At 40.3% G+C, this 478,307-nt stretch overlaps 1 protein-coding gene and 2 long non-coding RNA genes across 6 annotated transcripts; 1 reads left to right on the forward strand and 2 right to left on the reverse strand.

Annotated features, from left to right (window-relative positions):
- Positions 1–78,538: 78,538 nt before the first annotated feature.
- On the reverse strand, positions 78,539–80,957 carry LOC123609185. The gene is made up of 2 exons (XR_006717657.1): positions 80,857–80,957; positions 78,539–78,675 (listed from the first exon to the last, which is right to left on the reverse strand). It is a non-coding gene; the product is annotated as an uncharacterized LOC123609185 (long non-coding RNA).
- Positions 80,958–81,035: 78 nt separating this feature from the next.
- On the forward strand, positions 81,036–471,786 carry ESR1 (estrogen receptor 1). Of its 4 annotated transcripts, none has more exons than XM_045500070.1 (9): positions 81,036–81,125; positions 193,918–194,439; positions 240,478–240,668; positions 272,286–272,402; positions 315,741–316,076; positions 396,883–397,021; positions 435,554–435,687; positions 462,889–463,072; positions 467,249–471,786. In XM_045500070.1, exons 2-9 carry the CDS (start codon positions 193,988–193,990, stop codon positions 467,481–467,483), a joined length of 1,788 nt encoding a protein of 595 aa, XP_045356026.1. In that variant the 5' UTR covers positions 81,036–81,125; positions 193,918–193,987; the 3' UTR covers positions 467,484–471,786. The 4 variants fall into 4 exon arrangements, with proteins under 4 accessions (XP_045356026.1, XP_045356027.1, XP_045356028.1 ...); XM_045500069.1 differs by lacking the exon at positions 81,036–81,125 and adding an exon at positions 191,416–191,885; XM_045500072.1 differs by lacking the exons at positions 81,036–81,125; positions 462,889–463,072 and adding an exon at positions 191,410–191,885 and having other exon boundaries at positions 467,249–467,283.
- Positions 176,786–193,157, reverse strand: LOC123609184. Its single transcript, XR_006717656.1, has 3 exons — positions 191,943–193,157; positions 178,149–178,239; positions 176,786–177,297 (listed from the first exon to the last, which is right to left on the reverse strand). It is a non-coding gene; the product is annotated as an uncharacterized LOC123609184 (long non-coding RNA).
- Positions 471,787–478,307: the final 6,521 nt, after the last annotated feature.

Raw genomic sequence — 478,307 nt, forward strand, 5'->3', positions numbered from 1 at the left:
AGGGTTTTAAAATATTTAACACTAACTCTTCTACCAAATACACTTGAGTGAAAATTGCCTTTGAGATTATTATTCTGGTCATTGTCTGGGACGTTTAAATGCATGCATAAAATATCTCCATTAGGAAAAAAAAAGAATTAAACCCAATCAGTTCTACCTTATAGTCTGTCTGTCTTACAGATGAACAGGGGGTGATTCAAGGTCAAGGGGTGGTGGGCTGGAAAGTGGTTAAAGAATGTCTATATTATTTATATTGTAATAATACTTAGGGCTTGGACATGGAGTTTAATTTTCACTGGGAAGCATTTCATGGCTACATAACCTTTGATCGGGAAGGCTCTTGTCCACTCTATGCAGTAGTGATTTTATTCACATTATTGTACAACCCCACTTAGCTTCTCCTCAGTAAGTGGGGTCTGTATGCTTCCCTCTCCTCTATGCTGCCTCCACACTGTTATGCCCGTGTCTTTGTATAAAAATCATTGCTCATTTGAGGCTCCTTGCTAACTGAATATAACTTTTCTCTTGGTCCTCATTGCAGTTACCTGTTAACATCCTGTATGTCTTCCTACTTAAGATGGTTCATAGCGGGGCTCCTGGGTGGCTCAGTCACTTGAGCATCCAACTTCAACTCAGGTCATGATCTCACGGTTCGTAGGTTCAAGCCCCACATTGAGCTCTGTGATCTGTTTTGGATCCTCAGTCTCCCTCTGTCTCTGCCCTTCACCTGTCTTCTCTCTCTCTCTCTCCCTCTCTCAAAAATAAATAAACATTAAAAAAAAAAGATGTTTCATAGGTGTCTTCTCCAGCCACATTAAGTGCTGCCTTCTTCTCGGGTGACTTTAGTGCCCATAAGGAAAATTCATACAACGTTTTATCTTTAGTTTCTTGGCCTTCTTGACCTTCATACTTTTACCTCCTTTTGTTTCAGCTACTTAAACCTTAGATTGCAGTTTATAGCAATTCAATTGAAACTCCTGTAAGTCAAAGAGAATTTGGGGGTGGGGTACTCATTTGAAAGATTCAGGAGTAGACTAGCTTCAGCACAGCTAGATGCAGGGATTTAAAATTGTTATTTGGATTCTTTTTGCTTCTACCCATCTTCCTTTTCTCCTTGATTTGCTTGTCTTTGCATGTTGGTCTCCCTTTCTCCTTCTGGTGATGGGTTTCTCCATGCTGTCAGCAAAGATGATAACCAGCAGCTACATGGTCTTTTCAACTCATGAGCTGAGAAAATGAGACACTCTCTGCCTCCAAAACTCATGGAAAGAGTATCAGGGAAGAAGAGTCTGATCATGCCTTCTTGGCCACGCACTCCTTCCGAACCAAGCATTGTGGCCAAGGGATGAACTCACTGGCCTGCATCCCATGCATCCAACTGGCTTGCAGTAAGGTGGGGTGGGGTGAGGTTCCAAGGTGATCTGTTCAACCAGAACCACACGTAATGACGGAAGGAAAGCTGGACAGGTACATGGCACACATCTATGACCCTTGGTCAAATTTAGGATCTTCTAATCACCTGCAACTTCTCCACCTCTAAAATCTTACAGTCTCCATAAACTCTTATCATTGCAGACCTCTATCTCTTACCCCACGTAAGTGCTCTTTGGGTTTCCTTGGTTCTCATATTTTCTCCCTGCTAGCCTTGCCATCTGGGGTCAGCCTAGATACTCTGGTTCCTTTTTATAGTCATTCTTTTCCCAACACCTTCAATTCCTTGTGCCCTTGCCCCTCATCCCTCAGATTTGAATTAGTCCCAACTAACAATGTTTCTGCTGCTTTTCCTGCCCCACTGGATGAGACTGGAGGAAATCACAGGTGGCCTGGCAAATTCTCACCTGAGCCCTCTGGGCTAACTGGTAATCCTTCCCAGTTCCCCAGTTTGAGCTTGCTGCCATTTTCCAAACTGACTGTTGCAAATATTCTACTCTTCCTCAAGGCTCTTAACCTGTCTTCTTTCTCCACTGTCAGCAGATAATCTTGTCTCCTCTTTCACCCACAAAGTAGAAGCCATTACAGGACATATCTTCAATATCAGATCCTAAAATAGCCTGATATGTGTGCATATATCGTGGCCCCCTTCCCTCTTCTTGCCTCGGGTTATTTCCTCCGCCTGGCCGCTTGTGTCCTCACTAACTTCATCCTATCAATTGTCCTCTGTCTCGAAAGCGTTTTCAACCTTACTTTCCTTTGTGGCTTCTTTCCCTCAGCGTTTAAATATGTTCGTCTTAAATCAGTCCCTCTACTCCCCAACAATTTCTCCGTAGGGCCTTATTTCCCTCTGTCTTTCTGGTCTCACCTCCTCTTCACACCATCTTCCGTGGCAACCTGGCTTCGGTCTCCACTCACCCGGTTCTCACATTTTTGTTAGCAAACCTCTGTTAGTTTTTTAAATTAATCGATTAATCTATTCATTTAGAGAGAGAGGGAGCAAGCCTGAGTGGAGGAGGGGCAGAGAGAGAGAGAGAGAGAGAGAATCTCAAGCAGGTTTTGCACTGTCATCATAGACCTGACACGGGGCTTGATCCCATGACCCTGAGATCGTGACCTGAGCAAAAATCAGGAGTCAGACACTTAATGGGCCAAGCCACCCAGGTGCCCCAAACCTCTATTAGTTTTGAAGTGTTCATCTTACTAGATCTTTCTGTAACATTTGATACAATTGACCATTTCCTTCTTGAATTATTCTTTTCCATTAGCTTCCATGATGTGACATTCAGCTCATTTCCCCCCTCTCCTCCCCCCCCCCCCCACTCCAGCCTCTTTGGGTTCTTGAGTCAGATTATTTTAAGGTTATAGGAAACAAAAGTGAAATCAGAGGTTAATGTAAGGATGAGTATGGATATGAGTGTTGGTGTGAATCTTGACCTCCCAGTCGGAGGTCAGTGAGGTACAGTTATACATCACAGAAACCAGAATGTGGTTGATAGTCCAACAATTGGAGTGCCAGATGCACGGTACAGGGTGGCTCTCATGGCCAGGTTCTCTTACTGGTCCTATGCTTGTTGGTTTCCTTTGATGTCATGAGGACTCAACTTCCCTCTGTCTCTGTTTCTACTGCTTCAGCTGGTGTCTCAGACGTCTGGCCTCCAGAACTGTGAGACAATATGTTGTTTAAACCACTCAGTTTGTGGACTGAAGATGGGGAAATCATGCCCCATTTTACAAGATTACTGTAAGGATTAAATAATGTAGAGCATTTAGAAAATATCCTGGCATGTGGGGAGTACGCAATGCATGTTAGCGAACAACGTTGTTATTGTAAATATTGCTAACTAGTTCCATCTATTCTTGTGGCTTTAATTACCATCTATGCAATGATGATGCCAACCGTTGTCTCTCTAGATCAGACTCCTGTCCTGATCTCGCTGGTGCCGGATGGTGTGGAGAGGACACCTGTAGGAACTGAGCAAAATAGACTTGGGTTCAAATATAAGCTCTGCTGAGTGACTTGAGCTGTTTGATTAACCACTTTGAAAACCCATGTGCGCTTCAGGACTAAAATAGGAATAACAAGACTAGTTTCCTCACAGAGTCTTTATATAAAGATTCAATGAGTCAATGTATATAAGGTTTGCAGCTTAGGACATGGATGTCACAAGTGCTCAATGCATGTTGTTATATCCTATAGGAATCTTAAACTCAGCATATGCAATGTTGAATTTTATCTATCTATCTATCTATCTATCTATCTATCTATCTATATAGAGAGAGAAAGAATGGAGGAGAGGGGTGGGAGGAGAGAGAAAAAGAGAGAGAGAGGGAGGATCTTAAGTAGGCTGTCTGCTCCCTGAGGAACCAAATGCAGGGCTTGATCCCACGACCTTGGGATCATGACCTGAGCTGAAATCAAGAGTCAGATGTTCAGCCGACTGAGCCACCCAGATGCCCCATTTTTAAAAATTTATTTTAATTAGTTTATTTTTTTGCAATGTTGAATTTATAACTTCTGACTCCATCATCTTCTCGCCAATAGCCTTTTTCTCTTCTGGGCTCCCTGCCCCAGCCAATGGCCTGACATCTGCTCAAATGTCCAAGACAGAGTTTGGGGAGGGAACTCTGACTTGTTCCTCTCCCTCCTCCCATATCGGATAAATCACAAAGCCCTGTCTGCTCTCCCTCCTGTCTTCTCTCTTATCTATCTACACTTTCCTTCCACATTAACATCACAGCAGCTTATACCCCATTATCTCTTGCTCACTCAGACTTCTCTGAGTGCTGAGCAGATGCTGTGATTCACCACCCAGGTCCTCCCTTTAGGACTGAAGCACTCCTTCAGCTGCCCAGAGCTGTTGGCTCTTGACAATCTATAGCTGAGTTCCTTGCAAGGACTTGCCCTTGGCTGAAGGGAGTGACCTCATCCTGGGTCACAGACTTTTCCCAAAGGCAGTTTGTATGTAGTGACTGGTCAGTGTGGGAGTACAAAGACCTGGCCTTCTTTCCTCAATTCAAGACCACTCTGAAGGGTCATGTCATATTCAGAACTACACCAGCCCGTAAGACCAGCCAAATCCTCTGTTGCGAGTGCATCATACTTCAACTGCTTCCTCTGCCCAGTCTGCTTTCTTACTTTCCTACAGGTTTTGTTCTAACTGCAATTCAACAAAACTTCTGCCTCCAAATTCCCATCTCAGCGTCTTTCCAGGACCCTTTTTTAGGGTCTTAGGTCTGTCTGACAGATTAATTCATTCTTCTTGTAGCTAGTTATGAAACTATGAAGCCATTTGATGTTTTCCATCATGTAGTTTTATCAATGAATACGTGTTTGTTGATCACTTGGTGGTATAGGATCCACAAAAACTAGAACAACAACAACAAAGCCCCCAAGTATCAATGACTTAAATTACTTGGTTATCTCCTCCTCTTTAGAATTCTCTATAGCGATTCATAGCTAGGTTCCAGTATAGTGTTGAGTACCAAAAGATTTTATTCTATATTTCCATTTCCTCTTAGTTTTAACAGTGTAGAGTACAGAATGGACACTACTCCAAGTAGCTTAACCAAGAAAGGATTTATTAGAGGGTATTAAGTGGCTTGCAGAATCATGTGAGGGCTGAAGAATAGACTTGCAGTTGAATTTTCCTTAGCAATTCCCAAAGGTACATCACAGAATGAAACTACCAAAAGCCGCTGCTACTTCCGTAGTCAGAAAGCCAGAGGATCCAGAATCTCACTGATACTACCAAGATCTGGAAGCTACCACTTTTACGGTGCCTCCTCTCCTGCTGCTCGCTCCATTTCCTGCTGCCACCTGGGCCAGAAGGAAATGGGCGCCTTGTGCCTCATCTCTCAGAATCCAGGCACCTTGTGACTCTCTGCTAATGAAGACGCAGAAAACCAAGAGTGTTTCTTCTGCTTGCCAAAAGAAGTAGCTGTAGCAGTAGAGGTGTGACTACTGTCATCTTCCAGATCTCACATTTGGGCATCTAACTGGCAAAACCCAAATTATATCTGGAATCTTTTCTGAAGGGATTCTGGGAAACACAGTATCTAGCTTCCCAATATCAGAAGTGCAGAAAGGCATACTGGAACAATGTTTTTCAAACTTTATGATAAACTTTACTCTAAAATTCAACACACACACACACACACACACACACACACACACACACAGAGTCACAGTCATGTCTGCCTGAAATAAAAGATTCACAAGACAATGGGATGCCCTGACAGATTCTATTCTAGTCTCTGCTGTGCAATTCTGTACTCCTGTAGGCTATGCCACTTCATGAAGAAATGCCCATCTTGACCCCCTAAGTTGACTTCATGACCAACTAATGGATGGCAATGGCAGTTTGAAAAAAAAAATACTATAAGAAGGGAGAAGTGGATGTTGAGTGCTAATCCACGATATCCACTCTACTATATTGTTCCCTCTCCTGCCTCTGGATTAACAAAAATGATTTAAGTCTGCTCAGAGAGGGATTTAGTGATGTGACAGTGTGCAGTGGCCAGGGAATCAGGAGAATGGGTTCCAGTCCTTCCGGTAGCTGTCTCTCCTTCCATAGAGCGTTGGGGTAGCTCGGTGTGCTAATGACCTAACTGACCCGTACCTGGAAAAATTGAGAGAGCGGATAATTGGGATCTTGTGATTTTTTGTTTGTTTGTTTGTTTGTAGAGGACGGATTAAGCCCACAAGGACATCGTGGCAGCAAATACACTTGTGCATCAACTATTGTACTCCTAAAAATATTAGTTGGCTTCAATTAAGTTCCTGGTTATGTACATAGGCGTAAAATCTAATGATTCATTCTCAAAGCATGATGGTATGTATTGAATGTGAAATGTACGATTAGTTCACCTGCCCCATGTTTGGAAGGTGATTGTTAATTTCTCTGTTAAGGTTTGCAAAGAATTTAATCCCTTAATGTAGCGCTTTTAGGTGAAAGCTGATATTTGCCAATGACTAAGGCTTTTAATAAGGACTTTTCTCCTAATTTGCTGTAGGTTTGAAGGTAATTGGTGTTAAGAAAGAAAAGCCTACTGAGAAAGCAGAACAAAATAAACATTTAACAAATGCCTATTCTGTGCCAAATGGTGTACCAAGCATTTTCATCTATGATGACTCATCTAATCCTCACATTAATTCTTTTTTTCTAAAATGTTTATTTATTTTTGAGAGAGAGAGAGACAGACAGAGCACTAGTGGGGGAGGGGCAGAAAAGAGAGGGAGACACAGAATCTGAAGCAGGCTCCAGGCTCCGTGACAGAGCCCGACGTGGGGCTCAAACTCACAAACCACAGATCATGACCTGAGTCGAAGTCAGATGCTTAACTGACAGCCACGCAGGCACCCCATCCCCAGATGAATTCTTAAAGGAAGAATTAGAATTCTCATTTTTGCAGATGAGGGGGAAAAGGGTTAAAGTGATTAAAAGGGACTTGCTCTTGGTCGTTAAATGAACAGGTGGAAGAATGTGGGATTTGCACCCAGTTCTGGCAGACTCAGCTCTCGCTTTTCCTCCTGTCCCTACTGCTTTCATTATTTGTTCAAGGTGACGGAAAGTGGAAAAGAGTACTCAAAACAGGCGTCATCAAGAAGACTGGAATTTTCATGTTTTAGAAGAAGAGACGTTTGAATGGATACTTACTTAAAAGTTTCCTAAGCCACCCTCAGCTCTTTAGAGGACCCTGATATCTATAAGCAACAGGGAATTGTGAAGATTATCTTGTGGGCTTTATTTTGGTTTCATATCTTTCATGGTTTCCTTTTGCTTGTGATAGTATTTAAAGGGACCAGAAGAGTTTGTAAGTAATTATAAAATACTTCCCCATTTTGTGACCTTAACTCAATGACCTGTCATCCATGTGGAACTTTAGTTGTTCACGGTTGTTGCAATGTGAGGAATGCTAAACTTGTAAAATACATGGGAAAAAAAACCCCCTACAAAGTGTTTATGCCTCTTTTAAGGACTCATTAGACTCTTAGCTCAGTGTTTGTGTTTGAATTTTTCTTCTTTTAGCGAGTATACATAAAATTAAGTAAAACGTTAGATTTAAAAGAACACATTTCAACGTGATTCTTCACCCATGCAATTTGATTTCATTACCCTCAGTACAGAGGTTGAGCTGACATAGAAACGGACGGGAAATATAATAGATGACTTTGGGAAACACGGTTCACATAGTTTTGAGAACCACGTTGCCTTTTTTTCCCCCTGGCCAAGTCAAGTGGGTTCTTTAAAACTTTTCCTTGATTATTTCTTATAAGTAAGCTAACATACAGTCTACGTGGCTCTGCTGATTGTCCTCAGAAAGTTTCTCCACTGGAGGAAGCCCCTGGGATGCTTCTCACAGAATATATGACTGGCAAGGAAAAGACAGCTTCCAAAGAAGTTCTGAAAAGCCCTTAATCTTAATAATAATAGTTACCATTTATTTCATTTACCAGAGACTGCAGTGGAGCTCCTTGTAAGCTTTATCTAATTTAATCTTCTCCTAAGCTCTTGAGGCAGACACTGTTATTAGCCTGTTTTTAAAGCTGAAGAAACGTGGGGTGCCCGGTGGCTCAGTCGGTTGAAGCGTCCGACTTCAGCTCAGGTCAGAATCTCACGGTTTGTGGGTTCAAGTCCCGCATTGGGCTCTGTGCTGACAGCTCAGAGCCTGGAGCCTGCTTCAGATTCTGTGTCTCCCTCTCTCTCTCTGCCCCTCCCCCACTTGTGCTCGGTCTCTCTCTCTGTGTCTCCAAAATAAATGTAAAAAAAAAAATTGTTTTGAAGCTGAAGAAACGGTCTAAGGGAGGTTAAGGTTAAGTCTGGTGTCAGATCACGCTGCTGGGTGGTCTGCTTGGTGCATTTCCTTCCGTCCTATTCCGCCTCCTCCACAGAGGAGCCCACTGCCAGGCCCCGAAGAGGGGGTGCCTGGACAGGTCGTGTTCCGTCCTGTATGAGAGGGACCTGTATCTGTGCATGTGTGTTAGCCAGAAGTCTGGGTGAATTGGACGAGGAGGAAAGAAGTCTGCTCAGCAGAGAGCTATGTTCACAGCAGGAGATTCTGACTCGCTAGTTTGGGAACCAGGATGATTGCCTTCAGTTTAATGGTAAAGGTTAATTTTTATTTTTTTTATTTTTTATTAAAAAAAATTTTTTTTAACGTTTATTTATTTTTGAGACAGAGAGAGACAGAGCATGAATGGGGGAGAGGCAGAGAGAGAGGGAGACACAGAATTGGAAGCAGGCTCCAGGCTCTGAGCCATCGGCCCAGAGCCCGACGCGGGGCTCGAACTCACAGACCGCGAGATCGTGACCTGAGCTGAAGTCGGACGCTTAACCAACTGAGCCACCCAGGCACCCCTAAAGGTTAATTTTTAAAGACCTGCCACTACAGTGGGGACCTCTATGCCACTTGTTTAGAAGTACGATAACATGAGGACTAAGAGCATGAACTTTGGAGTTGTGTTCACTGGACTTTCACCTGAACCCTACGTTTTCCCGTGGGCTTCCGTATCTGGGCGTTGGTTCTGTCATCTACAAAATGAGGATTTCTAATGGTACCCATCTTGGACAGCTGGTATGAGGGTTAAGTGGAGTAATAAGTATGAAATGGTCAGTCCAATGCCTGGCATATCATAACCGTCAGTTTATATACTAGTTATTATTGGCATTAGGCCCTTATATGTCCAACAATTATGTTTTCATATTTAATACCTTTGTTCTGAAACTAAATCACTTCAACCAGACAGTTATAGTTATGTTTTCCTCCTTCTGGTAGACTGTTACATGGATGGACACCAATGGATCACACGTCCCGGTATTGCTACTCTTGTACAACCTTTCCCTACTTCACAGTGACTCTGGGCTTGGCCATATGACTTGCTTTGGACAATGGGACATTAGCAGGTGTGATGAAAGCAGAGGTTTGATGAGCACTTGTACACTGGGGCTTGCCCTCGTGCAACACAGGTGTGCAAGAAAGACCAGGTCTGGCTGGTCTTTGAGAGAGATCCTAAGATCACGCAGAGAGAGAGGCATAACCATCCCAGTGTTCTGGTTGAGCCCAATCCTGAGCCAGATTTTCCTCTGAATGCAACTATATGGGGGATGCCAGTAATACATGGGAGGACTGCCCAGACAACCCATATAATCATGAGAAATAATAAATTAGTATTGTTTTAAGCCACTGATTTTGGGGGGAGTGGTTTGCTATGTAGCAATGGATGATTGAGACACCCTCTGTGATACACAGAGGATAATATTGTGAAACATAACCATTTACCAAACCTGTGGTAATAAAAACACAGCAGAAATACTATAATCCCAATGGATTTGTATTTCTATGGAAAAAGAGATGAGTTTTCAAGGAAATTAAAGTAGCACATCTGCATCCTGGGCCCATGTCCTGTTGCCAAGAAGTCGATCAGGAGGCATCAGTTGCCAGGACTTCTGCTCGGTGGGAAAGCCATCGCCGTGGCCGTCAGCCTGTGGAAATACGACAAAAACCCACAGGCACTCCAACCGCCTTGCCACAATAATTGCAACTCATATTTCCATTTGCCAACAAAACCGGTGCTTACAACAGAAAAATAAGACAATTTATATTTTCAGAAATAAATGTTTTATTTGGAAAATGTCAGTGCCGGTTGCACCCTAATGGTATTTTTCCAAAACATGTGGTTAGTAAGAAGAGTAGAGGAAGGACTTGGCCATTTCCAGAGAGCTCTGAGAGGTTGACTAAATAATATTGGACGTTATTGTATTTGAAGGGACAAGAGCCTGTTTGCCCTGTGGCTGCCTAATAGATGTGACCTGTGACTTAATCTTGCTACGTGGACCGGCTCAAGTACATGCACTGAACGTTGCTCGTCTCAGTGATTCAGATTCCCTTTCTGGAACTGCTTTTATTCATTGCATTTAGCTGAAGTAAATTGAGTGGTTTGGACACTGGAGAGGATTATGAATCCTTAGGGAGAAAATACATTTAATCCATGACTAGGATAGAATAAACAAAACAAAATCCATTTTGAATGAACAGGATTTTTTTTTTTTTAAATAGACTTTACGTTTTAGAGAAGTTTTAGGTTCACAGCAAAACTGCGTGAAAAAGGTATAGAGATTTCTCACATACTCTCTCCTCCCCTCCTCCCCACCTCTAGCCTCCCCCACTATCAAAATCTCACTCCAGAGTGGTACATTTGTCACAGTCAATGAAACTACCTTGACATACCATTATCACCCAAAGTCTGTAGTTTACGTTAGGGTTCTCTCTTGCTTTTGTGCATTCTGTGAAGTTTTGACAAATGCATAATGACACGTACCTATCATTATAGTAGCATACAGTGTAGTTTCATTGCCCTACAAATCTTCTGTGTTCTACCTAGTCATCCCTCCCTCTCCTCAAACCCTGAAAACCATTGATCTGTTTGTTTTTTTTTACTGTCTCCGTAGGTTTGCTTCTTCCAGAATGTCCTATAGTTGGAGTCATACAGTATGTAACCTTTTCAGATTGACTTTTTTCATTTAGAAATATACATTTAAGATTGTTCTGTGTCTTTTGATGGCTGGGTAGGCTTATTTTTTTTTTTTTTAGCACTGAATAATATTGCATTGTCTGGATTACCAAAGTTTATTCATTCATTCACCTACTCATAAGACATCTTGGTTGCTCCAAGTTTTAGCAGTTATGAATAATGGTGCTATAAACATCTGTGTGCAGGTTTTCGTGTGGACGTGTTTTCATGGGTAAACGCTAAGAATCATGGTTGCTGGCTCATGTGGTGAGAGCATATTTAGTTTTGTAAGAAACTGCCAATCTGTCTTCCAAAGGAGCTGTACCATTTTGTATCTCAACCAGCAATGAATGAGCTCCTCCTACTCCACGTCCTTGCCAGCATCTTGCCAGCATTTAGTGTTGTGAGTATTCCAGATTTTGGTTACTCTCATAGGTGTATGGTGGTATCTCATTGTTGTTTTGATTTATAATTCCCTAATTTTGCACAAGTTGAAATGTTACGTGGGGCATCTTTTCGTATATTTATTTGCCATCTGTATATCTTTTTTCGGGGAGGTGTCTGTTCAGGTCTCTTGCCCATTTTTAATTTTTTTAAATGCTTATTTATTTTTGAGAGAGAGACAGAGCATGAGCTGGGGAGGAGCAGAGACAGGAGACACAGAATCCGAAGCAAGCTTCAGGCTGTGAGCTGTCAGCACAGAGCCCGACGCGGAGCTCGAACTCACAAACCGTGAGGTCATGACCTGAGCCAAAGTCAGACGCTTAACCGACTAAGCCACCCAGGCGCCCCTGAGACTACAGAATAGCTTAAATTAGTATACATTCATGCATACATTTGTTCACTCCAGAAAGATTAATTGAAGGTCTGCTCTGTCTCATCACAGATGCAGCAAAGATTCAACTCTCAGGAAGATATTATATATCAGGCGCTCACAGTCTGGCAGAGGAGACAGACACACATACCATAATCCAATGAGATAGGAGCAAAGCAATGGAAATATACCCCCAAGTTGCCTCTGCTCAACAGATTTCCCCTGTGTCTCAGCCTTTACTGGATTATTTTTTGATAATTTTCATAACTACGTTTTTGCATCTCACAAAGAATTTTTATATATCCTCACCTTCACGGTCTTGCTGTTCTCGAGTCCAAGCCCCAGGTTGGGCTCTGTGCTGACCGCTCAGAGCCTGGAGCCTGTTTCAGATTCTGTGTCTCCCTCTCTCCCTGCCCCTCCCCTGCTTGCACTCTGTCTCTGTCTCCCTCTCTTAAGAATAAATAAACATAAAAAAATTTTTTAAAAATTACGTAGCCTCTATGAAATTGGATCTGTCAGAAACAATCTTAAATGTTATTTGATGACCAGCCTGGGGTACTAACACGGTTGGAGACCCTGCTATATAGTGGTTAAGGGCTTGGACTTTGAAATCAGAGAGATCCAACTCTGAGTTCTGATTCACCACTTTCAAGCTGTTCTTGGGTAAAGTATCTTTCTTTTCTTTCCTTTTTTTTTTTAAAGTTTATTTATTTTGAGAGAGACAGAGACAGTGTGAGTTGGGGAAGGGCAGAGAGAGAGGGAGACAGAGAATCCCAAGCAGGCTCTGAACTGTCAGCACGGAGCCTGATACAGGGCTCGAACTCATGAAACCACGAGATCATGACCTGAGCCAAAACCAAGAGTCGAATGCTTAACTGACTTAGCCACCGAGGCGCCCCTGGGTAAACTATCTTTCTTATCCTCAGCAGTAAAGTGGGACCAAAAGTAATGCCTGTCTTTTGGGGTGGTTGTGAGGGTTATGTAAGAACACTGGTGGAAAGTGCCTAGTCTATGGTAGGAGCTCAACAGATGTTGGTCATTATTGTGTTATAAATAAAATAGACTAACTGGTGCATTAGTAATAATAAAATTGTGTTTGCACAAGTTGAAGGAGGAATGCCAAGTCTCGCTGGCAGGGGCAGGCATACCCCTGGTAGGGACAGGAATTCAAAGGTACAGTTAGAATAGGACAAAATGCTAGGAGGCATGAGTGAACCTTGCCTTGGTATGGGGTATACTGGGTGAGCATATCTTTCTGCTGATATTCTTTCTCTATACTGTAGTTGACTTTAGGCCAAGGACACTGCGTGTTGGGATTCCAGTGGCACAGGCATATTCTGACTAGGCAGGGTGGGAGTGGGTAAAGGGACAAGATTATGAGCCAACTTCGCTCCTAGAAGTCACTGCCAGCCTGAAGTGACTCACTAGTCTTTATAGACCCTACAAGAACCTACAAGGTTCCTACAGAACCTTGAGTTTCCAACTCCTGGGGTTCAGATCAATTCATAACAACCAAGGATCTCTTAGTTTGCTATCAACAGTCATAAAACCCCAATCACTAAGAAAACATTGTTGCTTACATGGTTTTCAATCCTGCTCCACAGTTTACTCTGTGGCCTAATATGGAAGAGAGGGCTAAGGGTGACAAGAAGTTAACTATTAGAGTTATTGATGTTTTTACAGAGGAAGCCAAAATATGTGCTCTTGTTGCTATTAGGAATTGATGTCCCGCTCATGTAGTATTAAAAGGTTTCACTGGAGAGATAATAGGGGCAGATGGAGAACTGTGGGCAGATAAATAGATGATCTCATCTCCAGTAAATGAGTCTCATGAAAGTAAGGCTGCTTAAGTAGAAAAAGAACCAGCATACAGTCTGGGTAGCGTTCTGTGGTTCCCGGTTTATTCTTCACAAAATACTTTGTCTAGTTTTGAGTCTCAAGGACAGAAGCATTTGCCACATTCAAAGAATGACAGCCAGTGGGTCTTACAGATCCTGACCTGTCAGGTTTTTCTATCTGATGCTTAGTCTGGGTCACAAGGACTACAAATTACGAACAATAGTGTAATGTATATTTTGATTTATCTAGATAATTATTGACTATATGTGTTTCTTCTTATCTGTCTTTTACATGTCTATTCACCTATCTACTTGTCTTGAATAAGTGCTCTCTTTTATAAAGTTTGTTGGAAGTAGGAGTTCTAGGGATTCTTCTTTGATAGCCATGCAGTGTTTTTCTGTTGAATTAGTAGACACAGAACTCTTAGATAATGTGATTTCTTTGCAACCTTGACCTTTGGACGAGTTTCTAGATCCTGCATATGTAATATATGCCATTACACGCAGTGCTTATGAAGCCTCAGGGATTGCCCAGCACTCCATAGAGAGAAAGAAGAATTGCTATCACTTGAATTAAAAAAAAAACACATATATTTTTCCATGAAAATCTTCTTGTGAAGATTAGAAAAATATCAAGTAAAGTAAAATTTCCATTACCACCCCTAGTTCTATTCCTCTACCTAAATATGATCACTGATACCAGTTTGCAAATGTGTGTGTGTGTGTGTGTGTGTGTGTGAGAGAGAGAGAGAGAGAGAGAGAGAGAGAGAGATTTTAGTGTATCGTAAACATAAATGGTATTACATAGTATGTATTACTCTACATCTTACTTTTATCACTTAATAGGATGTGCTGTAGATCTCTCAATACATATAGATGTATCTCCCTTCTCATGGTATCTTGCAGGGTATCTCATTACATAGACATTTCATAACTTGTATAATCATACCATTGGATATTCCCAGTTTTTCATGATTACCAGCAATGTTGCAATGAAACACCTTATGTATGCTTATTGTAAATATTTCAAGTATTTCTCTAGGACGGTTATGGAGATGCAGAATGGCTGGGTTAACATGTGCTCTCACTTCTCAAGTTGCTTTCTTATGTGGCCGAACCGGTTTACTTCCAGAAGAGTATGAGAAAATCCATTTCTCCACAGTCACCAACAATTGTTAGGATCTAATATAGAAAATTTTGCGAATCTGAGTGAGTGAAAAGTAGTGTGTTTGTTGTTTCATTTTGCATTTCCCTGACGCAGGAGTAATGAGGGGTAGGAATTTTTACATGCTATGCTAGTTCTGGTCCTCTGAGAAGCAGAAACCAAGGCTAGATTAGATGTGCAAGAGGTTTATTAGGGAAAATCCTTTGGAGGAGAAAGGAGGAGAGAGCAAACGCGGTAGTCAGACCACAATGCAGGTCTAGCCCGCAAAAGAGAGAGGTGGAGGAGGAGAGCCAAGGAGAGGGAAGGTGGGTGAGGTAGGCAGACTCTCAGACTACACTGTGGTTCTAAGAACACCTCACCCAAGCTGATGTGGAGCTCTTGAGCTGAAGTCACCTGTCGGAGGAATCTCGTGCCTGTACGTTGCAGGAAATCTGTTCCTAGGAGCCCTGCCTAGTTGCTTAGTCACTGGTTTGAAGCAGTTCAAGGGGATCATGGCCTCGGTATGAACACAGCAATGGATTTGGCCACAGCAGCCAGGATGTCTATCAGTTATGCCCCCCCCACAGCAGAAGATCTGAGTGGTGCATTTTCATGGCCAGCACATATGTTTATTGACCATTGGATTCCCTCCCTCTAGGTAAGGTTTTCTAGAAAGAGTCACATGGCAAGTATTTCAGGCTTCTCCCTTTGTAGCAGTAAAGCAGCCATAACCTTTGTACAAAATGACTGCATGTGTCTGTGTACTGATAAAACTTTATTTACAAAAAGCAGGTGACAGGCCAACATATGCTGTAGTTTCCTGACCATTGGTTATATTTACAGTACCCATTACTTGAGAATTTTGTAGAATTTGTAACACTATTCAGACACGGTGCTTTTCTTAGGAGATAGAATTTGACTAACTTTCTAATTTATTCTGTAATTACTGGTATGTTTAACTTTATTTACTCATGTATCAAAATTGATAATTCTTTTTTTTGAAGTTTAACCATATTACATTGTTTCACTTTTCTTGCTACCAATTTTTACCTAGTGTGCTCTTACTTTTCAAAATCTCTCTATATACTGCATTTTTTATTCCATTTTTTAAAAACTGATGTTTAATTTTGGATAACCTACATGAATTTTTTAAAAAAAGCCTCTGTTACAAACAACTATAAATCAAAATTTATGTATAGAACTCAAGGTGTGACCAATTCATTGTCTAAATCTTGATTTTCTGTGGATAAAGAAAGCAATAAACAATTATGATGAGGGGCGCCTGGGTGGTGCAGTCGGTTAAGCGTCCGACTTCAGCCAGGTCACGATCTCGCGGTCCGTGAGTTCGAGCCCCGCATCGGGCTCTGGGCTGATGGCTCAGAGCCTGGAGCCTGTTTCTGATTCTGTGTCTCCCTCTCTCTCTGCCCCTCCCCCGTTCATGCTCTGTCTCTCTCTGTCCCAAAAATAAATAAACGTTGAAAAAAAAATTAAAACAAAACAAAACAATTATGATGACATTTTATAGGTCAAATTTGTTGATATTTTTCTTTTTTTTTAACGTTTTTATTTGTATTTGAGAGAGGGGGGTACAGTGCGTGAGGGGGACAGGCAGAGAGAGAGGGAGACAGAATCCGAAGCAGGCTCCAGGCTCTGAGCTGTCAGCCCAGAGCCTAATGTGGGGCTCGAACCCACCAGCCATCATACCATGACCTGAGCCAAAGTTGGCTGCTCAAATGACTGAGCCAACCAGGTGCCCTGATACTTTCCTTTTTTAAAACTCTCCACAAATAAAATCATTTACTGAGGTAAAGTGTTCTACTGCCATTTGGATTCATATCTGTTGTTGCTTTTTAAATTACCAGGGTTATTTAGAGTGGCTAAGAGCTCTGATTCTGGAGCTAGAGGCTTGCATTCGAGTCCTGGCTCTACCATTTACTAGCATTGTGACGTCGTGCAAATAAACTAAACGCTCTGCCCAGATTCTTATTTGTAAAACGGAGCGAATCGTAGTATTTATATTGCCATATTGTGCCAATTAAATGAGTGAATGCATGCAAAGAACTTAAAACGGTGTCGGGAACAGGTAAGTTTTACCTGTTGTAGTTCTGCTTGTAGAGGTTGTCCTCTGTGTGGCTTTGTTTCCTTGAGTTTGTCTTGATTAACTTTCTGTAATCGTTGATGTGCTTTTTGGAAGATCCTGTTGTGAAATTCAGCAACCGCTGGTTCATCACTACGCCAATACTAGAGATCACCTTGATATCAGTTGTTCTGCCCTCAGAACTTCAGCGGGGGTGTCTCAAAGTGAGGGCTCATCAGTGGTCCCCGCCATCCCGCCGACTGTCTTTGCTCTCTCCTCTTGGCGGTACACTTTTCACAACCTTCGGGATGGTGTGATGTCGAACTTTCACACTGGCTGAGGTGGTTTCCACGAACGTCATTGGAAATGGTAGTGGAAGAGGATGGATGCTGCTTTTGCAGGGTTGGGAGAGGGGTGCGTTGTGTGAGGAGGTGGTTTGGGGAGAGCGTCGCAGTGAGAGTATAGAAAATAAGCAAGTCCTAAGAGAGCACCTCTTCATATTCTGATGCCTATCTTACCGTCCTCTTCAAAGAAAAGAAAGAGAAAAAACCTGTATCACTGATTAGCAATTTAAAAATTAACTGTGTGGTTTTATTTGTTGATTTATTGATTTCTGCATTTCTATTCATTCATTTATTCTACTTTTTTGGGGAAGGGATTTTGTTCTTTAATTTCTTTTTTTTTAATTTTAATGTTTATTTTTGAGAGAGAGAGAGAGGGAGAGAGAGAATGAGTGGGGGAGGGGCAAAGAGAGAGGGAGACACAGAATCGGAAGCAGGCTCCAGGCTCTGAGCTGTCAGCACAGAGCCCTTCTTGGAGCCCAAACCCAGGAACCATGAGATCGTGACCTGAGCTGAAGTCTGACGCTTAACCTACTGAGCCATCCAGGTGCCCCAATTGTTCTTTAATTTCTTGAATTGAAGGTTTACCTAATTTATTTTTAGTCTTTTTGGTTTTCTTTCTTTCTCTCCCTCTTCCATCCCTCTCCATCCCTTCCCCGCTCTCCCTCCCTCCCTTCCTTCCTTCCTTCCTTCCTTCCTTCCTTCCTTCCTTCCTTCCTTCCTTCTTTTCTTTTCTCCTCTTTTCTCTTCTTTTCTTTTCTCTCTCTCTCTCTCTCTCTCTTTTTTTCTTTCTTTCTTTTCTTCCTTCCACTTTTTGGTTTTCTAATGAATACATTTAAGGCACTGACTTTTCCCCTGAATACTGCTTTAGTGGGACACCCTTGGCTTTCCCCTCTTCACAGCTTATTGTTATCCTTTTCAACCTATACTGATGCTCATAACACTATCTATAAAGTATCTAGTTATTTAAAAAACAGCATTATTGAGAAAAATTAATATACAGTTTACCAACTTATCCACTTAAAATGTATTATTCAATGTTTTTAGCATATTCACAGTATGTACAACCAACACCACAATCTAATTTTAGAATATTTTTGTCTCCTCTGAAAGAAACCCCATTCCCTCTCTCCTTTTCACTTCCCCGCCCCCCTAAGCCATCACTAATCTATTTTTTGTCTTTATGTATTTGCCTATTCCGGATGATTCATATAAATGGGATATTATAATGTGTGGTCTTTTATAACCGGCTTCTTTCACTTAGAATAACGTTTTTAAGGTTCATCCGTGTCGTAACATGCATAAGCACTTCATTCCTTTTTATGGCCAAATATTATTCAATTGCATGGATAATATGATACATTTTATTTATTTTATTTTATTTTTTAATATAATTTATTGCCAAATTGGCTTACATACAACACCCAGTGCTCACCCCAATAAGTGCCCTCCTCAATGCCCATAATCCATTTCCCTCTACCCACCCACTCCCCCCGCCCCTCCCCCCCCCCGCCCCACCATCCACTTTCAGTTTGTTCTCTGTATTTGATAGTTTCTTGTGGTTTGCCTCCCTCCCTCTCTGTTTGTAACTATTTTTCCCCCTTCCCTTCCCCCATGGTCTTCTGTTAAGTTTCTCAAGATCCACATATGAATGAAAACATAGCTGTCCTTCTCTGACTTATTTCACTCAGCATAATACCTTCCTGTTCCATCCACATTGCTACAAATGGCTAGATTTCATTCTTTCTCTTAGCCAAGTAGTATTCCATTGTATATATAAACCACATCTTCTTTATCCATTCATCAGTTGGACCTATAGACCCTTTCATAATTTGGCTATTGTTGAAAGCGCTGCTATAAACATTGGGGTACATGTGCCCCTTGCATCAGCACTCCTGTATCCCTTGGGTAAATTCCTAGCAGTGCTATTGCTGGGTCATGGGCTAGTTCTATTTTTAATTTTTTTGAGGAACCTCCATACTGTTTTCCAGAATGACTGCACCAGTTTGCATTCCCACCAACAGTGCAAGAGGGTTCCCATTTCTCCACATCTTCACCAGCAAGTGTAGTTTCCTGATTTGTTCATTTTAGCCACTCTGACTGGTGTGAGGTGGTATCTCAGGGTGGCTTTGATTTGTATTTCCCTGATGATGCGTGATGTTGAGCATCTTTTCATGTGTCTGCTGGCCATCTGAATGTCTTCTTTGGAAAAGTGTCTATTCATGTCTTCTGCCCAGTTCTTCACTGGATTATTTGTTTTTCAGGTGTTGAGTTTGGTAAGTTCTTTGTAGATTTTGGATACTAACCCTTTATCCAATATGTCATTTGCAAATTCTTCTCACATTCCACCGGTTGCCTTTTAGTTTTGTTGACTGTTTCCTTTGCAGTGCAGAAGCTTTTAATCTTGATGAGGTCCCAGTAGTTCATTTTTTCTTTTAGTTCCTTTGCCTTTGTAGATATGTTGGACAAGAAATTGCTGAAGCTGAGGTCAAAGAGGTTGTTGCCTGCTTTCTCCTCTAGGGTTTTGATGGCTTCCTGTCTCACATTTAGGTCTTTCATCCATTTTGAGTTTATTTTTGTGTGTGGTGTAAGAAAGTGGTCTAGTTTCATTCTTCTGCATGTTGCTGTCCAGTTCTCCCAGCACCTTTTGCTAAAGAGACTGTCTTTTTTCCATTGGATGCTCTTTCCAACTTTGTCAAAGATTAGTTGGCCATACATTTGTGGGTCCAATTCTGGGTTCTCTGTTCTATTCCATTAGTCTATGTATCTGTTTTTGTGCCAGTACCATACTGTCTTGATGATGACAGCTTTGTAGTAGAGGCTAAAGTCTGGGATTGTGATGCCTCCTGCTTTGGTTTTGCTCTTCAATATCACTTTGTCTATTTGGGGTCTTTTGTGGTTCCATAGACATTTTAGAATTGTTTGTTCTAGCTTTGAGAAGAATGCTGGTGCAATTTTGATTGGGATTGCATTGAATGTGTAGATTGCTTTGGGTAGTATTGACATTTTAACAGTATTTCGTCTTCCTATCCATGAGGATGGAATGTTTTTCCATTTCTTTGTGTCTTCTTCAATTTCCTTCATAAGCTTTCTATAATTTTCAGCATAAAGATCTTTTACATTGTTGGTCAGGTTTATTTCTAGGTATTTTATGGTTCTTGGTGCAATTGTAATTGGGTTCAGTTTCTTTAATTCTTTCTGTTGCTTCATTATTGGTGTATAAAAATGCAACTGATTTCTGTACATTGATTTCATACCCTGCGACTTTGTTGAAATCAGTTCTGGCAGTCTTTTGGTGGAGTCTGTCAGGTTTTCCATGTAGAGTATCATGTCATCCACAAAAAGTGAAAGTTTGACTTCTTCTTTGCCAATTTTGATGTCTTTGATTTTATTTTGTTGTCTGATTGCTGAGGCTAGGACTTCCAACACTATGTTAAACAACAGTGGTGAGAGTGGACATCCCTGTCATGTTCCTGATCTCAGGGAGAAAGCTGTCAGTTTTTCCCCATTGAGGATGATGTTAGCTGTGAGCTTTTCATATATGGCTTTTATGATGTTGAAGTACGTTCCTTCTATCCTGACTTTCTTGAGGGCTTTTATTAAGAAAGGATGCTGAATTTTGTCAAATGCTTTTTCTGCATCGATTGACAGGATCATATAGTTCTTATCTTTTCTTTTATTAATGTGATGTATCACACTGATTGATTTGCAAATATTGAACCAGCCCTGCATCCCAGGAATGAATCCCACTTGATCGTGGTGAATAATTCTTTTCATATGCTGTCGAATTTGATTTGCTAGTATCTTGTTGAGAATTTTTGCATCCATGTTCATCAGGGATATTGGCCTGTAATTCTCCTTTTTTGTAGGATCTCTGTCTGGTTTGGAAATCAAGGTAATGCTGGCTTCACAGAATGAGTCCAGAAGTTTTCCTTCCCTTTCTATTTTTTGGAACAGCTTGAGAAGGAGAGAGAAGGATAGGTATTATCTCTGCCTTAAATGTCTGGTAGAATTCCCCAGGGAAGCATCTGGTCCAGGACTCTTATTTGTTGGGAGATTTTTGGTAACTGATTCAATTTCTTCACTAGTTATGGGTCTGTTCAAATTTTCTATTTCTTCCTGTTTGAGTTTTGGTAGTGTATGGGTGTCTGGGAATTTGTCCATTTCTTCCAGGTTGTCCAGTTTGTTGGCATATAATTTTTCATAGTATTCACTGATAATTGGTTGTATTTCTGAGTGATTGGTTGTGATAAATCCATTTTAATTCATGATTTTATCTATTGGGGTCCTCTCTTTTTTCTTTTTTGAGAAGTCTGGCTAGGGGTTTAACAATTTTGTTTATTTTTTCACAAAACCACCTCTTAGTTTCATTGATATGTTCTACTTTTTTTGTATTCTATATTGTTTATTTCTGCTCTGATCTTTATTGTTTTATTTCGGCTGGGTTTGGGGTTTCTTTGCTGTTCTGCTTCTAGTTCCTTTAGGTGTGCTGTTAGATTTTGTATTTGGGATTTTTCTTGTTTCTTGAGATAGGCCTGGATTGCAATGTATTTTCCTCTTAGGACTGCCTTTGCTGCATCGCAAAGGGTTTGGATTGTTGTGTTTTCCTTTTGTTTCCATATATTTTTAAGTTTCTTCTTTAATTGCCTAGTTGACCCATTTGTTCCTTAGTAGGATGTTCTTTAACCTCCATGCATTTGAAGGTTTCCCAAACTTTTTCTTGTGGTTGATTTCAAGTTTCATAGCATTGTGATCTGAAAGTGTGCATGGTATGATCTCAATTCTTTTATGTTTATTGAGGGCTGTTTTGTGACCCAGTATGTGATCTATCTTGGAGAATGTTCCCTGTGCATTTGAGAAGAATGTGCATTCTGCTGTTTTAGGATGAAAAGTTCTAAATATATCTGTCAAGTCCATCTGGTCCAGTGTATGATTCAAGGCCATTGTTTCTTGCTGATTTTCTGTCTATATGATCTGTCCATTGTTATAAGTGGAATATCAAAGTCCCCTGCAGTTACCATATTCTCACCAATTAGATTGCTTATGTTTGTGATTAATTGTTTTATATATTTGTGTGCTTTCAAATTTGGTATATATATATGTGTGTGTGTGTGTGTATATATATATATATATTTTTTTTTTTTAATTTCACATTAATTTTTTTTTTAATTTTTTTTTTCAATGTTTATTTATTTTTGGAACAGAGAGAGACAGAGCATGAACGGGGGAGGGGCAGAGAGAGAGGGAGACACAGAATCGGAAACAGGCTCCAGGCTCTGAGCCATCAGCCCAGAGCCTGACGCGGGGCTCGAACTCACGGACGGCGAGATCGTGACCTGGCTGAAGTCGGACGCTTAACCGACTGCGCCACCCAGGCGCCCCTCACATTAAATTTTTTAAACTTATTTTTTTTTATTTTTTTAGATTTATATCCAAATTAGTTAGCATATAGTGCAACAATGATTTCAGGAGTAGATTCCTTAGTGCCCCTTACCCATTCAGCCCATCTCCCCTCCCACAACCCCTCCAGTAACCTTCAGTTTGTTCTCCATATTTATGAGTCTCTTCTGTTTTGTTCCCCTCCCTGTTTTTATATTATTTTTGTTTCCCTTCCCTTATGTTTATCTGTTTCGTCTCTTGAAGTCCTCGTATGAGTGAAGTCATATGATTTTTGTCTACCTCTGACTGAATAATTTCACTTAGGATAATACCCTCCAGTTTCATCCACATAGTTGCAAATGGCAAGATTTCATTCTTTTTGATTGCTGAGTAATACTCCATTGTATATATATACACCACCTCTTCTTTTTCCATTCATCCATCAATGGACATTTGGGCTTTTTCCATACTTTGGCTATTGTTGATAGTGCTACTATAAACATCGGGGTGCATGTGTCCCTTTGAAACAGCACACCAGTATCCCGTGGACAAATGCCTAGTAGTGCAATTGCTGGGTCGTAGGGTAGTTCTATTTTTAGTTTTTTGAGGAACCTCCATCCTGTTTTCCAGAGTGGCTGCACCAGCTTGCATTCCCACCAACAATGCAAAAGAGATCCTATTTCTCCGCATCCTCACCAACATCTGTTGTTGCCTGAGTTGTTAATGTCAGCCATTCTGACAGGTGTGAGGTGAGGTGGTATCTCATGGTGGTTTTGATTTGTATTTCCCTGATGATGAGTGACATTGAGCATTTTTTCATGTGTCAGTTGGCCATCTGGATGTCTTCTTTGGAGAAGTGACTATTCATGTCTTTTGCCCATTTCTTCACTGGATTATTTGTTTTTAGGGTGTTGAGTTTGATAAGTTCTTTGTAGATTTTGGATACTAACCCTTTATCTGATATGTTGTTTGGAAATATCTTCTCCCATTCTGTTGGTTGCCTTTTAGTTTTGCTGATTGTTTCCTTCGCTGTGCAGAAGCTTTTTATTTTGATGAGGTCCCAATAGTTCATTTTTGCTTTTGTTTCCCTTGCCTCTGGAGACGTGTTGAGTAAGAAGTTGCTGTGGCCAAGATCAAAGAGGTTTTTGCCTGCTTTCTCCTCAAGGATTTTGATGGTTTCCTGTCTTATGGTTAGGTCTTTCATCCATTTTGTGTATCTTTTTGTGTCTGGTGTAAGAAAGTGGTCCAGGTTCATTCTTCTGCATGCCACTGTCCAGTTTTCCCAGCACCACTTGCTGAAGAGACTGTCTTTATTCCATTGGATATTCTCTCCTGCTTTGTCAAAGATTAGTTGGCCATATGTTTGTGGTTCCATTTCTGGGTTCTGTATTCTGTTCCATTGATCTGAGTGTCTGTTCTTGTGCCAGTACCATACTGTCTTGATGGTTACAGCTTTGTGGTATAGCTTGAAGTCTGAGATTGTGATGCCTCTTGCTTTTTTTTTTTTTAAGATAGTTTTGGCTATTCGGGGTCTTTTCTGGTTCCATATGAATTTTAGGATTGTTTGTTCTAGCTCTGTGAAGAATGCTGGTGCTATTTTGATAGGGATCGCATTGAATATGTAGATTGCTTTGGGTAGTATCAACACCTTAACAATATTTGTTCTTCCTATCCATGAGCATGGAATCTTTTTCCATTTTTTGGTGTCTTCAGTTTCTTTCATAAGCTTTCTATAGTTTTCAGTGTATAGATTTTTCACCTCTTTGGTTAGATTTATTTCTAGGTATTTTATGTTTTTTTGTGCAACTGTAAATGGGATAGACTCCTTGATTTCTCTTTCTGTCGCTTCATTGTTGGTGTATAGGAATGCAAGCAATTTCTGTGCATTGATTTTATATCCTGCAACTTTGCTGAATTCATGAATCAATTCTAGCAGTATTTTGGTGGAATCTTTTGGGTTTTCCATATAGAGTATCATGTCCTCTGCAAAGAGTGAAAGTTTGACCTCCTCCTGGCTGATTTGGATGCCTTTTATTTCTTTGTGTTGTCTGATTGCAGAGGCTAGACCTTCAGTACTATGTTGAATAACAGTGGTGAGAGTGGACATCCCTGTCTTGTTCCTGACCTTAGGGGGAAAGTGCTCAGTTTTTCTCCATTGAGGATGTTATTAGCATTGGGTCATTCATATATGGCTTTTATGATCTCGAGATATGCTCCTTCTATCCCTACTTTCTTGAGGGTTTTTATCAACAAAGGATGCTGTTTTTTGTCAAATGCTTTCTCTGCATCTATTGAGAGGATCATATGGTTCTTGTCCTTTCTTTTATTGATGTGATGAATTACGTTAATTGTTTTGTGGATAGTGAACCAGCCCCGCATCCCAGGTGTAAATCCCACTTGGTCGTAGTGAGTAATTTTTTTAATGTATTGTTGGAGCCGGTTGGCTAATATCTGGTTGAGGATTTTTGCATCCATGTTCATCAGGGAAATTGGTCTACAGTTCTCCTTTTTAGTGGGGTCTCTGTCTGGTTTTGGAATCAAGGTGATGCTGGCTTCATAGAAAGAGTTTGGAAGTTTTCCTTCCATTTCGATTTTTTGGAACAGCTTCAAGAGAATAGGTGTTAACTCTTCCTTAAATGTTTGGTAGAATTCCCCTGGAAAGCCATGTGGCCCTGGACTCTTGTTTTTTGGCAGATTTTTGATTACTAATTCGATTTCCTTACTGGTTATGGGTCTGTTCAAATTTTCTGTTTCTTCCTGTTTCAGTTTTGGTAGTGTATATGTTTCTAGGAATTTGTCCATTTCTTCCAGATTGCCCATTTTATTGGCATATAATTGCTCATAATATTCTCTTATTATTATTTTCATGTCTGCTGTGTTGGTTGTGAAATCTCCTCCTTCATTCTTGATTTTATTTATTTGGGTCCTTCCTTTTTCTTTTTGATCAAACTGGCTAGTGGTTTATCAATTTTGTTAATTCTTTCAAAGAACCAGCTTCTGGTTTCCTTAATCTGTTCTGTTTTTTGTTGTTGTTGTTGTTGTTTTTTTTTTTGTTTTTTGTTTTCAACAGCATTAATTTCTGCTCTAATCTTTATTATTTCCTGTCTTCTGCTGGTTTTGGGTTTTATTCACTGTTCTTTTTCCAGCTCCTTAAGGTGTAAGGTTAGGTTGTGTATCTGAGATCTTTCTTCCGTCTTTAGGAAGGGCTGGATTGCTATAACCTTTCCTCTTATGACCGTCTTTACTGAGTCCCAGAGGTTTTGCATTGTGGTGTTATCATTTTCATTGACTTTCATATACTTTTTAATTTCCTCTTTAACTGCTTGTTAGTTCATTAATTCTTTAGTAGGATATTCTTCAGTCTCCAAGTATTTGTTACCTTTCCAATTTTTTTCTTGTGGTTGATTTCGAGTTTCATATTGTTGTGGTCTGAAAATATGCATGGTAGGATCTCGATCTTTTTGTACTTACTTAGGGCTTATTTGTGTCCCAGTATATGGTCTATTATGGAGAACATTCCATGTGCACTGGAGAAGAATGTATATTCTGCTGCTTGAGGATGAAATGTTCTGAATATATCTGTTAAGTCCATCTGGTCCAGTGTGTCATTCAAAGCCATTGTTTCCTTGTTGATTTTTTGATTAGATGATCTGTCCATTGCTGTGAGTGGGGTGTTGAAGTCCCCTACTATTATGGTATTACTATTGATGAGTTTCTTTATATTTGTGATTAATTGATTTATATATTTGGTTTTCCCACATTTGATGCATAAATGTTTACAATTGTTAGGGCTTCTTGGTGGATAGACCCCTTGATTATGATGTAATGCCCTTCTGCATCTCTTGATACAGCCTTTATTTTAACATCTAGATTATCTGACATAAGTATGGCTACTCTGGCTTTCTTTTGTTGACCATTAGCATGATAGATGGTTCTCTATCCCCTTATTTTCAATCTGAAGGTGTCTTTAGGTCTAAAATGTGTCTCTTGTAAACAGCATATAGATGGAGTTTGTTTTCTTATCCATTTTGTTACCCTATGTCTTTTGATCGGAGCATTGAGTCCATTGAGGTTTAGAGTGAGTACTGAAAGATATGAATTTATTGCTATTATGGTGCTTGTACAGTTGGAGTTTCTGGAGGTGTTCTCTGGGCCTTTTTAATCTTTGTTGCTTTTGGTATTTATTTATTTACTTATTTGTTTCTCTCTCTACATATATTTATTTTCATCTTTTCTCCCCTCAGAGAGTCCCCCTTAAAATTCCTTGCTGGGCTTGTTTAGTGGTCACAAACTCCTTTAATTTTCGTTTGTCTGGGAAACTTTTTTCTCTCTCCTTCTATTTTGAATGACAGCCTTGCTGGATAAAGAATTCTTGGCTGCATATTTTTCTGATTCAGTACATTGAATATATCCTGCCACTCCTTTCTTGCCTGCCAAGTTTCTGTGGATAGGTCTGCTGCAAACCTGATCTGTCTTCCCTTGTAGGTTAGGGACTTTTTTTCCCTTGCTGCTTTCATGATTCTCTCCTTACCTGAGTATTTTGTGAATTTGACTATGATATGTCTTGTTGATGGTCGTTTTTTGTTCAATCTAATGGGGGTCCTCTGTGCTCCCTGAATTTTGATGTCTGTGTCTTCCCCCAGGTTAGGAAATTTTTCCATTCTGATTTGCTCACATAACCCTTCTACCCCCATTTCTCTCTCTTCCTCTTCTGGGACCCCTATGATTCTCATGTTGTTTCTTTTTAATGGGTCACTGATTTCTCTAATTCTTAAATCTTGCTCTTTTGCCTTAATCTCCCTCTTTTTCTGCTTCATTATTCTCTATAAGTTTGTCCTCTATATCACTGATTCTCTGTTCTGCCTCATCCATCCTTGCTGCCACTGCATCCATCCGTGATTGCAGATCAGTTATAGCATTTTTTTTTTCAACGTTTATTTATTTTTGGGACAGAGAGAGACAGAGCATGAACGGGGGAGGGGCAGAGAGAGAGGGAGACACAGAATCGGAAACAGGCTCCAGGCTCTGAGCCATCAGCCCAGAGCCCGACGCGGGGCTCGAACTCACGGACCGCGAGATCGTGACCTGGCTGAAGTCGGACGCTTAACCGACTGCGCCACCCAGGCGCCCCCAGTTATAGCATTTTTAATTTCATTCTTTTTTTACTTCTTTTATCTCTGCAGAAAGGGATTCTAATCTATTTTTGACTCCAGCTAGTATTCTTATTATCGTGATTCTAAATTCTGGTTCAGACATCTTCCTTGTATCTGTGTTGGTTAAATCCCTGGCTGTCATTTCTTCGTGCTCTTTCTTTTGGGGTGAATACCTTTGTTTTGTCATTTTGAAGGGAGAAAAGGAATTAATGAGGTAGAAAAATTAAAATTAGAAAAATATTAAAATTAAAAAATTAACCACACACACACACAAATCGAATAAATGATGCTAGATCCTATGTGTGTTTTGGTCTGGGTGTTGAAAGTGGTTTGACAGATTAGAAAAAAAAAGGGGGGGAGGGAAATCGTGAGAATTTGAGATAATGAATACACTGATGTAGACTAAAATGAGATGATTGGAGTAAAATATAATTTGAAAAAATTTACACATAATTAACGAATATAGTAGAAAAAATGAAATAAAGGTATTTTTAATAATTAAAAATAAAAATGAATTTTTTCTCTTTCTGTATTCAAGAAAAAGAAAAGTAGTGTAAAAGAGGAAAAAAAAGAAAGACAATTGAATAGATGGACCTACTAACAGATTGAAATAGGACTGAAATTACTTCATTTTCCCCTAGAAGTCGACTATGTAGTGCTTTATAGTCCATAAACTAAGTAGGTGGTGAGACTTGTGTTTTGAAGAGCGAGGTTGGCCCAGTTGGTCAGGGCTCAGTGTAACGGCTCCGTTCTCCACTAGATGGCGCTGCTAGCCTACTGGGGTGGATTGTTGCGGTGCCCGTAGGTGCGTATGCGCATGCACGGGAGCGGTGAAAATGGCGCCACCCAGCTACCCAGTCTCTAGTATTGGAACTCCGTTCTCCCCGATCAGCAATCGTGCACCTGTTCTCTGTCTTCAGCTTTCCTCCATTCCCCATTTCTTCACTGTCCGTGACCAAGCCCCAGGTGCTGCCTCTATCCTGAGTTTTGTCTCAGATGTGGCTGTTTTCCCCGGCCCCTTACTTCCGAAGGACTGCGGCTTTGACCCCTTCCGCTCCTCTGCGGGAGGGAGTCAGCAAGCAATAGCCAAATGCCGGCTGTACCCAGGAGCGCCTGCTGGACCCTGCTACTGCCGGTGCCCCGAGACTGTGGCCAGGTGCCAGCCCGCCCCAGAAAAAGTTCGCGAGATAGTGTAGCAGCAACGTTTCAGGGATTATGGAAAATCACAACATGCATCTGGCACCAGGCTTCACCCTTAACGACCTTGTTCTAGCACCAGCGAATGTGGCCGTTTTCTGGGGTCTGCTGGGACCAGGTGGCTTCAATAGTCTCCACCAAATGTGCTTCCAGCAGTGGAGCCGCTTTTCCCTGTGTGGCCCGAGAATCTCCCGGACACCACTCTGTTCCTGGGGATTCGCCCTTCCCACCAGAGCACCGCCAGGTATCGAGCTGCAGAGTTGCAGACTTTGTGCTTCCCTTGTTTACAGTCTTAGTGGAATTTAAACCCTCTCCTTTCTCCTTTCTCCCTTTTTAGTTTAGTCCCTGCGGCTGTTTCCAATTTTCCACTTTCTCTCCAGCTGCTTTCCGGGAGGGGTGCTTTTCCCGCATTCTCCCCTCCCCCCGCCCCCGCCAGTCTCTGTCCTCTCTCTGCCTGCAAAAGTGGTTCCTTGCCCACCGCTGGCTTCTCTGTCCCCAAGTTCACCTCTCCACGCCATGCACCTGCTGAATTCTGTGGTTCAGGTTGTGCAGATTGTTGTGTTAATCTCCAATCAGTTTTCTAGGTGTGTAGGTTGGTTTAGTGTTGGTCTGGATGTATTTCATGGACGTGAGACACACAAAAAATTTCCATGCTGTTCCCGGTGCATAGACATTTATAATTGTTAGCTCTTTTTGATGGATAGACCCAATAATTATGATATAGTGCCCTTCTTTGTTACAGCCTTTAGTTTAAAATCTAGTTTGATATAAGTATGGCTACTCCAGCTTTCTTTTGACTTCCAGTAGCATGATATATGGTTCTCCATCTCCTCACTTTCAATCTGAAGGTGTCCTCAGGTCTAAAATGGGTCTCTAGTAGACAAAAAATAGATGGATCTTGTTTTTTTTTTTTTTTTTTTATCTATTCTGATACCCTATGGCTTTTGATTGGAGCATTTAGTCCATTTACATTCAGTGTTATTATTGAAAGATACGGGTTTAGAGTCATTGTGTTATCTATAGGTTTCATGCTTGTAGTGATGTCTCTGGTCCTTTGTGGTCCTTGCAACATTTCATTCACAGAATCCCCCTTAGGATCTATTGTAGGGCTGGTTTACTGGTTAATTCCTTCAGTTTTTGTTTGTTTGGGAAAACCTTTATCTCTTCTTCTATTCTGAATGATAAGCTTGCTGGATAAAGGATTCTTGGCTACATATATTTCCTGTTCATCACATTGAAAATTTCCTGTCACTACTTTCTGGCCTGCTAAATTTCAGTAAATAGGTTTCTTACTACCCTTATGTGTCTACCCTTGTAGGTTAAGGCCCATTTATCCCTAGCTGCTTTCAGAATTCTCTCTTTATCTTTGCATTTAGCCAGTTTCACTGTGATATGTCGTGCAGAAGATCGATTCAAGTTATGTCTGAAGGGAGTTCTCTGTGCCTGTTGGATTTCAATGCCTGTTTCCTTCCCCAGATCAGGGAAGTTCTCAGCTATGATTTGTTCAAGTACACCTTTGGCCCCTTTCTCTCTTCTTTTTCTCGAACTCCTATGATATGGATATCATTCCATTTCATTGAATCACTCCAATTTTCCCCTCATGATCCAGAATTTTATTTTTTTCTCAGCTTCCTCTTTTTCCATAATTTTGTCTTCTATTTCACCTATTCTCCCTTCTGCCTCTTCAATCCTTACTGTCACCACCTCTAGTTTATTTTGCACCTCATTTACAAAATTTTTCAATTCATCATGACTATTTTTCAGTTCCTTGATCTCTGCAGCAGTAGATTCTCTGCTGTCTTCTATGCTTTTTTTCAAGCCCAGCAATTAATCTTATGACTATTATTCTAAATTCTTATTCAGTTATATTGTTTATATCTGTTTTGAGCAATTCTTTCGCTGTCACTTCTTCCTGGAATTTCTTTTGAGGAAAATTCTTCCGTGTTGTCATTTTGGCTAGTTTTCTGTCCCTTATGTGTTTTAAAAGCTTGTTGTGTGTCCTGCTCCTGTGAGCACTGCTATATTAAAGAGGGGTCACACACTGTCCAGGGTCTGGCCCTTCAGAGGGTGTCTTTTGGAGAGTGTTACTTGCTCTCTGTTGTTGTGACTCTGGTTACTTTATCTCCCTACTTGTGGTGATGTTTTGGACCCTTCACCAGTTGTGCTTTGATTTGTTCATTGAAGTAGCCCTGGAAAAGAAAACAAACAAGCAAATAGAAAATAAAAACATGCAAACACATAAACCAAAAAACCCAGAAACAAAAACCAAGAAACACCAGCTACAAGTAAAAAAACAGGTGGAGGCGGTGCTCATGGAAGAGGCCTTATCCCATGCAAAGAGAGAAATGACAGGGGGCAGGGGAAAAAGAAAAAATCGAAATTGGCCAGGCAGAAAAACTACATGGTTTAATCCAGAGAGAGAGAAAAGGAAAATAAGAAGGAGGTGTAGAACATGTATCAAGAGAATGGATTGCGTATGTCTGCTTAAACAAACCAACAACCAGAGTAACCAGACTAGAGGAGAGATAAGAAGAATAAAAGGAAGGAGGAATATATCTATATAATAAGAATGTTCCGAGAGTTAAACCAGGCAATGCAACAGTGCTGGTCTGGAGGAAGGGCTGTCTCGGTCATCAGTGTCAATCCCACTCCAGTAGATACGCAGCTACCGGGCCTGGAGGGGTGTGGCTTGGTGTAGACAGGTCCCGCCTCCACTGTGGGCCGGCTGTCAGCTCTCTGAAGCCGCCTCTCTGAAGTCGCCCCACCTATGGCCCATCAGGTTGTCCTGTGGGTCCCTGGAAGCAACTCTGCCTCTTCTCCTCCTGGACTCTTGGGGTTCAAAGTCCTTTGGCCGCAACATGGCTTTGTTTGAGACACCAAGGAACTTCGGATCCTGCTACTTCTCTGCCATGTTGACCCTTCCCTCCAACCCCTCCCTTCTGAGGAACTGTGGCTTTGACCAGCTCGGATCCTCTGGGAGAGGGTTTTACTGAGCAATGGCTGGGTGCCGGCCTGCTGCCCGGAACGTTTGCGCGACCGCGCTGCTGCTCGTGCCCAGAGACTGTGGCTGGGTGCCAGCCCACCCCAGAAAAAGTTCGTGTGATCTTTTAGCAGCAGCATTTCAGGGTTTATGGAAATTCACAACACACATCTATCACCAGGCCACCCCCTTAACTTTCTTGTTCCAACACCAGCAAATGTGGTTGTTCTCCGGGATCCACTGGGACCTTTGCCTGTGGGGTGGCTGCACAGCCTCTACCAAATGTCCTGCCAGCAGGGGAACTGCCACTCCCCATGTGGCTGTGGACTCCTCGGACCTCGCTCTCCTCTCCACTCCTGGGGATTCGCCCTTCCCACCGGAGCAGTGCCAGGTATTGAGCTGCAGAGTTTTAGACTCTTCCTCTGTTTATAGAGCCTTAATGGAATTTAAACAGCTCTCCTTCCTCCTTTCTCCCTATTTTGTTCAGTCCCTGTGGCTGTTTCCACTTTTCCACTTTCTCTCCAGTCACCCCACACTCCCCCCAAGTCTCCGTCCTCTCTCCACAAGCGAAAAACAGTTCCCTGCCCTCCTCGGTTTCTCTCTCCCCCAGTTTACCAGTCCGTGCTGGGTACCTGCTGAGTTTTGTGGTTCAGGTTGTGAAGATTGTTGTGTTAATCCTCTGTTCAGTTTTCTAGGTGTGCAAGTTGGTTCAGTGTTGGTCTGGCTGCATTTCAGGGATGAGAGAGGCAAAAAAACCCTTCCATGCTGTTCCACCATCTTGGCCCCTCCTCAGTATGATACATTTTAAATCTGTTTGTTGGTGAACATATGGATTACTTTAACTCTTTGGTTATTGTGAATAATGCTGCTCTAACATTTTTTTTTTTAATTTTTTTTCAACGTTTATTTATTTTTGGGACAGGGAGAGACAGAGCATGAACGGGGGAGGGGCAGAGAGAGAGGGAGACACAGAATCGGAAACAGGCTCCAGGCTCTGAGCCATCAGCCCAGAGCCCGACGCGGGGCTCGAACTCACGGACCGTGAGATCGTGACCTGGCTGAAGTCGGACGCTTAACCGACTGCGCCACCCAGGCGCCCCTTGCTCTAACATTTTACACAAGTTTTTGCGTAGATATTTGTTTTCATTTCTCCTGTTTATATACCTAGGAATGGAATTGCTGGGTCATATGATAACTCTATGTATATCTTTTTGAGAAACTGCCAAACTGTCGTCCAATGCCACTGCACTGTTCTACATTCCCACCAGCAATGCATGAGGGAATTTCTCCGTATCCTCTCCAATATCTGCGGTGGTCTATCTTTTTGATTATAGTTTCCTTAGTGAGTGTGAAGTAATACCTCATTGTGCTTTTGATTTGAATTTCTCTAAAGACTTGTGATATTGGCCATGTTTCAGGTGCTCATTGGCCATGTGTATAGCTTCCTTAGAGATACTGTTCAGATCTTTAGCCATTTATAAAATTGGGTTATATGTCTTTTTATTATTGAGTTGTAGCTCTTTAGGTACAAATCTCTTATCAGATATATGGTTTGAAAATATTTTCTATCATTCTTTGTGTTTTCATTTTCTTCATAGCATCCTTTGAATTCAAAGGTTTTAATTTTGGTGAAGTCCAAATGATCATTATTTTTAATTTTATTGTTTGCTTTTGATGTCATATCTAAGAAAATATACTCAAAGGCATGAAGATTTACACCTCTGACTTATTTTTAGAGTTTTATGATTTTAGGTTTTACATTTAGATATTTTATCTATTTTGGGTTAATTTTTTTGTATATTGAGTAAGGTAGTTGTCCAATTTCATTCTTTTGTATGTTACTATCTAGTGGTGCCCCATTGACAAGACTCTTTTTTTTCCTCACTGAATTATTTTGCTACCTTTATCAAAATCAACTGACCATAAATGCGTGTGTTTATTTCTGGACTTTCAGTTCTATTCCATCGGTCTATATCTCTCATTATACTCATCATCATTGCTTTTTGCTCTCACATCTCTGTCTTGGGTTAATTTTTTTTCTTTAAAACATCTCCAGTAATGCTTTATTTTTTTATTAAAAATTTTTCTTAATGTTTGTTTATTTTTTGAAAGGGAGAGAGTGGGGGGGAAGGGCTAGAGAGAGAGGGAGACACAGAATCCGAAGCAGGTTCCAGGCTCTGAACTGTCAGCACAGAGCCCAACGGGGGACTCAAATCCGTGAACCTCGAGATCATGACCTGAGCTGAAGTCAGACGCTTAACCAACTGAGCTACTCAGGTGCCCTTCCAGTAATGCTTTAAGTGATAGTTTGTGGCTAATGAATTTTCTGTGACCCCCATGAGTGTGATAATGTGTTTATTTGCTCTTACACCTTGGTTGGGTTTAGAAATATTTGTATTCTGACCTTTGAAATGTCTGCTTCACTGTCATCTTTCATTCACAGTTACTAAAGAAAAGTCCGATGTCCATATGATTCTGTTTCTTAGTTGATGATCTGTTTTTATTTTTTCTCTCTTTTTGAAAGACATCAGGATTTTCTCTGTGCATTTGGTGTACTGAAATTTTTACAGTAATGTGTAGTGAGATTCATTTTTTATTCACTTTGCCTTTTAGTCTGAGGGTTTTTTTTTTGTTTGTTCTGGAATATTTCTTTTTACAACTGCATTGAGTGTTTTCTCTCTTACATTCTCTCTCTTCTCTCTTTCAGGCACTCTCATTTTCAAATATTTGAATTTTTCGATCTGGCCTAAAAATGAAATTAAAAAAATTAACCAATAGCCATGCTAGAAATAGAAGGGACAACCTTGGTAGGCCAAGAGCTATGAGAAAGCCCAGACATACCAAACAGATGTTCTGAGATGAACATATAGGAGGAAAATACTGCCCAAGACATGTATAGGGGAAGAGTGCTAGCAAGGCAGAAGTGACTCTAGATGTGTCCCTAATCAGAGGGGGGACTGAGAAAACAGGAGAGGGGTAGTAGGTTGAGAAACAGCTCCAAGAAGAGGCAGGAAGCAGTCAAGTAGCAAATGACAAAATTGTTATCCTCCAGAAGAAACTGTGAATGTGGAGGCTTGGCTCAGATGGGCATGAAGTCCCCTGGCAGTCAGCCATCACCTAAGAGTAACAGGGAGCTTCATGCACCAAACCACCAAACTAGTAATGGCTTTACCTATGGCAGTATATTCCACTCTCTGATGTCTCCAAGAAGAGGTTTTGACAAAAAGATAAACCATTTCACAGACAAACTAGTGACAAAGCTCAAAGTAGGAAACCAACACTAAACATTTAGGGGAGAAATCACCAACAAAGAAAAAGGCTTCTAACTCTATCAACAGAGTGAATAGAACAAATAGAACCAGACTTTACAATAAGTTCAATCACATATCTTTAAACACTTCAGGGAGACGTGAATGATACCATGTCCATAAGAGAGAAAAAATAAAGACTTTCGAAAATACAAATGTGATGTTGGGAAACAAAAGACTTCAATAGATGAGAAGAATAACAGAATCCAAGACCAGATGAGGGGTAAGCTAGTGAACTAGAAAATCAGGTCAAAGCATTTTCTCAGAATGTAGCCCAAAGGACATTAAAAAAAAAAAGTAGAACAGGACTTTACCGTTTTCCCCCCTCGTTTTTAGTGATATGCAGTTGGGAGGAGGCAGTTCATTCCACAATCCTGTTTCCCTCCAATCTAACTGAAAAACCTGTTCTGGGGGACACAGAGATTTTCCCTGAGATCAAAAAGAAAAATCATCAGAGAATTATGTAGTAATGTGAACTATGGAAATAAGATATATTCTATTCAATCTGACTACATAATTTCCAAAAATAACACACCAATTTAACAGACAGTTGTTGACTGCCTTCTGTATGCCACACGCTGTGATAGGTTTCCTGGAAATAATGGTGAAGAAGAAAATCTTGGCATTTTTGGAACTCTCAGCAGAATCCAATGGTTTGAGAAAACAGTAAGATATTTCCATCACTCAGTGTCCTATTACTAATAACCAACATTTGCATGGAAATTTATAGATTATAAAGTGCTTTTTAATACAAGAGCATTTTGGTTAATTCTCACTACAACCTAAGATATAGGAATATTTTTGTGGTTTTTCATCATTATACCATTTTACAATGAGAAAACAGTTGGACTATTTTCCCCCAAGTGCCAAAATATAAATTATTACAGATTATGTCTAGATTATTAAACAACACATGAAAGGTGGTATAAGTGGCATAAGGCAGAGACACAACTCAAATTCCAGAGTCCAAATCTTGAAATCTTCCCACCATTTTACTGGTCTGGATTTATGTTGCAAAGTTAACTGAACCTCTCTGATCTTCAGATTCCTGATCTAAAAATGGAGGAGGGGGATGATGGTTATAGTCATAATCCTTAATATTTCTTCAAATCTAACATTTTATGAGCCTACCTTGAATTGTGCCTCCATTGATAGATTAACTTTTGATAAATACTCCGGACTCTTACTTGTATTATTGAAATTGTGATGAGAGCCAGCTATTCTATGGTCTGTGTCTTCTTTTATTGCCGTACTTTATTGCAATGATACATTTGCTAGAATGATCTTGCTTTTCCTACCCCAAGTGGGATATTATTGAAATCACAAAATACAAAATATGGAGAGAGAATTTTTTATGAGGCCATCTTTGCTCTAACAGAGGAGCACTAAGAAGTCGGGTTTTGTTCTGGCCTGATTTGATAGCTGGTATAGCTCAGAAGGATATGTCACATAATATACCAGATAATTATGTCCTTTAGGTAACATAATCTGAAATATTTTCTATATAATTGTCCCAATTTTATGACTAGACGAGGGGATGATTTTAGTATCTATTACTTTTATACAAATATAAAACTTTTTTTTTGTACACACATAGCCAAAGAGATTGTTCGAGTTACAGTACCAGTGATAGTTATATCCTGATATTTGACATGGGAGTAGGGTATTTCTCAACTAGATGGTTGTAGGTGCGTAAAAAGTAGTTGTTCTAACAAAATGTGGACCCAGGGGCACCTGGGTGGTTCAGTGGGTTGAGTGTCTGACTTTGACTCTGGTCATGATCTCACAATTCATGAGTTCAATCACCCATCAGGCTCTGTGCTGACAGCTTGGAGCCTGGGGCTTGCTTCGTATTCTGTGTCTCCCTCTCCTTCTGCCCCTCCCCCACTTGTGCTCACTCTCTCTCTCTCTCTCTCTCAAAAAAAAAAAAAACCTAAAAAATTTTTAAAAAGGGAAAATAAATACAACTGCATATACTGATTTGTTAAAAAAATTTTTTTTTTCTTTTGAGTAATCTCTACACCCCACATGGGACTTGAGCTCATGACCCTAAGATCAAAAGTCATGTGGTCTACCAATCAGGTAGAGCCAGCCAGGTGTCCCTGGAAACTCTTATTTAATACTCCAAATAATCCCCAAGATAATGATATTACCTTTAGTTTTTGAAGAAGGAAACGGAAGCTCAAAGAGGTCGGGTCTGTTGCCCAAGCTCTGAATACCAGTACGCGGTAATTGATGACAGTGTCCGATCAGGTCTGTTTGGATTCCAAAGTCTGTCTTCCTACTTGTGATCAATTTGTTGATTTCCTTTGCTTAAATAAAGTGCCAGAGAATTGTGCAGAAATCTTGAAGTTTTTTTAATTTTGATAGAGAATTTTCCTGAGGTGAAACCAAGATCTTCAGGTGTCTGACCCAATAATTGACCTGGCAGGCAAAACTGCTTCGTGAAAGTCTCAGTCTGGAGACCCAAGAGACGCAAATGATAAGGATCTGCTGTTCATTTTTGACAGAGACGAAAATATTTTAAGTTTTCATTCAAAGAAATGACACTTTGTGACCAACTGTCCCTAAATGGAAGGGAACTCACAGGAGGACCAGTTCCCTTAACTCTTTATTTAAAATAAGCCTGGATAAGACGCCATTTATTCAATTATAGTTCTTTGTTTCCCACTTCTGCTAACTCAAGCAAGAGGGAATATACTGGAAAAATGCTCAGTAGATCATAGGGTAACAAGCCATTGGAAGACCAGGGCAACAAGCACTTTGTGGGCACCTAGGAATGAATGACCTCTGACCGTCTTTCCTTTGTTGCATCACTGACCAAGTTGAAAAGCCCTTGGAGAGTCTGATTAGACTGGCTTGGATCATGTCCCTAGGACTTGGCTCTGAGAGGAATTTTCTTTCTTTCTTTCTTTCTTTCTTTCTTTCTTTCTTTCTTTCTTTCTTTCTTTCTTTCTTTCTTTCTTTTTTAAATTAATAATTAATTTATTAAGAAAAAAACTTTTTACATTTATTTATTTTTGAGAGACAGAGGCAGAGCACAAGTCAGGGAGGGGCAGAGAGAGGAGACACAGAATCTGAAGGAGGCTCCAGGCTCTGAGCTGTCAGCACAGAGCCCAACACGGGGCCAGAACTCACAAACTGTGACATCATGACCTGAGCCGTAGTCGGACACTTAACCAACTGAGCCACCCAGGTGCCCCAATAATTTATTTTTTAATTTACATCCAAGTTGGTTAGCATATAGTGCAACAATGATTTCAGGAGGACATTCCTTAATGCCCTTTACCCATTTAGCCCACCCCCCATCCCACAACCCCTCCAACAACCCTCTGTTTGTTCTCCATATTTAAGAGTCTCTTATGTTTTGTCCCCCTCCCTGATATATTATTTTCGCTTCCCTCCCCTTCATCTGTTTTGTAGCTGAGAGGAATTTTCTTGCTGAAGTCATATGTGATGGACAATATAGACGCATTAGGCTTGGAAGTATAAAAGCTCCTTTATTTAGAATCCCATGGTCTGTGTGCAGTGGGGGAATATTTATACCGTTTTTCTCTAAAAGGAAATGATCTCAGAAAGAAGGGATGGTCGACTAAGGGGGCCTCCCCCTGCCCTCCCCAAAGGTCTATTACGACGTATACTTCTAAAATTTTTTCTTTTAGAATAAGTTTAGATTTACAAAAAGTTATAAAAACAGTACAGAGAGTTCCCCTATAATATTTATCTGGCTTCCCTCCATGGTAATATCCCATAGAACCATAGCACATCATTATAGTAAGGAAATTGCCATTGGTAAAATAGTGTTAAATGAACTACAGGCATTATTCTGATTTTGCCAGTTTTTACATGTTCCAATTTCCTCTTCCTATAAGGACCCCAGTCATTATTGGATTAGGGTGCACCCTAATGACTCATTTTAATTCAATCACCTATTCAAAGAGTTTATTCCCCAAGTAATCAACATTCTGAGGTACATATGAATTTTGGGTAGACACATTTGGTCCCAACTTATAATTTGGTCTCATTAATGAACTGTCTTTCACTGCATCAATCTTAGTTCTCAAATAATGCTTGCCAATAACTTGTGGGGTAACCCTCTTCTTATTTCTTTTCATATATGTTTAGGCTATTTTCATGTGTCTATTCCTCAATTTAGAAACTAATTTTGGAAATATGGTTACATTTATAATATTAGGATTCTGAGTCTGTAACATTATATATTTTTAGAGATTTTTATCTATGTATATAATGGATTTTTTTTTGCTTTTATGAATGAAGTATACTTTCAATTATATTATTCTGAAATGTAGATGAGACAATAGGAAAGCTTTTTCTTTCTTTCAGTGTGTTGAGATTTTGAGTTGAAGTCAGTTCTCTCTAGGAAGGCTGTAACAATTTGTGCTTCCACTGGTAGTGTTTCAAAGTGCCTATTTCCCAACATCAGACCATAAATGTGGAGGGCTCAAGCTCACGAAACATGAGATCACGACCTGAGCTGAAGTTGGATGCTTCACCGGCTGAGCCATGCCGGCGCCCCTCATATGTTCTATTTTTAAAATAGACTTTAAAGAGCTCTTTAGCTATTAAGAATATTAACCCATTGTCCGTTATAAGTAGTATTTCGCAGCATCTCTTTCCTCAGTACAGGTTTTCACCTCTGAGGCTCAGAATGAAAGATATTTGTTACTCGCAATTCCACTTTTGTCACTAGCTTGTGGTGTCTCTACCATGAACTCCTGTGGCAGTTAGCACACCCCTTCCCTATGAATAGCACATTTGCCATCTTTTGGGAAAAAAGTTACTGATGTTTTTTGAGATAGTTGTCCTGTGCTTTCTTTTAGTAAACAAAATTTATCTCAAAGCAGAAATGAATCTCCCGGGCAAGTTATCAATGCTTAAATAAACAGTGTTAGCTTTGTCCAAAAAAAACATTTGGTTTATAGATCTTATTTTGGTATGTTCTAAGGTTCTGAGCAGTCAGATAAATGAACATGTAGCTTCAAATATCTTCAGAATCTGATGCCAATCCATTCGATTAGGAATTATATTCTCTAGCTCTCAAAGAAGGTACGTTTTAGGTTTTTTTTCTATGTTATTAAATTTACGTCAGATAATCTAAGGTTACAATGGCTAGGAAAAGATGTAATCAGACCAGTGCCTCACATATTGTGTTAAAATTACATAAAGTGAAAGAGAATTTGTCTCTTATGAAATGATGTTGAGCCATGAATGTGGGATATATTGTGTGCATAGTGGTTGGTGTCTTCAAGGACTTGATATGTGGCTCCTAGATTTTCAGGGCTCATAAACTATGATGACAATCTTTCACAGTAGGAGAAATTTTAGATTATCGAGGGATGATAGCCAAGCAACTCTTTAACTATATTAAATAAGTCAATATCTTATCTACATTTTGTTTGTTTATTTGCTTTAAGGCTTCTTTGTTTATTCAGGTAAGATTATCACATGTCATTCTTAAAAACTCAGATTTTAGATTTATGGTTGTAAATAACTTAATGTTGTGTGGGAATTTAAAATTGTTTTGAAAATACATAACAAGATGTAGATGAGTTTTGGCTTTTAAGGTTCACTGCACCACGAAAAAAAGGGATATTAGTCAAATTGGACAACTTCTAAAGATACGAACCTTTAAAAATAAAACTTTTTCCGTTATATGACATTGAAACAATTTACTATCTATTGTGAAGTTATATATTTGGGATGGCAATTATATTCCACAAATGTTCACAATCTGCATAATCTTCAAAGCAAAGCAAATTCTTTTGAGGGGATATTATTCTTAAATTTGATTGTTAGAGAATATCACTGTACTAACAAAGTTTACTGGGGTGGCTCTCCCGTGGGCATTTAAGTTTTTGTCCCTTATGAAATGTGTTGGGTGAAATTTTTCTGCATCACTGATTAACTCTTGATGCTAGTTTTTTAATCCCTGAGTTTAAACATTAAGTAATTTTTTTTCTTCCCAAATTTCCCTCATATCTGAAAAGGCTCCAGAAGAAATAAACAGGACTTTAGAGTAGATAGATTATAAGTATTAAACATAGACCAATATTTATTTGACTTAAAAAAAAAAATGACTCACTGAAACAAAGGCTGAACCATATAAATTTCATTCCCATGTTTAAAAAAATGGTTGAAACTGGCATTTTCATATCATTCGATCTAAAATCTTTGTGAGGTTATTGACAAAAATTTGTGACAGAGAATTGTGTAGTCTTCCCCTTATCTTAAGATCTATGTTTTAAAATATTTTTTCTATGTTACAGTAATACAGGCACCTGCTAAAAAACATTGCAAAATTTTGCAAGCTGTTTTTTTCCATAAAAGTTTTTTACAGATTTATTTTTATGCTCTGTCCTGTCTCCTCAAATTAGATTGTAATTATTTAAGCTATACCTTATTGTCTAGGCCTTAGTAATTCTCCAAATCATTTGACTGTAAATATGGCCCACACTGCGGTGTCTGGAGTGCAGTAGGCACTCAGTTAATATTTGTTGATGGTCCTGATTATGGTTTGATGACATATGGTAAAGCTAACTTAAGCTTTTGTCAATAAAATTTGGGTTCAGGTTACTTTGACCTTTTTAGTTTTTCTAAATATTCTCTTTGATGTAGATGAAATGACCCACAGAAACACTTCTTGACCCTGAAGGCTTTTTCCCTTTCTGCATTTCTGAACTCTAAATTTAAGAAGTATTTTACAATCCTTACACGCAGACATAATCCGTGCTTTTGGTTTTTGCTTTGATTAAATTTGTGCCCACAAATATTCCTTCTTTAATAAAAATAGGTAACCCCCAGTGTTGAACAAAGCTCTATATCAAAACAAATTTTGTTAATGTTTATTTGTTATTTTGAGAGAGAGACAGAGTGTGAGCAGGGGAGGGGCAGAGAGAGAGGGAGACACAGACTCTGAAGCAGGCTCCAGGCTCTGAGCTGTCAGCACAGAGCCCAGCGTGGGGCTCGACTCATGAACTGTGAGATCGTGACCTGAGCCTAAATCAGTTGCTTAACTGACTGAGCCACCCAGGTGCCCCTATGTATTTTTTAGTGTTTATTTATTTTTGAGAGACAGAGAGGGAGGAAGAGGGGCAGAGAGAGAGGGGCCAGAATTCGAAGTAGGCTCCAAGCTCCAAGCTGCCAGCACAGAGCCTGACATGGGGCTCAAACTCATGAACCTCGAGATCATGACCTGAGCCAAATTTGGACGCTTAACCGACTGAGCTACTCAGGTGCCCCCCACAAAGCTCTATTCTAAAGACTGTTGTTCATTTCAATGAGCAGATAACATTGCTTCGTTTTCCCTTCCATGAAGAAGTTAGATGTCAATATTAGATATATATTTTAAATAATATATGCTTCTATTTAAAAATTGTTTTTAAAAATAATAGTAGATGTCATATAGTAAGCCCCTACTACGTCATGGGCACTGTACTAAGTGCATTAAAATTATTGTCTCATTTAATCCTCATATAATCCTGAAAGGAAGGAATATTATTTGCACTTTACACATAAGGAAACCAGGCTTAAAGCACTTATGTCTAACTAAGATCACAGAGTTAGAAAAGCAGCCATGCCTGCATCTAAATCCAGTTCAAATGTGCATAGACAAGCCAGCAAAAGCTTTCCTGAAGATAGTCAGCTCAGGGCTTACCAAGGAGAAGCCTAAGGAACATGAACTAGGAAATGCTAAGCCAAACATTGACCAGTAAATGGGGATACCAGAACCCCAGACCCTTTCAGTCCCAGTGGCAAGCCTCTCCTACATAGAATCAGCCAGCAACTCCCCCTTTTTCTGGTTCCATTGTTGATCCTGCAAACTTCCATTCATAAGGTTTCCTATTTGGTTTTCCCAATGCCATTGTCCTAGACCTTTTTACCATTGAGTTTTTCTCATGGCTAAGGAATAAATTGGTATTTGGGTTTATCTGTAGGACTCGGTGAATCAGCCTGTGAAAGAAGGCTCCAATCCCTAGCTGTAGGCAAGATCTGGGGGTTAGAACCTTGATAGGAGTAATTCATCAAAACAAATGTCTTGACCAACACTCCAACTTCACCAAGAACTTTCTATTCAAGAAAAACAGTCTGAAGGTTTACAGTATGAATCTCAACTAAGTTAAAAAAAAAGAATAGAAAAGAACGTATATGATATATACATCAGGTCATAATGTGTACTCCTGAAATTTATAGCAGATTATAGCTGATAATCAAACCAAATTAAGGAGGCAACAGATAGAAAACAAACAGGAATTATTAGGCATAATTTGCCTTTAAAGTAACACATTACTATTCACAGTTGCTTGTGGGAAAAATGTATCTAATATGGTAAAAAGGTAAGAGAATTGCTAGCATTTATCTATATACAGTAAAACCTTGGTTTGCGAGCATAATTTGTTCTGGAAACATGCTTGTAATCCAAAACACTTACATATCACAGCGAATTTCACCATAAGAAATAATGGAAACTCAGATGATTCATTCAACAACCCAAAAGTATTCATATAAAAATGATTACAATACTGTAATATAATACAAAATAATAAAGAAAATACAAAATATAAAAAATAAGCAAATTAACCTGCACTTAGCTTTGAAAACCTTTGTGGTTGGTGTGAGAGAGACAAGAGAGAGGAGGGTTATTGTGTAGGATGATTTTCACTATCACTAACAGAATCACTGCTATCTGTTGGCTCAATGGAATATTTTTCTGCACAGGGACAATTATATATACTTGCACGGATGTTGACTACAGTACAGTATTAATAAACTCTTGTCGTATACTGTATTTAATATAACTGGAACTAAGGCAGCAGAGGAAAGGGTCTCTATCTGCAGGCAGTCTGATCTAGAATGAGGCAAAGCATTCCTAAGCTTACTCTTGTATGGAAAAGCAAAGGACTGTCCATAAGTGCTTTGAAGTGACAAAAAATACACGAGAGCCAGTTGTGGGCACCTCCCAATGTTCTGAAAAATCACTGATTTCTGCCTGAGACCCAACATCTGAGCATGGCAGACAATCACCCACAATCCGGCAGAGAGAGAGAGAGAGAGAGAGAGAGAGAGAGGGAGATGAACCATTGGTTCAGTTGTGATCATGTGATGCTCAGCATTGCACACTACTTGTATTGCAATACATTTCTGGTTTATCAAATTAAAAGTTATTAGAAATGTTTGCTTGTCTTATGAAACACAGATCCAAGGTTATACTGTACAATAGATCCATCTTATAATAGACATGTCTATATCGTCATCAGTTTAGCACTTTAAAGTTCAATAATTCCAAAGAAATCAGAATGGATATCAGTTCTATACACTTGCCTTGTAGGTGAAATGAACACATCTGTTCTAAGGGAAGATGTAAAATTCCCAAAATTCTGCACAGGACTTTATGACTTCCTCTGGCAATTTCAATGAACATAGCATAGTTTACTGACATGGTGAAATAGCATAATTTGTGTTTGTGTTTCTAACTCTTTGTGTTTCTAACTCTTAATTTTGTTATTCATGATTTTGTGGCAAGTTCAGTACAATGATTAGCCACTGTATGGTTCAATGGCCAAGCTTCGAGGTGGACACATCTATGTTCTGACTCCATTTCTGCTACTGTTAGAGTGGGGCTCTGGGCAGAGTACTTGCCCTTCCAAGCCTCAGGTTTCTTATCTACAATAACTCATTTATGGGGTTGTTGAGGGCACTAAATGAAAAACCTAAACTTCATCAGAACGTAATTTTGAACAAAATTAGTAAGGCACAGGAGAATGTATGCAGTGGGAAATCAGTTATAAAAAATTGAAAACAGGCAGAGGTAAACAATATTTTGTTTAGAAATGCAAAATATATGAGAAAAAATAAAGAAAAAAAGCAAAGGATAGAAGCAAAATTCTGGGTAGTGGTTACCTGGCCAGCGAGGAACAAAATAGGGGAACAAAAAAATAGGCTTTGCGTATTTTGGAAATGTTTCAGTTCTTTAGCTGAGTGGACTCAATAAGTTTCATATTTTGGGTTATCTTTTCACTGTTTTAAGTTAAAAAACATGCATATAATTTGGATCTTTTGTATGTATATTTCACTCACAATAAATATTTATAAATACAACTGAGACGGATAGAACACACACACACACACACACACACACACACACACACACACACACACACTGGTAAGCCCCAATACTCTGCTTCATTTCTGAATGCTATTTCTAGCGGTTTGTAGGACAGTGGTTTTAAATCTTGGCTGCACATTAGATACTCCTGGGGAGCTTTAACATATCTACTAATGCTCGGGTTCCACCCCCAAATATTCTGATTTAATTGATTTGGGTTTGGGCCCAGGCATCGATATTTTGTACAAAAGCTTCCCAGGTGATTCTAATGTGAAATTAAAATTAACCAATAGTGGAATTACTTTATAAGAATTGGTGCAATAGACACTAATTAAACTAGCTCAATTTTTGAGATTAAAAAAGAAAGCACCCATGTAGATATCATGGGAAAAACCATAACTTCGTTGGACTTTCTTATAAAGATTTTGCAGCTTAGTGTTGCTTCTGTTTTGAAGTATATATTCGGGGGATTAGGGTGGCAAGTGGAGAGCTGCTGTATAATGAGACCATGCCTTGCAACAGTGTCTCCAGATGAAAGATAAGTGCAGGCTAAAGTCTAGCTGGCTCCCCAAAATGTGTCTCCCCAATGTGTGTCTCCTGGTGTGGGGTTGCTTCCATTGGGAGGAAGTAGTGCTTTTTCCTATTAGCACAAAGGTTCCAAAGGTGCTTACTTTGGTCCCATAGGCATGGCTTTCACTTTAGTCCTTAAAGTTACTGCTGAATGTCACAAAATATTCCTTGAGACACAAATAAATACTCAAAATAGGTATGGACACAGCCTGTATGGTGTAGGTACCAACCAACTAGCAGGGATGTGGCCAATGGCCCATGAGCAGGGTCCAGGGTATCTCCCCCACCACCCATCTACCACCCTGTTAGCAGGGTGCCAGGTGCTAACCCTTTAGCGGTTGGGTGGAGTTAGATGGGAGGGGCCACGGCAGCTGGGGTGGCACAAAAGGGCACTAAAGGGGCTTGAGTTCATGGTTCTTCAACAACCGGTGTGGATTTATCTTGATATTTTAACAACCTACATGGCCTTCCTGGTGTGTACAGGGTAGTTATTAGCTCTGCCTACTGCTCGTCACAGAACTCCAAGTTATACCATTGCTTTCACCATTAGAATAGAGTTGATGGGCAACAACACTGCTTTACTTCCAGTTCTGGGAAATAATAGTCATAGTGAACACTTCTTGAGAACCGATTGTTTCATTTCATCCTCATACCAACCCTTGGGATAAGCATAATTTTTTTTAAATGTTTATTTATTTATTTTGAGAGAGAGAGATAGAGAGGTGGGGGGGGGGTGGGCAGAGAGGGAACGAGAGAATTCCAAGCAGGCTCCACAATGTCAGGGCAGAGACCAATGGGGGACTTGAACCTATGAACTGTGAGATCACGACCTGAGCCGAAACCAAGAGTTGGGCGCTTAATGGACTGAGCCACTCAGGCACCCCTGGAGCATGACTTTGAAGAGGGAGGAAGCAGATAAATAACTTGCCCCCAATCCACAGTTAGGAAGTGAAAGAACCAGACTTCAAACCCTGATCTGTCTGAGTCTTGAGCTGAGCTTGGAGTTGGTGCCATCTTGTTTAGGAATGCTGCTGCCAGTTGTCCCTGCCTCCTCATCTTTCGCTTCTGCATCAGCGAATCCACGGGTCCTGAGGTGAAATGCAGACAGAGAAGGCTGCAGGTGAGTGAGGCAACAGCAGCCAGTACTTGGAGAGATTCTACTCCCTCCTCAGTGGAGCAGCCCTTGGTACTCAGGGTACAGGAAATAGAAATGAGTAACAATGGCAACACTTCTCAGTTTCTGTTCAAAATTAGTTGCAAAGAATAGATTTAAAAGTCTTTAGCATGTATTTGGAAAACAAAGACTTTTGTTTATGAAAAAAAAATGTGGAGTGTTCCCATCCTTCTCTGGAAAATTCTTGTTAAACTTTTGTGCAGCTAGTAAATGAAGTCATTGTTTATTCTATGTAATGGAAAGCATGCCTGAAGTGTGAGTCAGGAAACCTGGTGTTAGGAATGGTTCAGTCCCCAATTCCCCGACACCGGCCAAGTCTCAAACTACCTGAACCTCATGATTCTCCTCCATTAAACACAGAGTTTGGGCTGGTCTACTGGCAAGGCAACCAGACTGCATGCTCTTGGGCACATTCTCTCACCTATTTGAGCTTCAGTTTCCTTTTTGGTGATTTATTCAATTACAATTCAATTTATTCAATGTTGCAACACAACGAGAGCATTTTATACGGTGTCTGGGACACATGGGGCCAAAATTGTGTCTCTACTACAGGAAGGAGTTGGTTTAGAAATTAATTTTAGTTATTTAATGAAGAGCCTGTGGCTCATCACATGGGTTGGGTACTTCAAAATTAGAATAAATACATTCCTATTTATCTACTCGTCACTTTTATTTCAAGACCTTTCCTTCTGTTGTGACGGAGAGTTCTGGACAATAGTCTATGTCAGCACTTTCTTGGCTCAGGAGGATCAGTAAGAACTGGACTAATACAGACTTACACTCTGCTCCCTCCAAAGGGTCGGTGCCTTTGATTTCCAGTTTTTTCACATTAACTGCACATAATGACTGAAGCATTAGTGCAGTTTCTTTGTGTTATTAATCATTGACAGGAAAATTAGGTTTGTTCTCCTTTGTTCAGTTCCTTTCATTTCCTGTTAGAGCTTTCACTGTGTCCCTAGAACGGTGTGAGGTGCTAAGAGTGGCCTCAAAAAGTATGGTCTTATATTCAAGGGGATGGCAATCTTGTGGGAACAAAAAGCCTTCCACGTGGAACAATTAGGGAAGAAGAACAGATGACAAAAGAGCAAAATATAACAGAAGTTTGGACTGTATGTGCTTTATGACTGTGGTCTAAAACAAATCACCAATTCTTCCAGATTGTGAAGAAGTAAGACTCTGAAAGAATAGGCGACCTAAAAGTGAAACGAATGAAAAGGGAACTCGGAGCATGTAAATTTTCATTGACGCCCTTTTGTCCAGTGTGGACTTCCCTTTGCTGGTGGTTGCCTCAGACACTGATTTTTAGAGATGTCCTTTCTGAGAAGCATCCCGAATGCGTTTTAGCGGTTTCCCCACTGCCCTTTGGTTTAGATTCTTTGATACCATGCCATTTGCATCACACTCTTGATAGGTGAGCAAAGGTAAGCATAATTTAAAGGTCAACCCCCCAACCCCCCGCCTCCTCCCCACCGGGAGATTAAAATGGTGATTTAGAATGGAGGGAATATAGATCCCATGGAGAAGACCATGTTTATTTTAGACTGTAGGCCACGCTGAAAACTCACATTACCACCAGATGAGGTGAACACTGCTTTAACCAATTACTGGGAGAAGATCAACCTTCTGTATGAGCGAATAAACAAGGACACCATTACCATAGTTTCAAGTAAATCAACTTAGAGAACTTAAGTAGTACTGATATCGTCATGGTTTCTAAATGATCTACTATTAAACCCAGTAGCTTATTGGAAAATGATCACCAAGAAGGAACTATTACAGATGTATCAGGTTATGATAAGGACAAAGCTTTAGATAACATGAGAAGGTAATGTTTCTTTAGGCAGAAAAGTGCCAGGCACATATTTATCTTTGACAGCCTGACCTGCTCAAATCCTTGCTCTCCAGCCCATCTGATAAAGGTCAACGACTGAACACCCAAACAAGTTCATACACACAGCACCTGCCTGACAAAAACAGTGAAATTCTTTTTCTCAACCCACATTGCACCATTTTCTTAATGTTTGGAAAACAATAAGCTGAATTTCTCTCTCCTGTGTATAAATTTTTATTTTCTTTTTTTCATATTAGAGACCAATCGGTGTTCTGAGCATCACTGAAGATGAATGTGATATGCCTGGTTTTTTCTGCCTTCAGCCTTTTCTTTCAAACACCTCTAACAAAACTCTCTCATTTCTAAGTTAAGAAGAAAATAGGAAAGGAAAACTATGAGTTGTCTTTAAAATGGTCTTAGGAAGAAAAGGGATACCTCTCATGATTGTTTTATTATTATGAAGAGTTTGAGTTTACAAAGTAATAAGCATTTCCCAAATTACTGCCTTCAACTATAAAATAGGTACAATTTTAGGTAGAAAACATGCCAAATCTAACTGCTAAAAGACTTGGAGTCTTGAAAATGTTTTTTGTAGCATTACTATTGTTATTATGAACAGAAATAGCAGTGATAAAAATCAAATCAAGTTTTGTGAACACCCACAATTCCATTTGTGTGAGTGTGTGGGGGTAGTTTAGAAGGAGCAGAATTAATGTTCTTCCCTGCTCACAGCTGTGTCCTGCACAGTTGCTCTCATGATCTCATTTTCCTGGCTGGGAGCCCCCTCTATTAAACAAGAAAACGAGGTGTGTGTGTGTATGGGGGGCGGGGTGGTCAGAGACATAGCAGGGTAGCAGGGAATTGGACATGAACTCAAGCGTCTTCCAGTCCACTGATTTTTTAAGTGGCTTGTTTTTTAGAAGTTTCTTTCATGACATAAATCACTGTTAACGTCATCATTAAACTGGCATCAGAGAGATTTTGTTTTAAACGGACAATGCGGTTAGAAAATCCTGAGTTCTGAACCGGGAAGCACAGGACTCCAGAGCCAGAAGCCACAGGACTCCGGAGCCGGAAGGTGGCCGGAAGCCACCTGCGCAGGCGCAGCTCCCCATGGTTGGGGCCCCGGGTTTGCCTGCTCTTTGCGTGGTCCGCTCCCGTCTGCACAACGGTTTACTCATGGCAGGTCTTGCCTCTTCTCGCTCCTCTCTCAGTCTGCCTCGAGCTTACTGGGAGTAAATATTGACAGTTTATTTTATATTCAGGGTGAACTTTGCTTTTTTTTGGCAATCAAATATTTGGCAATCAAATATTGATCTAGTGCCTCTTCGTTTTATCGACGCCGTAGTTGGAGGTGAAGGGGCTGGGGAGGGGGTGACGGCCAGCTGGTCACAGTGACAGGGATGGCTAGCCCACCGTCATCTCAGCAGGCCAGCTCTAGTTTTTCCACCATTCCGTGCAGCTATTAAAATGCCTTCTTTTTAAAAATACGTCTTCCCTCCCTTTTCCAGTGGCAAGACTTAAAAGGTTTCACCTACTTCAAAAATAAATGATTCCCAAATCACCGCGGACCACTAACATAAAATGTTTTATCACATTTCCAAAAGCAGAATGGCATATTAAGAAGTGATTTCATTCTTATCCACATTCTCTTTTAGGGATATTGAGACATTATCTCAAATTATCACTCCAAAGAGGCAGAGGCAAGAATTTTACACCATCTCACTTCTCAGATCATTTTAGTTATTTTATTTCAATTCCTCCAAATCTCTTGGACAGTTATTTCCTTCTATATTTTTCTTGTATCACTTAAAAATTATATTTTACTTTGTCAGAGTCTAAAGAATTGCATTGAAAAACTAAGAAATTATTGAAAAAGAATTCCATTAGCACAACTATAGTGATCAGAAGAAATTGGCTAATTTCACTGTCTTTCTTTGGGCTTTTCATAGAAAATTGTTGAAATGTATCAGCCCTAAGCAACTGGCATTCTGAAATTGATTTCAAGTTGTAGAGGGGAAGAAAAGCTACATCGAAAAAAATTAAATCTTAGGTTTGGAGATACTAAAAAAAAGAAAAAAAAAGTCCCATGCCCAGATGATCCCAAATGCAGGCCCTCTGGTTCAGAAGTGAGATAAAGAAGCCACAAAGCTGGTGTGGAAGGAGGGACACATTCTTCCTTTAACTGTTATTTTATTGAAGCTTTTTGGTTGAGAGTATTTTTGGGTTAATAATCTCAACTACTTCGGTAGAGAAAAGTGCATGTTCCTGCTCTCCTGAGGAAGCAATAATCACGTTCCCAGTGGATGAGTGTGACAGAGGCACACACTGCCCCTGGACAACTTGTCTCCCGCATCCGACCTCTGCTGGCCTTGCCAGGCCTACTGCAGTCTTCAACCTAATCTAACTCTATAATCTTTGCGTTCCTTGAAAGTGCTGGGACTCCTGGTCTTCACACATCTATTTCTTTGGCTAGAACATGTCCACTGTGAAGCTGACCTTCACTTGGCCATTCCCACCCGGTCTGATGAGGTCTTCGCCTCCCCTCCCTCAAGAGACACATGTTTGGCGGTGTTTGTGGAGTGGTCGTTGCGCATGCTGGAGGAAGAAGGCTCTGTTATTCCTCTCTGTGTACCTCAACTCAGCAAAGTGTCTTTAACTCTTTGTGTAAGGATTGCAATGTGCTCATGGGAATACATGGAGGCTGGATGGGACAGGCTGGGGGAAAGGCAGGAAAGGAGGAAGGGAGTAGAAGACAGGCGGAAAAGATGGAAGAGTAGTTGGAGTGTCATAGGAATTCAGAGGTAGAAGAGATTTAGAGGGTGGGAAATGGAACTAGAATCAGAAACAGTGTGGAAGACCAAAGTTCATGGAATTGCTACCTGGCCCACATCTCACTAGCTAGCTAGAACCTTCCCCCCTCCCTTTTGCTGACTTGTCTCTGCTCACCCTTTACTTCCACATGCTTTTCTTTCTCAAGGAGGCTGTATGTTCTCATAGAAATCTCTGATTTGTATATCAGAACACTTGTCAACATTTTATTGAAATTGCTTTTTGTTAGCTTTCCTGTTAGACAACGTCATGAAGGGTCCATCTTTTTTTTTTTTTTTTTTTTTTTCATGATGACACTAGCACTTAGTATAGTAATGGCTGTCCATAATAAATAACTAAATATTTGTTGAAAGTCTAGCACTTTCGGCAAGTCATTTCAGGTTTCTGGGCTGTAGGGTCCTCATCTGCACTATGAAGGACTTGGTCAGGTTGATACATAAACGCCCCAGCCCAGCACTAGTCTACTATGACTTTGCACCTACATCGTACCCAAGGAGACAGGGATGTTGTCTGTGAAGACCCAGAAGATCTTATAATGCAAACTGTGACTGCCTGGGAGACTGTTTATACAGGCAGGACCTTGGACTGGGCCAGGGCGGGGGTTGTTCAGAATGAAGGGTAGGACCAGTTCTCATTATGAGAGAGAGGAAGAGAGCAATGAGCCATTTCTATGGAAAGACGAAGTTGTCCATACATCTATTGTGGACGTGAAGATATGTTGACGAGCCTTGGCAAGTTTACTGCAAAGACAAGCCTGATCCTACAGTGGTAAGAGAGAATGATCCAGAAAAGGAGAGAGCAATGGATTATATCCACACACATCTATTACTGTATGCATATAGTCATTTGGCAAGCAAATATTATTGAATGTATTCTTGGGCAAGGTGCTAAGGAGATAAAGATAAATCAGACTTCAGGGATGATGAAGAAAGGATGGGGAAGAAAGGCATATGCACACTGAAAATACAGCAAAGAAGATGTTAACTGGGATAAGATAGGTACTCCACTTTTCTGCAAGCATTCCCCACTTGGTTTTCCTGTGTACTAAGGATTCAAAGGAAAGAAATGTTACTTCCTGCCCCACGGTACTCCTGCCATAGAAGAAGTGATATCTGAGCTTGGCCTTTGAGAATGGCTGGATTTGGGTATTTAGAGATTGGAGGTAGCATCCCAAGTGGAGAGAAGACCAAGGACAGTGGAAAAGCACCTGGCATGTCTGGGAATGGTGGGAGTTCCATTCGGCTCTAGCAGGCTACATGAAGCTGTCTCATGGCAAATTGGTTTGGAAAGACAGGTTGTGACCAGGCTGAAGTCATTTGGACTTGGATCTGTGGAGAGTGTGGGATCAGGGCAGATATCTGAGCATGGTGTTGGCTGCAGCCGGGCCTCAGATTCACAGCAGTGGTGGGTAAGCTGGGGCTGAGATGGGACCTGTGTGGAAACAATTACACTGAGCTCTGGGTGGGGGTGCCGACTTCTGGAAATGGGGCCATGCTGGTGGAGAGGGGAAGGAGAATGGTTAAATGTGGGCTGCAGAGGAACCACAGGAGGAGTGAGTCCTACCATGGAGAAAGTATTCACCAATATGAAATTGACAGAGGACTTGAGGAAGGTAGAGAAGAAGAGGAACATGACATCCCTGAGAAGATTGCTTGAGGAACTTGAGACAGAAGTCTGACTCCAGAGAGAGGAGGGACACTTGGCAAATCCCAGGGCACCAAGTCTGGACTAAGAGGGAAGACTTCCACACTAGGATGTTTGGGTTGGGATGTTGGGTTACCACTTGATAGCTGTGAACTTGGGCAAGTTCTTAACTACTTGTGCCTCAGTTTCTTTATTTGTAAGATAGGGATAACAATAGTAACCACCTGATGGGGTTATTGTGAGGCTTAAATGAGTTAATAAACATAAAGCTTTCGGAACAGAGCTTGGCCTGTAATAAGCACTGTCTGTGTTTGTCATCATTAGGATGCTTGTTAAAAAGTTTAGTGAAGACAAGTATAAATGGGACTGGTTGGAGTGAGTAGCAGAATTGAGGGAACATTATTTCTTTTAATTAGTGGGAGATCTTTAAGCATGTTTAAAGTTGAGGGGAAGGACACATGGGAGAGGGAAGAAATGGGAGCAAGAGAAGAGGGTTTGCTGGAGGTAAATTAGAGTAAGTACGTGGGGGTAAACCTAGTCCCAGAGGGAGGACAAATGGCCTCTCTTTGCACTTGGAATAAAATCTAGGCTCTTTACCTGGGCCTCTGAAGCCCCCTAGGAATTGCCTCCTATGTGCTTTCCAGCTACAATTGCTTTGTTCTCCCTGCAGGAACCTCCCTTAGGGGCAGTTTCCCTTTCCAGTTTCAGTTACCTGGGTCAACTGCAGTCTGATCCGGAGGCAGATGACCCTCCTCCTGACCAGGTGTCAGGTCAATAGCTGCGTCACAACACCTACGTCGTTTCGTGACATCATGTCACATCGTAGACATTTTATCATGTATCCTCACAAGAAGAAGGGAGAGTGCAGTACAATAAGATAACGGTGAGAGAGAGAGAGACCACATTCACAGAACTTTTATTTTGGTATATTGTTATAATTGTTCTATTTCACTATGAATTATCATTGTTAATCTCTTACTTTATAAACTTTATCATAGGAATTTAAGTATAAGATAGACTATTTAAGGTTTGGTAATACGCGTGGTTTCCAGCATCTTCTGGGGGTTTTGGAAAGTATCCCTGCAGGTACAGGGGATAGCTGTATTGCCTTTTACATTTCTTGCATTTTCTCAGCCCTGCAGAGATTGTTCTCAGCTGTCTCAGTGCTCTAGCTAATTTATTTCCGCACAGTAACCTTCCTTCGAATCCTTACTTGGTGGCTGCTCTGTTATCGTTAGCTCTCTCTCTCTCTCTTTATTTATTTATTTATTAATTATTTTTTTAATTTGTTTTTAAAATTTACATCCAAGTTAGTTAGCATATAGTGCAACAATGATTTCAGGGGTAGATTCCTTAATGCCCCTACCCATTTAGCCCATCCCCTCCACAACCCCTCCAGTAACCCTTTGTTTGTTCTCCATATTTAAGAGTCTCTTAAATTTTGTCCCCCCTCATGTTTTTATATTACTTTTGCTTCTCTTCCCTGTGTTCATTTGTTTTGTATCTTAAAGTCCTCATATGAACAAAATCATATGATATTTGTCTTTCTCCAACTGACCAATTTCGTTTAGCATTATACCCTCTAGTTCCATCCATGTAGTTGCAAACGGCAAGATTTCATTCTTTTTGATTGGCGAGTAATACTCCATTATATATATACCACATCTTCTTTATCCATTCATCCATCAGTGGACATTTGGGCTCTTTCCATACTTTGGCTATTGTTGATAGTGCTGCGATCTATAGCATGGACCCCCATGCTATAAAGGGGGTGTATATGCCCCTTTGAAACAGTGCACCTGTATCTCTTGGATAAATACCTAGTAGGCAATTGCTGGGTCATAGGGTAGATCTATTTTTAATTTTTTGAGGAACCTCCATACTGTTTTCCAGAGTGGCTGCACCAGTTTGCATTCCTACCATCAGTACAAAAGATCCTCTTTTTCTGCATCCTCGCCAACATCTGTCCTTGCCTGAGTTGTTAATGTCAGCCATTCTGACTGGTGTGAGGTGGTATCTCATGGTGGTTTTGATTTGTATTTCCCTGATGATGAGTGATGTGGAGCATTTTTTCATGTGTCGGTTGGCCATCTGGACATCTTCTTTGGAGAAGTGTCTATTCATGTCTTTTGCCCATTTCTTCACTGGATTATTTGTTTTTTGGGTGTTGAGTTTGATAAATCTTTACAGATTTTGGATACTAACCCTTTATCTGATATGTCATTTGCAAATATCTTCTCCCATTCTGTTGGTTGCCTTTTAGTTTTGCTGATTGTTTCCTTCACTGGGCAGAAGCTTTTTATTTTGATGAGGTCCCAATAGTTCATTTTTGCTTTTGTTTCCCTTGCCTCTGAAGAGGTGTTGAGTAAGAAGTTGCTGTGGCCAAGATCAAAGAGGTTTTTGCCTGCTTTCTCCTTGAGGATTTTGATGGCTTCCTGTCTTATGGTTAGGTCTTTCATCCATTTTGAGTTTCTTTTTGTGTATGGTGTAAGAAAGTGGTCCAGGTTCATTTTTCTGCGTGTTGCTGTCCAGTTTTCCCAGCACCACTTGCTGAAGAGACTGTCTTTATTCCATTGGATATTCTTTCCTGCTTTGTCAAAGATTAGTTGGCCATACGTTTGTGGGTCCGTTTCTGGGTTCTGTATTCTGTTCCATTGATCTGAGTGTTTGTTCTTGTGCCAGTACCATACTGTCTTGATGATTATAGCTTTGTAATACAGCTTGAAGTCTGGGTTAGCTCTCTCTAAATTTGTGAAGACCTTCCCTAAGCATCCAATCCAGAGCAGCCATCCAGTGCCTAACCCATTACTCACTTTCCATCTCTATATTGAGTTTATCACCGCTTGATGTTTTCCTGTTTATTTATTTATGGGTTCATTGTCTGCTGTCTGCACTGGGTATGGGCTTTGCTGGGGAAGGACCCCTTACATTTTGTCATGATGACTTTCTTCTACACACGGTGGAAAAACAGCGAAGTGTTTGTCAAATGAATGAATAAATATTTCTCTAATATATGAGAAAAATGGGAAGCAAGTGTAGGTGAAGAGGACATCTTTTGAAGTAGAGAGAGAGGAAGTTGAGGAAATGGAGCCATATTACCTTTCTTTGTCTCTAATCATGAAGTAAAATAATACGTAGAAAAGAGGGGGGTGAGACTGAGGCTCCAAGCTCAGAATAGATCTCAGAAGAATATCTTAAGGAATCAAGAGGTTATGGAGTGATTCATGGAGAGAAAGTTATGGGACAGCTATGTGCCCAGCAGGTGGAGAAGAAAGTTCTTGGAGAGGAGGACTGGGAACTCCCAGTTCTAAATGGGTGAGCAGGAGTTAGAAGTTCCTGCTCTTGATGATAGCTATTTTCTTTTTGCTTTTTGTTCTCTCTTTTATTTTTGTAGTTTTCTTGGCCTAATTGAAGTAACAACGATGGTTAACACTTTTGAGCATCTACCATGTGTTTGACATGTTGGTAAATCTTTGCATGCATGCATTTCTTGCTCATTTCATTAACACAGGAAACCCTGAAGTGGGTGCCGTGATTATTCCCATTTTATGGCTGAGAAAATTGAGGCTTACAGTGGTTAAATAGCTCGTCAGTGGGAATGCCAGGAACCAATCCCAGGCCTGACTCCAGCACGTACTGTCTTAACCACTCTGCTCTACCAACTATCTGCACTTTTCAAACACTGGTCAGGGCAGGGTTTCCAAGGCTGCTGCTCACACAGGCCTGGCTTCTAGCTTCATTGTTGGTTTGGACCCACAAAAGTAAATGTGCAAAGGAAGAGGGGTTGTTTTCTGGCTCTAGTCTCACCAGACCTTCTGCCCCTGGACAAGGGAGAACCTGACCAGGGCACTTAGGGAATGAAGGTTTTCTCATATCAGTCTTTCTTTTATGTGTTACATAGGACTCAGCTGCGATCCCATTAGGTCATAGACTTCTTTTCAAGGACAGCACTCTATAACCTTTCCCATGACTGCTCTATGATAATCGATCTACTCCCCTTTCCTACAATTGCCTGGGTCAATTTAAGTAATTTAAATTTTTCTGGGGAGATTTGCCAGTAGGTTTTTGATTGCCTTATGTTTGCATGTGGAATTCTTTTAAGTGTGACTGTTTTTTTCACTCTTAGTTTTGATATTTTCATTGTTTTATTTCTGTTGTTTTTTTTTTAAATATGAAATTTATTGTCAAATTGGTTTCCATACAACACCCAGTGCTCATCCCAACAGGTGCCCTCCTCAATACCCATCACCCACCCTCCCCCCCACCCCCATAAACCCTCAGTTCTCAGTTTTTAAGAGTCTCTTATGTTAAGAGTGTCTTATGTTTGCTCCCTCCCTCTCTAACCATTTTTTTTCCTTCTCCTCTCCCATGGTCTTCTGTTAAGTTTCTCAGGATTCACAAAGGAGTGAAAACATATGGAATCTGTCCTTCTCTGTATGACTTATTTCACTTAGCCTAACACTCTTCAGTTCTATCCACGTTGCTACAAAAGGCCATATTTCATTCTTTCTCATTGCCACGTAGTATTCCATTGTGTATATAAACCACAATTTCTTTATCCATTCGTCAGTTGATGGACATTAAGGCTCTTTCCATAATTTAGTTATTGTTGAGAGTGCTGCTATAAACATTGGGGGTACATGTGCCCCTATGCATCAGTACTCCTGTATCCCTTGGGTAAATTCCTAGCAGTGCTACTGCTGGGTCATAGGGTAGGTCTATTTTTAATTTTTTGAGGAACCTCCACACTGTTTTCCAGAGTGGCTGCACCAGTTTGCATTCCCACCAACAGTGCAAGAGGGTTCCCATTTCTCCACATCCTCTCCAGCATCTATAGTCTCCTGATTTGTTCATTTTGGCCACTCTGACTGGCATGAGGTGATATCTGAGTGTGGTTTTGATTTGTATTTCCCTGATGAGGAGTGACGTTGAGCATCTTTTCATGTGCCTGTTGGCCATCTGGATGTCTTCTTTACAGAAGTGTCTATTCATGTTCTCTGCCCATTTCTTCACTGGATTATTTGTTTTTCGGGTGTGGAGTTTGGTGAGCTCTTTATAGATTTTGGATACTAGCCTTTTATCCGATATGTCATTTGCGAATATCTTTTCCCATTCCGTTGGTTGCCTTTTAGTTTTGTTGATTGTTTCCTTTGCTGTGCAGAAGATTTTATCTTCATAAGGTCCCGATAGTTGATTTTTGCTTTTAATTCCCTTGCCTTTGGAGATGTGTCAAGTAAGAAATTGCTGCCGCTGAGGTCAGAGAGGTTTTTCCCCTGCTTTCTCCTCTAGGGTTTTGATGGTTTCCTGTCTCACATTCAGGTCCTTTATCCATTTTGAGTTTGTTTTTGTGAATGGTGCAAGAAAGTGGTCTAGTTTTATCCTTCTGCATGTTGCTGTCCAGTTCTCCCAGCACCATTTGTTAAAGAGACTGTCTTTTTTCCATTGGATATTCTTTCCTGCTTTGTCAAAGATTAGTTGGCCATACTTTTGTGGGTCTAGTTCTGGGGTTTTTATTCTATTCCATTGGTCTATGTGTCTGTTTTTGTGCCAATACCATGCTGTCTAGATGATTACAGCTTTGTAGTAGAGGCTAAAGTCTGGGATTGTGATACCTCCTGCTTTGGTCTTCTTCTTAAAAATTACATTGGCTATTCGGGGCCTTTTGTGGTTCCATACAAATTTTAGGATTGCTTGTTCCCACTTTGAGAAGAATGCTGGTGGAATTTTAATTGGGATTGCATTGAATGTGTAGATAGCTTTGGGTAGTATTGACATTTTAACAATATTTATTCTTCCAGTCCATGAGCACGGAATGTTTTTCCATTTCTTTATATCTTCTTCCATTTCCTTCATAAGCTTTCTATAGTTTTCAGCATACAGTTCTTCTACATCTTTGGTTAGGTTTTTTCCTAGGTATTTTATGCTTCTTGGTGCAATTGTGAATGGGATCAGTTTCTTTATTTGTCTTTCTGTTGCTTTATTATTAGTGTATAAGAATGCAACTGATTTCTGTACATTGATTTTGTATCCTGTGACTTTGCTGAATTCATGTATCAGTTCTAGCAGACTTTTGGTGGAGTCTATCGGGTTTTCCATGTATAATATCATGTCATCTGCAAAAAGTGAAAGCTTAATTTCATCTTTGCCTATTTTGATGCCTTTGATTTCCTTTTGTGGTCTGATTGCTGATGCTAGAACTTCCAACACTATGTTAAACAACAGCGGTGAGAGTGGGCATCCCTGTCGTGTTCCTGATCTCAGGGAGAAAGCTCTCAGTTTTTCCCCATTGAGGATACTAGCTGTGGGCTTTTCATAAATGGCTTTTATGATGTTTAAGTATGTTCCTTCTATCCCGACTTTCTCGAGGGTTTTTATTAAGAAAGGATGCTGAATTTTGTCAAATGCTTTTTCTGCATCGATTGACAGGATCATATCGTTCTTATCTTTTCTTTTATTAATGTGATGTATCACATTGATTGATTTGCAAATATTGAACCAGCCCTGCATCCCAGGAATGAATCCCACTTGATCGTGGTGAATAATTCTTTTCATATGCTGTCGAATTTGATTTGCTAGTATCTTGTTGAGAATTTTTGCATCCATGTTCATCAGGGATATTGGCCTGTAATTCTCCTTTTTGGTAAGGTCTCTGTCTCGTTTGGAAATCAAGGTAATGCTGGCTTCATAGAATGAGTCCAGAAGTTTTCCTTCCCTTTCTATTTTTTGGAACAGCTTGAGAAGGATAGAGAAGGATAGGTATTATTTCTGCCTTAAATGTCTTGTAGAATTCCCCAGGGAAGCATCTGGTCCAGGACTCTTATTTGCTGGGAAATTTTTGATAACTGATTCAATATCTTCGCTGGTTATGGATCTGTTCAAGCTTTCTAATTTCTTCCTGTTTGAGTTTTGGAAGTGGGTGGGTTTAGGAATTTGTCCATTTCTTCCAGGTTGTCCAGTTTGTTGGCATATAATTTTTCATAGTATTCCCTGATTATTGCTTGTATTTCTGAGGGATTGGTTGTAATAATTCCATTTTCATTCGTGATTTTATCTATTTGGGTCATCTCCCTTTTCTTTTTGAGAAAGAGGCTAGAGGTTTGTCAATTTTGTTTATTTTTTCAAAAACCAACTCTTGGTTTCATTGATCTGCTCTACAGTTTTTTTAGAATTCATATTGTTTATTTCTGCTCTGATCTTTATTATCTCTCTTCTTGCTGGGTTTGGGGTGTCTTTGCTGTTCTGCTTCTATTTCCTTTAGGTGTGCTGTTAGATTTTGTATTTGGGATTTTTCTTGTTTCTTGAGATAGGTCTGGATTGCAATGTATTTTCCTCTCAGGACTGCCTTTGCTGCATCCCAAAGCATTTGAATTGTTGTATTTTCATTTTCATTTGTTTCCATATATTTTTAAATTTCTTCTCTAATTGCCTGGTTGACCCATTCATTCTTTAGTAGGGTGTTCTTTAACCTCCATGCTTTTGGAGGTTTTCCAGACTTTTTCCTGTGTTTGATTTCAAGCTTCATCGCATTGTGGTCTGAAAGTATGCATGGTATGTTCTCACTTCTTGTATACTTATGAAGGGCTGCTTTGTGACCCAGTATGTGATCTATCTTGGAGAAGGTTCCATGTGCACTCGAGAAGAAAGTATATTCTGTTGCTTTGGGATGCAGAGTTCTAAATATATCTGTCAAGTCCATCTGATCCAGTGTATCATTCAGGGCCCTTGTTTCTTTATTGATCCTGTGTCTAGATGATCTACCCAGTGTTGTAACTGGAGTATTAAAGTTCCCTGCAATTACCACATTCTTATCAATAAGGTTGCTTATGTTTGTGATTAATTGTTTTATATATTTGGGGGCTCCCGTATTCGGCGCATAGACATTTATAATTGTTAGCTCTTCCTGATGGATAGACAGTGTAATTATTATAGAATGCCCTTCTTCATCTCTTGTTACAGCCTTTAATTTAAAGTCTAGTTTGTCTGATATAAGTATGGCTACTTCAGCTTTCTTTTGACTTCCGGTAGTATGATAGATAGTTCTCTATCCCCTCACTTTCAATCTGAAGGTGTCTTCAGGTCTAAAATGAGTCTCTTGTAGACAGCAAATAGATGGGTCTTGTTTTTTTTTTTTTTTTTATCCATTCTGATACCCTATGTCTTTTGGTTGGAGCATTTAGTCCATTTACATTCAGTGTTATTATTGAAAGATATGGGTTTAGAGTCATTGTGATGTCTGTAGGTTTCATGCTTGTAGTGATGTCTCTGGTACCTTGTCTCACAGGATCCCCCTTAGGATCTCTTGTAGGGCTGGTTTAGTGGTGATGAATTCCTTCAGTTTTTGTTTTTTGGGGAAGACCTTTATCTCTCCTTCTATTCTAAATGACAGACTTGCTGGATAAAGGATTCTCGGCTGCATATTTTTTCTGTTCATCACATTGAAGATTTCCTGCCATTCCTTTCTGGCCTGCCAAGTTTCAGTAGACAGATCCGTCACAAGTCTTATTGGTCTCCCTTTATATGTTAGAGCATGTTTATCCCTAGCTGCTTTCAGAATTCTGTCTTTATCCTTGTATTTTGCCAGTTTCACTATGATATGTCATGCAGAAGATCGATTCAAGTTATGTCTGAAGGGAGTTCACTGTGCCTCTTGGATTTCAATGCCTTTTTCCTTTCCCAGTTCAGGGAAGTTCTCAGCTATGATTTCTTCAAGTACACCTTCAGCACCTTTCCCTCTTCCTCCTCTGGAATCCCAATTATGCGTGTATTATATCGTTTAATTATGTCACTTAGTTCTCTAATTCTCCCCTCATACTCCTGGATTTTTTTATCTTTTTCTCAGCTTCCTCTTTTTCCATAGTTTTATCTTCTACTTCACCTATTCTCTCCTCTGCCTCTTCAATCCGAACTGTGGTCACCTCCATTTTATTTTGCAACTCATTTAGAGCATTTTTTAGCTCCTCATGACTATTTCTTAGTCCCTTGATCTCTGTAGTAATAGATTCTCTTCTGTCCTCTATACTTTTTTCAAGCCCAGCGATTAGTTTTATGACTATTATTTTAAATTCATTTTCTGCTGTATTGCTTAAATCGTTTTTGATCAGTTCGTTAGCTGCCGCTACTTCCTGGAGTTTCTTTTGAGGAGAATTCTGCCGTTTCGTCATTTTGAATAGTCCCTGGGGTGGCATGGAACTGCAGGGCTCTTCCCCTGTGCTGTCTGGGGTGATTTGCATTGGTGGGCAGGGCCGCAGTCAGACCTGATGTCTGCCCCCAGCCCACCGCTGGGGCCACAGTCAGACTGGTGTGTACCTTATCTTCCCCTCTCCCAGGGGCAGGACTTACTGTGGAGTGGTGTGGCCTCTGTCTGGGCTACTTGCACACTGCCAGTCTTGTGGTGCTACTTCGATGGGATCTGGGGTATTAGCCGGGGTGGATCTGCAAGGTGCACAGGGGCGGGAGGGGCAGGCTCAGCTCGCTTTGCCTTTGGTGGTCTGCTTCGGGAGGGGCCCTGAGGCACCGGGAGGGAGGCAGGCAGACCCGTCGGAAGGATGGATCCGCAGAAGCACAGCGTTGGGTGTTTGCGTGGTGCAAGCAAGTTTGTGACGGGAACTGGTTCCCTTTGGGATTTTGGCTGGGGGATGGGCGAGGGAGATGGTGCTTCCCAGCACCTTTTTTCCCTGCCATGCCGAGCTCTGTCCTCCGGGCCTCAACAACTCTCCTTCCCGTTGTCCTTTAGCCCTCCCGCTCTCTGAGCAGAGCTGTTGACTTATAACAGTCCAGATGTTAAGTCCCACTGGCTGTCAGAACACACTCCTTCCAGCCCCTCCACTTTTGCAAGCCAGACTCGGGGGCTCTGCCACCCTGCTTCCCTCCCGCCAGTCCGGGGAGCGCGCACCACCTCTCCGCCCTTCCTACCCTCTTCCGTGGGCCTCTCGTCTATGCTTGGCTCTGGAGAGTCCGTTCTGCTAGTCTTCTGGTGGTTTTCTGGGTAAATTAGGCAGATGTGGCTGGAATCTAAGTGATCAGCAGGACGCGGTGAGCCCAGCGTCCTCCTTTGCCACCATGTTCCTCTGTCTCTGTTGGGTTTTTAAGTTTATTTTATTGGCCTTTTCAGAGAATCTGCTTTCAGATTATTCTTTCTATTTTTTTTGTTTTCGTTTTTTTTTATTTTTAAATTTTATTTAAATCCAAGTTAGTTAACATATAGTGTAATAATGATTTCAGGAGTAGAATTTGATGATTCATCACTTACATATAACTCCCAGTGCTTATCCCAACAAGTGTCCTCTTTAATGCCCATCACCCATTTAGCCCAATCCCAACCCAACACCCCTCCAGCAACCCTCAGTTTGTTCTCTGTAATTAAGAGTTTCTTATAGTTTACCTCCCTCTCTCTTTTTATCTTCTTTTTCTTTCCCTTCACCTATGATCATATGTTTTGTTTCTTAAATTCCACATATGGGGGGCGCCTGGGTGGCGCAGTCGGTTAAGCGTCCGACTTCAGCCAGGACACGATCTCGCGGTCCGTGAGTTCGAGCCCCGCGTCAGGCTCTGGGCTGATGGCTCAGAGCCTGGAGCCTGTTTCCGATTCTGTGTCTCCCTCTCTCTCTGCCCCTCCCCCGTTCATGCTCTGTCTCTCTCTGTCCCAAAAATAAATAAACGTTGAAAAAAAAAAATTCCACATATGAGTGAAATCATATGATATTTATGTTTCTCTGACTGAATTATTTTGCTTAGTGTAATACACTCCAGTTCCATCCGCATTGTTGCAAATGGCAAGATTTCGTTCTTTTTGATCACTGAGTAATATTCCATTGTTTGTATATGTGTGTGTGTGTGTGTGTGTGTGTGTGCACACCACATCTTCTTTCTCCTTATTCTTGTGTTAGTTGGTGGACATTTGGGCTCTTTCCATAATTTGGCTATTGTTGATAATGCTGCTATAAACATTGGGGGGCATGTGCCCCTTTGAATCAGCATTTTTGTGTCCTTTGGATAAATACCTAGTTGTGCAATTGCTGGGTTGCAGGGTATTTCTATTTTTACTTTTTTTTTAAATTTTATTTTTTATTTTTTAAAATTTACATCCAAATTAGTTAGCATCTAGTGCAACAATGATTTCAGGAGTAGATTCCTTAGTGCCCCTGACCCATTTAGCCCATCCCCCCTCCCACAACCCCTCCAGTAACCCTCAGTTTGTTCTCCATATTTATGAGTCTCTTCTGTTTTGTCCCTCTCCCTGTTTTTATAGTATTTTTGTTTCCCTTCCCTTATGTTCATCTGTTTTGTCTCTTGAAGTCCTCGTATGAGTGAAGTCATATGATTTTTGTCTTTCTCTGACTGAATAATTTCACTTAGCATAATACCCTCCAGTTCTATCCACATAGTTGCAAATGGCAAGATTTCATTCTTTTTGATTGCCGAGTAATACTCCAGTGTGTGTGTGTGTGTGTGTGCGTGTGTGTGTGTGTGTGTATGCCACATCTTCTTTATTCATTCATCCATCGATGGACATTTGGGCTCTTTCCATACTTTGGCTATTGTCGATAGTGCTGCTATAAACATGGGGGTGCATGTGTCCCTTTGAAACAGCACACCTGTATCCCGTGGATAAATGCCTAGTAGTGCAATTGCTGGGTCGTAGGGTAGTTCTATTTTTAGTTTTTTGAGGCAACTCTGTACTGTTTTCCAGAGTGGCTGCACCAGTTTCCATTCCCACCAGCAGTGCAAAAGGGTTCCCCTTTTTTCCACATCCTTGCCAACATCTGTTGTTGCCTGAGTTGTTAATCTTAGCCATTTGGACAGGTGTGAGGTGGTATCTCATGGTGGTTTTGATTTGTATTTCCCTGATGATGAGTGATGTGGAGCATCTTTTCATGTGTCTGTTAGTCATCTGGAGGTCTTCTTTTGAAAAGTGTCTGTTCATGTCTTTTGCCCATTTGTTCACTGCAAAAATTCTCAACAAGATATTAGCAAACCGAATCCAACAATACATTAAAAGGATTATTCACTATGGTCAAGTCAGATTTATTCCTGGGCTGCAGGGCTGGTTCAGTATCCACAAATCAACCAATGTATACATCGCCTTAATAAAAGAAAGGGTAAAAACCACATGATCCTCTCAATAGATGTTGTTAGCTTTGGGTTCTAATTTTTCCTATTTTTTGGATTTACTTTGCTAATTTCCTATTTCTTAAAATGATTATTAAACCACACACACATATATATAATATATATATAACTATATCTGTGTAATTATATCTATAATCATATACTATTATATATAAATATATATTATATTACATATAATTATTTTATATATACAATAAAACCTTGGATTGTAACTTGTTCTGTGAGTGTTCTGCAAGACAAGCAAACATTTCTAATAAATTTTAATTTGATAAACAAGCGATGTCTTGCAATGCAAGTGGTATGTAACACCAAATGTCACATGATCACAACTGAGTCAATGGTTCTTGAAATTCACTTTGATATACAAGTGCTTTGGATTATAAGCATGTTTCCAGAATGAATTATGCCCACAAACCAAGGTTTTACTGTAATATATCGTGATACACAATATATTATAACACATAATGTATTGTAATATATTATTCTATGTAACATATATAAAATTATATGTATAATATTATATAATTTATATGATATGTGTATTATAGACTGTTTTATACTATTATATGTCATATACATAATATATATCTATATACTTATCTATATAGATATCATTATAATTACATGTATATATGATATTTTATATAAAACTTCACTTAAGTCAGTTTCTTTTGTGACCCCTAGATTTTGGTCTGAAGCGTCTTTTTCATTGCCTTCAAAACAGTTTGAATAGAACCTTTGATTTCTTCAATTTTAAAGGTTAGTTAAGTATATATACCCTACTTTTCATGTGAAGAGTGTTTACCTCTTTTTATTGAGCTTTTATTAAATTATTATCAGATCTTTTGTCAGGTAAACCTATATTTATTTTGAAAAATTCTAAACATATTCTTTGTGCCCAAATTCATGATCATATTTTGATGATGAAGTTAGTGGCTTCAGGTACTGGAATTTATTGTAACAAGTTTCTGAATTACTTCAAAAACCAAGTGTTTCTTCCACCTCTGCTTTCTTCCTCCCACCTCCTTTATTATTACTACTCTAGGAAATTTGGAATAGAAGGCAAGAAATAAATTATTTTTTCTTCTGTAACTCTTATAAGGATACTTTAATTGGTTGCTTCTGCTACTTTTTAAAAAATATAATTTATTGTCAAATTGGCTTACATACAACACCCAGTGCTCATCCCAACAAGTGCCCTCCTCAATGCCCATCACCCACTTTCCCCTCTCCTGCCATCCACCCTCAGTTTGTTCTCTGTATTTACGAGTCTCTTGTGGTTTGCCTCCCTCCCTCTCTGTTTGTAACTATTTTTTTCCCCTTCTCTTCCCCCATGGACTTCTGTTAAGTTTCTCAAGATCCACATGAGTGAAAACATGTAATATCTGTCTTTCTCTTACGGATTTATTTTACTCAGCATAGTACCTTCCAATTCCATCCATTTTGCTACAAAAGGCATGATTTCATTCTTTCTCATTTCCAAGTAGTATCCCATTGTATATATAAACCACATCTTCTTTATCCATTCATCAGTTGATGGACATTTGGGCCCTTTCCATAATTTGGCTATTGTTGAAAGCGCTGCTATAAACATTGGGGTACATGTGCCCCTAGGCATCAGCACTCCTGTATCCCTTGGGTAAACTCCTAGTTGTGCTATTGCTGCATCATAGGGTAGTTCTATTTTTAATTTTTTGAGGAACCTCCAGACTGTTTTCCAGAGCGGCTGCACCAGTTTGCATTCCCACCAACAGCGCAAGAGGGTTCCCATAGAAATAAATTAATGTTACATAAATGGCTGCTTTTTGGAATAACTCTACATTTATATAGTGTGTCCTAGTGACTTTTTAGAAAGCCGTCATTTTAGGCTGGACCTTTCAGAATGCTTGCCACACTACTACTGTTCTTCTGCACTTACCTTAAAAAATAAAATGCTTTCCTTAAAGTAGCTCATTTACCCATTCACATAACTCCTTACCCACAAGCATAACTTGGCTATTAAAAATGAAGAATTTTTTGGAACCCACACATTAAGTCAGGCTACAGTGAAACAAAATTAGCAACACTCGAGTTGTTGCCAGAAATCAGGTGAAGCTGCGTTGGATTTAAGGGCTAGTTTGTCAGATTACCATCTGTGGATGCTGCCATGGACCAGGTGGGGGCAGCAGAGAGCTGCCTCCCCTGGGATCCCAGGGTACAGGTGGAGGTGGCAATGAGTTAGGGAGTAGAGTCAAGGTTCTAAGGCTCTGTATTTGAGAGAAAGGGAGCAAAGCAAGAGTGTTAGAACTATCACAAAGATCAGAATGCAAGGGAAGCAAGGATTGAAGTAGGACTGATGTAAGTCCAAGAGCTGGGTGGCAAAAGCAAAGTGAGCAGGAGAAACAGGAAGGCCAGTATGGGTGGGTAGACAGGAGGAACCAGGAAGAAGGCAGCCTGCCTCTCGAGCATTTCTCCCAGTGCCCTCCCAGCAGAGTGGCCAGGGTCCTGCTTGGTCCTGCTTGGTCTTCCAAGGGCAGTGGTTCTTACTGAATAGAGATATGGGAGGTGTCAACCCTGTATCTCCTTTGAGCTGACAATGTAATTAAAGTTCTTATTTTATGAACAAGTATTGAAACAAGTTGAGAAAACTCGGGATGATTTGGTGGTGATCAGGGTGTGGTGATGCAATTTGGCCTGGGCTCTTCCTTCTGGTTGCTCCAAAGAACTGAAGCCCTCAGCATCCTCCTGTCCATCTTTTAGAAGATTTCTCGCAACCGCCCAGGAAGTACACTTCAATACTCCTGTTTACTTACTGGTCTACTCCACTTGAAACATCATGCTCTCCCCGTGTGGTCTTGTCATAATTATCTTCAGAAATGGTGCTAATTAACAGGGCCAACGCATGGGCACCATGCCCTTCCCTGCTTTGGCATCCTCACACACTGCATTTAGCATTCCTTGTGGGAAGGCATTCTGGAGATGTCTTATCTGTACCCTCTCCATCTACCCCTTACCACTCAAGTAAGCTGCCTCACCAGAGAATCCGTCATCCAATAAACAACACTACCAAGTCCTAGCAGATGGCTGCTTATCTCAAGACACAGATAGTCACCAAAATCCTAGCAGTGAAAAGAGTTTTCTATAGTCCCTTAGAGCTAATTATAACAGAGTTGGAATCATGGAAGGCAATTTGGAAATGGAGGCCGAGCATGGAGAAAGAAAGACAAAGGCAGAATACAAGACAGTTCTTATGAAGGAAGGAGAATTTGGGTTAGGCTGTAGATGTAAAACTGTACTTGAGAGAATGGATGGGCATTTTCTGGGTAGTGAGACACCAACAAACAAAGACAGGCACTTACTCTTAGCTGTGCCAGAGACAGCCTGGCTGCCACTTTATCCCTCAGAGTAGTTAACCTTTTCCTGTCTTTATCTCCCTCTTTGTAAAATGGACACTCAAGTGCCTGCCGACAATGTTTCCAAAAACTTTCCTTAAGGTAAGATAGAGACTGTTATCGACAGCCCAGTGGTTCTCTGAGTGAGGGTGACTGTGCAAACAGAACATTCCATTAATGAAGTTCAGGGTGTCCAGTTTTTCTTTCAAGGGTAAACACATGCCCAGTGGTATTGACTCATTTTGCATTGTTCTGTCGCATTGTTTGTAAATCTTTTTAATTATTACCCTGTATTTGTTCTCTATTGTTTGAAAGATGCTTTTCAAAGCTGGATATAGAACTTCAGTCCCTGCTGGTTTTGTTCTTTTCCACTTGGCAAAGGTTGATTGATTTTATTTTTCTTTTGGCCTGTGTCTCTTGGTGGCTTGAAATGAGCGTGGCTTTTTTGTTTTGTTTTGTTTATTCCTTTACCCACACTGTCAACAACAGAACCACTCTGGGAATGGGGTGCACACAGTAATTTCTGCAGCAGGGTTTCCAAAGGGAGGAGGGCTTGGTGTAAATTTGGAATATTGTATTGTTTTAGCTTTATTTTCTCAGATGCTACAACTGTTTCTTGGGAGTTATTCTTTTTCACAAATGAACATTCACTTATTCTCTCAAGTGGTACTCTAAGCCATGTTAAACCTGTTAACAAATCAATGTAAAATGTTAAAGCAAATGGGGGCTCCTGGGTGGCTCAGTTGATTAAGCGTCCGACTTCAGCTCAGGTCATGATCTCATGGCTCTTGAGTTCGAGCCCCGCCTCAGGCTCTGTGCTGATGGCTCAGAGCCTGGAGCCTGCTTTGGATTCTCTGTCTCCCTCTCTCTCTGCCCCTCCTGCACTTGCACGCTGTCTCTCCTTCTCTTTCAAAAACAAATAAACAATAAAAAATGTTAAGGCAAATGTAATGAAATGGTATATAGAAATGGTAAATTGGGGAACTGGCTCTGTTGTGGCCTGGTTGGATTATACATGTGTGAGGTACATGAATAGGCTTGAATAGGACAGATTTATAGAAATGGAGAGGAAAGATCTGTCCTTCTTAACTCTCACTGCACATTAGAATCACTTGGGGATTAAAAAAAAATGATGCTCGGGTCTCTCCCCTGAAATCAGAATGTCTTAGGGTGTGATTTAGGCACAGGCATTTGTGTGTTTGTGTGTGTGTGTGTGTGTGTGTGTGTGTTTTAGAGAGAGAGAGAGAGAGGGTGCAAGTGAGCAAGGGAGAGATAGAGAGAGAGAGAGAAGCAGGGCTCATGCAAAGTGGGACTCATGCTTCACCCAATGTGGGACTCGAACTCATGAACTTGAGATCATGACCTGAGCCAAAGTCAGATGCTTACGACTGAGTCAGTGAGGCACCCTAGGCACAGACATTTGTAAAGACTCCTCAGTTGACAGCCAGGATTGAGAACTACTGATGACCAATAGAAAACCACCTCTCAGAAGTGTCTCCAGGCCGGAGGTCTTCGCCTTGTACCAGGTACCTGTCTGGGCCAACATACACTTGTGGATTTTACCTAGCTCTGAACAGACCTCCTCTTCTGGCACTGCTCCTGTGCTATCTGGCTCTTCCTGAACTTTCAAAATTTCAGTTGACCTCTTGGAGCACTTAGGATACGGTGAAAATGATGCATCAAATAATATTGGTGGCCTTTATTGAAACTGTAATGGAGGAGCACGTGGGTGGCTCAGTCGGTGAAGTGTTCGACTCTTGGTCTCAGCTCAGGTCTTGATCTCAGGTTCATGAGTTAAAGTCCCATGTTGGGCTCCATGCTGGGCATGTGAAGTCTACTTAAAAAATAAAGGTCCTGATCCAAATGTGGAAAGACTGTTTTTTGAACGTGGATTGTATGTATATTTTGTACATTAAAGACAACGCCTTCGGTCTGTCTTCTCCCGTGCAATTTAAAAGATGCCACATGTCCCAAATGTGAACTGCTTCCTTCCCTTGATGTGGCCTAGAAGTCCCCTATTTAAAAGAACTCATGTTAGCTTGGAAAGGCAATTTATAGACATCTAGACCCATTAATTTAGTTTCTATCTGTTAGTCTGTTATACCCAAAGAAGAGCTCTCTGAGAGAATGGGACTCAGAAAAGGTAAATGTGTTTGGGGTAAAGTGGGAGGTAAGAGCCAGGAGCAGGGCAAGCAAAACCCAGCGAAGCCAGATCACAGGGGCATAGACAACCTGAGAATAGGGAGGGCAGGGTCTCTAAGAGGCTGACCGGAAGAAAAGTGATTCCCACGTTCAGGGCCACCAATCTGGAATCATAGTCGCCCAAGTTTTAAATACCATATATACCGATGCTTCCAAATTTATATTTCCATCCAATCCCTTTCCCTTGACCTTCAGTTGACAGACTGCCATATCCATTTTGCTTTCTAAATTGGCATCTCAGATTTAACCTGCCTAAAACTGGACTCTGGAACCCTGTCTTCCCCCAGATCTTTACCAGCTGGGGTCTTCCTATCTCGGCAAATGATAGCTCCGTGCCAAGATTCTGGAGGCCAGCATCCTGGGAGCCTTGCTTCTGGCCTCGCCTCTTTCTCTCACTACTGGAACATCACATATATAAGTGAATACGTTGGCTCTACCTTTCAAGTGCACTGAAAACATAACTCCTGATGTGAGCACCGTCGGTTGTCACCTGAATCGTGGCCGTGGCTTCCTAATTGATCCCTGCCTCTCCCACCTCCCCACCCACACTCCAGTCTATACTGATCAGTTTTTTTTTAAGTTTATTTATTTGAGAGAGAGCAAGAGTGCAGGAGGAGGAGGGGCAGAGAGCGAGGGAGAAAGAGAATCCCAAGCAAGCCCTGTGCTATGAGCATGGAGCCTGACGTGGGGCTTGAGCCCATGAACCATGAGGTCATGACCTGAGCAGAAACCAAGAGCCTGATGAGCCAGCTGAGCCACCCAGGCGCCCCTATATTGATCCGTGGTAGCGAGACTTCTAGAACATGAGTCAGATGATGTCAGTCCTGCTCAGAAGCCCCCAGTGGTTTTCCATTGTACTCTGAGTAAAAGTCTACCCCTCATTGGATGGCCTGAGAGGTCCTACCCAACTTGGTGCTCCTTCACCTTTCCCCTCCCCTCCCCTCCCCTCCCTTCCCCTCCTTCCTCTCCCTTGTGGAGTTAATTCAGCCACTCTCACTGCTTTCCTGTTCCTGGGTGTGCCCAGGACAATACTATCTTGGCACTGGCTGCTGTTTGGGGCTGCCGTGTGCCCAGAATGCTCCTCCCCCAGACAGCTGCTTGCGTCCTCGCTGTCTTCTGGTGTTTGTTCGATGTCATCTTCTCATGTCGCCCTGTCTGACCGCCCTTCTCAAAAGTTCAACCCTTGCCTGGGTGGCTTAGTCGGTTAAGCTTCTGCCTTCGGCTTAGGTCATGATCTTGTGGGTTTGCAGGTTTGAGCCCTCTGTCGGTCTCTGTGCTGACAGCTTGGAGCCTGGACCCTGCTTCAGATAGATTCTGTGTCTCCCTCTCTCTCTGCCCCAACCCCCTCACGCTCTGTCTCTCTTTCTCTCTCTCTCAAAAGTAAATAAACATTAAAAAAAAATTTTTTTTTTAAAGTTCAACCCTTGCCCTTGTACGTGTCTCCTTCCAGGCTTTACTTCGCCTCTGTCCTTGTCCCCGTTTGGCTTTCTCTGTATATTGGATTTATTGCTTATCGTTTATTCCTCCACTTTCTGCACTAGAATATCAACTTCACGGGGTCAGGGATTTTTGTCTCTTTTGTTTGCTACTATGTCCCCAACACCTGGAACTTTGCAGGTACTCAGGAAAGAATTACTACATGAAAAAAATGAACCGGTGTCCAGGATAAGCTCTACAATCCCGTCCAAGCGACTGGGTTTGCCTTGCTCGTCTGTGGACCCAGTCTTGGCCGTATGCCCTTGTCTCTGGGAGGAAGGACTTCCCAGCCTGAGACCTGAGGCTCCGGGGCCTGTTGTGCCACCCCCTCACCTGTCCTGCCCCCGCTGGAGCTCTGCCAACCTCCTGAGCCCATTGGGGTCCTGGCTCGGAGCCTTCACTCGTAGCACTGAGCATCATGTGCCTCCGGCTCTCGGCACCCACCCCTGGCTGAGACCCTGCTTGCACTCGTATTCTTACTGCTTACTTAAACAAGCGCCCCTTTCCCTCACCAGCTGCTCCTCTCCGTGTTTGTTGGTTTGTTGTTTACTGAGAGAGAGGGTGAGCGTGTGCAAGCAGGGGAGGGGCAGAGAGTAGTGGACAGAGGATCTGGAGCAGGCTCTGCAGGGACAGCAGCAAGCCTGATGAGGGGCTCGAGCTCGCGAGGCCTGGGATCGTGGCCTGAGCCGAAGTGGGACGCTCCACGGACCAAGCCACCCAGCCACCAATCTCCTGGAGTTTTTGATATATTGGTCAACCCCAGTCCCGCCTGAGCATCCATTTTAATAATTTTTAGGTATACTTCAATTGGTTCCTCCCGGCAGACCGCATGAAACGTGATTCTTTCTAAGGATGCATTCTTGAGAAGGTGGAAAATGTGCTTCAGGATCATCCGAACGTCGTTGCTCTGAAACCCGCATGAACAGTGTGTGGCCAAACTCCTTACGGCCTCGACAGGGTCTCCTGGGGGAGGACACCGCGGTAGGGGTGGGGGGGAAGGAGGGGAAGGGGGGGAGGGCCCTGCGCCTGCCATTTGTCTTGTGGCTTCCTCTAGCTCTAACCCTAACGCCAGAGCCCGGGGCTCACAGAAGCTTCTGAGGGCAGCAGTGACTCTGGAAACTGGAGGTTGTCCTAGACTATTTCACAACACTTCTCTCCAGTAAAAAAAGAAAAAAAAAAAAAAAAAAAAAAAAAAAAAGGAAAAAGAAACAAGCCAGCCTCATTCTCTTCAGCCTCGGTGTTACATAATCTAACATTTCCCTTGCTGGTTGAAATGAATATCCTTTCTCTGCCTGGATAAATAGGACACCGACTCTTCGGATAGGCTGCTTCCTCTGTTTAAGCGCTTGTGAGGGATCCGGCTGCTTTTGTTGGGTTGGTGGTGGCCCGCGGCTCGCAGCAGCTGGGCCTGGGCCAGGTCCTGCCTCAGGGCTCCTTCTTGGAGTGTGGCTTCTGCCAAAACACCTTTTAAATGTCTCAACGAGCAGCGCACAAAGACCCACTGTGGCGGTTGTGGTGCCTGGAAGATGGCTCACTCGATGTGCTGGGACCGAGCTCTGGCCGTTCACAGCCGGAAATCTCCTGTTGCTCCTTACACACCTCCCTGGAGGGTAGAAGCCCCCCTAGAAAAGGCATTGGAAACGGAGAGTTTAATAGACCCGGAGTTACAAACACAGCCGTATCAGCCGTCTGCCCTGCCTTCACTGGACAAGCGTTTACTTGATAACTTGGCACAGATCTTCCTCTACTTACCTGGTTTATGTCTCAATAAACCCATCCTAGGTTGAAAATATTCTAAGTCAAACATGCATTTAACACACTGGTACATCTTTCGTTTCCTCAGAGACTAAGTGTTACTGGCGTAAAGGATAGAGTTGGGTCTCTTTGGGGGTGATGTCTGGGTGTTACTCATTCTAAATTCCAGGAGCTGCTTTGCATAACAGGTGGACACGGCTGGAGAGACCTCAAGTTTGGAAAATCAAGATCTCTTTGGAGTTTTACAAGGAAAATGTTCAAAAACGAGAAACTGTCCCAATTTGTTTTAGAAGAAAAGTACAAGTTGTAAAACTTTATTAATCTGGTAAAGGGCACTGATTTTCAAAAGGAAAACGAATCATTTAGGCAGTGTTAAAATGTCACAGAAACAATTATGTGGTAACAGAGTAAACATTCCGTTTACAATGATAAGCCTGTTCCTTCAGTAGTTCTTAATCTTGTTTGGGCTTCTTTTTTTTTTTTTTAATTTTTTTTTTGACGTTTATTTATTTTTGAGACAGAGAGAGACAGAGCATGAGCGGGGGAGGGGCAGAGAGAGAGGGAGACACAGAATCGGAAACAGGCTCCAGGCTCTGAGCCATCAGCCCAGAGCCTGACGCGGGGCTCGAACTCACGGACCGTGAGATCGTGACCTGGCTGAAGTCGGACGCTTAACCGACTGCGCCACCCAGGCGCCCCAATCTTGTTTGGGCTTCTTAAAGAATCAGATGAAGTTTCCAGACTGTTCTCAGAAAAATGCACATGTGTTTATGTGTTCAAAAGATTGGATACGGTTTCAGGGCCTTCGTGGATCTTTGCTTTAGAGAGTGGAGTTAGCAAACCAGTAAAGGCTGGAATGCCTTTATGAAAGAGATATATGAATGTGCAGTAATCAACCAAAATTTAGTTATGAGGAAAATGATGTTAAAGACATTAGTTGCCAAGTAATGGCATGAAATCATGTTTCTGTTATTATCTATTTTAAGCGTACTTTGCATTTATGGTGACCTCACGCTTCCTCTTTATATGCTATTATCTTCCCATTGAACTCAATGCCCAAACTGTGCAATTAATTATGTTGCGTCCTGTCTCTGATGTAATTATCTAGTTTGGTTCCTTGATTCCTACGTTTTATCTTTTACTCCTTGTCCCTATTTTAAGAACCTTGAAGGTATTGGAGCTTGGGGAAAAATAGTTTCCAGTATAGATTTTGACATTGCAGAGGAAGCTTTCCAAACCCAGACAGGGATGTACTTGGGGCTATTCAGCGCCCATAAATGGTCAAGGTCTGCTATTCCGTTGCTCAGAGAGCACGGTGAAGGTTAGGTGTCTCGGCCATTGGAGACAACAGAGTGATGTGGACTGGAGATGAACAGGTCTTTCTGTTCTATTGAAGTTCTATTCAGGTTGAAATTTGTTTGAATGAAAAGAAGAATCTGTCTTCCAGGCACTGTGTGAATTACTGTCGTGAATCTGGATGGGGTGAGATGCATTCCTAATCCACTGCCGTCATTGGAGGTAGGAGATGCGGGAGATACACAAATAACTGGGGCTAGACTGAATTTGCCATTTATCTGAGAGTGTTATCAAGTGTCCAGTAAAAGTATGTTTCCGTTCTGATGCATCAGTTACCAGGGTGTCATACAATTCATCTGTTGAAGTATCGATCTCCCTTCCCAGATGCAAGCTCTTCCGGGTCAGGTCTGTTCATCTTTGTCTGGCAGAGGAGATGCTTCCTAAGTACTTGTTGCCAGAAGGGAGAGGCGTAAGCAATGTGCTGTGGGGACTCAGGTGGATGAGAACAGGGCGATGTTGAACAATCACGAAAGGCTGCATGGAGAAGGCATGATCTTTGAGATGAACCTGGATGAAGTGGTAGGATCATAACTGACCTGGACAGGGAAGAGGCAAAAGAAACTAGAGACCAAGGCATAGGATACTGGAGGTGGGGAGGCTGGGCCCAGATTAGCAGGGAGGAGGTGGGTGGTTTGTACTACGTTTGTCAGGAGGGTGACCTGGTGAAGGTGTGTTCAATTGGTTAGAAATGGGAGAGACCAGTCAGGCACCCCTGCACGGTCCATCCAAGAGCTGAAGAAGGCTTAAGTAGTGCGATATGGACAAGGCAACAAAAGGCACGGAGGCTGGAGATACTTTGGAGGTGGAGTCTGAGGTCCTTGTAATCCACAGTTCCTTAGGATAAGCCAGCCCGGGGCAAAAATAGGACGAAAGCAACAAAATGAAGTACTATTTTTCTCGCTTTGCTCTCCATCAACGGTTCTACAATCTGCAGCCCTTTCAAAATCTCCCTCCTTGTGGTGCCTGGTGAGTAAGCAGGTGCTGGAGAACTTGTCACAAGTGCTGAGCCTCACTGCAGGCCTGAGGAAGCCACAGGGTTGGCCAAGGTTGTTGCCGCCAGTGCCCATTAGAGGAGCCAACATGGGCAGGACCCACCTGCTGCTAAGGTGGCTGGCCATATCCTCAAGTGCGGAGTATTCCTCACTCCTAATTGTTATCTAGTTGAGGCATTGAGGCTTCCCTTTGCACTCCATGTCTTACAGAGATCTTTTTCAGCTTTTAATGGCAATCTCCCCTTTTGCTATGATTCAGGCATTTGTGCTGATTGGGCAGCTGATGAACTTAGTGACCGATCCTGTGCTGTACTTAAAAATCGTTGTTCTCTGGCCCTGGCTCCTTGAACTTGGATGAAATTTGTGGAGTTCTCTTTTCTCCTTAGAAGTACGCTTTAGTAGTCGATGAAAATAAACTACTGGAAAGGGCTACCACTCTCTGAATCCTGGCTGAGACTTTGCTTCTGAGGAGGAGTATGCGAGTTTGTGTATCTATCTGGCTACTGAGTCGGGTGGTGGCTAGAAACTGGTATTTGGGGAGAAGAAGAAGTAAGGGGCAGGATATTTTGGGGAGCAGGAAGGGTCAGAGAGCTATTTTCTGTGCTCAGCAGGGTGAATAGCTTTTCCATTTAAAATCATCGTATTCCTCAGATGTGATTTCTTTTGTCGCCTCAATAAATATGAAAGCCCTCTTCTAGTAGAATTTTTTTCAATAGTTATTTCTTCACATGGGATGTTTGTGGCTTGATATATATCTTTTTCTATATAAAGAAGAGGCATGTGATTTAGGAAGGCAGGTTTAAGTCTTCCTAAAGATGAAGTATAAAGTTTCATTGAATTTGTTGATTTTTCTCCATAAGTTTCTTCTGTTTGAACTTAAGAAAGATAGTTCTTATGTATGTATGTATGTATGTATGTATGTATGTATGTATGTATTTTTGTATGTATTTGTTTATTGGAAGAGACTATCCCTATCAACTTCAACTACAGGGCATCGATGTTGATTAAATGACAGGGGAAAGAGTCATCAGGCATTAGTCATATGACTAATATGTTATCAAATATCCCGGACCTGTATGTACATTACACACAGGACTGTTGGGTTTTGCACCTTCTGCTACAAAAACTGGCACCTGCAGTCCAGGATGAATGTTTTAGTTACACTCTTGATGGGAAGGAACAGAGACTCCCCTGGGTGCCTGGCGATAAGGGTTAGCAGAGAATTTGTATGACGTCCACAATCTCACTAGTGACCAATGCATCTATAGCCAGACCCTGCCATGGGCTCAAGGCCTCAGTGCCCCATATTTGCTCATATTGACACCCTGGGTTTCTCTGTTCCCACATAACTTTACTCGCTAAGGGCTTTTGCTTACTGTGGTCTCCAGTCTACCCCAAAACATTCTTCCTGCCCGTGTGCCTCACTAGCTCAGTCTAGGTTTCCAAAATTCATACTCCAGAGAGCTTGAATACAATTGGTCAAGTTCATCTTTTCACAGTAGGTCATGTCCTTGGTCACTGCCTATCTTGGTTAGTTTCCTATCCCTGGCCCATTTAGCTGTAACCTGAGGTGAGAGCTGAGGGTCATCTGGATGTGAGTTGGTTGTTTCAGAAACAGGATGGGGGAAGGGCTGGGCAATTTACCTTAGAAAGATGAGCGAGTGGATACTCAGGTACTAACTGGTGTTTCAAGGCAAGCAGAGTTTCAATTTTGGTTGCTTTTCACGAGGAAAACCAGAAGTTCAAAGCTGCTTTTATACTGTCATGGAATTCAGATAGTGTTTAGAGCAGTGGCCAATGGAAACATGTTTGCTAATGAGGACAAGTGAAGAATTTGGGCCATTATCGATGTAGTTGAGTCCCAGTTGAGTCTGCTGTCATCTGGGCTGTTAGACAAAAACACACACTCCAAATCAAAAACCTGATTTTTATTTTAACCCGAATCACCCGGATCACAGCAGGATTTTGCTTGAATGACCCAGACAGATTGCATCAATTTTCTGCTTTACTTTGCTTGTGGAGACCGGGCTGTTAGTGGTTACTTCTGGAATGAGAAAATGTATTAAAAAAAGGTTGGAACCTGGAAAGATTTCTAGAATAGTATTATACTGTTTTACTTGTTCTTTTCTTCTTACTTGTTTTTTTTTTTCATTATTCAGCCTAATCTAGTAATCTAGTATTCAGTCTAATCTAGTAATCTAATTTAATTAGAAAATTGTCCTCAAGAGACGTTTTTTTTTTTTTCCTATAAGAAAGCACAGGATATTTTTTTTTTTAATTTTTTTTTTCTTTCAACGTTTATTTATTTTTGGGACAGAGAGAGACAGAGCATGACCGGGGGAGGGGCAGAGAGAGAGGGAGACACAGAATCGGAAACAGGCTCCAGGCTCTGAGCCATCAGCCCAGAGCCTGACGCGGGGCTCGAACTCATGGACCGCGAGATCGTGACCTGGCTGAAGTCGGACGCTTAACCGACTGCGCCACCCAGGCGCCCCAAGCACAGGATATTTTAAAACAGTGTTAGTCTAAGCCGACATTTAAATTTTTTAGTGAGCTTTTTAGAATGATAAGCTTTAAGATGATTCATTATAACACTTCAATATCAATCTATAGAAACTATTCTTAGCCATCCACTGATAAACTTGGGTGCTTATGTCCTGAGTTTGAATGCTGACTCCAGCTCTAACATCTTGGCATCCTATGGTTTCCTCCTCTGTATGATGGGTTTGTGGTAGTACTTACCTCATTGGTTGTTGTAAAAGTGCTTAGAACAGTATGTAACTTCTTGTATGTGTCCAGAGACATTTGCTACTCTTTTTTCTTCCCCACTTGAGAAAGCACATATTGGAATGCAAATAAATGCCAATCATGGTCTTTTAAAGATAATGAATCTAATTTGTATTTTATAGGAATTTTACAGTCTACATTTATATTTTCCAATGAAAAGAAAGTAATCTATAACCTTCAGTTTAGAACCCACCAGCTGTCCTATTTTGAGAACTGTTGCTGTAAGTGGTTTTCTTCTCTGTATTGATGGGTACATTGGATTTTAACAGGTAGCTAAATGGTATTTGGAAAGCATAGTTCATCCATTCTGGCAAATAAAATAATTGAAGGATTTCATGAACTTAGACAAAGATATTTTGCTTTTAAAATGTTTAAACTGTTCAAAACATCTTACTGAAGAACTTACCTTTCTCCAGAAACCCTGATAAAAATAATTAAAAGCTAATAAAACCCCGATGTTGCACTAGTACGCATGATTGTTCTTTTTGTAAGTGGATCTTGTTGAAATTTGTGTCTCTTAAACCAAAATTAAATACTGGACATATTAGCGGAGATGTTCTGCTCTACATATTCTGGAGAAATTAATCTCAGACTGATTTGCATATTCAAATTATATTATGGGCTAACTCACATGTATAGAGGAGACTGAAGACAGTTAAGATCCTTTATTTCAAAATGTTTTAAAGTGTTGATTATGAGAATTTTGATTTTCTTTCTATCCTAAGACAGATTAGAGCTGCATCCCCTGCCCTACAGATGTCAACCTGCTCTTGGAGGTTCTAGAAAGCCCAGTAGCAAGATAGGCTCCTTCATTGTCTCCTCTGCCTTTCTCACTTCCAGAAAACCTAACCTTCCTAAGACCTTGAAGAGTAGAAACATCTAACATATTTTTAAAAATCCTTTACAATAAATACTATGTGAAGCACAGCCGGCTTTATAAGCTATTACCATTTTAACCTTATTTCTTTAACTTCAATATACTTCTTAGCCCATTTTCTATTTCAGGATGTTTATCTCCGTGTAAACAAAATGAAACACTGCACAAGCTCTTAAATGGCTGCGGGAAATGCCAGACAGTTTATGGAAAGATCAAATGACAGAAGGAATGGCCTAAGAGTTGGCGAGAAGCTGAGTCCCTGCAGGTTACTGAAGTCAGGAACCTAATTAATCAGTGACAAGAATGCAGTGGGTTGTTGAGTCAATGGCTGAATGGGAAAGTTATAAAAATGCTCCCAGAAGACATGTCCTCACTCCTGCGCTGAGCTGTAACTAATTTTGGATTAACAAAATTTATGTGCTGAATGAATGCTTTCTTTTTTTTTTTTTTTTTTCCCCAACTCGACATGCCCGTCTAGACCTCAAACTTCATTAGTAGTGAAGAGAAAAATCAGCTGGATTACTGAAAAAAAAAATTCAGGCAGATTAACAGATTACTTACCCTTTGTTAAACGTCTCTCTTGCCTGAAGTGCTAAGAAAGTTAGGGTCAGGTCTTGTGTGGAGAAAGGAAGACCGCCCCCTCCTCTGTTCTGTACAGGAGAGTTTCCACTCCTAGTCAAATGGTGGTGCTAGCTCTTTATTTTTGAGTTGCTGCGTTTCCTAATTTCATGGTCATAACAGCCTCCTGTCTACTGCTTGCTTCAGAACGGATTTCACCAAAACTGAAAATGCAGTCTCCATGCTCAGAAGCTTCTTAACGGGCTTGAAAGGTTAGTGTTCCTTTCTCTTGCCCATTCTGTAGCATAAGAAGACAGTCTTTGAGTGACATTCTTCTCCTCGAGTAGGTACTCCCATTTCTTTTCCTCAGTGTAAGTTTTTTCTTCTTGCTATATGTGCTACTATTTACAAGCGTGATGTAACTTTAGAGCTTCCCTCTCATGTTAAAAGATGTTCATTTTTTTCTTCTTAATGCTGCAGGGATATTTGCTCAGTTGCTGGCAAGCATGACTACGGCATTAAAATGTTGAATCTAAACTTGGTACAAAGTGGAAACTCACTTTTGGAATAATACTCAGCTGAGTCAGAGGGCAACACAGCTACCCTTTTCTCAGGCTGTCTGCCTGCCTCAGATAACGTACACTTATTGGATCCTGTCCTAGCTCTGAGTACTGTATTGTAGAAAAGGGCTGGACTTTTAGAAGTTCTTAATCGGGCTGATCACAGGCTAGCACGAGCACGCTACCTGTTTTCTTAAACTTTGGTGGCGTAATTTACGTTGAGCTTGAAGTCAGCAATCTGAATAAGCCATTATTGGTTTCCCGTCGCCGCCAAGGTTTCTGAAAAGCTACGCAATCTAGCAATACAAAAGCGAGACAGCCCGCCTTTAAATTGCCCTGCGATTTTAGGCAAGTTCATTTGAGTCTTGCTGCCCCAGTCTGCTCTCATGTGAAAAAAACTAGTGGTCATTTTTGTTTTCGGCGGGATGGTGTGTGCATCAGTTCCTCCCCCACATATGGCAGCGTGCTACTTGAGTAATGATGTGGCAGTCACAAAAGACAGGGCAGGATACTTTCATTTTGGTTAGAGGAATGCCACACGTTTCAGGAAATGTGCGTTAAGTTGTAAGTTTCAGGCTTTGTCAAGAGGGTAGCTGGTTTCAGACATGCTCACAGAAGCCAACGTGATTTTTTTTCTTTTTTTTAAATAAGGGTTGGGCTTTATCGGGACTTGGGATCATCGTACTGATTCCTGTTCAAATTTCTGTTGGCTTTGTGGGCCAGATCTAACAGGCTTGCAGAGCAACTCCTAACACGATGTTGCTGGGAAAGTCCTCTGGTTTTGAATGTGGCATATATTAATGTTATGTATGATGTAGCTTAATGTTGAGCATGAACTTATGAATATGAGGTAGAAGTCTTTGAATTTTATCTTAAAAAGCTCAGAGCGCCAAAAGACATGAAATTGGATGGGAACTTCTGAGACCAAGGGTTCAGAGCCCATTTCTACTCCATACAACTCCTTTGTGTTTCTCAAAAGCAAATATTTGCTCCCATTTTGTTACGATCCTATGGAGACCTGGGCACGCATGGCTATAAGACTTCAGAGGTTAGATGCAAGGCTGCAGAGCTTGTTAAGTTTTCAAGGAGGCTCGGAATAAGTATAAGGTAGGTATCAGAGACACAACCTGTCTTTAAAAAGTGCAAAATTTTGATTATAAATATAAGGGTCACATTTACCAGCAGGATATTTTTCTTAGGCCCTTGCAAATATTCGTTTTGTTTTATTGCTGATGACACTCGGAGGAAAGGGATAAAGCTCATGTGTCTTAAACTTGCTGCAAGGGCAGTAAAAAAAAAATTATCTTCCATGTAGATTAACTCTGACTTTTCATTCAGTTGTGGATTTAGAGCTAGCTCCCGCCACCTCCCCGCCAACACTCTCCTTAGCCCCCTGTAAACATAAATATTCACACTGGGTGTCTGCTACACAGTTATCTGTGGGTTCTTTGAGTATCTGTCCATGTTCGTTCAGCCCAGTTGGTCAGAGCAACCGCTTGGGCTGAGGGCCCGGTGGTTGGGCTTCAGTTTGCTTTGAACAGTGAATAGTTGTGCTCCATGGTAGCAGTTTGGCTACAAAGAAAAATAGGCAAGAATGGGAGTAACCAGCTCGGAGTAGACCATCCACATTGTGAAACAGTCCTAGCATATGTTTCATCGATGTTGGTTGAGACGCGGTCCTGCCCACCTGTCTTTATCAAGGCTGTGTCTCCCTTGTTAATCCCCTGTGAAGCTCCCTACAGTGCTATGTTTTAAGGCAGGTACTTTACAGGTGGCTTTTGGTGATGGTGGGGGGTTTGCCTTTTGGGCGACATCCCAGTAGACTCCCTCTGAATCATTCCCACTGACCACAATTGCAAAACCTTGCACATCAGTGAGTTTTATGGCTCTTTCTAAGGAGCATAACGTTTTTTTTTTCTCTGAAAGCATGTGACTTTTTTAGAGGATGAAGAGGCTTACGTTGTCTATTCACCCATGAAAACATTTGCCAGAAAGCTTATACTTCTGCTTAGGTCTTCCATAGCAGTAACTCTTTGGTGAGGGTTCGGACATTAGGTAGTTCAGTTCACCAATCCATAAGAGATGGCTGAGTCCAAGCCATACGGGGCCCCACCGCTCCACCCCAATCTGTGTGGTTCACCTCTGGTCTCAAATGCCTCACTTGCAAAGTAGGGATAATGAAAGTAGCTACGGATGTAATTGTATGGAATAAGTGAGATTGAACCACTCATTAAATGACTTGTCTTCAGGTGTTAGAAACTCACACAGGACAGAGTCATTTTTATTGCAAGCATGTACAGTGCCTGATAATAAGTGTTGGTAGAATAAATGACCAAACTCATGGTCAACACCATCGCTGTTAGGAATGTGTATTCATCTGATTGTAGCCGGGAACTTGATCTGAAAAAAGAGGGCAATCAATCCAGTCAGCTAAGCGTGGCACCTATAGAAATGCCACCGCTTTTGTAATGAGCACGAAGCGTTGGAAGAAACACAGAAGAAACACAGACGCCTCTAACATCCCTCCCTCCCTCCCTCCTTCCCTCCCTCCCTCCCTCCCTTATTCCTTTCCTTTGTGCCTGTGGGGACAGCTACTTTCCTTTGTGATGAGAAGAGTAGCAAAGAAAATGGGCAAGTTCTTGCTGAGACAAGTATGTCAAAAACTTGTTGCAAATGCTTCACATCCGTTTTGATGTCAAAAGAAGCATTTTCCTTGTTTGTTGGACAAGGCCTGAGTCTGTTCACACGTAGAGTTGTATGCTAACTTCTAATTCAGTGTAACACCCAAGACCTGAGTTAGTCTCTCACTCAACAGCTCTGTAACAAATACTTAGTGCCCATGAGACGGTAGTAATAGCAATTATATTAGCATCTGAGGTTTAGGGAGCTCTTCGCATAATACTTTTTATAGGTATTATTGCATTTAATCCTTATAACAACTCCAGATGGTAAACAGTATTATGATTCCAATTTTACAAGTGAGCAAAGTAAGGCTTTGCGAAGTTGGGTACTGTGTCCAACGTTAGAAAGCTTTATAAATGACAGTCCTAAGACTTGAAGATAAGCCTATCCTTTTGCAAAGTTCATGCTCTCAGCCGTGACTTGATGCAATTTTCTGAAGGTTTAGATCAGTGTGGTCCTTGCCTTGGTGAAGCAAGGTGAACATCTGGGGCTGGCAAGAGATAATGGCAGATTTCTCTATGCTGCAGTGTCTTCATCTGTAAAGGGAGAAAAATAAATAATAAATCTGACCTATAGAAGCTTTATGGCTATTGGTAAGGATTAAATTGTATATATATAATATATATATATAATACATATAAGAGCTTTGTAAAATATTCAGTTTTATAAAAGGTAAGTTTTTCTATGGAACGCATACATTCTTACTTAGTTACCTGTAAAATCTTGTCACTAAGTGTATGAGAGTAGCCTTGGTGTGGTGCTATGAAAAGCCATGAGAGGTGGGTCAACTTCTGTCCTAAAGAACTGAACGTGTGCACAGTGGTGAAAGTGTGGCTGGCCAAGTGTGTGAGTGTGGCAGGCAGGATGGGTGGGGTTTTGGAGGGAGAGAGGCAGACAGAGCCAGCATGTTACTTCTCTCAGTAATTCTCTTCCTGGGACCTCCCTGGAGTCTTCGAGATTCTCTCCGACTTCTTCGAGAAGACAAGTGGCTAGAAGCTGTCCTAACCTTTCTGTTGTAAAAACCACAATGATTTGTATTGGTTATACACCCGGAGCTCCATTTCCCTAACCCCAGCCTTCAGGAGCTTAATCTGACTTTACTCTCCTGTTTGTAGCTGTCACTAACCCTCAGTTCTTTGGGGTTTCTTGCTAAGAATGGATACAAATGAGGCACAACCCCTTTTTTGCTGCCTGGAAGATGATGGGCCCTTTATGGGCACTGCCAGTCACAAGGGGGAAGAGGTAGGCCACAACAAAATGACAATCCTGGGGAAGACGAACAGTGTAGGGTTCCTGCCCTTTGCTGGCACAGTATGTTGCCATTGGGCTTTTGGCATTTCTTTTTCCTCTGTTCTCACCAAACTCTTCTCTTATCACATGGCCAGCAGCTAGCTGAGCTCTCTAAATGAACCTCTTCCCCTAGGTTGGTTCAGAGGAAGCCCTTGAAACCCTTTTACAAATAGGCGGTCAGCAGTTCTGAGACCCTTCTTCCCTCTGTGGTTCCTAGAAATGATCGCATCGGGCTATTTCCTTAAAGAATTTTGAGAAGACGCCAAGAAATCCAAAGAAAATTTGTTTTTCTCACAGAAAACATTTGTCTTTTGTATTCTCGTTTTTATTTACTACAGCCAATCATTTGTCAAGATTCATTTTCATAAAACGATTTACAGAAAGGTATTTGATAAAGATGATCACAATATATATAATAATCCACTTAAATATATTTCTCTTTAAAACCATGTGACAGGGGCGCCTGGGTGGCTCGGTCAGTTGAGGGTCTGACTCTTGGTTTTGGCTCAGGTCATGATCCCAGGGTTGTGGGACGAGCCCTGTGATGGGCTCCATGCTGAGCTTAGAGCCTGCTTGGGATTCTCTCTCTTTCCCTCTGCCCCTTTCCCCTGCTTGTGCTCTTTCTGTCTCTCTCAAACAAAACAAAACAAAACAAAACAAAACAAAACAAAACAAAAACAACTATGTGAAAAGTGCGGATATCCATTTTTTATATGGATTTTTGAAAATCCTACTTGCTTCGAGTTTATAAAAGATATTTAGAGATTAGGGGTATTCAGAATCCGGTATAGTTTAACTTGACACACACTGTTAAATTCTCTATCTGATTTTATTTAAGGAAGAAGTAATATTTTAAGGGCCCTGTTGTAGTTTATTAAGGTCTGTCCCAGAGTCTCTGCTCCTACACAAACCAAAAGAAACTCAAGTGCAAAGATGGGTTTGTTTGTTTGTTTGTTTCAAATTTTTATTTAAATTCTTGTTAGTTAACATACAGTGTAATGTTGTTTTTAGGAGTATAATTCAGTGATTCATCACTTACATATAAGTCCCAGTGCTCATCAAAACAAGTGCCATCCTTAATGCTCATCACCCATTTAGCCCATTCCCCCACCGACCTCCCCTCCATCAACTCAGTTTTTACTTGAAAGTTTATTTATTTATTTTAGAGAGACAGTATGCATGAATCGTAGAGGGGAAGAGAGAGAGGGAGGGAGAGAGAGAGAATCTCAGGCAGGCTTCACACTGTCAGTGCGGAGCCTCATGTGGGGCTCGAACCCATGAACCGTGTGATCATAACTTGAGCTGAAGTCAGACGCTTAACTGACTGAGCCACTCAGGCACCCCAACCCTCCATTTGTTCTCTACAATTAAGAGTCTTTTATGGTTTGCTTCCCTTTCTCTCTCTCTCTCTCTCTTTTTCCTCCCCCTATGTTCATCTGTTTTGTTTCCTCAATTCCATATGTGAGTGAAATCATATGGTATTTGTCTTTCTTTGACTGACTCATTTCACTTAGCATAATACATTCTAGTTCCATCCACAACATTGCAAAAGATAAGATTTCATTCTTTTTGATGGCTGAGTGATATTCTATTATATGTATATATTACAACAAAGATGGTTTTTTTTCAGGCTTGCACTCCTGTCCCTTGGAAAGCATCGGGATACACCAGAGGCTTGGGACGTAATTGCTGTGTTCAGTAGGGCCTGACATGTGCTTTGACATTGACTGTCAGTTACGGTCAGTAAGGCACATAATATGATATACGACTATTACCTAATAAGTGTAGTGGGTGCTACACAGTGTAATATTACAGAAGTAATGCAGTGGAGTAGAATGTGATGGGTGCTTTAAGAGTGATAAGCACCAAGGTGTGTGAAAGCTCAGAGACGGGAGATTATTTCTGGTTGAGGGGGGTGGAGGACGGGCTGGGGAGAGAAGTGAGCTGGACAGGAGGTGCTTAAGGATGGCTTCATGCAGGAAGTTTCATATAGACATTTGTCCATGAGCTTTCAGGATGTGTAATGTTTGTGCAGGAAGATGTAAGGAAAGGGAAGAACATACGCAAAGGCACGGGGAGAAAGGGGTTGGCGAATCATCCACCAACCTGCGAAACAGAAGTGAGATTCGTGCTGGGAGGCTGTGTGAGATAATTTAGGACCACACCTTTGGACTTGATTGTGTAGACATTAAAGATTTTCGGGTAGGGCTGGAATGAGATAAAAACGTAATCTTAGGGAAATATTGTGTAGATTGACATTTTCAGATGAAGAGTGAATACATCAATTTGGAGGTGATTGGAATAGTTCAAGAGAGGTGTAATAAAGCTTAAAAAATCTTTCAGGATGTGCTTTTTGAAATCATGCTTGTTTTTGGGTGTAAAGAAGATTTTGTTCCAAAAGTGACCAGCAGAGAAAGAAGGGTGGAGGTCAAAATATATTACTATGCCACCAATGTGCTGAGTTACCTTAGTTAACAACTTGCATGCTCAGTGCTCTATTTTCCCAACTGTACAATGGGCATGGTAATTATAAACTCCTATCAAAGATCCCATTAGTGATACAATGCAGGTTAAGTGATGGATTTGAAAAATTACACACCTCATATATGTGTAAAATGCTGTTAACTTGGAATACTGTCAGAGCAAAATTATTTTATTTGGACAAGACATAGATTCAGAAGAAAATAGTTCATATTTCTATAAGATTAGATTATGATTATTATAATTTGTTTCTAGTTATTCAATAGGTACTTTATATTGGGTACTGAACAAATCTTTGGAAAAATTTTATTGTGGTGAGAACAATGTGGGATCTATTCTCTTAACAAATTTTAAGTGTACAATACATTATTGTTGGCTATAGGTCCAATGTTGTACAGCAGCTTTCTAGAACTTATTCATCTTACTTAACTGAAACTTTATGTCTGTTGATTAATAACTCCTATTTCCTCCTCCTCTAGCCTTTGGTAACCACCATGCCACTCTTTGATTTTAGGAATTTGACGATTTTAGTTACTTTATATAAGTGGAATAATGCAATACTTGCTTTTCTGTGTCTGGCTTTTTTTACTTACCATGCTGTCCTTAAGGTCTATTGCTGTTGCATATTGTGGAATGCCCTTCTTTTTTAAGGCTAAATAGTATTCCGTTGTGTGTATATACCACATTTTCTTGATCAGCTCATCTGTTGATGGATAGTTAGGTTGTTTTTGTTTCAAACAGACTATTTTGAACAGGGCTGCAAGGAACAGGGGAGTGATAATAGCTCTTCAGTTTCCTGATTTCAATTCTTTTGGATATATGCCCAGAAGTGGGGTCGCTGGATCGTATGGTGGCTCTATTTTTAATTTTTTGAAGATGGTGCATCATGGCTGCAGCATTTTTCATTTTCACAGACAGTGTGCAGGGGTTCCAATTTCTTCACGTCCTTACCTATACTTGTCTTTTGTTTTTTTGGTGATAGTCATCTTGACAGGTATGAGATGATATCTTGGTGTGGTTTTGATTTGCATCTCCCTGATCATTAGTGATGATGAGCACTTTTTAATACACCAGATGACCATTTGTATGTCTTCTTTGGAGAAATGTCTAGTCGAGTCTTTAGCTTATTTTTAATCAGATTATTAGTTTTTCTGTTATTGAGTTGCACAGTTCCTTATGTATTTTGGAAATAACCCCATATTACATATATAGTTTGCAAATATTTTCTCCCATTATGTAGTTGTCTTTTCCCTCTGTTGATTGTTTTTGCTGCACAGATGCTTTTTAGTTTGGTATAGTCCCGCTTGTGTTTTTAAAATTTTAATTTTGTTGTTGTTGTTATCTGTGCTTTTGGTCATATACATGAAATTGTTGCCAAGTCCAATGTCATGAAGTTTGTCCTCTTTTCTTCTAGGAGTTTTACGGTTCCAGGTCTTACCTTTAAGTCTAATTCATTTGGAGTTGATTTTTGTGCGCAATGTAAGGTGACATCAAATTGTATTTTTTTACATGTGGATATCTCGTTTTTCCAACAGCATTTGTTGAAGAGATTATCCTTTTCCTGTTGTGTATTCTTGGCACCCTTGTTGAAGATCAATGGACTGTATACATGTGGACTCATGTTGGGCTCTCTACTCTGTTCCATTGGTCTATATGTCTGCCTTGGCCAATACCTTACTGTTTTGATTATTGTAGCTTCATAATATATTTTGAAATCTGGAAGTGTGATGCCACCAGCTTTGCTTGAATAAATCTTACAATTTTGAGGCCCTCTTTTCTCACCAGTTGAATGAGGCATTGATGTGAAGAGCTGTATGGTTCCTGTGGTCATACCTATGATTCTATAATTCTTGCTTTCAGCAACCTCCATTTAGAACAGTGGGTTGAGATTCCATCATAAGTACCATCAAAACCACAGGCATCTATACTGAGAATAAAAGAAAGATATTTCATCATTCCATTGATTTAGGACTCTAGTTGGAAAAGAAGATAGTGATTTCTCTTGCAACTGACCAAAATGCTCCATGCTAATGAGAATGGGGGAGCTGAATCCAGTGATTTGAGGAATAGAGGGAAGCAGGCAGATTGTGTTTTCTATTTGCCTCCTTTTCCTTTTCTTCTAGGGATAATAAAAGGCAAGGATGCCAATTAAAAGAAAAGGCAAAGACTTACTGGGGTATGGGGCAGGGTGGTGGGGAGAAAGGCCGAACACACTAAATAAGTTAATTTGAATCGCAATAAATCTCAAGTGATGATATTACCCTCCTGAAAATATTCCATGGTGGGCAATGCCCGGGCTTTGAATTTCAAGCGCAGGAGTTCAGGGAGAGGATGACATCATAATATTCAGCATGAGGAATATTGTTCATATTGGTTTGTTGGTCTATACCTCCCTGTCATTTAGGCTTCATAAATCAAGCAAAGAGGCACTTCAAATCTAGTTTGTGAAGGCAAAGGCTCCTAGAAAAATGTTTTCTAGGAAAGGAAAAAGTAGAAAGCGGAAGGTCTCCTGCTTGTGGCATTCATGTTGCCTAAATAATATTAATGTTGAATATTAATCATTTGGGCCAGTTTGCAAATTCTTCACATGCAGACTAGGCAGGGCCCTTGCTTTACTCTCTCCTCACCATCTGGATTCTATCCATTTTACTCCTCCCTCAGCACTTGGAATAGAAACGAGATTTAAAGGTGCCAATTTTCTACTTGTTAGCAGCCATGGTAATATGTTCAGCGGGAGAGGGATTTATACTGTTAAATAGAAGGAGGGTTTTGGATAGCTTAAGGCTCTAATTTGTTGATGGGATTCCTAGAACCCACTACCATCCATACTTGAGAATTGAGCACATTAGACAAGTTTGTAGAATCACAAAAGTGTAGCTAATGAGGGCTGCACTTGATTTTCTTATCCAGCTCTTCAGTTCTAAATTTATTGCCAATTTTATCTATCAGACTTATTCTCAGAGGAGTAGTATTTGCTGTGGCCACAAGGAAACATCTGTGAGCTTAAACCTTAGAGGCAGTTAGCCAGTTAGAACATTTGGCATATGAGGCTTTGATTGCAGAAGAGAAAAATTAATCAAGGCGATCCTTAAAAATATTGAGAAGGCAACTAAGAAAAATGTCTTATCACTGACACACTGAAGCATTGAGTTCATGTTAATTAAGAAATGTCAGAATACATAATGAATCAACGAGGAGTGTCATATTATGGCAAGTTTGGAGGTTGATGTCAATCTCTACTGCCAGGATTTATGGTAGATTATATAATGGAATCCTGCGTTCTAAGAGATCAAAGGAAAATGCTGGCTCTTTCTCCCTCCATTCTCTTAGGTCAAGCCTACCCAGCAAGAAGCCAAGTGGAGAGTTGAGCAATTATCTGGAGTGGGCAGTAGAGACAGCCAAAACCAGATAACGCACAACCAGAAAGTCACCATGGAGGGAAAATGTGGACTGAAAATAGAAGGGATGGGGGTAGAATGTCAAACAGTTTGGTCAGTGTCCACTGTTCAGATTCACTGGATAACAGCCAATTCCTTGCTTCATATAATTATTTAGAACGAGTCTAAAAGACTGGGTTAAAAAAAATGAGTTCATTACCAAGGTTGTTGCATGTTTGTGCAAATTTTCTCTGTATCTGTATTTACTATCTGTGACATGTCTAGTTCTGAGTATTTCCAGGGATTGCATTTTACTATTTTTGGATTACTGGGTTGAGGTGGCTGAAGAAGCCTGTATTATCTGTAGGTTCACAAGCAGAAAAATTTTCTTTTATAGATTAATTGACTATTATATTTAATTAGCTCCCATCCCAAGCATATGCTTATGAATTTCCCATTGAAAACTCTGGTATTCTCCTATTTTATCGTTCCCTCATGTGGCAATTTCTGTATCTCCTTGATTTTAGTAGAACATATTAATGAAGCATACAAGCACCCTATAACAGGATTTGCATTATTTTTGGTTAAAAAAAAAAAACTACCAAAGTCTTAGATTAATGTGTTTTTTTCCTCTTATTTGATGTGGAAATCACAAACTACTTACTCTGAGCAGATGTTTTCTAGACCAAAAATATACTTATCAGTCCATTGGCCCCTATAAATCTGTCATTATACACCTGTTAATCCTGAAGCCTCCTTAATTCAATGTTAAACTTTCCATTTTTTGTTTTTTAGTTGAGAAAATATTCATAAATTGGGTTCACTGATGCTTAGAATTAGGAAAAAGCACAGTCATGCTAGTATTTCAGATGGCAAAACAAAGTTAAGTCAAAAAACTATTTCTTTTTCACTCTCTCATATCCTGTACATTTGAAACTGTTGTATAGCATTTTAGAAACAACAAAAAATAACCCAGGGCCTTTTATCAATAGCTAGGTCTGATGTTTGAAATCCACAGTGAAAATCGCCCAAGGAATATTTTTGAAGCACTCCAAGGGAATCTACTTGAATATCTTATAGTAAGATAAAAATTTAGGAAGAATTTTACTCGCAAGTAAGGATTAAGAAAGCTGTTTTATAAGTAAAGGTGTAAAAGAATGTATTCAGTGGCATTGCTAAATTCCTCACTTGCCCTGCACAGTGACCGTTCTTCCCATTATATAGCAACGGCTGAATCTGTGGTAAACCCATACCACATAGCCACAGCAGGTGCGCCTCTGCTGCTGAACACATACTTGAGATACTGTGGGTCAAGACTTTTTGCTCTAATGGCAAAACCCATCTACAGAAGTGGAAGTGATCTTATGGACCTGAGTTGGTATAGCCGATGGTGGTATATGCATTCTCCATAAATGCTTGCTAATGGCGTCAATGGTGAAGAGCTTATGCCCTGCTCAGCTTTTTAAAAGAATATGATCAAGGTGCCTGGGTGGCTCAGTCAGCTAAGTGTCCCCACTCTTGAATTTGGATCAGGTCGTGATCTCGTGGTTTGAGGGATCGAGCCCTACATCGGGCTCTCTGCTGACAGTGTGGAGCCTGCTTGGGATTCTCTCTCTCTCTCTCTCTCTCTCTCTCTCTGCCCCTCCTCCAGCTCCCACCGGCACGTGTGTGCTCTCTCTCAACATAAACATTAAAAACAAAGATTATGATCAAGGAATTTGAACTGGACAAGTGAAACATCAATTCTTAATGTCTATTGATGAGTGAGACCGCTCTGATCTTTAACTACCTTGTTTCACTTTAGTGAGAAATCAAACCAGCTGTAACTAAGGAAATCTTCAGAAACCACCGATAGCCTCCTTTCACTCCCAGTTAAAAACAAAATGGAGAAGAAAACCAGAAAGACTCAGGCACAAAAACTTCTGCATATTGTCCAGGACTGTAATACCTAATCTTAGCGCAGCTCTTTTCGAGAAAGGATGTAGATATGAGTCTGAATTTTGAATCACCACTGAGGTATGTGTGAATCTATTCGTTTCCTCTTTCTCTCTCCTGACGCTTCCACAAATACATAAGATCTAATTTGGCTGTTCAGTTTGGAAAATGATTTTTCTTTAATTTCTGCGATTATAAAGAATGTATTGCCAGGGGCTTAGTAGTACACTGGGGTCTATGAACACTCCGTGTGTGTTTCTTGAGTTGAAGTCAAGGATACAGTCTATAAGCTACCACCATTTTAAAAAATCCCCTGCCTACAGTGTGTGGGTGAAGTTTCCTTACCTGTCATCAGGAAGGTTAACAAATTTATCTACAGTATTCGATAGTCCATTCACCATACAGAAGACCCAAACTGAAAAAAAAAACCCCTCTTTTATTTAATTCTTTTTCCCTCAGAGCTCTGCCATAGCTGCCAGTAAGTGAAAACATTTCCTGATTTGAATTGCACAACCTCCTTCTCTTGCCAGTTGTACGGTGCTAATAAGAAGCAAAATGTGTCTAACTTAACCCTAAAATAGAACATCTTCAGAATACAGACTTCGTATATTCAGTTACCCACCCCCAAATAGAGACACGACTCTTATATTCTCAGTCATTGAGATATTTCTATTGAATTTAATTATTCAAAATGACAAGTGGCAGTTTCATAAGGAAAAAAAAGCCTATTCGGTGGAGAGGTGACCGTTTCACTTGTATTTGTGATCACCAAGTAATCACATCGGTTTTTATTTAAACGTAAAAGAGAGAATAACTTACTGACTTTCAAGTCCATTTCTCATTTCCTCCACAGGACATTTGTAAGCTCGTGAGCAAACCTCTTAAAAAGACGTGCATATATTACAATGAGAGAATAAGTTGTCAGCGTTGCCTGGAAGTCAACTAGAGGGGCTGTGTATTAGTTTACCAATTTGCAAACCCGGTACCGGGCATGTGACATTAAAGATCAAAAGCCTCTCTTATTTGTAAATACCATGCCATCCTTCAAAATGGCCAAAAGCACAGGAAGTCTGAGTCAGGGAGTAGTACCATAAGGTTTATTTTTATGGAACCTGCCTGAATTGCAAGGGAGGGCTGGGAGTGGGACACAGGTCTGTCTGCCAATCAGCTGGAGATGCCAGTGGCCTAAACCTGATTTCACTAAGGACCGAACAGGCCCGTATTGTTCGGGGCGTGGGGAGGGGGTACCTTCCTCATTGTAGAACTGGCCGGTTTTAATGAATTATTTCAGGAAACTTTTGTTTGGACCTTGTCTATCCTGCTGTACAGGAAATGAAGGTTTCTAGGCAAAGACTTTACTTAGTGACTAACCAAAATGTTTAATAACATCACCAATTCCAGGCTTTACCACTGTCCTCAAAAGTGCAGTGGGCCTGGTCGGGCCGGTCTTCCAAGGGTGGGGACGCACGACTGTTTCTGGGCACGCGGAGCTGTCAGCCTCATCTGCAAAGGCACGGCTGACTGCAGGCTGTTAGAAGCACCGCAAAACCTCCTCTGGCTTAGGAATTTTGACTACTGATAGTTTTATTCCTGATAGTCGGAGTCTGAGCGGCTGTGAACGAACTCTCATGTGAATCGCAGAACCGCCGGCAAGGTGAACTGCCGTAGTTTGTAGGTCCGGCTTCCAAGGAGACAGTGCCTGTAGCTATTTGCCAGCTCAGTGCAGACAGTTAGTTTGGAGAGCAAGGAGGGAGACAGTGAAGAAAGAGGAAGGAAGGGAAGGTTTTTAACAAATAAAAGACCTCTACCCCACTGGGGCTGAAGACAGTAGAAGCAGTGCAAATCACTGGGAGTTTGGGTCCCCACGGCTTTCAGTATTCTGCTTCCTTTCTTAATTTTGCGTACTTGTACACACTTGTCAGTCTCCGGGTGGTCTGCAGTTTCTCTTCCCACATCAAGGTTCTGCATTCAAAATAGATTTTTTCTGGAGTGGCCTGGGGTTGTGCCGTTGCTGGGACTTTGATAAAGGTCTGGAACGAAACCGTTGGGATTCCCGGCGCCATTGAACCTGGGGCTCGTTGTGCGTCTCTCTGAATAATTATGTCACTTAGGCAAGAACACCAGAGTCATAGCCCCCCATTTTTATTGCCTTTCCATTTATTAACGGCACATAACATCAGTGTTTCTCCCACTCTGAAAGATAATTGGCTCTCTTAATATTAAGTGTTGTCTTAGGTAGAAAGAATCTGAGGGCTAAAGAATAAAATACATAAAATATATGCTAGTAGGTTAGTGTGGTACTCACATGTGGGCATTGAGATGTGCGTGCGTTCTTTCTTCCTTTCTTTCTCCTTCCTTCCTTTCTCCGCTCTCTTTCTTTCTTTTCTCTTTTCTTTCTCTCTCTCTCTCTCAAACTACAAAAATCAATTCTGTAAAGTCCTATTTCTCTTATGATCTACTTTGCTCATTTCTGGAGTCCGTCAGTTCAGTCAAATAACTAATGTAAGGTCAGTAATACTACCTGTATATTTACTGATCATATTTTTCTGCTATACATGGTGCTTTGTGCCTTACAGAGAACAGCTTATTTAGTCATTACGACATCTCTAGGAGTAGATATTGTTATACCCACTTTCTAGGGAAGCAAGCCCAGGCTTAGGGAAATCAAATAATTTACTCAAGTTCATCCATCTGATAAATGGTATAATAAGGTTTGAACTTAGAACAGTAAATTCAAGATCTTGGCCACTATACATGTGGGTTTTTTTCAGGTTATATTTGCAAGCAAAGGGCTTAGCTGCTGAAGGACATGCAGAAGCAGTATAAAGAGGAAAAGTCTCTGGCCTTGGGCTCCTCTAGAATGAAGAGCTCAAATTTCCACTGTGAAATGGTATTTGTGTTCCACTGCATGGGACAAATTCTTATGATTTTCTTTTTACTTGTTGGAATTCATCCACTCAAGTCAAAAACTCTGAGTCTAAGCCTTTAGAAGGTATGGGCAGTGACTTTCCTTTTTCATTATCATAAGAGTACATTTTCTGGCCTATAAATGGCATTTAATAGAGTTTACTGATTATATCTGGATGAATTTTACTTAGCAGAAAGACAACAGGCAAGGTTTAGCTGACGGATGTCTTGATTTATCAAGTTCAATTCCCATTCTGACTTCTCTCCCACTAATGAAAATGTGTCACCAGATTCGGTCTCAAACTAGAGAGGCAGAGGGGTTCTTTACCAGTAAACCATAGCCAGAACAGTCATATTTGCTTTGCTAATCAAATTTGACATAGATGAATGTTAAACATTATTTTGGACACGTATGACGTAGAGATGGCAAGAGATGGCTCAGATGCAAAAGGACTGGCGGAGGGAAGGATAATCCACAAAATTGGTAAATCACTCACGAATCATCAATAACTGAATACAATATAACAATATGTGTTCCTCTGTATTAATAAAGAAGCTACCATTATGCTCTCTTCACTCTCCATTTAGGTCAGATTACTTCTCTGCTATATTTCCATTCTTACTGGTACTTATTTGCTGTGATTTCTCCCAGTTTTGACTCTATCTTGTGGCTCTACTCTTGTCTCTAGGTAAATTGCAACCCAGTAAATATGTTCCGGTATGGTTTATTGTAATTCTCGCCTTTATGCCAGGTGTCAAGAGAAAAGACGTCTTTTATTAATTTATTTGTCTGGATGTGTGCTAATAGGAACCCTAATACACACTTAGATTATGGTTGGTTGAGTCTAACAGATTCAATTTTTTTTTTTTTAATTTTTTTTTTTTCAACGTTTATTTGTTTTTGGGACAGAGAGAGACAGAGCATGACCGGGGGAGGGGCAGAGAGAGAGGGAGACACAGAATCGGAAACAGGCTCCAGGCTCTGAGCCATCCGCCCAGAGCCCAACGCGGGGCTCGAACTCACGGACCGCGAGATCGTGACCTGGCTGAAGTCGGACGCTTAACCGACTGCGCCACCCAGGCGCCCCTAACAGATTGAATTTTGTTCGTTCAATTGGCCTGTCTACATAACAGTGCCACACAGCTAATTGCAGTAGTTTTCTACTCATCTTCTTGACCGGACACATCGTAGTAAATAAGATGGACTAGAATTCTCTATCCAGTCTGAAGCTACGTGTATACAACAACAATGCATTCTCATGAGAAGTGAAAATCTTAGATATCTGGAAGTTTGGGGTCCATGATGCCAAAGAGAGCCAGACACCAGGAGCTAGAATCAACTGGGGACATGCATGCACATATTCACGTCTACATTTTCTTCCCACTGCAGCATGAGGCCATTGTTTTGGCACCAATGTAAACATGCCCTTCAAAGCGTAAGTCTATTTTGTTACTAGTCGAGTATTAGAAAGCTTTTCAGAATGGTTTTATGACTTTTACTCAACTCACACATGCAGAACACATTTTTTTCCACTTACTTTGCTAACAGGAGAGATTGGCCAGTGTGTTTTGAAGAAATCTGTTCATGTTTCTGTTGATCTTTCCTCAATCCTCCTGGAACAAGATGTAGTGTGGGGAATCCTTGTTGCGTCAACCGCAAAGCAAAAGACCTTCCAAGGGATGAGTGGGAAGGAAGGTGGGAGGAGAGAAGCGTGGCTCATAGGGTTCATGTTTATCTTGTTGGCTTGTCGGATCCTCTCATGGAGGATTTTCTGGGACAAGAACAAAGCTCATTGGTCGTCCTTGCTGTGCCATGAGACTTCACCAGCTTCCTTCACTGCAGGCTTGTTTTTCTCTTCGCACATTAGTGCCTTTGCCTTGTGTTTCAGCTGAAACCCTTTCTACCCAGGAGGAGACCCAAGGGAGAAAATGGAGCAAGTGTTTTTAATTTTGAGGCCTCAGCCCAAACTATAGAAATCTGCTCTAACTGGAAATCTGAAGAAATAAATTATGAATGTTGTTCAGTAGAGGTAATAGAAAAAACGGCTTTGCTGGTTTGCATGGGAAGGCTGTCCGTGTAGCCTCTCTGACACCTGACTACCTGAGAGATTCATCCTGGAAACTTGAGGATTTGTATGATACGGAAGGGATATTTGTCAGTCTAGGGGATTCTGTGCTTCAGCTTTTGTCTGTGCTGTAGACACAGGTTTGCATTATGAGAGCCCCGGCACCCAGCTCTCTGAAGTCGGAGGAGCCTTGGAGGAAATGATGCTTCTGAACGTTTAAAATTGAACAATTTTTGTTTTCAAATGAATCCATTACCTCTCTTATGCTTCCATTTTGAAATAGTTACTGTGCTTTTGCATAATGAGACTTCAGACTAATTTTAACAAATTTGGAAAAGAAAAGAATAAAGATGGAGAGAGAGATCACCTATATACTAACCAGTCATAGATAATTACTAATAATATTTTAGTATGTTTTCTTATAGTCATTTCCTTAATATGTATGTATGCATATTAAGTAACATGAAAAAAAAATTCTACAATATAATGCTAACAAAATAAAAATACAACATAATTTCCATGTGCAAAATACACATATATATACAAAATATGTATTTTAAAAATTGAAATTTTGGTGTACCTTGGGTTTTCACTAATATTACATAGTATATATGTATAACATAGTATAAAATATACACCTGTGTATACACATATACACAGGTGTGTATTTTGCAAATTGAAATAATGTATCTTATAGAATTCATTTAACATAATTTAATTACTTAGGTGTTTTAATAAGCATTGTTATCCACATATCTGTTTACTTCCTTAAAAATAATTCCTAAAAGTAGAAATACAGTGTCAAGGGCAAAGTCAATTTCAAGGTTCTTGAGGGAATATTGCCAGATTTATTCTCCTTCCGTTTTTTTTTCTCAATGCTTTCCTCCTCATTTCTTTCTACTTTTATTCTTTAAAAATTTTTTTTAATTTTATTTTTTATTTTTTAAAATTTACATCCAAATTAGTTAGCATCTAGTGCAACAATGATTTCAGGAGTAGATTCCTTAGTGCCCCTGACCCATTCAGCCCATCTCCCCTCCCACAACCCCTCCAGTTACCCTCAGTTTGTTCTCCATATTTATGAGTCTCTTCTGTTTTGTCCCCCTTCCTGTTTTTATATATTATTTGTTTCCCTTCCCTTATGTTTATCTGTTTTGTCTCTTAAAGTCCTCATACAAGTGAAGTCATATGATTTTTGTCTTTCTCTGACTGAATAATTTCACTTAGCATAATATCCTCCAGTTCCATCCACGTAGTCGCAAATGGCAAGATTTCATTCTTTTTGATTGCCGAGTAATACTCCATTGTGTGTGTGTGTGTGTGTGTGTGTGTGTGTGTGTGTGAGTGTGTGTATATATATATATATATATATATATACACCATATCTTCTTTATGCATGGATGGACATCGATGGATGGATGGACATTCATCGATGGACATTTGGGCTCTTTCCATACTTTGGCTACTGTCGATAGTGCTGCTATAAACATGGGGGTGCACGTGTCCCTTTGAAACAGCACACCAGTATCCCATGGACAAATGCCTAGTAGTGCAATTGCTGGGTCGTAGGGTGGTTCTATTTTTAGTTTTTTGAGGAACCTCCATCCTGTTTTCCAGAGTGGCTGCACCGGCTTGCATTCCCACCAACAATGCAAAAGAGATCCTCGTTCTCTGCATCCTCACCAACATCTGTTGTTGCCTGAGTTGTTAATGTCAGCCATTCTGACAGGTGTGAGGTGGTATTCTCATTGTGGTTTTGATTTGTATTTCCCTGATGATGAGTGATGTGGAGCATTTTTTTGTGTGTCGGTTGGCCATCTGGATGTCTTCTTTGGAGAAGTGACTATTCATGTCTTTTGCCCATTTCTTCACTGGATTATTTGTTTTTTGAGTGTTAAGTTTGATACGTTCTTTGTAGATTTTGGATACTAACCCTTTATCTGATATGTCATTTGCAAATATCTTCTCCCATTCTGTCGGTTGCCTTTTAGTTTTGCTGATTATTTCCTTCTCTGTGCAGAAGCTTTTAATTTTGATGAGGTTCTAATAGTTCATTTTTGCTTTTGTTTCCCTTGCCTCTGGAGACGTGTTGAGTAAGAAGTTGCTGTGGCCAAGATCAAAGAGGTTTTTGCCTGCTTTCTCCTCAAGGATTTTGATGGCTTCCTGCCTTACATTTAGGTGCTTCATCCATTTAGAGTTTCTTTTTGTGTCTGGTGTAAGAAAGTGGTCCAGGTTCATTCTTCTGCATGCCACTGTCCAGTTTTCCCAGCACCACTTGCTGAAGAGACTGTCTTTATTCCATTGGATATTCTCTCCTGCTTTGTCAAAGATTAGTTGGCCATACGTTTGTGGGTCCATTTCTGGGTTCTGTATTCCGTTCCATTGATCTGAGTGTCTGTTCTTGTGCCAGTACCATACTGTCTTGATGGTTACAGCTTTGTGGTATAGCTTGAAGTCTGGGATTGTGATGCCTCTTGTTGTTGTTGTTGTTGTTGTTGTTGTTGTTGTTGTTGTTGTTTTCAAGATAGTTTTGGCTATTCGGGGTCTTTTCTGGTTCCATACAAATTTTAGGACTATTTGTTCTAGCTCTGTGAAGAATGCTGGTGTTATTTTGATAGGGATTGCATTGAATATGTAGATTGCTTTGGGTAGTATCGACATTTTAACAATATTTGTTCTTCCTATCCAGGAGCATGGAATCTTTTTCCAGTTTTTGGTGTCTTCTTCAATTTCTTTCATAAGCTTTCTATAGTTTTCAGTGTATAGATTTTTCACCTGTTTGTTCAGATTTATTCCTAGGTATTTTATGTTTTTTTGTGCAACTGTAAATGGGATCGATTCCTTGATTTCTCTTTCTGTCGCTTCATTGTTGGTGTATAGGAACACAACCGATTTCTGTGCATTGATTGTATATCCTGCAACTTTACTGAGTTCATTAATCAATTCTAGCAGTTTCTTGGTGGAATCTTTTGGGTTTTCCATATAGAGTATCATTTCCTCTGCAAAGAGTGAAAGATTGACCTCCTCCTGGCTGATTTGGATGCCTTTTATTTCTTTGTGGTCTGATTGCAGAGGCTAAGACTTCCAATACTATGTTGAATAACAGTGGTGAGAGTGGACATCCCTGTCTTGTTCCTGACCTTAGTGGGAAAGCTCTCAGTTTTTTCCCATTGAGGATGTTATTAGCATTGGGTCATTCATATATGGCTTTTATGATCTCGAGATATGCTCCTTCTATCCCTACTTTCTTGAGGGTTTGTATCAAGAAAGGATGCTGTATTTTGTCAAATGCTTTCTCTGCATCTATTGAGAGGATCATATGGTTCTTGTCCTTTCTTTTATTGATGTGATGAATCAAGTTAATTGTTTTGTGGATAGTGAACCAGCCCCGCATCCCAGTGTAAATCCCACTTGGTCGTAGTGAGTAATTTTTTAAATGTATTGTTGGAGCCGGTTGGCTAATATCTGGTTGAGGATTTTTGCATCCATGTTCATCAGGGAAATTGGTCTATAGTTCTCCTTTTTAGTGGGGTTTCTGTCTGGTTTTGGAATCAAGGTGATGCTGGCTTCATAGAAAGAGTTTGGAAGTTTTCCTTCCATTTCGATTTTTTGGAACAGCTTCAAGAGAATAGGTGTTAACTCTTCCTTAAATGTTTGGTAGAATTCCCCTGGAAAGCCATGTGGCCCTGGACTCTTGTTTTTTTGGCAGATTTTGATTACTAATTCGATTTCCTTCCTGGTTATGGGTCTGTTCAAATTTTCTGTTTCTTCCTGTTTCAGTTTTGGTAGTGTATATGTTTCTAGGAATTTGTCCATTTCTTCCAGATTGCCCATTTTATTGGCATATAATTGTTCATAATATTCTCTTATTATTATTTTTATTTCTGCTGTGTTGGTTGTGAACTCTCCTCTTTCAGTCTTGATTTTATTTATTTGGGTCCTTTCCTTTTTCTTTTTGATCAAACTGGCTAGTGGTTTATCAATTTTGTTAATTCTTTCAAAGAACCAGATTCTGGTATCCTTAATCTGTTCTACTGTTTTGTTTTTTGTTTTTTGTTTTTTTGTTTTTGGTTTTGATAGCATTAATTTCTGCTCTAATATTTGTTATTTTCTGTCTTCTGCTGGTTTTGGGTTCTTCTCTTTCCTTTTAAAACATAACTATATTGCAAAAACCCTCTTTAAAGCTTCCAAGCAAAAATTATCTACAATTCCATCTGGAAATCACTATTTTGGGCCAGGTCACCTGTGGTCCTTGTCCATGAACTTATTCTGTTATTATTTCCATTAATATAATGGATAGAATTTTTTGTACTTTTTTTTGTTATCGCACTATGCATAGTTTCTATTATGCTATAGCGTTTGTCTTTCTTCCTTCTCCTTCCTTCTTTTTGCCTTGCCTGTACACCTTTAGAGAAATCAATGAACACTGTTTGATGTGTGTCCTCTACCTCTCTCGCTGTGCTCACACAACCTGATACAGACACATATACCCCTATCCAGGGGAGTGGACCCTACTTATCTTAAAATGTGCTATCAGGTTATATACACAGTATATTTGTGTGTGTGTGTGTGTGTGTGTGTGTGTGTGTGTGTGTGTGTATGTATTACTCTGTATCTTGGTTTTCTCAATTTGAAATACATCTTGGTGGGGCGCCTGGGTGGCGCAGTCGGTTGAGCGTCCGACTTCAGCCAGGTCACGATCTCGCGGTCCGTGAGTTCGAGCCCCGCGTCGGGCTCTGGGCTGATGGCTCAGAGCCTGGAGCCTGTTTCCGATTCTGTGTCTCCCTCTCTCTCTGCCCCTCCCCCGTTCATGCTGTGTCTCTCTCTGTCCCAAAAATAAATAAACGTTGAAAAAAAAATTAAAAAAAAAAAAAGAAATACATCTTGGAGACTGAAAAAGATAGATCTATTTTCTTCTTTTCAGTAGTTGTGTGAGGTTATGAATTTGCTACAATTTATTCAAGTATTCTGCTATCAGTAGGCATTCTGTTGTGAAAAAAGTTTTCAATACGTAAAAAAGTGCTGTCGCTACAAATATTTGTAGACACATATTCTTAGCTATTGGTGGTTTTATTTTTATGGTTTAATTTCCAGAAATAGAATTGCTGGTTCAAAGGGTATGTGTATTTTTAAGTTTTAATGGGTTTTCCCATATTATTCTCTAAAAATATAGCAAGTCACATTCCCACCAGCAGCAATGTTGAAGAATATTATTTTCCTCACATTTTCACTAGGGCTTCTATTTGTTCACTTTATAATTTTTGATAATCTGATGAGTAACTTGCACTATTAATTTAATTTTAATTTTCTTAACTTTCAATGAGATTGAGTGTCTGTTCATATTATTATTGTTCCTCTGGATTTCCTTATCTGTTAATTACCTGTAAGTATCCTTGGCCCACTTTTCCTAATATAGTTGCTTTTTCCTTATTAATTTGTAAAATCTCTTTGAATATTATAGATTATTTTTGTCACGTTAGTTGCTATATCTTTTACCGCCAACAATTTGTTCTTTGATTTTATTTTTGTAATTTTCTGCCACAAAATTAAAAAAGATAGTCTTGTGATATCACATCTATCTCTGTTCCTTTACAAAATCTGGGTTTCCTGACTTACATTAAAAGGTCTTCCCATCTATTTTCTTAAATTTTCTTCTAATTTAAATTCTAATTAGTATTTTTTTCTCTTTTGAACATTTCAATATTTTTTTCCATCTGGAATTTGCTTTTATGCAAAGGTAGAGGGTCCTGCTGTATTGTCTTCTAGATGGATAGCCAATTGTTTAAGCATTATGCATTTAATCATCTATCTTTTCTCTAGTAAGTTAAATTTGTCCATATACTACTAGTGTCTGTTTTTTAAATTCTTTTCTCTAGTCCACTGTTCTATTTTTATAGTTTCAGGCCTGGACATATTGCTTTGCTTATAATAGCTGTGGATTATATTTTAACGTTTGTCAAGTTGATGCCTCTCCTTCTTCTTCATCCTAGTTTTGGTCTAGTTTACAACATCTAGACTTCCATATGAAAACTAAAGAAATTTTATTAAAAAATCAAATAAGAGGAAAGCATATTGGATTTATGATTGTAATTAACTTACACGTATGTTCTAATTTTCAGTGGTTTGACAGCTTTGTGTCTTTACAGTTGTTTAGACTTTGTGTTAGATTCTTCCATAGGGTTAATCTTCTTCTTCATATTGGTCTTGTATCTTTCTTGTTATGTTTCCGTTTAGAGTAAAAGTAATCCAGTAAGAGGAATAAAACTGGAAGAAGATATATCAAACCATTAACATTAGCTGGCCCTGGTGGTAGGATTATGAATGATTTATTTCTGTTTCTTCCACTTTCCGTATTCTCCAACTTTTCTATAGTGATCTTGTATTATTTTTATAATTGTAGGAAGTTAATAAAGTTTATTTTATTTATTAAAAAATATTTTTAATGTTTCTTTATTTTTGAGAGAGAGAGAGAGAGAGAGTGTGTGAGCAGGGGAGGGGCAGAAAGAGAGAGGGAGACACAGAATTTGAAACAGGCTCCAGGCTCTGAGCTGTCAGCACAGAGTCCAACGTGGGGCTCGAACTCTGGAACGGCGAGATCATGACCTAAGATGAAGTCAGATGCTTAAACCAACTGAGCCACCCAGGTGTCCCAATAAAGTTTATTTTTTAAATGAAATGGGAATAATAATGTCTTGGAAAATTATATATACAGTAGTTCCTCATGGACTTCTGTTATTTCCCTGGATCTTTGATTTTCAAGAGGAAAGGTGGTAGGACATAGAGAGGAAATCTTTGTTCATATTATGTATGCAATTTAAGACAACATTTTCTTTATTATTCACCATTTTAACCTAGCACTTAGCTGGTATCTAGGAGCACTCTGGACATTTGATGAATGAACGAGTGTTATAAAACATTTTAACAAAAAATTTTAATATTTTATATTTGGAAAACAAAGAAAATCTAGTGTCTTCTTAATGTGAAATAAGAAATTGGAATTGAATAAAAATATCTTGTTGGCTGGTGAGAATATATGAAAGATACACATTCTCTTCTGTGTATCAGTAATAAGAAGTTGTACTAAGGAAGCCAATTCTGCCCCAAGGGTTCTATCTGGAGGGAGAGCATGAGATTCATCTATTTATACGAAGGATGAGAAACACTGCATGGAATTACAATGAAGAGTCACATCTTGTTATCTTAGTACCTAGCACAGAGAGTAGCACTGAATAAGTACTCTAGGTGGATTGGTAAACTTATTAAAAATATTTTAAAATAATTAAAAACTAATCAAAAATAATTAAAAAGTTATTTTGGGTGACCAAAGAATTGAGGATTTTTTTAGGCTTCTCATTTTTTTTTCCCTTTTTTTTTTATTATATGAAATTTATTGTCAAATTGGTTTCCATACAACACCCAGTGCTCATCCCAAAAGGTGCCCTCCTCAATACCCATCACCCACCCTCTCCTCCCTCCCACCCCCCATCAACCCTCAGTTTGTTCTCAGTTTTTAACAGTCTCTCATGCTTTGGCTCTCTCCCACTCTAACCTCTTTTTTTTTTTTTTTTTCTTTTTTCCTCCTCCTCCCCCATGGGTTCCTGTTAAGTTTCTCAGGATCCACATAAGAGTGAAACCATATGGTATCTGTCTTTCTCCGTATGGCTTATTTCACTTAGCATCACACTCTCCAGTTCCATCCACGTTGCTACAAAAGGCCATATTTCATTTTTTCTCATTGCCACGTAGTATTCCATTGTGTATATAAACCACAATTTCTTTATCCATTCATCAGTTGATGGACATTTAGGCTCTTTCCATAATTTGGCTATTGTTGAGAGTGCTGCTATGAACATTGGGGTACAAGTGCCCCTATGCGTCAGTACTCCTGTATCCCTTGGATAAATTCCTAGCAGTGCTATTGCTGGGTCATAGGGTAGGTCTATTTTTAATTTTCTGAGGAACCTCCACACTGCTTTCCAGAGCGGCTGCACCAATTTGCATTCCCACCAACAGTGCAAGAGGGTTCCCGTTTCTCCACATCCTCTCCAGCATCTATAGTCTCCTGATTTGTTCATTTTGGCCACTCTGACTGGCGTGAGGTGATACCTGAGTGTGGTTTTGATGTGTATTTCCCTGATAAGGAGCGACGCTGAACATCTTTTCATGTGCCTGTTGGCCATCCGGATGTCTTCTTTAGAGAAGTGTCTATTCATGTTTTCTGCCCATTTCTTCACTGGGTTATTTGTTTTTCGGGTGTGGAGTTTGGTGAGCTCTTTATAGATTTTGGATACTAGCCCTTTGTCCGATATGTCATTTGCAAATATCTTTTCCCATTCCGTTGGTTGCCTTTTAGTTTTGTTGGTTGTTTCCTTTGCTGTGCAGAAGCTTTTTATCTTCATAAGGTCCCAGTAATTCACTTTTGCTTTTAATTCCCTTGTCTTTGGGGATGTGTCGAGTAAGAGATTGCTACGGCTGAGGTCAGAGAGGTCTTTTCCTGCTTTCTCCTCTAGGGTTTTGATGGTTTCCTGTCTCACATTCAGGTCCTTTATCCATTTTGAGTTTATTTTTGTGCATGGTGTGAGAAAGTGGTCTAGTTTCAACCTTCTGCATGTTGCTGTCCAGTTCTCCCAGCACCATTTGTTAAAGAGGCTGTCTTTTTTCCATCGGATGTTCTTTCCTGCTTTGTCAAAGATGAGTTGGCCATACGTTTGTGGGTCTAGTTCTGGGGTTTCTATTCTATTCCATTGGTCTATGTGTCTGTTTTTGTGCCAATACCATGCTGTCTTGATGATGACAGCTTTGTAGTTGAGGCTAAAGTCTGGGATTGTGATGCCTCCTGCTTTGGTCTTCTTCTTCAAAATTCCTTTGGCTATTCGGGGCCTTTTGTGTTTCCATATGAATTTTAGGATTGCTTGTTATAGTTTTGAGAAGAATGCTGGTGCAATTTTGATTGGGATTGCATTGAAGGTGTAGATAGCTTTGGGTAGTATTGACATTTTGACAATATTTATTTTTCCAATCCATGAGCAAGGAATGTCTTTCCATTTCTTTAAATCTTCTTCAATTACCTTCATAAGCTTTCTATAGTTTTCAGCATACAGATCCTTTACATCTTTGGTTAGATTTATTCCTAGGTATTTTATGCTTCTTGGTGCAAGTGTGAATGGGATCAGTTTCTTTATTTGTCTTTCTGTTGCTTCATTGTTAGTGTATAAGAATGCAACTGATTTCTGTACATTGATTTTGTATCCTGCAACTTTGCTGAATTCATGTATCAATTCTAGCAGACTTTTGGTGGAGTCTATCGGATTTTCCATGTATAATATCATGTCATCTGCAAAAAGCGAAAGCTTGACTTCATCTTTGCCAATTTGGATGCCTTTGATTTCCTTTTGTTGTCTGATTGCTGATGCTAGAACTTCCAGCACTATGTTAAACAACAGCGGTGAGAGTGGGCATCCCTGTCGTGTTCCTGATCTCAGGGAAAAAGCTCTCAGTTTTTCCCCGTTGAGGATGATGTTAGCTGTGGGCTTTTCATAAATGGCTTTTATGATCTTTAAGTATGTTCCTTCTATCCCGACTTTCTCAAGGGTTTTTATTAAGAAAGGGTGCTGGATTTTGTCGAAGGCCTTTTCTGCATCGATTGACAGGATCATATGGTTCTTCTCTTTTTTTTTGTTAATGTGATGTATCACGTTGATTGATTTGCGAATGTTGAACCAGCCCTGCATCCCAGGAATGAATCCCACTTGATCATGGTGAATAATTCTTTTTATAAGCCATTGAATTCGATTTGCTAGTATCTTATTGAGAATTTTTGCATCCATATTCATCAGGGATATTGGCCGGTAGTTCTCTTTTTTTACTGGGTCTCTGTCTGGTTTAGGAATCAAAGTAATACTGGCTTCATAGAATGAGTCTGGAAGTTTTCCTTCCCTTTCTAGTTCTTGGAATAGCTTGAGAAGGATAGGTATTATCTCTGCTTTAAACGTCTGGTAGAACTCCCCTGGGAAGCCATCTGGTCCTGGACTCTTATTTGTTGGGAGATTTTTGATAACCGATTCAATTTCTTCGCTGGTTATGGGTCTGTTCAAGCTTTCTATTTCCTCCTGATTGAGTTTTGGAAGAGTGTGGGTGTTCAGGATTTTGTCCATTTCTTCCAGGTTGTCCAGTTTGTTGGCATATAATTTTTCATAGTATTCCCTGATAATTGTATCTCTGAGGGATTGGTTGTAATAATTCCATTTTCATTCATGATTTTATCTATTTGGGTCGTCTCCCTTTTCTTTTTGAGAAGCCTGGCTAGAGGTTTGTCAATTTTGTTTATTTTTTCAAAAAACCAACTCTTGGTTTCGTTGATCTGCTCTACAGTTTTTTTAGACTCTATATTGTTTATTTTTGCTCTGATCTTTATTATTTCTCTTCTTCTGCTGGGTTTGGGGTGTCTTTGCTGTTCTGCTTCTATTTCCTTTAGGTGTGCTGTTAGATTTTGTATTTGGGATTTTTCTTGTTTCTTGAGATAGGCCTGGATTGCAATGTATTTTCCTCTCAGGCCTGCCTTCGCTGCGTCCCAAAGCGTTTGGATTGTTGTATTTTAATTTTTGTTTGTTTCCATATATTTTTTAATTTCTTCTCTAATTGCCTGGTTGACCCACTCATTCGTTAGTAGGGTGTTCTTTAACCTCCATGCTTTTGGAGGTTTTCCAGACTTTTTTCTGTGGTTGATTTCAAGCTTCATAGCATTGTGGTCTGAAAGTATGCATGGTATAATTTCAATTCTGGTAAACTTATGAAGGGCTGTTTTGTGACCCAGTATATGATCTATCTTGGAAAATGTTCCATGTGCACTCGAGAAGAAAGTATATTCTGTTGCTTTGGGATGCAGAGTTCTAAATATATCTGTCAAGTCCATCTGATCCAATGTCTCATTCAGGGCCCTTGTTTCTTTATTGACCGTGTGTCTAGATGATCTATCCACTTTTGTAAGTGGGGTGTTAAAGTCCCCTGCAATTACCACATTCTTATCAATAAGGTTGCTTATGTTTATGAGTAGTTGTTTTATATATTTGGGGGCTCCTGTATTCGGCGCATAGACATTTATAATTGTTAGCTCTTCCTGATGAATAGACCCTGTAACTATTATATAATGTCCTTCTTCATCTCTTGTTACAGCCTTTAATTTAAAGTCTAGTTTGTCTGATATAAGTATGGCTACTCCAGCTTTCTTTTGGCTTCCAGTAGCATGATAAATAGTTCTCCATCCCCTCACTCTCAATCTAAAGGTGTCCTCAGGTCTAAAATGAGTCTCTTGTAGACAGCAAATAGATGGGTCTTGTTTTTTTATCCATTCTGATACCCTATGTCTTTTGGTTGGCGCATTTAATCCATTTACATTCAGTGTTATTATAGAAAGATACGGGTTTAGAGTCATTGTGATGTCTGTAGGTTTTATGCTTGTAGTGTTGTCTCTGGTACTTTGTCTCACAGGGTCCCCCTTAGGATCTCTTGTAGGGCTGGTTTAGTGGTGACAAATTCCTTCAGTTTTTGTTTGTTTGGGAAGACCTTTATCTCTCCTTCTATTCTAAATGACAGACTTGCTGGATAAAGGATTCTCGGCTGCATATTTTTTCTGTCTAGCACACTGAAAATCTCATGCCAATTCTTTCTGGCCTGCCAAGTTTCAAAAGAGAGATCAGTCACGAGTCTTATAGGTCTCCCTTTATATGTGAGGGCACGTTTACCCCTTGCTGCTTTCAGAATTTTCTCTTTATCCTTGTATTTTGCCAGTTTCACTATGATATGTCGTGCAGAAGATCGATTCAAGTTACGTCTGAAGGGAGTTCTCTGTGCCTCTTGGATTTCAATGCCTTTTCCTTCCCCAGTTCAGGGAAGTTCTCAGCTATTATTTCTTCAAGTACCCCTTCAGCACCTTTCCCTCTCTCTTCCTCCTCTGGGATACCAATTATGCGTATATTATTTCTTTTTAGCGTATCACTTAGTTCTCTAATTTTCCCCTCATACTCCTGGATTTTTTTATCTCTCTTTTTCTCAGCTTCCTCTTTTTCCATAACTTTATCTTCTAGTTCACCTATTCTCTCCTCTGCCTCTTCAATCCGAGCCGTGGTGGTTTCCATTTTGTTTTGCATTTCATTTAAAACGTTTTTCAGCTCCTCGTGACTGTTCCTTAGTCCCTTGATCTCTGTAGCAAGAGATTCTCTGCTGTCCTCTATACTGTTTTCAAGCCCAGTGATTAATTTTATGACTATTATTCTAAATTCAGTTTCTGTTATATTATTTAAATCCTTTTTGATCAGTTCATTAGCTGTTGTTATTTCCTGGAGATTCTTCTGAGGGGAATTCTTCCGCTTGGTCATTTTGGACAGTCCCTGGCGTGGTGAGGACCTGCAGGGCACTTCCCCTGTGCTGTGGTGTATAACTGGAGTTGGTGGGCGGAGTCGCTGTCAGACCTGATGTCTGCCCCCGGCCCACCGCTGGGGCCACAGTCAGATTGGTGTGTGCCTTCTCTTCCCCTCTCCTAGGGGCGGGATTCACCGTGGGGTGGCGTGGCCCGTCTGGGCTACTTGCACACTGCCAGGCTTGTGATGCTGGGGATCTGGCGTATTAGCTGGGGTGGGTAGGCAAGGTGCACGGGTGCAGGAGGGGCAGGCTTAGCTCGCTTCTCCTTAGGTGATCCACTTCAGGAGGGGCCCTGTGGCAGCGGGAGGGAGTCAGATCCGCTGCCGGAGGTTTGGCTCCTCCGCAGAAGCACAGAGTTGGGTGTTTGCGCGGAGCGAGGAAGTTCCCCGGCAGGAACTGGTTCCCTTTGGGATTTTGGCTGGGGGATGGGCGGGGGAGATGGCGCTGGCGAGCGCCTTTGTTCCCCACCAAACTGAGCTCTGTCGTCCGGGGGCTCAGCAGCTCTCCCTCCCTTTGTCCTCCAGCCTTCCCGCTTTCCGAGCAGAGCTGTTAACTTATGACCTCCCAGATGCTAAGTTGCGCTTGCTGTGGGAACACAGTCCGTCAGGCCCCTCCGCTTTTGCCCGCCAGACTCGGGGGCTCTGCTTGGCCGGCGAGCCGCCCCTCCGCCCCGGCTCCCTCCCGCCAGTCCGTGGAGCGCGCACCGCCTCGCCGCCCTTCCTACCCTCTTTCGTGGGCCTCTCGTCTGCGCGTGGCTCCGGCGACTCCATTCTGCTAATCCTCTGGCGGTTTTCTGGGTTATTTAGGCAGGTGTAGGTGGAATCTAAGTGATCAGCAGGACGCGCGGTGAGCCCAGCGTCCTTCTACGCCGCCATCTTCCCTCCCACCCTCAGGCTTCTCATTTTTTAAACACGCAATGGATTTCTGCATTTCTACCTATTATTGAAATATTATACCGGTGAGAAAAATTATACGAGGACTGGGAGAAAAAAATTCACATCTGTCCTTGCCAAGGGGCTGAATGCGGAGGTGATGGAGTAGTTTTACTACCTAAATGACTGCAAAACAGGTGATGGTGCCCCAAGGAAGTCCTTGGTGCTTGCTGATAATTAGTAGTGTTTGTTTAAATCATGCTGTTTTATTGGGCCTTAAGAATATCTTTCCGTTAGTTTCCACTCCAGCAAGAGAAACGAGGAGCTGAGGAGGGAGGGTGGGATGCAGCTCACCATTTTGCTAGAAGGTTTAAACTTCCTTCCGCCTCTTTTCGGATGAGTGTCCTTTGCAGTTCTTCCTCTTTTTATCATCTTATTATTTTACTCCCCTCTTGTTCCCTTCCTCACCATCTCTGGGATTCCCAGAAACAGGCTGAATCAGGAAGAGTCAGGGAAAGAAGAAAAGAACTCATCTTGCTGGTTCTGCATCCCTCCCTCTGCGACCTCTCTTTCAGCAAGCTCTGCCTTCATCTGCAAGCCGAGGCGTCCGGACTCCAGCAAACAGTAAGCTTAACGAGCAGGGACAGATGTCATTACCGTAGATGACAGGTGCTCCAGCAAAGAGCAAGGGTAGAACACGGAAAGGTGGAGGGGCTGTGCCAGTGTGGAGGGAGGATGGAGCTGGATGGCTAAGGCAAACCTCACTCAGAAGGGGGGCAGTTGAGCAGAGACATGAATGAGGTGAAGTGAGACACTGGATACTCGGGGAAGGAACTTCCTGGCAGAGGGAAGGGTCAGTGCTCTGTGCCTTGGGGTAGAAGCATTCCTCCCAGGAGGCAGTGTGCTTGGAGCCCGGCAAGGGAGAGGGTGGAGGGGTCAGGGAAGAGCCAGGGTCAGTGCACTGCCTTTTCACTGGGGAGTCCAAAAGGGAATGCTTTGAGTAAGTTTAAGTGGAAACGTTCTCAAATTTGTTTTCACACTGTTTATAAAGCTCACTTTCAGGTGAAAACTTGATTGGCAAGCAGACTGCTATGTGGCTAACCTTCCCTCAGAGTTCTAGCTAAATTTTGTTTTGTAAATTTTTCTTCCTTTCTTAATTCACCAGTAGGGAAAATAATTAGAAGGGAGCCCCAGAAAAAATAAAGCAGTCTCGTCCCAGAACTACTGAGATAGAAATATACTGGAGTTGGAGACGGCAGCATACTGGAGTGATCCGTGAAATTCTAGAATGTGGAAAGCTGATGGGTGACTGGTAACCAACTAAGCAGACCAGTTCAGGTGAAACCGAGGCCCGTGGGGTAGGGAGAGCCATTGAAAAGCAATTCCATGAAGCTATGGAACTCCAGAGAGGCTTGGCATTTAGAGGCAATGGTTGCCTCCCAAGGCTAAGGTTGGGATGCAACTGAAAATAGAAGAATTGGTTGAAAGTCTTTTCTTTTAAAGTTTATTTACTTTGAGAGACAGATGGAGTGAGAGAGAGAGAGCGAGAGCAAGCAGGGGAGGGGCAGTGAGAGAGGGAGAGAGAGAATCCCAAGCAGGCTCTGCCCTGCCAGCACGGAGCCTGATGTGGGGCTCAAACTCATGAACCGTGAGATCATGACAGCTGAAACCAAGAGTTGGGTGTTCGACCGACTGAGCCACCGAGCTGCTTCTGAAAGTCTTTAAAAGGAACAACCAGAGCCACAGATACCTCCTGATTTCAGAATCCTCTATAGTTCAGTGGAAAGTGGTAAATGTCTTCTTGAAAGTAGAGAGATTGAGTAAAGGCTGTCACGCTGAATTGGACGCCCCCCAGCACCTGCCACCTCAATACTTGCTCAATACAGCAAGGCTTGTATCATCCAGGCAGGAGTTGGAGTGGTCTCTGAGAAAAAGAACTAACCAGTCCAAGAGAGAGGACCCTCAGAAACTGACAGTTCAAGGTCTCTCAATGAGATGACCAGGTTCCCACCCGATTACTCTAGAGGTTCACACACAGAAATGTTCTTGGAGAACCAAGGATCACCAGATAATACTGGCAACGAAAGATAGACACCCACACCCACACCCACACCCACACCCACACCACGCGCTTAAGTTCTGTTTGAGAAACTATATAGGATGAAGAACATCTTGTATCTTCCTTGAGCTACTATTTGCCAAAAGGAATGATTGCAAGTGTTTGCGGCTAAGCTCACTCCACCCTTCAGGCAGATGTTTGTGAGGCAGAAAAACTCTGCTTGGTGTTAGCAGCAACAGTGTTTGTCCTGGGTCCATCCTGGTCCCTGTCCCTGCTCTTTCTCATTTCCAGATTTAAATCCAGACTTATCACAGATTATAACACCTAGAACAAGTGTATGAATCTGTTTTCATAATTCATCTTCTAGGAATATCAGGTAACCTAGGAAATATTCTTTTGTTTAGTCATTTTAAGAGCTAAGTTCTTGGATCATAAGTATTTTATCCTATAGTGTCAGCAAAATGAGATTAGGGAACTCATTTGCTGTGATTCTATGCATTTTGCCTCATATTTCATATTCAGTGTGAAGGATTTAGAAAGATAAGACCTTTCATTTCATGCGTGATTCCATGGAGGGCTTTTCTGCCATAGATTTATTATAATTCTCCCACCTCTGGCCTCAGATCAAGGAATTGCAGACTCTTCTCCATGACAACTCATTAAATCCATGTTTTTCTCCCCTTAGGGCAATTGGTCCATTCTAAGTAGTTTTGTTGATTGGGGCTTTAACTTTTGTGTTTGCTGAACAGCCATTCATGTGTTTTGAGGTCATGTGGGGGTGGTATGTTTAATTGTGTCCCTCTAGTATTGTAAAACTCCATGAACACAGAATTGATTTAATAGAGTCTTGAGTTTTTGTTTGCTTTTCCAGGAAATTTTACAGCTATGTTCTTTGATTTGGGGCTATAGAGTTTCTGGGTAAAGTCTCCAATTCTTAGTTTTCTGGGTAAATTCTTAGGAATTGGTAAGGCTCCCAAGATGATTGTTTGTCATACTGTTCAAATTAATAGAGAAAAAGCCATATAAATCTTAAGTTTCTAAGATATTGGGCTATTGCATCTACTTGTGTTGGAAGCAATGTGTTGTCTAGCTCTTATCCAGTAATTGTAGCCACATATTGCATATAAAACAAATCTCAGTTGTACATGTGTATTGAGTATTTCCTATGTGGAAGGCATTATGCAAAAGTGAAGCAAAGAAATATAAGGTCTGAGTATTTTTTTTCTTGGAGTTAGCATTCTAGTTGGGGATATGAGTTGTGAAAAGTTGAATAACAAATATTTACATAGCAGATGCTATAAGAATTTTTAAACATTATTAAGACTAATTATATGTCAAAAATTATAGAACTCAGGGCAAGTGAAAGGAAGTTAAATTGAGTTGCAAAAGGAAGAACTTATTAAAAAGTGGAATTGTGTTTGAGGAGTGGATTTGGGCAGAAAGAGAAGAAAAAGAGTAAAAATGAAGAGGTGGAAAATCACAGGGCCTATCTGATTGAGAGAAGGAAATTGGATGTATGGGGGGGGGGGGGGCGGACACCATCAATTCAAAACCTCTGGACCAGTCAGGGTACTTGGGATGTAATGAGCTCAAGTCAACTTTGTTTGACTCACTTAGGCAGAAAAAGAATTTATAATATTGGGTCTTCTAATCCATGAACATGATATATCCCTCCATTTATTTAAGCCTCACTTAATTTCTCTTTATTTTTTTACAATTTGAATAATTTTCTGGGTAGAAGACTTACAAATCTTTTGTTCCAATTGTTCCTAGAGAGTTGATACCTTTGTTATTGTCAAAGATATTTTAAAAAATATTTTAATTTCTGTTGATGTTACATAGAAATACAATAGATTTTTGCATATTGTCCTTTTGTCCAGCAAATTTGCTAATTTAGCTTATTAATTATAATAATTTTGTCCATAGATTCTTCTGAATTTTCCAAGTGTTCAATCATAGCATGTATGACTAGTGATGTTTTACTTTCTTTTTACTGACATTATAACTTTAGTCTTTTTTTCTTGCCTTATTGCACAGACTATGACCTTTAAAAGTAATGTGAATAGAAGGTGATGGTGGGCATTCTTTTTTCATTTCTGATCTCAGAGGGACAGCTTTTAACATTTTATCATTAAGAATGATCGGGGCGCCTGGGTGGCGCAGTCGGTTGGGCGTCCGACTTCGGCCAGGTCACGATCTCGCGGTCCGTGAGTTCGAGCCCCGCGTCGGGCTCTGGGCTGATGGCTCAGAGCCTGGAGCCTGTTTCCGATTCTGTGTCTCTCTCGCTCTCTGCCCCTCCCCCGTTCATGCTCTGTCTCTCTCTGTCCCAAAAATAAATAAACGTTGAAAAAAAAAAAATTTAAAAGAATGATGTTTATCTACAGGTGTTTGTAGATACTTAAAAAAAAATCAGGTTAAAGTAGTTAACCAGTTGGATAACAGTTAATTTTAAGGTCATTAGTTAATATAAAATTTAATTAACAAATTAATTTATTGTTATAATATTAATATGTTATTAATTAAAATAAATTTTATCAAATGTTTTTTCTGTATCTATTGAGAGATCATATGAATATTGTCCTGTACTCTGTTAATATGAGGAATATGATGAATTACAGTAGTTGATTTTTAAATGAATTTTTCCTTTCTGAACTACATCCAACTTGACTGTGAAATATTTTCTTTTCTGAAAGTTGACGAATCAAACTCAGAAAAAAATAGGACTTAGGACAGGGGAAGACAGAGTCCCTTGATTAGCAGTCTTCGGTGGAAGAAGGATTTCCCTCAAGGTCAAATCAGGAGGCAGCATAGCTTTGTGACGAAAAGCATAAGTTCTGGACTCGGATTGCTGGTTCGAAATGCCAGTTTTACATCTTACTTGGTTTGTGATCTTAGTTCTAAGGGCTCTTCTCTGTAAATCAGGATGATGTTCTGTTTCCCTCATAGGTTTGTACTGAGGACTAAATAGCACAACACATTAAAATGTATAGGTCATTCCAGACAATAGTGAGTGATTTAATTCCAGCTACTATTATTGTTTATTATGATTTAAAAAAATCTCATCTGACAGTCTATAAATAGAAAGTTCAACTGAATACTGAGAAATCTTTAAATTTATTTACCAGAAAAATTTTCATCAGCAGAAAACACTGAGTAGTTGTTTGATGTGTTGACTTGATCCAAAGCCCTGAATAATTTTCAAAACTAATTTATAATATCTGGACTTTTCGATGACTTCCAACCTTTAAATTTTTAAAACAGCTTTATTGAGGTGTCATTGACACACAGTAAACCGTGCATATTGAAATTGTACAATTTGGTAAGTTTTGACATATATATTTATACTTAAAAAAGCATCTCTGTAATCAAGATAAAAAACTTATCCCTCATCCCAGAAGCACCTCCCTTACTCCCCTACCGGCCCCCAAGAAATGGCTGCTGGTGCTCTGGGGCAGTGTGATCCTGCCTTGAAAACCCCATAGAGAAAGACAGAAAAAGTGCCTCCCCACTCTGGAGTTCTGGCTTTTTATGGACATAGATGTAGTTTGAGACGTATACACCCAGTACTAAAATACAGGACTTTTCCAGAAAGGCGATGCTAAAAAGGCATGTAGACGTAAGCGTGTATTTGTTTGATTTCCAGTGAGTAAGGCGAGGCTAGGCCTTCCAGGATAGACAATCACTTTTATATTCCACGACCACTGTACCATCCTTTCACTGTCCATTTGCTGCCGCTTGGATAACCATGGAAGATATGGGCCTATGTGTCCCTGGCATTGGGGCAGAACTAGGCAAGATACGCACGGGAATGAATAAGGCTTGGACTTATCTTTAAGAAACTTAGAGTTTAGTGGGAATAAAGTGAAAAGACTAGTAGTGTCGAGGAAAGTAAGAATGTTTGATCTGCCATGTGCTAGATGCCATGCTGATACGGTTTGCCCACATTGTCTTCTTTAAACTTCTCCCCAGGTCTATGGGATAGGTTCTATTACCTATTTATAGATGGGGAAACCGAGGATCAGAGAGGTTAAGTAACTTGTCCAAGGTTCAGAGTCATCGGTGTCAAGGTTGAAAGTGTCAAAGGGGAATTAAGAGAGTTTGGGGTCATTCCTTCTGTGACTCAGCATCACACGCATCTTGTTGCTATCCTTGCTCTGAATTATACCTTAGACCCGGTAGCTAATTCCTTCTTGGTGTCTGCTGTAAGCCTCCGCCTCGTTCCTAGGTCCAGTTTTTATACACACCAATCTGAGAATTTCTGAGGCTCCTGTCTTGCCCTTCTTCTTTTTCCTAAGGCCAGAGCCAGGCATCTGGGTCCCTAGTGCACTCACTGGGGCTTCCCTTCCTGCGGCCTTTAAAACCCTGATGTGACCATCTTCTGGCTCTACCCTGCATCCTGCGTACTTCCCCCTGCCTCATCTCAAACTCTGTGTACCCATGATTCTTGATGGGAACTCCCAACCTGGCCTTGTTGCCTGGGTCTGGCCCATTCCTAGGTCCTGCTGTCTCTAACCTTCTTCTTTTGGTCTGGGCCAGCCTTCCATTTTCTACCACTGACCTATCTTTAAGTGCTGCTCCTTCTCAGAGGGGCTCAGGTTTTGCTTGTTCAAGTCCCATGGCCAACAGACACCTGGGTCTCACCTGTCTCGTTTGACTTTGCCACTACTTTCTTTTTGGAAGTTCCCTCCTTTTTTTTTTTTTTTTTTTTTTTGATCTAGCTTTGGCCTTGCTGCATGAGTCATTAACAAACAAATATGTGTCTTCTTCACAATTAATCTTTTCCAGTTTGGAGTTCTCTCAGGTCCAGTAGGTTCGAGGAAGCAATATCTCATATTTTTTTTTTTTAATTTTTTTTTTCAACGTTTATTTATTTTTGGGACAGAGAGAGACAGAGCATGAACGGGGGAGGGGCAGAGAGAGAGGGAGACACAGAATCGGAAACAGGCTCCAGGCTCTGAGCCATCAGCCCAGAGCCCGACGCGGGGCTCGAACTCACGGACCGCGAGATCGTGACCTGGCTGAAGTCGGACGCCTAACCGACTGCGCCACCCAGGCGCCCCAGCAATATCTCATATTGAATGACTTGGCATCACCCAGAGGAACTAGGTTACCTGTGTTTCACGGACATGTGATGATGTGATGGTCAAAAGCATAAAGCATAGCGCTGCAGGCATCCCTACAAGTGTTCCCTGGTGAGACGCTCATCCTGATTTGTCCTTTTATCTCTGAGACCATGCTCACACAATTTTTAATAGGTCATGAAATGAAATAGATTCAATTTTCTCTGTCTAGCCAAACTGCAGTGAGAAGAATCTTTGTATAAAAAGCATCATAAAAGACATTTTACTTGCCTCTTTTCTCCAGAAAGTCACCTGCTGAGTCACCCAAGGGTGAGGGGCACACTTGTTCCTTGTGCCTTTTTCCTCTGCTCCTAAGCAATTGGTTAGCAGGCAGAAACGTGGGTGCATATGTGGTTTTTGAAAAAAGGTTTTACAATTTAAGCCCTTAGAAGGATTGGGCTTGGCTGGCCAGGCACCTAGAGCAGTGTGGACAATGGAACAGCTGCTTGTAGGGTCCACGGGGAGGCCTCGCACAGGGAAGCCACATGGGAAGAGGTTTGAGACATCACTGGTCTCTGGGACTTCTTGCCAATGCTTTCTCCCCACATAAGTTTTTTTTTTTTTTTAAATTTTTAATTTCGAGAGAGTTTGTGTGAGCAGGAGAGGGGCAGAGAGAGAGGGAGAGAGACAATCCCAAGCAGGCTCCACACAGTTAGCATGGAGTCTGACGTGGGGCTCCAACCCACGAACAATGAGATCATGACCTGAGCTGAAATTAAGAGGTGGACACGCAACTGACTGAGCCACCCAGGAGCTTCCCCCAACCCGCCCCGCATGAGTTTTTGTACACGACTTCTATAAAATTCTCTAAGAGTTTACACCAATCCCATGGCTCGGCCATGGCTTGCCTGTAATGGAATACTGATTACATTTCATCCTGACCTCATGGAATAATAGCCAGGGAATCACAGTGAGATTAAGTTGCAGGGCCTTTGAGTTCTACTAACCTTCATAATCCTCCTCCTTCCCTCATTAGGGAGACAAAAGAAGGTGTCTACATCGCCACTTTCATTATGCAGTTGCAAGAACCAGATAGAGGTTAAATCTCTGGTTATGTCTTGATAGACTGCAGCAGGTACCTACATTGGCAGGAAATTCTGTTTCCCACTGATCAGAAAAAGAAATTGCATGTCATAATTAAATGGGCCCACTGTGAATGGAAGGTAAGAAACAAACCGGGTATGTGGAACGGAAGGGACAGAAGATGCTCAGAACTGCCCTCTCCACCTTACATATTCCATCCCCGTTATTCACTGCTGCAGTTTACTCTGAAAGTCTCTTCACAGTTTTCTTTTTTTAAGAAAGATAAAATCTGAAAATGTAAGTGTCTTCAAGGTATAATAAGTAACTTTTTAAGTAAGATTTTATAAAGCGATGCTTCTTTTCTTCCAGGCTTACATTTTTATTTCAATTATAAAATTGCTTCCATAAATAGCCAGCTCAAGTTCATAGGGTAGTAGCCTTATCAGGGCAGTTAATTTATATTGTAAAAAAAGTATGAGTCATTAAATTAAAAAAGGAATTGATATGTTGTTGTCACAGATTGTGTATGATTTTTTTCTGTTGGAATAGGATCAAGATTTCAAGGTCTTGACAATATAATTCCAAAGCACTAAGAACTTGCTTGTATTTGCTAATTGAAGTCATTCTGGTTATGAGTAAGAAACCATGGTTATTTCTTTGATAAAAATTAAAAATAATTTTTACTTTCAGGATTTTCATATAGGGTTTCCTTGATTTTGTCTGTGTATATGTGATTATATGGGATGTATATAACAAGTAACATTCAGGTGTGGAGCCCTTGCCATAGCCTGTGCACTGTTCTAGGTACTTTGCATGTACTGATTCTTTCAGTCTTCGTAACAACCCGATGAGATAAGTTCTCTTACATCCCCGTTTTATAGTTGAGGAAACTGAGGCATTAAGGGACTAAGTGACTTGTTCCAAATAACATGGTTTTCAAGGAGTGGAGCCAAGACTTGGACCAGGCAGTCCAACTCAAGAACCCATGTCATTGGCCATCACATTATCCTGCACCTTGAACCCAAATCAAATGTATGGCACCATCACATAGTATAAATACTCAGTGCATGTCTGTCTCTTCTGCTTAATTTTATGTTACCTGTGATGAGAAATATATGCCGTTTCCAGCACCTGGGACTACACATAGCAGGTGCCCTATAACTGTTAATTATTGTCATCGTCACTGTCATCGTCCTCATCATCATCATCTCCCACATCTTAGGCACATTCATGAGTCAGGCACACTTCACATAGTTAGATTTAATTCTAATAATTGTTTAATGAGGCTCACATTATCCCCATTTTATAGTTCAAAGACCTTGCATTTAGGAAGTGGTAGAATGGGAATTTGAGACCCTCTTCACTGGGTTCTGAATCTTTTCCCTTAACCACTGTCCATTCCATGCTAAATTAATTAAGACAACAGGAACTGAGTAGGTGAAAAAAAACCCAAAACAATGACATGATAAGTTTTGCTCTCCCATGTGTTAGGATTTCTCTCTTCTTCATATTATATTCTAGAATGCTCAGGTCATGTGTAGCTGTCTCCACCAAGTGATGGCATGTTCATCCTGGTTTTCTTGGAGTCACAAGGATACCTCTGTCCTCTGCTGGATGCCTCCCCCTTACATAATTATTTTCTTCTACACATTCTGTTTATTATATATTCATTTGGGATAATTGGGTTATCCCTCCCATTTTAAAACAGAGCCCGTTTACTTAATTTCCAACTTAGCATGAAGCTTTTGAATCAGATTGTTTTGCTCGTAGCACACCAGCTCCTATCAGTGCAGGAATGGGAATTTTAAATGGCTGTAGAGCTGAGAAGTTATTTTGGAGCATAGGGATACTTTAGGAAAGACAAACTTGTGTTGAAATAATGAAGCATTTCCCTGGCCTTCCTTGGACAGCCAGCTGGCCATGTAAGAAGCCTGACTGCTTGCACGGGGTTGTGAGGGGTTATTATGTATAAGGGAGATGCAGAAAAAGAAGTAGGCATAATCCAGTGTTAATTCCATCTTCATGATTTGCCAAGACCAGAGTGGCAGCTAAGATTCCAAGGGTCACCGTAGGGCATTTCCCCTTGAGCTGTCTTTGGAGACGGTCCCAATGCCTTCAAATGCCAAGTTGTGACCACCTCAGCTGCTATAACAAGGTTAATTTAGGAAAACTTCAAAGGAACTGCAGCTTGCTGCTTCCTGGCACCTGACCCAGTTCATCACTCCTGATCCCCTGGGGTGGGGGCCTTACAACCTGAGCCAGAAGGTTCAAGAATGGTTGTTGCACTTTTGGGCAGCTTGCTGCTTTCTATACAGAGGCAAAGCCAAGCCTAAAAGAAACAAAGAAAGTGTAAACCGAAATGAATTCCGGGTTCTAATGGGCCATTGGACCATTTAAACCTTGACTAAAATAAAACATTTAAAAAGCAGGCCGTGAGCAAATTATATACTTTGGCCATTCCTTCACCAGACAGAAGCCTTGTCTTTCATGATTGTGTTATTTGGGGGATAGATGATAGCTAATAAAACATCTGCAGGTTTTTTCATGGTCCTGAACTGGGTTTCTTTGCATAATGTATTGTCGTGATCCTCATGGGCTGTGAATTCTTTTTGCCAAGCCTACTTCATCAGTCCCCTGTTGTCCTGCAGATTTTTGAGACATTGGAATCCTAGCAACAGATTTCTCATTTAAGTAGGATTGTCCCGATCACGGTCTCCCACAGGTTGGTAAAAGTTTTTTCTTGTTTCTTTTCACTTATAGAACATCCCTAGAACATTTCTTTTTTGTTTTTGTTTTTTGAGGCTGCTCTCCCACCAGTTAAATAGAAAAACATACCTTGCTTGTGAATCTGTGATTGGGTGTCCAAATGAGAAGGTTCTCTCTTAGGAGATCCCATTGCAGAAGCCTCATCTCAGCTTGTTTGTTTGATTTTGTTTAAGGGCGTGAATAATATAAAGGCTCTTTAAACCTCTTTAATTTGAAAGGCCAAATTAATAGCAGTCATTCCACTGCAAGATTCCTCTATTATAAATATATTTTTTCATTCATTGTTCTCTAAAACTTACGCATTTTTTTATTCTTAGCAACATGATATAAAATAAAAGTTGAAGTTATCCTAGATCATAAACGTGAGTTTTTGAAAGATTTCCCACCTAATTCTAAAAGAAACAGCAACACGAGTAGATGCTATATTCTAGGTACTCTCCTAAGCGGTATGCTTCTATTAACCCCTTGAACTCACAGGAGCCCTTTGAGGTAGTAAGTATTATTACCCCATTTCATAGATGGGAAAGTGAAGCATAGTAATGGAGGCACAGAAGGGTTGTGTAACTTGCACAAAGTAGCAAGTAGCAGCATAGGCTTTTGAATCCCAGCAGCCTGACTTCTAAGCCCATCCTCCTAACAATTGTACTGCATTTAATGCAGAGAAGTGCAAGAACATGGGGAAAGCAAGAGAAAAACTTCCCATCCCCCCACCATTCAACAATACCTGTTAAAGGAAACAATTAAAACTTAGCTACGTATACCTGTATGAAATCATCCCATTGTACACTTTCAACTTACACAATGTTAGATGTCAATTACATCTCAGTAGAGCTGGGGAAGAGAACTTAGTTACCTGCATTTTCTGAATTTTCGTGTTCATATAAACTTTTACAAAATAAAATGATAGTTCATTTGCACATATTATTTTGGAGTTTTGTACTTTGTCTTGTCCCATTATTCTTCTCCACCATAATTTTTTGGCTGCATAAAGCTCTACTGTATGTAGAAGTACATGATTTACAAAGTTAAATTTCTTATTAAAAGGCATTTATGTTGTTTCTAAATCTGTAATAAATGTCATGCCACCTTAGTTTCAGACATGTGTTTGGTTATTTCCTAAAGACAAATTCCTAGGATCTGAATGATTGAGGCCAAGGCAGAGGATATGCACATTAAAAAAATTTTTTTTAATGTTTATTCATTTTTTGAGAGAGAGAGAGAGAGAGAGAGAGAGAGCGCATGAGTGGGGAAGGGGCAGAGAGAGAGGGAGGGGCAGAGAGAGAGGGAGACACAGAACCTGAGGCAGGCTTCAGGCTCTGAGCTGTCAGCACAGAGCCTGATGCAGGACTCGAACCCACAAACAGCAAGATCATGACCTGAGCCAAAGTCAGATGCCATCCAGGCGCCCCAAGGGTGTACACACTTTAAGTCCTTCATTTATCTTGCCAGTTGTCCTCCAGAAGGATTGTCTCAAGTTACATGAGTGCTAGCAGTGGACGAGAGTGCCTATTTGCCTGGATACTGGATGCCTCTGGGTTATTATTCTTCCTACTATTTTTATTAAAAAGACAGAATAAAAGAAAAAAATTCTCAGTTCAATGTGCATGTTTTTGATTTGCAAGAGGTACGAAAATTAACAAAAATTTATTTATTTATTTATGCCTTGAATAAGTATACATGGTTCAAAATGTTAAAGAAACAAAATATTATACAGTGAAAATTATATGTACCTCCAATACCTGCTTCCCAGACATCCATCAGTAACTCTTAGAAGGCAACCACTGGATGTTACCATTTTTTCTAGTGGTCTTCCTAAAATAATTATTCATATACATGCAAGGATGCAGGTGAACAGACATGTGTGTGTCTACGCGTGTGCATGCATGTGTGCACACACGTGTGCTTATTTTCTTTCACAAACAGAAGCATGCTATACATCTTGTTTGGCTCCTTGCTTTTTTCACTTCTCAACATATCTCGTAGATTATTACGTATCAGTAAAGAAAGAACTATCTTATTTTAATATCTGCGTACTATTTTTTTAAAAAATGTTTATTTATTTTGAGAGAGAGAGCGAGAGCATGCATGAGTGGGGGAAGGGCTGAGAAAAAGGGAGAGAGAAAATCTTAATTAGTTTCCACGCTCAGAGTGGAGCCCAATGTGGGGCTCTATTCCACAACCGTGAGATCATGACCTGAGCCTAAATCAAGAGTTGGACGCTTAGCCGACTGAGCCACACAGGTGCCCCAATATCTGCATACCATTGCGTTAGAAGGAAATGGTTGCAAATATGAACGTTTATTTATTGGCTATAGGCGTTCTTCTTTTGTGATTTCCTGTCAGTGTTTTTTGAGTCTTTTTAAAAATTGTGGATTTAATTTTTTTGTTATCATTGGTGATTTGTAAAACTGTTGTGCAATGAGGTTACCAGGCCATTTGTGTTAAATGAATGCAAATTTTATTTTGTATTTCATTGCTGGCTTTTTAATCTTGTTTGCGGTAATAGTTTTTGTTTGGTTTGTTTTGGTGTGGATATGGAGAAGATTTTTTATGTAACGAAAACTGTCAATCTTTTTGGTTTGGTTTGTGAATGATTTTCCTGGATGATCAAAGGTTACCACTGTCTCTGTTTACTTGAATTCTTTTGACATAGAATCATGGGATTTGGACTAGAAAGATCTTAGAGTTAATGGACGAAAACTTTCCGGTCAGGGAAAAATCCCATATAACAAATGCTGATAGATACAGGTCTTCCTTTGCTTGAATGAATCTGTGACCAGGAGCTTACTAACTTAAAACCCATTCTGTTGGCCAGGTCTGGTTTTCCGAAAGCCTTTTACTGAATAAACCTTAACCCAACTCCTTGACTCTTCTGTCTGGCTTTGGCTTCCTAATAAACACAAAACAGATTTGTTTTCTCTTCTATGGACAGTCATTCAATTTTTAAAAATATTTTTTTCCTTTTTTATTCCTCCTTGACCTCCAGCAATTCATAGTTTAGATGTATTCCTTAAAATCTCTAAGACAATGTTACAAAACAAAACAAAACAAAACAAAACAAAACACAACCCCAAACAGTACGGAAGCTTTACCTTACGGTGATGTGTGTGCGTGCCTTTGCTGTCTTAGCCATTTTGAAGCATACGGTTCACTATTTTTAAGTACATGCACGTTGTTGTGCAACACATCCCTGGAACTTTTCATCTCACAAAACTGAAACTCATGAAACAGCTTACCATTTCCCCTCTCCATTCAGTGCCTGGCAAGCAGCATTCTACTTTCTTTTTTATGGATTTGACTACTTTGGATATGTTGTATAAGTGGAATCATATGGGAGCTGTCATTTTGTGATTAGCTTATTTCATTTGGCATAATGCCTTTCGGGGCGGCATGTGACAGGATTTCCTTCATGTTAAGGCCACGTAATATTCCATTATGTGTGTATGTCACGCCAGTTTATCCAGTCACCTGTTGATGGATATTTGGGTGGCTTCCACCTCTTGGCTAGGGTGAATAATGCTGTTATGCACGTGGTGGTGCAAATACCTCTTTGAGGCATTGCTTTAAAGTCCTTTGGATACACACACAGAAATGGAATTACTGGTTCCCATGGTAATTTTATTTTTAAGTTTTGGAGGAATCTCCGTACTGTCTTCCATAGTGGTTGTACCATCTTACAATCCCACCGACAGTCACTTAGGATTTTGATTTCTTTACCAACTGGCCAACACTTGATATTTTCTGTTTTTCTAATTAAAAAACATTTTTTTAAATGTTTATTTATTTTTGGGACAGAGAGAGACAGAGCATGAGTGGAGGTGGGGTAGAGAGAGAGAGGGGGAAACAGAATCTTAAGCAGGCTCCAGGCTCTGAGCTGTCAGCACAGAGCCTGACGCGGGGCTCGAACTCACGAGCTGTGAGATCATAATCTGAGCCGAAGTCAGATACCCAAAAAACTGAGCCACCCAGGTGCCCCTAATTTTTAATTTTTTAATGTTTATTTATTTTTGAGAGAGAGAGAGAGAACGAGCGAGCGAGCAGGGGAGGGGCAGGGAGATAGGGAGACACAGAATCTGAAATAGGCTCCAGGCTCTGAGCTGTCAGCACAGCGGGGCTCGAACCCGTGAACCACAAGATCATGACCTGAGCCGAAGGCGGACGCTTAACCGACTGAGCCACCCAGGCACTACAGTATTGTCTGGGTTTTTGATAGAAGCCTTCATAATGGATGTGAGAATCAACAGTTTTGAATATAACATTTCTCAAACGGTTTCTAAGTGACATCCTTCCAGTTTCACATATTCCAGAAAAGCAATATCATAAGTTACAATGAGTCCATGAGAACTTATAGTTGGAAGGCTTTTGTCTCTTATGGATCAGTTTGATTTTATGTATGCCTCATTTATAAAATTATTTCTTTTTTTTTTTTTTTTTTACTGTTTCAACATTTATTTATTTTTGGGACAGAGAGACACAGAGCATGAACGGGGGAGGGGCAGAGAGAGAGGGAGACACAGAATCGGAAACAGGCTCCAGGCTCTGAGCCATCAGCCCAGAGCCCCACGCGGGGCTCGAACTCACGGACCGCGAGATCGTGACCTGGCTGAAGTCGGACGCTTAACCGACTGCGCCACCCAGGCGCCCCCAAAGAGGGGAGCTTTTACATGTGAAGCAGCTTTTTTTTTTTTTTTTTAATTTTTTTTTTCAACGTTTATTTATTTTTGGGACAGAGAGAGACAGAGCATGAACGGGGGAGGGGCAGAGAGAGAGGGAGACACAGAATCGGAAACAGGCTCCAGGCTCTGAGCCATCAGCCCAGAGCCCGACGCGGGGCTCGAACTCACGGACCGCGAGATCGTGACCTGGCTGAAGTCGGATGCTTAACCGACTGCGCCACCCAGGCGCCCCTATAAAATTATTTCTAATGAGCATAAAACTGAAATTCAGTGTCTGTGGTCATAGTGGGCTTGAGTCTGAATTGAAGTTGGTTAAGATGAAATGACTGATTAGCTTTATATTGACTTGGGAGTTGGTGGTGGTGATATGTCCACTAAAGGAGGTACTGGGACAATGTTGAGACCTTGTTTACCTCCATTCCTGCTTCTGTTCGCTTGGGATATTGGGCTGCTTTCAGCGCTCAGCAGGTGTTGCCTAGTGACTGAAGGCAGCAGGATGCTTGCTGCCATGTTTCACATCATGGAATGTGAGCTATTGGTAGAGCTTTCTCCATCCTGAGTGTCTTCTAATATTTTATACTTTATCTTATTCATAAGATGAGGGACCATTTTGGCTTGAGCGAGGTAACTCAGGGTCAGCTTTCTTAATCTTTCTGCTTGGTAATCTTGGTAATTGTTAGATATCTAACTTTTAAAACAAGGACAGTAATACTAGTACCTACCTCACAGAATTGCCGTGAGGGCGAAATGAGCGAAGGCATGAAAAGCAACGTAGCAAAGTCCCTGGCATGTAGGTGTTATCTAACGTAGTGGGTGTTGATGTTATATTTTGTAGTCCTGAGCTGAAGCCAATCAGATTTTATTTATCATTCCAGATACTGAAGATAAAGGTCTAAAACCATGGCATGGCTTTCTTTTTCTTTTTTTTTTTTTTTTTAATTTTTAATGTTTATTTTTGAGAGAGAGAGAGAGAGAGAGAGAGAGAGAGAGAGAGAGAAAGAGCGTGAGCAGGGGAGGGGCAGAGAGAGAGGGAGACACAGAATCTGAAGCAGGTTCCAGGCTCTGAGCTATCAGCACAGAACCCGATGTGGGGCTCGAACTCGCAAACGGTGAGATCATGACCTGAGCTGAAGTCGGACGCTCAACCCACTGAGCCACCCAGGAGCCCCAGCATGGCTTTCTTTCTAGAATTTTACTAACACCAGATATCTTCTGTTTATGTTCAGTATAGCTTGTCTTCCTTCCTTCCTTCCTTCCTTCCTTCCTTCCTTCCTTCCTTCCTTCCTTCCTTCTCATGAACATGAGGGAATGCCAAGTCCAGTTTTGACTGCATATTATCAAACAAAGTGAAAAAACAGTGGTTGTCAGGAATGTAAAAGTCTTTAGCATGTTGTGTGTAATACATTTCAAGGCCATCTACTCTCAAGTGACAAGAAGTTCCTATGGGATGTAACTCCAAACCTCTTTGATCCCATTTCCAAAATAAGGCCATGCCATTGATTAAATTGTTTTATTCACCTTGTTGTTCAAACTCTGAGTTGATTTTGAACTTCTTTCCTAATACATAGGCATCATACTTCAACTTCTTCAGCAGAAGTTTTTTCCTTCTTACCTTTTAGTTTTATCTCTTAGCAATCTACCCGCGATCATCTCCTGTATGGTCCTCATTGCTGTCTCTTCCCTCCCTTTCTCCCTGTTTCCCTTCATCCCTCCTTCCATCCATTTTTGTCCATTCTCCATCCACAAATGTTTAGTGAGAATCTACTGTGTGAAAAGCACTGACCTCCTTAAGATCAGGACCGCACACGGTTTTGTCACTGAGGATTAACTGATCAGTTGAGATTTATGGCTATATTATCGCAAGAATCCTTCTGTCTCCTATGCATGTTGCAACCAAGGTTCTCTGAAGATCTTTGCCTTTTTCTGCTACTTATGAATGGACTGGTATTCGAGCTGCTTGCCAGGTCCTTAGTCCACTGTGGAATCTGTAGCTGAAAAAATGGCTCTCACCTTGGCCTCCACCTCTGTCTTGAGCCTCTCTTGTTATTCTCCACAAACATTTTCCACATTTTCTTGGAGCTTCCTTCGTTTTTTTTTGTTTTTTTGTTTTTTTTTTTTTTTTTTGGTAAGTATTTTGTCCTTCTCTCTCCCTCTCTCTCTTTATGTTTAAACTAAGACTATTTCAAGAGCTTGTTTCTGGCATGCATGTCTGTGTCTGGGTTGACACTTCTTTGAATCTCATGGCCAATTATTCAGAATGTGGTTCACTCTGAAAATTTCTCTTTATTCATTTGTTTGGCATTTCGACCTCTTCCCCTTAAACCCTAGGCTTTTATTTAAGGAATTTCAGGGCAGATGTTGCATTCTTCAGGTGGGCGAGTGTGGCCCAAGGACCACCGATGCCTCAGCAGCAGGCTTTGTGCCATTTCTACTCCCCATGACCACCTGTGGCTTCCTCAGGGCTGATGGAGGCAGCGGTAGGGCTCTTGCCACTGGCAGCCGGGCTCCTACTAGGGAGAAAATTGCTCCACCTCTGACTGGGGCCTGAGACGTGGGTCTGGTGCTCACGGCTGCTCCCCAGCCGTCACCAACGATGCTGATTTTCCATTCTTCTTCTATCCCTGGTGGCAATCCTTCCAGTCTCATCACCATTTCCTTCTCTTCTCCCCTGTCTCTTCCTACTTCTTCTTCTCTCCTTCCTCTCTTTCCTCCTGGCTCCTTTATGTTTCTCCCTCTCCTCCAAGGCTGACCTTAAATGTTTCTCATCATGAAGCCGCGTATTTTAAAATAAAATTAATTGAATCCTCCTCTGTGCTTCTCTGGCTATTTCTGTGTTACAGCACTTACCATTTCAGATTATAACTCTCTCTTCCCTGCTAACCCCTGAGCTCATACAGGATAAGTGCAGGGTATTATTAATATCATTTTCCCTTAAGCTTAGCAGAGTATTCCTGTGGAACAAACACAGTAGAGTAGTCACGAGCGCAGACTCTGGAACGAGCCTGCTGATGTTCATGTCTTGGCCTCGCCAGTCCTTAACTGTGTAATCTTGGGTAACTGGCTTAACTTCTCTGTGCCTCAGTTTTTTCTCTTGCAACTTATAATGATGCTGAGAACAGTTTAGGCCATATAATAAGTGCCATTTGAGCTTTTATTATAATGTGTTGAATCCAGTTTAACAGAATCATTATAATCAAGTTCACCACGCATTCATTTGGTGAAGAAGCGTGTTTTGTACAATGATGGTTGTTATACCTAAATGGGACCGAGGATATAGAAGGATTCAACCAATAGTTTTGAACGAACGTGTGAATGACTGTGTTGGGTACTACAGATATGAAGAAATGCAAGTCCTGATTTCCTTCCTTCAGACCTCTCGGGCTGATTGGGCACACAGAAGGGAGATAGGAGGATATCTGAGTGTACATTGATGCACTATTCATTTGGCTGTGTTCACGTAAGTTGCTTCCACCTCTTGGCTGTTGTGAATGACGCTGCAATAAACAAGAGTGTGCTGCTACCTCAGCGACGTGCTGATTTCAGTGCTTCTGGGAATATAGGCAGCAATGGGATTGCTAGATCATATGATGGTTATGTTCTTAATTTTTTGAGGAAATTCCATGTTTTACATAGTGGTCACATCATTTTATAATGCCACCAATGCTGTGCAAGGAGAGTCATTAATTCTCCAGTTGATCTTAAAGGAAGCGTAGTAAGTTACGTTTTTGTCTCTAGTGTTACCTGAGTGCCGCCAGTGTCTTTATAGCTTTAAGAGGTATATTCCCTATAGAAAACTGTCAAACCACACTTTTTCACCTTTATACATTTGTAAGGATTGCATATACCAAGATGACTATCAAAGAAAATAGCTTTCTATTTCTTTAGGTTGAACATTTGGAACCAACTCTATGGATCATTAAAATGAAGGCAATATATTTTCCTCTGGATTCTCTGGGCTCACAGTTAGCAATTTCTGAAACTCACCAAATAAATGATTCTCAACCAGTGACTCCTATTTCTTGATTTAGGCTTTTCATTGTTTTTTAGACATTTTATCTCTATATTTTGCTTCTTTTAAGACATACCGCATTAGGGTACCTATGGACAAGTTACTATGTGAATGCTACCTGCCTATGCTTTCTTTTTCAAACAGTGCAAGTGCTAAAGTTAACCAAACCTTCGGACCTTAAAATATAAGCAGATAAATTACTTTTGTTACCACTGGGCTATTGACTAGCTCTATGTTACTCCAAGAAGACATTTTGCAATTCATGGACAAATATCTCATCTTAATGAAAAAGGAACAAGGAGTTCCATTCTCTCTCCTTTTTTAAAGAAATATGCAGCCCCAATATCTCAATATTTTGTCTATTTAAGTCTACCTTCGTCTCTGCAGAATTGTGAGGAGTCAATCATTTTTAGACATAGTGCATAAAGAGGATGATTATTTAAAACTGTTCCTGTAAAAACTAGAAGGGATTTCAATAATTTTTGTGTTTTTATAACATACCCTATGTACTTTAACCTCAGAAGTATACTTTTTAATATTTCAAATTTATTTTCCATCAAAATACAGAGCACAGATACTTATTCAAGCCTTCTAGCTCACAGATAACATGGCCGTGATTACATTTGCTATGGTGGTTGAAAGTGAAGTGCTATATGCAATATGAGTGAATCCGATTGAGGAAGACGAAGGTAGATGGAAGGTAAAATCAGGGTGACTATATGCATTTGATTTTAAGCTTTATTTTCATTAAAAATATTATTAGAGAAAAAATAATACATTGTCTCTTTTCCACGTCAAACTGGGATTTCAATAAGGAGCGGGTAGAATAGACCAAGGGCAGGGATTCCAGAATCGGTGTTCGGTACCAATCCAGTCTCTGCCACCTGTTAGCTGTGAGACACTGGACAAGCTACTCAGAGCCTCACATTCTCATTTGTAAACTACAGTTAGAAATGGGTTGCTATGAATAACACTGCTAGGAATTTATCCAAGGGATACAGGAGTACTGATGCATAGGGGCACTTGTACCCCAATGTTTATAGCAGCACTCTCAACAATAGCCAAATTATGGAAAGAGCCTAAATGTCCATCAACTGATGAATGGATAAAGAAATTGTGGTTTATATACACCATGGAATACTACGTGACAATGAGAAAAAATGAAATATGGCCTTTTGTAGCAACGTGGATGGAACTGGAGAGTGTGATGCTAAGTGAAATAAGCCATACAGAAAAAGACAGATACCATATGGTTTCACTCTTATGTGGATCCTGAGAAACTTAACAGAAACCCATGGGGGAGGGGAAGGAAAAAAAAAAAAGAGGTTAGAGTGGGAGAGAGCCAAAGCATAAGAGACTGTTAAAAACTGAGAACAAACTGAGGGTTGATGGGGGGTGGGAGGGAGGAGAGGGTGGGTGATGGGTATTGAGGAGGGCACCTTTTGGGATGAGCACTGGGTGTTGTATGGAAACCAATTTGAAAATAAATTTCATATATTTAAAAAAACTTTTTTTGGAAGATTATAATAATTAAAAAAAAAGAAATGGGTTGCTATGGCATTTAGATAAATTAGTATATGTAACTTTCTAGAACAATGACTATTATGGAGGATGTGCTATATAAGATTTTGCTATTGATTTTCTAGCACCAGCCGCAAATTCTTAGGTTGTTCTACATTCCTTGAATCATCCCGGGCATCAATGTTGTTATCATCTGCAAAAAATAGAATTTTCTTCTTTCTGAATGGTTCTAAAAATCTGGACTAACCGAAGTTCTAAAATCCCTTTCCTTTTAGTCAATTAGTAGTGTGTAAGTTGAAAGAATGATGGATTGAACATTTTGTACCCCAAAAGCTCTTAGATTGTGAATGTACAGGGAACACCTAGAGATTCAGTGAGTGCATCACAAATATTTTCCGGGTAATTGTGAGAGTCTTTAATGAATGAATCACTAAATAGGCAGATGGGCTGTGGGAGGCAAACCCCTAGTAAATTTTTTCTTGTACTATAGAAATATTTCTGAGCAGGAAATGCCCACTCTTCATGACTATAGACATTCTTTGATTTTAAAGTAATCGCTGTTTTTCTCTTCTGTGTTTTGTCATATGTTATCTGCTCTTCACAGCCGTTTTTCCTCCGGACAAATATAACGATTGAATGAGATAATGTATGTGATAGTACTTTAAAAACAATTTTTAACAGCTTTATTGAGATATGTTGCATATAACATAAAATTCACCCATTTAAACTATATAAAGTTCAGGAGTTTTTAGTGTATTCACAGTATTATGCAACTAATACCATAATCTAGTTTCTGAACATTTTCAACTTCTTTATGTTTCTATGGAGACCTATTCTGCATATTTTACATGAATGGGAACAGTATAATATCTGGCTTTCTGTGTCTGGCTTTTTCACTTAACATAATATTTTCCAGGATCATCCATGTTGTAGCAGGTGCCAGGGTTTTATGCTTTTTGTTGCCAAGTTATGACTATTGTAGGAATAGACCCCGTTTTGTTTTTCCATTCATCGGTTGATGGGCATTTGGGTTTCCACTTTTTGCCTCTTCTGACTAGTGCTGCTATGAGTGTTTGCGTACATGTTTTTGTGCGGACGTGGTTTTGATTCTCCCGGATATATACTTAGGAGCGGAATTGCTGACTCATATGGTAACTCTATGCTTAGCATTTTGAGGAGCTTCCGGGTACTTGCGCAATTTTGTGTCCCCACTGTATGAGGGTTCCAATTTCTCCACAGCCTGGCTAGCACTTGTTATTGTCTGCTTTTTTGATTTTAGCCATTGCAACTGGTAAGAAGTGGTGAAAATGCTTATTTTCAAATTTAAAAAAGTGGTATAGAGTAAAAGTAAAATGTAAATAGTACAGAAAATACTGTCCAGGTCCAGCCTACCTCCCAGAGTTGTAATGTTTTCTGTAGTCCTCCAAAGTGGCCTGTGCATATACTATATATCCTTAGATATACCATTTGAAAAGAACATATCCAGGAGTATGTCCTTTTGTATTATTCTTTTTCGCTGAATAATCTATTTTAGAGCAATTTCTGTAGAAGAATGTATTGATCGACCTCAATGTTCTTACTCTCAGCAGAGTATTCCTTTTTGAGGTTATAAACAATTCATAGAAACCGCTTTTCTATTGAAGGGCGTCTGCATTGTTTCCAGTATTTTGCTGTTACAGTAATGCTCCCCTCAGCATCCTCGTGCAGTTGTCTTTGAGTACATTTGTGAAGAAACTCACAAAAAGTAAATGATGCTGCTTCATGTTCCTACCCATAGGGGATGAGAGTGCCTGTCGGCCCATGGTCTCTCCAACATTTGAAACCCATGACTCTATGTTAAAAATAAAGCATGAAGGAATATCCCCCAAAGTAGGCATTACTTTACATAATACCATATCAAATATACCTTAAGCGCCATCAGATTTTCCCACTGTGGCCAATGTGGTAGGCGAAAAATAGCTTAATAAAAGTGAATTTGACCTACGATAGTGAATTAAATGTATATTGTTATAAAGTTTGAAGTTAAGCCTTCCAAACGTATTGAAGTTGAATCCCAGATAATATGGTTAAGCTTTCAAATTTCTGAAATAAATTCAGGCATAGAGAAGAGTCTAAATTTACCTTAATAGTTAGTTAAACCCATGCTAGATGAAACCGTGTACTGGTCCGTTTATCTATTCAGTTGACATTTATTCAGCTATTACTATATGCCAGGCCGAACTTTCAGTCTAGAGAGTGGAAGGACGGTGAGAAACACATATTGCTTCCAAGGAATATATGGTCTACTAAGGGAGTCACATATAGGCCAGTCCTCCTAAAGGATATGAAACAGAGGCAGGTACAATTATATGTAAGCTGTGTGTTATTAGGCCACAGGCTAAACTACTGTTTTTAAAAAAAGGACCCCAGATACTTGGGGGATTGCTTTTGGGAAGGGATGAAACAAGCTTGTGGAAAAGAGGAAAGAGTGGTTATGGACAGTGTGCTATTTTGAACAAGAAACTTAGAAGTTGTTCACACTGCTTCTCAAGATCCACTGGCAAGCGACTTCTGGTTGCAAGGCAGGCTGAGAAAATAAACCCTAGCTGGGTGACCCCATGCCTCCCTATTCACCTGGAGGAAGGGGAGGTTGGATCTAGGCTCCACAGTCTGGGAGGCAGAGAGAGGGGCAGCTACTGTGCCACTGTGATGTTTCGACGCTCTGGGAGAAAAGAGTATTAGCACACACTATTATTTTATATCTCTCCAGTAGCACTGTCGTAATGAGCTCATGACTTTAAAACCATGTTGCAGAAAACTCTGAACCAAGCATTAGAATCATTTTGTTTAAAATATGGAAGAAGACTAATTATTATTATTTTACCTTAATTACTTCCATTGTGGACAATAAAAATTAACTGCATTTAAAAATTAGAGTCATATTTCATGTATTCAAGATTATTTACATATAATTTCCCATGTAATTGAAATCTAACCCCTTATGTACCACATTTATTTTTAATTTTTAATTCTTTTAGATGGAAAACATTTGTGCCACATTGCCTAGTCCCCTGACTTCAAGTCAAATTATAACTAACAGATTTATACAGTGCTTAAACAGTTCCTTGTCGACACAGAGTTTGTGGTCTCATAGCATAACAAGTCACAGAGACCCCACGTGATTCATCAACAAGATTATTCTATGTAAAATCTTATGGTGATATAATAAATGTGATTCACAGGATCATATAACAAATGCTATGTAGCAGGATTTATGTAAAATGCCAGGTTGTGAAATACATGCTTAAATATAAAAGGAATGAGGGAGGGAGAGATGGGTATGAATTGGTGCCATCCAGAAATGACCCTTAAGATATGTTTGGTTGTTAGGGGTGTCTGGGTGGCTCAGTTGGTTAAGCGGCCGACTTTGGCTCAGGTCATGATCTTGCAGTCTGTGAGTTTGAGCCCCGCATCAGGCTCTGTGCTGACAGCTCGGAGCCTGGAGCCTGCTTCTGATTCTGTGTCTCCCTCTCTCTCTGCCCCTCCCCCGTTCATGCTCTGTCTCTCTCTGTCTCAAAAATAAACAAACGTTAAAAAAAATTTTTTTAAGAGATGTTTGATTGTGTTATGTCAACTAATACCTACTAAGGCTATTTCTTCACGCCTCATTTTTATTTTTATTTTTTTTTATTTAAAAAATTTTTTTTTAACATTTATTTATTTTTGAGACAGAGAGAGACAGAGCATGAACGGGGGAGGGGCAGAGAGAGAGGGAGACACAGAATCGGAAGAGTCTCCAGGCTCTGAGCCATCAGCCCAGAGCCCGATGCGGGGCTCAAACTCACGGACCGCAAGATCGTGACCTGAGCTGAAGTCGGACACTTAACCGACTGAGCCACCCAGGCGCCCCCACGCCTCATTTTTAAATGCATAATCATGGGTTTCTATATTCAAAACTCTCCATGAAAAACATGGCTATGATTCTTTATATCCACCTTTATTGGGGATTAAATTTTGGGGTGTGTGTGCATTTATGAGTGTATTTTTCCTGCAGCAAAAGTTTTCCAGAGAGCCACAGTTACCCGTGTAGCCAATCCTGGTCATCGAGTAGTTTGATGATTTTGTAGTTCTAAGCTGTGGCAGTTAGGACTTTGATGGACAGTTGATGGCTAGTAATCTGTAGAGCATATTTAGTGGGAGAGTGGGCGAGGAGGAGAAATGCTGTTTGGTTTCTTCTCCCCACCTTCTTCCCAGATTTGGGTCAATGCTCCCTAATGACACTGATGAGCCAAAAGTGTTCAGTGTTCTAGGTAGGGATTGCCTTATTTCTAGGTATTTTAAAAGGGATATTTTGCCATTTTTCTTTTAGAACCAGCAGAAGGATATCTCTGATGAAGAATATTTCTCAGGTTTCCAATGAAAATCTTTTCTTTCAAGTGACCAAGTATAATTTTGTCAAGTTTTCCAAGTTTTGAGAGTGAGAAACAATCCTCTGATTTTCTTGAAATCGTACTAGTCTTTTCCCTTGGAATGCTAACCCTAAAATAAGACCTTTCAGGTGGGTTTTGTATTTGGGCGTCAAATGTACAATTTCTGAAGATACAGGATTGGAGAAGTCATTGCCAAGCTTTGTTCTGGAAATCAGGTCTAATTTTGTGACTCTGATTAAAAAAAAATTATGTTCTTTCAACTGGAAAGGTCAGAGTTCAGATTATTCATCCTGTCTCTATAAGCTTTTGTTCCAGGAACCCAGATTTATTTGAGGAGAAACCTGGAAAACTGACCCAAACAGAGAAAACAAAATTGCTTTTATGTGAACCGCAGTAAAAACAGACAGTCTTAAGGAACTGCAATCTAAATAGTATGAATGGTCTTGTCTTAGTCTTCAGACACTTAAAGCAGCACTTGATAGACCGTTTAGATCTTTAAGGAAGCATGATAGTCTTCTAGGCGTCATCATTAATGGATTCAATCTTGGATGACCCTGAGTTGTCATGACTGTGGACAAATTTGCTGGAAATGGGTAATATTAACTTCTTTAGGGAAGGATCTCCACTGAGATTCCCCGTGGGTCATGATCTGTGGGGTCCCAGCTATGAAACAGGAGGGAGCATATGATGATCTAATATTTACATGTATTTGGTCAATAGTTGTACAGCTGGGAAATTCATTCCTTGGACATTTGAGAGTTCAAGTTACTACCTCTGGATTTTTCTCTCTTCACTTGTCTTCAGTAACTTCCTTGCAATAACTCCACTTACCCTCCTAGAAGGGATCTAATGCAAACAATAAGACACAAAGAGTCTTGGAACATGAATAGAAATGATGTACAAAGGACATTTTTGTTGGACTTTGAAAGTGTTTTGGCATTATTGTTGGAGAGTATTGGTAGAATGTACTTAAGCTGCAAATTTTTTTTATTTATTTTTTATTTTTTCAATATATGAAATTTATTGTCAAATTGGTTTCCATACAACACCCAGTGCCCATCCCAAAAGGTGCCCTCCTCAATACCCGTCACCCACCCTCCCCTCCGTCCCACCCCCCTCAACCCTCAGTTTGTTCTCAGTTTTTAAGGGTCTCTTATGCTTTGGCTGTCTCCCACTCTAACCTCTTTTTTTTTTCTTTTTTTTTCCTTCCCCTCCCCCATGGGTTTCTGTTAAGTTTCTCAGGATCCACATAAGAGTGAAAACATATGGTATCTGTCTTTCTCCGTATTTAAGCTGCAAATTTAGAGAAAAAAAGTGGAAAGAGGTAATATTCAAACTAGAAGACTTACATGGTAAGTTTTACTTAGCTGGTAAAATGTGGTCCAATTTAAACAGTGTTTTTAGTTTTCTCAGAACAAACATCCTACATAAAGACAAATGGTGATTTGAGATACAGATAGAATTTAGTGCACGATCTTTCCCCAAACTACAGTCTACTGGCCAGTTGGTATGGCACACTGGAGAGAAGATAATTAAGAATGCAATTCATTTTGGGGCCCCTGCGTGGCTCAATCAGTTAAGTGTCCAACTTCGGCTCAGGTCATGATCTCACAGTTCGTGGGTTTGAGCACCGCATTGGGCTCTGTGCAGACACCTCAGAGCCTGGAGCCTACTTCAGATTCTGTGACTCCCTCTCTCTCTACCCTACCCCACTCACACTCTGTCTCTCTCTCTCTCTCTCTCTCTCTCTCTCAAAAATAAATAAACATTAAAAAATTAAAAAAAAATGCAATTCATTTTGTAGCCCACTCTACCAGATAGGGGACTTGAAACAACATATAATAGGAAGAAACTCTACTGAAGCAATATTTTATTGGGAATATTTAACGTGCAATAGGAGATCCCCTGTTTCTTATAGTGACCTTGTAGGTGGCTCTTTAAGATTTCTGTCTTTATGCATTTAAGCGAAAGAGTTGGCTCTACATTATGGTAGGCAAGTTTTGCGCATGCGTAACTTTGGAAGAGGAGAGGGGTACGTATGCCCTGTGGGGTTGGTGAGGCAGCACTACAGCACCAGTAGCTTTTAGCAGCTACCAGATTTGCTAAAAGCAGCCACGTCCAATTAGCAGTAAGTGCCATGCACCTGCAGTTACTAGGCATTCAGCCTCTTTGGAGGCTGAATCTTAATGCAGCCTTTTTTGTTGTTGTTGTTAAATAGCAAAAATCTTATACCCTGGGAGAATAAAGAAAATGAGCAATGGCCAAATGGAAACACTCTGAAATATATTGTTAATATTGATTTAGAATATAGAGGGAAGTGTGCAGTCAGTGGCAATTTAAAAACCGTATTATTTAAAAATGCTGTTTTCTCACAGTTTATTTCCAAATTTTGAATTCCATTTTCATATGAATATTGCCGTTGTTTTCTTAGAAATTTACAATATGGACACTGGTTCCTTGTGTATGTTTCCATCATTTTCTGCAAAATCGTTCACCAGGATGATAAAAACAACAGTTCCAAATTTCGAAGACATAGAAAAAATGTTCAACTTCTTTTCAAGATTTCAAATTCACTGTAATGGAAAGGACTCCTGTATACTATTAAAATGTTATTTTCAATATATATTGTTTTAAAGGTTTTTTCCAGCATTTTCCCTTGATTATTTGATACCTTTGTCCTGAAAATGTTTACACTCTGAAAGCATCTCTGAGAGTTCTGGGTAGTATAATGTCCTTCCTTGCACTTTCCTGCTTTTTCTATTTTAAAAGATACAGTAGAAGAAAGACATCTGTTGAGTTAAGCATTTTCTGAAGGTACAAGTTTCTAGTAAGACTAATAGATTGAGAAAATAATTCATTGCCACTGTACCTTTAAAAAAATTCTCAGTCATAATTCTTTTAAAAGTGCCAAGAACACCAAAAGAATCAAATCTGATGTAGAACATACAGTAACTTTTATTTGCTGATCATATACTGAGATTCACTGTAATGTAATGAATAGTAATTGGCATCTTCAACTGTTGATGTGCTTTAAAGTTAAGATTGTGAAGATCCTATACACTGTCAGTGTTTTGGTTTGTACTGCCAATTTTTAAGAACTCAGCAATTTTTTTTAAGTTCATCTATTTATTTTGAGAGAGAGAGAGAGTGAAAGAAAGAAAGAAAGCATGAGCATGGGAGGGGCAGAGACAGATAGAGAATCCAAGGAAGGCTCTGCACTGTCAGTGCAGAGCCTGACGCAGGGCTCAATCCCATGAACCGTGAGATCATGACCAGAGCCAAAATCCAGACTCAGTCACTTGCTTAAGTGACTGAGCCACCCAGGTGCCCTGAGAACTCTGCAATTTCTATATGCATAAACCAGCTTGGAAAAATTATGCAAATATGAAGCTATTCTTGAAATTGGTTATTTTATTAAATTTGAATAGACTGGTCCCCAACCAGGATCATCAGTTGAAGTGCATAGATTATTGCTGTAGTATTTACTGGGCATATGCATTTATTTAGGTAAAATTTTGGCTAAACTTTATTCATATGGAATTTCTAAATCCTGCAGTTCCTGGTTTATCCTGTTTATGTGGAAAATAATGGAAACACACAATTAGGTCCTCCTCCTCCTGCTTCTCTCTTTTTTCCCTACCTACATTTGCTGTTGCTTACTTTGCTTTTTGCTGGTACGTTCTTAGAATCTGTCACCTCTGTCAGTGAAATCAAATCTGCCGCTGTGGCAACCAGTAGAACTTCATGATGAGATCAGATCGATGGGTTAGTGGAGAGTGAGTCACTGGAGAGGAGTCTGAGATTGCAAGGGGATGAGACGGGGAGGGGGGTGGGGGAGAGACATCTGAAATGTTCACACAAACATTAAGTCTTCAGAATTAGCAGGAAAGAGTGAAAATAGAAGACAGAAAGTTACAGCAAGATAGTCAACAGAAATATACATTTTGGCATTCCAGGTATGATTTGAAAAAGGAGAGAAGTTTATTTTTTTTTTTAATTTTTTTTTTCAATGTTTATTTATTTTTGGGACAGAGAGAGACAGAGCATGAACGGGGGAGGGGCAGAGAGACAGGGAGACACAGAATCGGAAACAGGCTCCAGGCTCTGAGCCATCAGCCCAGAGCCCGACGCGGGGCTCGAACTCACGGACCGCGAGATCGTGACCTGGCTGAAGTCGGACGCTTAACCGACTGCGCCACCCAGGCGCCCCGAGAAGTTTATTTTTAATAAAGAAAAATCACCTGTAATTCCCTAAATCTAGAAAGCAGAAGTGTCTGTACCTCCCATGAGGTTAAACCTTTTGTTATTAGCTAAGAAGTGTTCCTGTTAAGTATGTCATTGGAGAGAAAAACAATTATCTCTTTTTCTAAAGTAATGTTTATGAAATAAAGGGCAACTGAATACGATAAAGTTTCCCCCTTGGAGATCTAATATTTAGCCAAAATCTTGATCAGTTTCTTTTGCTCAGGCTGGCAGCCATTTTTAGCCCCAGTCAGTTCTCATTGACCTGACTTGGGATAACTGCTAAACCCAATGTCAGTTTTCAGTCCTTATCTTATTTGACCTGTCAGCCACATGTGACCCAGTTGATCACTCCCTTCATCTTGAGACACCCCTTCACTCGGTTTCCAACATACTCGTGCTCTCCTGGCTTTCTTTCCTCTCCTCAGTCTCCTCTGCTGGTTATTATTTTATTTACCCAATCTCTCAAAGTTGGAGCTCCCCAGGATCCAGTCCTTAAGCTTATTTTATTTTATTTTATTTTATTTTATTTTATTTTATTTTATTTTATTTCATTTTATTTTATTTTAGTATTAATCATACCTGGTGTCATGGCTTTAAATACTACCTATCTTTCTTACACCACACACAAAAATAAACTCAAAGTAGATTAAAGACCTAAATGTGAGACCTGGAACCATAAAACTCCTAGAAGAAAACATAGACAGTAACTTCCTTGACATTGGGCCATAGAAAATTAAGCTATTGGGACCATGCAAAAATTAAAATCTTTGCCTAGCAAAGGAAAGCATCAACAAAAGAAAAAGGCAACTTACTGAATGGGAGAGGATATTTGCAATTGATATATCCAATAAAGGATTACTATCCAAAATATATAAAGAACTTACACAACTCAGCAGCAAAAAAAAAAAAACAAAAAACAACAAAAAAAAAACAACAAACCAAATAATTCAATAAAAAAATAGGCAGAGGACTGAATAGACATTTTATTAAGAGGACATGCAGACGCATGAAAAGATGCTCAACATCACTCATCATCAGGAAAATGCAAATCAAACCACTATGAGATATCACCTTAAACCTGTCAGAATGGCTAAAATAAAAAACACAAGAAATAAGTATTGGTGAAGATGTGGGAAAAAAAAGGAAACTTTGTACACTGTTGGTAGGAATGTGAGTTGGTGCAGCCACTGTGGGAGATAGTATAGAGGTTCAAAAAAAAATTAAAAATAAAACTACCATATGATCCAGTAATTCTGCTATTGGGTATTTACCTAGAGAAAAAGAAAACACTAATTAGAAAAATATATGCACCCTATCGCATATTATTGCAGTATTATTTATAATAGCCAAGATATGGAAGCAACCCAAGTGCCCATCAGTAGATGAATACATAAAGAAGATGTGGTATGTATACAGTGGAAAACTACCCAGCCATAAAAAAGAGTGAAATCTTGCCATTTGCAGCAACAGGGATGGGCGTAGAGGGTATAATGCTAAGTGAAATACGTCAGACGGAGAGAGGCAAATAGCACATGATTTCACTCACCTGTAGACTTTAAGAAACAAAACAAATGTTGGGGCGCCTGGGTGGCGCAGTCGGTTAAGCGTCCGACTTCAGCCAGGTCACGATCTTGCGGCCCGTGAGTTCGAGCCCCGCGTCAGGCTCTGGGCTGATGGCTCAGAGCCTGGAGCCTGTTTCCGATTCTGTGTCTCCCTCTCTCTCTGCCCCTCCCCCGTTCATGCTCTGTCTCTCTCTGTCCCAAAAATAAATAAACGTTGAAAAAAAAAATTAAAAAAAAAAAAAGAAACAAAACAAATGAACAAACAGGGAGAAAAAAGAGAGGAAAAAAGACTCTTAGATACAGAGAATAAACTGGTGGTTGCCAGAAGGGAGGTGGGTGGGGGGATGGGTGAAATAGGTGAAGGGGATTAAGAGTATACTTATGAGGAGCACCGAGAAATGCATAGAATTGCTGAATCATTATATTGTAAGCCTGAAACTGATATAACACCGTATGTCGATTATACTTTGATTAAATACATACATACATACCATATACCACTCTCTTTCCCATTGGACTCTAGACTTGTCCATCCAACCACCTGCTTTACATCTTTTCATGGAGGTCTAAGGGATTTCTCAAACTTAACATGCCTGAAAACACATTCCTAATATCCCCTCTAAGCCTGCTCATCTCACAACACATCCCACCTTGATTTATGGTAAATCTTTTTTCCACCTCTCATGCCAAAAACCCTAAAGTAATTCTTAATGCTTCCATACCACCCATCTGAATGCCAGAGAATCCTGTTGACTTTATGATAAAAATATATCTGGAATTTGACCACTTTGTACCACTGCCAGCCCCACCGCCCTGGTCCTAGCTACATTATTTCTTGCCTGGAGTGTTGTAGGTAACCGCTTTCCCTGCTTCCGCCTTTCCTGCTCATAAACAGTCAGCTCGGTCCTTTAAAATGGAAGTCACATGAGGTCATGACTCTGTTTAAGACTTCCCAATGACCTCCACTTTCACCAGGAAGAGCCAAAATGTCCCGCACGCATCTTACCTTTTTGACTTATGGCTAACTCGTATTCATTCTGCCTCAGGTACATGGGCCTCCACACACTGTTCCTTGGACATGCTGGACATACCTCTGATTCAGAACTTGTGCATTTGCTATTTTCACAAACACACAGCTTGCCCCTTCGTTTTTCTTGAGGCCATTATTCATATTTTATCTGGGGTGAGCTCTTCCCTGACCACCCTATTGAAAATGGCCACCCTCTACATCTTCTCCCCTCTTCCCTGCATACACTGCATTTTCTTCCTTAATTTTCTCTTGTCGCCGCCTTCCAACTTCCTGTGTGCTTTACTTATTTTTCTGTCTATGTTAGAATATAAGTTCTGTGAGGGTAGGTTCTTTGTTTTGTCCATTGGTGTATGCGCCTAGGACTTAGAAGAGTGTCTGGCAAGTAGTAGCATTCAGTTAATGCTTTTTGAAAATAATAAATGTGTTGAAAATAATAAATGATGATTAGTCAAAAGAAAGGAGATGACCACACAGTGTATCATTCCTTGATGGGATGAGAAGGGACGTGCATGTGTGGTGGGAGAGGGGTTTCAGGGACCCATGCTCGGCATTAAGGTGGGTTATCACATGACGGTAATCTCCCCTCCGTACTTGGTGGGTCCCATCACCCACTCCTGAGTCAAATCAAAACTGCTGTCGAGCACTCTTTTTACTAATGCCGAGGCTATTTTCACATTCCATTAAAAACCATTTAAAATACAAAAACAAGGCTGTATTACTTTAATTCTGACCTTATGAGACTCTCAGTTTTATAACTGTGTAAAGAAAATGTGGAAAGGTTGAATATATTTGCTGGCCCCAATCTTTTTATTACTCATCTCTATAAAAGAGGCTTTTAGGGACATATTCAAAAGTTTCCATCTCTCTTGTCTCTTGCCTTCTTTCTCATCTTCCTTTGTTGCACCCCAAATGGTCAAAAGCAAGACCCTGAAAGTCTGGAGGAAATGTGTTCTGGTCAGAGCAGACTGGGATGAAGCTGGCCTAGAACTTGGGATCCTGCCTTCAGAACTGCTGCACAAGTTATTGCTTCTAACAGCATGAGCTCTTGAGTGTTCAACATTCCCGAGAACTCATTTAGCTGTTGTTTCCCCCTAGAAAGACAAGTTGTCACTTGGATGCTTTCCTTGTTTGTGCCTTCTCCCATGTGTCTCTTCGTGTTCGGCTGGCACGAAGAGGAAAGCTCCAGTTCTGAGAACAGGTACCACAACCATGTAGGCAAAGACACAGAGTGAAGTGTTGTCTGTTAAACTGGAAAGCAGGTAGTTTTTTAGACAAACTGAAAGCCAGTAATGACTTCATCCATTTCCTGTAATAAGGCAATGGTCTGACCTTGAGGAACCTATTAAAGTATGCTTTCAAACACAGAGGCCATTTCTAGGGCTCGAGGTAGAGTGGTCGTTACCCTCAACTGTATTCTGAAACAAGGTAGTTTATAAACCATATGGCAGTTTATAAAATCCTAGGAATATAAAGCAAAATCTCCAAAATCGCCAGGAGTTTTGAAGTTCAATGTTCATGCCACGTGAACTCTTTTTTACGTCTTGGCCATTTAGCATTCTTTAGAGGCACCTGCATGATGGAAATTTAGCAGGGATTTTGTGCAAATTTGTTAGTTACAGGCTGGTTGGTTTGTTTTTCTTAATAGAAGTATCAATACAGATGCAAAGAAGCAAACTACTTTTATTAATATAGATGCTTCCAGTGGGGCGCCTGGATGGCTCAGTCGGTTAAGTGTCTGACTTTCGGTTTTGGCTTAGGTCATGATCTCATGGTTCCTGAGTTCGAGCCCCGCATCGGGCTCTCTGCTGACAGTGCTGAGCCTTCTTGGGATTCTCTCTCTGTCTGCTCCTACCCCTGCTCACTCTCTCAAAATAAATAAATAAACATATACCAAAATATATAAGATGTCTTAGGCTCCTTTCATCAATGGGGCTTAAAATATGCCCATCTCTTCAGTTCTTTTTTATGCATTTATTTAACATTCAATTTGTTCTCCCTAAGTTGTTCTATAATACGGCAACAGGATAGTAATAATAATAATAATGATGCATTCAGAATCATAAAATGGTGGCATGTTTGAGCTCCAGGGGACTTTAGAGAACACCTAGCCCAATCCTTTATTTTTTACAGAAGAGGAAAAGTAAAGATGGGCAGTAACTTGCCCAAGGTCTTACACTGCATTGCTGGCAGAATTGGGCATTAAATCTGTCTCCCCAAGTCTCTGTCAGCTGTTCTGATCATTAAGTCACAAAGGAGCTATTTCTCAAAATGAAGAAATAACATGAAGTTATTTTTGAAAATAGCCTTTCTCTATTTTTCCAATCATCCAGAAAAACAAAAATTATTACATACTTTGGAGTAACTAAACAACAAAATATTCAAGACCTACTATATATCTAGAGAACCAAAAATAAAACCAGCATCTTCCTGTGATTTCCATTGCGTGAGACAACATGGTACTGCTCATATATTTTCAAAACTGTGTTTATGTTAGATTCTTATTATTGTATTTAAATGCTCAACAAGCTTCCTTGATATTTCCTGGGCACGTGGAGCCCCGCCGTCCCATGCCGTGGAATTTTGCAGTGCTGAAGTTGGTAGCTAGAATCTAGACAATGGAAATCTCGGGACACTTTTTCATTTCTGATAAACTTGGCACAATGTTGTGACTCCACTTTGTAAATACTTTTGATGTTTTTAAATGAGGTGGCATACTCAAGAAAGCTCAGGGCTCAGTCTTACAGAAGTGCCACTTCTCTTCTCTGGTATCAGAAAGTTGGATCCTTCTAGAACCTTTCTTTATGAGAACCGGAAAGGGTTGGTGGAAATCTGAACATTATAAAGTTAGTAACATCTTAGTCAAGTGAGTCTGAATCTACACTACAGATTAAGCTATGTACAGTTTACTAAGCGCTCTAACTAAAGTACACACACAGGTGTGTGAACAAGCTGTTGGCAGGAGTCACTACCAGCTGAAATCTAGGTACGATTGCACAACCTTTGATTTGTGTCGACGAATTTCCCTATCCCTTCAATATACACACATTTCCAGGAGACTTGTTTCTTTCAGGCTATCTTTGGCCCCTAGCTCTTTCTTCTTGAATCAACTCCATGCGGGTCATTTTATCCTCCTGTGGGTCACATTCATGTTCCATACTGAGTAGATTCAGAGGTGGAATTCATTCTGTTTCTTTTATTTCTGCACAGGCCACTCAGACAAGACCTTGCAGTTACTGCCAGACCCTACCAAAGAAGAGTTTACAGCACAACAAACAAGCATCTGGAAACAGCATATTAAAATCCCTCTTCTTAAAAAATCCATTGTCCAACTCAGACTCTAACATCCCTGGTGCCCTCAACTCTCCTGTCTACTTTTCTCCTTATATCCATCTTGAGAGCAAGCCCAACTTCAGTAGTAGTGCTTTTGGTATTGTCGTCTTATGTAAAATATTTCGGTTAATTCTTTGTTTCGTTTTCTCCTTATGGTCTTGCTTGACTCTATGCACTAAAAAAACAAAACAAAAACAAAACAGAACAAACAAATTAAAACCTGATCCAAATCAAACCAAACCAACAACCCAATGTGCCATTGAATTATTTTTCTAAGTGAAGAATATTTCCCCCCTGCAAGGCGCCACTTGTGACACACACACACACACACACACACTTAATTACAGTTAATGCACAGTTCAAGTAACATCATGGTCCTGGTATTAATTCTAGTCCTTTCTCATTAAGATTGGTGAATGTTTTAGCCCCAGGTAGCTAAGGGGAAGTTGCCTGCTCTCTTTTAAATCTGGGTCCTCTTCTTTTAATGACCTAACTTGAATCAATCAATCAATCTCCTTTTTGGATTTCATCCATCTCAAATAAGCTTCTCCTTCTATATGAGCTACTGTACCAATCACTGAGAGAATTCAATTTGTTTGCAATTGCTTGAGGATCTGACTTCACTGTACAGTCTTTGGAGCATAGTTCTAGCTATTTCTTTTTACAACTTCTATCCAGTTCCGTGCACATTATGGAAGTGCAGTTCTTTGAAGCCCTTTTATGTACATAGCAACATCTGCCTCTGAACTTTCCTGCAGCAATGGGGATTTTAGCTACTCTGGCTTTGGCGTGGAAGAAATGCATTCCAGGTTGAGTGTTCCTTCATAAAGTCTTCACCTATTATTCAAATGTTATGTCTGGTTACCTGCTGTTTTGTCCTAATCAGTGTCATCTCTGTTTGCAGAAACTGGGATTCTGATTCTACTTTTTAATTTTTCTTGCCCACTGTGCAGAGGGTATACCGGTAAAATGAGTCACTACTAAAATGAGTGGGGATCCAGAAATACCCCCATATGATTGTTACCTGAATTTAAAAACAACAAAAAGCTATCTGTTCTATGCATGTACACCATTTAATTAGAAATGATGAGGTATATTTTTTTGTTCTTGCAAAATATTCCAACTTTCAGGAGTGTGGGATCTATTTATGGCAGGAAAACAATTAATACTTTCTCTCTTCGTGAGAAGGTAGCCAGAATATCAAGATTGGTTTAAACAGAGGGGCAACAGGTGAAGTGTAATATAGTTAGTATTTCATTGATGGTATTTCTCCCAAAATCAAAGTGACTCTTTTATGCTATCTGTAAAGTTGAGTATAGATGTTAGTAAGGGCAGTGAATTAGAATATAGCTTTTTTCCTTGCTTTAGAAAAGTGTTCATGGTCCCAAGGTAGTTAAACGTCGTATGCTTTTCATGAAGAAATATGGGTTGTAAAAAAATTTTTAATGACCATTATTTGGATCTTTGTTAAAGGAAAAATCTTAGAGTAGAAATATTGGCGTGCCTGTAGATACCTGGTTATAACAATGGGTCTATTATGGTAAATGTAGAATTCCCGGATGGGTTTCTTACTGCTTCTCTGCCCTGCTTCCTAAATGCTCTTTTGCAAGAAGAGAGACCTAGAGTCCTTCTAGATTAGTTGCTGCCTCCCAGAATCTACCCCCTCTTCTGACTCCATGACAGTAAACTCCCTCCATATACCTAAACCAGGGACTGTTGTGATAACTAAGTGAAAGCTCTTTGTGAAACTGCAGGCTGTTTGAAAAGTGCTAGACAAACAGTAGACACTGTTTTTATGCTAAGATTCTCATAAAATATCAATGGATCCCTTAAATTTCAATTGCTAACCTCTTAAAAGATACAAACTCTTTATTCTTTATGATTGAGTTCTTGCTATGGAATATTGGAAATCTAGGTGGAAATATATGTGCCATACGTGTGTGATATTCTGCATATCAATATATTTCACTACACATCTCTTACATTTATGGTTAAGGGTATTACTTTTGAGAAGATATATATACACTGTGTGTATATATACATATATATATGCAATAAATATATGCAATATATATGCAATGTTCTACTCACATGCTGTTCAATTACTGAGGAACAGTCTCCGGGCCAGTGTTATTCAGATGTTTCTTAATACCTTTCCCTATACCATTTTTCTCATGGCTAATTATTTGGCACACAGAGCTCAGAGCTGTCGGTCAAAAATATAAAGAATTAAGCAGCAATATCTGAGTGGTGATCACTTAAGTATTCATTTTAATTTTACTTTTTATTTATACATATATTGTATATATTTTTGATATGTATTAAATAATCTTAAAACGAAAGTAATAACCATTCTCATGGGGTAGTTTAAAATAGTAGAAGCTAGGGGCACCCGGGTGGCTTAGTCGGTTAAGCGTCCAACTCCTGGTTTCAGCTCAGGTCATGATCTCATGGATCCTGAGTCCAAGCCTTGCATCAGGCTCTGTGCTGACAACGTGGAGCCTGCTTGGTATTCTCTCTCTCCCTCTCTCTCTGCCCCTCCCCTATTCTCTCTCTCTTAAATAAATAAACTTAAAAATTTTTAAATAAAAAAAACAAAAATAAAATGATAGAAGCTATTGAATGGAAATGGAAACTTAGACATGGAAATGAAAATTTAAGCAAACACTTCCTTCGAATATCTCTTTCACTTATATTCCTAACTCTTTGCACAGGAAATTAAACTCCAGCCACTGTTCTTTCTTAGATAGAGTAAGATTCATGGGCTCTGTGGCATATTTCCATTGCATTCCTGACTGGAAAGATAGATGTTCAAATCTGTCTTCTGCTATTCTATTCCTCAGCTCTTTGATCTTGAGTAATTTCTGTGCCTAGTTTCCTCATCTGTAAAATAGGATAATAATAGTACACATTCCTTTTGGATTGTGGCAGTGATTACATGAATAAGGCGATGCAAAATAGTATACCTACTTGCTAATGGTAAGCCCTCAATAAATGTTAGCTATTATTATTAGCATTTTAGTTCTGGCTCCAGTCATGTGACCTTGAGCAAAGTATTTACATCTGGATTTCAGTTACCTCTAAATGAAAGGATTGAACTAGTTCAGTGGTTCTCAAACTTAAGTATGTCTCAGAATCACTTAAATGGTGTGTTAAAACACTGATTTCTGGGCCCCACCCTTAGAGTTTCTGATTTAGTGGACCTAGAATGGGGTCTGATAATGTGCATTTCTAACAAGTTTCCTGATGCTGGCGATCTGGAGACCACACTTTGAGAATCCTCAGTTTACTCTAAACTAAGCAGTGAGTGATTCTCCTTGCTGCACATTAGAGTCGTTGAGGAAGTTTAAAAATCCCCATGCCTGGCTGTACCCCAGACCAATGAAATCACAATCTCAACGGGCACTACCCGTGTCTGCATAGCTTTAAAGTTCTTTTTGTGCTTCCAATGAGTAGTCAAGGTTGACAACCACTTCAAAGGTCTCTTCCAGGTCAAAAATGCCCATAATTCTAACCTCAATGAAGAAGAAAATACATTTATCAGGAAGACCCTATGTTCTATTTTTCATGCCCGGTCTACCCCTTGAAAAAGAAGCATTTCTTTACTAAGGTGCATATCTGTCTTTGGAGCATCCATTGGGGCACATGTTGTTCAGCCTGTAGCAAAACCACATGGCACGGCTGAAAATTGCTTTGGACTTGCCAGATTATTTTACAAATTAGTTTTGCTTATTTGTCATTTTATTATTGGAGAACACTGTAGGCATCTTTCTTTGCATCCAAAGGATTGCTCTGACTTTAAACCCCAGCTCTTCCATTCACAAATTCTATGATCTTGAGTGAGCTTCCTCATTTCTCTGTACCACACATTTCTCTGTAAATTGGGAATAATTACAGAACCTAATTGGTAGCGTTTTGAGAATCAGATGGGTAAAGTTATTGTTTGTGTTTAGCACTCAAAAATGACCATTAATAATCTAGTGTTTTAAAATATATTTGAAATCAAAACCACTTTGAGTATATTTCGATGTTATTTATGTATAAAGACATGTAAATTAAAAATATGTTGAACTGTATAAGCTTAAAATACATACCAAATATATATAAATTAGTGTTAGGATGTTTAATGTGTGTTTAAATTTTTCTCTGTATTTCTAAAGGCAATGTATTTTCCTATGTTTTCTATAATCCTTACAAAGCGTATGTATATAATTTCCAAATAATGTCCTCTGTAGCTCCTGGAAAAGTAGGATTGTGTCTAATCTTTTGTACCTCTCTTAGTACACACCACCTTGTGAACCTCTTGCCACTGTTCCATATGCAGAAACCTCTAGGTATACTTCTTCCATTACGTCTACACATTCTGTCTATCTTGCTGCATTCTTCAGTGGCGTAGACAGATTCCTCTTCTTACGGTGGAAAGAAATATGCATATCGAGCCATTCCAATAGGCAAAGGCAAAATTGTCTTTTTGTTTGTTTGTTTCTGTGGGAGGGATTGTTGTTGCTGTTGCTTTTTAGTGTGTGTGTGTATCTTGGGGTATATCTCTCTCCCTCCCCGCCCCCTGGAAGCAGAGGGAGAGTGGCCTGGTGTCAGTCAGGGGTCAGTGATGCAATGGTATTATCTTCTGTGTTGGAGGAGCTAAGTAAAGGGAAAGATTCTCCAAGGTTGAGAAATGGACATCCAGGCTTGAAAACAGTTCATTGTTGGTTGTTATGGCAGAAGAGGGGTGAGTTAGTTGGAAGAAGGCCAAAGAAATTACCCACAGCTCAGGTCCTTTTCTAGGACATACCAATCTTCATTCATTCATTCACAAGTTCAGCTTATATGAGAATACAAAAATGAATACCACCATTTCTAAGTCCAACGACCTCACAGCTGATGGAGCTTTGGGGAATGGACAATTTAAAAATTTAGATGTTAACCACTTACCGTAGCCTGGGTGAGTGAGTGAAGGATTCTGGGAGGAAATGATGCCTGAAAGATGAATATAAGTCAGGCCAATTAAGGGGGTGGTGAGGAGAAAGGCAGCCCTGTGGGTAAAGGGAAAGAGGCTGGTAACTGCAGGGAAATAAGGCAGTGGAGTGTGGCTGGAGCACAAGCTGTGAAACTTGTCTCTCTCTCACTTTGTGACGCTTGTCTCTCTCTTGCTTTGTGACGCTTTGTCTCTCTCAACAGGTCAGATTAGCAAGGATGATGATCATCTGTCCTGGTTTCCTTGATGATGAGACTTTCAATACTGATGGATGAAAACCCTATCTTTATGTGGGCATCCACCCACCGAATCATGGGCCTGTTGGTTTTGGTTTTGTTTTCTGTCTGAGTAACAGAAGAATGTGTTAAAGTTGGGAAATGGAAAAGGAGGGAGGGAAAGGTGTGATTTTTGTAGCTGGGAAGAGGACATTCTCGATGAAAGACTTGTTCTTACAATGGAGGGTTGCTTCCACAGAGAAAGACAAAGAGTGGGGGGCTCACAGAGAACAGCCTGTGCCCAGAGCTGGTGAGAATGAAGGGCAGTGGGAGATTGTTGGGGGTACAGTCCTTGAAATATACAGTCTGGAGATAGAATACCGGAGGTTGGTAGAAGAAACAGAGCAAAATATGGAACGGGGACAAAGTTAGTGGAATTTCTTTAAAAATGTGTGGTTTCCATTATCAGTTCATTAACCATGACAAAGATGGTTATGTAATTATATTCATCAATATCCAAATTTCCTACCATTTTTAGGTATTTATGAGTAGCAATGAGGTTCATTGAAGACAGCTTTCGATCATTTTGTCGAAAACTTATGTCTATTCACTGACACAAGTGCTAGTGTCTGCTGCATGCTTTTCATTAACCTGGGGGTCAGATAGGACCTAAAAATATTTTTATATACAGTACTTCATGTGATTCTGTAGACACTTAACATATTACCTCTTTTTAAAAAAATCTTTAAATCAACTAGAACAGTGTTGTGCAATAGAAATATAATGATTCACATGTATCATTTAATATTATCTAGTAGTCATATTAAAAAGTAAAAAGAAACCAATGAAACCAATCTTCATACATCTTACTTAACATAATATGCTCAAAGGACCATAATTTCAAAGCATTATCAATGTAAAAATCACTAATGAGATATATTGTATTCTTTGTCTCTTGTACTAACTCTTTGAAATTTGGTGTGTATTTTTTACTGATAGCACACCCCAATTCAGATGTTAAGTATTCCTTAGGAATATTTGATCTGTATGTAGATATCTTAAAATATGCAGTTAAAAAGTGGATTCATATATCTACGTTGTTACAAACATACTTAAATGACTTTTCCAATGACTGAATCGGTGTCAGTTTTACAATTTAGATTAATTAAATTAATTGAATGAAATAAAATTAAAAAAAAAAAACCTCATTCCTCAGTCAAACTAGACACATTTCAGGTGCTTACTGGCCACATATGGCTAGTGGCTGCTGTACTGGACAGCGAATGAGTAGAATACATTTAGTAAGATTAATTTTATTACTCATTGCACATTTTATTACTCTTCTTTGTCATGCTATTGCCATTTTTAATTTTTTAACTGATTACAAAGTTTAAACCTCTCAAAACGCTATCCTTTTTGTAGGCATCAGTTCCATAGGCTCCCTGTAGATGGCAGCACTTTCTACCTGAAAGTGTAAAGGGGAGGAGTTGGTAGGACTTGTCTCTCAGATTCTAGCATTTTCATAGAAAGAGTCAATTCTGTGGAGAATTCTTTGGTAGGTTAGAATCTTTTCTGTTCTGTTGTCATTCTGTACAGATGGCTGTTGATTATGAAAACAGTCTCTGATCTTCTAATCTAGAAAATTGCATGTTCCTAAATTTTAGGTAAGAGAAAAGAAGCCCTCCGTGAGAGGAGAAAAAGATGCAATTAAGGGACTTTTATCAAAATGCTTTATTTGTTCAGATCCACACTTTAGAAATGGTGATTCCAAGTGCCACTTAATAAGACTTTTCAAAGTAGATGAGAGGTAGATTTTGTTTTACATACTGTGGCAATGTTGATCTATTTGTTCTTTCATTTTCCAGCGGTTTTGGAATTGAAATTTTTAGAATGCTTGCAGGGTTTCATATTATGTAAGTGTAAGTTATACATATCTGTATAAGATTCATGTTTTTACGTTTCAAAACACTTCTCCCTTCCCCGTAACATCACATTCGTGATACAGGAACATGAGATTAGGATGAGCTATCGACAAGAGAAGTTGGAGAAAATCAAGGTGGGTTTCCTGAGGACTGATGCCTATCTTCGTATACAGCACCTGAGAGCCCTCTGGGAGGAAACCCCAGCAAACTGTGGTGTGTTTTCTTGATTGTCTTTGATTGACATTTCACAATCACAGGCTCTCTTTCCCATAATTATCACTTAGTCGGTTTCTCAAATAGAATGTCAAGGTTCTGTTTGAATTCTAATCATGATTTTGCTTATTCTAGTTTTATAGCTTATAAAGTCATACTGAATTTCATACTATCACTAGTACAAGTCTAATATCTATGCTTCTGACTCAAACAATTATGGTTTTCTTAATGTACTCTTTAGTTCTTGTCTTAAACTTGAACATATTCTGTGAAATGGTAGAGTGGAAAGTTTGGGGAGAAAAAGACACCTTTTCTCGTGACAGGTACACATAGGAAGTTGTGCTAAGGCATGCATTTTGCTTACATTTCCTCTTTTAATCTGAATAGCAATTTTTTACAGATAAGGAATCTTGGACTTAGAGAAGTACAATACCTATTGTTTAGCAAATTTAATTTATTGAGAAATTAAAATATGGTGTCATTTATATAATCTCTTGCACCATAAATTTCTGGTTGTCTTTCTACTGTTTAGTTTTCTCTCCACTTCCTTAACAGTTTTTTTTGTCTTTTTTTTCCTCAAAGTGTAACAATTGTCCAAAGTCCAACACTTGGCTTCTGCCTTTTTTTCTTCTTCAATTATCACACCCAATCTCATGGTTTCAACTATTTTCCCATGCACGTTAGTGACTTGATTCTTTCTACTAGTTGGAATAGGATGATTGCTGAATGAATAACAACATCATAAATCTCAGCGGCCTATTTCTCTTTTGCACTCAAATTCTAATGCAGATATTCCCCATCTGCTTTCCTGGTGGTTCCCCCCCCCCACCCCCCACCAAGTGGTGACTCAGGAGTCAGCTCTCTCTGTCTTTACTTATCCTGTCTCAGAGCCCTTTAGCAATCTGGTGATGTCCGTGGGTCACCTCTAAGAAAAATGTTTCTAAATGTGAAAAAAAAAAAAAAAAGATACGGTGACAGGTCTAATCACTAAAATTCAAAGCTAATTTCAAATTAGCAATAGGTCAATGCATATATTAAGATATATGCATCAAGTATAATATGATGTAAAATATCCGTGATTTCTATTACAAAGCCATGTTTTGCTAACACTATTATAATTGTTGCCCACGTTCATAAATGAAGGAAATGCCAAATTCCAGTTAAAGGTTTATGTAAACAAAGATAGATGTTCCCCATCCAATTTTGTAGGATTCTTTGTATGGTATGGATCTAAGGTTCTAGTGACTCTGCAATTACCTTAGCTTCTTTGAGCCCTTTACTAGATCTTATGCATGCAATTGACCGACAAGCAAAGGCCTTGTGGGATAATGGAGGCCGAAGCAGAAAAGGGCATAGACCACTTATGCTCATAACTTATGGGCTAGAACTAGCCGTACTGGCTCTCTGAGAAAAAGGGCCAGAAACTGTCTTTCAGTGGCATGACCAGGAAGAGGGTAGGCTGTGGGGATCATGGAGCAATAATTATTTTAGACAAGAATCATCAATGGATGTTCAAAGCAGTAAAGAAAGACACAATGAGAAACGATATTTTTATAGTCTAAAGTAGTTTCACCCAAGATACTTGCTAATAATTGTGAAGGGAAAATAGTAACTTTAGAGAGAGGAAAGTATCTAGCAGTCACCACCTTATTCAAGTGATCAAAGGTGACGTTCGCCAGTAACGGGGCAAATTAACATTGTGCTTCCTGATATGACGCACGAAGGAAGAACATCATCGTTTGTGTGGTGTTCTTGCCCAAAACGCATTCCTTGAATCTAGTCATAAGGGAACATCAGAGAAACCCAAACTGAGGAACATTCTGCAGAATAGCTGGCTAGAACCCTTCAAAATTGTCAAGATCATGAACTGTTCCAGATTAAAAGAGGCTAAAAACATATGGCCAATAATACAAGGGTGACTCTGGATTGGATATCAAATCAGAAAATGGGCGTAAGTAAGACAATTGGCAAAATCTGAATAATGCCTGCAGGTTGGGGAACAATATTGTATCTATGTGAATTTGTGGATTTTGATAAAGAGTACTGTGGTTAAATAAAAGAAAATGACTTCTTTTTTGGATATACACACTGACGTGGGTCACTGACTCTCAAAGGTCTCAGAAAAAAAGAATAGATAGACGATAGAATGACAGTAGGTAGGTCACAGAATGATAAAGTAAGTGTGAGAAAATAGTAACATTTAGAGAATCTAGGTAAAACATATATGGGAATATTTTGTTTTATTTTTGTAAGCTTTCCCTTAAAGTCTGAAATTAATTTAAAATAAAAATATGGTTAAGCCTGACTCTTATAAAACCAAGGAGGATGTTCCAAACTTTTATGTGCCTTGTGCTTTTCTCTTTATCACAGACCCTGAGGGAGTGATAAACTGGATTGGTCACAGGTAGTCTATTTATACCAGAGTATAAGCCTAGGAGTTTCTGAGCCATTTGTAAAGAACAAAGTTCTCCATATTTTGATCTATTTTCCTTCTAAGAGTAATTTGGAGTGCTTTATTGTATGGATATTGCCCAAGAATTTGCATACCAATCCCACAGATTCTGGAACATTTTATTATTTTGTTATCAGCTTATATGTTTGGGTGGATTTGAATGTCAGATTGTCAGTGACTTTGCTAAGACTTCCCCTGGGAATCTGGACTTGGAACTTTACTTCCCCAAGGGCATCTTTTCAAGCATGGCTTCTTGCACCACAGAAGAAAAGATCTGATCAAACTCATTTATGAACAGAAGCTTATAATATTGAATGGCAGCTTCTGCGAATCTAAGGAAGTATTTACTTTCATCTCTTACCAAGGAACTACCATTATAGTCATTTTACACTCTTTAGAAGTGATGATTTACTATTAAACTTATTGGGATCCTCAATATCCCTGGTGTTGACTCTGGTTACATGTATGTGTCTATTGTGTGTGTGCGTGCATGCATTCTCCCTCCCACTCTCTCTCTGTCTCTGTCTCTGTCTCTGTCTCTCTCTCTCTCTCTCACACACACACACACACACACACACACACACACACACACCAGGTTATGGTGGTGAGGAAGTAAAAGTGGAGTTAGAGATCCCTATAAGTTTTATTTATCATTTTGATCACATTTAAGTAACCTACCGGTAGCATGCTCATAGCCATATTTTGTAGAAGATCCACTTTCAATTGATGTCTTCACATGTTAGATTTGTTTTTGTCAAGCCATAAAATAGGTTTTCTTTGCTCCATAGCAAATAAAATCCAGTTGAAGCTACCCCAATTTTATGAAGGTTAGAGCCTTATATAAACAATTTATCTGTTCAAAACATGTATTAAAATAAATATCAGTGGGCTAGTTTGGGCTCATCTCTCTGATGCAATGCTGTAGGCTGTTTTAGTATACCTTTTCTCAGGTATTAGTATTTCTAGAGGAATTATAAAGATGTAAATTTCTATTGATAAAAACTAGTCAACTGTATAACCTTACTTGAGTCTCTTTGCTGAGAGCTATATTTCCATAATTAATATAATTAACTCATTACTAGGAACTTCAGAAAGTTTCCAGAAAATGGTGTGAATCCAGGATTAAAATCTATTTGAAGAAATTTTTTTAAAACAAATAAAATCTATTTGGAATTGTACACCTCATAAAAATAAACTAAGTCTAACTATAAACAGCACTAAAGAAAAAAATTTTAAACATGCAAAATTCCACCATTTTAATAATGATTTATTTTGTGTGTGTGTACGTGGATTCCACTGGAGTCATCTCATATGGATTTACGCTTTGTAGCTTTAAATACAAGGCATATGATTTGCATTATGCTTTTTAACTTATAAATCATTTTCAGTGTTGCTACACAGTGTTAATAATTACTTGTACCACATATGTAATATCCTATTATTAAATTTTATGCCAGAATTTATTCAAGCAGTCCAGTATTGTTAGAATATGAAATTCTTTCCTCCAATTGAAAATATGGTAACTATCTTCCTAGGATCGTCTACATATTTTCCCTTCTATTGAAGTGTTTTCTTTTCTTTTTTTTTTTAAAGTTTAATTTATTTATCTTGAGAGAAAGAGAGAGCCTGAGTAGGGGAGGGGCAGTGAGAGGAGAGAGAGAATACCAAGGAGGCTCCGTGATGTCAGTGCAGAGCTGGAAGAAAGGCTTGAACTCATGAAATGTGAGATCATGACCTGAGCTGAAGTCAAGAGTCAGAGGCCTAACCAACTGAGCCACCCAGGTGCCCCTGAACTATTTTCTGAGGATGAATTTCCAGGAGTAAGATTGCTATATGCAAGAATATGCAAAGACAGATTAGCTAGCTATTGTGTGTGTATATGTGTGTAGGCTTACCATAAAATATTCCCAGTTTGCAGTGGGGTACGCACACCATATAAATGAACACTAACCATTTTTGACCATCAGCTTACTGAATTTGAGAATGAGACCAGTTTTTGCCAAACCTAATTATGGAAGGCAACAAGTAGTTGGGTTTTGAAGTTAGTTCCAGGATCTGGTCTTAGTTCTTAGGGATTCCATGGTCTTAGGTTGTTTAACTTGTTTCCTTTTCTAAAATGTGATTAATGGTAATTACTTCATAGAGTTTTTGTGGATATCAAATGAAATAGTTGATACAGTACCTAATCAGGAACTGCTTAAATATTTGTCGAATAAGGAAAAAATGAAAAAGTGTCATTCTTTCCATTTCTACCTTCTTTACTACTCTTGCAGGATAGTTCTTTCAGTATAAATGAAAAAGTAAGGTCAAGTTTATCTTTAAATGGGAAATTCTTTGCTCAGTAACATTACAGACTTTGATTAGTACTTTGACCATTACCCCCAAAAGCCTGTATCAGCTCTCTTCTGAACAAGCTATCTTTTGTAAGGGAATTATTAGTATGCATTTTAGCAGAAAACCCAAACTGGGTGAGATAATTAGAAAATTTATCTCACATAACAGAGACTCCAGCTGTGGGGTGGATCCACAGTTGGTTGGTTCACTGGCTTAACAGTGTTATCAAAGGCTCAGGTTCTTTCCAGCTTTCTGCTCCGTGTATCTGCTTTACTGTGAGGCTGGATCACCACACTGTCAAAAAATTGCTGCCACCCGCCTCTGGAATAATATGTTTTCTTATTCACATCAATAAGGGGGCAGAGACAAAACTCCTCCCCAAAGCATTGGTTGTTCTGTTCAGTCTGGTTAGTTCAATTCAAGTGTTGTACTCATCCTTGGACCAATGGATCGGTTTAAATTAACCAGGATTTCCCTCTAAGCTGGGGATGGTTTGGTGGGGGAGGATAACATGATCTAAATTGGGATTCCATTAAACTAAAGGAAACGGATTTGTGGTTGGAAGTAGTGGTGTCAGCTGTAAGGAACATATAGGTTTTGGACACACTGTCACTACTTGTCATATGACACAGAATTTATCAGCTCGAAAAAAATATTCAGGAAATTCAAAGTTGTCTTCGATGCCCATTGACTTTTCGATAGCCGATAATGGCATAGCTAGAAATAATCGTGATTCAAACTCTTATCTTAATGTAGAACTATTACTGGTCCTTTGGATTTTGTATCACACTATTCTAATAAAATGAGGAGACAGTGAAGTTGTGCATACATTCAGCAATTATTTATTGAGTTCATGTTACATGCTATGCATGGCGTTAACTGCTAGGGATACAATGTCTTAGATATTGCAAAGCTTATAGTCTAGTAGACCAATTAATTTGTTTTCAGTGGTATGTTTAATGGGTTGTATTTACTTCTTAAATTTACACTACAGCACTGTGATATAAATGCCAGGCAAACAACACATTCCAGCTTGTTATGGAAATGGAAGAGAAGAATATTTCTTTGGTACTGATGTCATGAATGTATTGTTTCTCAACTAGAAATTTTGCAAACAGCTCATTGAATTGTGGCTCATTGCTATCAGAAGGGACAACTCAATAAACTACTCAGACTTAAACTCTTTGTTTGGGGTGGGCTTTCCCTAACATTTAAATGGAGAATCTCAAATAGCCTGAGCCAACAGGTTGATTCACTTAGCATCACTTATCCTAATAGCCCTATTAGTACATGGATCTTAACAAACACTGTTGTATAGATACCATCTTTATTTCTCCCATAGATTATCAAAATGGCAGTTGACATCATGAGTCATAGAATGACATAAAACATTTAGGTTCTATCATTGACAGACTCAGTGATTGGACAATGAATTTCTACATTTTGAAAGTAATTGAATGTGAGCAAATGTAGTGACATAGAGGACACTGAAAGGGAGAGATTGGGATAGGCAGAGTACCTTATGTGTTCAGTTTGGGACATACCAAGCTTGAGGTTTGTTTTAGTCAGTTTGGGCTGCTATAACAAAATACCATAGACTGGGTGACATAAATGATAGACATTTATTTCTCATGGTTCTGGAGGCTGGGAGACTATGATCATGGTTTTGGCAGCTTTGGTTCTTGGTGAGACCCTCTTCCTGGCTTGCAGATAGCCATCATCTCCTTCTGTCCTCATATGACCTCTTTTTTGTATGCTCTCTGAGAAAGAGTGTCCCTTCCTCTGATATGAATACTACTCCCATGATGAGGGCACTACCCTTATGACTTTGTCTAATCCTCATTACCTCCCAAAGGCCCCAACTCCAAATACCATGACACTGAGGAGGGGGAAGCTTGAACATATAAATTTGGGGGGGTGCAATATTCAATCCATAATAATATTTCTGTAAAATGCTCATGTGAAGATATAAAATAGAAAGTTGAATATTTATGTATATATTCCTATCCATCAATAAGCTTCAGAGAAAATAAGATTTTTTAAGACTTCTTTAAATATCAGGAAAGGGTTTTCCATGTATAATACCATGTCATCTGTGAAAACTGAGTTTGACTTCTTCTTTGCCAATTTTGATGCCTTTGATTTCATTTTGTTGTCTGATTACGGAGGCTAGGGCTTCCAACACTATGTTAAACAACAATGGTGAGAGTGGACATTCCTGTCGTGTTTCTGATCTTAGGGGGAAAGCTCTCAGTTTTCCCCCATTGAGGATGATATTAGCTGTGGGTTTTTCATAAATGGCTTTTATGATGTTTAAGTATGTTCCTTCTATCCCGACTTTCTCGAGGGTTTTTATTAAGAAAGAATGCTGAATTTTCCTGAATGTGAGACAGGAAACCATCAAAACCCCAGAGGAGAAAGCAGGAAAAAACCTCTCTGACTTCAGCTGCAGCAATTTCTTACTTGACACATCTCCAAAGGCAAGGGAATTAAAAGCAAAGATGAACTATTGAGACCTCATGAAGATAAAAACTTCTGCACTGCAAAGGAAACAACCAACAAAAGTAAAAGGCAACCAATAGAATGGGAAAAGATATTTGCAAATGACATATCAGACAAAGGGCTAGTATCCAAAATCTATAAAGAACTCACCAAACTCCACACCCGAAAAACAAATAATCCAGTGAAGAAATGGGCAGAACACATGAATAGACGCTTCTCTAAAGAAGACATCCGGATGGCCAACAGGCACATGAAAAGATGCTCAACGTCACTCCTCATCAGGGAAATACAAATCAAAACCACACTCAGGTATCACCTCACGCCAGTCAGAGTGGCTAAAATGAACAAATCAGGAGACTATAGATGCTGGAGAGGATGTGGAGAAACGGGAACCCTCTTGCACTGTTGGTGGGAATGCAAACTGGTGCAGCCACTCTGGAAAACAGTGTGGAGGTTCCTCAAAAAATTGAAAATAGACCTACCCTATGACCCAGCAGTAGCACTGCTAGGAATTTACCCAAGGGATACAGGAGTACTGATGCATAGGGGCACATGTACCTCAATGTTTATAGCAGCACTTTCAACAATAGCCAAATTATGGAAAGAGCCTAGATGTCCATCACCTGATGAATGGATAAAAAAATTGTGGTTTACATACACAATGGAATACTACGTGACAATGAGAAAGAATGAAATATGGCCTTTTGTAGCAACGTGGATGGAACTGGAGAGTGGTTAGGCTAAGTGAAATAAGTCATACAGAAAAAGACAGATACCATATGGTTTCACTCTTATGTGGATCCTGAGAAACTTAACAAAAGACCATGGGAGGGGGGAAAGGGAAAAAAAAGTTAGAGAGGGAGGGAGCCAAACCATAAGAGACTCTTAAAAACTGAGAATAAACTGAGGGTTGATGGGGGGCGGGAGGGAGTGGAGGGTGGGTGATGGGTATTGAGGAGGGCACCTGTTGGGATGAGCCCTGGGTGTTGTATGGAAACCAATTTGACAATAAATTTCATATTAAAAAAAAAGAAAAAAGAAATATCAGGAAAGGAATATCTTAATAAAATATGATGGCCTGACATTCTATGGAAGAGTTATACAGAAAAGCACTGAACGGGGATAAGTGGACTCAGGTTATATCAGCCTGGATGGAATCGTGCAATGTCGGGACACTGGAATGATGGTTGAATTAAGAAAGAAATTCTTTGGGGCACCCGGGTGGCTCAGTCAACTGAGCATCTGACTCTTGATTTTGGCTCAGGTCATGATCCCAGGGTCATGGGGTAGAGCCCCATATCATCAGGCTCTGTGCTGAGCATGGAACCTGCTTAAGATTCTCTAGCTCCCTCACCTTCTGCCCCTCCCCACTCACCATAAGTGAGCTCTGGCACACTCTGTCTTTCAAAAAAAAGAAGGAAAGAAATTCTTTGCCTCAATAACCAACTCAAGTGGTTTGTGAATATAAATTATGTGACATTGTAGTAGATTCAGGTGAAGTCACATTAGCATTAGGCACTCTTAATATTTCACTTCTAAATAAGAAAATATGATGTAATACTTGCTGTAGTTTTCTGAGAGCTACACTGAGAATGTTAATGCAGTTAAAATGGAAAAACTATTTTGTTTGGAAGAGATTTCACTATAAATATTTACTAAATTAGGGTAAGACACTCTAGCAATATTTATTATGCAGCATTAAAAATATTGTCACTGCTAACAAAGCCAGACATAATTTTGACTTTTATAACCCTCCAGTTATTAAATATGATTGATATACAACTGTAACTAATATATAATTTAACTGTAGTAATTAATTTGAGATAACTATAATTAAAGATAATTGATAAAAATAACTAGAAAAGGTTAACATTTAAACTATCCAGAGAAGAATTCTAAAACTGACCCCTGCTTTTCGAGAGGTGATGGTCATGTGATTAGGTCTGTATATACAAAGGAAAGAAGAATTAAGCCAATATTAGAATTTTAGACAAAAGTGTTTTTGGCATAATTCATTAGTTATTTGTGTAATTTTGTTATAAATTTGAGTGGGTCTATTTTTTTTTTACAAAGATTCTTTCATAATGGGGAAAAAGAAGACTCTAGAAATCTCTCTGTACCTCAAATTAGATCTGGAGATGATTAGTTTGATTATTTCGGTTGTTTCTGACAAAAAAAAAAAAAAAAAAGGAAGTAAGTGTTCAAATCAGAGGGAAAAAAGTTTGAAGGGGAAAAAAAAACCCAGTAGAAATACAAAGACAGCAGCACCTAAACTGGTAAGATATGCCAGATATGTACCAGCAGCATGGATTGTACTAGAATTTGCTACAGAAGTATTGTAAGTCACGGAGAAATAGTGTACAACTTATTTGCTTAAAATTTTCGGTTAATGTGCTTCCGCAGCGTTTTGCAGATAACGATTCTCACTACACCTTATTATGGAGGCAGAGCTGTTTCCCTTTGTCTGTTCTCCATGCTATGATATACTTTTTATTGCTCAAGAGCTACAGAACTGTGTCCATGCCTATTGTTGTCTGCCTGATGGGAACTCATGTAATTGAAAGCGTTTATCCTCTCTTAGTAGAAAAATTGGGCACTTGGAAGTAATGAAATCCCCCACCTTTGTCCACGGCACAGGAAATACTGTTCACTCAGCTTTGTTCTAAAGTTTCCACTTTTCCCAGTATAACCTGTTGAGAATTTAGTCCTGCACGAGAAATAAAGCTGGAATTTCTTGTGGCAGGCCGGCTGTCCATGTTCGCATAGTTACACCTTTGGTCTCTATTTCACCGTTGATCAAAAAATAAAATTGTAGTCTCTCAAAAGAAACATGGAATGAGATGAAGAGAGTTCATAATACATTGTGGAGTGAAAAAAAAAAAAAACCCATGTTACAGTGCAAATGCCAAATATACTCTATTTTTTGAATAAGCAACTATATAAGTAACATCTAAGCATAGATGTTTAGATATTTGCTTAATTGTGAACGGTGATTGCCTCTGGGGAATGAGCTTACAGAACTTGAGGACGGATTTTTACTTTTTACGTTACACTTTTTACTTTATACACTTCTGTATTGTTCAAATTTTAAAAAAATGAGCAAGTGCTATTTTGTAGCTAAACAAAAACAACTGACAAAAACTATAGGTAGTAAGAAATTACTTGGGATGGAACAGGTTTAAATAATTTGTTGATGTATTGCTTGACCATTATTTTCTTTTGCTAAGTCAAAACTCCCTTCCTTTTCTCAGCAGGTTGCTTTGAAAAGGAAGGGTGAATGTTTCTAATGAAATGAACAGCCCAACCTTTCCACCTCCAGCCTAAATTTTGGTTTTGTTGCCGCATGCAGGTTTTGAAGGTAAATCAAGGCATGTGGGTGTTTAACATGAGAGTGCCCACTGCCAAAGTCAATGGGAAACCATGCTTTGCTGTAGCTGATTTACAAACGGGAGCAGGAAGGGAGATTTGGAACAATAGGAAGTGAAGCACCTATACTTCACCATAGGGTCTCAGCTGTACTGGGATGTACTCAGCTGTACATCATGGGTGGGTTGTATGTTGTGTGCTCACGGATACATGCAAAAAAAAAAAAAAAAAAAAAAGCCAGCTAGACTCAGTTCCCTTTTTGGTTTTAAGTTTTAAGGCAGAGGTTAGCAAAACATGTGGCAGATTCTTTCAATTACTTACCAAACAGACATGATATATTTTTCAGGGGATTTATGGCAGAGATTCTCTTTGGGGGAGCTTTGAGAGCAATCCAGCCCGGGATACTACAGGGTAGAGGGAGGATTGCTTCATGGTAACCTCCCTGCTGGTGGCCACCTTCATATTGAATTTTGTCAGCTGGAAAATCCAGATTTGCGACCCAACAACTGAAAACTTGCTATTCTTATCAGATGGAGAGTCTCAATAACGTATGGCGATACCGCAGGACTGCTTGACGGGGAGTTTACGAAGATCAAGGCTCTGAGTGGTAGGAAAGTGGACAAACTGTAAAGCATTAATACCAGTACTCTTTTACTAGCTCACCTAAAATACTCTTGTCTGTATTTGCCTATACCTCAAGTCCATTGCTTCTTGGATTATTAAACATCCTTTTCCTTCAGGTTCTTTTTTTTTTTTTAATTTTTTTTTTCAACGTTTATTTATTTTTTTGGGGACAGAGAGAGACAGAGCATGAACAGGGGAGGGGCAGAGAGAGAGGGAGACACAGAATCAGAAGCAGGCTCCAGGCTCCGAGCCATCAGCCCAGAGCCTGACGCGGGGCTCGAACTCCCGGACCGCGAGATGGTGACCTGGCTGAAGTCGGACGCTTAACCGACTGTGCCACCCAGGCGCCCCTTCCTTCAGGTTCTTAAAAATCTTTCTGTTACAGTTTGAATGGCATCCTCCCAAAAAGATGTCTTGTCCTAACCAACAGTGTCTAAGGGCTGTGACCTTATTTGGAGATAAGGGTCTTTACAGAGCTGATGAACTAAGGTCATTAGGATGGGCCCTAATCTGATATGGCTGATGTCCCTATAAAAGGGGGAAATCTGTACAGAGACAACAGGAAGATTTCAAAGGAAAACAACCTGTCACGTGGAGCAGACGTACCCCAAACAGCAGACCGGCTTATTGATGGAGATAAATTCTAGCAAGTTAACATAGTCCCAAAGGTTACAACTTAGAGCAGTGGACGAAGAGAAACAAAATCTCCTGCGAGAGATGGGTGTTGAAGGCCTGCTGGAGTTAGGTCTCAGATAACCCCAGGCCTGGGCAGGCCAAGAAGCCAGGCCCCGGGGTCTGGTCTAGCCAGAAGATGTGCTGGATTTTGAAGACTTGGACAGCAAGGGTTGTGGTCAGAAAGTCAGCTCCTATGGGAATGGGTGTGTGAGGTTCCTTAAATCCGAGAAGGGAGGTAGAGTGAAGAAATAAAGGATGGATAGGCAATTAAACAAATTTTATGTTTTATTTATTTTTGAGAGCAACAGCATAAGCAGGGAGGGGCAGAGACAGAGAGAGGGAGACACAGAATCCGTAGCAGGCTCCAGGCTCCGAGCTGTCAGCACAGACCCCAACGCGGGGCCCGAACTCACACATTGTGAGATCGTGACCTAAGCCGAAGTCGGGTGCTTAGCCGACTGAGCTACCCAGGCGCCCCAAATAGGCCATTTTCGTCACGCGAGTAAGAAGGTTCAGGACTTCAGAGGCAGGAAAGAACAGGTTAGGCAAGTTTGAGGGAAGAAGTTGGGTCAGAGTGGATCTGGCAGCAGGAACCAGAGACCTTAGCTGGAATTCCGCCTGGAGAGCACAGGGGAGGAGGAGAGAATAGTTTGGGGAAATAGGGAACACCCCGGCTGAAAGAGGCCAGCACAAACAGGCAGAAAGCATAGTACTGAAATATTAGGAAAAGGAGTCCCAGGAATTCAATTCAGGGTGGAAGGGAATTCTGAGGTCAATGCCAGTGGTTCCTGCCGCAGTTTTATGATAAATACCAAAGCAGAGGCTGTCTGTTCTGTGTCCATGTGAACAGACTGACAGGGTCGTTTGGCAGCTAAAGGGAAGCGTAGAGCCTTGGGTACCTGTGGCTGTCAGTCACAGGAGAAATAGCACTGAGTTCTCCCTTACACAGATGCAGGGTAAACATGTGCTCTGAGGACTGGCTACAGACTGGACTGGTTGGAGAAAGACGTTCGTATTGAGAGATGTGAACAATCGGGTTGACGGGATGGGCCAGCAGGTAGAGAGTAGGTTTTATGTGATGAGCAGAAAGTTCCAGGATGGTTTTTTGAGGATGAGAATGGCATCCGAGAAGGGTTAACCCAGGCTTGTGCGGGAGCTAGCTTTGAGCATCAGAAGCCAGAGGAGGGCACGTCTGCTTTTGAGGTTTGGGTGTGTTTTTTTCTTTCACCAGTCTCAAATCAGGGCATGGGTGAGGGTGATGGCTGTGGAAACTGGGGAGAAGGGGTGAAAGTAGCAATTAGGTATTTCACTGGACACAAATGTTAAATGCTGATGATGGAAGGAGCCAGGGGTTGTGGTTAGAATGGTGTTAATATTAAGAATGAGGAATCATGAGAGGTGAACGGGAGGACTGCATGGTTAACACCGAAGAAATGGATGACTGTGAAGGAGTGAGTTGTGCAGGAGAGTGTGTAAACCCAGGGAATCCACATCTTGATTCTCAGCCACCCAAGACAGAATTAGTTCCTGGCCTAATTTTTAAAAGAAGTTTCCACTTTCCTCAGGAAATCGCACACAGCTGTCCCTTTGCATCTTCCTTTTTTGTCACGCAAGTTCTCATGGTTAAACCCATTTTTTCTTATTTTTTTTGTACAGTGCAGAGTATACAATAGCAAACCCAACCCGTGCACCTGTACATTGCTAAGAAAAGCCTGTCCTTTTTTTCTTTCCTTTTTTTTTTGAACACTTCTCACTTCTTACATTTACTCATATGTTTCAATATTTCACCAAGTGGTTCTCAACTGGCAGCATATTAGAATCACTCTGATTCTAAAAAACTACCTATAGCTAACTCTCCCAAGGTTCTGATTTCCTGGGTATGGCATGGCCACCACGTGTATTATATAAAAGCTTTTCTTACGATTCTAAGGTGTAGCCAACTAAAAGCCACTGGACTTTCAAGTTTCTCTGTACTTCCAAAAAAGGTGAAGCCGAGCCGTGGGCAGAATTCAGGCAAAGATTAGATTCAATGTTATTGGCTGATTTCATGGGTTATTAATGGTCAGTCTGCTCAACAGCCCCAGGAGAGCATTTAATAACAAAATCATGGGACAAAGCATTGACCCACCATTAGCTTGCTAATTCTGTATAGTCCTGAGACTGTTCTTGCTACTTTGTCTATATAATCATACTGTAGAAATTTCCAGCTAGACATTGTGTCTTTATTTTACATGTTTTTTTAATCAAAATCTAACGGAGTTATTAAGTGTAAGTGGCTCCTAAATTATTGTTGTAGGATGCAGATACTAGCAAAACTAAATCTTTTTTTCTTTTATTTATTTTATTAAAAATAAAACTTTTAATGCTTATTTTTGAGAGAGAGAGACAGAACATGAGCGGGGGAAAGGCAGACAGAGAGGGAGACATAGAATCTGAAGCAGGCTCCAGGCCCTGAGCTGTCAGCACAGAGCCCGATGCGGGGCTCGAACTCACGAATCGTGAGATGGTGGCCTGAGTTGAAGTCGGATGCTTAACTGACTGAGCCACCCAGGTGCCCCCCCTCCCTTTTTTTCTTTTAAAACTATACATTTCTTTTCCAAACTTCTTTCAAGGTAGAATTTTATATGAAGGATCCTTGAAAATTATTTTAATATGATGCCTTAATCTTATGGATGAGGAAACCAAGGCTCCAAGAGAGGAAGTGATTTATCGAAGGGCACACAGCTAGTAAAGGACAAAGAAACTGAGACTAGGACCTTAACACACTAATTCCCACCCAGAGTGTTCTTTTTCTTACATGCTACCCATGCTCTCCTCTCTTTCCATTCTTTTCTTTATGTTTTCATCTACTTGCCACATGTATTTGTTAGCTGTTACACGCCCAAATTATGTACCAGGCAGATCAGAATGACTAAGTTTTTATTTAGCGGAGCAGAATAAAATATCTTTCCAATAAACAGTGAAAATATTTGTTAAAGAAGTACTGTGAAAAAGATACATTTTCAGGATAGGATGTATTTTCCAAATTAAATTTTTAGTGGAAACAGCAAAGCTATTAAGAGTAGCTGGTATAACTGATTTTCTTGTAGCTCTGCTTTTTTTGTAGAAGAGTGTGAAGCAGAGGTAGGTGGTACTCAACAAATAATAACTAAAATTCTAAAAGATGAGATACATTTGGGCAAAATTATTTAACTGTAATCAGCTGTCGAAATGTCTATTACAGTCATGTAAATCATGGAATCATGAAAAGTTCAGAGCTTGGACTGTTGGGTTTAAACCCTTCATTTTAAAAATGAGGATGGGGTGCCTGGTGGCTCAGTGGGTTATGCCTCTGACTATAGATCTCAGCTCAAGTCTTGACCTCAGAGTCATGAGTTCGAGCCCCACACTGGGCTTTATGCTGGGCATGTAGCCTACTTTAAAAAATAAAAAATAAAAACGAGGACTTAAAAGTTTTCTTGACTAAAGGTCACCCAAACAACCCCTGGGAAGTAGAACTCAAATCTGATTCTCCATCCTTCTTTCTTGGGATATTTAGAAATAAAAGAAAGAAATTTATCAGTTCTTGTTTTCTTTTTATTTATGAAAGCAATGTATGTTCATGCAGAAATACAAGTATAGAAAATAGTAAAATCTATAAAGGGGCAAACACATCATGCATTTTTATAGCCTGGTTTCTTTTTTTTTTTTTTTTAATTTTTTTTTTCAACGTTTATTCATTTTTGGGACAGAGAGAGACAGAGCATGAACGGGGGAGGGGCAGAGAGAGAGGGAGACACAGAATCGGAAACAGGCTCCAGGCTCTGAGCCATCAGCCCAGAGCCTGATGCGGGGCTAGAACTCACGGACCGCGAGATCGTGACCTGGCTGAAGTCGGACGCTCAACCGACTGCGCCACCCAGGCGCCCCTAGCCTGGTTTCTTTATATGAGATGGCAAGCCTATTTTTGAACAATTCATTTTTAAGAATAGTATTACAATTCAGTGTTATAATTGAATTTATTTATGGATAATGATTTATTTAGTTATTTCTCCGTTAGCAGATGTTTGTGTTTTTAGTTTACTTCCAAGTGTTTAGTAAGTGACACTTCAATGAACATGTCTTTGTTATATTAGTGTCTATCTTAGGTTAGTTCTTTAAGATAATTTTGCAAGTATAAATATGTGTAAGACTCTTGATAAATACTTCCATATTCCCCTCCAGAAATGTGTGCACCAATTGGAAAGTGTGTGTGTGTGTGTGTGTGTGTGTGTGTGTGTGTGTGTGTTGGGAGTGGGTGTCCATTTTTCTGCTCTCCGTTGTTCTGGCCACCTTCTATAAGTCAAGCTTCCCTGATGTTACAGCTCCCCTCTAGAAATCTAATCATTTAAACACAGGAAGTGTGGGGCCACCTGGGTGGCTCAGTAAGGTAAACATCCGGCTTTGGCTCAGGTCATGATCTCACGATTTGTGAGTTCGAGCCCTGTATTGGGTTCTGTGTTGACAGTTCAGATCCTGGAGCCCGATTCAGATTGTGTCTCCCTCTCTCTCTCTGCCCCTCCCTGTCTTGCACTCTGTCTCTCTCTCTCAAAAATAAATCAACATCAAAAAATTAAAAATGAACATGGGAAGTGTGTATGAATAGGCAATTAAGTTCAGAGCAAATATGGAAAAGCATTAAGGGTAAATCAAAGTCAACTAAAATGCTAAATACGCCTCTATCCTCTACCTTGTCCCTGCCCTTCCCAGTACCCTACCTGCACTTACTAGATTGTGAAATAAAATTTCACCTTATCTTACATGACACTTGAGGTTTATAAGCCAGGGGTTTGTTCAGGTTAGTTTCATTGCGGCACGGGCTGGCTTCACCGCTCCAGCCCCTTGGCCTCTGTGTCACCCAGCAGCAGCCTACAGACGAGACACCCTGCCTCCTCGGAGGCCGTGGCAACAACTTGTGCCGGGCTGTGGGGGCAAGTAGTGGCTGTTGTTCAGCTCTGATCTGCTCCCCAAACCAAACACCTCTGCTGTGTGTGCCTGGAGGAAGGGACAATCTGCCAGTTCTTGCAGGGCAATGGCTGACAGGTATTTTGAGCAACAAAATGAAGTAATAACTCAAAAGTATAAAATACTTGAGGGCCACCTCTCCCTCTGCTGGGGACACGCCAGTTATCTTGCTGGCTGGAAAAGGACGGGCAATATGTTGCCAGGAGCCAGGTTCTTAAATGCCATGGGTCTGTGCCGAGCCAGACGGACAGAGGAAACCCTCTAGTGGCTGCAGGAGCCTCATAAGCATGTGGATGGACAATAACCCAGATGAGCTGATTCCAGAGTCTTCTAACAAGAAGCGGTGTCTGAAATTCTGCATGTGGCCATTTAGAAAATAATTTCAGTTTTCATAGAAGATATATATGTGTGTGTGTAGGGGCGCCTGGGTGGCGCAGTCAGTTGGGCGTCCGACTTCAGCCAGGTCACGATCTCGCGGTCTGTGAGTTCGAGCCCCGCGTCAGGCTCTGGGCTGATGGCTCAGAGCCTGGAGCCTGTTTCCGATTCTGTGTCTCCCTCTCTCTCTGCCCCTCCCCCGTTCATGCTCTGTCTCTCTCTGTCCCCAAAATAAATAAACGTTGAAAAAAAAATTAAAAAAAAAAAAAAAGAAGATATATATGCGTGTGTGTATTTAAAGGAACTTTTAGGGGCGCCTGGGTGGCTCAGTCGGTTAAGCGGCCGGCTTCAGCTCAGGTCATGATCTCGCGGTCTGTGAGTTCGAGCCCCGCGTCGGGCTCTGTGCTGACAGCTCAGAGCCTGGAAGCTGTTTCGGATTCTGTGTCTCCCTCTCTCTGACCCTCCCCCGTTCATGCTCTGTCTCTCTCTGTCTCAAAAATAAATAAATGTTAAAAAAAATTTTAAAAAAAAGGAACTTTTGATTTTATAACAGTTTTAGATTTATAGAAAAGTTGTGACGATAGTAGAGTTTCCTATATGTTCCATATACCCAGTTTCCCCAATTAGTAAAATCATGCATTAGAACTGTATATTTACTGCAAGTGAGGAACCAATACAATACATTATTATTATTATTATTTTTAAGTTTCTTTATTTATTTTGAGAGAGAGATAGATAGAGAATCCCAAGCAGGCTCTGAGCTGTCAGTGCAGAACCTCATGCAAGGCTCAAACTCATGAACCGTGAGATCATGACCTGAGCCAAATCAAGAGTCAGATGCTTACCTGACTGAGCCACCGCTAATACACTATTATTAATGACAGCACATGCTTTGTAACAATTTCCTTACTTTTTACCTAACGTCCTCTTTCTATTCCAGTTTTTAGACTGCCATATTATATTTTGTTGTGTCTCTTGGCTATGACAGTTTCTCAGACTTTCCTTATTTTTTATGACCTTGACACTTTTGAGGAGTCCTGGTCAGGTATTTTGTAGAATATACTTCAGTTGGTATTTGTCTGGTGTTTTTCTCACGTTTAGACAGGGATTATGGGTTTTTTGGGGAGGAAGATGACGGAGGTCATATGGCATTCTCCTTACATCATATCAAAGGTATATACTACCAACATGATTTATGACTATTGATGTTGACCTTGACCATCTGGCTGAGGTAGCATTGTGAGTTTTGTACAGTTAAGGTTCCTCCCTCTCCATACTATATTCTTCGGAAGAAAGTCACTATGCACAACCCACTGTTAGGAGTCGGGGGTTATGCTCCCCCTCCTTAAGGGGGGAGCTTAAGGATAAAGTATGTACAGCTTAAGGATAAAGTATGTACAGAAGTTATTTGGAATTCTTCTGCTCAGGAGATTTGTCTGTTCTCCCCCATTTATTTATTTGTTCAATCATTTATTGTTATCAGTATAGATTCATGGGTATTTATTTTATACTCTTGAGTTATAATCTAATATTACTTTCATTTTGTTGCTCAAAATGTTCAGCTTTGGGAGAACATATGTATTTTAAAATATAAAAACATTATCAAAGAACTGTATCAACTTCAGTAACAGGAGAAACTGCTTTTTATTTTCTTCAATGGGTCTCATTTATACTATTATTCCATCAAAGAAAATTCTGATTGCTTGTAATCTAAAAATTAGTGTTTATTTTCTGTTGTGCTAAGATCAGAGAACAAGTGACAAGGTTTCAAGACTGAGTTAGGCAAGGGGCGCCTGGGTGGCTCAGTTGGTTAAGCGTCTGACTCTTGACTTTGGCTCAGGTCATGATCGCACAGTTCGTGAGTTTGAGCCCTGCATTAGGCTCTGTGCTGCCAGCGTGGGCCCTGCCTGGGATTCTGTCACCCTCTGTCTCCTCTGTCTCTGCCCCTCCCCCTGCTTGCTTTCTATCTCTCTCTCTCTGTCAAAATAAATAAAAATACACTTAAAAAAAGACTGAGTTAGGCAAATGTGTGACTCAGTGTCATAAGATGTACTTTTCTCATTTCTCTCTGAATCTGTTGGCAGTCTGTTGCTCCTGGGTTAAAAAGGTTCTTAGGCTACATGGCATAGTAACCACTTCACCGTCACTTACCTCATTGGTTTCCAGGTGCTGAAACTTTTTAGGATTCTTTTAAGATTTTTTTTAATGTGCTATTTTCCCTACCGAAAAGCTTTTGCATATACTAGTTTCTCTTTTTAGAAAGTTCCTACATCAGTGCCCCTCACCTCAAACTTATGCTGTTCATGCTTCAGTAATATTTATCAATTGGTTCCTGCAATTGTGGTGGCTGGGCAAATCTGGAATTTGTAGGACAGGTTTGCCACCTGGAAACTTAGGCAGGAGTTGGCACTGCAGTCTTCAGGTAGAATTTCTTCTTCTCTGGGAAACCTCAGTTTCTGCTATTAAGGCCTTCGGCTGACAGGATGAGGCCCACCCACAATATGGGAGGCAACTTAAAGTCAGCTGATTGTTATTGTTAACCACATCTACAGAATACATTCATAGAAACACCTAGATTAGTGTTTGATTAAATGGGTACTACAGTCTAGCCAAGTTAACGCATCAAACCAACCATTATAGTGACCAAGAGAGAAACGGGCTATGAATAAGAAAACATCATAATGACAGGACAATGGAGATGCGAATGAAGAAGGGGCCCGGGGGGGGGGGGGGGGGGGGGGAGCACTTTAGTTGGCGTGGTCAGGGAGAGATGACATTTGAACTGAGATATGGAAAGAAAGTAAAGAAGGGAAAGAATGAGTCATCTTGAGAATTTGCATTTGTACCAATTCCCAGATGATATTGATGCAGTTGCTTTGGACCATATTTTGAGAACCATGGTGGCTTAAGGATACACTCCCTTTATTATATAATTGATCCTGGGATGGCCCCTTAACATCTCAGAGTGATCATTTCCCTCAAAATCCCTATGGCATGTGCCCTGAGAAGCTGAGAATTTTGTTGAGAGGGTAAAAATCTCAAAAGGGAAGCACTGAAAGATCCTAGGACAAAGCAAAGAGAACTGGCCACAGCAGGTAAGCACTGGGCTTACTGGGAGGTGACACTAAACACAGATTTCATCCATTTGTAACGAGCTATGAGACCATGATTCTATGTTGTCACTCAACCCATGAGGGCCTCTGTACCCAGTCTATGCAAAGAAAAGGTGTAATGGACGCACACAGTTCTGGACTGTACCGTGACCACAGACTTGTGGAATGAGACTTGCCAAGGCAGTAGGATTCAAGAATTCTGTTGTCAAATGGTGTCTATGCACTTCGTGCAAAAGGGTTATTCCCAGATCAATGTCCTTTTAGTGGGAGAAGAATCTTGGTGCAGGAAGGGTCGCAGAGAACCCAAGGTTGGAAGAGGGATGTCTACACCCTGTGAGTCTCACCCTCTGTGTGAATGGGCAGTGGGGAAGACTATAACGGTTTAGCTGGATGACCCCTAAGATCCTGTCCAGCCCTCACACCCTGTGGTTACCTGGCTTGTTCTCACGGCATGCTCACAATACTCCTGACTTTGACATGATTTTAAAGTCACAGGCTGTTCTAGATAACAGCTATTACAGAGGTGGTCGGTCGTGGTCTGTTTCCTGAGAGAATTTTCCTGACTCTGGCGGGGCCAGGACCAACGGACAAAGTCAGATGCTCTTTGCGAGCCCTGCGTGCCTGGCAGCAAGAGGCTGCCTTTTCTGCCCTTGATCTAGTTCCAGACGTGCTGCAGGCAGGGCGCTGTGCTGGAGAGCGGCCGTGCCACTGGGGCCTGGTGCTCTGTGAACTGAATATACCCTTTCTTCATTTCACCCTTGCTGGACTTGATTTAGGGAGTGGTTAATGAAAACACAGACCCCTGTCCCCCGCAGTTCTGTGTTTCTAAACAACGGCACTAACAAGCATCCGTACATACAAATGTTGCTGAAGGAGGCAAGTGGCTTTATACAAGGGTATAAACCTCTTTCTACAAAGGTATAAATGGAACCTCTTGGAGTGCCTCTTGTTGCCTTCTTTAAAAAATCTGTAATTTGACAAGTGAAGAATTATCAAGACATTTTATTCTGCTGGGCATCAGTGTGTCCTTGAAAAGAAGTAGCAGATGTGTTGACTTCCTTGGCTTAGCCAATTTCACCCCAGATGGTCTCAATGACCAGTTATGGAATCTATCTGTTCTATTTCTTGAAGGCAGTAGGGGGAAAGGGGTGTGAGAAGCTTGAATTCCTTGAAGGACTGTAAATGTGACCGTTACACAGAAAAGTGGGTCTCATGGAATATAAGAGAGTATTCACTGTGCCTTTAAATATGTTCTGCGAGGCCAGCTGTTTCCCTGGATGAAATGCAAAGCAAATCTCAAGACTTTCTGGTCCCTTCCAAGTAATAAAGGACCTCCAGTCACTAATTAATACAACCAGTCCAATGTAAATATCAAACCGTGTGAGTTTCATTTACTGTCACATCTCTTCCCCTTTCCCAGTTCAGGCCTCAAACAAGCTTGCTGCACGAGCAGGGGAGAGGGCAGTTGGCCTCTTTTTCCTTCTTTCACATTTATTTCTCTTTGTGCATCTTGCCAGCTGAATGTTTGACCCCTGCAGGGTTCGGATGGGTGCGTCCAGAGCAGAGAAAAGAGGGGTGAAAATGCTGTGGTGAGCTGGTGTCATGTTTTCTAGGTCTGGCAGGTGTTAGGAGCTCCTTCACAGGTGTTTTTTTTTTTTTTTTTTTTTCAATTAAAAAAAATTTTTTTAACATTTATTTATTATTGAGAGACAGAGAGACACAGAGCATGAGCAGGGGAGGGGTAGAGAGAGGGGGAAGACACAGAATCGGAAGCAGGCTCCAGGCTCTGAGCTGTCAGCCCAGAGCCCGACGCGGGGCTCGAACTCACAAACTGCGAGATTATGACCTGAGCTGAAGTCGGTCGCTTAACCAACTGAGCCACCCAGGCGCCCGACAGGTGCTTTTGATACACGTCCCCCGCCCCAGCTCCTGGGATCTTTCACTTGTGGTTCCCTCCACAGGTAATATCACAGCCTCTGGCAGGTTATGGATGGTTCCTCCTCAGTCTCAGGTATCAACGAAGCACTTCCTGTTGAGGTCACCTGTCCCCTTTCAGGCTGTCCTCGTGGGCCGAATCCACATCGAACCTGCATTAGTTCTCTCCAGCAGTGGCCATCAGCTCCATGCTTCGCTTCCACAAACTTTGTGGGCAGAGCCCAGTCCCAACAGGACCGTCTTCCCTTGGCTTGTGTACAGAGTAGGGGGCCAGGTTCTCTTGTCCTTCAGATTTCCAAGTGGATCAGACCCACGAGGTCATTGTGTCTGCCAGTTCTCGGAAGACATTTTTCCAGTCTGTGTTGTGTTGCAGCCCCTTTTCCAGGGCTTGGAATGAATGTGGGCATGTCCTACGTCTTCCGTCTGGGGAGGAGGGGGACACACAGCAAATTACTTTCTCTGAAAATCCTCTAATTTCCCAACTCCTGATCCTTTTATATCCTTGATGTGGGAGAGGAAAGAGTGAAATCTCCCTTGCTACCTTTTTCTTTTTCTCCCCCCAACACTGCATGGCAGCCTTAGGTTTCACTTTGAATTGTGGCATATAATGTTTAGGGACCTTAGCCCAACACTGTGACAAAATGGTTCCATTTTAACATTCTGTGTGTATATAGATATACATTCTGTTTGTATATAAATATAAATATATAAATATATATATTTGACCAAAACAACATGGTTCAGCTTTTTTAACCTGTTGACCATCAAATCACTTAATTCAGTTAATAAAAAGACTAAAATAAGGAGGCCAATCTTTCTACCACCAGGAGTCTCCATCACGTCATCCTGAACCGATTCCTGAACTTAGTCTCCACCTCCAAGGAGTTTATAATATTATTTAGAAAATTAGCATTATGATTGAAATTTCTGGGCCTAAATAAAAGACTGTATAAAGCTGGATATCATGAGATTTCCCCAAAATACCTATATAAGCAGCAAGTGCTCTTAACTGATAATGAAGAGTTCATGGTGATTGGGTAGAACCATCGCATCTGGTTGTGAATAGAGCACCTCTGAGCTAGCTGGCCTGTTGCTAAGTGTGTGGTGTTAGGGGCCCTCAGATCCATTCTATTCATTCCTCTTGACTTTGTCAGCCATGTAGTGAGCCTGTGGCCACTGGGCGATGTTGTTCCTGGGAGGTCATTAGGAGGAGAAGCCCACGCTGTGGATTGAGCTGGGACTTAAGAATTTCAGGGGAGACTTAGTGTACGTACCACAGACAGCTTATCTTGGTGTGGCTGAGACACTTGGAGACGTGTGGCTTTCAGGACATCTGCTGATCAGAACACGTATTCTCAGCCTATACTTCTTGAGGAATGGATATTGCTCAATATTTCAGATAGTAATAAACCCCTGGTAAATGCTATATGATTCAAAACAACAGGCAAAATGTCAAAGAAACCTTTTATCTACATGAAGCTAAAAAAGAAATGTGAGTAATGTCATTCATTCATTCATTCATTCATTCTCTTTCCCTATATTTACTGGGTACAAACAAGTGCCAGGCAGTGTGCTAGAGACCCAACAGGATCTCAAAATCTTGTAAGAAACACAACACTACAACGATATGTGTGGTTCAAAGTGACAAATCCTGTAACAGTAGGTTGCCTACCTACTCCCCGTGGAAGATTAAATCTAACTTGGTTAAATTCTTCATTTTAGATCTATGTACTTGTAATGTAAAAACACATTTTAAAAAATCTTAGGGGAAAAGGATGCTATCTTTAATGATAGCCTATTTACTTTCCTTTTAATGGATTTCTAAAAATTTGGAATAGAGTATATTTAACCATGGAAAGGAGGCTGAGTATTAAACTTCTTTGATGTCTATGCTATGGATCAGAAAACTTATAAATATGTAACAATAGAGTTTCCTTCCAATATAAAAACAATTACTTGGCTTCTTTTGCAAAAAATGAAAAATATGTAAATATTTTTATATAAATATGTAATCTCTTCTTTCCATGAAAAATACATTGAAGGTCACAATCATTGTTTTCCTATCTCTTCTTGGAACCCACAGTCTCCAAATCCAATGGTTGTATTAATAATACAATATAAATGGAAAGATTAAAAGATATGATTAAGGAAATTTGGGTGATTTGTGGTTTCAACTTTACCGATCATTTTATACATAGAGGGCTTCTAAATTAGATTGTAGACACATTTGCCATTTGAGTTCCAAGCATTTTATTTATTTACTTTTTATTAACATTTTCTTTAAATATTTATTTATTTTCGAGAGAGAGAGAGAGCGCGGGCGCGCGCAAGCATGAGCAGGGTAGGGGCAGAGAGGGAGGGAAACACAGAATCTGAAGCAAGCTCCAGGCTCTGAGCTGTCAGCACAGGGCCCAAACTCATGAGCTGTGAGATTATGACCTGAGCCGAAGTCAGACGCTTAACCGATGAGCCACCGAGGTACCCCGAGTTTCAAGCATTTTAATTGTATATCAAAGCATCTAACACCTGATATCGATAGTCTGCCTCAGAATAGTTCTTTTTATTTTTATGGAAGCTGCAGTCTTTTTCCTGAGACGACAGCCACAATTTTGTCAACAATCTACCATTTATTTACAGAGGTTTAAAATCCGCTGATGGATGTTTACTTGTGCTGTACAATGCCTCAGTGGGAGTGACAGAAGGTGGTTTGCAATGGGTCTGAAAACGTAAAATAGTCAAAGCTGGCATTTCAACAATTCATTCCCAAAACACATTGGATTCATAAGTGAGTTTCTGTTTTCAAGTTTACATAGCTTGCTTCTGGTGTTAATGTTCTACTCCACACCTAAGGTGCCACTATGCATGGTTATTTTTTATCCTCACGGAAACAGTCCTGATTTGTACTGAATTTCAATGATGTTGTGTTAAACCAACTGTCATTTTGGAATGGTCGTAAGCAAACCTTCAACAACAGCTCTTTATTTCATCGAAAACCTTTGGGCCACACAACTCTCCCCTTTATCACACTTCCTGTGACCTTTAATGCATTATTAGCTTGTGCTTCTGGGGCCCCAGTAATTATTAACTACTGGAAAAATAATGGTGAAAATTAACAAGTAGAACATGCATTTCCTATATCATTGCATTTAATCTGTGCAACAACCTTTTGAGGTAAGAATCGTCCCAACTTTATAGATCGCAAAGACTTTAATTTGTTCAAATTCACCCAACCCCTAGGTGGTCGGGCTAGTATTCCTACTAAAACATGTGAAAAGATGCCCAGTCTCACTGATTGTAAGAAAGTGCAAGTTAAAACTACATGGAGATGGGGCGCCTGGGTGGCTCAGTCGGTTGGGCGTCCGACTTCGGCTCAGGTCATGATCTCATCGTCCGTGAATTCGAGCCCCACGTCAGGCTCTGTGCTGACAGCTCAAAGCCTGGAGCCTGTTTCAGATTCTGTGTCTCCCTCTCTCTCTGACCTTCCCCCATTCATGCTCTGTCTCTCTCTGTCTCAAAAATAAATAAACGTTAAAAAAAACTACATGGAGATACTAGTTTGAGAAAGATCAAAAAGTTCAAAGATCCACCATATTGGTGAGGGTGTGGGGGTACAAATTATACCGCACTGTAGAGGGTGTTTTGGCAACATCTGCTAAGATGGATATTGCACGTATTTACATCCACGAGGATTGGCTGATTGTAGCATTGTTGATAATGGCAAAAGACTGGGCACAAACCTACTGGCTATTGATGGAGAACTGTTAAAATAAATTATGTTTCTTCCATGCAGTGGAATACTATGCATTCATAAAAAAAGAGGAAGATGTATCTGTAACAGAATAGAAAGCCATCCAAGATATATTATTAAAGAAAACAAAACACATGACGGAAAACAGGCTATATGCTACTGTTTGGATTTTTAAAAAAGACCGTGGGGGAGAGAGTGTGTGTGCGTGTGTGTGTGTGTGTGTAAAGGTGTGTTTTCTGTTTGCATGAACCATCTCAGGAAGGAAACTTTTATTTTTTATTTATTTATTTGTTTAAAAGTTTATGTATTTTGAGGGAGAGCATGTGTGTAAGCAGGGAAGGGGCAGAGAGAAAGGGAGAGAGAAACTCCATCAGGCTCCATGCTGTCAGCACGGAGCCTGATGCGGGGATCGATGATCCGTGAGATCATGACCTGAGCCAAAATCGGTAGGTGGATGCTTAATTGACTGAGCCACCCAGACACCCCTGGAAGGAAACTTTTAAAAACTGTTAACATCCTTTGCCTCCAAGGGGGAAATTGGTGAGTGGCAGGCACAAGTGAGAGGAAATCTCAAGATGTCTTCAAAAATAGCTTTGGCAGTTTAAAACAGAAACTGCATTATATACTTAAAATTTCATTTTATTAAAAAAATTTTTTTAACGTTTATTTATTTTGAAAGAGAGAGACAGAGCATGAGAAGGGGAGGGGCAGAGAGAGAGGAAAACACAGAATCCCAAGCAGGCTCCAGGCTCTGAGCTGTCAGCACAGAGCCCGATGCAGGGCTCGAACTCACGAGCCATGAGATCATGACCTGAGCCAAAGTCGGATGCTCAACAGACTGAGCCACCCAGGTGCCCCTATATACTTAAAATCTTAAAGTGAAGTAATATCTATAAAGCATGTGATAGATACTCAGTTAACAGCCATCCGGATTTACCTTTGGCCTCTGACAAGGTTTAGAGATATCAGTAAAGAAATGAACTCTAGAGAAAGGAGAAAGGATGTTTTGGGGACGATTTGAAGAAGAGTCCTGAGATTGGTGATCATGCTCATATTGCACTAGCTCAGAGTGAACAGAAATAATTCTCACCACCAAACCAGCTTACAGAGAGGTGGAGACAATCTGGTTTCCTTTGCCAATGTCTTTCCTCCCCACATACAGATTGGGGTGATAGGTGATGAAACTCCATCACGGCCACTGGGAATGAGGCCCCAAGGTGGTACAGGCTGGGACTCAGGAAGTTCTGGCTCAGACTTTCCATGGAAATTCCTTTACACCATGTGAAGAGTATGAGGTTGTGAGTGCTCCTGGCCACTCAGCAAATGCTAGATTACCCAAAACAATAACTCTGCCTGGCGGGCAGAGATGTAAAAGGATGTTAAGGATATAGTAAGGGGTGGTTTAGGGTCAATTGGGAAACATTCATTTGAATGAATGCAGCATTTATTTTCAAGAATCAGTATGTCTAGGTTCATGAGCAAAACTCTAGTTTAATTGCTCTGATGCCCTCTGTGAAAAAGCTAAATTATCGTGTCACCAAGAGTCTGAGACCACATTTTTTTGTGAAGAAAAGCCCATGGGAAGGGGATTGTCAGACTTAAACTTGAGACGTTTGACACAAGCATCTAGAACATGACTTTATTGCTCTAATGTTCCTCTCTCTCCAACATCACAAAGGAGCAAAGAAGTAAATATTAGGTATTTGGAATGTTTCACCTTTGGTTTTCGTTTGGGAAAATGGTCATTCTCTCTGATTGGACTGTTGCCATGGAGCATGTCCTATGAAAGCCCTGACTTGGCCCCTAGGAACCGACTGTGATTGTTCATATTAGATGATTGCTTATGCAAGAACAAAGACTATCCCTGTGAGGAGGAAGGGCATGTCTTTATCGTGGCACCTCAAGGGTTAACCAAGGAGTGGTTTGAGATAACTCATTTCCATTTTGAATTTTCAAACCTCTGGAGAAAAACAAGCACAGTATGCCATTTCCGAATACCTCCTCCCAGACCCTACACTCTGCTCTGCACTTTCATGCAGGAGCAGGAGTTTCATGCTCCTGAACTTCCACAAGGAGAGCTTTCCTTGGCTTAATAAGGTTTCCTTTTTTAAAATTCAAATACCTGTATGTCAGGTAAGGATGGAAATTAGTATGATCAGATGCATTTCTATAAACCGAAATTAAGACCTTGAGCAACCTGGAGTTTTGATAGGATGGGGAGTTGGGAGGGTGAGGGAGGTGTTCAGCTTGAACTTGGGACACCTCACCAATACTTATACCTGGGTCTGGGACGGTTGTGTTGAGGAAGGAGTATCAATGACTGGGGCCATTGAAAAGGAAGGCGAGGGAGTCGAGGACACACAAGTAAGAAAGAACACATTGGCTGGGCAGACATTTTTTACGTTAGAATTCTGGATCTCAGTGGGGTGACCTACATTGATTAGGGCTGGCTGGCAAAGGTTTCAAAGAAGAGAGAAGCTTACCAGCAGGTAAGGAAGAAGGAAACATGTATTAAGGACTGAAAATTAAGGGGAAGGGCAGGGTAGAGAAAAGGGGAGAAATTACAATTTGTACAGTTAACCACTTAATAGCATTTGGCAGAAAAGTTTGTTGAATTACTATTTCTTTGTATTTGTAGTGCAAAAAGCTGTTGGCAAATGTCACTGAGTGATGTATTTACTTGAGAACTGGCCAAAAGTTTGCCACTAAATTCTTCTAAATCTTTGAGTGTTTATAATGTTAGTTCTAATAATCTTTCCAGTTCTTTGAAGAGACTATGGGTTTAGGAAGGCTAGTATGTTTTGATCATTAAGTGGTTTTCTTGATGAGTAATGGGAAGGGTCCTTCCTTTAAGTCATTCAAATTGGATCCTCTTGATAGTTGAAATATATCAGATAAAGTAAAGCAATTTTTTTTTTTTTTGGTTACAGGAATAATTGTTTGCAAGTTTGTACAATTTAACTGGTAGAAGAAGGATTTAAAGTTTTTTTTTTGTTTGTTTGTTTGGTTTTTTATTTGTTTGCCTGTTTTTAGCTAGAAAGTTTGATTCAAATTCTATGGTCATAAGAGTCAGACCTAAATGGACTCTCTTCTGTGGAGTAATGGATTTGAGTGGCATAACTCATTTCCTCATGTTTTATAAGGCAAGTTATTTATCTGACCACAAGTTGTTTCAATGTTTTTAACTTATGTTCTCAAATCCTTCTCCCCATTTCTTTACCAGTGATTTGAGAACGTGGAAACAGTCTTGTGTTTTCCAAAGAATTGGGGATTTCTAAGACTCTAAGAATACCTCATCAAGCCACCAAGTTTATGTCTTAATTTGATTTATGTGATTCATGGCCCACATGAAGAGAAGAAAGAATGCATTATCCACTTGGTTAGGCTGAGGTGGGGTAGAAACCCTCAATTTGAAGGTCCAGTTTCCAATCCATGTCCCCTAGCCATATGACCTTCTGCAAGTCTCCTATGTCTTTCTGGGTCTCGGTTTTCTTATAAATACAATGAAGAGATTGGGCTCAATAACCCATAAAGAGACCATCGATTCTAATAGCCTGTTATGTGTTAAGAAATCTTATTTGTTGGGGCGCCTGGGGGGCTCATTTGGTTAAGCATCTGACTTCAGCTCAGGTCATGATCTCATGGTTCATGGGTTTGAGCCCTGAGTTGGGCTCTGGGCTGACAGCTCAGAGCCTGGAGCCTGCTTCAGATTTTGTGTCTCCCTCTCTGTCTCTGCCCCCTCCTTGCTTGTTCTCTGTCCCTCTCTCTCTCAAAAAAAAAAAAAAAAAAAAAAAAAGCTGATTTGTTTAGAAAATATGAATCTGTTTCCAAAGTTTCTCCTAACTCTCGTTCTAAACCCTAGCCATTACGTTCATTCCTTTTGTGTTAGTTATTGAAAAGTCAGTTAACAATGCAAATGTGATATCTGGGAGGGGTTTAAGCATTCATTTTTTAAACAATATTTATTAGGGGCCAACTACACATCAGGCATTGTACTAGGCGATGGACTTATGACTTGGAAAAAGATAGCCTCTGTATGCCTTTTTTGAATTTATAGGTCAGCGGGAGGATACCACAAAATATACAGGAAATCCCAACAGCATAAAGGCTATAACTGGGGATGTTTAGGGAGGTATGGACATGTATAAGAGAAGCACCCATTAGGAAATCAAGGAAGCCATCCTCTTGGTGGCTGGGACGTCTCAAGGGAGACTTGGAGGATGGTTAGGAGTAAGTCTGATGAAAAGGTGGGAAGAAGATTCCAGGGAGAGTAAATCACATATGTGACTTTTTGGACTTACACAGGAGCCAGAGGGTTAGAGAAACTTGAAAGGAATTCAATTTGGCAGGAGCACAATATCTGTAGGAGAGTGGGTGGGGACCCTAGAGAAATGAGGATAACTATTCGAGTTCTCTTACTGTGGAGAAAGATTACTCTTCCTGCAGTGTGAAGAATGGGCAGTGAAAGGAAAAGCCTGGAGGCAGGCTTGGAGAGAAGAGAGTGGCCTGAACATCATAAGATGGTCAGAAAAGAGAGTAGGCTTACAGCAGTCAGGGAGGTGGAAATAAGAAAGATTTGTGATGGGTCCGACCTAGAGAGTGAGAAAGAGGGGCAAGATTGAGGCTGGATTTTTTTGTTTACACAGTTATGTGAACAGCAGTGCCATTTGCTGAGCTAAGAGACAGAAGGTAGAGTTGGTGTGGGGAAAAAGAAAAGTTAATTTTGGACAAGTGGAGCTTCAAATGGCCAGTCCATAGTAGGTGCTCAATAAATATTTATTGAATCAATGAACATGCAAGTAAAAATGAGGTCTAGTAGGCTCTCTACTAGCTGGCTCTCCTAGCCAGCAAAAGATCTTGAATGGAGAGTTCCATTTTTAAGTCTTTAATGTAAAGATGAAACTAAAACCCTAGGAATGATTGAGATCATCCAATGGAAGAAGTCCAGAGAAGGCAGGGGGGCCTAGGGGATGAACCTGGAGGAATATCAATCCCTGAGGGCAGACAGAGGCAGAGATGTTCTTGAAAGTGGCCGGGTAAGAGAGGTCATTAAATAGGAGTAAACACTAACCCCCTAGAGGTAAGTGTTGTGAGGGCAGAGATATTCCTTTTGCTTATATTTGGGTGACTGCTAGGGACAGAATTGTCTCTCCAAAATTCATATCTTGAAGCCCTGACCTCCAAGGTTAACTGTGTCTGGAAATAGAATAGAATAGAATAGAATAGAATAGAACGGTGGCCTTATAAGAAGAAGAGAGCACTTTCTCCGCTATGTGAGGACACAGGGAAAAGGCAGCCTTCTGAAAGCCAGGCAGTGAGCCCTCACTAGAATCTAACCTTGCTGTCACTCTCATCTCAGACTTCCAGCCCCCAGAAATGTAAGAAAATAAATGTCTGTTTTTAAGCCACTTAGCCGATGGTATTTTGTAACGGCAGCCTGAGCTAACTAGGGTAGTGTCCAACACTTAGAAATGGTCCTGGTAAATAGTAATTAGTCAACATTTAAAAAAATTGATATATAATTGACATAACATTGTATTATCAATATATTTTTCCGAGTCAACTGAATGAATGAGTCATTCCTTGGCAAACTCGTAAATACATCACTTCCTTGAGACAGTGTGGTTATAAATGAAGAAGTTGGGAGAAGGGAGGAAGACTGGCTAGCATGGGGGTCTTGGGTACTTAGAGAGAGTGGGAAGGAGCCACTTTGCCCGATGAGTGAGGTGACAAAATGGGAAAAAAGACCTGAAAAGGCTCAGAATGCACAAATCTCTCTCTCTCTTTTTTTTTTCATTTGGCTGCAACTTGGTTGATTACTAGGCATGTGTACATTTGTGTGTGTGTCTGTGTGTGTGCATGTATGTGTGCAAAGGTCCTCCTCAACATTAGACGGGACTATTTAAATCAATGTGACTTTAGCTATAATCTGGATATTGCTCTTGACAGAGAATACCCCAAACTGGCAATGAGATTCCTCAAATACATAACAGATAAAGGGAGGAAAAGGGACACAGTGTAATAACCATTGGAATAATTGGAATTCTTTTATCATTCATGGCACTTACGGTGAAAGTACTTTCTAATGTGTCTTCTGCCATATGTGATATAAGTAAATTATCTAAAAAAGATTCTAGAATGTTTTAAAAAATCTTTTCAGGAAAATGTAAGGTGAAAGTTATTAAATTCTGTTAAACTGGTGAATTAAATATGAATCATTCACTGATTTATAATGAAGAGTAGCTATTCTGCCTGACAACCAAATATCCAAACTCTCTATCAGCTCCTGGGTAGAAAGCCAGGAAATGGCATCTGAAGTCCCAGAATTTGTGAGATTAAGGATCTTGGATTTGATTCTGGGCTTATAAGTCATTTTTTTAAATACAAAATTTGGTTTTGGAATGGCATGGGAAGAAAAGGCTGTTTAAGAACATGTTAAAGAATACGGATTCCACTTGGCCTCTTAGTAACTTGAATCTTTGCAGGCTTATGTAAAGTTTGTTACAATTAAAAAGGTCCATGCATAGGGTGTTAGGAAAATTCTGTGGCCTTGAAGGAGCTGAGCCCCAAGGAAAGACTTCTGACTGAGAGAAACCTAGCTCTGAACTTGGATGCCTTGGCAGAACCGCATTGCCCAGCACCAGGCTGGCTGTGTCATTGGCTGGAAATAGGGTATATGTGCTCCAGTTTGTAAGAGGTCACATTCTGGGCCAGGAGGCAAAATCAATCTATGGTGATAGATGCGAGAACAGCGGTTGCCTGCAGGGGTTAGGAGTTGACTAGGGCGGGGCATGAAGGGGACTCTCTGGCGTGATAGAAACACTCCATGACCTCACTGAGGACATACCCATTTCTCTAAACTCATGTCTAAACTGGACATGGATGATATGTGCATTTCCCTGCATATAAGTTTTTCCTTATAAAACAAAAATCAAAGGTCAGTTGAAAAAAGTCTACGAGCTAATTAAAACCCCTTAAAACAGGCTGAATTCTTTAAAATGAGCAAAACTACCCAACTGTGCACCGATGGATGAATGGATAAAGAAGATGTGGTATATAGATACAAGGGAGTATTACTCGGCAATCAGAAAGAATGAAAGCTTGCCATTTGCAACTATGTGGATGGAACTGGAGGGTGTTATGCTAAGTGAAATTAGTCAGTCAGAGAAAGACAAAAATCACATGACTTCACTCATATGAGAACTTTAAGAGACAAAACAGATGAACATAAGGGAAGGGAAGCAAAAATAATATAAAAACAGGGAAGGGGACAAAGCATAAGAGACTCTTAAATATGGAGAACAAACAGAGAGTTGCTGGAGGGGTGGTGGGAGGGGGGATGGGCTAAATGGGTCAGGGGCACTAAGGAATCTACTCCTGGAATCATTGTTGCACTAGATGCTAACTAATTTGGATGTAAATTTAAAAACAAAAAACAAAAAACCCCAAAAAAAACAGTCGCATCTTAAACTCACCGAGTTGTGCACATTAAATAAGTATAGCTTTTTGTATGTCAATCATTCATCAATAAAGTGGTTTAAAGAAATAAAAAAAAAATAAAATGAGCAAAACTAAAAAGGAAATTCGTCATTTTCCTTTAGAGGAAAATGGATGGTGTCAAATAAGCTCCCAAACAGCATTTTTTTTTTTTTTTAAATTTTTTTTTTTCAACGTTTATTTATTTTTGGGACAGAGAGAGACAGAGCATGAACGGGGGAGGGGCAGAGAGAGAGGGAGACACAGAATCGGAAACAGGCTCCAGGCTCTGAGCCATCAGCCCAGAGCCCGACGCGGGGCTCGAACTCACGGACCGTGAGATCGTGACCTGGCTGAAGTCGGACGCTTAACCGACTGCGCCACCCAGGCGCCCCCCAAACAGCATTTTTAATCAAAAATAATAATCAGTTTAGACATAGCTAGACCCTCATGTCTCAGAGTGAAGGAACCATTTTTTAAAAATGTTTATTTATTTTTGAGAAAGAGAAATAGAGCATGAGTGGGGTAGGGGCAGAGAGAGAGGGAGACACAGAATCTGAAGCAGGCTCCGGGCTCTGAGCTGTCAGCACAGAGCCCGACGTGCGGCTCGAACTCATGAACTGTGAGATCATGACCTGAGCCAAAGTTGGATGCTTAACCGACGGAGCCACCCAGGTGCCCCTGAAGGCACCATTTCTAGTACTATAAGCTGTTTTGGAAATATTTCCGCATGTATTTTCTTTCATGTCTCTATTGTAGGAATCATGTTTTTGTAAATGTAAAATGCTTTGAATAGAGCTGGAGAAGAAGCTGTGTTCAGTCATAGTATTATCTGGTTATGAACTAAGAATTCAGAGCTCTCTTGTGAGTCATGCTGCTAAGAATTGTAGGCTTAATCTTCAAGACTGTATGAATTTGAATTTTGACTTTATGGCCTTGGTCGGTATGAGGATACAAAGATAATCTTTTAGCAAAAACACTTGAAAATGGTAGAATGTTACATGGAAAGCTAGCTTTTAGAGATGGCTGGCGGATAAATTTGCTGTTACTTTTTTCTTTTAAGTATCTGGATTAATCAATTAGCCAGTATGTGATGACCCGATCGATATAACCAGGCACAGTGCTAGGCACGCAGCGAATTCCCAAATAACTCTCGGCCGACTGTTCTCAAGGAGCTTCTCAGCAGGACAAGGGGATTAAACATACATATAAATAATTCGTTCAAGGAAGAATGTAATAAATGCATGAGAATACCACTGGCGTTCAATGGAGAGGAAATTCCTTTTAAAAAAGGAATCAAGGAAGACATTATGGGTGTGGTGGCATTTGGGCTGGGCCTTAAAGAAGAGCGTGCTTTCCCCTGACAGGGCAGCAAACGGGGGTTGTGGGCAGAGAGAATGTCATCAGGAAAGCTCTAAGTGTCGGAGCATAAGGGTTTTGTTGGGCTGCAGCACAGGCTACACTTCGGAGGAGATGCATTAGGCAGGAGAAAGTCCTGAACTCTGGGGGAAGCTACGATCTGGGTAGAGGTACAGCCGGGCCATGAGAAGATGGGTCCTGAAGCAGTAAGGACCGAGGAAGTAAAAGGCGACAGACTCTAAGTAGAGGGAAGGAAGAGGCAGGCAGGTCGCTAGGAGGCTCTCCCAACAGGTCAGGTAATGCGGCTGAAGGAGAATGATGGAAGTGGGGGGACAGGGAGAGGCAGCAAGTCTAGAATGCTCAGCAACGTGGAAGACAAGAGAGGGAGGGACAGCCGTCACAGGAAACTGAGAGACCGTCGTTCGCCGACAGGAGGGACAGTGATGCTGTTCATAGGCCAGAGTAGAGAGGAACGTCATGTTTGTGGGAGAGAGGATGATGACTCATTTTGAGCAAGCCAGCAATGCCCAGGAGATGCTGGAAAAGTGGGTCTGGATGTACACTCAGTGGTGGAGTTGGAGAAAGAGACGTGGCCCTTCTTCACCCACAAGTACCTGTAAGTCACGGCAGCGGGTGAGCATGTCCAGCGTGACAGTGTGGAGAGAGAGGGAAGAGGAGAGAGCTGGGAGCTAGCCGGACTGTGAGGCTGTTTGCCAGAAACACTGAAAGAAAATTGGCAAGGTGCCGGACCTCCCCCAGCCCTGTCCCCAAGCCAGGGAGATGGACCAGGAAGAGGAAAGAGAATGCTGGAGAGAAAGCATTCAAGAAAACTGCTTTTAGAGGACTAACCCTGATTGCTGGTCTCAGAATAATCAAAGCCTATGATTATTTGCAGATTCCCCTCCCTCTCTCCTTCTCTTTTTTCTTCCTTCTTTCTTTCTTTCTTTCTTTTCTCCCCTCCTGCCTTCCTTTCTTCTTCCTTCCTTGCACGTTCTTGTTTTATTTTGGACTGGCTTACGGCATGGGTGGCCACTGTTGACCTAAGGAGGAGTTAGGATCACCACTGTCACCTACAAAGGGGTAACTGTCTTTTCAATATTTGTCTTTACAGCTGATTGTGGAGGAGGGAGAGCATCTCTGCCCCACTGTTGTAACACTTTGGGTCTGTTAAAGCATGACATATTTGCGATGTGACAACGTTAACATTTTTCTAACTCTTTTTTATACAACTTTTTACTTCTTCGTACTGCTCTCAAGAGCCACTCATAATATCTTGGTAACTGCATGAGATCCCAGGGCCAGAGACTGGCCACTCCTGGCATTGTGATTAGAGTCATTTAATACCCAAGGCCATGACTAACGTCTGGCAACAAAAGCTCCTCTAGGTGTCACATGTCCCGGGACCTTGGGTGAGGGCAAAAAGGGAGCACCTTATTATTGTGAGTCAGTACCATGGTCAAGAGAAAAGTCGAGGACCAGGCGGGCCCATCCAGGACACCGCTGAGAAGTGACAGACCCTCACCACAATCAATACCCATGCAACCAGAAAGCCTAAAATCAGTTTCGAGTAGCGATACCCACCGTTGTCTTATCTTCATACCCAGGCTTTTAATAATATATATCTATTTTTTTGTATGTTTACAGAAAGCAGTCAACTGAGCTATTCGTGGAAAGGTTTGTGGGTTTGGTTAACGAGGTGGAGGAGTATTACATTTCAGCTGGAAACACATCCCTAGAATGCCAAAACATTTATTCCAAAGTCTGGATTCCTGGTGCAATTGGAGGCACACACGGCAATAGTGTGTCTGTTCAGAGGCTGGGGTGGGGGCGGGGGATGGGGGGGGCTGGGGCCAGCAAAGCATTTGATCCGAGCGTATTCCAGAAGGCTTTTGTTGTTAAATTACATTCTTCAGGAAAAACCGCCCATGTCACATTTTGTAAACTTGATATCCATACACTTTTGACTGGCATTCTATTTTAGCCATAAGCCTATGATTTACAGCAAGCCTGCTTTCCCTCTTGCTTAGGGTGGCAGCAGAAAGCTTGGGGCGCTTTCCGGGCTCCAAGGATGAGGAGCAAAAGGCGCCCGGGTTTTGCTTCTCCCCAATAACGCTGACCCTGGCTGTGCCACTCTGCTCTCAGGGAGCAGACAGCAAGCTTCTCCTCACTCCCCCCTGCCGTCCATCCAGCTGGGTGCAGCAGCTCGGGCTGCTGTGCCTGCCGGGAGGGGCTGCCAAGTGCCCTGCCTACTGGCTGCCTCCCGAATCCCTGCCATTGCACACACAAACACATCCACACACGCTCTGCCTCGCTCACACACGGAGCTACATGCACACGCGAGCGCATTCCTCCCTTCATCCTCTGTCTCAGCCCCTGACTTCTACAAGCCCATGGAACATTTCTAGAAAGACGCTCTTGATCCAGCAGGGTAGGGTTGTTTTGATTTCTCTCTTTGTAGCTTTAGCATTTTGAGAAAGCAACTTACCTTTCTGGCTAGTGTCTGTATCCTAGCAGGGAGATGAGGATTTGCTGCTTTCAGTTGGTTTCTGTGTGTATCTCCTTTTCCTTCCAGGACTTGTAGGATTCTTTGTGTAATTTATGTATAATTGGGTGGGTGCTGGTTTTTAAGAGCCCTATGAAGTGCTTTTGCATGTGTTTAAAAAAGACATTTGAAAATTGGAAGTGTGATTTATGGAAACGAAATCATCTGTAAAAAAATTGCTTTGGAAAGTAATGGTTGCTGGCCATAAAGAGACATATCTGTGATTCACCTAATGTGTTTTTAACTCTTTTTTTGCCTACAATCTATGGCTATTGATGCTAAGCTCAATTTTGTCTTCATATTAAACCTACTACATCTTCATATTGTCCAAAAATCGTCTGTCTGTTCTTGTAAGAACTAGGTAAAATGTATACTTATTAGTATTTAAAACAAAACAAAACAAAACAAAAACCACCTACTCTTAGTAACAGCAACCTTGGCATTTATCTGTGCCACGAACATTTTGTTGGGTACTCTGTTGGGTGTTTGGAATAGCAGTTAAAGCAAAGCATTGGTGATCATATCAGGTAGTTGTATCAGAGTCTATCAGGCTGGGGCAAAGGAAGTTTATCACAAAGTATAAATTACCGAGGATTGTGGGTGCACATATATTACCCATATCTTGTGTGTGGTGTATACAGATATATATGTTGTTTGTGTGTGTATGCTTAGATTTTAATTCAGTTACAAACTTTTTTTCTATTTCTTTTTCATCTGAATATTTGATTCTGCATAGCCTTGCCGAAGTGAACGGAGAAGGTCCAGTTGTAGGACTAAAGAACAGAAATGTAGTATTGCATGTCAAAATTTGTTGGTTAGACCAGCAGTGTAACACAGTGGCCAAAGAGCTGGTTAATGAATTGAGGTTACATTTCGTATGAAAAGGTCACATTTCATATTCAACTTTCTGAAGTTTTGGTTGCATAACCTGTGGAAGACACGAACACCCATGTGTGCCTAACCAGAGGTTTTTGTGAATCATCGTTCACATGAGAATTCATAATGGGAACAAGTACAGTACTGTGGTCCAACACAAACATGCAAGCCAGGCTGGGAGCATCTCAGAAGGTCGTGGCTAGAAGACCACTCTGGGGCAATTCTGCAGATGAGGAAACTGAGGTCTGGCACTGTGCTTCTGATGGCAGAGTGCAGCTCTTCCTGTAGGTACACCTTTGAATCTCCGTCCCCCTCCCCCCCCCCCCCCCCCCCAGATGTCTCCTCTCAGTGCCTGCAGCTGCTAAATATAGCTGTCTGTGGCTGGCTGCACATGCAACCGCACACCCCATTCTATCTGCCATATCTCAGTTACAGAGTGGCCCTCCCCAGGGTCATTCTATGTACACACTACATATTTCCAGCCAACTAGGAGAGTGAATCAAACAGAAAGAGAGACAAACAGAGATAGAACGAGGTCTGGCTTGGGGCACATAAGGCAGCACCGGACAGAAAGCCGGCCCCTGGATTAGGCTCGCGAGTTTGTCTTCCCTGGGCCACCTTTAGGAGATCCCGCTGCGTACCCCCCCCCCCCCCCCCCCCCGCCCTGTCCTCCTCCTGCAGTGAAATTTAGCCTCCAACCCGCAGCGACAAGTAAAGTAAAGTTCAGGGAAGCTGCTCTTTGGGCTCGCTCCAAAACGAGTTGCTGCCCGGAGTGATGTTTAAACCAACGTCAGTGCAAGGCAACAGCCCCTGGCCGGCTTCCAGCACCTTTGTGATGCATACGAGCGCGGGAGACCGGTACTTAAAGTTGGAGACTCGAAGCCCGGGAGTTGGCTGAGCGCGCTCGCGCCGGGCTGCACTTGCTCGCGTCTGGCCGCCGGGCTCCGAGGGACGGGCCGGCTCCCGGGGCAGGGCCAGAGCTCGCTTCGCGGTGGGACATGCGCTGCGCCGCCTCTAACCGCGGGCTGTGCTCTTCTTCCAGGTGGCCGGTCGGCTGCTGAGCCCTCTGCCGCGCGGGGAGACCGTGTGCGCCTTGCCCACGGCCACTGACCATGGCCATGACCCTCCACACCAAAGCGTCTGGAATGGCCCTGCTGCATCAAATCCAAGGGAACGAGCTGGAGACCCTGAACCGCCCGCAGCTCAAGATCCCCCTGGAGCGGCCCCTGGGCGAGGTGTACGTGGACGGCAGCAAGCCCGCCGTGTACAACTATCCCGAGGGCGCCGCGTACGACTTCAACGCCGCGCCCGCCGCCTCCGCGCCGGTCTACGGCCAGTCGGGCCTCGCCTATGGCTCCGGGTCCGAGGCGGCGGCGTTCGGCGCCAACGGCCTGGGGGGCTTCCCGCCGCTCAACAGCGTGTCTCCGAGCCCGCTGGTGCTGCTGCACCCGGCGCCGCAGCTCTCGCCCTTCCTGCGCCCCCACGGCCAGCAGGTGCCCTACTACCTGGAGAACGAGCCGAGCGGCTACGCCGTGCGCGAGACCGGTCCTCCCGCGTTCTACAGGTACCCGCGCCGCGCGCCTCGCCGCGCCACGTCGGGGTGGCCCGCCGCGCGCCCGGCGGTCGGGAGGGAGGGAGGGAGGGAGGGGGCCGCGCCGCCGGGAGCTCGCCGGAGGCCGCAGGCTGCGGGGCCGAAACCGGGCAGCCCGGCCGCAGGGGCTGCGGGACGCGCGGCCCGACCCGGGTCGGGGGGCGGCGGTGGTTTGTAGATCTTGGTTCGAGAGCCAAGTTCTCTCGCTTGGCAGCAGCTTAAAGAAAATGCTGTTCTCCACCCCCTACCATCTGCGTTAAGAGGCAGCTCCGAAAACCCGTGGGCTTCCTAACTCATTTTGGAAAATCGTATAAAGCGGCAGTTATTTGTTGGGGGAAACACCCCAAAGCAAAAACAAAACAAAACAAAACAAAAAACCCACAACAAAACCCCCAGCAAAGCTCTTGGAGTCCCTAGTCAATGTCCTGCTTTGGTCTTTAAGGCTAGAGGTGTTTGGGGTTAGCGGAGCTCCGAGTTTAATTTATTACTACTGTTATTTGCAATTATTTTTTAATGTGCTAGCAAAATTTCCTTTCATCTAGAATTTCGGATTAGAAATATGCACGCTACTATTATGGTGACGATGATTTTTGTTTGTTTGTTTTAGCAAGCAATTCCCAGCACCTACTTTCTCCCCCTTCCTCTCCATCCCAAGTTCAAGGGCTTTTGGATTGAATTGCGCTCCTCAGATGAGCAATAGAAGAATTGAATGAGTCTTAACAAGTTTCTGATTTCTGAGTTATCCGGCTGGGTCAGTGTTGGAGCAGATTGCTGACGTATGACTTCTGACAGTCGAAGATTTATAGGTGTCTTGTCAGTTTACAACATGTGGCATCAAAGAGCATTTTGAAATAACTCTTCTAGCTAAGTTACATCTCCGGCCTACCGGGCAGAGAATGCCGCCCCCCCCCCCCCACCTCCCCTAGTGGTGTGCGGGCTCAGGTGGGTTCTGTGCCTTTCAGTCTCTAGAAGCGGTGTGAGCATTCCAGGACATGCAGTAACACATTTGTGACTTAAGTGGCCAGTGTTTTGTGTCTTTATTCTCCCCCACCCCCACCCCCACCCCCATCCCCAGGATTATACTTTTCTCCCTTCTCCCATTCCCCTTTGACAGTTTCTCTGTTCTCTTTCTGATGGACCTGGGAAGGGCTTAGGTGGGTGACTCTGATGAACACCTGTGCCCTAGCCACCCAAGGCCAGCTAGACTCTGGAGTGGGTTTGGAAGGCCTCAGGGTGCCCACATGGCTGGGTACTAAGTTAGGCACAGACTGCAGACTGGTGTCTGGACTGGCCTCCTGCCCTCACCTGGACCCTTGTGCATTGCAAGCCGTAGACTGTTTTCTATTCAGTGTTCTATTTCCAGAGATATTCATAGCAGAAGAAACAGGAGGAAGGCACAGTTTGGCCCCAGATGATACTGAAGGGCATCCTCTTGGGGTATCTGAACACACCCCCTATCCTTCAACCTTCTCAAAGGACTTTAGAGCATCCCACAGCCAGAGAGGTTCAGACTGAATTATTACTTAAAAGACAAAGAATGAACAAAACTTTAAAAAGGTGGCGTATTTCGAATTAATTTTACTTGTTTTAATTCAGGGTTAAAATGGAAACAGAAAGAATCTCTTCCTTTTTTTTTTTTTTTTTTAAGTGTTAGAACAAAATATAACGATTAAGTCTTATTCTCACAACCTTTTAAACTCCTCAGTGTGAAGGAAGGCACTGGTATGATGTGAATTCCATAACCTTCTGGTGGACTCCAGAAACTATTTTCCTCTCCATTTAATTTTCAGTTCTTTTATTGCAAATTAATCCTACTGAATTCAATGGGCACTAATGAGACTGCTCCTTAGTGGATTATTTACTGCCTTGCTACTAATTACAAAGTGAGCATGGTCACATAAAGAGGGGACCACATTTTATTCAGAATTGCTCATCATCCCAGTGGCAAATAATATCACTATGATATGCCCCATCTTAAACTTTTTGCATTGGATGATATTCAGATATGTTTGGAATAGTGAAAAAAAGTGACACGGAACTTTAATAGTGAAGTAAAAACTCATACACGTTGGATTCCATGTGGAAACTCCGTTTTAGAATGATTTTTTTCTTTGTAGTTTATTTCCTATAACGTCCTTGGTTTGAATGCTGCCTCTCAGGAACCAGGGCAGAAGAGACGACTTCATGCAGGTGTTGTTTCAAATGGACAGATGTTATTTAATATTTTTACCCTCTCAGTTTTCGTGTTTGAATAACTTTGGGTACAAAGAATTGACCAGGCTTTTGTAGAAACTGTCTCTTGTCTTCAGTAGTTTCCAAAGTTTTGGGAGTTGAAAGCAGTGTTTTGAAACTGCTTGTCATAACCCCGGGGATCATGAAATCAGTTTAGTGATTCCAGACCATTTTTTCTTAAGGAATAAAATAGAAAAGAATATCACAGAAGATATCAGAGTGCATGATATTTAGTAAGGGTGGGTTTTGTTCTGGAAAATTTGTTTTAATTATATATGCTTGTATGAGCCGACTATGACGTAAAATGTATTTCTTGCTGTGGAAGTTTGTAAGTTAGTGGCCTAACGTGTTACGATCAGTAGAGACCAAAAATTAGGGTAAGTGGTTGGTCGTTTTAGCTACACAAACTAAAAAGCTATTTAAATTGTCTTTATTTTATTTCCCCCCTAGAAGTTACCTGGTGTCTTCAGGTCAGTTAGATTAAGCTTTACTCTTTTTGATTCTTAACTTTTCCATTTGTAAAATGGTGCTGTCATGTGGATTGTTCCGCTGAATGTCCCGCTGGGATGTTCAGAGAATTTATGTGAAGTTCACATCATTTAGCATGAAGATATTATGGTTACTTTCTTCTAGGGGCCACAATATGCAGCCGTATCGATCTATAGAGGAATGTAACAGATAAAACTGCCCTGGGCATACAATAATGTGAGAAAGATGGTCACGCGTCCCAACCAATTGTTGAGAGGGAATATATTTGTAAACAGGCAGAGCTGTGACTTTGCCAGATGTGTCTTACCTGAAATTTCATAGTGAAGGCAACTGGGAGTCATCTCAGCCTCAGTTCTTTATAGTGTTCAAACAACCTAGGAGGTTTGAATAAAACTAAAGGTGAAATGTAATTATATCCACCTTGTTTTTAAAAATTCAGGTTAAGTATTTAGTGCTCCGCATTCATTTCAGTTTTACTACTCAATATTCTTAAGGGCTCAATGTTGCCCCCGCTTCTTCCCCAAAACTTAGCAAACACACCGATTTTTTTGCATCAGAGTCAATGCCCAGTAATTGGTATGCTGGCTGTGTGCATATTTTGAGTGAATAGTATGTACTTTGGTGATCATTTAAAACTATTTCTCAACTTCGAATAAAGCTCATTTCTAGGGAGAGATTTGAAGAGCTAATTTTCAAGTTTCCAATAATTCTTTCCTTGTATTTAGGTGATATTTTAGGACCCTTTGTATCTGTTCTCATTTTATTCATTTAAGTTGTTACTGTTTACCTGACATTTTGCGCTGGTCTAAGAATAGTTGAAGGAGCCACATACTGCCTCGAGAATGAGTGGATTTTAGGTTGAAAGCAGAATCACATCTTGAATCCCCATTTCATTTTCACCTACTCCATGTGGCTTGTGCCTGTTTGGTAGAAAGCCTCTGAGAGATAATTGCCACTTATTCTAATCTGCTTTCTCGCACTCAGTTAATTTGGATCCTTGGATGGCTTTTGTGAATATATATATTTCGGATGTGACATTCAGGATTTGGGAAGATCCCGGTTTAGCATTTTGGTTTCCTACTGTTTTAAGACTATAAAAGAAGGGGGCAGGGGGCAAGAAAACAATGGCGGGAAACATACATATCAGGAAAAACTATACAAGATGTCAAACTTTCTGTTAATGATAAGATATTAATAATTTTGTCAGGTGGGATAATATATATGAAAGCAGTGCATAAACTATCCAAGAGTTCAATATTGTATTATTTCTTTCACCCAGTAATATTCATTCTGGTGCTTTTGCAAGCTAAAAGATAGTAGGAAAGGACAAATTTAAGTGGTCAGGAGTTGCACTGCAAATATAAATTCATGGTAATGTGAGATAATTTTTCTGTGGAAGTCAAATTTAAATAAAATCTTTATCACCATCCGCAATATTTGTTTGCAGCCAGGCTTCTCATAAATAGCGTTTGTTTATAGATACATTTTAAAAAGTCAAAACCCTGATTATGTGCAAATAGTTTTACACAAGGAAAGACATGAATTATAATTATATTTTTTTCTAAAACACCTACTCAGCACAAAACTAATACATCTGACTCCTCCTTGCGACATTAGTATTATTTTTAGTGTAACTTTAGAAGAACCCGGCACAAGGAACCGCATGCTAAATGTGTTCCTCTCTTTTCCAGGATACATTGAATGGACAGGACAAATTAGTCATTTAGCTTCATTCCAAGACGCTGTTTGCTTTTTGAAGAAGGAAAGCATAGAACGGCCACAACTGTTTAGCACCAAGGCGCACACTCCAGAGAAAGATGCTTTATAAATCCCCAAAATGCAGACACTTGAACACAGACCGACCAAAGTGAAAGTGTGAGAGATTTCATAGAAAGGAGGCAGTCTGTCAAAGCCATCAAGTAGTTTTATTTTATATTTTAAGCATTGCCAGTGCATTGACAGATAATGCCATTTTTTGAAAAGGTGTGTTTGAGCTGTTCCCTGCTCCACCCCTAAAACGTGACGCTCCTGCTGCACTCTGAAATCCGGAGAATTCAGTGGGCTGGAGGTGAAGCCCCTTTATGATATTCTTGATCTCATGAGGAAAGAAACCATACTCACTGAGTTTTGCACCTCGGAGAATATTGTTAGGAATTTTGAGGGAGGCTCTGCATTAATCAGCAACACTTTCAATTCTATGTATATGTTTAGACCCTGTTAAGAATATGAAAGGTAGAAAGACAACTCTTTTGGTCCCAGCTGACGAAATTGGATGTAGTTTAAGAAGGTAAATAATTTCAAGAAGCTGGGTCAAATAAGAAACGGTGTGACTGCCACTTGTAAGTGATGTGGTGCTGTGCTGAAGAGATAATGTTGCGGGTGGTACTGGGGGTGGTGAGGATAAGAACGGTAGTGACAGTGGCAGTGAAGTTCTGGTGTTAGCTGGGGTAGGCAGCCGTTCTAGATGTCTGTTTCATAGCCTGGAGAGGTTTATCCCACGCCGAAATCAAATTCTTGTAATGTACTTCACTTATTTTGGGGTGGTTATAATTTAAGTAAATAGTCTATATTTCAATGATGATATTATCAATTATATGAATACCATAAATCTAATAAGTACTTATGACTACTATGCAGAGAATTTGAAAAGAAATCTCCAAACAAGCCTGGATTTATTTATTTATTTATTTATTTATTTTTTGGTTTTCCCTCTGCACTTTTTCTCGAGGGACAGAATTGGGTCCTTAGTCTGCTGCAACATCTATTTTAATTGTGGGCTCATTGATGAGATAGTAGGCTACTTTGTCTTGTAATTTTCTACTTTCTGTGAATTACGCCTTGGGAAAAATAGAAGTTCACTTAAAGCTAATAAAGCTCATTAAGAAACGTTCAGGACTAGATATTTCCAAATAAGCCCTGGATAAACTCGGATGGGGCTCTTCTTTTTTATTTTTTTATTCCTTATTTTTTGGTAATGTTTAGTTATTTTTGAGAGAGAGAGAGACAGACAGAGCATGAGCAGGGGAGAGGCAGAGAGAGGGGGAGACACAGAATCCGAAGAAGGCTCCAGGCTCCGAGCTGTCAGCACAGAGCCCGCCGCGGGGCTCAAACCCACAAACTGTGAGGTCGTGACCTGAGCCGTGGGGCGCTTAAGACTGAGCCACCCAGGCGCCCCAGGGCTCTTCTTTTAGACAGTTCCCCAAGTGTTGTCAGTTTCGGTGGGGGGTGGGGAGAGAATGGCCTCGCATTTTAACGCTCAGATTCTCACCTCTGGCTCAGAAGCTCCAGAAGGGTCTGGTCCCAAAGCCCCCTGCTGCCATTCCCAGCTTGCATCCTCCTCCAGCTGGGGGGCTCCTTCTGCCAGTTGCCAAACAGCGGCTTGTGTAGGGCCCCAGCCGCCGATGTGGGTGTGCCAGGCACCACTTCCTGGGCAGTTTTCTTGGCAACTTGACTCACTTTTCTCATAGAAAGACTTGGGATTTTTTCCCCCTAAGATCCTGGAGGTAAAAGACAATTTTCTTTTAATTTCCCTGCAACTAAATGCTGTTAGAAATAGTAATTTTTGCATTGGCATACTTCCTCTGTTTTCTGCTGATTTTTTAAGCAATCCGTTCTCATAGTTTCTCCTTTCTTTGCTTTATTTTCTAATGTTCTTTAAACTTTTTGGCTTCTTTCCCCCTATCAAGTTAGTTTTTCTTTCTTTCTTTCTTTCTTTCTTTCTTTCTTTCTTTCTTTCTTTCTTTCTTTCTTTCTTTCTTTCTTTCTTTCTTTCTTTCTTTCTTTCTTTCTTTCTTTCTTTCTTTTTCTGTTTTAGTTGCTCCCTCTGCATATTCCCAGATTTTTTTTCTTCCACCTATTCTGGTTTATTTCTTTATTGACATGTTTCATCTGTTATTTTAATGAAATTTGGAACGGGGCTCAATAGAGTTCCTACCTAGCACGGGAAAGCCAGTGTTATAAGAATAACCCAGAATAGCATTAACTACAGTAAAAGCTTTAAAAACAATTTTTTTCTTGTCTCTAAGGATAGAAATTAAAAACAAAACAAAACAAAATCAGAAAGAAATTTTCACTTAAGTGGGATTGCTTTGACAGTTCACTCATTTATTCATTCATTTGGTTACCTTGTCTCACGTGTATAGTTCATCAGTGGCACAGATGAAATAAAACACATTTTTGTATTCCTAGCAGTTCACATATCAGTGTTGGCGCACAGTAGGTGTGTGGATGGGGGGAGCCTGAGGGCCAGTCTTCTGCATGTGTGTTTGTGTGGAGATGACTGAAGGGCAGCCTTGGCCGCTGTCTCTCTCAAAGTTCTAGGTCCATGTGAATTTACACAAGTCATTTAAAGCTCACTGGAACTTTTCATTCTGTCAACAAAAACACTCCTTTTTGAACAGTCAGGTGCATCCATGATTCATTTTACTTACATCACTAAAGAATTTTCATTGATGTGTTTTTTTTGTTTTGTTGTTGTTTTTTGCTTTTGTGAAATTTTTGCAATACGACATTGCCAGAAACATAATTGATTTTAAGGGTCCTTTCTGTTAACTTTACGTTTTCTGCCTCTTTTTGGAAGACCTTACAAATGATTACATTTATTTCTGCAAGAATATTTCAAGCAATTCAGAAAGAAAGGATGTACCTTCTGAGTACAAGATACAATTTACTTACATGGAGAAATTATTTTCTTTAACTCTCTGAAAACCCCGTGGGAGCTTTGGAAATCTGTTTGATTTCTAATAGGAGGAATCCCTGAGCACTGGTCCAAACAGAGATGTATCTTATTCAATGCATTCGTCTCAGCTCTTAGCAACGTGCGTGGCACGTGGAAGTCCTGAGAAGCTTTTAGCTGAGTGGATGGCTGCTGGTAGGCAGCAAACATCAGTTACACGGATTCGTTCATGTCCCTTACTAGAAGAATGGCCATTCAGGAGGGCGTCTTTAGACGTGATTGGAGGAGTGCGGGGAGTTTGTGAATCCCTCTCCCTCAGGAATAAAGGTAGAAAGGAGTCCGAGGGATGTTCCAAGTACAGTTGATTCTCATTATTCGGGGATTCCATATTTTTGAATTTGCCTGCTTGCTAAAATTTATTTATAACCCCGAAATCAGTACTCACGGCACTTTCTCGGGCATTCGCAGACATGTGCAGAGTGGGGAAAAATTTGAGTCATCTGACATGCATGTTCCCAGCTGAGGTCAAACAAGGCGACACGCTGCCTTCTTGTGTCAGCTCTCCTACTGTGAACAAGTGTCCTGTGTGGGTCCATGCAGTGCCATGCTTTTTTTTTTTTTTTTTGGCATTTTTGTGCTCTCTGTTGGTGACTTTGCTGTTTAAAAGGACCCCCAAGCCTAATGCTGGAGTGCTGTCTAATGTTCCTAAGTGCAAGAAGGCTGTGATGTGTCTGATATAGAGAAAATGAGTGTGTTAGGTAAACTTTGAGCATGAGTTACAGTGCTGTTGGCTGTGAGTTCAATGTTAATGAGTCACCAATACGTGTTAAATATCTTTAAACAGAAACACACATGAAATGAGGCTATGTATTAATTGGTTGATGGGAATGTTATGATCAGAGGCTTGCAAGAACCTAATCCCATATTTCCCCTTGGAGCAGTGGGTTAGAATTCACTGATTTACTTACTGTTCATGGAAACTTTAAAGTCACCACTACCGCAAATAATGAGACTTGCTACTATGCGGTAGAGTGATTTCAGTACAGATTTGGGAGGCCGGCAGCTTAAGTTTCTGGCTTGAGTCCTGCCTAGCTGTAATCTCCGGTTCAAGCGTGCCTCAGTTTACTCGCTTGTAAGATGCCAATCAAAATAGGACCTATCTCTTTCGGTTGTTGTGGGGATTAAACAAGTTCATAGAGGTTTGAAAACATGCCTGGCACACAGCAAGTCATTATTTTTATGACTGCTTGAGAAGACAGTTGGCAGCTTTACACCGAAGAAGGTGACTATGAGGGCTCTTTAAGACTCTGGAATGTTTGTGACTTCCCTATGTTTGTTTATTTTGCCTTCAAGGGACAAACTTTAATACCCTATAGTGATTAGAAGCTAAATTCTTTCAACCTAAAGGAAGCAGGAAGCTAATATTTCTTGTAATGCTTAGCATATGCCAGGTGGTATTCTAGAAAAACAAAACAAAGCAATTGTAATAAACTCCAAATGAGTAAAAATAAGTATATCAATAAAAAAAGCGAGGGGCATTAGGCACTGTGGGCTGGACCAGTCCCAGAGAGGGAAGTGGTTGAGAATGTGGTAAGCAGTTTGTGGAGAGGCTATGGCGTACAGAGGGCAAGGAAGGCATTTGTCTGTGATTTGGAAAACAGGAACATGGGGAAGGGAGAGGGACAGAGGTGAACATTATAGCGTGTCTGCGAAAGTGGATTTGCAACCGTGGCTGCACGTTGGAATCAAGGATGATTTCAGAATCATCCCGCTGGTTTTGCTGTGTTGGCCCTGTGGGGGACCATCGAAAGCCAGGTCTGCCGGGTTTCCTAGTCTTCGGTTCATCCAGCCACATGGGTCTCAGAAGCAGAGGGTAAAAAGAGGCGCTGAGGGAGAAGAGTGACCGTGACATTAATTTCTACTCATCGTCTTTCCAAAATAAGATTTGAGGTAGGCAGGTGCGTTGGGTGCTGACCGGATGCAAAGCGGGGAAATTGAGGAATATGAGGCGGTAGACTTTTGCCGCAGGATGTGATGAAATTAGGAAACGCGCACACACCTGTGCCCGGGAGCCTTCGTGATGTAGGGTTGCGTTGAGGGTTTAGATAATTGACAGTAATTGAAACCCTTAGCCCTCCCAGCCCCCAACCCCACCCCTGCCAGGGTCCTCTTTGCTTTAACTCTTCGGAGAGTTGCCACACACGAGACTCCAGCATGGTTTATGCAACCTGAAACCCCTAACTATCAGTACAGTTCATGCATTGCACCAAATTTCCAGTTGCATGTTTGGAAAGTTCCCTGGAGGCTTTGACGTGGAGGACTTACTTAAAGCTCCCTTCGTGTACTCTGTCATGAAGTATTTGGCAGAATGTTTTTGGCAAATAGAATGTGTGCAATTTTTTAATTAAAATTTTTTTTTAATGTTTTGTTATTTATTTTTTGAGAGACAGAGCATAAGCAGAGGAGGGGCAGAGAGAGAGGGAGACAGAGAGTCTGAAGCAGGCTCCAGGCTCCGAGCTGTCGGCACAGAGCCCCACGTGGGGCTCGAACCCAGAAACTGCGAGATGATGGCCTGAGCCAAAGTTGGATGCTTAACCGACTGAGCCACCCAGGTGCCCCAGAATGTGTGCACTTTTTAATGCTTCCTTCCTTCACTCCCCGCCCCCCCCCCCCCCCACCCTTTGCGTTTGAGAAAACTCACTTATCAATAAGGGATATGGGTGGCATCCAGGTACTCCAGCGGGACGTGAAGGCCCAGGGTGCAGTTTGGTGAGGCTTCCCCACGCTGTTCAGTTCTCATGGCTGCCGTTTCCTCATGGGACTGCCAAGAGTCATCAGCTAAAAGCAAGTCCTTGAAATCTCAGCACGTGTTTCAATGCGACTCCTGGGATTAGCAGCGAACTGGAGTCTCCTTGAGTGCCCACACGACTTGACTGGCCCTGCCAGTTCCAGGCCCCACACGGTGTGGGGCTTTCTGGTTCCTTGTTCTTTGCTTCTGGTGCTCAGCAGCTGTGACCGATGAAACCAGAGTTGCTTTTCTAAGAAGTCTGGGTTTGACCTTGGGAAATGGCTAGCGAAGTGATCAGGTAACTTGGAGAAGTGTTCATTTGTTCTAGCGTTTTCTGTATCCAACAGCTGTAGGTCCCAGAGGCGCAGTCCCAGTCATTTATAACATCTGAAAACACACAGACAAGAAGTTTCTTCTCAGATGTTTCTCATGTCATTCTCTCATTTTCCACACACGGCCAGCTCTCTGTTATTGCTGCCATAAATTCCCTATTGGCTTTTCAGCTTTCGAGCTTTCACACTCTGATTTTTCAATTTGCTACCTCAGCTTACTACCCAAAGTGTATACTTGATTTGATCCTTCCTCTGCTCAAAACCCTCCTGTGGCTTCTCACTCGTCCCAGAACACGTGCAAACCCCATTCAAAGCCCTTGTAATTTGATTCTGACTAATCTCCTCTCATCCACGAAGCTCCTGTTCAAAACCATATTTAAATGGCCCTTCCCACTGCTTCACAGTTATTTCCATCTCTAGTGTGTACCTTTCTTTCGTCTGGTCCCATCTCTGTTAGACCAGGAGTCAAGGTTCAGCTCAAATGTCACCCCTACCAGCTGGGTTTTCCACCTGGCATTCTCTCAGATGTTCATGGTGCAAATAGCACCTTTTTAAATAAATTTTTTTGGGACTTCTACAATGGAAATTCCCACACAGGATGCCTTTCATTATGGCTGTAGCTAAATTTGTCTATGGATTTTATTAATTTTATAGGTTAACGTAATGTCATAGGATTTATTTATTAATGGATATATTCACTCGGCAATCTTTTTTTTTTTCTGGCAAACTTTATTAAATGTTGATCAGGTACTGACCTCCATGTAGATATTGGATGCCAAATCTGTTGTCAAGTTGCTTATAGACTGAAAGAGGGAGATTGATGAATGTGTAAACAGTTAAAAAAAACCGTGGAATAAGAATCGTCACAGAGAAGAGACCAGTAGACTGTGGAGGGGCCCTTCACCCGATGGACAGCCCCCATCGGTGAATGCAGAGGTCCAAAAGGTTTACTGGAAAGAGGATTTAGCCAGGCAGAGAAGGGCAGGTGAGGCTGTAAAGAGATGCTGGGTCCTACTGCCAGATCCTTCCTATGTTTCCAGCCCAGTTCCTTTGACAGAATAACTGCTCAGTAATTTACAGAGCCAAATTGTTGAATTCAGCAAATAAAGCTAAGTTGGTAAGGATCAGAGAAATAACTTGAATAATAGCCATTGCTAGTTTCTTTTGAGCATAGTGCACCGGGGACCTTGCTGAAAGCCTTAAATGGAAGATCGCGTTGGTATTCTTATACCAAACACAAGATGCTGGTACTGTTATTATTCTTAGTTTACGGATAACAAAACTAAGACTGAGAGAGGGGAGGTGACCTGCCCAAGTCACACAGCCAGTCATAATTCAGTAATGGAAGATCAGGGACTCTAAGTCTAAAAGCTGGACCTTGGAGCTCAAGTTTTACCCACTAGAGCGTATGCAGAAAAATTAATAGGATGTCTTCTGTCGCTGACTGGTTTACTTGGCAGTTGGCTTGTTAATTCTTTGCAATATTTTTATAGTTAGTTGTGACAACACTTTAATCTTAAGTTATGTCTCCAGGTTGCTTCTTTTAGTTTTCTGGGAAATGAATGTTTTTATGATATTTGCTGAAAGCATGTTTCAACATTTTTCCCATTAAGTAGGGGGATGGTTTTCCTTTCTAGTATCAGAAGGAGCCATTGAACAAAATCCTACACAGAATTCCTGATAGGAATCTAATGCTTTTTTTCTGTATGTGAAACTCACCAAAGAATTTTAAATCTGGACAGAAATATAGCATTCATGTGGTTCAATCCTCTCTTTACACAGAAAAATTCATGAAATTACAGTATTTTAAACCGAGGAGGGACCTTACGCATGATGTGTTCCTACCTCTTTATTTTCCAGGCAAAGTGATTAAAATCTAGAGAGGTGAAGGGGCTGCCCCAAAATATCAGTGTGGGCAGAGAACCAACCCATGTTGCTAGTGGGGTCAGAGAACCCATGTTGCCTCCAGCCAGTGACTTCATACTTGACACATGGAGGTGTGACCAGCCTCCATTCACTGAGGACATTGTTGTGGTGCTAGCATGGAGAGCGGAAGCTTAAGCAGAGTGGAATGGAGGAATGCCTGATAGTGATCGCTGCACAACTGTAATGATGGTAAAAGTGAGGGAGTGTTCCAGCCCTGCCTATCTGGACAGGCCATCTGTTTAATTGGCATACGGTCTGAGGGAGAATTTATGATCCTGGTTTGCCACTTCAGTGTTTTTTGTTTGTTTGCTTGTTTTGTTTTTTAAGTAGGCTTCGCATCTAGTGTGGAGCCCAACATAAGGCTTGAACTCGGGACCCTGAGATCATGAGTTGAACTGAGATCAAGAGTTGGACGCTTAACTAACTGAGACACCAGGTGCCCCTTGGTTTGGCACTTTGGTTTTAAGACCCTGGTAGAAACTTACTACCTGTCCTTACATTTAGATCATGTCCTCTCGGTTCTAATAACTGTATCTTATTTACTTAGTGATTGAAGAGTGCCTTTCTTGTTTTCTTTTTTCTTTGTTCAGGACTTAACAGGAATGACTAGATTTCTCTAGAGACTTATATTGACTCTTTTCAGATTTCTAAGGCAGTTGGGCACTATTTTTATTTCACAATTACAAATGTGAAAATGGAACTTGCATTATTTCATAATAGATATTTCACCTGAGTATTGGCAAAATTAAAAAAGAAATAGCTCAGTCTGTGCTTGACCCAGCAGCCAGGTTACAATATAATTTTTTAAAAATGCGGTCCTGTAGTGAAAAACATGCGTCTTCTTTGCAGGTAATTAGTAAGCCCCATGTTGGTTATATACTGTTTACTATTAAATGTTTCCCTTTGTAGTTTAATATTGCTCCAGGAAATGAAATGTAAGTTTAATAAGAATGGAAATTGATGGAACCATATGTCCTAAGTATAATTCATGCTCCTGATAAATGTGTTAAAGAAGGGCATGTGTGGCCGATGGATTATAACTGTACTAACCTAAGATCATTTGACACCATTTATTCTATAGAAATTTATATTTATCAAGGCAGGATTTATAATTAAACAAAACTATAGATTTTTTTCACTTTCAATTCTTTTAATGTTACTGAACTGTTAATCAATTTTAACAGCTCTGTAATGGTTAGACTCATCAGGTAAAATGTATAAAAAGGAGATATTAATCTTGTAATTCACAACAGTGTAAGGAGAATCATGTAGAAATTAAATCTGTTTTTATTAACATTTTGTGGCATTTGTATGTATGGAAGAAAAATAATTTGAGGTGATAGAACTTACTATATAGACTTTTCAGGTTGCCCTTCTTATTTCTTTTCTGTTTCGTGAAAAATTGTAGATCAAAATGTATTTACTTCCAGTTGTGAAAGTGCCATCAATATGCTCTCAGCAAAATGATCTCCACTAAGAAGTTGAAAACACAGCTACCGCAGTGATATTTTGAGAGGCATTTGCCCTGCGATCTATGTTCTGGTGGCTCCTTATGAACAGGTGATGTGACGCACAGAAATGATGATTAGGTCAGTGGCGACTTTTTCTAAGTCAATATTTCTCCTCGGAAGATGATTATTTTAAGCTTCTCAGAGTCCAGGCTAAAACTTTCTAATTGGATCTACGCAAGGGAGAGCAGCAGCAGGAGGACGGAAAGTGAGAAAGATCAATTAAAGCCCCAAGCCTCACGGGACTTTGCTAGACAGTACTTACCTGTGAATGACCTAAGCTGTGTGAATCAGACGGTACATTAGTCTTTTAACTTCCTAGGTAATTTTAGTAAATGGGTGAATGTTAATTTAATGTGATATCCCATTGGCCCAAGACCTAATGCACCTTTAGCTTGCCTAATTTTGTCTAAAACCGGCTTTTGTCTCTTGATGAGAAAAGCATGGTTAAGCCTGTTATGATTAACCTTCCCCACTGTCCTGAACTCAACTCTATAATTTCTGCCGGATTTTTGGGTCTCTGTTGTCTTCTCTGAAAAGCGTTGTATTTGAGATTGCCAAACAAAATATCGGATGTGCCGGTAATTTTTAGTCTCAGATAAATAACAAAAAGTTTTAGGCATAACCATGTCCTATGTGACATTATACTAAAAAATTCTTTATTGTTTATCTGAAATTCAATTTAACGGGGCATCTTGAATTTTTATTGGTTAAATCTGGCAGGCATAACGGTGTTGCCTTACTGTTTACTGTGTTTCATTTTTGAAGCCTGAGGGTTATTTTTTATGGCTTCCCCTTCTAGCAAGTACACAGATACCTGCCTGTCTTTTCCCTAACAGGAAAGGAGGCAGGCTGATACAGAATTTGCACACTTATTTTTGCCATTGTCATTAATTGTAATTAAGGACATAGGGTTTAGAGTAAACACAGAATGACATAGGTATTCATTGTATCCCCTGACAAGATACATGAAATACAAGGGCACACATGACAACGTTAAAATTACAAGATTACAATTTTGCATGAGGAGAAAATCAACAAGTAGGGTCTGCTTAAAAGAGACCTTGTGGCCAGAACTACTAATTAGTAGCTTTTGTTGAGTAATAAAGTGAGTGCTATAGAAACAACACTTTTCTTGGTTGTCTTGGGGGGATTCTCTTACATTTTTGTGTCATTATTAGATTTCAGAAAATAGTGTAGAAAGATTATTCTCTGAAGTGCTCTCTTCTCAAGTGTGAAAGATTTGGAAGGAGGAAGCACCACTCCCATCTAGATAACACGTTAAATAGATTTGCGTTTCCCCTCTTCCACTCCTTGGGTTGCAGCACGTGGGGGTGGTAGACTGGATAGAGAGCTTGCACTTGGACATCGTGGCTTGGAAGACTGGGTGGGGGCTTATGGGGAAGGAATGTGGCGTGGGGATCTCCAATGTATGGATTCAAGGGAGATTGCAAAAAAGTCCAGGCTGTGGGGTGAAAAAGGAGGTGCGCTGGAGTCAGTGGTATAAGAAATCCTCCAATAATCTTCTGAGTGTAGTTCAGATAGCCGTATGTGTGTCGTTTTCTGGGGGAGTGGGGTGGGGGGGGGGAAGTCTCTGAAGTCTTTTGAGTGAGACCACAGGGAATGGAATATGAGCGAGAATTTCCCAAGTCCTTGGAAATATTTCCTTTTACTCCCTCCCAACCCAAGGACCACGAAGAACCCCCAGAGTCATGCCCCAAGACATAGCTTGGAGGTAAGAGTTGATCAAGGCTAGAAGGGTTTTCTCCAGTGTTCTCAGCTGCTTAGGAAACTAGTGGCTTTGACTGGTGGCAGCTGAGGCCACTGGCTAACAGCTGAGTGGTTTCGTCCCAACTGGATGTGAGCCAGGCTTGGGCAGAGTACCGGGGAGGGGAAGGTAGTGAATCAAAGGTTGGCTTGTTTGGTTGTTTGTTTTTGGCTTCAGAGCCAGGACTATAGCAGAAGATTCAGGAAGAGTTCTTCAGAGGTAAATATAAAAAGTTATAAATACCACTTACAAGGGCAATAAAGATAATGTAATGTTGATTCTCCTCTGACCAAGGCCAAGTCTTGTACGAAGGTGGAGTAAGTGGGGTAGAGACTGAAAAGCTGAGTCCTTATCCCCAGAGATTTCAGGTTGCTTCTGACTCTGCTGTCTAGATAAGACCACCAGAGGATACTGTCTATTAATTGGAGGCAGCACTAGAGGCTGCTGTCCAGAAACGAGAGGAAACTACAGATGCAGAGGCTATAACATGCCAGCCCGTGCTGGGAAGCCCGAGGCCCTGATGTTTCCAAGGAGTAAAAGAGCAGCTGTTTCTCCCCCCACCCCGTCCTCATGTCACGGCATTTAGTAATTCCGTTTCCAAGGTCAGATTGTTTAAAAAAAATCATTTGAAAATTTCTCTCAAATCATATAACTCCAGTTTACAACATTTTTTTTTGTTTTCTTAATTATACAAATGAACCAAGCCTTTTAAAAACAAATTCTGTTCAATCCTGGGCAAATTTTTCAAGCATATCCATTCTAGAGGGTTGTTGTGACTCCAGAACCCCAGCCCTGACCTTCTTCTCAGCTGGATGTATGGGGGACGGGGTGGGGGGGGGGTGGTCAGCGGTTCAAACTTCACATGGTGGCCTCCATGGTGGCGAGACAACAGGGCAGGACTTTGCCGACCTGTCTGTAATGCCTGAGTTTGGTTTTCGAGAATGTCATGATGTTCTGGAAGGTGTGGGATGGCTGCGGGCCCAGGTGCCCGTCGGGTTGATCAGGTAGTTGATGGTGGTGGCCAGTTCTTGGTGGAGTTTGGGATCAGCTCAAGGATCTGGTGGGTGTTCTGACTACTTCAGTCTCAGGCTCTGGAAAACATCAGTGTATGTATTTTGCTCACTTCCTGGGCACCACATTGGACCATCGAAATCACTGTTTGGCATCTGGTTTAAAGTGATCAATGCGGCCTGCTGACAGGCTCTAACTTCACTGTGATGATGTTGTGAAACCTCCACCTAGGTTCACTGGATGGCTAACCCAGTTTGCTCATTCATTCATTCATTTGTTCATTCAACAAATATTTATTGACCAACTACTGTATGTCAGGCACTGTTCTAGGCACTGAGAATAGACCGGTAAAAAAATCGGACAAACCAGTAAAGGTTCCATTGTGAAGGTGACACTGAAGCAAAGATTTGAAATAGGGAAGGGAATGGTACCAAAAGGATATCCCAGTGAAAAGCATTTCAAGCTGAGATCACAGCAGTGAAAAGGCCCTGAGGCAGGAGCATGCCTGGTGTGTAAAAGTTGGAGAGGCCGGGATGATTGGAATAGAATAAGAAGCTGGAGGTGAGTACGAGAGGACTCTGGGGGTCAGAGTGAGTAGAGTCTCTGTAGGCCATTGTCAGGATTCTGGCTTTTACTCAATGAGCTGGGGAGCCAAAAGAGGGTTTGGAAAGAGGAATAACTGATCTTTTTATTTTGCACGTTTTCAAACACTTACAGGAATGGATTAATATAATGGTCCTTCATGTACTCAATACCCAGTTTTGACAGTTATATTTTATTTGTAAATATTTCTGTATGCATTTCTAAAAGATAATGACTATTTAAAAAACACAACCACACGAATTGATTTTTAAAAATTAACACTATTTCTTGAAATGTCAAGAATTTGAGGGTCTTTTGGGAAGATGGCGGCGTAGGAGGACGCTGGGCTCACCGCGCGTCCTGCTGATCACTTAGATTCCACCTACACCTGCCTAAATAACCCAGAAAACCGCCAGAGGATTAGCAGAACGGAGTCGCCGGAGCCACGCGCAGACGAGAGGCCCACGGAAGAGGGTAGGAAGGGCGGCGAGGCGGTGCGCGCTCCACGGACTGGCGGGAGGGAGCCGGGGCGGAGGGGCGGCTCGCCGGCCAAGCAGAGCCCCCGAGTCTGGCGGGCAAAAGCGGAGGGGCCTGACGGACTGTGTTCCGACAGCAAGCGCGACTTAGCGTCTGGAAGGTCATAAGTTAACAGCTCTGCTCGGAAAGCGGGAAGGCTGGAGGACAAAGGGAGGGAGAGCTGCTGAGCCCCCGGACGACAGAGCTCAGTTTGGTGGGGAACAAAGGCGCTCGCCAGAGCCATCTCCCCCGCCCATCCCCAGCCAAAATCCCAAAGAGAACCAGTTCCTGCCAGGGAACTTGCTCGCTCTGCGCAAACACCCAACTCTGTGCTTCTGCGGAGCCAAACCTCCGGCAGCGGATCTGACTCCCTCCCGCTGCCACAGGGCCCCTCCTGAAGTGGATCACCTAAGGAGAAGCGAGCTAAGCCTGCCCCTCCTGCCCCTGTGCACCTTGCCTACCCACCCCAGCTAATACGCCAGATCCCCAGCATCACAAGCCTGGCAGTGTGCAAGTAGCCCAGACGGGCCACACCACCCCACAGTGAATCCCGCCCCTAGGAGAGGGGAAGAGAAGGCACACACCAGTCTGACTGTGGCCCCAGCGGTGGGCCGGGGGCAGACATCAGGTCTGACTGCGACTCCGCCCACCAACTCCAGTTAGACACCACAGCACAGGGGAAGTGCCCTGCAGGTCCTCACCACGCCAGGGACTATCCAAAATGACCAAGCGGAAGAATTCCCCTCAGAAGAATCTCCAGGAAATAACAACAGCTAATGAACTGATCAAAAAGGATTTAAATAATATAACAGAAAGTGAATTTAGAGTAATAGTCATAAAATTAATCGCTGGGCTTGAAAACAGTATAGAGGACAGCAGAGAATCTCTTGCTACAGAGATCAAGGGACTAAGGAACAGTCACGAGGAGCTGAAAAACGCTTTAAATGAAATGCAAAACAAAATGGAAACCACCACGGCTCGGATTGAAGAGGCAGAGGAGAGAATAGGTGAACTAGAAGATAAAGTTATGGAAAAAGAGGAGGCTGAGAAAAAGAGAGATAAAAAAATCCAGGAGTATGAGGGGAAAATTAGAGAACTAAGTGATACGCTAAAAAGAAATAATATACGCATAATTGGTATCCCAGAGGAGGAAGACAGAGGGAAAGGTGCTGAGGGGGTACTTGAAGAAATAATAGCTGAGAACTTCCCTGAACTGGGGAAGGAAAAAGGCATTGAAATCCAAGAGGCACAGAGAATTCCCTTCAGATGTAACTTGAATCGATCTTCTGCACGACATATCATAGTGAAACTGGCAAAATACAAGGATAAAGAGAAAATTCTGAAAGCAGCAAGGGGTAAACGTGCCCTCACATATAAAGGGAGACCTATAAGACTCGTGACTGATCTCTCTTTTGAAACTTGGCAGGCCAGAAAGAATTGGCATGAGATTTTCAGTGTGCTAGACAGAAAAAATATGCAGCCGAGAATCCTTTATCCAGCAAGTCTGTCATTTAGAATAGAAGGAGAGATAAAGGTCTTCCCAAACAAACAAAAACTGAAGGAATTTGTCACCACTAAACCAGCCCTACAAGAGATCCTAAGGGGGACCCTGTGAGACAAAGTACCAGAGACAACACTACAAGCATAAAACCTACAGACATCACAATGACTCTAAACCCGTATCTTTCTATAATAACACTGAATGTAAATGGATTAAATGCGCCAACCAAAAGACATAGGGTATCAGAGTGGATAAAAAAACAAGACCCATCTATTTGCTGTCTACAAGAGACTCATTTTAGACCTGAGGACACCTTTAGATTGAGAGTGAGGGGATGGAGAACTATTTATCATGCTACTGGAAGCCAAAAGAAAGCTGGAGTAGCCATACTTATATCAGACAAACTAGACTTTAAATTAAAGGCTGTAACAAGAGATGAAGAAGGACATTATATAATAGTTACAGGGTCTATTCATCAGGAAGAGCTAACAATTATAAATGTCTATGCGCCGAATACCGGAGCCCCCAAATATATAAAACAACTACTCATAAACATAAGCAACCTTATTGATCAGAATGTGGTAATTGCAGGGGACTTTAACACCCCACTTACAGAAATGGATAGATCATCTAGACACATGGTCAATAAAGAAACAAGGGCCCTGAATGAGACATTGGATCAGATGGACTTGACAGATATATTTAGAACTCTGCATCCCAAAGCAACAGAATATACTTTCTTCTCGAGTGCACATGGAACATTCTCCAAGATAGATCATATACTGGGTCACAAAACAGCCCTTCATAAGTTTACCAGAATTGAAATTATACCATGCATACTTTCAGACCACAATGCTATGAAGCTTGAAATCAACCACAGAAAAAAGTCTGGAAAACCTCCAAAAGCATGGAGGTTAAAGAACACCCTACTAACGAATGAGTGGGTCAACCAGGCAATTAGAGAAGAAATTAAAAAATATATGGAAACAAACGAAAATGAAAATACAACAATCCAAACGCTTTGGGATGCAGCGAAGGCAGTCCTGAGAGGAAAATACATTGCAATCCAGGCCTATCTCAAGAAACAAGAAAAATCCCAAGTACAAAGTCTAACAGCACACCTAAAGGAAATAGAAGCAGAGCAGCAAAGACACCCCAAACCCAGCAGAAGAAGAGAAATAATAAAGATCAGAGCAGAAATAAACAATATAGAGTATAAAAAAACTGTAGAGCAGATCAACGAAACCAAGAGTTGGTTTTTTGAAAAAATAAACAAAATTGACAAACCTCTAGCCAGGCTTCTCTAAAAGAAAAGGGAGATGACCCAAATAGATAAAATCATGAATGAAAATGGAATTATTACAACCAATCCCTCAGAGATACAAACAATTATCAGGGAATACTATGAAAAATTATATGCCAACAAATTGGACAACCTGGAAGAAATGGACAAATTCCTGAACACCCACACTCTTCCAAAACTCAATCAGGAGGAAAGAGAAAGCTTGAACAGACCCATAACCAGCGAAGAAATTGAATCGGTTATCAAAAATCTCCCAACAAATAAGAGTCCAGGACCAGATGGCTTCCCAGGGGAGTTCTACCAGACGTTTAAAGCAGAGATAATACCTATCCTTCTCAAGCTATTCCAAGAACTAGAAAGGGAAGGAAAACTTCCAGACTCATTCTATGAAGCCAGTATTACTTTGATCCCTAAACCAGACAGAGACCCAGTAAAAAAAGAGAACTACTGGCCAATATCCCTGATGAATATGGATGCAAAAATTCTCAATAAGATACTAGCAAATCGAATTCAACGGCTTATAAAAAGAATTATTCACCATGATCAAGTGGGATTCATTCCTGGGATGCAGGGCTGGTTCAACATTCGCAAATCAATCAACGTGATACATCACATTAACAAAAAAAAAGAGAAGAACCATATGATCCTGTCAATCGATGCAGAAAAGGCCTTTGACAAAATCCAGCACCCTTTCTTAATAAAAACCCTTGAGAAAGTCGGGATAGAAGGAACATACTTAAAGATCATAAAAGCCATTTATGAAAAGCCCACAGCTAACATCATCCTCAACGGGGAAAAACTGAGAGCTTTTTCCCTGAGATCAGGAACACGACAGGGATGCCCACTCTCACCGCTGTTGTTTAACATAGTGCTGGAAGTTCTAGCATCAGCAATCAGACAACAAAAGGAAATCAAAGGCATCCAAATTGGCAAAGATGAAGTCAAGCTTTCGCTTTTTGCAGATGACATGATATTATACATGGAAAATCCGATAGACTCCACCAAAAGTCTGCTAGAATTGATACATGAATTCAGCAAAGTTGCAGGATACAAAATCAATGTACAGAAATCAGTTGCATTCTTATACACTAACAATGAAGCAACAGAAAGACAAATAAAGAAACTGATCCCATTCACAATTGCACCAAGAAGCATAAAATACCTAGGAATAAATCTAACCAAAGATGTAAAGGATCTGTATGCTGAAAACTATAGAAAGCTTATGAAGGTAATTGAAGAAGATTTAAAGAAATGGAAAGACATTCCCTGCTCATGGATTGGAAGAATAAATATTGTCAAAATGTCAATACTACCCAAAGCTATCTACACCTTCAATGCAATCCCAATCAATATTGCACCAGCATTCTTCTCGAAACTAGAACAAGCAATCCTAAAATTCATATGGAACCACAAAAGGCCCCGAATAGCCAAAGGAATTTTGAAGAAGAAGACCAAAGCAGGAGGCATCACAATCCCAGACTTTAGCCTCAACTACAAAGCTGTAATCATCAAGACAGCATGGTATTGGCACAAAAACAGACACATAGACCAATGGAATAGAATAGAAACCCCAGAACTAGACCCACAAACGTATGGCCAACTCATCTTTGACAAAGCAGGAAAGAATATCCGATGGAAAAAAGACAGCCTCTTTAACAAATGGTGCTGGGAGAACTGGACAGCAACATGCAGAAGGTTGAAACTAGACCACTTTCTGACACCATTCACAAAAATAAACTCAAAATGGATAAAGGACCTGAATGTGAGACAGGAAACCATCAAAACCCTAGAGGAGAAAGCAGGAAAAGACCTCTCTGACCTCAGCCGTAGCAATCTCTTACTCGACACATCCCCAAAGGCAAGGGAATTAAAAGCACAAGTGAATTACTGGGACCTTATGAAGATAAAAAGCTTCTGCACAGCAAAGGAAACAACCAACAAAACTAAAAGGCAACCAACAGAATGGGAAAAGATATTTGCAAATGACATCTCGGACAAAGGGCTAGTATCCAAAATCTATAAAGAGCTCACCAAACTCCACACCCGAAAAACAAATAACCCAGTGAAGAAATGGGCAGAAAACATGAATAGACACTTCTCTAAAGAAGACATCCGGATGGCCAACAGGCACATGAAAAGATGTTCAGCGTCGCTCCTTATCAGGGAAATACAAATCAAAACCACACTCAGGTATCACCTCACGCCAGTCAGAGTGGCCAAAATGAACAAATCAGGAGACTATAGATGCTGGAGAGGATGTGGAGAAACGGGAACCCTCTTGCACTGTTGGTGGGAATGCAAATTGGTGCGGCCGCTCTGGAAAGCAGTGTGGAGGTTCCTCAGAAAATTAAAAATAGACCTACCCTATGACCCAGCAATAGCACTGCTAGGAATTTATCCAAGGGATACAGGAGTACTGATGCATAGGGGCACTTGTACCCCAATGTTCATAGCAGCACTCTCAACAATAGCCAAATTATGGAAAGAGCCTAAATGTCCGTCAACTGATGAATGGATAAAGAAATTGTGGTTTATATACACAATGGAATACTACGTGGCAATGAGAAAAAATGAAATATGGCCTTTTGTAGCAACGTGGATGGAACTGGAGAGTGTGATGCTAAGTGAAATAAGCCGTACAGAGAAAGACAGATACCATATAGTTTCACTCTTATGTGAATCCTGAGAAACTTGGCAGGAACCCATGGGGGAGGGGGAGGAAAAAAGAAAAAAAAAAAAAAAAAAAAAAGAGGTTAGAGTGGGAGATAGCCAAAGCATGGGAGACTGTTAAAAACTGAGAACAAACTGAGGGTTGATGGGGGGTGGGAGGGAGGAGAGGGTGGGTGATGGGTATTGAGGAGGGCACCTTTTGGGATAAGCACTGGGTGTTGTATGGAAACCAATTTGACAATAAATTTCATATAATAAAAAAAAAAAAAAAAGAATTTGAACTGGTAGGTATTTTGAAGGTGGGGCAGATGAGGTTTTCTGGTAGTTTTCATACAGCATGTGAAAGAAGGGTCAAGGTTTGCATAGTACTTAAAATACCTTTCACTCTTGTACACTTATTGTGAGACTACTGTATGCTTACTTTAAAATAGGTTTATAGATTAACACCAGTATCTGGCTTCAGGATTTTTAGGGTTTTTTTTCGCAAACATTATCCAATGCCATTATTTCTTCAGCTACGGAAAATAGTGTTATTCCTATTTTCAGATGGGGAGAAATGGCATTGTTACTACACGATGAGGAATTTATTCTCAGGTCAAACTGCCAGTTCCTGACAAACCGGAAGTGACTTTTCCAAACTTGATATTTCTTTTGCTCTGTGATCTGTTCTTGTCTGTGGGAAGTTTGGGCAGACATTTGAACACATAATCAGGCCTGATTTGCTCACCTCTTAAGGTATTTCTAGTTATTTTATGGATATCGTGAAGCCAGTCCAATATAATTCACTGAGTTGAATTCCATTTAAGTATATTCAAAAGATTTATTGGCTGCCTCCTATATATTGGATGTTGCTCACTGGGATTTCATAGCCTAACAGGCACACAACCTGTGTAACCATTTATTGCCACGCAGTGTTAGGGAGGGCTGAGAAGATGTGGGCATGATGTACAGAAGTAGCAGAATGGAGAGGCTGAGTCTGGATACTATTAGGATTTCATTAGGCTCACCAGGCTGGGTAAGGGTATTCTTGGTAGGAAACAATGTGAGCAAAGGTGTGACGGGAGCAAAGGTATGGCAGGTGGGGAAGTAATTGGCACATATTTGTTGCTGGAAGGTGGGCAAAGGAGCAACAGGTGGTGAGTCTGGAGAAAGAGACCGAGGTGTTCCAGAGGGTTCTAAGTATTTTCACTGTAAGCATCTTTGCTGCAAGCATTTTGGCTGCAAACATTTTCAGTGCATAATCGGCTGTGAAGCAGTTTTGCCATAAAAGATAAAAGAAAAAAAAAATAACGGTTGATAGTTTGGTTTGATCGACAGTCTGGTTTCCTGTCTCTGTTGACACAGTGCTCTCATTTTTTATTACATAAATTTCAGACCTCATTATGGTCTATATAGTGGTGCAGAATTTTGAACACACGTTTCCTGTAGCGTTTTGGAATATCTTAATGAACATGTGACATAAGCCAAAAATGAATAGTAGTGCAGAAGGCTTTCACAATGTTATACAAAAATGCATCTTTGTGTTGGGAAACTGATGTCTCTCTTACCGAAGGAGGGAATTTTAGCAAAAAAAAAAAAAAAAAAAAAAAAAAAAAAAAGTCTTCAAAAGACTTTAAAGACAAGTGCTTAGCTATAGTCCACAAAATAAAATCAGTTATTTGCACAGTATTGGTATAAATCTGCACTATACATTTTGAGTGTGCTCAAATATTTTGTATTTGCAATCAAGTCTTTTTCACTTGTTACTTACTTTTCATGTTTCATTATGTCCTTATGGGGAATGAGTTATGTGGTGAAAATGCTTGTGGCAAAGATGCTTATGGCAAAAACATATGAGGCTTCCAGAGAGCACCTTGCATATGTTACCCTTCGTCAAAGAGATAATAATAGCATATCGGAACTCCCTGAAACATATGGTCCCTGAAAGGGCCTATCACACACACACACCAACCCGGTCTTCTTTTGCCACGAGATCTGTATGGTGTGTGGGTCTATGTGCATCTCACAGGCTCCTGGTGTCTCTGGATGATACAACCTGCAGCCGTGGTCATTGTTACATCATGAGTGATCTACTGTATCTTCTTAGAAATCAGCAAAAGGATGCATGGGTCGCTCTTTCAGCTTGCTTCCTTTTGGGTGGATTGGAAAATCAAAGAAGAGTAATCCTGAAGATTCAGTTTTCACTTCCATATGGAAGAGAGCCCTTAGTACCTTTCCACAAGGGTTACAACCCTGGTCACTGATTATGCTTAAGAATTTGATGAAGTCATTCTGTGCAAAAGAACCTCTGTTCGTGTTAAACCATATCTAAATTGTCTCTCATTCCAGAATCATTCATTTGCTTTGGAACTCTTTCCAGAAATGCCTGCTAGTCCGGGCAGAGCCACAGCAGATGGATTATGCTGCCTTTGATATCTCAGCTGAGTTTTTTTCTATTCGGGTTCCCACTTGAAGCATTGTTGATGGAGTTTAATGAACTAAGAAAATGTGAAATATACAGAGCTGTTTTCCCTCTTTTATTTGTCTCTGCATTTCTTGTTGTCCTTCCCCTCCAGTTTTTTCTTTTTCCTCCTATTTCTCATGTCTCCATATTAGAGAAGTGACTTCTTTCTGGGTAAATCATGGCAGCGGTTTGAAACACGATGGCCAACACTGACAGCTCCCTGTGATAGGGTAGGTGTTTGTCATCTTTGATCCGTCACAGGAGGGAGTGCTGAGCAGACCGAAATGCGGTGCTACCCCCTCTCCCCAACTCTTCTGTACACATTGGATGACTCTTGGGAAAGAGTTTTGTTAAGTGGTTTGTGCATTCATGGGATCCACTGAAGAAATTCTAGTTGGCTACAGATGGATGTTGGTCAGAGGCGCAGGGCAGAATCACGGTCATACAATCAGAGAGCTGGAAAGGAATTTAGAAAACGTAGTTGGGGTTTCTTATTTTCCAAAGAAGCAGCCGAAACCAGAGAGGTTGGGTGACCTGCTTTAGCCATGCAGCTGTGATTGGCAGCCTTTTGTCTAGAACCCAGGAATTCTGACTCAGTCTAGAACTTTTCTACCACAGTACTCTGCCTCTTGTTAAAAAACAAAATTCAACCGAGTATATTTGAAGATTAAGGTGGCTTTATTAAATGGTTCATGAATCAGGCTGTATGTATCTCTTCTAGCAAAGAGAGGGATGCTCCCCAGACGTACAAAATGAAAGGTTTTCTAGGAAGGAGGGTGGGGCAAGAGTGATAAGCAAAGAAAAGGAGGGATTGTTTCAGGTAAGATCTCCTCTTAAAGGGCATGCAGGGGGTCTTGTTATGCAGATTACCTCATCTTCCTTCGAGACAGAGTACCTAATTGGTGCTTATCAGAAAATCCCTTGATAGGTTAGGACTTAGGTTTCGGAGAGGTTGAAGATGCAGTTAGGTCAGATATTTAAGCCCTGGTTTACAGACTCGAGGCTTTAACCTAAGTGATGCCATTTCGGGCCTGTGGTTTTCTTTTTTAACACTCCCTTATTTTCTTGAAGTGTATTATATTTGTCTCAATGTGATCTTTAATGACATGCAGATTCCTCAAATGATTTTTGTACGTAAAAATTTCCATTTGCAACTCTGGACCTGTTTGTGCGGACTTTTTATGTGATGACATATTGTTCCTATCTCTTGGATAGAATCATAAATGGAATGATTTATGGATCCCACTCCAAAGGCGACCAGAGGCCAGTGTTGGACTGGACTGTTTTTGGTATTTGGAGTTCTGGGCTTGTAGGGCCTTTTCCCAGAGGCCCAAGTCTGTTTCCTTGCTTCATCGGCTTTCCAAGGGCAGAGGCTATTCTCGTCTTCCTTCTGTTTCCCTCTCTTCGTGCTCCTCCTCTCTCCCCTCCTCCTTTTGTAGCTGTCCTTTGTCCTAGTACACTCCCTGGTTGGCATTGAATAGATGCTTCTGCAAAGCTGTTGAACGAATGAATGAATAGTATTACTGTGTATGCGTAGGTAATTGTTACCGTAACATATGTCACATTTTCTGTGGAAATTAGGCTGGAAATCAGACTTGTTTCTAGAAGGTGTGGTGTCAAACCACAGCTCTCTCTTGACTTCCCTCCTTTGTGTTATCCTTGTTTCTTGCATCTCACTTTGGGCTTCGTGTCCTCACCGTTCATTAGCACTTGCAACAGGTTGGTGTGAATAGAAAAAGGAGAGGTGAGGAAACTCAAATCAGGTCATTTGGTTACACATTAGTAACAGAGAACAGTAAAAAGATATTGACTAAATGGGGATTTTAGGGGAACTTTATGCCAGGCTATTCTTGTTTCCTATTAGTGTGGAAAATCAACACTTGCTTGTATTTGGGGGTGAAGATATTTTTCTTAAGTGAGTGGGAAAACCTCTTGACATTTTAGAGAGAGACTTACATTTTGAATGGTGAAATGTTAATGTTCTTTGTGCATAAAGAATTTCAGAACTCTTATATATGAAACATTAACAACACATGGGTTTTCATTTGTTTATGAGTTAAAATAAGTATTTTCTGTAATCATATGTTAAGGAAATATTCAAACTTTCACCACACTATTCTCTTGTATGGCTATCAGCTCCATTAACTGTTTTCATGGAACTCAATGGAATTCTCAACCTTTTACTAAAAATTGAATTAACTTTTTTCCCTTAAAAAAGGATTATTGGCATTGTAATACATAATTGTGGGCAATTTCAAATGGGATTATTACTTATGAGATTAGGGATGATATCTGAGGTAATGATTTTGTTCCCAGAGCATGTGACACATTCTGTCCTTGGCTCTTGCTGCCTTTGGGTGGAGTTGCCAAGGATTCCATTCTCTGGTGGGAGTCCAGGCTCTGGGATCAGACTGCCTGATTCTTTGACTCCACTGTTGCCTGACTGTATATGACTTTGCTGAGTTACCTGATCTGTCTGTACCTTGGTCACCTCATTCCTAAAATAACTGCAGTTATAATAGTACTGCTTGTGGTAGTTTGAGGGCTAAGGTAATTCATTACACGTAAGGCATTAAAAGTAGTGCGGCCACAGCCATCGCTGTAGTGTGAAACTTTGCTTGCCTTTTCCCCAGGCTCCTCTTATCTTGCTCTAATGAGTAAGGTTGTGCTGGTCTTCCAGAATCCAGGGTGTGGTTTGAACTTGGGACAGAAGCTGAGATGGCAGCTACAACTCTCTCCCTCACTCATTTCCTGGAGCTGCATTGAACTATATGTATCACCAGTCATTTTTTGGAAGAAGTTTTCTTTTTTTAGCTTGTAGGGAAGAATATCAGCTGCCTCTGATTATTAACTAGAAGACACAATAAATACAAACAAAAATTACACTCATTAAATGAATAACATGAGGCAAGAGGTGAAGTTTTCAGAGGAACAGCGTCAAGGGACTAGAGTCTTTGATTTCCAAAAGTTGGAAGGACCTATTTTTGTCATCCAGAAAATAATTTGTAGCTTGCTTAAAATACTTCCAAATTGCTTAAGACACTTGCCCAGAAAATACCTATGACATGGCTTAATGGGTTACCCAAACCTAGCCCAGGACTCCGTTAACTTGAGCTTTTCTAAAAATAAGACTGAGGATTTTTTCTTTCCAGACTCTACCATTTTAGATCAACTTGTCCATTTTTTAAAAGAATATTTATTTACTGCCATGGAAAATAAGTAGAGATTATATTAAAATCCAAATTTTCATAGATAGTGGAAATACCTACAGGTAAATTCTGATCTTAGGCACAAACCACTAGTAATGTATGCTCATTCATATTCATATTTATATTTAAAGCAGAGAGAAGTACACAAGAACCCGCTCTCAGATGCTATGTGTGTTGGTACACACACAGGCATCAAAAATTGGCTTCTCATCTTGATACAGAATTCTATTATTGTAACAGATTCAACTACACCTCTTACAAAGTTGTTCTTAATTCTTTGTTAATTAATTTATTCAGTAAGTATTTATTAGATACATTCTTTGTGCAAGATACCATACCAGATGTTTTGGTGATGATAAAAAATATTTAAAATACAGTTTCCACAGGTCCCTGGGTGGCTCAGTTGGTTAAGCATCTGACTTCAGCTCAGGTCATGATCTTGAGGTTTGTGAGTTCGAGGCCCACCATGGGGCTCTGTGCTGACAGCTCAGAGCCTGAAGCCTGCTTCAGATTCTGTGTCTCCCTCTCTCTCCTCCCCCACTTGAGCTCTCTCTCTCTCTCTCTCAAAAAAAAATATTAAAAAAAAGTAAAACAATATATAGTTTCCATACTTTTAAAAACCTTATAGCTTAGTGGAGAAGCAAGACACATAGTTTGGGACATATAATTTTACCCATTCCCTAATTGACTATCAAATGCATACTATTTGTCAGTACTTTGCTGGAAACTGGAAAGTGAAGGTGACTGTAATAGGATCTCTTTCCTGGAGATTCACAGTGAACACATACGATGATGATGGCCATTCCAGGATAGTTATATATGTGATATTCTAGGAGCACATGTTGATTCTATTTAGAAATTCAGTGGCTGCTACCTGAGTGGGCATTTTCACTCAGGAGATTTTGCCTTTTGACCAAGATAGAAGGCAAAAGTCCAGAGATATACTAGCTTGGTCAGAGAAAGGTAACACATAAAATTAACTATCACAGAGGGGATAGGGCTGGAGATGGGACAGTGACAAGGTCACAATGGCTGTGCTATGGAGTCTACACTTCTCCTGTAGGCTGGGAGGTTTTGGTCTGACGTCTTTTGGGGAGACCTTTCATGGACTTCAGAGGCCGATGAGTACCATAAGATTATAAGCAAAATCTGTGTTTCTGTAAGTAGGGTATTTTCTTGGGGCCCACCATCCAAAGAAGACTAAGAAGGCATATCATAGATGTTGAGGATTCATGAAGGATTTCAAATAGGGGTCCATTTTTCAGGGTAGAGCCATCACTCTTGCTGTAGTGTGGAGGACAGGTTTGCGACATGGGAGTGTGCAGGTGTGGAGTTCGGAATATTTTCACCTTGTCCATACATTCATCCAGATGGCAAATACTGATTAATCACTTTACCTGCTAAGCATAAGCTGGGTGGCATAGTAGGTAAGGTGTCCACGGTCCCTGCCGTAGTGTAGGTTATGGTGCATGGGGTAAGATAGATAATTAAATAGAGCATGACAAGATGCTGATTCATAGCATCAACATTTATTTATGCACTTTTCCAACCATTGTTTCTATACTAGGCTCTCTTCAAGGTGCTGGGGAATGAAGCTTACATTTCAGTGGGGAAGACACATAATAAGTTAAAATTTGGTATGGTAGGTAGTAATTAGTGCTATAAGGAATAAAGAAATGGGTATAAGAGGGTGGAAATAATACAAAGGCTACTTTAGCAGGTCAGAAAAGGCATTTGATAAAGTGACAAACTGCATGGAGTCGGGAGCGAGTCAGGGAGGACTCAGAGGCACGGAGGTGCTCGGTGTTTCTGGGAACAGCCATGACTCAGCTCTTGGAACTCGGGGTTCAGGGAAGGAGTGTGAGGAGTCCTGGTTGGAGTGACAGGCAGGACACTGATCGTGCTGAGTTTTTGAATTTTTTCCTTGATGTGGTGAGAAGCTGCCAAGGGTTTTAAATGGGGGAGTGTGACTTTGACTCGTGTGTGTGTGTGTGTGTGTGTGTGTGTGTGTGTGTGTGTGTTTAACATACCACCAAGCATTTGACTCAATTCTGACACTACCTACCTGGAGATAGCATCAGACCCTACAGGTTAAGGGCTCAGTCCCATAAGATGGTCCCTACTTCAGATGCCAATCACAAGCCCAGGTTGTTACCTGACTAACTAGCTATAAATCAGAGGTTCCAACAAACCCCTTGTTGGGTTTGATTAATATGGAGAGTGGCTCACAGAAGTCAGAGAAACATTTTACTTACTAGATCACCAGTTTATTATAAAAGAATAGAAGTCAGGAGTAGCTAGGCAGAAGAGATGCTTAGGGTAAGGCACGGAGAAAGGACGTGAAGCTTCCATGCCCTCTCCAGGTGCGCCCTTTTCTCAGCAACTCCATATGGCCACCAACCGGGAAGCTCTCTGAACCAGGTCCTTTCGGGCTTTTATGGAGGGTTTATTACATAAGCACAGTTGATTAAATCATCAACCAGTGGTGATTGATTCAACCTCCAGCTCCCTCCTTTCCCTGTGGGTGGTGGATGGGTGGCAGGGGACTGAAAGTTCCAACCCACTATTCAAGATGGTTTCCCTGGCAACAGCCCTCATCCTTAAGTGGGGTCCAAAAGTCACCTCATTAACATACAAAAGACACCTTTGTTGCTCTCATCACTTAGGAATTTCCAAGGGTTTTAGAAACTGTGCAAGAAGCAGGACAAAGACCAAATATATATTTCTTGTTATAAATCACAGTATCCCAGGGAGTGAAAAGATGGCTACTCCGCTATGGAGAGTCCAGAGTGCGTGTAACCTGGGTCCTGAAAGTCAACAAAACTCCCTGGAGGAAATTAAGTTCAAGCTATGGCTGCAGGATAAATAGGAATTATTCAGGGGCCAGGTGGAGGGAGTGGTACGCTTGAATGCCTTGGTTGGATCCTAGAACCATTGGGCCAAAATGGGAATGCAGGAATAGAAGCAGGCTTTCTGGAAAAGATACTGAGTTTAAATTTGTGCACGTTAAGTTTGAGGTTTCTTTGGGTCATTCAAGAGGAGCTGCAAAGTGTGTAATCGACATCTAAAGTCCAGGAGAGGGATATGGGATGGCAGTTGGGTGTGGCCACACACATAGCTAAGATTCCCACAAAGAGAAAATGTCAGCGAAGGATGACAGAGGGCTGAGGGCAGGAACCTGAGGAACATTGTCATTTAGGAGCCTGGTAGAGGAAGAAAATATTGCAGAGGAAATAGAAGTAGAGTAGTTGTCAGAGAGATTATAAGTGTCAAGAGAAGTGGTGAAGACTGTAAGTGCTGTAGAAGTTCAAAGTTGAACCAGTGTGAGTTGGAATACTCATAAAAGTTATGGACGATAGGGGAGTTAAAGCCTGGTTTTCTATGACAGATGAGATGTGTGTGGATGATGGGAAGCAGAGACTGTGGGGAATGTTGTGTGAGCAATCTTTCAGAGGTGGAGTTGATAAAAGTTTGCTTAGGGACCTACAGAGAGACCAATACTGGTTGGAGCAGGGAATTCAAGAATTTGGGCTTAGTTCTGTATGTTGATGATTTTTAAATATTCTTTTCCAGGTTTATAATTTCTCTAGAATTATAGGCAGAAGTTTGAGGGTTTGTTTATATGTGGTTTTTAGAAAAGACAGTTTCAGAGTCTTCATTGTATTGTCAAATAGGCCCCTGATTACCCTCCCCCGGCAAAAAAAAAAAAAAAAAAAAAAAAGTAATGACCCACAGATCTATGTAATGAGAAGTTATTGAAAGATAAAAGTTGTATTTTGTGACCATTATTTTGACAGCGGCTGGCAGGATGAGTTTGAGGACTTGCGGGAGGCAGGAGACTGCTTTCAATAATTCAGATGTAGGGTTATTTATTTATTTTTTTTATAATTTTTTTTTTCAACATTTATTTATTTTTGGGACAAAGAGAGACAGAGTATGAACAGGGGAGGGGCAGAGAGAGAGGGAGACACAGAATCGGAAACAGGCTCCAGGCTCTGAGCCATCAGCCCAGAGCCTGACGCGGGGCTCGAACTCACGGACCGAGAGATCGTGACCTGGCTGAAGTCGGACGCTTAACCGACTGCGCCACCCAGGCGCCCCATGGTTATTTATTTTTTAAGCAAGAATGCTGAAAACAAGGAATGCAAAGGAGGATGGGCATAGTGTTTTGGAGAAATAACTGACACAATTTGGTGATGGATTAGATGGAAGAGGTACATTTAGCAAAATGTTTATTAAGGACCTAATATGTGTCAGTTAAAATTGGGAGCAAATGAGACATGATCCCTGCCTTCAGGGAATTTACTGTTCATTAGGGGGAGCATATATTTGTCAATAACCACTCAAATGTAGGATTGGAAATTGTGGTAAGTGCCATCAAGAAAAAGTGTAAGGCACTATGAGTGCACATAACTTTGGGAACTTGATGTGGGGATTTGAGCCTCATGAGGTTATTAACACTGGCACTTAATTATCCCACATCTCTAGGGAATGGATATCTGTGTTGGTTTTTAATTTTTTTAATGTTTATTTCTGAGACAGAGAGAGACAGAGCATAAGTGGGGGAGGGGCAGAGAGAGAGGGAGACACAGAATCAGAAGCAGGCTCCAGGCTCTGAGCTGTCCGCACAGAGCCTGACCAGGGCTCCAACTCACAAACCGTGAGACCATAACCTGAGCCGAAGTCAGTCACTCAACCGACCGAGCCACCCAGGTGCCCCTCTGTTGGTTCTTTTAATTTAGCTTTGCAAAAACATTTCTTCTAGAAACCAAGCTGTAAAAATTTTTAAAAATGCTTGACTCAGCAGGGGAATAATGCTTTTGGGTGGCTGGTACCATGACTTATGGTTGGAAAACCAACAGTTTTTGATGACATTGAGCTTTAAACTTTTCCTTTGATTAATGAAAATCTTCTGGATAAATGCTTTTTATTATGCTCCATTCTTTCTTGGTCCAAGAGAGTCCACTCTCTGGACCCAATATGAATGCCTTCAGACTTTTTCTCTTAATCATATTGAATATGTAATATTGGTGGGGCATCCATTGGGAAATATTTAGTAGTCAATGGATGTCATGAAATTGGAACTGAATCTAGTCAGTTGAGTTTTCAGTTCCTGGAGGTACAGTGTGTTGCCTCTTATTATTTGATCTCTCGTGCTTCTGCCTTTCTTTTCTCTGCCATCACTCTATTCTTTTTTTTTTTTAAACTTTTTTTTTCAACGTTTATTTATTTTTGGGACAGAGAGAGACAGAGCATGAACGGGGGAGGGGCCGAGAGAGAGGGAGACACAGAATCGGAAACAGGCTCCAGGCTCCGAGCCATCAGCCCAGAGCCTGACGCGGGGCTCGAACTCACGGACCGCGAGATCATGACCTGGCTGAAGTCGGACGCTTAACCGACTGCGCCACCCAGGCGCCCCGCCATCACTCTATTCTTTAGCACTTGTGTGCCTCAGAGTTGCTGTGTGTTAAGTTACTGACAAAACATCCCTCCATTTTTCACTCAAGTTTCTGTCTTGCTTTCAGAGAATCTTCAAACATACCTGTAAGGCTGAAGAACATCTAACTTGGCAAACTAGTCAACTGCTTACCCGAGTCTTATGAGAAAGTACCCAAGATGAGAAACTATGGAAGGTTGGTGACAATTCAGTGAGAAAGGGATAAGAATTTTACAGAGAGAGAGAGATGCTTTAGAGATCTGGCTAAAGAATTAGTTATATCTTCACGTAGAATAAAGAGATAAGGGCTGGGTTAGGGTTTCTAAAGCCTCTTCTCAGGTTGGTGCCTGGCCTCCTGTTGTGGCTTGGTCTGAATCCAGGCACAGATGCCTCCCACTCTGTTCCTTTCCACTGCAGATGATTAGGCCAAGTTAGTGTGCTTTCTGGGGACACAGATCTCTGTCTGGAGGCAGTAGGGCTGAATTACCTTTGCCTAATGGATACTCAAGAAAACCAGAACATATTTCAATGCACCACATGACTTTGCAGCCTGTGAGAAGATCTCACTTGCCTTTTAGGTGGATCTGGATTATATTTTTCATGACAGCCCGGTTTAGGAACATTCGTAGAGCAGGGCTGGGCCAAATGATAACTGATAGTGTTACATACATGAATTTCCAAGTTGGATAAAAAAGTGCCTTTATGGAGAGAAAATATAGCTGTGTAATTTCCTCTCTTATGTTTGGAGGCCTTCTAGTTTTATGCCCTATGTCTGCAGTGGATTTTCAGTATTCCGGGGACATCTCAAAGTGTAGATGAAAGGCATTTTGCTGACTGCATACATCTCTGCTAGATCTGGGGAAATGAGCTCTTGCTATTACCTTTTTTACCATTACTTTTAAAAACATTTGCATATTCTATTTATGTTGTGAAAATGATCACTTTATTGATTCAGTCATTGGTTAATTCATTTGATACCAATATTTATTGAGTCTATTCTGTATGAGGAGGCACTGACGCTATAAACAGTCTTATGCTATAAACAATCAGGGTTCCAAAGATGAATAAGACACAAGGAACGTAACAGCAATGGGGACACACTGAATGTACAACTCAGAAAGTAAGAATATTGCAAGTAGCAGAAGAGAAGTAAAGAAAAATCTGCTATTGAGTTCTGAACAGGCATGAGTTATCCAGGGCGGAGTTAGGAGTGGTTGGTAAGAGAGGTGACCTTAAAATGCAGTGATCACCTCACACCCATTCGGATGTCTACTATTAAACAAAACAAGACAGGAAGAAAACCCCACAAATGTTGGGAAGGATTATGGGAAATTGGAACGCTTGTGCATTGTTGGCGGGAAAGTAAAATAGTAGTGTATATCCAAAAAAATTGACAACGGGCTTTCACAGAGATATTTGAATATCCATGTTCATAGCAGCATTATTTAAAATATGGAAGCAGTCCAGATGTCCATTGGTGGATGAATGGATAAAAAAGTATAGTATGTACATAACAATGGAATACTGTTCAGCCTAAAACAGAAAGGAAATTGTGACACATGCTATGACATGGATGAACCTTGAGAACATTATGCTAAGTGAAATAAACCATTTACAAAAAGATAACTGCTATATGAATCCACTTATATGAATTATCTAGAACAGTCAAGTGCAAGATTGAAAGCAGTTGGGGCATCTGGGTGGCTCAGTTGGTTAGGTGTCCGACTCTTGATTTTGGTTCAGGTCATGATCTTACAGTTCGTGGGATTGAGCCTCACATCAGGCTCCAGGCTCGCAGCTTGGAGCCTGCTTGGGATTCTGTCTTCCTCTCTTTCTGCGTGCATGTGCTCTCCCTCTCTGTGTCTCAAAATAAATAAATAAACTTAAAAAAAAAAAAAGGCAGAATGATGGTTGTCAGGGCCTGGGGGGAGGAGGAAATGGGAGTCGTTTAATGGGTGTGGAGTTTCAGTTTTGTGAGATGGAAAAATTCTGGAAATTGGTTCCACACCAGGGTGAATAACTAAACATGACTGAACTCTACAGTAAAAAATTAGATGGCCAATTTTATGTTATATTTATCCTACCACAGTTTTTAAGTTTGCAGTATTTTATTATGCAGGGATGGGTGGAGGGTGCTTGGTACTTTGAACTTCTGCACATGCTTCTATTCACTCCTTCCTTCCTTCATTCATTCCACGAACATGTATGGCATGCCTGCTGTGTGCTGGGCACTGAGCTAGGGATTGAGGCTGCAAGACTGAAGATTTATAAGGCACTGAATCTGTCAGTGTCATTCTTGCCAACTACACTGCCCCCCAAAGGCACTAAGCTTCTGTAGTTAAATGTTCACAGCTGCCTCCGACTGAGTTGAATCATGCATAAGATGTTAGTAAACAAACAGTACAAAGGTTTGAGGTTGATTGGGGGTGTGGGGGGAGGGGGAGTTCAACAGCATCATGATGAAATGGAAGGAGATGGGCAAAAGAATATGAACTAGAATTGAAAACTGCAAGCCAGTGCTCTCTAAAGATATTAAAAAATAAAGAACTTCCATTTGAGGTTGTCAAACTAAGAGCTTTGTCATTTCGAATGGAAAAAATAGGCCAAGTCAAACGCACTCAACATGAGCCGGTATTTTGTGAGTATTATGGCAAGTGTTGTTTGAGAGGCACTGCCATGAAACTGTGGACAGTATTAATGAGTGATCAGGTCAAGGAAGGGTAATACAATTTGAGCTAAAAGGGAAGACAGGGCTTGTGAAGGGGAGGACCAGTGAAAAAGTCAGTGTGGTCTGGTTCTTTGGGTGGGGAATGGAAGCAGGAAGCATGGGTTTCTTTAATCAGAGAACATGGAAACTTATCTTCAATTCACTTTATTTCATACTAGGTTTCTTTTCTCTTTTCTTTTCCTTTTCTTTTCTTTTCTTTTCTTTTCTTTTCTTTTCTTTTCTTTTCTTTTCTTTTCTTTTCTTTTCTTTTCTCTTCTTTTCTTTTCTCTTTTCCTTTTCTTTCTTTCTTTCTTTCTTTCTTTCTTTCTTTCTTTCTTTCTTTCTTTCTTTCTTTCTTTCTTTCTTTCTTTTACATATCTTATAGGAGCCTTCACTCCATCTATCCTTTCACTATGTTTCTACCTTTCTTTTTTCCTATACACTGAAACATTCTATGAATTCCTTTCAATGTATTACTGAGTGCCAACTACATAGCAGGTACTGTGCTGGGCTCTGACCATATACCCTTGATTCTCTTACACAGGCTTTATTCAATTGCACATGCCTAGTAAATCCTGGATTGATATAAGTTCTGATCCTATACCGGGTTAAATGAGAGATGCAAACTTTGTCTCATCTGGCCCTTTTCTTCTTTTCTCCCTGACTTCTTCAAGGTGTCTTTGTTGAGGCTGTTCCTTCTGTATCATTAATTCCAACTGCTGTACTTCCCTTGACCTTGTTGTTTTTCCCTTCTCTGTATCCGAGTGATTCCCTTTCCACTACCTATTGCCCTTCAGTCTAGATGAGGCTTCCTCAAGCTTCTTCCATTCTGAAAATCCTTTTTAATCCCTATATTCTTTTTTTTAATTTATTTTTTTATATGAAATTTATTGTCAAATTGGTTTCCATACAACACCCAGTGCTCATCCCAACACGTGCCCCCCTCAATGCCCATCACCCACTTTCCCCTCCCTTCCACCCCCTCTCAACCTTCAGTTTGTTCTCAGTATTTAAGAGTCTCTTATGTTTTGCCTCCCTCCCTCTCTAACTTTTTTTTTTTTTTCCTTCCCCTCCTCCCTGATCTTCTGTTGAGTTTCTCAGGATCCACATATGAGTGAAAACATATGGTATCTGTCTTTCTCTGCCTGACTTTTTCACTTAGCATAACACTCTCCAGCTCCATCCACATTGCTACAAAGGCCGTATTTCATTCTTTCTCATTGCCAAGTAGTATTCCATTGTATATATAAACCACACCTTCTTTACCCATTCATCCATTGATGGACATTTAGGCTCTTTCCATGGCTGTTGTTGAAAGTGCTGCCATAAACGTTGGGGTACAAGTGCCCCTATGCATCAGCATTCCTGTATCCCTTGGGTGAATTCCTATCAGTGCTACTGCTGGGTCATAGGGTAGATCTATCTTTAATTTTTTGAGGAACCTCCACACTGTTTTCCAGAGTGGCTGCACCAGTTTGCATTCCCACCAACAGTGCAAGAGGGTTCCCATTTCTCCACATCCTCTCCAGCATCTATAGTCTCCTGATTTGTTCATTTTAGCCACTCTGACTGGCGTGAGGTGATATCTGAGTGTGGTTTTGATTTGTATTTCCCTGATGAGGAGCGACATTGAGCATCTTTTCATGTGCCTGTTGGCCATCTGGGTGTCTTCTTTAGAAAAGTGTCTATTCATGTCTTCTGCCCATTTCTTCACTGGATTATTTGTTTTTCGGGTGTGGGGTTTGGTGAGTTCTTTATAGATTTTGGATACTAGCCCTTTGTCTGATATGTCATTTGCAGAATATCTTTTCCCATTCTGTCGATTGCCTTTTAGTTTTGTTGGTTGTTTCCTTTGCAGTGCAGAAGCTTTTTATCTTCACGAGGTCCCAATAGTTCATCTTTGCTTTTAATTCCCTTGCCTTTGGAGATGTGTCAAGAAAGAAATTGCTACAGCTGAGGTCAGAGAGGTTTTTTCCTGCTTTCTCCTCTAGGGTTTTGATGGTTTCCTGTCTCACATTCAGGTCCTTCATCCATTTTGAGTTTGTCTTTGTGAATGGTGTAAGTAAGTGGTCTAGTTTCATTCTTCTCCATGTTGCTGTTCAGTTCTCCCAGCACCATTTGTTAAAGAGACTGTCTTTTTCCATTTGATATTCTTCTCTGCTTTGTCAAAGATTAGTTGGCCATACTTTTGTGGGTCCATTCTGGAGTCTCTATTCTATTCCATTGGTCTATGTGTCTGTTTTTGTGCCAATACCATGCTGTCTTGATGATTACAGCTTTCTGGTAGAGGCTAAAGTCTGGGATTGTGATACCTCCTGCTTTGGTCTTCTTCTTCAATATTACTTTGGCTATTCAGGGTCTTTTGTGGTTCCATACACATTTTAGGATTGCTTGTTCCTGCTTTGAGAAGAATGCTGGTGCAATTTTGATTGGGATTGCATTGAATGTGTAGATTGCTTTGGGTAGTATTGACATTTTAACAATATTTATTCTTCCAGTCCATGAGCATGGAATGTTTTTCCATTTCTTTATATCTCCTTCCATTTCCTTCATAAGCTTTCTATAGTTTTCAGCATACAGATCTTTTACATCTTTGGTTAGGTTTATTCCTAGGTATTTTATGCTTCTTGGTGCAATTGTGAATGGGATCAGTTTCTTTATTTGTCTTTCTGTTGCTTCATTATTAGTGTATAAGAATGCAACTGATTTCTGTACATTGATTTTGTATCCTGCGACTTTGCTGAATTCATGTATCAGTTCTAGCAGACTTTTGGTGGAGTCTGTTGGGTTTTCCACGTATAATATCATGTATCTGCAAAAAGTGAAAGCTTAACTTCATCTTTGCCAATTTTGATGCCTTTGATTTCCTTTTGTTGTCTGATTGCTGATGCTAGAACTTCCAACACTATGTTAAACAACAGCGGTGAGAGTGGACATCCCTGTCGTGTTCCTGATCTCAGGGAGAAAGCTCTCAGTTTTTCCCCATTGAGGATACTAGCTGTGGGCTTTTCATAAATGGCTTTTATGATGTTTAAGTATGTTCCTTCTATCCCGACTTTCTCGAGGGTTTTTATTAAGAAAGGATGCTGAATTTTGCCAAATGCTTTTTCTGCATCCATTGACAGGATCATATGGTTCTTATCTTTTCTTTTATTAATGTGATGTATCACATTGATTGATTCATGAATATTGAACGAGCCCTGCATCCCAGGAATGACTCCCACTTGATCATGGTGAATAATTCTTTTCATATGCTGTTGAATTTGATTTGCTAGTATCTTGCTGAGGATTTTTGCACCCATATTCATCAGGGATATTGGCCTGCAGTTCTCTTTTTTTGCTGGGTCTCTGTCTCGTTTGGGAATCAAAGTAATGCTGGCTTCATAGAATGAGTCTGTAAGTTTTCCTTCCCTTTCTATTTTTTTGGAACAGCTTGAGAAGGATAGGTATTTTCTCTGCTTTAAATGTCTGGTAGATTTCCCCAGGGAAGTCTTCTGGTCCTGGACTCTTATTTGTTGGGAGATTTTTGATAACCGATTCAATTTCTTCACTGGTTATGGGTCTGTTAAAATTTTCTATTTCTTCCTGTTTGAGTTTTGGAAGTGTGTGGGTGCTTAGGAATTTGTCCATTTCTTCCAGGTTGTCCAGTTTGTTGGCATATAATTTTTCATAGTATTCCCTGATAATTGCTTGTATTTCTGAGGGATTGGTTGTAATAATTCCATTTTCATTCATCATTTTATCTGTTTGGGTCATCTCCCTTTTCTTTTTGAGAAGCCTGCCTAGAGGGTTATCAATTTTGTTTATTTTTTCAAAAAACCAACTCTTGGTTTCATTGATCTTCTCTACTGTTTTTTTTTATATTCTATATCATTTATTTCTTCTCTGATCTTTATTATTTCTCTTCTTCTGCTGGGTTTGGGGTATCTTGCTGTCCTGCTTCTGTTTCCTTTAGGTGTGCTGTTAGATTTTGTATTTGGGATTTTTCTTGTTTCTTGAGATAGGCCTGGATTGCAATATATTTTTCTCTCAGGACTGCCTTCGCTGTATCCCAAAGCATTTGAATTGTTGTATTTTCATTTTCATTTGCTTCCATTTATTTTTTAAATTTCTTCTCTAATTGCCTGGTTGACCCATTCATTCTTTAGTAGGATGTTCTTTAACCTCCATGCTTTTGGAAGTTTTCCAGACTTTTTCCTGTGGTTGATTTCAAGTCTCATAGCACTGTGATCTGAAAGTGTGCATGGTATGATCTCAATTCTTTATACTTATGAAGGGCTGTTTGTGACCAAGTATGTGATCTATCTTGGAGAGTGTTCCATGTGCACTCGAGAAGAAATTATATTCTGTTGCTTTGGGATGCAGAGTTCTAAATATATCTGTGAAGTCCATCTGACCCAATATATCATTCAGGGCCCTTGTTTCTTTATTTATTCTGTGTCTAGATGTTCTATCCATTATTGTAAGTAGAGTATTAAAGTCTCTTGCAATTACCACATTCTTGTCAATAAGGTTGCTACATATTTTGGAGGCTTCCGAATTTGATGCATAGATATTTATAATTGTTAGCTCTTCCTGATGGATAGATCCTGTAATTATTATATAATGCCCTTCTTCACCTCTTGTTACAGCCTTTGATTTAAAGTCTAGTTTGTCTAAGTATGGCTACTCCAGCTTTCTTTTGACTTCCAATAGCATGATAGACAGTTCTCTATCCCCTCACTTTCAATCTGAAGGTGTCCTCAGGTCTGAAATGAGTCTCTTATAGACAGCAAATAGATGGGTCTTGTTTTTTTTTTTTTTTTTTTTTATCCATTCTGATACCCTATGACTTTTGATTGGAGCATGTAGTCAATTTACATTTAGTGTTATTATTGAAATATATGTGTTTGGAGTCATTGTGATATCTGTAGTTTTCATGCTTGTAGTGGTGTCTCTGGTCCTTTGTGGTCCTTGTAACATTTTAGTCACAGAGTGCCCCTTAGGATCTCTTGTAGGGGTGGTTTAGTGATGATGAATTCCTTCAGTTTTTGTTTGTTTGGGAAAACCTTTATCTCTCCTTCTATTCTGAATGACGGACTTTTAGGTAAAGGATTCTTGGCTGCATATTTTTTCTGTTTATCACATTGAAGATTTCCTGCCATTCCTTTCTGGCCTGCCAAGTTTCAGTAGATAGGTCTGCTACTACCCTTATGTGTCTACCTTTGTACGTTAAGGCCCATTTATTTTTAGCTGCTTTCAGAATTCTCTATCCTTGCATTCTGCCAGTTTCGCTATGATACGTCCGTCATGCAGAAGATCGATTCAAGTTAGGTCTAAAGGGAGTTCTCTGTGCCTCTTGGATTTCAATGCCTGTTTCCTTCCCCAGATCAGAGAAGTTCTCAGCTATGATTTGTTCAAGTACACCTTCAGCCCCTTTCTCTCTCTCTTCTTCTTCTGGAAGTCCTATGATACAGATATTGTTCTATTTGATTCCATCACTTAGTTCTCTAATTCTCCCCTCGTACTCCTGGATTTTTTAAATCTTTTTCTCAGCTTCCTTTTTTTCCATAATTTTATCTTCTAATTCACCTATTCTCTCCTCTGTCTCTTCAATTGTGCAGTGGTCACCTCCATTTATTTTGCACCTCATTTATAGCATTTTAAAATTCATCAGACTATTTTTTAGTCCCTTGATCTCTGTAGCAATAGATTCTTTGCTGTCCTCTATGCTTTTTTCAAGCCCAGCGATTAATTTTATGACTATTATTCTAAATTCTTGTTCCGTTATGTTGCTGAAATCGGTTTTGATCAATTTGTTAGCTGTCCCTACTTCCTGGAATTTCTTTTGAGGAGAATTCTTCTGTTTTGTCATTTTGTCTAGTCTTCTGTCCCTTATGCATTTTAAAAGTTTGTGTGCTCTGCACCTGTGAGCACTGCTATATTGAAAGAGGGTCATACACTGTCCAGAGCCTGGTCCTTCAGGAGGTGTTTTTTCAGAGATTGTTACTTGCTCTCTGTTGTTGTGACTTTGGTTATTTTATTACCCTACTCATAGTGATATTTTGGACCCTCACCAGGTGTGCTTTGATTTGTTCCTTGGAGTAGCCCTGTAAAGGAAAACAGACAAACAGGAGACAAAAACACGCAAACACACGAATAACACAAACAAATAAACACAAACAAAAAACTAAAGACTAAAAACGAAAAACCCAAAAACACCGACTACAAGTAAAGAGGGTGGAGGCCGTGCTGATGGAAGAGCACATACAAGGAGAGAAACGCATGGAGGGGGGGGTAGAAAAAATAAACATCGATTTAGGCAGAGAGACTAAAAGGCTTAATCCGGAGAGAGAGAAGGGAAATTAAAGAAGGAGGTGGGGAAAATGAAACGAAGATAAAGTTACCCAGACAGAGAAACTCTATGGCTTGATTATTCCAGAGAGAAAGGAGTGTAAAGAAGGAGGTGTAGAACATGTTATCAAGACAATGGATTAAATATGTCTGTTTAGAGAGACCAATAACCAGAGTAACCAGCCTAGGGGAGGGAAGAGATAGGGAGGACAAAGGATGAGTAGAATATATTTATATATCCAGAGTTGACCTAGAGTTAATCCAGGCAATGCTGCACCGCTTGTTGGTAGTAGCTGTCTGCAGGGTCTGGGCCGATCTGGTGGCTACGCAGTTACCCAGCGCAAGGGGGCGTGGTTTGGCGTAATGTGGACCCACCTCCACTATGGGCGGGGGAGTGATCCCTGAGGCCCCGCCTTGGTTGGGGGGGGCGGGGGGGATGGTGATCCCTCAGTCTCTTCTCCACGGAGCCAACCCGGTGGACTCAGTTTGAGTCGTCCTCACTCGGTGGGCGCAGACGGGGTGGTTCTTTCTTGCTCCGCCAATCCCCTGACCCTGCGCTTGGCTAGGATTCAAAGTCCCGCTCCGCGCGTTCTGGCGCTGGGGAAGCGCCTCTCGGTACGGTGATACGTGGTCTCGGCTGGTTTTGTCTGTGCCCCCCACACTTCAGGGAGGACCGCCTTCTCCTACTGTGGACTGAGCCGCTGCCTTCCCCGGGAGTCCCCTGGGTGGCGGACGCAGGCAGGCTTTGTCTTTTCCCACGGCACTCCAGGGAAACGGCCACCATTTCCTCCCTGCAGACTGAGCCCTCAGCCCAGCCACTGTGCCCGGGGTGGCGGACACAGGCAGGTTCTGTGCTATCGCGCAGCCCTCCAGGGAGGGAACCACTTTCTCCAGCTGCGGACTGAGCCCTGACCTACCACGGTACCCAGGGCTGGCGCCCCTCCTCCCCAGGTGTGCGAATAGGGAGCCCGCCCCAGTCCAGAGAAAGCCCCGCAGTTAGAATCAGATGCCTCTCAGTCTCAATCCGAGGCCTTTCTCCTGTCCAGCTACGGTCCTGCACTTCCCCGCCCGCTCTTTCTCTTCCCTTTGTCTCTCCGCAGAAGGGGGTCCCTCCCCTCTGTGCCCACGGGGCCTTTTTTTATCTCCCCCAGTTCGCAGTTACCCACCTATCTTTTTTCGAGCTTTCTCATCTTCTTCCTAGTAGATTCAGTCTCTTTTCCTCCCAGGCTCTGGGGTTCAAAGTCCTTTGGTTTCTACGCGTCTTTGTTTGAGAGACGCGGGGAGTATGGATTCCCCCTACTTCCCCGCCCTATTGGCCAATAAAAATCCTCCTAATCCCTATATTCTTCAGTGACCACCCCATCTCTGTCTCTGCTCACTCTCATCCAGAGTCTCAAAGGAATGGCCTTCTCTCATTTTGATTTCCTCATACTCCATTCACCTTTCTACCACTGGCTTTTGGCTTGTGCTGTACTCTTCGCCCAAACTCCTTGCTGAGGTTCCTCTTTGTCAACTCTCACTTCATTTCATCAGTCCTTGCTTTATTGGATTTCTCTGCTCCATTTGGCACTATTAATCCATCTACCTTCTGAGAGCTTTCTACTTCTTTAAAACTTTTTACTTCTCCGTTTCCTTGGCTCTTCCAGAACTGACTGTTCATTCTCACATTTCTTTCTGAGGTATGTTTCCTCTATGAAATTTTTATAGGTTGGAGTAATTGTCTGTGTTCTTCTGCTCTTCTCATTCTACATATTCTTTTTTTTTTAAATGTTTTATTTATTGTTGAGAGACAGAGACAGAGCGTGAGTGGGGGAAGGGCAGAGAGAGAGGGAGACACAATCTGAAGCAGGCTCCAGGCTCTGAGCTGTCAGCATAGAGCCCGATGTGGGGCTCAAACCCATGAAGCATGAGATCATGACCTGAGCCGAAGTCAGATGTTAAACCTACTGAGCCACCCAGGCTCCCCTTATTCTACACATTCTTAAAAAGGAGTATTGAATATCGAATGGCATCCTTAAATTAGAGTCAAGTTGTAAAAACTGATATCAAGGGTTACATGGTAACAATGACATGAAAATGTGAATTGCTATCTTTCTATACATGTTCAGAGTTGTTCGTCAGTTCATTCGAGTTTCAAATGCCCCAGCTGCTTTATACTTTGTCTCTATTTCCTAAGGCTTCTTAGTGTGTCTAGAATTAGAATGAGCATTGGTCTCTAATGGTTCTGCATTAATTTTGAATCCCTGAAAAAAATGAATAAATCTATTAGAAACCACTTAATTTCATTTTGTCATTTTCTAGATAATATATTCTGGTGTAGGCAGTCCATTTTTTAAGCAAGTTTGCAATAAACAATTTCCCGTCAAGGTTAATATAATAGGCAAACACCTTTTGCTGCAACAGCTGGCAAGAGGTAATGGAAGATTAGCTTACATTATGATTCATTATTTCAAAATGTCAGAATAAAATGGATCTTCTGCATCCCCCAAGCCTCTTATTCTTTGGAAGAGGGTACATGTTTTGCTTTTCTAATGTTAATAGATTCCCTGTTTTTTATTTTCTCCTGTTTTTTTTTTTCCAGGCCAAATTCAGATAATCGGCGCCAGAGTGGCAGAGAGAGATTGGCCAGTACTGGTGATAAGGGAAGCATGGCCATGGAGTCTGCCAAGGAGACCCGCTACTGTGCAGTATGCAATGACTATGCCTCAGGCTACCATTATGGAGTATGGTCCTGTGAGGGCTGTAAGGCCTTCTTCAAGAGAAGTATTCAAGGTAATAGTGTGTTAAAAGCGACCTATTCCACTTTTAATCCTAAGGGGGGAAGCCACTGAAGAAGGAAGGCATAAGAGCAGTCGTTTGTCAAAGAACACTAATACCTAGTAGGTCCACTAGTATCTCTGGTAGAAAGATAGTGAAAAAAAAGTTCTCAGGAGAAAGAGTTGACAAAGACTAGGACAGTTGTGGCTGAGTAATTACGCTTCCTCCATTTGGCAAGATCCAAGCAGTCTTGAGCAACCCTACGGGAAGAGGACTCCAGTAGCTGGGTATTGATATGTTCGTGCCCTGATGAGGGAAGGGCAGGTGGATGTTCATGTGTTGTAGGCAACTAAGCTTATAGGATACTGTGTAATGTTAATTGTCTGTACATGATTACCTTTCCACCTTGGCTGTGTCCAGACATGTATTCTGTTCTGATCTTTGCTCCAGACCAATTCTAACTTAACTTGTTCTTCTCTCGCTTTTCTTCCATCTCTTTGTTGTCTCAGTGGATGAAATGACCTTTTGCTAAAATGAGAAGACACAATAGCTGTGACTTGTAATAGGGGGGCATATTATCTGTATAAGCAGTTATTAAGTATTTACTTGTTACATTTCATTTACCTGTCTGGTTGATCCTTTTCTTGTATATGGTTTATCAAGTACAGCTTCTCCTTTATAATGCCAGCTACAATTTATTTCTACTCCAAAAGTGTCTATATTATTGTATTTTAGAGTATGCCCTGGGGGGAATACCATTCCGTTTTACTACTGAAGATATCTATGCTAAATTTCCTTTGTCTGACAGGAATAGCAATCTGATAGGAGTGTAGGTTAGCTGAATTAACTTTGTCTTGGTCCATTTTAAAAGCAGTTTTTTTGACAGTTATTATTTTCAACGTCTTTTAGAAATCTTCTGTAATACTTGGACTTTTTTTGTTGGATTTCTTAATAAAATTAATGATATTCTCTGATAGTAAATTTTTGTTTATATATATATTACATATATATATGTATCCACACAAAGATACATATAAATAAATACACACACACACATGTATACCTATATCTAGGTGTTCAAGCAACATAGATTATTTAATTTTACCAACTGATACTATATTTTTAAAATTTTTAATGTTTATTTTTGAGAGAGAGAGAGAGAGAGGATCAGAAGCAGGCTCCAGGCTCCGTGCTGTCAGCACAGCCCAATGCGGGGCTCGAACTCACGGACCGCAAAATTGTGACCAGAGCTAAAGTAGGATGCCCAACTGACCTAGCCACCCTGGCGCCCCAGCGATACTATCTTAATTTAGAAAAATGTTATTTCTGTTTTGGTTTTGGTTAGCATAAGCCCATAAAGGTCTTTCGACAGCCATCTTCAATGTGATATTAATGTTTATTTGCTTTTGTAAATTCTAAACTAGCATTATTTTCATCAAACATTTAATTTGGTGTTGACAAATCATCTGACAGGGGTAGGTTTAGTGAACAGGTTCAACTACAAATTTGGACAAGTCACTTCTCTGAAACTGAGTTCTCTCATCTGTAAAAACGATTTAGAGCAGCGTTCAGTAATTTTTTTTTTTTTTTTTTTTTTTGTAAAAGGTCAGAGAGTAACTATTTTAGGCTTTGCATATAGACTTTGTTGCAGCTACTCAACTCTGACATTGTGGCCTATAAGGGGCCATAGACAATATATAAATAAATAGGTGTGCACCAATAAAACTTTGTATGCAAAAACAGACCAGAACTGACCAGAAATGACCTGTGAGCCATAATTTGCTGACCCTTGATTTAATGTATGGAAAGGGGATAGATTGTTTCTAAATCTGAAGTTTTGACTATTCATGTTTACTAAAAACTTACTTTGTACCTGTGCTAGTTGTTCTGAGGGAAATCAAAATATGTGTAAAACATAATTCATAATCCTACAAGATTTGGAGTTTGTTTGGGAAATTTATTTGGGGAGGCAAAGGTACTTGTTTTATGATATGATTAAAGTAAGTCAGCATAGGTAAAGTGCTATTATATGATAAAGATAAGGAAAATAATAGATGAATATAAGAAAAGAAATGTTTTAGTTATAAAAATCAAATTATTAAGATTAAAGATAGAAATGACCTTTCTTCAAGGAATAATAGCAACATTCTCACAAATTATTTTCATCCTTTTGTTCCGCTTTGAAGAGTGAACTGTATAACTTCACATCAAACTTAGTATTGTCTCTAAGCATTAAGGCATCAGAACAAAAAACACAGAAAAGAGGAAGGAAGATACACTTGTAAAAAAGTAGTGAAGGAAATGTGAGCTAATAAAAATAAACGTTTTATTGGTATAGCTTTATCTTAAGTTCAAATATTAAAAAAAAAATTCTGCTTGCTCTTTGATGGCTAAAATACATGTCTCATTTCCATCTTGTATACACAGACTAAATAGTAGGATTTCATTGTCATATAAATTATACTATATAAAATTGTACTATGTATAAATTGTGTAAAGCACAATTTCTACCTGGCTTCACAAACTTCATGGTATGAAATCTCTTAAATAAGGTCTATTAAGTGAGATGACTATTGAATCCACTTCAATATTCTGGAAGAAGCATAGATTTGAAGCAGAGATATTAACTTTTAGAGATAGGGAGGACCTTAAAATGATTAAATTCATTTATTCACTTATTTGTTGATTACCTTTACTAAGCACAACACTGTTCAAGGCCCTGGAGACACAATTATAGGAAAGACATGGTCCTTATTCTCATAGACCTTAGAAAGTAATGGGAGTGTTGGACAAATAAATTGGCAACCAAATTACAGTGTGAAAAGCGCAAAGATGAGGGTGAGTGCAGGGTGTTACAAGAGTCCAAACTTGTCTCGGTGCTGGTGGGTGTGAGTCAGGCTCTGAGGATGTTTCTTGATTTAAAATTAAGTCTGGAGGATGAGGCAAGTGAGCAAAATGAAGAAAGATGGGATGGGTGTTCACTTACAGGAATGAGCATATGAGCAAAGACCAGGAGGTGAAATGGAGTTTGGGGAGTTCTGTGAATAGTTATTAATAAAATTGACCCTTAGATTAAACAAAGACGTTCTTGAGCCATGTATATATTCTTAGGTTATGTAGAAACCAAGTAGTTTATTTCCTTTTTACTTGAGTAGCATTTCTATGTATTTGATTTGTCTGTTCATATAAGAGGGAATACAAGAGCACGTTTAGTGATTTCTTGTCCCATTTTCTCATGATAGTCTTGATAACTTGCAACTAAAAAGTTTTACTGAACTTCTTTGGCTCTTTATAAGTCACACTGCCCCTCAAACCTATTTAAGGACAGTGAAGGGTCTGACATGCAGGTAGAAACTTCTGAAGATGCTGTAGCTGTCCCTGTTTTTCTTGTTACTTAAGAAAAGAGCTAGAAATGAGTATCCATCAGATTGCTCTAGTGCTCTAAGTGTTTTCGTTGAAGAGGTAAAGTGTTTGATTTGAAAGCATACAAATTTTCATCCACTACTTAGTGTATAAACTTGATTACTCAAGAAATTGAGTAATGGCCTTAAGTTAAACATACGGTTTTGTTTTGTTTTGTTTTGTTTTTTCTAGTAGCATTTTTTTTTCAACGTTTATTTATTTTTGGGACAGAGAGAGACAGAGCATGAACGGGGGAGGGGCAGAGAGAGAGGGAGACACAGAATCGAAAACAGGCTCCAGGCTCCGAGCCATCAGCCCAGAGCCCGACACGGGGCTCGAACTCACAGACCGCGAGATCGTGACCTGGCTGAAGTCGGACGCTTAACCGACTGCGCCACCCAGGCGCCCCGGTTTTTTTTTTTTTTTCTTTTTTTTTAAGAAAAGTCAAAGACACTATTTAAGGAAGGGGTAAATGGAATATTATATGGAACTTGTTAATCATTGCAGGTGGAGAATCAGTGTTTCTTAAGATGTATTGTAAGCAGAGACTTTGGATGAGTTATATAAGCAGATGTGATGATTGGTTCAACAGCCAGGTACTACTTTTGAGGATTGTTTTGAGGAAAAAGGACTCCCCTGAACTCACTTCTTCCCTGACACTATCATTTCAAATGGTCATGAGGTACAGTGGAATCCCAAGTCTATCTGTACACCATTAGCTATGCTACCACTTCAGGTTATCTCGCTAATGTGTATATAGAAGATGGTGACCATTAGATCAAACAGACATGGTCCAGGCAGGTGTTGGATTAAAGGTGAGGTAAGATCCTAAGGACATCAGGGTGATACCAGGGTGGAGTCTGGTTATGGTTCAAGACAGTGGGGTCTTGGCTCCAACAAGGATAACTGAGAAGCTATATCTATCAGGCCTTAGAAAGCACTGGGGGGGGGTGTGGGGGGGGGGAGGTTGGGAGGGGGTGGTGAGACATTCCAGCACCCTGGATAGCTCCTTCAACAGCAGCTGAGGATAAACAGACTTTCTGAAGACCTTCAGTCCACTTAGTTGGGTCCATCCACTTTGTAGAGCTGTATTAAAAGAGAACTTAGTTCTTTCATGCCTAGGAAGTCACCCTTGTTCACCCACGCTGTATTAGTTTTTATGTTTAGTTTCCTCTTTCTGGCTACCTTCCGGCTTGACATATGTACCCATGCCTGGGAAAAGTCCAGAGGATGGGGGATAAATGGAGGCTGCTCTCTCATTATGTAACTATTTTATCTCTGGGATCCTTTCAGAGATATGGCTCAAAGTTGAGGTCTGGCAGTATATGCACACAAAAATACTAAATCTTTGATCTTCATATTTCACACTTGCCCCTCTACCATCTAGTCTCCATGGAACAGCAGGTGAAATCTTTTAAATATATTAATCAGGTCATGTGGTCTTAAAACTCACTGCTCTCGAAGTCCAGATTCCCTTCTATGGCTTAAAATACTCTTCACTCCCTTAGTCCTGCTTATTTCCCACCCCACCCCCCCCCCATTCACTGCAATCCAGCCACAGTGGCCTTCTTTCTCTTCCTCCAGCACACCAACTGTGTTCCTTCCTCAGGACCTCAGCATGTTTTCCCCTTTGCGTGCAACATCTGGATCTTTACTCTGCTGCTTTCTTGTCATTTGGATCTCTGCCCAAGATCGCTTTCTCAGAGAAACCTTCCCTGATTACCTTAGCCAAAGTAACCCTACAAATGTTTGCCCCTAGTTTTTTTTTTTTTTTTTTAATGTTTACTCCATTACCCTTATTTTTACTTTAAGGGCCTTAAACCCTTAATGAAGTTCTTTTATTTATTCATTTGGTTGATGACTGTCTGTACCAGGTGCTGCTTCCCCATGTTCCCACCCAAACTTGAATGTAAGTAAGCTCAGTGAAAGCTGGTTTCAGATCTGGTCTGCCCTGTGAGTTACTGTTGTACCAGTGCCTCTTGTAGTGTTGGGCACATCTCTGTTAAATAGACTATGACAAGGGGCACCTGGATGGCTCGGTCGGTTGGGCGTCTGACTTCAGCTCAGGTCATGATCTCACTGCTTATGAGTTCGAGCCCCACAATGGGCTCTGTGCTGACATCTCAGAGCCTGGAGCCCACTTTGGATTCTGTGTCTCCCTCTGTCTCTCTCTGCCCCTCCCTAGCTCATGCTCTGTCTCTCTCCTTCAAAAATAAACAAACATTTAAAAAAATAAAAAAAAATAGACTGTGACAAGAGGTCAAAAGAATGGTAGATAAAGACTGCGATAGGACGTCAGAGAAGGAGGAAGTTTCATTCGGTAAGGCCAGTAAGAGAAGCATTAATGCAAATGGTGTATTCAATATATGTCTAAAAAGAAATGAAGGATTTTCATAGACAACAAGAAGTCTGGAAAATAATTCCAGAAATGTGAAGTAGCATAAGCCAAGGAAAGCTCAGTGGAAACTGAGTAAATAAGTCTTGAGAGGACAGGGGCTTACCGTTCTCTTTCTACCTCTTTTTTTTTTCTCTTCAGCCTTTTAAAAAATGTTTGTTTGTTTGTTTGTTTGGAGAGGGAGAGAGAACAGTGGGAAGGGGCAGAGGGTGGGGGGAGAGAGAATCCCAAGCAGGCTTTGCATTGTCAGCAGAGAGCCCTGCATGGGGCTCCATCCCACAAACCTGTGAGATGTGACCTGAGCCAAAATCAAGAGTCAAATGCTCAACCGACTGAGCCACCCAGGCATCCCTCCTTTACAGCTTTTTGGAAGTAGGCACTCCCCAGCATCTGTAATCTGTTTTCCTTTCATTTTCCCATCCTTTTTTTTCTCCACCCAGTTTCCTAGATGGTCTCAGGCATATCTGCTATGGGTTTAGTTGTGCTTCCCCAAAAGCCATGTTGAAGTTCTAGCCCCCAGTGCCTGAGGATGTGACGTTATTAGGAAATAAGGTCTTTGCAGATATAATTAGTTGAAGTCATATTGGCCCTTAATTGAATAGGACTAGTGTCCTTATAAGAAGAAGGACGTTTGGATACAGAGACAGGGAGGAGGATGCCATGAGCCGATGGAGAGAGAGATTGGAGTGATGTGTCTACATGCCGAAGAACACCAAAGATTGCAGGCAAAAGCCAGAAGCTACGAAGAGGCAAGGCAGTGGTGTTCTCCACAGCGTTCAGAGAGTGTGTGCAGTGGAATCCCAAGTCTATCTGTACACCATTAGCTATGCTAGCACTTCATGTTATCTCGCTGACAACTCGACTTCAGATTTTTAGCCTCCAGAACTGCGGGACAATACTTCATGTTGCTTTAAGTTAGTCACTTGTGTTTTGTTACGGAAGCCCTAGGGAAACAATATTTAAGCCCTTAAGTGCCACAACTATGCAAATATCTCCCACAGCTAGCTCCTGCCTCCACCTTGCTTCCTGTAGCGACTCCTCAAGTGTCATCATTGGACACCAGCCACTCCTCCCCAGGACTGCTGTTTGTGTCTGTTTCCCGATTGTGCCCTCAGGTACCCGTACTTCAGCCCTTGCAGTCAGTCTCTTCGCCTGCTTGCTGTGCGGCACCGCCCCTGAGGTTTCCCAGCAGAACTGTTGTGTAGTCTGTTGAGACCATGTCTCTCATTCCCCCTAACTTCACCCAATTCCCGCTAACTTTCTCCAGGATCACTGCAGTCATTTGAGTTTTCCTTTTGCCTTCTCCTTCACCTAAACCACTGGGTTCATGTGTTTTTCCTTCTTCCAAGCCATTGTGCACACTGCCCTTCTACTAATGTTCTTAGAGCAAATCACTAATCATGTCAATACCTTGTATATAAAGAATGCTTTAATGACTTTCCTGGCCCATGGAATAATCCTTAGGCAACCATTCAAGAATTTCCAAATCACTGTTTCTACTTTTGACTTGTTGTTACTCAAATATGAGCATTCCATTTCTTTGCTGGGAATTTCTTTCCAAACTTAACCGTAACGTTTCTTTCTATTCTAGTCAAAAGTTACTGTGATCAAACCTTTTCTGCTGTTAATGCAGAAGTTCTCCCCTGTGGCCTTCTGTGTTACCTTGTTCCCATTGTCTGGGACTGTGAGTATTTGTGTAGATGTGTCTTTCTGGTACGGAATGTGAGCATCTCACAGGTAAGGCCCAGATCAAGGCTTAATCTTCATTATTATTATTATTATTATTATTATTATTATTATTTTAGCATGTGCATGAGAGAAAGATCTTACGAAGGCTCCATGTTTAGTACGGAGCCCAACATGGGGCTCAGTCCCATGACCCTGGGATCGTGACCTGAGCTGAAATCAAGAGTCAGAATCTCAACCAACTGAGCCACCCAGGCTCCCCAAGTCTTTGTTTTATAGGAGCCATTCAGTGAATAAACAAAAGTATGAAAGGAGGTTAGAATCAGTGTGTGGGCTTTAGGTAACACAAAACCATTGCATTTTTTTTCAATAATAAGAAAGATAGGACAAAACACACTTTAATTAGGATTAACCTGCCAGAGGCATATAGGAGAGACCACAGAGGGAGAAAGTGGAAACATGATGACTACGTTGGCTGATATTCCAATAGCTTAGAAAGGCTAAAAATCTTGTCTTTTGGGAATTTGTGAAATGGGGCAAAAAAGAAGTAGACTGAGAGGTATTATAATGAAAGAATCTACATTGCTTTAAGATGATTCAGCATGGGATGTCTGGGAGAGGAGGGGGTTAAAAAGTATCAGACACAGAGGAAGAATAATGGTGTCACCACCTGAGCTGAGAAGAGCAAGAGAAAGGCCAATTAGAGAGGGGTGGGGGTGAGTTCAATTCCAGACATACTGAATTTGACATGATAGCTGGGTGTCCAGGCAGAATTACCCAGCAGATGCAGAAAGTGAATCAGCACTCTGCAGACGATCCAGGGGTGGGGATTTGAATCAATTTCCTCAATTAATTTGAAAGAAACTTAGTGAAAAGAATGGTTTAACTGCTTCCTGAGGGCTGCCCATTATTAATAACGGAGAAGTAACTCCAGAAACTTCCTCTTGATTCTCATAATAATGTATTATGAGTTCCCTGCATCTTACCAAAACCTTGCAAGAAACACTCTTATTATTAAAAGTGTATGTTTGAGGCCCTTCTAAAGAGGAAAATCACAAATTAGCCCAAGAGGGCCAAATGCTGCTCTCCAGGAGCTTACAATTTAAAAAAGAACATGCTGGCTCCATCACATTAAGCTGTACAAATAGTAGATGGCAGGAACAAATATAAGCATTTTTATGATTTCCAAATAAAAAGCAGGTTTTTTCCCCCAAATTATTTATACTGTGGGAGTCCACAGACATCCTTTCTAACCCAGAGCTTGCCTAATCCTTCCATTATTTCCACTTCTCATTTTTACTCTCCATGTTGTAGTCACGTGAGGCTGAGGGGCAGAAGAATTTCACCGTGTACACATACGAGTATTATGTAATTTTCAAATGAAAGCATTTTAATGAAACTTTATGAAAGAAAGGCCTGACCCCCAGGTATTGGTAAATTTGCTAGATGTTTGGCTCCTGGTTCTCATCAGACGAAAAGAAAGGCCCCGCCCCAGATTCAAACCCCAGAACTTCTTTCCATGTAAGAATGTCATTCTCATTACCACTTTTAGGTACTTGCTAGTCTTGATTGCCATCGTATGAAATTAGATGTGTGTTCTCACCCGCACGCATGCATTGGAGGAAGGGCTCAGAAGAGCAAAATCATAGTCTTTTTTACCTGTGAAATGATAGCGGCTCGTCCTTTTTTTCCCTTTGGCCAAGTAATCTTTACCTTGGAGATAATTAAGACAAAAAGCATTTGACAAATACAATCAGTATAGAGCCCCTATTTCTTGGCAGCTCTTGTGGACGCAGCTGAAGCTTTCAGAGGTCTTTAAAAACCATGGCAACAAATGCCTTTGAAGGGTAAGCAAAGGTTCCAAATGTTTTTAATCGCTGGTGTTTTTTATGTTACCGCTTCAAGCGTTCCTCTTCATTTTTTGTTCATCTGATTGAAATTAAATTTCCAATTTCCCTACTAAGTGGTTCTGTCCTGGTGATGGCATCGACGATTTCCATTAAAGTGGTAGACTTTGTGCCCGTATATAGTGGTTAAGCATATCAACAATGCCAGTAGAAAGCCTTACTTATGAGTGGCAATAATTTCATGCAAAATTATACATAGCCTTTAATTGGCACGTTTTCAGAGGGCATCAATTACCCCTCAAAATTATGTGCTCATATTGTTCTTATAAAACCTACCAATGGTGGCCCATGGCTCAATCCTGCCCGAATTTCTTTCCTTCATAGAAAGCTGCTGTCAATACCTTTAAAATGCTCTATCCTTTTAAAGAGCATGGCCTGTTTTCCTGATGCTCATAGAAAAGTATACTTTGAGTGTAGGCTGCTCATTTCTGAACAATATATTCTACTTTACTATTTCAGGTCTGTATATATAGGTTATACGATAGCCTGCCTTTTGATGGAAAAATAACATTCAAGAAGAATCTATTTCATGAATCTATCATTTACTTGGTAAAACTTTTTCTTGCTGTTATGTTAATTCTCTGCTCATGTGCAAATTATGGAGCAGATTTGATATTTTTGAAGGGAAGAACTGCTTTCCTTGAGAGAGAATAGAGCGGGGAAAATGTACCTCTTATTTCTCCCCACATTTTCATCTTCCTTTCGCTGGTAGAAAGAGATTTCATGTCTTCAGTTGCTAAGAAATAAAGGATCAAAGAAGAAAACAATTTACTTGTCGGGGAGCCTGGGTGGCTCGGTCGGTTAAGCGGCTGACTTCAGCTCAGGTCATTATCTCTTGGTTCACCAGTTCGAGCCTCGCATTAGGCTCTGTGCTGATAGGTCAGAGCCTGGAGCCTGCTTCCGATTCTGCGTTTCCATCTCTGTCTCTGCCCCTCCATGCTCACACTCTGTCTCTCTCTCTCTTTATCAAAAATAAATTAAAAAAAGAGGAAAATAATTCAATTGTTATTAATTATTAACTATAATGTCTCTCTACAATAGGTAGTATTCTGTTTTCTTTGAGAAAGAGTATACAGATTTAAAATTTTATCCAAATGAGCATCATTTTTATCTGATTCATTTGGCAGTTTCAGAATCATGTGTCATGTAGTAGGAAATATGGAGTGAATGGGTGGCTAGATTACATTTATAAATATGAATTTTTTGGCAATTGAAATCTAAACACAATGCCCTGGAAGAATGGCTACAGCACTTTAGTGTATCTCATTAAGTGCACAATATTTTCCTTATACACCAGAGAAAATAAATTACGGTTTGTAAGATAATAGAAATTCATGATTGTTTTGTTCCTTTGACATGTTCAAGTTACTAATAAGGGGATTCACTTGAAAATTATGTAAAAGTGCATTTGCCACTTCTATTAACCAGGGCCATGGTGGTACCTTATTGTCACCATAACAATGGTCTTCTCTTTCATTTTTATTTTTTTTTTAAGTTTGTATTTATTTATTTTGAGAGTATGTGTGCTTATGAACTGGGGAGGGGCAGAGAGAGGGAGGGAGAGAGCCTGACGCAGGACTTGACCTCATGAACCGGCAGATCATGACTTGAGCTGAAATCAGGAGTCAGACGCTGAACCTGTTGAGCCCCCAGGTGCCTCGTTTTGTTTTGTGTTGTTTTGGTTTTGATTGCTAAGATGCCAGTCACTCCAAGTATGCCTTCCCACTGCAGAGCAGCCCTGTCTACCCTCTACCTCGTGCACAATCCCTTGCACTGGCTTCTGTGTTTATTTATTTATTTATATACTTTTTCTGTGTTTATTAAGTTAATTTGCAATATGGCTTCACCAGACCCTCGTGGGATTTGTGTGTCTTCACCTGTGGTTTCTGGCACATGTCATTCTCTTCCCTTTTCACCGCCTGACCTTCTAAGGACTGTGGTCTCTCTTTTACTTGACTCAGTCCTTGTTTTTCCTTCCCGTACTCTTCCCAGCACACGTGTACGCACCCACAGACCTCCCTGCTCACGTTCCTCACAAGTGCAAAAACATTTAAGCCAGAGACCCTGAAATCCTTGGAAGGATTCAGCTTGTACACAGAGGGAAAGGTTGTGAAATATATATTACACCACAGAAGAGCTCAACTCTGCACTGCCAGAGACGTCTCAAAATAGGATACAGGGACAGAAGAGTATTTCGGAAGATAATGTTATGAGTTGAGAGGAGGAACAGACACTGCTCTGGAGCAAACCCGAAGACGTTGTGGAGGAGATGGTGCTTAAAGTGGTATCTGTCCCAGGGCACCTGAGTGGCTCAGTCGGTTAAGCCACCGACTTCAGCTCGGGTCATGATCTTACAGTTCACGAGTTTAAGCCCCGCGTCGGGCTCTGTGCTGAAGCTCAGAGCCTGGAACATTTTTCTGATTCTGTGTGTCTCTCTCTCTGCCCCTCCCCCACTTGGTGCGCGCGAGCGCGCGCTCGCGCTCTCTCTCTCTCTCTCAAAAATAAATAAAAACATTAAAAATAAATAAATAAATAAATAAAAAGAAGAAAGTGGTATCAGTCCTGAGGACCAGGCAGGGAATTCTGCCTCGTTGTAAGCGTGCCATGATTTGCTGTGATTGGATCCTCCCTTTTGCATCTTCAATGATGTAGAGTGTTATGTAGTGTTTTAGAAGAGCATGGGTGTTTTGCTATTTGTAACCTATTTAAAATGGTTTTTTTAAATGTTTGTTTATTTTTGAGAGAGAGACAGAGTGTGAGCAGGAGAGGGACAGAGAGAGAGACACACACAGAATCTGAAGCAGGCTCCAGGCTCCCGCCATGAGCACAAAGCCTGACGTGAGGCTCAAACCCACGAACCGTGAGATAATAACCTGAGCTGAAGTAGGACGCTCAGCCAACTGAGCCACCCAGGCGTCCTACTATGTGTAATATGTTTTAAAAACATAATTCCACGTGTATATCTGCATCCCTATTATTAGCAGTGTCTAGAAGTTGATAATACTTTACTCATTTGCAGCATGTGAGTAATGTTTTATTTCAGCTTATTTTTGAAGTTTGACATGAGTGATGTTAATAAATATCTAAAGATGTTCCTCTGTAGTAATAATAATGCAGCTGTTCTGGAGATAAATACATTTGATATTTGATGTGGAAGAAAACAGCTTTTCCCAAGCTAAGATGTATTTAGGATGCTCAACATAGACTTCATAATTGTTTTTTAAGTTTATTTATTTTGAGAGAGAGAGAGAGAGAGAGAGAGAGAGAGAGGATGAGTGGGGGAGGGGCAGAGAGAGAGAGAGAGAGAGAGAGAGGGGGAGAGAAAGGGAATCTTAAGCAGGCTCCAGGCTCAGTGTGGAGCCTGACGCAGGGCTTGATCCCACAACTCTGGGACCATGACCTGAGCTGAAATCAATAGTCAGATGTTCAACCAGCTGAGCCACTCAGGTGCCCCCGACTTCATAATTTTTATGTTTGCAACTTTCTTGATATTTTTCGTGGTTTTAGCTTTATGAGATATCTATGAAAATGGCCAGAGACTTTTGCTTTCAAGAATTGACATAAACATTCCCATAATGTGAACCATTAGTAGGTGATAAACTTAGATACATCCTTCAATTTTTAAAAGCATGGCAGTAAACCTGATCTTGGAGAAGGAAGAAAATGGTTTGGTTAGTTTTTATCAATTGTGTATAGGATGTTTGAAAGACTTCATTTCCCCTCCTTCCATCCTTTCTACAGTAATTTATCTTAGCAGTTGGTGTGAACGCATGAGATGACAGAAGTATACGAACCTAGATCCCCAAAATGGGCTTTTTTCCATTCTGCTGCCTGTTCTGCCAGTGTTCCTCCCTGAAGTTTTGTAAATCCAGGGGAAGGACAGGAGGAGCAAAGTGCATGCTGGCTTGGGTTTGGGGCTGAGGGACCCTCCTTTTTTCTTGCTCTTTTTCTCACATGTACTTACTGAACCAGTTAAGGCCATCGGAGTCACAATACCTGAGTTTGAATCCACTTTTTCTAAAGATACAAGTACTGTTATAAGTCTTACGGACCATTCTTTGCTCATAAAATACTTCTTAGGTGGCCACTTTTTCTGAATACAAGACAGGAGAAAGAGCTTGAGTGAAAGGTTTCTTGTAAACACTTTTTTTGTGTGTGTGAATACATACACACGTATACACACATAGGTACATACATAAATATGCATATTCACATATATATAGAGAGAGAGGGAAAGTATGTACAAACTTTGGAGATATGTACTATAGAATATTAACTGTGACTCTCTGAGTGATAGGATTATAGCTAAATTTTATTTTTTTGCTTATCTACTATTTTTTTCTACAAAAAGCCTCTTTACTTAATAAAAATATTATGTTAAAAATCCATGCTGTGGGGCACCTGGGTGGCTCAGGCGGTGGAGCGTCCGACTTCGGCTCAGGTCATAATCTTGTGGTTCGTGAGTTCGAGCCCCACGTCGGGCTCTGTGCTGACATCTCAGAGCCTGGAGCCCACTTCGGATTCTGTGCCTCCCTCTCTCTCTGCCCCAACCCACTTGCATTCTGTCTCTATCTCTCTCAAAAATAAATAAACTTTAGAAAAAAAATCCATGTTGCAATTGATGAACTGATTTCCTTAGTAGAGAAAGATCGTTATGTATCCTACAAGTCTTCATACTTTATTTTCAATATGTCTTTATTCTTTGTTTGCAAGAGGACAAGTTTGCACTGAAGTGAAGCTTTCATTTTATCATTCATGACCCCAAGTGAAATTGCATCAGGTGGACATTAGGTAGCCGAGGTCAACAAAATATCACTTCTTCTGGATTGTTGAGAAGCTATGACAAAGGAAGAGAAAGAAAGGACTTGTGTCCATGATAACAACAGGGATCTAGGTCTTTGCAGCAGCTGGTCTGACCAGCAAGGATGAAATATTGGAGTCATGCAGCCAAACAGTGACTGTGTCCTCTAACCATACATCCTGGAGAGCAGGACCCAGCCTCCGGGCGGGGCTGGGTGTTATCACTTGTTGATTGCAGTTGCACAGTAACAGAAAAACCTTCCTGAAATGAGGAATGGCAATTGCAAGAGCCCAGGGGTAGGGGCTCTTAACTTCCTTTTCATATTTCTCAAGTCCTACTACCTTCGAAAGGCTTCCTTGTATTTCCAAAGGATGTCCTCAAAGTCTTAAAATGTAGTCATTCAAGAGAATTAGGATTAGTAAGAGTTTTTCCCCCTTTGATTTGAATATGGCAGTACAGCCATTGAAATTCATCAAGTTTTGAGTTGGAATGTGGCTTTTATCCCTTGGTGTCTTAGCTTTGTGTTTAAGGCACTAGACTATGTATGCATTAGAAGAGCACTGCCAAGGCCTTTCAAGAACAAGGAACACTTTGAAAGGGGATAAATTTGAAGACTTGCACACGACAGTGGTTATACTGTTCCTTAGCGTTCCCTAATTGAGAAAAGGCATTTTGACAAGCTTTCACACAAGGAGTGGGGCTTTCCAATGCATTTGCATCGTCTGTTTGCCATAAAGCCCACACACATTTGAACGGACGACATATGTTAAATCAGTCTGGGGACAGCGCTTGCTTCTTACCTTAATAGTCTGCCCTTTGCCATTAACTCCATGCCAGTGGCATGGGGAACAACTGATGAAATGAACCCTAGCAATTCATTCTGCTCCCACTTCTTCATTTAGAAATTTTGTATATTTTTTATTCTGAAAGTAGTTGGATTAAAAAAAAGTCACCTGGGGGTGCCTGGCTGGCTCAGTCGGTTAAACATCCGACTTCGGCTTAGGTCACGATCTCGCGGTTTTTGAATTCGAGCCCCGCATCTGGCTCTGTGCTCAGAGCTCAGAGCCTGGAGCCTGCTTCGGATTCTGTGTCTCCCTCTCTTTCTGCCCCTTCCCTGCTCATGCTCTGTCTGTCTCTGTCTCAAAAAGAAATAAACATTAAAAAAAAATTAAAAAAAAAAAAAAAGAAAGTCACCTTGAAGTAGCTGGAAAAATTGAAAGCAAAGCAATTTGCTTTCAAAGCCCGTTATCTTTGCCTGCGGTGGACTAATCACTGTAATGATTCTGTTTTGTTTCTTTGTTACAAAAAAAATAATAATAACTCTATACCTTTAAGGAGACTTTGCGATAGAAGACTCCCCAGTGACAAGGAGCTGACCCTCTGTGTTTTGGGATAAACTATCTGAAGTCCCAGGGAGTTCTGAGCTTTGCATCCGCTCCTGGCTACCCCAGTTCAGGGTCAGTAGTGCAAATGTAGAGGGTCTTCTCTGCACTAATGTGCCCCAAGGAGAAGCTGTTTCTTTTTGCCTTGGGGCAGAGAGAATATTTTGTTGCCTTAACTCTGAGAAATATCCAGAATGTCTTAGTGATTTTCTTTTTTAGAGATATTAAATTTTCTCACTTGACTCTCATAATGCTGGAGCTTCTTTATCCAAATTAAGTTTAGTTTTTGAGGCTATTCTCTTTTAAAGCTTTTCATTTTCACCTCCTTGAGAAGGCAGCTCTTTTAAAATACTCCTGCTGCTATTAGATTAGCCCCCTTTTCTCTTGCATAGTCTGCTGGTGCACAGTGAAAGCTGTCAGAGCCAAGGAACCAATGACATAGGCAAGGCGAGAGGTAAAGAAAGTTGGATGCGACCGGGATCAGTAGAGGAGTGTGGGATGTGCAGCCTGGCAGCTGATGGGGGTCCTGCTTCTGGGCGGGGGGGGGGGGGGGAGGGGACTGCTGTGCTGGAGGAGAGGCAGCAGCCGATTCGGAAGTAGACCTGGCAATGGATCACAACAGACTGGATTTTGAGGGAGAGGAGGGGGATAATACTGAGATGGTGGGTCGAGGATGCTTGAATTAAAAAAAATTTTTTTTTCAGTGTTTATTTATTTTGAGAGAGAGAGAGAAAGACAGAGTGCGACCGGGCAGAAAGAGGGGAAGACACAGAATTGGAGGCAGGCTCCAGGCTCTGAGCTGCCAGCACAGAGCCTGACGCGGGCCTCGAACTCACAGACCGTGAGATCATGCTCTGAGCCGAAGTCGGCCGCTTACCCAACTGAGCCACCCAGGTGCCCCTTGAGGTTTTTTTTTTTTTTTTTTTTTTTTTTTTTAATGATGCATTTTGATGACTGAGCAATAAGCCTGGGAGTTGAATTTGAGATGGGTCCTGGCCCTCCACCCTGCTTCTTGACCTATTCCTGTTTGTTTTTAGTATCCTCTCTGTGAATTGACATATTACTTTCAATTGATTCACTCCCCCCCTCCCCCCCCCCCCCCCCCCCCCCCAAGGAGTTTAGCTCTGTATTTTAAGTAGAAACAAGATCACTCACACCTGGCCTCTGTCCCATTTAGGACCGCCCTTTTGCTTAAAGCTATAACTGAATTAGGGATTGCTGTGATTTATGGTTCGTAGTATGCCGTCGTTTAAGTACTTAATAGTATATTTAAAGTGAAAGGAATGGAAATTAAAGACCGGGTCATTTACCAAGAAATAACGGGTGAGATTGATTTATTTCTGCAAGACTTAGTGGAGATTTGTTCCTTTCTTCAAAATCAGCTTTGTTTCCATTACCAATTAAGTGGAGTGAACTGTTATAAAAAGGTGAGTGAGTCAGGCTGTGGGAGCATTCTTCCAAGAAAATCTTACAGGAGCAGTCACTGTGGGGCTGTTTTGTACCTGGTGATATGGCAGTAAATTCAGAAGGGGTCAGAAAAATAGGGCTTGCTTTTCATTAAGTCTTACTTTTTCCTTCTTTCACCTATGTTTTTCGACTTTCATGACATACAAAATAGCATGGCTATTTTATTTTATTTTACTTTATTTATTTTAGAGAGAGCATGAGCAGGGGAGAGGGGCAGAGGGAGAGAGAGGGAGAATCCCAAGCAGGCTCAATGCTCAGTGCAGAGCCTGACGTGGGGCTCCATCCCATGACCTTGAGATCATAACCTGAGTCAAAATCAAGAGTCAGATGCTCAACTGACTGAGCCACCCAGATGCCCCTAGTAGGACGATTCTTTACCTCCATGTATTTTCACATTTTTAATCTGGGTCCTAGTTTGTCACAATTTATAAAGGAAAGCTAATAAAAATGATTATCACATGAGACTTTGCTATACAATTATAAATTGCCGTAAAAATATTAGTCATCATTATTTTGGTTTATCAGCTCTGAAGTCTTAGCAAAATTATTTCATGCATTAGGTAGATCTCCTCATTTTAAGTGACCAAATGTAAGTTCAAACTAAGCTTGGGGGTGGGGGTCAAAGAATACGTTTTGGTGGAAGAATATTTGATATTCTTTGATAATCAGAGAATACGTTTTGGTTACCAGCAATTGTGGCAGGGATACAGCCAGACCTCCGTGACCGTGAGCCTGTCAGAGCCTTGCCTCTGCTCCACTGTGTGCCAGCTTTGCGCCCTCCACCAACTTCCGTTTTCCCTAAGGAGGGAAGCAGGGCTGGAGGCAGCTGCCAAGCCTCACATCCTGTGACCCTCTTCCAGTTAGCAGATAATAGGGAGTGGAAGGGCTCTGATTGGCTCATCTCTGGTCAGGGACACACCTTTTCCAGAGAAAAGGACAGCATCACGAGCCAGACACCCCTGGTTTTTACCTGATGTCTCCGAACTTCCATCTCCTTGATGATAAATGACACAGTGATTTCTACCTTGCTGGACGGATGCAGTGGTTAGAGATTATGCTTAATCTGTGAAGAGTCCTCACCATCATGTTTTAAAAATGTTTATTTATTTTGAGAGGGAGGAGGGGCAGAGAGAGAGAGAGGAGGAGAGAGAATCCCAAGCAGGCTCCATGCTGTCAGCGCAGAGCCCGACACGGCTCGAATCCACGAACCATGAGATCATGACCTGAGCTGAAATCAAGAGTGGGACACTTAACCAACTGAACCACTTAGGCACCCCAAGAGTCATCATCATTATTACCTCCAACTGGCTCTGTCAGTTTCCCCTAGGATATCTTTTTGATCTGAAGCTAAGCAGAGCAAATATCTTAACATTTCATTATTTTGCTTCTAAATCACTTGTTATCATACTTCTTAAACATAAATTTCTTTCTCATAGCCAGCACCTGAAAATTAGTTAACATTTCCACCTCAAAACCAAAGAAAGAGAGTCATAGATTTGAAAATTTCTCTTTGGATGTTTACCTCTTACCTATGCTCTTAAAAAAATTTTTTTTAGTGTTTATTTATTTTTGAGAGGGGGGTGGGGAGAGAGAGAGACAGAGAGAGAGGATGAGCAGGGGAGGGGCAGAGAGAGAGAGAGGGAGACACAGAATCTGAAGCAGGCTCCAGGCTCCGAGCTGTCAGCACAGAGCCTGATGCGGGGTTAGAACTCATGAACTGTAAGACCATGACCTGAGCTGAAGTCAGATGCTCAATCGACTGAGCCACCCAGGCACCCCACCTATGCTTCTTTATTTTAAGAATGTCAAGCTTTGGAGAGCACAGACAGTGTATCCATCCTTAGGTCTCTTAAAATATCAAGCACAAGTGTACTTTTTTTTCTAACAGTTCCTGTTAGGCCACTTCTCTTTTATGAAAGACGTAATTAGTAATAGCTTTTATTGTAAAAGAGAAAATCCTCTTTAGATTATTTTCAGTTAGCAAAAGCACATACTAATATAGATCTTTCGTAAAAGCGATATGGCTTTAATGGAAACTTTTGGAAAGTAGCAGAGACTCTGTATACCATATAGTTTTATGAAAAAGTTTCATAGGAATGTTCTACTTTTGGACGGGAAGGGGTGGAAATCTATATGTGTCTTCTTGCATACAGTGGAGACTCAAAATTCCTTGACTGAATGAATTTTTTTTTCTGTTACAATACTTCTTTTTTGAAAATTTTTATCTAGTCTTCCCTTAAAATATCCTTAAAAAAGAACAAATACAGTGTTTGACTTGCATTGTATAGAATTAGAGGTAAACACTTTTTAAATTAAAACGCACTGGATGTATAGATTATTGGGATGGACTTTATCTTATGGTTGGGTGAGTCTAAATAGCCTGCTTTAAACCTTGCTGTGTCTTTGATAGTGACACCAAAGAATATAATCTCTTTCTATGGAAGCCTTCTCAAAGAGAGCATTTTCCAAAGCTCTGCTTCCAAACTAGCCTAGAATTTTTTACTAAATGAGAAGAAAAAACAACTTCATAATAACCTTTATAATTGCCACTTCAAAATGGGAATTTGGAGTGGCACCAAATTATTAATCAGTAAAAAGAGAGTAGATTTCAAAAAGGTAATTATACCAAATTTAACACCTCTTGAAATATATTCTGTTAAGTAAATATAGTCTCTCTTCCCTGTTCTTATTTGTAAGCAAGAAGGGTAATTCAGGTACCTTGAATCAGAAATCAGAGTACAGATTGGCTTAAGAGTTTGGGGCTTAATTCTGGCTACAGAAGACTTTTGTCCTTTATCTTCTTGGACAGGAGAGACAGCCACATTCTCTTTAAAGCCCAGAAAGTGAGTTCTTAGTGTAGTTGAGCTTTTCTCGAAGAGGCATGTTATGACTTCCCCACATTCCTGGACAGTTAGACTGTAATTCTTGGTTGCTTAAAAAGGTGTTTGAATGTATTTTAAGGAGCTCAAATACATGGCTCTTTTTCTTACAGTTTTGCTTGCTTCTTCAAGCACTAGAATAGTTTCCAGCTCTGATAGTTAGCCTTATGCTGACTGGAGTGAATTTTTTTGATATGACGAACTGTTTTGGATGATTTACACTTGACTGTGTAAATGTAACCTAGCAAGTTATATGATGTGAAGAGAATTAGTTCAGGGTAGAAAAAGGATTATTTAGCTACTAAGAAAATGATAGGTTATTACAGATTGATTTAAGGGTATTGTTGTTCAGGCACTGTCCCTACAAATTAGAGCTTTGCCAATCTAGAGATTTAGTATCATTATAATAATAATGATACTAACGTTTAGGGAGTACTCGTCCTGCACCAGGCTCTTCGTTACGGGTTTTATATGCATCATCTCATTAATCTTCCACAAAATTCTAGGAAGCCAGCTCTACAATCGCTCCCATTTTATAGGTGAGGAAAGTGGGGCTATTTAAGAACTAAAACCAGTATTGAACCCAACTAGTTGGAAGTACAGAACCCATTGTGTTCTATTAACTCCCTCAAGGATGGAATCCTTTTAAATGGGACACTGGACGTGAGGAGTGCCACTATAGCTGGCTCCTTGTCTCGCTGGGTTTAAAGGCAAGGGATACAGAGTTGGCTGGGGTCAGTCCTGCCTGCCAAGGGGAATGGGGCTATTACCGTGCATTGGTAGAACCCGGGATGCCCCGTGTGCCTCCTTATATCCTACCTGGCAAAGGAGAAAGGTTACTGATGACTTCCCCCCTCTATATGGAGAGGAGACCTAGGTCCCTCAGGGATAAAGGTTTGGGTCAGCGCAAAACAGGGGGAGCCAGGCCCAGCTGGGGCAGGAGGAGAGTCGCAGATTCTCAGGATGGCTTTGTGACAGGAGCAGAAACAGACCGGAGCCTCTGTCTGTGGTTGGGCGTCTGCTACTTGTCCTTTGCTGGGGTATCTGCAGATCAAGAAACACAGCTCCCACTTAGCCCTTTTCCTCTTCTTTATCAAAGAAGCGTGGTAGTTTTCCCTTGCTCAACAAGGTTCTGGTGGTTAAGTTTACTACTTAGTCTGTGGGCTGCAAAGTAGGGAGAAATAACCCCTGGATGGGTGGTGGAACCAGAAAAGGAATGAAGATTGTTAATGCCAGGTTTGGGTTAGAAATTTTCAAAACGCTGTTTTATTATTATTAAAAAACCCCTAGAAATACACATGTTAAATGTTAAACAGTACAATGTGGTACATGATGGAAAGTTAAGGCCTACCTCTGGTCCTGTACCCAGATCTGTGCTTCTTCCTTTCTTGATAGGTAAACACTATTAATAGTTTCATCCCGGGGCGCCTGGGTGGTGCAGTCGGTCAAGCGTCCGACTTCAGCCAGGTCACGATCTCGCGGTCCGTGAGTTCGAGCCCCGCGTCAGGCTCTGGGCTGGTGGCTCAGAGCCTGGAGCCTGTTTCCGATTCTGTGTCTCCCTCTCTCTCTGCCCCTCCCCCGTTCATGCTCTGTCTTCTCTGTCCCAAAAATAAATAAACGTTGAAAAAAAAATTTAAAAAAAAAATAGTTTCATCCCAAAATTGCGCACGCGTGCACACACACACACACACGCACGCATGCACACATGTTTTGGTATATAAGTAGCATTATACTCTACACATTATTCTGTGAATAACTTTTCTCACTGAATAATACATGTTGGAGATTTCTCCATTATCAGTCTGTATAGGTCTCATTTTTTCAAGAGGCTGTATTTTAGTCCATAGTAATTAATACATTCTGTTGGTACAAGTTTTATGGTGAATCAAATGTTTGCATATATTATCTGTCAGGGCCTCATAGCAGCCACTAAGGAAGGTGTCAAATAATCAGGAGGGATTGCCTGGTTGACCTGGGATCCCATGACACATATGCGCCTAGACTCATATGCACAAGTCCAGTGCTCTGAGCCCTGTGGCGTTCTCCATATATGCCTGTTATTCCTTCCGTTTAGTGCAGCAACCACAAATGGAGACAAAAACCTTAAGCAGTAAAAAAAAAAAAAAAAAAAAAAATCACCAAACTTGAACCCTAAGAAGCCAGATGAAAAGGAAGTATATCCCCGAGGAAGGTGAGAAAAGAGAGAATGATCAAAGTTTAGAACCAGAATGGGTTCTTCTTCCCTTTCCTTTTAGAGGTGAGAACCTGGGGCCAAGAATCCAGCAGCTTAGCTTGTTCAGGACACTCAGGCCATCTTCTTTCTGGAGGCTGGTTCTTGGGGTTGGGTGGAGCAGGAGACTAGATTTTTCCAGGCTCTCTTGTTTTCATTAGCTGGAATGGGGAGTGGGGGTGTGGACAAGCATATAGATGGTGGAGCCCGAACACGGTTGGGAAATGAGAAAACTCTTGTCTTCTTGGGAAATGAGAAAACTGGCTCTTCTGGGAGAATTCTCCTCATAGGGCCGTCTAGCCACCGTAGACTTGAGCTGTCTGGATACCCAGGACGTGTGGATTTAACATATTCCCACATACTTGTTCACTGAGCGTGTAACATTCATCCGGCTCTTCTCTGGGCCGCTGGGCTACTGCACGCAGCACGTGTGGGAGAAGCTATCCCCAACCACGAGGCCTAGAAAACACGTGAGATTATCTGTGCTACTCTGGGTTAAGTTTACCACGTGAATAAGTACAAGTAAATACAAAACAGTTGTCTTTATGCACAGATGTCTTATGCAAACAACCATCGTGGGAAGGTTCATTGGCAAGACGATGAATGAACCCATTTATTTCTGCTTGTTGGGAGAAATTGTTATTGAAGCTGAGAGTGTATCCTAGTCATTATTTCTAAATCTGACAGATGATCTTTTGGCTTATTTCCTCATTTTTGAAGTGGGAATAACTGAGCTCATGTTAAAATGTGCTGGAGGAATCTTTTGACCATTGAAACAGAATCTCCTGCCTCTTCTTTAATGACTTTGATCAGGATGCCTTGGAGGAACTTTACTAGGGACTTCATTCTGGAGGGCTCCTGAAGACAGACGAAACCCCTTATTTAGTGGTTAGGTGGCCAGAAGCTTAAGGGACATTCATAGTCCACACCACATCAGATCTTTGTAAGCACCCCCCCTTTCCCTTCTCACCTAAAGCACTGCAGTGACCTGCCCAGGAGCGGGAGGGTGGGGCAGTGAGCTTCTTAGTGGTTCCAGAAACCCAGGGCAGTAAGCACAATGGTGCTCAGGGTCTCTGAGGTTGTGCCCTCTCGCTCTGATCGCCAACCCATTTCCCTCTTACTCGCGTCCTCAGCTTTGGACAAGAACATTTTGAAATAGTTCCTACTGCTCTTGGACACCAGTGTTCGGACTTTAAATGACTCCAAGTAGGAAGAGAGCTTGGGAAACTCTCTGGAAACAATGGAACAGAGCAAAGGAGAGGGGTCTGGAGGTGAGCTGAATGCTGCCTGGCATTGAACTAGTCACACTGGTTGTCACAGTGCTGCCTTTGGTGTGATGCTTATCTATTGTCCCAGAAGGAGCAATTTCAGAAAGTCCTTTTTTGGGCTGTGGAACTGCACTTATTTGTTGAGCCTTAAGAAACGTTATTGAAACTGGTTCGTTGTCTCTGGTGTATTACAATGAGATGGTGGTCACTGATTTCATTATGTTTCCCTTTATTGCAGCTGTTGGTTTGGTCCTGTGCCAGGTGCTTAAAACAATTGTGGTTTCGCAGATGGTAAGCAAGGCTGGACAAGGAGAGGGATCATGTCATTGCCCCGGCTACAATTTTTAGCAGACCGGGGTCTGACAAGGGTGAAGAACGGATTTCCTCTTCGTTTTCATTTAGAAAAAGAAACTTTCCAGGACAATCATCTTTCCTAGAATTCCTTTAAATATTTTTTCTTTTAAAAATATCCTTCGATGCACATAATGTTTTTACTTCACTTAAAAAATAAAGGCAAGCTGCCCTTTGAAGGTGGCTGTTGTCACTGGTAAGACATAGAATTGACTAGCTGTAAAAATATAATTTGGGCTGCATTATTAAGGCGTGGCGTTTTTATTTGCATGCCATTACATACAGATGTGGTTGTGAAATAGTTCAAATCATGGCACATTGAATGTCCTCACTGGATTTTTAGGAATGTGTTCACTGAGACAGCCAAAGTCTGTTTCATTTTGTTTGGCTGGTTGCACTGGCTATAAATCAGAGAATATTCACTTTAATATCTGAGTCAAAATTTATTTCCAAACATAATATTGCAGTTGTTCTTTTAAAGAAAGTAAATTTCTTATTTATTTCCTCAATACCTTGCCTTCTACGCTCTCTCTATTTTATGCTGGAATGTGCTGAAAGGTTTTCCAGGGAGATTTGATAATATATGCCATTATCTACTGATGAATATATTTCATGGGATTAATCTCTCATATCTTTAACTTTGGGAGTCTTAGGAATCACAGGTCCTGGAAATAATTTCATTGCTGCTTCTGAAATGCCCTCTTAGTGATATATTGTAATTGTGTTAGGGAAAAATGTTTTGATAATAGTTTAAAGTGTGACAGTATTTAGACATCTGGCTAGATAGGTATCAAGTTCTTTCCACGTCATCAGCCCTATGGTGGTGTTCCTGGAGTAAGAGGCTTTGATCATGGCCCTGCCTCTAGTAGCTGAGTGACCTTGAACAAGTTAGTTAATCTCTTGGGGTCTCAGTTTCTGCTTCTATAACATGGGAGTTACAATGACCTGACTTGTCAGTTTTGATGTTTAGATGAGATAAAGGGCTAAAGTCACCTGGCGTGGTGCCAGGTCTAAGCGGACCACATGGCCAATACTGCTGGCTAGTCCTTGGGCCCAAGGGCATTTTTTAAAGAGGAAAATCTGAACAGGCCGACTTAACATGCACATCTTTGATTTCTTTTCCTGCCCTGCCTCATGGAGATGCTTCCTATGCATCCAACTTCATTTTTAAAAATTGTGGGGGCGCCTGGGTGGCGCAGTCGGTTAAGCGGCCGACTTCAGCCAGGTCACGATCTCGCGGTCTGGGAGTTCGAGCCCCGCGTCAGGCTCTGGGCTGATGGCTCAGAGCCTGGAGCCTGTTTCCAATTCTGTGTCTCCCTCTCTCTCTGCCCCTCCCCCGTTCATGCTCTGTCTCTCTCTGTCCCAAAAATAAATAAACGTTGAAAAAAAAATTAAAAAAAAAAGTTGTGATAAAACATAACATGAAATTTCCCATTTTAATCGTTTTCAATTGTACAGTTCAATGGTATTTAGTTGTTCGCATTGTTGTGTAACTATCACCACTGTCCATCTCCAGAGCTTTTTTGTCATCCCAAGTGGAAACTCTGTACTCATTGCACAATAAAGTCCCCATTTCCCCCTTCCTATAACTTCTGATACCTTTTGTTCAAGTTTCTGTCTCTATGAATTTCATTAGTCTAGGTACTTTACATTTAGTTGGAATCATACAATATATGTCCTTTGGGTCTGGCTTATTTCACTCAGCATGTCTTTAAGGTTCATCTGTGTTGTAGCATGTATCTAAATTTTATTTCTTTTTAAGACTGAATAAAATTCCATCGTATGTATATACCCTATTTTTTTTATACATTTATCTGCCAGTGGACATTTGAGTTGTGAATAATGCTACTGTGACCGTGGGTGTGCAAATATCTGTTTGAGTCTGTGCTTTGAGTTCTTTTGGGCATATACCTAGAAATGGAATTTCTGGATCATGGGATCTCCAACTTCATTTTGACATGCCTCCCAAGCTTTGGGACTACATTTATAATAGTTTGTTGGGTAGTTGTGCTTGTTGGTGTGCTACTGAAATCTCAAATATCACATGTTGAAAATTTTTCCACATCTCTTCTTCCCACCCCACTCTCTGATCAGATCCTCTTTTTTGATTAATGTTAAGAATAACTTTTGAGACATCCTGGCACAAGCCACCAGAATCTTTGACCTCCTTCTCCTCCCATTCCTCCTTCTCTAGCCCTAAGAATTTGACAAAGCTACGTCAAGATTTTTAAGTCTTCTCTCTGCCTTGCCCGCTCTACTACTCAGAGATGATTAATGCATAGCTTGGATTTTTTTTCCCCCTTGGCATTACCTTGACTGTTTTTAATCCTTTATTTTCTACTGAAAATCAATACTGATTTTTATTAAAAATTCTTTGGAACTCTCATGTCTACAACGAGTTCTCTTAGGACCAAGTCTTGCCCTTGTGGACCTGAGTCTTGGGGTCCTGAGGTGTGGCAGCCATCTCTTTATTTGGGACCATTGACTTCTCAGTCATTATTTCTTTCATAGAACTCCAACCTCCTGCCCCCCTTGGGAGGCCTGTGCTCTAGATGGGATTGGGTGGGGGGGGGGGGAGGCAACACAGAGCTTTGGCAACTTTTTATTTTGTTCAGATAACAAATACTTGCTGAGCTCCACTGTGTGCCTGAGAATGTGCTGGGCACAGGATTAATGGTGATAAATGAGACAGGTGTAGTTCATCCCTTGTCAAACTTAAAGTGACCTGGGGATTGTGACAAACAGCTAAAGTCCAATGTAGTAAGCACTGTGACAGGATAAAAGCTAGGCGTCATTGGAGGGGCAGAAAGGAATCCCAGAGAAATTGACGTCTCGATTGACCCACCTGAAAGATTAGTGGGAGTCACTTGAGCCAAGAGAAGGGAAAGTCTGTTTCCACAAGAAGGAACTGTGTGTGCAAAGTCCTGGGGCTCAAAAGGAGCATGGTTGAAAGGGAGGACATGCTTAGAACTTAGAGACTGGTAAGAGATAAGGCAGGAAAGGAGGTTGATCAGGAACAGCTTGGTAAGCTGTTTTAAGGCATTTTGATTTTATCCTTAGAGCTTTGAGGAGCACCAGCATATTAAAGCAGGGTAGCGCCATGGCAGTGTATGATTTTAGAAGAACCACCTGGCAACACAGTGGGCAATGGTTGGCAGGGGAAGGTGGGAGGCAGGGGGTGGCTTAGTGGGCTGTTGCGATAATGGGGACTGGAGATGGTATGAGCTATGGTAGGGATGGTGGGCCCAGGAAAAGTTGCTTTTGCTTTGAAAAGGAATTGAAAAATAATCGATCTGATTAGTGTGTGCACGCATGCGAGTGAGGAGGAGGGTAGAGAATCTTGAGTAACACCACGTCTCAGGCTGTGTGGTGTGGTGGCAGATAGGAAGACATTGATGAGGAAAGATGATTGACAGTTGTGTTTGGGACACATTCATTTTGACGAGACTGTGAGAAAATCAAGTCTCCATGGACCTGCGGGCAGGTAGGTGTATGGGTGGGAAGCTCAGCAAAGAGATTTGGTCGGAGATGTCTGCCAGAATATGCTGAGGGGAAAATATGCTGTGTGGCAAAAGGAAAGATAGACAGTGTTAAATTCCCCTCAGGCTACTGCTTGGGTTTTTTGTTTTATTTTGTTTCGCTTCATTGAAACCTAAGTGACCAAATTATGAGATATTTAAAGTGTTCATTGTGATGATTTGATATACCTTGTGAAAAGATTCTTTCCACTGAGTTAACACATCCATTACCTATTTACCTTGTGTGTGTGTGTGTGTGTGTGTGTATGTGTGTGTAGTGAGAATGTAAGTTCTACTTTTTGAGCAAATTTCACTGATAACAATACATTGTTATCAACTGTAGTCACCATGTTCTACATCAGATCCTCAGACCTTATTCTTCTCAAGACTCCACACAAGTGATCCCATGCAGTATTTGTCTTTCTCTGTATGGCTTATTTCACTTAACATAATCCCCTCCAGGTTTATCCATGTTGTCCCAAATGAAGGGATTTCTTTATTTTTTAAAGGTGAATAATACCCCAATATAGTTATATAAAGACCACATTTTCTTTGTTCATTTATCTGTCAGTGAACACTTAAGATTGTTTCCATACCTTGGTGATTATTAATAATGCCTCTATGAACGTGGTAGTACATATATCTCTAATGATTTCATTTCCTTTGGGTAAATGCCCGGTAGTGGAACGGCTGGATCATGTGGTAGTTCTATTTGTGATTTCTTGAGGAGCCACCATATCGTTTTCTGCAATGGCCGCACCAGCTTACAGTCCACCAACAGTACCTCGTCACTTGCTTGTTTTAATTTGGTCTGTTTTATGTTTCTCTTGAATCTCTGACGATGGGTCATTGCTTATTTTTGTAACTGGCAAATGGAGTCTTTCTATGTGGCGGTAACGATGCAAAAACAGCTGCTACTGAGGGAGAGAAAAACAAGAAGGAAAGGAAAAACAGAAAGTCGAGAGGAAGAATCCCAGAGAAGTGTGAGAAAAAGCTGTGTGTGAGCTCATCTGCTGGCCCAGGAGCTATGGGTGGGCCTGGTGGCTCCTGCTCCCGGACGACTCTCCTTTCGCTCTTCTAGCTTTCTGCTTAGGGTTCATTCATCTCCGCTTCTCTCCACTTATAACTATTCAGACCCCACATTAGTGCAAAGGCTTTATCTTTATTTTTTTGATGGGCAACAAAATAGTGATAATTTCTCCAAAACTTCACGTGAGCCTAACATCTTGGCTTTGGCTTTTTGCGCTTCATCCAGGCCTGTGGGAAAGGCACCTTGGGGCTCATCTGGTCACAGGTACAGGGAGCTCTTTAGGGTCCTCAGTCTTTTTTTTTTTTTTTTTTTTTTTAATTAGCTCTCCTTCAATAGGATTTTCATAGGCATTGTTTTCATAAGAGCAAATAATAACATGTAAAATGAAGTTTCTTCTTAAAGAAACTAAAATCGATTGCTTTAATTACATACCTTTACCAAGTTATCCTCAGGGAACAAAAAACTACCTTGTGGTTTTCCTTCTTTGATGTAAGTTGAAGATGTGCAAATAGTTGTTAATGGTGTTTGGTTCAGAAGAGTTTGTTTTAATTGTATATATCAAATATGTTACCTCTTCGTTTTTTTTTTTTTTTTCTTGTTGCCAATTTACCAATTCTAAATTTTAACGTAGTTGGGGGCAGGAGAAAATCCATTTTGTCCCCAGAGGCTTGTATTACAAACCTGATTCTGCTCTGCACCTACTTCTTTTCTTGTTAAGGGATGAATTCAATTGCACAAATCTAGCGTCTTTTATCTGTTAAACATGTCAGTTCAGGAATTTCACTTGGTTCTATAAAGATACACATCTACAATGGATGACCAATGCAAATACAACATTCAGCCAATTGGCCTCTGACCCCATTCAGTTCTCCTGTCTTCTGGCTTGCAAAACAACCCTTTTTGGGAGGAAAGTGAATCAAAGTTAATTCTTGGTTTGAATGATCATCGGCTGTTTTCTTCTGAGGCTTAAATGTAACCTCATTTTTTTTGGTGTCAAAGCACGTAGTGCATAAACATCATAGGAGACCAAACACTGAAAGTTTCCTTGAGGTGTCAGAAATCTGCACCTTTTGCTTAAAGTTAACATCTGTCTAGGTAAATTTCATTTCTGGTTCTATTATTTCCTCAGTTTGTCCCGGTTAATGAAGGCAATTCTAAACACAATAATTGTGCCTGGATATTTGAGGCAGTGTGTGGTCTCCTACTAAAGTTGTCAGTTTACAATTTTTCTGTCTAGTTTGCTAGTTCCTGTATGCAAAAGAAGAATGTACATGTTAATTTTATCTGAAGCCTGTGCACGTAGCAATTTTTATAATGTATATCTAAAGATGAAGCACCAAGTTTTATGAGACCAGCGTTTCTTGTTAAAGCCCCACCCACCCTATTCTACTTGAGATTGACCCTTCAATTGAATAAAGAACAAAGAGTTCTGTAGTTAAAACATTTCACTGCAGGGACGCCTGGGTGGCTCAGTTGGCTAAGCATTAATCAGACTTTTCATTTGTGCTCAGGTCACGTGCTCAGGCTCCATGCTTCCTGGAGCCCCGGATCAGCTTCATGCTGATAGCGTGGGATTCTCTCTCTCCCTCTCTGTCTGCCCCTCCCCCACTCTCTCTCAATATAAATAAATAAACTTACAAAAAACTCACACAATATGTCACTGCATGTTGCATCTTGCCTTTAGTGAATGGGAAAGTGGAGACACAGATGATCTGAATTACGGGGTGTGATATTTCCTCATTTTTTTCTTTGAGAATGGGAAACATTTTAAAATAGTACACGTCATCTCCATAGTCTAAATTTAGGTGTAAGAATTTAGGCTTCTATACATGGACTTCTTCATAAAACCATGGCAATATTTATTAATTTGTGGAGTTTAATGTTCTGCACAGTATAAACCAGACTGCTTTTGAGGGATAAAGACATGGACGTGACCTCTGAATCTTAGAGCAGAAACTTCTTGTGGGCAATTGGCTGTATGTCCCGAGAACTCAGAGAAGAGTTGGGCTGCGTATAAATCTGTGAGTCATCCGCATTTATGATAAGGGAAGCTGTAGCCGTGGAATAGATTCTCCTGTGAGAATTTGGAGTCATAAGAAGGGCCTGACATTGAGCCCCGTGCAGATTAGCTTAATGTTGGTTGGAGTGCATCTGCAAATAACACTGGGAAGCCATGTCCTGAGGGGTAGGAAGGACACGGGAATGTTTCGTTTTATGGAAGCCAAGGGAAAAGCATGCTTCAGAGGAAGGGAGGAATTATCAGGTGCTTCTGATAGGTCAAGTATGATGTGGGCTGAAATACCTGTTGACTTCAGTAATAGGAGTCATTGGTGATATCAGGATTTAAGCGGCTTTTGTGGGACAGCTAAGGGAGAAAACAGGCGTGGTTGAGCCATGCAGGAGAGATGAGGACAAAGCAGACCTCAGGTGTGTCGATGTCTCTGAGGAGTTGAACTAAGAAGGGGTAGGATGTAAGATGGAAGTTTGAGAGTGATGTGAGGTCACGGGAGCCCTTTATTGTGGGACAGAGTCACACGTAATGACTGTGAATGAGAAGCAGTTGAGCAATAGGGAGTCAGTCAACAAGAGGGAAAAGAAAGAGGATTAATAAAGAAAGAGGATTAATAAACGGTAACAGCAACAGTATTTATTGAGTGCTTACCACATCCAGGGCACTGGTAAACCCTTGACATGTAGTCTCACATTTAATTCTTAGAAAAATGCCACGTAGTGGGCACCATCATTTTCTCTAGGCGAGAGAGGGGTAAGTGAGACCTAGAGATGTCGACTAATACACTCAGCGTCCTCCAGCCAGTAAGTGACGGACTAACTTATCAACTTAAGGACTGAACTTGGCCGCCATCCCAGCTCAGCACCCTGGACTGGAATTTAGGCGTTCCAGGCTGCATTTGAATGCCTACCTAAAGATTCTTCCGATTATACCGTAAGAAAGGCCACTTTGAAACTGTCCGAAAGTTCCAACAGTTTTATTTCGACGATTTTAGCTAGTGGCCTGAGTCCAAAAAAAGAAAAGCCTTTGTTGAGAAAGTGTGTGAGTGTATATAAAACCTTGTGCCTCCAAATATCAACTGTATGAATTGAAGGTGACTTTTGCCCAAAGAACTCCGGAAGTGATTGGCTGAGACAAAAATCAAGTCTCGGGGAGTTTTTTCCCACACTTTGAGAAGGGCAGGAAAAGGATGGCATGCGAAGTCGCAACACAAGTGAGTGATAGGAAAACAGGCAGCTTCCCTGTCGATTCTGACTGGCTCTGTTTCCTGAAATAATGTGAATTCTGTTCTCTTGCTCTTACTAGGACATAATGACTACATGTGCCCAGCTACCAACCAGTGCACGATCGATAAGAACAGGAGGAAAAGTTGTCAGGCCTGCCGGCTCCGGAAGTGCTATGAAGTAGGCATGATGAAAGGCGGTAGGTACCTGCCAGCCAGGGTGCTTGCCTGCCAGGGGAGTGCATGCCTGTCGCCCAGCACTGGCTGTTTCTTTTCTTTTCTTTTCTTTTCTTTTCTTTTTTTTTCTTTTCTTTTCTTTTCTTTTCTTTTCTTTTCTTTTCTTTTCCTTTCTTTTCTTTTCTTTTCTTTCTTTTCTTTTCTTAAAAAAGTTTAAATGTGTATTTATTTACTTAGAGACTGAGCACAAGCCGGGGAGGAGCAGAAAGAAAGAGAGATAGAAGCCCAAGCAGACTCCACGCTATCAGCGCACGTCCCCATGGGGGGCTCGAACTCACGAGCCATGAGATCAGGACCCGCCCCGAGATTAAGAGTCGGATGCCTAACTGGCTGTGTCACGCAGGCACCCCTGGCTGTTTCTGTCCCAACAACCGTGGCAGTGGAGTGTTCTCCCTGCTAATTAGTTGTTTCCTAGTTCTATTTTTCATTGCAACAGAAGTCTTTTTTATGACATGCTTTTTTTTTTTTTTTTGTAAAAAAAATAGAAAGTGACTGGAACTGGAGATTCTAAAATGCCATTTTGTGTTTTACGTTTTACATGTAAATACTTACATTTTAAGTCAGAGGGGTGTGGGAGGTGGCGGTGGAAGGAAAGGAAGCCTGCTCAGGGAATTATGCTAGAAGTATTTTCCAGTGATTGTTTATATTGCTAACGTTAGAAAACGGTGTCTGAGAATAGGTCTTCCCTAAACTGAGACTTGTCAATGTGAAAGCTAGATAGCTAATGTATAATCTTCCAATCTCTTAACATCCCTCAGGGAATTTAAGTTTCAATCAAAAGATAGCTTCCTCCTTCAGAAATTGACTCAACCAGCAACTGCTATAACCTTAGCACCTGGCATGGTACTGGGAGCAGCACCTCAGGAATGAATCCTGAGCGCTAACAAATCATGTGGCACTCAGGATTGGTGCCTGTGTGCTTGTGTCTTTGTGGCAATGGCTGTGTGTGTGTGTGTGTGTGTGTATTTGTGGGTTTCTGTCCCCTCTTGTATCCAGTCTTCCAGTTTTGTTTTATGGGAATCCAGTGTCTGGTTTTGGGGGTATCAGGTGCTCCATTGATGTGGTTGCCTGATTGATCTTGTCTTCTTGGGGATCCAGCCTTGAGGAACACAGATGCTAGTCTTGGGTAGCCTTCAAGGTACCGAGAGAGAACAAATAAAAAATGTGTAATTAAAGTCATGGCGTATTCAGTGTTTTAGGAGGATACAAAGGGGGAGAGGGGCCTATGATGTGGTTGCCTGCTGTTGTAGGGGAAAAGCTTTCTGAAGGAGACAAGATTCGGGATGGGTTAAGGAGAACAGAGTTACAGTGAAAAAGAATAGAGATTGTGCAGAGAGAGGGTGGCTAACCTTTAGCTCATTAACACTTGGATGAAGGAGGAAGCAGGAGAAAGACCAAGAACTTGGTGGGTAGGAATCTTACCGTCGAAGATTCCTGAGTTCCATGGTCACAAACAAGGCTGCCAGGTTGGGATTTTAAATACAGCATTTGGAATAAAGTCTTTTGATGAACAGATGAAATGTTGAATTTATGCATTGTATGAGCTGTGACTGTATGTCTTGAATGTCTGACAAAGCAGTTTTAATTCAAAGGGTAATTAATTCTAAGAATTTAACAGCCACATTCTGAAAGTGACACTTTGAGTCACAAATGGATTAAATATTTAAGGAACTCATCTTTCTTTGTACCATTAGAGAATTAGTCAGGCTTAATAAAAAGCTTCTTAATGTAACTTGATAAGTGACAGGAATATAGCATCTACATGTAAAAAGTTTAATTTGAACCAGTAGAGTCCAAATTTAATGTGCTCTCTTGACAACGCCAGGTAGATTAAGCCCAGCCTCTTCCTTTCTCTCTGAAAGCTGCAGTAATCAATTTGTGAATATTTCCAAAGCATGTTTTCCCTTGAGAGTACCCATGCATTGACCCCGCTTCATAAAAACAATTCTGTCTTTCCTAATTTATATCCAGATACGATCTGGCTGCATAAACATAAATTATGTGTGCTCATTTGTAGTCTGACAAAAATCTTTTTTTTTTTTTAAATTAATTATTTATTTATTTATTTATTTATTTTTTTTCAACGTTTATTTATTTTTGGGACAGAGAGAGACAGAGCATGAACGGGGGAGGGGCAGAGAGAGAGGGAGACACAGAATCGGAAACAGGCTCCAGGCTCTGAGCCATCAGCCCAGAGCCCGACGCGGGGCTCGAACTCACGGACCGCGAGATCGTGACCTGGCTGAAGTCGGACGCTTAACCGACTGCGCCACCCAGGCGCCCCAGTAGTCTGACAAAAATCTTAATATGCAAAGACATAATAAAAGTCTTCCCACCGTCTTCAGATCCAACTCTAGATAATCTGACTGCACCTTGCTAGTCTGCATGTGCATGCATATACTCGTACATGTGTATTTATGACCGAAATCTGTATCTGTGTTAGTTTGCTGCTGTATTAGTTTGGTTGGCCTGCCTTAACAAAGTCTATAGCCAGGGGGTGGGAGGGTGGGGGGGGGCGCGGTTTAAACAACAAAATTAATTTTCTCACAATTCTGGAGGCTAAAAGTCCAAGAAGAAGGTGCTGGAAAATTCAGTTTCTGGTAAGACCTCTCTCCCAGGCTTTCTGATAGTTGCCTTCTCACTGTGTCCTTTTCTCTGTGGGCACAGACATGGGGGAAGCATTCTGTGGTATTGTCTCTCTTCTTATAAGGGTGTCCGTCCTACTGGGTTAGGACCCCACCTTTATGGCCTTATTTAATCTTTGAGTACTTCCATAAAGGCCTTATTTCAAATACAGTCGCATTGCAGGTTGTGACTTCAACATACGAATTTTTGTGGGAAATAATATATATTTATAAATATATGCCATTTTAAATATATATAATATTTATATATATGACATTATTTATATCTGATCTGTAACAGCTGCTCTATCAAAATACTATAGACCTGATGGCTTAAACAACAGAAATGTATTTTCTCACAGTTCTGGAGGCTGAGAAGGCCAAGGTGAGGGTGTCAGAGGTTTAGTCTCATCTGAGGGTTTTCTCCTTGGCTTGAAGATGGCCACCTTCCCACCTGTGTCCTCTCATGGCCTTTTCTCTGTATTCACACGTCCCTGGTGTTTTCCCTTCTTCTTATAAGGACACCAGCCTATTGGATTAGACCTATCTATATGACCCTATGTAATCTTTATTATCTCTTTAAAGACTCTGTGTCCAAATACAGTCACATTCTAAGGTACTGGGGTTGGGGCTTCAACATAAACTTGAGGGGGGACGGGAAACAAAACTCAGTACTTAATATCTCAGAGGGATTTTTCAGTGGTTATTCAGTATCTGTCTACATATAATAAAAACATGTGTCTTTCTGGCAGTTTGTATACATATGTAAGTTTTATGCCAAGCTTTTAAGTTATAAAATTATAGGCTGTGCAAACATTCCACTTTAATTATATGTGTAAAGTGTTTACCTTTATAGCAATGTAATTTATTGTATTTTCCACAACATGGAATACCACACACATAACCTCATGACACCTTGTATAACAACTCCCCAAATCCTACTGAAGACTTAATTTACAACTGGAAGTACAATTATAACTATAAAATTTGAAATTACTTGTAAAAACAGCTGTGACTAAATAAATCTTTACAACATTTCCTACTGGTTTCATAAGAATCCAGCTTCTTAACCAGATTTGACACCAATTAGAATATTGAATTTCTACATATGACATAAAATAATTAGTTTCAGATAAAAGAGAGAGAGCCCTACACCTACCCCCTATTTTTTTTAGCAAGACTGAAAAAATGTACTGAAATGTTCTAAAGATCTGAAAGAGTACATGATTTATCTACATGAGGAAATTATTTGAATTCCTTACGATGCCTACTTTACCCTGAAAATCCCGACATCATTATTAGATTTGGTTCTGAGCCAAGGTAGTTCAGTAATGTGCAGGATTGAAAAAATTTTTTAAAATGTTTATTTATTTACTTTTGACAGACAGAGAAAGAGCACAAGTGGGGGAGGAACAGAGAGAGAGAGAGAGGGAGACACAGAATCTGAAGCAGGCTCCAGGCTCTGAGTTGTCAGCGCAGAGCCTGATGCGGGGTTCGAACTCACAAACTGTAAGACCGTGACCTGAGCTGAAATCGGATGCTTAACCTACTGAGCCACCCAGATGTCCCAAGATGCAGGATTTAAGATGTGCTTTAGGGGATGCATTTCCCCATCTTTGTGCACATGCCAGTCTCTCTGCCTCAGTTGCATTTTCCTCCTCACCTGGGCCCCTCCCCTTCAACCTTAGAAGGCAGATTAAAGGTCTTTTCTTCAGGGAGGCCTTCCCTGTTGCCTCATGCTGGGTTAGTTCCCGGTGTTCAACTTTGATAGCAAATAGCTCTTCTCTAGTTACTGTAATGATTGTTAGCTATTCAACAACTGGCCATAAACTCCATGATGGCAGGGACTCTCTCTCTGTCCTGTTTACTGAGCTAGGACATGGCAAGTCACAGAATAAGTGTTCGAGATGGATGACTCAATTCACTTAAATAGTTACTTGTTGAGAGCTTCTTTAAAATTTTTTTTTTTTTCAATTTAAATTTTAGTTAGCATGCAGTGCAATATTGGTTTCAGGAGTAGAATTCAGTGATTCATCACTTACATACAAGTAGAGTTTCTTATGCGTCAGCTATTATGGAGACAGCAAACATAAATAAGACCCAGTCCCTTCCACCAGTGTCCTGTCTTTTCGGTACAAATAGGACATTTGCATATGAAGTGGCAAAAAAGCCAGAAGACAAGTTGAGATTGGGTTGGAAGCTGACGATGAGAATGGTCAGTGGAAGTTCAAAGCTTTAGCCAACCTCTCCTGGGTTAGTCCAACCCAGCATATTACTCAGACCACCTGACTCCCAAGGGGTACAATTGTTATCAAATAATCTGCTATTCTAGTTTGTTTTGTGGAACGAGGGGAGGCTTCAGAGATGGATTTCCTGGTACTGCTGTTCTTCAGACTTGCTGAGCAATCCTGGGATAGTCACTTTGATGAGCTTCATTATCCTCAGATGTAAAATAAAAATAATTTCTACTTAGCAAGTTTGTTACAAAAATTGCAATTCATAACATATGAAAGTACTTTATAAATTTAAAGTACCACACAAGTGTTAGCTATTATATCTTTTCTTTTCTCTCTCTCTCTCTCTCTTTCTCTTTTGTTGTTGTTGGAAAAAAGAGAATGGCAGTTTCATCACTTGTCATGGGAAATAAATATCTAATTCCTTTGCGGGGAATAAAAACCTGGCTCAGCCACATCTGCCTTTTCTTTTTTTTTTTTTTTTTTTCGTTTTGGAGTCACACATTGGATAGAGCTTCATGTGGAGTGAGATTTGTTGTGTTTTTCCTTTGGTGATGTCAGAGATTTATTACACAAACCCGTTAAAATTCTTTTCTCACAATAGACTCAAAATGTGTTGGTGGTAAGGTTTTCATTTTCCACGTTGAAAAAGGAAAAGAGGAAATTGGCACACAGAAATTAATTGATGGAGGAAATTAATTGGTAGACATGCACTGCCGATTCTGGTTGTTTCCTTGTAACATCTTACAAAGAGATTCGAAGGGGAGTGGGAGATACAGGCTTTCACTTATGGAATGAATAGGTCACGGAATAAAAGGCACAGCATAGGGAATAGAGTCAGTGATATTTTAATACCGATGTATGGTGACAGATGGTAGGTATATTTGTGGTGAGTGTAGCATAATGTATAAACTTGTCACATCACTTTGTTGTGCACCTGAAATTAATGTAACATTGTGTGTCAGCTGTACTTAAAAAAAAGAAGAAATTTGAAATAAAGTAATAGTGACTAGTCTTTATTTTGATAACGATGTTATAGTTTGATTTTGAGAACTATTCCAAGACAATAAATAAATTAAATAAGTTGTTGCAATTTAGAAGTGAAAAGATACTAATAATATACATGGGGAGATACCTGTTGTATGTCCAAAATAACTCAAAAGCCCAATGAAGACTTGGAAAATAAAATATTTCCTTGTTGCCTCAGGTTAATATTTCTCATCATGAGTTACTATAATTCGTTGTCTTGAAGGGATAAGCTCCCACTCCAGGAAATTAGGTTTCCCTTAATCCTACATTGGCTATCTTTTACCAAGAGTAATTGACTGACTATTAATATGAATGATGGTAGAACCCAATCAATGAATTGAGAATGTAAATGTGAGGTTCTTTCTTGGGATTGTCCAGTAATTCTTGTGAGAATTGTAACTGCGTGTGAATTGAGGATTTTACAGAAGGCAGGGTTAGGGCTTCCTGTTTAGGGTCTGATTTAAGAAAAATGTTAAAGAAAATCTAGCTGCTCTTGACCAAAGAGATTCTGCACGTTTTAAGCAACGGATACATATTTAAGCACCTATATATTTATATTTTAAGTACCTTTATATTTATGCTATTAAAATATTATTTTACTAAGGCATATCATGAATATTTAATTTATTCAAGATTTCCCCCATATGATCATTTTTCATTTACAGACAAAGCAATATACTGAATTAAGTCCTTGAATCTATATAGGACCTTAAAGATTACAAATTCAGTGCTTTGCAACACTTAAAGCAATCAAATGTTTCTACCAGCCGTAGCAGATTCTCAGTCTATAAGACAGATGAACGCTGATTTGGCATAGACTCTCTTCCCTCAGTTTGGTGTTCCTGAGAGACCTTCTAGGAACCCCAGGGCGCGAAAAAACACAGTTTTGCAAACCATGGATCTAATCTAACTCCTTCATCTTCTAGGTAAGAAACCTGAGGCTAGAAAGATTAAGTGACTTGATCAAAGTCTCAGAACTACCTAGCAGAAGAATTGAGCCTAGAATTCTAGATTCAGAGTTCTTTCTTTTTTCCAGCACACCTGTTTACAGTAAGTACTCCATGCTGCCGCTCACATTTAACATGAAAAATAATTGACTAAAACTATGGGTGGCATATCACTAAGTTAAGGTACACAAACACACGCACATACTCCAGACAGAAGAAATCCAGAGTAAAAGAACCCACCTTGTTCTATTCTTCTAGAGAACATGGTGATACTAAGACTTCAGTGATCTGTTGACCTGGGGAGCTAAGGTCATTGGGCCTGCCAAGTTCATAGCTAACTTATGAATAGCTGCCTCTTTCTGCTCTAGCAGTGGTGGAAGCAATGGCAGCAGTAGGGGATGTGGAGGGTGTCGGGACTAACTCTGAATTTAGAGAAAAGAGGAGGTGGGTAATGACAACATTGGAATCCATTAGTTTAGCATGAATGGGGAAAAGGAGATGACAAGTTGTTCTATCCAAACACTGGTAAAAATGAAGCGATGTCCTGATACATTGTGCTCTCAGCTGCCTAATAGGGGTGGAGGCAGGTCAGCATCTGTGGCTATTTAGTTCAGTTGGGTGAAATGTGATGGCAGGTAGCCCAGCACTGCCACGCCTGTAAGAACCATGCTGCCTTCAGATCTCTTGATGGAGACAGAACAGCTTCCTTACAGATTTGGCAGAGTATGATGGGATCAGCTCACTTTGAAGATGGATGCCCTACTGACTACACCAACCCAGACTGCTTGTGTCAGGGTTACCAACGACTTTCATGTTTCTAGATCCAACACACGGTTCTCAGTACTCATCTTGACGAGTTAGCAGCTTTTGTCACAGTAGATAATCCTCTCCTTAATCTACTTTCTTTACTTGGCTTCCAGAACCATATACTCTTTTAGTTTTCTTCCTTTCCCAGTGGTCACTCGTTTATAGGTCTTTGTGTGTTTCTCATCATCTTTTCTGACCTCTTAATATTGGAGTGGCCCAGGGTTTATTTAGTCCAGGGACCTCTTCTGTTCTCTGTCTCAACTCCTTTTTGGTATCATCTAGTCCCAGGGCTTTAAGGAGGGCACTTGTCGGGATGAGCACTGAGTGTTATATGTCAGTGATGAATTACTGAATTCTACTCCTGAAACCATTATTACACTAGATGTTAACTGACTTGGATTTAAGTACAGTTTAAAAAAAGAAAAAAAAATACCATTTATATGCTGACGACTCCTAAATTTATACTTCCAACCCTAAATGCAACTGCTCATGTGACTTCCTCATTTGGGTATCTAATAAACATCTCCCAACTCCATTTGGTCAAACTCGAATCCCTTATATATCCCCTCGAATATGCTTTATCTTCAATCTTTCCCGTCTTAGCTAATAACTTCATCTTTTGAATGGCTTATGCCAAAACATTTGGGTCATCCTTGACTCTTCTGTTTTCCTCATACCTCACATTCAGGAAGCTACGGTGGCTTTACCTTCAGATACTCTCAGAATCTGACCACTTCTCACCACTTTCATTGTCATGCTGTTCTAAACCACCATCGTCTTTCTCCTACTTTATCGCGAAGCACTACCCGCTTTTTCCCTTGCTTCCCTATGGTCTGTTCCCCCTGCAGACACATTAAAAGTGGAAATCAAATCAGACCACTTCTCTTCTCAAAACCTTGCACGGGTTTCTGTTCACTCAGCCGATGTCATTACAGTGGCCTGAAGTCCCTTGTCACCTATTTCCTCCCTACGTTTGCCTCTTTCACCTCTGTTCCTGTCACTGTGTCTCTTGCTCATTCTCCTTGAGCTCTGGGGGCACCCTTAACACCAGACACACTCTATTTTGGACCATTTACTCTGACTCTTCCCTTTCCCTGGAATGCCATTCCCCTGGAGACCTGTGTGCAGAACTCCTTCACCTCCCCCCAGTTCTTTGCTCCATTATCATTTTGTCAGTGAGGCATGCCCTGACCATTCTATTTAGTAGAACAGTTTACTTGCCCACACATTCTGCAGTAGTCTTACCTCCCTACGCCCCCAGCCTACTCCACTCCTTTGTTTTTCCATTGTATTTCCACCTGGTAATATACCATAAGATTAATTTTAGATTATGTTTATTGTTTGATGTCTGTCTCTCTTACTAGAAAGTAAGCTCCGGATGGGTGTTTACGAACAAATAAAACACATTGGTGTATTTGGTCTACTGGTATATTACAAGCACATCGATCAGTGACTGCATATACTAGGCAGCCAATAAATAGCTGTAGCATGCATGAATTACTAGAATGAATGAATGAACTGAAAGTACATGATCACTGTAGAACTCTGAATAGATTGAAAGATGGAGGTTTTTTTTTTTTTTTTTTTTTTTTAATTAAGGGAAACTATCTGCTGGGAACCTAAAACCTGCAGTATAGTAGTTAGCTTCTACTGTATCACAGAACCTCGCCTCAAAATCTCAATGGCAAACACAACAAGCATCTATTACATAGCAGGGAGGTCCACTGGGCAACTGCTGGGTGCACTCATATGTCTGGCTCTTTTGGCTCCAGTGGCTGGGATGAACTCAGTTTTGCTTGGCATGTCTCTCCTCCCCGGGCAGGCTCGTGCAGGCATATCCTCATGGTGATGACAGAGGCCCAAAGGAGAACATCCCCACATCACAAGCCTGTTTCAAGCCTTTGCTTGCATTATCTGCTGATACCCAATAGGCCAAAACAAGTCAAATGGCTGAGTCCTTAAGGCTTGCAGGGGTTGAAAAATTAGGGCCATGTTTGTAATTCATCACAATCAGAAATAGGACCTTTTCAGATTTTGGACTGAAAAATAACTATAGCGTCCTAAAACCTCAGACGTGGCGGGGGGCGGGGGGTGACCACTGGGTTTATTTCCCCTTCCTCACTCAGTGTGGGAATGCTGCATGTCACATTCCTGACAGCTTATGTTGGAGCACTGCAAACAACAGGTATTCCATTTTCATGCCTCCCTTAGATACAGGGCGAGTGGACACCGTGAGTGAGAAAAACCCCGAAGCAGATGTGAGCCAGTACTCCTGGAAGTATATGGGCTCGTTTCAGATAGGCTAGATTTCACTAATTTATTCAGATGTGGGTTTAGGGTCTGCCCGTGAATGCGACAACTGCTCACGAATGCGGTTTAAAAAGCAGTTAAAGGTAAGGCTATTTAGTATTTCGGTAGGAGTTTCTTGCCTGTTATAAAATCGACCAAAGACCGTCGACAATCCTATTTAATTTTTATTTAAGTTATAGTTAGAATGCCATTTTAATTTTTTTTTCTCCTGAAGTAATTTGATTGCTTATTTAGAGGTCAGTTTAGTTCTTACAGGATGGCAAGAGGGATCTTTATTTACTTTTCTAAGAATGACCTGGAAAGTTAGAGGGAATGCTGACAGGCTTTTGAGGCCAGGCAGAAATTTCAGGACGTCTCTGTCTTGTTCCTATAACTTGCTCTTGCAAAAGTAAATTGGCCTTGGAATGATGTAGAGACCCTTTCTTGAGGATAGAACTTATAAAACGTAGAATTTGGGGGACAGCAAATTGTATGAATGAATTGCTGCTCTTAAATTCTATAAAGCAAAGGCTTCATGAATTTTCATGTGTTTACTTTTAGTTTCAGTGATGGTGATGAGGATAATGAATGGTGCTTAGAGCTGAGAAGAACTAAAGTCACCTGGCCCCAGCTTGTTTGTTTTCCCCTTGGTTTCCAGCTTATTGTTCATGTCCAACTCACGCAGCTAGTTAACTGCTCAGACAAGAAGAGGTCAAGACTCATGACTCGTAGTTCAGTGCTCTTTTCGTTGCACCTCACTGCCTTGCTGAACTGTAGCTATTTAGATCATTGTGAAAGATACACACATGCAAAAGTAAAATATTAACGTCAGATAGACCACCATTATGACTTAGGAATGATTGCTGTGGACACAAAATACTACTTTTCAACAAGAACGTTAATCAACACATTTGGCTTAGTTGCACAGCTAATGTACCGTAATAAATTTATATGGTGATGGATATTCTTTAAAGAGTTACTTAATATTTAATTACTTAATATTGCTTAATATTTAATGCAATTTTAAAAAGGACATTTTCTCCTTCAGGCCACAGGTTTCCAGTATTTTCCAATAACAATTTCAATATTTGTTGCAAAGTCTCTTTGTTTTCCTTTTTATATAAAAAAGGGCAACTCTGCTAGGTAGAAGGAGGCCTGGCTAAGGATCAAGTGTGTGAGCTGGTTCTTCTGAGGACCCTTGGACAGGTCACTTCATTTTTCTGGACTCAGTTCTCACTTTTGAAAAATTAATGAGCTCAGGACTCAGTGGTCTCTAAAGTATCTTTCAAATCTTAAATTTTATGATGTACAATCTAAGTTCAGATTAATACTGAAGAGGTCAGAATCGAAAGGCAAAGATAGTGTATTTGCATTTCTGGATATGAGGAACGACCTCAGCAGCCATCATATTCATATTTCAAACTAAATTTGCAGAGCAACTAGCGATAGGAAAAACCCGTTGGAATGGCCAGAGCGATTCTCTTCAGTAATGAGTATACAAAGAGAATCTCTCCTGAGTGGGGAGTGTCACAAAAATCCGTGTGTTGCTGCCATCATGATGGTCAAACTATACAATGTGGCTATGATGTCACTACCAATTATATAGCCACATAAATGAAAGAATTCAAGAACTAAGTTTGTTGGGGTAGGTCTTCAATATAAGTACGCTCTTTTCTGTTATTAGAGATGTAATAGTTATGCCTAAGATGTGAGTCCCAAGAACCGGTGAAACTTTCTAGTTTCTGCCTCGTGGGACAAAGGAAAAGGCTAGATGGTGACTTCTGAGAAGTTCCTGATTAAGTATCACACAAGGTAGTCTGGTGATGTTTGCTTGAAAACGTATCCAGTAAGTGTGAACCAACACACCTGTGGTCAGACTTCTGCGACATCTTTGCCAGCCCTGAGAGACCCTAAGGTAAAGTGTGGAGTTGTGTATAAAGAAAAGTCTGGTTACACCTCGAGGCAACGTGCGGTTTAGTTTAAACTTGACTTGAGCAAATAAAAGTTGGCGAGAAGCACACAGAATTATACTTAGGTGTTTATATCTTTAGAAGCTTACTTTAAAAGACTGGCTATGATTGCATTTATTTTTAATAACTTTTAGGCAGTTTTATTTAGAACGTTTTACATAACAAATGCCAAGTCAATCCAAACTTCTTAGCCTAAATCATTTACAGGTAACCTTTACTGAGCATTTACTATGTGAAGGTCTTGGAGACACAAGGGTAAAATGTGGTCCCTGACCACAAAGTCCAGTTCATCTAAAGGTGGAAAGAAACCATTAACATCCCCTCAAGAGACCTAGGATTGGAGTGGGCCTAAAAATTCCTGCTGTCTTAGCTCACCCACCAGTTTGGACACTACTGATGTTAATGCACCCAGGAATCGAGCAAGCTCAAGTGTGCTAGCTGGCCCATTGTATTTACTTTCAAGTTCTGGCTGATGTTCCAGGAAATATGTCGTATTGCCAAGTTACATCCTGCCCACCCTAGATTTATTTCTTTTTCTTTGTGGGTCTCAGTCTCATAGAAAACATGCTTCTGTGAAAACACCAACTACCCCATCAGGCTATTCTGAGAATCGAATGCATAAGTTATCTTTTGATAATTATGAATTGGCAGATGTTAGGTATTATAATTTATGTATGGTGTAGCATTTTGGTCTTCAGCTTTTGAAATCTGTCTAGAGATGTGTGATCTTGAGCAAGATACTTAAGCCCTCGGAACCCCAGGTCCTTTATTTTGTCAAATGAGGATAATAATAATTGCTAATAAGGTTGTGCAGGAATGAAGGTATAGCTTTCAGTATTGTATTTGGCTTTTATCCAACCAGAAAGTTGCTCACAACAGGTAATAAAGAGCACACACAATTTTTGCCGTATGTACCTAATCTAATGTCCAAATAAAATGCAATTCCACTAGATTATCATCATCATCTCAGTCCATCAAGAATTATTAAGTAATTAGTTATTAAGCATGTAGCTCAAAGTAATCAGTAATATGTAGGATGTAGTGTCTAGCCCTAAGGAATCTACAATTTGCCTGTTGCCTACCCTGGCATTCAAACTTCTCCACCCGCTAAATCTCACCTATTTTTTCATGCTTCTTTCCTACTCTCCTAAGAAATTTTTGCCTGCAGCAACTGGGTTTCCTAAGAAACTTTTGGCTGCTCATTGACCACAGAACGTACCTTGTCCCTTTATGCCTCCCTTCAATCTCAAGTTGGTTATTAATACTTTATTTATTAGTAATAAATTTTCCTGTTTACTAAAGTCCATCTCTTTAACTCATTTAGGACTCCTTGGAAATCATCCCCTTTTCCCTCTGAATACTTAATAATATTTTTTCTCTGTGCTAATCAGAGGGTCAGTTGGGCTGCTGTTAGAGCCCCTGTGTTAATCCAGGCAGTGAACTTTTTGATCCCTGACAGCCTGAAGACAAGACGGGCACATTGGCGTGGAGTCAATTCCAACTGCAAGAGAGCAGTTTCCACCGTCTTGGCACTTGACTCCTGCTTGACCTCAGCTCTGTTGATTTTAGCATACACTGCAACATCTGTCCTCTGCCTCACCTCCATTTCGCAGCTTTGACATGACCCCATCTCCACAGAAGCTTTGATTTTTGACTTCTAGCTTATTTATCTGACTGCTCATTTTCTCTCATTGGTAGAGTTGATGGTGCACAGACTGTGCTTTACTTACCCATAGAGATGCCAACCACCTAGCTCTAGGGTCAGCATTGTCACCAAGTCTTCTCTGCTGCCTGGCCTCTTGAGTGGCAGAGTGCCCTGCCAGTCATTTTCCGGACCTTTGTGCTATTCCACCAGCATCCAGCCAACTGCCTGGTGCTGCATATAATCTATCTTTATTTACTGAACACTTGCTGCACCTTCTGAATGCCAGTGGCTGAGCCAAGCTAACAACTTGGCATTGTATTTTAAAAATATGTTTATCTCCTATCTTTCCAATGAGATTTAATTTCTATCAGGACAGTCATTTGCTTGTTTTATTCTCTGCACAGTGATGTTTTTGTGAATATTTGTTACTGATGGTGAGTTTAATGATAACAGAAAAAAGGAGAAGAGGTGGCTTATTTTAGGGTTTAGCTGAACAATTCCCTTGGACTAAGTCTGTTCTTTTTTTTTTTTTTTTAATTTTTTTTTTCAACGTTTATTTATTTTTGGGACAGAGAGAGACAGAGCATGAACGGGGGAGAGGCAGAGAGAGAGGGAGACACAGAATCGGAAACAGGCTCCAGGCTCTGAGCCATCAGCCCAGAGCCCGACGCGGGGCTCGAACTCACGGACCGCGAGATCGTGACCTGGCTGAAGTCGGACGCTTAACCGACTGCGCCACCCAGGTGCCCCAAGTCTGTTCTTCAGATCATATAAGCATGACTAAATTCACACCACTACTATAATTCCCTCTCTCTCTCTCTCTCTCTCTCTCTCTCTCTCTCTCTCTCTCATCCCCCTCTCTTCTTGCATATGCATAGACTGGTGGAAAACTTATTATGCAGTTTTGAACATGAAAAGTAATAACGCCAAGTAATACAACTATCATAAAGAATAAATAAAATTATACATGTAGTCAAAGAAAAGCTCTTTTTTTTTTTTGGTTTATTTATTTTGAGAGAGACAGAGACAGCCCAATTGAGGGAGGGGCAGAGAGAGAGGGAGAGAGAATCCCAAGCAGGCTCCACGTTGCCAGCACAGAGCCTGATGTGGGGCTTGAACCCAGGAAATCACAAGATCATGACCTCAGCTGAAACCAAGAGTCGGACACTTAACCGACTGAGCCACCTGGGCGCACCAAAAAAAAAGCTCATTTTAAGAGAATAAAAAATCCATTTCCAGAACTATTAAGTTAAAATAAAATTTCCATATCATTGAATTACATTAATAATATTCAGAACCACAGAAAAGCTAAACTGGTTTGTTGATGGCTGAAACTCTTTATAGGTATTTGTTTTGAGAAGTTCTAGGTAGAGCGTCTTTATTATTGAATGTCAACTTCTGTCTTTCCCTTTTGGCCTAATTCTTATGTTTATTATATTGTTTTGTAGAGGATTCAAAAATATGCCTGTTATGCTGTATGTGGGGTTTCCTATAAAATATTAGTTGCGGTGTGGCTGTTCCATCATGCATTTTCCAGATACTATTTCTTGCAAGCAGATATTAGCTCAATTTTTTCTAGTGTATTCACACACATTTTGATTCTCCCTCTCTCAATATGGTTTTAATTCATTACATGAAAGTTTTTTTAAAAAAATAGTTTCAATAATTTTTAATAACTGATTTTGGAATAACCATATTTGCTCCAATGCCGCGATTCCCCAGGTATTCAGTGGGGTCCTTCCCCAAATTCAATGTTGTACATGTGGAATTGATTCACTTCACATAGAATTTTTTTTCTTTTTTTACCCCCAAGGAAATGTGGCTTTCTAGCTTGTAGCAGTGGTAATGGGTCAGAAAAAATTCCCATCCATATCTGTTATATATTCATAAGGAAATGTCTGATACAAGGACAGAGAACAAAACTAAACAAAACAAATAGCAGAACAAACCCTAGCAAGATAAATTTTAAAAATACTGAGAATATTTAAAAACGAAAATACTCCAACAAAGCACTCGGGTCCAATTAATGAATGCTGAAATAGGAAAAGGCAGGGTTGGCTGGAGGAAAGCCACCTAGGGCACAGCCATGAGACAGCATCTGGAGGGGCGGTGGATGAAATGATGCTACTTTGAAAGACAGAAGGGGAACAAAGGAAGTAAGGTCTCACAAGGGAATTGTGCTCAGAATGTGCTCAGGATGCTAGAAGCAATAAGAACAGAGGAGGACGTGAAATGCAAAGTGGGTGCGCATAACTGAGCCACACAAGGAGCTGCTGATAATTCAGGCAGAACAGGTGGAAGTAATGATAGGAAAAAGCAGGTTTGAACTTCAAATAATTGGACGATATAGGAAAAGACATCAAGGCATATTAAATAAAATATTCCTCGTAGCTAAAGACTTGGTTTGGGGCATAATCCTCAAAACCAGACTGCTGTCCCATCAAAAAAAAAAAAAAAAAAAAAAAAAAAAGACAGAGAAACTTTTGTGTTCGAAGCAAGATGTGAAACTGTTCCAAGAGTTTACTTCTCCGTATCTGAGGCATCTAAGGATTTAAAGAAGAAATAGAGAAATCAAGAAAGATTCCTGAGCACCATGAGTGTAGCTTATAGGCAGGCTAACTTTTCTATATGAAAGCAGAAAGATATTAGCTGAAGACTTATACAGTGTAAAATTGAATGACTAAAGATTTTGTGAAAATTTAAATCATGCTTCGCTGTTAGGTCCCACACACACATCTGAAAAGATGGTGGAAGACAGATGTAAGACATTTTAAATGGTAACAGATTAATTAACAAGTTGATGTTAGAAGGTAAAATAAATGATTACATTAGATGCCATTTTTAAAAGATTTATAGGAGATTGAGACCTATAAGACATTTAAAAAGCTTTTTACACAGATGGTGAAACAGTTTGAGAATAAACCCAAACAATGAACTCTGTATCCTACCCTTGAATGACAGAATTCATTTAGTCAAGTGAGGAAATTGAAGCACATTTTGTTTAAGATGGCTGTTTTTTAAGAAACTGTATCAGTTAAGATTAATAATGATTTAAGAAAGAAACAGTTGAAAATCCAGTAAAGGAAATAAAAAATACATAATTTTTAAAAATTATCATTAAAAATCTTTAAAAAATCATTAAAAATCATTAAAAACCATTAAAAATAAATTGAAAGTGAATTTTATCTAGGACTCATAAATATTTTTAAAATTAAGTGAAACTGGATTAGGCAAGTGTTAAAAATAATGAAGTAGATTTAAAAAAAAAGTCCCTTAAATTGACACCTATAAACAGCTCTGAATTTTAATGTCCAAATACAATAGCAACAAAACGCCAGCAAGGAAAATGTACAGAAACACTGGGTTGTCTTTTCTTATCGATTCTTCAGAGTTCTTTGTATATTCTGGATTCTAATTTTTTATTTATTTTGTGTCTTGCAAATGTATTCACCTAGTATGTAGCTTGTCTTTGTTTTGTTTATTGTGTCATCTATTTCATAGAATTTTAATTTTAATTTTTAAGGTATGAAATTTATCATACTGTTTCTTTATAGTTTGTGCTTTGAATTCTGTTTAATAAATCCTTCCCTGTCTGAACACTATACAGTTATTTATCTATGTTCTGTTTTAAAACTATTCAAGTATTTTTGTCACATTTTGTTACTTATTCCAGCTGAAAGAGAATTTTGTTTATGATATGAGGTAGGGATATAAATTTTTTTTCCATCTGGATAACCAGATTATTTCAGAGCTATTAATTAAATAATATTCTTTTCTCATTGATCTATAAAGTATCTCCATTATCTATGAAGTTCCTGTGTATGAGAATCTGATTCTGAGCTCTCTTTGCTGTTTTTTTCCCCTCTATTTGTTTATGCCTTCACTAAAACCAGTTTCAATTTCCATAACTTTGTAATTACTTTGACTTTATAATCCTTCTTAGAAAGGACTTTGTTCTTCTTCAAAATTATTTTGGCTATTCATGGCTATTTTTGCTTCCAGTGGAATTTTTAAATTAACTTTTAATGAAATTGAATTGAATTTATAAATTAATTTAGGGACTATTGACATCTTTGTGATATTTAGTCTTCCCAGCCATTGACATTATAAAGCTATTAATTTGGGTTTTTTTAAATGGCCTTCAGTAATATTGTAAAATTTCCTCCAAAAGCCCTTCCATAGTAAAAAAAATATTCCTACGTATCTCATTTTATTAATAGTTTTAAGACATACCTTTTAAAAAATTCTATTATCTTATTTCAGATATGTAATTTATTTCTTAAAAATTATAAATTTGGGGTTATATTGCCTATTTGTTTCAATGTATTCACATGCTATTCAATATTCTTCAAAATGAGATTTTTAGGGTGGCTGTATTACTATTCCGGTATAGACATAGCATACTTTATTTAACTATTTTTTTAAATTATTGGTATTTATATTGCTTCTAACTTTCATGATTTTCTTTCCTATTTTAGTATATGTGCTGCTGAAGCAAGCACCTAATTTTCAAGATTTTAAAAAAATGTTTATTTATTTATTTATTTATTTATTTATTTATTTATTTGATGTATTTATTTATTTATTTATTTAGCACTGTGGAGGGGCAGAGAAAGAGGGAGAGAGAATCCTAAGCAGGCTCTGCACTGTCAGCACAGAGCCCAACATGGGGCTCGATCTCACAAACCATGAGATCATGACCTGAGCTGAAATCAAGAGTCAGACGCTTAACCAACTGAGCCACCCAGGCACCCCTAACTGTCATGATTTTAAACAAGACTATGAACAGCTTTCTTGTTAAATCTTGGGACACCATAGTAATTATTTATTTAGGATTCATTTCTAGAACTTGAATTGCTGAGTCAAAATGTATACACTTTTGATGTATGTTGCCAAAATGAGGAAAGTGAATTACAAATAGTATTTAAGCCTTTTAATTTATATAGGTTTGTACTGAGCAATAAAGAAAATAGTGAATAAATGAATGCATAAATGATTCTGGAAGGATAGACAAGAAAGGGGTAGCAACAGTTAGTCCCAGGTAAGGGAATTATGTATGGTTTTTATTTTCCACTTTTTATTTCTCTGCATATTTTGTATTTTCAACAGTGTGCATGAATTATTTATGAATAAAATAAAAAAAAGCTTTGATATTCTTATGTAGATTTAGTGGGAAAACATCTCTCCATTTTTTTTCATTTTTAAGGAATTTTATTCATGGTAATTCTTTTTCTTTTTATGTCTCTTCTGCTCTTTTGGGAGTGAGATTGACCAGCTATCTTGCTGTAACAACTGTGTACATTCTTATTATTGTATCTAGCTGATAAATTTCACAACTGTAAATATCTTCTTCCTCATTTGGTACTTAATTATATTTTAGGTGAGCTCAGAAATACCATTGAACGAGTTCATTCAACTCATCTCCATAATGTTGATATATGAGTATCAAATCTCTGGTGTTTGGGGTATTAATAAGATGCTTGTTGGTCATATTTGTGTTTGTGATGATGGAAGGCAGCTGTCATTGCAAATGGCAAGGACACATGAAAGCCACTAACTGCATACCTTGCCCCCTCCTTGCTTAAAACTAAAGCACCAATGACTAGTGGAGATACTTCATGAAGCTGTGGACAAATAAATTAACTCCTCCATTCCTTATCAGCATGTTTTCAATCCCTCTTGAAGGCAAGTGGGACAAAGCTAAGTGAGGAACAAAGAGCTTTCACGAACAATGAAAGCTTTCTGAACAATGGAGAAAAAAATTGTTTTGAAACAATGACTTATGCCCCATTCTTTTATATGAATGTGTTTTCTTAAGGCAATGACTGGTGAAGAGTTGGATGGTTTTATGTTTAAAGTAATTTTTTTTCTCAGCAAGACACCCCACTGTCATCAGGTCTCTCTTCAGAGGGATTTTGTAACTGATACCTGGTAGCTTATTCTGATTGCTTGCCCCACATCTACTCAGAGGACACACTGTTCCAAAAAATCGCCAAGTTGAAATATTTTTATTTGGGCAACTTCTGCAATCAAGGTAATTCACTTTATCTTCAGAGGATAAAATGGAAAAGGGCAACCCAATCTCTGTGACCTTAAACTTCTCTTGAAACTTAGAAGAGTGTTAGCTCAGCCTGTGAGAGCTTGGTGCTAATGACACCAAGGTCATGGGTTCTATTCCATATAGGGCACTGAAAGTCAAAGCAAAAGCCTCATCACATTGGCACAGGATCCCTGGGGTATGTGCTAGCCATTTGCTGTGGGGCAAAGAGGCGTGGGAATTTTAGTGAATTTTGTCATAATTTAGGAATTCTCCAACTTGAAACTAGTTATGGGACCAAGGAAGAGGGCCAACGGAGTCGGGATGAGAGGCCTCCTTGTACCTTGGGCCAGAGAACAGGGGAAGAAGAGAAAAGTTACATGAGCTTCACGAAGTCAGTGTCAGTCCAAGGCACTGCATTCGATGGGTATAGCAAAGAAAACACTGGGTTCAGCTACTAGGGAGGTTTGCAGATGGAGTCACTGTATAAGCCAGTGTCAGGATATCTGTCTACAGGGGCAGGACACCCACCAGCAGGCAAGAGTTCTAGGAATGGAGACCATTTCTGGAAGGCATGTGGGCAAGTGCCATAAGTAGTTCCCTAGCTACCACTGGGTTCGGGGCCGAAAAGCTTGGGCGAAGCATAGCCTCTGGGCCAACTGAGCTGTTAGGGAGTGGTGTGGGTGAGGAGTGGGAGATGTTTAGGTGAGCTCAGAAATATCATTGAATGAGTTCATTCAACGCATCATCATAATGTTGAGATATCAGTATCAGATCCCTGGTGTTCGGGGTATTAATATGCTTATTGGTCATGTTTGTGTTTTTGATGATGGAAGGCAGCTTTTGCCCAGGCCTTGGGTGTGGATGTGGACTGTTTGCTGTCTCTGTCTGGGAGCATGATTTAATTATACACTTCACCAGACGGACAGGTAGGAATTCTGACATATTGTCTTTCTCTGCATTGGCTGGCTTTTGGACAGGGAGGGAATGAACTGGAGGTGGAGACCACAAGCCAATCCAGCAGGAAGGTGCTATGAACATGGAAACATGGACGATAAGAGAGGGGGTAGAGAAGGTGTGGTGACCAGTTATCGTTATTGCGAAAACTAGGCGGAGACGATATTCCGCTGGCAGCAACATCTTTGTCACTTCTGACGGTTCCGGAAGGATATACCACATATTTCGTGTAGCACTGCTTAATAGAATTTCTGGTAGAAATTTAGAATAATAGAAATGTTCTGTTCTGTCCATTTCTTTTGCAGCAGGGTTTTTTAATTGTGGTGTAAGATACATGACAGAATTCACAGTTTCAACCACTTTGAAGTGTACAATTCTGTGGTATTGAGCACATTCCCATGGCTGTGCAACCGTCAAGTGCGGTAGATTTAAAAATTTTTTTTTTAATGTTTATTTATTTTTGAGACAGAGAGAGACAGAGCATGAACAGGGGAGGAGCAGAGAGAGAGGGAGACACAGAATCTGAAACAGGCTCCAGGCTCTGAGCTGTCAGCACAGAGCCCGACGCGAGGCTCGAACTCACGGACCGTGAGATCATGACCTGAGCCGAAGTCGGACGCTTAATCGACCAAGCCACCCAGGCGCCCCAAGTGCAGTAGATTTTTAAAATAATTTTATCAACGACCAAGCTCAGTCTCAGAGAGTTTGAGTAACTTGACTATTAGTTGGCAGCAGAGTGAAGATTTGAACTCCGTGTTTGTCCAGCTAGAAATTCCATACTTTTTTCTACAGCATGTGGTGCCTTGGCCAAAAGTAACTTGAAAGCCAACCTTATTTTGTTATTTATTTCCATATTGAAGTATAGTTGACATGTACTATTATATTCATTTCAGGTGTACATCATGGTGATTCAACAATGACACGCATTACTCAGCGCTCACCGTGATTAATGTAGTGAACCTCTGCCATCGTACAAAATTATTACAATATTACTGACTACATTCTCTATGCTATACTTTTTATCCCTGTGATTTATTTATTTTATAACTGAAAGTTCTTACCTCTTGATGGCCTTCACCCGTTTTTGTATCCACTAGCCATATGGGGCTATTGGGCACCTGACATGTTGCTAGGGTGAGGAACTTTTCAATTCAACTTCAATTAAATTTGAATTTAAACAGCAACATGTGGCTAGTGCCTGCTGGATTGGGCAGAGCAGATCTAGATGCTAGAGTAAGTGGTAGCCGCAAACCCTATACAGAGAATAATAAATTAATGGTTACAAAAATAGAGCAGGGCAAAACCCAAATGGATCTTTCTTTGTTTTTTACTCAGTGAGTTTTCCTGTTTCTTCCCATGTCTGTATCTTTCTTATATTTCCTTTTCCTAAATCCTTATAGCTCCCACTAACTCTCTCTGAAAATCAATCAGAAGCTTTAAAACTCTGCTGCCTCACTTTGTAACCTGCTCTCATTCTGGAAGGGCCTCCCTCCTGCTCACAGCCGCATCCACAGTAATGTAAATTGAATACAATTCCAGAAACTGGAGTCCTGGGTGCATCTTCCTTACTTAGACTCATTTATTGTTCTGATGTAGAGATGGCAATCCTGCTTCCATTACCCTTCTCCAAATCAGTAGCTTGAGGCAGGGTCCCAGAGTTATTTTCAATATTCCCCAGATGATTCTTTTTTTTAAGGTTTTTTTTTAAACATTTATTTATTTTTGAGAGACAGAGTGAGACAGAGTGTGAGCAGGGGGAGGGGCAGAGCAAGTGGGAAACACGGAATCCAAAGCAAGCTCCAGGCTCTGAGCTGTTAGCATAGAGCCCAATGTGGGGCTCGAACTCATAAACCATGAGATCATGACCTGAGCTAAAGTCGGATGCTTAACTGACTGAACCACCCAGGCGCCCCTCCCCAGATGATTCTAATGTGCATCTGGAGTTGAGCCCCACTGAGATGGCTGCCATTTGTTACCCCTGAGCGCTGTTGAGCATCATCAGTTACACATTGGTCCACTGCATGGCCCAGCAGGTGGCCACTCGCCTCTTGTGGCCATTTCAAGTTAAATCAATTAAAATTAAATAACGTTATCGATGCAACTCAGTTACATGAGCCTCATTCAAATGTTCACTAGCTACACATGGCTAGTGGCTGGCTACTTTATTGTACAACCCAGCTACATACAGAACATTTCCATCACCAGAGAATTCTATTGAGCCATGCTAACAATTGGGAGACATCAAATTGGAGAAGTGAAGGACGGAGAACCCAAACCCAAACAGAAACCCAAAGCATTCTGTCTGGTTGGTAGATGCTGTATCTTACATTACATGTGGTACTTAGTTTGTGAATCCTCATTTTGTAAATTCGGTTGAAATGAATTTTGGCTAATGGAGTGAAAGATTGATTTAATTTGATAAAGATTGATATAATTTGATAATTTGCTTAGCCTACCTTGCTCCTGTGTTAAGAGTGTGGCCACAGTTCCCTCAATCCCTGACTTGTTTTTTGTTAGGTGTGCCCTTTAAAGACAATTGAATCATGGAGGTTATCCCTTCTGAAATCTATATTGTTTTATGGAAGAGGTAGACAGCTGGTGAAAAAGTGGTCACAAGGTTTCTAATCCTACCAAAGGAAAATATGGTGTCAGTCATTGCCCGGCACCATGACATTTGTGTATTCCAGGGAGGGACGTATCTCATGCTCTCATAATACGTCGGTGTAAATATCCTCGTTTCCCACTCCTGCAGAGTCTTATGATAACAGGAACATTAGGAGTGAGAGAATATCAAGCTTAATATCATTTTCACTTATTAGGAAGCTAAAAGCCAGAAGTAGCCATTTTACCAGCCGAGGATTTACACACTGACTTTTGGTATGTAAATTTGAAAATCACTTTCTCGAATAACTTGAAATTTCATTCATTGTATGATGGTTCTACTCACAGCACGGTGCAGATTTTCACCTTTACCTGGTATTTCCTTTCATATGCCCTCTTCCTATTTCGGACACTTTCATTAAGTCCCTCCCTGGCATATACGCAGAACACATCAGTCCATTAATGGAACTCATTATAGTCATTTGTCTCTGCCAAGAACTATTGAAAATGATCACAATTGACTGTGTAATTATAATTAAGCTTTTGCAGATGCACACGCTTCATTTTTAACAAGTTCATTCTGTTAAGTTTCACCCTATTTCAAGTAATGACATTCACTGGTACAAAGAAGAATTATTCAAATGACAGTTTAACTAATATCTTTGGCAGATAAGCTAGTTATTGTATTTAGTAATTGTAATTGTTAGCTCATGATATCCAGATTAGTAACTCAAGGAAGTTTATTCTATTAGAATACCTACGAAGATTAAGTAGAACAACGTATTCTGATAGGACCTGGTGATCAATATGATCTTTCTTCCCCACTGCAGTTCATCTGTCAGATTTCATTTTGTTCTCCCAAAGAAGGCTGAGTCTTTTCCAGTGTGATATTTCAGATTTTGTGAAATTGTAATATTATGAAGAATAACATATTAAATTAGATCTTCTTTTTACCTACTGAACTAAAAATTAAAAGCATCACCAAATTACCAGAAAATTCTTGTGACAATCAGGCCCTTAGTTACAAAGTGATTCCTTTTAAAAAGTTGTGATCATCTGGTAATTTTGAAAGAAGCATCTTTAGAAACTCCCTCCACCCCCCTAACCCCCGTCCCCGATTCTTCCTGTTTCTATTCAGGACATTTCATCAAAACTTACATTTTTCTTTCCTCTCCTGTGTGTGATTTTTATGTGCTTTCTTCCTGAAAAATAAAATCTTTAGTTTCAGGAGCTCTGTGTTCTATTCCTTCACTTTAAAATCATGGGAAAAATAACTGTCATTTCCTTATCCCTGTCTCCAATTCTCTCGTCATTTTCAGCAAGCCAATTTTCTTCTTTTTCTTCTGCCTACTGTAAGGAACTTTATACTCTGCTCCATTCTCTGCAATTCAGGGCTCACAATTTCCTTGAGTTTCTTAGATTATCCTTTGTACTTGTGTCTACTTTGTCATTAAAAAAAAAAAAAACAAACCACCCTTCGGTCCTTTTGTGATTTCATCATCTGTGTATGGCCATATTTAAAACCCATTTGCTTACTGATTGAAACTAGCTTTCCATCATGCTTAATCATGTTGAATATATAACTTCTAAAGGCATCAAAAACCATCATTTACTGTGAAAGAATTTTCTAGCATGTTCAGGTTACTACATTATGTGCAGTGAGTCTGAAGTGAAATAGCTTATAATGAATATAATATCAAGAAATGATAATGAGAATCTGCTTATGTCGCACACTGGGTCAACGAGTCTATAAGGAAAGTCACCATTTTATTAGAAACGTGACAAATCATATGAGTATCAGGGATGGCAGAGCAGGGAGAAGCGCATGAATTCTGGGACTGGCCGTCTTGAGTTTAACGTTTTGTCAGTCCCTAGTTGTGCGCCTTTGGGCTAAGCCATTGTTATTTCCCTGAGCCTTTCACTTATAAAATGGGGGCTAATATCTCAGGTGTTTCAATTAAGTGATGTGTAAGGCACCCTCCACAGAACATCATGCAAAGGCTTCCCTGATGATAATTCTGTCCCTTCCAAAAAAATGGACCCTTCTGCTTTATTTGTTTATTTATTTTTTTAATATGAAATCTCTTGTCAAATTGGTTTCCATACAACACCCAGTGCTCATCCCAACAGGTGCCCTCCTCAATACCCATCACCCACTTTCCCCTCCCTCCCACCCCCCCCCCACCCTCAGTTTATTCTCAGTTTTTAAGAGTCTCTTATGGTTTGGCTCCCTCCCTCTCTAACTTTTTTTTTCCCCCTTCCCCTCCCCCATGGTCTTCTGTTAAGTTTCTCAGGATTCACATAAGAGTGAAAACATATGGTATCTGTCTTTCTCTGTGTGACTTATTTCACTTAGCATCACACTCTCCAGTTCCATCCACGTTGCTACAAAAGGCCATATTTCATTCTTTCTCATTGCCACATAGTATTCCATTGTGTATATAAACCACAATTTCTTTATCCATTCATCAGTTGATGGACATTTAGGCTCTTTCCATAATTTGGCTATTGTTGAAAGTGCTGCTATAAACATCGGGGTACAAGTGCCCATATGCATCAGCACTCCTGTATCCCTTGGGTAAATTCCTAGGAATGCTACTGCTGGGTCGTAGGGTAGATCGATTTTTAATTTTTTGAGAACCTCCACACTGTTTTCTAGAGCGGCTGCACCAGTTTGCATTCCCACCAACAGTGCAAGAGGGTTCCCGTTTCTCCACATCCTCTCCAGCATCTATAGTCCCCTGATTTGTTCATTTTGGCCACTCTGACTGAGGTTATATCTCAGTGGTTTTGATTTGTATTTCCCTGATGAGGAGTGATGTTGAGCATCTTTTCATGTGCCTGTTGGCCATCTGGATGTCTTCTTTAGAGAAGTGTGGACACTTCTGCTTTAAGTTCTGGGTAGATGAACTTTAGACTGGATATAACCATTTTAATAAAAGAACATTTTTTAAAATCATTTTTTAACAAGAGAACACTTTAAAAGAAATCATTATTACACGAATGTGCTACATGGGTGGCTAAGCTGCGTTTTGCTTCATTTACCAACTAAAACTTGGGTATCAGCTCTAAAGAAAGTATGAAGTTGATTAGCCCATCTGATTCAATCTCAACTAAATATTCTTTGTAGCTTTAAAAGTCTTTCTAATTCAGTCGCAAAGCAAGTCTGTCACCTGGCTTGAAACAATTTCTTCTGCCTTTCCCCCTAGATAGACCATTTGGGCGGTTTTCATTGACTTAGCGATTACACAAGCCTTTTCTGGAAGGCTTGAGGTCTGAGACATTGAGGTAACCTTATGACTAAACCTAAAAGTCTATGTGTCCAACTCTATAACTTCTTTCTTAATTGAATCAAGGCCCTGCCAATTTAAACAGTGTATTTTCACATTGTTTATTGGAGACCTCTAGCCGCAATAGAGATATACTTTATATACCATAACCATTTCCAAAAACATAGTAAGCTTACAGGGTGGGTACATTTACCAGTTGTCGGCAATCAAAAAATTTGATGAAGTTGATTATGTATGTCGCACTTAGCTTCGTGAAAAAGGGCAGAAGTGCTCTGCTCATGTTCTTTCCAGAAAGGAAGGTATGCTCCTAGGGAAGCCTTTTCATTACCAAGAAACCTTGAAATCTGCTTATTAATTTTCCACCTATATCTTCCTTTGGAACTTATACTAATTATCTATAAATTCGTGAGTTACGAATAAGGTCTAAGAAGTTTTCTCTGGAAATTACAACAGTAGGAGCATTTTATTTTTCATTTGGGCTGCAGCATTCACTCCGATTTTTGATCCTTTATCTTTTATCAAAACTTCTGACTTCTACCAAATGTGGGCAGAATGAATGGCCTTTAGAAATGGATAGTGGTGCAGTAAGTACAAGGCCAGGTAGCCACTTAATTATCTTTTCCGAATAATTAGAACTTCAAAGAATCAAATGATGAAATGGACCTCACTCTAAGTTTGACTGATTCTTAACCATGCCTGATGGCTTACCTACGCCCTAAACTGTTTTCACAGATTTTTTTTTTAAGGTTACACATGTGTCTTACGTGGGTTTAAGAGGGCTTCCGGCCAGCCTATTTTGGAATTTCTTCTGCTACCCTAACTATTGTAGGCATCATTAATATCTGCGTTTGCGTTTTGACTAAAGGCTTTTTTCTTTCTTTCTTTCTCTCTCTTCCTGTGTCTCCAGCAGTAATATCTAGGTTTTATAGGAAACCGGTAGTTATGTCAGGTTGCTAAGTGTCTTCCCACTGAAGGACAAGTACTCTGGAGTAGCATATATTTAGCATTTAACATTTGATAAACAAGCTGTGTAAGATATTTTCAATACAGTTTCAGCTCTGCCAATTGCGAGCAGAGGATCCAGTTGGTATTTGGTAAAGTAAACAGATGTGGACATACTGCCTGCATCGAGATGCATTAATTTTTCGGAAAAGCGATTAAGAAATTGTGAGAGTGAATAATGGAATTCAAATCAGCCATGGGGCGAGATAGTTGATATTCAGGAATAAATCACAGTATAATGAATTGGCTACTTTGGATTGAATGAGGGGTCACTAAGACTGAAATATAGCCTGAGAAAAGGAACATGGAGATTCTGTAGAGGAGAGGCTGGTCCTGGGGTCCCCCTGCCCACAGTGGAATGTTGTCTTTGAAAGACACGGGTTCAGTTTAGTGCATAAAACATTCATTGATCATTACTTAAGAAAGCTAATTTATGTACAAATGCAGAGTTAAGACTAGTGGGAAATACAAAGCACTGGGTGCAGTCCTTATTATTAAGAAGCTTTTATTTATTTATTTATTTTTTTCAATATATGAAATTTATTGTCAAATTTGTTTCCATACAACACCCAGTGCTCATCCCAAAAGGTGCCCTCCTCAATATTAAGAAGCTTTTAAATCTAGGCATGTTTCGGAGAAAAAAAATATTCTGGCTTAGGGCGATAGAGGACTTTTTGCCATAAGCATGTAAGAAAGAATTGTTCTTGATATATCAGTGATAAGAATGAGGTATTTCCTTTTGCTTAGCTCTCTATTAAAACGGTAGAGGAGTGGGGGGAAAATAAGGGTGGTAGGACTTTGTGATCATTAAGGCTGTTGATAATTGTCAATTCATCATCTTTCTAGTATTGGTAGTTGTTCAGATCAATATTTTAGGAAAGGAGCCAGAGGCATTTCTGTTAGCCACTAGGATATGACAGGGATTCATCATTTAACAGGTTATTTATTGAGCCTTTAATTTGTCCAACCCTGAGCCTCAGGACTGTAGAGCATATCAGAGGTCTCTTACTTAAGGTGACAGAGTTCACAAGTGAAACTTTGGAGAAAGGAATAACCCCCTTTAAGCTTCAAGAAATCTGACATGCTCTTGTTAAGTCATCAGCTATGGGTGAACTAGTTTGTGATCCAGTTGTAGGATTATTGTTTGAAGCTGTCCCACTGGCCGGCACTTCTTGTCCAAGAGAATGTAATTTGGTGTTAGTGACTCAAACAAGGCTAGGAAGACTCATCCATGACCAAATTAAAGACAACAGGGACTTTATTTGTATCTAACTGCACAGATTATCATGACATGAAGAGACCCATGGAGAAGTGGGGAGACAAACTGTTTCTTTTACAAGTCAGAGAAGGAAAACTGCAGGTCTGAGTTGCGGAACAGCTAAGGAATGGGAGAAAAGAGAGAGAACTTCACAGGCTGAACCTTGGTGTCTTATTTATCCCTCCTGGCTACAGAATGCCTGCCAGCGGGAGACTCATCGCTAAGATATTACAGGGGAATGAAGCCAGGCAAGAAAAATATGTATTGCTTTTCTCCTCACCCCATAAATTTTGTTATTAATAAATCAGATTCTTATAGAACAGCCTGCTACAGCTGTCCCTAGAAAACAAGGCTTTATTAGTAGGCTTTTTACTAAAGTGCACAGTAGTTTTAAGAGTGAACGTTACACTTTTAGGTCAAAATGGATGTCATTGAGGAGCATCTGGGTGGCTCAGTTGGTTAAGCATTCGACTTTGGCTCAGGTCACGATCTCGCGGTTCGTGAGTTGGAACCCCATGATGGGTTCTGCACTGACAGCGCAGAGCCTGGAGCCTGCTTTGAGTTCTGTGTCTCCCTCTCTCTCTGCCCCTCCCCTGCTCACTCTCTCTCTCTCTCTCTCAAAAATGAATAAACATTAAAAGAATTAAGAAAAAGGGATGTCATTGGGAACACATGTGGTTGTTACACACCCTTTGCTTGATTTGGGCCTTGAATCTTAGTTTCTTTGCTGGGATGAGGCGACATGATTTGACATGCAATTAAAGGTGTGGTGATCTGTGATTGATTTTCCAGTCTTGGCACTCCCTACCCAGACTTTTGGGAGAATTCCAAAACAAGGCATTCTTATATGAGGGCTACCTCTTCGGTTGCTTCAGCTTCTACCAGGGACTTTTATTATTATTATTTTTTTAAGTGCAGCAACAATCCAGGAGAGGAGCCATGCCATCTTTTTAAAAATTAAATTTGAAATAAATATTGTCAAAGTCAGTTATAATTTTCCGATATGATTTGGCAAAGAGGGAGATGAATACTCTATGAGGTTGCTTTACAGAAAAATTAATTTTATACACAATAACACATCCGGTTTTTACTTTCCTGATTGTAAACATAAATACCTGCTAATTGCCAAGAAGAATCGCTGTGTTATTTTGCAGTTTGTGTTTGTCAAGTGCTCTTGGGTTGGAGAAGTCTAGCTCAACAGGGCAGAGACCTGGGTTGTTGTAAACTTGTGGGCACACGCTCTGGGCTGGAACAGGCGTGACCGGGCAGGGCTGACGTCATGTGAATTAAGTTTTCTTCAGTTTTAGTGCTGCAGCTGCTCCCTTCCATCATTGCTGAGCTCTTATTGTCACAGTAAATGGGAAACTCGCTCTGGGGCCTGGGATGATAGAGAGCCCAGACTGGCTTTGGGTAACACGATGGGCCACCATGGTGAGCCCTGGTTACTCCTATGCAAGTGGAACAATTAGAGCAGGTGTGACCGGAGTTCTAGATCAGGAGGAAAGGGGGAGATGTGCCCTTTGCACCATCAGGAGGAACCACTGCTCATCGGTATCCAAGTAGACTCATCAAGGACAATAAATTCACAGTGGACCCTAGTGTTAAGAGAGCTTGCCAGTTTATGTGAATTTGGATGCTGGCGGATGACATGATGGGATAGTGTGGCTCCTCATGAATACAGCCATTTATTGAGAAGATGGTAGGTAAGCTGCTGCGCTGGGAGAAGGACAAAATTGGTAAACAGTACAGGGAACGATTGAAGTTAACTGGTGGTTGTGATAGTGGCACGATGGAAAAGTTGGTAATTAACTACCTTTAAAGAAAACTGAATTAATGAACCAATCCTACTTACATCATGTGCACAACTTTCTCCCCACTATTAATAGATTACTCCAAAGTTGTAGAAGATTCTGAAAACAGAACTTAACAATGTGAGGAGGGGACAAAGGGATCAAACCATAAATTAGATTACAGGCTAATTAGGTTACAGAGCTGGATCAGGAGAGATGCAGAAACACCGATTCTAACTTACTTCTTTTATTTAGCAATTTAAGAGTTCTCATACTTTAAATTGATTATGTACAGTGAATTGCCTTATCAGAAAGACCTATTTGGAGGCTGCCATAATAAAATTTCAACAACTGATGGTAGCCATGATGTTTTTAATATCTTCAATTTGTGTTATTAATATATTTGGTGTGATTTTGGGTTATACCAAGACTAATTTATGTGCTCAGCTAGCTTATCTATTGAAGTCTAAGAGGTAATTACGTCTAATGGTAAACAAGACAGATGTAGTCTCTGCTCTCATGTGGTTTGTGACTGAGTAGTCTTTGATATTTTGTTGTGATTGTTTTACTTCTTTAATTAGAGAAGCTTATAATTTTGACTTGTGTTATGCTCAGTGTTAAAAATTAAAACGTGATGTACATTTCTGAGACTCAGCAACACTTAGTTTTTCTTTTCCATTTAAAGAGAAATCTAGTGTCCAATAAAGTTGGGTTATATATATATTTATATAAATATTTTTATATATTTAAATATTTTAAATGTTATTTATTAAAATTTAAATATTAAAATTAAATATTAAAGTATTTATTAATTTATTAATAATACTAAACATTAATAAACAATATTAAATATTAATATTTTATTAATTTTATTTATTTAAAATTTATTAATTTTAAATTAAAACATTAAATTTTAAATATTTGAATTATTTAAATATATTAAATATTATATTTATTTAATATATTATATTTATTATTTTATTTATTTATTTAATATATTTAAATAATATAAAACATAAATATAAATCTATTTAATCTATTTAATATATATTAATATATATTAGGTATATATTATATATATATCCTAAACACTTGTAGTTTTTGGAAGCATGTTGTTGAATATCTGGTAGCCAATTTTATTGCAGTAGTTATTGTAGTGGTCTTAGAAGAGGATGTTAGCTCTGAAAATGATAAGCATGCTGAATTCATACGTACAATAAATGTTGAGGTCCACTACAGAATTGTGTTAGATTTAGAGCTTACAAAATTTTGACTCCATATTGAATATGTTGACTCCATCCTTGTAATCAGTTTGGGATTACATAGTCATTTAAATATTAAAGTGTAAATTGATATTTTAGTTGTAATTTTGGTCAGTGCTATGAAGAAGCATTGGGCACTATGAACACAGCATTTAGTTGATTGTTTAGTATAGAGGATCAGAGAGAATTTCCTTGAGGAAGGGACATTTCTCTGGATTCAGAGAGATAAGTAAAAGTCAGATAGACAAGGAAAGGAGAGAGTACATGAAAGAGGAAGAACCTTCTAGACCTCTCTTTCTCTCCCTCTCTACCTCTATCTTCACTTCTGTTTCTCTTTCTATCCATCTCTGTCTCCCTCTATCCTTATATTTTAGGAAAAGATAAAAAGACATAACAGGGTTAAATGTATGTGTCCAATTACAAAGCTTATTCTGCATCCTGAAGATGGAGATGAAAACTTTTTAAGCAGCAAAGGTTGAATCTTTGTAGTTTCCATTTATGGCTCTTGTTTCCGATAGCCTTAACTTTTCCTCTTGACCAACTTTATGGTCTTCTCCAAAGACAATGCAATCATTATTACAGAATTATATATATAACTGAAGTACAATTGGCATATAACATTATATAAGTTTCATGTGCACAACATTATATAGTTAATGGGTTTTTTAATGTTTATTTTGAGAGGGAGAGAGAGAGAGAGGGAGTTGGAATTCTCTTTTTCTCAAAATGAACAAACATTTGAAAAAGAGAGAGAGAGAGAAATTAAGAAAACAATCCCATTTACAATTGAATGGGATTGAATCAAAAAGAATAAAATTCCTAGGAATAAATTTAATCAAGGAGGTGAAAGACCTGTACAGTGAAAACGACAAGACACTGATCAAAGAAATTGAAGAAGATACAAAGAAATGGAAAATGTTCCATGCTCATAAATTGTAAGAATTAATATTGCTAAAATGTCCATACTACCCATAGCAATTTAGACTTTCAGTGCAATCCCTATCAAAATCCCAATGGCATTTTTCACTTAACTAGAACAAATAATTCTAAAATTCGTGCACAACCACAAAAAGATGCTTAATAGCTGAACCGCTCTTGAGAAAGAACAAAGCTGGAGATATCACACTCCTGATTTCAAACTATACTACAAAGCTATAATAATGATGAAAACAGTATAGTATGAGCATATAGACACTTTGCTAAGGCCAATGTCAGGGAGCATACTGCCTACGTTTTCTTCTAGGACTCTTATGGTTCCAAGTATTACATTCAAGTCATTAATCCATTTTGTGTTAATTTTTATGTGTGGTATAAGTTAGTGGTCTAATTTCCTTCTTTTGCATGTGGCTGTCCAGTTTTCCAGTCACTATATATTGATGAGACTGTCTTCCCCATTGTTTATTCTTGGTTCCTTTGTCATAAATTAATTGACTATATAAGTGTGGGGTTTATTTCTGAACTCTCTATCCTGTTACATTGATCTAGGTGTCTGTTTTACTAATTTACTAATATTTTGTTGAGGATTTTTGCATTTCTGTTCATTAGGGATATTGGCCTGTAATTTTCTTTCTTTGTAGTAGCCTTGTTTAGGTTTGGTAGCAGGATAATGCTAGACTTATAAAACGAGTTTGGAAACATTCTTTCCTCTTTTTGGAAGATTTTGAGAAAGGCAGGTATTAAGTCTTTGAACGTTTGGTAGAATTTATTAGTGAAACCATTTGGTTCTGGACTTTTGTTTTTTGGGAGTTTTTGATCCGTTTTGATTACTGGTTCAATCTCCTTGCTTGTAATCAGTCTATGCAGATTTTCTTTTTTCATGATTCAGTCTTGGAAGATTATAGAATTTTATATATATATATAAAATTATATATATTATAGAATATATAATAATATTATAGAATTCTATATATATTATATAAAATATATATAAATATAAGTAAATAAATATATATAAATATAATATATAGAATTATACATATATAATTCTATAATCTTCTATGAAGATTCTATAAATCTGTAAATTTTCTATAAAGAATCTTCTATAAAGATTCTATAAATTCTATAAATCTATAATTATATATATGTAATATGTATATATATAGTGTTTATTTATTTTGAGAGAGAGAGAGAGAGAGAGAGTGAGAGAGAGCACATGCATGTGCAAGTGAGAGGGGGAGAGGCAGAGAGAGGAGAGAGAGAATTCCAAGCAGGCTTCATGCTGTCAGCACAGATCCCAACATGGGGATCTCACAGGTCATGAGATCATGACCTGAGCTGAAATCAAGAATCAGACCCTTAACCGACTGAGCCAGCCAGGTGCCTCTAGAATTATATTTTGACTCAGATTCTCAGGTAGGATGATTCAGAAAGTCTCCTTCAACATAGCAGCATGAAAGGCAGTGACCAGTTATTGACTAGTTATTCCAAACAATGAAGGGACACCATAAAATTTATTTTCATATTAGCTAAAAGAATTTCTTGATCACTATTTTGTTCTTGATTTTAAAAATAAACTTCTTATTTTAGGTTAGTTTTAGATTTACAGAATTATTGCCAAGATAGTACAGAGAGTTCGTGAGTACCCCATACCCAGTTTCCTCTACTGGTAGTATCTTACATTATGTTTTGAGGATTTCTGGTCAGATATTTTGTAGAATGTCTCTCAATTTGGATTTGTCTTATATTTTCTCATGGTTAGACTAGGGAGAATGTGTTTTTAGGAGGGAGGCACAGTGGTAAACTGGCATTGTCATCGCATCATATCAAGAGTTATACTATCAATATGAGTTATTGCTGTTGATGTTAACCTTGGTCACCTGACTTGAGGCAGGATTTGTCAGGTGTCTGTACTGTTAAGTTACTCTTCTTTTCCCTTTCCATACAGTCCTTTTTGGAAGGAAGTCACTATGTGAACTCATACTTAAGGAGTGGGGAGTTATGCTCCTCTGCCTCAAGGGTGGAGTATTTACCTAATTATTTGGGATTGCCAGGTTTTTTTCCCATTAATTTATTTATTCAGTCATTTTTTGAATAAGTTTAGACTCATGGATGTTTATATTTTGGGGCATAATCTCACACTGTTGTATTTATTTTGTTGCTCATATTGTTCCAGGTTTGACATGGGCAGCTCTTTCAGCTGGCTAGTGTTTTTCTTTGATGTACACTTATCATTGCAGGATTTTGTTGTGGAGCACTTTCTTGCTTTCTGTCACTATAAGATGGTTCAGACTCTTCTTAGTGTGTTTCTTGCCTCAGCCCTAGAATCAGCCATTTTTTTTTTTTTAATGGAATGATGGTTCTCTCATTGTAAACCAAGATCTGGGTAGTAGATATACTTGCTGTTACTGGGATATTGTTACCTGTAGGTCCTCTAAGCTGACTATGCAAGGAGATATATGTGTGTATATTAGCCCATCCATATATGCATATCTATAACATTTTTATATATAACCATCTGTATCTATGTTGAGGTAAACATGAATATATACTGGTGTCTCCAACTGTAACCATTATAGCATGGATTATTCTAGTCCCCTCTTACATATCGCTTTCTCCTCCGAAAGTGTGAAACATGGCTCCCCCATCTGCCATTCATTTACTTAATCATTTAATTCCATTATACTATATAGTGGTTTCACAATTGTTAGCAATCCATCAACTGGAGAACAGTGTTTGTGTCCAGTTCCTTTTTAGTCTTACAGATTCCACTCTTTATGAATTACTTAAGTTAGCACCTTATTTCTTTATCTCCTTCAGTGAAATTGTTCTGTATATTTGGATTCTTTTGTAACATTCTTCATTTCATCCCAGAATCCTCTGCTTTCCTAAATGATTTTTAACATTTGCAAATATTAGGCTTATTCTTTGCCCTATAAAGTTTTATAGTTTTGGAAAATATTTAAGGTCTTATATTCATCATTGCGATAACGTACTACTGTAAAATAGTTTCTATTACTGTAACATAGAGTAATTTCTCTACCTTGTAAAATCTCCTGTGCTTCACCCATTTGACCTCTCCCTCCTATCTTTAACCCCTGGCAACCTCTGATCTGTTTAGTATCTTTATAGTTTTGTCTTTTCTAGAATGCCCTATAATTGGAATCATATATAGTATATAACTTTTTCAGACTGGCTACTTAGCAACATGCACTTAAGTTTCATCCCTATCTTTTCGTGGTTTGATAGCTTATCTCTTTTAATCATTGAATATTCTTCAGGTGTATGGATGTACCACTGTTTTGTTTATTCCTTCATTTATGAAGGACATCTTGGTTGTTCCCAGATGAAATGAGGTCTTACTTGGGTTTTGGAGGCCAGTATAAGAGAGTGGAAAGAGCAAAGATGGTGATGTTGGAAAGTATTATAAAAAGTGGTACAGGTCCAACCCTGTTTCATAAAAATGAAGGTTTGTGGAGGGAAATTGTAAAAATAGACTTAAAAAGTATTTTGGGATTATTTGTGGAAATTCACGAGTCTCAGTGCAATGTTTGATTTTATTCAGTAGGTCAGTGGCTTTTTAAATGTAAAATAAAACAGTAAACCCTCTTAGACATAAATTATTCTTCTAATCCTAATGCAACATACACACACACACTCACATAGCTTCTTTAGACAAATGGGAAGAATGGGGTGACCAGAAGTCCCAACCACATCACCTCTGATACTTCCCCAGAACTGCTAAGTCTTTAGCACATAGTTAAACTGTTGTAAGCTAAGGAAGTCTTTGAAGGATTTAGACAGACAGTAACAGGATGAAATGAGTGTGTAATAGAGATGAATCAATTACCAGTTAATTGGATTAGAAGGGAGATTGAGGTAGGCAAGGAAACGAATTAGGAGCTGCTACATTGATTTGGGCAAGAAGGGATAGGAGTTTGAGCTCAGATGGTGGCAGTGAAGACAGAAAGGAAGAGACTCAAGGAAGAAATACATGAGGGAATGCTAGGTGGTAGTGTTTTGTTGGATGTGAAAGAAGCGGGGGAAAGAACATTAAGTAGCTCTAAAAGAATGGGATAACTCATAGTCCCTTGACTTTGTACACTGAGAGACTATGACAATATTGATAATAATTTACAATTACATACTTAAGTGCAAATCTCTGAGCTGCTCTTGGTGTGACCTATGGCATGCTAGTTACTGTAAGCTAATTTCTTCTGTTAGATGGGAGACTGTAACAGCTCCTACTTTATAGGATTCATTTCTAGTATGTGAAGATAAAGCATTAGAACTGATGCAGGGGAATTTCTCTGGAGCAGGTTTATTAGCTCTTACTTTTATTTAATTCTTAACTAATTAGCACTTCTGTTTTCCTCAACATATTGAATTAAAAAGCTTTTAGTGTGTTTATTTGTCTGGCTTTTTAATATCTCATGAATAATGTGAAATTATTGAGAAACAAAAGAGAAGTGATTATGCAAATGTTTGAAATATTTAATGATACATTAAAGTAGTCTTAGGGAACTGCAAAAATTACTAAAGTTATACTAGCTTTTTGTAGAGGCACAGGGCATTAAGAAAAAAGATCATTTAGGGAAAAGAAAAATTTAAAAGGAGAATGCACCTGAAGCAAACAATCTAATGAATTCCTTAGTGAGTAGTCAGGTAACATATTAATTTTTCTTGCGATGTAATGGTCAAGCCAAAGAATTTAAAGAATGAAAAAGAAAGAGTGATTAAATAGAACTCTGAAGTAATTAGAAGTGATCTTTCAGACTATCTAGTGTGATACATTAGGACAGAGGTTTTAATTTTAGGGCCAGAATATAATTGTTTAAGCAACTGATACGTCTTCAGACCCTTTCTCCTTGCAGAACTGAGCCCCTGAGCTGCCTTGCAACCTCTCCAATCCCAGGCAGCCTTGGAAGAGATTCCTTACTGCTCACCTTAACCTAGAGAGAGCCCCATGCACCTTCTGTCTCCCTTTTATTCCCATTCCAGTTGCCTGTGTTCCTTAATTTAACAAATTCCCCTAAGTTAACACTTCCTAGTGGATTAGAATAACTCAAATTCACTTTGAGTGCTGCTAAGTGGAAGTTCTATACCCAGCCTTTCTAAATCCTTACAACAGTGTGACAAGCTTTTTAGAGAAGGCTTAACCCCAGGGGATAAAATTCACACTGGTGGCATTTCACAGTTCATGGTGGACTTGCTTGATGGAGAGATCATTGATTTTCTTGATCCCTTATATGAAACCAGTGGGTAATCCTTGAATTATGGCAAGCTTAACATTTTAAAAAGGGAGTGTAGAGAAATTTGCTTTGATGTAAGTATTGTCTAATCAGTTCCACAACCTGAAGGCTAATTTGTGTATATTAGTATATCCATTGCAGGACGTTTGTACTGGACTACTGAATATTTTACTCGGTCATTCTGGAAAAGGACACGTTTGTGTACTGAATGACACTACATCTTGTTTCTATGGCATTACAAGCTAAAATGCTATTGTTGGGGCGCCTGGGTGGCTCACTCGGTTGAGCGTCCGACTTCGGCTCAGGTCACGATCTCGCGGTCCGTGAGTTCGAGCCCCGCGTCAGGCTCTGGGCTGATGGCTCAGAGCCTGGAGCCTGCTTCCGATTCTGTGTCTCCCTCTCTCTCTCTGCCCCTCCCCCGTTCATGTTCTGTCTCTCTCTGTCTCAAAAATAAATAAATGTTAAAAAAAAATTTTTTTAAATGCTATTTGTTGTATAAGATAATGCACAAGATAAATGTCTTGACTGTTAAGAGCCAAGACATTAAACATGTCTTGACTGTTTAATATTTGCATGATCGAAGCTAATCGTTTTTATCCCTCTGCTTTGTGAACTTATTTTTGTTCTTTTGGTCTTTTTCACTGATAGTTTAAATAAGTTCGACAGAGGGAAGCCAGCTTAAGTAAAATACGTATCAATCTAGGTTGCTGCTCTCCAAATAATTCTGGAAAATGTCTTGGTGGGGAGCATAGAGGTTTTAATTTTACTTTGGATTTCAATTATGCATGCCACTCCTATGCCCCATCACTGTGTATAATTAAGAACTGGCTGCCTGTGCCATAGCAACACAACCTGTAATCATTGGTTCTGACCTGCAATTCTTATTTAACCTAGGTTAAAAGAGAAGTAGGATTTGGGTCATTTTTTCTTTACCTTCTTCCACTCAATTCCAGTTTGATTTTTTTGAAGTACTATAAAATATTTGTGTAATATTGTCACTGGTAAATGGCATTGGTATGTCACTGGTAATGTGACAATTACTACTTATAAGTGGAAAAAGATGCCTTCCTCATTGCGCTGTGCCTTAGGATCCTACCACATGTAGTTGGCCACATAATAGGCACAATTTTCTATTTTTGTTCTGTTTGTACACTTTGTAGGGACTTTGGCATTTAATATAGTGCACTTAGGGGTACATTAGAGAAAATATTTGTTAGTGCTAATTGAATCCATCGTTCCCTATTTGACTATTTGATGATTTCATAAATATTCAACTCTCTCTTTGATCTCTCCAGTTGTGTCTTATTGTTCTACATGCCAAACCTGGGGCCATTTTTGTCTTGGGTTCAACATCCTAGATCATGTGTTTGTGAGACTCAACTCACTCTGAGTAGACTACGCCTAAATTTCTCCGAGAAAGGAAATTTCACGAGTTGGATTAAATGTAACTCCCTCCCTTACAGAAGCTTTGTCTCCTCCTCCTTCATTCACCTCCTCCCTTCCATTGTGTTTTGGGAAGTTCATTCATTCATTCATTCGTCCAATGAATACTTTAAATTGATGTCTTTCTCCTTCCAAGCTGGAGGGTAACTTAATCTGTCTTTGTTTATCACTGTATCATCTGTGAATATGCCTTATAAATAGTGAACAATTTTTTTTTACCAAATGAATAAAGACTTTGATAAATTTGATAACTGCTGCTACTAGTACCTGAATTGAGTCTAAAATCCTTTTTCTGGAAATCATATATCAGTATTAAGACTGGTAGGGCCTTTTAAAGTGGGTAGTAATACTATGTTTTGTTTTGTTAACTTTCTGTCTAGTTGTCTTTACTTTTGCAATCTTTAAAAAATAAATTACATTTATAATAGAAAGCATAGACTTTAAAAAGTAAAATGCTTATGTGTAGTTGTGATCAGATAACTCCTGATTTCATCTAAGGAAAAACAGTATCATCTTTAACCATTTTTTTGCTTTAGTCAAATCCCTTGCTTTTATCTTTCCACATAGATCTCATATTAAAAAATTTTCTTTGCTGTTGCAGATTTCCTATAAGATCTATTCACATTCCCAATCTCCTTCTAAAGTTGTAGAGAAATAAAAAATATTCGAATAATATACTAATGACTGAAAAACAATGCAGTATTTTTACCCCAGTGCCCACCCAGAGTAGGTAAAACACCAATCAGAATTCATCCTTTCAAAATTCTGACCTCAAAATTTCCTGAGAAATGTGATTCTAAAGGAATTTTTGCTTTTGATTTCTCCCCCCAACCCCCCCATTTTTCATTCCAAGGCTACTGGTCTTTCATTCCAAATGGAGTCATATGGTCTTGAGAAGGTATATTGAAGGTCACCTAGTGCAAATGCTCACTCAATAATTAATCCCTTCAGTAACATTTCCATAAAGTCTTCACTAGGGGCACCTAGGTAGTTCAGTTGGTTAAGTATCCGACTTTGGATCAGGTCATGATCTCACAGTTCATGAGTTGGAGTACCGTGTTGGGCTTTGCGGTAACAGTTCAGAGTCTGGAGCTTGCTTCAGATTCAGTGTCTCCCTCTCTCTCTGCCTTTCCCCTGCTCACACCCTGTCTCTCTGTTTCTCAAAAATAAATAAACATTAACAAATTTTTTTAAGTCTTCAGCTAGCTATTATTGGAAGCTTCTAGTGATCCAATGTAGCATTTCCTATGACAGCAGATTCTACCTTTTTTGTCTGATTTGACTATTGCGAACTGCCTCCTTATTTTGAACTCTACTTACAGTTTCCACATATTTCTTCGGTGTTACAGAAGAAACACAGAAGAGCAAATCAAACCCATCTCCCAGGTAGTGTGGGCTGCTATAACAGAAATGACAAAGACTTCATGGCTTAAACAACAAACATTTGTTTTTCAAAGCTCTGGAGTTTGGGAAGTCCAAGATCAAGGTGCCGCAGATCTGGTGTCTGAATAGAGTCTGCTTCCTGGCTTGCAGATAGCTCACAGATCTCTCGTATCCTCACATAGTAGAGAGAGCAAGCTCATACTAGCTCCCTGGCCTCTTATGAGGCCATTCATCCACTTATGAGGACTGTACTCCCATGGCATAACTACCTACCAAAGGCCCCACCTCCAAGTACCACCACTTTGATTTCAACATATGAATTTCAGGGGACACAAGCTTTCAGACTATAATACCATCTTTATAGGAAGACACTCATGTTTCCTCTAAATCTTCTTTTCTCTACACTAACCACTCTTTGTTCCTCAGTTGATCTCTGTGTGACGAGATTTCACACCTCCCCGCCATCCTAGTCACTCCAATCTAAATAAGTCTATTTTGCTTATATATGCAGTATTCAGCCATGGGTGTGCACATAACTCCGGGTATGCACTGATGACCTGCGAGTAGAGTGAATCATCTTTCTTAATCTAGATACTCTTATCTCATGAGCATATCTGGCAATGAACTGGTTGAAAGGCCTGACTAAGGACAATGGCTGGTCAAATACAACTGTTCTCATCCAACTTATTTTACTTCTGGATATTCATAAATTTGTCAACTTTGTTGATAATTGGTAAAATTCTAAAACTGTTAACTGGAGAAACTTCTTCATTTTAGGGCCAGGATCTCGAATCATACTTGGTTGAGAATGGTCTTGGACAAGTTCATTAACCTTTCTACATAGATGTTTCCCAATATTAACCTTACGAGATTATGGTGAGGGTTAAATTAATTGTAAAGTGCTTTCATGTAAAGTGTATATAAAGTGCTTAAGATACATGGTAAGTACTGGGTGTGTATTAGTGATAATAATCTTTATTTTTATTACTTATTACAAGAGTTCTGAGAAATGCTTATTTTAATACTGAACAAATAGGAAGGGTCTGTGACCTCATTATATTTTGAGAGCGTTGTCTAATGTATATAATCTAGACCTATAAGAATAAAAGTTACACATAAGGGGCTCCTGGGTAGCTCAGTTGGTTAAGCGTCCGACTTTGGCTCAGGTCATGATCTTACGGTTCATGGGTTTGAGCTCCACATTGGGCTCTGTGCTGACAGCTCGGAGCCTGGATCCTGCTTTGGATTCTGTGTCTCCCTCTCTCTCTGCTCCTACCCCACTCTCTCTCTGTCTCTCCTCTCTCTCAAAAATAAACACTTAAAAATATTTATGAAAAAAATTTTAAAAAGTTACACATAAAAGATTCACAGCCACATATTTGTCCAAATTCCTTGACAAATTAGAACAGAATAGAACAAGTTTCTGATATTAGTTATTCATTTGTTATGAGAGAAAAGGTAATATATTATAAAGAGTGTGTACTGCTCATGTATTTAATATTAAAAATAATTGTATTAGCTTTTTACCAAAATTATTTTTTTCATACAAACCTAAAAAATGTTGCCGTCCAGCTTATTTTGGAGAGATGAACATTTCTTTTGATGTGGCCAGTTTTGAAACTACAGAAGCTTGTGTTAATTTTTGTCTTTGTAAGATATTTGTTTCTGCTGATACATTTCAGTGCCACAGCATGGCCTTTTCCAGGTTAAGATGCCGAGATGGGACCACAAAGAATCATTGCAAGAGACTGGATTCTCCTTCTGTTTATAATTTAGTTAGTGAGAACCACAGCTGGGTAAACCTTTGGGGGAAAATTATTTTCAGCTATTTTAAAGCTTTTCTATTAGGGGAAGAGAAATACATTTGTGAAAATCTAAGAACCAAGCAAACTACTTGAAGGTCTTAGGCGAAGTACTGAGGTGATCAGGTGCAGCTTAGCAACAAACAAAGACTCGCTGAGGACCTGTGGGATCCTGAGGCTGTCAGATACATTTCAGATACGTCACTCCCCTTCCGTGTCTTCCAGTAAGAGACCTACTTGGACGATAGGATGGTTACAAAGTGCTTTTCTCAGTGCCTTTTAAATTTACTGTTAAAAGAATATTCATAGCAGAAGCTGTCTTTGATGGTAAGCCGCATTTCAAGAATAATCATTATGATTTTGTTCTTTTTGTAGTATCTGTTACACACACACACACACACACACACACACACACACACACACAGTTTGTCAGATCCAACTTGTGTTGGCTCACAAAATTCTACTGTTAACTTTTCAGGAATTTTGTAAGCCGCTCCAGTTCAGACAAGTAGCTTGAAATTTGCCATGGTAGGAGTATTTACACCATGGAATTGGAGAATGCTACAAATCAAAGCCTTTTTTTTTTCCTCTTAGGCAGCTGCTTGTTGAACACCTACTAGCAAATTTGTGCCTCAAAATATCTATGTAAATAAAAGAAAGGCTATTAGCATGGAAGTTGGTTTTAGTGTGAAAGTTTACATGAGAAAAAAATAAACTGGGTATTTTTTTTTCTGTGTTCTCAGGAATACGGAAAGACCGAAGAGGAGGAAGAATGTTGAAACACAAGCGCCAGAGAGATGAGGGGGAGGGCAGGAATGAAGTGGGGTCTTCCGGAGATGTGAGGGCTTCCAACCATTGGCCAAGACCTCTCTTGATTAAGCATACTAAGAAGAACAGTCCAGCCTTGTCCCTGACAGCCGATCAGATGGTCAGTGCCTTGTTGGATGCTGAGCCCCCCATAATCTATTCCGACTACGATCCTTCCAGACCCTTCAGTGAGGCTTCGATGATGGGCTTGCTGACCAACCTTGCTGACAGGGAGCTGGTTCACATGATCAACTGGGCAAAGAGGGTGCCAGGTAAGAACACTAAGCTCAACATTTATTTTAGGAGTTGAAACTACTCACCAACTGGTTGAGCTGTCATGGGAGGAGTGGTGGGACACCACAGCTTGCTACCTGACTGGTTTCCAGGTTACATCCAATTTGTTAATTTTCACTATCAACATACTGTAATTCTCCTGGCAGTTAGGAAACAATGTTTTAAAATCAAAATCTAGAAGATTAAAGTCTTTAACCTGACATTATTTATATTTAACTAAAAATTCTGGGATGGACACTACATAATAAACGCATGTAATATTATGTCTTCACGCTGTCAGAAATGTTTAACATAAAGTGATCCAGGTACTACAAATGTGTAATATTGATGACTTTTGTTCAACATACCTCATGTACTCATAAACAGTTTTACCTTTTAAGAACTTTTAAGATGTTTGTGGGCTAAAGAGATAATAATGGGTGTCTTGACTGAATGCCAATTATGTACTCCACTGTCTATTCTTAATATTTTAGGAGAAAGGTAATACAAAAGAAAAATAAAATCGGTTCGCATCCCTGAGAGGAGCTGGTAGAAAGATACACTGGCTGAAGTGACACTTGGTCCTTCAGTTGATTCTCTCAGAACTGATGTTCCTGCAAAACTTGACTGTTGCTCTTGTTGTTCAGGGAGAAGAATTCTAGTTATTATGGAAACAAGACTAGAAAATGACCTTCTCCATGCCCCAACATATCCATTCAGGAGCTAACATAGATGAACCAAGGCAAGAGGAAGTTACATCTTTTTTCTGGGCTTATAGATCAAATAAGTAGTGGTTTTAGGCAGAGATCGTCTCATTTGGTTTCTTTTAATATGAGAAATTGTTACCTATGAAGCATGGGATGTTTTTTTTATTAAACTAAATAAATGTGGAGCTTTGTCCTTGTATTGCAAAGTTCACCGATTGTAGACCAAGTGGACAAATGTCTGACCTTAGAGACGATTTTGTGTGTTTGCATCCATTAACATGTAAATTTTGAATAAGTTGGCAACCTCTTTGAATAAGGAAGCAGCAATGTTTGATCGCAACTTGATAGAGGGCATCCATGTAGGTGGTAGAGATTGCGTTAAATGGAAACATGGGGATTGACAGGCATATTTAGATTTTTAGGGTCAGTCCAACTGGCAAATAAAAAGTCTTGGCCATCTTTGAAATTAAGAGTTTTATTGAGCACCAACCTAGCTTAGCATCCTCATGTGAAGCAGATCTATGATAAACAATTAATAGAATCTAAGTGTAATGTGGTAATAACTTTTTTCTTTATATTTGTTATTGCCTTTTTAAAGAATACTTTGGGAGAAGAGAAAACACAAGAAACAAATAATAGCCATATACCTGAGAGCCAACTCTCGGTTGCTGTTAAGTTTTATTGTCCTATAAGCATATATTTTCCCTCTTGAAGTCTTGTCACTATTAATTCCAGAGCACTGTTGAACTCAAGTATATATTTTTTCATACTTATCAGTAGATTTCCATCATGACATTTTTATAATACTTGAAGGGCATGTGAAATAGCTGGAATGAAGTTCAAATACATCATCAATAAATGAAGAATTCATGGCAATAATCTTCCAAATTTCGGAATGAAATGGAGACATAAATCAAGGGAAAGAAAATATATCCATGTTTAGCTATCCCATTGCTAAACCCAGAACTAAACAAATTTATAATAATGAGATGTATAGCAAAACCACTTGATCATATTAGTTTAAAAGACCTGAATGATTTCAAACTCTTGGACCAAACTGTATCTTATTACTTGATGGTTAAAAATCAAAAAGGAATTATAAAGGCAGAAATGAAATTGTGTGTGTGTGTGTGTGTGTGTGTACTATTAAAATACAGCTGTTGTAAATCAAAAGCTGACTGGTGTCAAATCCAAAAAAAAAAAAAAAAAAAAAAAAAGCATTGCCAAGATTGGTGTCAGGGAGCTCTTTCTCTTATGTTTTCTTCTACGAGTTCTATGGTTGCAGGTATTGCTTTCAAGTCCTTTATCCATTTTGAATTGATTTTTGTGTATGGTGTAAGATAGTGATCCAATTTCATTTTTGTGTATGTGGCTATCCAGTTTCCCGTCACCTTTTATTGAAGAGACTATCTTTTCCTCATTTTATATTCTTAGTTCTTTTGTTATAAATCAATTGACCATATATGCTTGGGTTTATTTCTGGGTTTTCTATTCTGTACCATTGTTCCGTGTCAGTGTTTTTATGTTAATCCCATACTCTTTTGATTACTATAGCTTTGTAATATAGTCTAAAATAAGGAAGTGTGATGCTTATGCCTCCAGCTTTGTTCTTCTTTATTACAATTGTTTTGACTATTCAGGGTCTTCATGTTTCCATAGGAATTTTAGGATTTCTTTTTCTATTTCTGTGAAAAATCTAACTGGAATTTTGATAGAGATTACGGTGGATCTGTATATTGTTGCTTTGGGTAGTATAGACATTTTAATAGTATTATTTTTTCCAATCCATGACCATGAACTATCATTCACATTAAGTCTAGTGTGTTAAGCTCAATGTTTTGTTACTGATTTTTTTGCCTGGATGGTCTATCCATTTTTGAAAATGGGGTATTGAAGTCCTCTATTATTCTTGTATTGCTGTCTATTTCTCTTTTAAGGTCTGTTAAATGTTTGTTTTATGTATTTAGGTGCTCTATTGTTGGGAGCATAAATATTTACAAATGCTTTACCTTCAGGGAACTGGATGGCTCACTTGGTTTAGCATCCAACTCTTGACTTCAGCTTAGGTCATGATCTCACAGTTCTTGAGATCGAGCACCACATTGGGCTCTGCACTGACAGCACGGAGCCTGTTTGGGAGTCTCTCACTCTCTTTGCCCCTTTCCCCACTCATACTCTTTCTCTCAAAATAAATAAATAAATAAATAAATAAATAAATAAATAAATAACAAAAAAAAAGAAAGCAGTGCTTTACCCTCTTGTCGGATTGACCTCTGTATCATTATATAATGATTTTTTTGTCTCATTACAGTCTTTAATTAAATTCTTGAATTTTATCTTGTATAACTATGCCTTCTTTCTTTGCTTTCCATTCACATGGAGTATATTTTTCTATCCTTTCACTTTCAGTCGGTTTGTGTCCTTAAACCTGATTTGAGTCTGTTGTAGGCAGCATATAGTTGGGTCTTTTTTTTTTTATTATTCATTCAATCTCTCCATGTCTTTCGATTGGAGGATTTAGTTAATTTACATTTAAAGAATTATTTATAGGTGTGTACTTGTTGCCATTCTGTTAATTGTTTTCTGGTTGTTTTGTAGTTCCTCTTTTTTTTCCTTTTCTTGCTTTCTTCCTTTGTGGTTTGATGACTTTCACAGTGGTTTTCTTAGATTCCTTTCTTATTATCTTTTGTTTATCTACTGTAGGCATTTGCTTTGTAGCTACCATTATGCTTACATGTAACAACTTATATTTATAACATATATTGGTGATTTTTGACCAGTTAAGTTTGAACATATTTTAAAGTTCTAATTTTTGCTCTCCCCCCATGTTTTATGTTTGATGTCATGATTTACATCTTTTTACCTTGTGTATCCATTACAAACTATTATAATTATAATTATTCTTCTTTGAGGGAGAGAGAGAGACAACATGAGAGGATGAAGGAGAGGGAGAGAGGGAATCTTAAGCAGACTGCACCTCAAACATGGAGCCCAATGCAGGCTCAGTCTCATGACCCTGGGATTATGACCAGACCTGAAACCAAGAGTCAGGCACTTAACTGACTGAACTGCTCAGGTGCCCCAATTATTTTTATTACTTTTGTCTTTTAACCTTCCTACTGGATTTATAAATGATTTATCCATCACCATAACTTTAGAGTATTTTGAATTTAACTCTATATTTGCCTTACTATTGAAATTTATGCTTTCTTTTTTTTTTTTTAAGTTTATTCACTCAGAGAGAGAGAGAGAGAGAGCATGCACACAAGTGGAGAAGGGGAAGAGAGAGGGAGAGAGAATCCCAAGCAGGCTGTGCACTGTCAGAGCAAAGCCTGATGTGGGGCTTGAACTCATGAACCATGAGATCATGACCTGAGCCAAAGTCAGATGCTTAACTGAATGAGGCACCCAGGCACCCCATATACTTTAATATGTTTTCCTATTACTAATTGGGATCCTTTTATTGTAGCATGAAAAAGTACCTTTGACATTTCTTGTAAGGCTGGGCTAGTGGTGATGAACTCCTTCAGCTTTTGTTTCTGAGAAACTCTTGACCTCTCCCTCAAAATTCTGAAGGACAACTTTGCTGGGTAGAGTATTCTTGGTTGATGGTTTTTTCTTTCAGCACTTGAGTATATTATGACACTCTTTTGACCTGTAAAGTTTTTGCTATAAAATGTGCTGATAGTGTTACCTACTGATGTCCTTACCTGGTGATAGCCTTGTGTAACAAGTTGTTTTTCTTTTACTGCTTTTAAGATTGTCTTCCTGTCTTTAACTGTTGATACTTTAATTTTAATGTGTCTTGGTGTGGGTTTCTTTGGGTTCATCTTTGTTACAGCTCTTTGGGCTTCCTGGATCTGGATGTCTCTTTCTTTCCCCAGATTAGGGAAGTTTGCAGCCATGATTTCTTTGAATAAGCTTTCTGTCCCTTTCATTCTTTTTTCTCCTGAGACCCCTGATAATGTGAGTGCTGGTTTTCTTGATGTTGTCCTATAAGTCCCTCAAACTATCATTACTCTTTTTCATTCTTTTTCTTTTTCCTTTTCAGTTCTCTGATCGGATGAATTCCTCTCTTCTGTCTTTGAGTTTGTTGATCCTTTCTTCAGCTTGATCTAGTCTGATGTTGAACCCCTCCATTAAATTTTTCAGTGCAGTTATTGTACTCTTTAGTTCTGTGATTTTTGTTTGGTATTTTCTTTTTTAAAAAATTTATTTATTTTGAGAGAGAGAGAGAGAGCACATGTGTGTGTGAGAGAGGGACAGAGAGAGGGAGGGAGAAGGACAGAGAGAATCCCAAGCAGGCCCCACTCTCAGTGTGGAGCCCAGTGCGGGCTCGATCTCACAACTGTGAGATCATGACTTGAGCCAATATCAAGTGTCAGACACTTAACCAACTGAGCCACCCAGGCGCCCCTTTGTTTGGTATTTTTTCATATTTCCTGTCTCTTTGTTGAAATTCCCACTTTGTTCATGTATTGTTCTTCTCACTCTGGTGAGCATCTTCGTGATCATTATTTTAGACTCTTTATTAGGTAAAGCACTTACTTCCACTTTGCTAGTCTGTTTCTGTAATTTTATCTTATTTCTTTTGTTTGGAACCTATTCCTCTGTTTCTTCATTTTACTTGATTCTGTGTTGGTTCCTGTGCATTAGATAAAATAGCCCCCTTTCCTAGTCTTGATGGAGTAGGAGACAGACTTTATTGTTCATCCTATCCTGAGCTCTTGGTTGTCTCTCAAACTATTATGATTGCCTAGGCAGCCTTCTTTCTTCTCAGTGGTTCCCAAGAGTTGAGGGTATGCCAAGTCCTGTCAATATCCCAAAGGGGAGGATCTTGCTGAACACCTAGATTAAGGCTGATTGGTAGCTGGATCCTCAGGTAACAGCTTTTAAAGGATACAAATATATCTTTTTCAGGGAAATACTGGGATATGAGAGTGTCTGTTTGCTCCCTCCATGCTGTGCCTCGGAGATAGTGCCTTAGGAATTGTTTGCTATAGGTCTATGGGATTGGCAAACACAAGCTCTTCTGATCAATAGAACCAGGTGATCAAAGGATGAGTTCCCTGGATGGCAGCCAAAAAAGTTGGGATGCCAGATGTATGTACAAGCTCCTTTTAGAGAGAGATAGGTGATTTTTGGAGCAGGTGATTTTGGAGCAGGTCTTAAAATATGCAAATAGATCTCTATCAGACAAAGACTGGGAGATGTTCACTTCTGTGATGAAACTTGGGAAGATGGACAGTAATCTTGTGAGCCCATTAAGAAGTTTCTTTGTTTTCTATAGTCTTATATTTCTCATGTATTTCACTGCCTGTTTTGGTGGCTCTCCCCTTAGGTGAAAGTTTTAAAAACTGGAGTGCTATATGTTGGGTCCAAATCTTTGCTCCTCAGAGAGAAACTGAGAGTTTTGAGTTCCCTCTTGATTGTGTGTCATTGTACCAGGGGTGTATATTGATGTAAGTATTTTTTCATTTCCCCACTGTGTAGGAATCATTCAGCTAGTTTCTGGATGTCTTTCAGAAGAAATTGTGTAGCTAGAGATTTGGTATGTCTATGGGAGCATGTGAATTCAGGAATCTCCTATGTCTCCATCTTGGAAAACTACCCCCCCCCCCAAATTGACTTCATTTTGCATGATGAATTTTAATAAAAATAATCAGTTCATTTGTCTATGTTAGTAGTTTGAGAATTTTTTTTTTACTAGTAGAATATTGTCAGAATTTTCAGATGTTGGTGATTTTAGCTTGAATTTTCCTTTTCCTTAGCATTTGGAGCATATTTTTTGACTTGATAATACATTTCTTTACTTAGACTCAAGATACGAAGAGCATTATGATAAAATGCATCATGTTTTGGTAGGTTTCAATCTGTAGAGTATCTGTATTAGACCTAGCAAAAGTTTACATCAAGAAATTAATCTTTTTCCATTTATACTTTAAAAACAACTGCAGCAAGAATGATAAAACCTACCTGCTCAGCTCTGACAAGGGATGCTTTTTTATAACACATGTTACATATCTGTCTTTTGATATCTCGCTGTAGAAAAGGCTTTTCTCTTTATTTTTCATTCTGAAATTTGTTAATCTTTACAAAATCACTTTATGTGATCTATCCATGGGTAGAGATTTAATTTTAAAAGGGTTAGATTATTACATCTTAATTTACTATTATTCTATACATGGTGAAAACTTGTTAACACGTATAACATTGTTTATCTGAAGGTCAAAAAAGGCAAAAATGTGAAGTTGTTACGTTTTTAATATCTGGATCACACTCAACTGCATCATTGCCTGGCTGATTCTTAGTTTTGGTGCTAATGAAGTACATTTGATTTTTTTTTCCCCTGGAAGCTTGAATTGCATCATGTAACTGTTACTTTGATTTATTAAAAATTACACCTTTTCCAAAATTCACTGTCATTATAAATATCTCAAGGGCAATTTCATACTTCCAAGTTCTAGTTCTATCTATTTAATGAATATTTAGATAAACATCTAGTCCTCAGCTTATTATTGTCTTTTAAAAACTGATAACCAGAAGCCTGACAGTCTCACTGACCGCTGGGCACAAATCTGGGAAGGTGTGCTAAAGCTGCTGGCCCAGGAAGAAAAATAAAGGGAAAATGACAGTCGAGCTCAGTTTCATGGGAAACATGCTACCTTAACCACTTCCTCATTCTTTCGGTGGCAATGTAGGCAACCTTTCTCCTTCCCCTTTCCTGTCCCAGTCCCTGGCTTCTCAATGCTAAATGAGTCCCCAGTTATTTCTGGGTCCCAACTCCCCACTACTTTTCTTTGAATTCTTGCTCAGTTTTACCCCTGGGGAGAAAGGATACACTTTTTTTGGACATGCCTCCCACCAGCTACAAGCCCAGGTTTCTCAGAAGCTTCTTGTGTTGTCTCTGATGGTGTGTGGCTGTCTTTGCCATTACAGGGCTCAAGGTTTCTTCTGCTCCTGTGTTCACCAGGAACCCAGGAGTTAGCTTCCCTGACTCTAACACTCATCCTCATCATTCACATCAGCAATGAAGCACAGGAAATGCTTATTGAATGGATGAATAAATGAATGAATAAAGGGTGTTTTTTTTTGAAAATTCTGACTTTAAGAAATCTCTGAGCCCTGTTAGAACACAATTTTTCCATAAAGAAGAAGGATATTTAGAGCTGTGCTATTATTCTCTTTTGCCTCTCTTCAGAATCTACCTGATGTTCTAATATCTCTGTAGCATCTGCCTTAGTGAGATTCATTTCCAGGCTCTCTTTTGTAAGGGATCAATATTCAGAGGAATGTACAGAGCTTGAGTTCTGAGGACTTTAACAGGCATCAGTTGGCCTGCCGCGAGTTAGTTTCACGCAGGGTATGTAATTGAAAACTTAGAATGGGTAGGGACAAGAGGGCAAGGAGAGGGCACAATACCTCACTGTGGGAACTGGGAGCATCTTCAAGGAACACATTCTATTATGGGAGGTTCTTGTGGATTCCAGGGACTTGGCTTTCCTATCTAGTACTCTGATACCCAACCTGTGATCAGCCCAGTAGACTCTGCTCTCAGGCTGTCATAGCGTTCCAGCCCATTTTGGCATAGCATGGTAATGAACAATAACATGACATGCAAGTATGGGTGACATCCTGGAGAGGTGACAAATGCATATGTTTAAGAGTAACATTTGCAGTTTAGGTTTTGCAACCATTCTATAAAGAAGAACCTCAGGACTGGGTTGGAATTACCCTAGCATGAATGGTGGCAGCCCCTCTGGGCTGGCAATGCAGGGCTTTCTTTGGAGTGTTCCACTTCTAAGTCAGCCCAGCACAGCTTTTCACTACTCCTGTGGGAGCTCTGGTTGAAGCCCAAGGACAGCAGCTGCTTACTAGATTTGTCTTTCACGTGAAACTTTGATGCCCCATTGATGCTTGTTAGCCCAGATGCTTTAAGCCTTTAAAATCCCTTTCCAGGGAGCTCCTGGGTGGCTCAGTCACTTGGGCGTCCCACGCTTGATTTTGGTTCAGGTCATGATCCCAGGGTTGTGGGATTGAGCCCCACATTGGGCTTCATATTGGGTTCCACATTGAGCACGGAGCCTGCTTGGGATTCTCTCTCTCTCTCTCTCTCTCTCTCTCTCTCTCTTTCTCTGCCTACCTCTGCCTCTCTCTCCTGGTCTTGCATGTGCTTACTCTGTCTCCCTCAAATTAAAAAAAAAGTAAGTCAGGGCCCAAGTCAGGGCCTCAGAATCTGAATGTTTATCTTGAGCTGGGTGATGTGTGGTGCTGGGTGTCCTCAAGCCACCTTGTAGGAAGTGTTGGCCTGTGGCTCTGCTACTTCTAGAATGCCAGGTTTTTGTAACTATTTAGATATATTACTATTAAAGTATGGTGAAGTGAGTTGAATTGTGTTCCCCCAAAAGATATGCTGTAATTCTAACACTTGGTACTTCAGAATGTGATCTTATTTGCAATTAGGATCTTCCAAGTTCAAATGAAGTCATTGGGGTGGGCCCCAGTCCTTATAAAAAGGAGAAATTTGGATGTAGAGATAGACATGCAGAGAGGGAAGATGATATAAAGCACACAGGAAGAAGAATGGCCATGTGACTGGATCAATGCATCACCAAGCCAAGGAATGACAAAGATGCCAATAAACACCAGAAGCTAGAAGAGGTCTGGAAGGGTCCTCCCCTAGAGCCTTCAGAGAGAGTCTGGTCTTACCGATACCTTCGTCTCTGACCTCTAGCCTCTGTGACTGTGAGGCAATACATTTCTGTCATTTTAAGACACCCCCTTTTTTGTACCTTGTATGACAGCCCTAGGAAACTATTATACATTGTATTAAAAAGAAAGGGTGCCTGTAATTTTGAGGCAACAGAAATAAGGAGCTTTTGATTTAAAGAGGAATGTTTGGCTCACCTGGTGTAGGCCTGGCTAATCATTTACTCTCTTTTGCCTGCCCAAGTGGTTCACTGAACTTCTGGCTTTGAAGTTGATTTAGAATTTTAACAGTTCCATGAATCTACCTGGCAAATACCTTTAAGAAAATTTTAACCCGCAGAATGTTTTAATCTCGTACTTTAATAGTTTCCCCTTTTTATATTCCTATCTTTGATCCATTTGAATTCATTTCAGTATACACTGTGAGGTGTGGCTCCAAAATTGTTTTTATACAGATGGCTGCACAGGTGTTTCAATTCCATTTCTTGAACAGCTTCCTACAGAAGTATTTTTAAGACTTCCTTTACAGTTGACCTTCCAAGTTTACTATTTTTTAGAGCTTTTATTTTTTTAAATGTTTATTTATTTAATTTGAGAGTGAGAGAGAGGGAGAGGGGGAGGGGGGAGAGAGAGAGAGAGAGAGAGGGAGAGAGAGGGAGAGAGAGAGAATCAAAAGATCGCTCCATGCTCTCAGTGCAGAGCCTGATGCGGGGCTTAAACTCCTGAACCATGAGATCTTGACCTGAGCCAAAATCAAGATCAGATGCTTAACTGACTGAACCGCCCAGGCATCCCTAGAACTTTTAAAGTAGAGTAAACAGATATTGGTTTACATGTTTGGTTACTTTTTCCAATTTTGAAAAAGGAAAAGGAAAATAAGCCATTTGATCATAAGTTATATATTTTTGCTTCACTTATAATAACTGAATATAAATGAGTCTGTCCTGTGCTGATATATTTCCATTAATGGAATAATAGACGTAGAGGCATTAATCTTAGAAGTAGAGGCAAAAGTTCATGAGACTTGATACATTTAGAAAAGCCCAGTGCCGATAAGAGGTGATTGGGTGAGTTACCATTCAATATTCATAGGACAGAAAAATTGTTCCCAGGAGAGAAGAAGGATATACCAGGCTTTCCTTCTCTCTTTTCCCATCTGTTGTAGGTGTCTCCCAATATTCAAGGACTCTGCTCTAGGTGCCAATGCTGCTTATAACCAACTTGAAAGGTTACCCCATTCAGAGCTTCACCTGTTAACTTTGAGATTTATGATTTCCGGAATTCTTTCTGGAGGTCCTGACACCTAAATATTCAGTTCCACTCTTTTGGTGCCCACAGAATACCAGTTAAATGTCATGTCTCCCACTAACATATCTATCTGAAACTTGCCATTTGCCTTTTGTCCGCTTTATAGCAAACTCATTTGTTTCTCCTGTGCATTTCCATTTCTGCCAGAGGCTCCACTCTTCTGGGTCTGAGTTTGGAATCATCTTTGTGTCTGGCTCTTCTTCACCGGGTACTATCAGTTCTTCATCTTCGACATCTCTAGAGTTTGGCTTTTTTTCCTGTTCTGTTGCTAGCCTGGCCCACATCCTTCTTGTTTTCTAAGACTGAATTACTATAATGTCCTTCTAACTGGTCTTTTTGGTTTCAGCTTCTCCTCCCTTCAATTCATCACTGCCAGAATAATTTCTGGGAATCATCATTGCAGAACGCTTCACTCCTTGCATTAGTTTCCTACGGCTGCCATAACAATGTTTCACAAACCGCGTGGCTTAAAACAAGAGAAATTTACGGTGCTGGAGGCTGGTTGTCTAAAATCAAGGTCATCAACAGGGCTCTGTTCTCTCTGAAGGCTTTGTGGGAGGATCCTTCCATGCCTCTTTCTAGCTAGCTTCTAGAGGCTGCTGTCTATTCTTGAATTCGTGGCCTGCAGATGCATTTCTCTAATCTCTGCCTCTGTTGTCTTGTGATGTTCTCCCTCTGTGTTTGTGTCCAAATTTTCCTCTTATAAGGACGCCAGTTATATTAGAGTTAGGGTCCACCCTAATCAGTATGACCTCATCTTACTTGTTTACATCTGTAAAGACCCTATTTTCAAATAAAATCACATTCGCAGGTTCTGGGTTGATACGAATTTTGTGGGTGGAGACAACCATTCAGTTAAAAATTTGGCAGTGGACTTGATTGTCTAACTTAGTAATGGCTTTAACAGATAAATGATAGTGTCTCTTGAAGCCTAGAATTCAACTTGTGCCTCAAGGCACCTGACCATAGGTTAGCCTTTTTTTTTTTTCTTTTTTTTTTTTTTTAATAGTAGAAAAGTTGTTCACCAACTGGCACTCTCCCATCTTATTTGAGCTCTACTTTCCAGCATGATCTCCTGGCCCCATTCTCTGCTGGCCATTCTCCCCTTCACAAAATGCATTCATTTCATTTTTTTGCTTGAATCTCTGCATCTCCCTCACTCTATTTCAATTCTATGCTCATTCCCTACCGCCGCAAAGGGACAGCTCAACTTCCTGTTACTTTCTGAAACTTCAAATGACTTTAACCAACATAATCATGGATTGAGTTTGCTGTGGCAGGACAACCAGTCGATGGTCCACAGTGTCTTCTCAGATGTATATTGCTGAACTAAATCAACTGGGGTCTAAAACACAGTAGCAGCTCTTAAACCATAGTCTTATTTCACTAATAGTAGATTTATTGCTGGATGATTCATTTACACCATGGTTGGATTTCTTCTTTTAAATGGAAAGATGGATAGTTTTTATTGGCTGGGTATCTATTTTTGTCTAGGGGAATTTGTCAAGGGAAAAGTATTTCTACAATCTGAGTTTGACTTGCTTAGGCCATGAACTTATTTTTAAAAGTCGTATATGTGAAAAATGAGTTTATATTAGATGAATCATATTTTAACTGTAGTGTGCCTTTCATTTAAATAAAGCCTACTGTAGAAAATCATGTGAAGTGAGCATTCCTTTGACAAAACAAAAGTTCTTCTTTTATTGGACTATGACTCTTCACAAATTGAGATTTCTTAACACGATGAGCATTTGGCCTGGCTGTGTATAGCTTCATTCTCAGAACGATGCTGAAACTGTGTGGCTTCTCCAGGGTACATGTGCCTGACTTTCTGGAGTGGCTACACTTGAACTTGTGGCATAACCAATTCTATATCTAGATTTATGGAGTCTGTTTACCGCTGACAGTAGTTGGTTTAGACCCCCCTATGGGTTTAGCCTTTGTGTATCCTAAGCTAAAGTTTCAACTTCCCTGCTATCCGGTGGAGGGTACCCCTCAGTGATGTAAGATGTTAGTTTACTTTAGGGAGTTGGAGACCAGAGAACTGCAAAAGGGGGAGAAAACCAGCGTTGGCCCTAATGAGATCTAAGTTACGTGGAGCCAGAAAAAACAACGGGAACCTTGGAAGCATTCTCAGTAGCGGAGTAGAATTAAAAGAATTCACCTTCCTCCCCCCTCCCCCCGCCCCATATACCTTTCTATCTCACCAATGACTTCTAGGGAAGGCTCCATAAATAGATTTGAAATTTGTTTCATATCACCACTATGTTATTGTTTTCTTTTGCAGGAACCAGAGAACTTTAATAGGTTTACACTGTAGTCTTTATATTAGACTGTTGTCCAGAAAGACTGTTTATTTTTGGCCCAGTTATTACTGTTCTCTCCTCACCCCACTGCTTAGCTCTCAAATACTCCTGTGTTAAGCATTTTTCTTGCTAATGTGAAAATAAATTCACTGCTTCTAGCGAGTGGTTGAACATTGAAACAGTTTGGAAAGTGTTCGTATTTGACTGGTAGAACATAGCTACACGGTCCTTTTCTCTTAATCAAATACCTTATTTCCTAGAGAAGACAGTATAACAGTTCTCTTAAGGTGATTCATAGCTGAAAGGTAATAGTCATTAGGTAAATAGATGCTGCTCTATATCCCTGCAGTCACACAGAGGGTGGAAAATTAGAAACACTGCAGTGGTAAAGTCCTTTTATTGCCTGTGGTATTTTAACATGAACCGTAAAGTAGACACAACCCTGGGGTTGTTTGTGTTTAATTTTTAAAGTCACTTGAGTTGATAAGCTGATTGGTGTTCAGTTCATCTTCGTCAAAAGGATGAATTATAGAATTAACTGTTCCTGGTTTGGAAGCCCTAGTTCCATGGAATCTTAGGATTTCAGTTCTGTTGCCTTGGTTACTAATCTGTTCCGTGCAATTTGCTGAACTTTGAATGGGTACTTCTCTTAGGAACATTCTCCCTTGTAAGTAAATCACCTCATGTGTTGAAATATAAGTTCTGTTTAAAAATTCTTGGGGTGGAGAGCCTGAGTGGCTCAGTTGGTTAAACCTCCGACTTCAGCTCAGGTCATGATCTCGTGACAGTCCGTGGGTTCCAGCCCCATGTTTGTCTCTGTGCTGACAGCCTAGAGCTGGGAGCCTGCTTTGGATTCTGTGTCTCCTTCTCTCTCTGCCTCTCCCCCACTTGCACTCCATCTCTGTCTCTCTCCGTCTCTCAAAAATAAACGTTAAAAAATTAAGAAAAACAATTCTTGAGGCGGGTTCTTCATGATGTAGTAAGAAAACAACTGACCTTGCCCTTTTGGGCTAGGATTTATCCCTTAGTTGCACCTTGCAAAGCCCCTGACACAATGCCACAAACAATTGGAAGTGTGATTGCTAAGTAAAGGTGAAATTTAAAATGGTGGCAGTGCCCTTCTCTAGAGGAAATGGAAGATTCTCTTTGTAGTATAGCGTGTGTTTATTGTGCGGCCATTTCATAAACACGAAATCTAATAAAGTGGTGGGCATTTTCCTTCTCTGGAGGATATTAAAAGTGTCTCTTCATAGAAGAGCATGTCATGCAATGACATTGGTTCTTTTTACCTGGTCAAGATGTTTGCCTCGATTTGCTTAGGGCATTTGAAATGCATATTTGGAAACCAGCAGATAAATGCTATGAATTTTAGAACTCATTCTCATCCAAGACCTTGAGCAGTGGAAGAATATTTTCCAAGGCAGGCATTCAAGTTGTGTCTGGCAGTGTTTCTCTTCTTGTATCAATAAGGCAGAAATAGGATATAAACACATTTGGGTTTTTTTTTTTCTGTATTACTGTGCACAATTCAGAGATGTAAACTGAAAAAGAAAAGTATATTGGGCTTTCCTGAGTAGATCTTAAAATTCCCCACACTGTGATCCAGAACAAAGCTGTCATTATATAGGGTCTGTAGGATCAGAAGACTCCACTTAGATTGTGAAGGACTTCAAATTTAAAAGGTTTACAGATAGATGTATAATCGACTAGTCAATTAGGGTCTGATACATATGTGTCAAAACACATGACTCCCAATCTCATGATCAGAAAGACTTAACTTTTAAATACCTTTCATCTTCTCGCCTAACAAATAGCAGACCATTTTGAGGGACTATTTGTTGCAGAAGTGATTGTAAAAATTGGAAGATGGTTATTATTGGCCTAGCTAGCCAATTTCTGATTTGTCTTAACTATTGTTAATAAGAGGAACTTAAGAATATATACCAGGAGCCGTAGTTTTAAAAAGGAAGTATATTCTGGAGCTGGATAGTAATGATGGTTGCCTAATGTGAATGTACTTAATGGCACTGAATTGTACACTTTAAACATGGTTAAATAGTAACCTTTATGTTATGTCTACTTTCCCATAATAATAAAAGGAGGTATAATACTTTAAGATACATGAAAAGGAGACAGGCATCACATTGCAAAAACTAATAATAAATAAAAATGGTCCTAAATTCAGAGATAATTTTTCTGATCCAAAACTTTAAATTTGACTTTTAGATGAGAATATAAGTACAGCGCAAGAAGGTAAATTTATGAACCAATGAAGGGGGGGTGGGATGATGCAATCGAAACAGGCATGCCTTAGGCTTCTAGAGAGTCTTTTGTAATAAGAGCACAAAACCAGTTTTATTCCGTTGACAGCAATTTAATGAGTTCTTTGCATGTGCCAGGTATTGCTTTATATGTAAGGATGTACAAAGGAACAAAACTGGTCAAATTCCTGCTTCCAGGAACTTCCATGTGAGGAATGTGAGCTGTGTTATGGTTTGACCAGTTTACATATGAAAGAGTAGAAGCATGGCTGAGGTGTTTTTAGTTCTGTTTTTTAGTGTTTATTTTTGAGAGAGAGAGACAGATTTAGGGAGAGAGCACAAACAGGGGAGGGGCAGAGAGAGACAGGGGCACAGGATCCGAAGCAGGCTCCAGGCTCTGAGCTGTCAGCACAGAGCCCGACACGGGGCTCGAACCCACCAGCCGTGAGATCATGACCCGAGCTGAAGTCAGACGCTTAACCGACTGAGCCACCCAGGCGCGCTGAGATGAGTTTTGTAATTTACCTGTTACAAATGGTAGCTAATTATGGCAGGTATTGTTCTAAGCATTTTACCTGCATTAACTCAGTTTTTGTTGCTTTTATTTTCCTTATTGTATGTATGCATGAAAAGCTGAGGCACAGAGAAGTTACTAATAGAGTTAATTATTAGGGAAACAGTTTCAATTCTAGAACAATTTCCTGTGTGAAGCTCTTAGAGTAGGATAAAAAGCGATGGCATAAATTTAAAGAGTTGTACCATTTTGGGACGCCTCGGTAGCTCAGTTGATTAAGTGTCTGACTCTTGATTTAGGCTCAGGTCGTGGGATTGAGCCCCGTGTTAGGCTCAGTGTGGAACCTGGAGCCTGCTAGGGATTCTTTCTCTCACTCTCTCTCTGCCCCTCCCTAGCTCGTGCTGTCTCTATCTCACAGTAAATAAAGAAATAAACTTAAAAAAATAAAAGAGTTGTACCATTTTAACATTATTTGAGTTCTTAAAAAATACCTTCTTTTCTCCCCTATCCTGCCATATAACATAGACATCATCAAGAGGGTCTACATAACATGACCTCTGTCTTTGGATAACCCTGGCCCACAGTTAAGTATTTAATAAATACTAGCTAATGCTGTAGTTATTGGTTTGTAGTTGTTTGATATAATTTATTTTGAGTCAAATTTTTAAGACTGTTTTGTAACTATTCAATAAAATTATGAGATAGCCTGGCATTTTTAAAACTAGGCTAGAAACTAGTTTTTCTGAATGTATTTTTTTAACATTCAGCACATGTATTTCTTTTTACTTGTGTTATTAAATCTGTCCTCATGCTCTTATTCTTTTTCAAGCAGTCTTGTTGCCACTCACCAAAATTAATTGAGATTTGATTATTGTTTCTCTGTTTTTGTTTTGTTTTGTTTTTATAGAAACAAATGGTGTTACAATTAAGGAAAAAACATTCCTGAGGTATATCAGCTCCTGCCAATTTTCTGAGTTAATATAACTCGAGATTTTGCCTACATTTGGAAGCTTTTAGCTATCCTATAAGCTTAAAGTATTTATACATACAAATATTAAAATGAAATAGGAAAGACTAGAAGGGTAAGAAATAGTATATGCTGTAGAAATCCTATTTCAAGTATAACTGTTTTAGGATTAGAATCAACCCCCTATGACAGAAAACACCAAAATAATAATGGGTTAAACAAGACAAAGTTTATTTTTCTCTCACATAAAATAAATCTGGACTCCTTTACCAGTAGCACAGCAGCTCTGCAGTCAAAATGACTCAAGCTCCTTCTGACTTTTTATTCCCTATCCTAGCTTAAGGCTTCCATTTTCAAGGTCATCTCCTGGTCCCACGGGCTACGGGAGTTTCGGCAGTCACAGCTGCATTACAGGCTGCTGGAAAGTTGGAGGAGGAGAACGTCAGTTAGGGACACACTTTGCTGCAGCAGGTTCCTTTAAGGAGACTTCTGGGAACTCTTAGCACTTCCTCTTATATCCCATTGGTCAGAAGTTAGGCTTCATCCAGCTGCAAAGCACACTGGGAAATACAGTCTTTAAGCTATGTGCATTATACATGGAATGAAATCTGAGGTCAGTTCAGAATAGTAAGAGTTAAGTGCATATTTGGTGGGTAAATAGCAGTCTCTCCACAACAGTAAGCTTCAAACCATACTTTGAATATTGGATGTCCTCTTTAATAAGTATTCTGACTTACTGTCAACATATATCATAGGTCATTTTAAGGAAGATTCAGGGGCGCCTGGGTGGCTCAGTCAGTTCAGCGTCTAACTTCGGCTCAGGTCATGATCTCGCAGTTCACGAGTTCGAGTCCCACGTTAGGCTCTGTCCTGACAGCTCAGATCCTGGAGCCTGCTTCAGATTCTGTGTCTCCCTCTCTCTGTGCCCCTCCCTAGCTTTCTCTCTCTCTCTCTCTCTCTCTCTCTCTCTCAAAAGCAAATAAAACATTTAAAAAAAAAGAAAGATTCAGAACACCAGAAAATCAAACTCACATGAAACCCATATTGGAAAAAAAAAAAAAAGCTGCCAGCTATTGAGTATATTGTCAAGCATCATGTGAAATATCTTCACAACATCCTAATGAGTTAGGTACTATCATTGTGGCCATTTTGCGGGTAAAGAAACAGAGACATCAAAATGATACATAGCGGTGGTGCCTAGGTGGCTCAGTCAGTTAAACATCTGCATACGTTCCTGCTCAGGTCATGGTCTCACAGTTGGTGCCTTCGAGCCCCGCATTGGGTTCTGCGCTGACGGTGCGGAGCCTGCTTGGGATGCTCTCTCTTTCCCTCTCTCTCTGCCCCTCCTGCGCTCTCTCTCTCTCTCTCTCTCTCTCTCAAAATAGATAAATAAATAAAAAGATAAGTACCTTTCCCGAATGTGGCATGAATTCAGAAGTGGCAGGGCACTGGTTAGTCTGGTTCTTCACCGTGTGCCCACAAGGCGATTGCTTGATGCTATTGCATTTTGTAACTCGGAGTATTTCGGGATATTACAGTTGGTCATCTCGAGCATCAGTTATCACTTTATCATCTTGTGAAAAATTCTGGCTGAACTATTTGACCATCGAGATTCTGTACGCTTGTGGTTGTACTGTGTGAATATTCCGTTAAATGTATGCAATGGTTCAAATTACCCACACTCACATTTAACTCTGAGAGCAGTTCTTATATTGAAGGAAAATTTTCTGTATGTGAGAAGATGTGTTATGAGTGTAAGTGGTGAACAAATATCACATACTTGTTTTTAGAAAGCACCGATACCTTGAGTCCCAGAACCCAGCGTCAGTGGAATGGAGAGCTAACAGCTTCAATGGCCTGAGGTTTTTGCCACGCTGCTGCTTTTTCTCCTATTTGGGATTAAAATATGATAAATTTGAGGTGGTATCCTAGTACTTCCATTGGAAGAAACAGAGTTTCTGTGTGTGTGTGTGTGTGTGTGTGTGTGTGTGTGTATGTGTGTGTGTGGTTAAAGAGAGAAGTTCCATGCATCTGCAAGGGTGCTGCCATTAGAGAGGAGAGTGGTTTGGAGTGGAGGAGAGTGGGAAGGGAAAGGGCTTGTGGGGCCAGGTCTGGCATCATTCAGGGACTTCACAATCACTTACCTAATTGTGTAAATATGTACACACCCCAGTGTATGAACTGGAATTTTGGAAATGAAATGTTTAGCAGGAAATTCCCCCTCTTCAACCCTCACCTTTTTAGATGTAGAGGTTGGCTTGTTTCTTCTATCTTTCTTTGAATCGTTCCATTAATCAACCTTAGTGAGAGATCACTTAGTCATCTGTGAAAAAGCATAAACTCGTAATTGTTAGAAATCACTGGTGCGGCACACATCTTTCTCTACTCACGAACAAACTCAAATACTGATTTTTCTCATGGGTTTTTCTCTAAAAAAAAGTTTCTTAGGCTAAAGAATCACAGCCTCTTTCCTTGTGTCTCCCTCTCTCCTAATCTTACCTTTCTCAGTCTCTATATTCCCACATGTCTCCATGCTGTGTCCCATGGTGGTGTTGTGCTGTGGGTGGCTCCTATCTAGCCACCAACTAACTTTTGAGGGACCTACAGCCCTCAGAGGTTGCAAAGCTGGGCTGGGGCAGGGGTGGTGCATCTGAGACCCATGAGCCCAGGGGACTTGACACATTATCACCGTGTATCTCAATCTTTTTGAATGGACTCCCCTAAGTTGAAAAATCTAATTTAATCTGGTGGGACGATTGAATACTAAGGAATAAGGTTTTGTTACATACTTGGGCTTTAGAAGACCAAAAACCATGGTAATATGTAAGATTTTTTGATCCTCCAAAACTAAGGTTTGTCCCTCAGAGATGATAATGGCCGTGATGAGAATGCATTAATATAAGAGATCCACTACTAGGTATGAGCACAATAATGCTTCTTACATATGTATGAACTATGTTTCCAAATGTTTACAAACTGATGGAGGCAGTAGATTGTAAGTTCTCTGAGGGCAGACTGTCACTATCTTTAGTTTCTGGAACAGTACCTGGAACATAGGTGCCTATTAAATATTTGATGACACTGCATGATGATATTTTATTAATACAAATTCATTTCCTGGACTCATGGAGCAAGGAAAAAATACAGATTTAGTCTATGCATTATTGATCTTAGTCTTTTTTTGGTTATTATGTGTTTTTTCCATCAACTCTTACTGGAAGGACATTAACTTATGTGTGTGTGTTGCGGATATTGTCCTTGGACTTTTCTGAGGTTCAGATGGAGTCTCTGCACTTAAAACAGTGGTATAAACCCTGCCCTAATGAGTCCATAGTATGGTTGGAAATGGAAGTTACTGATTCACTGATTGCTTTGATCGTTTAGCAATTTTTGTTGAGCATCCTAGGAGCCCAGCACTGATCTGTTCTGGGATACATCCAGCCCTGCCTCCCTGGTGCTTACATTCTAGGTGGTGAAGACAAAAAAGCAAACACTATGAACAAGTTAATTATCTATATTTGGAAGAGACAGGTACTATGGACAAAGGAAAACAAGAGCTAGAGACAGGGGAGCAGGAATGCTGGAATTAGGGGAGAAGCAGGATAGAGTTAGCCTCTTGGTAACAACATTTGAGTAACCCTTCAAGGAGGAAATGAGAGAGTCATCCACGGGCAGCAGCATTCCAGGCAAAGGGCCCAGAAAGTGCAGAGTCCTGAAAGAACAGCTCTAGAATATTCTAGGAGACCAGCTTGAGTAGAACAGAGGAAGGCAGGAATTAAGAGTGGAAGAAAATGTGGTCAGAGAGGTGAATGGAGAGGAGATCATGAGTCCAGGTGGCAACTAAGATTTAGGCTTTTATTCTGAGGCATATGGGAACTCATGCAGGATTTTAAGAGGCAAGATATGCCTTATGTTTCAAGTCAAGTTCAAGCCAAGTTCACCTTGGCTTGCTGGGTTGAGAAGGGACTCAAAGGAAGCCAGGGGTTGAAGCAGGAAGAGCAGTTAGGAGACCATTATAGTAACTTGGTGAGAAACAGGAGTTGATGGTGACTCTGACAAGGGTGGTAATCGAGCAGCAGTGAGGAATGGTTATATCTTGATATATCTTAACATAGAACTGACAAGCATTTGCTGATGGACTGGGTACTGAGTGTGAGAACAGCATCAGGGATGAGTCCACTTATTTTCACCTGAATACTTAGAAAGTGGAGTGTCAACAATTGATATAGGAAAGTCTACAAGTAAATGAAGTTTTCTTGGGGGGAAATCAGTTCAGTTTTGGCTATGTGGAGTTTGAGATGTTTTCAGACCATCCAGGTAGTGACATCTGGGATTGGGGAGTGGGTCTGGACTTGATATAATGTCATGAGCCCTCAGCAAAGATGTAATGAATGAAATCACCAAGAGAGTGTGTATAAAGAGAAAAGGGAAGGAAACTAGAGTTTTCATATTTCCTTTTCATAATATATCTACTATATTGTTAGATTATGCCACTTTTTCTTAGCATCTAGAATTTTTCATACATATGAAAAAAATGAAGAGAATGATATGTAATTCCCTTCAACACATTTGTGTGTGAATGTGTGAGTTTTTAAAAAGAAAACTTGAGACATCATATTTTTGCACCCATAAATATTAATACCTCAGTGTATACCCTTACCAGAGAAGGACTTTTAAAAATATAGCCTTACACAAAAGACCCCGAATAGCCAAAGCAACCCTGGAAAAGAAAAACAAAACTGGATGCATCATGGTTCCAGATTTCAAGCTATATTATCTAGCTGTAGTCATCAAGATATCATGGTACTGGCACAAAAACAAGCACATAGATCAATGGAACAGAATAGAAAACCCAGAAATGGACTCACAACTATATGGTCAACTAATCTTTGACAAAGCAGGAAAGAATATCCAGTGGAAAAAAGACAGTCTATTCAACAAATGGTGTTGGAAAAACTGGACAGTGACACGCAGAAGAATGAAATTGGATCATTTTCTTATACCATACACAAAAATAAATTCAAAATGGATGAAAGACCTAAACGTGACAGGAAGCCATCAGAATCCTAGGGGAGAATACAGGGAGCAACCTCTTTGACCTTGGCCGTAACAACTCTTATTAGACATGTCTCTGGAGGCCAGGGGGAGAAAAAGCAAAAATTAACTATTGGCACTTCATCAGAATAAAAAGCTTCTTCACAGCGGAGGAAACAATGACCAAAACTAAAAGACAGCCTATGGAATGGGAGAAGATATTTGCAAATGAAATATCTAATAAAGGGTTAGTATCCAAAATCTATAAAGAATTTATTAAACTCAACACCCCAAAAACAAATAATCCAGGTAAGAAATGGGCAGAAGACATGAATAGACAGTGTTTCCAAGAAGACATCCAGATGGCTAACAGACACATAAAAGATGCTCAACATCACTCATCATCAGGGAAATACAAATCAAAACCATCATGTGATACCACCTCATGCCTGTCAGAGTATCTAAAATTAACAAGACAAGAAACAGCACAAGGGTGTAGAGAAACAGACACCCTCCTACCCTGCTGGTGGGAATGCAAACTGGTGCAGCCACTCTGGAAAACAGGATGGAGGTTCCTCAGAAAGTTAAAATAGAACTGCCCTATGATCCAGCAATTGCACTACTAGGTATTTACCCAAAACCTACAAAAATACAGATTCAGAGGGATACATACACCCTGATATTTATAGCAACCTTATCAACAATAGCCAAGTATGGAGAGAGACCAAATGTTCCTCAGCTGATGAACGGATAAAGAAGATGTGGTGTATGTGTATAACACACACACACACACACACACACACACACACAGGAATATTACTCAGCCATCAAAAAGAATGAAATGTTGCCATTTGCAACAATGAGGACAGAGCTAGACAATATTATGCTAAGCCAAATAAGTCAGTCAGAGAAAGACAAATACAACATGATTTCACTCAGATGTGGAATTGAAGAAAAAAAAAACCAGATGAACATATGGGAGGGGGAAAAAGAGAGAGGGAAGCAAACCATGAGAGATTCTTAATGATATAGAACAAACTGAGTGTTGATGGAGGAGGTTGTTGGGAGATGGGTTAGATGGGTGATGAATATTAAGAAGGGCACTTGTTGTGATGAGCACTGGGTGTTGTATGCAATTGATGAATCACTGAATTCTCCTGAAACCAGTAGTGCACTGTATATTAACTAGCTAGAATTAAATAAAAATTTAGAAAAAATAAAAATAAAAATACAGCCCCATACATGACAATATTTGACAGTAAAATAAGTAATAATTTTGTAAGATTATGTTCCTTGTTTCCCCACCGCTCACCTCAAAAATGTCTGTTTATAGTTGGTTTGTTTCAGTCAGGGTCCAAAGTCCAAACAGTGCATTTGTTTGGCATGACCTTCCTTTTTTTTTTTTTTTTCTTACTGAAAAAAATTTATTTGCTGAAGAAATAGAACATATTTCCTGTAAAATATTCTACAGTTTGGGAGTTGGCCAATTGAATCTTTATGACAGCATTTAGCATAATCTCTTATATCTCCTCCTTTATTACCTCTTAACATCATTGTCTTTATTACCTATTAACGTTAGTTCTTAAGGCTTAATTAGAGTCCAGTTTAATATTATTGGTAAGAAAACTATTGAGTTGCGTCAGGAGGCAATAAGATCTGGAAATACCATTGTTAGTGATGTTAAGATTAATCAAGTGTTAACAATTTATCCATTATCAAGTTTTCTATGAACCTTTTTCTAATAGTTTTAGTCACCACTAGTTGCCTATATTCATGATTTCATCAAAGTTAAAGAGAGAGAGAGAGAGAGAGAGAGAGACCAAAGACCAAAGTCAGAGAGAAGAGGACCTGACATAGGAGATTGAGATGGACCCCCTCTCCCTGTGGCATCTTGAAAGACAATGAAGAAAGTACAGGAAGCAAAAGTGATCAGTTGTGTCAAATGTTGCTCTTACATCAAGAACACTGATAATTGATAACTGGGCATTGGAATTAGCAACTTGGAGGTCGTTGATGATCTTGGCAAGAGCAGTTTTGATGGATCTGTCAGGGTGAAGGTAATTGGAGTGAGTTCATAAGAGATTGAGAGGAAAGGAATTGAAAACATGAAGTACAAACAACCCTTGCAAAGCGGGGAGGGGGAAGAATCACAGAGTAGAAGGAGGGTAGAACCTAGTGCACTAGTGAAGAGATTGTTTTCTGGTAGGAGGGTGGGCAGGAGGGCAGAGTTTAGGCGCAGGGTCCATAGGTGGGCAGGCATGGTCCTGTGGGGCTTCTCTGATTGCCTCAAGTCTTAGGGATTTGAGAGGAACGTCATCAGCTGAGTGGGGGTGAAAGGAAAGGTGTGAGAGGTTGAGGAGTCTGTTCTCTTCAGTCAGTTCAGCTACATGAGTAGCTGGTGGAGAGTTGCATTTAATCAGGATGGCAGTTTTAAAAGAGAGGGAGTAGGATCCATAAGCATGCTGCTTGTCCCTTATAATTCAGGTCAAGAACCTCTTGCGTCTTTGAGGAGTTCTGCTGGTTCAGGGAGTCTCTGAAGTAGGGTTCCTCATGGATGCTTTGAAATCTGCTCCGAGATGTGTTTGAAAGACCTACATTCTGTGTCGCTTTATCCTGAAGCCCTTTAGGAGACTGAGGAGAATTTCTGTGGTTGCTTGAAACTGAAGTGGGTTACCTATGCCCATATTAGTTGCACTCTGTGTTCCCTGCAAAGACCACTGGAGCTCCCCCAAACGGGTTTTCTGATCTGCTACCTTCCTGCCTGCCTTGATGTGACCACGGCCTTTGGCACGTATCCTCGGGTGTGATGTAGGGCTTCTAGTTGACTAATACATTTGTAATACAAATGAATCTTCTATAGCTATCGGGCAAGGAATGAAATAATCATTGAGTTTTCTTTCTTTACAAACCAAAAGCAAGGGGTGGGAAACAAATGAAAACAAATGGACAAACAAAAGAAAAAGCAAAGAGCATCTAAATGCCAGAAGCCCTGAAATAGTCCCGTAAATGAAGTTAGGCCCTTGAGATTTCTTAGAAACAAAACTTCTGCTGCACACATGCTCAAAAGCAAATACTAATGTGACTTTATTGTCTTCTTCCCTAAATCAAACCAGCACGGTTTATCCCAGGGACTCTTCCAGACCACAGGGGCTGTTACTAGAAAGCAAAAGACATGGTTTTTAAGTGACTGCTGTAGATGGAGCCACATGATAATTTTTGATTTTCTGTAAGACAAGAAGCACAGAGATCTTTTTCTACCGATAAATGGGGAGAAAAGAGATGAGCGTAGGTAATTTTCCTGTATAGCTGTGCTACTGATGAACTGTGCCATCACAGTGTTCCATGGATGGAGGAAACAGGGTTGGAGAAAACGCCTGACATGGAACTGGTCCAGTGGTTTACAGATTTGGAGAGAAACTTTGGGCAAAGCTTTCAACTACTGATGTCATTTACACTGTAGTGTCCTTTCAGAGGTAGTCTGAAGCAGCCTGTTTGAAGCTGGTTGGGCACTGGGAAAGCATTTGGACTCATGAGTCAGACTTCAGTTGAAAATCTCATTTTTCTACTAATCAGGTGATTCACCTTGGGTAAATCAATCTCTTGAGCCTTTTGTCCTCTATTCCAGTATACATTTCCTAGGGTTGTTGTAAGTGTTGAGACAATAGATATCCTTAGTTGTGAAAGTCTAGTGCCATACTAAGTTTTATGATAGATAACTATTCTCTCGTGTTCGCGCTTCAGAAACAAGTTTCCAATTTTCTTGCCCTTTCCCTGGTATCAGAAGCTGAGCTGCAGTTATATAGGGTTTGTGGCATGCAGACATTTCTTGACCTTTTTATCAATTTAAGACCCATTAACTCTTTACTCACAACATGATTTAGCTCCTCCCCACTCAACACAATTTTCTCTTTCTTCCTCTCCTCCAATATAAGTATATCACAATTATTGACTAAATCGTTACTGTGATATGTAAATAGTGCCCATTGCTGAGCCACGTAGGGAATTATAGGTACACTTTTCTTTCTCTTCAAACGTTTCAATTTTTCTTGGTTAACAACTGTGTCACGTGCTCCCTCGCCCCGTTTTTAAACTCTGATTTTTTTCTCACATACTTCAACATTTATGTGATATGCTCATCAATAATATTTTTCACATGCTCAAATACAAAGTTACACTTTTTGCCCCTGGAGTAATACCTGACAAAAATCTTCCATCTTTCTGCTCTGTGATCCTATGTCCCCTTCAAATGGCTTATTCTCTTGTCTCACTTTATGGGATAAATTCCGGAGGAACTTCCTAAGAGAGGGCCCATGTTAGCTACATTTTTAAACTTCTTCCATGTCTGAAAATGTTTTCTTTCCTACTTTTCTAGGAAAATAATAGTTTGACTGGGTATGGAATTTTCCTTTATTCTCTTGAAGCCATTTATCCACTGTTTTCTAATTCTCCTTATTGCTACTGAGTAATCTGTTACTAGTATTATTACTGATTCTTTTACCACAGTCCTCTCCCTCACCCAAGCCTTTTGGCCCTTTTATCTCTAGTGTTCTGAAGTTTCATGATTATGTATTCTTTTTCATTCATTGTGCTGGCCACATACTCAGAGGATCCTTTCAGGTTTTGGGGTGTTTTTTTTGGCAGGGGTGGGTGGGTGGGTGTGATAAAGGCTACTTTTTTAGATTTCTTCAACTTTACCTTCCAACTCTTACAGTGAATTTTAAAAAGTAATTTCTGGCCTATTTTTAATTTCTAAGAGATATTCTTTGTCATCTAAAGGTTTCTTTTAAAAAATGTAAAATGAACAATTTATACATTTTCCTTGGTGTGGATTTTGGCTCGCTGTTAGTGTCCTTTTTAATCTCCCAGAGGATATTAGTTAGGTTAGTTATAGGTGTTTTAAAAGCACCTGTCTTCTGCTACCTGAATTAACTCTTTTCCCTAATCTCCCTCTGTCTCTCCATTCCTTCCTTCCTTTTCTTTTCTTTTGCTCTTGTTTTTGGAAGCTTATCACAAATATTTTACCATCCATTCAGTTGTAACCATGAGGAACTAGAAATGCTGATTGGAGACTCTCAGTGCGGCTTGAGCTGAGTTTTGGAATAGCGGGTTTCACAACAAGGCTTTTCTGGGACTGACTAGGTTCTCCAGATCTATGATTTTCCTGTCCTTTTCAGGGAGTAAAAGCCTAGTTGCCTGTGGAGTTACCTGATGGAAGTGCAAGGGAGGATGGAATTAAGTCCCACCTCCAGAATGCAGACTCACCAATTTGCTGGTTTGCTGTCCTTGGACCTCTACCGCCCTCACCCCACTTGTTATCCTTAAGTGTGAAACTCCTTAATTATTTTTGATCTTGGCAGATATATGGGGGCTAGGGAGCAGGAAGTAAAATGTGAAGGCTGATGTTGATGGGTAGGATGTGGGCCTGTTCGTTTAACCGAGGTACAGATTGTCCTCCAATTCCTCTGGTATCTTAGCCAATTCCTACGTGGTACTTTGTCCCTCTAAGCCATTTTGCGATTCTGAGGGGCAATTACCTCGCTTCTCACTGATACTCGTTTCTGCCTCTATGCTTTGTGTCATCCCTAAAACGATAAAACTATTTTAGAAGCTGACTTTTAGACACTTTCTCAATACAGAAAAGAAGTGTAATTTTCTCCCCATTAGAAGCACTTCTCTCTGGCTGCCTATCTGCTGCTTTCTGCTGGAAGAGCTCTCTCATGACTGGAGACACAGTAGGGCCCACTGGCCATAGGGGTTCCAAATCCTTTTGGTTTCTAAGTTTAAAAAGTGCTACAAGCTCAAAGTACAGTATCACATGCCGGAAGTACCTCTACCTGATAATATTTTTCATTGGCAGAGTGAATTATTCAATTCTCTGTTCCATACAGGATTCTTTACAATAATGTGAAGAAATTTCCATTAAAATAAAAAAAAAATGCAAACTGATGCTTCCAAGTGAACACTGACCTTCAATTCTACTTGAGAAACTATCTAGCTGAGCCATTATTGCTGCATTTCTCAAAATATTGTAGAAAATATTATAAAATTTCTTTTAGACCCAACTTGTAAGCCTGGCATATCATTATATTGCTGTTTTTATGATCCCTTAAGTGGTATAAAGGACTTAATTAACCAGATTTCCATTTGTATAACAATTGGCTGATAAAAATTTTCTTTTTACCTTTTGCTCTTCTGTGTATAAATAAAGTCATTTCCATACCATTTATAGTTTAAGCTATAAGTTTAAGTTTCTACCATATGGCACAGTAGCCAATGACCCAAATCGGTATAAGTAAATAGAATCTATAGAAAATTCTGATATTTGTCAGAGTCAACGAGAGAATCCTTTGTCTTGAGTGTTTTTTTAGAATAACTCATTATGAGTGATTTTTAGAATACCTCACTGTGATTATTTGGTCAAGGTCTCTGTGAGGCATTTTTAGCTGATTTGTCACTAATTCTGTTCCAGCTACCTTTCTCCTCACCAGCCAATTTGTATAATACTGGGAATGAATTTTATAATAATTACTCTTGTTCAAGAAGAAAAATTGAAATCAACATACTGCACTGCCTTTTCACATAGGCCCCTAAATTTTGATTTTTGTGGTGTTTGGTAGTCCCTCTAGATAGTTTCATGGTGATCACTTGATGATACTCTTGAGTAGAAGGGAGGTATATTGTTTACCTTGAAGAAGACAGGATCTTCCAGTCATTTATGGCTCTTCTGGAAAGCAATGGGAAATGAATTAGATACATTCTTTTTCAGTCCCTAACACATTGAGCCCCAGGGTGTCAACATAGGATAAGAATTTTAGGTTGTAGGACAAGAAGTATGTAAATAATCTGCAAAGACGGTAACTGCTTTACAGATACAGATTGGTTTTTTTCCTATAACAAACTGGGTAACTCATTAATTGTGAAATTGTTAAGGCTCTTGTAGTGTGCAATTGGTGCTATCCATTCAGAGATAGATGTTGCTTTGCCTAGCACTATATTAAAGTTAACCTAATAATGAAATGATACACTGTTGTAGACCTTTTTATACTGATGTGAAAAACTTTCTTTGTTTAGGAGTAATGTATTGATCATGTTCTTGATCATGACTACTTTCTTAGTTATGTGATATATACAGACTTACTAAAAAAACCTAAATGATAAAGAAGTTTGTAAGTTAAGAAGCAAAGGATATGTTGTTTTGCTTCTCCAAACCACTCCCTTCAAGATTGTCATGATTTCTGATTACTATGTTGTAGTTCTCAAATATGTTCATGGTTTACACAAAAAATGATTCCATCACTGACATTCACAACATTATCCTGTGGATATGAGTTACTGTGTTTGCACAAGGGAAAGAAGAATTTGCTAAGCATAGAGGTCATTTATTTTGTATCACTCTTGGAGCCCTTAACAATTTTTTTTATTATTTTATATTTTTTATTTTTTATTTGAGAATAGTTAACACACAATATTACATTAGGTTCAGGTGTACAACTTAGTGATTTGACAGGTTTATACATTATTCTATGTTCACCACAAGTGTAACTGCCATCTGTCCCATTACATCATCATTACAGTGTTTCCGACTACATTATGCTGTGTCTTTTATTCTCACGAATTACTGATTCCATAACTGGAAGGCTGTATCTCTCTTTCCCCTTCACCCACTTTGCCCATCCCTTGCCCCTTCCCCTCTGGCAACCATCAGTTTAGTCTCTGTATTTATAGGTTTGATTCTGCTTTTTGTTTTTTTATCCATTTGGGTTTTTTTTTTTTTTTTTAGATTCCGCTTATGAGTGGAATCATATGGTATTTATCTTTCTCAGTTTGATTTATTTTACTTAGCAGAATACCTTTTAGTTCCATCCATCTTGTCTCAAATGACAGGATCTCAACCGTTTTTATGGCTGTGTAATATTCTATTATATATATCTTTATTTATCTATCAGTGGACTTTTGGGTTACTTTCTTATCTTGGATATTGTAAATAATGCTGCAGTAAACATAGGGGTGCGTGTATCTTTTTGAGTTTGTGTTTTCATTTTTTTTGAGTAAATACCTAAATGGAATTATTGGATCCTATGGTATTTCTATTTTTAATTTTGTAAGGAACCTCCATAATGTTTTCCACAGTGGCTATCCTAATTTACATTCCCACTAACAGTGCATGAGGGTTCCTTTTCCCCCACATCCTTTCCACCATTTGTTTCTTGTCATTTTGATTTTAGCTGTTCTAACAGGTGTAAGAGGGTATATCATTGTGCTTTTTATTTGTACTTCCCTGATAATGAGTGATGTTGAGCATCTTTTCATGTGTCTGTTGGCCATCTCTATGTCTTATTTGGAAACAGGTCTCTTCAGGTCCTCTGCCCATTTTTAAAATTTATTTATTTAAATTCAAGGTATTTAACATACAATGTAGTATTAGTTTCAGGAGTAGAACCCAGTGATTTATCACTTACATATAACACCCAGTATTCATCCCAACAAGGGCCCTCCTTAAAGCTCATCACCCATTTAGTCCGTACCCCCCACTTCCCCTCTAACAATCCTCATTTTGTTCTCTGTATTTAAGAGTCTCTTATAGTTTGTCTCCCTCTCTGTTTTTATCTTCTTTTTCCTTCCCTTCCCCTATGTTCATCTTTTTTGTTTGTTAAATTCCACATATGAGTGAAATCATATATTTGTCTTTCTCTGACTGACATATTTCACCTAGCATAATACACTCTAGTTCCATCCATGTTGTTGCAAATGTCAAGGTTTCATTCTTTTTGATTGCTGAGTGGTATTCCATTGTATATATATATACTATATCCTCTTTATCCATTCATCAGTTGATGGACATTTGGGCTCCTTCCATAAGTTGGCTATTATTGATAGAGCTGCTATAAACATTGGAGTGCATGTGCCCCTTTGAATCAGTATTTTTGTATCCTTTGGATTAATACCTAGTAGTGCTTTGCCCATTTTTTAAAAATCAAATTGTTTGTGTTTTTGGTGTTGAGTTGTGTACGTTCTTTGTATATTTTGGATATTAACCCCTGATTGGATATATAATTTGCATATATCTCTCCCATTCAGCATGTTGTCTTTTCATTTTATTGATGGTTTCCTTTTCCATGCAAGAATATTTTCTTTTGGTGTAGTTCCAATAATTTATTTTTGCTTTTGTTTCCCTGGTCTTAGGAGACATACCTAGAAAAATGCTGCTATGGCTGATGTCAGAGAAATTACTGCCTATGTTCTCTTCTAGGATTTTTACGGTTTCAGGTCTTACATTTAGGACCTTAATCCATTTTAAGTTTAATTTTGTGTATGGTGTTAGAGAGTGGTCCAGTTTCTATCTTTTAGATGTAGCTATTTATTTTTTCCAACACCATTTACGGAAGAGACTATCTTTTCCCCATTGTATGTTCTTGTCTCCTTTGTCATAGATTAATTGACCATATAAATGTGGGTTTATCTCCGCGTTCTCTATTCTGTTCCATTGATCTATGTGTTTATTTTTGTATCAGTACCATACTGTTTTGATTTCTACAACTTTGTAATAAATCTTAAGATCTGGGATTGTGATACCTCCAGCTTTGTTCTTTTCTCAAGATTACTTTGGCTATGGGGCGCCTGGGTGGCTCAGTCAGTTGATCTTCAGCTCAGGTCATGATCTCACAGTTTGTGAGTTCGAGCCCCGCGTCAGGCTCTGTGCTGACAGCTCAGAGCCTGGAGCCTGCTTCAGATTCTGTGTCTCTCCCTCTCTCTGCTCCTCCCCTGTTCACATGCTGTCTCTCTCTCTCTCTCTCTCAAAAATAAATAAAGATTAAAAAAAATTTAAAGATTACTTTGGCTAGTCTTTTGTGGTTCCATACAAATTTTAGTATTGGTTTTAGTTATGTGAAAAATGCTGTTGGTGTTTTGAGAAGGACTGCATTGAATCTATAGATTGCTTTGGGTAGTATGAACATTTTAACAATATTAGTTCTTCCAACCCATGAGCCTGGAATATCTTTCCATTTGTTTGTGTCATCTTCAGTTTCTTCCATTAGTGTTTAATAGTTTTTGGAGTACAAGTCTTTCACCTCCTGGCTATGTTCATTCCTAGGTATTTTATTCTTTTGGTGCAATTGCAAATGATGTTTTAATTTTTTTTTAATTTATTTAAAAAGGTTTATTTATTTTTGAGAGAGAAAGAGAATGCATAAGTGAGCAGGGGAGGGGCAGAGAGAGAGAGAGGGAGAGAGACAGAATCCCAAGCAGGCTCTGCACCGTGAGCATGGAGCCCAACATGGGGCTTGAAACTCACAAACTGTGAGATCATGACCCAAGATGAAATCAAGAGTCGGATGCTCAACTGACAGAACCAGCTGGGTGCCCTGAGAAATGCTGGTATCATCAGTCTGAGTCTTATTTCTTTGAGGAATCAGTTTCTTCTTGGAAACTGTTAACTTATCCTCTGAATGATGGAACTTCTTTATCATGTCACCAGGTGTGAGACATTTTGTTTAATCCTGTAGGTCTTCAATAAGCCTTTCAGTTGAAGTGTTCTTCAGCTCGGCAAAATTTTCTTCTATGTTTTGGTTTTCCTCTTCGCCTTTATTGTGTCTATTCTTTCCTTCTTGAAAGGGTTTTTGATAGATACTGGATTTCCTATCACTATCTTTCATGTCTTTGAGATTGTCTTATAGTTTCCTATCTCTGTTTTCTTTTTACACTACGTTTAGAATACTTTTCACTTTAGGACACCATCTATGAGATCTTTAGTCATGTCAATTTTATTATTAAATCTATCTTTGCATTTAAAATTTTCAATTTTGGTAACCATATTTTTCATTTTTAAGAATGTGTTATTTGCATTCTACTTTTTCCTGAAACCCTACGTTTATATCCCACAGTACTTAGGAACAACTCACTCTTATCTGTAGCTGATTAAGAGTACACTTGGAGTGCAGCACGTGATGGCACAATCATTTTGTTTCTGTCCTCAGGTCCCCTCAAAGCCCAGAATTATTACTTCCCTCAACATCCTTACTATATCTTCTACTCTGCCTCCACCATCATCCCTAAGTTCCAACTTTTATTTTGCTATCACTCTTTGCGTGGGATCAACCAATCTCTGTTTCATGGTGCTGTCATCACTCAGATCTGCCTTGTTCATCTTGCTTTGCTTTCCTTTATTTAGAATGAGGTCAGGAAAATAAAGATTGTGAAGAACAAAGAATCCAGTCCCACCATACTCCTTTTTCACTGAAGTCTTCTCCTGTTTTATGGATACAGTAACCTGTTGTAGATCTGAGGATGGAGAAAAGAATTGTAAAAGTATTCTTGTATTCCCAGAATGCTCTCTAATTTATTTTTTTATGGCTCATTAATTCTGTTTGTTCATCTTATGTTCGTTCTTTCTTGCTCTTGGTTTTCTTTAAACAGCCAATGGTCCATTGTGGTGTTTGTAGTGCTCACATTTATTAGAGTCAAGGTTGGTGCAGTAGCTGGTCATAGATTTCACTGTGGCTGTGGGAATCTGTTTCCGTGACATGCCTCTTCCCACACTGGGTGAACTGATCTAGTTCTGGGTCAGTGGATGGAGCATTTCCTCCTGCCGGCATACCTCTAGGCTGATGGGAGAGAGCAAGCAGAAAGGTGGGTTGGAACAATGTCAAGTTAGAGAAGACTTCCTCTGTGCATGGTTGTGGTCAGAGCTGCCTTCTTGATTTATTTTTTCTTCTTTCAGTCTATAGTTAAGAGTAGGGTTTCTTGGTCTCTCTCTGGCATCAAAACCCCTGACAGGAACCTTCTTCATTCACGCCACCCATGTTTTTAACACACAGAGCTAAGGCTTTGGGTGCAGGTTTAAAGGACCAGGTTCATTGGGTGGGAGGGGGGGAGGACATAGTTTTCTAAGCTTTTCTGAAATTCAGTTCTTTTATGAACTACTCTAATAATTGTTTCAAGGTGCCTTGCATTTGTGTATTTCCAGCTTCCAGAAAGAACCCAGTTACCTCTGGTGTGTTAGGTTTCCTCTGCTCTGATTTCTGTGCTAGTCCAACCTCAGGAGAGAAGGGAGGCAACCTAGGTATGCTCTGTCCCTTTCCCTGAATCAGAAGCCCCTCTGATTTATTTATGAAAAAAAATTTTTTTAACGTTTATTCATTTTTGAGACAGAGAGAGACAGAGCATGAATGGGGGAAGGTCAGAGAGAGAGGGAGACACAGAATCTGAAACAGGCTCCAGGCTCTGAGCTGTCAGCACAGAGCCTGACGCGGGGCTCGAACTCACGGACCGCGAGATCATGACCTGAGCCGAAGTCGGACGCCCAACCGACTGAGCCACCCAGACGCCCCGTCCCTCTGATTTATTTTAAATAAGATTTTATGTTTTTACAGACTCCCAAACTTTATTGTTGTAGATTACTAGTGTTTGGGTTCAGAGTCCATCAAAAATCAGCCTTTATTTTCATGTGCAAGGAAGGAGCAGAGCAAAATGAAGTTCTGTATTCCAAAATGTTTTGAGATGTTTTTCTCAAACATTCAGAGAATGAGCCATTCAGATGAGCCATTCAGTATACAAAATGAGCCATTCAGATATATAACAGGCATGAGCCCCTGAATTTGTGTGAGTGCCCATGTGCGTGCGCACGCACACACACACACACACACACACTGAAGTTTTCCATGTTTCCTCCTATCTAACTATCCACCAGACACAGGCAGTAATTTCTCCATTTGCAATGCCATTGGCTGTGGTAGAAATCTGTGCAGGAGCCAGCCATGTCAACAATAGGAGTGAAGTATTGAGTCAGAAAGAAATGACTTTCCCTCCCATTTACCTCCTCTCTTGCAGCAGACAACTCCCTCAAACAGCTGTGGGGGCAGCTTCAGTTGACTTGCTTAGCCTGTGCCCAATGTGAGCCATAAACCCCTGAAATATTTTGTTACTGGAACTCCGTGAAATTCAGCTGAACTCATTGTCCCTCCCCTCACCCCCAATCCTGTTCTAATGTTTATTTGTTGGTGGTACTTTCCCTCCCTGCTCGACCTTCCTTTTGAAACATAGCTAAATGTTTTCCCCAACTTGAAGTGAATTTATTCGTTGTCATGCCTAGGGGTCATCTGCTTTCTAGTGACACTTGTGTTTTGTAGTCCTGGACTCTAGTGCTAGTCTCTCTACTGGGCTTCGGCCTTCTCGTTGCTTCTCCTTCCTGTCATCTGTACCCTGTGTCTCCAGAGGGGCCCTTCCAGTCAGTGTATGGCTCTGATGATGACCTAGATTGGATAATTTTCTGTTTGATTACCACTCGGTCCTTTACCTGCTCATCACAGTGACCAGCATTCAGTAAATAAGGTTAGTGAAGGATTGTGATACGTAGTCAGCAGAAACTGTAGGTCAAACAAAATTACTTTTTACCACTGTCCCCTCCCTATACCTCCTCCACCGCGGCCTCTGGAATCTCTGAGTCTTTCTGTCATGACATGCATGGCCAAGGACACTTAGAAGTGGAAAGCCTTCCCAAGAACATACCCAAATTTCATGAAAACAGACAAGAAGTTTCAGGAAGCAAATCCCTTCTAGGCTTCTTTCTGGACCTCCTGAAGATAAATAAGCCTGGTGATGGGGCAGTCACAGACAACCCTGGTACTTCTGGGAAGTTGTCCTCTTTCTCTTCCACTCTGGAACGAAGATCCAAGTTAGGGAAAGAAATGTTATGACAAAAATTGCCTTGGATTTCCTTTAATTTATATTTTAAGAGGAATTATTCACAATTTATTATCTGTGACAGAATATGGGGAAGCACTGAGTGACTGACCAGGAAACTCTGCACTTAAAAGAACTGAAGTCTCTGCTCCTTGGCCTGGCAGCCAGCCTCTTGTCTTCGGGTACCAGTGCCTTTTGTTCTCCTCACACTCTGAGCTCCTGCCCAACGGGTTGACTTCCTGTTCTGCTAAACTCACTGTTTTCCTTTTCCTGTGTGTTTCTCCACTCTATTTTCTTCCCCTATAGTGCTTTTCAAATCCTCCACGGCAAGTTTAAATTTTTTTTTTTTTTCAATGTTTATTTATTTTTGGGACAGAGAGAGACAGAGCATGAACGGGGGAGGGGCAGAGAGAGAGGGAGACACAGAATCGGAAACAGGCTCCAGGCTCTGAGCCATCAGCCCAGAGCCCGACGCGGGGCTCGAACTCACGGACCGCGAGATCGTGACCTGGCTGAAGTCGGACGCTTAACCGACTGCGCCACCCAGGCGCCCCAAGTTTAAATGCTACTTTTTCTATGACAGTCCTCCCCTTTTCCCAATAAAAATCTGGTTCCATCTAGCTGTTGCCATTAAAAAAAATTTTTTTTTAATGTTTATCTATGTTTGAGAGAGACAGAGACAGAATGCGAGTGGGTTAGGGGCAGAGAGAGAGAGGGAGACACAGAATCCAAAGCAGGCTCCAGGCTCTGAGCTGTCAGCACAGAGCCTGACATGGGGCTCAAACTCACTAGCTGTGAGATCATGACCTGAGCTGAAGTTGGACACTCAATTGTCTGAGCCACCCAGGTGCTCCTAGCTGTTTCCATTTTTATTATATTATGGTTCAACTATACCAGAATTTTTTGTAGATATGCCATATTTCTTTCCAACTCGGTCTTCCAAATTTTCATTCATTTTTGAACTCCATGTAGTGCTTAGCATAGTACCTTATATGCCACAGATAATTAACAGATTCTTGTTGGCTGGATTTGTATTATATTGGCATCATTTATGTCCTGGATAGTAGAGATTCTAATCTGGTGGAGGATGTTGGTAGCTAAAATTTAAATGTGGCTGATAGCCTGCTTGGAAAAACAGATGTTAATAACACCATAAGATTAGCTCATTTAGTCCTTATGGTAACTCTGTGAGTTAAGTAGGTATTTATTTTCATTTTACTGAAGAGGAACCAGGGTTAGAGAAATTAAATATTTTGTAAGACTACATAGCTGGTCGAAAATAGTAGCACCACTGTGTTCTGTGTTCACAAGTGTATTCTGGTTTATTAGTTCCTGAGTTGTAAGCAAGCTAAAGAATACAACTGGATTTTCAGCCTACTCCCATTTTTGTAATCTGGCTTACCACACTGCAAGGTCAACAAAGGTAGATGATCTTGCTTTTAGGGAGTCCCAGGGAATTCCCTTGAGTGGTTTCCCATATTCAGTGCTTAGGATACACAAAGCTGTTGCTACATGGTCAGGGTTATAGTTTCCCAAGTGCCTACTGTGTTCCTAAGACCAACTTCACATGCTCCCTGGCCTCCTTCCCTCCTCCACTATGTTGGAGGCAGGTGTTAAGACAGTCATTGTGTGAGGTGCCATAACTTACCAGATGCTTTTGGAAACAAAACAGAATTCTATAGGAGGGCCAATGAGTGCATCTTGGTAGAAAGTGAAGTTTTGCATCCTATGTACACCCAGTGAATGTTTCTTGAATAGACACAGGACTGGAACAACACAGTTCCCTGACTTTCTTGATTCACAGATGGCTCATAGACTCTTTCTGTTTCTGTAATTCCCTTTACCTCTTGTCAGATGTCTAGAAAGGTTGTTAGTTTTGTCTTCTTTCCATTTTCATCATCGATTTAAAGCAGAGATGGGCAAACTTTTTCTGTAAAGGGCCAGATTGTATATAATTTAGACTTTGTGGGCCATTCAGTCTCTGTCATACCTACTCAACTGCCACAGACCTGAAAGCAGCCACAGACAATACGTAAATGAATGGGTGTGGTTGTGTTTTATTGAAAAAATGAAGAGTCAGCCTGGGCTGTAGTTTCCTGACTCCTGATTTAAAGCAAAGAAAAAATGTGCTGTGCTTATTAGGTGTCACTGTGTTTGGTTCTGTGTTTTCTATATTTTTCTGAAACTTACTGGGCAGGAAATAACTAGGTTGATGACACAGCCATCTAATTTAATAATTGAGGTAATAATGGCTAACACTGAGTGTTTGCTACATGTCAGGCACTTTGCTGAGCACTTTACATGCTTTATATGATTTGTAAAGCAAGCACTATTATTATCTCCATTTAAGCTGAGAGAACTGAGTCTCAGAGAGCTTAAATAGTCTGCGAGAGTTCACATGTCACTGATAAATCGATACGGGTGGTCTAATTGCAGGATCCATGAGCAACAATATTTATAATAATGATACTGAACTGAGAAGGAAAAGCGGGGGACTTATGATCAGAAATTTGGGTTCACTTCCCAACTCCATCCTATGGTAAATTATACTGGCACTGAGCCTCAGTTTCCCCACAAATAATAGGGGAATAATTATACAACTGGGCTTACCAACCTTAGAGATTGCCTAGAGATAAAAGGGTGCATGAATGTGCTTTACAAACTGTAAACACTATACACTTGTTTTTAGTCCGTCACTTGGATATTCTTAGTCTTGTTTTCCACGTGAAACAAAAACTTCAGGACAGCAGTGAAATTCCTGAAACGCTAAGATTTGTAAGAGTGTCAACACCTAAAGCCATCCTCACTCCCTTCCTCCTTGGTCTCTCTCTGCCCTACAGTACTCGCCTTTCCTAGGTGCTTATTGTCCTACATCCAGATCCATCTCTGCTGTGAAGAAAAGGTGTCCCATACATTCTTTTTATCCTTGGCTCTGCCGAGCAAGATTGAACTTTTTTTTTTTTTTCAACGTTTATTTTTATTTTTGGGACAGAGAGAGACAGAGCATGAACGGGGGAGGGGCAGAGAGAGAGGGAGACACAGAATCGGAAACAGGCTCCAGGCTCTGAGCCATCAGCCCAGAGCCCGACGCGGGGCTCGAAATCACGGACCGCGAGATCGTGACCTGGCTGAAGTCGGACGCTTAACCGACTGCGCCACCCAGGCGCCCCAAGATTGAACTTTTTTAAAAGCGTGTTTCCTAGATCACTTGACCTGGATGGACGTGGGGTGGGTAGAGGTGAGCCTAAAGGTCAGAGAAAGCGTAGTTAGGTTTTTCTAGAGTTCAAACGTGTTATCCTAGTTTAACCAAGTCTTGTTAAAGGTCAGCTTGGCTGGTATGGTTTTGAGGCCCCCACTCCCCAATCTCATCCGTCCCCTGCACACAGCCTCTGGCCGGATGTTGGCAACAAACTAACGGGTCCATGGTGTACATCTCCCCATCTTAACGGAAAGAAAAAGGATAGAGATGTTCTTGAATGCTGCTCCTTTTCCACACAGGCAGTTCCTTTACGATATTGTGCTTAGTAAATGCCTCCCTTATTTATTTTTATTTGTTAATTGTTTGTTTATTTTGAGAGAGAGAGAGAGAGTGTGTGTGTGCGCGCGTGCAAGCAGGGGAGGGGCAGAGAGAGAGGGAGAGAGAGAATCCCAAGCAGGCTCCATGCTGTCATCTCAGACCTCAACACAGAGCTCAATCCCATGAACCGTGAGATCATGACCTGAGCCGAAATCAAGTGGCACACTTAACCGACTGAGCCACCCAGGTTCCCCCTCCTCCTTTATTTTGAACTTAGCTCTCTTTTATTACCTCTTGAGATAACAAAAGTCTGTATCTATTTGGTATTAGTCAGGATTCTCTAGAGAAAGGAACCCATAGGGTATCTATCTATCTATCTATCTATATCTTTTTAAGGAATTGGTCATGTGATTGTGGGTGCTGGCAGATCCGAAATCTATAGGGCAGACTAGCACACTGGAAACTCAGGCAGGAATCCTTTGTTTTTAAACTTTTTTCCCTAAAGTTTATTTACTTGTTTTGAGAGAAAGAGAGAGAGAGGGGGGGGGGACATTGGGGAGGGGCTGAGAGAGTTGAAGAGAGAGAATTCCAAGCAGGCTCCATGCTGTCAGTGTGGAGCCCAACGTGGGGCTCAGTGCCACAAACCAGGAGATCTTGACCTGAGCCCAAACCAAGAGCTGGTTGCCTAGCTGAGTGAGCTACCCAGGTGCCCCAACAGGCAGGATTCCTATGGCGCACTTCTTGTATCTCACTTCTGTAGGTTACCCTCTACATGAAAGAAGAAGGCAACCTATAGAAGTGTGATCGACTATTATTGGATGGTATCACAACTATTTTCACATAACGTTCAGAGATTCTGTTTTGCTTATGTGAGATTTTGGCTGAGTTCAATAATTTGGATCAGTTGAAACACAAATAGTAGTCCATATACCAGTTACATTTAGGTGGGGAAGGAGAGTTAAAAAAAAATACTAAGTCAGACACTTAAAATTTTCAGTGGCTTGATTTAACCAACCGCTTGTTTTCCACCATACCTACACACGTTTCTACCACCCCACCACCCCTATTTGAATCCTTGGTTTTAATAACCATAAAGTTGGAGGATCATTCGATGATTGGAAAGTTGGAGGATTAAGTTCAACTATGTGGTTGAAAATTAAAAGAAGACAATGTTAATGAATGCTTTCAGAATGATCCCAGAATAATAAGCTGGGGACATTACATTTGAGTGTATCCATTTTCAGATTTTTTTGTTTCCCCTAACATTTATACATTTATGGCATAACATAATCTTCCTGAATTCTGATTAAGCTGGTCTTAAAAGCAAATTTATTTCTTTAAACGTTGTAGCACCACATCAACTTAAAAGCTTTTTCAGATTTTACAAGGCATAAAGGTTATTCATATGAATTTATGTAAATATTTTAATGTATGTTTAGTGATGATTGCAGTGAAGATGTTCATGGTTGTGTCAGGTACTAAAAAACAACTTTTGCATTATATATCAACATTTTAAAACTCTGCTAAAAATTTCAGTAAAGTGATTCTATGAGGTATGATGGGACAATCTCTCTTAGTAAAAGTGACACAATATGCTATATTATTTTGTACACAATTCAGGATTTTGGTAAACATTCAGGATATGTGCCTTTTTTGAAAATAAGTAATTTGTTGCAGTGTGAATAACCAGCAAAACTAAAAATTGACATGATCAAATATGATATCTCTGAGGAGTAGAATTAGGAGATTTTGACTTCCATTTTCTTTTTTCTACACTGTTTGTATTACACGTGCATAATAACTCTAACAGTGACTCTGACAATATAGCTAAAGATTTGTCTTTTCAAGTAAACAGTTGAGCAGAAAAATAAAAGACCGTAATTTGAGATGTAAAATTATGGAACTATCCTAGATGATGTTTGTGGGAATGAAAATTCTCTCCTTTTACATAACTTTGGAAAATTATAAAAGCTACCCATTTTTAAAAATTGGGTTATTTATTCTTTTTCTCCCAGTTTTATTGAGATATAATTGACACATAACATTGTCTAAGTTTAAGGTGTACAACATGATCATTTGATGTATGTATATATTGGGAAATGATTAACACAATAAGGTTAGTTAACACCTCCATCACCTTAGATAATTACCTTTGTGTGTTTGGGGGTGGGTGGGTAAGAACATTTAAGATCTATTCTTTTAGCAAGTTTCAAATATGTAATACAGTATTGTTGCCTATGGTCACCATGCTGTCCATTAGATGCCCATAATGTATTCATATTATAACTGAAAGATGGTATTTTTTTTTTTCAACGTTTATTCATTTTTGGGACAGAGAGAGACAGAGCATGAACGGGGGAGGGGCAGAGAGAGAGGGAGACACAGAATCGGAAACAGCCTCCAGGCTCTGAGCCATCAGCCCAGAGCCTGAGGCGGGGCTCGAACTCACGGACCGCGAGATCGTGACCTGGCTGAAGTCGGACGCCTAACCGACTGCGCCACCCAGGCGCCCCAAAGGTGGTATGTTTTTTAAAAATGTTTATTTATTATGAGAGAGTGTGAGCATCAACAGGGGAGGGGCGGAGAGAGAAAGAGAGAGATTGAGATCCCGAGCAGGCTCTGTGCTGTCAGCACAGAGCCCAATGTGGGACTCTCGCGTGAACAGTGAGATCATGACCTGAGCTGAAATCACGAGTCTGATGCTTAACAACTGAGCCACCCAGACGCCCCTGAAAGGTGGTATGTTTTGACCAATATCTCTCATTTCCTCCACTCCCCTGATAATCACCATTCTATTTTCTGTTTCTAGGAGTTCAATACACACACATATGTATATACATACATACATATGTGTGTATATGTAACACATATACATGGTTTTTAATCCATTTCAAGTTAGCTTTTATGAGTGGTGTAAGATAGGGATCCAATTTCATTTTTTTGCATGTGGATATCTGGTTTTCCCAGCACCATTAATTGAAGAGACTGTCCTTTTCCCCACCGAGTATTCTTCACTCCCTTATTGAACATCAATTGACTGTATAAGTGTGTGTTTATTTTGGAGCTTTCAATTTTGTTCCGTTAGTCTATATGACTATTTTTATGGCAAAGGAATACTGTTTTGATTATTATAGATTTGTAATATAGTTTGAAGTCAGAAAGTGTGATGCCTCCAACTTTGTTCTTCTTTCTGAGGATTGCTTGGGCTATTCAGGGTCTTTTGTGGTTTCATACAAATTTTAGGATTGTTTTTTTTTTTCTATTTCTGTAAAAAATGCCATTGGAACCTTGGTATGGAATCTGTTGAATCTGCATATGGTTTTAGGTAGTATGTGCATTTTAACAATAATAATTCTTTCATTGCATGAACGTGGGATATCTCCCCATTTATTTCTCTCTTCTATTTCTTTTATCAGTGTCTTATAGTTTTCAGCTCCTTGGTTAAATTTATTCCTAGGCATTTTGTTTTTTTGACACTATTATAGATTAGATTGTTTTCTTTATTGGACAGTTTGTTGTTGCTTTATAGAAATGCAATTGGTTTTGTATCATGATTTTGTATACCACAATTTTTCTGAATTCATTTATTGGCTCGAATAGTTTTTTGGTGGAATCTTTAGAGTTTTCTATATTATATCATGTCATCTGCTAATAGAGACAATTTTACTTCTTTTTTGATTTGGATGCCTTTTGTTTCTTTTTCTTGCCTGATTGCTCTGGCTAGGACTGCCACTATTATGTTGCATAGGATTGGTGAGAGTGGGCACCCCTGTCTTGTTCCCAATGTTAGAAGAAACACTTTCAACTTTTCACTGTTGAGTATTACGTTAGTTGTAGGATTTCCATATATGGTCTTTGTTGTGTTGAGGTATGCTCCTTCTATACCCAATTGGTGGAGAGTTTTTATCATGAAATGTTGAATTTTGTGAAATGTTTTTTATGCATCTATTGAGATGATCATGTGGTTTTATCTTTCATTCTGTTACTGTGGTGTATTTATTACATTTGTTGATTTGTACATGATGAACCAGCCATGTATCCCAAAGCTAAATCCCACTTGGTCATGGTGTGTGATCCTTTTAATGGTTTGTCAGATTCACTTTGCTGGTATTTTATTGAAATTTTTTGCATGTATATTCATCAGGGATATTGACTTATAGTTTTCTTTTTTCCTCATCTGGCTTTAGTATCAGGGGAATGCTGGCCTCACAATATGAGTTTGGAAGCATTCCCTTCTCTTCAATTTTTTGGAAGAGTTCGAGAAGGATTAGTGTTAATTCTTTTTTAGACTTTTGGTGGAGTTCATCAATGAAGCCATCTGGTGTGTTGGAAGGTTTTTGGTTACTGATTCCATCTCCTTACTTGTTACTGATACTTTCAGGATGTATTTGGATTGATAGGTGCTACTTCTCTGGAAAGTACAGTGAAGTATCTCATGGGAACAGTATTTTTTTGTGATGTTTCATTATGTCTTGGTTTGGGTTTACTGAGAAATAGCATAAAAGTAATAACTCTCTTACATTCAGTTTTTATTTCCTATTCCTATAGCATAGAACTAGTAAAATTTTAAAAGCACAATTTTAACCATTGACAGAAAGTAAGTTATTTTTATATTAGCCATCCTCATCTAGTATCTTAAATATTTAACCTTTTTGCATTGTTCTCCCCTTCACTTGGGTACTCTTTTAACAGTATAAAGTTTTGACAGTTCTGTCCCTTTTAGTACTCACAGAAACTTTAAACTGTTTATATGTATCGATGTATAAAATATATATAACTATATAAATATATAGTTAAAAATGAAATATACCACTCAAAATAGTAAGGAAATTTTGAATTGAGGCTCTTTGAAGTCCTTAAGAATTTATTTAGAGACTTTCTTTGTTGGTAGTATGTTGACTATATACCCTGGATAATCCATTGAAAGCAACTATAGTTGCCAGATTACATGTTAAATAATATCTTTCCAAAGGCATCACTGAGCTGGCTAGAGAGTATGACATTAAAGAGTATAGAAGAAGAAAATGAAAGCAGGAATCCTGGGCAATGAGAGACTGGAGATATTCATGAAAACTGATGGCTTCAGTTTTCCACTTTGACCTACCCGTAGTCCAGTCGGAGATTCCTACATAAATACGGGGCTCTAAAAACTATACCCTCAGTGTTAGAATGAATGAGAAGTTGACTTTCTGTATGGAACAGTAACCAAACTTTTCTGATCCAACCTGGGTACTGCATAGAGGAAGGGAAAATATCTCTCTTGTAAAATGCTAACCACACATTGTCCCTCATGTCAGCTTGCAGCTAGGAGTGAGGTTATCATGTAGTTTAACAAAAAAACACAGCCAGACTTTATACTTTAATGTGGACCCAGGTTGATAGTGTCTGTATGGCATGGGGAAAAGGAAATACAAATCCTCACTGGGTAATGTGATTTCAATTTGGGCTTCAAAAGTTTACCAATAAGAAAGTTTCAAAGGGTATCCATCCACAGTCAGAAATCACCAGTCACCCTTTCCAAAAACAAACTATCATCAGCAAAATAGCAGGAAAAAAGAGAGACAGCTGAATCAGATGCAGAAACTTCAGATACTGGAGATTCAGACACGTGACGCAAAAGATGTATGTTAGATGTGTTTAAGAGGCAAAAAGGGAATTGAATGGTTCAGCAAGTAGTAAGAAGCTGTAAAAAAATGATGAAACAAATTTGAAAACAGAACCAGGTAGAGCATCTGGAAATAAAAAAGTGTAATAATTCTAGTGAAAAAAAGATCATTAGATGGGTTACACAGTAGAATGGATAGAGCAGAAGAAATTTAGCGAACTGAAAAACATATCCAGACGGTTGGTCAGGAATAAAGCTTAGGGAAATACATACATGGCAAGTATGAAATTCAGTTTACGAGATATGGAGGACTATGAATGTGTAATAAATTCTGATCGAGGTTAAAGAGGAGGGGGTAAAGAGAAAGGAAAAACACAATATTCAAAAAAACATAGTGGCTGAGAATCATCCAGAAACGTTGAAAGACCCCAGTGCTCAGGTTTTAGAATCCTACCATTTGCCAGCAGAAAAAGTGAAAAGCAGTCCACAGCAAAATGCATCCTAGCATCAAAGGCGTAAAGCTTATTTTAAATACAGCCCGACAAAAAAGACAGATTACCTTCAAAGAAAGTCGCAATTAGATGATTGTTTTCTCAATAGTCATGATGAAAAGTGAGAAGCCGGTGAGATGATATTTTAGATACCTGAGAAAACATATTAACTCAGCTTAGAATTGTGTACATAGTAAACTTGTCTTTCCAGGATGAAAGTGATCTGACACTCTCAGATGGAAACAGCAATCACTAAAGGAAATTTTGGAAGATATATTTTAGGTCAAAGAAATAAGTTTCTAGAAAGAATGTTTGATTATGCGAGGAGGAATGATGAGTAAATGATTGAGAAATATGTGAATAAATAAAATAAGGTTTGACTAATCAAGCAGTGTCTAGTTTAAGGATTAAATAATTGAGCAGATCTAAAACATGGGACAATAATAGTGTAGAAGTTGAGAAGGGGATGATGAGACTTGAGGGACTCTATGAACCTTGCACCTTTGATGTCTCCCGTGTCTCTATATTTCCTCTAATAGGGACACCATATTAGGGGATTAGGGTTCACTCTAATGGCCTCATTTCAACTTAATCATCCCTTTACAGGCCCTATCTCCACATGCATTCATATTCTGAGGTGCTGGGGGTCAGGACTTTCAAATATCGATTTGAGAGGAACATCATTCAACCCATAATCATTATAAACGCAATCTTTGCAGTAGAATTCGTCTCCTGGAACAGGCAGAGACCAAAGTTATTTTGGAGGATTGAGCTTGTCTATTTAATTTAAGATGATTTTAGAAGAAAGTGGATATTAAACATATCAGGTTGTGTCCTTTATGATTTTATTAGTGTCTTGACATGTTTAAAAAGCTCAATAAAGTAAATAATAGGCTCATAATCATAACTCAGTTTCCTACTTCTTACCTTAATGTTATAAAACTATTTCTATAAAAATAAAATCATAAAAAATCATATTTCAATTTACTTTCCATAATGTACGGTGACTCACATTAGGAAAGTAGAGTGTGGAACTTGCTCTAATGAATAGATAAACATGATTGAGAATGAAAAATTAATTACCTGTAGTTCTTCTAAAATTCTTGAAAATAATTTGTTTTAACCAGGATAAATATTCCTTCTCTTCATGACTGTTTGTAGTGTTGGTTTTCTTGATTAATCTGGCTTTTGTCTAGATAATGGAACATAAATCTTGGATACATTTGCCTTCCACATGCCAATTGCACATGGAATTAGAAGTTAATGAGTGTTTAGTGCTGCGATCTCACCAGGCATAATCTTTGCTATTGGTTTTTCAATGAGAAATATTTTATTGTGTTATACAGGGGATTGTATAAGAACCTTAAAAATAACCAGAAGGATGGATTTCCCAAATTGCATAATGGTATTGCCTAGTCAATTGTACATAATTTTTTTGGTGACAGCCATTTTATTCAATATGTGCATGTCTGGACTTGAAAGATTCACACAACACACTTTGATTTGTCACATTTTGGAAAAGGATCTTAAGAAAAAATAGCCTTTAGTTGGCTGGTAAGTGATGGGTTTTCTTGGAACACATCGTTTGCTAATTTCACTAGACAAGAAAATAAATTCAAATGGTCAGTTACATTCCAATTTGTATTCTTCCTCTCAAGTCCTCCCCTTTTGCATTCTTGGATTTTGACACTCCTACACACCAGTTAAAGCACTTGTTAGAGTGTTCAAAAGAAATTGTTGCAATTAATTTCCTGGTTTCTTCTTTCTTTGATGTGTCACTATAATGCTTTGAGCAATTTTCAGTGCCTGGCATCTGTTCAAGGACAATTTTTTGACTTTGAGGAGAGGGAGAAGCAATGAAAGAATGAATGTGTATTTTTTTTCTTAAATAAAAGACAAACTATTTTTGTCTAAATATTCTAAAATACTTTTCTAGATAGGTAATGAAAAATAGGTAACTAATTGGCTCAGTTAACTACTATTAAGATCCTTTCTCCTTGGGGTAGCCATTAAAGACAGAATCAGGCCAGTGGTTTGTAATATCCAATATGCCTAAGCTATCTTGCCCCAAAGAAATTCAGAAAGATGAGCCTTGCAAACTGGAGCCATCTGAAGTTTTAAAATGGCTGCAGGTGTCTTTGTAGGAGACTAATTTTATTTTCTAATGATTAGAAAGAATGACCAGACCATTACTCTAGGGTTATGCTTCGTTTCTCATGTCCTGCACAGAATGTTCTGAGCAGTTTCTATTTGTAGTTGAACAGCAGAGCTAGTCTTCCTGTTCACTCTCTACTTGCATTTTAAGGTTTACAGGTATTTTTTTCTTGTCTTGCTTCTTTACAAACTTGTTTTATTTTTCTCCTGTATTGCCATTCCCAAAGTAATGACTAATTTTCAGTAGTGGGTAAGAAGGGAAAGCACTGATAAACCTAGTGATCTGGAGGAGTTTCTTATTCATGGTCTTATTCACTTTTTAATAACCAGCACCTAGCACGGTAACTGGCACCCAGCAAGCATTTGACTGATTTTTGTGGATTGAATTGAATTTGTTCTTAGATAAGTAAATGACAATAAGGAAAATAGTGTTCCAGAAACTTTTGATCTAAGGGAAGGATCAAGAGTAAAGTTTCTATATTCTCCTTCTTCTTACGGAACCTGAGTTTTTTCCTTGTAAAACAAATCCACGTTTAAGCGTAAGTATTCCTTAGTGACAGATCAAGGCCAATAGAACTGACCTTGTGAACTATGTGTAGAATGTCTACTAAAAAGTCTGTTGTGAAATATAAACCTAAGAATATGATTATCCTAACTGTTCACATAAAGTTATTTCTGCTTTAGCTTGAGCAATTTCAACTCTATTGACTTTAAAAATTCAGATGTATGCAATCCTTTAATATTTCTTATGTCCTTGGTAGACATTGTTCTCCCATCCACCTGGTTTCCCAGCAGCCTATCTGTCATTTAGGCTAAACGCTTTCAAAAAAAAATTTTTTTTATTTGAGTATTGTTGACACACAATGTTATATTAGCTTCAGGTGTAGGCTACACTCTTCATGTTCATAATGAGTATGTTTTTCTCCAAAGAATCCTATGTTTTCAGTAAAATGTGAACACCATACTAAGGAGTTCTGCGGTGTTTCTAGATAAACCAAATGTGTTTTCATCCTCTGTGTTAAACTTGACTTTAATATCATATAAGTTTTTTAATATATGTTACAAATACATTTACATAGATAATTCCATTTAATTTATTCACTCTATGTCTAACTCAATAAAAATTCATTGCCTGTCTACTATATGCAATTTGGTGAAGACACAAATATGATTAAGGCAGGGTCTGTGCTCTGGAGGAGCTGACCGTCTAATTGGAGGCCAACAACACAGATACCAGCGAAAGAGGAGGTGAGATCTGGGATCCAAAAGCCAAGGAAACCTGGTTAACTGTGCTCTTGGGCATGTTAAGTGACTTTTCATTAGCAGCCTGTTTCCTTACTGGTGAAACAGATTTAACATATAAAGTGCTTATCATGTTGAATATCATGAGGAAGTGTTCACAGAATGTCGAGAACAGGGCTTGTCCAATAGAAATATAATTCAGGCCACATGTGTAACTTAAAGTTTTCTATTAGCCACATTAAAATTGTAAAAAGAAATAGGTATCATTAATTTTTTTAAATTTCTCTATCCCTCCTCAGGTAACCAAATAGTTTGTTTCCTGAATCTATGCGTCTGTTTCTGTTTTGTTTTGTTTTTTTCACTTGTTTTGTTTTCTAGATTCCACATGTGAGTGAAATTATACGGTATTTGTCTTTCTCGGACTTATTTCAATTAGCACAGTGCCCCTCAGGTCCATTCATGTTGTCAAAATGACAAGCTCTCCTTTTTTATGGTTGAGTTATACTCCATTGTGTGTACATACCACATCTTTATCCATTCATTTATCGATGTAGACACTTAGGTTGCTTTCATATATTGGCTATTGTATATAGTGCTTCAGCGAACAAAGGGGTGTATATGTCTCTTTGAATTGATGTTTTAATTTTCTTTGGATAAGTACCCAGAAGTGGGATTGCTGGATTATATGGCAGTTCTATTTTTAATTTTTTGAGGAATTTTCATGCTGTCTTCCATAGTGGCTTCACCAATTTATATTCCCACCAACAGAGGAATGTACAAGGGTTCCCTTTTCTCTACATCTTTGCCAACATTTGTTAGTTTTTGTCTTTTTGATGGTAGCCAATCTGACAGGTGTGAGGTGATATCTCTTTGGGGGTTTAGGTGAAATTACCTTTAATGATATATTTTATTTAAAGCAATATATACAAAATATTAGCATTTCAACATGTAATCAGTATAAGATATTATTCATCAGCTATTTTGAATTTTTTGTTTTGTACTAAGTTTTTGAAATTTTTATTTTACACTTACAGCATCTCAGTTTGGATGTTAAATATTCATTGAGAATAATATTTGATCTGCATTTAATTTCATAAATTTTAGGGTTGAAAAAGTAGATTCACATACTTAAGTTTTGCCAAATAAACATAAAAGTGTTTAGATGACTGAACTGAGTATCAGTTCTTAAATTTCAGTGCATTAAAATCAAATAAAATTTAAAATTCTCTTCTTTAGTTGCATTTCACTAACCACGTTTCCAGTGCTCAACAACCATAGGTGGCTGGCAGCCCTCATGCTGGCTAGTCCAGCTCAAAGATGACAACTTGGTATGATAAATGCAACGATAGAGGCACGAGCAGAGAGCTCTGGTGAATTAAGAAAGGAATGAGTGAAGTGGATAATGGAAACCCAGTAGGAATGTACCAAGTAGAGAGGAAGAGGGAAGAGTCTCCAATTTGATCTCTTGAAAGCACGGGGAGTAGCAACAGTAGACTCTTAATTATTTAACACTAACTTACTGAATGCACATTAGGTCAGGTGTGTGGGCTAGGTGTTGGGGCTTCAGTCAGATAGTTATAGTCCTGAGTTCAAGTAGCTTAAAGTCTGAATATCATTCATGGTCCCATTTTTCAGAGAGGTGGCTATGGGTGTGGTGTTGGGTGTGCCACAATGCTGTTGCTTCTGTAGCTCAGATTTGTAGCTTGTCACCTTCAAGATTTCCTTGTGAATAACAGCTCTTTTTTTTGAGGTATCAGCAACTTTCCTTTGCTTATTTATTTCCAGTGAAAGAAAAGCTATTTGTTTTGTTTTGTTTATTATTGCTCGTGACTGGCAAAGATGACATGGCCCATACTGAGAGTTCTCTGTCGTGTCTGGGGTCTACTAGTCATTTGCTTGCTGGCATTTCAACTGTCAACCAAAACTGCACCAAATTCATTCCTGTCTTGGGCTCTTTTACTTGAGAACCTGGGGCAGTTGTGGGAGTGGTTGCTGTTCTGCCACCTATCTGGGATGTTTGAGCTGTTCCCTAGACAAATAGAAGATGATTTAGATTCAGATGACTCCTTTCCGCTGCTAGCTAAGGCCCTCACAGAGTCCTCAGTATATTGCTTATTACGCAACTCTGAATCCCTAGTAAAATCAAGTAAACTCCCAAATTTGCACATTTCTCTTCAGGTGACTTAGTGTAGATTTTGCCTGTTGCTTTGTTTTTACCAGCTCACCCTTAAGATTAGGAAAAATTAAAGAAGAAACAGATAAACTGAAAAACAAAATGAAACAAAAGAAAAACACAGACAAGGACAGTCTGGTACATCTAGAAAGATTCTTAAGATTATTTTTAACACCATAATTGTTTACTCTTTCCAATATTCAGTAAAGGAGACTTTTTCTGCCATCTTTGTTTCTTGGTATCTCATAATCCTCCTAGCTGCAGGAAGGTTTTCCTAAAATCTAATCTGTATGTCTGTTTTCCTCTCGGATGTTTTTTAATAAAGCTACTTCCCATCAGTCATGAGAGTCTCCCACCCTCTGAGAAATATGAGTGAAGGTGAAATCAGAGGCTCTTTGTAGAAATCTAGCAAGGCTATTCAAACCCAAGTGAACATATCTAAGTAGGATTTGCTGTGAGAACCCAAATACTAGAAATATCAAACTAGGTGAGCCATTTTGGCACTTAAAGCTAGGCTAAAATCAACAGTTATGTGCCCTATGTGTATAACTGTGGATTTTTTTTTTTAATGCGAAGTGATTTTTACCTGTTATGATATCCTAGCTGTGCTTGAGTAGACAGTCTGGCTCCAGTACCTGCCGTCTACTCTGAGTCGTATAATTTGAGCACTGGTGAGCTACTGTTTGCACGTATTATTTCTGTTTCTGCTTCCTTATCTCAGAACTGGGGATGCCTTTCTTTATTAAGTAAGCCACATCATTCCTTATAGACGGATGCTGTGTTTGGAGCATCCTTGTGTCTACAAAGTAATGTCTACTCCTGCTGAAATCTCAGACAATTTTAACAAACATTCAGAAATCCTGATTTTTTTCTCCTATTTTAAATGTTGTCCTACATTAGCTTACCATACTTGGATACTTTGAGACAACTGTAGAGGAAACAACACTGACCCTGAAACCTGAACTCAACACCTGGTTGCTTACATCATTTTGCATAAGTAATTTAATCTTCTTCGTGCTTAGCTTCTTCATCATGAAGAGGGGAGATACTAATTCCTACCTCATGAGGTTGATATAATATGAAATAGAATACCCCTGAATCTATAAATATCATACCATGAAGTACTAAACAAGTGAACTATGTTACTCCGCATAAGCATATATGTGCTCACTGTGACTGGACTGCATTTCAGTCTGTCTCCTTTACTAGTAGGATGTTATGCTGCAGGACTTACCATCAGGGAATCCATCTTTGACAATGAACATCATCTATATACAATGTCATCAGTGGATCTTTGGAAGGAGCTTTCCCATCCAGATACGGGCCTTATACTATGTTAAACAGGGAAACAAGTATAAACTTTAATTGGCAAGCACTTGCTTGCCCTCAGGCATTAGACATAGTAAGTTAATTCTCTTGGTCCAGTTTTCCTTGCCTCAGTGTTCAAGTGTGTTATTTACATGTGCGGTGTGGTGGGATGAGGTAGGTAAGTGTTATAGTTGTATTACTGATGAGAATGTGCGCAGTATGAAAATTTTGTGGGTGCCCTTATTTGCCTTCATTACAGGCCAGGGCTGGGGTGAGGTTGGGGAGGCACTCGCCTCTGGCACAAAATTTAAGGAGGAGTCAGAAAACTCACACTCAAGACAAAGAGCATTTTAATACAATATAAAAAAATAAAAAAATAATGCAAACATTGATGATGAACAAAATGTCAAAATTTTAAATAAAGACGTCATTCTTTTCTTTTCCTCTATATTTATTTTTATTTTAATATATATATATATATATATATATATATATATTTTTTTTTTTTTTTTTTTAATTTACATCCAAGTTAGTTCGCATACAGTGCAACAATGATCTCAGGAGTAAATTCTTTAATGCCACTTACCCATTTAGCCCATCCCCCCCTCCCACAACTCCTCAAGTAACCCTCTGTTCTTCACATTTATGAGTCTCTTCTGCTTTGTCCCCCTCCCTGTTTTTATATTATTTTTGCTTTCCTTCCCCTATGTTCATCTGTTTTGTATCTTAAAGTCTTCATATGAGTGAGGTCCTATGATATTTGTCTTTCTCTGACTAATATCACTTAGCATAATACCCTCCAGTTCCATCCATATAGTTGCAAATGGCAAGATTTCACTCTTTTTGATTGGTGAGTAATACTCCATTGTGTATATATACCACATCCTCTTTATCCATTCATCCATCAATGGACATTTGGGCTCTTTCTATACTTTGGCTATTGTTGATAGTGCTGCTATAATCATTGGGGTGCCTGTGGCCCTTTGAAACAGCACACCTGTATCCCTTGGAAAAATACCTAGTAGTGCAATTGCTGGGTCGTAGGGTAGTTCTATTTTTAATTTTTTGAGGAATGTCCATACTGTTTTCCAGAGTGCCTGCACCAGTTTGCATTGCTGTTCTCTATATTTTAACACACTACTGCTTAGTGGTGAACAAAGCACTTTACCCCCTCCCTTATGATCTTCCACAACCATATCTTCTAAATCCAATTCCATGCTTCTACCCATGCACTGAATTTTTGCCTTTGATGTTCCCTTAGGAGTATGGTGTTTTAAAAGAGAATGCTAAACAAAACGCCCATTTTACGTTAGCTCCGTACTGATGGTATATGAATTTCTTAGGATCTGTGACTCCTGATTTTCTGTGATGACAGAGAAGATAATGACTGACTTTTGCATAACTCTGATATGTGGAGAACTCAAATCACTGTTTAATGCAGGCTGGTGTTCTTGAATCGCTGTATCCATATGTGAATTACTTCTCAGAAGGAAGCATTTCCTCTGTAGACTTTGTGTTTGAGTTTCATTTTTATTTCTTAGGAGACAGGAGAATTCAACTCCAAGAACATTTATTAGAAATAATTTTTCGGGGGCGCCTGGGTGGCGCAGTCGGTTAAGCGTCCGACTTCAGCCAGGTCACGATCTCGCGGTCCGGGAGTTCGAGCCCCGCGTCAGGCTCTGGGCTGATGGCTCAGAGCCTGGAGCCTGTTTCCGATTCTGTGTCTCCCTCTCTCTCTGCCCCTCCCCCGTTCATGCTGTGTCTCTCTCTGTCCCAAAAATAAATAAACGTTGAAAAAAAAAAAAAAAGAAATAATTTTTGGCTCTCACCTGCTAGGTGCTGTGGGGAACAAAACAATACATGGTTTCTGACCTCAAGGGGCTCACTGTACTGTTGAGGGAATGTAAGACCCCAAAAGAATGTATGATTAGGAACAAAACGAGTGGTAGAAAAAATGTTATGAGATTTTAGAGAAAGGGAAGAGAATCATGAATTACCTTGGAAAGCGAAAATTTCACGGGAAAACTGGCCCTGAAGAGGTGTTTGAAGGGTATATCAGATTTGTCTAGATGGGACGAGGGGCCAGGAGCAGATAGGCAAAGGACAAAGTGGTGGATATGATACTACAAATAAAAGTACCTCTCGTGCTGCTTCTTGCCTTCTGTGGCACTAAAGTGCTTCAAGCGCCCCACACAGACCTAGAGCCTTCTCTTCCTTCAGGTTGCCCCAGTGCACAACTGTGCTCTCTCCGCTGTTCTTCCCATTCGCCTCGTCCCCTCCACCTTCTCATTCTAAACATCTGCAAACTCCTAGTTTGTTTGCTTTTTAATCCTATGAGGCTGACGTGAACAGGCAATCACCTCATCCAGGGGAGCTTTTCCGTGAGTGTGATACATACTTCTATTACTGCTTCGACCATTTTGCTTTATGGTTGTCTGGTCACCCAGCTACACAGTGAACTCTTTGATGGCAAAGATTGTGTCTTATTCATTTTTTGTTATGCTTATTTTTTGTTGTCATAAAATATAAATAAACATTCAATTTAGTATTTCCGCCACTGTAGGTGTACAATTCACTGGTATTAAGTACATTCATATCGTTGTGCAGTCACTCTCCATTTCCAGAACTTTTCTTCATCCCAGAAAAACTCTGAATCCATTAAATGATAGCTCCCCGCTGTCTCCCTCTCCTCACAGTTCCTGGTAATCTCTAATATACTTTCTGTTTCTATGAATTTGACTATTCTAGGTACTTTGTATAGGTAAATCATGCAATAGTTATCCTTTTGTGCCTCGCTTGTTTCACTTGGCATGTTTTCAGGGTTTATCTATGTTGTCTTACTCATTTTTAGCTCTTTCTTGGGGTTTCTGGGTGGCTCAGTTGGGTGAGTTTCTGACTCCGGATTTTGGCTTAGGTCATGATCCCAGGGTCGTGGGATTGAGGCCTGTATCAGGCTCCATGCTGAGTGTGGATCCTGCTTAAGAGTCTTTCTCTCTCTCTTTCCCTCTCTCTCTCTCTGTCTCTGCTCCTCTTACCAACTTGCACTCTTTCTCTCTAAAAAAATACAAGAATTTTTAGATCTCGATATTTTTTATAGTGCCCAGCACATGAAAGGTAAAAAATGTTTTTTGGATGGAAGTAGAAGAGCAAAAATAAATAGCTTGTCATACACAAGAGGGTTTTCCGGGGACAAGGACATTGTAGTTTAGAGTTTGAAGATTGGGGGAGATAAGGTTGATGAGGTAGGCAGGGCAGAAATGGGAAGGCATTGAGTTTCCTCAAGAGTTTGAATTTTATTCAGTAAGTGGTCATGGGCCACTGAAAAGTTTTGAGGAGATAAATGTCTTAAGTTTTCCTGAGTGTGCTTATTCCTATTTTAAGAATGATAACTCTTGTGGCTTATGGGAGGGACACTTCCTCATCCCAGTGCGTTAGTTACTTACCTGCCTCTTTACCACAATGGTAGAGAAGAGAAGCAGATTAAAAAGGGAGTAGAGCCTGAAATAATAGGAAGTGTCTGGTTTTTTGTAAACATGTCTGATATACTATATGTTGTTTACTATTTGTAGTGTCCACCTGAGAGCACATTGTGTTGTGCAATTAAGCATACTTAGTTTACTAATTTTAGTGATTTTGCTTGCATTGCAAAATGTTGGTATCAGGGAAAATAATTTCTCCTTACACTTAAAAAAATTTTTTTTTGTATAAAAAAATGTATTTATCATTGAGACACAGAGAGAGACAGAGCATGAGCATGGGAGGGGCAGAGAGAGGAGGAGACACAGAATCCAAAGCAGCCTCCAGGCTCTGAGCTGTCAGCACAGAACCCTGTGTACGTGGGGCTCGAACTCACAAACCATGAGATCATGACCCGAGCTGAAGTCGGATGTTTAACTGACTGAGCCCCCCAGGCGCCCCTCCTTACTCACACTTTTTAAAAATGAAATTATGAAGAGGAAAAGGAACTTTTAGTGAAGTGAACAGTATTCCATGATAAAAATGAGTTAATATATTTTTAGGCAGTTAATTTACAAATTAGATAATCTGGTCCTTCTATAATCTAAGGTGTGTGTGTATACATATACATATACATACATACTATGTATATATAAGCATACATACACACACTATATATATATATATGTATATATATATAGTTGTCCTGGGCAGCTACCCATCTGAAAGTGCGAGAACCGTCTTGAACTCCATTGAGATAACAAAACCACACTCAACTGCAAAGTGCTACTGTCATGTTATCCAAAAGGACATTTAACACCTTGTGTATAGTCAGCAAGGTATGGAACAAGATGTGTTGATCTAATATTATCTTCTCTCCTCTGGGTCAGATCTAGCGCAGACCAAGTGAACAGAACCTACCCTTTCTCACAAGTCATAGCTTCCTGACTGTTACAAAATTAATTCCACAGGGAAACAAGCCAAGAGAAGGATGCATGATTTATTCCTGAGCTCCTGGGACCAGCTCCAGCTCCCAGGTCCTTGTTGAGAACTCTCTTCTTTAGTTTTCTGGCTTTGACTCCATTTCCTGCTCTGATTCCTGATGTACACAGAATTTAGAAATTTACAACCTGCATTATTATCTAGTATCTCATCGGAACCTTTCAACAATATAGCAGAAAGTAGAGTGGGTGTTATTATCCCCATTGTACAGTTAAGGAAATCAAGGTTTAGAAAGATTGAGTGGTTGGAGTAAAGCCACACAGCTACCTAATAGAGAAGCTAGGATGTGCAACCTTGCCTTACATTAGACCACACTGTCACTTAATTTGGTACTAGTTATTCTTTCTAGATGAAGGAATATTAGAAATTTGATACTAGATCTCTCTTGAATTTTTATACTGCAAAGTAATAATGGCAATAGTTAAAAACTTCTAGAATGCCAGTTGACAGATATTATTGTAAATGCTTCATATGTAATAATTTATTTAGTCTTTCCAAAACCATATGGGGTCATCACTATTATTATCACGATTTTTACAAATGGACAAACTGAGACACAGAGATATTGAATAAGTTGCCTGAGGTCACAGAGGCAGTCTGATTAGGGGGAAAAGTCTGAGAGTATTTAGTCTGAATCCAGATGTTCTTTGTGGTATGGTTCACACCAAATGCCTTCCTCTTTGTAAGCATTTCATTCTGGGAGAGCGACTGGCTCAGCCTTCCTGGTCTGCCTAACTGTTTGCTTTTCTTCCTTAATCTACCCATCCATCCACTGAAAATTTATTGAGCACTATGTGCCAGAAAGTATGCAAGAGATATAAAAGAGAAGTGTACACAATTCTTCTAGGGGCATGAAATCATATTTAAGAAAAAATTTCATATAGGAAATGATGCTTAAAGTAAGCTTATGACTTAAAAATGTATATTTAGTGGGGCGCCTGGGTGGCGCAGTCGGTTAAGCGTCCGACTTCAGCCAGGTCACGATCTCGCGGTCCGGGAGTTCGAGCCCCGCGTCGGGCTCTGGGCTGATGGCTCAGAGCCTGGAGCCTGTTTCCGATTCTGTGTCTCCCTCTCTCTCTGCCCCTCCCCCGTTCATGCTCTGTCTCTCTCTGTCCCAAAAATAAAAATAAACGTTGAAAAAAAAAATGTATATTTAGTATTTGATGAGAATAGTTTAAAGTTCAGCATTATAATTCTAAACACGCTGTGTTCTTAATTTCTGTTTTCCAGTTATACATTCTTTGGTCAAATCTTCAAAAATTCAATATCAGTATTATTGTTACTTTATTTCATTTGTTTCACACGAATGACAAGAGTTTAGGTTATCCTAGAGGCAAAAATTCTTTTACACAAAACTGGTTCTGGCACCTTGAACCATAATGAAGCTGTTCTGACACTTCATATTTATTTATTGGTTCATTTACTTATTATGGTAACCTTATGGGGCAGGGGCTTTTTATTTATTTTTTATGTTTTAATCTTTTTGTTTGCTTCAATTTTTTATTTAAATTCCATTTAGTTAACGTGTAGTGTAATATTAGTTTCGGGAATAGAATGTAATGATTCGTCCCTTACATATAACACCCAGTGCTCAGTGTGGCTGGTATGGAGCCTTGTGGGTGCTGCAGTACTCCTGTGGAGAAGGGAAGATAGCCCAGTAGCAGACAGTGTGATCTGAGGATCTCCAGGACGTAGGGACAGAGACACCTGTGGGGGACGGCTAACCTGGACACTGGCTCTTGCTGGTCTTTGCTCCAAAATATACCCCCTTGTACTTTGATGCAACTGTCCTTCTTGGACAAACCAGCATCGGTCCCAGCACAGTGAGACCCTCTCCCAGAGGACCAGCGTGGGTCTCCACCGTGCCAAATCCCTAAAGTTTGGAGTTTTAAAACTCAGCCGGCCTGCCTGGGACAGAACAGAGGTGCACGGCACTGCTGGGTTGGCAGGTGACCCAGACACAGTCAGGGTGAAGGCGGGAATCTGAGGGATGACTGGGACACGCAGAGGATGTTTTTTGCTCTTTCAAGAGGGCTTCCCAGTGTTCAGCCACAGACTCCCTTTTCTGGTATGAGGGATGGCCCTGGTGCCATTTCTCTCCCCACCCATGCAGCATAAACCAACTTCAGTAAGCAGCACAGCATGAATGGTGGGGGCCTAAACCACTTATACCAAGTTCCAACCTCCTGCACTCTGATGGTGCTGCTTTTTTCAGGCAAGTGTGCCTGAGAACCAGAGCAGTGAGCCCCTCCCCCAGAAGGCGCAAACCCCATGCATGCACCATATCTACCACAGATTTCTGAAAAGTTACAGCTCCAGTGGAAATAGCATGAGGTCTCTTTTAACAAGCAGATCAGACAGAACATGTCTAGTTAAAACTTGCCACACTCTGGCCAAGGTCCAAACACTCCCCACTGCAGGGAAGGAGAAACTTTGCAGAGGACTGACCTGAGGGAAAGAGCAGCCAAAACACAGCAGCAGAGTATACATAGCATACACCAGAAACAATTCCTGAAGCACCAGGCCCTGGACAGTATATACTTTATAAAGCCATTACGCTCAGGAGCAAGAAACATAATAGGCTTTCCTAACAAACAGAAGAAGATAGAGACCTAGACAAAATGCCATGATGGAGGAATTCATCACCAAAGAAAGAACAAGGAAAGGTCAAGGCCAGGGATCTAATTGAAACAGATATAAGTGATATGTATGCTTGATCCAGAACTTAAAGCAACAAACATAAGGATACTAGGTAGGCTTGAGAAAAGCATATAAGACAGCAGGGAGCCCCTTTTTGCAGAGATAAAAGACCTAAAACCTAGTCAGCCAAAATAAAAAAATGCTATAACTGAGATGCAAAACCAACTGCATGTAATGACTACAAGGATGGAAGAAGCAGAGAAATGTATAAGTGATATGGAAGATAAAATTATGGAGAATAATGAAGCTGAAAAGAAGAGGGAAATAAAAATACTGAGTCATGAATGTAGACTTACAGACCTCAATGACTCCATAAAATGTAATAGTTGTATCATAGGAGTCCAAGAAGAAGAGGAGAGAGAAAAAGGGGCATAAGGTTTATTGGAGAAAATTATAGCTGAAATCTTTCCTAATCTGGAGAAGGAAACAGACATCCAAATCTGGGAGGCACAGAGAACTCCCATCAAAATTCACAAAAGCAAACCAACACCAAGACATATTGTAGTTAAATTTGTAAAATATAGAGATAAAAAATTCTGGAAGCAGCAATAAAAAAGAAGCCCCTAACTTATAAGGGCAGAAAAATAGTTAGCAGCAGATCTCTCCACAGAAACTTGGCAGGCTGGAAAGGAATGGCGTAATATATTCAACGTGCTGAATGGGAAAAATATGCATCTGAGAATACTCTATCCAGCAAGGTTGTCATTCAGAATAGAAGGAGAAATAAAGAGTTTCCCAGACAAACAAAAACTAAAGGAGTTTGTGGCTACTAAACCAGCCCTGCAAGAAATATTAAAGGGGACTCTTTGATGGGAGAGAAAAACCAAAAGTGACAAAGGGTACAAAGGAAGAGAGAAAGTCTACAGAAATACCAACTTTACAGGTAATATAATGGCACTGAATTCATATCTAGCAATAACCACTCTGAATGTAAATGGACTAAATGCTCCAATCAAAAGAAATAGGGTGTCAGAATGAATAAAAAAAAATCAAGACCTATCTATATGCTGCCTACAAGAGACTCATTTTAGACCTAATTACACTGCGGATTGAAAGTAAGGGGATGGAGAACCATTTATCATGCTAATGGATGTCAAAAGAAGCCAGAGTAGCCATACTTATATCAGACAAACTAGATATAAATTTTTTTAAATTATTTTTTTAGTGTTTATTTTTGAGAGAGACAGAGTGCAAGTGGGGGAGGGGCAGAGAGAGAGGCAGACACAGAATCTGAAGTCAGCTCTGGGCTCTGAGCTGTCTGTACAGAGCCTGACACAGGGCTTGAACTCTCGAGTCATGAGATCATGTCCTGAGCCAGAGTCTGACGCTTAACTGACTGAGCCACCCAAGCGGCCCCAGACAAACTAGATTTTAAACCAAAGACTGTAACAAGAGATGAAGAAGGGCACTATATCATATAAAGAGGTGTAGCCCACAGGAAGATCTAACAGTCGTAAATATTTATGCCCCCAACTTGAAACACCCAAATATGTAAAACAATAACAAACATAAAGTCACTCATTGATAATAATACAATAATAGTAGGAGACTTTAACACCCCACTTACAACAATCAGCACATCATCTAAGCAGAAAATCAGCAAGGAAACATTGGCTTTGAATGAAGAACTGGACCAGCTGGACTTAACAGATATATTCAGAACATTTCATACTAAAAGAGCAGAATACACATTCTTTTCAAGTGCACATGGGACATTCTCCAGAATAGATCACACATTGGGTCACAAATCAGGCCTCAACAAGTATAAAAAGATTGAGATAATATCATGCATATTTTCCAAGCACATGATATGAAACTTGAACTCAACCACAAGAAAAAATTTGGAAAGACCACAAATACATGGAGGTTAAAGAACATCCTATTAAAGAATGAATGGGTCAACCAGGAAATTAAAGAAGAAATAAAAAAGATTCATTGAAACAAACGATAATGAAAACATGAAGGTCCAAAACCTTTGGGATGCAACAAAAGTGGTCATTGAGAGGGAAGTGTATAGCAATATAGGCCTACTCAAGAAGCAAGAAAAATCTCAAATATGCAACCTATCTTATACCTAAAGGAGCTAGAAAAAGAACAACAAATGAAGTGTAAAGCCAGCAGAGAAAGGGAAATAATAAAAATTAGAGCAGAAATAAATTATATAGGAACAAAAAAATCAGTAGGACAGATCAATGAAACAAGGAGCCAGTTCTTTGAAAGAATTAACAAAATTGATAAACCTCTAGTCAGACTCATCAAAAAGAAAAGGGAAAGTACCCAAGTAAACAAAATCACAAATGAGAGAGGAGAGATCGCTACCAACACCACAGAAACACAATTATGAAACATAATTTTATATTATATTTATATATATTTAATATAATTATATTAATATAATAATGAAAAATTACATGCCAACAAGTTGGGCAGTCTGGAAGAAATGGATAAATTCCTAGAAACATATAAACTACCAACACTTAAACAGGAAGAAATAGAAAACTTGAACAGACTGATAACCAGCAAAGAAATTGAATCTGTAATCAAAAATCTTCCAAGAAACAAAAGTCCAGGGCCAGATGGCTTCCCAGGAGAATTCTACCAAACATTTAAAGAAGAGTTAATACTTCTCAAACTCTTCCAAAAAATAGAAATGGAAGGAAAGCTTCCAAATTCATTCTATGAGGCCAGCATTACCTTGATTCCAAAACCAGACAAAGACCCCACAATACAAGAATTACAGGCCAATATCCTTGATGATCATGGATGTGAAAATTTTCAACAAAATACTAACAAATTGAATCCAGCAATACATTAAAAGGATCATTCACCACGATGAAGTGGGATTTATTACTGGACGCTAATGTATACCACATTAATAAAAGAAAGGATAAGAACAATATGATCCTCTCAATAGATGCAGAAAAAGCATTTGACAAAGTACAGCATCCATTCTTGATAAAAAAAAAAAAACCCTCAATAATGTAGGGATAGAGGGAACATACCTCAATATCATAAAGGCCATATATGAAAGACCCACAGCTAATATCATCCTCAAAGGGGAAAAACTGAAAGCTTTCCCTGTAAGGTCAGGAACATGACAGGGATGTCCACTTTCATCACTGTTATTCAACGTAGTGTTGGAAGTCCTAGCCTCAGCAATCAGACAACAAAAGAAATAAAGAGCATCGAAATCAACAAGGAGGAAGTCAAACTTTCACTCTTCACAGATGACATGATACTCTATGTGGAAAACCCAAAAACTCCACCAAAAAATTGCTAGAACTGATAACACAAATTCAATAAAGTCACGGGATACAAAGGCAATGAACAGAAATCTATTACATCTCTATACACAAATAATGAAGCAGAATAAAGAGAAATCAAGGAATCAGTCCCTTTTACAATGGCACCAAGACCCATAAGACATCTAGGAGTAAAACCTAACCAAAGAAATAAAGGATCTGTACTCTAAAAACTTTTTAGAACACTCAGGAAAGAAATTGAAGATGACACAAAGAAATGGGAAAACATCCCATGCTCATGGATTGGACAAACAAATATTGTTAAAATGTCTATACTACCCAAAATAATCTACACAGTTAATGCAGCCCTGTCAAAATACCACCAGAATTTTTCACAGAGCTAGAACAAATAATCCTAAAATTTGTATGGAACCACAAAAGACCCCGAATAACCAAGGCAACCTTGAAACAGAAAAGCAAAGCTTCAGGCATCACAGTTCCAGACTTCAAGTTATATTACAAAGCTGTAGTGATCAAGACAGTATGGTACTGTCACAAAAACAGACACATGGATTAATGGAACAGAATAGAAAACCCAGAAATGGACCCACAACTATATGTTCAACTAATCAAGAAAGGAGGAAAGGCTATCTGATGGAAAAAAGACAAATGGTGTTGGGAAAACTGGACAGCAAAATGCAGAAGAATGAAACTGGACCACTTTATTACACCATACACAAAAATAAATTAAAAACTGATGCAAGACCTAAATATGAGACAGGAAACCATCAGAATTCTAGAGGAGAACATAGGCAGCAACCTCTTTGATCTCAGCTGTAGCAACTTCTTACTAGACGTGTCTCTGGAGGCAAGGGAAACAAAAGCAAATTGAACTATTGGGACTTCATCAAAATAAAAAGCTGCACAGTGAAAGAAATGATCAACAAAACTAAAAGACAGCTTATGCAATGGGAGAAGATATTTGTAAATATGTATCTGATAAAAGGTTAGTATCCAAAATCTATAAAGAACTTATCGAATTCAACAGTCAAAAAACAAATAATCCAGTTAAGAAATGGGAAGAAGACATAAATAGCCATTTTCCCAAAGACGACATCCAGACAGGTAACACGCACATGAAAAGATGCTCAACATCATTCATCATCAGGGAAATGCAAATCAAAACCATGATGAGATACCACCTCCCACCTGTCAGAATGGGTAAAATTAACAGCACAGAAATCCACAGATGTTGGTGAGGTTGTGGAGAAAGGGAACCCTCTTATCCTGTTGGTTCGAATGCAAACTTGTACAGTCACTCTGGAGAACAGTATGGGGGGTTCCTCAAAAAGTTAAAAATAGAACTGAGCAATTACAGTACTAGGTATTTACCCAAAGGATACAAAAATACTGATTCAAAGGGACACATGCACCTTGATGTTTACAGCTGCATTATCAATAGCCAAATTATGGAAAGAGCCCAAATGCTCATTGACCAATGACTGGATAAAGACAATGTGGTATATATACAGCAAAATATTACTCATCCATGAAAAAGAATTATATCTGGCCATTTGCACGACATGGATGTAGCTAGATAATTTTGTGCTAAGCAAAGTAAGTCAGTTAGAGAAAGAGAAATACCATATTATTTCACTCATATGTGGAATTTAAGAAATGAACAGATGAAATGAAACAGAAGAACATAGGGGGTAAAGAGTAGAGAGGCAAACCATAAACCAGACTCTTAACTATATAGAACAAACTGAGGGTTGCTGGAGGGGAGGTGGGTGGGAGGATGATTCAATGGGTGATGGGATTAATGCAATGGGTGATGGGACACATGCTAATAACTGGAATTTAAATTTTAATAAAAACTTGAAATTAAAACAAAACACACCCAGTGAAAATACCCAGCAGTATTTTCCTAGAAAAGACAGTGACTTCACAACTGCCAGCTGTGGTTGTCACAGTGGTTCCTACAGAATCTCATTCAACCTTTGCAGCAAGGCATTGAGACTCTCCTCAATTTGAGTGCACAGCCATCTAGGCAAATATTTTCTCTTCTCAGTGATTTAGTCAGGGTAGTCACCTCCTTATCATCTAGATGTGTTATGCTCATGACCCAATAGAAGTCTGTGCTTTCATCTTTGCCCACAAAAATGCACATCTTTTCTACCCTGCTGTTTTCATTTATGTCATTATATTTTCATTTCCATTTCCATTGTGTCTGATGGGATGCACCAAACCCCTCCCCATTAGTACACCTGTCTCCATTGACTTTCCTCTTCTCCAAAACTCTTTAAACTTATACCTTACGCCTCTGGATTGGGTGCTGAGTCTTGTAGTCCTTATTTTCATTTTGTAGTATGAGACGATATATAGCTCTTTATATATCATTTGATTCTAAGCAATGGAGTGATAAGCATATATACAGAAGGCAGAATTGGAATTTTGGGGTCCATATACAACATGCAAAATAAATTAGTGAACACTACTTTCAGTCCCTAACACAGTGCCTCGAATGTAATAGGCCTTCAATAAATATTTGAAGGGTGGAATTTTTTGTTATGTGTATTAGTTGGCTTGAGCAAATCCCTAAGAGTCGCACTCACAGTGAAGTACAGAGAAGCTGATTTTTTGGGTCATTTCAAATAGGTAGGGAGCCATTCACCATCTATTTAAGGACAAAGGAGCTTTGATGACAAGAGGGTTTCCAGCCCATCCAAAGGTGTCATTCTTGTATTTGGTCACAGCTAGCAAAATGGGGCAATAGGAACCTTTCACAAGCAGATATTGTGTCTCCTTATATAAATACTCGTCCTAGTCTTGGCCCAAACAAAATCAAAATGGCAAAGTAAAACAAAAATATAATGCAAAAAAACATCTCACTGTTTATTGTTTTGCCCAAATCTAGTTGGTAGGACTAGATTTAATCAGTCTTTCAGGGAAATTAGTATTGATATATATCTGGATTCTGAATTTTCTTATTTATTGTTTCATCTATTCAATTAACATACAATCTACCAATCAACTACTAAGTGAAAGGATCTGTGGTAGATCATTCAAGACATAGAAATTAAACATTAGATAACTGCACACAAACCCTCATGCTCAACTTACATAATTTCTTTTTGTAGCAGCCTGAGGAAATTTAGAATTTTTTTTACACTTAAATTTTAAAAGAATGTTTTTTTTTTCAGTCTCAGTCCCAGGATGGCTATATGAGACAGAAGACACATAGTTTCCTGAAAGGTTAATATTATACCTGTAAGCACTTCAGGAGGACAAGTATTGCCCATTACAACTCTTAATACTAATTTGTCAGGAGAAAACTATGCCCTGAGAAGTAATGTGCGAGTAGTTCTGATTGCTGGAAGCAGATGTATCCAGGAATCTGAGTTATTTTTCAGCCAATCATTATGCGACTTTCTGGCTCTTTCTTGACATTGACTGTGCTTTTAGTAGGGCAAAAGTGATTTGAAGTTTTTGTTAGAGTTCAAAATTTAAATCATGTTCACTTTGCCGAAACTCCATTGGATGACAGGGTTGCAGGAGAGGAAACCATGCAAATAAGAGAAGGAGAATAAAAGGGAATGGAGGAGCTTTAGAGATGCCATCATCCCGGAAGAGCACTTGGAAGTGTACTTGAAGTCTTCCAAAAGTGATGAAGGTATTCCCAACCCTTCTCGCTACTTGTTAGGATTTTGTTGTTAGGAAAATTATTTACTTTCATTCTATTTCTTTTACATTTTTCAACATAGCTAGGACTTTTCTTTGTCTCTTTACCTTTGTTATTTCTCCAAAGTGTCCAAATTTGGGGAGGATATTAAATGTTTAGGTAAAAATGCCATTTACATACAAAGGTAATGAGGCCCAGCCTAGGAGATTATACCATTAGGGTATTATAGTTGCCAATAAAGTCAGCCTGAGTTTGTTTCTTTTTCTCTATTCTTTTTTAGCTCCCTGCTAAAGATTCACTCAGAATCTTTTCAAATATGAGTTTTCTGAAAAGCACAGTTGGGAATTCTTTGGGGAAAGCGAAGATGAATGAGCCTACATCTTCCTCTTTAGTAAGTCCACAATTAGAGATGACCAGTAAATCATACTTGGAGGGGTGGCATCTTCTAGGACTGAGAAAGGCTGAGAAAAAGAATCAGAAAACTTTTTCAAACAACCAACCAATTACACTTTTCTGAAAGCGTGTCATTAATAATGTACCATCTTGCAGACTCCAGATAGAGACGATCTTCTTGGTTTGAGTAAACAAATATAATCAATTCCCATGTGATCTAGGATTCTCCATGTGTTTATGAGTAAGATCTATTTTCTTTCTGTCAGCTCCCGTTCAGAAATTTAGGTATTCTTCACATTCTTATTCTATCCAAAGCACAGTCCTTTCATACAGCTGTATGCTTTTGAGATGATCTGGCTTTGCTACCAATTTCTAGTCCTAAAATTTGACCTTTATTAGTATCTAAGATGCCTTGGACAGAATACATGGAAGTTATTCAATGTGGACTGGGTAGACAGTTCTTTATCCATTATGACCACCCCTCATAATGGTCTTGTCGAAGCTAATGACATGGTGGGTGTTCTGGTCCTCATGGCCAGTCCTCAGCTGGCCATTTATGTTCAGGCATCAGAGAAAACCTCACACATCTGACTAATATTTACGAGAGACATGAAAGATGAGAAGTATGTATTTTTGAGGTTTTACCTGTCCATTTCATGTATAACTACTTATTAACAGATTTTGCTATCTCTTAAAAGAAATAAAATGGGTTTTTTGATATGGCAAAGTCATTTTATAATTCATTAAATTAATAATTGCTTTAAGACTTGCCATTTACCTTCAGTCTTCGAATCCTGATGAATTTCCACAGACATTCTTCAGTTAAGTAAGGATATTAATAATTTCCTTTAATAGCTTATGAAGTGAGTCATTGAAAGTGAGTCAGTAAGGCCAACTCCTGTGTATGCTCTTAAATAGCAGTTGTTTTACTTGGTCTGTATTACAACCTTACCCCCCCCCCCCCAAAACTTCTTGTCCAGACAGTATTCCAAATAGTAATATTCTTTTTGCTTTTCAATAGTTTTATGAGAGCATTCCAAGAAAAGTGGGGGAAGGGGCAAGGGGGTCCTTGTAATGTGATGTGCATGAAAATACTAGCAGCCCTTGATCACCTGTGAAGTCATTGACTTCTGTCCTTCCCCAGTGAGGAGTTCTTAACTTGGCATCCATGGACACACCGAGTTTTTAAAAAGAACTGGATTTCAGTTTGTGAACTTTAAATATTTTACTTCATGCGTTTAGAATCTTATTCTGAGAAAAGACTTCCAAATTGAACAAAGATATTTGAGAACTCTGTCATAACTGTATTTGAAGCTCTGCATTGTAGATGGTGAAACTCATGATCAGGGTATGGGAGGAAAATTCATCATGTGCATAATATTTGGCACTTTTATTATTAAAAAGGAACTAAAGTGGGGCATGTAAGTGGCTAAGTTTATAAAGCATGCAACTCTGGATCTCAGGGTTGTGAGTTCAAGCCCTACATTGGACATAGAGATTACTTAAAAAATCCTTAAAAAAAAAATCTTTAAAAAAAAGACAAGAAGGAACTAAGGAAACGCAGGTATCATTTATTTGTAGGCTCCCAGAATTTTCCAGGCAATATGATAGGTTCTTTGTATACTTTTTAGTTGTCATCATAATGTACTGCAGGGATATTGTTGTCATTCCCATTGGTAGATGAAGTCACTGTGAAGTCCAGAATAATTCATTCATTCAAAAAATATTCACGGAGCACGCATCAAGAGAGGCACTGTGCTATGCACCAGCGATGAAATAATTCACCCAAGGTCACATACCTAGTAAGTGGCAAATGTGGTCTCAGCAAAGCCCATCAACCCTCCCATCACACACACACACATCTTCATACCATCTCATTCTACGTTTGAAATGTTAAAAATCCTATTGAGGAACATGAAACTCTAAGGGGGTAGCCAACAGAATTTTTCTTTTTACATAATTAGGTCTTCCAGGAAAGTGGTAATTCTGCTCATGCTTTTCTTCACTCTAGCATTGTCTGAGGAAACCGGAACCCACTCAGTGACTTCCTGGATTAAGCCCATTCTCTTCTCGGACCTTCACTATTCTTGTCATCATGAGAGAGAATAAGAATATATGTCATTTCAGTGATGGCATCTGTATGTCCTTGTATCCAAGAAAAGATATCTACTCTGCTTTGCTAACTATTCATAAACCTTGCTTCTAATTTGATATATGTGCTGTTGGTTTGGGAAGGGTATTGTTTTGGTTTTTTAGTGATCTTAAGATTTTCTTATCTGTTGTCTGAAATACTTAGAACAAGATACTTTACAATCTTGACGACAGAGTTTATTTTCACTGCTAAATGTAAGACAGGTTCATGCTGATAAGCACAATTTCTGTGAACCAAAAGAACCACCTCCATGCCCATCTCCAATTCTGGCTTAATTCCTCTTTCTGGATTGGAAGCTGATTTGAGAAGCTGACCATAACACTAAGAGCTATTGATAGTATGCTCAGGAATTTTAGGCCATTGTTCCCTGGAGAGTTTCCTAACTGCTTCATAGGTGGTAGAAGAAAAAGGCTAGATAGATAGATAGATAGATAGATAGATAGATAAATGACAGGTAGATAGATGATAGAAAGATAGACAGATATAGATGGATAGTAGATAAAATTCTTCCCTTTGGCTTTATGACAGTAATATAGATTAGAAATCTGACTAATCCAAAATTATGGATATTCTCTTCAATTTTTATTTATAAAAATATAGAAAACTTCTGTTTAAGAAGCAAAAAAATAATTCTGTTCAGCATTCTTTTTAGCTCCAAAAACACGAAATACACAAAGTAATTTTGAGTTTTATTTTCCTCAAATTTTATTCCAGGCTGTCACCTTGCTTGCCGGCTTTGTGAGAAAAAATTGTCCCAGTGGCTCTGCTCATTTCCCGTAGGGGAGGGCATGGCCATCTCAAGGTTGGCACCCCTCAGGACAGCTCAGCCACATTCGGCTTCCCCCCGCTCCCTGCCCCCACCAAAGAGGAAGCTGGTGCAAGGTCTGCTGGGAGACATGAGGTGACATCGTTGCTAAGGCAAGGCTGCATTTGCCACTTCAGTGCACCTTCACAAGGCCAGTGGGGAGGGAGGACGCCAGCTCAGACCTCCAGGCGCGGGACGCTTTTTGGAGCTGAGAACCCATCTCCCCTCAGAACTCCTTTTGGATTAGAGAAGAGGAACATAGGTGATCTGCTGAAGCTCATCCCCTAATATGAGAAAGTAGAAGTGTTGCATCACCCCAGGTGGGAATGATTAAGAGATCATTTCTGAATTCTTACCATTGAAAGTATTTTGAGATCAAGTTAAAACGAGGTCATACTCAATTAGTGTGGGCCCTAACCCAGTATCACCGGTATCCTTATAAAAAGAGAAGAGATACAAAGACACGCGGAGAACATCATATGATGATGGAGGCAGAGATTGGAATAACGCATCTATACGCCAAGGAATGCCAAGGATTGTCAGCAACACCAGAAGCTAAGAGAAGGGCATAGAACGGATTCTCCTTTAGTATCTTTGGAGAAAGTGTGGCCCTGATGGCACTCTGATTTCAGACTCCTGGCTTCCAGGACTGTTGTTCCCTGATTTCTGTTTCTTATTAAGCTACCTGGTTTGTGGTATCTTGTTATAGCAGCTCTACCAGACTAATACACTTACTATTTATTTTTATTAGGAAATATAGTTGTAGTTCCTGTTAAAATCCTTGGGAAGTCAACACTATTAATGAGACCAAGTGCCACACCAAGGGCCATGTTGAACTAATAAGAAACAAAATAGTTCTTGCTTTGAAAGTAATTAGCATTTAGAAAATCTCTCTTACAGGTTCTCCTAGCTACCCACTTTATTTTTAGCATGGTTATTTAATTGTCTGGCCAGATCTGCTGTGCTTATAAAAAGGGTTTACCATGACTTAAAGGAAAATAGTCTCTGACTTTCTAATTTCTTTATGGTCTTTCTCTACGATGGTGTGAATAAGGTCAGTGTTGACTGACTTCAGATCTGGGATGGAAGAGGCTGAAAAAACCTTTCTTTCTTTCTTTCTTTCTTTCTTTCTTTCTTTCTTTCTTTCTTTCTTTCATTTTATGTTTTATTTTTTTTTAATTTACATCCAATTTAGTTAGCTTTTAGTGCAACAATGATTTTGGGAGTAGATTCCTTAGCGCCCCTTACCCATTTATCCCACCCCCCCACAACCCCGCCATAACCCTCAGTTTTTTCTCCATATTTATGAGTCTCTTCTGTTTTGTCCCCCTCCCTGTTTTTATATTATCTCCTTTATTTTTTGTTTGTTCTCTCTGGGGCCGAAGTTTATGTAGGTTAATGGAAAGAATGTGAGACGTAGGAAGCTGTGGGGAGACCGGAAGGGAGGAAGCAAACTTTTTTCTATTTAAAAAAATTTTTTTAACTTAAAAAAATTATTTTTGAGAGAGAGAGAGAGTGTGTGTGGACAAATCAGGGAGGGTCAGGGAGAGAGGGAGACACAGAATCCGAAGCAGGCTCCAGGCTCTGAGCTGTCAGCACAGAGCTTGACGTGGGGCTCGAATCCACAAACTGAGAAATCATGGCCTGAGCTGAAGTCGGATGCTTAACTGAGCCACCCAGGTGCCCCAGAAGCAAACTTTTCTAAATATATCCCTCGTATGTTTGTGAGCCTCTCAGGTCCTCACTGACCTCAGACTGGGGGCTGCCTTCGTATGAGGTCCTGTACCTTGGCCTCCAGTTTCTCAGAGGCAGTATTGTTCTGTGACTTGATACTCAGCATTTGTGTTACTTTTTGGAGTTTTTGCCTTGTAAGACTCTCATTTTAACATTCTGAATTTAAGTGTAACAATGAGAGAAGAAGCCTATTTTGTGCTCCTAATTCATTCCAGAAATAGACGTCTCTGGGTCATTGGCCATAACAGGTATTCCTCTAGCAAGTGCTTGTGTGTGTGTGTGTGAATGTCAGAATACAGTCCTTAAAACTGTAAGATAATCATCAGTTTGGGTTTCGTTGAGGGGCTTAGGCAGGGTGGAGGTGGGAGGGAATCATCACTGTCCATTTGTTTGAGGGACTTGCTTAAAAAGAATTGACTCCTTCCCTCTCCGTCTTTGTGTTGACATTTGTAGTGTTTCCCGGGAGCATAGTTATCTGGAAAACTCAGACCGATGACAATAGAATTTGAAATGCTTCTGTAGGTGTGCTTCTAGGTAGACAGGAAAAAATGTATGTTCCAAGGTACAAGTGCTTGTTGACTTTTCAAACATAGCCAGTCCATGCTCTTTATGAGCGAACCCAGCACCGCTCCTCAGTGCTGGCCTTCCTGTGCTTTTGCCGAGCACGTCAAAGGACAGGCTTAAGTACTTTACTTTATAGTTTATTAATTTTTTTCCTTCTTTAGTTTGCAATCTACTCTCAGAAACTGGAAAGTAATTTCTTTTACTTTCCCTCCCCCCCTTTCCATTTAAGCCGAAATTGATTTTTTTTTCTGAGCTTGTAAGGGGGAAAAAAAAAATTAAGCTGTAGTTAATACAGTTGCCCTTGCTGAATAAAAATAAAAGACTAGTTTACCTTCAGGCTGTACTGTATCAGAGTAAAGAGCTTTCCTGTCCTTCCAAGGAGGATTTTGACATGAGAGAATACAAAAATGTATACTGGCAAGAGAGAATAATTATAGCCAATACAAGAAGTAATAGAATTGCTTATTTGGTGGATGGGGGGGGGGGATGGGTTTGTGTGTGTTTCAAAAATTGGGAAGCTAGGAGACACTCTTAAATCCATCAGATTCTCCAGAACTCTTCTCAAATGCTTATTGTCATGACAACCATCTCTTCATAAACTAAGGCTCTGAGTGTAATACAGATGGGGTTTGGTAACAAGGTAGAGTCGCCATCTGCTTTGTTTTCTGTGAGGGACATTTCTTTTTGATCCCCACGTCTGATCTTATATCTGAAAGTTTTGACTTATTTTTCTTTTTGGAGTCAGATATAGTTGTGAGATTAATTCTCTTCTCCTCACAAACCACTTCCTCATCTGTCATCACATAACGTGTTCACTATTAAATGGAGAAAAAAAGGGCGAGGGATCATTATGTCTGTGTGAAAACAAGCATATATATTTTAATGATTTAGTCCTCTATCCATTTGGCAAAGCCTGATATGAAGGGCCTTATAATTCAATAGTACAGTCAAAAGCAAGGTCAGAAAAAGTAGGAGTAAGACAGTAATTTTCCCAGAGAGCAGGTAAAATTCTTATTGCCTTTGAATATTGTGTTAATATCTGGGATTCCTGACAGTAGGGCTTCGTGCAGTTTGTAGTAAGTTGTGTTCTTCTTAGTTGCCAGCAAAACAAACGCATCAGTCCTTTAGGGGAGAAAATCCTTTTCCTATAACTAACTTTAGAGAGAAATTTTCCAAGTAAATGAATGCATGAGGGATACATTCCAATAGCTTCATACACCCCTTTACCAAAGATGCAATGACATATTCAAAAATGAGAACATAAGGTTTAAACAGAAATTATTCACCATTTCACAGTGTATACTTGCTAGGATCACAATTAAGATATATCCAGCCTCGGAAAAATAAGGAAATATGTATCTGGCCATTTAAAGTGTGTTATCAATGAAATTGCTAAATAAAGGTTAAGGGAAATATTTTATGAGGTTCCTATTTAAGGTCAAGAATAATTTCCTTCTTTGTATTGTAATTATTTTACGTACGTGACAATACATAATCCTAAACCTTAAGACACTAAGGTGCTTTTCAATATAGCTCTACTTTTCTTTCTAATCAGAGAAGTTCTATAATTGCCTTTTTACCTTTTCATATCCTATGTGTTGATGTTCAAAAATAATCAAATATTTGTAGGTAGGTAAAATATAGCTGCAATATATCACACACACAAATACACACCTAGAAGCATGGAGAGCAGGGAAGAAAATGGCTAGAAAATTTTGGAATCTGAATACACTTCCATGGGTAAGCCTAATCATTTTTCAAAGGGAGTGTTATAAGGAGTGCAGTTCCTTATATGTAGTGTGGGAGATGGTAGTCAAAGCCCAACATCAGTTGAATTGGTAATGATGTAAAAAACGTCTTCATTATATTGTGTCAAAACATGGTGCCCTTGTCAGGCTGTAGAGGTCAAGATTGGAAAGTTTGTGGATTTATATAGATATCATGACCTCATCATCTGTAGTTTTCAACATATGCTTATCTTAATAAGGGGCATTCGAGATCTACACCATTGATTGTAAACAGCACTACTTTTGTTTACTTTTAAAACTCTGCCCTGAATTTTCCAGTCTCTGCCCTAATTGGCTGTCAATTATGCTAAATGTGACATATTTTTACAATATCAAATTTGTCACATTCAGTTCTTCATGTACCACTGGTTTTTATTGCTTAGTGTGGCCCCGAGACTGCTTTATTTCCCAAGGCAGGTATAGCCACCACAGGGCAAGTTTCATTCTCTCTCAAGGCAAATAAGGAGCAGCAAACACAGTGTGCATGTCTTCTGAGTTCAGTAGAAAACCATTGACCATTTATATTGGGGGTGTACAAATACAGCTGCGTTCCGGATTTGCTAAACATCTTGAAATGCTTTGTGCGTAATAAAACCCCAAACGTGCTTTCTTTTTGCATTTTTTCACATATGTCCTTTAAGAGAAATACAATCCACATGCTCTTGTTCCCTCCACTTTTAAATCATGAAAATGTTGTTTTGTAAGAGCTGTTTGATGTCCAGGAAGCCTTTTATCCTTTTTATTAGGTTATTTTTGTATATAAATAAAAAGGAAAATATAAACAGAAAACAACATGACTTAGGGCAAACACACAGTGCCCAATTTAAGCTTGAAGCTCTAAATCTAAAATATTTTAATATTGGTGCTTTGCATAAGTTATGTTCCCTTCTGTTGGGAAAAAGTTCAGGCCTGTTGGGATGAATAGGAAGGGGAACGAATATTCACTGAGTACAGCTCCACTACTCTGGGACATCTGCCAACTCTTTAATTTTTACAATAACCCAAAGTGGTAGGTCGGTCCATCTGCATTTTACAGATGGCAAGAACTTTCAGAGATCTTAAGTAACTGGCCGTGAGCCACAGACGAATTTCAAGCCAGGTCCACTTGACTTTTCGACTCATACTCTTTTCATTACTTCTCTCCTCCTCATTCTGTTGGGAGGATGGGGTAGGGAGTATACCTTCCAGTCAAAAGTCCCACGTTGGGAGGTGACTTGGAAATACCCCATAATCATGCCTGAGGATCAAGAGCTGTTGTGGCCTCAAGAAAGTGTCAGCTTGGTGTTGGCCAGGTGGATGTCTATTAGTATGGTGATTGCATGCTAATCCACTGATGGGATAAGTGGTATTGTGCTAGAACGTGGCCTATGCACACTTGTCTTTATTATAGCGAAGGAAAGCTGGAATACACACAAATGTGGTGATGTAGGGCTTGCTGAGGGGGGGGAAGACCCATGCTCTTGCGTTGTGATTCAGTATTTCTAAATGATGATAACCTATTGCCATTTATTTTACTGTGTCACAGTGGCATAAATTTGGTAAGAGTGGTGCATGACAGTATTTAAGTGGGTTATGCTCATTTCCTAAAAAAGAATTTTTCAGTGCTTATGTGTTACTGGATACAGCTTAAAGGGTTATAGAATGAGAATGACAGTTTTAATGGGTCTCTCTATAATGAAACTGCATAAAAAGAGAATCCAAAATTTGATTTGGAGGCTGGAGGTCATACCATGGGGGTACATGTCCATAGTATGGCATCAAGTTTCCATTTTCTGGAGAAAAAGAGAAAAAATTACCAAATGGAGGGCATGAAGACTGCTTAGCATTTGAACTGGGATCTAGGTTCTTCTGGTATTATCTGTTCTATAGGCTTTCTCCCAGAAATCCCAAATTTTGTTGAGCTTGTAGCTGTCTTTATGCTACAGTGTCATGTCCCGTTCTTCTCCTCCTCCCTCTCCCTCTCCCTCTCCCCCCCTCCCCCCACCCCCCCTCCTTCTACTTCCTCTCCTTATCCTCCTCCTCTTCGACTCCTCCTTCTCTTTCTTCTTCTTCCTCCTCCTCCTCCTTCTCCTCTTGCTGCTGCTTCTTCTTCTTCCTCTTCTTCTTCTTCTTCCTCTTCTTCTTCTTCACTGAATCTTTGGCATCCAGAGGAAGAGATGAATTATTTAAATCTTTTTCCATTGAGTTAAAGCAATACAAAAAAAATGCAATAGGCAATTTCATAAGTGACATTTTGGAGAACATTGGGGTCATCATATGACTGAGAACATGATTCATTTTTTCTGAAGGTCAGGAAACTATTTTTTTCCAGTGGATTTACTAAGGGAACCAACCACCTGGCTTCTGGTTTTGTAGGTAATGCAGCCATGGAGAAGTTGCCTTTTTTCTTCCACAGGGTTTCTACCTCACTTTGCATCTCTATAGATTTATCCCATGGAAATAGGAAATATAATTACTGTAGTGCTTATTTTTTCTCATGTCTGTACTGAAGAGCCACTGTGATTTACCTTTTACTCCACCACAGTGAGGAACTTTACAAGCATTCATATTATATCAGTCATTTTGCCTAAGGATCTCAGCACACTTTTCAATGTGATTTCTAAGAGCCTTGTCATACCCTGTAAGGGAGGGTGAAGATCTGTGTGTCAAGGCAAATTAAGTAACTTGTCCAGCAGTTTCCAGCAGAGTGGGGAAGAGGGTTTAGGATCTCATGAGGCCCAAGGGAAGGAGGAGGACATGTCATGAGCTCCTTAAAAATCTTGAAAGTTTAAAAATCTTTCTTAGTTAGGCAGGAATGTCTTTACGTGGTGATGAAGCTGGAGATGATGGACTTGTTGTATGGACAGGGAGGCTATTTCTTCATAAAAGAGACCTCCCTCAACTTCGTTAGGTCCCTGTCCACATAGTGGGTGGAAAGTAGGAGTTGAGGCATTTCTGTTTGTTTCCAGTATAACCCAATCTCCAGATACTTTATTACTAGGCCTGTGAATGCAGGCTAGAGAAACAGACCCATGTTTGCTTTTTTTTTTAAATTTTATTTTATAGGAGCTCCCAGGCGCCTTGGTTGGTTAAGCGTCTGACTCTTGGTCTCAGCTCAGGTCATGATCTCATGGTTCATGAGTTTGAGCCTTGCTTTGGGCTCCTGGCTGACAGTGCAGAGCCTGCTTGAGATTCTCTGTCTCCCTCTCTCTCTGCCTCTCCCCTGCTTGTGCTCTCTCTCTCTGTCTCTCTCAAAAATAAATAAGTAAACATGAAAAAATTTTATTTTATAAAATGAGATTTCCTTGCATCTGATTTCCTTTGGTCTCAGCGATCCATTGTTATTACTTGTTAGCTATGCTTTCTGTTGCAGTCGCGTGGAATTCACAGGCCCAGGACGCCTTGTCACTGTCCACTGTCACTAAGATGGAAGTCTCCAAGTGATGGGGGGTGAATCATCTCTCACTGTGTCACCTGTCCTAAGACCTGTCACTGATGCCTCTATTCATATCGCATAGATGCTGCTCCCTTCCATCTTCAAACTTCCATCACTTTCAGGTGCTCAAGGAAGGCTTTGTTGAATGCCTCTACATTTTTATAGCAGATCCACCTAAAATGGCACATTAGATCATCCTTCTTGTTTATATGGAAAATAACCCAGGGTTGAAACTTGGTGTCTATGCATAGGCAATATAATTTTGTTTGGGATTGAGTACATTATTTTTCTCCATTGGTTATGAATTGAGAGTCTTTAATGGACAGTCTTCAGTAGCCTTCACGTTCATTGAGAAGGTCGATTGATAGTCTTCTCTGCACCCTCACCCCCGCCCCTGCACCAGGAACTCTCAGAGGATACTGTGCAAGAGACACAATAACCCTTGTCCACGGGCAATATGCACAGCTGGGAAAGATAATTAAATAGACTGTTTCTTTTTGAGAGGTCTGCATCATCTCAGCAGAAGGCCCCAGCAGTTCTGCTGGGCTCGGACTGAAAACTATTACTAACAGACATACTTCAGACAGATTTCATAATCGCCAGACTTGTGTGGTACAAATGGCTATGGTGAGCTTCTGAGGTTCCCAAAAGACCACTAAAACTGTCAGACTTAAGTAGCATTGAAGTTTTGAAGTGAGAATTAAAAAGTATGATTCAGCTTAATATGTAAGGTTGCTACCAGAGAACACTCCTCTGGTTTTCCAAAATCGAATGGTTTTGTGGCCAGCTGCAGTTCTCTCCCAAGATACTCCCAAATCTCATCCTGTGGGATTTTTTGAGGTTTGTGGAGGTTACCGGATAATGTGGTGTAGGTGTCATCATGGGTGACATTATCACATGGTTATATTTTTCCCCATATAAAACAGTGAATGTCATGAAAAATGACATCACTTTCGAATGTCAACATTTCTGAAAGTGAGTTTAATTTACAGTGTCATTTGCATTGCTATTATGAGACTTCACCCAAAAGATTGGGGTAAAATCTTAGGGAATTAAAACTTCCTTGAGAGCTTTCCTTTTAAGTACTGCCCACTGGAATCGGTTTATCCCATCAGACTTTGGGTACTGAGAAAAAGAAACATTTCCCGTCACCTCAGGCAGTGTTTCTTCCAGAACTAAGGTAGTCCATTTTGACCCAGTGCACTCCGGGGGTATATGGCTGCAGGTTGTAGACATACCTGTTCCTTTTTCTTTTCAGAAGTTTTTTCTTTTTCTAAAACACACTGTTTTTTCATCTTTTAGTTTTGTTCTTTGTTTGTTTGTGTAATGAACAAAGCTACCCACTTTCTCTCCAGTTGCAGGCCCTGCTGTAGTGAAGAGTGAAACCCACTCTTTCCAATGGGAAGACACCTGCTCTGGTAAAGTCTACCCTGTTATGGGCCGTGGCATGGTTGATTGATGTTGGAAAAGGTGCAATAAATTTGGACTTTAAAAAGCAGAATTTGCATGCAGGATCATGCATCTGGTTCTCCTAATGAATACACAGTCTAGCAGGATTTACAGATATATGCATAATTAACATGAATATCATGTATGGTAATGATCTGCTAGAAGCACATGAAAAGATGCTCAACATCGTTAGTTATTAGGGAAATGCAAATTACAGCCACAGAGCCACTATGATACTTCTGTACATCTACTAGAATGTCTGATTAAGAAGACTGACTATACCAAGTATCAGGGAGGATATGGAACAACTGTGTTCTTATCTGTTGGATAAGATAAGAACTGTGTTCAATCTGTTGGATTGGAAGCGAAATGGACAGTTTGACAATTTCTTAGAAAGTGAAACATATACCTGTAGATCTGTATGATCTAGCCATTGTACTCTTAAATCTTTACCCAAGAAGAATGAAAGCCTATGTTCATACAAGAAAGTAGTACATAGACTACTCATAAAAGCTTTATTTGTAATAACTCCAAACTGGAAACAACCCAAAAGTCCAATGAAAGGATACGTACATTGTATTTTTATTTATCATGTATATCCATACGATGGAATACCACTCAGCAATAAAAAGAATCAACTATTCATACATGCAAGACCATGGGTAAGTCTCAAAATAACTTATGTTAAGTTACAAAAGTCAGACAGAAAGGTGAGAGACTCTTAGGAATTAAATTAAAATAGTAACATTGGAAATATAGAAAAGAGAGGAAGAATTTTAGTGTTAGTTCAAAGATAGAATTGGTGAGGCTTGATTATGGAACGATGGCTCGGAGGAGGCATAGACTCTGAGGTCTTTCTCTAGTTGGGGTTTCTCTATGTGGATTGTCACCTATGTAGTGGTAAGAGTGGTTCTTCCATGCATCAGAAATGAGCTACTTGTTTAATGCTGATCTTGTGATAGCTCCAAGACACCCAAGAGAAAACATCCAGTTGGCAAACCATCCATCCTTGACTGCTTACATAAATAAACTTATGTTTTGGCTGTTTAATAAACATAACAATATATAACTAACAACAGTGTAATAATAGAAAAAATAAGAGGACACCAGAAAAGGGGTTTCTAGAGCCAGTCTCATGGATGAGTGAGAACAAAGGGATGAAGGCAGAGGGAGAGAGGAAGGAAATAGCCTGATGTGATACCTCAGGGCAAGAGGTCTGGGAGCTGGTTTGGGAAGCAGCAAGATTTATGGTCATTTTGTTCATTTAATGCCTGTCACTCTGGTGGATCTTGATTTGTGTGGTTGAGTTTATTTAATTATTTGATCCAAATTCTATAATTAATTGCAGCTCATAAGAGGTAGTATCAGTTGTAATCAAGGGCACAGCTTCTGGAGATTATAGTCCCATCTCTGATCTTAACAAATATATAAGCTCTCTGAACATCTGTTTTCTTATCTGTAAAAGGGCATTCCCATCAGTTTCTACCTCTTAGAGTTATTGTATTAATAAAGATTTAAAAAATTATTCAGGAAATAGTTAGCATGGCTTCAAAACCATAGTCATGGCACAATAAATTGGTCTTCTTTTTCTTCTCCTCCTCTCCCTCCTCCTCCGCCTCCTCCTCCTCCTCCTCCTCCTCCTCCTTGTCCTGCTCCTTCTCCTTTTCCTCCTTCTCTTTCTCTTCCTCCTCCTCCTCCTCCTCCTCCTCCCCCTCCCCCTTTACCCCTTCTTCCCCTCCTCCTCCTTGTTGTTGTTGGTGTTATCATTAGGCATCCACCATTATTGTCAGTGATGATTAGGAAAAGCTTTAATCTCCCATTAAAGCCTTTAGAAAACAAGGGCACATTAGTATTTATTACCAGAAGTAATTATAATGTCACCTTTATTCCTCTGACTCATTCTCCCTCACGTTATTTATTTACACACGCTATTTCATTAGCCTTCCTTTTACATGGTGTTAAAAAAAAAAGAGCATGGCTTAGTAGTGAAGCAAAGAAATAGAAATGTAGTGATTTTGGTCCTGCCTGTGTTCCAATGCCTGTTTGGTTTAGGCAAGTTGTTTAAATTTCTTGTACCTAAATATCTTCAACTGAATCAGAAATGAAATGCAGTAATCACATAGGGCTATTAGAAATGTCTAAGTGAAAAAAAGATGTCTAAGATACCAGTTTTATTTAAGTACAGAACTTTATAGAAAGCTAAGAGGGTTGTACAAGGTAGTACATGTCTATAGATGTGACGCTAAGGCACTAAGAAAGTTAATGTTACATTAGAGTTCATTGATATACTAGGTTTGAAAAAAACCTTGACTTTCCTATCAAGTGTGCTTCCATTACATGTCATACTACTAGAAAATAGACCTCACGAGCTCAAATCCTTGATTTTCTCATTTCACTAATAATGACGCTTCAGTTGAAGTCAGCAGGGTTTTCCTTGTCTTGTTCTAGGCTTTGTTGATTTGAGCCTCCACGATCAGGTTCACCTTCTGGAATGTGCCTGGCTAGAGATCCTGATGATTGGACTTGTCTGGCGCTCCATGGAGCATCCAGGGAAGCTCCTATTTGCTCCCAACTTGCTCCTGGACAGGTAAGTGGCCTGGATGGAGCTTGGGGGAAGCACATCCTTTATTCCTGAAGCTCTTTTGTTCAGTATTCCACGAAGCACTCGAGAACTTTATCCAATATGTTTTCTTTACAAAGGGATGAATTTGGGAGATGTAGTCTAGTCAGGTTCACAGAAAGCTAAGGACAACTTTCTGCTAGATATCTCTAGGCTAACATCTTTTAGATGATGCTACACATCAGTAATAGCATCCTTAGAGGAGCTCTGTTGTTTCTAATGTGTACATATATAATTTGTGTGCATACATATACATATAAAATGTATGTATGTATATACACATAAGTATGTGTGTGTACATACGCACATCTATATAACTTCATTATGAATTAGAATCTTCTAACTCCACCTTAATCTTGTGTTACATACATTTAAAAAATTGAAATAAATAGCCTCCTTTTAATTAAAGTTTCTTTTGGCCCACATACATCCAAACTACAATAACCTTTCATTTCCTTCTGAGTTTTCAATCACTTAAAAGAGGAAATTTGACCAGCATTCCAAAGGCCACTCTCATTGCTGTGAATTCATAAAAGTTACTTGCTCACTTTCAAAAGCGAAGATTTCAGTTTTCAAATGTGTTACCTTATTTAACATGTTCTATTTTGGGTTGACTTAGAACGTGGGTCCTATTGGTCTGTTTTTTGTCATTGCTTAGAGAAATTGGAGTTAGACATTATTCTACAGCAGCTACCACTGATGGAGGGACTCCCCTTCCATCAGTGGTAGCTGCTGTAGAATAATGTCTAACTCCAAGTTCACTGCTTTACATACGTGATGCCATTTGATCATGGCAGCACGCTTGGGAAGCTTACCAGAAAGGAGCTAAGTTTCAGAACCATTCTGCTACTTGCAAACAGCATCACACTAGCTAATGGTGGAGCCAAGATTGGAATTAAACGTGTATCTGGCTCAACACTCATACCACCTCTCTCCTGTGTTCATGTGCTTCGTCCTCTTTCATGGCCAGTGATGTCTCCTTTGGTTGGTTTCCAAGCCTACCTGTATATGCGGGCCACATAACGGTTTGAATGGGAAAGGACCATCTTCTGTTTCTTGCAGACTTCCTTTGTCTCTGGTCAGCACTCCAGGGTTGCCTGGGATGCATCCTTCCACATTCCTTTGCTTTGGAGCATTGACACCACCTCCCCATCGCCTGTCCCGCTCGAGGCTTCCCTACCCTCATTCAGCCTTCTGGAGCAGAGTTGCAGCACAATTTATTGAAGTCCTGGAGAATTGTACGAGTGTTGGTTACTCTTCTGTCATTTTGCGCTATGTATCTTTTGAAAAATAGTGATGACCCTGTTCAAGAAGCAGATTTTGCTATAGGTGGAATGTATTCCCATTTTACAGTTTCACAGAATTATTGAGGGTGGCCGGGGTAGACCTGCATTTACTCCGTATCCTGTCAGTCTCTTAGCGTTGTCTCTACCCTTCTCCTTCCCCTCCCTCCCTTCCCCTTGTTTCTCTTATCTTGCCATTTTCCCCTTGCCACCCCTTTTCTTCTTTGTTTTCCTTTGTTTCTTTTTTCTTTCTTTTCTTTTCATCCGTCTCTTCCTCCTCCTCCCCCTGCCTTCCTCCTCCTCCTCCAATTTTCTTCTTAACTTTCTTGTGTACAGTCATGTGGTTATGTGACTAAGTTATGACAAATTGGCAGACCACATACATTGTTTCCCTGCTACAGACTGGGATGGATCTTCAATGTTGAATTTCTTGGGATGTTCATCACTGATCTGCTCCATGATCCCCCATTTCATTCCTATCTATCTTCTTGGTGAAAACAGGCATCAGGATATTGCATTTTATTTATTAAATATTTTTAACATTTATTTATTATTTTTGAGAGACAGAGACAGAACATGAACAGGGGAGGAACAGAGAGAGAGAGACAGAGAGACAGAGAGACAGAGAGACAGAGGAAGACACAGAATCTGAAGCAGGCCCCAGGCTTTGAGCTGTCAGCACAGAGCCTGACGCAGGGCTCGAATTCATGGACTGTGAGATCATGACGTTTAACCGACTGAGCCACCGGCGCGCCCCATGACGCTGCGTTTTAAATTTTTTTTTTCAACGTTTATTTATTTTTGGGACAGAGAGAGACAGAGCATGAACAGGGGAGGGGCAGAGAGAGAGGGAGACACAGAATCGGAAACAGGCTCCAGGCTCTGAGCCATCAGCCCAGAGCCTGACGCGGGGCTCGAACTCCCGGACCGCGAGATCGTGACCTGGCTGAAGTCGGACGCTTAACCGACTGTGCCACCCAGGCGCCCCGCGTTTTAAATATAAAAGGGTTTGAGGGTGCCTGGCTGGCTTACTCAGTATAGCATGCGACTCTTGATCTTGGGGTTGTGAGTTCAGGGTAGGGTTTCCTTAAAAAAAATGAATCTGAAAGTGTTTTTGACATCACCTCACCCCAAAGAACTCAGTTAATTAGGTGATGGCATTGCCTAGGATTTTGTCAGCCACCTGCTTCTCTTTCTTTTCCATGCACTCTCATTGTGGTTAATCTTCTCTCAAGTCTTTTGCTGCAGAAAGTGCCTGCTTACTGCGCAAAAGTTCTCATCTCCCTCCGTTCCTACTTCCTTCAACTCCAGATTTGAAGCTCTCACTTCCTGTGGACCAGGATTTCTCAACTTTTGCATTACTGGCATTTTTAGGGGGTTCATTCTTCCTTGTCGGGGCTGTCCTGGACATTTTAGGGTGCTTAGCAGCACCCCATACCCTACCTACTAGAGGCTTGTGATGCCCCTCTTCCCCAATGTTAAAACCCAAAGTGTCTGTAGACATTTCTAAACGTGCCCCGTGGGTGGCAGGAGGGAAGGTGCAAAATTGACCCTGGTTGAGAACAACTCTTCTAGACTTTTCTCCTTCAGTGCCCTGTAAGCTCTTCAGACTTACCATATCCCTCACTTGAATATATTATCTCCCTTATCCATTCTGTTCCTTTTCTTTATTCTCTATATTTGCGGCATCAACATTCACCTGGACACTGAAGCCATAAAGTTTCAATTAATCATGGATTCTACTCCTCCCACCCACCAGCTTATCCAGCTATCAAGTCATTTCTGCATTGTTTCTGAAATCCATACCTCCCCTTGGTCTCGATCCCTCTGCGCCTGTGTGACCTCTGCACAGGTTCTCATTGTCCCTTCCTCAGATTATTGTTTTTCCACTACCATTTCCCTCTCTTGACCACTACCCCTCTTTCTTTCATTCTGTTCCCCACATTCCCACCCCAGATTTCTTTCTAAGGCACAGCTATGATCCTGATGCCTTCTGACTCAGCTTTAATTGGCTCTTCCTGTTCCACAGAAGAAATGGTCTAGACTTCTTATCTTGATAACTATGGCTCTCTTATTATGACTCTTTCAACACAAACTTCTATAACGCCGGTCAAATGCTGTAAATGAGGAAGGGCAGGGAGCATGAGTCCAAAAGGCAGTTCTGAGGATTCGGTGACTTTGGTGAGCTCTTGTCCAGGCTAAATACACCTGGGTACTGAATTTAGCCTCACACTTCAAAGCTTTTCTTGCAGTTTTTCTTCACATTTTTCTGAAGGTCCTCCACCTTCAGGATTCCTTGTCAAACATTTGTTTGTTATGGCTCGTTTCGGATGGTACTTTCCATTAAATTCTCCTTCACACTCTTCCCTCTGAAGGTGAAGGGGGCCTTTCCTCGGTCTCAGTTCTCCCTCTGTGTGGTCTGTTCTTAGTTCTGGTCTGCCACGTGTATGTTGTGATTGTGTGTCTTCTCTTCCTCACCAGCTCATACGCCTCTTGTGGGCAGAAGAACCAGAGTTTGTTCACCTTCTCATTCCCTCCAACGTACAGAGTCTTCTATGATTCCCAGCTAAGTGTCTGTTAACCGCAATGGCGGAGGTCACCCGGGAGGCTCGTGACAGTTCGTAGAATCTACGTCTTCTGATGTGCATTTCAGCTGTTCTTATCATCAAACTCACTCACTTCTCATTCATTACTACTCATCAGTTCCTGGCTTTGTCCCCTAAAGACTGCACAGAAATTAATATCCATCTATTTTGAAAGGATTTTGTAAAATTACTAAATATGCTTACGCTTCTGCTTATACTCCATCAACCCGTTCTGGGACTTCTAAATTCCAAATGGGGATAAGCTTATTGTCATTTTTTCCCATGACTAGAGCCGCTATCCAGTAAACTCAAGATCTTAATGCATTTAAATACACTCAGGCACTTCTTGGTAATCAGAAGAGTATATAAATAAATGTAAATTATATAAATAATATAAAATATAAAAAATAAAATATGATATATGCTATAAAATTTTCTACACTTTTCTAATTAACATGCACCTAAATATTATGAAGTTTCAGTATTATTAAATTAGCCTGTGTGTTGGAGTGATGGCTCCCTCTGATGACATTGATCTGTGCATCACAGTAAAAAATATGTGATGAGGAGCCCATTTGATGTTTCATACATCTGCAAGATGGTTTTGAGTGACAGCTGAGAACACAGTGTATATTTTTACCTGCAGGCTCCTAACCCTTTTGATAACATTCACCTCTCTGATTAGTATACATCACTCCGATCTCCCCATTGCTCTTTTCCCATCGTGGTGCACGCAGCAAACATTTTTTGTGACAAAATGAGGAAGTCCCTAAATTTCAAAGCTGTTTGACAGCGGGTAAGCACAAAACGAGTCTTAGCTTCCTCCTTTCAGTGTTTGCCCCGGCTCTGTGACACTACCTGGGAAAAGCCAGCTGCCACCATAGGCTGTTTACATCTGCATACAAAAAGGGAAAAGGGAAAGCCAGAAGTCCCACACAGTCCAGTCACCCATTGTTAACCAGAGACAGGGTTTATCTGTGATTGATTGCGATGATGACCTGTTCTCTCAAACCTTGTGCCTTGCAAGGCCATCAGGAGGATAAAATTTATCCCAGTCTTTCCTGGTAATTACTCAGATGTTAGTACTGGCAAATGGGGGTTTAGCGATTATAGGAGTATAAAAACCTGCTTGGTTGCCATCCCACATTTGTGAACAGAGGACATATTTCCTATCTTGCATCTATTCAGAAAGAGTTATTGCTTGATTTACTCCCTGATGACAACCCATGATATCTTGATTCTGGTAGTTCTGCGCTTTCCTGGTAGTCATATGCTTGAAGGCTAATTTTACCCCTGGCGCGCTTAGCCTTCCCACAGTTTCCAGTTCTTCCCTGTGTCCCGCAGCAGTGAGTTCCAAGCACTTAATGCAGTTGTCTCTGCCTGCGAAAACCAAGAAATAAAGGTTATTATAAGGCATAAGTAAAGAACCCAGTAATTTCTCGTGCTGCGTGTGTGTGTGTGTGGGGGGGGTGTTTTACAAGAGGAAAGTTAAAAGATAATAAGAATGCCTGCGAAAGTCATCAGGAAATGGAGAGAACTATTTTCCATTCTAGCACCTAACCCTCTGGTGTGTTTTGGCACCAGAAGACACAAAATATGTCCTCTGTGTCAACTAGGAATGCGTCTCTTCGTTTAGTCCTGCTTGAGTGCTGGCATTGGAAAAATATAGACGGAAAACAGAAGCAAAAGTGTTCAACATAGATCATTTCTGGTGGGGTCTCTTTGTTCTTGCAGGAGCGAAGTTTACTATCGCTGGAAGGCAGACGTAGTGTTAGAGGAAACAATGTAAATTGCGTGTTCAGTAAGACTATCCGGTTTCCAAGGACCGTATAATTCTGCTTCCCTGGCGCCATCAGTGCTAACGAGTTCTGAGACATATTTGCGGATTTCTCAGTGAAGCCAAAGCACTCAAGTTTTGAGTCCCGTTCACTCTCAGAGAAACAACTATTCATGCATTTAAAAAGGAGAGCTTAATTGGACCAGCAGAATATTCCCTTCACCAAGCGTCTGGCCAGAGGGTTGTTGATCTAGCTCTTTACCTCGCTCCCGCATCAGGAGGCTTTGCCTGTAGGAAACAGTATTAAACAGCGGAAACTTCTACTTGTAGGCATGGGATAGGAATAAGTTCCTTCAGAGGAAAACAGGTTGCTGCACCAGAGAACATTTGGCCTCTTCTACTAAAGAGCAGACTGTTTCCAGATGATACGTTCATTTGAAATGGAAAAGAAAAAGTCTTTTCTAGAAACAAGAACATTCTCATTTTAGCCTGTTTACTGTAAATATTTCAGGAAAAAACATGTAAATTAAAACATGCGAATAAAACAATGCTTCCAGCAACACTTATATTGGCTTTTTAGAAAAATTAGCCTCTTTGTGTGTGTGTGTAAGGCTTGATGTAAATTATTTTTATTTTTAGAGAGAGAGAGAGAGCATGAGAGGGGGACAGGGGTAGAGGGAGGGAGGGAGGGAGAGACAGAGAGAGAGAGAGAGAGAGAGAGAGAGAGAATCCTAAGCAGGCTCCACACAGTGTTGAGTCCAACATGGAGCTCAATCCCACAACCCAGGATCATTACCTGAGCAGAAAATCAAGAGTCAGACACTCAACCGACTGAGCCCCTTAAGTGCCCAAAGCTCAATGTAAGTTCTTTGCAGATTTTTTACTTGGAAGAGTAAAAAAATAAAGTTCTGAAATAAGTTGATGAATTCAGAATGTAATCTGTCCAAAGGTTTCTTGGGTATGATGAGAAGGACCTCCCTGTATATTCCCTTTTCAGCTTTCTCCTCTCTGAAAAATGTGTGCCACATGGAGGGGCTGGGGGCATTGTAGTAGCTGGGGAAGCAGGTGCAGTGCATGGGGAACGAGTGATCCACCCACCAGAAAAGTCAGTCTTGGGCAGGAGATCCTTTGAGTTGCTCGGGTAGCTTTGCTGGATTCCCTCCATAGCTCTCCAAGTATGCTTTGGTTTGCATGCCTGTGTGCCTCATTTGTATCTCAAGAAATGTGCTCATAACCCTTCTTTCACTCTACTTTATAGAATTGGATAAAAGAGAAAAGAAAGGGAGCCAACATTTATCGAGCTTCTTTAATCAGTGCAGTACTGCACTGGACTGTCTTCTATACTCTATCTCATTAATGGTATGAGAATATAAGGAAAAGGGTTTATGTTCTGACGCTGAATCCATTGGTCCTGTCCAGTTCTGAGCCCTTCATTACTCAATAGCAGATGCCAATGGACTGATTTGTAAAAGTCTTGCATTTAGCATTCTGAAAAATCCTGGGAATATGAAACTGTAAACTGTACAGGAGAAAAGTTGAGGCCAAACAAAATGGAGAAATTAGCCAAAGTGCTGTTATTACTGCTTACCTGTGATTGAAAATGAATCAAAGAATTTATTAGACTAAAAATCAATTGCATTATACACTTTAAATGGGCTAATTATGTGATACGCAAATTATATCTCAGGAAAGATATTACACACACACACACACACACACACACACACACACACACACACATTGTAATTTCAGGAAAAGTCACTTTGACCATCAAGTCATGAAAGCATTTGTAGGAGTTCTATTGAAAAAGGTAAAGGGGCACCTGGGTGGCTCAGTCGGTTGAGCGTCCGACTTCGGTTCAGGTCATGATCTCACGGTTTGTGAGTTCTAGCCCCGCACTGGGACTGGGTTCTGTGCTGACAGCTCAGAGCCTGGAGCCTGCTTCAGATTCTGTGTCTCTCTCTCTCTGTCTCTCTCTCTCTCTCTGCCCCTCCCCCACTCACACTCTCTCTCCTTCAAAAATAAATAAACATTAAAAAAAAAAAAAAAAAACCCTAAACATTCAAGCCAAGGTTTCTCCTTAAAAACAAAAACAATTAAGTAGTACTATATTATAAACCTTGCTAGGCCGCAAATTTTTAACTTCTCAAGAGGAATAAGCCTGTAAACAGTAAGGATGCACTCAATGTAAAATCCACTCAATATAAAATTGCCCCAGAGGGAAAAGCATAATTCTAACCAAAGAATTAATCCTGTGTAGGAGGTTAATTTGACTTCTTACATTTTTACATGCCCCATTTATTTTTGTATTTGCCGTTTGTTATTAACAATTAAACATCACCTTAACTGACTTAAAATATAATCAAATATTTGAGCAGAAATCAAGAGTCAGACACTCTAAATTAAAAGTTTAATTTTAAAGTGCCTTAATATTATTTAAATCATACATGCTACACAAGAATAATCAAGCAATCTTGTTCAGATCTGCGTTAATCACAGATACCTCTCCATAGTTGGCATTGGAAAAATTCTTATTCATTTTAATGACTCCCATTAAAAAATCCAATGGTAAAGGAAGATGGCCAACTTCAAGTCTGTGTTAGTTCGGATTCAGTGTAAGTCAACTCATAGATACTTATTGAGTACCACCGTGTCTCCAGGGGTCTGCATGATACTGGAAGATATGAGAAAAAGAGATGTATAAGCAGCAGACTGGTCCTCAGGGAATGTGCTATCTAGTGGTAGAATAATATTAGTATACAAACGAATGCAAGCAAAAACAAGATGTAAGTGGGCCCCACCACACCCCAATTTATTCATGTCTAGTGTAGTTTCCTCCATCAGTTTCTAATGATTATGGATTCCGAGTAAAAATCAATCCTTGGTTACACTTTCATTTATATACTGATTCACTCTTGACATTCCCATGCTAGCATAAATATACTTACTGCATATTTATCTTGCCTACAATATTCTGTGATGTAGATACGTCTAAAAATGAGATCTTTCCCTATGTTGGTTCTTTTGGAACTGGCAGGAGGGCAGCAGGAGGTTTTGGCAAAGGTTTATCAAGGTCAATGATCACAGATTACACACCTTTGAAATATTACTTATGTCAAGGTATTAGTACTGTTTGGATATTTTCCTATTGATGACAGCTCTTAATTCTATGAGAGCATCAAGGTTTGGCTTCAGGGTAAATGAAGTCACTATGTTTGTTTCCATGTCCCGTTAAGAGTTAAAATTGTCGGGGCGCCTGGGTGGCGCAGTCGGTTGAGCGTCCGACTTCAGCCAGGTCACGATCTCGCGGTCCGTGAGTTCGAGCCCCGCGTCGGGCTCTGGGCTGATGGCTCGGAGCCTGGAGCCTGTTTCTGATTCTGTGTCTCCCTCTCTCTCTGCCCCTCCCCGGTTCATGCTGTGTCTCTCTCTGTCCCAAAAATAAATAAACGTAAAAAAAAAAAAAAAAAAAAAAAAAAAGAGTTAAAATTGTCTTTAGTAATAGTGCCATGGTTACATGACCTTGTGATCTCTCATTCCATTCCATTCTCCTCCCCTTCTCACTCTCCTCATCTTCCTCATCTTCCTCCTCCTCCTCCTCCTCCTCTTTCCCTTCTTCTTCTTCTTCTTCTTCTTCTTCTTCTTCTTCTTCTTCACTATTGACTTCTCCTTGTGGGCTCTTATTACAAAGAATAAGGTTAAAGTTTCTGTTCTGATGCTTCTAGAGTCAATTTAACTCATTAAATATTCCTATTTGTTATTTAATCTGTATTTTCATTTTATCAAATGGAAAAGAGATGTAAAAAAAATACCATTAGTATTTTCTTTGGTGTTATACCACAGTAGAGAATCAGTTTCTTAACGTGTTTACATGATTTTTCACTTTTCATTGCCACTGATTCTAAGATGCATCATGACTTTATCATTGGAAAACAAGATGCAAGAAACATGTTATGATGGTAAGGAACGGTTACTTACTCCATACTCCTGAGTGGAGAAGGGCTTTTCCTGCATCCTTTGGGTTTGGTCAGGACAAGCAGTTGAGGCCACGGCTGAATCCACCTCAGCCTCTGAGGAGAGCAGAGCCTGAGCAAACCCTCGTTACTCCAGTGTGGGTATAGCGTGGAGCACTGAGATGAAGAAGATTTCAAGATCTGTGGTCTTGGCCGTTGAAGGGATGGCAGCGCTAGGGATAGGAGTTAGGAGGACAGGGGAAAGAGTAGGTATTAGAGAAATCTGATGTGTTTTTCCTTATTCATGTCGAGTTCAAGGTACAGGGATGAAAGTCAGAAGGTGGAAGGTGGGAGTCAGAAGACAGATGGATATAAAAGATTTGAGTCATCTCCATAGTTAAAGGCGTGGAATGAATGTGATAAGCAGGCAAGATGGTGGAGAAGCAGGTGTCCGAAGGGCTGAGGGAAGACCTCTTAAAAGGCTGACCTTTAGGAGTTGTAAGTAGAAACAAATCCCAGCCTGCCAGCCTGGGGCTAAGGCAGAGTTTGAGAAGCAGAAGTTTGGTCTCTGATTCCAAGGGAGGGATGACTTAAAAAAAAAAAAAAAGGTGGTGATTTTGCCAAATACCGCAGAGAGGTGCCCAGAACCAAGAGGAAGGGACTAAGCATTTGTTAATTAGGGATCACAGTTGTCCCTAAAGAGGACATTTTTAGTAAAAAAAGGTGGGAAAACAACAACAACCAGAGTATCAGTGCGTTCAATGAAAGTATGATGTATATAAGAGAAGATGGGCAGGGAAAATTAGAGAAAGGAAATATAAACTAGCTTTTTGAAGTTTTTGGTGGTAAAAAGTCACGGAGCTATAGCACCCAGCAGCAGCCGCATCAAGGGAACTGCTGTCCTAGCTCCTTCCAGTGATGTCCCATGAGAATTTTTTAGTGGCATTATGAGCTAGTAGGCTATTGTTTATTCAATGTGTATCAATGGACTTATTATCCTTCTTTGGTGCTTCAATTGTCCCGTCTGTGGCTAATAGAGTTCCTTCATGTGACTTTTGTGTCATTTTGGCATAAATCATTCATCTCTGATGCCTCCTTAAACATGTCCCAATCTCGTCTTGTAAATTTTTTTCCCAGAGCTGGAGCCAACTCTATCTACAAGGAGCACCCATTTGTTTCAGAGAAACTGGTGTCTGGAACTCAGTCTTGGCATTTGGTTTATTCACTGTTTTTGAGTTGCCATTACTTCTAGGCCTTTTCAGTGGATAAAATTAGAAAATGAGCACCTTTGAAGCTATATATTCATATCCCCACCCCATACACAAAAGTAATTATTATTTATAATATTCTGCATATTGCTTTGGAAGTTATGACATGTATGTGTATGAAGAACTTATTCCTATCCGTGATTGTTTTGTATTCCATTGTGTGGAATCCCTTATTGATGAGCAGGTAAGTTCTTCCAATACTTATACTATAGACAACACCAACAAAAGGCCACAGTAGATAACTTTGTGAATAAGTCATTTTGTACTTTTCTCGGTCTGTCCTTGTGATAGATTCCTAGAAGTGGGGTTACTGGGTCAAAAGATACATGTAAACACATCACTTATCATCAAGGAAATGCAGATCAAAACTGCAATGAGATATAATCTCACACCTGTCAGAATGGCTAAAATTAACAACACAAGAAGCAACAAGTGTTGGCAAGGATGTAGAAAAGGGGGAACCTTCTTACACTGTTGGTGGGAATGCAAATTTGCACAGCCATTGTAGGAAACAGTATGGACATTCCTCAAAAAAAAAAAAAAAAATAGAACTACTCTATGATCCAGGAATCACAGTATTGGGTATTTACCCCCAAAATACAAGAACACTAATTCAAAGGATATTTGCACATCTATGTTTATTGCAGCATTATGTACAATAGCCAAACTATGGAAGCATCCCAAGTGTCCATCGATAGATGAATGGATAAAGAAGGTGTGATATTTTATATATATATATGAATATTATTCATCCATCAAAAAGAATGAAATCTTGCCATTTGCAACAACATGGATAGAGCTAGAATGTACAATGCTAAGCAAAATAAGTAAGTCAGAAAAGATAAATATCATAAGATCTCCCTCATATGCAGAATTTAAGAAACAAATGAGCAAAGGAAAAAAAAAAGGGAGACAGAGACAAACCAAGAAACAAGCAATTATAGAGAACAAACTGATGGTTGCCAGACAAGTGGTGTGTGAGGGGATGGGGGAAATTGGGGATAGAATTCAAAGAGTACACTTAGGATGAAATAAAATAAATGATAAAAAAGGTACATGCACACCTAATTTTGTTAGATATTTGAAATTTTACTTACTGCCTGTGGAACTGTGTCATTGTGCTTTCCCACCAACCATGTATAAGAGGCCTTGTCTTGGGGCGCGTGGGTGGCTCAGTCGGTTAAGCGTCCGACTTCGGCTCAGGTCATGATCTCATGGTCCGTGGGTTCGAGCCCCGCGTCGGGCTCTGTGCTGACAGCTCAGAGCCCGGAGCCTGTTTCAGATTCTGTGTCTCCCTCTCTCTGTGACCCTCCCCCGTTCATGCTCTGTCTCTCTCTGTCTCAAAAATAATAAACGTTAAAAAAAATTTTTTTTTTTTTAAAAAAGAGGCCTTGTCTCTCCACAGCCTCTCCAACAGAATATGTTGTCAAACTTTTGGATTTTTGCCAATCTGATAGGTGAGAAGTATCTCAGAATGGTCTTAATTACATTTCCTTTTATTTTTGAATAAAGTTAAGCATCTTATTTATGTTTAAAGGCCTTTTCATCTATTCTTCTGTGAACTGTGTATTCACATTTTTGGCTATTTTTGTACCAGCTTGTTTTTTCCTTGATTTTTAGGAGCTGTGTGTATGTGAGAGACAGACTAGCTTTTCTCAGTATAAATTGCCAACATCTTTTCTCAGTTTCTTATTTGCCTTTAAAGTGTTTATGGAGGATTTTGCCATGCAAAAAGCTTTTATAAGTTAAGTTTTATAACAAAAGTACATTAATCTTTTACCTTATTGGAAGGGTTTCCTAGCCCCGAAGTCAAAATTATATTCTGCTTATACTTATATTCTGTTATAATTATATACTTCTGCTTGCTTTTAGTACTTTTTACTCTTATGTCTTGGGTCTATCCATTTTGAATTTATCTTGACATACAGTGTGATTAAGATTGATTTTTATATATTTTGCCAAATAACTTTTCAGTATTGCCAACACCATTTATAAAATGTCAATTATTTTTTCATGTGATTTGAGATGCATCCTTAATTACATGCTTGATTTCTTCATAAACTTACAAGTCCTTTTATGAATTTTTACGTATCTTCTATGGTTTATCTACTTGTGAATCAATATCACATAGCTTTATTTTTGGCAGCTCCAGATTGGGTTTTAATCCTGGTCAGGCTGTATTTCCAATGCTGCCTGCTGATTTTTCAGGGGGTTACAGGTGATTCTCCCTGGTTTCTTACAGGTGATCTTTAGCATTAACTTGTGGCACTCCAAAAGAAAAACTTTTGGTAATTTTATTAGGATCATGTTAAATATAAATGGGCTTAAGGAGTATTGATGTCTTTGTGAGGTTGAAGCTTTCTAAGAACAGGTATGCCTCTCATGTGTTCAGATTATATTTGTGTATCTTTCCAGAAGTGTTTTCATGTATCCTTATATATATTTTGCACATATTTTTGAGATTATGCCTCGCTATTATATATATAATATTAATATAAATAAATGTACGTATTGTTTGCACATCTGTAGATACCTGATATTTACATATTATTTCTGTAGACTACTACTGAATTCACTTACTGTTTAGAGTAGTTTTTCCATTAATTTCAATAGGCTTTCTTAATATGTAATCATACCATCTGTGAATGAGTAGAGATTAGAGATTGTTTTATCTCTTCCTTTCTATCCCTAAACATTGAGGTGTTTTTTTCTTATCTAGCTGTATTGAGTAATACCTCTAATACATCGTAAAAATAGCAAAGTAGGCACCAGTCTCCTCATTCCTATATAATCACACTCCAAGAGTTTCTATGGATTTCTATGGTATTAGGTGTTTTTGTTAGGAATGAAGGTTATTGTTTTTGCTTTAAAATTCATAAGAAAATTTGGTATAAAATTGTCTCTTTGTGTAGTCTTTATAAGTTTTTGTTATCGGTGTTACACATGCCTCACAAAACTGGTTTGGAAATTTTCTTTTCTGTGCTCTGAAAAGTTTCAGTAGCATTGGGATTATTTGATCTTTAAAACTTCAAATTTTGGTAGAATTCCCTTTCAAGATCTTCTGGACCCAGTGGCTTTCTGGAAACGAATACTTCTGTAGTAATTCGTATCTTTTGACTTTTTATCTCGTCTGGAGTCAGTTTTGGTGAGTAAATCTGATAAAGTTATTCATTTTATTGAGTTTTTCAAATCTATTGCATTGAACTGGACAAAGTAGTTTCTAATGATTTTTAAATTTTTTTCTTTGGCTTGATGGTTACTTCCACCTTGTAATTTATTTTGTGTCTGTAGCCTTCTTTTAGAAAACTTAGGTCAGCTAGTGGTTTCTCTATTTTGTCAGTTCTTTTCCCTAAAAGACTAGCTTAAAATTTTCTTTTATTAGTTCTGCCAGTTTTCTACTGTCTAACTCATCATTATATTGTTAGCTTTATTAAGACCTTCTTTTTGCTTTAGTCAGTTAACTTTGTAATTCTTTCTCTCACTTTCTGAATTGATTTTAAGATTGTTTATTTTCATTTCATAATATAGTCAATGCAAAGAGTTTTCTCAAAGGTCTGCTTTAGTTATGTCCCATAGATTCTTTTTTCCCCCATAGATTCTATCTTGCCTTTATTATCCTTATTTTCTAAAAATTCAACAATTTCACATTTTATTTTCCCTTTCATTCAAGAGTTGTTTAATAAACAGTTTAATTTCCAGGCTTAAAGGGTAATTTTTGTTTTTGTTTGTTATTAATAAACATTTGTTTTGCTTTGGAATCAAAGAGTACTGCTTATATTATTTCAGTTATTCTTGGAACTTATTAAAGTTTTTGTTTGTGGGGCGCCTGGGTGGCACAGTCGGTTAAGCGTCCGACTTCAGCCAGGTCACGATCACGCGGTCCGTGGGTTCGAGCCCCGCGTCGGGCTCTGGGCTGATGGCTCAGAGCCTGGAGCCTGTTTCCGATTCTGTGTCTCCCTCTCTCTCTGCCCCTCCCCCGTTCATGCTCTGGCTCTCTCTGTCCCAAAAATAAATAAACGTTGAAAAAAAAAATGCTTTAAAAAAAAAAAAGTTTTTGTTTGTAACCTAATGTAATTTCAGTTTTTCATATACACAGTGTTCCATATACACTTGTTATGAAAGTCCATGTACTCTTATTAAGGTAGAATGTAAAGTATCTGCCTGCCTATGTTTATTTCTTATCCATCATTTATCTTATTCATCATTTCTACTTAATGAGAATCCATGACCTTTTATCTTACAGATACTTATATTTGCTTTATCTTTATTGCCCAGTATAGATTTTTGTGTTGCAAAGTTTTTTATTCATTTGCTCTTTTATCTGCATTGAATTTTACCATCTAATATCAAGATCATGACCCTGGGGTCTTTTTATTTTCACTTACTTAATATATTATTTTCATTCTTGATTTTTAATACCTGACTATCTTTGCTTTAGGTCTCTTATTTTATATAGTCTATATAAGTTGGATTTTACTTTAATAGTAAATTAGATTGGATTTTACTTCATAATAATTGGATTTTACTTTAACAGTCAAGCTGGGAATATTTTTAATAGATGAGTAAAGCCAATGTATATTTATTGATACAACGTCTATATTTGATTCAAATTCTGAGTTCTGTTATTTTATGTTTCCCACGTATTAAAAGGTCTCTTTGCTATTTTTGTCTATTTTCTTTTGTTGTTAGGTCTTTTGCATTTTTGTTTTTGGTTGTTAGATTTGTATATATTTAGTCAGTTCTTCCTTTAGAAACTGTTTATTTGCTACTTTGAGCAGTAGTGAAATTAGCTAGCAATTTAACATCCTCAACCATGGTCCAAGTTTTTAGCCGCTAGGATTATTTTAGTGTTAAACTTTGTAGTGTTATATATACTTAAGCTTTACAGATATTATCAACTTATTCACCTAATACCTATGAGGTAATTATTAGCTAATAATGCCTATGACTCTTCCCTTTTCATCTTCTTTTCATCATTTGTATTTTTATACACTGTTAGAACTTATGATACTTAGATGCTTTTTTTGTAACACCTAACCCCAATTTTTAGCGTTAACTCTATCATTAACATATTTAATGACCACTCTCAGACCATATGCTGAAAGTTTTCTAGTCTTTCCGTTTTGGTTGTCTGGGGCCTCATTTATCAGGAAAGTTTCAAGAGGACACTTTTTTTAGTTTTAAAATGCTTATAATTGTTTTTCTGTGTCCTTTATGTGGAAAGTTTGGCTATATATAAAGTCTTTGGCTCACATTTTTCCTCAAGTATTTTTTAATGATTGCTCCATTGTTTTCTAGTGTGAAATGTTGCTGGCAAGAAGTTGGATGGCAGTCTGGTTTTCTTTTCCTTATTAGTGATTTGGATGCTGTCTGAATGCTACAGTTTTTTTCCCCCCATGGACTTAAATTTTTAGTAATCTTATGAAGCTACATATATCTTGCTGACCATTTTCAGCCAATTTTCCTGGGTACCTGGTGTGGCTTTTGAATACATAGATTGAAATCTTCTTTTACTCCTTGACTTTCTTAATTTATAGTTTTAAATAATGGTTTAGCTACATTGTTTTGGTTTACTTCTTTAGGGGCCCATTTAAACACACAAAGGATACTTTTTACCCCTAGTTTCTATTTGTGACTTTCTGTTAAATCCTTTTACTCTTTTCCTTCACTCTTTATCTTTGCATCCTTTGTCCCCCACATCATGCTGCCCACACAGCCTATTTGCTGTTATGTCCTGTCTGATCTAGGCTATTTCTGAATGTTTTCCCTCGATTGTCAGATTTATTTCTAAAATGTCTCAGTTCTTGTTTTATTTGTTTCTGTTGCCTGACCATATCATTTCTATATTTTCTGTTTATAATATGTGCAACTACTCAAAGCTTTTGGCATTGTCTTCAGTATTTTTAATTCTGAAATATAAAGCTACAGTTTTCATTTATTCTGTGGATAGCAGTACCTCCAAGAGCTGAATTGTCACAGACCCCAGTGAATCATAGGTCTCAACACACCAGGTTTTTACTAACAACTGGCAAAGGATCCAAGCTAGAGATGGCACATGCTACTCAGTTTCTGTATTTTGTTAGTCATGAAGAAAAAAAGCCTATGAGATTAGGTTCCATTTGTTAGCAGCTGCATCCCATAAAATAAAAAATCCCAGGTTTTTGTTTTTTACCATGAGCAATTTAGACAGACTTGATACATCCAGTTTCAAACAGTCTTAGATAGGAACTTGCCTTGTTATCTTTCTGATATTCAATTCCAGAAGAATGTTTATAAGGTCCAGTTAATCAACATACAAATCTATTTCTTTACATTAGCAACAAACACAAAATTAAAATATATACATAATATATTATACATATATAATTAAATATTACATACTTACATATATATTTAGAATACTTTAATTTATAAATTATATATCCTTTTTATAGTAGTAATAAAAAGTATAATGTATTTTGGAATGAATTTAATAACGAAATGGCAGGAGCTCTTTAGAGACAATTAGGTACCTCTATTGAAAGACATTGAGAATATAAAGCATTAAAAAGAAAGCTATACTATGTTTATGGCTAGGAAGTTTCATTATTAAAAATTTATCAATTCACCACAAATTGATCTATAACTTCAGTGCATTTCCAATCATAATTCTGGGTTTATTGTAAAATATATGTGGTAAAAGTCAAAGACCAAGTTAGCCTAAATGCTTTTGAAGGCTGAAATTAAAGTGGGGAAGTTGGGTAAAAAAACCTCTAATAACTAAGCTACAACGTCATAAGGCTATTATATTTAAGACAATGTGGTATGGCCTAGAAATAAGCACATTGGCTGATGGAATAGGAAAGAGAGCTCAGAAACTGACATTTATGAACAACTGACCTATGAGAGAGAGAACATTGAGATTTTAAGGGAAAAGAAGAACGATTTCAGTAATGGTCCTGTAACAACTGGGTACCTATGTAGAAAAATAAATAAACAAATCTGATCCTCATTCATAACATGTGAAAAAATTAATTCCAGATGAATGAAGGACTTAATTGAGAGACAAAGGTAGAATTTTTATAAGAAAATGTAAGAAAATGTCTATCTCAGGGTTGGAAATTATGTCTGGAAAAATGAGGCAAAAATTACTAGCTGTGAAAGAAATATTGATAAAATTGATCCCTCTACAATTAACAGGGTTTATAAAGAAAATAAAAAGAAGGTAGGTTGTAGATAAATGGCTATTCATTTTTTATTATGCTTTACAAAACATATATATTGTTAAAATTCTTTTGTGTGAATCAAATATTACACTGAAACTATAGTAAAGAAAGAGAACAATCTGAACAGCCCACAGCATCATTCTCTTACATCCATCATCAGCAAAGTCAGGAACCTGCATCATTTTAAGTTTTCTGAAATGTGAAATGAAAATACATGTGGAGGGCCCTCACAGATGCATTTAGAGATTGTATGCTCAGGAAAATGGAATTGAAATGTTTTAGTAAGAGTCATGGGCCCAATCCTTGAAATAGATGTTGGTTGAGTTTTCTATAGTATGTAATTACAACACAATAAGACTCAAAAGCATTTCAATAAAGTGTGGGTAGAAGAGAAGCATGCTAGTTCAAGGGCTTCATTAGCTTTCTGCAGACTGGAGCTCTCCAAGCCCTTGGGAGGAACCCTGTTTACCTTGGTTCAGAATCAATTTTAGCCATCCTTGAGGCCTGGGAGGTCAGAGTGCAGCATGGAGTCCTTGGGAATACATTGGGTAGGGGAAAAAGGATAAAAATGTTTTTCTAAAAGCCCAAGGATGGGCTCAAGTTTTGTTTACCACTTGTTTCCAGAACAAACGCTATAGTGCCAACCACTGATGAGATGATAGGATTATACTTCAGTCCCTACTTTAGTTTCTTAAAGAAGTTTCTGGTAACTTAGAGTAATGGCATTGGCCCAGTTTAGTGTTATTCTGTTAGACTAAAGATATAATTTCTGCGTGTACTGTGGCCTGAAGCTTTGGAAATATTTAATAAGGGGAAAGAGAAAATGAAAGAGAGGGAGATATCATAAAAACAAATGAACAACAAACCGAAGGCCAAAATGTTGCCCTTTATGGTAAGGATGATGAGAAAGACACATTTACCCATAAATGACGCATAGATCGTCTTCATTTCTTTCCTGAAAATGTCAGTATATAGGACTCTGCTCCGAGTAGAACAGGTTCATATGGCCTTTGAAGTCACATAGATGATGTTGAGCCTTGCTGTTAATGAAACCCAGTGAAATTTTCTTAATTTTCATTTCAGTTTCTAATAAGCATTCATGACCTTTCCCTCTGTTAGATCGCATTGCTTAAAAAAGGCCTCAGCATCAACCCTTCTAGAAAAAAAGGGTAAGTCTTCAGTGTGATGATGATTCTACATTATGTGTCATGATCATGCTTTGTAATGTGCTATCCCACACATTCTCTCACTTATCCTTAGGACAGCTCTTTGAGGATATCAAGATAGACATTATAATGTTCATCTTCCCTTCGGGAAAATATGATTTACAGCCGTTAAGGTATCTGCTTACGACCGCAAGGCTAGTTAGTGGCAGGAATCAAGACTCCTTACTCCAATTCCATTGCTTTCTCCCTGTACCATAAATAAGTGGTGCTGATTATTAACATCAATATTTTCCTACGCATTAGGAATATAGAGGCAAATAAAATACAACCCTGTCCTCCGAATGTCTATAATCTATTGAGGGGAAAAGGACATTACATGACTATATAAGGCTTCATGTGTCCATAAAAAGTAGACAAATACCAAATGAGGGGAAGAAGCGGTGTGTCTGTAGGTACACACATAGTCCAGGCCTAATTTTGGGAAAAGTGGCACAGGGAGTAGTAGATGGCAAAGCATAGGGTTATTTACTGTGGGCAAATGTATGGTTCACTCCCAGGGTGCAGGAAGGAGTGCTGTGGAGTCTTCAATCTATGAATCTGGGGCCGAGCTTCCGTGTCTCAGTCCCAGGACAGGCACGGCGCACTTGATCATTAATCCCACCTTGGAACCTGTTGAGAAGAGAGTTGTAGGGATCTTTAAAGTCTCGGCACAGCAGTAGCGTGGAGATCAACCAGGCCACGGTTCTCCACCCTCGTGTTCAGATCCACAGATGCGTGTGTGACGAGGCTCCCGGAGAGAAGGAGGGTTCAGCCTGGGAGAGGGCACAAAAGAGAGTGAAGGCTCACGAATGCGAGCTCAGCTGGATGGTTGTGGAGGGGCCGTCGTGTGTGATGTCTGAGAGCCCAGGCTCTGGAGCCAGACTGCAGATTGGCTATTAACTACCTGTGACTTGGGGCAGTCACTTGACTTTTCCATGCTTCAATTTCTTTTTCTGTAATCATAGTATCCTTTTCATGGAATTTGATAAGGATTCGATGAGTGGATGTCAAGTGCTTAGACCATGCTTGTTAGCACACAGTGAGAAGAGATATTGTGACTCTGTTCCTATTGTTTGGATTGATAGCGGAGCGAAATTGCATCATGGCCTAATGTGTGAGATTCCGTTGGTGCCAAGAAAAGAGTAACCGTATCTTAAGAAGTTTCGTCACCAAAAGTGGAGCTAAGTAATGAAAGAGAGTGAGTAAATGCTTTTACCTTCTTTGCAAATGTTAGTAAGTCTAGGTAACGTTGATTCTATGAGGTGTTATTTTGGGGACTTACCTTATTTGCACTTACAAGGTCACTGCATCATTATTTAAGAACTGAAATAGCTTTTAAGGCTTAGGGTGGTCCTCTTCAAACTGGTCTTCCGTGGGTCTTTCCAAGGAGATGGCTAAGAGGTGGCCTTGGAGGAAGGTATGAGTGAGTCTCTGGGACATGCTCACAGTTCTCCCAAAGCAGAGGCGCTTTATTCTGTTTTATAATTGGAGAGTTGCATATTTTATTTAATAAGGATACCACTTTTAAGAACGGTTTGAATGCCATTGATGGGTTCCGGCCTCCTTGCTTACAGATGAAGAAATGGAATTGCAGAAAGGGGAAGTGATTTGCCCACATTTGCCCAAATGGAATCGCAGAAAGGGGCTGTGATCTGCACAGCCATTTACTGATGGAGGGGGGCCGAGAACACAGATCCGCCTTTCCTGGTACAGCACTGGTTACATGATGCTACCAATTGCAGCCCAGTGCACGGTGGCTACCTTTCTCAGATTTTAGCAAAACCCAAGGAAAAAGGTAAAAATCCACTTCTCTGAGCACCTAAATGCAAGAGCTACGAGAAACAGCTGCCAATAACTCGGCAGAGACATATCCACTGCCTTCACCACGCTGGAAGCAGCTTTTGGTATCACTTGCCCTTCTTGAAATAGATACGTTTATGTCCAGATTTTCCTTTGATTCAAACTTAGATTTGGAAACATTACATGAAGTTATTAGAAAGTGGAAATTATATGGTTTACTCGAGGCAGAGATTGTCGATTATAAAAGAAATTGACGAAGGGAACAAAAGCACTCCAAAAGCACTCCAAAAGAACGGTAAACATTAAAGAAAGATGCATTCACTAGGCAGGATTGTTTCAAATGTGAGCTAAAAAGTCCTGGTAGCTTTGGTTAACTCTATTCATGGGCCTCGTTTGTTTCACTGGCTTTTAGGGGAAGCTGTTATTCTCTTCATGGTGGCAGTTATAATTTTAGTATGAAAAGGCTAAGATTCCAAGAGGAAGGTGGTGCTCAGGTCACTTCTGATTGTACTTTATTAATTCAAATTTCTTGGATTGTTTGGCAAAAGGGCATGCGTTTGTTGGTCTTAATTGGATTTCAAAGCCAGAACAGTATTTCCTAACCTTGAAAACAACCATTAAAATAACTACCTTCTCCTATTTCTTATCCTAATGAAAAACACGAAACATTTCTCTTCTAAAAATGGAGTCTGGATTGCCTCAAAACATCTCAGGCCTCAGTTCCATGTGACCTCCGCAAGGACCCGTCTAAGCTACATAAGGTGGCCCTCTACCAATTCACCTGCCATTCCCTGTTTTAATTCCTGAAAGCACTTATCACAATCCAAGATTATTTTGTCTATATTTATTTGTTATCTGATTCCACCACTCGAGTGGAAGCTTCAGGCAAGTTAGGGACTTAGACTAACTTGCATAGTGCTTGGGATAAATCTGAAATGGATGAGTAACTAGAATCCCTGTGAGAATTCTAGGCCATTGTTTTAGTTATTGGAATTCCAACACTCTGTACCAGGTATGTGCCATTTGTCTTAAAGGATAGAGAATAGATGAAGGTTTCATATCAAAAAAAAAAAAAAAAAAAAAAGGGAAAGAGAAGAATTGTGTTTTCTTCAGGCACTTCAATGGCCATGACTGACTGTGGTGTATTTTGTTTGGTTTTTGTGTGCACGAGAACTTTTGCAACTGGGACGACCGGTTAAGAAATATGAATTTTGTTTTCTTCTTGCTGTAGAGACTTGACGGAATATTCCCCCTGTGAATCTCATCTTTGGTCACCCTTCTCTTAAATTCTTTCAGGAATTCTCATGAAAGTGCTGTGGCCTCTTTTGGCCTGGGGATAAAGACCACCTTGCTGAGCAAAGCCTGAGGCCCAGTTTTTGTGTTTGCTTCTTCAGTCTCACCCAGGGTGTGCCTGGGACCACCGAGTTCCAGAGTTTCAGGATGTTGACCTACTCTTAGTTTCTCAAACTCATCAAGCGTTTTCTTGCTTCTAAAACCTAAACACAAGTCTCTCTCTTTGGTACACTCTTGCCAGTTTTTGTCCTAACTCCTAGTTCTTTGAATTCCAGATTAAATGTCATGTCCTCAAAGAGGCCTTCAATGACACCCACATTCCCCTTACCTATCATACTTCCCTTGTTATACTCTCATTAGACCCCATACTCTTCCTTCTTGGAACTTGTTGCAGTTAATAGTTTTATTTTATTCTGGTGTGTGTGTGTGTGTGTGTGTGTGTGTTTCATATCTGTCTACAATACTGAACGATACTGCAGTAGGGCAATGTTGTGCTCATTGTTATACCCCCGACACAACTCAGTGCCTACAACAGTAGGTAGATTCTGACTCCATAAATATTTATGAATAAAATTGATCTTTGAATTTTTAGGGTCTAACACAGACTGACGTATACAATGGACTCAAAAAAAAATAGCGCACAACTAAAATGGAGTTAATGAAGACATGAGGTGTTGATTGTATTTTCTTTATGGAGAAACAATGAATGGCTTATCAAAAGTAGAAAGCCTGTTCTCACATCCAAGCATTGTGGCGCTCTCTCTGTTCGCTCGTTTACCTTCAGTCCCATTAACAGAATCTGCTCCTCTAAGTACAGTGGAGAAAAATTACCTATTTGCTTGTTTGTATAATTCCAAAACATCCAAATGAAAAATGAATAACTGAGGCATTCTTCTTTATGTTTTATGTACGTGATTATAGGTATCTTAAAAGATTGATTGAATCTCTTTTCAGCTGGGTGTTTGAGTAGACACAGCCATTGGAGTATTTTCCTCTGGGGACCTGCTTTAGCTTTTAAACTGTACACACTGAACAAGCAAACTTGAGTGGAACATTATCTAAAAGTACAGAATTCCATCTTCCTTTGACAAATCATTCAAACCTAGAAGTGTGTTTTTCACATTCTGACAGAAGCCTCTGTGATCACCAACTCTAACCTCCTTTCTCGCCACTTTAGCACCCAAAAGTATAGGAAAGGAGAACATGTTAGGGTGTGTTCTATTTATTAAAAAATATCTCTTGGCTTAAAAACTGTTTTGCCTATTGGTCTCCTGATGTGGGAAAAGTAAATAGCAAAGAGTTACTTAGAGTCTTACTCCTGTATGACAGATAGCTTAATAAAGATAAATGGACGTGAGGTGACTAAGTGTCGGAAGCTAATATCTGGACACGTCTCTCAGGGGGGGTCAAGCTAATGTTTCCTGTGTAATTTTCATGGCAACCATTTGCACTGGCATGATAAAAAAGAGTCTAAATCCTTCTGGGTGAGTAATAGGTATATCAATTATCTGTACCCTGGCACCAGGTTTGAAAGGGAGGCTCACAACAAATTTTGCAAAGCTGGAGCCCACCCCTGGAGACAGATATAAAAAGAAAGGAGGAGGGAATGAGAGTCCCCCAGGTCCTGTGTTGGGGCATGAGTAGGGGACATGGGTAAGGCCTTCCTTCTGGAAGGGATCGGGTATGGAGTGTGGGTGGCCTCGTAACTGTAGCAGCCTCTTCCATACATAAGTCATCATTTATTACCTTGAGGTAAAAATCTCCCAAGGACACTGCCTGAGAGAAATACTCACCCCTTTCTTTGATTTCAAGAAGCCTGGTCTTCTTTATGCTGAAAGAATCTTTTTGGCTTTTCCCTCCTCTCATTGGAAGTCCATTTCCTGGGCACCAGTGTTGTTTGGTTATGTTTAAAATGAAAACAGCAACAGCAACAAAGCCATATATGGATTTAAGCTGAGAGAAGCAGAGGGCTCAAAACATTCTTTTTAGACTCACACATCCCAACTTCTTCAGCAAGATCTTCTTCACTTGGAATGTGGCTTCTGAGAACTTTACATTTCTGAAATGCTGCTAAATTGCTCCGTGCATTTATCCCTCAAACACTCAGCGAAGAGAATGCTGGCTCTCAGTCTCATAGCAACTCTTCTCAAGGAAATGGACCAAAATCCATTTCCCCTTGAAATCCAATGCTTCTATGAGTCAGACAACATGGTGTTTAGCTCCCTTTTTCAGAATAACTCTAAGAGGGTGGTCTTTTGGCCATATTCTTAAGATTTGCCTTATTGGTTTTTGTTCCATTTTCTCCCCCTATAATTCTCTGTCTAAACGGTACCCTTCTTGAAAGGAATGGCATCTTTTGAAAGGAATGGCTATTATCATGTTTTAGCTCATTTGCCTTGAAATATAGCATGTGATAAAGGACACTAACATATAAAGCACGGAATTTGGCCAAACACCACGAGGTTTACATGTTGACAGGTGGGCAGAGGGAAGGCTGGGCATGAGAGAAATAAGCTTTCCTCTTAGAGAATTTGTGGTGCCTATTCTGGGAGCCTTCAAATCACTGCATTTGTTTGGAGTAGTCTTACAAGGAAAAGACCTTACACTTGGGAGGTCTTCGAAGAGTCAGAAACAAATGAGTCCCGGGAGATTTTTTTTTTTAAAGATATTTTTAAAGTTTATTTATTTTGAGAGAGAGAGAGCACATGGAGCAAAGGGGGGAGAGAGGGAGGGAGGGAGAGAGAGAGAGAGAGAGAGAGAGAGAGAGAGAGAGAGAATCCCAAGCAGGCTCCACACTATTGGCACCATCAGCACAGAGCCTGATGTGGGGATCGAACTCACGAACTGCGAGATCGTGACCTGAGCCGAAATCAAGAGCTGGACACTTAACTAACTGAGCCACCCAGGTGCCCCAACCCTGAGAAATTTTTTAAAACAGATCTTTTATCAATTCTTAATCAGCTACTTAATACTGTGCTTTGTTATAATGACAGGGGCATTGGTCTCAGTGTTCTTAAGGTTCTACATTCCAGCTATTCGGTTTCTTCTCTCCTGTCGTATATGCCACTCACTGGAAACGCTACCACCAGCAACATCTTAAATTGGAAGCTCACTCTCCAGGATATAGTCTCTGTAGCTCCTGCTTCCACTATCCCTTCTTCCTACTGGACCTATTCTTTGTCTTTGATACTTAACACCTCCTATTCTTGATTACAAACAGTTTTCTGATTTTATTTTCCTCCTGGTCCATCTTAAGCCCCATAATCAGTCACTGCAAACTACCCTCTAGAATCTCTGTCCCCTCAACTTTTCTCCATCCTTAAAGAGTCAGTTTGCTTACTTCAGTGCCTATCCACCATCTACTTATTTCCCTTTCAGTCCCAGGCTACTCAGCACTGCTCGAAAAGGCCAGGATACCATTTTGATCTGGCCCAAACCCATGCTTGTCTTCCTTGACCCAATATGTCGAGATTGTTCGGTACTTCTTCACATCTTCCTCCCTGGTTCTCTTCCATCTTCCGCCCTGGTCCTCTCGTGTGTCTCCCGCAGACTCGTCTTCCTTTCAGGCAGTATTCCCCATCATGGTGTCTGCTCCTCTCTCTCTGCTCTCAGACACTCTCCAGTGGCAGCCCCCAGAGCTGAATCTCTAGACTCAGAGGTTTTTCTGAGCTTCAAGTCTCTGAGATCTCTTAGGACGCCCTGTAGCCATCTCAGACTTCTGTCCCACATAGGGCTCCCTGTTCTTCATTCCCCGAACACTAGTTTTCTTCCTCCTTCATGCCACGAATCACAACTGTTTCAAATTATTCCTTTTTTTCTTTTTCTTTTTAACTATCTGCCTCCTAAGTAGATTGTAAGTTCTTTTGAGGCAGGTACATTCCTATCTTGCTCCTCATTACATTCTCACCACCCGACATGGGCACATCATTGGAGCTCAATAAATTCATTGAATACAGGACAATGTATACAGCAGACATGAACAAAGCATGGCCTATAGGCCAAATCCAGTCTGCTATTATTTTTGTAAATAAAGTTTTATTGGGACACAGTCATGCTCATTGGTTCCATATTGTCTGTGGCTGCTTTCACCATAAAGTGTTGAGTCAGTGTAAAAGAGACTGTATTGCCCATAAAGTCTAAATTGTCTACCCTCTGGTCTTATAGAGAAAGCATTTGCTGACCACTGGTATAAACTATACTCTCAGAGCACAGAGGAAGAGTATATAACACAGTAGAGAATGGTAGACTGTCTCTTCCTGGAAGAGGAGATACCTATCTGAGTCTTGAAAGGTGAGAAAGAGATATCCAAGAGCAGGAAGTGGAGGATGGGGATGATAATCCAAACATCACAAGCAAATGCTGTGGATCGTCTGTTCAGAAGTTTTGTGCAGTGAGAATTGCAAGGTAGGCAGTAAGAAACGGACTTGAGAAGACTGAACAAGGGCCAGAAATCCAAGGGCATGCTTAAGCCTTATCCAATCCCAGGGCCCTAACACCGTTTACAGTTTCCTCTCGTGTCCTCACATCTCAGCCTCAATCTACCTTCCCACATTTTCTGCAAATAATATCACTTCCTATTTACTAAACAATTTGAAATGATACTATCTCTAACAGTAAATGCAGAATTTCTCCCTTTTCACACGCTTTCTTCTTTTATTCTTCAGTTAGAAAAAGGCATACCTTCTATGATGATATCAAGTCTGCACTCATTGATTTTTCCATGTCTCTCTCCTTCCCTCCCTCTCAGTCCCTCTCTGTAGTCCATCCCAGTCTACACCTTTTCCTGGTGACCTTCTAACTTTCAGCATCGTGGCCTCTCCTGTTCTGCCACTTCTCTGACCACTCCTCCTTTTGACTGGTTCCACTTTGGTTCCATGACAGAGATGCTGTTGCTCTCCAGTTGCCTCCCTCTGCCTGTTTTTTTCTCTCAGTCTGTCTGTCTCTCTGTTTCACTGTCAGTCTGTCTCTGTCTCTTTCTCTGCTTTTCTTAATGGGCTCACACCTTTTCCCAGTTTTAACCGTCTCTATTCAAATACCTCCAAAATCTGTCTCCAGACATTTTTCATGCTCTGTTTGGGGCAATGTAAATTAGTACAACTATTTTGGAAGGCATTTAGGCAATACTTATTAAAGTTTTACATGTTTTTACTCCTTGGCTCTGCTATTATATGTGTAAGAATTTTTCTGTACACTTTTGCAAGTGTGGAAAATATGTGTGCAAGCATGATAATTGCACATTGTTTGTTGTAGCCCCAAATGAAAAACAATATAAATGCCTATCAATAGGGGAGCACTTAAATAAATATAAATACAGTAAAATACTAGATATTCATTTAAAAGGTGAGGGGCACCTGGGTTGCTCAGTCAGTTAAGCATTTGACTTCAGCTCAGGTCATGCTTTCACAGTTCATGAGTTCAAGGCCCTCATCAGGCTCTGTACTGACAACCTAGAGCCTGGAACCTGCTTCAGAATCTGTATCTCCCTCTCTCTCTGCCTCTCTCCTGATCACTCTCTCTCTCTCTCTCTCTCTCTCTCTCAAAAATAAATGAATGTTTAAAAAAATTTTTCAAAGGTGAGCTGTATTTTGATGTGCCAATTTGAAAAGATGCCCACTGTAGGAAGTGGAAAAAACTAGTCCAACTTCATACATTTAATTCTGGCCTCTTTCTCAAGTTCTAGACAAACAGTTTCCTGGGTGTCATGTCTAGTAGATAGTCCTGTGAAATTTTAAATTCAATAATTTTTAGGGGCGCCTGGGTGGCGCAGTCGGTTAAGCATCCGACTTCAGCCAGGTCACGATCTCGCGGTCCGTGAGTTCGAGCCCCGCGTCAGGCTCTGGGCTGATGGCTCAGAGCCTGGAGCCTGTTTCCGATTCTGTGTCTCCCTCTCTCTCTGCCCCTTCCCCGTTCATGCTCTGTCTCTCTCTGTCCCAAAAATAAATAAACGTTGAAAAAAAAAATTAAAAAAAAAAAAGAACTTTAAAAAAAAAAAAAGAAAAAATAAATAAATTCAATAATTTTTAAAGGAATTTTTTCTTCTACTGGCATATGATAAATCCTCTAGTTTTCTTTATTTCTTCAATTTTTTTCAATTCCTTCCTCTTTCTTTCTTTCTTTCTTTCTTTCTTTCTTTCTTTCTTTCTTTTTCTTTCTTCTTTCTTTCTTCCTGAGAGAAGGAGAGTGTGAATGTGTGGGGAAGCAGAGGGAGAGGGAGAAAGAATCGTAAGCAGGTTCCATACCCAGCATGGAGCCCCACATGGGGCCTGATCACGAACTGTGAGATCATGACCTGAGCTGAAATCAAAAGTTGGATGCCCAACCGACTGAGCCACCCAGGCCCTCCGATTTTTTTCTATTTCTTCCATCATCTTTCCAGTCATCCTGGTATATAGTTTCAAAGGTGTTTTTAAATTCTTCCTTTCTTTGCCCAACTCTGTGGATCATTCACCAAGTCTGTTGATTGTTCCTTCACGGAAGACTTCCAAACTATCTATTGTTTATCTTTGTAACCATGGGCACAGTCTTTTGCCTTCTCTTCCTTCCTCATGCCTGCAGTCTCTTTCCAGACTCCCCTCTCTCCCTCACTCTCCTCTGCACACTGACGCCAAATTAAATATACCAAAGCATCATGATCATGTCACTCACTGATAAGCCTTCCATGATCTTTTCTTATATATTATGTCCTAAGCCTTTTGTTAAGCGTACCACATGCTGACTAAGCTCTAAGTTTCCCTCCTTATAAACACCAAACTCTACCAGCTGGATTCCTCATGACTCTGCCATTACTTCCGCCTGTCAAATTTTACTGATTCCAGTTAATCTGCCTGCAATTTTCTTCCTCCTACTCAATCTATCCTTGGAGACCTACATCAAATGCCATAGACTCATTGACATCTTTCCTAATCATGTCAGTTGGAAGTGATTAGAATCTATAAAGCAAGCTGCCATAGAATATATTTCTTATATCCCTTTGATCAGTCAGTAGCCATGTCTACAGAAGGTAAGTATATTTTTGTATTCTAAATGTGCTTATGTGTCAGTATGTCAAGAGTGTGCTGGGGCAGGAGTAATCAGACTCCTGCATCTGTTCTCTGTCATGGGGTTCAGGCTAACAGTTGCCACAGATATCCCTAAAATTTCAGCTGTTCAACCCACAAAAGTTTATTTCTTACTCAAGTCCAGTGTAGGCATCTTGATAGGTGATCTTCTCATTCAGAGACCAGAATCCTTCCAACTTTTGATTCTACTTGGGTCCTGGAGATGCTCTTCATTTGGGCAGTAGACTGAGGAGAAGGACTAGGAAAGGCACACCTGATTTTTCACTCTTTCATCACAGAAGTGATGTACATTATTTCCACGCACTTTTCATTAGGCAGAATCCAGGCACATGGCCACTCTTAAGGACAAGGGAGGCTGGGAAATGTTGTCTAGGGGGAAATGCAGGAGAAAAGGAAATGTATTTTGGTGAATACATCAGTCTTCGTCAGTCTTCACTCCTGGTTAGCACATATCCATTTCTCCCACCCATAGAACACACACTGCTCTTCCCCTAGGGAAACGGTTCAACGTTGTAGCTATCGCTGTACCCACCCTAAGTCCATCAGCTGGAAGATCTCTCAGTGATGTGCCGTCCACTCCATCAAGCATGGATGTGACTCCTAGTTTGGCAGCCTCACCCCACAAATACACTTAATATCCAGTGTTGGAGTAAGGGCAAAGTAACTGCAGTTAAAGCTCCCACTGAGAAAAAAGGGAAGGGGGAATAGTCAGTATCACTCTTTCATAGCAGTTGTGAAATCCTACTGGGCAGAATGAGGGAAGGCTTCTATGGGAAGGATCCTGAAAGTTCTTTGAGTCCCTGAATCTGTTCTCTAGGGAAAAGGAGCTTTCCATTGTTCTCCATGTACTCTGACTTCACGTTCTAGGAGGATCTTTCTTCCCATTATTCTTTTTGGCCATATGTGAAGTGAGGGGTGAAAAGCTTGTCCTTTGCGTGAGCCATCCGGTGCTCACAGCACTTCCTGCCAATGCACATTCTGTGCCCACCCCAGCCCTTTCCCCAAAAACTGTGCAAATGAAGAACATTTCAAGGACCTGGACAGGGCAGAACTAGAGGTCAGAAGGATCTTGGGTCCCTGCAAGGGAAAGTCACCTACCAAGGAAGATGGCACCAAGGGAGCAAACGTTTCTTATGGCACTGCCTCATTTCCGGTACTATTTCTTTATTGATCCACACGGGCAAACCTGCTGGATCAAACAGCTACCACATCCCAATGGAGTACTTATTTCTTGTTCAACTTACGTCCAATGTGGGTGAGTCTGTCTATATGCTCATTCAGGCACTCAGCTTATGTAATCGGTTCAAGGTCACATAATTGGTAAACAGATGCACCAGGATTTGAACCCTGGCAGTCAGACACCAAAGTCTTAACCACCTTCATCTCAAGTAATAAGCTGTGAGATACAGCCATTCACATTTTGCATCTTTCAAGATATATTGCTTATAATTTTCTGTCTTCAGCATTTTGTTCCACATGCCAAAGAGTTGTGTATGTAAACCTCTTGATCATACAAATATTTATGGAGTCATGGCATTTCAGAGCATATGCTGAGAGATTTTGTGGCATCAAAGATATAGAAACTCTTTAAATACAACAAAACCCACTACTATTGATTTTCAGCAGCACCTTAATTTGTAATCTTTTTCTACTCATATTGCACTTTGTTTGCAGGACAACTTAATTAAATGTCTTATGTTGATCTCCCTGGTTTTCTTTTTCCATCAGTGTCTTCTCATACAAAGAGAGGCTATGAGGTAACTACATTTTGTAAGATTAGTTTATTGTTTTTAATATTTTCAAGTATAATTTATTGTCAATCTAGCTAACATATAGTGTATACACTGTGCTCTTGGCTTTGGGAGTAGATTCCCATGATTCATCGCTTATGTACAACACCCAGTGCTCATCCCAACAAGTGCCCTCCTCAATGCCCATTGCCTATTTCCCCCTCCCCCCCATCAACCCTCAGTTTGTTCTCTGTATTTAAGCATCTCTTAAGGCTTTCCTCACTCTCTCTTTGAAACTATTTTTTCCCCTTCCCTTCTCCCATGGTCTTCTGTTAAGTTTCTCAAATGTTACATATGAGTGAAAACATATGATATCTTTCTCAGACTGACTTATTTCCCTTAGCATAATACCCTTCAGTTCCCTCCACGTTGTTGCAAATGGCAAGATTTTATTCTTTCTCACTGCCAACTAGTATTCCATTGTATATATACCTTTATACCACATCTTTATCCATTCATCAGTTGATGGACGTTTGGACTCTTTCCATAATTTGGCTATTGTTGAGAGTGCTGCTATAAACATTGGGGTACATGTGCCCCTATGAGTCAGTACACCTGTATCATTTGGATGAATTCCTAGTAGTGTTATTGCTGGGTCATAGGGTAATTCTATTTTTAATTTTTTGAGGAACCTTCACACTGTTTTCCAGAGTGGCTGCATCAGTTTGCATTCCCACCAACAGTACAAGAGGGTTCCCGTTTCTCCACATCCTCACCAACATCTGTTGTTTCCCGAGTTGTTCGTTTTAGCCACTCTGACCAGTGTGAGGTGGTATCTCATGGTGGTTTTGATTTGTATTTCCCTGATGAGGAGCGACATTGAGCATCTTTTCATGTGCTTGTTGGCCATCTGGATGTCTTCTCTGGAAAATTTTCTATTCATGTCTTCTGCCCATTTCTTCACTGGATTATTTGTTTCTCAGGTGTTGAGTTTGGTAAGTTCTTTATAGATTTTGGATACTAACCTTTTGTCTGATATACAAGTGCAGGTTTGATCTGCCTACGTGCATTAGGATTCTTTGTTTTGAATGTGGAAATAGGCTTTCATTTCTATAAAGGATAAACTTCCGGGACATACCGTAAGCAAATGTTCTTTCAAGTTCCTTCTCCCACTACTTAAGTGCAGATGGACTGCATCTAAAGACGGTAAAGTACAGAACAAGGTTTCCCCACGAGGGGATTCTGAGGTGCTCTGAACAGGGATTGATGTAATGGGTGGAGGAGTTCATTGTCACAGCTGTCACATCTCACAATGGGGGTCATGGGTTGGTCTGCTTGGTAAACTGCTTCTGATTTATGACTGATGTTGTGTTTCCTTTAAAAATAAATGTTGGTCCTTACCCTATGTGTTTCTCTGTCTCACGAGCAGCTCATGGATTTAGCCTAATTTTCTCTTATTGTGGCAACTTTACCTCCAGATTCTTATAATCACCCATTTCTGGTGCTATTGATTCATCTGTCCCCTCTGAAATTGAGTTAAATGCTCTAGTCTGATTGGCTCCTTAAGGTTAGTAGACAGTATTTCAGCAGGACTTGGAAAATGAAGCCCTGACCCCAGCATGTAATGACTTCAGTGGACAATAAAGTATTCCTTTGTGTTCGGCAGACAACAGATGTCTGTCTAACCTTTAAAGTCCACATAGGTTTGTACCTGATCTGAAAGGGACACATCATCAGCTCACTAGCTCACATCACCAGCCTTTGCACCTGTGCCAGCAATGCTCATGGAGATTCATGCATGCCACACAACCAGGCAGTTATCTCCAAGAGGACAGCGTTCTAGTGATATACCAGAAACATCTTCAGGGCCATCAAAGCACATATTTGTAATTTATTACACAAAGAGCAGAATCGCTGAAGTGTTTCAAACAAGCGAGTTTTTCCCATTGAAAGGACAGTGAGTTTATTCTTATAGAGGCATCAGCTTCGAGTTCTTCAAGACTCTTACAGCACTGCTTAGAAAACTGCAGCTTCACTGGATTGCATATCCCCCCCAGGAGCCCTCAAAGTTAAGAAGCACTTTTGTTTGCATGGAAGGTCAGCCCCAGGGTCTTCTTATCATAATGTTTCAATGCTTTATACTTAATGTCTGCTCCCTCCACATCCTCTATAGGAACACACACACACACACACACACACACACACACACAAACAGAACGAGAAAGGAATTGACAGCTGTGGGTCTGTGTCCTTGTTGGGGCTCCGGCTATGGTTCCTATGGTATGTGCAGAGCAAGCAGTGGACCTGGGCAGGTGAGAACTGCTGGTTCGAATTGACAGGATATCCGGTAAGAAGAGGCTGAGAGGGGTCCACTCTGGCCGGAGGGGATAAGAACGAGCATCGTGCGGGGAAAATGTGGGAGACTGTTGAGAAGAGACCAGAAGAAAGAGAACTGCTGGGGCTCCACTTTCTCAGTTTCTGCACTGAACTTTTGCTCACAGCAGGTGAGCACAGGCTCCCTCCCACACTGAGAGTTCCTCCCCTGCTGGCGTGCAGTCTGTTAAGTAAACAGAGACTTTATACTGAGAAAGGAACATTTCTCTATTTTGGCTGTGAGTTGTTATTTTTAAAGCTTCATCTTCCGAACATTTTCCCCTATCCTTGTTTATTTTTTCACTAGAAAGAAAATGTGCTGCTTATAAAAAAATTTTTTTTTGACTGCAGGACAAGAAAAACTCCCTTCTAGTGTGCTGTCCCTCCTTAAGGCCAAGTCACCCTTTGGTTGTGACCACTATCTCATCCCCCTGTTTAGCAACACAGAGATTCCCCTCTGCTTCGGTAGAGCTTCCACGAACCCGGATATGGCAGTAAAACCAACATGCACTGTGGTAATTGTTTTCTGGATACTTGCGTCAAAAAGGCCAACCTCTCCCTTAACATCTATGGCTGTATTTATCTGCATATATGATCGCAATAGTTAAATAGAGCTGCTACGATGTACCACATACCATGATATACACTTTACATAAGACCCCACTTACCTTTATTGGAGAAGACTATGGCCATTTCTTCAGTATTGGTGGCGTTAAACTTGGGGGGGCTGCCATTAGTCGTAAGACTTTCTTTCTCTACCTTTTCTGGGGGAATGTATTCCATGGTCTTTCACCTTGTCTGTCTTGTCCCTTGTGCCTGTCCCTGGGACACCTTAATGAACAAGATCCATTTCTTTCTTCTCTGTACCCAAGTGTCTAACACGAGGCCTGATGTGTAATGGGCCCTCGGTAAATCTTTTTGAATGAATTAAAGTAGAGCAAGAAAGAAAGACAAAGAAAATACTGTTGGAATTCTTCCTTCTGGTGGTAGGTAGTATGGTTTGACTTAACAGTTTCGAGTCCCAATTCCCTCATTTGGACAATGGCAAAAATAATAACCTTAGAGGGCAGTTGTAAAAAGTAAATTAATTTATTGAAAGTGCCTAGCATATTTCAAATCATATATAAAGAGATGGTTTGTCACATCAATGGTGTTAAAACTAACTAGTTGCCTGGGACAAATACTAAGCTGAGTCTTTGTCTCATGTCTTACACAAAGTAAGTCCTAAGCAATTCACAGCTCTGTGAATATAATAAAGTCGATTGAGTTGTATACTTTATTTTTTTTAATGTTTATTAATTTATTTTTGAGAGAGCGAGAGCACAAGTGGGGTAGGGATAGAGAGAGAGAGGGAGACCGAATCCAAAGTCAGCTGGACCAGGCTCTGAGCTGTCAACGCAGAGCCCAACGTCGACCTCCAACTCATGCACTGTGACATCACGACCTGAGCCAAGGTTGGATGCTTAATTGTGCCACCGAGGTGCACCTTCACATGAGTGAATGATATGACATGTGACTATACTTAAGTATGGTTGTTGCAAAAAATAAATCCCAGATGATGAAAGACTTAAACATAAAAACATGGAGCTGTACTAGAAGGAAACATAAGATAATTTTTTATATGTTATTGGAAGGGAAATGACATTTTCAAGCAAGACCTACTTTTCTAAACAAGGTTGGTAAGTCAATTATGTAATAATTAAATATTTTGCAGAAGAAAAACACCAGAAAAAATAAAACAAAAGAAAAACATGACACACCATTAGAAAAGGATTGAACATACACAGAACAAAAGGCTAATTACTATAATATATAAAGGGCACTTAAGAATCGATGTGAAAATGACTAATAACCTAACAGAAAAATATCAGCAAAGGATGAGAGCAGACCTCCAAGAAAAGGAGTTTAAAAATTTTTTTTTTCAACGTTTATTTATTTTTGGGACAGAGAGAGACAGAGCATGAACGGGGGAGGGGCAGAGAGAGAGGGAGACACAGAATCGGAAACAGGCTCCAGGCTCTGAGCCATCAGCCCAGAGCCTGACGCGGGGCTCGAACTCCCGGACCGCGAGATCGTGACCTGGCTGAAGTCGGACGCTTAACCGACTGCGCCACCCAGGCGCCCCCAAGAAAAGGAGTTTAAACTGATATATTCTTCTAGCAAAAGCCTGTTGGTACACACTTTTTGGAAGCAATGTTTGAACTATTTATCAATATTATAAATGCATGAGTCCTCTGATCTAGCAATTCTATTTCTAGAAATTTTTCTATAGCTATTTGTACCTGTGTCTGAAGACAAACATAAGAATAGTTATTGCATAAAATGTTTGTAACAGCAAAATACTTGAAGTCAAATGAAATGTCAACCAACAAAGAAGTGGTAAAAAAAAAAAAAAAGATAGCGCTTTGTTCAGTGAAAAACATATACTGTTAAAAACAGTTATGCAGCTGTTAAAAACAGTTGATGAAGAACTCCAAAGCACGTTAATAAAAAAATAAAACGAGGTGGTGGACAATGTGCTTACTGTTCATGTTTTATATTATTATTTTTTCACAAATATATGTTTACATATGCATAGGATCCTTTATTTTATTTTTTCAAATGTTTATTTTGAGAGAAAGAGAAAGAGAGTGCTCACAAGCAGGGGGGAGGGAGAGAGAGAGAGAGAGAGAGAGAGAGAGAGAATCCCAAGCAGGCTCTGTGCTGTCAGCAGAGAACCTGAAGTGGGGCTTGATCTCATGAACCATGAGATCGTGACCTGAGCTGAAATCAAGATTTGGACGCTTAACTCACTGAGCCACCCAGGTGCCCCAGCGTAGGATATTTTAAAGTCTTCTTGTCCCCCTCAAAGACAACATGCCCCCAATCCAGCTTGTGAACAAAAACATGCACAGATTCCTGTCATATGTACGATCTCATTTAATTTCTGCATCAACCGTATAAAAAAGATACTAATACTTTCTTTTTTAAATATTACATATTACAAACCTTCAGGTTTGCTCAATTAATAGTTGCGACTACTAATGTCAAACCCTCCATGCCAAGGCTCTGTTGTACAGGGAAAAAGCCTAAATTTCTTATAATGTAGGACGTCCTTGGTCACCTGACCTTTTCCTGCTTTCCCAGATTAATCTCTTAGCTCTTTCCTACCTCTAGCACACTGGTCTGTGTTCCTTCACTCTGCTCGTCCTTTCCATGTTTAAGACTCTCTTCCAGTGATGTTCCACACTCCTGTTGAGGAAAAGCCTACATTTCTTAAACTATCAACTCAAATGCCACCTACTAGGCTAATCCTTACCTGGCAACATAAATGGTTCTCATCCAGCCACAGTTCCCAGCTATGCTTTCTCCTGTATTTCAAAAGCACTTTGTACAAGCTGTTAGACCCGACTATATTATTTTCAGGTTATGAGCATATTGAGAGCAGAGGCCCTCCTTTTATTCCCGTAACTAGCACAATGCCTATAATACAGTAGCAAATCAATAAACACTTAGACAAATCATTTACCCGAATCTTAGTCCTTTTTGATTACCCATAAGTTGAAGAACTATTGTTTAATTCTTTTTAAGTTCCAATTAGTCAGCAGAGTGTTACATTAGTTTCAGGTATATGATATAGTGATTCAACACTTGCGTACATCACCCAGTGCTCATCATGACAGTGCACTCCTAAATCCCCATCACCTATTTTACCCGTCCCCCTCACCCGCCTCCCCTCTGGAAACCATCTGTTCACTATGGTTATGAGTCTGTTTCTTGGTTTGTCTCTTTTTTTTTCCCTTTGCTTATTTGTTTTGTTTCTGAAATTCCACGTGTGTGTGAAATCACATGGTACTTGTCTTTCTCTGACTGACTTATTTCACTCAGCATTATACTGAGGGAATGTCAGTATAATTCATGTCACTTCATGCATGTTGCTGCAAATGGCTAGATTCCATTCTTTTTCATGGCTGAATAACATTCCATTGTTTATATGTACCATTTCTTTATCCATTCATCAACTGATGGACGCTTGGCCTGCTTCTATATCTTGGCTACTATAAGTAATGCTGCTATAAAAATAGGGGTGCAAATAGCCCTTTGAATTAGTGCTTTTGAATTCTTTGGGTAAATGCCCAAAAGTGTAATTGTTAGATCTCAGGGTAGGCCTATTTTTAACTTACTGAGGAACCCCCATACTGCTCCCACGGAGGCTGCACCAGTTTGCAGTCCCATCAACAGTGCATGAGTGTTCCTTTTTCTATACATCCTCACCAACATCTATTGTGTCTTGTGTTGTTTGTTTTAGCTATGTTGATGGGTGTGAGGTGATATCTTGTAGTTTTGATTTGCATTTCTGTGAGGATGAGTGATGTTTATTTAGTATCTTCTCAGGTCTGTAGGTCATCTGTATATCTTTGGAGAAATGTCTGTTCATGTCTTCTACCCATTTTTTAATTGTATTCGTTTTTTGGTTGTTGAATTTTATAAGTTCTTTATATTTATTGGATATGTCATTTGCAAATATCTTCGCCCATTCAGCAGGTTGTCCTTTAGTTCTGCTGATTGTTTCCTTTGCTGCACAGAAGCTTTTTATTTTGATGTAGTCCCAGTAGTTTATTTTTGCTTTTGTTTCCCTTGCCTCAGGGGACCTATCTAGAAAACCAGTTGCTATGGCCGACGTCAGAAAAGTTACTGCCTGTGTTCTCTTTGAAGAACTCTGTATTTAACATGGCATATTTTGGAATTGAACAGTATGTCTCTTCTAAGAATTTGAAATGAAATGTTTCATCGATGGAAAACCTTTTTTTGTTGGTTTTGCCTTCTAGAATTCAAATGAATGTTCATGCTCCATGAAGAGAAGGGGCTGCAGTTTTTTTGTGACAGATTTGGAGCCAGTAGATTTTTTTGAATGTGAACCTTATCATGGATCTGAAAGTTTATCTGTGCTTTAATACTTTTTTTTTTCTTTTTATTTTCTGTGTCTTCATAGGAACCAGGGAAAATGTGTAGAGGGGATGGTGGAGATCTTTGACATGTTGCTGGCTGCGTCATCTCGATTTCGCATGATGAATCTCCAGGGAGAGGAGTTCGTGTGTCTCAAATCCATCATTTTGCTTAATTCTGGTTAGTTGATAACATGGGGGAATTTAATGCTGGGTTACTGGAAGAAAGATTTACTTGTATTTTCCGCCAGATACAGGCTGCCTGTTACCGAGGCATAATATAATTTGAAAGAAACAACTGACGCACATTTAAAATAACCTGTTGTCACTGTAGACCACTTAGGGAGGTGGAGCCTGTCCTGGTCAAATCCGATGAATGAAGAACAAAAATTGGACGTTGAATCAAATGGACTTTTCGTTGAAATGTTTGCATCCTTTTACAGATACTGGGGATGTTTTTATTTTATTATTTCTATTCATATTTTAGGGTGGATGTTTTTATTAAAATGGAACTGGTGTATAGATACATCTGTTGATAGCTATATGTGTCAGCAAAGAAGTGGACCAAGTGACCAATATCAGTAAGGATCCAAGAAGGAAAGAGGCTTATTTGGGATTGACCGTGTTTCTGGTCAAAACTGATTAGGTGACAAATATAACTGGCTCAGAGATAGAAACACCTGCTCCTAAAACTGAGGCATGTGGAGTATGGTAAGGTGGTCCAGCTGAAAAGCAGTTCTCATTTGGTCTGTTGGTGTCCAAGTCAACTGTGTCCTCCTACTGATTCATTTGAGAAAACTTAGCTGAGAGCAGCATCTGGGTAGGGGATTTCTGGTTTGTTTTGTTTTTGTTCGCAGTAAGGTTGGCTCTTGTGTAAAGATATTCTCCAGGTCACCCAGATGGAAAGTATGGCTTAGCACCCTGTTCCTTCTGGCCCTCAGTATTTGGATTTAAGCACTAGATATCCAGTCTGTAGGACCCAAAGCTCAACAATTGGGTGTCAGCCGCACAGTTTTAGCCTGGACCTTTACCCCATCCCTGGTTCTGTTGATGCCTCTGACCTCATTCTCACATAGAAACCATAGCTATTTTTAATCCCTAGGCCTGATTTGGATCCAGATGCAGTCTCCAATTTCCCAGTAGCTGAACAGCAGTTTGTATCGATCACATATGTAGATGTTTTGTGTCTTCCTGATGAACACTAACCCCTTTGCACCTCCCTTAGCCATTTTCCACTCCCCTTCCCCACCAGCGCTAGTCACCTGTATCCCTGTGTCGCTTAATGGTTACCACAGTAATCATTCCCACTTATCAACCGGTGAATGGAAATCTGTGCTACTCCATGAGGCAAGGACTGAATTACAGAATGAAGTTACATGAACAATGATGTGATCCACACTAAGGAAGTGATTACCACTCCATTCAAGTTTCTGGTTCCACTCACATGCATTGTGCTTTTCATTTGAGTCATTTGTCCAGCGCATCAAAGGGGTCAGATCCCACAATGGCTCTTCATTGGACGACAGTTCTGGGAGCAGTGCCACTCGTCTGCACAGCGCCAGGTCTTGAACCTGCTCCTTCTTCAGTGGAGGGCTGGCACACACTGACACTTCCGTGTGGGCAATCTGGAAACTTCAGGGGAAACAGGCCTGTCAAGGCCTGGGACTTCCCCTGCCCCACCCCCCTCCACACTTTTACCAGGAAGTAATACTCCAGACAGGAAGTGAAAATTAGCCAGAGTTCCATAACCAACACAAGTAAATGCTCTGATCTTAGTACCCAAAAATATTTCCTTCAAATCTGTGTAGCCTCTTCCTACATTACCGTTCTGTTCCTATGACAGGGTTTTTTTTTTTTAATAATACATATATATATATATATATATATAAAAGGCAAGACTTTTGCTATGAAAATGTTGGATTCGTAGACCCAGGTGTTTTAAATCCCAGAGGAAAAAACTCGTCAGCCCTCACAAGAAAGTCTTTTGTTAAAGACTGGCCCCAGAATCTCAAAACATATTTCCCACCGCAGGATTGGCCCCTCCACCTGACTCTCCTCCCACTGGGTAAACTTTCCTACTCCATCCTGGTTCTTCTATTTATGTCTCAGGATCTTCTGTGAGCTTCCTTGCACTGATGGGTTGGAACACTATTTTGGAAACATGAAGCACTATATTTTGACAGGGTTTACAGCTGTCTTTCTCTTGAGACATCGGGGCGGCAACGCATCTTTTCTATCGAGGACGGCACTGCTGGCTCACGAGCAGTAACAAAACAGAAGCTGTCTCCCAACCTGTAAAAAAGGGAAACCACTCTTTTTACTCCTGAAGTGAGCTATGTTTGGAAAAGCAGTTTCTGCTGCTGAGCACAGCTCCAAGTGTCTCATATTGTTCCTGAAAAACAGAATGAAAGAGGATACGACTTTAGCACAATGATAGGGTACTGGGAGATTTTTCAGAGTCAAAAAGCAGTCAGTCATATGAGGGTTACCACAGTCCTGACAATCTTAGTCCACAATTGGAGGTATGGAGCTTTTGAAAAACTGAACCAATTCATGACTCCGATGCAGGGCAGTTCTTCACTTGTCATGAGATAAAGAACAAAGTGATGTTCGTTCCAGGAATCTCTTGACAGAAGCTGGACGGGATTCAGGAAACCTGAGTGGGAAGATGGGAAACAAGACCTCAGTGTGTGGGGGGAGCCTCGGGTTCTGTGTTGAGCCCCTGTCACCAAAGTCTGAGAGGGTGTGTTTTACATTGGCCTTGACTTTGGGGCAGAGGCACAAGGGTAGTTGAAAAGTTGTTCCGTGGCCTGCTAGGAATGACTTTCAGCAAGACTCAGGAGGGTCTCCCAAATGCCAGAATTCCCATGGGAAGCCCCCTTCACAGCTGTTTGGGAATGGGAGATACTCATCGTGATTTAATGGGAGATACTCATCATGATTTAAGAATAATTTATTACCCTGCTTACAAAAGCCTAGAATCATCCATAGGACAAACACTATCTTTCCACTCTCCACTAAAGGCCAGAGGCGTTCCTGGTTAATCCAGAGATGCCTTCGCAAAATCAATGCCAGCTTCAAGGCATTCTGAGAACTAGCTGGAGCAGAACTCGAACAAGGGAGCAGAGCAGATGAGCTCGGGCAAAAAGGCTGAGAGGCAACAGTGGCGGGAGGTGGGGCTGGTGCTGCAGAAGGGGACCCTGGACAGGGAAGGGGTCATCTGTGCCTGTTTCCTGTATTCCCCCTACCCGGTGGGACTTCAGTCCTTCTTGATAATTCCAGTGTTTTTAATTCTTCCAGGCCCAGCTCAGACCTCATCTCATTCAGGAAATCTTGCTACCACCCAAGTCCATAATGAGCTTTCCCTCGCTAGACTTAGTTCATAGAGCCAGCACCATACAACCTAGCAGTTGGTCAATGGTTGACTGATTTCATTCATTTGTTCAATAATTCAGACACTTTGTGCCAAATACACAAAAATGAATGACATAGGTTTTTGGCTTATTCTTTTCTTTCAGTTTTTAAATTTAACTTAGATTGGTTCTTCATGCATGTATATCCTGATTTCCCTATAAACTATTTGTACTTTTTTTACATTCTTCACAGTCTCTAACCTGTGAACTGTTAACAGGTGTTATACCGTCTAGTGCTTTAATAGATGCTTATTGACTGGACATGACCAGGGTGTTGTGGAAAGTTCCCATCTGTCACATGCTGGTTCTACTATTATGAAACATATCATCCTTTTCAGATCCAGATAATATCAAACTATTAAATGGGAAAAATAATGTCCATTTCTTTGGGCTACTGTGAGCTAAGAGGGAAACTATATATACAATGGCTAATGCAGTTTTTGGAACACAGTAGACTTCCATCAGTGACAGCTGTCATCATCACTTGGGAATCTCTGGCTCAAAAGGAGCCAGCCCATGCCTTTTTTTTTTTTCAATATAATAAAGTGCTTTAGTTTAAAGGTTTCTCGCTAGGCTTAAAAAGTATGCAAGGACTCAAGGGTGATAATAACAATAGAGACTGAGACTGTTCCCCTGACAGTTGGTTAATTGTACTGTTTAATTGTATTGAGAGAAATTTTAGAGCAAGATTGATCTCATGGATGATAACTGATTGTTAATTGAACCTTAATACTGGCTGACCTTAATGAAAACTCTGCGGTGAGCCACCGACAAATCACAGTGAGGTCATTCATCTGTTCACTGTGTTTCTTCTCATGCCCCTCCCCCCGCCACATGTGAGTCCCACAAACTCCTCAGAGTCCACTCCCGTTTGGATCACTACCCTTTTAGTGGGTGTTTTTCAAGACTCAGAGAAATTCGCAAGTCAAAGCCTAATATGTACAAATATACAATAAATCTTTGGTTTGGCCTTCAGCATTCAACTTAATAATTCTTTATGCCCCTTTTCTGAACCTGTTAGAGACCACAGTTCTTTATATTCCCCAGTAATTCCAAACAGTGTCACACACCTCACGCCCTGGTCACTTTATCCACCCAACAGACCCCCAGACTCCAGCTCCCCTGTCCCCTGTGCCCCTCCTGAAATGTCTTATGCTATGGAAATATTGTATTACTGGTTATCGTTTCATCACAACTGTCTTCAGACACCATTTCCCTTTCCACTGGTGGAGTAATAAAGAAGAGTAAAGGTAAGAAACAAAAAACAGAAAAGCAAACAGCAGCAATGCAGGGTGAAAAGGAAAACAAAATACCAGAAAGAATTATGGCCACGTTTCTAAAGTGTGTACCCTGGTGTTCATTTAGAGAAAAAAGGGATATGGAGTATTGAATTGGCATGGATACTTTAAGCATAAACATAAAAACGATGCGCTCTCTTGTCTGTCATCTAGTTCTGCTTTGTTAATATAGTGAGTGTTGTCATCTTGGTGCCTCGATGGAACCTCCGATGCTGAAGCTATGACATCCATTTGCTTCATATGTGTTCACCAGAGGCCACGCTCTGGGCAGACAAGCATTTACTTCATGACCAATTATAACCAGCTCTCATCACAAAGAATATTTGCCCTGTCTAGAGCTGAATTCTTTGCACTGTTAATTATTAAACAATTATTTAGAGCAGTTATATTTTTAAGTGGGAAATAAGACAATGACTCAGAGTCCCTATATTTAGAGGAAAGAACATTTTAAACATATATTGGCTATAAACAATGAGGATCATTAATTCTCAGTTGAAGGTTTCTGACAGGCACAGGCCTTTGAGATTGTGAATGGACACATTGTCAGCTATGCTATGCTGTTGTTGTCACAGTGGAGAAGATTTAATTATATTATCTCTTGAGTTCTTTGTAATGCCAAGCTTCTTCTCCAGGGAGCCTTCCTATTGCTATGGTTTTGAGATAAATGCCACTTCATAATTAAGTGGCTCATCAACTCCTTCTCCCTGGCTGGCTAGATTCTATAGGCAGTCTACTCAACTCTTAGAGTCTTTCCCTGCTACTAACTTCTGGTACAGCTTGAAACAAGACTTGTGTCTCCACTGATTTCCTTGGTGTGGCGTGGACTTTGTCATTAGAGAGGCCTGGCATTCTAGACAAGCAACTCTGTCACTTAGGGGATGAAGGATGCCCTTTGATAAACTGCTTCTCTATGAGAGGAATCTCTGTGCTCTTCTTAGCAGATAGATAACACATAAATTCCTGGATGGAAATTCTGAGGTGGGATTTCACCCCTGCCATTTGGGGTTAAAAAATTGTGTTCTCATGACCAAAATATCCTTCTTGTGAATGGACAACCTTAGATCCAAGACCAGGTGGATTGGGTCCTGTATCATGTTACAGACACCTCTCAGAGCTTCTGTGGAACAGAGGAAGCCAGCCAACTTCTTGTAGCCTGGGAAAGACTTGGTTGGGGGAGTCCCAATATGCCTTTATGGGATGAGTCAAAATGCAGCAGCTGTTGGGAGACTCGAAATCCTTGCAGTGTTCCAATACGAGGAACAGTTTTACATTATATTCAGAACCTCGGGGAGGGACAGCTGCTTATCATTTTTATGCTCACAAGAGCCCCCAACAAAGGGGGAAGCCATCTTCTGGGTCCCTGATTCAACCACCCGTTGGACCCACCTACTCCAGGGTCCAGAAATCAGTATTCTTAAGGCTGACCCACTTAAAAGGAAAAAATGCCACAGACTCCCCTAATACTGATGCAAAATGTTCTTGTTCTTTGTATTATAATGCTGCTGAAATATGAATAATCATTTTTATTATTTAAATGGACAACCAAGTATAAACTTCCTTTATAGCTCTCATATAAGTACAAAACCAAAATAAACTTACAAATGAAATACAAACTAAAAGACGAAGCGATGATAATGTTTTTTGCAGCAATTGAGTTGCTGTTTATAACATGCTTGGGGTAGACCTCTGGTCTGCTGGTCTACCAAGCACTCTTGTGATGACTGCATTCCCCCACCTCTTTCCTGTGTTCAGAATGATCACAAAACCTCTGCTTGTGTGCAGCATGCTGTGACATCATCTGGCTTTGGCAAGAACATGTTGGTTATGTATTTTGTTTGCTTCCATTCTGTATTTTATTTATCTGAGATACTTAAAATATAACTGTTGGATTCGAGGCAAGTGTACTCATGGAAAATGTGTTACTCAGGAAACAAAAATTATATGGATTATCTAGTTTGGTGAGTGTCAGTGCTTCACACATTTCAATCATCTGGGGGTCTTTAAAAAAAACGTCCCTATGTTACAACCAGGGATTCTGATGTAATTGATTCAAATATAATTCAGGTTCATGAGTATTAGTACTGTGTAAAGCTCCCCACCAAGACTTCAGTCTCATCAGGTTTGAGAACCATTGATGTAAGTGATTCAGAACATTCTGATATTAATGTCTTAATGGTATTTATTAGATATCATTACAATAAAAGCACAAAATCCTAAAATTATAAGACAATTTAAAGACCTTGAAGAATAAATTTTTAATTCTCAGGAATATGTGAAACGTCGTTTGAAAACTACCGGTATAGATGATGATATTTCAGCTACATTAGAAGAGTCCTCTAGTGTATCGTGAAACTAACCATTCTGCAGAGTGAGGAGGCAGCCACTCGTGCTCAGAACTGTACATAAAAGTGAGTCAGAGCTGGGGCCACAGATAATAGACTCATTATTTCAACATCATGACATAAGGGCTGTGATGTAGATAAGCATGTGACAGGAGGATCCCTGCATGGGAACTGATAGATCAGCTAAATCTCGAGGAGGAGCAGGACTTCGCTGGAGTCAGAAGCAAGACAAGGGGCAATGGCCTCACCATTCATCTAGCAGTGAGGATCTCATCAAGTCACTGGACTTCTCGTCGTTTGTTTCCTCAACCAGTAAAAAGAAAAAATAAACAGTTCTGCCAAACTTATGTGTTTGTTATGACAGAGCAAGATAGCTTAAAAATATAAACATCATATCATCATTACTAGTGTAGTCTTTTTTTGTTTCCAAAGGGAAACTATTAGGCAATCAAATATCCTACCAAGATTTTGGTGTCAAGATCTCCCTGTTCTAATCAAAGGACTAGAAGTACACTCAGGGCCTATATTTGGAAGGGCTTTAGGTGCCCTCCTTTCACCTTCATGCCCGGCCTCTAGTTTAAAAGTGTTTTGACACTTGAACTGAAGAAAACCATGAGAAAAGTGACAATAAAATCCCACTAATATCTTGAGCTCACAAGTAAAATAAAATATTGTTTTTAATGGGTTTATCTTTCCCCACAAGGTGCTCATTGAATAAGTAAAAGCCATGATGGAATGTGTATGCTTCCTGAAACATTTCAATGGAACGTCGAACTGTCCTGTAAAGTTTTAGTCTAAACCAAACATCCCTGCACTTGGTTGGAAGACCCACTTCTGGTCTAGCCTTCCACTCGTGGCCTTGTGGCTCCATACTCCTTCTCTGTTGGTGAAAGAAAGATGGGGAAACAGACTTCCTGCTGCAAGTTTCTGTCTTCCCATCCCCCTTCCCATGGGGCCCCTGAGCACGGCATTCCTTTAGCTTCCTCCAGCACTTTCCCCGAGAGGCCATGTGGCTACTTCTGTATGTTGAGGTAGATTCAGACCACCTCAGGCCTATTTTCTCTGAGTTTTTACTTTACATCTACTTTTTGGGTTTGAGTTTTCTTCTGGCATATAAGAAAGACATCAGTACCCCCACGGAACCAAATGATATCCATGGCTGTTATAAGCTATTATTGTTAGCTTAACTACCATTTACTGAGTATTCACTACTTTCCAGGCATGTGCTAAGTGCTGGAAATACACAGTTGCCTTTAGTTGCCTTATCTGTAGTAGTTTTTACCCTGTGGTTTCCATGAAGTGAGGCATGTGGACTGCTCCCTGGCACCTAAGGACTGTTCCATCGAGGTGACTCAGTGGTCATACCAATAATGATAGTAATAGCAGTGATTACTAAGGCAATTCCTACCTCAAAGTCCTCATGGTCTAAAGACAGAGACAGATATAAAAAGAGAATTTCTATTTTAAAAAATAAAGTTGTGATTATAAAACTTTATGTTCAGTTGAGGTCATTTAAGAATACAAAATACATTACTAAGGAAATCAACAACAACCCAAAGCCAACCAATCATCCGGACATTGCGATGTACCTCATTGCAATATAGCGGAAAGGGTAAGAGCAGGAGACTCTGGTTCCATGTTCAGATCCCCTTTCTGATACGTCCTAGTTGTATGACTATGGACAGGTGCTGCTTACACCCTTTGTGCTTCTGTTTCCTGGTCCATGAAATGGAGATCATAATAGCACCTACCTGCTAATACGAGTTAGCTCTTAAAACAATGCCACTTAGACCGACACTCCATTTGTGTGAGGTACTATTTTCTTTTCTTGACATACTGTGAATATAACCATATTTATATTTACGCATTTTAATTAGTATTATACTCATGTACTTTCTTTAAAAATAAGATTTTAAATGGCTGCGTAATCATGCATGAGGATATAACATCATTAATTCCACAACCTGATGCTGTTAAACATTTAAGTGCTTTCTCTTTTTTGGTGTTATAAATTATGCTTGCTTTGCATTCTTTCATTACGTCTTTTGCCTACATTTGCTTATGGTTTTGGATGTTTGTAGAAGTAGAGTCCCTCGTAAAAGGCCATAAAAATTCTTATGGCTCTTGATACATGTTACCTACTGTTCCAGAAGGCTTTATCAAATTACACTTTTACATGAATGTAACCTTATCATGCAACGTGAGAGATAGAGGTGAGTGCAGACCGCTGGCCAGTTGGAGAGAGCAGATAGCTTCCTCCTGCCCAGCTAATGCCCTCTTTTGTGAAAGACCCATAGTCAGCAATTTCTACATAGGTCATATTATAAGCATCATGTTATGAACCTCCCAAGTTCACTCCTTTTGAAGCAAATTATCACGTAGAGAATTTTGTTTATTTTGTTGTCTGTATAGATGCCTGTTGTGTTAAGTTTCAGGTTTGTGACTTACACAGACATTGTGCTGGGGAACTACTCTTCTTCCAAACTGTCAGGGTGCACGAAGAGCTGGGATTTTTGGTCTCACCTTCTGCCCTTGGTCCCTTCCACTGATTGTTTTAAAAGTGGTATTTATAAAAAGAAAGACACCAGGTTGAATGGCTGGAAGTGTCCCTCCCTTCAAAACTCATCTAGGGAAAGAAACCTGGTTCCTCCAGTGGTTTCGTTTGCTCTGGATTCTGGGCCTTTGCGAGATTGGCATACCTTTCCTAGCCCATAATGAGTTTACAAGAGGCAGCTTACCATGTGAACCCACTACTGCTCCAGACAGGCTATTCATTGGCCGCTGGTTCAAGAGTGCCCTGTCCAATGCTGTTGATGCCCCAAGGATGCCCCAAGTACAGGCTAGTCTCCAGATTCTCACAACTGGAAGCAGACAGATGCTGGGAAACCTGGTCCAGCTCAGAACAATAGTCAACCCTGAGGATGGCTACGCATGTGTGTCAGGAAGGGACTGGCAGGAGCAGTTTCTTTACTCTTTCAAATTGGCATCAGCAGCAATGATGAATTAACCCCGGAATGGAAAATTCATTTTCATCTTGACAGGTGAAGCATCTGCCCTTTCCCTTAGTATAGCAAACGTTACTCTTTGAGCGAGGTAACATAACCTTCACATGCAGTGAAAGCCAACACTCAGGACCTTCTAGCAAAACCTTAATGCTGCGCTTTCTTTGCATTCCAACTTACAAGTCCTCTGGGGACAAAAAGCTAATCCTCGAAGCTGATCTTTTTGCACTTTGACATGTAGTTCGGGTTATTGATGATATGTCAGAAGCATTTCTCACTAGGAAAATTATTCTCAGGGGGCACCTGGATGGTTCAGTCAGTTAAGTTTCCCACTCTTTGTTTCGGCTCAGGTCACGGTCTCACTGTTTGTGGGTTCGAGCCCCATACTGGGCTCTGTGCTGACAGCATGGAGCCTGCTTGGGATTCTGTCTCCCTCTCTCTCTCTGCCCCTCCCCTGCTTGCTCTCTCTCTCTCTCTCTCTCTCTCTCTGAGTAAATAAATAAACTCAGAAGCTTTAGTGGCAAATTTGTTAGTTTTACTTCTTGTCAAAATAGCAAGCCTTGAAGAGTTTCAGAAATGGGAACAGCCTTAGGGATGATAGAAATATTATGAAAAGAGTAATAAGTAATATCCCTACAGCAAGCTCCTTATTCCTCGGGATTTCCATTCACCAGCTGTGTTTCTCTCTCATCAGTCCAGGCATTGACAAAGCTCATGAAATAATAGAAATGAAAGGGGCTTTGATTTTGTATTTTTAATAACATTTTTCTCCACCAAATTATGAAAATCATGCATGCCCAACACAGGGAACTTGGAAAATACAGAAAAACCACCAAGAAAAATAATCTCCTAAGGAATCATAATTCCGCCACACAAAAGTAATCATTGTCAACGGTTTGTTGAAAGTTCTTGATTAAAGAGACTCTTAGAAGATGTCTGTGTGCACAGTGTTCCTTCCTTTCTCCACACTGTCCTGCACAGTTCTGAAAAGCTGGATTGCTCCTAAGTCATTCCAGGCAAATGATTAGTTTTTTTCAAATATCTCTGGAGGTGAGTCCTTTGGCAATCATTTCTAGTTTTTCGCAAACCTTGCAGTTAAGAAACTCTTTGTGTAGCTTCTGAGCCGTGGACTGGGTGTGAAGGATATTTGGGTTCTGGCTCCAGCTATGACTGACAGGGTGATCCCAGGGAAGCCCAGCCTAGCTGCCCTGCCTAAAACCCCTCTCAGCTCTTTCTAGCATCTACTAGCCTGGTTCCCTCACCTCTTGGAGCCTGTTTCCCAATGATTAAAAGTAACTGAAGTGGAGCAGGTTTGGGAGTTTTTTACATTAAAAACTTTTATTTTTGTTTATTTATAATAGACTTTATTTTTTTGAGCAGTTGTACATTATAGAGCAGTTTAGAGCAAAACTGAGTGAGAGGTACAGAGATTTCTCCTCTTCCCACACTAACACTAACACCTACTATCAAAATCCTTCACCAGAACGTTTGATGTACCATTGATGAACCTGTATTACACACCATTATCACCCAAAGCCCACGGTTTACATTAGTCACACTTGGTATTGTACGTCCTGTGGGTTTTGGTACATGGATAATGGCACATATCCACCATCATAGTAACAGACAGCGTGGTTTCACTGCTCTAAAAATCCTGTGTTCTGCCCATACGTCCTCCCCGTCCCTGCCTTGAAAACCACTGATCTTTTTTTGCTCTCTCCATACTTCTCCTTTTCTTAGAATGTCATGTAGTTGGAATCATACAGCATAGAGTCTTTCTAGATTGGCCTCTTTCACTTAGTAATATGTGTTTAAGATTCCTCCACATCTTTTGATAGCTTGATAGCTCATTTCTTTTTAGTGCTGAATAAGATTGTATTGTCTGGATGTACTATAGGATGTATCCATTCACCTACTGTAAGGCATTTTGATTGCTTCCAAGTTTGAGAAATTATAAATAACAGTGCTGTACATACCCCCCGGCAGGTTTTTGCGTGGACATAGATTTTCAACTCATTTGCGTAAATACCAAAGAGCATGATCACTGGATCTTATGGTAAGGGTGTATTTGGTTTTGTAAGCATCTGCCAAACTGTCTTCCAAAGAGGCTCTGCCATTTTTCATTCCTTCTAGAGTTCCCATTTTCCTATATCCTTGCCAGCATTTGGTGTTGTCAGTGTTCCAGATTTTGGGCTCTCTAAGAGGTGTCTTGTTCTAATAGGCAGTTCCTTAATGACACATCATGTGGAGCATCTTTTCATTAAAAAAATTTTTTTAATGTTTATTTATTTATTTATTTATTTTTATTTATTTTTTTTTTAATTTTTTTTTCAACGTTTATTTATTTTTGGGACAGAGAGAGACAGAGCATGAACGGGGGAGGGGCAGAGAGAGAGGGAGACACAGAATCGGAAACAGGCTCCAGGCTCTGAGCCATCAGCCCAGAGCCTGACGCGGGGCTCGAACTCACGGACCGCGAGATCGTGACCTGGCTGAAGTCGGACGCTTAACCGACTGCACCACCCAGGCGCCCCTAATGTTTATTTATTTTTGAGAGAGAGAGACAGAATGAGAGGGGCAGAGAGAGAGGGAGACATAGAACCTGAAGCAAGCTCCAGGCTCTGAGCTGTCAGCAGAGAGCCCAATGAGGAGCTCAAACCCACGAGCCATGAGATCATGACCTGAGCTGAAGTCGGATGCATAACCGACCGAGCTACCCAGGCGCCCCTAGCATCTTTTCATATGCTTATTTGTCATCTGTATATTTTTTCTTTAATGAGGTGTCTATTCAGGTCTTTTGCCTAATTTTTTGAGTATAGTTGATACACAAAGGTTATGTTAGTCTCAGGTGTACAACTTAGTGATTTGACAAGTTTTTACATTATACCATGTTCACCACGAATACAGCTATCATCTGTCCCATTACATCACTGTTACAGTATCACTGAATTCCTTATGCTCTGCTTTTTATTCCTGTGACTTTCTCGTTCCATAATGGGAAGGCTGTATCTCCCTCTCTCCTTCACCCATTTAGCCCAACCTCCTAAACCTCTTCCCTTTTGGCAACCATCAGTTTTGCTCCATATTTATAGGTCTGATTCTGCTTTTTGTTTGTGTATTCATTTTTTAAGATTTGATTTTGAATGGAATCATATGGAATTTGTCTCTCTTAGTTGGACTTGTTTCACTTAATACCCTCTAGGTCTATCCATTTTTGTCTCGAAAGGCATGATCTCCTTTTGATGGCTGTGCAATATTCCACATTTTCTTATTCATTTTTCTGTTGGTGGACCCTTAAGTTGCTTCCATATCTTGGCTATTATAAATAATGCTTCAATAAACATAGGGGTGCATATATCTTTTTGAGTTTGTGTTTTCCCTGGGTAAATACCCAATAGTGGAATAATTGGATCATATGGTATTTCAATTTTTAATTTTTTGAGGAACCTCCATACTGTTTTCCACAGTAGCTGCACCAGTTGACATTTCCATAAGGGTTCCTTTTTGTCCACATTCTCATCAATACTTGTTGCTTCTTGTCTTCTTAATTTTTACCCATACTGACAATTGTGAAGAGATGTCTCATTAGGGTTTTGATTTGCATTCTCTAATGATTAGTGATGTTGAGCATCTTTTCACGAATCTGTTGGCCATCTGTATGTTTTCTTTGGCAAAAGATCTGTGCCAGTTTTCTGCCCATTTTTAGTCAGGTTGTTTGTTTGCATGTGTGTCTGTTGAGTTGTATAATCTCTTAATATATTTTGGATATTAACCCCTTATTGTATATGTCATTTGCAAAAATCTTCTCCCATTCAGTAGGTTATCTTTTTGTTTTCTTGATGGTTTCCTTTGCTGTGCAAAAGCTTTTTAGTTTGATACAGTCCCAATAATTTATTTTTGCTTTTATTTCCCTTGTCTTAACAGACAGATCTAAAAAAATGTTGCTATGTCTGATATTAGAGAAATTACTTCCTGTGCTCTCTCTCTTCAAGGATTTTTACGGTTTAGTTCTCACATTTAGGTCTCTAGTCCATTTTGAGTTTATTTTTGTGTATGGTGTTGGTGTTCCAGTGTCATTCTTCTGCATGTAGCCATCCAGTTTTCCCAACACCGTTTACTAAAGAGACTGTCTTTTCCCCATTGTATATTCTTCCCTCCTGTGTCATAGATTAATTGACTATATAAATGTGGGTTTATTTCTGGGATCTCTATTCTGTTCCATTAATCTGTGTGTCTGTTTTTGTGCCAGTACTGCTCTGTTTTGGTTACTACAGTTTTGTAGTATATTTTGAAATCTGGGATTGTGAGACCTCCAACTTTGTTCTTCTCTCTTACGATTGCTTTGGCTATTCCAGGTCTTCTGTGGTCCCATACAAATTTAAGTATAATTCTTCTAATTTTGTGGCCCATTTTTTAATTGGGTTGTTCATTTTCTTATGTTGACCTTTAAGAGTTCTTTGTATATTTTGCATAAGAATCCTTCCTCATCAGATATGTCTTTTGTAAATATTTTCTCCCAGTCATGGCTTGCCTTCTCACTCTTTTTAGATTGTTGGTTTTTAAATGTTCTTCTGTTTCAAGACTTGTGTTCCAGAAGGAGACTCTGGTGAAGGAGGAGAAGCTGAGTGAGTGAGATTCGGCCCCACATCTTTATTTCTTCTGCTTCCAAAGTTTTACTACACCCAGTTTATATATGAAGTTTTTATAAGAGGTTCACAGTTTTCAGGGGTTTTGATCCTCAAAATAGTTTGAAAACTACTGACTTAGATGAACATAGGCCCTTTTTAAATCTATAATTCTGCAATTCTATGTCTCCTTTTTGCAATGTAATATAACCTTTCTCAAGGAAAAATGAGATAAACCTGTCATGGTCATGTGACACTTTTTTGATATAATTTTCATCTACTGTAGTGTTCACTTGAAATGGAGAAACTGATAACCCTAAGGAATGTGTGCCATTTAGATGCCCACTTGTCTCTTCAAAACAGTAATTTTTGAAACTAATCATCTCTTCCGAAGTAATCAGAGGGAACTATCAGCCATTTCACTTTTATATCTAGGTAAAAGGGGAAAAGTATATCTGAAATTTTGTGACTCTGGAGAAAAACATACAAGTCAGAACCAAGAATGTGCAACCTTCATCTGTTAGCAACCAGTGCTGAACATCATAGGGTTTTGAACAGTTGTGCTGTTCAATTCAGGACGATGAGCTCACATGCATTTCAGCTTATTATATATTCTTAGATCACATGTGACTTTTTTTCCTGGATTTGAAGCTAAGTCACTCAGATGAATGTTTAATGATGTTTTGTAAACATTTGCATTCACACTAACACTGTTTATTGATTTGGCAGAAGATGGAGGGATATCTTTTTCATTTTTTGATTCACATATTGCCTATTCCACAGAGAATTTGAAATGGCTTACTAAGTTTTATGTAATGCAAAGGGAGTAGACCAATAATTGACAAAATCTGTAAAAACAGGAAAATAAAGTGAATAAAGTAATAAATCCAGGAACCTAATTAGTGCACAGAAGTACATTTGTACAGCTCTTAGGAATGGGCCACAAATTTGGCTCTAAATCTCCTTCACTTGGCCAAAGCACAGAGGAGAACACATTCCATTATAAGGTTCATAGACTTTTAATAAAAATAAAAGCAAATAGACCATTTGTATAACATAAAGCACTCTCCTTCGGGCAAATCTCTACAAAGTCTATTTCTCACACTTGGGACTGGGTAAGGATTGTTCAACCAAGAATTCAGAGTGTTTTATACTCTGGTGAGAGACCAGATGCAGATATTTTGGGTTGCCAGTTAGGGGAAGATCCATATGTTTTGAGATGGATCAGCTGGACAGTGGCCAGGTGTAATAGCTTCCAATGAAAGTTGTTAACTGCACACAGTATCTGACAGGATGAGTTAAAACCCTTACCAGTTGTACCAAGGATGAAGGTCAAGGGCTGGATTAAGGCATTGATAGGCAATAGGGTTTATAATGTGGAGTAGAGAGTATTCAGGTACACCAGAACAGGAACCCAATCTCTAATCTGCCTATCATTTTCCCTTCAAAGTGTTTTGTGCAGATATCCAGCTATATTATGCCTACTGCTACTGTGTAATAAATTACCCCCAAAACATAACAAGTTAAAAAAAAAAGTTTGGATTCTCTTGGCCGTGAATTTGTATAGGGCACAGAATGAACATCTTGTCTCTTTTCCACAATGTCTAGCGCCTCAGATGGGGAGCCTCATAATGTTGGGATAATTTGGTAATTGTAGGCGTGGTCATCTTGATGTACCTTTATTCACACGGTAGCAATTGATGCTGGCTGCTGGCTAGGACATCAACTGGAGCTGTTGACTAAAATGCGTACCTATGGTTTCTCCCGTAACTCCCACACAGCCTGGTGCAGTGTACCTCTTAGAAGGTGGCAAGGGCTCCAGAAGCAGCTGTCCTAGCTGACAAGGCAAAAGCTGCATGGCCTAATAGGATAGCCCCTTAGAAGCCACACAGCATCACTTCCAGCCCTCCCCCTTTTTTAAATTACAAGCAAGTCATGGGTCCACCCAGACTCAAAGGAGGGCATAGATTGGACCCCTCTGTGGGAAGAGTGTCAGGATCATGTTGTTGAGCAGCATGTTGGATAGGAGATGTTGTAGTGGTCACATTGGAAAATACAGTCTGCTCCAATGTGTAAGAGCTGCTTCCTGCTCTGTGTTGTTGCTCCATGGCCCTTAAAATGCCAAGCAAGAAAAGGAAAGGTCCAGGGAAATGAATTTATGCCGACTATTTTGGCCTACTTTCCCTGGGGAAAAAATGAAACCCTCAAGGCCAGGCCAGCTCCTTGGGACTAGGAATTCTGCATGGAACCTTGTGAATAGATTCCTGTGTGATAGATGGGCTGCACATTTTCCATCAAATGGCCCTTCAGGGGCACCTGGGTAGCTCAGTCAGTTAAACAACTGACTTCAGTTACGGTTCGTGGGTTCGAGCCCTATGTCAGCCTCTGTGCTGACAGTTCAGAGCCTGAGCCACCTTCAAATTCTGAGTCTCCCTCTCTCTCTCTGCCCCTCCTCAGTCATTCTGTCTCTCTCTCAAAAATAAATAAATATTAACAAAAAAAATTTTTTTAATGTCCCTCCAGAACATCTTCTTGACCTCAGAAACCTCGTAATTGACTGTTTGAGGGATAGGAGAATCAGAACCCTGGCTGCTTCCTTCTATATTACTGATACAAGTAACCTAAATAAGGCTTTTAAGCAAAACATAGATCCATAATGGATTTATTCTAAAAGGTATAAGGCTAGAATAGTATTTATTACAAAAATTTTTGGGGCACCTGGGTGGCGCAGTCGGTTAAGCGTCCGACTTCAGCCAGGTCACGATCTCGCAGTCCGTGAGTTCGAGCCCCGCGTCGGGCTCTGGGCTGATGGCTCAGAGCCTGGAGGCTGTTTCGGATTCTGTGTCTCCCTCTCTCTCTGCCCGTCCCCCGTTCATGCTCTGTCTCTCTCTGTCCCAAAAATAAATAAACGTTGAAAAAAAAAATTAAAAAAAAAATTTTTTTTTAACTGGAATTTTTTTAATTTGGGTATAGTTGACACACGATGTGACTTTTTTTTTAATGTTTATTTATTTTCGAGAGAGAGAGAGACAGAGCACAAGTGGGGAACGGGCAGAGAGGAAGACACAGATTCTGAAACAGGCTCCAGGCTCTGAGCTGTCAGCACAGGGCCCAATGTGGGGCTTGAACTCACAAAGTGCCAGATTATGACCTGAGCTGAAATCAAGAGTCAGATACACAACCGACTGAGCCATCCAGGTGCCCTGGCACAATGTGACATTAGCTTCAGGTGTACAGGGTAATGATCAACAGGTTTGGACATTGCGTTGTGCTCATCACAAGTGTAGGTGCCATCTGACCTCACATGTCACTATTGGAGTATCATTGACTATATTCCTCACGCTGTGCCTTTTATTCCTGTGACCTATTCATTCCATAACTGGAAGCATGTATCTCCTCCCGTTCACCCATCTTGCCCAGCACCCTTCACCCCGACAACTGCAATTTCATATATAAAAGCTACAGGCAACAGAGTGAAACCGAATCACTTTATTATAGCCTATACAAAATAAACTTAAAATAGATTGAAAACTTAAATGTAAGACCTAAAACCATAATACTCCTAGAAGAAAACATAGGCAGTAAGCTCCTTGACATTGGTCTTAGCATTATTTTTTTTTGGATCTGTCTCCTCAGTAAGGGACAACAAAAGCAAATATAAACAAATGGAAGGGGACACTTGGGTCACTCAGTGGGGTAAGCATCTGACTCAGTTTCGGCTCAGGTCATGAGATCATGGTGTGTGAGTTCAAGCTCTGCACTGGGCTCCACACTGATGGTGTGGAGCCTGCTTGGGATTCTCTCTCCCTCTCTCTCTGCCTCTGGCCTGCTTGCACTCTCTGTCTCTCTGTCAAAATAAATAAATCAAAAAAAAAAAAAATAAAGCAAACAAATAGGACTACGTTAAATTAAAAGCCCTTGCACAATGAAGGAAACCATCGAAAAAATGAAAAGACATCCCACCGAATGGGAGAACATATTTGCAAATAAAGTGTCCCCCTTATTAGGAGTTCATATCCAAGATACACGAAATATATAGCAAAAACCAAACAATCCAATTGCAAAAAAATGGGAGAAGGATCTGAATAGACTTTTTTCCAAAGAAGACACCCAGATGACCAACAGGCACATGAATAGGTGCTCAACATCATGAATCGTCTTGGAAATGCAAATTAAAACCACAGTGAGTTACCACCTCACACCTGTCAGAATGCCTATTATCAGAAAGACAAGAAATAACAAGTGCTGGAGAGGATGTGGAGAAAAGAGAAATCTCGTGCACTGTTAGTGGAGATGTAAATTGGTGTGGCCACTGCGGAAAATAGTATGAAGCTTCCTTCAAAAATTAAAAATAAAACTACCGTATGTTCCAGCAATCCTCCAAAAGCAATTCTTTTTGGAGGATTGCTGAAATTCGAAGAATTCAAAGGAAATGAAAATGTTAATTCAAAAAGATACACACACTCCTACATTTGTCGCAGCATTGTTTACAACAGCCAAGATATTGAAGCGACCCAAGTGTCCATCTATAGGTGAATGGATAAAGAGGATGTGGTATAGACATACAATAGAATGTTACTGTGCTATAAAGAGTAATGAGATCTTACCATTTGCAACAACATGCATGGATAGACCTAGACGGTATTATGGTAAGTGGAAGGAGTCAGAGAAAAAAAAAATACCAAAGGGTTTCACTTATATGTGTAATCTAAAAAGCAAAACAAAGGAAGAAACAAAGTAGAACAGAAACAGAGCCCTAGATACTGAAAACAAACTGGTGATTGCCAGAGGGGAAGAGGTGGGGAGATGGACGAAATAGGTGAAGGAAATTAAAAGGTACAATCTTCCAGTTATAAGATAAATAAGATATAGGCATGTAACATCCAGACAGGGCATATAGTCAATAATATTGTAAGAACTTTGTGCGGCGACAGATGGCGATGAGACTTGCTGCAGTGATCATTTCGTAATAAATGTATCAAATTACTATGTTGTATATCTGAAACTAATATAATATTGTATGTCAGTTATACTTCAATAAAAAACTGAGACACATGGCTGCCACTTAAATTATTTTCTTAAAAGGTGTACATTTAAGATTTCTTCTCAGGTCAGTTGAATCAGTTCGTCAGTTTCACCATCTGAAATCATTAAAGGATTTGTCCTTTGAGTCAGCTTGAATGTATTGACATACCACGTTTTTACCTTCTAGAACTTCTGGTAGATTTCACTAAAAATTACACTAAATTGATAAATATCGCTGAATCTCTAGCATATGATGTCTGTTCAGATTTTGTTTGTTCATGATTCAATCTTGGGAGGTTGTATGCTTCTAAGAATTTATTTTTTTTCTAGATTGTCCAATTTTTTGGCACATAATTATTCATAGCAGTCTCTTATGATCCTTTGTATTTCTGCGGTATCAGTTATAACTTGTCTTTCATTTCTGAATGTATTTATTTGTGCTCTCTCTCTCTCTTTTTTCTTGGTGAATCTAGATAGTTTGTCAATTTTGTTTATCTTTTTAAAGAACCAGCTCTTAGTTTCATTGCTCTTTTTTATTATTTGTTTCAGTTTTTATTTATTTCTGCTCTAATCTTATTTCTTTTTTTTTAAATGGTTATTTATTTCTGAAAGGAAGGAGACAGAGACAGAGCATGAGCGGGGGAGGGACAGAGAGAGGGAGGCACAGAATCCAAAGCAGGCTCCAGGCTCTGAGCTGTCAGCACAGAGCCTGATGCAGGGCTCAAGCCCACGAACTGTGAGATCATGACCTGAGCCAAAGTCAGCTGTTTAACCGACTGAGCCACCCAGGTGCCCCTCATCTTAATTATTTATTTCCTTTTTACTAACATTAGGCTTCATTGGTTCTTTTTTTCTAGTTCGTTTAGGTGTGAAGTTAGATTGCTTATTTGAGATTTTTCTTGTTTCTTGAGGTAGGCCTGTATTGCTATGAACTTGTCTCTTAGAACTGCTTTTGTTACATCCCATAGATTTTGAACCATTGCATTTCCATTTTCATTTGTCTCAAGATATTTTATTTCTTCACTGATGCATTGGTTCTTTAGTAGCATGTTGTTTAATCTCCATGTATTTGTGATTTTTCCAGTTTTCTTCTTGTACTTCGTTTCTAGCTTTATACCATTGTGGTCAGAAAACATGCTTTGTCTTCTTTAAGTTTACTGAGACTTGTTTTGTGGCCTATAAAGTGATCTGTCATGGAGAATGTTCCATGTGCACTTGAGAAGAATGTGTATTCTGCTGCTTTTGGATGGAATGCTCTGTTGTATATCCATTATGACCATCTGGTCTAATATATCATTTAAGGCTGGTGTTTCCTTATTGATTTTCTGTCTGGATGATATATCCATTGATGTAAGTGAGGTGTTAAAGTCCCCTGCTATTGTTGTATTGCTTCCTTTTGTCTGTTAACATTTGCTTTATATATTTAGGACCTCCTATTTTGGGTGCATAGATATTTACAAGTATTATATTCTCTTGTTGGATCAATACTTTTATTATTATGTAATGTCCTGTCTTTTCTTAAAGTTTTTATTCTAAAATCTATATTTTCTGATATAAGTACAGCTATACCCACCTTCTTTTCCTGTCTGTTGGCGTGGAATATCTTTTTCCATCCCTTCTCTTTCCATCTGTGTTATGTCCTTAGATATGAAATAAGTCTCTTATATGAACATATATCCTATCTTAAAAGCTCACAAATTCCTGGGGCGCCTGGGTGGCGCAGTCGGTTAAGCGTCTGACTTCGGCCAGGTCACGATCTCGCGGTCCGTGAGTTCGAGCCCCGCATCGGGCTCTGGGCTGATGGCTCAGAGCCTGGAGCCTGTTTCCGATTCTGTGTCTCCCTCTCTTTCTGCCCCTCCTTCATGCTCTGTCTCTCTCTGTCCCAAAAATAAATAAACGTTGAAAAAAAAAATTAAAAAAAAAAAAAAAAAGCTCACAAATTCCAGATATTCAGTGTATAGAATGTTATGTCCTTAGATATGAAATAAGTCTCTTATATGAACATATATCCTACCTTAAAAGCTCACAAATTCCAAATATTCAGTGTATAGAACTTAAAAAGACCTTGGAGATCATATCCCTTGGATAAGCAGTGGAAAAGAGATAGTGGGTTGGAAAAATAAACAGTAATACATACAAGAGGTGATCAAAAAGTCTGTGGGACAATGTTAGTCCAAGACAGAAAGACAAGAACTCCAAAATAATTTTAATATGTACTTTTCACAAAGTGTATTTCTTATTATGCCAAAAAATTATTTAAAAACACATAGGAGCAATAACACAGTATTTCATTAATGTCTACTGTTTTGTAATAGTTGATTCTAATTTTGTTTAGAAGAATCTTAAGTCTTGTTCTATATATTGCAACCAGTTGTGTTGCTTTTGTGGCACCTGTATACCTGCACTAAAAACGTGTATAGTTGGACAGCTTATGTAATACATTCAATTGGCTGCATAAAGTGAATAAATTACTTTATAATTTTGAGAAAAGGTATTCCATTTAAGCTTCCCTTTCTATAGCCAAACTGAATACTGGACCTTTTTTTGTACAGCCTTTGTAGAAGTTTTTCAGAACTTTTCACTGCAAAATTTTTATTTGTAAGGGTTTCTGGGTGGCTCAGTTGGTTAAGTGTCCAACTCTTGATTTTAGCTTAGGTCATGATCTCATGAACCATGAGATCGATGCCCTTGTTGGGCTCTGTGCTGACAGTATGGAACCTGCTTGGGATTCTCTCTCTCTCTCTCTCTCTCTCTCTCTTCCCCCCCCCACTCAAGCTCTCCCTCTTTCTCTCAAAATAAATAAATAAGTATTAAAAAAATGTTTGTAGTAGGATTGATTCGTTAATACATTTAAGAAAAAACCCCTTCATTATTTGGGACTGTCTGACACTTTGTAGGACATCCGACAGGTCTCTCCCACTAAGTGGCTGTAGCAACCACAAACTGTCCCAACAACACTCCACAAGGGGCAGTACTATCCCCTAGGAGACCAGCAGTCGCAGCGGGAGCACAAAACAAATGGAGTGTTCATCAAACTGTCAGTCTCGAAGGCCCTTCTGAGCAGACATGCTCATTGCTTGTTTTACAGTTAAAACCCCTAAAGGCTGACCTGCGGATTAATCACTGGGTGAACAGGATAAAAAGAGAAGTCTCTGCAAGGAGAGTGGCAGCTTGCTGGCCCGGACTACTTATAGTCGTGGACTTGAGGGGTTTTCTTTGCTAATTTTTCCCTTTGAGTTGTGTGTGTTTTTTGTTTTTTTTTTAATTTGGTCAAACTACCATAGGCTGAAGGATTCTCCCAGGGTCCAGTGTCACATTCTTCCTTTTGGAAAAGAAAACATGTGTCCTTGCTTGAAGAATTTGGCCTTAAGCATCTGGTAAACCATGGCCTCAGCCTTCTTCATTTGTTTAGAACAATTAGATGTGCCCACCAGTGGAGGGCAATGGTTGGTTGTGCTATGCTCCCTTCTGGGCACGACCACGTACATATATGCCCCGCAGGGTCCATGCCTGCATTCCTCCAGCTTCCAGAAGTCTCTATTATCTGGAAAAGTGATGGGGGTAAGGAGAGGTTCCTGTGGGGTGAAGAGAAAAAAGGAAGAAGGCAGAGGGAGAGCATCCAAGCAGAATCAGAGGAGAGAGTGAAATTCAGAGTCGGTGAGAGCAAGAGGGTGTGAGAAAGATTGAATTGACATCTCTTATATATGGGGCTGTCCTTGTGGTCTCGCTCCCCATTCTTTTCCACCACCAGATTTCTCCACAAACTCTTCCTACATCTCCTGATGTTGGCCAAGATTCAGAATATGGAGAAGCTCAGATTTGCTAATAACACTTCAAGACTGGATAATGACACACAGATTGGTTTTTTCCATCTTTGGGATTTGGAGCAGCTCTGGGAGTTGCAAAACCTGCCTTGGTGCAAGAATATTTCTGAAGGCTCTCTCTGTCTGATCACTGGCTCTGTGCTGTTGGGCACAGTGGTGCAGCCATCCAGGGTGGCGGGGACCACCTGGGATATGGAAATTACCAGCAACCCGGTTTTGCATTCGCCGGAGCACCTGAAGCATTCTGGGAATTTGAATTTCTGTTGTTTCTCTCCAACACCCCCTTAGGGGCAGCAGGCAACAAACATGGACGGACCACATTTTGCCAGAAAAGCCCAAAAGGATGATGGCTGCTGTTGCCAATTATTGGCATTTCAACAGGACTGTATTTTTATTTCTGAGTATATTTACACAGCTAGGAAGCATCTGCTGACAAGGATGAAATGATAAGCTGTATCCGTGCCAAAACAGGACTAGAAAAACAGGCTTGTTCTGCGAATGGACTGCATCTCGAGTCGGTGTTAAGAAAATTCTTTCTCCACAGGCAATATCTGCACGCAAAACAGTAACACTTGGGGCGCCTGGGTGGCTCCATCAGTTAAGCGACTGACTTCGGCTCGGGTCATGATCTCACCATTCATGAGTTCGAGCCGCACATCGGGCTCTGTGCTGACAGCTCAGAACCTGGAGGCTGCTTCGGATTCTGTGTCTCCCTCTCCCTCTCTGCCCCTCCCCACTTGTGCTCTCTCTCTCTCTCTCTCTCAAAAAAATAAATAAATCATTTAAAAAGCCATTAACACTTAAAATAGGACTTGGAATCCCTATTAAGTAACATAGTGCATGCACACAGTAGGTCCCTAATGAAAGTCTGCTAAAGGAAAGAATCGATGTGTGCAGGCACCTGAAGGAAGATGGGCGATCAGTAGCCCCGGAGAAAACTTCCCACCCTGCAGTCTGAGGGCCACGGTTCTTTCACTGGGAAGAGCATGATGTGAGGCTGGCTCTCAAGGTGTCTGAGATTCAAGCAGAAGGAGTCTGAAATTCTACCCCTGGGTGCACAAGGAAGAAGAACCGTGTGGCTGGATGTCACCTTGAAGCAGGTTGCTCCTCGATTCTGCGGTTCTCTTGAACCAGAACAGGATTATTGGTGAATGAGGCCAGCATCCCGGGTGGTGACAAAAAAGGAAATTGGTAGAAAACGCATCATCCAAGTTGGATTAACTCAGCTCTGTGGCCTGGGCAGGTTCCCAGGACATACAGCCAGATGCAGGGCCTCTGGGAGACGGGAGGCTAGAACGTGTGTGGTAACAGAGAGGGAAGTGCGAGGCAAGGCGGGGGGCCGCTCAGAGGTGCCCCTCACCCTAACCCACTGGTGCACAACCCTCCTGCCATCCATCACTTCCAGGCCAACCCCGAGGCCACTGGACAGTTGCCCAATTTCTAACGGACACGTTCTTTCTCTGTCAACAGTTCACATGGAACGTTAAGTGAAGGAATCCGGCAATTTCTTCCTTATGTCACTGCCTGTCTATTGCTTACTCATTCTGTGGTCTATTTGCTTTGGAGCCAAGTGCCTCTGGGTACGAAAAGCTACATTATTGTATTCAACTGCACGTAAGCCAAGATCCCGACCATCCTGGTTTTGTTGTTGTTGTTGTTGTATTTGTTCTAAAGCGTAGCCATTTTCCACTCTGGGCAATTACCACTGTTTACTATGAGTTCCACTGCATAGGTATTTTCCCCATCGCCGACCTCCGGGTTGCGGTGTGGGCAGTAACTGTCATCACATCACAGTCTGCTAAAGGAAAGAATTGTAGCAGTACGAAGTCAGACATTAATAAACGTAGGGGACTTAGCTTGAAGGTACCAGTGAGGATGGGGAGAGGATGGGGAGGAGAAGAAATCTCTTTATGAGGGGGCTAGTGGGCTGAGAAGAAATAAGACCGAAAAAGATGTTGCTAAATACATAATGCATCATCTGGAGAAAAAGACAGCATCATCTGCTCTCTGTAGGACGGTATGATTCGGCGGAATGGAGTTTGTTTCTGGAGTGTTTACTTGATAGAAAATCCATCTTTGTGGTCCTACGACAGGATTGACCCATCCTGCCCTCCTCTTGCTCTGAATACTTGCCGCCTCTTTATCACTCACCTTCCTCTGGTCCTTGGGCTGAGTTCCCAACTCAGATGATCAGGATTCTTTTTGTTACAGGTGACAGAAACCAACTCACACTGTCTTGAACAAAAAAGGGAATTTATAGGGCGCCTGGGTGGCTCAGTTGGTTGAGCGTCTGACTTTGGCTCAGGTCATGATCTCACGGTTCGTGGGTACGAGCCCCGCATCGGGCTCCGTGCTGACACCTCAGAGCCCGGAGCCTGCTTCCGATTCTGTGTCTCCCTCTCTCCACCCCTCCCCTGCTCGTGCTCTGTCTCTCGAAAATAAATAAATGTTAAAAAAAGTTTTTAAAAGGGAATTTATGGGTTCATGTTTCAGAAAGGATACTATAGAAGTTATAAGGTCAAAAGAAAACAGTGTAAGAATAGGACCTTGTGCCTGAACCGGGATTTCCCCCCTACCCCTCATATAACTATTACTTCTGCATTCTGTTGCTCAGCTCCGTTCTGCACGTGGGAGCTCCATGAGCAGGGAAGGTGCCACACCTGAGAGTCACTATTCTCACCCTCCAAGCTCAGCAATCTAGAGGAAAGAGTTTCTGTTTCACAACGTCCATATACAACTCCAGAAAAAGCTCTGACTGTCTAGCTCAGGGCTAATACTGTCCCAAAGAATAGAGTGGCCTGATTGTCTCATTTCTTTTTTTTTTTTTTTTTTAATGTTTATTTATTTTTGAGAGAGAGAGAGAATGAGCCCGAGAGGGTCAGAGAGAGAGGGAGACTGAGGATCTGAAGCAGGCTCTGTCCTGACAGCAGGGAGCCCAATGCGGGGCTCAAACTCACAAACTGTGACGTCATGACCTGAGCTGAAGTCAGATGCCCAACTGACTGAGCCACCCAGGCATCCCCTGATTGTCTCATTTCAGTCCTGAGTCTACCTGTGGCCCAGGGAGTAGGATCTGTTTCCAGAAGAAAGGCAAGAGGGAAAAAAACAAAACAAAACAAAACAAAACAAAACACGCCTCCCAGTGAGAAACCACAGTTCCCGTGGTCCTCTGTGCCCACCCACCATAAACCTTTCAGTTGAGGAGGAAAAGTAGGAAGGGCCTAAGCCTTATCTGAAACTTCATCTGAAACATAACAGCAAGGTAGATCCTACCTGGGAAAATTACCTGTCAGTCACTTCACAGGTCATTCTTGCTGTCTCTGCATCTCACAAGAATGTCACATGATAATGATCACATGTGGAGTCAGTGCATTGGACTTCCTTTCCAGCTCTGCTTTGTCCTAAGTTTTCTTAACAGGTTCATGCATCTCTCTGCCCTTTGTTTTCTTCATGGGAGAGGAGGAATAACGCCTCTCTCAGGGGTTTGTCGTCAGCGTTAGTGGGATAGTTTATGTTGATGTCAGGCGGGCCAGAGAAGGAGCGGCTGGTATAACCATTACAACCCCGAGGCTAACAGTGCCTTTCCTGGGGATCGTGATGACAAGTCCCAGAAATTGGCGCAAACGTGGGAGGCCTGATAGGTTTCTCGGTGTTCTCAGACGTGTATACTGAGTAGGAATTTCGTGCCGTTGCTCAGATGGAACGGGTCCCAGACTCCTGCCCTGCTGTGCCGGGGGCGGTGGGGGCGGGGGGCACTGGCGCTGGCTGGGTTTTATATCCCGCACATGCTGCCAGTCTCCTAGACCTCGTCGTCTTGGAGTTTCTCTGTCTCACTCTCTCTCTGCGCATTCAGGAGTGTACACATTTCTGTCCAGCACCCTGAAGTCTCTGGAAGAGAAGGACCATATCCATCGTGTCTTGGACAAGATCACAGACACCTTGATCCACCTGATGGCCAAAGCGGGCCTGTCTCTGCAGCAGCAGCACCGGCGTCTGGCCCAGCTCCTCCTCATCCTGTCCCACATCAGGCACATGAGGTGAGGCATCTTTGGGTCCCCCCCCCCGGGAGCCCCGTAACAAACACAAGCCCTCAAACGTGCTACCGCTGGGCCGGGAAGGGCTGACACCTGCATACAGATAGCGCCCTCGGAAAAGTTCCCAGGACGTAATAAGCAGAAACGCTATGGGACGACGGAGGAGGGAAGAAGGAAATCTGTCTAGGGCATGGGGCAGGTGTCAGAGAGGCTTCATAGAGGAGGTGATATTTGCACCCAGTTTGAAGCCTGCACAAGGTCTGATGGGGGGAGGAGTGTGTGGTGTGTGGGCAGAGGGAGGATGGCAATGTTTGATCATTCGTTTTATCTCACCACTCAAGGCGGGTGCGTGAACACAGCTGTCCTCTGAAGGCACCCGGCACGTCCATTACGGTTCCTGCATCACGCTCCCCCGATTTACAGTTGGAAACCCGGGGGCACCCAGGTGGCTCAGTCGGTTAAGCGTCCGACTCTGGCTCAGGTCATGATCTCGCGGTTCATGAGTTCGAGCCCCACATCAGACTCTCTGCTGTCAGCACAGAGCCTGCTTTGGATCCTCTGTCCCCCTCTCTCTCTCTGCCGCTCCCCAGCTCATGCTCTCTCACTCTCAAAAAGAAACATTAAAGAAATGTTTTTTTAAAAAGAGAAGAAAAAAGAAATCCTGGGAGAATCTCGGTCCCTACAGCGCACAGAGAATCACCATTGATTCTTCCATTCCTCTCAGATCCCTTCTTGTCACCCCTCACGGCTGTTACCCTCATCCAAGCCACCATCATTTCCTTTTGGATTTCTGCAGAGGCCACCAAACATACCTCCATGCCTTCAGTCTTGACCCTTCCTAACCCATTCTCCACCCAGAGCCACAGTGGCCGTCCTAATACCACATCTGATCACCTCATTCCTTTATTTAAAACCCTCAGCTTCCCATCGCTTTAGATACAAGTGTAAGTTCCTTTATTTTGCTTGTACAACTTCTGTGCTCCAGCGGTTACTTAACTTCCTAGGACTCCGGCTGTTCCAGCTTCCTAGGACTCCAACTGCTGTGCTCCAGCGGTTACTTAACTTCCTACTTAACTTCCTGGTAGTCCGAGCTCTGGCCAGGCACCTTTGTTCTCTGAGTCACGGGTGGGCAACTCCAGGTTACACATCGGCTGGCAGCTCTGTCCATCCCCGCTGGGTTCCCTCCCGCCTGTGGGACAGCTGACGCGGGCTGGGCACAGCCGGGGGACCCTGCTTCAAGCTGCAGGCTGGCCAGGTGACTGCTCCGTGTGTCCTTTATCCTCCTGTCCCCACAGGTTAGCTGGGACATATCATTCTCACGGCAATGGCAGAGGTACAGGAAAGCAAGCCTATAAGGGCAAGTGCATTTTGATCTTTTAGTTAAGTGATATCTACAACATTCTGTTGGCCAACACATCACTTGATGAGGCTTCAAGTCAAGATCAGGAGCATGGGCACAGGGAAGGAGTATTTCAGAAGAGTAAGCTAATCCATCATGGCTGAGATATTCTTTTCAGGAGGCATCTCCTGACCCTTAACCCAGCTGGGATTTATACCCTATTCTTCCTGATCGTTATTTCGTGTCTTATTTTCTCTCTGCCCCAGTTAGACTGTAAACCCTTTGAGGCAGTTGTCACAATCCATCATGCATAATCTGTGTACCCAATACCTCTTAGCATAGGGCTTGGCACATAGTAAATACTCGATAAATATTTTGTGTAGGGGTTAAGGAAGGGTATTAGCAGAGGAAGTAAGAGCCTCTCTGTGCCAAAAGGACAAAGTGGCTTCATTTCTATTTCAAATGGTCACATCATGTGGCTGGCTAGATGCTTAATGGATACTATTCCCATGAACAGAACTCTGGCTGCAGGGAAGAAATAAGCAGTTGGTATATTCTTTACTCCAGAAAGGCCCTAGAAATGAGAGATCAGAGAGCCATGCATGATGACGTCTATATGACCTTGGGCTTACACCCAGACCCTCGGAACGAAAATGTAATTTCTTCTCTTAGTGGCTATGAGGGAAGGGCATGGTGTCTGATGGGTTGGCTTAATTTGTAAGGGGCTTTCAAACCTCAAGATTAAGCATCAAGAGGCAAGATTGCATTCAGCCCACACATTTCTAATCCTTTCCCATTTTTTTTTTATGAATATTAACAAAGAGGGAAGCAGGAGTGCGTCAGAGTAACAACCCTCTACCACATTACCTGGCTGAGAGAGGAACCTTCCCCTAGAAGAAGTGTGTTAACACTTACTCTGGGCTGGGAGTTTCAAAGATGTCATAGAAACCACGTATTACAGATGAAGGTTTTTATTCTCCGGTAGGAATTGCTGAGTCTTCAAATCTGTCAACTGCTTTTCAGCATTAGCAAGCATGATTAGCGAATACCCAAATATGTCTGCACTAAATTTATAGGCTTTAGTACTTTTGTTGGCCTATGTAGAGGGCAGCAGCGGTGAGAGAGCTCTGAAGAGTTTGTCTCAATTGTGCAAAAGCTGGAGAGAAGCTGCTAACCTACTAGATTTGAGCATTTTCTCTCTCGCTCACTTGGGCACACACACACACACACACACACACACACACTAATGTTTTTGGTGCCTTATTGCAGCCAATCTAGCTCTGTTTTATTAAGGTTGGCCCCAGCCATATGTTGTTACTCAGAGAACTTAACACCCAGATTTCATGTGACTATAAATGATTCATTAGGTTTGCAAGAGTAAGACAGTGTGAGATCCAGTGGGCATTTAGCATTAACAGCAATTTTAAATTAAACACACACACACACACACACACTTAGATGTGTAATTAGGTTGTGGTGTTGTAAGACCTGAATAGTTTGATGCTGTGTTTTTCTGGCATGTCTCCAGCTCATGCGACTTTTCCCCTACTAAAAATGCCAATATTTTCTAGGGTATTTGGTCCTGCCTACTCATGATACATCATTCTTTCTACACAATTTCAAGCTCCCTAAATGGTTGTTCTGTGTTTTTTCCATGGGTGGCGTGGTGGGAGAAAGAGCAGAGTTGTAGCTGGCAGAGGGCGGGGGACAGCGGTTAAAAGGAGAAATGCCATTTGCCTACATTTCCCTGTATCCATTTGCCCCATATTTTCTGAGCATTTACCACATTCTTGGCACTGTTCCAGGCCTGCAGAATGGGCAAATTACTGCCCCTCGAGGAGCCTGCCCTGTGTGTGTGTGTGTGTGTGTGTGTGTGTGTGTGTGTGTGTTTGTGGGCACACATGCCTGGGGGAAGGAATAAGCATGCATATGTACAGAGAGCAATTTCAGGTTGTCACAGTGCTGGGAGGAAAACAGAGTAAGTGAAAGAGAGCAGCTAACGCTGTAGGCCCTGAGGTCACAGCCACTGTGGCAGCAAAAGGACTTCCAAGGGAGGTGGCGTCTGAAGATTTGGGGAAGAGGGGCATCTGGGTGGCTCAGTCGGTTAAGCATCCAGCTTCAGCTCAGGTTATGACTCACGGTTCGTGGGTTCCAGCCCCGTGTCGGGCTCTGTGCTGACAGCTCAGAGCCTGGAGCCTGCTTCGGATTCTGTGTCTCCTTCCTTCTCTGCCCCTCTGCCGCTCACGCGTGCTCTCTCTCTCTCTCAAAAATAAATAAATGTTAAAAAAAAAAAAAAAAAGATTTAGGGGAAGAGCATCCAGGCAGAGGGAACAGAAAGGGCAGATACCTGAGTCTGGGAGTAAAGAGCTCAGTTTCTTCAAGCTCTTTCTTAGAAAGCTCAGCAGAAGTAAAGAGCGTGAGCTAGGGGAGAGAGGCCGGGGGAGCTAGGAGAGGTAGATGGAAGCACATCAGTTAGACCTTGCAGAGCATGGAAAGAAATTTAGAGCGTATTCCGACAAAATGGCAAAGAGCTGGAACATTTTAAACAAGGGAAGTCCTTGAACTGTTCTACACATTTAAAAACCTCCCTTCTGCGTGACTAGAGTGACTGGATCATCTCCATTTTCTTGTTAGATGCAATAGCGGGGAACAGAACCTCATTCGAGTCAGTGGAAGGAAGTCGCCTGCATAACAAATCCTGGAATGGCTCTTTCCACAGGGACAAAGATCGGCATGCTGGTGTCTTTGGAGTTTCCCTAGTTCCCCCTTCCTTGGAGTCTCAGCAGGCCTCGAGCTTGCGACGCTCTAAAGCGGTCCTCTTTGTGTCTTCCCACCCGCAGTAACAAAGGCATGGAGCACCTGTACAACATGAAGTGCAAAAACGTAGTGCCTCTCTACGACCTGCTGTTGGAGATGCTGGACGCCCACCGCCTGCACGCCCCAGCCAACCAGGGGGACGCACCCATGGAGGAGATGAACCAGAGCCAGCTGGCCACCACGGGCTCAACTTCAGCACATTCCTTGCAAGCATATTACATCACCGAGGAGGCAGGGGCTTTCCCCAACACAGTCTGAGAGCCCCCAGGCTCCCCCAAGGTCCTGAGAATCCCTGCAGCATGTTACCCACATCATGCATCACGATAGCAGAGTTCTCCTAGCGCACTCGGCATGCATCCGTCATCGTGGCTTCCTGAGTGGCCATCCGTCTGCTTGCTCAGTTGTTAGTGGCACGCCTTCTTTTGGGAACAGCCAAAGGGATTCCAGGGCTAGATTCTTTGTAATGGCTCTCTCTGCCCCCTTTGCTACATTGCTAAGCATGAAGATTCTGTAACTTTTCATGACTGAACTCAGTCTATGAGCTGGGACTCAGGTGACTGTGCATTTAAGCTACTCGTTGAGACCCAGGCCTGGAGAGTGGACATTTCATCTCTGTGAAGCGTTTACTGGCTCTAAGAAAAAGCCACAGGAAAGGCGTGACAGTGGCTCCTTTAATTGCTGACTTGGAGAAAGCTAGGTCAAGGGTTCATTATGGCATCATCTTGTATTCCTATAGTAACGGATCGTTTTATTAAAGTAATACCTTAAAGCTTTTGCTCTGTTGCATGGCTGTAGGCAGAATGTTCAGTGATTGTCTATTCATTTGCCCTATAGGAATACAAGATGCCCACAGAGAAGGAAGGTCCCCTAACTGTCAAAACTTTGTCAACTTAATACACTGCACCTTCCGATTTGCTGAATGCTCCTCCACTGGTTTTTGAGAACACTATGTACACACAGGTCATGGGTTCCAGTTAATTCTTGCTTCCCATGGACCCATCAACAGCAAGTTGATCCCAATTAAGTCACCTCTACATATACCAGTTTCCCTTTGAGGGATAAATTCTTGTGTTTTGTTTGTTTTGTTTTGTTTGTTTGTTTTGTTTTGTTTTGTTTTCATTTTATGAGAGAAAGCCCTCTCCCCTCAGGACTTGCAGTAAATCCGCTTCAGGACCTGTTCTGGTGTGATCTCACACTTGCCAGCAGAGGGCGCTCTACTCGGGTCTCCCTGGTGTGTGAATTAGTCGCTTGTAGTGCCCAGCATATGACCAAGAACGGTTCAAAAGAGTGGGCACCCTGGCGACACTTTTAGCCCTGGGGAACTGGGGTAAATAGTAAATGTGCATGATTATTGTAAGTCTTGGAGAACAGGAGGGCAGAAACCAGATAAACCTGAGAGGCTCATGGTGGACCTGCACAGGCCGCAGGTAACCCCGAGAGCCCCTGGCAGGCCCCATGTGCACTGTGGGGCTGCCCTGGGATCCGTGGGAAGCCCTTCTGTCCTTGCCACCCTGGCTGGCAGCAGCAGCAGTAGAAAGCCGCATTCCTGAGGTTTTCCCAGCACACTTTGGGGTGACAGGGCCAGAGGGTCGGGATCAGAGACACCTTACCGGGGTTGCTGGCGACCTGGTCAGCCTACGTGTGTTCTTGGTTGTCTAGAGCTCATCCAACAACCAGGGTTTCGCCTTGGGGAAAAAACATCCCCCAAAGCTCATTTCATCCAACTTCATAAGCCAAGCGCGAGTGTCTAAAGTTGGGCCATAGGAGTCCGTTGACCTATGGGCTAAACCAGAAAGGCTCGCTGGGGCCACAGGGCAGTCTTCCCCAGGCCTTTGCATCTCCAGAGCCAACTATGGGTCATCTCTTCTTCTCAGCCAAAAAGTAAGTCTGGTTTCCTCCAGTGACTTCAGTTTCTATGATTTGAACCCCATTGAGAGGTGATGTGTTAGCCAACAACACAGCCAAGCTTCGAGGGCATCTCTTGGGACGCCTGTTTCAAAAGGTGGATTTCATTCATTTTTGATTACTTAGTAAGCGACCACCAAAGGACTGGGAAGCTGGGAGGGCCAAAAAAAAAAAAAAAAAAAAAGTTAAGTTTTTTTTCATTTTATGTGCATCTGAATTTAGGGGCAATTTTGTGTATCTGCAGTAAGGATATGTTTAGAACATAATTCTTTTGTTTTTGTTTAAGAAGCACCTTATGTAGTATAATATATTTTGTTTTTGAAATTGCAATGCTTGTTTATCAGACAATTGAATGTAGTAATTCCATTCTGGATTTAATTTGACTGGGTTAACATGCAAAACCCACGAAAAATATTTAGTTTTTTTTGTAGAGCTACCTTGTCATGTATGCGGTCATCGATGCCTAAGGCCTGGTGATTATTCACTTAAATGAAGATCACATTTCATATCAACTTTTGTATCCACAGTAGACAAAATAGCACTAATCCAGATGCCTATTGTTGGATATTGAATGATAGACAATCTTATGTAGCAGAGATTATGCCTGCAAAGGAAAATTATTCAGGGCAGCTAATTTTGCTTTACCAAAATATCAGTAGTAATATTTTTGGACAGTACCTAATGGGTCAGTGGGTTCTTTTTAATGTTTATACTTAGATTTTCTTTTAAAAAAATAAAAACAGACAAAAAAATTCTAGTACTATAGATGATGTAATACCAGCTAAATCCAAACAATAATAAAGTGGAGGGTTTTACATTATTCATCTAATGTGTTTGTATTCATGTTAAGATACTACTACATTTGAAATGGGCAGAGAACACCAGATGGTTGGAGTGTTAGCCCAGGAATCTCAAATAATTTTAGAAATCTCTTCTTGTTCTTATTTGAAGTGCCACTAATGGACAGCTGACACTTTGCAGCTGATACTGCTGTTGGGGGTGGGAACATGTTGTCTTCCCCACCCCTTCCACACTCGGAGGCAATTTAAGTTTTGAAAGACATGATCAACCTGGGGTTAGGGTAGGGTGGGGAACTAGGGTCAGGAATTTGGAGAGTGGGAAATACAGTAATAAAAGCCTTGAAAGTATTCTGAGGCAGATCGATACTGGCACCTGGGGTGTGCACCGGGGTTCTGTATTCCACTCGTGTCCTGTAAACTACAAATGACAGCCATTTCTAAAATGGCAGCTGGAATTCTATGGAAGAACAAGCATCATCCACGGTCTAAGGTCTAAGTCTAAGGAACTGCTAGCGGTCTATGGTTCTTTTGGCCATTGCCAAGCTCCAGGCTTGCAGTTTACTATGGTAATGATTCCGTAATGCTGTCATGCAACAATCAGAGAGGCTAGTTCATCCAAAGAGAAGACCCTACGTAGGTCGCAAAATCCAGTCCCTAAGGAAGTTTAGTCAATGGTTAGATTTTCCTGTTAATCTTGCAAGGCCGTCTAACCATGCCATATCCCATGCTTTCTGGGGGCTGAACAAATAAGGGACTTACCGATAATTTACTCTTGATCACATTAAGGTGTTCTCGCATGAAAATCTTATACATTGAAATGGCCACTGATTTAGGCCATCGGTTTAGAGTACCCCTACATGAAACCAATTCCAAATCCCTTCCTATTCATACTTTCCTACTCTGAGATGGCCTGTGGATGCCGGGAATGGTCACTAGGACCGTAGTAATGTCTAATATTCACAGGCAAATCTGCTTTGGGAAACTAGTTATTTGGAAGGCAAATAGAGTTGTATAGTAGTTTATGAGGCAACCATGATTCTTTTCAGTACAAGGCTTGGGAGGATGATCCAGATTACACTGCACTCTTCCCAGGTGAACTCCCTGAAAACTTACTCTCAACTGGAGCAAATGAATTAAACTGTGGTTGGTCCCAAATATTCATCTTTTCATTAGTGTGATTCCTCTGTTTCTAACTGCATTTCCTTTTCATCTGGATTAAAGTGAGTGTGGCCTCTTTCTAAGTCGTTTAAAATTGTTTTCTAAGTAATCGCTGCCTCTGTTATGGCACTTCAATTTTGCACTGTCTTTCAGAGATTGAAGAAAAATTTCTATTCTTTTTTTTTTTTTTTGCATCCAAATGTGCCTGAACTTTTTAAATGTGTAAATGCTGCCATGTTCCATATCCATCTTCAGTGTCTTTGTACAGAGCTGTGTACCCTGGAAACAACATTCAGCCCTATGAGCAGGTGCCTGAGATGTGGACCCCTTTGCATTTACAGAGAGGTCATTGGTCATAGAGACTTGAATTCATAAGTGACATTATGCCAGTTTATATTCTCTCACAGCTTGTAAACAATGCTTTTTGTACACAACATAATTTTCAATGTAGAGCTCTTGTTTTATGGGAAAAGGCTGAAATGCCAAATTGTGTCTCACGGTTTAATATGCCTTTTCGCTGATGCATACTATTATCGATGTGATTCTGTTTTGTTGCAGCTTTGCTTTGTTTAATGAAACACAATTGTAAACCTCTTTTGCACCTTTAAAAAGTAAGGAGTCCAGTGGGATGCTCAAGCACCTGTAAACAATTTTCTCAATCTGTTTGATGTTCAAATAAAAAATTAAACAAATGACAACAGGCTTGTTTTATGTAAACTCCCTTCTTGCTAACGGCTCACCACCGACTGCCTCAAATCAAGGTGATGGAATGCATCTGAAGAACACAGTGACTCTTAAAGATCAGTCTGATGCCAGGATCCCTCTTGCCAGGCCTAGGAGGAGGTGTGTGGACACTGGAGGCAGGCAGACTGGCCTCACTGCTTGGGTCCACCACATATGAGGTTTATGATCATTGGCAATGAGTTTTTCAGAGCCTCCGCTTCCTCATCAACAAAACGTGATAGTGACACCTAATTCACAGGGTAGTTGGGAGGATTCTATGAGGTGCTTCTTAAAATACTGGTTGTTTTCTAATAGCTAACCCTATCACATCCCCTGTGAGGGGGAAGAAAGAATCTTGAGAGTGGTTACTTGTGAATGAAAGAGTGTGAATGAACAATCTGAAACTTACATAATTTGCTCAAAAACCTCTCCCCATCATGACGGTAAGACAGGAATGACCAGTGCATCCCCACCCCATCCCACCTCTGGTTTCCATTTTAGGACTCCCCTCCTTTTTTAGAGCTACCTGCAGGCTCCTTTTCTTCCCCCTTTTTTCTGTAATTTAATGGATGAGGTGGGGGGAAATAGTGTGACTTACTAAGGGGCAACATGATACAATAGTACAGGCTCTACAGCTAGGTTACTCATTTGGAAGATTCATTCTCCCATTTATTGTGTGACCTGGTGCCAAGCAATTGCACAGTGCCTCAGTTTCTTCTCCTGTAAAGAGAGAGAAAGAACAGTGTCACCTGCCTTGAAGTGTGGCTGTGAAGACCAGATGGGGTAACTCATGGAAAGCACTTAAGCACAGTGGCTGGCACAGCTTCTCCCTCCCCTGAGGCCTCTCCTCCCACATGTCTGCACTCACTTCTTCATTAGAGGGACTTTACGTTTTTCACATCGTTGAGTCTTTTTGATACTCAAGAAGCTCTTTTGTATTCTAGTTCTATCATCCCTGGGCAAGTTATTTGAACCCAATTCTCCTTGTTTCCTCATGTCTAAAATGGATGGCTCAGGAAACAACAGATGTTGGTGAGTATATGGAGAAACAGGAACCCTCTTGCACTGTTGGTGGGAATGCAAACTGGTGCAGCCGCACTGGAAAACAGTGTGGAGGTTCCTCAAAAAATTAAAAATAGAGCTACCCTATGACCCAGCAATAGCACCACTAGGAATTTATCCAAAGGATACAGGAGTGCTGATTCACAGGGGCACATGTACCCCAAAGTTTATATCAGTGCTATCGGCAATAGCAAAATTATGAAAAGAAGCCAAATGCCCCTCAACTGATGAATGGATAAAGAAGATGTGGTTTATAAATACAATGGAATACTACTTGGCAATGAGAAAGACTGAAACCTTGCCGTTTGCAACAACATGGATGGAACTGGAGGGTATTATGCTAAGTGAAATCAGAGAAAGACAGGTACCACATGTTTTCACTATATGTGGAATTTGAGAAACTAAACAGAAGACCCTGGGGGAGGGGAAGGGGAAAAAGTAGTTTCAAACACAGAGGGAGGCAAACCATGAGAGACTCTTAAATACAGAGAACAAACTGAGGATTGATGGGGGGGGTGGTGAGGGAGAAGGGAAGATGGGTGATGGGCACTGAGGAGGGCACTGGTTGGCATGAGTACTGGGTGTTGTATGTAAGTGATGAATCATGGGAATCTACTCCCGAAACCAAGAGCACACTGTATACACTCTATGTCAGCCAACTTGACAATACATTATATTTTTTAAAATAATAATACTAAAATAATAAATAAATAGACAAGATGGAAATAAGAATAATACCCTATAGTGCTATCATGAAGATTAAAAGCGAGAAATATCTAAAGTGACTCCCACATGACCTACAGGTAGTAAGTTGTTGTAGGTATTGGCTAGCACTATTGTTTTGTTACTACCCTCTGTGAGCATTTACATTTAAATGGAATCTGACAGGTTTGGATTGACATTTGCCATGTTGTTATTGTTTTGTACATGTCTCCTGTCTCTTTCATTCCTGTGTTCCTCCTTACTGGCCCCTCCTCTTTTTTTGTTTAAATAAATATCTTTAGGGTACCAGTCTAGATTTTTGGTTATTTTTTTTTTTTTTTACTATTTTTAAATTTTCTTAGCGATTGCTCTTCCAGTGTGCATCCTAATCTGTCACAGTCTTTTCAGATTCATACTAACATAAATCTGATACAATAAAATATCTTTGCTCCAATATAGCTCTGTTCTTTCCCTTGTGTTTATAGTATTATTGTCATAAGTGTCCTATCTATATGTGGCATAAACCCAACAATAAAATGTTATTCTTGTTGGCTTATACAACTTAAATACAAGAAGTGAGAAAACAATATACTTACAGACTTTTTTTATATCAATCTATATATTTACCATTTTCGATGCTCTTCATTTCTTCCTGTGGATTTGAGTTACTGTCTGGTGTCATTTTCCTTCAGTCTGAAGGAATTCCTACAGTGTTTCTTGCAGGACAAGTCTACCAGTCGTGAATGCTCTTTGTTCATCTTGTTACGTATTTATTTCACCTTCATTTTTGAAGGGCGATTTTTCTGAATATAGAATTCTTCGTTGACAGTTTTGTTCTGAGCACTTTGAAGGCATCACCCTACTCCTGGCTTCTACTCTTTCAATCCTTCTGATTCTCACCAGTATCTGATGAGTCACCTTTTCCTTGGTGCTTTCAAGATTTCTTCTTGGGGCGCCTGGGTGGCTCAGTCGGTTAAGCGTCCGACTCTTGGTTTTGGCTCAGGTCATGATCTTGCAATTTGCCAAATTGAGCCCTATGTCAGGCTCCTCGCTGACACCTTGGAGCTTGCTTGTGATTCCCTCTCTCCCCCTCTCTCTGCCCCACCCCCACTCATGCTCACGCTCTCTCTAAAAGAGAAACATTTTTTTTTTTTAAGAAGCTAGTTTTATGGGGAGCCTGGGCGTCTCAGTCACTTAAGCAACTGACTTAGCTCAGGTCATGGTCACATGGTTTGTGGGTTTGAGCCTCGCATTGGGGTTGGGCCCTGTGCTGACAGCTCAGATCCTGGAGCCTGCTTTGGATTCTGTGTCTCCTGCTCTCTGCCCTTCCCCCATTTGCGCTCTCTCTGTCTCTCAAAAATAAACATTAAAAAAATTTAAAAAATAAGAAAAAAATAAAAAAAAGCTAGTTTTCACATTCATGGTTGCTTTAAATTGCAATATTTATAGCTACCACCAAAAGAGTAGTGGTAAGTCCAGGGGAGAGATGTTTGTTCAAGATAGACACTTTTTACAAATTTTTTTCCAGGTAACCTTTACAGCTGTGAGATGAGGGTAGATATGTTAGGGTCCTTACTTTGCAGGAGAGGAAACGAAGGATCGACAGAGTTAAGTGAGGCTCCCAGGATCAGAAACCTCCTGAATGGTGGCCACTTGATCAGTTCTCCTGACCGGAAAAAAGATTCCCACTTCAAAAACTGGGGCTTGTGCTTCTTGGGGGTTACAGCCACGTAGTACGTATGACATTTTAATCAAAACCAGATAAAAGTGCTAATTTTGTATTTAAACAAGTTCGACATTTTAGAGGTAGAAAAATTCACATGGACGTTTAAGGCAGAATGTGACTCTTTAAAGAAATGTGGCATTTCGGCCAGAAAGCCTGACGCTATGTCCGAGTTCTGGAAAAAACTGTGTCCCCCTCTCTTTCTGGCGGGTGCCCCTTGGATAGGAAAGCTTGAGAAGCACTTCTTTTGCTAGCATCCCTGGCACTCAGGGCCAGGCCTTTTGGTTTCTGAGGTTGTACCAGGCACCCTTCCTGCCCCCGGTTTCTGCCAGGAGCGGCAGGTGAGCTGCGGAGTGATTTTCCTCTGTGCCCTTGGCACCACAAGGAGCTCTATTTCCGGGTGATGACCTGAGACCTTGAAGTCTGAGGCAGCGGCACCCTAGTAGCAATGGCACCTTCAGAGGCGACTGTCCCTGGGCTGGGCTCGCTCCCTTTGGCATAAGACCAGCTCCTCTCTCATGGCCCAGGAGCGAGGCCACAGCGCACAGCCAAGGCGTCCGGGGTCTGTGCAGAACTGACAAAATGGTAGCTTTCATCCTAACTAGATGAAAGTAAAGGGGAAAAACAGCAAACTGAAGCAAGGAAGCATTCAGGGAAACATTTTCAGGAGTGATTTTGAAATGGCGGGAAAAGCTCAGTGGCCCGGCCAGCTAGGAGCAGAGGAAAGGGCTCCAAAGTGGCCAATTCGGGACACCGCCAAGAGCTGCTCAGAAGGCACGAGATAGTAGTGCTCTGGGTGACTTTCCAGACTCTGTGCACTGCTGGGCTTTCTACAGCACTCAACGTGTCATCAGATGCCTTTCTCGTGGAGAAATCAATAATTGTGGGAAAGGCCAATGAAAGGTTTGTGAGCTGGTAAACATTTTTACGGGCTGATTGAATTCTTGAGTTCGCCCCAGGCTCAACAGAGGTTAAGCTGTAAAGATTCTTGAGTTTTTCCACATTTACAAGTAGAAAGAACATGTGTGAATACCCAGTGCCCGGGTCACAGGCTGGAGGGGAGGAAGGAAAAAGAAGAAGGCGCGGTCACAGCAGGGAATCCTGTGACTATCAGCGGGAACTGATGTGTGTGTCACCCCAGGCCCCCCGAGGACGCCAGGTGCAGCTGGGTTTCTGGGGCTCCACTGCACGCGCGAGCACATCCTTCGAAAGGAAGGGAAGGGCCAAAGGTGCTGAAATGAACTGATACCTGCTTCACTAAGAGTGGAGTACAAATCAGAGCAAGTGACCCATTTGCTTATGTTTGAATGTATTATTAAATGTTTAAAAACACCCCTTAACTATCCTTACAATCAAATCCATTCTTGAGTGCAAAAAAAAAAAATGCATATAAGGAAAAGCATGAGTAGATTTATGAGAAAAAAACAGGAGGTTTGGATGGAGAAACTTGTTTTCATCACTTGGCCATGTTGGTACCGACTGCTTCTAGCTGAGGATCACGGGAGCCCGGGTCCAGGAAGTACAAAGACCTGAACCCCAAAACAACAGAACCCCAGGTGGCTCCAGGCTTCTTACTATGGGAAGAGGCTGCTAAGTTTGAACTGTGTTTAAAAAAATAATCGGGGGTGGGGGCGCGCCGGGGTGGCTCAGTCGGTTAGGTGTCCGGCTTCGGCTCAAGTCATGATCTCATAGTTTGTGAGTTCGAACCCCGCGTTGGGCTCTGTGCTGACAGTACAGAGCCTGGAGCCTGTTTCAGATTCTGTGTCTCCCTCTCTCTCTGCCCCTCCCCTGCTCACACTCTGTGTCTGTCTCTCAATAATAAATGTTAAAAAATTTTGTTTAATACACAAATAAAAAATTAAAAAAATAATGGAAAGACAACATCAAAGAGTTAAGGCAATACGGAGATTTTTTATTTAATTTCTATGCTTGCACAGAGGCAGAAAGAACAGGTGCCCTCTCAAATTTCCTGTGTTCCATTTCCAGTCAAATATCCTTTAGGATATTGTAGGTTTATCACCTGCCAAACTATGTCACCATCCTGGTCCCAATCCTCCCTTTCCTGCTGAGCTCCGGAAGCCCCTTGTGCGCTCTCTCTGCCAGTGGGACGTCCCCAGCCCTGAGAAAGTCACTCTGTACAGGGGGCCAGAACACTTGCCCTCCCGACGTCAGCACTCACAGAGGGAAGAATGAGGACCACTGACCTGGCAGGTGCTCCGACTAGGACATGAGCAACATGATCTCAGAGAGCCTAGAAGATTTGTGGAAACTTCTGTGCCTCCTACCCAGGAGAGGAGATGCCATTTCCATCCCAAAGACGACATTACGGCCCTGGCCCCACCCCACCCCCAACAAAATCCAACAAAAACAATTGGGGGTAAGAAGAATTCTTCAGGGAAGCCACAAAAGTGTTTTCAAGGGAGGAACCCCAAACGGCAGCCAGACTGAGGTATGAGAGGGTTGATCTAGTGTGGAGCCACCCCAGTGGGGATGTCATTCTGAGAAGTCCTAACAAGACGAGGCAGTCCCAACGGCCCCAGGGTCATGCTGAGGGCAGCACTTCCACCAGCGGTGTTTGTCTTAGGCCACTGTGTCTTGTGGGCCATCAAACTTTTTCTCTAAAGGGCCAGAGAGTATGCACCTCACTTTATGTGGCCTGTAAACATTTTTTGCCCGTTTTGTTTCACAACCCTTTAAAAATACGAAACCCATTCTTACGTCAAAGGCCTGCAAACATGAGCCACAGGCTGCGGTTTGCTGACCTTCGTCTTATTCTATACTTTGTGACCTTTGTCAGGCATATTAGGCCACAAGTCCCCTCCTCCCCACCCAGCTAAGAAGACAGCAAGAGTCCGGGGAGGTGATTCCTGAGGGAATCCCACCTGGAAAGGGCAGCGGGAGGACCTGGAAACGCACACATCAGGAGAGGGACCTCTATTCCCTCTGGCTCATTCCAGAGCTTCTGATAGGGCTTTCAAAATTCTATGAGCCCTTTTCCTCCCAGAAAAG

The sequence above is a fragment of the Leopardus geoffroyi genome, chromosome B2 (genome assembly GCF_018350155.1).
Source record: "Leopardus geoffroyi isolate Oge1 chromosome B2, O.geoffroyi_Oge1_pat1.0, whole genome shotgun sequence".
Classification (NCBI taxonomy): domain Eukaryota; kingdom Metazoa; phylum Chordata; class Mammalia; order Carnivora; family Felidae; genus Leopardus; species Leopardus geoffroyi.

Bases quoted from the DNA above. Each gene is read 5' to 3' on its own strand.
- ESR1 (XM_045500070.1), top strand. From the start codon at position 193,988: ATGGCCATGACCCTCCACACCAAAGCGTCTGGAATGGCCCTGCTGCAT. The intron at 316,077-396,882 runs GTAAGAACACTA...GTCTTGTTCTAG, and splicing joins CTGGGCAAAGAGGGTGCCAG to GCTTTGTTGATTTGAGCCTC. The intron at 397,022-435,553 runs GTAAGTGGCCTG...GTGTCTTCATAG, and splicing joins CCCAACTTGCTCCTGGACAG to GAACCAGGGAAAATGTGTAG.